Source organism: Syngnathus scovelli, chromosome 7 (assembly GCF_024217435.2).
Source record: "Syngnathus scovelli strain Florida chromosome 7, RoL_Ssco_1.2, whole genome shotgun sequence".
Lineage (NCBI taxonomy): Eukaryota > Metazoa > Chordata > Actinopteri > Syngnathiformes > Syngnathidae > Syngnathus > Syngnathus scovelli.
Window position 1 is genome coordinate 6,128,520 of NC_090853.1, and position 486,903 is coordinate 6,615,422.

The 486,903-nt window shown below is 40.2% G+C and overlaps 25 protein-coding genes and 3 long non-coding RNA genes across 69 annotated transcripts; 13 read left to right on the top strand and 15 right to left on the bottom strand.

The window, feature by feature from the left end:
• Positions 1–28,528: 28,528 nt before the first annotated feature.
• Positions 28,529–81,087, bottom strand: igsf11 (immunoglobulin superfamily member 11). Of its 2 annotated transcripts, XM_049726639.2 has the most exons (8): positions 80,584–81,087; positions 67,096–67,125; positions 38,804–38,967; positions 33,694–33,901; positions 33,269–33,424; positions 31,981–32,103; positions 31,311–31,458; positions 28,529–31,190 (listed from the first exon to the last, which is right to left on the bottom strand). In XM_049726639.2, the coding sequence occupies exons 1-8, from the start codon at positions 80,642–80,644 to the stop codon at positions 30,635–30,637; spliced, it is 1,446 nt and encodes a 481-aa protein (XP_049582596.1). In that variant the 5' UTR covers positions 80,645–81,087; the 3' UTR covers positions 28,529–30,634. The 2 variants fall into 2 exon arrangements, with proteins under 2 accessions (XP_049582596.1, XP_049582597.1); XM_049726640.2 differs by lacking the exons at positions 38,804–38,967; positions 67,096–67,125; positions 80,584–81,087 and adding an exon at positions 38,612–38,780.
• Positions 81,088–82,954: 1,867 nt separating this feature from the next.
• On the bottom strand, positions 82,955–84,450 carry LOC125972708 (protein SREK1IP1). The gene is made up of 4 exons (XM_049726641.2): positions 84,295–84,450; positions 84,071–84,159; positions 83,646–83,846; positions 82,955–83,250 (listed from the first exon to the last, which is right to left on the bottom strand). Exons 1-4 carry the CDS (start codon positions 84,314–84,316, stop codon positions 83,245–83,247), a joined length of 318 nt encoding a protein of 105 aa, XP_049582598.1. The 5' UTR covers positions 84,317–84,450; the 3' UTR covers positions 82,955–83,244.
• A 507-nt stretch (positions 84,451–84,957) lies between these two features.
• Positions 84,958–92,371, bottom strand: LOC125972702 (cylicin-2). 13 transcript variants are annotated; one of them, XM_049726601.2, is made up of 26 exons: positions 92,244–92,371; positions 91,669–91,811; positions 91,480–91,584; positions 90,804–90,869; positions 89,690–89,795; positions 89,549–89,589; positions 89,363–89,416; positions 89,052–89,156; positions 88,860–88,949; positions 88,612–88,746; positions 88,268–88,298; positions 88,143–88,183; positions 88,027–88,069; positions 87,849–87,958; positions 87,683–87,778; positions 87,503–87,592; positions 87,304–87,399; positions 86,993–87,085; positions 86,796–86,897; positions 86,587–86,685; positions 86,417–86,473; positions 86,291–86,344; positions 86,021–86,113; positions 85,846–85,929; positions 85,562–85,675; positions 84,958–85,428 (listed from the first exon to the last, which is right to left on the bottom strand). In XM_049726601.2, the coding sequence occupies exons 1-26, from the start codon at positions 92,263–92,265 to the stop codon at positions 85,093–85,095; spliced, it is 2,406 nt and encodes an 801-aa protein (XP_049582558.1). In that variant the 5' UTR covers positions 92,266–92,371; the 3' UTR covers positions 84,958–85,092. The 13 variants fall into 13 exon arrangements, with proteins under 13 accessions (XP_049582558.1, XP_068507505.1, XP_049582556.1 ...); XM_068651404.1 differs by having other exon boundaries at positions 86,417–86,470; positions 86,602–86,685; positions 87,488–87,592; XM_049726599.2 differs by having other exon boundaries at positions 86,417–86,470; positions 87,488–87,592.
• Positions 92,372–92,717: 346 nt separating this feature from the next.
• Positions 92,718–96,584, top strand: tp53i13 (tumor protein p53 inducible protein 13). The gene is made up of 10 exons (XM_049726638.2): positions 92,718–93,483; positions 93,576–93,721; positions 93,809–93,889; positions 94,313–94,348; positions 94,418–94,476; positions 94,685–94,763; positions 94,905–95,033; positions 95,103–95,297; positions 95,369–96,167; positions 96,301–96,584. Exons 2-10 carry the CDS (start codon positions 93,617–93,619, stop codon positions 96,405–96,407), a joined length of 1,590 nt encoding a protein of 529 aa, XP_049582595.1. The 5' UTR covers positions 92,718–93,483; positions 93,576–93,616; the 3' UTR covers positions 96,408–96,584.
• Positions 96,585–96,744: 160 nt separating this feature from the next.
• On the bottom strand, positions 96,745–112,603 carry git1 (G protein-coupled receptor kinase interacting ArfGAP 1). 3 transcript variants are annotated; one of them, XM_049726635.1, is made up of 21 exons: positions 112,453–112,603; positions 108,393–108,526; positions 107,878–107,990; positions 107,621–107,726; positions 107,161–107,247; positions 106,945–107,075; positions 106,773–106,867; positions 106,658–106,700; positions 106,145–106,171; positions 105,620–105,668; positions 105,466–105,538; positions 104,903–105,000; positions 104,242–104,353; positions 103,906–104,030; positions 102,819–102,971; positions 101,340–101,687; positions 100,281–100,355; positions 99,881–99,957; positions 99,538–99,711; positions 99,400–99,463; positions 96,745–99,329 (listed from the first exon to the last, which is right to left on the bottom strand). In XM_049726635.1, exons 2-21 carry the CDS (start codon positions 108,396–108,398, stop codon positions 99,114–99,116), a joined length of 2,172 nt encoding a protein of 723 aa, XP_049582592.1. In that variant the 5' UTR covers positions 108,399–108,526; positions 112,453–112,603; the 3' UTR covers positions 96,745–99,113. The 3 variants fall into 3 exon arrangements, with proteins under 3 accessions (XP_049582592.1, XP_049582589.1, XP_049582590.1); XM_049726632.2 differs by lacking the exon at positions 112,453–112,603 and adding an exon at positions 110,473–110,824; XM_049726633.2 differs by lacking the exons at positions 106,145–106,171; positions 112,453–112,603 and adding an exon at positions 110,473–110,823.
• Positions 112,469–132,258, top strand: ankrd13b (ankyrin repeat domain 13B). Of its 2 annotated transcripts, XM_049726637.1 has the most exons (15): positions 112,469–112,618; positions 120,698–120,833; positions 121,644–121,768; positions 122,239–122,284; positions 122,366–122,509; positions 122,920–123,160; positions 124,764–124,830; positions 125,476–125,557; positions 125,955–126,019; positions 126,095–126,231; positions 128,154–128,311; positions 128,466–128,654; positions 128,718–128,881; positions 130,742–130,818; positions 131,317–132,258. In XM_049726637.1, the coding sequence occupies exons 1-15, from the start codon at positions 112,511–112,513 to the stop codon at positions 131,519–131,521; spliced, it is 1,944 nt and encodes a 647-aa protein (XP_049582594.1). In that variant the 5' UTR covers positions 112,469–112,510; the 3' UTR covers positions 131,522–132,258. The 2 variants fall into 2 exon arrangements, with proteins under 2 accessions (XP_049582594.1, XP_049582593.1); XM_049726636.1 differs by having other exon boundaries at positions 128,466–128,881.
• A 669-nt stretch (positions 132,259–132,927) lies between these two features.
• ssh2a (slingshot protein phosphatase 2a) lies at positions 132,928–154,316 on the bottom strand. Of its 2 annotated transcripts, XM_049726597.2 has the most exons (15): positions 154,126–154,316; positions 151,482–151,525; positions 141,080–141,192; positions 140,724–140,788; positions 140,331–140,452; positions 140,063–140,128; positions 139,921–139,986; positions 139,443–139,637; positions 137,782–137,875; positions 137,565–137,693; positions 137,334–137,380; positions 136,861–137,007; positions 136,578–136,778; positions 135,613–136,495; positions 132,928–135,159 (listed from the first exon to the last, which is right to left on the bottom strand). In XM_049726597.2, exons 1-15 carry the CDS (start codon positions 154,186–154,188, stop codon positions 133,807–133,809), a joined length of 3,588 nt encoding a protein of 1,195 aa, XP_049582554.1. In that variant the 5' UTR covers positions 154,189–154,316; the 3' UTR covers positions 132,928–133,806. The 2 variants fall into 2 exon arrangements, with proteins under 2 accessions (XP_049582554.1, XP_049582552.1); XM_049726595.2 differs by lacking the exons at positions 151,482–151,525; positions 154,126–154,316 and adding an exon at positions 146,221–146,719.
• A 4,134-nt stretch (positions 154,317–158,450) lies between these two features.
• Positions 158,451–165,367, bottom strand: slc6a4a (solute carrier family 6 member 4a). The gene is made up of 13 exons (XM_049725215.2): positions 164,899–165,367; positions 163,809–163,943; positions 163,273–163,495; positions 162,908–163,046; positions 162,500–162,634; positions 162,307–162,410; positions 162,093–162,220; positions 161,912–162,024; positions 161,648–161,779; positions 161,260–161,359; positions 161,065–161,165; positions 160,355–160,522; positions 158,451–159,825 (listed from the first exon to the last, which is right to left on the bottom strand). The coding sequence occupies exons 1-13, from the start codon at positions 165,365–165,367 to the stop codon at positions 159,751–159,753; spliced, it is 2,022 nt and encodes a 673-aa protein (XP_049581172.1). The 3' UTR covers positions 158,451–159,750.
• On the top strand, positions 163,785–166,762 carry LOC137840429 (uncharacterized). Its single transcript, XR_011087070.1, has 2 exons — positions 163,785–163,923; positions 164,870–166,762. It is a non-coding gene; the product is annotated as an uncharacterized lncRNA (long non-coding RNA).
• Positions 166,763–169,678: 2,916 nt separating this feature from the next.
• Positions 169,679–178,821, bottom strand: blmh (bleomycin hydrolase). Its single transcript, XM_049725216.1, has 12 exons — positions 178,663–178,821; positions 177,499–177,696; positions 176,838–176,947; positions 176,561–176,702; positions 176,362–176,450; positions 176,184–176,276; positions 174,155–174,310; positions 173,926–174,084; positions 173,786–173,853; positions 172,840–172,957; positions 172,523–172,589; positions 169,679–170,608 (listed from the first exon to the last, which is right to left on the bottom strand). The coding sequence occupies exons 1-12, from the start codon at positions 178,670–178,672 to the stop codon at positions 170,460–170,462; spliced, it is 1,359 nt and encodes a 452-aa protein (XP_049581173.1). The 5' UTR covers positions 178,673–178,821; the 3' UTR covers positions 169,679–170,459.
• Positions 178,822–179,151: 330 nt separating this feature from the next.
• On the bottom strand, positions 179,152–214,298 carry LOC125971954 (rap1 GTPase-activating protein 2). Of its 6 annotated transcripts, none has more exons than XM_049725146.2 (23): positions 198,932–199,536; positions 192,005–192,089; positions 189,526–189,561; positions 187,053–187,085; positions 186,626–186,658; positions 186,335–186,556; positions 186,153–186,256; positions 185,880–185,958; positions 185,716–185,769; positions 185,086–185,169; positions 184,915–185,015; positions 184,381–184,510; positions 184,145–184,300; positions 183,967–184,038; positions 183,744–183,830; positions 183,502–183,642; positions 182,054–182,197; positions 181,849–181,928; positions 181,690–181,788; positions 181,322–181,442; positions 181,108–181,210; positions 180,952–181,025; positions 179,152–180,693 (listed from the first exon to the last, which is right to left on the bottom strand). In XM_049725146.2, the coding sequence occupies exons 1-23, from the start codon at positions 199,348–199,350 to the stop codon at positions 180,685–180,687; spliced, it is 2,466 nt and encodes an 821-aa protein (XP_049581103.1). In that variant the 5' UTR covers positions 199,351–199,536; the 3' UTR covers positions 179,152–180,684. The 6 variants fall into 6 exon arrangements, with proteins under 6 accessions (XP_049581103.1, XP_049581101.1, XP_049581106.1 ...); XM_049725144.2 differs by having other exon boundaries at positions 181,849–181,961; positions 198,932–199,535; XM_049725149.2 differs by lacking the exons at positions 186,626–186,658; positions 187,053–187,085; positions 198,932–199,536 and adding exons at positions 213,044–213,079; positions 214,076–214,298 and having other exon boundaries at positions 181,849–181,961.
• A 5,431-nt stretch (positions 214,299–219,729) lies between these two features.
• On the top strand, positions 219,730–222,999 carry LOC125972452 (transcription factor 7-like 1-B). Of its 2 annotated transcripts, none has more exons than XM_049726136.2 (8): positions 219,730–219,866; positions 220,321–220,578; positions 220,649–220,710; positions 221,091–221,165; positions 221,267–221,411; positions 221,778–221,885; positions 221,952–222,003; positions 222,075–222,999. In XM_049726136.2, the coding sequence occupies exons 1-8, from the start codon at positions 219,816–219,818 to the stop codon at positions 222,296–222,298; spliced, it is 975 nt and encodes a 324-aa protein (XP_049582093.1). In that variant the 5' UTR covers positions 219,730–219,815; the 3' UTR covers positions 222,299–222,999. The 2 variants fall into 2 exon arrangements, with proteins under 2 accessions (XP_049582093.1, XP_049582094.1); XM_049726137.2 differs by having other exon boundaries at positions 222,078–222,999.
• A 1,138-nt stretch (positions 223,000–224,137) lies between these two features.
• Positions 224,138–227,979, top strand: LOC125972453 (transcription factor 7-like 1-B). Of its 2 annotated transcripts, none has more exons than XM_049726138.1 (8): positions 224,138–224,287; positions 224,815–225,100; positions 225,211–225,272; positions 225,347–225,421; positions 226,147–226,306; positions 227,176–227,283; positions 227,354–227,408; positions 227,638–227,979. In XM_049726138.1, the coding sequence occupies exons 2-8, from the start codon at positions 224,825–224,827 to the stop codon at positions 227,763–227,765; spliced, it is 864 nt and encodes a 287-aa protein (XP_049582095.1). In that variant the 5' UTR covers positions 224,138–224,287; positions 224,815–224,824; the 3' UTR covers positions 227,766–227,979. The 2 variants fall into 2 exon arrangements, with proteins under 2 accessions (XP_049582095.1, XP_049582097.1); XM_049726140.1 differs by having other exon boundaries at positions 227,661–227,979.
• On the bottom strand, positions 227,882–238,008 carry LOC125972455 (uncharacterized). Its single transcript, XR_007482816.2, has 3 exons — positions 237,804–238,008; positions 229,993–230,132; positions 227,882–228,809 (listed from the first exon to the last, which is right to left on the bottom strand). It is a non-coding gene; the product is annotated as an uncharacterized lncRNA (long non-coding RNA).
• On the top strand, positions 230,073–236,324 carry LOC125972454 (transcription factor 7-like). Of its 2 annotated transcripts, XM_049726142.2 has the most exons (8): positions 230,073–230,226; positions 231,706–231,783; positions 231,856–231,973; positions 234,739–234,800; positions 234,883–234,960; positions 235,402–235,561; positions 235,682–235,789; positions 235,861–236,324. In XM_049726142.2, the coding sequence occupies exons 2-8, from the start codon at positions 231,710–231,712 to the stop codon at positions 235,894–235,896; spliced, it is 636 nt and encodes a 211-aa protein (XP_049582099.1). In that variant the 5' UTR covers positions 230,073–230,226; positions 231,706–231,709; the 3' UTR covers positions 235,897–236,324. The 2 variants fall into 2 exon arrangements, with proteins under 2 accessions (XP_049582099.1, XP_049582098.1); XM_049726141.2 differs by having other exon boundaries at positions 231,706–231,973.
• Positions 238,009–238,351: 343 nt separating the features above from the next.
• Positions 238,352–334,320, top strand: mecom (MDS1 and EVI1 complex locus). 4 transcript variants are annotated; one of them, XM_049724758.2, is made up of 18 exons: positions 238,352–238,651; positions 270,889–271,259; positions 315,579–315,713; positions 320,735–320,840; positions 320,929–321,042; positions 321,125–321,260; positions 321,382–321,529; positions 321,630–321,810; positions 323,674–325,033; positions 325,282–325,372; positions 326,195–326,221; positions 329,005–329,171; positions 329,251–329,328; positions 329,901–330,070; positions 330,228–330,372; positions 331,738–331,983; positions 332,068–332,254; positions 332,645–334,320. In XM_049724758.2, the coding sequence occupies exons 1-18, from the start codon at positions 238,615–238,617 to the stop codon at positions 332,777–332,779; spliced, it is 3,834 nt and encodes a 1,277-aa protein (XP_049580715.1). In that variant the 5' UTR covers positions 238,352–238,614; the 3' UTR covers positions 332,780–334,320. The 4 variants fall into 4 exon arrangements, with proteins under 4 accessions (XP_049580715.1, XP_049580714.1, XP_049580717.1 ...); XM_049724757.2 differs by lacking the exon at positions 238,352–238,651 and adding an exon at positions 256,310–256,644 and having other exon boundaries at positions 321,149–321,260; positions 321,633–321,786; positions 325,285–325,372; XM_049724760.2 differs by lacking the exons at positions 238,352–238,651; positions 270,889–271,259 and adding an exon at positions 288,079–288,234.
• Positions 334,321–339,226: 4,906 nt separating this feature from the next.
• On the bottom strand, positions 339,227–361,293 carry egfem1 (EGF-like and EMI domain containing 1). Its single transcript, XM_049725963.2, has 28 exons — positions 361,037–361,293; positions 360,102–360,236; positions 359,904–360,013; positions 359,664–359,768; positions 357,318–357,440; positions 356,693–356,815; positions 356,039–356,164; positions 355,798–355,920; positions 355,527–355,649; positions 355,161–355,298; positions 354,961–355,083; positions 354,513–354,635; positions 354,026–354,262; positions 353,818–353,946; positions 352,725–352,853; positions 352,521–352,649; positions 348,539–348,673; positions 348,211–348,345; positions 347,980–348,111; positions 343,162–343,293; positions 342,930–343,058; positions 342,711–342,836; positions 341,938–342,066; positions 341,737–341,865; positions 341,502–341,630; positions 340,662–340,787; positions 340,452–340,580; positions 339,227–340,268 (listed from the first exon to the last, which is right to left on the bottom strand). The coding sequence occupies exons 1-28, from the start codon at positions 361,114–361,116 to the stop codon at positions 340,189–340,191; spliced, it is 3,567 nt and encodes a 1,188-aa protein (XP_049581920.1). The 5' UTR covers positions 361,117–361,293; the 3' UTR covers positions 339,227–340,188.
• Positions 349,419–352,432, top strand: LOC125972337 (EH domain-containing protein 2-like). Its single transcript, XM_049725964.2, has 6 exons — positions 349,419–349,827; positions 349,885–350,061; positions 350,257–350,354; positions 350,687–351,099; positions 351,190–351,354; positions 351,763–352,432. The coding sequence occupies exons 1-6, from the start codon at positions 349,607–349,609 to the stop codon at positions 352,321–352,323; spliced, it is 1,635 nt and encodes a 544-aa protein (XP_049581921.1). The 5' UTR covers positions 349,419–349,606; the 3' UTR covers positions 352,324–352,432.
• Positions 361,294–362,038: 745 nt separating the features above from the next.
• Positions 362,039–365,689, top strand: mffa (mitochondrial fission factor a). 5 transcript variants are annotated; one of them, XM_049725195.2, is made up of 8 exons: positions 362,039–362,262; positions 362,781–362,998; positions 363,196–363,362; positions 363,467–363,558; positions 364,172–364,336; positions 364,801–364,857; positions 365,013–365,097; positions 365,185–365,689. In XM_049725195.2, exons 1-8 carry the CDS (start codon positions 362,252–362,254, stop codon positions 365,314–365,316), a joined length of 927 nt encoding a protein of 308 aa, XP_049581152.1. In that variant the 5' UTR covers positions 362,039–362,251; the 3' UTR covers positions 365,317–365,689. The 5 variants fall into 5 exon arrangements, with proteins under 5 accessions (XP_049581152.1, XP_049581151.1, XP_068507415.1 ...); XM_049725194.2 differs by lacking the exon at positions 362,039–362,262 and having other exon boundaries at positions 362,763–362,998; XM_049725196.1 differs by lacking the exons at positions 362,039–362,262; positions 364,172–364,336 and having other exon boundaries at positions 362,764–362,998.
• Positions 365,690–365,734: 45 nt separating this feature from the next.
• LOC125971979 (dynein axonemal assembly factor 1-like) lies at positions 365,735–367,950 on the bottom strand. The gene is made up of 2 exons (XM_049725192.2): positions 366,937–367,950; positions 365,735–366,719 (listed from the first exon to the last, which is right to left on the bottom strand). The coding sequence occupies exons 1-2, from the start codon at positions 367,856–367,858 to the stop codon at positions 366,094–366,096; spliced, it is 1,548 nt and encodes a 515-aa protein (XP_049581149.1). The 5' UTR covers positions 367,859–367,950; the 3' UTR covers positions 365,735–366,093.
• Positions 367,951–367,977: 27 nt separating this feature from the next.
• mrpl44 (mitochondrial ribosomal protein L44) lies at positions 367,978–369,741 on the top strand. The gene is made up of 4 exons (XM_049725193.2): positions 367,978–368,199; positions 368,369–368,837; positions 368,940–369,118; positions 369,198–369,741. The coding sequence occupies exons 1-4, from the start codon at positions 368,024–368,026 to the stop codon at positions 369,370–369,372; spliced, it is 999 nt and encodes a 332-aa protein (XP_049581150.1). The 5' UTR covers positions 367,978–368,023; the 3' UTR covers positions 369,373–369,741.
• A 606-nt stretch (positions 369,742–370,347) lies between these two features.
• agfg1a (ArfGAP with FG repeats 1a) lies at positions 370,348–378,562 on the top strand. Of its 7 annotated transcripts, none has more exons than XM_049725186.2 (14): positions 370,348–370,677; positions 372,546–372,639; positions 373,433–373,548; positions 373,779–373,944; positions 374,047–374,203; positions 374,485–374,604; positions 375,352–375,423; positions 376,176–376,379; positions 376,659–376,821; positions 376,889–376,974; positions 377,122–377,231; positions 377,339–377,495; positions 377,585–377,679; positions 377,892–378,562. In XM_049725186.2, the coding sequence occupies exons 1-14, from the start codon at positions 370,511–370,513 to the stop codon at positions 377,949–377,951; spliced, it is 1,767 nt and encodes a 588-aa protein (XP_049581143.1). In that variant the 5' UTR covers positions 370,348–370,510; the 3' UTR covers positions 377,952–378,562. The 7 variants fall into 7 exon arrangements, with proteins under 7 accessions (XP_049581143.1, XP_049581144.1, XP_049581141.1 ...); XM_049725187.2 differs by having other exon boundaries at positions 377,125–377,231; XM_049725184.2 differs by having other exon boundaries at positions 370,349–370,677; positions 377,122–377,238; positions 377,343–377,495.
• Positions 378,563–379,168: 606 nt separating this feature from the next.
• On the bottom strand, positions 379,169–382,194 carry slc19a3b (solute carrier family 19 member 3b). Its single transcript, XM_049725312.2, has 8 exons — positions 381,818–382,194; positions 381,558–381,737; positions 381,169–381,334; positions 380,669–380,984; positions 380,395–380,546; positions 380,096–380,288; positions 379,879–380,020; positions 379,169–379,682 (listed from the first exon to the last, which is right to left on the bottom strand). Exons 1-8 carry the CDS (start codon positions 381,965–381,967, stop codon positions 379,527–379,529), a joined length of 1,455 nt encoding a protein of 484 aa, XP_049581269.1. The 5' UTR covers positions 381,968–382,194; the 3' UTR covers positions 379,169–379,526.
• A 152-nt stretch (positions 382,195–382,346) lies between these two features.
• daw1 (dynein assembly factor with WDR repeat domains 1) lies at positions 382,347–389,743 on the top strand. Its single transcript, XM_049725311.1, has 13 exons — positions 382,347–382,456; positions 382,600–382,672; positions 382,983–383,127; positions 383,386–383,444; positions 383,516–383,638; positions 383,750–383,849; positions 383,978–384,085; positions 384,471–384,577; positions 384,668–384,770; positions 384,863–384,977; positions 385,738–385,814; positions 387,423–387,585; positions 387,753–389,743. The coding sequence occupies exons 1-13, from the start codon at positions 382,417–382,419 to the stop codon at positions 387,785–387,787; spliced, it is 1,248 nt and encodes a 415-aa protein (XP_049581268.1). The 5' UTR covers positions 382,347–382,416; the 3' UTR covers positions 387,788–389,743.
• sphkap (SPHK1 interactor, AKAP domain containing) lies at positions 389,309–432,748 on the bottom strand. Of its 4 annotated transcripts, none has more exons than XM_049725306.2 (13): positions 432,657–432,748; positions 413,815–413,880; positions 404,037–404,139; positions 403,041–403,151; positions 396,773–396,832; positions 396,359–396,499; positions 396,009–396,258; positions 392,578–395,893; positions 391,428–391,577; positions 390,702–390,785; positions 390,582–390,631; positions 390,299–390,486; positions 389,309–390,234 (listed from the first exon to the last, which is right to left on the bottom strand). In XM_049725306.2, exons 2-13 carry the CDS (start codon positions 413,856–413,858, stop codon positions 390,088–390,090), a joined length of 4,644 nt encoding a protein of 1,547 aa, XP_049581263.1. In that variant the 5' UTR covers positions 413,859–413,880; positions 432,657–432,748; the 3' UTR covers positions 389,309–390,087. The 4 variants fall into 4 exon arrangements, with proteins under 4 accessions (XP_049581263.1, XP_049581262.1, XP_049581265.1 ...); XM_049725305.2 differs by having other exon boundaries at positions 396,009–396,261; positions 432,657–432,747; XM_049725308.2 differs by lacking the exon at positions 391,428–391,577 and having other exon boundaries at positions 396,009–396,261; positions 432,657–432,746.
• LOC125972047 (uncharacterized) lies at positions 396,944–431,518 on the top strand. Its single transcript, XR_007482679.2, has 5 exons — positions 396,944–399,045; positions 402,944–403,177; positions 413,957–414,046; positions 416,623–416,762; positions 431,230–431,518. It is a non-coding gene; the product is annotated as an uncharacterized lncRNA (long non-coding RNA).
• An 18,958-nt stretch (positions 432,749–451,706) lies between the features above and the next one.
• pid1 (phosphotyrosine interaction domain containing 1) lies at positions 451,707–465,154 on the bottom strand. Its single transcript, XM_049726747.1, has 3 exons — positions 464,986–465,154; positions 459,802–459,948; positions 451,707–454,152 (listed from the first exon to the last, which is right to left on the bottom strand). Exons 1-3 carry the CDS (start codon positions 465,013–465,015, stop codon positions 453,670–453,672), a joined length of 660 nt encoding a protein of 219 aa, XP_049582704.1. The 5' UTR covers positions 465,016–465,154; the 3' UTR covers positions 451,707–453,669.
• A 645-nt stretch (positions 465,155–465,799) lies between these two features.
• On the bottom strand, positions 465,800–486,238 carry dner (delta/notch-like EGF repeat containing). Its single transcript, XM_049726745.2, has 13 exons — positions 485,795–486,238; positions 474,284–474,622; positions 474,110–474,204; positions 473,244–473,407; positions 472,304–472,452; positions 471,961–472,114; positions 471,303–471,416; positions 469,401–469,634; positions 468,428–468,550; positions 468,240–468,353; positions 467,287–467,418; positions 466,959–467,205; positions 465,800–466,802 (listed from the first exon to the last, which is right to left on the bottom strand). The coding sequence occupies exons 1-13, from the start codon at positions 486,074–486,076 to the stop codon at positions 466,691–466,693; spliced, it is 2,259 nt and encodes a 752-aa protein (XP_049582702.1). The 5' UTR covers positions 486,077–486,238; the 3' UTR covers positions 465,800–466,690.
• Between the last annotated feature and the right edge of the window lie 665 nt (positions 486,239–486,903).

Sequence of the window (486,903 nt, forward strand, 5' to 3'; positions counted from 1 at the left end):
ACTAATCACCAGGCACATTGTGTCTTTGCTTTATTTCATAACCTTTCACCAACATTTGCTTCTTTAAGACATTGATGCATGTGACAGAGCTGATGAAAATAAAGGAGGTCTGATGTTGCCCTGATATCCATCACTGGAGAAAGAAAAAAAAAAAGACTTGGCACACGCAAACCTCCACAGAATGAATATGTAGTTTAAGTCACTTATCAGATGGTCTATAATGTATTATTTCTTATCTGGAATCTTATTGTCTACCCAAAAGCACACTCAAGAATTATAAAGCCTTTTCATTAAGTCTGCTTTGAAAAAAAATATCTCTAACGTATGTCGAAGAGGTCTATGGGTGCTATTGCTACAAAGGCATAACGAGGAGTGTACGGTTTGTGGGGGCAGTTCGTGCACCATCAGGAGGGCACTTAGCACTCTGGAAGAAAAAAATGAAAAAAAAAAAACGTGGCTGGGAAATCTGTGCTCAAGTCGACGAGTAAACCAAATCTGATAAAGGCTATTTCAATGATGAGCCACATTGGAAGTGTCCAATCAAGAAACTATCAAGAATCATTTTCACAACATTACAAGCCTTTCTAATTATCAATTCACAGTTTGACTTAAATTTTAGATGGACTGTCCAATGTGTAATAGAATTGGAATGCCTTTGAGCAGCCCGGAGACTCTGCTGTCAGTTAAACTGTCAGCAGATTCAAGGGCTCCTCTCTTCCCTCTGACACAGACGACGACTACACAGGAAGACTTGCAGACAGCAAAGAATTGCTTCTCATTAACTGTACTTTGACCACACAAAGCTCGGTCGCATGATGTACCCCCAGAGAAGATGGTAGAATCCTCACCAGAATAGGTCATAATATTTTTGACAGGAACTTTACATAGGCTTTTGCCTTTAGAATTTGAATTAGGACCGGATGGATGGACTGGAAATGTAAAAAGAGGCTATAAAGAGCACTGATGTATGGAAGTAGTGAGAGCAGAACAGTTTTGTCATGTGGGATGAAATTCCGGCACATTCAGTTCATTGACTTTATGAAGGGAGATTATCTGTTAAACAGAGAACGAGGAGATTGCATGAGATGATTCCTTGAATGTGAAATGTATTTGATTTTTTTTCTGCATTAGTGCAATGCTGATCTGGCCAAAGTACAGCCCCGGGGCTAAAAACTCTGACGGACCAGCACAGTGACCATAAAGTGTAATATGGAGTGCTTTTATTTTATATGCAGGTAGTGAGCAAGTGCAACGGCTTGTCTGCAGTGTTGACAACTTCTCTATATTTAATGACTATTCTGACCCCTCCGGCAACTATTTTTCCCCCAAAACCGAGTAGAAAAAATAACAATAGTGGTTTGAATGTTGGGAAAAAATCCTATTTCCTGTTTGGTGAGTTGGCTATGCACAAAATCGGCAATGACGGTTTATAATTTTGTTTAAAATGTGTATTTCCCAATTATACCAAAACATACCACACGTAGCAATTAATTGAAACGAGAGTATTATTTTTTGAAATATAAACTTAAGGTTAGCTAGGTAGGTAGGTAGGTAGGTAGGTAGGTAGATAGGTAGATAGATAGATAGATAGATAGATAGATAGATAGATAGATAGATAGATAGATAGATAGATAGATAGATAGATAGATAGATAGATAGATAGATAGATAGATAGATAGATAGATAGATAGATAGATAGATAGATAGATAGATAGATAGATAGATAGATAGATAGATAGAAGTTTATTTATCCCACAGTGGGGAAATTTTATTTTCACAGCAGCGTACTAGAGTGCAAGAATACAAGAAATGTGCAAAATGTAAAAATGGATAAAATTACAAAGACAAGCTTGACCCTCGACAAATGTTCCAAGTTCTAATGCTGCCCCTTGGCAGAATTAATTGCCCACCCTTGGTCTACTATAAAGTCGACATTAACACATTCCCTCCTGCGAACAATAAACTGGTTGGAATATTTGCATAAATGCGCCTGCTGTTCCTGATCACGTCTGTAAGCTGGTCATTACTGCCTGAAATCTACCATCGGTCCGCTGGCACGAAAGTGCTTCTGGCTACCAGTGATGAAAACATGATTAATTGGCATCAGTACAAATATGACATCCTTGGGGGCATGTGAGGGATAACGGCTGTATGTGTTCCCTGTTTTCAGCAACAGACATTTTCAGAATATCTTCACAAAAAGGCTCAGCTTCCCGAAAGACATTTTGATTACTTCCAAACTCCCGAAGATCTAATTCCGGGAAAGGCAATTAATTTTGCAAAGGGACCTCATGAGGAACTGGATGGCCAAAACAACATGTTAACCTCAACTTTGTTTTATATATGTATTAAAAATATATATACAAAACACATACAGACAAAATAAATCTCATAATTAAATATGATCTGAGCAATAGGGTCTTGATTTGTGCTCACAGCATCACGGGCGCATTGCCAAGTCTATTTATCTTACTGTGATCATACACAGCAGGATGCGCATCCATTCGTAAACTATGCACACGTCCTGCGGCGAGGACAACAACCGGGACATTGGTATTAGAAAACCTCTCCACTAAAGTGTCCAAGATTGGTGACAAATCCTTCAACTGGGGATTAGTTGGCATGCATTGAAGCACATCAGGTGGTGAGCAGCTGTGGGGAGCACATGGCATGGAGGTAGAGCTAATGCTTCTGATGCATGAACAGGTCCAGCGTGGCCCCACGCTTCTCTGATGGGCAAGTCATCACTGTGCTGATTGCTGCATAACACGCTTGTCTGTATGAGATTCTTTATAGCTAAGACATGTCCTATGCAAAGAATGAAACGATGTCCAGATTTCGTTACGTCTTGGGAAAAGTGTTGCAGCATAAACAGTTTTCTGAGCGAGACAGCAGGATTTAATTAGGATCTATAAATTTTAAACACGATCAATTTAAATGTTCCCATGCGGTTCACCTACCAGTTTATAGATTATTTATTGCATAATTTAGGATTTTATTTTACAGTATACATATTGTAAGGACTTTGCATTCGGGAAAAATGTAGCCACACTGTGCAGCTGTGTATTTTATGCAGGTAGAACAGTAAAACACGCACTGAACACACTCACGCTGGAGCAGCTGTTTGCCACAGCTCACGCCCAAATGATCGCAAACATATTCACCACATTGTGAGCCAACTGGCCAAGCTCCCTCCAGCTGGATGACATGTCACACTGCCCCACCAACCTACCTTTGAACAGGAGTCCTTGGTAATTTAGTTTAACAGTAATTTAGACCCATAAAACAAGAACCAGATAGGACATTAATTTATCAATACAGTTTATAAGTATTTGGACGCTGACAAAGGGTTTTGGTATTTTGGCTGTATACAGTAGACATGGATTTGAAATAAAACATGATCTTTAATTTTTAAACAGCACTATACAGTCGTGCTTTACATTACAACAGACAATTCATTCAGTGTCCCCATTTGTAAGGGATCAATATTGTGCACCTTGCTTTAACCACATATTGATTATTTAATTTTAAATCCATTGTGGTTCTGTATAAGGGTAAATACATCAAATCTACATAATAATACAAAGGCCTTAGTCAGCTCTGGCTTTATTATAGTAACCCCCTTTACAATCACTGACTGAGATATAAGCAGCCGAAAGACAATTGAGAAGATATCGATAACGTCCAAAGAACTGCATTCAGCAAACCAGCTCACTGAAATGGGACAATCACGACACCCCCATAAGTGTTTATAGTATAGTTTTATAGATTGATTTATTGAGTTATCCCCTCTACATTGTCACAATTAGTTGGCAGCCTGACCCAGTCAATCTAATAGCCAGTCTGTCCTTTGTGCTTGGGAAAGACAATTACTTTTTCTATCACTCTCCTGTGCTGTCAGAGTTCAATCCTGCTTACAGAATTAGGCCGATGGTAGATCCACATGGCACTAAATGATTTAAAGTGAGTCGGGCAAAGTGCACATCTTTTGTATGTGTGAGAGGTTCACAGTGTGATGGGATTGTTGTTTATCTTCTCTGGGTGAGTCCAATTAAAGTTTAATTCACTACATAATATTAGAGCATATTTTATTCGAAGAATGTCTGACGAGCAAGTGGTGTTTGGAAAAAAAATAAGTGCGAAGAGGAAGGCTGACCATTTAATAGCAATTGGAGACAAAGTTGTTTCTCCGACGCTTTAGTACAATACCCTCTAAATATTAAAATGCTCATTAAAATATAACCTTTTAAATCTGGTGTGTGCCAATGTTATAGTTCATTAGCTAGTTCAACATTATAATACTGTGATGTTCATGTTCCTGCCATAGACTACTGGGACCCGAATGTTCTTGGATTTGGATTTAAAATATTAACCTTCCTCAAACATGTAATGAAAAAAATCACTAACATTGCACAAACCATATGAATTCTTATGCTCCACACACACACACAAGTAAGATTAAGTAATTTCAGGTGCATCCCTACAATTGAAGATGCTTTTCCCATTTCCAACCCAGAGATATATACGCCTTGGAGTGATGTAATGAAATCCAACCTGCTGTTTTGTGATTTACTCGACTCATTCTTTAGTGCAAAATTAACACACTAATCAGTGTTGCTGAATTGTGCAAGGGAAATCAATTTTGCAGCTTTAGTTAGCAGGCGAATCAGTGCAATAGTTGAGCTGTCTGGAACATTTAGTGCGGATGAGTCTTCCAGCCCAGCAACTAAATAGTTGTGACACAATGAAATGTGACTGCAGGGCTGTTCTGGAGACATACAGTCTTTAGAGTTTAGTTGTTGATGATAAATTCAACTTTGATAAAAGTGGAAAACAAAATCAAGGGGTCATTCTGGTGGTTTAGAGTCTTAGTAGATTCGCAAAACGTTTATATGTCGCACTTGCTTTTAAGACTCTCCTCCATTTGAAGCTTCAGTCAGATGCTTTTTTACCTCAATTTTGAGAGAGAGGTATCACAATGCTACTTTACTCACAGTACCTATGTCGACTGACACCCGACCAGTCTGTATCGTACCCATGAGACAGGCAGCTCGGAAATGTATTACAGTGTCAAAAGGTTGCAGTACAGCCAGGCTATTCCTGGAAAGGCAAACAGATGGCTGTCTGGTCGGTTTACAATGAAAATGAAAATGCAGGACATACTGTAAGCCTTGAGCTAGAATGTAAATGGAGACCCAAAATGTATCATGCCATCACTTTGCTATAAAAATCTTAAACCTCCACAATTGCCAATCACTGCTCAGTCGTCTCCACGTGCTTTTGCCAGATTGGACCCGAAGTCAGCTGGTGTAAGATCCAGCTGTGCATAGACAATAATAAGGATACGTGCGATATAAAATTGATGAATGGGTGACTTTTATTTTGTTTTTTCTGTGTGTAGTCTTCTTGGCAAGTGTTGGTGGGTGGAGCCAGCTGCATCACATCTGCTGGCAGTTACCATCAGTGGTCTTCATGAGTGAAAGTAGAAAACAATGTCCGCAAAATGCGGCGAATACATGCGCGCACACACACACACAAACACACACTCACGTGCACGCACTAACACACCCACACATTTTCATTGTGTATGCCAGTGTAGTTATCTCTTTGTCCTTCAAAAGGAAAAATGTTCCATGTGTGTGAAAACCATTTAGGGCAAGAGAGTTATTCACACTCCATTTTCCAAAATACAAAGTTAATAGTGTGTGAACTGCATCATCATCGCAATATAATTTGGCTCCAACTCCCTGTATCATCAGCTAATATTACTCATTCAACCCACACCATTTCACAATGCCTCACAGTAGTTCCCAATTTTTCACTTCACTCATATTGGCTCAAGCTTCCCATATGCAGGCCCAAGTCATGTGACCCACAGTCAACTTTTAAAGAATTTAATTGAATCCATTTTCATCAAGCAGCACCACACAGACATGTATTGTTCTTAATCGCTCATGCAAATTATTTTTCTTTACTGGTATGTATCATACATGCAAAACATGTCACATCCAATTTAAATTTTAAATACAGGCAAGTTTCAAATTTTTATTATAATAGTTTAGCTGAATCACACCCAAATGTAAACTATGCCCATCTGTGCGGCTTTTGTCTTTTCATTCAAACCGAGCAGTGAAAATATGTGATTAGTGCTTTGGGATCATGAGATCCATTAAAGGAGATGTGACTTGATTAAGAATCCAACAAAGGCTCATTTTGTTGATAATCAGTCTTCCCCCTTCTATCACCCTGTCTCGTTGCATCTTGTGGTACGTTCAATCATTTCCACAAATCACTCTTTAAATTTACAAAGTTGAATGCTCTAATTATTTCGAGAAACCTTTCGGAATAGGCTGCCTATGTTTCTCGTTAGGAATATCAAAATACCAGATTGCATGGATCAATCTTGTGGAAGACCTTGGGACTGCAAATCACCAATTGAAAAATGTTATCCATTTAGGTTGCAGCAAATGAATGTTTCTAATTTGCCCCAAAATAGTGGTTCCGCTAAATCTCTATTATTTCCCCACTGTTCTTATTTCACAGATACACATTTTAAGTGGATTCAGTTATAAAATAAGGGGCTCACGTTCTACTTTAGTTCAGCCATCTCATCATGTTTTGGCACACTGGATAATCATCACAGTTGCACTTCTACCTTAAGCAATGTGAATGTGAATATTTCATGCAAATTATTAAATAGTAATGACATGCTAAGTTAGTGTCTCTTCAGTGTAATATAAAATGTAATAGAGCCTAACACCTCACAAGGGCGGGAAGACGGTGAAACGTTTCATTCAATGGAGTTAATGAATGCAGTTATCAGTTGAGAATTTTAATGACTAAATGGCTTCCATATTTCCAAACAGGTCTATTTGATGAGCAAAGGTGTTCCTTGGTGTACTTTATACATTTATTATGTATATTTAGTTCTGTTAGAAAAATATTTTGACTTTTGTGCAGCAGAAGGAGCACTTGTTGCAAAAACAGGCTGAGGAACAAAAGGGGAAATTGAAAACGGAGATGAAACTTGAGCAGAATTCAAGACTCGAGTAGTTTTAATGAGGGTGACCCAGACTTCTTGTTTTTGCTGTTTGAACATCTTGCAGAGACTCATGGTTACATGGTCTGAGTCAATACGTGTGATCCTGTTAAAGTATGTGTTGACTGGTAAAGAGCAAAGAACGTATTCAACTTTAAATGCCAGCTGCATGTTAAGTAAATTAAAGCACCTTAGCCTGTAGCATGTTGCATACAAAAGGTCATCAATTAAGATTTTGACTACATTAGCATTCAGGACATTTCAGGAAATAATATGGCCTTGTGTTAATTTCCTATCATTATGTTAGTTAGTCACCTCATTATGAACATACAGTTATGGCAATTAGATTTTAGATGCATACTAAATAATCTACTTTTGTGACCATCGAAATGCCAGTAGCTGTTAATAACTGTGTACACTTTTGCATACAAAATAAGAAGTAAATGCATGCATAATAAATGAAAGCACCTAATACGGAGTGAAGTAAGACAAAGATGCTGACTATAAATATGTTCCTTTTATAATAATAAATAATCGATTTATGATATGGTACTATTTTATGATGTTTTTAATCTTTCTTTTCATTTTAGTTTGCTAATCTTAAATATAACCAATGTACTTGGTTATGCATGCATAAAAAGTACTCGGTAGTGATTGTCTCCTCAAATTACAAACAGACCACGGACACTTGACTTGGTTGTTATGGTAACCTATGCAAGAGTGGTCCTCTGTAGGATGTCAGGGATGGAGACATCTGTGATGAAATGTACTAGTTTCCTGTGATGATTTATTTTTCCTACCCATTTAATTCCACATTATTCATTTGTTTAATCTTTTTTTTTCTATTTAGAAAAGCTTGTAAAAAATGATGTTGTTTTCATATAACATGGTGATTAAAGAGATACGCGACTGGCTCTACTTGCACGAAAGAATCAACATCATAAGAAAGCCTGTATGGAGGAAGCTCTCAAATCATGGTGACATCATAGCGAGCAGTCCTGGTGAGCAATTGGAGGAAATAACCACAGCAGGGTTTGACAACCCAACAGAGCTGCTAATACTTCAGGATGTACAAAACTACTTTGAAAAAAGCTATGATTCCATTTTAGAATTAGCAAGGAGGCTTTTCAGAACTCCTGTCATCACCAAAGTACAGGGGAAAAAAAACACACAACAAATGGACTGGCTTATCTGCTCCCCAGACTTGAATCCAATCAAATATTTGTAGAATATTATCTCTCGCTCCATCCACCACAACAAAATTGTGAAGTTCTCCTGCTGTTGATTTCTTTTATCTTCAATTTCTTCTTCTGTTGTTTACACTACACCTTTGACTCTAAATAAGTCTGAGAGGTGTTTTACAAGTTAAAATGAAATGTGATGTATTAGACTATAAAAGACCCGGCGGCATATAGACTTACTTTAATAAGCCACTCATGTCTACTCAGCATTTTCCTCTCAGTGCTACTCAAACGTGCTACTAAAACTTTATGTAAGGAGAGTCCCCTCTCAATATGTACATACGGGCACAGATAATATTATCATGAAGCCTCATTCTCTCTGGTGAATGAAAGTTTAAGTGGTCACTATTCACTATTATTATAATCAACACAGAGTGCATTGGATGATATGCTTGATTGGAACTAACCCGACATCAGGACCGCATTGAAAATAGTGTGCTTTTATTTTCAGTTTCACAGTCTGCTGCTTTATTCAGCCAAACAATTACACTAAAAAGAAAATCCAGTAATTTATTTAAGAAATGCGACCACTGGGGATCTTAACACACCGTGAAGCTAGAAACTCAAAATACAACACAAAACTGACTGTTAAAAAAAAACAAATCAATGAGTGAATCATTCGAACAGCAGCAGCTTCAGTTTCGATGATTATGTCTAAAAACATGGCTTGCAGCAATGCTCCATAAACAATCATGAATTGTAATGTTATAATTAAAATAAACAAAACACGTACCGTATTTTCCGCACTATAAAGCGCACCGGACTATAAGGCGCACCTTCAATGAATGGCCCATTTTAAAACTTTGTCCATATATAAGCTATATACATTTGACCCGTGGGCCGGACTTTGGACACGCCTGCTGTAGTGGCTCAATATTGGTCCATATATAAGGCGCACCTGATTATAAGGCGCACTGTTGGCTTTTGAGAAAATTTGAGGTTTTTAGGTGTGCCTTATAGTGCGGAAAATACGGTAGCATAAACAAAAAACGCTGACATTGAACAACCCAAATTGTTTCCTGAACATTTGATTTTTCCTCATCCTCAGCTGCAATATAGTTATCCAATGGAGAGCGTCCTCTCCAAGGAACTAATAAGGGCTTTTCAAAAAGGGGATATTGCTTGACAGCTAGACTGGACAGATACACACACACATACAGATATGTTTTGAAAGCAGATAGAGCAGGAAAAGTATCATTGGAGTCGACTCATTAGCTCTCAAAACAAATAAGGTCCCATTACTTTGGAAAATGTTGCGTTCCTCTCATCTCATTTCTCCTTCATCTCTCGGCATGTGACCCAAAAATGCCTGAACCTGTCTACATTAGGACTATTTGCAACAGAAAAAAAGGGTAAAACATGAGACCCATTTTGCAGTCTTTTTTTTTTTTTTTTTGTAAAAGGTCTCGCTCCACACATATACTGTCATTTCAAGCAAGGTAGAAAAACATCCACCACTTCCGTGATGCTCCGGCTATTGTTAGAACTCCGATCCAGTCTCTCTGTTCTGGATATTATGGGTAATGATAACTCTTTGGGGTCCAATTGAGAGGCTCGTTTCCTGTCATCAAATGCAAATCAATCTGCAACACTTATATTTGATCTGTGCTCAGCGAATCCTTCGATCGCTATATACATCACGGATGGAAACATGAAGACTACATGGAAAGAAAATGTCATTTCTGCATTATGTGAGAGGTCATAATGTCACATAAGCAATATAAATGCGTTCAGATATGCTGCATTCCCATTATAGGGTAGATGGAATCTAGATTTTGCTTATACTCATCATGTTTACGTATTATTCTATCTTTACATTGTTCTGCAGATCTCCATAACGGCCCGTGTAAGAACTTGTCAAAATGTTGCTTACCCAAATTTTCTCTTCCAAACAATATACATTTATTTTTGAACAGGGCATCAAAAAGCACTGATGTTTTTATGGATGTAGTTTATGCAGCATATATATTTTCATGGCTTTACTTTCCCATCTCAGTTATTGCATGGCTTTCCAATGCTGACTAATGCACATCAATGAATGGTTGGACAGAAAAGCAAGAATTCTGCAGACAGCAGGACGGCGCTAATGCCAATTCCTCATGCATGAAAGCCTCCGTGGCAGAGACGATGATACGATCATTTACTGCAATGACAATCTGTCACGCAGCAAGATAGTTTGGTTTTGAATGTAAAATCATTCCGATAGCTACTCCCCCTCATCAATCATCAGTTGATGTAAGGGCGGTGTTTCGGATGAAAAAAATAGATTCAGTGGCGATGCTGTTTTTTTTGCTTTGGATGACTTGATTTCGCTTTCCAGTGGGACTTAGTGTTTCCTTTTCGCAAGTTAAAAGCTACCGAACAGCTGCCACATCTTTTTATTGGTTCTCATTTGCCTTATCCCCTGCAGCAGGTGCCAAATCACATTCTTCAGATCTGCTGTTGCATGGCTACAGAAACCCCAAGAAATGAATGTAATGTGTCTCAGTGCTAAGAATAATAACCTTTTTCGTAGCCGGTGGGACTCAGGCTGGGATGAAAAATCTGACTGTTACACGCTTCTGAAAAGGTGATAAGAGACGTGCGGTACTATACTTTATTTGACAGGTGCAGTATTGAAGACTCTCCCGACCAGGAGCGAAATCAAACGGGCACCTACAGGGTCAGACTGTAATGTAACAGGGTCAGAACATCATTAGCAAATGTCACAACTCTGATTCACACCGTAGGATAAATGTGACATCAAGGCAGCCTATTCACCAGAAACCAACTTATTAGTATTCAACAGTCTTACAGATACAGGCCACAGAATTTCTAATGGAGCATCAAGTCCACCCTGGACTGAGGATTTTTTTTTTTTTTAAAGGTCACTCTGAACCCAAGATGCAGTCTGACAGTCATATCGACTATATGACACTGCTTCAAGAGGGACACATGTAAGTTATGAATCTATAAAAGTCATTTGTGGTGAGTGTGCAAATTGAACAACATATTGTTGAATATTCTGTTTGTTGAAAGTATGCAGGATTGTATGTTAATAATTTAGGCACTCTTGCATATTCCTGATGAGTTAAAACGGAATATTAATCATTTTGAAAATTAAACTTTTCCTCCCTATTTTTAAGAGTTTGAAGAAAAAATAATAATTCATCATCAGGCATGCATGCACTGTGGTGAAGATTGCGGTGGAGTTGTTGGACATTGCGTTTCTGCTCTAAAAGAAAATCTGAGAAATTAGCTATTCAACATCTAGATTCATGTAATCTTTTTTTCCCTTTACAGAACCAGTTGATGGTATTTACAATAGAGATAATACAATAATACAGAAGAATAAGAGCAGAACAAAAGCTGACAAGTACAATTATTTTTTGGTGCATTTGAATTTAACAGATGCAGCAGCAGTATCTTAACAAAATAATCTGGTCCACCCAATTTATGAGAATAATGTAGAAAAAAAAAAAAGATCACATTTGAAAGAGACGTTAAATCCAAAACTAAACAGTGACACATGTAAAGTATGAAGTGGGCTGAATGGGAATATGTGATTTCTCTTGATCCGCCCATTGGATGAAGAACTCTCATGAAAAGACTTCTTTTTTTTCCCTTTCTGACCAATAATATGGCCAACCATCAAAGCCACAGTCACAAAGGTGAAACTCCATCACTTTGCAGCACCGGTCTGATATCTCATGACACATTATTCATTGGAACTCTATCAGTGAGCACCTTGATGTTAGCTCAGCCAGAAAGCGTCACAGATAAAGGTGCACAACGTTTAATGTGTCAGAAAGTTTTGTACGTGACAGAAAAGTAAATTTTGCTTCAATGTTAGTTCTATTGTGATTGTATTTATATCTGATTACATTATATTGTAATGATCGATATGTCAAAAGAGTATATTAATGATTGCAACATTATTTGATATAAATGAAATGAGCACTTGAGCAATGAAGGATTTCGTTTCCTAATCATCAAAGCTACAATGGCAAATTATTTTCAAAATAATAAAAGCTCTATTAGCAATTTCTGTGTGGGTGTCTGTCTGAGGAAGAATTTAAAAAAAATAAAGAGGGAAAAAAAACAAAACGTCCACACGAATTCTAGCACAACAGTCCTGCACCATTCCAGATGGCAGTAAACTATCATAGGCCTGGTGGTTTTATCGCTTTTAGAGCATAAGGAAATAGAGGCTTCGCATAATTAAATTGTTTTAGAATGCTGCTGGACAAAAAGCTTATCTATTGTTTTTTTTCTCTCCACTTTTTAATTGCAAGGTTCATGTAGTATGACTACTATCAGGCCAACTATGTATTTATGTAGCTCGCTTGTTTAAGTCCAGTATTCGTGTATAAATATCAACACAATTGCTAATGTAAGAGGATGTTATTGTTGGCAAAGTGTTGCCAAGTGTATGCAGGATATTGTTGTATCAGTAAATATAAAAAAGATATTTACAAAATGAAAACAAAGTTAAAAAACAATAAAGTTCTCCCCAAATTTAGTCCCACTAAACTATTGTTAAAGATTTTTATGGAGTTTTATTCAGAAAAGCTTTTATACAATATACTTCCTTATTTAAATCATTATCAAGTGAAGTAAAAAAAAACTTCTTAAGCTCTCAGTTCAAAAATCGTAACTATCGAAGAAATAAATATTAAATTCCTCTCAGCTGTGACGCCAGTGATTTGACAGCAGTGAGATGATTTTTCAAATGGAGTCATAGGGATTAAGCTTTTATTGAAGTGTCACCGCGATAGACAGTTGTGGACATGGTAGCAATTTGTGCAGTTTATAGAGAGATCAGGAAAGTGACAACACTTGACACTCAAGGAATTTTGAATTCCTTTTTTTTCAGATCAGACACAAACTACCCTTATAAAATGTGATGGAAAAAAAATCTCAATGAAAACATTCCTGATTGAGCTTTTATTCAGGTTCAGAGAAGGCGATAGAGGGAGACCTTTTGTGCAATTAGCAATTAGCCTTGTGAAATAATTAAAATGAGAAGCAAAAGGTGGGATGAATAATTTGTATTAAGAATAATATCAATTGAGCGACGGTCATGAGAAAATGTTCATAAAAGGCCACCAGCTTTGTGTTTCCGTCTAATCATCCTCTGTCAGAAATATACGTGAAACAGGTGAATGGAAAACAGGAAGTGCAATGTGTGCCTATTTAATCTTGTCACACATCAGCGATTTGGGGATTTGTTTTGGCAAGCACCCAAAATCTACCTTCCAACCGTCTGTTTCAGCGCAAGGTCTCAAAATTCCTCACATGCCCACTTGACAGTAAACAGATGGCTCCTTAACAGAAAACACTGTTGCGACTTTCAACTCGTCCCAACAGGGGTCACAGAGAGTCACTCAAATGATTTGTTGGGCAGTTTTTTTTTTTTTTTACTCCACACTCAACCCAATGTTTCATTTAATACTGAATTTATATCCTTTTCTTTTTTCTATTAGAGTTTCAAACCAATCAATTTCATGATTATCTGCACTCTGCATTTTGCTGACCAGCCTATGCCTTTAGGTAACAAAAGAAAAATGATTCAGCTTGCTGACTCAAATTAAAAAAAAAAAAAAAAGAACGAAGATGGCATGCAATTATAGACCAGAATAAAACATCTTTGTGTCCATTCAACTAACGCAACCTTTTAATAGGGGCTAGGAAGTGATTTAGAACTTGGCACGCCTGGCTCTATTGCAGACTTTTTTTTTTTTTTTAATTCCATATACAGTGGCATGAACAACTATTTCAAATCTTTTTTTGTAGCTGCCTCTCACTGTTGGATGGAGTTTGCTGCTCCCCACTGCCCAATCTGTTCTTTATCTCTCCCCCGAGGTTGACCACCGTTAATAAGGCAACATTGTTTTTCAGATTGTTTTTACTTTTTATCTGCACACAATATTGAGCATAATGAAAGTTCTCTAATTTTCTGGTCGTAAAAATAATATTTTCCAATCTTACACTCTTAACATATTTGCATATTTGCAACTACAGTTGGTGCAATTTCTAATATAAATGCGTTTGGTTTGGTTTGAAGTATTCATCATGCTGAGGTCATCAAATTACTTTTTCAGTGTCAGTCTGCAATGAGATTATCCAGCATCAGTCTTCAGTGAGACCAATTTACATGTCGAGATAAAGGATTGATAGTGTTTGCATGTTTTCCCATTCGGTTAACAGAAGCATTCACATTGACTCTAATTAAACCACAACAAAGCTCTCAGTGGAACAAAAAGATTAAAATTGTCATTTAAATCTTCTTATGTTAAATTTATAGCCACTACTTTGATAAGCACACATATCCTGAAACAAATGACTGCATCATTATTGATCGTCCAGATCGATTCTCACTTTGTCTTTTGTCGGAACAATTCGAAAATAATACAACTGAGCCGTAGTCGACATTCTTTACACCTCAATGCTTTTTAAATTACATTTGAGTAATATAGGATACAGATAAGTGAGGTTTCTGAGGATTGGCAATCAAGATCCAACTGGGACTTTGGTACTCAAACTAGCCAGGAAGAAGCAGGGAGAGAGGAAAAATAGATCAAACACATATGGAAAAGTGGTACTTCAGCAGAAGTAAAGTGAAACTCCTTTACCATGGGGATATCGTTAAAACCCTTTCCACTTCTTATGTCTTATTAATCTAGCTGCTCGTCCCCGTCTTTGAAAAAAAATATTCCTGGGAGACTTTAAGATATCCATAAACACTTTTAAATAAAATCAAAGTGATTTTATCTCAGATTTTACTTGACAAACCAAAGCTATGGAGGTCAGCTCTTGCAGAGCACACTGAACTGAAATGAATAAATCTGATGGATTGATGTGGCTCTATCTATGAAATACAAGATTTAAAAATATAATATCATCGACATATGGAGGTAGACAAATTAAATCAGCCTGATAAATTCGTCCGTTTTGCTCTTTGTACTAATAGAAGAAATAAATATGAAATCCCAGCAACTCCGGTGACCCCTGATATAATTATAAATAATAAAAACATAATTTCAATATTTCAAATGCCATGCTAGATGCAAAGTGCTGAGCAATCGAGTTAGTGAGGAATCATTTGTTATTTATTGCACAAGGAACATGAGGATCACAATTTATTTCATTTGGGAAAAGACCAATGAGTCAACAGCAACAACCGCAGTTTGTACGCTATAAAAACCTTACTTTGATAAGGGGAACTTTTCGCACACCTCCAGGCCAAGAAAGTGTCGGCAGATAAGAGCTCAAACCAATTAACATCAACATCAACACGCTAGCTGGGTAGCCACCACCTGGGAGTGTTTCCAATGGCACCAATCACTCCACAGCAGGATGCTGACAGTGAAAATTGAAAGTGTCTTCCTGTGCGATTCCACTGACAATCAAAGAGTCTCGAGGTTCTGCACGGAAAGATGTGAGCGACTCAGAGGGCAGACTCGCATTACGATATAGACAAGATTGGAGCCGATATGGAGCAACCCCTGGGACGGGGGAAGCGTTAATTTATAAAATAGCTATCTTGTTTTCTGATGGGATTAGCATCTTGCTTGACAAAGTTTTTTTTCAGAATGGATGTTTCACAGAAGATATAGATTTAGCTATCCATTTAAATTCTGATGGAGGATGTGACTTTTAAACTCAATTTTCTCACCAGTAGAGCGTATTTATACGATATGCTTAACAGCACTGACAACAAATACAACAAAACGAAATTTCAAGAGGATATTAGAGGCAAGCCAAATGTAGCAGTTTTTGTATATATTTACCAAATTAATGTTAAAACACAGGCTAGTTTTAAGATTTATTTAGTCATAATGATGCTAAGTGATCACATGTACATGAAATGTTCGGGAGGAAAAATTCTTTGTTTAATCTGAGCTCAGGGAAGTCATACGTCCGACCCTCCAAGCAATTAAAGATTAATGAGCACATTACCTTTTCAAGTTTCGACACATTTGGGATGAGAAATAACGTGGGCCGAGCAAAACTGCAAAACATGCAGTGTAAATTCTACCAACACTTAGAATTTAGAATCAACACATTGATACCTGTTTAAAAAAGGATGATTTTATCTGTTGGCTTCAGTGCCACAGATTTAGTGTGGCTTGATGATTGGTAATAATTTTCTTCCTCCTGTTCCTAATTACGCCCTACAGGGGACAACATCTGAACAGCCTGACAGGCTTTTCACTAAAGTTAATATAATGGAAACAAGCTGTTTATCGTGATCATTGCCTGTAGCTTCACAGTGAGGAATAACATAAACAAATCACACATAAACAACTTATTGGCTCATTGTTGACTGGTTTTGGCCCAAATACTGGACATAAAGCCTCGAAAGAAGTTTCCATTTTAGTCCTCATTTCAATTTTCCCTTTAATTGAATATATTTTATTAGTGTCCATTTTGGGCTTCATTGCTAATTTCCCTTTAAGTGATTATATTTTCTAAGTTTCCATTTTGGTCTTCAGTGCAAATTTTCCTTTAATTGACTATTTCATAAGTTTCTATTATGGGCTTCATTATAATTCTCCCTTTAATTCATTGTATTTTACAATTTTCCATTTTCGAGTCATCACCTTATAATGGTAGAGGGGTTTTGCATGTCGCAATGATCCTCGGAGCTAATTTGCTGTGGGGTTTTTCTATTTTCTGCTTTTACATGTTGCTTTTGAAACCTGCAATCACACAAGCCACTATCCGATGTGATATGTCAAAAGAAGGGCAGACAGCGTGGTATATTTAATTTAGAAATTCCATTCCATTTCCTCACAACATTATCAGCTCTACATGGGCCATTGAACCCCCGTAATAGGCAACACCAGAGTTTTCGACTGTCATCTTTGTCAACCATCCCGGGTTGAGGATGAAGTCATAAATGCTTTTTTTGGCTCTATCATTTTGGGTTTTAGGTTGTCTGTAAATGTTTATTTATTTATTCTGATTAACACCGGCACATCTATTCCATTACTTCCCAAGCCGAAGGACACATCACTAATGTGTGGAATCATTATCCCTGCTAACAGATTGTATTTCTGTTTCCTGTAATGTCATCTGCATCTCCCCGGGGTGACACTGCACTCCCACTTTTAACCAACGAAGGAGGAAACTATATGACACTTTGACATGTTCTTTAATTTACTTCATTTTTTTCCCATATTAACGTAGGTGGAAATGTTAATGAAGTGCATTCAAATTTAAGAGTTTAACCACTTTCAAAATAAATAAATTGAGGCTTTATATATACAATATATATATTCCTAGGACAAAAGAGACATTTTCTGTAATACATTCCACAAAGGAGACTCAAGGACAATTTTGTCAATACTTTACAAGTTATTTGCATTCACGGGTGATCTTGTTGTGTGCAGCCACTTTCTTTATGCTCCTATAGTGTCTATATTAATGTTTTCCATATTTTCACAGATGCGGGGGAGTAAAAACCATTCATCAAACATCTGCATAAACTGTAAGCTCGTCAAAACAAACACAAACTGGCATTCTCATTTCTCAAATGTGCTGAAAAGTCACTTTACCATTTACTATGGAGCAAGTCAAGTTGTAAACTGTAAGGGAACTTTATGAGCGTTACCCAGAAAACATCAGAGAACTCAATTTAATGCCTGTATGGCATGCACACAATAATGAACTTTTTTTTTTTCTTCCACAATTTTGGATTTGGATGTTGTGTAGACTGGTTTTACACATTAAAATAATTTCCCCAATGCAAAATGTTGGTGGAACATGATTAATACGTGCAACCAATGTCCATTGTTTTTGTTTGGTTTGAAAGAAAGAAAGCAGATCCAGGTTGACCTATGTTTCTCTTTTTCCATTCAGAATTGGAACCGATTGAACGGCTCGAATCAGATGCATACCGAGGACAAAACACTGGTACAACTAAAAGATTGTGGAACACCTACATCGATCAAAGATGTTCATTTCCCTGATATAAACAATATCAATGCTAGCTCAAAAATAGCTGCCTGTCGGCTGACTGTTGAATTAATTCCATCCAGTATTTTTTTGTTAACATTGTGGCTGTTATGATTTGCTTCTCAGTGGGGTGCATTCAGAATATCAACAATAAACACAACTACCGGATTCTCGTTCAAATGATTCACTGTTTTCAACTGAATCTCGATACATGGCCGGCATCAGCATGTATTATTGCACAGTGTGGGATATTATAGTTACTGAACAAAAGCTGCAATTAAAGTTTCAATCACAACTGTTTTGGTGAACTGGAACGACCCCAAGCAGGAGGGAACAAGTCAGATACAAGAATTTAGCATAATTCAGACTACAATCAAGCAGCTGTCTGGTTTAGCCTGTGGGCACCTTTTACCAGGGTTGCCTTATATGTAAAATGCAAAATAAATATGCATGCATACAGTATGTGAATGCATTTTTATATACTACATGTACAGAATCAGAGAATAAAAAAAGTAAAAAATAAGACCAACATGTTTTTATATTAGCAGAATTTGAAGTCTTCTGCGTATCACAAATGAGTGGAGGAAAAAAAAAGCATTAGTCCATCATGAAAATCAAATCATTTAAAAAGATCTCACTGTTCCTTTTTCAGGAACAGCCTGCACGATGATTTTATACTCAAGAGTATACAGATGAGGACAGGGTGTGACTTGCAGGAAATCAGAGAGGGATTGTTGAACATGATGATTGGAAATACGACATGGATCATCGTGACACAGTACACGTGCTCGTTTGCTTTCTGCAAACAAAATAAGGACAAATATTTGTGTGCCTCTAGCTAGTTCTTTTAATTCTATTTTTAAAATTATATAATATATAGACATATTTTAAAATATTAGTTTATTTAGTTTATTTTCGTAAATCAAGTCTGATGCAACATAGGCGTCGCTTGAGGAAGAAATTGAGCACAAAATGCAAAATTATATTCCATGCATGCGAGATCTTCTGAAGACACCTCACTTCCCCTTATGTGTGCGTTTTTTTTTTTTCCCCCCAAGTCGGTCATGTGATGTTCGCCAGCTCTATGGATAACTCCAGGTATGATTCCCAAATCACTATGTGAGGGAAAAATGCAGAGGTGACATATTATGATTTATGGACGGTACCTGCCTTTTTCATTTCTTTGGGACCAATTATTCCATTGACCTGAAAAGATGTATTGTACACGTAGGGAAAAAGGGGGAAGTATATAAAAATGAGAAAGGAATGTTGTCTGTGAAACAGTTTCACTGCTTTTCCTGAATCCTCCTGTTTTCATAGGTTTATATATTTACAAATGTGAAACCAGTAAAACCAACCACACCATGTGACAGGAAATGGTGAACATAACGAATATGAGAGTTACGTATCTAACCAAAAAAGTGAAACTCTTTGCAAAAGCACAATAAGGCTCACCTTCTGGTTTGAAAAGCATGTCACAGGGGAATCTGATTCAAGCAAGAGATACAAGCAGGCCACAAAGGCCGAAATGGGTGTGATTTAGAGGCCAATTATTCTGCACCCAACTGAATGGCGGTATTTCACCTGCTCAAGACTTGTGCTGAATACCAAAAAGGAGAGAAATAATAAGAAGGATATAAGTACACAATACAGGGATGCAGCAGTCCTGCAGACTTACTATCACATTAGGGGAAAATGTGACCTTTTTAGTCAGGCAAACATTATGGATTCAAAAGGTGTAGCCAGTAATAAATCACAATATTTTACACTTATTTACATGCACCATAGATGCTGGTTATCTATATAGTCGATATTTATGTTAAAAATTATTAAATCTGTTTACCACATTCCCGAAGGTTGATAAATAGAAATTAATTTGCTCATGGATACCAATAAGGAACAATCAACTTGGCTTTGTGCAACTTCAATTATTAATACCCATCAAGAAAAAAATTTTTAAAAAAATGTGAACATTTCGGAACTACTAGCTGGGCACATTGAATTTAAGCTCCACCCGCATAATTTTAACAAGAATTACCGGTACACCACAAGGCTGTGTACTCAAAGATGATGAATGTATTTACGTTACGGGATGAAGCAAAATATCACAACACCTTCTGACAAAATCACTATTAAAGATGATGAGAGCAGATGACAAGGTGAGAAATGATGAATTGCACGCAGAGTTGAAAAGGAGGAGAGGAGTAAACAACAGATGAGCTGAACGACTGCAATATCCCTCTTTAATTCATCATGGAAAATTAAGCACATGGTGTTCATGGAGGTCTCAAGGGCGTTGCTCATATTTTATGTTTGGTGTGTAGTGAATACAGAATTTATCCCAACAGTCCTGTATTATGTAAAAAAAAAAAAAAAAATGTAGACGCTCAATCAACTCTGTTGTTGTAAAACCTCATTTTTAGCACCTCCACTTGACAGACAGACATAAAAACAAAGTCTTTTTTGTTAGTTTGTTTGTTTGCCCAAGTAGCATCGTGCCACTGCAAGATCGTTCCCTGCTTAGCTACACACCAAGTGATGCAAATTCTAGCAAATGCCCAAACAAACTAAAATGAGAGCAGACAGCCAACCAAAAGCAGATGGCTAATTAAATGAAAACGTGACTGAGTCAGACAAACTCAGGAAATGTTAATGTTCTTTTCTGGACGAGTGTACTCGTGTTGTTGGTGGTGGTGAGGGTGTGCCTCTGGTGTTTATTTATAAACCATTGAATCTTTAACATAGTTTTTTTATTTAATTTATTTAATTTAATTTAATAATTGAGTTTTTTTCTATTTAATTTATTTTAATCCTCTTAACTCCACAGATAAGATATTTGATGTTATGAAGCCAACAACAAAATAAAGAATAGTTTCTTTTATAGTGGAGTTAAATCAGTATTAGATATACCAAAACAAGAATTGTTAACTACTTTGTTCTTTAGTCTCACAGCTTGGGTCTTCACTTGTCTTCAACCAGTCCATGTTCAAAATCAAAATAAATATTAATTTATTATTAATATCTCTAATAATAAACTGGTAAAACAAGCCCCCAAAATACATTGTAACCACTACCTTCGTAATTATAATAATAGGTGCCCACTCCTGCACTGATCTAAAGCATTTTGATTGAATGTCCTCTGACGCTAACTCTGGAGAGAATACTTGTCGAATCTGCCACGGCCACCAACGTTCTAAAGATGATTGGCATCCAGGTTTTAGCCAGAGAAATTCTTGACAACACATGAAAAGCATGTCAGACCTTGAGCAGAACATGAGAAACACGAGGGACCCATCAGAACATGGCTGCCGGGAGAGAATATACCGGCACCCGTGGTAGATCATGAGCTGTACTGCACCTTTGAGCCTCCAGGAAACAGCAGCCATGGAGGAGCCATTTACCCCCACGGCCCGTCACGGATACTGTGACAAACCGTGGATTTTCTTTTTTTTTTTTTTTTTTTTGCAAGATTTGATTATGGGTGAAAAAGGCCCAAATCCCCTGAGCACACTATTTGCCAGGCTGAGGCTGCCGTTGCTGCTGGGAACGTAATGTCAACTCAGCATTCGCAAGAAGAATTGGAAGGCCAGGGTGGAATTTACAGAAAATTACAGCGACAAGCCTCAAGGATTCCAGCACAAAGTTTTAAGGACTGACAAGGAACAAGTTTTTACCCAGCGAAAAGGAATAGAAAGGTTAAATTTTGCAGGAAGAAAAGATCTAATTGCAAACATTCACTTTTATCAAGCATGTCTCGGGCTTGCAGTGCATCTTTTGATACGGTTGGCCTCGTTAAACTTTGCGGTTGCAAAGATGATGGCAACAACAGAAGCTCTGCAAAAAGATTTTGTCTAATGTAAAAAAAAAAAAAATGGGCAAACAGTTAACATCCTGGGAGATGCAAAAAAGCAAAACTACTTTGTGGCTTCAACTAGATTCTGTGTTTAGATCATATTCAGTCTTATTAAGATGACATGTTTAACATGTTGCCTAACATAAGGGTCCATTTTAATTTAATATGTGTGAGACACAACTGACAGGAGATCACCGTCAAGCTTGCTCGCCTTTCTAACATACCTGCGTGTTCCGCCAGACGTCCAGACGTTAGCCAGGTGGCTGAAAGACCCCAGCTGTGAAATGCTCAACTGACATTACCGTCATCTATTGGCTAAAGACCAGCAGAAGCTTGTTACACATCAGCAAAGGCTAACATGGGGCAGATGCCTCTCCACCCTGTTTGATGGGCGACACACATTTGGCAGTTCCAGCCATGAAAGTCCTTCTTGGGTCATAAATCTTATTTTCAAGCTCATTTGAAAGGGGAATGGTCATGTAAATATGTATATTATGTTTCTTCTTCTTTAGCGTAGGCATAACATTAAATTCGTATCATTATAAACCCGATTCTTCTCCCCTGGTCATCATTTTGCTATGCAAAAAAAATATATCTAATGATTGTTTTTACTCATTTTGTATTTACTATATTTTTCTTGTTAACAAGGCAGAAATATGAACAACAGACGGCCATGTGTTAATCTGTTGTATTCAATATTTATGCTGTCGACTTAGACTCCTCCTGAGCTGCCACCAACGTAATTGTTTGACATGCTTCAGAGAAATGGCAGCTCGTCAAGAAAGGAGGCTAGCTTTGAAAGGGACAAAAAAAAAAAAAAGATTGTGATGAAAATAGTTCAAAATATCTCTATATCTATTTTTACATGAGCAGGATAAATAATATACAGTTATTGACGAGTAGAATTAATTCATTCATGTCTGAATGGATCAAAGTTGTATGTTGTGGAATTCACATTTTCAATTCTTCCTTGGTTTTATGTACACACACACACACACACACACATACACACACGCACACACACACGTATACACACACACGAACATAAAACTCCTTGAAGGTCTCTAGCTGCCATTTGTTGTATTCCTGCAGGCCTTGCACATTTTGTTGCTGAATACTGTATGCATAATTTCTGTAATGACACACTTGTTTGAGCAGATAGTGTTATCTTGAGAAACCAGTGATACAGACTAATTTGAATAAGTTAATGCCCAGGCAGAGTTGTAGAGTATCAATCGAACCCCCCCGTCCCTCCCCCGCCTCTCCCCTTCTACCCCACAGAGACACACTGTGGATTATTTATTCCTCAGCTTTAACATAATCGATATTCTAACTACACAGCAGAAATTAGGATATTGATAATTTGGACCACAATACGGCATTTGTAGATGTCGCTTTGTGCCCAGGTACAACTTTAATTTGATTGAGCTTAACCTCCTGTGATCAGTATAGACGAGCGTTTAGCGAACTGTCCACCTGCAAAAACAGCTGGGGTTTTTTTTTTTTCTTTGTGGCTTTACACTAGACCAGAAGACTTGTGATCTATCTTAGTCTTTGTCGACGAGTATGTCAGTTCTTTTTTTCCCCTGGAGTTGTATTTGTATTGTGATCGTCTTTCTTAACGATGTCAAGTAGATTAAATGCTCATGGTCTGGTAGAAGGCATAATAAAGTTTTATGTCGAAATGAGGTTTTGGGGGAAGGGTCCTCCAGAATCATCATCCAAGATAGAGATGAAACTATTGCACCCATTGATGCGCATTACTATTAGTCTTTCTTCTGATCAAACCTCGGTTAGAACTATTAGAGATAAATCAGAAGTGAGAGGCGCAGAAATGAAACAATGGTCTATAACTCATTTAATGAAAGAAGAAATTGGTCTTGCGAGAAATTTATTGCATCTAAGGCTCAGCCTCTACTCTGTTGTGCACTAGTTAATGACTCTCACGGTGAATACTTAACAGAGACACTGATCTCTGGACACGGAAACATTGAGGTCAATTTTATTTCATGGAAAAAAAAACCACACAATTAAAAGCATGGTTCATGTTATTGGACCCGATGGGAAGCAAGATCCCATGAAGAGAACCTAAACTTATATTAAAGAAATTGGCACTGGGTGTTTATGTAGCAAAAATATGGAAAAGAAACGGTCAAATAGTTGTACATTTTCCAGGAAACATAAATGCCACCAAAAGCGCCGTACCCGGATAATACATATACGTTGCAAATAACAATAATTAGCTTTCTACAACTGTGTGCGCCGAAGGGAAAAATGAGAAAAATGCATCCTAAACAACAAGCAAAAACACACACAAGGAGGAATTTTGTGATAAGTAACCGACCTGAAGCTGTCCTCTAAGGGACAGGCACTGTTACAAATCTTTTAGAATTACATGCTGTTCCTTCAAGCAGACATCACTTGGGGCATGTACTGTGAAGTGAGCACAACAGATCTTGGCAAACTTTTTGTTCGCTGGCTTGATAAACACACGCGTGCCTCCAAGTGCATTCAAAAATATAATAAATTAAAAAAAATAAAATAAAAATTACACACAAACACAGTACTTCAGTCATAGTTTGTTCTCTTCATCAACATTTTCATAAAATACTATTATGAATATATACTGTAAAAATGCACTCAGACACTTTCTCTCCATCCATCCATCCATCCATCCATCCATCCATCCATCCATCCATCCATCCATCCATCCATCCATCCATCCATCCATCCATCCATCCATCCATCCATCCATCCATCCATCCATCCATCCATCCATCCATCCATCCATCCATCCATCCATCCATCCATCCATCCATCCAGATTAAATACTAGCTAAACTCTAACAACCCTTTGGGTTGTCTCCTGGATTATATACCAGCTTTGTTCTAAATCAGAGGTTGATCAAATCAATGTTCTTAAAATATAATCAATTAAATAAATCCATTTGTTTTTAGCTCAGTGAGTCTAAACTTGGAACCTTTTATCTAATACTCAAAGCGCGACCTCTGACATGAAAACAAATTTGACACAACCACCTGAGTCAAAGATTTTCCAACAGCTTGGAGGTCACAATATGATCTTGCATTTATTTTATTATGTCTGTACCTCAGATTTGTTACACTGCATGCCAAGACAGCGGAACTCTCAGCGCAGAAGTACAACACAAAAACACAATTATGCAAACTCTTCATTTACCTACTTGAAAAATGATTATGGTTCAATAAAAATCCCAGCAGAAACATCATTTGTCAAATCTATCTTGGGCAAATAAAAACAGTGGCTTTATAGTCAGCCAACACAAATCACGCAGTGGTCATTATTATAAAAAGTATTTTCAGTCCCCGCTTGTGACTGCTACCAAGCTTCCCCCAGGAGCACCAAAGAATATGGATGGCAAAGCACTTCTCCTTAATCAAGGAGCTTCAGGAATATTCATTAGTGTTTGCTGCAGGTCAAGAGTGATATCCTCTGAACCCAAGTGCTTGCTGCTTGCATTTGTCACCTAACTGCAAAAGGAAATGACAACATGCAATCCCCACAGAGATAAAGAAAAGAAATTCACATAAACCACAGTCTCCATTTCTCAAGCACATGCTCGCTTCTCGTTAGTTGTCTTCACTATGTCTTTAAGAGAGCTTACATTAGCCTGCATATCACAACATTTGGTCGTTCAATTAAAATAATATCAGACAATAATTCCCCCCCAGCCATGGTGACTGCCAAATATTGTTGTGGTCACTCATGTGGAGTATTATTTAAAGGGACTCTTACTTGTTTAGGTTTTAATATTCATGGGCTATCTTGTCTCACTTCAGTGGATATGTCCGCTTAAGAGCGCCCCAGTGCAGAGGGAAAATCGTATTATAAAAATTCTGCATCACTCACAATTGGATTACAACCACCTGCATTTTGCTCATACTAATTTTCACATTTAAATTAATCTCAGGTACATGTACATTTATAAAAACAGTTCAAGTCTCGCTGCTTGAACCTTTCTACGGAAATTGTAGCTGTTCATTCATTGATGCCAGCGGTGATGAATTCCTTCATGGAGGTCTCCGAGTTCTTGTTACAACTTCAAAGTTACCCGACTTAAGTGTCATCAATCTCACGTGCAGTATTGTAAACCAGCTCACGTTTCTGCCATGCAGTGATGCCGATAATAGACGCTATAAATACCACAGTAATGCTCACAAGGAATTTAAATTCGTCTATTCAACTTGGTTCACGGCGTTTGAGTTTCACATTGACAACCAGTTAGTCACCGGGCTAGCTATCAACAAATAAATTACAAATCCAAAAGGCAGCCACAGCTCAAGATATTGACTCAGTCTTCACTAATTCATGTTCTTGTCTCTATTTTCACTTCGCCTCTGCCTGCATGCTTTTTTCTTCATTATTCCATTTGTTCCCCTTCACACACCGCCACCTTGCTCATCCCTCCCTTCCTTGCTGGCACTCCACACCATCTCGGCCACTTGCCAGCATCAGAGCCCCGTTGAATCGAATCCAATATTCTCGGTCAGGGGTGGACGCTGTTCTACAGTATGTACTGCGATCCAGTGGGAGACAAAGAAACAGCTAATTGATTCACCCTTGAGCTCTCCGAGATGGGCCAATTCAGTTCTATTACTGCAATCATTGCTAGCATGATCTCCGAGGTCACGCAATATATGAATGACAAAGTGATTCGTCTGGATTAGATAAAAGTTTTTCAAAAGCACTCTAAGCTTGGATCCCAGTGGTGTGGATAAATGAGACATAATTACCATTACTGGGCACAAGGGCTGAATAGATTGTCTGGAGATGACATGAATGTAGATGTACTTACTCCACTGAATGTGAATGTGCATCATGTAAAAAAAAATAAAAAGACGTCACATCTATGAGGGACAGTAAATCGACATGTGTGCTAGCTTTAGACATGCACTGAATTCCAATGCATGTTATTAATATGTTGGCGACTTCACACGCTGACTCAATAACATTTTAGAGGGCGTTGTAAAATGGTAAGGTCACGACACAGGGGATCCAAAGTGCAGAAGTAAAATAAAATTGGGCGAGCCTTGCTCACCTGCAACTTTCTGGCAATTGGCCATACGTCTCAACCTTGCAAAGGAACACGACCTTTCCTCCAAAAATAATGTGTCAAAGTGAAACAAAATGTGCCAAGGTAGAAGCTAGCCTACCTGGTCTGTTCTGCCATCTAGTGCTTACAAACCCAAACAGTCATTAAACAATCTGATTGTATGATAAACACAAATATTTACCTCTTGAAGTAGATTAGCTGGTGCCTGATGATGACACGAGGGATCAATTCCTTCATTTGAACAAATGTCCTGTAATCCTTTGTCCTAGGGTAAGGAACCCGACGAGATCCACATCCAGTTTCCCATCACTCCTTGCTACAACACCTGATTCTAATGATCACCTCATCAGCAAGCTCTGTATGCGATGCATTTGTGGCCACCGAGCAAGCAAAACAAGCAGAACAAGGGCTGGAAGATAAACACTGGACTGTCCAATTGCAGAGCACCCATTTCACACACACCACTTGTCGATTTAGAGTCTTCAATCAACCATGTGGGAGGAAACCAAAGAAAATTCACATGAACTGAAAACAAAGGCCAGAACAGAGACTCGAACCCTGGACCTCAAGTGTGACATGGATGCACTAACGACTCATCCACCATGCTAAGCTGACAAACTAATATAATTAGTGCAATGGATAATCTAGTGTTGAAAAACAAGGCGCGTGTATATCTTCCATGAAACCAAAAATGAAGTAAATAACATGCATCAGTTCATGAGTGAACTTTGCCAGCCATCATTAGCACACAGTAGGCTACTGCCATTGTTCGCCTCCGACCTTTTTATATACAGACCCCCCAAGGAAGAAATCGATCATCTGCACTGATGTTATCTAGTGTCTTTGAGTTACAGCATGATTGGAGCTTTTTCACTTTTACAAATTGGTATGGACAATTTTAGAAGAAAGGTAGTTGAAGTAGTGAAAGGGGTGAGCTCTTCTTTAATAACTTGAAAACTGTTCTTCTGTGGTTATCGGGGACTGTAAGCTTAAATGTATTGACACAATTAATTTGGGGGAACATGAAACAGTGTAAGCATAGTTATTTGCCTTCACGGGAAAAGCAGAAAGAAGCCAGCTCGACATGATAGAAATCATCAGGCCAGGTTATTTTACTTGTCAAGTGCTCCTAACAATCAATGTAAGCGGTGATGATGTGTGTATAAATACTGCTATCTAGTGGTTTATTCTAGAAGTACTTTAGGAGCATTCCAGCAGCCACCATTTCTGATACCGCTTGACTTCTTAAGGCTTGCTGGTGAACTGCAGTCCATCTCGGCTGATTGGGACCAGAGACATGATATTGAAGAGCTTGTTGTTAAAAGATATGAAAACAAATGACACACTCCAAAAGGAGAAGATTGTATCAACAATATTTTATTCTCTACAAGTTCCAGTGTTATGTTTCCTATTTGACATTTCAAACCAACAGTAAGAACAAATTGATTTCTTTACATATTTACAAATTGGTTTGGTCATTATTCACTCTAACACCTCAACGCTAGGTCATGGACACGGGATATCGGTCGTTTAGTCACCGTTTGCCCATTTAGATTTTCAAGGTGGCCATTGTCCCTTGAATAATAAGAACAGAAACCTGAGAGCACGTCTCAGTGTTAACAACCACGGTGAGGGGACATTGGCTGAGATGCTGAGAAAATCTTAATGAACTTCATTTGGAAACACTGACAGGTAAATAAGAAAGGATGTGGTTACATGTGTGCGTTCGTCATTTTTGGAACCTTTTAGTTTGGATGTGTTTGAGTAGCATAAGCAAGTTTAAAGAGAAGTGACATGTGCAATGAGTCCAACTTTGTTCTTATACTTTTGTCCATGTTGGGCATACACAATATTAGACTAGCTAATAAACTAATCAAATAATCCATCTGAACTTTTCCATCTTTTTCGTTTGAGTGAAAATGGCACATGTACAGCTATGACTGCACCGATTTACATACATTAAATATAAACAGAATTATAAAAGTCAGATTCAGTTTCAACCCAGTGTAAATAACTCTTAGATGATGAGACATGAAGATGACAGTGGCTCAACTGTTTCCAGGACAACAAGAGATTGCATTTCCCGACTGCGGATGTATCCAGGAAACGGCAATACAAATAAAAACATGAATTCTTTCGTCAAATTGCGGAATACATTTTTTTGCCAGAAGACAATATTGCATTAGGTTAACATACAAGAAATGTCAAAGCTGAGTTCCTTTGCTGAAAATTTGGTTAAAAATATAAAACACATATACTTCTACCATATACAGCGTAAACATATTGGGTTTACCTGCCTTGTGAACAAAAAATGTAAATTTTCTGGAGGAAAATAAAGCAAGAAATTAACAAATAAAACATCCCTTCAGTGAATCAGCAGGATTTTTTTTCGGTGCCTCCGACCCCACAAAATGTTAAGACACGAGTCAAATTCAAATGATTTCTTTGATTCTAGCCTAACGTTGTAGTTACAATATGTACAGTAACAAATAACAGTAATTGCTTCCTTTGTAAAGTGTGGGGGTAGAAATTATTTTTTAAATATATATTTGTAAATTTCACTAAGCATTAATCAAATAAAAAATTATTTCCAACAAGCAGCACAGAGGTGACAAATCAAATTAGGATAACAGTGAAGTTTAAAAAAAAAAATGCACCTGCATTTTTTTTCTCTCAAAAAATATATATTTTTAAAATAAAAACATAAAGGACAACAACAAAAAAATGAAGATGCATCCTTTGAACAGTGACATCATGTAAAGAGTTGTATGGGTATAAAGCATTTCACCAATCAGACCGTTCTGGTAGGCTGTCTAAATTGCTCTAAAAAGTGCTTAAACACAATAAAAACTTTTATTTTATAACATATTCTGTATTATGCAACATTTTGCATCTATAAAGCCTGTCATTCTCATTTTCTTTCTCTCTCTAAGGCCATTGCAGTCGTTGTATCATTCTTATTTATGTTCATCCAACATTCACTTTTTCAGTGCATAACTATCAACATCATCCTCCGATCCCAATTTTTGAATTTGTCAAACATCAATTGTGGCTAGAAAATATCCTTCAACACATACCACATGCATTTACGAAGGAATTTGAGATGACCCCTAACTAACCACGGAGTGCCCGTCACACTGAGCTTGAAATGCCTGCAATGTTTTGGGGGGGGAACAAAACCAACAGTTATAAAACCATCCAAAAAAAAAAATAATTGCTGATTTAATTCCAGTCTTCTACTTCCAAATAAAAAGGTAGGATAATTTTAATAAATAAATTGGCATCGTAAAAATCCTACATTGTTTTTAGAATTAAAAAAAAAGAACAGCACACAGTAGAGAAAGACACAGTTGAAATATTCAAATAAAGGGCAGCAGGCTGTTTCAGCCCATATTCAGTTTGGTTTTCATCATGGATTTTAAAAAGCAACCAAAAACTATGTAAGTCCTGTTTTCAAAGAGAAGTTTTCAGACCAGTGAGCCCGCTCTGCTTTGAGCGGGCACCATGACGGGCACCGCCCCCATCCGCTCCAGCGTGGCCTGGCTCACGGCGTACGAGTGCGTATGCTGCCCGTGCGCGGGCGTCACCACTGGCTTTAGGCTCACGGAGCCGTTGCTGCGCGCCATGGTGGGGGGAGATGGGGCTGAGTTTGTCGTGACCACCAGGGTCTTGGGTGGCGGGAGTGTGTGGCTGCCGTTGGCAAAGGTGGAACTTGTTGTCGTCGCAGGCTGAGCGTGACGAGACAACGGGGCCGAGCCCGGTGCCGTGACCGCTTGGCCGTGCCCGTGGCCCGGATTCTGGGACTGTCTGTGCCCGTGCGCGCCATGGACAGCTGTGGCGAAGGTCTGTCGCGTGTCTCCGTTGTACCGTGTGTATGAGTTGGTGTCATAGTTGGGTTTGGGGTTGTGCCAGTAGCGACTGTTGTAGGTGTTGGTGGAGGTCAGGGTGTCATTCTCTGAGGATGAGGCATCGGCATGGAACGCTTTCACAGATGACGACCTCTTTGGGGGGAGGTCGTCTTCCCTGTGGAGATGATCATGTGAGAAGTCTATCATGTTGGATATTTACTTGAAAAATTCCTTCGAGAGAGTCTCAAACAATAAATTGTCACAATTCTCCAAAGAAAAAAAAATATTGATTAACCTGATCTCATTGGGTATCTCTTCTTCCTCGTATTTGTTCTTATTCTTCCAATAGTAGAGGGTGACCACCACTAACAGGCAGCAGATGATGAGTGCCAGCACTCCAGTTGCAATGGTACCGGCTATCAGGCCCACACTCTGAGGTTGGGCTAAAGAATGTTGGGAAAAAAATTATGCTGATATTGTACATTAAATTGCACACGGGTGTGATAATAAGAAGAACTGATTTATTAGAAATTACACAAAACTTACTCAGTACTGGAGTACCAGAAGGTTTTCTTTCAATTATTTATTTGGAGGAGTGCTTTTGACTTTTATTTGAGTCATATTATTCTAAGGCAACAGTTTTAATTGACTACAAATCTAGACTATTGCTCTGCTTGTCATGCTTCATCAAAACCAAAAACAAAAAACATTACATTCCTCGCTGTCATGTCATATAATGCTACCTCTTTGACCCCATGTCTCCATTTTGGTCTGATTGTGTCAATCCCGGCAAGTTTTGACATCACCGATGAGCGATTGTTGCAACTTTGCTTGGTTTCATACCAGTTTGACAAATGTCACAGGGAGATTTTTTTGAACTGTACATCTCATGAGTGAAATGTTTATAAATACCAGCAGTATCACGCAGCAGGTTTGTGTCAGAACAGTGTGTTTGGAGCACTTACGCGGAACAACCTGAAGATTGAGCAGGCATGTGCTCTTGCCAATGGCATTGGTGGAGGTGCACTGGTAGAGTCCTGAGGTACTGGTGCTGATGTTTCTCAGCGTCACAGTGCCCTGCATCTGGTCTGTGAGACGCACGCACACAGGTTGTGTTGTAAATCAAAGACACAAATCGCAGCATAAAACCCGTTACAGACATGTTTGCTTGAAGTAGAATTGAGACTGAATGAAGTAGAATGAATGACTTAAATTGCATTTGAAAATTCCATTTTTATTACTACTTCGGCCATTAAACTTTAGGGGGCGCCAGATAGCTATGATAAAACGTACTGCAAGAGCCATCAGCACCATTTGGAAGCGTCGTTGCGCTTGTAATGAGTCTACAAATATTCTGCTTTAAGAAGGATAACGCTCAGTTTTGATGGACCCACTATTGGTATATTAATTTAATGAGTAAAGAGTTTTTTTTATTATAATCTTTGGTTATGTGCTTTTATTGAAAGTGGTTGAAAAGTCTATTCAAATATTACAGACAAATAAAAAACCTCAATATGACACAGAGAAGTTATGAGCACTACAAAATACATCCATAATTCTAAACACCTCCTTGACACTGAATCATATTTTGACCACTGAATAAATTCTGCATATTTAACAACTGTTGCATATTAGTTTGTTATAGAGAATGGATGAATGAGTTAAGCGGTTACATGCACTGTGCAAAAGCACTACTTGTTTCACGACAAGGCTCTGACAACTGCCTGGAATATTTTATTGACATGGAGAGTTCAATTTGCACTCAGAAAAAAAATGCAGGTTCAATTGGCTTTTGTTTCGGAGGCCTTTTTGTACTTGAGCCTTTATTTGACCGGTAGTGTACACACAGTGCAACAGGTGATGAAGACTGTCTGCTGTGCAAAGGTCACAGCCGGATAAGAGAGGAGAGGCCACTAAAAAGCTCTCTTAGGCTGAATGCCAGTTGCCGACATCCAGTTTAACACATGCAAGTGCTTCTTGGATGAAGTGTGAAAACGTCAGCAATTGGTAGTCAGCCTGAGAGAAAGGGGTGAAAAATAGAATAACACCAAAAATTCTTCATCACACGCACGCAACACATTCCTCGTTCTCATTTGAATCACACAATTGGTCCTCAGAAGGATCACAGGATGGAAATCTCCAGGTATGGTTGTGATAAAAGTAGGCAGAGCCAGCGCTCCCTCACGTGTGTGTTACATTTACCAGCAAAGGTGGGGCAAAAGGGAACCCCGATGGCCAGCTTGTTTCTAATACCTTGCATGGCGTTGTGCGGCAGCTTGGGCAGAGCGTCTAGCTTCTCCCACGAGTAGGATGGTGTTGGAATACCTTCATCTGAGCTGCAAAACAGCATGATGTCGCTGCCCACATCCAGCGTTCCCTGGAGTCGACATGCTGGCACCGAGGGGGGCACTGACAGATGAAAAGAGTGGGTAGTGAGATGGCAAGCACTTTACAATGCAAATATTTTATTTGTCTTTTTTTATGCAAAATTATATTTATAAAGACCAGAAATTATATGGTCTTTTAAAACCAGGTGAGTCAAAGTAATTTATCCAGCAGGTGCTTATTGTTTGTGAATGGAAGACAAATGTGTCATTTAAAAAGTACCAGTAGTCAGATTTGGATGTAATTTAAATACAAAATAATTGATATTGTCAACAATCATGTTGCATAACTACCTAGCACAGTGAGCCCGATGACACCAATATTGCGCCCCCCTCTGTCCGGGAGGTTGTTGACCAGACACTGGTAGGTTCCGGTGTCTGTCAGTTGGGTGTTGTTAATAAAGATGGAGGCACTTGTACTTGGCATGGTGGACACAAAACCCACACGACCATTGAGGTGGTTCGCGAGGCTGAACACCTGGCCGCCCTGGTAGATTATCACCTGGATTGGCATAACACAAAAAGGGAGAAGGAAGGTGGCAAAAAAAAGGCAAAGGGGGGGGGGGGTGTAGACAGAAATTAAAATATAGCTATTAGTGACAAAGCCTCAGTTAAAGCAATACTAAAATCCTAATGCTTAATTTACATCTCGTTTGTAGAGTGCTATTAAGTGGTTGGGGAAGATCCAGTACAACCTTGTGCAAAAAAGGGGTGAAGGCAGTTCTACTCAGAGAATGTGTAAAAATTAAAAAGTTGAACAACTTTAAAATCTCTTGAGAGGAAAAAAAAAATCAAACATAGTGACAAAACATTCGAGTAGGTGCTTGCTTCTAGTTAAGTGACTTTGACATACTAAAACGATGCATAATTGAAAATATTTGCCTTCGAATTGCAATTGTATGTTGCGTGGCAACATCGCTGTTACAAGGTTGAACTACCTTTCTCACAAATCCAAATCTAACACATTCTTTTGAAGCCCTGCTGTGATTTTTAACTAACTTTGAACAAGCTGGTTTGTGTGGCCGAGCCCCCAATGCAAAACAGCTCTCAGCCCTCAGCTGGGCCTGCACAAAAGATGAAGAGGACACACACAAACACATGGTTTGTGCACATGCGCACAGCAACTCACACTCAGAGGGGAATCAGAGGGGCCCATTCACTTGGCTGAAAAGACTCCTCATTGAACGGTTCAAAGACCCAGCCAGGGAAACAACCGGCTTCAGTGTGTGTGTCTGTGAGCGTGAGAGGGATAGTTTTGATGAAAGCTGTGGGTTTGTGCGCGCTCACGTGTGTGTGTGTGTGCGTCTCTGCTGTCCGCCGCTGCTGCTTAACGGTTGTAAATTGTGCGGCTGCAATTTCCTGAGTGCAGCGCGCGCTCGCTTTGTCCTCTTACGTGCAGATGAATAGGCAGCTCCTCGGCTGTGATGAGAGCCCGCGACTTCATCTCCTCCATGTCTGTGTGGTTTGCTATGTCACGGTGCATTCATTTTCTCGTGGGACTGGTATAGCAACGCATCGTGGGCTTGAGAGTGTGTGTGATTGCTCGGCCAAAATAACTGTCCTTGCTTTTTTCCCCACGTGTCACGACGGCACACTTTCCCCGCTGTCGTTTTATACTTTTATAATCACGATGCTTGCTGAAAACAATCAATTGAGCTCACGTCAGTATTCAATTTGTGTGTGAATGAATGTGCAGAGGAATAAATAAAAAAAACAGTGACAACTTTTGATGCATTTTACTCAATTATGCATTTGTTCTATCTTTAAATTTAATTTAACTTCTCAATCGCTGTAATATTGAGTCTGTTGATCCAACGTACTGTACATGTCTAAATCGCCTCATCCTCCCGCGTGGCCTGCTTGGCTCGAACCACTGTATGCGAATGGAAAAGAGGTCAGCACAGGCATTCAGATGATGGACAGAGCAAAGAACTCTGCTAGCCCAAGTCTGGACACGCCAGCGCCTTTGGAACAGCTCTATCGTTCCTAACCTAACGTGTTATATTGCACGCGTGTTTTGTTTTCAGATGAGCATAGCCTACTTCTGAGCAAAGCCAAGGACCTTTTGGCTGCGAACACAAGGGATACAGCTACTGCCTAAATAAAGCCTGAATAAACCTTTAAACCCCCACGGCCTCCCTTCAATTTTCTAACCATAAGCTGCCACTGTTATCTCTTTCTATCCTCTGAGACATGACATCAACAATATGAGCCGGGACTCACTTTAAACTGCAGGTTTGCCATATGTTCCTCTTCTGTTTTATTGTCAACCATGTTTCTAGTGTGGATTTCTAGGATCCACGTTTTGCTCTGCTTATCAGCTTGCGCTCAATCTAGAATTTGGAAAAGTTCAACATTGTTGGTATTCTATCCAGGAGTGGCCATCCTGGAAAAAGATGATTGCAAGAACAAAATGCAAAGAGCTCAGTAAGGTGAAGAAGAAACTTATGTTGAAACTTTGCTACATGGATGAGGTTGGAAAAAGTTCACCTGTTGAGATTACGATTGTCAGATTTTGGACATTAGTGCTGGGACGCACCCACTCCTAACACACCTATAATGGGATAATGTTAATAAAACATGAAATAACTAGACCTTTGGTGTCCTTGGTTAGGAAGGAGAAACATCTAAACATAACCAGCCCGATTGTCTTTATGTTTACCTGACCCATGGTAATAATCCTTTATTGATCCTAAGAGGGAAAATTCAATTGTGGTCTTTTTACAATGCGTATGGCATAGACTCATCCTCTGATGGATTGGGAGGTTCAGATGAGGATCAAAATCTGATCATCTGAAATACGTTGACAGATGTTCTCTATTACAGATTAATGTCATTTTTTTGCGCTACAGATTATCCCTGACCTCGATATAATCAGAGCAGCGGTTCACTTCAAATTGTACATTTATACTTTGATGTATTTAAAGAGCTGCTAAAAATATCATTTTAACAGGCTCGTAACTTTAATGGTGAGAAGAGGTAATTAACACTGCAACACAGATACAAGTCACACATCACAGTCTATGATGTACATATACACACACACACCTTTTTTTTTTAATATGCACACACACACCTTTTTTTTTTAATACGTAACATCCATATGGCACCTAGGTAGCATGTCTACGGCTAGTTAAGAACTAGCACAATAATCCAAAATTAGTATAAAGCTGATCTGGGCAAAGTAAAGCCATAGGCAGGCCCATAGAGATGTTTATCCTAAAACTTGAGGCTATATTTCTTATTTCTCCATCTATCAATTTCTATCCATCCATATTTTACAACATTTATCTTCATTCGGGTCTCGGGTGAATAATAGCCTACCCAAGCCCAATTTGGGCAAGAGGCCCAGGAGTTGTCGCCGAGTAATCGATACGGTATTCTACCAAATTAATTTCAAGACCAAATCCTTAAAAAAGAAAATCATGTGATGTGGCTGTAAAGCACACAAACACACCACCGAATGAAAAGTCATAACACCAAGCACTAATATTCTAAGTAACACCACAGAAGCCAAGTTTGGTGTGTGTGAGAGGAGCTGACATTTTTCGTGCTTTTGCGTTGTAACAGAGCTCAATAAGTAGCACTGTCGCTTTTTATCTGAACAAGGTATTCAAATTTGAGAAGACTGAGTGCGAGCTGAGTGGCCCAAGAGCGCTTTCGCTGACTGCGAGGGTGTGTAAGTGTACAGAGTTCTGTTCAGTAATTCTTAATGGCTTTTAGCATCAACTGTAATCATTTATGACATTCTCTCTTCCCAAAATGACCTTGTTCTAGCACTGTCGCCCCCCACGCAAATTCACACAAAGAACTGAAAGTGCTTTTTTCTTATTGTGTATGGCATTTCATTGTTTATGACAATGTGCACTTGAAAAAGTTGTGATCTTGTGTTTACACTTCTAAAGTACATATTATGTAATACAGAGTGAAGGTGCTGCATGAGACTTTGAATATCTTGTGGCAGTGGATGGCAGCTAGCTGCTATCGCATGAGGTAATTCTGGTCATTACATTTGTCGAGCATATTTGAGCATCACAGCAGTGAGAACATAACAGCGTGATGTGCAATATGCACTTCTGGGCTTGTATGAATTCATGAATCTGATTTGACATATCTCTTGAGAACTTTGCATGCATGTTTGTGTCACTGCAAGTTGCGTGGACACGGTAAATATATAAACTGCATGAGCTATGCATGGATGCATGTAGATCTGTGCCGCATTTTGGACCAGCAGCATGTCTGAAGCTAGTTTGTGCCTGTGTGCGAGCGTTTGTGTGGAGTGAACAGCTGCTATATAGAGCCTGTCGTGGGCATGAGGTAATTAGTGCAGAAGATAATCATATTATTTGGACGGCCGACCAGCGGAGGTTCAAAGTGAGGAAAGGCAGGTGAGCTTGTATGGCCAGCAGCTGCATGTTAAATAAGTTAAAAATGAGTCCTGGAAGGATGGAAGGACAAGTGGAGGGTAGTGTGAGAGGAGAGGTGAGAAGAAAAAGAAAAAAAAGGAGAGTGGAGCCATAGCAGGAAGTGCAGGAATTTAAACTAACTACACAAAACAATAGAGACCAAATTATACTTGTTTCAGTCTGTTTCTGTGTAATGAGCAGAAAAAAAAAAATGCTTGACACATTTTAAAAGCAAAGACACACCTCTACAGCTATTAAAAGCTAATAGCTAAAACTTGTACGTATGTAACTTATACCTCAAGGTGCGTTCAGATGCACCAAAAGAGATTTTCGATCTGCACAAGTTTGGTTGTAAAAAAATCCCCATTTTAGCTTTGCATGAATACATTTATTTCATCTGCGGCAAATCACATTTTCGGTAACGCCACTTAATGTTTTTTATTATAGTAGCGACTTTTTAGAATTTAGCAGATTGCTTTTACTTAGCTCCAATATGAGCCAGTCTTGAGATCCAATACTATGATGACGGAAGCTTGATTACACAAAATGCTACTTTGCTAACATCTCAACCATGCTCGTAGCTATGTTCCTCAAAATACAGACTGATCATTTCAGTTTTTCACTGGCAAAAAGTGACTATATAGTATACATTTAAAAATGTACATTGTGCATAACCTCTGACACTAGTCTTGACCTTGCATATGTGAGTATAAGAGTATCAAAAGTGTCTGTACATAATCTATTTTCCAAAATACTCTTCAGGCTCTATCTGAACACACCTTGATCCAAATCAACATCATATGTACCTGTTTTGACTGCAAGATGTCAAGGTGAAAGCAGCCATCCACATGAGGCATACGCAGTGAGGTTACATTGGAAAGTGAGTTAGAATAATCTATACTATATGTTTTCCATCCTTCCTTTAATTGAGTTTTTCTTCTCTTGGAAGCTACGGCATAGAGTTCAGTTCCACTATGAGCGAGTGTGTTTGACTGCACCTGTTCTGGCTGGTTGGCATTGGACAGTGGGATCACCATCCAGATGATGTTGAGGTTGTTGAGAGCAGCGCTTGTGGTGAAGGAGCAAGGCAGGACGGCTGCTTGGCCTCGGGCTACCTGGATACTGCTCTGTGACACCATCACATCCAGCGCGCGTACGCTCACTGCAAAGGGAAGAGGCGGAAACCCATCGGTGACTTCATACACAAATGTTGAAGTCGATCAGAGTTATTGGATCGCAAAAACTGTGAAGCTAGTAAAGCTCATACTGTCAAATTGATATTAATTTAATATTCAAAGCAAGCTACTCTTTAGAAATGTTCTCATCGCACCCACACACAGTGAAACGTAGCATGAGATAAAACCGTGGTTTGCGAAACAAATGTTGATCCCGAAAAAAGCAAGGAGCTATGGATCTGGTTTGCTCATCTCAACACAGCTGTCGGATATAACAGACTCACAAAGACAAATCTGAACACGCACAACCTATTTCGAGTTCAGCTAAAGAAATTACAGCCTAAACTAAGTTACCTCTCCCCCCACAAGCCATGTCCGAAACCCTCAATGACTTCATCTTATCGAAAGATTGTGAGGGGGATGATGTCTCTGATAGAATTACAGATAATTGATCATGTCCTGTTAATCCTCTTTGTTAGTCATGATGTCGGAGTCATGCCAATGTGAGAGAACTACTACTAGTCTTTGGTTTGTTTTCTTGTTTTTACCATGTAGCACTTTGAGATTCCTCCGAATGTAAAGTGCGTTATAAATATTATTTATTATTATTATTAGAACTAAATACTAAATATGGACCTTGGCTTGTTTGTGTTTTGTCTATGCACGGCATTTTGCATACGCTATCAACTGTTTTTTTTATTTTTTTAACTGTCGCTTTCTTGGTCTGGCTGCAACTTCCTACCTACGCTTTCATCAGGCTGGAAGACAGTGTGTTCTATCCACTAACTGTTGGCACAAGGGAGGCCGGATAAGCCACTCATCATCGATATAGTCATGAAAACATGCATAAATAATTCAAGCCTTTTTACTTAAAGATATTCCACTCAAATGTCAGCCACGCTGTGACCTCTTTGGACCAATCAATGTAAGCCAACAAATATTGTCCTCATTACAGGTAATGAGTTCCCAGTAAGGAAGAAAAAGAAAGATGTTGAACTATACTTATTTCATTGTTTTATTTTGTTTAGCTGTAAGAGTGATAATATGAAACACTGAGCTTTGATGGAGCACTTGCACTAATGTTTCTTTGATTGTTCTTGCCAGGGGCTGAGCTCAGTAAATGTCTCAGTGGTTATATAAATTGTCACAGGATGCTAACAGAGCCCAGTGGAATCATTTTCATTTCAAACGGCCTCAAATAAATGGCCAGTTTACAGCTATGCTAGTTAAATTCAAAATTGTGCATCAAAAGTGTGGCAACAGATATTAAATAAAGGTGACAAATGTTCCAATTGATACTGAACATTTTATGAAGCTCATTCATCGAAGCTCATGTTCTCCGTTTGAAGACAGAGCAAAAGAACAAAGTGGGCTTTCTAGGGAGTCTAAATAGACTACAGGCAATCCCACAGCCCTTGAGGAGTGAAGGCATAAACAACATTGAAGATGTGTTGGAAAGATCGTTTCTCCTTCAGGAGCCACGCGTCCAAGCTGCTGTTGGTTAATGCATGAGAACACAAGACACCACAGATCGAAGGTACATCGGTAAATGTGATGCTCGAGTTCAAGGCTTATCCATGGTGGCATAGAGCTGGAGTTTTCAACTCCATTATAACCAAGAAGCAACTCGGGGCCCACTGCTTTGGCGGAATATTATTTCATTATGCACCAAAGGAGGATACACCTACACAGGCTATTTATTTGCGTCTGTTTATTTTGGGAATCTCAGCATCATTTGGACAGGTAAATGCTTCACAAAATTTGATGGAAAATAAATCTAGTCCAAATAATAAATCAATTTTATTTTCAGAAATTATTTTCCATTTCCAATTTCCCAGACCACCTGAATACATCCACGGACCACTATAAGGCAGGTTGACAGTCTTCCAATCTTTCCAATACTTTGCATAATGTACTCACATCTGCAAATTTACTGTACTGTACAGTAAATCATATTCACATTTACAGTATAATCCACAAAACTAATTAAGAGAGTTAACAGTTGTCCATTTTTATGCATGATAACTACCATTTTTTTTTCCCAACAGCATTTCTTGGTGTGAGCGTGAGAATTTCATGGACGTGGGAGGAAAAGAGTCCAGGAGCAACGAGAGATCGAGCGTAAAAACGCAGCTATCTCTTGCTTGAGGGGTAACAGTTGGCCTCGCTGATTCCGTTTTAAGTTTTATCTGCACCCTTTTAGAAGAGTTGGGCTGAAATGGCAACTTGCTCGTGTCTGAGTGAAAACATTGAACGTTATTGGACAAATGTTCGCAAATAGTATTTGTACACGACACCTCTGGCTGCATTCAAATAAAATTCTCTGTCCCAGGTGGTTCATTGTGAGATTTGTTTGTGTTGTTGTCACTGCCTGTGATGTAATCCATCATGCAAAACAACAGGCGCGCAAAAAAAATCCGTGTGAAACTCAGGTGGTATATTCGTGTACCCAGCTGTTGGATGGCAATTCATCACTAAATTCAAAGCATGTTGACAGAAAAATAGGTCGCATGCTATTCCTTCCTCATCGAGTCTTTACTTAATCTGAAACTAAAACCCTTGGAAAATCTTCTGAGGACTGTTTTGAAGTTGCTTGCTTTTTGAGTTTGATTAATTGGAATTTGAAAATGTTTGAAGTATATTGTGTATAAAGATTCTTTAGGAGATTCTTGGTTTTGTGAAAAACATTTTTTTGACATTCTATGATTTTCAGAATAGTTTTGCATCAATTACAATGTCAAGAAATTTAATTTAATTTTCTATTTCAGTTGAATTGATTATTTTTGACTTAGTGTTTAATTTGTCTGTATTTATTTATTTATTCATTACACATTTGTCATAAACTGCTTTTTCCCGACAGTTGTTTAACATTGTGTCACCAGCAGATAAAGTACATTATCTCAAATTGATAGACAAAAGCCAGTGACTACCCCAAAGTCAAATCCTTCAATTTGGAAAAATAACTGTCTCTTTTCATCAGTCGAAATGTATTCTCATGGCATGAGGGATTTGAAGATTTTTTTTTTTTCATTTTATTTTTCCAAACCCAAACTATGATGTCAGCTCAGTGTCTGCCAGTGATTTGCTCACATGACATTGCCTATTTACATCCATTTCTATGCCTTCCACTGATCTCCCGGTGCTGCACTCCACCCTCTTCAGGCTGCCCGCCAAACATTTGCCCATGGACAGAGCTTAAAAAATCTCTTGCTCATCCTTCCTCTCATCCCCCTGCCCCGCCCATCCTCGTTGACCTATTAGCCACATAGACAAACCGCTTGACGGGACTCACTAGACTAACCCCCATATACGTATACTGCAAAATATTTACTAAAGGTCAAAATTATATAGCACAAACAACATTTCTTAAGAGATAATCTTTTACGACTCTACTTGTGGTTTCTGGTCACACCCCATCACATGAGAATCAGCACATTCCGACTTTCTCCTCATGAGACTGAAGAAGGCCTGTTTTAGAGCACCGCATCTGACCACTTTAGATCCATTAAGTATGCATCAACAAGCCTTCTGTCAAAAACTTGCAAACTTTGCAAAACAGTGTGCTCACTGTTTGGTGAGGCAAATGAGAATGAAATTGATATTTTTCCTCAGTTTTCGTCACTACAAAAAATAAAAAAGATGGTGACCGGCGATTAACATTAAACTATTGTGCTGGACTGGGTAAAGTGAGTGAGCAGAAGGTTAAAGTAGGCCAGCACTACCCTTGTGCACAGATAAGCCCGGGCACTGGAAGACTACTGATAAAGCAGAGAACAGATGGCTCAACACATGCATACTCAAACTTAACTAACACACACAACACACACACAATACACACACAATGTCCAAAACCACAAAGTACCTACTTTAGTTGTGTACACTAATCACGGATAGCTAGTTCACGTGCTAACTCAGATTACACACATGATAAAAAAACCAACATGATGGTTTACAAAAATGACATCTGAGAAACAAGAGTTGAATTCTCCCCCAAAGACTCTACCAGCTACCGCCTCATATAACGCCTCTGTGTGGAGTAATTCCTTTTCCTGGCAAACTGCACGTTTGGCAAACCTGTCACAATGTCTGTGTATAAATCTAACTTCCTGGCAAGCATGCTGATCTGCCAGTACATGATTGGCAAGAGGCTCAATTTTGGTCTTTGGCAGCTGTAATCCTCAAGTCCCTTTTAACTGGGTGACATGCCCCTTGCTTCTCCCAATGAAGCGAAAAAGAGCAGTCGAGTATTGTCAAATTGGTTTCCGGGTACGTCTTGAGCGAACTGAAACAATGAAGAGAGAAAAAAAAATGAGAGAAAAATGTTTTAGCAAATTAGGTAAACTAGATGATACGAAACAATGAAGAGATTGGTTGTAAAATGATTTAATGTAAAAAAATATTTTGGTAAACTAGATGAAAAGACTACGGTGAAACAATGAAGAGAGGAAAAAAAAGAGAGAAAAATGTCTTAACAAATTGGGTATACTAGATGATACGAAACAATGAAGAGATTGGTTGTAAAATGATTTAATGTAAAAACATATTTTGGTAAACTAGATGATATCAAATAATCATGTTGAAATTTGATTGACACCGTTAAATTAGTATTTTGTGCTTGTAGTTGTGAACTGATAGCGTCACATCATTACCATTTAGTTCAGCTTGTAAAAATTTGAATTAAAATGATATTTTTTTTTTGTATTGATTCTAATTCATCATTTTAATTTTCTATTTAATTTTAACATTAAATAGCTAAAGGAGGCATGTCAACAAAACTATTCACTCAATAGGTCATTGAGTAGTGAATGTGGAGCTTCATTGTAGTTTCTCTCGTGTCTGAGGGTTAAGGACAAATCTTGACACTCTCTCTCCACTGTCTGCACGAACAGGTTAGCCTAAATGCAGTCTAAGCCTCTCGGCCGAGCGAGCAGATAATACCGGTCTGCCTGTTCCTGGAACCATCACTTAGCCTGAGGTAATCTTGTCTGCACCGCCTTGTACTAATTGTCTTGTAAGTCTCTATTGATTGTATTTCGGACATGAATATCCTTTCAACTGTTACTGTAGTTTTCTAAAATTTGATTAAATCAATGATTTGCAACCCACTGGCAAAAACTGTGAGAGGGTGAGAATCAGCAGGTCCTCAGCAGGTGGTTCTATCCAACAGGAATAAGGACTTGTAACGATTTATCTTCTCTCCGAACCCCTGTGGCTGAGCTTCACTATGAACACTCACTCAGTTCATTGTTTCTTGTCCCTGGTTGAATTGAATGGAGCGCGATCCAATGAATATATAAGACTGGGACTTGGTTTCTTTCTCGCAGATCGTTGCTGAAAGCAATGCTTTTTGTTCCATTCGTCTCTTGCTTCACATCGGCACTGCTGTGATTGCCTGATTTCACATGGGACTGAAGTAACAGTCGCCTCTGATCATAGGCCTGAGGCTAGCAGTGCCTGCACTTCACAGAAAATGAATGAGTCCAATAATTGTTCTGAATCCAGGCTCGATACAGTACACCCATTTTTTTCTGCGGTTTTGGGCTCTCCATGTGCATCGTTAGTCAGATGCGTCGTTTTTTTGAGAAGCCGTCTGAAAAGATAGGACAGCTCCATGTTTGTTTGTTTACCTGAAGTAAGGGGATTTCAATTTTACAGTCGCTCTATCAAATAACTCCCCATAATGATATAAAGAGCGTGACAGGGTGGGGAGGGGGCAGGATTAGTAGACAAGGATCGAGTTGTGTTGTTTGGCACTGAATGGAATCACCTCATGAACTGATTTGCTCCTGGCTTAGTTCAATCGTGCTGCACGATAAACTCCCCTGCAAACGGTGGCTGAGCGTCGAGAGTCCGCCGAAGATGTGCTTCGTGGGTGTCTCGGTCTTGTCAAATCAGATAATCGCGCGGATTCCATAATACGAGCAATAGCAGGGCAACCTCACTCAATTATCTTTTAAACGTTCAAATTATTGGATAAACAAAAGGGTAGCAAAAAAAGACAGCCCTTGGCCAATTCATTTAATTTCACCATGTCTGACATATTAGCCAGTGACCTTTTGATGGTTTCTTTACATGCATCTGTTTTTCAATCCAGACTGCTTTTCTCTTTCCGGGCCTGCCAGCTGACATCTCTTCCAGAAGACTAATAACATTTATTCATTGTATGCATGATCTGGCTTGTCAAACTATATTTAAAATGACTACGAAGTCAGTAGCTTCCCTTTACCAGCTGTCACACTGTCACACATTCACACACACTATCTTTTTATCAAACTTTTTTTGGCTATGGTGACAGAAAAGTTTGCAAGCTCCCTGTGGACAGCTGCTCGGCGCCGACTCCATCATGACAGATGAGCAGCCAAGTGATGTATGTTCTTCGTCGGAGAAGAACAAGCACACAAAATTGATTACCAACGAAAGCCATTTTAATCCCATTAAAAAAATACACTTGTTTGTTTTCTCCTCCACTGCATCCAAAGCATCATTTGTCTTTTGATATGACATTTTGTTTGTAGAACATTACTCATGCTTAATAATGCTTTGGACGTAATGGCTGAACTGTGATTGGTTCTCTCACTCAAGTCGGACAAATGAGACCAGTTTGTTTAATTTTGCGTTTGATTGAAAACATTTTGGTTGTGATGAATATGAATATTGTTCACAGCTGCAGATGGCCCACCACATTTTTTAGGTAAGCAAGTTCATCCATCCGGCTATTTTGATTTGAATTGTCAGGAATTGTGAAAATGCTAATTTGAAATGCTAATTTAAAAAAATTACACTTGGAAGAGGTTGGAGTTTTTTAGCGTAATGTGAAAAGGAAAATGCAAACTTTGGCTATAAAGTGAGTAATATTTCTGGAATTAATAAACGAAGCAAATATTAGCGTGGAGAACAACACGGTGATCTTCTTATCACCGACCATATTCTAAATCCAAAAAGTGCTTATCTAAGTTTCTGTGTCCTTTGCTGGATTGCAATGTTTGGCGGCCATCAAACGCTGGCTCAGCAGACATTGCGGCTTTATCACTCTCCACTCTTGTCAAATTTACATTTTTGTTTCATTCAGGAGGAATGAAAGACAAATACTTTATTGTATCACACATACAGTAGACACCTCCATCGTTCTTATACTATTCAGCAAAAAATAATACTTGAAGAGAGACAAAGCATAAAAGCTGAGTCAGTCCTCTATAGGCAAGCTTTTTCCCCAGGCTGCAAAAAAAAATTTAAGCGGGCAAACTGAGGACTTGTACACTAATCAGCTCTCCTTTGCAGTCAAATGTTGGGACCCAGTTTTTAGAAATTTTAAACACATCTAAAACGACTCCGTTGAATGTTTCATCGGGATGGGACTTGATTAAAAGTAGTTGCAAGTTTCTATTTTGGTGGTCATTTAGTATTTGTACATGCTCTAAGTGTGCGTATGTATCGGTGTGTGTTTTTGTGTGTGTCTGTGTGTCGGCATGCGCTTGATGGAGCAAAGCCCCAATGCCAAGCACATCTGCTCCGGACGCCTTTGGCACTGCCATATGGCTGGCAAACACGCCTCCTCCTTCCCGTCCACAAAAGAGAGAGTTTACAATGAAAACAGGAAATGGATGTGCGTATGTGGCGTGCGAGAGACGCGGGATGGAAGGAAGGCGAAAAGAGGTTAAACAGCTGACAAGCGAGGAGTCACACGTGCTGGCCATTAGAAGAAAGAAGCTCCTCCCTTCCAAACAGACCCCGACACAACAGCACTTTTCCCACAGAGGTCAAGCCACTTATTACATAAAAGCTCAGCTGCTGTATTTTTACCTGGATGAGAGCATGCGCCAGCAAAAAAAAAAAATCCTTTTGGGAGATTTGTCGTGATTTAATAATTTTATTAGTATAGTGTAATCTCACATTTTAATGATTAAGAATAAGGACTCTTTCAGGCTGCACAAAAACTGTCAGAATACGATTAGAAAACTAGCATGAGAAGTTATGAATGACAAGTCTGAATTGGAAAAAAAAAGTAGGACAACAAGATTTTTCCAAGTGCTATTTTGATGCTTCATTTCAGAGTTGTAAAAATCCATCACATGACAGTTGGAATCCGCATAATCACAAACTCAACAAGTTTGCTTTGCTTGTTAACATGTCAACAAAGAGAGCTTGAGGCCTTGCTCAAATCTGACATGTAGTATCTTTTGGCATATCATCAGAGGCACGCGGCATTGCTTCTTCCTTGTCTTCCCCTCCTGACCGATCTCATCTCAATATAGCTTGTTCCTTATTAAACTACACTTCATATCATCCTCCTTTTCATTCACGTCTCCTGCCTTATTTTTTTCTCCTCTGTTGCCTGATGCTATTCACGGACGCCATGTTAATATAGATCAATCGATATCTTCAGTGTATCAACTGTCCAGGGATTGTCCACAAACTGGTCAGAGACTTGATGGTGTGGATGGTGTTGGTATGTGTGTGTGTGTGTTCGGGGGATACACTGCTCGACGAACACAAACCTATTGATTGTCTTGGTGTGTGTGCAAGTCCGCTGAGACAGCTCAGGCCGTGATTGACAAGCTCCGAGCGGAGTCTGGGGATCAGTTTGTCTACGTTGATGTGTAAGTGCAAATGTGAGGACAGTACACAAACCTGTGTGAGGAAGTTACTATTTAATTGGACAAACCAACTTTGTGGGCTTTCTGGATGACACCCATTTTTCAACTAATCCACAACAAACTTTCTTGCTATTTTTGGGGCATTGTCTGATTTTCTCATTTTAGGAAAGTTCATGTTATTGTTTTCTTTTTATTGTGCAAATCACAGTACAGTTATTTCATTGTTCTCACTCTCTGCAGTATTTTTTTTCATATATATTTTTTTATTTACTTTACTTTTATTTTGGGGAATACACACAATAAAATAGACTGTCCAAATTTGGTTAGTTTTTTTTTACCCCACAAATCAATACGACCCTACATGGGTCTGTTTTTTGTTTTTACAAATTGGACCAATACAAAGCGTTGAAATTCACTTGCTCTGGTTGGCAATACAAGGTTAATGGCGCAACAAAGTGTTTCCTGAAAATGTATGATTTTTGTGAGGATTCCTCCCGGTGCCAGCAATATACTTCAAAATTTGCGCCCAATAAACCTTGAGTGGTGCTCAAGTAGCGAGAAGGGGGAAAAAAGTCAATTAAGACTTACTCAAAAATGAACTGGGGATACTAAAACAAAGTAACAAACAGAATTTCATCTAGTACAAAATCATATATTACATATTTTCCATATATTACATTTTTAAATGCATTTTGCAAAATGTAGCGAAACGAGGCTGTTCTCAACTACTCAACCATTTTTTAAGAACGTTCATGTTGTATACGTTCCGAAGCCCAGGGTCAATCTCTTCAATCTGTACATACATGATCCCCCTGTGATCCCCGTGCACTTTCTCCAGCTTTATCGCTCCCGGCCTCCTATACTTTCGCCTCTCAGGGATGGAAAAGAACCACGGTATTATTAATGGAGCTTAGAATCAATTGAAGGCTTTTATAATGCTGAAAGCTCAATATGTTAACATCAAACACAAAACAGAGAAGTACTTCAGCAACAAACCAGATAGTTCATCACTCCTCTAGAATGTCTCGCGGCTAACGTGCGCACGTCATTGTGTTCTCACATCTTACTAGAGAACCCGCATAAATCCAGAACACGCCCCTAAATAATCAGCTGAGCTATTCAAGGCTCAGGGCTACACACAGAATGAACACATTCATCACATGATTAGTGTGGCGCCCGTCTCACACTTCATCAGTCTATTCTTGTTTCAAATGGGGTGGGAGAAGGCAAAAATATTTACAAAAAAAAGTCAAAGGGTGCAGGACATGTGTAGTACTATGTGAAATTCTGACAGATAAACACATGAGATGATTGCTGTCAGTTTAGAGACAAAGAAATCAAGTAAATGAAATAGTACCGTATTTTCCGCACTATAAGGCGCACCTAAAAACCTCCAATTTTCTCAAAAGCCGACAGTGCGCCTTATAATCAGGTGCGCCTTATATATGGACCAATATTGAGCCACTACAGCAGGTGTGTCCAAAGTCCGGCCCTCGGGCCAAATGTATATATCATATATGGACAAAGTTTTAAAATGGGCCATTCATTGAAGGTGCGCTTTATAATCCGGTGCGCCTTATATATGGACAAAGTTTTAAAATGGGCCATTCATTGAAGTTGCGCCTTATAATACTTATAGTGCGGAAAATACGGTAAGTAAAAAAAAAAAAAAAAAAAAAAAAAAGTAAGAGACAAGAGGGAAAAGTCTGCTCTCAATATCAAGTGATGTATGACGTTAGGCGGGAAAAGGCCGTTGGCTCTCGTTGGGTAACTAAAGAGAATCAATGGGAGTGCTAAGGACGTGGAATAGTCACTGTGACTTTCAACCCTTAAATGTGAAGGAAGCTGGAGCTGTCTCATAAAACAACATGATTACTGGCGGAGAAGTCGAGGGCAAATGTTGGCAAATATAAATTGTGGCTCGATGTGACTTTCAATGGCTTTAACATTGACTGAGAACAATTTGATCTCCCGCGGCTTCATTATGTCTCTCAGCTATTACGCAGCATTTGGAAATTGAATGCAGCTTTCACTAGAATATGCTTTGCAATGTTTATTTTTGGTTAAGTATTATGATTCATCATGTATATTATAGTACATTGCTTGCTAATCTTTTTCTCAAATGTTGCGAAGTACAAACAAATGATACAAATGAGATGACAATATTTATTTCCATCAAAGTGATAAAGCGTATATTTTTTTAGAGAATAAATATATGAACATATCTAATCCTATAATATATCAGTTTTTTTAAAAAAAAATAATCTCCAGGATTTAAAGAATAACCTCACCAATAAAAATAAACCGGATCTGACCTTTGACCTTTGTAATGCAAGGAGAGAAGAATTCCTACAAGATGGCTTCATAATTTGCGCCGAGTAGAATAGAGAATAAAGAATGAACTTATTTCCTGTTTCCTAGAATTGAAGGGCTGAGCTCTTTCTTATCCACAAAGATAATCCCTAAAGAATATTTGTTGTGCTGCATTCAGTGTTTCTTAGATCGACATCCTCTATTCAGTTGTTACTTTTTTCTCCCCCCTCCATTAATGCCACCTTAGACAAACGACCCATTAGTGGCCATTTAAAATGACTAAATAAGAATCAAACCACATATTGATCTGTTCACCGAGTGACCGCATAATTTCATTACTTTTGCAGTCGCTAAAGCTGCTAATGACTTTGGTGGCTTGTTGTTTTCCCCTTTGCTCTCCTTTTTCCATGGACTGATTTCAAGGTTATTTTATTCTTTATTATTATTATTTGAAAACCCTGCTGCTTTAGCCAATAAAATCATTTCCAACCATCACTGTGTCATTTACATTCAAATGAATCCCATCAAAAGTCAAGCTGCATGTTAAATGAGCAGAGAGTTTGGCGAGCCGGCATCTTCTCTGGAGATGGGAAGAAATGAGGCGAGCGAAAGTTTGTGACACGGTGAAAGTAAAATTGGGTAAAATGGGACTTTAGGGGGGGTGTCTGAGTTCCAGCAATAAACTTCTGCACAGAGACGCGTTCCTGATAACACGATCGGATGTTGGCGAGGAATTGTCACACAAGCAGCGTATCATTTTGCACACATCCATTGATTTCCGATATATCCTTCCACCAGAACAATCATCGCCATTGATTCTTCCACATCAATATTAGGGCGTGAGAGTCAACCAGTGGCATCTCTTTCAATACAATACAGCTAAAGGGCAGGGAGGGGGGGTGGCAAAGGGGGGCGTGGGGGGGAGTTAGCCTGTGGCGGTATAATTGCGTAGCATGTCAAAAACACTGATAAATAAATCAGTGATTACCTCCCTTTGTGCTGTAGCACAATTATTGAATATTCATGTAGGTAAATGCATTCATGCAAGAGTCTCATGGGTTTTACAGTTTGGTCTTTCCTTTTTTTTTTTTTTCTCGAGTTTGTAAGCCTCTCCCACTCACTCACACACACACACAACCACACACACGTGCACAAAAGAAACGCTTTGAAGTGTGTTTCATGCCCAATACATAAATTTGAAAGCTCTCCCATTACTTCTTATAATGGTAATATGCTGGGCATCATTTTTTCCCCCCCACTCGTGGCATACAAAAATTTGAAACGGGTGGTGAAGTTGCAATCCATGTAGTGTGACACACACTGTGCCATTTACCTCACCATTGTTTGAGTGGTTGAAAAGCCACCACCTTTTCTGACCCGCTCGCCTGATTGCATGACAATGTTGACGGCATATTTTCACCACTCGGCTCTGAGATGTGCGTTTTTTTTGCGTGCGCAGTTCTAATGTAGGAGAAACTATGCACAAAAGCACATTTAGATGCACGCAGCACGCACACAAATATTCCCACACACCATTGATGGCAACTTAGCCTGCATGATTACTGTGACTCTAAGCTTCTTAGCGGTTCTGTCCCATCTGGCTCTGGTGTTTGTGGCATCATTCAAGTACCCACCCACCCCACCCACACAACACACACGCATATACACACACAGATACTGGCGTCACTCCTTTCCGTAACCTCTTTCCATTTCATCCTCTATCATGCATTCTCACCGACACCCACACAAACAAACACACATGGGCACAACAGAGGCGGAGCAAAAGGGATGATAATCCTGCGTAATCTGGGTTTACCAACTATTAGAGCCGTGCAGTGTTTTCTTACGTAATCTAATCATCGGTAGAAACGTGCAGTCAACCACCGGAGTTTGCTTGTGTGTGTCCACGCTGGAAGCTGGAAGCGATGCCTGCTCATGCCACCTGGGCCATGTGGGAGAATATGCACACACAAACACGGGCCAGCATTTCACACACAGATTTAGATTACAGCGTAATGGCACACATATGCGTACGAGCTCTAATCCGCACGCATTGTGTAGCTAAGGAGGTGTGTAATTTAAAGTTCAGTGGGCATTCCAATTTGGACAGAACAAACTTCTCACGATCCATAATGTCCAAACAAGCACATGCTTAGTTACTTCCAAAGTTGCACTATACAATAATTCAGTTCTCTGTGAACCTTTTGCGAGTACAACATTGTACATAATTTAAAATATGTCATACAAATGCTTAACATGAGCAAAGTTGACTGTTCCATGCTTTTGAATTATTGAAAAGACATAAATTGAAATGTACAGACATGAGTTACAGTGGTAAGTCCTGTATATGTTCACTTGATATTGTACGTTTCATCTCATTGGCACGGAAAGAAAACTTTCACGCTGGGTCCCACTTAATCAGAAATGCAAGGCTATGTCGAATACACGGCCAATGACATCATCCGCAAGGGGGGGGATCTTGCAGTTCAACTGCCAATGTCATGCACGGACCCCAGAAAGTCTGTTTCTGATTCTGAAATGTCAAGCACAATGTTCCAACTATGCTGATTTTGATGTAAATGAGGGACGCGGCAATGATTGGGCGAGAAAAGACCACAATGGAGCTCAAAGGGGCAAACGACCCATTTTACCTATGCAGTCTAGCAAAATACTAAAATGAATACGACCCAAGCACAGCGTTAGACATTGCTTTGTGCTAGCCTCGCGCTCGACACAAAAATAGGCCAGTTAAAGATTATTATCATTCAATTTCAGAAGTCTTTATTTTTCAGTTTTACAATAATAATAGTCAGACTTTTTTTTTTGACAGCATAAAAAGGGTTCGTTTAAAAAAATTGATCCTCAAATCCAAAGTAGTCATCCATAAAATGAGGAAAGGTTATTTCACAGTAAATCATCGTGGTGTTAATATCCACAAATTCACTTTATTGATTTGATTACATTTTATTTCAGTGTCGTTGAAAATATATGTCAAAGCGACGATGAGTTAAGGTTCTCGCCGACATGGCAAGTTAAGAATATCTTTGAGCAAACATCAACATGCTTTTTGCAATAACAGTTTTCTTCAACTTGTGCTGTATGTGAGACAAAAATGGTCCATCTTGCATGGCAGCTTTCAGCACTTTTACTCCCGAGGATTTTCTTAAATACCTCTAACAGACTCCATTTCAGTGAGAGATGGCATTGGGTTTTTATTTATGTCTCACAGACATGCTTGTTTACAAATCTCCGAAGAGCAGCCTACATGCCTTTTCAAAAACAAACCATACATAATGCAAATAATAATAAAACTAATCAAATATTCTACAGGACTGACTGGCTGACGTGGAAAGAATTTTATCCACAGATATTCTTCCCCACATATTATTTTCAGTCATGTTTTATTCTCTAGTGGAACATTTTGATATGACTATGGAAATACATGCAGTGGAGAAAAAAAGGAGTTCGTGCTCCAATCTTGTGTGCATACAGATGTGAAAACGGAACTGGTGACAGAGATTGAGCGAGGTGTGTGAGATGAGGCACCCATCGTAGTGAGAGGCTCACATTATGAATGATTCATGTGTTCATGTGTTTAACCATATATGAAGACCTTCCAATCTCTCAAATGGATCACACTCTCACACCAAGAGGAGAAAAAAAAACACCTCATGGATCTAAAATACCATGTATAACTTTTAACCACATTTTTAATAGGATGTTCAATCGTATCTCTTTTTTCCTGATGGTTCCCAAATCACTTAATTTGATAAAAAATCTGGGATTCAAAGCATTGAGGCAAATATCTCCATAAATGTATGCTAATATGAGTTGATCATTAAGGGATGAACGATAGCAGGGGGGTGCTCCATTTGTTAAAACCGCTAACGTAATTCAAAAGAGAACACAATAGGAGTTCATTAGTGGAGAAATACTCGGGCTTGAAATGACATGACTGTCTCTGCTTTCCATTGTATAGTATATGCCTGCTTTGTGAGACAATAAGATTAAACCCGGGGAAGAATGTGAGGGCAATCATTATCGCCATTCATTGTCTCAATAGGAGGAAGAATTAAGAGATCTCTTGTGAAATGTTCCATTCTCTTGTAGTCTGTCCCAATGGGAATCTTTGGTACAATATGAGATCATTAAGATGTGCAAGTGTTGTAAATGGTAGAAATGTGCACCCCTGCGTCTCTATACACTCGTTTTTTTTTTTTTCCCATGTGGGGACTGCGCCTAATGAAGTCATCATTACTTTGCTGTGGACATAGCGAATAAAGAACGAAGACCAATCTGTTTTCATGCGTGGCCCTTTCAAATTGTGAAAGGTAGCGGTGACACAGAGGAAATCAAGCGGCGTGCCGCACTACTGGTGGATCAATTTAATGGCCGCTGTGGAATCAATGACAGATCATTCTTTCAAGCACTTAATGTAGCTAAATTTACACGGAAATTTCATTGAGACATCTCGGAAGAAATGGTGACTTTCTACTACCTCCACAATGACTGCACCTCTCCTGAAGCCCTTTAGAAGAAGGTCAGGGAGAGGGAAAAAAATAGCTGTAAGAGCTCTGACCCACATGTGTACCACAGAACTGTCATAGGCGAGTAATGAATGGGTGACCTTGGTTGAAACTCGTACCTACATCGTGTCTTGTCTTGGGGATAGTCCTAGAAAGATGGTTAGTTTTAGACCTTGCTAAGGAAATGAGGCAAACAATGAAGCCATTAAGGATGGAGAAGGAGAAAAAAGCAGCAAGAGATCATGGGAGCATAAGGACGGCTATCACAGGGATTATAAAGCTCTCGCAGTGTTTTATGTGTTGATAAAGAGCTACAAGGATTCTTTTTATGGCTGCACTTTACTGTTGGGCAGGTTCACGCAGCTAGCTCGACCGAAGATGTCGTAAATCAAATGCCAGGCATCATAATAAGGACACCACTAAGTGTGCAGCATATTACGTACAGTGAGAGAAAAATACTGATTTTGGATTGGGGCTGAGAGAATCTTGGACTGTTCTTGTTCACCTCAAAGGTATAACGAGGTTAAGGTCAGGCCTTTCAGTTTCTTCACCACTAAAATCATTGGACCATGCCTTTATGGACCGTGCAGTACGCGCTCGGGAAAGAAAAGGACCCTCTCTGAGCTTTCTCCATAAAGTTGGAGGCATAATATTGTAAAAATGTCTTTGTAAAACAAAGAATTAAGATATAAAGAGAATCAGAGCCTAGCCTAATCCCTGACTGATTATATAATTTGTATATTAAATAATGATTAGATGTCGTGCCGCCATTAGAATAACATTTTAAAATGTTAACACTGCTTTTTAACTGTTATTGTTTACATAAATTAATAAAACAACAATAAAGACAAAATAAAATGTTTATTTAATGGAGAGAATAACATCTCTAACATCGTTCCGGTGGTGGGAGCAAAAGCAGAAACCGCCAAAGCTTGAGCTTAAGGAACTCCTCACCCTCGACAATAGCGATCAGAGAATTTTGCTTGGATCGGCAAGAAAAGAAGTTTTGTTGGTTATCCTCTATTGTTTAATAGAGAAGGACTTGCCTCAGGAGTGCATGTGCAAGTTTAGAATACCAATTAGCATTAGCCAGTTCTGTGATATTCTGCTTGGGGGTGAGCAGGATTTTTTTTTTTCTTCTCTCGTTCGTACAAAGCAGAGTGTACAGGAAAGATAAAAAGGAGAAGTGGAGGTGGTGTTGGCAATTCACTATTTTAATCATGCTCACTTTTGAAGAGTTTAAAGAGAAGTAAAAACTTTTATTTTTCAACTAAGTTGGCCGAATTTGTCATTTTCTTGGTTGTAATGATTTTGTTGGGACTTCAAAATGTCTTTTGTTAATTGTGTTTGGGATGACAATAAGTTTATTTTGAAAACAAATTTGACACAGTTAATCAAAGAGAACCCTCATTGAGAACAATGCTGTTTGAAATGATTCCCTTCTGAAAAGTTGGTAAATCATTTTCTGATAGTGTCAAACTAAAGTTATCATTTTCATAAAGCATGATTTTATTTTATTTTTAAATACTGGTTATATAACAATCTAAAAGTTTCACTTTATTTTTTTTTTCTACATTCCTCACATTGCCACATGTATCTCTTGAGAGGCTGTGATTCAGCCTTAAGCCCAGGATCGTTTTCAACCCAACGTGGAGGTTTAATTGATACATCCCCTTCCAAAACTCCCCACAAGAACCGCAAAGACCGAGGCGAACACATGCTAAGTAAGGAGCTATTAAAGGTCTGCCTAGAGATAAACACTTTGACATTCTAAGTATAAACTCTTGAGGGAAGGACATAGCATAGCTTCCATGTAATTTATACACTGATGACACTGGAGCAGGTGCTCTTTTCATCATCTGCTGATTGACAGACAGAAAAACAGGTAGCTGTTTTTTATTTTTTTATTTACCAAAATGTATACATTTGTGGCAGTAAAAAAAAAAAAAAGTCCCAATTGTGTGTCTTATCACTCAGAGCCACACACTAAAATAATCTGTCATTTATTAGGGGCGTGACTGCAATATGGTTTAAAAGAGAAAACATGATTGATGCAGTTTCTGAAAATAAAGCTGACGTGATTTCCATCCAATCCTGGAGATTTCACACTAGAGTCTGTGAAAAATCACACTTAAAGGAGCTTCAGTAAAACGGGGCTTAATTGCCAGTGACGTGATGCACATAATGTCTGCTACCTTGCCGAGTTAAATACACAGGAAGGATTGTATTTAAAAAAAAAAAAAAAAAAAACACAGACACAGAATGCAGACATAATATCATATACTTACTATACAAAAAAAAAAAAACATTGAATGAAGAAAAATGGCACCATTGACTTCATTATTAATTGTCTTGTGAAAAGTCACACTGGGAAGAAAAAAGGGAGGGAGAAAGGGCGTGGCACACAATTTTTTTTTTTTTTTTTTTTTTTTACAATAGGTATCAATTTACACTTAATCATCGCACATCCTGTACCTGAAAGCCATCTTCACGGAGTGATCTTGACTGCATGTTAACCCGACTCGCACTGATTTATTGCAGTCCTCTTTGACTGATTGTGTTCAATTACGCTCAAGCTTTGGCATGATAACACTGGAATAAGGTTATGAATTATAGTGCGTATGATTCCAAGTGCAGACTCATAAATTCCTTCAGGTTATTAACATGTCATGTATTACGCGTCTTGTCTGGCTGTTGGACTAGTAAGAAAGCCGTTTATGTATTCGCACAGTTCACTCTCAGCTGATTAAGGAGCTTGCTGATCACTGGAAAAGACTAATTATTTTTGCTTCGTTGGTTTCTGCAGCACACTCATGAGGAGCGTGTTCTTTGGCGGGGGGATGTTATGCATATTAAAGGGTCTTCATTAAAGATATCTAGTTAATTAGTGAAAACATTGTGAACTTTTATTTGATTTGATTATCTACAGTGTGCATCCTGGGTTGAGCCTTAAGGATGTGAACAAATCACAGTGTTTGTGTTTTAATTCAAATGTTGAAGACTTAAAATATTGTTGGGAGGTATCAGATAATGGACATTTTCTGATAGAGTTGAGCTCATAAAAATATGTGTGTGCCTAATTTTGTCAATTAAGTCACAAGCGTCAAACTCATTTTTGTCGCAGGCCGCATTTTAGTCATATTCTTTCCTTTTAAAAAGATGAATGGTAATAAAAATTGCTAGGAATTTCTCTATTTTTCAAAGTCAAGGCAATTTGTAATTTTAGTATTGACACATGAAGTCCATGCACAATTTGTCCTTGCAGGCCACATAAAATGATGTGGCGGGCCGTATCTGGCCCCCAGGCCTTCAGTTTAACACCTATGTCCTAAAAGAATCTTATTTATTCAGGTATCCGCCATCCACCTCATCTTTCGTAAGACGGAAGCCAACGTGAGCGTTTTGAGACACTTGAATCCGAGGTATGTGAAGACGTCGGGGGGCGAAGGGTCAGATTTAGAACCGAGTCTTTGAAAGACACACAGAGCAAGACTTAGTAGCTTGGCATTTAAACATGACAAAGATGAAACCGTAAACCGTTTCTTGGAATAGCCCCTTCACTTAGCCGCACCGGCAACTCGATCGCCTCGTCACTTTCACCGAGGTCAAAGAAGTCTTTCGCACCTTCTCTTCTTCGTTGACGCAAATCTCCCTCACATGTAAACTCATTTGGTTTGTATTACCCGCCCTGGTGCGTAAAAGTCTGAAAATAACCACTCAAATGCCGCAGCTGCTGTCTGGAAATAGAATCCGCATCTTGAGGTGTTTCACAAATAATTACGCACTCTAATGCAATGTGCTAAAAGGTGAGTAAAGACTGAGTGCTCGTGGTTAATGTGCATTTGAAAGTTATTAAATTTATTACTTCCAGTCTGCTGTAGATTGTTGGGAAAGGACACAGGGTGCAATAATTTCATTTTAATGTATTCTGTATAAATGACTATCCTGAGCCATAAACAGCACAGGTTGGGACAGCAAATAATAATTATCACAAAGCCAACCTAAAGCATTTCGCCGACAAGAGCAAGCCAAGCAGAAAAAATTGCCTGAAGCAAGGAAGCCTATGTGATCGTGCACAATGTAGGTGTGTGTGTGTGTGCCCCATACACTTCTGCACAGTTCTCTACGAATGGCCTGTGACCAAAAAAACATGCAATGAAATGCCAACGCTGTAACAAAAATCAGCCTCTTGTCAGCTTCAACCTTTTCTGCATATTATTGAAGTTACTGTATTCAATTTTCATAGTGAGGAGGCTACATGAGGTCTAGGAGATAGAAACCAGCTGAAACTGAGCAGCCACTGATACAAAACAAAAGCCCTCTCCCCTCTTACATCTATCAACCCATTTATCTCACCATCAGCCACGCTTGCCCTCTTGTTATCACACATCCACTTGTTATTCGCATCTTGCACAACACACAGACCCAAGTGGAAAAAAACACAAGAGCCCAAAGCAATAGCACCAAACTACAAACTTAAAAGCTACAGTTGATTGTGATGACAAGAACTGAGCAGATTGTTGCATTCTTCGACTTCCAAAAAATAGCATTAATCTAGCATGGCGTAGGACATCTGTGGTTGACATGGCAAAATGGCTGCTCACACGCCGTCTGTGTTGGAAAGTGGCAGAGGAACACCCGAGGGCAAAGGCGAGAGCAGTGGGTCGCCTTCTTTAAAAAACATTTTCCTCTTTAAAAAAAAATAAAAAATAATATCTAGTGGAAATAGTTTCACTCCCTCCTAAATCCAGCCTTTCTCACAGCCTTAAAATTCAAGTTTATTTAATAATACAGACATCAATCAGAATAACCTGTGTTGTTATATGGTGTATAATAAACGTACCAGCTATTTTATTATAAGGTGTAATGGAATGAAACTGTGACCCCCGTCGGTCTTTGCCACAAAGCTATGCATATAAACTCAAGTCCAGGAATTGAATTCAGTGCAGCTAGCTCACATTTAAATATTTGTCAAACATAATAGCCTTCATCACACAGCATCCACTTGACATTACTGGTGTATAAAAAGGCACGCATTGCTTTTCGTTCCTCCCCCCTGCTGCGCTTTTCCCATAATGCTGAACGAGGGCGGCATCGTAACACACGGACGGGGCCTGATAGATGACCGGCTTGGCCCTCCACTGCTTCTCTTTCATCAACTAGAAAATAAAATGACTACACTGCTGTTGAACCTTTCTTTATGACGATTGCACAAGTCACAAAGTGAGCGGTATCGTTGGAGACGTGATGCAAGCAAGACAGTGGCTCCTCTATTCCAATACACACGGGCCATTAAACTTGAGCAGACCATCGTTTTTGAAAAAAAAAAAAAAACTCAGTCTATACCATCAAATGTGAAATCCACAAGCCCATTACATTCATCTTCTGCTCCCTAATTTTAACCCATTGGTACCGTATTTTCCGGACTGTAAGGCGCACCTAAAAAACTAAAATTTTCTCAAAAGCCGACAGTGCGCTTTATAGTCCGGTGCGCCTTATATATGGACCCAATTCCTAAATTTAAACTGGCCCGAAGCATTGTGTCATGAAATCAATCACAAGTGGCCCGCTCAAGACTGTGAATCATGAATCAAAAAGCCTATGGATCATTATTTTGTGATTATAAAGTAATTTGTTGCATCTGAAGTTGAAATGAAAAAGATAAAATGGAGAATGATTTGATTTGGATTAAAAATCTGACATGATGCATTAATGGTGTGCCTTATAGTCTGCCTTATATAAGGACAAAGTTTTAAAATGGGCCATTCATTGAAGGTGCGCCTTATAGTCCAGTGCGCCTTATAGTCCGGAAAACACGGTATTATTATATTCATTACGTCTCCCAGGGGAGAATCTCACAGGGTCACAATGTTGCAGTCACCATTGCAAATAAAATATGTTTTATTGTGTTTTCCCAGACAACATACAGTAAAAGAGGAGACCTACTTTATGGTACTGCACAGACGCTTCATACTCGAGGGGCTCACAATTAAACCTCGCTGGCCTCCAGCGTAACCAGTGTGCTCATTATACCGGACATACACATACAGTGGTGAGTACTGTAGGTGCTGTTGTACACGGACACTCTTGCTACACTTGATAATGCCACATTTAAATCTCAACATATAACAAGGGGGAGGTTGTGTGTGTGTGTGTGTGAGAGAGACAGTGGTGTGCGCATGCAAGTAATTGCCTTCGTCTCAAGCTTTGGGTATTGGAAGGAAAAATCCACACTGAACTAACTCAAGGATCCCACTTGGCATCCCCTGAGGACAAAGATGTGTTTTAAAGTGTCAGAGCAGTTCTTTTAGCATTTGCAGCCTAGCAACTACGGCGACTCCAGGACAAGCTCTACTAGTTCGTAAAGTGGGGAACCTGTCGAGGTTTCACGCAAGCCTCATTGCTTCACCTTTAGGATTTGCCACCCACTGTGACAGTCCTGGAGATGGATACCTTCACAGAGTCACTTCCCAGCTGCCTGCCTGTTCACAACCTACTGCCCTTCACTCTTCCACCTCCATCGACCCCCCCCCCCCCCTTTCTCTCATTTCCTACCTACAGCGTGTTGGTAGTGGAGTGTCACCTTGCGCTTGTGGCGAGATGATGATTAATAGCAAAGGAAACCAGGGTGGTTGGGAGATGCGGTTGGAGGAGGACTCGGTTTACAATCGCTTGTGGACGATCGAAGATAGTCGTGCTTGGTTCCTTTTAGATCTACGCAAAGGCTCCTGGCTGTTTTCTCTCCTCGTGATCTTATTGTGCTTGTCCCTATTTGATTTGTATTGGATTATTTTTTTTTATTGCACATGAACTACTGATATTTTTCTGAATTGGTTGAGACAACATTCAAGTGCATTATTTATTTATTTATGGACCTTTACCTGCCATGTTGCACAAGATTGTTTATTTCAATGCATGTTTTTGTCAATATCATTTACCCATTAATCAGTCATCATAATTTTATTCTTATTATATTGGTCCGACTATTTGTGAAGAACAATGCTGATATCAGGTGACGTCGTCAGTATCAATAAAAACAAATTTGAGAATAATATTAGATAGAATAGGTAATGTGGATGATACAGAAGATCAGTTGGTCAACTTTGGATGACAAACTTTGGAGATAAATGTAATAAAGGCATGAACATACTACACACACTTATTGACGGGTGTTAGTAACATTTAAGTCACTTTATTTTGACAACAACAAGCAAAGCAACAAAATGTGACAGGACTCATGAGTTTGAACTTGAGCAGTCAGCAACTTGCCAACGCATAGTGGGCAAAACTGTTGAGTCATTGAACAGATGCCCGTGGTGGATGCATGCCGTCTGAGCAATTCAACAGCAAGGCGCACTAACAGATTGTCCCTTGAGCATGCTCATATGTCAGGAATATAACGGCTACATAATCTTGGTCTTTTCTTCCATGATTCAGTGATCGTATTGACTGTGAACAAATTAAACAAATTAAGATAAAAACTTTCCGAGCTATTTCTTGCACTGATTCCAAATCTGCGCTAGCTTTTTTTCTAGCACATCAGATTTTCATTATAATAGTAATAAAATATTTTTTTTTAAATATCATTTTCTTCTGAGTCATCATTGAATTTCACCACTTCGGAATTATAATGAATTATCTTCTTGTATTTTATACATTATATGTCTTGTTCACCTGTCATAAGCTCAAATTGCTCATATTTGGTTGGAATCTCCACAAAAAATATTTCCCCAATTAGTTTACAAATAGAGTGGTGAGGACCATCAGAGTCCATCTTGACTTTCATGCATCACCATCAGCATCTACATCTGGCCCAGTTCCTGCATGTGGCAACAATATAGCATCCTCGTGCAGTAATGAATCAAATTAAGTGAAATGTCAACTCTGCTAACCGAACTCTCCTTCTCCTCTCAGCATGAAAGGAATGGCTTTGTGACTTCAATTTGTCTCTCCCCACCCTTGCCCACACAATTTTTTGCATTGCAGTGAAAAATGAAAAATATATGCAGGCACTCATGGAAGGAATAGAAAAGCGGGGAAAAAATGAAATTGGAAAACATGAGACTTTATTCAGGGCGGCTCGGTGGCGCACTGGGTAGCACGTCCGCCTCACAGTTAGGAGGGTGCGGGTTCGATTCCACCTCCGGCCCTCCCTGTGTGGAGTTTGCATGTTCTCCCCGGGCCCGCGTGGGTTTTCTCCGGGCACTCCGGTTTCCTCCCACATTCCAAAAACATGCTTAGTAGGCCGATTGAAGACTCCAAATTGTCCCTAGGTGTGAGTGTGAGTGAGATTGGTTGTCTGTCTCTGTGTGCCCTGCGATTGGCTGGCAACCAGTTCAGGGTGTCCCCCGCCTACTGCCCGATAATGGCTGGGATAGGCTCCAGCACGCCCGCGACCCCCGTGGGGACTAAGCGGTTCAGAAAATGGATGGATGGATGGAGACTTTATTCATGTGTAAGTCTGTATTCCACTTTGTTTGATGCGAATAACTATTTTTAGTCCTCTCTGTAGACCCAATAAAGTGGAAAAAGCAAATATTACACTGAATTTTGGTCATCCGTCGCTTTGTAGTGGTTCAATGAACCAATCATCTCCTGATAGATAGTCTATATTTCATACCAAAAGACGATCAGTAGTTTTATTTCTACTTGGTCTGTCCAGTTCAGAAGACGAGTGGTTGAATTTTGCGATGAGAGCGAGTGGCTCTCCTTGCATCACCAGTTGCAAACCAAAAGGTGTATCCAATGTCTTGGGGGGCAATGGGAGAAGATGAATAAGGGAAGCGGCATAAGACCCACTCTATATATAGCAGGTAATCTGTCATTTCATTTTTGTCGTCTCCTTTCCCCTCGTTTTTGCTCTGAGGGATGAGGGATTGATGTTCAGAAGATCAGAGGGAGTAAGGAGGGAATCTTGGAGGCATGGTGAGAGGAGAATAGTGTGTGTGCATGAGGAAGCCTGAGTAACTACTTTTTCTTTGAGGCCCAGTTCAGCTGGCCAAAATCCAGGTGGAATAGTTTCGGTTCCCACATCTCAAAAAAATAACATCGGTGTCATGAGTGCCAACACTCTCATGGCGGATTTTGACTTTCCAAAAAAAAAAAAAAAAAAATGTAATTCCTTCTCAACAACATTCGCCTTCTGTGCCTCGAGGCACACACTTCTAAAGGGGGACATTGTTTTGAACATCTTCACATCCAAAGACCAGTTGATCTTTTTCATTCAAACGGGAAAACCTTGAGTGGGAAAAGGTTGAGACTTCCTGCTGAGCTGCTTTTTGATAAAGTTCCTGTGGTCAGCTCAAAAACAGAGATGAAGCAGATCAAGATACTGATGGACCGAATGAGACAGCGAGTGGGTAGGATGAGAGAAAGGCGAGGAGGGATTATACTGTGAAAAAGCAAAGGAGACAAAGGGGGAATACAAAAGCCTTCTGCTACAATACATCTTTGAGCAGTTGGGCATGATCACACGCTTTCATAATACTCTGTACAACCTGGGAGAGCTGAATCAGCAGTGGTTCAAAAAAAAATCTTCAACTCCTTTACAAGTCCCAGGAAGAGTTCCAAGCGGATCTTCAATCTCGCTATACCAAAAGCCGAGACTGCAGCCGTGCACTAATGCATATATAGGGGCTGAGCGGAATCATTAGAATAACTCAACCATTCGCAGTTAGCAAGCTAGCTCGCTCCATCTCGAAACACTTTCTCTGAATAATTCACAGAGGTGTAAATAAAATATATCCAGTGGCCTTCACCCAAAAAAAAAAAAAATTAGAAACAAGATAGCTGCCACACTGAGTAATGAGTTCTTCTTGGGTGAGCAAAGGAGTTTATGTGACACGCAAGCAGATGCATGGAACATCAAAAAGAACCTCACCTCAAATGTCAATTATTCACAAAGATATTGAAGGCTCGGGTGGCGATGCTCGGCATAAAATTGAATATTTTTCAGAGGTATCTGCCGATGAAAAGGATCTTCTTAACCAGCAAGAAAATCAAAACAGGAGTGATTGGACTGATAAGAACTCAAACTACATGACAAGAAGAACCACAGATGATCGTGCACTTCATCCAACAGGAAGATGTGTGATGTTTTCTGAATATTTCATGAGACCAACAACGAGGCCAGTTCTAAAACAAATATCTCTGTGATCAATGAGGCTGCAAGCTGTGCGTATTGGTTTAAACCGACAATTCCAAGCTATTTGGACAAAAGTATTAGGACAGCTGCCATGTTACACATTTCAAAACAAATCTCCCCAGAGCAACATCTTAGGACAGCAGCTCCTTCTCACCTCTCTCCCCCCTTGTCAATCACAGAAACATGTCCAAGTTGCCACCCTCACCTCTTCCAGCTCATTACAAATTCAACTCCATCTGTTCACTGATCCAAACCACCGTCCTCCATTTTCCTTTTGAATGAATAATTGTTTCACTGAGGAAGGCGGGTCAACAAATAGGCAAGTCGTGCAAGTTTTTAGTAAGCGGATTCTTCTTCAACCATACCAATGCCTTAAGTTATTTCATTTAGTTTTGACTCTTTCAATTGGGAAACTCTACGGAACACTGCAAACTTTCAAACAAACAACATTTCTAGAAGCGGATCCAACTAGAAAACCAGTTGCTGGTCACTCATTGGTTAAGTAGTCTTGCCTAGACTATCATACAGTATCATTTATCATTAATTTATTACTTGCACAAATGTGCTATTCAGATTATTAAATATATATACGTATATATGTATTAGTTATTATAGATATATATAATCATTAAAAATTCTATTCAGATTATTTATTTAAATCTCAATGTATTAATTATTATATATATACTATATACTATAATTATTAATAATTCTGTTCAGATTATTAATTTAAATCTCAATGTATTAATTATAATGGATGTATATGATTATTAATAATTCTATTCAGATTATTAATTTAAATCTCAACACCATATTTTTCTTAATATGGTTCTATTTTTGGTTTAACTATTTATACTGTTCTCGTGGGGGGGAAAAAAAGGAACAATTCAGTATTATGGTGTCATCTCAGCCTCCGCTGCTCTGTCTCCCTCTAATTTCTCCACCCATCTATTGTCCTCTGATCATAGTACACGAACTCTCATTACAGGGGTGTTAATAGAGTCTTTTGCGACAAGATCCTCTTTATTATCCATTGACTGCGGACTACATTTCTAAGCTGATTAGCCTGAGCTGTCTATTCAGCATTTCAATTATCAACATAGACTCTGCCTTATATCACATCACTGACAGAGAGCACGTCATTACTCGCAAATACTCTTAATCTCGGAAACCCGCTGCAGAATGAAGGAACTGTGAAGTGATGACATCGCAACAAATCTGAGACTCTGAGGCAAATGACAAAATTAACAGAGATTGAGAGCAGTTGAGACCGGCCGAGAGAGAACTGCCATTTTAGCATAAATGGAACAGCTGGCAATCATGGGAAGAAATTGGGCACAGGAATTAGTGATGCCGTTTTCATGTCATCCAAAATATGACAATCTCTGGGTATTATGGGTATGTGTGAAGTGTCCCTGCTTTTATTAAATAGCCAGTAAACACAGGCGTCACTGCGTTCTGTCGGACTTCTTTTCACACTCACTAATCCATTGGTTCATTGTTAATCCAGCTGTGTGCGGAACATGGCTGACGTCAAGGAGATGATGTCTTTGCTGGCGGTATTTTGGTCAGCATCATAAACTGTAGTAGCACGGCGGGTGTTATGTCTTTCACGCACAGTGGAACTTCCATTTTATGGACCAGGAAGCAACAGACTCTATTTAGCGGACAACATTTGCCAAAGTCAAGCTAAATGTTGTTGTTGTTGTTGTTGAGAGGAATACTTTTTAATTACACGTTAGCATCTCATTTATTTGATGTTACTTTTTTTTTTTTTTTTTAAGGGGGTGGGTTATGACAATTAATCAGACTTTCAAAAAAAGTCTCGTATTAAAAAGTTGTGCTAGCTATACTTCCTTTTGGGAGGGGTATTAATAATCCACAAGATACGAGAAGAACATTTGTGAAGCAGTACTTTTCCTTGGATATTGTGCGGCCTATACGCTGACTAATGAATTCGAAAAGATTTTCCCAGCAGATATAGTCAATGATAGAAACAAAGATTAGGATTTGACAAGCTGTGGAGAATGTTTGTGTGCAGATCCGTATAAACCGAAAGATAAAAAGTGATGTGTGCGGTGACACCCAGAATGCTAGAAGCAAAGCAACAAGGGGGCCTTATAAAGACAAAATGATGGAGCGGAGTAGAAGAGAAGGACAAGAGAGCTGTCAGATTGAGATTGAGTAGTATAAAGTGGAGGAGTTGTAAAAAGTTGAACGCTATTCTCTACAATGACACAAGTATGCATCCCAAAAGAGAAACTGAGAGAAAATAAAACGGTAAACGATATAGCGAAAGCGTTGTAGAGCACGTACTAAATGTAGTAAAAAGAGACAGCAGATGGTGGGGATTATTACGGACTAAAGTACTCTGGGCCCTACTGAGAGAAGGCCGTAGACGTAAAACCGGTAAGCTTCAATCTGTTATAAAATGCGCTGCAGGGTCACTATTACCATAACGAAGAAAATGCAAAAGCAGAAAACGAAAGAATGCAACATAGTCGTAATCACTAAATCTGTGTGTTTTGTTTTTTTTACCTTTTCCAGTGAGTGCGTCAAATCTTGAACCTGTAAAACAAGAAAATAAAACAGCATTATTGACATGTTCCGATTTACTATACAAGCGTAAAGTTCACAGTCGCGAGATCCTATGCAAAATTCTGCACAGATTAAAAGGCTCTGATTCAAAGGGTGCGAGATTTATCAATATTTATGTGATTAATATGGGTTTCGTGTGAAGTGCTGTATTCGTATTTTGATGACCTTAAGTATGGAAGGAATGGAAAATTAGAACAACCTCTCAGTATGCAACACAGGGTGGAGTGAGTGAATACTACATGTGCATATAAATGAACATAGCAGGGGGGGGGTCAATTACAGAACCATCAGCAACATGAACGGCAGTCCTGGAGAACTCACACAAGCTTGGATCCCATCAACAACCTTTACCGTTGCTCTTCTGTAATTGCTTATTGAGCCGTGTCACTCACAACCTTTTTTTTTGTTGTTTTGTTGTAATTGTTCATTATTCAAGGCTGACTGCTGCGGTTTATGTTGTTGGCGGGAATGTTTAGAGAATCAGACTGTTTCTGGTAGTCAGAATGTAAGTAGATAAAATATAAATAAGATAAGGAGTTCATCATGAAAAGTCAAGTCGTGTAAAACAAAATGTGAAAAGAAGTTGTAATACTTGCCGAAAGAAAAAAAATAAATAAGATGGAAGTCATCATTGGGAAGTAGCATTTCAATTTAGCATTTATTTATTGGACACCTTTCCACCAGGTTGACTTTGCCGGATTATTATTAAGTACTGTATCATACGCCTATTTTAATGACTTTCCATGAGAAAGTCAATGTAATGTCCTCGGAAGTGATGGAAACAGTTGTGTGTTCATACACGCTATTGACTACTTTTGTGTCCTGACAGAGGACAGTTAATCCAATCCTTCACTGGCAATCAGCAGAGTAATTATTGTGCATGAATGCCTTTCCAGCAATCGTACTATTTCAACTGAAAATCTCATTTCTGAGGACTCCTGACTGCAGGTTTTATCGAAAAACACCCAAAGGTTACCAGACGCTGTCACCCTCGGCGAGTCCTTCATGACTCATAATAAAATATCCCTTTCTTTCTCTCCCACTCTCTGCCTTAATGAAATTGGACAGTAGCTGGATGGACTCCAATTGATTTCATGTTGCCGATATCATCATTAATGCAGCTGTCGTTAAAAATGGCTACTCTGTTCCCCTCTTCTACTCACTGGCAGTTCCCAACAATCACGTTGAACACCTCACTTAAGATGACACACCAATAACAATTGATTCAAAACAAACATAGAAGAAAAATGAAATTGCCACATAGGAAGGCTGCCACCAAGACTTTGCAAAACTGTGATGCACATATGCAAATCACTCATCACCGTGTTGCCCTCATTTAACTAACTAGACATTATTACACATAAGTGATGCCTCATTGAGTTACTCAAACAAACAGTGTTTTAAATGGCAATTCAATGAATCCCCTTCACAAATTACAAGTCACTCAGACTAAAGTAATCATCCTCCGTATTTTCTGGCTGAGTGCTGAAGGGGCCGAGGTGTGAGGCAGATGTTTTGCCTGGCTGATCCTGACTGCTCATGTCGCTATCGCTAGTCAACTCCTCACGCTACCTGCGACAAGCGACCTCACTGTTCTCGAGTTGGAGAACAGCAATCATTTCTCCATTGGTTAAGCATCGGGGCCCACGCTGACCTCAATCTAAAAAAGGTCCGTCATCTGGCAGCTGGAGCAAAGGGCTCATGGGAGGAGAATGGAAGAAAAACAGGGCATGCACCACATTTAAAAGAATTGCGTCGAGTTTATATGGTGATCTTCACAGCTGTTAAAGCTAAAAAAAAAAAACAGCCAAACATAAATTAACAGCGCAAATTAGTGGAAGCAAGAGTGAAATTAATAACTGCAGTGCGGTCTCATTACTGTACATTTGTCGTCACACGGGAATACCCGCATGGCTTTTCAAATAATGCATGTTCCTGTAAAGAAAAAAAAACAGAAATGAACATTTGTGTTTTTCGAAACATGCAATTTACTTTCCACTGCCATTCATATCTTTGGTTTCTATAAAACAGAGTGGTTGTGTGAAAAACCCATTACGTGATTTGGGTATAACTGAGCATAGGAAGCAATTTACAGACAATTCGGACCCATTAACGCCATTCAAATTGGTTTCAACTGCCAAGCTCCTGACATTCCCTCATGTCAGTTTCCATGGTGATAAAGACAGCAAAAAAAAAAAAAAAACATACACACACACCTACTCTTGTATCACCCCACCTCTTCCCATCCCCCCAAAACGTTACACACCCTGTCACTACATACAAATATAAATGGAAACACATTTTATTTCAAAAAGGACTACAAATATTTTAGATATTATATATGAGAACAGCAGACGGCTAAATAAATTCAACAAAATATTCTATTCACACCAACAATATTATTAAAATGTACAACTAAATTAAAACTATATATATTATTATTATTATTATTATATCTAAGTTATACTTTTTCCCACTCCTTTACAGGCATGTGAATATGATTTATGGTTTCGTTTTTGGTTATATCTTGCTTGCTACTCTTTTAGTTTATATATATATATATAATTTTATTTTATTTTTTATTTTTTTGTCTTTTCATTTGTGTACAGTAATATTTTTTTTCACATGTTTGAAATAAACGAATAAACTCTACTATTATTAATTTTTTTAAAATGACCACTTGGACCTACAGTGTAAATGTAACGTTTGGTGGAGTAATCACGCTGAAACCTGCACTTGATTTCCCTTGGAAATAAGCAGACAGCATCCACTTCTCTTTCATTGCTTTCCTCTGATCGCAATGGGTTGATCGGTTCTATTACCTGTCCTGCTATAATGGGCTTAGACAACATTATCCTTCGTTGACTACCCAGCATTTTCATAGTGCACTTCAAACTAGTATATGCTAGTTTGGTTCAGTTTCATTCTGCCTCATAGCTCACAGGGTGCCTGTGTTTTGTTTTGCTTCAAAAGACAAAAAGACTCAGTGGACGTAGAAGAAATGCGGCTTCAAGGAGAACAGACATGTTCTTCCCTGAGGCAAAGCTACACTTTTCAGCAAAAGGACAATCACTGGGTAGTGAGCTGCAAAGTTTGAGATGGAATATGCCAAAAGAATACGCTCCCTCAGGAGGTGAAGTGTTTCTTTAAAAAATAAATTGCGCTGCCATGTTTTAAGCACATTGCTGGCATGCCTTCACACATGGTTTCATGACCCACGGTAGTCACACCTGATTCTCAAGCTCTCTTGAGTCTTAATCAAGTTGTTTGTTTCGCAGAGGCTTCATTAGAACTTTGTGTGATTGTTTAGGTGTGAATGCCTCTGAGTGAGACTGTGTGTCCGCTCAGGTGGATGTAACATCCAAACAAAGACGCACAACACACTCAGTGTCCTCGAGAATTTCCAAACCAAAAACACAAACAACTGCCCCACATTGTTAATATTCCATTTTCCATACTTTCTGTCGTTGGAACTACAAGTCTTTGCAAGGCAGGCTGCAGGAGTGAGGCCATTGCATTTTTTATTTTTTTATTTTTTATTTATTTATGTATATTCATTTATATTTATTTTTTTATTTATTATATATTTTTATTTATGTATATTCATTTACATGATCTTTTTATTAATTTATTTATGAAAAATGATTTCTTTGTTTTCCATTCCAGCTCACAATTCTCATGGGTCCTAGCCTACATTACAGCACAAAGACTATTAATCTTTGATGATCAGACCTTTTAATATTGCTTATATAATATTAATTTGCACCTGAAGGGTAGTATACGGATGCACTCAAACAAATATTGTACGTGTGATCAGTCAAAGTTTACTTTTGTAAATCACATTGTCATGGTTCCAATGAGCTCATTTGGATGTTTTTTCTAACCTCAAAAAAAAAAAAACTTCATAAAGCTAGTTGGTGTGTTTCATATTTTATCTGCAAGGCTCTTGGTGGCCATCAGCTGCTTAATGTTTTAATAAGAGCCGTATTTGTTCAAAAGAGGCAATTATGTGTTCAAATGTCTTACTAACATTAATGAGCGATTGCACAACACGAATGAACGTCAAAAGGCAAATAATTACGAAAGCTAGGGATTCATTATAATAACCAAGAGAAATGTCTCCTGGGGTCAATTATCCACTTGTGTTAGCCAAAGACTCTTGGCCCCAATGTCCAAAAAGACAAAATAATGCATACACAAAGACGCAATCTGCAGCAAGGGGGTTTGGAAAAAACACAAAAAGGCTTTAATTGGAAAAAGTGTGAAGGGACTCAAATCTGTTTGGCACAATCAGAAGCATAACATTGCCTGGTGGTTAAGCATGTGCTTGTATCATGAGGTCATTTTACAGTCAGTCTGCATGAACAAAACAGAAAAGTCAGATTTTTTTTTCCCATTTTAACGCACGGCAGATGTACATTTCGATAAAATGCTCTTGTAACCACAACTCTCATATACAGTAAATCTCAGTTAATGTCCTCACATACTGCACTTATCATCATGAAAAATCTACTTAGATGATGAAGAAGTAAATGCGTTTACGGCCATAATTTAAAAGCCCAAGTAAATAATGCATTAACTACAAGATCAAATACGATGTTTTTAGCAAAGTCCTATTTGAGATTAAGTGGAGAGAGTGGAAAGACCACCCATAGCTCCCCATAAATAATCCAAGATATTTTTAGTATATAGGGATTAATTAAAAACAATTTCTCAGCAATTGACAGGTATGAGTGATGATTTGACTTTAAAAGGTACCATTGCATTTGTTTTTCTTTTTCTTATAAATACGTCAATATTTTCGTCGCTTATGAACTGCCACATTTGTATTCCTAATGATGTTGTAATCTGCTATGCAACAAGTCACTCATGTCCATTTCCTGAGAATCCGATTCTTATTAAAATGCCAGTACAGATGGACGGAATTCTTAAGAAGCCAAGAGTCTGCAGAGTTTAACTCGGGGTTGAATTGTGCCAATGTAGAGCAATACCACGTTGAGCCCTGTCCGTCCGTTGCTGCCCCTGGCAGAGAGAACAAGGCCTGCTTGTTTGGCAGGGACCTGCTGACAGGAAACATAATGTATTCAAATGCAAATGAATGCCAGTGAATACATGGCCAGCCAACGTAGCACCTTGTCCTCCCTAAAGTATATAAATGTGTATAAAAGTCGTACAGTAATTGAAACGTGCACACTCACAACCACAGACTGCTCACTGTCTGGTACAGAACCGCCTGATGTGTCTCATCACCAAGGAGACCGGCACTAAGCGGGCGCCTGGCAGAGACAGACTGCCATTTAGCATTTAGGACCCCACAAAGCTTTCAGGCAGAGAATGGAGGCCTTTTTTCAATAAGAGAGAGAGAAAATGAAACACAAGGCAATGCATTAGTCACGGAATGAAATTGGAGAGAATGAATGAGTGTTTGAGAGTCACATTGGAGAGCAGAAGCGGGCAGGTTAGCAACAGGGTAAAAACACAGCTGGAGAAAGAATAAAAGCGAAAGTCAAAAGGAGAAGATGCTTTCGCCTTTACATGACTGACTGAATAACCGCTGAGGATAATTTGTCTGACTAACAAAATGCCTTTTGAGATTGAAGACACGTGTGAATTTTAACTGACGTCATAAACGGGAGTTTCTATTAATAATCATATCCACCTGAGTCGCCGCTGGGAAGGCGGCAAGTGCAAATGAAGTGCAAAGAACCATTATTTTTGATTTATATTTATGCAATTTGGGGAAAATAATGAAGCCGGTGGGGTTGGAAGGTGAGATTATATGAGAACACGGTAAATCAACTACTCGGCTGCCTTTTAAAAAGCGAGTGGAAGATTGACGAGTTAAATGGTTGAATATAGGAGGAAGTTAAGCAATGCCAGAAGCCTCCAACATATAGTCAGGTGAATTAATTTTCCCTTCATTTAAAAAAAAAAAAAAAGAAAATGTGTGTGGGGGGTTTAAATGCAAATGAATCCCCACAACAATTCTGCTTTCCAATCATGGGCAAAGCAGAAGGAGCGTATTCTACTCTAGCCATTCCAGAGCCACATTCCATCCCCAAATCATCTTCTAAACACAAAGAAATTGCTCTAAAATGCTCTACATTAATATAGCAGCCCTGTCCCGAGTACAATAGCATCATTGATCATTGCATGTCATCATTAAAAAAAAAAAACTACTGTTTGGTCTTACAGCTTTAATAAAAGGAAAATGTCAACAGTTGACAGGCCAGAAAAGATGGATCGTCTGATATTGTGTCATTGATTATACAGAGATATATTTATTAGAGTTTCACAGGCCCTTTGGAGAACCCTCACCACTCTTCACTCCTTTTTCTTTCACTTTCTGTCCATCAATATTCTACACACTATGCTTTGTGTCATCACGTAACAATGGAAAAGATAGCCAAATGGAATTTCGCACGCTTGGCCGTAATTACCGTTGTGGTGGTGTGCAGACGGTAACAATTTAATAGTCTCTGGGTAATTACCCCAATTGAATAGATGCTAGCTAAATGGATTGTTTGACTTTGCTTGAATGTGGATGGATTTGCTTGTGTGTGAGTTAAATGGTAAATATACTCAAAATTATTAAAACATTATCCTGAACGTTACAATGCAAGTGCGACCGGCCATATATCTGAAAAAAAAGCATCCTTAAATCCAATTGCAGATTTGTTCATACTGTACAAACAATGTCCCAACCCCCAGCAGCTGATTGGATTTCAAATCGCTCCTACAATCACATTTATATGATTGCCACGTGCAGTATGCACCTCAGCCTGCCCTTCAATCACAGAGTGCATGCTCACAACAATCAAAAGGAAGTTTGCGGGCAGAAGAGCATTTCGTAGCAACGTTGATATATCCCCAGATACCACAAGCACCTTAGGGAAAATACAGAAAAGCTGTGCGGAGCATCAAATGCCGTGCTCCCGTCCAATAATCTGCTTTAAGATCATTGCAGTTTCCAGAGCCGCTTTTTTTCCAGGCTCATTCTCATGCTCTATTGAATTGAAAGTGGATTCCAGATACATTTGTATTACAAATACTCAAACTTGGATAACAATTTGTCAGACTGTATTGCAAAGCTTAAATAATGTGTGAAGCACAATGTAGTTTCAATTTTAATGTCAGGATGCTAATTTAATGGCAAAAAATGCTTCTCTCTTTAGCCCATAAATTTGCAAATATGATCTTGTAAATCTTTCAAACAAGTTGCCTTTTGCTCTAATCTGTATTTGTGCTGTGCAAAAAGGGAGAACGGCAAGCATATCATTTTGATTTAACACACAAAGCTTGTGAATGTTTGTAAACGACCCTTGTATTGTGTGTGTATTGAACATTTCTACAAGAGTCCAATAATAAAGACGCCATCACGAATACAACTCGCCGGCTGTAAATTCTCCAGACAATGGCCTGCTCCGTTTACAAATAGAATCAATTGGACATAATGCGGATGTTGTACAGCCGAGATGACAGATTTCATGCCTGCTATTGCCTAATATGACTGGTTGAGGCTCCTGTAGCTTACTCTATCTGTATACATTATATCATATATATATATATATATATATATATATATATATATATACGTATATTATGGAGGTCAGAGGCTCTGCATTATGTCCCCACACGATCGGGTTCATCAAGCGCCACGAGGTCATTTGGTCATTTGTGTAGATCAATGAACAATCCATTTTAAATTAGCAATGCAGAGCTGCAGTAATCTGGGGAATGGAATTTTGAATTACACGTACACAACATATGTTCCGCTGTTTAGAAACATAAAGCCTGTTGTCATTGAACATCTAGTCCCTGATGATTGCATGAATATAAATGGGCCAGCAGTTATCAATTGTACCAGCACACAACTCAAATCAGCAATTTTCGAAATGCTATCTGCTTTGAAATGGAAACGGGAATTATACAACTATTGTCTAACCCGTTGGCAAGGGTTTGTTATTTATTTTCAAACATGGCTAAAATTGGCGATACTATGATTATTATGTAAGCTGTTTTCAAATCTCTTGAAAACACTTTCGCACAATGGTTTAATTTTGAAACAAAGCAATTAGTTCCGCAATGCCTTCCATCTCTCGCTCTTTTTTTTTTCTAATTTCCCAATTCTCTGTAATAATTACCACATTGTCCTAAAAGAAACAATTGAACAGCTCAATGGAAAAGTATTATACTAGTCAGCCAAGCAACTACTGGAACCCGTCAATACAGTCCAGGCACCTTGTGATCCTTTGGGATCAACTGTGATTTATTTGCTAGACGATCTGTTAACACACACTTGTGGCTTTCATATGTGCACAGAAGCGTTGATCTAAACTCAAAGATCCCTATGGTGACAAACAATGAAGTTAATATCTTTGATAACAGAGATTAATTTTGCAGAGCGTGAAGTGTGAAATGTCATAATATATTCTGTCAAGTTTGTTCAAATAAAATGTCCTCCAAGATAATTGAGACAGTGAATGTGTGAAACGGTCAAGCCATTCAGTTCATAAAATTTGATTATTGAGATTAAAAAAAAAGTGCAATGTTTGTTTTGAGGGCAAGGTTGAAAATAAAATGTCTTTAAATCATCTCGACATGCATTCCCAAGCCACCTTAACACTACGTGCCAAAATGATGTGATGCTGAGGACCCATCTGCAAAGATCCTGTCAAAGCTTCAGAACCAGCAAGGTGTGAACGACATGAGAGATAGCTCTAAAAATTTATGAGCACAGAGCGCATACACACGTAAGTGCACACGCGCACACACACACACTCAACTGATAAGCAGCATCAATCGAAGATATGATCTCATCTGAATGCAAAGCGTTTCTGCAGGATTGCAGATATCATCGTTTTTAGACTTGGGTCTAAGAGTGATGATGTTATTGGTGACGGGTTCTTGCCACATACAACAAATGGTCTTCCTCGCAGATTATTTTCATTTTTATGTAGCAAAGACACATTGGCAGAACTAAAGGGGTGGGCCACTGGGGCAGTACCCCCCCCCCCCCCCCCCTTTAGCTGTTTTTCAACTTTTCCATGATTTTTTTCCATATCTCCCAACTGATAATATTGTGGATGTTTATCAGGGTTTTTTGAAGAATTTTGAGGGTTTGTAATCTTTTTGCTGACTCCTTGAGATTACTTGGCCTCTCCATGACGCCCCCCCAAGAAGAAAAAAAACCCTAGCTCTGTCAATGGCCTTAATCTATTTCCAAACATAGTGTTTACTTCCAGATGGGCCAGATCTCCTGAACCAATATTCTCAAATAGGGTCAATTTAACAATCAGGTAAAATTAAAACTACATTTACCTGCATGCTCATGAGTTTCTCATGTGACACACTGAACAAAAGGTCCAACCAAGTCAAAACCTCAAATACCCAAACATCAGTGACCACGTCAGATGTTTGCCCCAGATGCTTGGCCAACTGCCGAGCAGCCTTCAGGCCCCGCTTTAATGTGTGCTTAAGAGGCTGTATGACGGAGCGACTGCTGCTCTCTCTCTCTCTCTCCTCCAAATATCTGCCTATCATTTATTCATTCACACTCCCAGGACCGCTGCCGTCGTCATCTGAGGACCACGTCGTCTGAAGTTCTCCAGGCCTGTGTCGCTCAAAACATACGTACATGCATACACGAACGTGCACTTTGCCAACAGTCCCGGCGGTCTTTTAATTTTTTGACAGCCTATTTTTAGTGCAAAAAATAATCGAGGTGGAAAGTTCCATCTGTCCAACACTCGTGTTCCAGCTGCTCCTTTTTAGCAGCAGGCGGAAAGAGCAGTGGAAAAAAATGCTGCTTATCAGATAAAACTGACACAGAGAGGATTTATTTATCACATGAATTCAGCTTTGGAAGGATTTACTCGGTGAGAGGCAGCTTCTAAGTTGGATGCTTGGGAAGAATGCGTCTTGTTTTGTTTCTTCCACAGAAACGGAGATGATGTAAGAGTGGGCATGCGGCTTGTCACTTATGAGAGCACTTCTTCTCTAGTCTCGCACTTACACTTCAAAAGTTAGCGTTGAAACTTTTTACTCTTAACCGTCTTGACTTGTCTCATCTGATATCAGTCCACTACAATTGCTGGATTTGTGATTTATAGCAGCAGGCTATTATAAGTGACGGAATCACAGAGTGATCCGACACTAAATTCTGGCATCGATCCAAACAACAGTATTTTTTTGGATGGATGGAAGTTTATTGCATAAACACATCACCAACGCTGTTCAGTCAGGTTCATCCATATGTTATTTTATGAGCCGTTTATCATTACATGCTTTGTTCCGCACCAAAGAACCAAATTATACGTGTGAGCACAGCCTAAAAATGGAAATCACGCCTTCACAATACTTCACGTGTGACCTAACGACAATATTATGTAAAGTACAGCAAATTTCATCACTGCCTCTACAGAAGGCATAATTTGTATGGTGTGAATGACACATTGATGAAAAGTGACCAGGCTAGCTTTGTCTTTTCAAACTTTGAGAGGTTATAAAGTTCACAAAGAAAGTGCAAATTCAGCTTGATGTCAGTACGCACGCCCTGAATGCCAAAAAGCTCGACAAACACCCCGAGTGGTTGTATAAACAGAGGGACAATGTCATGTGAGCTGTTAGATAAACGCAAAATTTTCCGGGGATATTTTATAAATGTGCCATGCTCTGTTTGAAAACAATACACCTTCTCTTTCACTTAATGTGGTCAACTGATTGAAACTCAATGTTGGTTCTGCCCGCACCCCTTGAGGGCTGTTCTGGGTGAAACATTAAACCCGGGCACACGCACAGAGCAGCTCTGTGCTGATATCGCCATGAGGGGTTCATTGTGACAGTAGCTGAACCAATCAGTTTAAGAGCATAGAGCCTCCACTGTCTGTTTTAGAAAGACTGGAAACTTCCGTTAAGAAGACCCAAGACTTCACTTTTGCCAAGAGGGAGAACTATAAATGTATTCACAATTTAAAAGAGTTCCCAGGTGAATCAACAAAATGTCATGTTTTGGTCAAAATACCTCAAGAATGTGAAATTACAGTACACTTATCACACCTGTGTTTGCAGGCTAGTTGAAATCAACATGTTTCAGGGAAGCTAGGTCATTTTATCAGGGCTATAAAAAGATGTTGCCATGGTGACCAAAGGCAGAGTGGTGTCCTGTGTAATGTGTATTTTATTATTTTACATCTTATTATTATATTTTAACTTTAGATGTATATTTTTCTAGAAAATCCCCGATCAAATTCCAGAAGGAATCCAAAGGTGTTCTAATTTTCATATTTGAATGAAGTTGAAATGTGCAAATTATTTATTTCACTGGTCTGTATTAAATATATTTACAGTATTTATAAGAAAGAAAAAAATAAAACAATAAATGTAGCTGGATTTTGTGGGCCCACCCATAATGCAGAGCTACTGCTGATTTAAATCAAAGGTCACCAAATACCGCAACAAACTATCTCGTGTCTGCTGACATAATCAGGCGATCAATCTACGGCTAAATTGTGACATGCAAAGCGTTGAGGTCAGTACACACGGCCAAAACAAGCCACGACAATCGATACGCTGCAATTTATTTATAGACGCACTTGTGACTTCCCACTGAGGCACAAGAAGAGGAGCAAGTGTCCCTCAAAACAGTTTTGATTTTCATTCCGTGGCTTTGGAAACTTCCATTTTGACACGGTTGAAAAATGGCTATAGTGTAGTCAAACTATTTTGGTCACACACCAGCCCAGATTGAACCAATCTAGCAATCTTACTTTGTGTGTGTCAGTGTGTGAGAGAGTGAGAGCGAGACGGAGGAAAAAGAACCTGAGTAAAAGTGACGAGCCACCGTCTGACTGCAGAGGAATACGGCTAAATAAGTGAACAGCCAAGTGAAACACGTCGACAATCACAACTAAATTCAATCTAACACCAAGACTGTCACATCCAAATTGACAGGCCTTGCCCGTGTGCATGTGTGTGTACAAATGGTCCAGTGGAAAAGCTGGCGGGGTGTTGGGACATTCTAGGCAGCATTGTTGTTGTTTTAAGAAATTAATCATGAGCAATGAGCAACTATTTTATATATATAAAATATATATATATATATATATATATTTGAATCTGTAGATGTATGATTTGAAATCAGAAGAAAAAAATATTCTATAACAAAAAAATAGTAGTTTTCATCAAAACTTTAATTACTCTCAAGCCTTCTTTATGCTTTAAAAGTGGCTGACTTTTTTTACGCTTAGCAGTTGGCAGCTATGAATATGTAACTTGAGAATTTTGACTTTTGTTTCCACTATATCTTACAGTAAAGTTGTCCCAAATAAGCTTAGTTGAAAAACAAAACTGTGTCCGAACAGATAGTTTGACCTCAGAGGTCAGCCCATATGGCTAGTTATTGATATCCCATTACAATTTATAGAGCTTCCAGGAATAAATATTCAAAGGGTACGAAAAGAACTTTCCACATTTTACACTTAAAGTAAAAGTATGTTCATTTATAGTAAATTACATCATGGAGAGAAAAAAAATCACAATTATTACACTCATGGAAATAAAAATCAAGATAGGCTATTTTCAACTATGTCAAGCATCACTGGAAAACCCTGATATACTTTTAGGTAACTTTACTTTTTAAAAATGTGTTGTTTGATATTGCAGGACAATTTCCGGCCAAAGACAAGTTTTAATTTGAAATAACGGTGTCCAGGAAACAGTCGCTCACACACGAGCGTATTTTACTGCCTGCCTGGTCATAATGTTTGTTAATCTCGTGGATTATCATTGCATCCTAACCACCGCGCATTGCGTTCATTTCAAAGCGCAAACTCGCCCACTTTTTGCGTATCTGCAACAGTTGCGTTCCATGGGCGAGACAGTGAGAATGAAAGAGAAAGAGAGAGAGCGCACGCATGGATCAAACGTGTGCAGTCCAAAGTGCTGTGGACAGAGATGCTTGCATGCTGAGGAGCTAGAAGTCATTTGAAATCGGTGCTATAGCTTTAGTTTGGTGGAAATGTGGGGATTTGACTCCCGGGTAAGATAAGTATTAAGGGGGATAAGAGGGGGGGGGGGGGCGTCAAACGCGCCCAATACCACAATTCCATCTTTATTTATTTATTTATTTATTTATTTATTTATTTATTTATATTTGTGTTTATTAGATTTTTAATTGTTTGTTTGTTTATCATTATACAATTATAATTATTATTATTTAGGGTTATGTGATCTCAATTAGTGTGTTTCATGCATGTTTGTCCCTTTCATTCTTTGATGCTTTTTAATAAAGCTCTTCCATCTTCAACACTATCAGACAAGGCAAGATGTGTGTGTGTACACATTCCTCAGTCATTCTAATAGGTTTAATTGTGCTGCTGCGTAAAATCACTGCCAACAAAAAGTTACAGGTTTTGGAAAAAGACTCACCCTCCATGCAGAAAATGACCATCCAGGCTATCCAAAGGTCCGAGTTGTGAAACTTCACCATTGTTTCGAGATGTTCAGTTCTCTGGTCCGCTCAGTTGCCTTGCAGAAAACTCGTCCTTGTAATGGCATGTGGCATGGAACTAGTAGGGTTTTACGCAGCGCGCTCAAGCCACTTTGTTTGCCCAAAACAAAGTGAAATGTTTGCACGCGTGCTCCAAAAGGAGCCCCAATTCATGTCCGCTCCGGTTCACCGGTCGCTGTCTCCCGTATTGGTGCGTCTCACCCTCCGATGACCGTAAGCGGATCAGTCCAAGTCTTCTGTGTAAATAACCCGTCGGTTATTTGCGGTTGGTGCAAAGCCCGATCTGAATCTCTCCACAAGTGTCTGAATGCAACTTAGAAATTCATCCCAAACTGTCCGTTTCCCCGCCGCGTTGGTGAGTGTCTCCAGCGCGTCCTGTGGCGCTCCATGATTCCTCGCTTGATCTGCAGCAGCTGATTGGACCGGGTGTAAATTTTACCTGAAAGGATTTTAGCTTCCGGTTTGAGTCATTCAAACTAAAACTGACATTTGTTAAAAGTTGAGGAATATGACATATTCATGAGCATGCATTGCCCATTTGAAAAGTGTGGCATTTCATTATGCGTCATCTGTTAACTCTGTGATGACATTCTATTAAAAGCACCAACCAAGCCTTTTACTCTTGTACTTTGTTTGGGAAAACGTCCAACTTCCTGTCATTGTTCAAATGTTTCCGTGCACTTGACGAGCCTCAGTGACAGACAATTGGAAATCGGCTAGAGTCCGGCTGTTGCCTAGAGACCGTTGACGCCGGAAAGGGACTGAAATGTACTTGCGCTCTCTCGTGGTGCGTTTATAGATCGACTCATTTGGAAAATTACAGTAATTGCAATGAATCTTTTCCTTTGTAACCGTTCTGTTACATCAATTTTATGTGGCCCACGAAAGGCTGGAAATGATGTGCACGAATAGCAAATGTCTACTTTCTTATGAATTGCGTTTGAAACAAATAGAAAAAAACACACACACACACACTTATCTTAGTATCATTTGTTGCAAAAATATTTAAGATTTTCACCTTGAAACTTCAAGTCCTTCAAAAATGTATTTGTTTCACTGATCATTGTGTTGATATTTTTATTTGGATGATATTCTGGTGAAAAGCAGTGTGCAATCAAAGATGCTGCATTCAATGTTTGATCCACTGATCAAACACCTCAGCAAGTTAATTTGTCACATTTTTTGTACATCATAGGATGTGTTTTATGTCTTGGTCAACACACAACAAACATACATTTTTAAATCAATATAATAAGTGCCGGCAGCACAACACAGAGTCTCAGGGGTTCTGGGTTTTCAATCTTGTATCCAGGAAATTGCATAGAAGTCTGGACAAGATTTTTGTCTGTGATGGAGATAGAAAATGTGTTTTTAAAAGACAAGGCGGACTAAACTACGTGACATCTCTAGGCACAATAGCTTTGCGTCAATAGCTTCACACTCAGGCTGTTGTGGGACTCAAATGCAGTGAAACAAACCATAATTTGAATTGTGATTACTGAGGCGCTACATGAGAGTCTGGTAGCTAAACTGAGCCAGAAGGACACAGATGCATCCTGCTTGTGAACACTTTTTCATAGCATATGTTGCTCGATCGTCATCATGAGCATATTTGAAGTCTCACATCCCTTGTATACTTTTGCAAATCTGGCAATATATTTGCTCAAGGTTTTGCATTTGAATATCTTTTCTGGCTTTCCTGTGTTGAGTTTGAATGTTCTTCCCATGTCGTTTTTCTTCCTCCCACATTCCACACAATGTTCCACTATCTGTGAGCTGCAGTGTTTTAAGAACAGGCCCGCGCAGGCTCCTCATGAGGTTCTTGAGGACAACATGGTACCCGCAGGCTACATGTGGGTGACCCATGTGAGTGTGAATGGTGCTTTGAGATTGAGAATGCGCTCTCTGAGATTGGCTGCCGATCGCTCTAGGCCCTAGAGTCTAGGGTGTATCATGTCTTTTGTCCTTTTTGGTTGGGATCGGCTCCACTTAATGGTGTGCAGCAGAGGAACAGCCATAAAAATGTTTTATAGTCGATATTTCATATTAATCACAAGTACGGAGAATTTCTCTTATTTCCTTTCTCCATATATAAGATTTTAAATTCCTGTTAATCTTTTATACTAAATGTCAATTCCATTATATGTCAGATGAATAAATAATTTTAGATGTGTAACCTTTATGTAATTTATCACTTTTACTTTGAGCTTTTTGCATAATTTCCCAAGTCTACAGTTTTATTTAAGAAGGGTAAAAAAAATAAAACGACAAAAAAATTGGACAAATATATTATTTTATTTTCAATAATTATTTAATTTCATACCTGCAAGTATCCGATTGACTACAAAATACCACAATTTCAGACTTTTGATTGACACCCCACCCCACCACCAAGAAAAGGAAACAATGCCACCTTGTGGTAAAATACACAGTGCTTTCAGCTATAATGACTTGTCAGAGCATTGACTGACTACCCCGAGCTCCAAGCAGACCAGCACGTTGCTGGCAATGGAATAATGTTGAATTGCATTTACACATACACACACTGCCAGCAAGCCAGATCTGCCCCTTAGGAAGCATCAGCCCTGAAATGACAAAAAGCACGATATTTACTGCAGGAACATAAGATCATTTATTAAAGTAAGTGCCACAGCTCATTAATTTTATAAATAAATCGTTCTGGCATCAGCACTGGCCCCTAATCAGCACTAAAAGTAGCGAAGGCAACATTCGACCATGTGACCTGTTTGTTTTGCCCTCACGGGAAACTGCACTGATTGTGAGAAAGGCTGCAAAATATTAACGAAAATAGTCACAGATCACAGATAGCAAGACGAGGGTGGGGTGTGTTATGGCACAGCAGGTGAGACCTGTTATGGCTGCATAGCAGTAAGACAAAACAAGGTGTGACAGCTACGTGACAAGCGTCACGCAATATTTGGTTTGTTTGAAAGATTGTCAAATAAACGTAAAAACTCACCTCGTCGCTGCTGCTACTACTGCTGCTTGAGGAAGAGGAGGAGGATGTGTTGGACCCGTGCTCTTTCTTATGATCCTTTTTCTTTCCATCCTTTGATCCCGTTTTCTTTCCATCCTTATGGTCACCACTCTTTCCATCTTTACTTTTGCTCTTTCCATCCGATGACTTCTTCTTGTCACCGGCTTTGGCCTTGCTGTCACCCTAGAATTATTACGTGGTAGATTTCAGACGTTTTCACCTCAATCTGTCAAGTATTTGTCAATTAAAATGTCATTTAAATCACAAATTAATCCTAATATACCTGTTGAGACAGACCTTGTTGTAAAAGTCAGTCAGAAAACAAATAAAATCAAGTAAATCGAAATACAGATACATTAACTGCTGAGTCACGTGTACTTAAAATAATATTAATAATAATAAATTACCTTATCGTCACCCTTCTTGCTCCAAGGCCAGCTAAACTCGTCCTTGTTAGCGTCTTGTTTGGTTATTTGCTCCTCACCACCGCCCATCGCTGGAAATGAAAACAAACTCAGTCAGCACATTTCATTTAACTTCACTCAAAGTTCAGGTTGAGCGTGCAACTGGTAGGTGCATTGTCATTTTAGGTGAGAATAAGATTTAAAAGCTTCTTGAAGTGAAATCTTACCATCATTAAGATTGAAACTCATCGTGACTCCGTGAAAATCCAAGTGACAACTATGACAGCAGACCAGAAGCTCTGAGCGTCAATAAACTAGCCGCACCTGAAACCACGTGACTCAACCAAGCCGCACCTCCGGCAGTGGAACGAGGAGCCTCCTGGAGCGCAAAGGCATTTCTACCACACACTAGTTAATCATTTGAACAAAATTATCGTGTGCAACACTGCAGCATGAAGCTCACTTATTGAATTTTTTTATAAAAAAAAAAAAAAAGCTGGACACGATTTGGACTAAAGCATGTAAAGTCGCTGCTGGATTAATAATGATCGATACAAAATAGGGGCAGCTTTTTTTTCTCCACTCTTACCTTGCATATTGTCAAATGCCATCTGATCTTTGTAGTCTAAATGTTGGGTTAATGTTGAGATCTCTTTTTGTTTGGTCTATGACTATGCAGCCTGTCCTGGCACGTGTTATGATTGTGCCAAAACACTTTTTTTTTTTTAAATTTACATCCATGAAGCACATATCAATCACTACCTTTTTCTTCTTTTTATCTAACTGTTAAGAAATGTCAGATAAAGAAGTTGCGTTGTTGATAAATCTGAACCCTTACACTGTTTGTACAGTGCTCGACTTGATAACAATCACAGACAAGGTACACAAAATCCAATGTTGTTGTTTTATTCCCTGAGGCAATTATCCCTTCCATAAAAATCATCTTTTCTTTCCTACGGCACAATCATTCCTCACCAAATCCACATTTCCTTTGATTCCTTTGATTGAATTGTTTTGACATCTCATCACTTGTAAGACCTGCTTCTGTATACATCAGTGGCGCTGAAGTGCGGGGTGGGACGGGTCCCTGCGTCCCTATATCGGTACGTACTCCCCATCAATGACTCCATGGGGCTTAAGGGTCTGCGAATGGGTGGCCGATCTCCGCCAGCAGTTGTGGTCACGGGTGGATTGGAGAGTGGGGGAGTCAGAGGATTTACAAGGGGTTTGGAGGGAAGCAATGGATAAGTGATGACGGGAGCGCCACCGGGCTTAATGGTTCTGCTAAATGCCGAGTATCCACTTGCACTTGGCTCTGGTGGTATAGCTGGAGAGGAGCTTTTCTCAGCACCAGGAATTTTCTGCAATGAAAAAAAGGAGAACGATATGATGGGGGGTGGTTAGCATTTCAACTTAGCTAAAAAAGTTTCCAAAAGTTGATTTAGCATGATATGGCTCCTTCAAAGACATACATGTTCCCATTCCATGACTTGCCTTCTCTTTTTTCTTCTTGTCTTTTTTGGCCTTTTTGTTTTCCTTGTCACTGCCGCTGGAACTTGAGGAACTGGAACTTGAAGAACTGGAACTTGAAGAACTGGAGCTTGAATCCTGAAACGCATACCACAGGTTGTAAATAATAAACATAATCTTTACACACCCACTGAATTATCCTTCCATCAATCCGTCCGTCTGTCTGTCCGTCCATTCATTGCAATCACAGCACATACTGTATGGAGAAAACGTCAGGTGAGTGAACCACTGATACTCAATGAACCCACCTTTTTCTTCTTCTTGTCCTTCTTCTTTTTCTTCTTCTTGTCTTTCTTCTTTTTCTTCTTATCACTACCGGAAGAATCTGAGTGCTTAGATGCAAATGCAACAATTTGGTTAGCGCACTGGCGGGGGCCCCCCCAATTTACATAAAATCAGTTTGAAATGTATTGGCAGTCTCACTTTTTTCTTGTCTTTCTTTTTCTTCTTGTCCTTTTTCTTCTTTTTCTTCTTTTTTTCATCATCACTAGAAGAATCACTAGATGAGGAAGAATCCTGCACAGAAAATCATTTATATTTAGCATCTACAGAATGGGTACTTACAATCTAAGATTACTATAGCAAAAATACAAATGAAGACTTTTTAATTCCGTTTCATTAAATTGGAACTCTCATATTAGTTTGTACAGTTGTACCTAATTAAGTGACTGTAGTGTAATGTATTTTTTTCACCTTCTTCTTCTTCTCCTTCTTTTTCTTCTTCTTTTTATCTTTTTTCTTCTTTTTCTAAAGAAATGATTCGTCATTTAAGTTCAGGAAAAAAAAATCAATGTAATGGTGAATAGCGCATTTACTGACCTTGTCGCTGTCACTATCAGAAGAGGAGGAGGAAGAGGAGGAGGAAGAGCTGGCCTTCTAATGACAAAGTAAAAACAACAAAAATCCACATTATGATCCAAATCTGCTGCAAATATATAAAAAAAAAAAAAAAATTCTAGACAACTAAATTAATAGTATAATGCATTTACCTTGTTCTTTTTCTTCTTCTTCTTCTTTTTCTTCTTGTCATCATCACTGTCAGATGAAGAAGAGGAGGAGGAGGAGGAGGAGGAGGAAGAGCTAGAGTCCTGTTCAGAGATTGGGAGAATAACATTATGATGAAAATCCGCTGTAAATATACTGTATATGTAAACTATTCTAGACAAAAATATTAATAGAATAATGCATTTTTATTTACCTTCTTCTTCTTCTTCTTTTTCTTCTTCTTCTTCTTTTTCTTCTTGTCATCATCACTGTCAGATGAAGAAGAGGAGGAGGAGGAAGAGGAAGAACTGGAGTCCTGTTCAGAGATTGGGAGAATAATACAAAACACTGATTACTGACTACACAAATAGATTAGTCGATCACACAAGCAACAAAGGAAAAATAACAAACCTTCTTCTTCTTCTTTTTCTTCTTCTTCATTTTCTTCTTTTTCTTTTCATCATCACTATCAGATGAGGAAGAGGAGGAAGAAGAACTGGAGTCCTGTTAAGACAATATTTAGGAACATACACAAGTCATTACATAATAATAATAATAATAATAATAATAATAATAATAATAATAATAATAATAATAATAATAATATAATAACAATAATAATAATAATGCATCCAATTTATGTAGGTCATAGAGGATGTCAGAAAATTGGGACCACAGAATTAAATACTGTATTGGATAATACAAGAGGTTCAAATGCAAACCTTCTTCTTTTTCTTCTTCTTTTTCTTTTTCTTCTTTTTCTTCTTGTCATCATCACTGTCAGAAGATGATGACGATGAAGAAGAAGAACTGGAGTCCTGTTAAAACAGTTTAAGTATAATAAGTACGTATAATAAACCAAGTCACAATAAATAAAATAAAGTCAATACAAGAGGGATAAGACACCTTCTTTTTCTTCTTCTTCTTTTTCTTCTTCTTTTTCTTCTTTTTGTCATCATCACTTTCTGAAGAAGAGCTATCAGAAGACGAAGAAGAAGAGCTGGAAGAATCCTAAACATGAAATTAGACACAAATTATTAATTGACAGTAATTAGCAACAATCAATTTACTCTTTTGACCAAACTTTTTTTTATACTGTACCTTCTTTTTCTTCTTCTTCTTCTTCTTCTTCTTCTTCTTTTTCTTCTTCTTCTTGTCTTTTTCATCATCATCACTGTCTGAAGATGAACCAGAATCCTATTGAAAAAAAAAAATCTGCATGAGGCTCATTTGATTATTTTGCTCTTTTCGTCAACACTATGGTCACCTTTTGCTTCTTCTTCTTCAGCTTCTTTTTTTTCTTTGGCTCCTTCCCATCCTCTCCCTCTCCCTCATCATCACTTAGGTGGCCTTCCTCGGTACCACCCGGGAACACCGCTGCTTAAAGAGTTCGAATGACACCCCTGACCCATACAAAAACTTGATGTGTTGAACATCACACTTACCACCTGGTATGTAAGTTATAGACGGATCTTCTGCTGCTTTATACTATTGAAAAAAAAAAAATTATCAGATTTTTAAGCGAGTATATATATACATAATGTTCGTGTGAGTTTGTCACCTTGTCGTCATAAATGTTATCTTTCGATGCATCTTCAACTCCTGTGGAGAACATCAATATGAACATCAACAAATACGTTTGGTTGTATTGATTGTTAGTATTAAAAATAAATGTGTCACACTCACCTGCTGATAAAAGTGATTCTTGCGCTTCATCCTGTGAATACAAGTCAAGATTTTTTTCACTCCTGTCTTGGACTTTGTCTGCATCATTACATTTTTATTGGTGTCTGTTTATACTTCACTGTTTTGTAAAATGTTGTAATTGCAATATGGATGTAATTATGACTCCATATTAAATAAAATAATGTAAAGTTAATGAGTTCTATTACTGGAACAGTCTGGAAAAGGTAATAAAGCCCCTCAGAAATCTATGTAGCCCCTTCAGCATTTTATGTAATATATTTTATGTAATATACTTACAAATTATATTATCAGTACGAGTAATTTCACAAACATGGTTAACATACCTTTTCCTTTTTTTGCTTTTTCTTCTTTTTCTTTTTCTTGTCATCACTGTCAGAGGAGGAAGAGGAGGAAGAAGAGGAGGAAGAAGAAGAGGAGGAAGAAGAAGAGGAGGAGGAAGAAGAGGAGGAACTGGAATCCTATGAAACAAGCGAAAGTTTAACAATTAGCGTCAAGGCTAAATTTTCATTTATTTCCATGATTTAAAAATGAGATGAATAAAACTCTGTTACACATATTGTAATCACACCACCTTCTTTTTCTTCTTCTTCTTTTTCTTCTTCTTTTTCTTTTCATCATCACTATCAGAAGAAGAACTGTCAGATGATGAGGATGAGGAATCCTGTGAAGTAAAAGAAGGAAATATGAATTGATGACAACACTATTTTTTATAATGAATGTTTTTTCCCCCAAGAAATAACAGCATTATTTGGCATAGCTGTACCTTTTTGTCTTTCTTCTTTTTCTTCTTCTTGTCCTTTTTCTTCTTCTTGTCCTTCTTTTTCTTCTTCTTTTCATCGCTGTCTGAGCTGTCAGATGAAGAGGAATCCTGTGAAGCGAGGGTGGAAAAGCCATTTCAATGAAACAGTTGTCTTAATATGAGTTATTTACTTTTTTATTTTTACTACATACAGCAGTGCTATATGATGCAAGCGTATGCAGAAGCTTTACATGAGACAAACTCGTAAACGTTTTATGAAAATCTGCCATCGACAGCATTGCGCCAGTCATTCAGCATGGCATGTGTGGATATACCTTGTTCTTTTTCATCTTATCCTTCTCTTTCTTGTCATTGTCCTCATCAGAAACCTGAAACAACCCAGAAGAAACTGATGTGATGAGATTTATTCAGAATTATCTAGAAAGGTAGATCTGGAGGCCTACTCCATGATTCCATGGCAAAATGGGAATATTTCAAATGAAAGGTCATTCATCTCTCACCCGCTTTAACTCTGGGTCTCCAGGAAGTTGCATTTGTTCATCTAAATAAACACACAACAATATGGGTCAATCAGTTCAGCCGAACCACCAACAATGTTTTCCTCCATATATGAATCTCCCAGGAGAAATAATTTGACCTACCAGTCGGAGCTATGATCAACCTGTCCCACATGTACTCAGGCACCGCTTTTTTCTTCGTCTTTTCCTTCTCCTTTTTCTTCTTCTTCTTTTTCTTTTTCTTGTCATCCTTCAAGATAATAATGTGTTACATTTATTTATCTAGCTAGAGCAAGTGTTCTACACAGAGGCAGTACAATTGTGTGATTTCATATCGTAATTATGACATTATGATTGGTGTGTTCCAATAATACTATTTTTTTAAAGGTTCAGTACTGAAAGCATTGCCAGGTGTTGAAATGCTGAATTATTATGTTGACTATGCTGACTGCCCCATTTAAGGTTAACAACTGGTTAAACAAGTCATTCTTCACCCATCATGATGATATCACAGTCAGTTACTTACTGGAAAAATAAAGGTTAAATAACTGACAATTTTGTATGAAATTAGAAATAGCAAAAATGTAGTTGCTCCAACTGCATAAAATTGTTTTTGTTCATTCTGGAGTATTAAAAAAAAAAATAAAAAGAATGGAAATCAATTCATTGTTACAACATGTCTGTGTTGTACATTCCAAATGGGTGTGCCTTCGATCATATACTTCCTTAGCACCTCCACCTACTTTCTCTAACTCCAAAGCTTGAGGCGGTACTACCTAATGGAATGCAATTTTTTTTTTTTTTTTTTTTTTAAGTCTTGCAGCTTGCACCCAAATGCCTGAGGTGGCGATCTTTGTTTTTATCTTGTTTCCCTAGCACAAACTGCCTTAAGTTAAGAGATCACCTATTTTTAAAAAAAGAATAAAGTTGTCAAAAAGTTTTCAACTTTAATTAGGTTGCTGCTGAAATACTCTTCCAGCAGACTTTACTTCCTACCAAGTTTTTTTACACTCACCAAAAGCACAAGTGTGGATCATGAGCTGAAGGCAAATTTGGAAATTTTATAGGTCACATCAACAAAGCACACATGTTCACTCAGTTTGAATTAAATGTGCATAAAATGAAAGCTGGAGGATTTTGAAATGATTTCTGCAAAGACGTTCTTGCTGACTTGGCTGGAGGGGAAATCGTGCGACGACAACGTCTAGTGCCAGACATGCTGAAGCAATATTTGGGACACGCACTTGATCAAACTTACCTCACTATCACTGTCTGAAGAGCTGCTGGAAGATGAGGAAGAGGAGGAAGATGAAGAACTGGAATCCTGTAGGAAGAGAGTGGTATCTTTTTTCTGAACTGGTTTATTTATTTGGGCCTTAATTCATGTAAATGAGATTGTTGTCTTTGCTATGTAACGTAAACAGGGAAGGGCTCTTTAAACACACGACCGGGCACATGTCCACCCATTGTAGCTATGAAGGCAGCCTATTGTACCTATCACAAAGTGCACTTGGTCTACTTTCTACAAAACACATTAATCACAAGCCTGACCAGTTTAGTGCAGTGCAATCAGGCGTGTATTTACTTCTTCCCAGGCACGGCACACCCTGAAGATGCCATAAAAGGCCTCATTTGCTGCCTTGTAAAATAGATTCTCATTCTAAAAGCCATGATTACACTTTGATTGGATATATTGTAATATCTTCATCAACTTTTCAAGGTCATTTATTTCAAATTGACATCACATCATTTCCATTGTATTACAATCATTTATCTTATTTTTGTTTGATTTGATTTTTTTTAGGTTTTTGAGATGCAGTTATTCATTGATGATGATCTCAAAACTGCACCCCACCGACACTGAAAAATTGACGTATAATCCTACTAAGATTTCCCATGAACACTTAATATTGATAAAAGTAATAAAGAAATACCTTCTTTTTCTTCTTCCTCTTCTTTAGTTTCTTCTTCTTCTTTTCCTTCTTGCCTTCATCCTCACTGTCTGAGGATGATGCAGAACTATCATATGAGTATGGTACCTGGCGACAAAAAGTCACATACTTCTTCTTACTGTTCTTCAATTGGCAAAAGAGCAGATAGAGTGACTCAGGATTGTTACTTACCTGGCAATCTGTAGTTTCTATTGGTTGACTCCTGTCATCGACACACGTTTGTATTTCTACCGGCTCTATTTCCTCTGTGACAGACCCCAAACGACCGGGTGGGAAGGCTGCTGGTTCCTCTACACTTGCAGCTCCACCAGGAGCTATGGTACAAAAAACAGGTCAAAACGAATTTGCATGCAATCTGAAATGAACATTTTTAATTGTTCACATGTAGAATTAACAAACAGTGCTTCCATTTAATTGAATGACTAATTTGAAAGCTGTTCTTATAACCAGCATCTATCATTAAGTTATTTCATGCTAAACTCAACAAACTTGTGTGGAACGAGAAAAACTACCTTATGCCATTTGCAATAAACCTCAACAATGACTTTATTACATTATGAGAATAATCAGCAATGCCCCACCCCTCGCAAGAAGAATTGTCCAATGTCCTGTGAAATTCTGTAATAAAACAAACTGAAATAGGCACAGACTCATTTGAAAAACAGAGGTTTTATGTTTCTTGATCGTGTAGTATGTATGAGCTAAAAATACTTGTAGATAAAATAATGTCATTGGAATCAGCTAACCTTCAGTGAGAGGGAACTCCATTTACGTCCACCTTTCTCCTCTGCCGAGGAACCCTCCCAAACACACCCTTCCAGGTTTATTTGTGAGGAGACAGCATGAAAGATAGGGCTGGGTCATAAAAGTATGTGTTGAGTTGGGAGTGCTAAGAGAAATTTCAAAATAAATCAGCATTTGACTAATTATTATTGTTTAATTATCAAGAAAGTTAATATACCACGGATAATACAATATATACTCGTGACTGTATTTCCTGTACAGATAAAAGTATTATTGGTATGCGTTTTACGCATAAAATTATGTGTGTTCCTTTATTTTGAAACCGTAAAAAAAAAAAACGTTTACCTGTGCCAACAGGTAATGCTTGTTCCACTACCCGTAGTCGTAGTGACAAGATTATAGCTGTCTGGAACAGGAAATGCCACCTATTCAGTTGACAAAACAATACAGATTGGTTTCTTAACTATCCAAGCACAACATTATTTCTTTGAAGAGATAAACGCGCAAGTCGTGGACTAGTTTGGAGGATCCGGTGGTCTCAAACAAAGCTCACAAACTAATGTTGCGCCTCGTAGCGGATGTTTCAAGTTCAGCATCAAATCTGGAAATGCAGTTCCTGCACTAAAGTTAGATGAAATATAATTATATGTTTATTTATTCGTATACAAACGATCAAAATCTTAAAGTGGCTCCAAAACGATCCCATATAACATATGCGATATTTATGGAGCATGTGTTATTTTACTAATTTCAATAGCCTCTCAAAGATGAAGTGTATCAAGAAAATGACGTAATTTCTACGGGTTATAAATGGTGCATGAGGAGCCAAGTAGACGGATGTAAATATGTAATAACAAATGAATAAAAGACGGAGTTGTCAAGATCAACAACGGAGACTCCAAAATTGCAAGCATATTTTCAGAGTAAAAAGCAAATATGATAATCATAAAACAGGAATTTGATTCATTCCATCAAATATACTTGAACATTGTGCTAAGTAATTTTAGTTTCATAAAACATTGATATCATGCATAATAATGTTAAAATATATATGGTTTAAGAGCATTGTATTTTACGTTGAAAGAATAATCGTACTTCCGTTTTGACTTTGTAATCGTGTTTTTTTTTTTTTCGGAATTGGTGACGCTGTCATTCAAAATACTTCTCTTTGTATGGCTTACAAAGTAGAAGAATGTCGCCCACCGCCTGAAACAGATAAACAGAGTTGACGAGATCAGCACGGTACATTGATTTTTTTGTTTGTCTGTTTAATTGCACCAATCTTTTGCATGTGTTTCGAGGTTCCAAAACTTGGTTTCATTTTATTTTCATAGCTGCAGTAGCCTGACTTCATGGCGTTCTTTCTCGCACCCTGATGACTATGCCGAGCCACACGGTGTCCGTGCTGGCCGCACTGTGGTTCTGTTTTGGCCGACACGTCTTCTGCGATTATCTGAGGCCAGATTGTGACAATGGAAAGGTTCAGATTTTTTTTTTTTTGTTATTATATTTTCCAAAGATGATACTTGTTGCACCGATTGACAGTTCATATTTGATGTTTGCATAGTTGCTTGTGGAAAGGGATATACCTGCAGATGCCATCTACTGGGGCTGTCCTGCTCCCGCTGCTTGGTTAAACTCCACTCAGGTAACCATGGATACAGCAGCTCTTCAATCTGTACCTTTGCATGCTTGAAATCTTTTTTGCCTGCATACCACTTTGCAGGCATGACCAATAGACCCACTTTTAATCTAGCTGTTATGCTGAAATGTGCACAGCATTAAGTGACCAAACCAGAGAAGCTTGGTCATACAGTATTCCTTGACATATTTCATGCAACGCTTGGAAAATGCATCGTTTTGAGCGTTTGGGGTACACAAGCCCCGCCTCCCACCCAAAATCAGCTGGGATAGGCTGCAGCACACCCTAAAATGATCAATTGCTATATAAACGGATGGGTGCATGTGCTTCTAATGAAGAGTCCACATGATGAGAGTCCTAATTGTGTCAAACCCCTTCCATGATGCTTTCCCAATTGTTTAGCTCTTTTTCATTCTTTGCTCTTCACAGAGGTTCTCCAGTGTCACCACGGTGTATGATCTGGAGGTGAGCAAAGTGCTGTTAAAACTGACATCCTACGAAAAGGGCTATGTGTGACCACCTTTCTTTTAACAGCTTCCCAGGCCGGTCTGCATAAATGAGCCAATTTCTTACCACCACAGCATCCCCAACAGGTATTGTATTTTATTCTTACAATTGAGTTTGATCAATCTAATAAAGGCAGCAATGCGCTGCTCAGTGGTTAGCACATCTGCTTCACGGTTTTCATATCCTCCGAGCGCTTAATCAATAAAATATTCATAACTAGGGATTGATATTCTGCTCTAATGTGTCATCCAGTGGTTTCTTAGCATACGTGCACAATTTTTTTGTGTGTCACAGCGGTGCGTTCAGGCCAGTCGGAGCACAGAGTGGAGAATACTTGTACTGTCCTCCTCAACGGTGGCTTAATAACCTGCATGTGAGTAACTTCCAACCTCAAGTGACTTTCCCTCAATCTATTCCAAGCTGAAAAAGTTGGTTTATTGTATGGTTGACAGTTTGTAAATCATCATATTTTTTGCATTTGATCTCATATTTGTGTTTGTTGTGTATTTACCAGCAAGGAGCTGCCGTATTGCTCTACCATCCCTGCGCAGCCTTCAGCGAGCGTCCGTTGGTGTCCATCCTTGCCCGCTCATGTCTTCTCGACTACATCATCACTCCTCACCCACAGCTCAACAAATCCATGGTAAGCGGTGATCCAAGGTTAGAGTTTGCAATTCATGGAAGAGCAATTCTGTATTATGTGTGTATTCAGCCTGTAGCCTTGGTGTCTTGGGGGAGAACGTTGGAACTTTCCACTGCGGCTTCTTCAGATGTTTGCCATTGGCTGCAGAGCACGATGACCTTGAGCAGTCACATCAGTGGCAACTACAACTTCCTGTTGACACACGCTACAGAGCAACATGGACACAAACGCACACGTCGAGAGGGACGTCATACAAAGCCCAAGGTTTGAGCCTTTTTTTTTTTTTTTTTACCTCAGGGAGATATTTCTAAGCATCTGTTTTTGCAAATACACAGGAGTCTGTGAGGCAATGCTGTGAGCAGATAATCTCATCATGGTTTAAAGGAGGGATTGAGGCCGAGAAAGGTCCCATCCCAAAGACCAGAAACAGACAAGACTTACAAGGGCAATCGAGGCAGGAAAGGGCTGCGATCCCACCTAATGATGACATAAAAACAAATGGAACATCTCAAGTGTCTCATGTTTTGACATACCTGAAAAAAACACATGGACCACAGATAGATTCTGTAGTGGATGCAACTCTTACAAATCTGTCTGATCTGAGGAAAGCTGCATTTCAAAATCAGGATTTGTCATCCAGACCTGCAACACAGTTGGGGTCTAAGGTGTCAGGAACTATGCAGAAGATGGTACTCCTCAAGGTCTCCGAGACCGATAGGCGTCGGCCTGCAGCTAAACACAGCTCCACTGCAGAAGGACAAACGCTGGAAAATGAAGTGGTAGATTTGAAAGCGAGAGAGTTGGCGCAGGAAAGTGACACAAAGGGGCAAGATGAGTCAGCACCTCCAAAACACACTCACCCAGGGCGGGGGACTGACACCGACAACTGTGACACTTGCGCAGCAGGACAACAGTGTGAATGCGTCAAGGACTCCGAAGGCCGAGCCACGCTGGTGAGCGGCGGCTTGGTGAGAACCCGCAGGTCGAATGACGCGGTGTGGGCTGCGGGGGCTTTGGGCTTCCTGCTGGTTCTCCTCACACTGTCTGTTTTGCACACGCGTCTATACCGCCACTGGAGGACCACGCCCAGTCTGTACTGGCACGACCCACAGCAAGACTACGACAGCGTGGCAGGTTGGTCAAGCTACAATCAAAAAGAGCCTCAACATTTTTGAATAGTATTTTATTTTAATAATAATTGTCTGGAGCATAATTAGGACTCATCACGTATTGGCCTAAACTGTTATTTTGGATTTTTGTCTTCTAGACGTTATTCAAAGAAGGCTGCAAATTGCAAAGAGGAGGCGGAAGAGAGGCCGAAGACAAGAGTGTGCTCTTCTACCCAGCTCCTCGAGCTCGGAAGAGTACATGTAGATGAATGAAGGAACCATCGTGTTTGGGGAACTTGTTCAAAATAGTGTACATTTTAACCTTTTAGTTTGAGGTGCATTTCATAAAGGGACAATATTTTTTTTAACAGCCCTACCACAGCAGTCTTAAAATTTCAAAGTTGTATATTTCATATTATAAACATTGACTGTTCAAATAGTGCACCAACTAATAATAGTGTATTTCTTACATTAGAAGGTTCATCATGTGTGTTAAGAAACAGAGAAAGACATAACAGAGGCCTGTTTGAGTAAATTATCTATTTTAAGGTTCACTCCTGTGACTTTTGCACAATAGTTGAAAAGAAAGCAGCCAAAACGTGGACAATTAACTTGTTTTATTATTTTATTACAAATGTACAGCTTATGAGTTTCCGTTACGACTGACCTTATTAAGTCATTGTTCTCTGTCTCTACATTTATACATTTTTTAGTGTTTTTCTGTTAAAAGACAACGCTCCCGTCACCCATCTCCCAAAACGTATGCCCGTGGGGGTGACGGCACAAGGACAGCAACGCCACAGTGCACGACGGCCGGTGCTTCAGCATTGGGCTAGGCTCAAATAAAATCACAGGCTGATGGAAGGCTTGGTCCAGCCGATGACCATTGGGGTGTTTAAAAGTGTAAGCAGATGGAGAAATGAAAGTGTGCTGGGCACGATGACTAAAGCAGTTAACATTCACACAAGACTCGGCGTCCACTAAACGAGGGACATTGAGAGGTTCCATGTGCATTTTATTGGACCTCTCCCTCCCTTGTCATTCTGAGATGACTTGTAGTGCTAAGCCCAAGCGTGCTTCAGACCTTTTCCTATTCCACCGCACATATGGCAGCCCTTGCATCGAGCACTTAAATGCACTTGAAGTTTGACCTTAAGGAGAGTGCGTCACATGTGACTTCATCCCGTTGGTGCTTGGAAAAATAGTGCAACTAACGGCACAAGCCACCCGCTAGCAGCTAGCGCCATCTTGCAGCACACTCACAAGGCCAAATTGTACTGGATGCTTGGTGAATAGCTTTCATAGCCTAAAGCCCACTTGGGCAGACAAATAAGACATAAATATGTCACAGACACCACCCTAACATGTAGCTTAATATAAAATATAGCATGAAAATATAGTTCATATATAAGTATGTACGACTCTAGTCTAAAAGTTGAATGATGGAAGAAGCTTTGAAGTATTTCAATTACAGCCAGTCAAACGAGAGATGATCATGTGCAAAGGCATTCAATATCAAGCAATGATACATTGCAAGAGTTTTTTTTTTTTTTTTTTTAGGGCATGGCAAACAATCGGCCCTCAGCTACGGAGGCATGCGACAGATGTGAGCGAATCAAACTACCAATTTGAAAAAAGTTGACTCAAGTGCTGCTGAAGGTGGCCAATTTCTTCAAAGTGCTGAATGGGAGGTAAAATGTTTTTGTCAAACTGCGTGTTTTGAGGATGAGAAACCAGCAGGCTTGTTTGATTCCGCACTATTTGGCACAGTCCGAACAGTTCTGTCACCTATCCGAGGCCAACTGTGTTCACAATGCCGTCGGCCCAAATCGGCACAATGACAGAGAATTAAGAAAACGATAAAATAAACAGGGCTTGATTGTGCTCACCAGGCAGCTAAAAATAATTGGAAAACAAAATCATTAACTAAACATATCTTCGGATGGTGTTCCGGATTGCTGAACTGCAACATTCGACAATGGCTAATTCTGAGATGATTTCACTGGAGCGATAAAATGAGGCAAACTGTACGAGGAAAAAAAACAAACAAACAAATAAATGACCATTAAAAGACAGTTGAGGTTTGATTCAGGTCCTGTCATAAAACAAGGCCAAGGGGTTTTTGGTCTGACCGTTCCGTCCAAACGCTTTGGCACCTGGTAAACCCCTCGGCTGTTGAGTGGCTGTTTAAAGTAGCAACTCCAAAAGAACGCGCGAGAAATCCCCAGGAGTGTTCACAGATTGTTTGTTAAACTAAATCCCAATGAGAAGTTGAACAATGTCTCCCTGCGTCACTAAATGAGAATCATACGTGAGACCGTGACAAACATAACACATCAGTAAAAATATCATTAAAAAATAAGCAACACAATACATCACAATTATTCCAGTGTTAAGTGTTTTTTTGTAAGTCTTAAAGAGATGTAGACGCATCCCAAATCTGCCTGTTCAAAATGGGGGAACGAAGAAAGAAACATGCCAGAACATGCCGTGATGGACCTCCACAACAGGCTGGAACGCCTTTGCGGGAGCGAAACCAGAGAGGGTGACGTGTGAGCTGTGGATTGGGGGATCCATTAATCCGGACACGGAGAGCAAAAGACGGGCTGTCAAAGTTGATGTTGTTGGTCCAGGTGATTGAGCTGAAGGTGGGATGCGGAACCACATCGGGGGAATAAATAAAGTGGCAACATATGGGGATGCGCTTGACTGTACATCAGCACCATCTTGCTTCCTTGTCGGCGTCCCACGTGAAGCCATTTATCTTACACATCGCTTTCAGCGGCTCGTCGTCCTCCACCTGCTCCCTCTCTGTGCTCATTTAACATTTCCATCTGACTCCTTCCCATGCATAGTCCAACTTCTCTTTGCCCACTTCTTCTCGTGATCACATTGGACCTCCCCCCGTTCCTGTTAATCCTTTTTTGCGCGGACCCCCCCCCCCCCCCCCTCCCGTCTTCTCTCAATTGTGTCACTGTTTCTTCTCACGGGTGGTGATGGTGACCAACTGCTTGGCGGCCTTAGCTATGTCGTAAGCGCACTGGATGACCTGCTGAGTGAGGAGCTGATAGTCCACGGCGGGAGCGCCCGGCTCCGAGGGCGCTGCCTTGCGACACTCCACCTGCAAGCGTGAGGCGCTGGAGGCCAACAGGCGGAGCGAACAGTGGACTGCATCCAGGGCTGGCCGCTTTACCAAGACAAGACCATCAAGCGTTTGAACTTCCCCGTGTTGAATTGAACATCATTATTTAACTTACCTTAGGAAAGAGTGAAGCCATCTCAGTGACAGCAGAGTGGATCTTCTCAGAACACGGTACAAAGCTGAGGAAAATTATTTGATTTCAATGTCGAAATACAATTAAAGCAGCACTCATTTTGGGCTTTTGGCATCTCACCTGTCATGTTTAAACTCCTGAGCTGCCCGGAGAAGCTCCTGGATGTTCTTGGTCACTTGCTCAGTCTTAAGTATGACGTCTTCCGTGCACGGCAAGGTGGGGTCTGGATCGTACATTTCCCTGCCTCCCTCTTCGGCCCCCCCATGTCCCTCCTCCTCGCTACTGCGACCCATGCTAAAAATAGCAACATAATTGTCAACACCTTGGGGCATCCATCAATGTATTTCCTACACCGCTTGTCCTCAAAGTTGAGAACCGACTTTGGGCGAGCGAGACACATGAATAACAATTCACACCACGCCTCATTTTCTGCACGCAGCGAGCGACATGCGGTGAGTCTGACCTTATCGAGGGCTCGTACGTTTGCGTGTTGTCGTAGTCGCTGTCAGTACCGCTGCCATGCTTATCCGATTTGGAAATCTGGGGAAGGACACACAATGGGCGTCATTATCATTCACCTCATTAAGCCTCTCATCACTCCCATGTGAAGATTGTTTGGAATTGGAATTACTCTTTAATTATTGATCAATTGGAATTGCTCACTTAGAATTAGTTTTACAGTTTCAAGGCGACCATCCAAAAAGTTAAAACACACCAATTCAGCATAAGACTAAGCGGGCCACTGATGAAGCATTATAATCAAAGTGAGCGTGAAATTAAATAAAGCAATGTTAAATGGGATCGCGCCACCATTTTTTTTTTTTTACTTGTGGTATCATCTATGCCAACTTGCAAGAACTCACCATATACCGGCCCATCTCTGAAGATCCAGACAAATGTTGACCTCCGTACGAGCCACCTGTACTACCCTTCCTTACCTGTAAACAGAGGGGAGCATAGGGATGGATATAGGAAGAGAGGGATGGCATGACAGCAATGGACAAAATAATGGGTAGAAGATTAGTAGAGAGGGAAGGAAATTGATATTGATGGAGGGGGGTGAAAGAAAGCAGAAAAAAGATGAAGCATCAGCAAGAGCCGCTTTGATTGTAATCAACACAGTAGGCCTTCTAACGGTAACTTCTCACTATTCAAACACTTGAGATTGTGCAGACGCTATCTAGAAAACTGTCCAAAACTGACTACACGACATTGATGTTCCCCAGTGCTAGAGCACATCATAAGCAGAGGGCAAGCACAGTGTGAAGATGAATGGCAAAGCAAACAATGACAGACAGAATGCTTACATCCGCAGGATGCATGGCTGCACTGCAGTGAGCATGAGACAGACAGGTGAGGAGGCAGACAGAAAGACAAACAAGGTAAGTTTTTTTTGCGATATGGCCATCACTGATTGATGCCGGATGAGCTGACCGATCGGGTCTAGAAAATGGCTGCCTGTACACTGTATGTGTATAATCTTCAAAATATTGTGGCTGTTTTTGGACACTTATGTTAATCAGCTTTAAGTTGAAAGAGCTAACTCGCAGCGAGGGAGTTGAAATGAATGCCAAAGTGTGCAGGAGAGGAAGGAGCATCGCTGGTGTTACGAGGCACCAGACAAACAGAGACATTTCGTATTTTCCATCTTTCTCATTCAGATAGCACTTATTGCAAGTACCCCATCAAAGGACTAAAAGGTACAATTCAGTTATTTTTGGCACTTGAGTGTTTCCGTTTTATTGCTGAATGGGGGAACACGCACACAGTGGTGTCTCTGAGAGAGAAAGATGAGAAGTGGGAGTGCAGAAAGAGAATGATTCAAAGAGAAATGGTAAGATAGGAATTTGACCGCTAGCCCGTCAATCAGGCCTAGGAGAGCCAATTCGGGCCTCCAGAAGGAAGGGAGAGGTCTAACTTACGCTGGGTGTGTTGAGGGGTTGCAGGCGGGCCGCCAGGGAGTCCAGGGCTGGGGGACCATGGGCCGTGGGGTTGGGGGCAGCCCCGGGCTCATACATGGAGAAGGCCTGGCGGTCTCTCCGATGGGAATGGGACTGCGAGGTGGCTGAGGAGGGTACTGTCAGTCCAGAGTGATCAACTCCTTTCCCCAATACGGTCAGACCCCCACCAATCACGCCTCGCATCCCACCACCCGGCCAGCAGGTTCCCGCTCCTCCTCCTCCACCATGGCCCCCGACCCCATGGCCCACTGGCCCCCCAGCGTGCTGGCCACCCCGCAACGCGCTGTTCTCTGTCTGCATCCGTGTGATCTACATAACAGGAGGGAGGGATCAGGAAGGGACCAGAGGATGGAGGAGGCAAATGGGGAGGTTGAAGGGAAGGAGGGGGGGTGTCAACTAAATCGTCAAGACAAACATTCGTAAGCACAGGTACAGTAAAAGCATGCAAAGGACTTCAAGTATTAACTGATATCAGTAGGGGGAGGGACGGATGTGTGGTAATGACACGATACACTGACATGTTACATGATGAGACGGGGGGACCAGGTTTTGGGGAAGGACGGGTGTCTCCAAAAATTATATTAAAAAAAACTGAGAAATCAGATGAGACTATTAGGTATAGTCGTTGTCAGTAGGGCTGGTCCATTAATCGAAATGTAAAAATGTAATTTCAATTTTTTCTACTCTCAATCTTAAAAACATTCTAATTGAAGAAAACATTCCTGACGTAAAAATACCTTAAATATACCCAAGCGTGCTTTAAGCCGTTTAATGACACCCCAACTTGAGTTTAAAACAAAAAATAACCCCACATAACAAAAACACACATTGTATATTTAAATACAAGACGCACTGTTTTAAAAGCTAAAGTCAATGGCATGCTAACGTGCATTGACTTCCGTAAATGATATTCCTTCAATTAAGAAATATATACACACCACCGTTTTTGCAACACATAGCACACACATATGACATAATGCTCAAAGACACACATTCTTGGAGTGCATTGACTTGTCAACCAAGACTAATATACCAATTAGACTTTACCAATTAACATGCTTCATGAAAATATTGCACCTTACCACCCCGGAGCACCTTATCTATAAAAATATATGAAAATAGACGTTGATATTGTGCCTAAAAATAAGATGCGCCCAAAGGCTAATGTAGTCAAGCAAACATGAATGAATACGATGCAGCCTCAGATAATACAATGAGAAATTTCACCTGTAGACATTATGCAGGAAATTGCACAGGCAGAAAACTGTCACAATTCTGTTGGAATAAATCACACCCTGTCTGTTTTAATATGTGCTTGTCTCCTTTTCAGTTATTTCTCAAGGGCTTCTCTTTTAAATAATAAAAAAAATTATGTCCTGAACTGTATTCTCTGTTTTTCTGAAATTTACAGTAAATTCACCGCCCCTTTCCAATTCCTACCTCTTTCTGAAGCCGCCTGAGTTCCTCACTGAGGTTGTTGTTGACCTTCATCAGCTGCTGCACCTTGGCTTCTGAGGAGGCCAGGGCTTTCTTTACCTCCAGGTATTCCTGTAGTGTGATGGGCCCGTCGGACAAATCGGATGAGTCCATACTCTGGTGGGAGGATGCAGAAAGGCACCAATGAGGATCAACACATTTCTTCGGTGCTTCGGTGTTCATTGTTTCTTACTCCCTCATGCATCTTTTCAAAGGACTGCCTTTTTATTGTATGCTCTTTTTTGTGCCGAGTGCAAATATAGGCATAAGTTTTGCAGCTTTAAAGTCTATGTAAAGTGAAAATGCATCTTCATAATTTAACATAGGAAAAAGACGAGTGCATATCTCTGAATTCACTTTAAGATGGTCTCTCATAAGAACAGAGCTTCGCGGTCTGAAAACGCTTGAGCTGTACAGCTGCCTCATCTCCCCCCCCCAAAAAAAACACACATGTGCACACACAAAGAAGAGCTTTGGTTCTTGCTCTTTATGCAACCCCCTCACCACCACTACCACCACCCACTTCCTGTGACTTTAGTACAGGCAGTTCGATAGTACTCCTAAAAGTGGTCCAACGCAAATATTCCATATATGCCGTTTATGATATAACCAGTATAATTCCAAACTAATGAACTTAATTTAATGAATACAGCATTATTCCAAGTCATCGTTATATGAAATGTAGCATACAGTCCAAATTTTGTACATTTTAAGTAAGGACTTTTGAAAGAAACTCGATAAGGAATTCAATGTATTTCTGATCTAGCACATTCTTTTTTTTTTTTTTATTACTACCGCATTTCTGCGCTATGCAAGAGCCACTCAAGTCAGTTTTTCCCCTTCCTCTCGCTCTGTACTGTACATGAACAATGCCTCTCTGACGGGACCCCGAATGTGGCTGGTGATGTCACTCAGGAGCTATGTGGCACCGCTCACAGAGGCCACTCCCTGTGTAGCACGCTGGGACAAGCAGCCATGGAAGTAACCACGAATAAGCTTTTTGGCTTATTTGTGATATTTTGAGTCAGAAATGCATTTTTGTGGGGGTTACCTTTGCACGGTTGTTGCGCTGTGCGTTGTTGTTATTTTGGGTGGTCAGCTCGCTGTCTGTATCTTCGTCTGAGGCTACACTATCATAGTCATGCTGGTCGTCATCAAATCCTAGGTCCAATGGATCTGGAGGGGAAAACACATCACACCAATTATGTACAGTTCAATATATCAGGACTTCATCGGGATTTCTAAGATGGGCACAATACGATTGGCTGCTTGCTGAGGTCGCTTAGAGCAGAGAGGGGAGGGGCGAGCAGTAACATACAGTTTCACCTATAATAAGTTTGCGTATGGCCTAATTTTTGTCTGCGCAACCTTCCCATCACTTTCTCACCAGTTGGACTGCTGAGACCTTTCCCCTGCTGTCGCCTTTTGGCATCACTTAGGATGTCAATGATGAGAGTAGCAAACTCCCGAGCATTGAAACGTGCGAGTTTCTGACGGCCCTGAGGGAGAGAGAAAATGGAACAAATGTATTAAAACAAAAATGTTTAGCACTCAGGCCGAATTAAAATTCATCTCAAATCTATTAGCTATCATTGGATTCACGGCATAAAAATCCATCTGAAAGCTAATGGTTCACACACTTAAACTAGTGTGGTCCAACACCATGTGCTGTGGAAAAATACAGTCACGCTGAACATTTGGAACGCACACAAACGCACAGGCCATCATGAGTGTGCAGATACAGAAATATGAGGAAGAGCATGCATTTGAACGAAAAGAAAAAAGCTTACACTGGAGTAAGATTGGAAACATTTTTCTAGTATGTGTTCTTTTTCTCATAGCGGTGAACTTTTCATGACAAGATAAACAGCATAACATGATTACACAGAGTGAGCGGTTGCAGCGCCACATTTTCTCACAGCTGTCCATTTCACACTCATACAAAAAAAAGAAACTCCCGCCTGCATTCTTTTTTAAATTTTCTCACTATTATTTGTGCATTCTGTTTCTCATGCATACAATAAAAGTGTGTTTGTGTGTTGGTTTACCTGGTTTCGTGTGGCAGAATACTCGGGATTGACTGGTAAGAAAGGCACAGCGCTTCGCTCCGTAACCAGAGTACTGTGATTCTGCGTGGTAAGCCACACTAGAGACACAAGCAAGAGGACCAAAAATAAATGTCTGTGGTTAAGTAACAAGGTCTTGGATGTATCTTAGACTGCCAAATCGTCAAACACAGCTATGTACTACAAAAACACATTTTGCAACATGCACAATTGCGTCCTTGTGAATGTGCGTGTGTGCGCGCTCGCCCTTGCCACTTACCTCCGGTGTATTAGTAAAAGAGCAAATTTGACTGCTACTTCTCAAGAGAGGAGGAAAAGAAGGAAGTGCAGAAGAGGAGAGACCAGAATGATTTGAGGCAGTCTCTCCACCTCCCACCCTGTTCCTCCTCCCTCACATTTTCCCTCCAAACTTGAGTTTCTCCTCACCATCTACGAACTCTACTTGTTTTTTTTAATCAATCACTGTTCAATTCAAACGGCTACTCGGTAAAGGTCAACAGGCGACAGCCACTTTATTTCTTCCACCATCAGGGGACGTGGTTCACCTGCGTCATTTTCTCTGCGATCCACTTCATCATAGACGTCCATCGCAAGCTCCTCAAACAGACGATTATTAAGCTGTCAGGCAAGCAGACAAACACATATATTAAATGCATTGGAAAAAAAATAAAAATTAAACCTTCATTAAGAAGAACTTACCGCTTGGAGCTTCTTCTTGGCCGCCTTTGCCAGTTCTGAGAGGTCCAAACTAAAAAGAAAAAAAAACAATTATAAAAGTAAAAGGAACAGCACTGCTAATACACCTCCGAGTAGATACACAGTGGGAGGGAGGGTGCTGAACATGGTGGAGAGATGTTGGACAACATGTCGATAAGGAGAGATGGGTAAGAGATAAAAAATTAAAAAAAAAGTGGGGAGACGAGATAGCAAGCACATTTGAATTGGGATGGATTCACCGTCTCCGAGGGAGGATGAAACTGAGGTGGTGAAAGCTACAGCTGGGCAGCCAAAAGTTGCCAAGCTGTTGCCTTGCTATTTTATTAATGAACCTTCGTTAATCTGCTGCTTCTTTTGCTAGTGGTGAGACATTAAATCGGAATGATTTTCTTCCCACTGTGAAACCGCTTTGGGAATGTACAATTGATAGGGTTTGCAGAAACAGTGGTTAAAATGAGGAGAAATTCTGGGTGGGGAAGGGAAAGAGGAACAAGGAAGTAAAGATACCTCTGTGTCGGGCACTTAGGACGAGCTCTGGCTCCACCGAGCGAAGCAAAATGGAGAGAACAGAAAACGAGTGAGCAAAAGAAAGAAATTGACAGAAAGAAGGGCGGAAAACCGTCTTTAAATTTTATCATCTGCAAGTACCATTCACCAGATGGAGTGATCTGAGATGCAGGCCCTACAAAAAAACTCTTTTTGGCAACAAAATGATTTTGCAGTATGCTTGAGATGTTTCAGATCCTTCAGCATCCACTGCGATTTTTTTATGATGCATTCTTCGCCATTATATCTAAATGATGAAAATTAAATATTTAAACACAGACTAAATCTTGACCTGGAACCGCCAGAGCATTCACTTAATCATTTACTATTGTAAAGGAGGGCCAAAATATGATGTGGTGCCACCTGCTGGTCACAGTACTAAACCACATCAAACTACATCCATCTCAAGGCTACGTAATACCAACCATGCATAAATAGGCTTATAGTATAAAACATAAATTTTATGGTCCATACCTGTCTGCCATTTGAGGGATGATATAATGGCCATTCTTGTGATCTGAACAGGAAATAGCACATTGATACAATTGTACTCATCAATTTAGTACAGCAACAGACCGCTCCAGCTTACCTGGGCGTCGGCCACACAGGTAGAAGGCCAGCCTGTCCGTCAACTCGTACTGACATTCGACCAGTCGCTCTGCTAACTCGATGTGGCCCGCCTGCCTAAAACACACAACAAGGCCAAATTACTTCTGGAATACATTTAATAACAGTTAAGACTCTTTTCTAGCAGGATTTACCTAGCATAGTCCATGGGTGTGCGCCCATTGATATCAGGTGCTCCTGGATCGGCGCCGTAAACCACCAATAACTCCGCTTGTAGAATCTGCCCTGCCTTGGCTGCCACATGGAGAGGCGTAGTGCCCTTCTCCTGGGGAAGGTCGCAGAGACAGAGTGTCAAGACAAGCCTAAAGTAAAGCAATCAGTTTAACAAGTCCCGTGTGCGATTTGCATACCGGATGAAAGAAGTTGGCCTGAGCGCCGAGGGACAGCAGCCGAAGACACGTCTCTAAACTCCCCGTTCGCACACTTGAGTGAAGTTGCTGATAGGAAAACAATGAAAGGCAGAGGAATCCAGGGAGGGAGAAAAGGACACGGGAGGGGGCGATTAAACATGAGGTTGAGATAGAAACAAACATCCGTCCTTCTTATTGGCCCAGTGAAGCTCCACTGCAACACAAGCCATTATTGCATCCTGCTTTGTCATTCATTTTACATTATGCCATAAGGGTTTTAAAATAAGCCGCTTTGCATGTGTGCACAGCTATCTATGTGTTCCTGTGTTAGGTGTGGGGCCACCCGCTGACGTCTGCAAATTAAACATCCTCTGTGCTTACGCATGTAATTCAAACGTATGGCTGAGTCCAATTTTTATGATGAAGATGATTCGTCAAGGGATGGCAGTTGTGCTCTCACCTTGCTGAGGTCCTTGGTGGTCACGCCGTCATCATCGCGACAGGGTAGCTTGTGCACAAAGGCCAGCATCTGGTATTTGGCTCTGATGAACTCCGACTTTGTGGTACTGTATCAAAGGCATTTAGTGAGGATGGTGATAATACAAGATTAGAAGCATTTTATTTTTTTATTTTTTTTTAACGCTTTTGTAAATGAAAGCTATTGATTGAACGTTTTGTGGGATTACAATACGCTAGTAGTTAAGGTAGTATGCTTACTGGACTTTGTCCTGTGGGTTGGGTTTCCTTCGACCGCTCTGTACCTGAGCGGGATCCAGTAGACTGTGTTCCCAAATGGAGTTGGCACCATTGCCGGCCAACGTTTGAACCATCTGAACAAATACACAAGCGGGGGCAGTTTATCAGGACTGATTCCACCTTTGGCAGCAGACCTTAATAGCAGAAGCAAACTGGCCATAACACTACTCTATTTGTATATATATATATTTTTTGCTTTTCTGTAATGTCCTGTAAAATCAAAAGTTGGCTCCAAAGCCCTGGCTAATAGGAAAGTACTATTCTTGATTGTAAAGGAAATATTTTTAAAACGATTTGCAGCCAACTAAGAGTCTGCTATTGTGTGTCTGTTATTTTTACAAATGACTAACCGATTTAACGTGTGATCACGGAGATAGCGGCCGACTCGGAGAGGGACATAATTAATTTAATCATATTCTGGAAAAAGTCATCCATGGCTTTTCCATCCCCCCATCGCTGTATGGTTGCTCACTCACCTGCATTAATGCAGGCGGCCATCCGCTGTGCCTCAGGTGCTTGACTATGGAGATATGGCGGCCTAAACTGCGGTGGACTGAACAGCATTCATCGCAGATCAGTACCCCTCGGTTGATACTGGTCCAGCCCGGGTCTGAAACACAACAACATATGGTTTGATGGACTTTGTAAACATGTTTTTTGTGACAATGACAAAAAGCTTTTTATCCTTCTTTAAAAGTAGCTCTGTACAGTGCATCCATCCATCAATTTTCTGGGCCGCTTATTCTCAGCAGAGTTGAAGATGAGCTGGAGCCATTTGGAAGCTGACTTTGGGGCAAGGGGTAGAGTACACCCACCCACATCTACGATTCAAGCTGGGATAAAAACATGCCTGAGCTCAAGGCATTAATGGGGCTAAAATAGTGCATCATTTGATGATCAAAGTTATACTACAAAATACAGACTGCAAAATGGTGGCTGTGTGACATGACACAAATCAATTGCTCCTGCAAATTATGGACAAACACATTTCATAATGCAGTTATACATTATAAAACTTCAAAATATATTTGAATTTTAAAACACCAAGCAAAAGAAACACATTAAATTGTGCTTTGACCAAATATCACATTTGTTTTTGATAGGGCCTTAAATGTCCTCAAACATTTGGACACCAAAACTGCTTTAATGCGTGATTGCCGGCCGCCAGCTTACCCCACTTGACCTTATTTCAATTACTAAAGTATCAAAGGATTAAGCGTGTGTGCGTGTGTGTGAATACAACAATACTTTTTCTGATGTTGTTTACAGAATAACATGGGAAGAGAAGCAGAAAAATAAAAAATTTCTCCCCACGAATGATTTCAGGATTAGAAACAGTATGCAATGAACAAGTATGTGCAGCAGATTAAGAATTGTCACGTCAGGACACTTATTTACATCTTTTTTTGTATTTGGAAATTTGATATTTACGATCTACACGTCTTTTACACACTGTATATAATTGCATTACACTTTACTCACTGCTGCATTCACTTCACGGACATTTAAAAGTGCTTGTTAGTTTACTGAGATGGAGAGCAGCAAGATGCTGAGGTAAGTAATAAAAAAAAAAGTAGCAAGTTGTATCCAGCAAGCACTGAGGAGAAGGGCAATAAAACTATTGTGACAGCTTTAAATACACGCACTAAATAAGAGGCATCAGCGAGGAATGAGCAGCTGTTGTTTAATGCATGTGCACATGAATGAATGCTTGCAAAACACACACACAAGTACCAATGATTATGACCCAGAGTCCGAACCAAACGTCATGGTGAAATGCAAATAAATGTCGCTGTTGCTTTTCTTTTTCTTCCAGATGGGACAGAACGTAAATATTGCCATTGACGTTCATGATGTGTTGCAATCAAACTCTGAATTATTTTGATTGAGCGTTACCAATCATTAAATAATAAACTGCTTAATACTCTTCCACATAATTGACAGTTCACGCATAAACTGTAACATCTTGGGCAAAACTTGTCATTTAGCCAAAGTTGGCTAGCGAGCTTGGCTACTGCGTTAGCTCAACTAGCAACTATGACTACGAAACGATTGAAAACATAACAATCGAGTGCTGCAAATTCCGAATAAAGTCATAAGACGGCGTAATAAAGAACGTTGACGAATTTCCGATGTGCTAGCCTGGAATTTAATTCATAGGATCAGCACAAATGTTAAAATTCGGCAGTTTACGAGGTCTGCTACTGCTAGTGTGTTTAAGCCCAAAAAAACCAAAACAAACCTATCCGGAACAAAAAAACGATCTAAATCCTCCACTGCACAACTTTCGCATTCGACCTTGCCAAAGAAACATCCAAGTCTATCTTCTAAAATGCGACAATGGTTAGCTTCAATGAGCTAGCGATGCTTGGCGTTTCAAAACACGCCTATTTTCGCTCAATATGGGAGGCCTAAACGACGCTTCGGAGCACTGGCCGTTTTCCTAATCTGTCCAGCCGCAGAAACAGCGCCCGATCTCGGCTCCTTTCGCCCCGGCGCGTCGCCCTCCTGAAGTATTGTGCGGGTCACCATTTCCCTTGTGTTTTGATTTTTTACCTGGCGCACTGCAGTCAGCGCAGATCTCCGTCCGCTGTAGCTTTCTTGACATATCGGAAGTGTCTGAAATCGAGAGGTGGATGTCGGCGATGATGTGCTAGTTCGCCCTTTCCCCCCCTCGAGCCACAAGCGCGACGTCTGCCGTCAGCCGATGCGGACCCTCAATCCCCGGAAGCCGGCTGGTGCGAGAGGTTTTCCCGGCCGGCGGATGACAATTGAATTTCGCCGTACGTTCCCCCCGGTTCCTTCGCTACGCGCATTGGCGAAGTTATTCTAGATCGCATTTGTGTGCACCGTGCACATGAAGTGGATAATTGTACTGTGGCTATTTAAAGCGCTTTTCGCAGTTATGAGTGTGTCAAAGATGTAATGGTAAAATCTCGCCAACAGGCGGCAGCACACCCAACGCCCCTGCAGCCAACCTGCGGTTATACTACGTAAGGTATTTCTTTGAAAGCATGCACTTGGAAAATTATGTACCGTAATACTAAAATTTATAGAGGCAATTGGGTAGTTTTTTACTTTTTCAGCATCATACAAAAAAAAAAAAAAAAAGTTGCCAACTCCCAGGTCAATCCCAATTCAAGTACAAGATACATGTTTTGTAATGTAGGGAAATCTACAAGTTCATTAAGGAAGTTTTTATCCTTTGTTACTTTGATCACGGAAGTTAAACCAGTACACTAAAATGGACCCCTTTTCTAATTGCCTCATTCAATATTAATAAAAAGGTGTCAATAGACTGCACTTTAAAGAAGCAAACTGAATAAGGACATTTATCCTAAAGGTGACAGTCACCCTGAAGTAATGCTCTTTCATTAAGGCTTTAGTACTTTGCTCTGCAATGTATGTCTTTGGGCAATTTGTGATATACAGTACCTCACCGCTGAAGCAGTCAAGCATTAATACAACCGTTATAATCTAAACATTTAGGCCATTCTATTTCCGCTCCTCAAAGGGCACACATTAACGGCACAATTTCCCAATGGATTCAAAATCAGCCAAGGAGAACTTGTTATGTTTCAGTTCAAAAATATTGATTTTTTTTTTTGGGCCACAAGAGGATCAAAAGGCAAGATCATGGTCAGAAAGTCAATAATGCACAACGATGCCAACAAACAAAGAAGTTACTCAGTGTCCAAAAACATTGGTGATGATCACCCAACCTGCTAGCTCACACTTCCTTATGACTTTTAGACTTGCAAGATGTCTGGTTCCCTGAGATATGAATGAGGTTTTGGAGAAAATATTCAAACTCACAATTTAAAGCCACAGTCAAACGTCAAACACAGGACCTGTTGACTGAGACACATATGTTAACCACTTTTACTTATGCTGCATATAGTTCCTAATTAAAACATTTAACTGCTTTGCCTAAATTATAAAGCAGTGTGGGATCAGTTCCCACTCAGTAATTACGTGAAAGGTTGTCTGTCAATTCATGTGCTCTGTGATTGACTGGTGACCACTCTCAGGATTTTGGTCAGTCCTGTTGGATAATTGGATTATAGAGGCAGTGCATCAGGAATAAATAAATAGTAGGATTGCCCATGAATGCTTGCAAACATTAGAGCAGCTTATAAAAGAAAAGAAATAAGCATAGTCTGCTTTTACTCATTTTATGTGCCTCCCTAAATCTTTGTTTGCTCATTATTTTGTGCAGCCTATTTTGAGACATAAGTTCAATCACAGCATCCCTCGGAGCGGATTGGCTGACTATGAGCACATTTGCTTGCAAGCTTGTCAGCGCATCTCAGTCAGCAGGCGGATGGGAGGAGAGCAAGGGAGAGGAGGAGAGATGGAGTAGGCAGGGGAGGGAGGAAGAGGCGGCCAAGCGGGTGGTGAAGAAATAAGCCACATTTCGCCGCGCGACCCAAGCAACCGTTGTCAGCGGGTTCCGCCGTTAACCAAACGCACGACACGCTTCTGGACTCCGGACGACGGCGGCATGATGATTAGCTTATAGCGAGCATCACTCACAAAGTATCCTTTTACCATCCACAGTGAAGCCGGAGGAAGAGGCAAACTATGAACGAGGATGATTTCTGCTAAGAAAACTCCGGAGAAGAGTCGCTATCCTCTCCACTATCTGGTGTGGCACAACAAGCACCGGCAGCTGGAAAAAGAGCTGACAGCCAACGAGCAGGTGAGAGTGGGAGCAGCCTTTTCAAAAACACATCCATTTCATATTCTGTCCATAGGGCCTGATTCTTTATTTGCGGCGTCTGTTGGGCGTGTTTTGTGCACGCGCTCGAGTCGGTGGAGATTTATAAGGTGGTGCAGGTGGCATCTTGGGAACGCTTCATTTAGCTGCTTGGTAATTGGTGGTAGTGCTTTTAATTGTTGTGTGTATTTTTTCTTGCATTGTGCTCTGTCCTCTTTTCATTGTAGTGTAACCTTTGTTTTGTTTTTTTAAACGCTGCTATAGTCACCCCCAGCGCATGATGATTTAGTCGTCCAAAACCTACTAACCAGTTTTGTATGAAGTTGAATGAGTTGTAATTGAATCTTTATTGCCAATCTGGTGATGATGATGCAATGCATGCACATTTGCAGCAACATTGCACCCACAAAACCTTCTATTCATCTTTTCACCAATTGTGAGTGGGTGACACAAAGCAGATGTGGGAGTACAGTTCTGAAAAAAAAAAAAAGTCAAAAATGTTTTCACTTATTGTGTAATACTTTGCTTAGAGGAAAGCAATAAACTGTAGTTTCATGTAAGGGAGTTACATTGAAGAGGACACATTAGTTTTTTTTATGTATAAAACAAAGGCATTAAGACTCAATGTCATTATATAAGAGATGCTCTGCAGGATAGGTTTTGAGTGCATGCATCAGTCTCAAGTGACAACATTTCAAAGTGTGCATAATTAACACACACAAAAGCATGTAGAGCTTTCTGTTTGAAGCAAAATACATAAAGTGGCCCACATTTCAAAATTGTGGCTATTTAAGGATCCAATTCTATACCTGCCTGACATACAATATCTTCCATCAACCAACCACAGGACGAGCAGATTTAGGGAAAAAAAAAAAAAATGGCTGACATCATATTAAGATGTCTTCCTAGTATGTTCCATGAGTCCATTATTAGAAACATGGGTGGAGTTTTCTTTATTTAAGTATTTTCACACACTCAAGTATTCTTTGTTCCTTTATCATTAACTTCAGAAAAATACTCTCAGGTTCTAAATCTCAGTAGTCATCCTGCTAAATCTGATGTCAGATCGGAGCAAGGTGTGATGAGACAGGAAGACAGGTAGCAAAGCAGAATAAACACTTCCCCTTCTCTGTTCCTCTCCTTTTGTTCCCCTGCGCACGTTATCTATAAATACCTCTTTTCAAACAAGTCAAGAGTGATTCATTGAGTTTCGCCATGGATGTAACAAACAGTACACTTCACATTGACAGAGTTTCGTACAGACCACTCCACCCTAGTAAATTCAACAACAAAGTCACAAAGTTCAACCAAAGCGCCCGTATTTATCCAAACCACTTTGGCTGCAATGTTCAGAAAAATGTGTGACTGATAAGTGACAATGAGGGACCAAAAAAGGAAATAATTACATCCGCCTATAACTGTTTAAAAGTCAAGTAAAGCTCACAACTGAGTGACTAAACAAGCCCGGATTCTATTTGAGGAAATGAATAGACAATGGAATCTTTCAAAGAAGCTTACCAAGAGCATATGCTGACTGACTGTGAAATGACCTGCCTTCATTTGCATCACCTCTTCTAAGGTGCAAGTACAAGTGCCAATTGGTGATAATGGATTCCAACGTCATATGTGTAAGCTGAGAAAACCTTCTAATAACAATGCAGGCTGATATTTGTTGAGCGTATTGTGCCTGGGCTTGGGCTTTTATGTATCTCCTAAAGTAAAAGTTTGTGTGCCATTTTTTAGAATTTCCTACAAAATTCTTTCTGTAAATGAATTATTTTTTGCGGCAAATTGTGTTTTTGCATTTTTTAGAATTTCCTACAAAATTCTTTCTGTAAATGAATTATTTTTTGCGGTCAGTTTCATGCGCCTCCAAAATTCTTCAAAAAAGCTGATAACGATTTATTATGTGTTCTCTATGGAGGACGGGTTGAAATGTGGAAAATAACCAAAAGTAAATTATCTGACCTAGCACCAGGGGGTACAAGCATATTTTAGGGTGAGGGGGCACTGCCCCCTACGCCCCAACATAGATCCGCCAGTGGTTTTATGTGAAGCTCGAGTGCCCACCATAACAAATTTATTCGTTTGCACTATTTCTTTAGGGATAATCATGTGTAGATGTTTCTAAACAAAACATCAATCATCACTTTTGACACATCGACTGTCTACTAAAAAAAAAGATCCCCAATGTTAGAAGTCAATGGTGAGAAGAAAACAAGCAAAAAAAGAGGAAGAATTTCAAAATTGTTCCTCTTTGCAATCCAACGCATTTCCAATGATATCACACTCTTTGTCCAATTGAGCAGTCCATAAACTGCAGTAGATTTAAAAAAAAAAAAAATCCATACCTCTTTTTATACTTTTAAATCAGGACGGGGCTATGTGGGATTCATTTCCACTCCGCATCGATACACTAATTCTGATCAAACTCTCCTAATTCACAATCATCCGATATTGACAAGCGCATCACTTTATTTATGTGGCAAGTGGCTGACTCGACAGGCTTTAGCCTAAAAAAGGGCATGTTATCAACAGTTTTCCGACAATTGGAAAAAGGTTCTATGAGAGGAGTCCAATCTAAAGGATGTGTGCTACGGAGAGAAAAGACGTTTCTCCGAAATGAATCTCAGCTGTGCTCTCCTGTGTAAATAACCGAGTTGGCAGAAGCAGTGGAAAACTAAAAGCGGGCAACATGTAAAAATGAAGTAGAGGAGGCACAAATATGGTGAGGAAGAGAGAGAGAGAGAGAGAGAGGGGGGATGTCTTTATCCGGAGCACAGTGTGTCTGACTTAAAAAAAAAATGTCAGATAATAATTCAATTTGGCTCGCCGTGGAATGATGGCGGAACATCCAACTGGCTTGTGAGATGTGCAGATGGAACGATGGTAGCTTTGTTGTAGCGTGACATTGGCCAGCTTTTCTTCACATCCTGACATGGGATGCTCTGACAACTTGAAATTTGCTCTGGGCTCCATTGGGTTGTGTGCTAAACTGAAGCAAAAGACTACTTAATGGAAGCAGGGCTCTCGTTACAACCCGTGAGGTGTTAATGGTAAATCAGCGCAAGATTTATCAGCTGACCTAAGGGAAAAGAGCCATTAATTATTGCTCACAGGTTGTCTGTGACCGGCTTCTCTTTTCCTCTTCTCCGACTACTACCATCCTTCTTCCCCTATTGATTAACCCCACCCTCGGCCCTCTTACTTTCCTCGGTGTAATGAAACCCAAAGTCCTAATTGCAGCTAGAAGAAGAAGCCACAAAGAGAAGCTACAATGGTTGGGGGGTCACATTTAGTTAAGTTGCAGAAAGCCTTTTAACAGAAGGAGACAGAACAAGCTCAAGATTGACAGTAAGTGATAAAAGAAAATGCAAATGAGATTCGATTGGGGAAAAGAAAGCAAGCTTAGCAAGGGATGGAAGTCGAAACAAGATGTCGCGGATTAAAAAGCCGAGGGAGTATGCCTCGTGTGGAATGAATGTCAATGAGGCTCATGTATCAATAACCAAAGTGTTAAATTAGTCAAATAATACCGTAATGTCTGTCTTCTTTGTAAACTAACAGTTAGGGTGACTAAAATGCAGTGATACATTTAAAAAAAAAAAAAAAAAGTGCAATGTAGGTCAGCTGTCGCACTTTGAGGTTTTGCTTGTGTAACTTTCCAGCGCTCCAATTCGCAGTCCCCGATGCAAGTAAAACTCATCTGTGATGTTTTGTCAATTTATTCTTTGAGTTATTGTCCCACGTTTGCTGCGCTCATACAGCCGTCGGAGTCGACGACATGAATCAGCGTTTCGTGGCAGTCTTGCATCTGTGCTGGGGGGGGGGGAGTAAAACTTATTTTGCTACTCTTCTTTCTGTCTCTCCCCATGTGGGCCAAACATTTGGAGGAGATTACCTTTCGGATATGCATGGCCATTTTTGTGTGTGTGCATGTGTGTGTTTTGAATGAATGATTGATGTTGGCCTAAGTACCTGCCAAGCTGCATTGGGCCACGAACACAGTGAGTGAGGAAAGGGGGAGCGGGCTAGTGTGGGAGAAGGAGCAGATGCCATCGCTAGAAATGCATATCAATAATGCAGTCATTGCGCTCAGCACTGAGGATGTGTGTGTGTGTGTGTTGGGGGGGTTGCTCAGAATTTGACTCTAAAGCACAGTTAAGCAAAAAAAAAAAATACAAATCCAGAAACTGCTGGTTATTGCAACAATGCTTTTTAAAAAAAAAAAAAAAATCAGAGATTTTAAAGTACAGTCCATTCTGTAGCTGATTTCAGTGCTCTCTGTCGTTTTTTTCCCCCTCTGTCCTTTCTGCAGGTCGCGTGGACTTTAGCACTTAGCTTTAAGTAGCGCTTTTGTCATAATTAGTGTTAATGTGTATATGTCGCCTCCGTCTCGCCGACGTGTTGTGGGAAGCAGCAGATGCTAACTGCAGCAAACAGCACATTCAAACAATAACAGTTTAATAAAAGACCTGGTTAGTGACTTTTTTATGCAAATGGATAAATCTGCAGGATTCCACAAGAGTAGTTTTGCTTTCAAATGCGCTGATAAAAACTGATCAAGTTTTGGGGACTAATATATATGAAATAATCATCAAGCAGGAAATGACGATGATCAAGTCCAACTTTCAAAATTAAATCGTACAAACAATAATTGAAAATGGAATGAGATGTCATGTGTTGGAACCCAGTTAGCCTATTTCCAACAATTCCATTCTCATAATTTAAAGAGGGATCGTTTTTAGGAAGGCAAAGTAAGGTTGGATGAGTTTTATGTGACATCATCAAACACTGGAAAAGATATTAGGGGCCTGAAGGCTCTCTTTGCTTGGGTTCATTTTAAAGTCCATAAATGTCACTCACCACCTCTGAAGTTCATGAGGATAAAAACTTGCCTCATTGTGGACAGTGACACTATGGTTCCACTCAATGGGGAGAAGAATCAGCTTGGGTTCTTTCTTGCTTGCTTGGTCTTCTTCCACGATCTAAAAAAGTGATGACATTCAAATTACTGATAGTAATTGTTTGAATTCAGGATATTGGAATCTGTAGTTGTATAGAAAAAAGGTTGTAAAGGACTGTAAAATCTCTCCTTCTGGGGTGTTTACATTCCTTGGGCTTAGTTCTGTGTATTGGTCGGTCAAATGAGTCCTTTTTATGCCGGCGAGAGAGAAACTCAATCAAGATCACTAATGAGGAGTTAATAATGTTTGGCCTTGTCAAGTGCAAGACATTCTTGAACCGTCAGCACCACTTAGTCAAATGGTTAGCTATGTGGATGTAAAAGCCAGACTTCATATGACTTTCATTCCCAACATGGATTTTTATTTCTGAGCAGCAATGCTCTCTGTCGATTGTGTCATTTGAGCTAAAAATAAGAACGTGGTTATTTGTGACACACTTAAGAACTGACATGAACTCAAATAATGTTTCAAGCCTAAATATGCCTCTTTGTTATTTGATGTTAAAAATAATTCTGTCTGAGGTGAGACCAAAAAAAGCTTTCTCCTTCCTTCGCCTTTTTATTTCAATTTGTTCTTGAGCGAGCGATCGTAACAACACAGACCACTTTTGTTCAAAATGGCTAGATGGCCTTGTTTCTTTTTTGTCATTTACGACACACAATACTAGCTCTTCTGTCTCGAAAAATAATGTATATAGTATATATGTGTGTGCATGCATATTTTTAAATATATTTTTCACTCAGTTTTAAGTTGTAATATCACTATTCACCACTAGAAGGCAGACATGGTTTATTTGCTCTTGCACCTGGTCTTATATTGCCTTATACTACAACACAAATGGGTCAAATATTTTTTGCGGAATTTGTAATGCCATCCAGGACTAACACAAAACCTCAATAATATTAAAATTTTGTGTGAATTGATTTTTGTGAGAAAAAAATGTTGGTTTGAAGTTCAGCAGTTTTGTGCCATCATATTTATGCAGAGGCCAAGATTGCAACTCTGCATCACAGAACTGCGAGGCAAACATGCTAACCAGCAACCACCGTGCTGCCCTCACTCTGTTTCATGTTATATAAAAGATGATTTTTTGATACACATATGGCAATTGCTGTGTCTGCCTCCGCCTTCCCACGTTTCTGTCTATTCTTTCCCAGCATCCACTCATCTGCGTTCACCCTCGGGCTCCTCTTGTGTCTCTTCAGCTCAGCCATCAACCTCCATCCTGGTAGCTGTAGTAATTGAAATGAAGTACAGCTATAAAATGGGCTTAAATTGATAATCGCCGGCATTACAGACGTCCTTAAAAGGAGAGAACATTGAATTAATGATTGGCGACTGCTATCTATGATGATTTGTGAAATGGGCACATGCTGCTCATCCAGTTTCCATTTCATGAAACAAAATATTACTTTTTTAGAGGCTTGCACAATTTTGCATTTTCCTCCAGCTATTCAGCTTCATTGTTAAACAATAGAAGGCGTAGTTTGGACTGTAAAATGTTTCCTGTGACTTTGATAGTTCTTCAAATTCATGAGCTCCGCCATACGGCGTCCGCAGTGTCCTTCGAGACACGGCAGGCGACAAGGAAAGTGACTTCATTTGCATATCACACTGTTGCTGCACAGCACACACAAGTAAACTGTCGTCCGTCTCGCATCTCCTGCATCGCAACGATGCTTCCTCTGCCTATTCCCCGGTCGACATCAGCACCCGAGGGAGTCTTGTTGATCTCTCCTTCAGCTCACTTCTCAGCCTCCCTCCATGCTGCATGCTCTACTTTTCACTCCACTCCTCCCATTCTAGGTTTTCCATGTACATTTTCTCCTTCCGGATTTGCTTGTCTACGTATGTCTGCCCGTGTCTCCATGGTGGCTGCTTAAGCGCCGAGTGAGTAGCTGGAGAGCAAATAGATAAACTCTATCAAGTTATATTGAACAAAGCATTATGAATAGCACTTTCCCAGCTGCCTATCAGTGTCATTTGATTTTATTCCAGACAACACATTATGTCTTACTGAATTAATGGTTCACATTTATTTATTATTATTAATTTATTATTATTATTATTATTATTATTATTATTATTATTATAGGCGTGATTTTTTATATCGCAGTACATGTTCCAGTAAAAAGGCATTTTGGGCAATTTTAAGCTAAAGTGTTGTGATTATGCATTTAAATGATTTTATCCCAATATTTCTCTAGAATAAAAAAAACATACGCTCCAAATATAATCCAGAATGGATCACTCATTTAGATGCATAGCAAAATGGCTTCAATTTGGGCTTCAAAAGCAGACGGCAGTGAAGCGCACCTAATGTGATGTTCCGGAGACTTGGAAGGATGAAATCTGAAAGCAGCATGGCGGCGTTTGGGGAATTACCAGGCGTCATGTTCCACATGAGCTGACGGCTTCATCTTTTCCAATGCCCACTATCATGTCTGAGAGGAATTGGGATGTGGAACCATGAGAAAAATAATTTGTGTTATATGTTACGAGCCATTAGACAGACGAGTACTACATTGAGAATTACATACTTGGCAATTTAACCTTTCTTCTATGTGCAAACGATAATTCAGCCTCGTTTAATGATTTTATTCTTCAGGAAGCTGTGTGCCAACTTGTTAAATATCTTCACCAAATAAAAATGCTTGTGGAAGCTAAATGAATTCTGCTTTTTCATTTGCCTTCTGTAAATCAAGGCAACTAAATTTGATGGGCTATTGAACTCAATTTAACCATACCTGACACTCAATAAATTCTGTATAAACCAAAGCAAAAATAAAAACCTAGGGATGGGTGAGGAAAAAGAGACCATGGTTGAACCAGAGATTTCAAATCTAACATCCCCAAAATAAGTAAGATGCTGAGCAATGTAGCGGCCATGACAGATCAATTAGCACCTGTCACCGGCTCCCTCTCCACCTCCGCTGTCAACTTCTTGCTGATGTTTCCTTTTAGATTTAAATTCTCTCCCACCTTCGGAGCGACACATACTATAATGCATTTCAGATATAGTCTGCTATCTGATGTCACGTCACGTTATTTTCTCTTTGTATCTGATTACCTCAACCCCCCTGACCACCCCCAGACTGATTTAGAGTCTTTGGATCCCCGGGGTCGGACTCCTCTCCACTTGGCTGTCACACTGGGGCACCTGGACTGTGCCAGAGTTCTGCTGCAATATGGAGCTGATGTCAGCAAGGAGAATCGGAACGGCTGGACTGGTGAGTGTATTATTATATCTATTTTAATTAATGCTCCTTATGCAATATTGGGCGGGAATTACCATATTTTCCGGACTATAAGACGCAAAGGACTACAAGGTGCACCTTCAATGAATGGCCCATTTTAAAACTTTGTCCTTATATAAGGCGCACCGGACTATGAGGCGCACCATTAATGCATCATGTCAGATTTTTAATCCAAATCAAATCATTCGCCATTTTATCTTTTTTATTTCAACCCCAGACGCGACAAATTACTTTATAATTTGAAAATAATGATCCATAGTCTTTTTGATTCATAATTCATAGTCTTCAGCGGGCCACTTATGATTGATTTCATGACACAATGCTTCGGGCCAGTTTAAATTTAGGAATTTGGTCCATATATAAGGTGCACCGGACTATAAGGCGCGCTGTCGGCTTTTGAGAAAATTTTAGGTTTTTAGGTGCGCCGGAAAATACGGTAGTACATTTCACACTTGAATAAGTAACTTTAATATCTGACCTGAAAAATATACTAGAGCGACTGAGACAAAGTGCAATCCGCTTAGCAAGTTTAATCACGAGTGCAATGGTAACAATCGGTAATAGCAAAGATTTTATTATAGCTTTGTTTTGCTGCCAAGCAAGCTGTGAGATTAGTAGCAAAGTGGCTACCTGATGAATGAGTTCAAAACTGCTCTTATTCATAAATTTTCCTTTGACCTACTTCAGCTTCTGGCTGCCGCCTTAAACTGCTCATGCACATCAATTTTAGATGAGGCCTCAGTGATTGGGCTTTTCTTTGTCACCCCTCTCTCTATCTCTCAGTTCTTCAGGAGGCAGTGAGTACTCGAGATCCGGAGCTGGTACGCCTTGTACTGCGTTACCGTGACTACCAAAGGACCGCCAAGAGACTGGCGGGTATCCCCGTCCTGCTGGAACGACTGCGCCAAGTGGGATTTCTCACAAACATGCAAAAAATAATAATAATAATCGCACACCAAAAATGGCTTTGAAGCAGTGATGCCTTCATTTGAATTATAGATTTTTCTTTCACGTCTTTATTTTCACATGAAAATGGAGTATTCCTAGCTCTCTTTAAAAGCCATGAATAATTTAGTCATCTAGGGGATATGATATTGAGAAACATATTGCTGCTTGCTCTTCTGACATGCTTTCCTATTTTTGATTTGATTTTAATGCATTTGCTGTTACTGACATCAGTAGTAACTACACATTACCTGTTTTTGCAGGATTTGTATTTGTTGTATCCCACCATCGTAGATACCAAACCCCTCACACCTATTTGTGCATTCAAGTCACACACTTGCAAATGTCTGTAAATAAAGCCATTAACTCGGCAACTCTCCACATTCATCACTGTTTTGTTTTCGCCAATGGTTGCATTCTGTTGTGTGTGCAGGCCCAGGACTTCTATGTGGAGATGAAATGGGAGTTTACTAGCTGGGGTCAGTCAGTACACCGCGTTTCATTCTAGTGACTGACCTCGATTTTATCTATACATTGACTCTATTTCTATTTTTCCTCAGTGCCCCTCGTGTCTCGAATCTGCCCTAGTGACACCTATAGAGTTTGGAAGAGTGGTCAGTGTCTCCGCGTTGACACGACTCTCACTGGGTTTGAGCAGATGACCTGGCAGAGAGGAAATCGGAGCTTCATCTTCAGGGGGCAAGGTCTGTGAAAATTTACAAACAATGCTGATATTTGCTCACATACATTTTCGATGGCAAGATTTAAGTGTGAAATGAAACAAATCTCAAAGTGTGACTGTTTTTTTTTACCCTCAATGCTTTTTATTCTCTAGCTCCCTTCTCAACTACGTGTGCTCATTTTTCTCCCCTGGCACCACAGTTCTCATTTTATATTTATCTCTGTTCCTTTTACATCTTAAATAGTTTTTCCAACTGTTCCCTGGACTCAGATTCTGTAAAATGTCCTCCCGCTGCCCGTGTGATGTAATGACACGTTCTCTCTTCGAAACAATCACTAACACACCATTTGTATACTTGGAAAAATGTCATGTCCTCCATTTTAAACTGCCCTATCTTCCATCTGCACCTGCTCGTGCATCCTCCCACCCCAGACTCCAACGCAGAGGTGATCGAGGTCGACCACGACAGGCAGCTGGTGTACTGTGAGACCTTGTGCGTCTCGTCTCTCGCGGCGCTTTCACCCGGTCGGGGAAAAAGCGGCGCCTGCAGCAATACACCCGCCGGTTTAGGCCTTCTTGGGGGGACGCAGCCCAGTGATGAGCAGGTGGCCGCCCGCCTGTCTGCCGCTGTGGTGACAACTCAGCTGGACACTCGCAACATCGCCTTTGAGAGGTCAGCTGCAACCCACACTACGTTTTTCTTTTTTTTACTCGAGGACTCAACAATCTCAAAACACTAGAGACTTGACACACATTTAGATCCACGATCACAGGCGGTGCTAGGATTTTTTTCCTGGGGGGGGCCCTGGGGGGGATTTAAGGATGTGAACACTGTTTTTGCACTTGATGCATCTTTTCAGTACGGCTTAAATATTTGAAACAACAAACCCACTGCTCTGTTATACAGTACAGCCTGCAATAGCACTGTGGGTGTTGCAGTCTGTTGCCGAAGCAGCCACTTAAAGCCCCCACTGTCTCATACAGAGGGTGAGAGGAGCCATGCATGACTGATGTTCATATTTTTTTATTTTTTTTCAGCATCCACTTCTCATCCACTTCTTTTATGGTGTCTAGTGGGCAGTTCAATACTGACCTAGCTTGATGAGTCTCTTTCTGTGCTTCCACCCGCAAAAGAAAATTTATCTAAATATTAGTACAGTAATAATAAACAAGAGTGCATTAAATACTGCATGGATTAAATTGGATATTCTATTAGTGGTAATGTGATGCTGTAACACTAAACAGGTTTAATAATGTTTAACACATTCTTCACATTCATTGGCTTGGCATCTGGAGCATATGTTTGAATTCATCACAGGGCCTTAAAGGCCAGATACACCTCAGAAATGTAAAACGTTCTTCACTGCTTTTTTTTATCGAGAACAATTACACCGAGTTAAATATCACAAAGCTAAATTGGAAATTAAAACATGAAAAAGATAAGTCAATTCAGCAGCCTTTCACTCAAATCTTCAATTAAGGGAATGGGAAAAAAAAGTTTCTTAAATGTGAGGCCAGTTCTAATGAAAAAGACGAGGTAATAAATGAAGCTTATCTGCCTAATCCTCTCTTGACACTCAAGTCATTTATTACAGCCCACTTGACTTTGGCTGTCTTTAAGTGTAATGCTTCATGGCACTGATTAATTCACACAAGTCTGACTACCGTATTTTCTAGATTATAAGGCGCACCTAAAAACCTGACATTTTCTCAAAAGCCAACAGTGTGCCTTAGAGTCCGGTGCGCCTTATATATGGACCAAATTCCTAAATTTAAACTGGCCCGAAGCATTCTGTCATGAAATCACTCATAAGTGGCCCACTGAACACTATGAATCATGAATCAAAAAGACTACGGATCATTATTTTGTGATTATAAAGTAATTTGTTGCGTCTGAAGTTGAAATAAAAAAGATAAAATGGAGAATGATTTGATTTGGATTAAAAATCTGACATGATGCATTAATGGTGCGCCTTATAGTCCGGAAAATACGGTACTTGTCCACCAAAAGTTCACAGGGGGAGCAAGAAGACTAAAAATACAGATACGTATGTGGCTAGGTTGTGAATTTTGCTCGTCAGTGTGCTCCCTGCTGACATGCTAATTATTTATTTAGAATGCATGTCAGCATGCCTCACTGGTGAATCCACCACAGACGGGATGCATATCTTTAGTCAGTCATGAATAACAAACATTTAGATAAGGATTTGGGAATCCTATTAAAAAAATAAATATATTTTAAAGAATGTATTTAATGTAAAGTCTGTGGCTTGCAGGAACAAGACAGGCATTCTGGGCTGGAGGAGCGAGAAGACAGAGACTGTGAATGGATATGAAGCCAAGGTAGCACTTGACAGCCTGTCAAGTCTCTCACACTGTCCACACAATCCAAAAATGTCAAAACTCAGTTGATATTTCCTGCAATGTGCTTTCCAGAAGAATTGTAATGTTATTTTATACTCTGATTGCTTCTGATGCTTGATGGTATCACCAGACTGCCCGTCGCCGTTTTTCCGTCTTAATGTCCTCGAGCGAACGTAAAGAAAAAAAAAGATGTTTCTATTGTGACTTAGACATACAATGTAGATACCCCAGACCCCATTTGTCTGCTCAAGCGCCGCGAGGGATCGATTAGAGACAAGTGTCACATATCGAAGACCATCAGTCACCGGCGCTTTAAAAGCAATTCCGACAGGCCTCGGTAGTAATTGTTATTTTCTACGTCACTGATTTAGAGTTGGGAACATAAATGGACACACTCGCTTGAGCTACTTTTCGCTCTGCTGTTGTTTTTTGACTTTCCTGTTATGAAGCATAAACAGTGTGAGAGGCCAAATTGCTATTTTGAGGTTAATGTTTTTTTTTTACATTTTTATTATAGCAATAAAAACAAGTCGTATTTCAGCATCACACCGAGCAGTCGTTTGGTATTTTATAGCTTGATCATCACCGCACAATCATTTTTGTCGTTTTTTTTTTCATTTTTAGGTGTATGCCGCCTCAAATGTGGAGCTTATCACCAGGACCAGAACTGACCACCTTTCAGACCAGAACAAGAACAAAATTAAAGGTTACCTATATTTTATCAGATAATATTGGATGTTGTCATGGTAGTGATAATGGTTTGGGATTTTTCATTGTTTTTTTTGTTTTTTTTAATTTTGTTTTGACTTATATTTTATAAATTCAATTAGCTGTCGTTACCTTTTAGAGCAGGTTTTAGTTTTATCAGTTTTATGCTTTAGAAAGGCTTTGTTTATTTCTTTATTCATTTATTTATTCATGTATTTAATTATTTATCTATTTATTTATTTATTTATTTATTTATTTATTTATAATATGGATTGAATGAAAAAAAAAGTTAGTCTGCATTTTTGTGTAATAAAGTTAACTAATTTCAAACAACAGTTTGATCTTCCTTTTTTTTTCTTTTTGTCTTGTTGTCTTGGCTATTTGTGTGTGAGCAGGTGGGAAGACTCCCCTGCAGAACTTCCTCGGGATTGCAGAGCAACACATGGGCCCAAACAACGGGGTGAATATCGACATCTTGAATTCTCCTCTCTGCTTATATTTGTTTGTATTCACTGCATGCGCCTCGGCTTTGTAGGCCCTGGTGACCCAGATGTCAACCCCGGCGGTGACCAACCCTGCGGCGCTGAGCGCTGAGGAATACTTCAACCCCGGCTCTTCCCCTACGTTGAGGGATATCGGCCACCCGTGCCAACTCACCACCAAGACCCAGAGGTGAGGCGGCAGTTTTCCGGTTGACAAGACTGCCTGGCATAAAAAGCAGAGAGGAGCAGCCACGCGTGCAATAATATTTCCCTGTAAACCCGGCCGACAACTTGCTGTCAAGCTGAGAAAAAAGAAATACAAATATCAGTGAGATTTTATCACATTTATGCTGCGATTTAACTTATGAGGATGCCTCGGCCAAATCGCTTTCTTATTAGCTGTCACGGGCCTATTTAGCACGTCCAAATAATACCGCCCGGGATAGTAATTAGAATCCAGCCATTCATTTTCTACACTGCTTGTCCTCATTAGAGTTGCAGGTGATCTGGAGCCAGTCCCAGATGACTTTGGATTGGTCGCCAGCCAATAGCAGGCCACTTAAACACTAGACAAATGATCCTTCACATTATGGACAATTTACAGCAGGGCTGTTTTCATTTGAGGGCCACACACAAAAAGCATGAAAGGATTTAAGAGCCACTTGAATTGAATTCATTCAACAAATTCATTTTGATCTTTTAGTCCTGAATAGTTCATTTCTAAATTTGCATATCTGGAAAAGTGCCACAATAATATATAAAACAATTTATTCATTCTGACTCTGCCAACCTTCCACCTTTTCTGTCTTTTTTTTTTTTTCTTGGAACTAATTTTGCGGGCGGTGTCGAATGTCACTTTATGCCGTTGGCCGCTGAAAAATGGATGGCAGGCCACAAAGAATTTCCATTTATTTTCCATGATGAATTATTTATCATATCAGGCCACAAGCAATAATACTTTAATATCGTAAACAAAATATTTTACATTATGAACGACAACAAAAAGGCTTAACTCGTTTGTTGTAGTCATCGCAACAACTTGGTTTTAGTGGTGCAGTGGCAACAGTGAACACATTAAGAGCAAAGCGAATGCGTTCTGCTTTTTTTTTTTTTTTTTTTAATTCTTATTCCATTATACAGCTGCTTAACTCTAAGACTTTCCCCAAATTCAATCATGTTGCTTTTTTGTGTCATGTACGTGACATTTTTTTTCCCCCTTGACACGAACATTTCAGTGCATTTATTTTGGGTTGTTTTTAAGCACTTAATATTTCTATGCTTGGAATTGAAACTTTTTATTGCGGGCCCTTGCATATTTATAGCACACGGGTCTCGTGCTTGTTGCAGGCAGAACAAATGCAATTTTTTTTTTAGTCCATTCTCCCTTGAATTATTGATTTTTACTTTCCTCGTTTCTTCTAGAGGTGAACTTGGAACACATGATTTTCGTGCAATCTAGACTCCTGCAACGTGTAAAGTGTCAGTGAAAGATACAAATTGCACCCGCAGTAGTGAACTCAGTGACCCAATAACAGGTATCGTTGCCATGGAGACAAGTCCCAGTATACTACCCTACCAAAACAAGTGAAGGAAAACATATTTCAAATCATCTCCTGGTGTCCTACCAGCCTCACTACTCCTCAAAGAAGGCCTGGTCTCATTTCAGAAAGCAATCTATATGTAGTTCCGTAAAAATTCGGGGGCCACAAATAAATCGCCAATAATTTAGAGTCTTCAATAAGTCGCGTTTTAAAATGGGAGCTCATAACAAGAAGCATCCAGGTAGTGGAATGTTGTCCACTTGACTGAATAGGCTTCTTTGTCTGGTTCAGTATTCAGCTCACCGATCATCGCTGCATAATTCAAGGCGACGTTAAATGATGAGGAGAGAATGTGTAAGGCTGTTCTCAATGCCACGCTCATTAACAGATCCATTTGCAATTTAGGCATCGATCGGGCCAACGCGACTCGGTTGGCTGTCAACGTTAACAGTTTCTCTGATCTATGTTGGTGTAAGCACTAATCAAGATTCACAATGTAAAACACAAGGATGATAAGTGGTGACAAAGCTAAAAGATAAGGAATGGTCATTAGTCAACCTCTTGTGTCCAGATTCAAGGCAAAGCTATGGCTGTGCGAGTCCCATCCTCTTTCGCTAGCAGAACAAGTGGCACCTATCATCGACCTCATGGCCATTTCCAACGCCTTGTTTGCCAAGCTGCGCGACTTCATCATGCTGCGCTTGCCGCCCGGCTTTCCCGTCAAGATCGGTGAGTCCAGACGTGGAAGAACAGATGCCGGAATAAAGATGAAAATGTTAAATAACAAACCAATATGGAAGTGAAAGAGGGAGTGAGGGAGCAGGAAAAGCGTTTTCATTTCAAAGGATGAAAATTCATCAAATGCTCCCACCCTCCCCTGCAGAGATTCCGCTCTACCACATACTGAACGCCAGGATAACCTTCAGCAACCTCAACGGCTGTGAGGAGGGGTCAAGCGTGCGCCCTGACAACGAAGCCGGGGTGGAAGGCGGCGGACAAAGATACACCCTAAGGGCGGACACACCCTCGCCTGGCAGCGACTCCTCCAGTGTCTCCAGCTCCAGCTCCACCAGTGAGGACACTCACTCATTCACTCACTCATTCACTCACTCACTCACTTTCCCCGTTTGTGCAGTGTCGTGTCGAGCCGGCGAGATCCCCCCTTGTGTGTTTGAGCCCCCGTCCGGTTACACCATGCTCGGAGGCAAACAGAGAGACACCATGAGGGAGGAGGAGGAGGACCTGCTCCAGTTTGCCATTCAACAGAGTCTGCTGGAGGCCGGCTCCGAATACGATCAGGTGACCACGTGTGACGGCGATGCCCTTCAGAATGTGTTCCTTAAAAAGCACTCACAGTTCCCTCACTGACCTTCTCGAAAGTTTTCAATGCACATGTTGAACAGTTTAAAGTTTTCGAGTGTTTGTGTTTTCCTCCACAGATGCAATCTTATCAAACTTAAATCTTCACCCTATATAGTCAATTGCTGGGGCTGATAAATGGTGTGTTAAGACGTGTGCCTTTGCACTTGAAAATACGAAATTAAGCAGACGGCGAGTTCTGTTAAAAAAAAAAGATGTGCAGGTTTATTTCCAAAACAAACAACATGGCAAATAACTAATAGATGTAACCAAGATAAGGACGTATATATTTTACCGATAACGCAGGTAGTTTCAAGGCATTTGAGACAGTTGAAAACTTTTGAATTTAAATGCTTTCCAGTACAATGCATGACAATGTTCTTCTTCCGTTTCTTCATTTTTATATCATGTTTGCTTGCTTCATCAGCAGACAATAACCCCAATAAAGATTAGAATAACCAAATTCATGTTCAACCTCATTAACATGTTTCTCACCCATCAATTTCACAATAGATTATTTTATGTTATTCAGACTTTTTTTTGTTTTTCAAACATGCTTATTTTTTCCCAGCAATGCCTTTTGGTGTTAATTTAACCACAAGTTTTTCAGTCATGGATTTTACATTTGCACTTTCACCAAGTTCAGTCACTTTAAGTTGGCATTCTGCCTCTTGAGACATTATGGCCACGAAAGGTTGGCTTGGCAATGAAGCCCGCAAAACCCCCAAAAAAGATGAAAATATTATATCAACCGATTAAAGTTATTTTTTTAGATGCACTAACGCTTGCAGTGTTTCACAAACTCATCTCAGCAAGCAAAGTGCGTGAATTTTACCAATGCGTTTTTGTCAATGTGTGCATACCAATAATGGCCATTCATTAAAAAAATAAAATAAAACAAATTAAAAATATATTAAAAAACTGTGCTGATCAAAACATACCCCTATTGAGCGTTGGCCAACATTGATGAGTCTCTCCCGATGTGATGACGCTCCATCTTCAGCAACTCTAAAAGTTTGCCCTCCTCGCATCCGGAATTTCCAAACAAACGCCGCGCAAAATAATCCAAAATGAATCCAAATGCAACGGTTTGCGACCTATTGAATTGATAAACGTGCAGGTTTATTTCCCAAACGAACAACACGGCAAATAACTCATTAGGTAACCAAAATAATAAAAAAAACACGAAATACACTGGTAGTTTGAAGGTATGCTTTCTGTCAACTATGCCATGTTTAAGTGCACCACGGGTTTTAAATGCTTCCCAGTACAATGCATGACAATGCATGAGTCTTTCTAGTGGCATGGAGGTAAATTGCATCAATGTAAAACTAATGCAAAAGGGAAAAAAAATGTCTCACACAACCCACATCTCTGAGGTAAGCTTGAAAAAGTGTGTTAAAACGAATTGCCTGTGCGAATTATAGAACTACATCCAAAGCAGGCTTTTAAAAAAACATGCAGCGTTCGCAAAAGAATAAGAACAACAAATTGTTGAGCAAAGATCAGGCGGCCTTTCCAAATCCCAAAGCTCGGCGGTCCTCATCGTTCTTGGCTTTCCTCCAGATGTGGATGGAGCCAAATATGGAGTCAAAAATAGGTCAAGCAGGATGCGAATGTGGAGGAGGCAAAGTGGCAGCTTTATGTTGTCAAATATTGAAAAATCTTACGTTACTGTGATGTGTGTTGGATCAATGAAAAACATTTTAACATTTATGTTATTAGGTTTTAACTCTTGATTGACATTTCCTTCCAAATTTCATCGGTCTACAAATTAAAGGTTGTGTCATTTCTTTCTAGGTGACCATCTGGGAGGCATTGACCAATAGCAAGCCTGGAACGCACCCCCTCTCTTGTGATCCAAGTCGCCTGGAGAGGTCAGCCTTAAGTTCAATCAATCATTCTTCACAACCAGAAGCTACATGGTGGCCTGTTCACATTTAGATTTTGAATTGTAGCATGAAAAAAATAATCTCAAAGATTTTGGAACCGTGCATCCTGCTGCCTCACGCACATTGTCTCCGACTTCCTCACACTGCTTTTGCGCTATTGTTTTTCTCCTCCTCCTCTTTTCATCTTTCTTTCCATCCCTGACTCACATCCTGTACGTTTCTCCTCCTGTCAAACGCACACGCGTCGTGTGTTTGGAGAGCGAGAGGGGGGAGATGACAGTTTCCTGCTTTCCCAGTGTGCAGATGTTGACTTTGCCTTGTTATCTTTTCTCTCGCTGTCTTCCCTCTTTGGAGACCGGCGGATGGACACACATACAACTTCCTCTCCTTCCTTCTCACCATGCAGTTCTCACTTTACCACACACGGAAAATTAAAGTCAACATTTTAAGGAACTCATCTTAATCTTGTCTCGTCCTGGCCAGGATCCCCCAAAAGAAACCTCGCTCCCCCTCCAGCCTCTCCTCAACCCCCTCCAAGAAGCAGCAGTCGACCAGCTGCAGCTACGACCAGCAGCTGCGCATCGCCATGGAGATGTCTGCCCGGGAGCAGGAGGAAGCTGAGCTGAGGCGACGGAAGGAGGAGGAAGAGCTGCTGCACATCATCCAGCTGTCGCTTATGGACAAGTGAGGTGTTTAAAAAAAATCGTAAGCACATTTGGAAAGGATTGGAAGAAAAAACAAACGACCGTTGTGCTTTTATAGCATTCAAATTGAGCTTTCTCGTAAAGCCATATAGGATGATTGATGATAATGAATTTAAGATGGTTGGCACCAATCTTTCCTCTCTGCATGGCACTTCTCCAGTGCCAGTTTTAAAATACCACCCGATACCGGTTTAGGCCTAAATCACTTGGTGGAAGTAACGTGAATGTTGAACCCTTTGCCCCATTGTATGCTAATGAAAACAAAAGGAAAGTAAAATTGTTCAGTGGTAGGTGTTTTTTTTTTTTTACTTGCACAAAAATCCAAATGTACTGTATTTACACTGTAGTTGGCTCACAATGTGGAGTGCAGATGTGGAGGTGACAAACTGGAGCACAAACCTCATAAAAGGTGAAGAAATGTCGAATGAGTGTAAAAAAATGTACCCACAATCTTCCACCATGAAGCATCTTGAACATCAAAAATGCTGATGGGATGTTTTATGAATGTAATTAAAACTGAAACGGCCGACCTACAGTTTTGATACAGACACCATAATATTTTAAGTAATACTTTTCTCACCAATAGCAGCACAACTTGAGGAGAGATGCTCCTCTTTAATTCACAAGTATTCTTATCGGCTTGATAAGAAAGATTTTTTTTTAATCACTTCAAATGTTTTTATGAGTATGCTGGTCAAATAAAGGAACGACTTTTAAATAAGTGCGTCTCTTTGTGTGGCTGATCTTTTTTTTTTTTTTTTTAAATCGTAAAATCTTGTGCAGTTTAATCCCTAATGGCGCAGTTTGTTCCAGAGATAATGATCCATGCTTCTTCACTGTGTGTTGGAATCCTGCAGCGTTATAAAATTAGATGACATTTGTCTCCGGTAGCCAACAGTGTAAAATTAAATGTATGCTTGAGCTGCAGACCACTAACTTGTACAAATCTGCTGGAATAATAATAAAAAAATCCTTTACTACCCAACTTGCAAAATTCATCTCAACTTGCTATCGATTTAATTAGAAACATCTAATGAACCACTTCAATTTGCTCCTCACTTCAAATCTGATGCCCTAATTACAAAAATACCAAGTGGGGCTCGTGATGTATATTATTTTCAATGTACTTTATAATCAGGTGCTTCAATGTCACCTCTTCTGGTTAAATAATTTAGTGAGAGAGTGAAAGGTACCCTGGTGGCCTCTATCAGTGTTTAATTAGCCTCCTGAAGCAATAAGTAAAAATGTCAGCAGTGACAGCAATCCCCCCCCCCCCTCCCACTGTGACGTGGCTGAAGATCATGCGCATCCACGATGAAGTGCACTTGCTGTCCGACAGATGGCAGTAGAGATCAACTATGTGTATATTGAGAAGTCAGTCAGACGTCAGTCAAAAGCCAACTGTATTTATTTACTGCTAAAGCGCTGAATAAAAAAACAAAAAAACAAAGTAAAGTCTTTAACATATTCTGTTTTGCCCTGGTTGAATTAAAACATGATTTTAAAAACATTTGTCCATTTGTGGAAAAACAAAACACGACGAGACTATCGAGTCTCCATTGACAGTGCAAAACATTCTCGTAGAATAAGAAATGAAAGAAAATGATAATCAAAACAGTAAAGTGCATGTTTTGAGAAGAAGCCCTCTTGTTGGAGTTTATACACTTTGCAATGAAAGTCACACATGCACACACTGGACATAAAAAAAAGGTTGTCAGTCCAGTTTAAACACATCCAGTAGTTGACATTAGGGGCTGTTAGAAACAGAACTTCAAGGTTACCTCATAAACACACACTACTGAAATGTTCTCACAAACAGTACAAAAACATGTATTTCAGTATATATGAGCATTTCAGTGCAATGTGTGAGAGCATTTCAGTATCTTGAGCATTTCAAGTGCGTGTCAGGTAATCTTGACTTCAATGGAAAGCCATAAAAGCTTTTATTCAATCATCTATATAAATCCAGTTTAAGGTTGTCCCCATCAATCTGTCCGCACTATTAAAAAAAGAAATAGCGTGCAACAGTAGAATAAGCCTGTCTTGCTGAAAATGACCCGCCCCTAATACTAGAGCCCGAGCACACGGATTGGTTAAGATATCGAATAAATGATTAAACGGCTTTCCATCGAATCACGTCACTAACGACTCCTCACACACGCAGTTGTCATGTAATTGCAAACACACCTGCTACACGGTCCATTGGCACACTCGGTGCTGAGTCCACTTTGCGTGCGTTCCAGTGAAGTCACATGGTGCACTGGTGAGGTCACATGGTGTTGTACAGCAGTGCGGGGGCAGCGGCGGCACGCTGCTTCCTCTCACTGGCTTTCCGCGAACGTCTAGAAGAGTAAGCCCTCACCGGTTGCCGCGACGACGACGTCGAGCCGCAGCCCTCCGCCTCTTCCCGCTCGCTCCTCTCAGGGGAGCGGGAAGGGGAGGGCTCTTCCTTGGGTAAACGTGTCTTTTCGGGAAGATTGTTCGTGGAGAGAACTTTCTGCTTCTTCCACATCTCATCCGAATGAGATGGCGACGTGGGGAAAGCGCAGTGGGAGTGCACCGCCACTGCCGCCGTTGTCCGGGCATGCTGCCTCAGGTCGAGGTCGCTGAGGTCGTTAGGTGACAATTCCAGGCAGTCCAGTTTAGCCAAGGAGGCCGACCTCTTCATGAGCGAAGGCGGGGTTAGGCCCGCCTGGCGGATGCGAGCCTCCAGCTCGACAGCTCGGTGCCATCCGGCTGGCTCGAGGAGACTCTTCCCATCTTGTTTGAGTCGCTGCGCTGCATCTGAGCCGGGAAGGGGCTCCGCTTCCATGAAGAGAGGTTGCCCCGTGTCCGGTGTCTCCAGGCCGCCGCCTTCGTGGAGGAACGCCTGAAGTTCTCGCAAAGTCTGGCGAATCCTCTCCAGCTCCTGGCTGCCACGAGCCAGACGCTTCTGAGCGGCGCAGTCGGAACCGCAACTCCCTCCCACACTGAGGGAGTCCAGGTTCTCGTCAGGGTTGGACTCCTGGATTGTGACCCCATCCAGAGTCATTTGGAGCTCATTGTCTTTTTGGGTTTGGGCTGAGGTATGTTGAGATGAGTCTACTGTTGGAGTATCATATGTGGTATGGCTTTGAGGATGTAGAAGAGCACCAAACGTGTGGCTGATGGAAGTGTTTTGGAGGTTGGCTGTTTCTGAGTCGTTCAGTTGCTCACCAGCGGTCTCGCCCTTGGAGCGGCTTGGATGTTCGAATGTTCGGACAGGGGGGTGCTCGCTGCATGGAGAAGGCAGTGGGGAACGCTGCGCCGCCACCATCTCCATTTCCTGCCTCAACTTCTGCTCCAGCTGTTCGGTGGCCCGCCGCACAGAGCCGGCCGGCAGGTCGCATGGCGGCGTCGAGGGGGATGGCGGGCATGGCGGGACTTCTGGCTCCGCCCCTTCCGGAGGATCCCCCCGAACGAGCGGAGGTCCGTGCAAGGGTGGAGAGAATGGCGACGGTGAGGAGGGGGTGGAAGGAGTTAAGGAAGTAGTTGGGTGGCATATGGCTTCTATCTCAGTGACAATATGGCGGACTGATATTCCGTTGTCGTGGTGAGGCTGATCAAAGCTGTCAGGGGTGAGCTTGTCATCGCTAACCTCGGACTGCGGACAGAGAGAAGGTCATGTGTTTTGTTAGTGTGTTGAAGTAGGCAATCAATTTGTTTTTTCAGGCTAGATTTACATGACAACGACCTAGTAAAAGGCGAGGCCACTTCAAGAAAACAAATTGCATCATTTATCAATTTTGGGACAAGAGAGCAATTTGAATTGGTGTTTAATATCTTACTGAGAAAATGAAGAATGCAACTTTGATTAGAAGTGAAGAAAACGTCTGCTGACCATGAAGAACTATATTTTAATTTAAAAAGTGGAAGCTCCCTCTGGTAGCTTTAGAAAGGTTGTGCTGTGTAAATGAGGGAATAAGGTGGCACTGAGAATACATGAAAAATGAAGGGGCAAGAAAAATAAAAAATATGAATAGAACTGGTGTTTGTAAGAAAAAAACATGTCATAAAAGAACTCTATGGAGACAGGAAAATAAAAACCGATCATCACCTGACTTGACCCGTCTTCACTCGCTTCGTCTTCCTCAGTCGCTCTGTTGTCATTGGCGTCTAGGGAGGGCGACCTTTGCTCACTAGGTTGCTGCGTTCTGTCCTCCTGGGCCAAGCCCAGAAATTTCTCCCTGGCGCTGAAGAAGTCGATGCTTTGCGAGCTGTGGTTGGACGAGCCATCCGCTTCGCCTCGGTCATCCGTATCGTCGGGAAACTCGCTAGGGTTGTTGTTGTCATCGCTACGCCCAGTTGAGGAAAGCGGCGTGGGGACGGGGGCGTCGCTGACCGGGCTGCATTTCTCACTCTGCGAATCGGAAGGCGTCTTTTCCGAGGTGTCTGACGACATGACGGTGACGGGGGAAAAGTCCTCGGAGCTGCTTTGCTCAGGGAAGTGAAGAAACAGTTCCACTGGTTTGCTCTCCGCGCTACCCAGTGGTGTCGCGTGACCCTTGTGAGCCCGCTGGACTTCAGGAGTTGGGGGGAGGATGAGGAGCGAGGGGGGAGGGATGATAGCAGGTACCGTAATGACCGGGTTCTCAGCGGTGGCGACTTTTTCCTCTGGGACGAGCACGACTGCGTGCGGTCGCGGCGAGGGCGTGTCGTCACACTCCGTTTTGAGCGTCTCTTCAATTGGTGAGTCGCGTGCATCGTTGCATTGCGTGTGAAGGTTCGAGGTTGATTTAGCTACGTCGTCAGGTTCAGAAACTAGAGCTTGGAGCACGGCCACGCCCAGGAAGTGATGCAAGGCAGGGGAGGAATTATTATTGTTGCTCTGGGAGTCGGAGCGTCCCAGGGAGTGAGATGAGGATTTACACATTTGTTCAGGGCGATCTGATAGGTCACTTTCGGAGTGGGAGCGCCATAGTTTATTATGCCGCTGTTTGCTGGGAAAGGACAAATCAATCATGAATAAAATACTTGTGACTCACTGCAGTTTACGTTCAGGAATTTTAATAACAATCCCACCTGGCGAGCAGAATTCCCTGATATTCTTCCAGCTGCTTCATGAAGGAGGGATTCGGCTTGGTGACGGCTCGTCTCTCCTTCACATACTCAAAGGCGTCGTCCAGCGACCAGCCGTACTCCTTCATCGCATAAGCGATGACCGTCGACGCCGAGCGGCTCACGCCCATCTTGCAGTGAACCAGACACTTGGCACCGGCTTTCCTAGGAGATAAGAAAAAGAAGAAAAGTATTTTTTAGCCCAAAGCTGGGAAAGAGGAGCGTGTGCATTTGTGTGAAGGCCTACTTGGCTTTGGTAATGAACTTGTAGGTTTCGTTCCAGTACTCCAGCAGGTTGGTGGCCTCTTCGTCGTACACCCTGATGTTGTGGTACTCAAACATGCCCGGGAAGAAGTTGTCTATCTCTCTCGTCACATTCAAGATGTAACGGACGCTAGACAAGACATGGGAAGGTCACCTTTCAATGTCATCATGGATTGATGTTTTCTGTTCAATGCTTAGTTAATGCCACCCAACCAGGAAATATCAATAAATGAAATGCAAATGTTGCTTTTATTTATGCAACGCTACAGTATGTTGAGAAATACAAAGCAAGGCTAACGTGGCATTCGGCTTCTCTTAGTTGAATCTTTTCAGGACACGCATGTGCATTTTTCGCATAATTCCGATAACGTAATGCGTTATAAATAAATAAAATCACATCTGCCAAATAACTTCTTATTGCAATCCAGAGCTTATGTGTGGGGACAAACGTCTTACCCGCTGTTCTGTAGCTCCTCCAGGTTGGAAGCGTTCCACTCAGAGCCCTGGAGACAGCACAACTCTTGTCAATATAAAGCTATCCCATGTCAGGTTACAAGCTCATATTTGACACAGTCGGCGGTGACTAACTCTAACCGAGCCAAGACTTATTAATCATTCACTAGAAGATGATGTAACGGCGGCCGGAGTCCTGGTAAAAGGACAACAAAGACACTTTGGGGTTCTTACCAGGTAAACGTGTTCAAAGATCTCCGTGGGGCTATCCATTTGCCCGAGGATGACGATCATCTCGTTGTCAATGAACTCCTTAAACTCCCTCAAGTTGCACGCCATCTGCATCTCCAGCTCTGTGCGGATCTAGTAAGATCAGGTAAGGTAAGCACAGCGGTCAAAATAAATGATTCCACCTTCCAAAAGCGAAAATGTCTGATGTCTGGTTTCTTACCTCCTTGCTGGTAACATTCTCCAAGTCCTTTTGCATCATGATCTCTCGGAGGCGCATCTTGATCAGTCGCTCTGTGCGCTCCCTTTCTGTGGGCCTGTGCACAAATTAACACACATTTGAAAAAAAAAATTAAATCACACACAATCTTTGGGGGTGCGCAAGAACAAAAAGAACTGTCATGTCATGGTGGTAAGCGCTTCTGTTCACTGAATTATTCGAATGCCAGCGAAATGATTTATTCCACCAAAGAATTACAGCTTTGTCTGATTCTCAGAAACCAGAGTGGGAAGTGAAAATCTGAGATGAGACACACTAAAGTTCCCTTGTAGAACACTCCTGTTGACTCCATGCTATTCGGAACGCTGACTTCAAATGGCCTATATGAAATGTCCCTTCTTCAAAGCTCCTTCTTTACGTAAATGCTCCCTTGCATTGGGTCAAACGGAGGGCGTGCTGTGAATTCTTAGTCAGTTGGCTTGTTTGTCTTAGTGCTTGACCCCTCCAGAATAATTCCTCAGGCTTGAGAGTGCCTATTCTCCTTTGCCAACAAAGACACTGCATCAAGTCATGACTGAAGCGTTTTATAAGGCACTGGCACGCCCGCAGACAGCCGGAGGGGCAGCTGACCGCAGAAAGCCACGGAAAAAGTCATTTTTTTCAGATGCACGACATATGTGTGACAACACGATGGCTGGTGATGAGGAAATAAATTCCATTCTGTTATGGTTTACTTCACTTTGAGCAATATGAAAACAGAATAACCGCTGATATCACTTAGTGGTTAAAGAAAATTAAGTAAAAGACAAAATTATAAGCTTCATTGTCAACAAGCACTAGACTGGGTCACCTTCTGCTACAAAACAAATACAGATTGATGTGTGTGCGTGTGTGGCTGTGTGTGTGTAGTGCTCGTAAAACATGTGTGGCCCGCCTCATTAAGTCTACTCCAACACAAACAGAGCCCTTGCCGGGAAAGGGTGACGAGTTTGTGTTCCAGGAGAGCAGCACGTACCTGATTATTTATTTGGATTTTTTCATTTTATTGTCAGCCACCTTTGCTTTTTCCCAGTCCTCCCACCTTGCGTTCGAATAGAAGCGTTCTATTTAAATCGTCCGCTGCCAACGAACGTGCGCTCGCCTGCCACCTGCTTCTGTGCGTCTGGACTCTACTTTTCCAAATGTAAACCAAGACAGCTAAAGGCTCAGTTATTTTGGACGCTCCAGAATCTCAGTGAGAAACATACGCACGATCCAAATGTGTAACAAGAGGCACATGACTAGGCAGAAGGTGGGGGGGAATTTCCTTGGCATTAGTCGAGCCATAAATCCATCCTGGTCATACGTACCGTTTTCAATACTTCCTTAAGGGACTGTTGACAATTCTGTCATAGAGTCAACGTGTTTCAGTGTACATATGCCACACGTGCCATTTGATTTGATCTCACCATCTGAACGTGAGAAGTTGTTGGGCAATGTTTTGAGATGTGATGGTCCTCTCTGGATGTGCTTTTCGATGAACAGACACGTGACAGGCACGTTTCAACTTTCATGTTTTCTAACTGGGGGTAAATTAGTTTTCTGAACACTGAGTTCTATAAATTATGCAGGCAACCAATGGAAGATTCATAAGTGTATGATGATCACGTCAACAATCTACTCACAAATCTGTGAAGAGAACAGGTGAATTGGCACGGTGTGACTCAACATCCTGCATGGCGTTCCACTCGTTGATGCAGAACTGGTTGGAGGAGATCCTGCTCTGATAATAGCTGACCCATGTCAAGAACAGGCTGCCCGGGTAGTAATTGTGGCAGCGGGCAATGTCACACGCTTTGTGGAGTGACTGAAGAGCCGACCTGACATAGGCAACAAAAGCAACGTTTCACAATCAAGGCAAATAAAAGACATCTGTGGACGCTAAACAATATGTTCAGGTTTTACATTGTTCAAGAAATTAAAAGTAAAAAATGTCAAAGCGGTTCCCGTATCGCTTTTCCTAAACATAGCCCACGCTGGAAAAACAATTGGGTTTAGTGGGAAACCACCTACATGACAATGATAAAAAGCCCTGCTTCCTTCAAACTATTTTCTTACGTTCTGCAAGTAATTATCCTGAGCCCAAACTAAAATGATGCGTACCACATTGCCTGGACTGAGACTGGCTTGAAAACATGAACTCGATTCACAGTTGACACGCTGAAACCTCTGTGGAAGGAAAGAGGGACGGTTTGAGAAATCGAGACAAGTCACGGCGATACGGTAGGCGCGAACCAGGACGTACCCATCTCCGTCCAAGTGGATCATCGTGTCACTCCATAGAGGTAGAACCAAGCCCACGGTACAGCAGCTAGCAGAGACAAGCAGCATGTCAAATATCACAATAATGGCTTCCACATGTTACAAAGGAAGTCAAACTACTTCTATGTTTTATTGTGGTTTTGATTCGGAAAAAAAAAATTATTCGCTTGGTCTGTACTTTTTCATCCCTCATCCCTTTTTGTGCAATTTAATGGGAAAATGCTCATCATGTTAAATAGGATGGTACTAACCTGTCAGAGGAATAGAAGTCCATGCCAAGAACGATGGATTCCTCTGTGTCCTGTCTGCCGTTGGTGGAGACCACCACCAAGTAGCGGGTTACCTGATCGTAGGAACTCTCCAGACGCACAGCCTGATGGATTGGGGGGGGAGAAAAATAAAATAAAAATCAGACTCCTTTTTGTATCTGACTACCACAATGGTCATTTTCATGACTGTGGTGTACTTATCATTTTTAAAAAGCAATATCATGCAAAAACATAATTTTATTTCCCCCTAACAAATGAAAAAAAAAAAATCCCTGGCCCAATCATCTGATTTTGTCTGTACATACAATACGAACATATATGAAAATTAAAATAATATATAAATATATTTACAAAGGGTGCCAGTGTGTTACTCACCAGTCGGATTGTGTCCTCCGGCCGCAGCACAGTGAACATAGTCTGAAGATGTTTCTGGAGATCCCCTAGTAAAAAATATACGCATTTAGTCTCGGTTTGTCAGGACATTCTTGGCAGTGAAATGTTAACATTAGAACCGAGATACTGTTTCATTTCGCCTTAGGCCAGTTTCGGTGACACTGTCGTCATTTTGCTCGATAGAGCAGAGTACTTTCTTTGTTCAAAAACATGGTGCCATTTTTAGAAACCCTTTGTATATATTTAGAGTTTTGCCACATTCTACACAATGTTATGTATAGATGTGAGGTTCTGAAAACAGCCAATGAGACGGTGATACTTCGATGTAAATCTTTTACCTGTGTGCTTGTTCCAGCGCTGGCTGATATGAGGTGCAGAGTTTGGCGTGGGACTATTTCCTCTTGGGAGAAAAAGAGCTGCACCTTTTACTGTGAGGAAGCTCTCGCTGATACTGTACGGAAGGAGGAAAAAAATTAATAAATTCGTATGCCTTAAGCGGGGGGTGACACAAACATAAAATGTCACCATCTAACAAGCAGACTATGATTTTAGCCATTTTAATACTCTTGTATCTTTTCAAATCTTCAACCACCTGTAAATTGAGCCTGCTAAAAAAAGACAACGCAGATATCGAATTAAACTGGACTGTTGTTTTATGAACTTATGTCATTGAATGTATCTCACAAGTATAAGTGGTGCGGTCACAGGATTATGTCATTGTCGCAGTTCTCGATTCAAGCCCGGCTTGGCAGGAGTCACCCCAAAATCGGAACAAAAACAAACCCGAATGGGAACTCAGAACACAATGTTCTCTGCTCCTCCACACAGCTGGATTACACACACTGACTGCATTCACTGGAGCAGCTGTGAGCAAAGAGGGATAGCGGGACTGGGAGGGGACAGCGAGAAGATGGAGCCTGCTCCCCTCCTCCGCAATGTTTGATAAGCGTTGGCCAGCACACAAATCTCTGGACCAAAAGGTGATCTTGTGTTCCCCTTTAGAAGACTTCATCGCGTTAAGCGTGACTGAGGTCACTGCATTGAGGAGGATACGTTCGAAAAGCAAAGTCAGTGTGTTGCTATTCTCAGCCGTTGCGCCGTTGAAGTGTGAGGCGCTGGCTTTTTTGTTTCGACACACCGCGTGGTCCACTAACCTATGGCCAATAACGACTGTGTCAAATTACATTCTGGGGAGCAGCACACATCCTTAAAGATGGTGACACAGCCGTCCAGCATTCATGTGGCACTTGAATAACAACCATGTGACTTGACGTGTATTAGCACACGCAGAGTGACCACAACTCACAGACACCGCTGTCAGAATTATTACCACTAGCCAGATGGGATCTAAAGTAAAAATTATTTTAGGATGTATTTAAGACAAATACCACGTGACACCACGACCATAACAAAAACATTACGTACTATGTGGGTAGAGAAACAGGGAACAGATAACAGACAAGGCGCTCGCCTCTTTTCTGTACCACCCAGTACCAATCTTGCTCATACTGATTAAAATATCTAAAGAAACAGTCTGTAAAAGAACTACCATAGATAAAATACACAAACCAGTATGGTAAGATTTCTGCCACTTTTTGTTTTTTAGGTTTGACCTGTGTGTCTTTTCAGGGTTTGAAAAAAAAAAAAAAGACAATTCTCACTGAAATGATCAAAAATTTTAATAAAATGCATTTGTGTTAGAGAATGCTTTGTCCTCCATTGTTGATCAGGAATGTCTCAAAACCTTTTAACCACAAATACTTTTGATAGAGTTCTTGCCAGGGATGTCATCAGATTTTCTGAGAACCTGATTTTGTGGTTTATGACGGGTACATGAGAAAGAAAAAAAGGGAACATACTGAGAAAACGAAGCTACTTGGCAAACCTGTTCTACTGACCTCTAATAGGGGCGGTTTCATCACCTCTGGGCTTTGAAATGAAGATGAGGAACTGACACGTGAAACATGCTGAAACACCCGTACTCGTACAGGTGTCAACATGAAAAGTCAAAAGTCTGAGCAGGTCCCAATAATTCTCATTATAATGGCTGTTTTCTTGTTGCTACTTTACACTCACAGAACTGATCGTGCGCAGTTCAAAGGGTTCATGACTTGGTCTATTCCAAACTCATCCTCTTGTGCAAAACAGGATTTTTCGGCTGCCTGGCTTTTTCCTGCGTAACCTAATCTCTTCCCAGCTCCGGCCATTCAATCTTCCTTGCTGAGTTTTTGCTAAGACCATGCATGCAATCGCAATAGACAGACAAGGGGGACAAGAAAGAAAAACAAAACGGCAGCCATGAGCAGTACTCATTTCCCATAACCTAGCCACCCTTGAGCCAGCTGTTTCCGCTCACTCCCCCTTCATCACATCCTCTTTTCCACAATCCCGGCATCGACTACTTTTTCAATCCGGTCCCTATGTTCAATTGCACAGCAATGACCTTGTAAAGCTTTGCTAAGGTCGTCGGTAATACAACCTCTACTGAAAGTCGTAAACGGAATGCCATGCACGTGCAAAATCGGACTCTTTCAAAACCGATCGGAGAACACACTCTCGGCTTGAGAAGGTTGTGGGGTTGCGTGTTAAGGACGGAAGCTAAAAACAGACCAGTCCTTTAAAAGTGTAAGCTATTGATAGATGGCATTCACTTAGTGTCAGTCACTTACTGTACATAAAATCCTATTGTGGGTTCGCGGCGACATGCAGCAGAAGTTTAAACGGGTCGCCCGTATATGCAAATGAGCTTGGAGTCTAAAAGTGTCAGTCACTTATTGTATATAAAATCCTATTGTGGGTTCGCGATGACATGCAGCAGTTCAAACGGGTCGCCCGTATATGCAAATGAGCGTGGAGTCTAATAGACCTCATATAGGGTCCTCTAACCGCAATACTGTTGTCTATGCATACAGTGCATAAGCCTCAAGGCCTAAACTGGAATTCCTTATGTAAATGTAATATGACATGGTATAACTACCTGACATGTTCACATGACTCATATTTGGTTTAATGCAGAATGGTGAGACAATTAGTAGAAGTCGCTTATGGCGGCTAACGGTAGGTGGAAGTAAAAAATTTGCAATGGATGACCTACATATTCAATTGGCTTGCTCTCTCTCTGCCCTTTGCTCCCTCTCGCTATCTCAACCTATGAGTGGAGAACACAAATTCTATTCCAAGTTATTTCTATGAGGAATGCTTTCTTGTCTCGGTTGCCAAATGTTTTGTTCACTTGGTTTTGGTTGCCTGAGTAGAGTTGATTTTTTTTTTTTTCAGCAGTTCATCTGAGACACAATCATCACTATGGAAGGATCACTCTACATGGTCGGCAGATAAGTGACCCCCTTGCCCGCCCCAACCAGCCTATGCCCATATTTGTCACTGTGAGATGGGATAAATTTAGGGCAGAGCTCAATGGAGGGCAGGCTCATAAGGTTCAAAGCTGTATGGGGGTCTAGATGAGGCAAAGGGATCATAGTTTCTCTGGAAGCACTTCTAATTGTTTTTACAAGCAATGAAAAAAATCAATTTTCCACAATCTCCGCAGTAATTAAATAATCAATACGAGTTTGGCAATTTCATGCTTTGTAGGAACAGTTTGGGGAAGTTTGCTTCACTTCAAACTGTTTGCTTAACTTCAAATTGGGTTTCCCAAATTCCCCTGTGATTGGAAGCAACATTTTGGATTCTGTGTATTTTTGCCTCTTATCGGACATTGCAACAAATCCACCCACTGAATACACGTCACATTTTGAACGGACTCAAACTGATAAGCAATGGGGAAATAATTGGATTATGACGCAAGGGTGCCTTTCATCACAAGAGTCAAAAGGCTTCACAGAACCACAGTCGATAAAGATTGACAACATTCCCTGGTCTAAACCTCCTAACCAGACAAGGGGAAAACTCAAAAACCCATTTGGGAGTCTGGAACCTTGAGAAGGTATTACAAAAATGTGAGGGGTGTACTCACTTCTGTGGGAAGCTGTATCTCATCAACAGCACAAAGACTTGAATTTTGATGTAACTATAAACTAGCTGGTGTTTTCACAACACACTTAAGTGTGCCACTCCTTTCTGTTTTCTTTTCACAGGACTTCACCTGTCTGCCCAATGTTAGCACTACTTTAGGCCCACTGATATAATTTAATCTTGAAATTACTGAACAAATACATTCTACAGTAGTGAACACAAACAAACACTAAACATGCTCAGACGTGGAACACAACTTCTTCACCTCAAAGGCCACAAACGAGTATTCAAGCAGCATTTAATAAAAATAAAAAAATAAAAAGGAATTTGAATAATAACTAAAGTTTTGACATACTTCCGCCCCCACCCTCACTTAAGGCTTTACTCAATAACCTCAGAGTACATTCATGAGTAAGATGAGTGACAAAACACTGCAATAAAAAGTGGAGCTGCCCTCGACTTCCCCAAAGGCAATTTCTCACGCAGGGCTCTGCCAACTGCTGACTGAACAAGAATGTTACGAAACACTCAACAAAACATGGACAGGGGAGACAGACGCATGAATTGATTTCCTGGAAAAGTGGATGAAGATAATTTAATCACTCATGAATCAAGTTATTTCAACTCCTGATTTTCTTTCTCTTTTTCATGATCACATAATTTGTCTGATCCTGATGAGTTACAGTTGAGCTTTTATTCCATCAGTATGTATTCGTCACTTTTTATTTTGCCTACTTAGGCGTTTAGATTCATTTCATTCTTCACCACTTCAAACACACAAATTAATACATATCGCAACGTTACAATCCAAACTATGCTTTATTGATTAAGGATGGTAACCCGAATAGCAAACATTGATTTGGGGTTTCCTAAGAAGGAATACTGAAATATTGGGGGGTTTGTTCTAGGAATTAGCTCTAGGAAGCAAATGTTATGGCGGCTGACTTGACTTCGAATGGAAGCTGGCTTGACAGTAGTCACATTGGCCGAGTTGCAAAATGTTTGGTCCATGAATGCACACGGACGCTCACCTGCAGGAGCCTGATAAAGATCCTGATCAATTGAATCAGGTGTTTAGCAAGGGAAAACCTATAGGAATGCAGCTCCAGGACTGGAGTTTGACACCCATGAATTAAAATATAGTGCATTACACCATTCCTCAATCTCTATTAGCAGGTTATGTGGGACCAAGGTAACGATCCCGCGTGTTTGGTCTTGTAAGACGCATGCTCTGTGCAGCTTATGTCTCAATAAGGTCAAAAAGCAGTGGTGATGATGATGACGATGATGATGAGTAAGACCCTGGTACCGCTACATCCCGAGGAAGTACATTCAGTTCATGCAGACTAGATTGCAAAACTTTTACAAATGTCACAATCCCAAATATGAAATCTCAAACCCAATGTGGTTCGTGCACATATACAAACTAAAATCGCTGGGTTGATTTGTTCATAAAGCACAACGAAGAAACGTGTTTTCCCAAGTAGATGCACAAGAAAACACTTACAGTTGGTTGATTTCATTATTTGACACCACCGCGTCGTCGCTGAAGTACGGCACCATTTTGGCCCCGCAACACGAGCAGAAGCTGACCGCCGACGAGCTCCCAGAGTCGGTCAAAGCACCGAGGGTCATGTCGGCGTGTTAGTGGAGCTCAGGCAGGAGGGAGTGGACGAATGTCAGGTGCTCTCCGGATGACGCTAAACTTTTACTGCCCACGCGTGTGCTCCGCCATGGTAAAAACACACGCTCGATTCAAGTTCGAACCACTTTCCTAAACAATAGAGTGGTATTCCGTGGGGCAGAAAAATAAGAATGCCAGCTGAAGTAGATGCAAAGTTTTACTTCTAGTCTGCCTAAAAGAACGCCAAGATAAGCCCGCAAAATGTCCACTGGGTATTGTTAAAGTCTTGATTCGTAAAACTGTTTCCTAAACGCGGTGATTTCCTTACTGGGATGCGTCACCGCGACCGGTTTGTACAGTACTGGGACGAGTGACAGGGTTCACCTCATTCCAGTCAGAGGGAAAATCGCGACGCATGTGCTATGGGCGGGCGCAACGAGGGCAGCCAATGAGAAAGCGGAAGGAGGGACAACGAAATGAGGAGCCAATTACGGCTCGAAGAAGGCAGGCCAGCGAAATAGGGAGCCAATCACACCATGAGGTGGGCGGGTCCAGCTGGTGAGCCAATGAGGGCTCAAGGGAGGAAGGACAAGCGATGCGAGAGCCACTTCTGAGTCCATTCGAAGCAGCTGATCACACTGTTTACATGCGCTTCCATGTCTTGGCTGGCTGGACGTGCGTTTATCCAAGTATTTACTGGCTCGAGTGTTCGACTGTCCAGCCACCGCATGCTTTGCTATAAATAATACTCACAGTGCAACGGCATTAGTCTTGTAGCTTCTAATAGCCAGATGGGACCCTACTAACCTCGAAATGACAAAGGGGTCAAATAAACTAATAGTACATTTATTTGACTTTTATATATTTATTTTTAATAAATGTACGCACATTTCTGTCTAGGGGTATAACTGGAATATAAAATAGATAAATTATTATGATTTTTTTTTGGTAAATATTACATTCTCTAAAAGTATGGTCTAATTGGATGGACTCAGTCATTATTATATTCTTACAAGGAGAAGATGAATGGGGAGTTTCGAGAACCTTGGAAAATTCTGTGAACCTAATGTAATAGAAGCAGATAAATCTGCATGAGTTTTTGATTTGCCTTCAAGATGACTTGTGGCCTGTCCACACCCAAATCTTGTGCTTGTTACATAAGGCGTAAGACAAATTTGAACTCGACAGCTTTAATGGAATGTGACCCAGGTTAAGAAGTACACACACTTGTCTGGTCAGGTAAGTTTGAGGTGGCGAAATTATTATATGCAGCAATTCCACACTATGTATCTAATGCCAGTCTGTGGTGTTAGAAGAAGGATGTTTTATACCTCATTTTAGTACCTCTTAAACCTTTTATATCCTGCTGCCATGACAACATCGAGAGCCATATGCAAACTGTCAACAATTCGAAAGAATGTAAAACTGCTGCCCACCTCGTCAAATCTGACACCAGTTAACTTCTCCAGCAGATTCCTTTCATAGAGTGGAGTTATTTGCACTCTTATGTGTGGAAATTTTATATAAATATGTCAGCTGTTATCAACAAGGATAAATTTGAGTATTATTTGATTACCTATTTAATAGGCAACCACATTGCATGTAGTGTGAATTGAATAGTGCCTTGCGTGCAAGCTTCATCTGTTACCACATTTCCAATAAACCTTTTGGCCAACAAGACTCAATTGTGTAATTCAGGCCTCCTCAAAGTAAATGCTGTTATGTCATCGTGGAGCATAAAAAGAATGATTTATCCAGTCAGTGCAATTATGGTGAATATGAAAATCTTAAAATATTAAACAATAAATATTAAAACAATAGAAAAATAAACCATAGGTGTGGTTTGGCAGGAGTATTGCACAATGCATGCAACATAACCATCAGTTCTAACCAAATCAAAGTGAAGCAAGCAGTTCTGGGAAATGCATATACTTGAACATCAACCACAACAACTTATGACAAATGTGTCATAACATTGTGTCGCGTCACGCACTGAGCAAAAGTGATTACATCACAAACGACACAAACACAAACACACCAGCACCTGCTCTGCTCTGCTTTGGTCACGCTACACCACACTTGAACTCACCTTCCTATGTACCCCCGTTGCATCACAAAGTCATTTCGCCAGCGTGCTCTCTGGTTAGCTAGCACACAACCCAAACACAGCTGCTTTGATGCTTTAGTCATGAGGTTCGGTTTAGTGCGGTCAAATTAACTGGCCTTTGGTGGGAACCTGGATTGCAGGCCGGTAACATGAGAGGGATGTTTGTTGTTTAGCCGAGCTCTGGAAAAGTTACACAACTGGGATCTGAGCAAAGGAACAGACACATGGAGGTCAAAGATGAGCTGAAGTTTAAGCCCATTCATTTGATTGAGCTATAAGGGGCCCATGGTAGAAGCTTCTGTAAGGACTACTAGCCCACATGGACATGACCTGGGCAACAGTCAGGGGTAATGACTCTTTTTATTATGTTTCTGCTCTTTTGTACTCTTATTTAACTTGCCGGGTGGGTCACTTTTGGTGAATTGTAGAATAGACCTCAATAGAAATTAAGGTTGAGGTATTTTATGATAGTCCTTAGTTTGTCCTTTTTAGTATTGCAGCGTGTGGAATACATGTTAATTGTCAAATGTGTCCATATTTAGAGATGTCTTTGTGTTCATAATTAAACAATCTTATTTCTTTTCATCACTGGAGAGTGTTGTCTTTATATATTGACTATAAATATAGACTGTTTGCTTGGCTTAATAAGATGAAGCACTTTCCTCTGTCTTTTTTAATTTCCTGTCTGGGATTAGTGTGGAAAGAAGAGCCAATGAAATACAGATTGTAGATAAAACCAATACATTGTGACATTTGGTCCCTTCGCATCATGCATGTTAAAAGTCTCTTTATAAGTTCCAGGACCCAACCTTCGAGAAAGAAACTTCTATTCTATCAAGTCAAGGTTTTCTGGTCTTTGGATGGCTGGGCGAAAAAGTTAATTGGACCACGGCTGTTATGTAATACGCATTGGGGGTCACTCAAAAAGGTCCCTGGCTTCAATCGACATGTTAGTGTGTTAAGCAATGCTGAACAAATGGTGAGCAATGAGCCAAATGGTGAAAGTGGACGTTGATGGTGCAGCAGGGAATACGTGCAGCGTTTGTCAGTGTGTATGACTTCAGCAGCTGCAGCAACGCTCATGTGTTACCTAACAGCTAATGAAGAACATACGTCTTTTAGGTACTATCGGGGTGTTCAGGGTTCAGAGGAATGATGTCATCATATTTTAAAAACATTGTGTGATGTAACACACGAGCATATCTGACATCGGGATCAAATTGAGAATTGTGCACACAGCATACCGTTTTTTGGGGTTTTGTTTCATTATTTTCACTGCAATTCATCACTGTCTCAACAATTTGAGGCTTTTCCTCAATAACTGACAGAATGTTTGACTCAGCAATAATTGACTCATTATTCATTTTCACCAAATATTCTATCTGTTTCTGGCAGATTAAAACTCAGTGGTTATGTTCAGGAAAAAAAAAAAACCACATTATTTGTGGAAACATTTTGGGTTTCGCTTGGATCATTTTGTCACAAGGCAGAAAGAAAAATGTCATTCCTGTATTTTTCCTTATGGCAGGTTCAACAGACACAAGACTATCCATACTTGTGCTTTAACATTAAATTTGGAGGGTCACAGTTGACTCCTGATCACGGGTGATGGAATGAGTGCAAATAATGAAATGTTAGAGGGGAAACTCAAACAGTAAGCCAGAGGGTGAAGAAGACAGTATAAAATGGAAATGACGCAGATGGTACAGAAAGCTGTTTGACTTTAAGAATGCTTTATTTGTTACGCTTGTGGGCTCGATGACAAATGCCTTCCACTATTTTAACAGTGTAAGCGAGCAGAAGCCTCTTTAAAGGTTGGGCATTCCAGGAATTGCTCAGTAGAAAAGCTCCAGGGATTGACTTCTATGTAATATTGTTGCAGAGGAACATAAAGTAAAACCTGATTTGCTGTAAGACGGATCAGTTCTAAGCAAGCATCAAAGACCTCTGGACCTCAGAAACTCCAAACATCAGAAACCACATTTTTTAAATCTACAGGGCTCCTACTCTTTGAGATACTGTAATTCAACAGTAAAAAAAAAAAAAATCACACAACCTTTGTAACTGACTTTTTTCTCACCCACTGTCAGCTCATATTCTCTTGAAGCCAGCGACTCTGCACTGTGCTTAAACCACAATCCACCAAATTAAGCGAAACAACATTTCTTCATATACCTAAAGAAGCCACACAGCCGCAACTATATTGCACAAGGAACAGTGCATCAAGAGTCTGACGACAATGCAAACCAAGATCCACTGCGTGAACCTGACATTGTGTTCTATTACACCCAAAAAACAGAAAGTCAAGGTATGTGTTTTCTTTTGGCTTTCCATTTCACTCCGTTGATTTATTTATTATAATATAAAAACATTAGACGGTCTTATTCCTAGAGATCAAATAGAGTTGCGTGTAACATGACACACAATGTCAGCAAGAGAACTCAAAGTACCTCATGAGAACAGTTTTCAGTCTGTCTTGAAGAATTAACTGTGTGTGGGTGTGAGTTTAGCTCGTAAAAAAAAAGAAAAGAAAAAAATATGGACTAGTTTCAACAACAATTCATTTCTCAGGGATGTCCCTGCTTATTTCAGCCAGACGATGCCAAGCCACATTTGGATGCGTTACAAGAGTGTGGCTTCATTGTAAAAGAGGGCAAGTACTTAAGTATCCTTGCCAGCAGAAGGGACATCTATGAAATTGATCATTCCTCCATGAGAAAAATACAGCAAAAATAGAGGAACCAAATCAGCATTTTTTCGTGTGCTGTGTAATTCTATAATTTATTATAACCTTGAGTGTTAATATGTAATCATGAATTTATCTATTCAACTGGGTCTTAAGAGTATGTTCAAGGTTTTATGATGAAATGGCACAAAAATTGACATCATATTGGAAAGAAAATGCAGCAACTGCTTGAATATTGATGTGCAAACGCCCCCTAGTGGCCGAACTCGCAAATCGCTGTATTCACCGAAGAACAAATAGATACCAAGGCTATGACGTGTGTGACTGACTAAACAGGATGTGGTCTCTCACCTTCTGGGTTGAGAGCGACAGTCATCTTCACCACTGCCCGACTCCTAGGAGAAAAAAAAAGAGACAAAAACGTCATCACTTCAACAGAGAACACAAGCATCAGGCAGACCATGATGGCTGCTCATGTTACATGCTGAAGCAGTCAATTAACCCGCCATTAAAAGTGTGTGTGTGTGTGGGGGGGGGGGGGGGGGGGGGTCATTTGTGATGTCAGGCAGCCGCCGCAGAACAGACAGAAGGAATATGGCTTAAATAGACTCCGTAATGCTCGTCACTCACTGACCTCCCCTGCCCCCAACAAAATGCAATCATCCTCTCCCACCAGCAACCAGTCCACCACAAACACAAACATTTTAATCCCTGTGGTAATCCCTCCCAAAAAAAAAACACTCAGGAACTTTCTCTTCAACATCAATCTGTCAGTCCCGGTGCATGCAAATCGACAGTATTTGCATACTGGAAACCAGGCAAGAACTGGATTCAAACTGGAATTGGAAGGTAATAAATCATGGTAATGGAGGATGACGCAGGTGTAAAACTGGTGCAGTTAGCGTGATCCACTACTCCCAGTCCAATCCCACAGATGTGATGATCTGAGTGGACAGCTGCCAGGCGGAGGGATGTTCTCCGGATCAGCTATCCCACAGCTTCACTTAAAGACAAATGGACCAATAGACAGGCGGACAGACACGCATACTTCAGTATTTTAGTGACCTAAATGGAAGAGAGTGAAAATTCCTGCAATGATGTTTCAATCCCATAATAAGCAAAAGGTAAAATGCACAAGATCATCTCTATGGTTACCTCATCTGCATGCACGTGTAGGGAGTGGCATTATAGCCAATGAGAAGAGGGGATTTGGTCGGGCTGCTAGGCAGATTACAGCACACAAGGGTGCGCCGCTCCCTGCTGTGCTGAATGAGAGTAATGCGAGCTGCGATGATGGCTGGGTCGCTCATTTAGAAGATGTGTTCAATGACAAAATTGATAGAAAAATATTGGTGAAAAGTATGGGGAATTGTAGCAGGTTGTTCTGGTGCTTTTTTTATGGTGTTTCTCTCACTCTACATGCAAAGACTCATCCAGATGTTTACTCCATGCAAAAGTAATCTTTTGATATGATTTTGGAACGTGAAGTGTTTTTTTTGTCAAGCCACCTTGACGATTATTCATGAGGCTGCTGTTGCATAAGGTCTGTTCAAGTCTGAAGATTCTAGATATGTTTGAGGTCAGGGCTCTCAAATGCTTCCACTCAAAACACATCTTATCATCTTACCTTAATTCAATATTAATAATTCAATAGACATGTGCATATTAATATTTTGGTGCAGTATATTCTGTAATGTATCTCTTGCTTTCAACTTCCAACAAGTTTGACTGCATTACACAAAATTCTATCCCACAATCTCATAAAAAGTCATTCTAGGAGAAGACACCAAAATGATGACTATTATTATTGGTCATTAAAGGGGACATAATATGGAAAATGTACTTTTGATTTGCCTTTCCATCCATCAAGTTAGAAATGAAAACAAGTAAATATGTGCCAATAGAGCCTGATTCCTCCTCAAAAGAAAAAGTTGCATCCTACGGCGCCATCGCAAGTCGGGTACGGCGCTCCGCAGTCTTCACCACCACTTCGGAAAAGTCAAAAAGTCGCGGCTTATCATTCCAATCCAACCACAGACAGTTCAAGTCAGTTCTCATTTATTTGTGGTTGCTCAGTGTTTCAAATGTATTTAAATTTGACAACTTATGGGCACGTAGGTAGTAATTTACTGTGGCAGCTGGCGTAATTTTTTTTCCGCTTTACATTTTCCTGCTGCCTTGCTACACTAAACGACATTATGGAAACAATATACTATACACGAACAAGAATAACAAGTCTGGGGGAAACGACCCCCCCATGAACTTCCTGCCACCCCAGGTAAAACCTTCAGCTCCTGGATGGGCTACAACTCATACCTCCAAGACCATACCAGCTCAGAATCAAACTGTATACTCAATTCCCAGGTCTTCTTCATTCCACCAAGAGACAAGGCTCTTCAACCTAAACACACATAGTCGTTGCGTTCCCAGCCTGAGCCAACACTGACCACATTTGGCTTACACGGCAGTTTTATCTATGGAAGCCACGCCGACACCGCTTGTCTCGGTTTGTCTGGGCGGCTTGAAAGCCCCCATGTCAGTGGCGTAGATAAGAGGACCATCGAATAGTATGACATGCCCGTCACACTAACCTGCTTTCGGGGCAGCTCCTTTCTCTTCACTGTCACTCTGCCAAGTCGCCTTAATGGAGGTCAATGTAGCAGAAGGGATGCTGACATGACAACACTTTTCGAACGACAACAGCATCGTTTAAAACTCCCCAGTGTCATTATCCAAATTAAAAATGTGTCACGCTTCTTCCTGAATAGACTCAGGAGGAAGTTGACAAACTGCTAATGATAGCGGCATTACTGTTTGTTAATATATATTTATTTTCAAATAGTGGTGGTTTTAACAAAACAATAGAGTCAGAGAATAACTTTTCTGCACATTTGATGCTACATTTGCACAGTCAGCAAGAAAAAAAAAAGAGCAAAACGAGTGATAGGGACATTGCTGCTTTCCGCCAGATGTCAAACAGTTGACGGATACTCACCGACACACAGGGGCTGGAGGTAGTGCTCGGTGTCGGTGACCGCTGGACGGTGACCAGCGCCATCCCGCCTACACCTGCTAAGACCTCGGTCACCTAAAAGAGTAAAAAGCCGGAATGCCGGACATTTTCATAGGACAAACTACAGTTAGCTCTCGAGGTTGAGTCTGGTTGCTGCTAGTGCACCCGGCGTAGTGAAGCTACACGGGTTGTAAAAAGACAACATCCGGTGATGTAGGTTTCGTTGTAAAATTAGTTTAGGCTGACTATAGTTTTAGTGAAGTCATCTTCTTTATGGAGTTACCGATCGAAATTATTTACAGAATTATTTGGGTGTGTGTTTAAATTAAACACACACCCAACAATGTATTTATTTGTATAATTATACTTTGCATCCGTGTGATTATAAATACTTTTATTTTGAAAGATAAACCTTCAACAATTTTCTGCCGCTTAATATATACTGTACCTTCATCAAACTTGATGATTTTTTTGGGGCTCAGCAGCTGGCGTTGTGCGCATGCGTTGGAGTTGCCAGCTGTCAAAAGGGTGTGAAGGCTACCTGATAAAAACTTAAATCTCGAAACTACGCCATAAAGAAAAAAAATGAACGAAGAGGAATATTGCACACATATTAAAGTGTTTGTGTGAGACAGGGGACATGTAGGATCATGAATTATGCATGTCTGTTGGAACTGCTGCAAGAAATCACCTGACCCCCATCTCTTGGGACATGACACATGGGGATATGAAAGCAAGTGGTAGTGTTTTCAACATCACATCACACAGCAAATTATATTATGGTCACAGCTAAACTGATGTTACGATCATAATTTATTTACATCAGATACATCAGGGGGGTGGTCTCCAAAAATGAGATTCAATATGAAGGAAATGCATTATCTGGGTCATTGCCAGCGCCTCCTCACCCTGACCCCTAACTGCTTCCTCTCAACGCCACACCCTTCCCCCACTTCCTTTATATCTATCCTGCAATAATGATAAAAACAAAACTGCAGCTATGGGACATCTTAAAACATATGGTCACATGGACTCCAATGCGGATGAATTAAACGGAAATTGATGCTTTAATTAGAAATGAGAGATCGATATGGATGTGCTTGTGAAAAGAGGAATGTCAGAATGATTGAGGATATTCCCCCTTTCCGCATGCACCTTTATAATGAATGTGAGTGCTCAAGCATAGAGGCCATCTTTGGCCTTCTTCATGCCGGATCACTCAGTATGCAAACCATGCGAGAGCCACATTACGACTCTGAAGACAAATGAGCGTTTAAATGAAAGTGACGATGGACTGAGGTGGGGGTTGCACGGTAGAAGCCACAGTTGGAATAAAAAGCAAGACTAAGATTAGAGCAGAGGTTAATTCTACTTTGGGATTTTGTAGCGTCACCACAGAAGCGATAGACGAAAGACAATCCTCTTCCAATTAAAGATCCGCTCTGCATTTGAGATTACACCAGATTTAGGGTATTAGACAACAAAATGAAAGCAGTGTTGTCAGAGTCACACCCTGAGCTCAGATGTTGTCTCTCCATGGAGCTTCAGTCCTCCCCAGTGGTTAGTACTGGTCAAAACAGGTTGCTTGGAATACAACAGCATTTTTTTTTGTACCAACAGGGGGAGACGCAAGCCCGCATTCTAATCATTGCTTGTCTAAAGGTGATTTGAAATGTATATTACTGGTGGTGAGGTCTGATTTTTGATTTGCTAAATATTTGAATTAATGTCATCTTGGGCTCCAATTAAAAGTTTCACACTGAGTGCCTCAGTTTGTGAGTTAATTGATATGAGTTTATTGTGTAACTATTAATATTTTTTGTGACATTATTGTTTGGTGGCATGCATGCTGTGCCTTAATTAGCTCATTTAACATTGGGAAACATCGCCTTGAGTGTGTCTATTAGCGGTTATGAGCAATTAGGACACCAAGGCATTCTTTGCTCTCCTACGCATAAGATACACTAACTTACATTTATCGGCTAAATACCATCAGTTGTGGCTAATTTCTTTTTAACTTTTAGTAGTTTCACTTAATCATGTTTGTTGGATCAATACAGCTTTTATGATGGTGACAGTTTGATCCTGGAATGGATCTAATCAATTTGCATGACATTTTAAGGGGAAAATTGAAAATAGAATTTGTTGTCCAACAAGCAAGACATTTTTTTGTGTGTGGTACTGTTGATGTTTCTTCTTGTATTTCAAATTCAAAACACCTTTCTGCACTGTGCTGTCTATATTGAAACACTATTGAAGATATGGTTTATACGTATATGTTTTTTTTTTTTTACCTTTTCCCCTCTAATGAGGATGAAACATTGAGCCATTGCTTCTGTTTGTATGTATTTTAAGAACAATGAAGAAGCCAGGTGTGTGTGCGTGTGTGTGTGTGCGTGCGTGTATGTGTGTATGTGTTGCAGAAAGCCTCCTGTGAAAAGATAAGATGGTATTCTCCCTTCTTGCAAAATGAGTTCATTAGAGAAGTGAAAGACCACCGCTGCGGGGATTCAGTGTTTCTGTATGATAAAGGACTGGAGCAACTGATTGGAGGTGGGGAAAAAAGATTTTCATTTCCTGTTCTTCAGAGACAGCGACGGTATCAGAGCATCAGCAGAGTGCCTCGGTTGTGGAAAGAAATGGAGAGCGCCCGAGAGGACAGACGGAGCAAGTTAGAGAGGTAAATGCCAAGATTTTGTAGCTCCACCCTAAAAAGTCACCTTTCAGATTGGAACTGAGCGGTCTGAATGAGTTAAAAGATATGCCCAAGCCTGCTCTGTGGAAAAAGTCTGTCAAAGCCAGCCACTCGGGTTGTCTTACTGCAGAAGGCCAAAGCCAACCAGTCAAAATGGCAGACCTTGAGAGGTGAGCATACGTTCCCCTAGTATTAAGGAAGAAATGGACGATGATACGGGAAGATGAAATGAACCGGTGGTCTTGATGGACACCTGATAGTGAGGCAGGCTGCTAGGGAGATGCTGAGATGACAGCTAAAGCTGAGGAGGAGGGATACGCTGGCTCCGCTCCACTGTTTAATATAGATCTGCAGCGATTAGCCGGGCCCGAGAACACAGGATGTGTCCGTCAGTCAGTGGAAGGGAGCTCAGAGGAAATTGCCACAATAAAGGCCACACATATGGCAGGAGCACACACAAGCCTGTGCATTTATATGTGCACACAATGAAAGAGTGAAGTCAGTACAAAAAAAGTCACAACTGTGCAAAATTTGGATGTGCACAGCAACACCCAAATTCAACATACTTATGCACTTTTGTTCTATTATTCAGTTTGGAGGATTATTTAGCAATCACAAGGAAATTTACCGAATAGCCTTTACTTTGTGTGACTATTGATGCCTTGAAGCAAAATACTGTAGTTCCTACATTGCATGAAAATTCTTCTCCAGTTTAATATGAGCCCTTTCCTCATATTTAAGTTTTAATATGCAGTAGCCAATGACTACTATAAATAGTCAAAGTAATAATAATGATAATAATAATAATAATAATAATGGGGACAAGCGGTACAGAAAATGGATAGATGGATAATAATAATAATGATAATAATAATAATAATAATAATAATAATAATAATAATAATAATAATAATAATAATAATAATTTGTGTAGTAATATTCAGTGCTGTAGAACTAACTGCATTGGATTCCACTCCAAACTTTTTTTTTACTCTAGCTAAACTAACAAAAACGTCTGATGGTATAATATTTTGCCAGCAGCACCCATTATCAACATATTGTCAAATAATTTCTTTTTTGACAAGGTTAATCAAAACTAAGAACCATGAAAAGAGTATTTCATTGTATTATGAAATATATCCGGTGACATTATCTTATACTTAAAAATTGAGAATATTTAAGAGCTTCCAAGTACACAAGCACATGGTTGGTGATAATAGTTGGTCAGAATTTTGAATGTTATCGACCATATACTGAATGTATGTTTCAGATTTCGACTGGACTTGCCAAGTAGATTATTTACATATTTTTCAAATATTTGCTTACATGCCTGTTCAACAATATGTTGTGGTTCTCATTTTCAGTGGTGTAGAGCTGCTTTGCATCATAGTGAGCTCATACTTTGGTCACTCAAATGCATATATATGGCTCTATGGATTGCTGTACGATTCTTCCCTGAAAACGAAAAAAAAATGGCTTAACATATAGCTCTGACAGAATCCAGCAAAAGTGACCATTAACTTGTAGAACGCGTGATCACCAGTGCTTTTATTGAATTCCACTTTATCACGCAAGTGCTCATTAAAAAAAATAAAAATGACACAAGGCACTATTGTTTCTCTCCATATATCTTTATTATTTGATGTTTCTCATATATTTCTATAGCTTAATTCTATACAGGTAGGGTCTTTTGTAGACATAGTACATAGATCTATAAGCTTGAGAGGAACTAGAGAGAGTTACACCCTTCATTAGATAATTTGGCAGTTGACAACAACAAGAGACCAATATCGTATATACACATGTTCTCGCTCTCTCTCGTTCTCAACACACACACGCCGCACACCTCGAGTACATTATACGCGCACATCACGGCATGCACACATAAGGCTGACCATCCCTACCTACGCAGCAGTACATACACACTCAAATCCAAACCAACTAACAAACTAAACACACACATTCATGTATTCACAGGATAGATTACACCACTGACAAGGAAATACACGTGGTTGTACAGTACTTACCATATTTGAGTCTAGATTTCTCTCCATTGCTCTCTTTTGGGTTGTAAGGAAGGAGATTTTTAGATGTTGAACTTGTTGATGGTATAAAGTCCATATTTGGTTTCTATTACTGACGGCTCTGCAACATTACTACAAGCTCAGAAGGTGATTGAGTAAGCATGAAGAAAATAGTGACAGAAGGCGGACACTTGATAGAATGCACATTTTAGTTTGCACTTATGGAAGGTAAATTTCTCTTGGGGCCATTGTAACAGTCTTTCTGTCCATCACACACATACCAACGCACGCACACGCAGCACACACTGCTTCACAGTGTTGAGAACTCTTAGCAACTGTCCTTATGGTCCAACATAGATGGAACAACAATACTGTCATGAAATTAGAGCAGAACAAATATATATTTGGCTTCAATGATGTAAGAGAGAGAGAATACCTGAATTTTGCTACATATTATACTGCATAACTTACCAGTACTGTATCTTAAATGATACAAAAGTAATCATGTGGGCAGCGTCGAATTGAAATGATTGCTACTAAAGTGCAATTTAAACACAAGTTATACAACTTAGAGGAATTAAAATAATTACAATACAAAATAGGTTTTACCTGATGAAACAGGCAGTGATGCGCATTAGAGAAATGGAAAGACACCGTGCTCACAAACTGAGCCAACCTGAATTCAAAAAGAAGATTGAAGTAATCTGTCTTTACCTACACGACATCCAACAACACGGCCAGATTTCAGCTTCACAAAGACATAGGGTGCAAGAGATGTCAGAAAAAAAGAGGCAAATATGGTGTAAGGTGGCCTCCAAGTTTTGTAATGTTGCAAGGGATCCAGAAGAGGGCCCTCTAAGTAGCTTGAATTAGAACTGGAGGGTCGGATCAGACTGCATTGGTGACAATGAAGCCTCTGTGTTGCTCATTGCTGGGCTCTGGAGTGATGCTCTTTGATAAACGCTGCAGAGATGATGATGAAGAAAAAAAATGTCATTGCCAAACATATACATCACTCGCCTGATATGTAATCAGATTGCTCTGATGTCATCACTATTCCCAGCCCTACACGTTATACAGTAAGTAGTGTGACATCAACCAGTTCTCAATTTTTATTTGAATTAAGAAATTAAAAAGTGTATTAGTCCGCGATAACCCTTCTAGTACACAAACTCTGACCTTGCCTACACGTGTTTGTCATGTATGTTTACACTGCGGCATGCTGACAGCTCAGCAGTTGTGTCAATACTGGACAATATGGCCTTACTACATCTTATCACAATGTTACAATAATGATGTTGAGAGGAAAGTTTTGTTGTTGTCATCATTACACTACAGCAGGTGTGAGCGAGCATTCAATGGGACTGAATGAAAGCACTTGTTTCCCCCGTAGCTAATCTCTAGCCTATGCTTTTTCCTTTTATGCTAACTTGCAGTCATGTACAGAGGAAGGCGGGGAATCGGTTTATTCATTGATTCTAAATGAGCATACCTGTTTGAATGTGCCCTTGGCATTGATTAAGTGGTAGACCATGTAAGCAGGCACACAGATTAATGAGGACACCCCAATACTGTAGCCAAGGGCCGTGGTCCAAGGTGGATATTGGTAGTCGAACAACTTGACCTCAGGCGGGAAGGCCAAGAAGCTGATGATAATGAACTGTTAATAGAAACAGGAATGCATTTGTATGTGTGAACAAAAATCTATATACACAGATATGTGATGGGAATTTTTTGCAGTGTGGAGATGAAAAATAATGTGAATACAGGAGATATTCTGAAAGTATCTGGGGAGAGCTATTTTAGCAGATCTGAGTAGGGATAGGTGAGTACAGAAACCAGATACCGGTATTGGTGCCATCTGTATTCATGAAGGTGGCCAGTTTCGGCCACTCCCTTGTGGCCATTTTATGATCAGGAATTAGAAATTAGGATTGAAAATGACTATTAATTTTAAGCAATTTTAACAAAATTGCTGTTTTGAGATATATATATCTTTCTTTGAAATGTCATTGTTTTTGGATAGATCAAAAGTCCTACATGTATCAGTACTTGGTATCGGTATCAGGTAAAAGTGGTATCGAACATGCCAAGTCTTGAGGTGAACCACTATGGACTGATCTCAGCAAGTAAAGCATAGAGGAAGGAAGAACTGGAGGAAAGAAATATAAATGAGCGACGGATGATATGTAAATGTCTCACCAGAAGAAAGATGGGGCAGATGGCGACCCAGCAGATCCTCCAAAAGCATCCCGGGTAGAACCCAAGCATGAGCTGGATGTCGTTGCAGAATCGGGTGGTGCCTGAAATACACACATATTCTCATTAACATTTAAAATGAAATGCTATTCAAATTCTATTTCTTAATTTTCTTGATCCAATAAGGTCCAAACTAACCATAGAACCAGGAAACTGCGACGACTTCAAGCAGCACCACAGTGATAACGGCGGGTCCCGTGGCATACTCCTCAAACAACTTCACCACAAAAGCTCCTCCCTGATTCAAAAACCAAGAGTGTCAGAAAATTCCCATTTCTTATCACAGGCCTTACCCAGGCATGATTGTGTTACCATGTTGCATGTGTAGAGCCTAGCCGTTAATTACCCCCTTACCTTAATTGCGGGCTGGAGATAAAGGAATTACTACTTTAATCTGATTTCCATCATGTAATTGTAAACTACAGCTAATGACATTAGCTAAATGAAGCAGCAACACACACATATTGAGAGTAGATACTTAGAAGTGATAAAAATAGTTCTGAAATTGTCAAACCTGTCGACTTACATATGTGAGGGTGGAGAGCGCCCCGAGGTAGCAGACGCAAACGAGACCAAAGACAAAACGCTCTCGTCTCTTAACCAGGACATTGGGGAACTCGTCAAGCATGGCGGTGACCACACCCTCCAAACCGGCAAACTGGAAAAGGGGAACAAGCGGATAAATGAACTGACCGCATATGTCCATGATATTACAATTAAATTTCCATTTAGAGGGGAGCAATAGCTGACTGATAAATTCATGACACAGAACACTGAGTCAATAACTTACTGTGCTATCCAGACCCAACATAATGATCATGAGGAAGAAGATTATGGCAAAGAAGGTTGCAGCTGGCATGTTCGCAATGGCTTCGGCATAAATAATAAAAAGCAGACTGGGTCCTAGAGAAAAAAGAAAGACACAATGGCTGAGTGTAATTTAGGGAAAAATTGTTAGCGTAGTTTATTACCAGCATCCTTAGCAACAGCATCAACATCCTGCTGCCTCATCTCAGCCATGTAGCCCAGCACAGTAAAAATCACAAAGCCAGACAGAAAGCTGGTTAGGCAGTTCACCGAGCTGGTGATCAAAGCATCCCTGAAATGGGAGCAGAAGCAATGCGTGGCGTGACTTGTGAGTCAAATCTGTAAAATGTTATTCTGAATTTTGGCTTGTCAACTCACTTGTAGCAGTTGTTGTGAAACGGGTTGTAGCTGGCATAAGCAAGGAGGACCCCAAAGCCCGGACCCAGTGAGAAGAAGATCTGAGCTGCAGCATCGATCCATACCTTGAACCAAATGTTGTAGGTGGTAGAAACAAAAAATTTCAATCAAAGGATTTTATGCAATACCCTAACCACCACAATATTTTGCTTACGGTAGTGCTGAGCAGTTTCTCCCAATCAGGTTTGAGATAAAACACCACACCCCTCCAGGCCCCGGGTAGAGTGGCCCCACGGACGAGGAGCACCAGGAGCACCACATAAGGAAAAGTTGCTGTCACCCAGACCACCTAAAACAAAATAAAGCAACTTCTTGTTTCCATGTTTACGTGTACGTCGATGACTGTGATGTCATCACATTGCTGTTTTCATTCAGTGAAATTGAATCAAGTGCTAAAAAAAGATTTTCAGGTCTGGTTTGTGGTCTCATTGGTGAACCGCAGAAGATTTTTCTCTAACCAACTTGTCCAACAGCAATGATGAATGATTCTCTTCATACCATCCATTCATCCTAAGTGACACCCTCCACCCAATTAGCCAAATTGGTAAAAAGGTCAAGTTACCTTCCCAGATGTTTTGACTCCCTTCCAGATGCTGAAATAGACGATGGTGAAGATGAAGAGCAAACAAAGGGCTAACTGCCAGCTGACCGAACCGAGCTGGTGCAGACCGGAAGAGAGGTGCACCTGCAAAACGTGTCGACTGGAGAAAAAAAGCCAAGGGTGGGGAGGAAAGGTGAGGAGAAAAAAAACCCCAATAAGATGCTCACAAAAGAAATGAAATGTGATTCAGGCACAGTGCATTGAATATATAATGGATAAAATATCTCGAAGGAAAATCTGACTACACAGTAACACATTTTAAAATTTTACAATACAGAATCATCCTCCCCTCTTTACGCCTCCACATCCCACTTACATGCACTTACGTATAGAACTCCTCGGCGGGGGAGGTGGACAAGTTGGACCACGAAATATTACTGTCGGTGGACATGTAGCTGTGACAGTTGCCCGTGTTCCAGCTATTGGAGCAGGTGGTCCAGGGAAGGGTGGACTGGAACGACGACAACAGGTAGTACAAGGCCCACGCCATGATGGTGTTGTAATAGAAGGCAATGTAGAGGGCTATGACGCAGATAGCAAAGCCGATACCTGGGCGAAGGAACCAGATGAGAACACTCAAGTTCTGGCTTACACATATGCAATACGCCGCCATTTCCAAAGGATTATACTTATTCTGTTTTCAAACCCATGCTTGAGTGGCTGACATTTCCCAGCCTCAGCAATTTACATAGAAACCAATTTCCAAACACCTGGCATTTGCCATGGAAATGTGACAATTTCCATAACACAGTCAGAACATCTCTGTAAATGTTCAAGAGGGGAGTCAGAGCTGCCGGACTTGGCAGGTTAACTGAAACTGCCCCCTCCCAAATTCAAGCAATTGCTCAACTGATTTTGCTACCTTTGAAGATGGGGCAGATATGTTTCCAGATGGAGATGCAGCCATTGCGGTGAAACTGGCCGAGAGCCAGCTCCATGTAGAAGAGCGGCACACCTCCAAACACCGCCATCAACAGGTAGGGAAGTAAAAAGGCACCTGAGGTGAGGACACGGAAGACAGGGGTTAAAAAAATTGCAATCTCATCCAAAATACATATAGATGAAAAGATTTTTTTTTTCTCATATCTCCCTTTTGCCTCCTATCTGATCATCATTTGTGTGTACGCATGTTTTCTTTTTGTCAAAGATAAGAGTTGATTGAGCGCCTGCCCGAGCAAGAGGTTATTAAGCCAGAAGGGGACCGAGGCCATTCCAATAAAACAAAACCCCTCACAATTAATATGGTCGCCTCTATCAAGTGTCTCCTTGAGCCCATCTCACACATACACACACTTGGAAGCAACACAGGAAATTGCATAGGATTTATTATGGCAGATTCAATAAAAGTGGGAAGGGAGGCTGTGTTGTCTTTTGACACACACAGGCGTTATTGCTTAATTTTACTATCTGGATTGTGTAAATATAGTTCTTAAAACATTTATTCAACCTATTTGTTTCAGAGATCATCCAGCGTTATGGATTGCGCTTTAATGTGGGCTCACGACCAACAATGAGGAACTTAAAAATAAATTCCATTTCAACAATTTAAGCCGAGTTAATCAAGCATAACATTCAACAACTGAAATATTTTTTAATTCATGAACGCCTGGAAATAACATATTTGGCATTTTAATCCATAGTGTTTTGCTATTTTTCCCTCTTTTTTTTTCCCTTTGAAATTTATCGATAGATCTATTTTAGATTATTAAGTGCCATTTACAAGTGTATTAATTATTACAAAATCACAAAAAGAGTTGTTAGCAATGTTGACAATTGTTCTATTTGACAAGAGTACTTTTAGGAGTCCACAATGAAGACATTGTTGTTTATTGCTGATTATCTAATATTAATCTTAGATTTTTGCATGAATATATATAAAAAAAATATATATATATATCAGATTTTGACCCTTTCTTCATACAGACACCATTCCCACTCATCCAAGGCCTCACCTCCTCCATTTTGGTAGCAGATGTACGGGAAACGCCACACATTTCCCAGGTCCACCGCGTAGCCAATCACAGAGAGCAAGAAGTCCATCTTCTTGCTCCAAGTTTCCCTCGGCCGGTCCAAGCTGGTTTGTTGGACCACCAGAGTCCTGAGACCTCCCAGCGGGGCGGCGGATCCGGAGCCGCCTGCGGGCCCTGAGGTCGAACCTGCGGAGTAAGCTGCGGAAAGGCCCGCTCCCTCTTTGGCGCTCTGAGGGGTGGACGTAGTGAAGCCGTTGGACACCTGCTGACCAGGAGTCGGACTCTTGGGTCCTTTCTCCGCAAGACCGTCGGCCAGCATCAGTCGACAGTTTTCATCCTGCGTGCCCTCCTCTTCTGCCTTCACCTCCTGGCTCTCCTTTCCTCGCTCGGCCTCGCTCTCCCGCTCGTCCTTTGTCAACATGCTGGTCATCATCAGATCTTTTGTCTCCATTGGGTCACGCTGGTAGTTGTGTTTTGGTGAGGTAGTTATGGCTGGGAAGGGGTCGGTGAACGCAAGATGGTCTTGGTGCCCGATATGGTGCCCATTAGGGGAACCAATATGGTGAACAGAAGGGACTGCAGACTATGATGGGTTTGTCACCAAGAAAGAGCGATTGCAGACAAGAGAAGTTTGGCTCTTCTCCATCAACTGTTATCAAGGGGATAAAAGCATAAAGGATAAAAGGCGTAAAGGATGAAAAGCAGGGAAAAGAAAAACATCAACTATTGACGCGAGAACATCAATAAAAATGAATGATTGAAACACCAGTGCACTCTAGGTTCAACTTTGAACTTTCATACATTAGTTTTGGATTTTTAAAAAGAGCCGTAATCTAGATAAAATACAAGATACATGAAGTACGGCGAGCAATGGAGAAAAGCCACATTGATTCACTTAATTTCCTTATGTATCCAATTTCATGTGGAATGAATCAGAGTTGCATAACTTTTCATTTTTATCTGACTAAAAGAAAGAGTCAGGAGAGAACAAGAATAACTGCCTGAAACATCCACGCATGGTTTTATAACCTCGCTAATCGATGGTGAGTTAGTCTAAAAAGTAACTAAGACAAATAAGTCATCATGTTGAATCACAATAATTTGTTCAACAATTATATTTGCTCTGCGTGAGAACAACAAACAGAAAATAACGAAAAAGGCAAGCCCAGGAGGGAATAAACGCAAATTTAAACTCAAAGCAGCAATGACAAAACTGATAGATTCCCTCGCAATATATTTCAAATAATAATTTTTAAAAAGTATTATTCCATTTAAGTGAACTCAGATTAATGTGGATTATTGTAAATGTGTAACTAATGACAAAATTATTTGTTGCTGAAATCGAAATCGAGTTTACAATGTAATAGTTCAACCTAAATATGATAATCAATTTTAATTTTTACATAAGAATATTCATACTGAGTGATATATCCAACTGAGTTATTTAAAGCGAACTTATTTCAATGAGTCAAACTCATTTTGCAACATTTTTGTGACTCTGAACGGTCATCCTCATGTGAAAGCAGTTGAAAACCATTATCTCGACAATGACCTAATTTCAGCTAAATACACAAAAACGTTTGACCAAAATAAAACATTTCAAGAAAACAGGAATATTCTTTCCCCTATCTATCCACTTATTAAGTTCCCAAATGCATAATAAAATAAAGTCTAACTATATGTACAAAGATTTTTGTCAATCTAAACCTCTAAAATAAGTCAAACCAACAATGTGACTTCAAAAGTTAAATATTAATGAAATAAATTCCTGTAGAGGTGAAAGTTTTCTATCCAAAGCACATCAACATTACCTGTTGAGTGAGTTTGATAAAAGTCAGCAGCAGCAGCAGCAGCAGCAGCAAATAAAAACAATTGGGAAAATCCTTGCCAAGGGGAAAACAGCGTAGACTAGTACACGGGGACAGCCATATTTAACTGGCCATTGAGCTCTCGAACCTCTCTCGTTACTCCTCTGTTCCTCCCACTCCCTCACTAACTCGCGCACACACATACACACGGACACACATGCAGAGAGACGCACAGCCATGCAGCAGCGATGATGCATGCGCATGAACAATTGATACTGGCTAAAGGTTGGGCATGCTGGGAGCTATTCTCATGAAGAATCGAGTGATGATACAATAAGAAGTGGATTGTGGATCAATTTGACTCACCCTGTTATTAGTATAGATAGACAAACACTAACAGGTGGTTGATTCCCTTATCTTATTTTTTTCCCTTAAATGCACATTTTATTTTATTTGTTCACCCGCCACTACAAAGAAGATACGAATTTTTGCAGTCTTCTGTTTAGCTCATTTAACAGGTTTTTCAATTGGGTTGAGGTCTGGGGACTGACATGGTCATGGTAGGAGTGAGATGAATTATTTCTACAATTTTTAGTATACTTGTGCAATAAAAATACAATTATTTAGAAAAAAATATTTTAAGGCTTTTAAAAAAATCCATTGGTCGGTCGACGCTATTTTTTGTTTCAAGCATTTTTTTATTTTTATTTAATCCTAAATTAAACTGAGGAATCTGTTATTTGAATAGCAAAGTTGGTGCTGGTGGCAAATATTAACATTGAAGCAGGTTCAGTATGAATGAACTCCATGAACTCTGCCTTGAAATAAGATGCCTGATGGAAATGTGTGCTACAATGTTGAAACTTTACATTAGTTGGCAATTTCTACACTTTCCAGGAACTTACGGTTCATGTTTTGTCTCCCATTCTGGTAAATGAACTTTTCTTTTCCAACTAACCTTGGCATACAAGTGTATTCTGATAAAAATGCACATAATTCATTTTAGGTGTCTTGCGCATTTCCACAGAAACACAAATTGCAGTGCCCACGCTTTCCCCCTCAACATATGTTTCATCATAAGAGCATGCGTAAGAAGCTAAGCCCCGCCCCCTCCCTAAATTAAGACAGTTTTAACTGCATGTTTTTCATTCCACGGGTTTGAAGCGAATGATTTCCAATCTGAGGGAAAAAAGTAATGCAGAACAACACCCTTTAGTCTGCCATTGGCATGTACAAACGCTACGCTTATCAGAGTCTGGCAACTCTCAGCGGTTTTCCTGCATACTTAACTTTTATTTTCTTCTCTATGTAATCTTTTTGCAAGTATGCTGACAGAGAACACAAAGGCTGCTTAGGTGAAGAGTACAACGCCCAAAGGAAAAAGTTCAGAGGGAGTAACATGGGGGAGTCTGATATATCTGTGGCCAAGGCATGACCCGATTAGAAACTGGATACAGTTTCGACAAAAAAAAAAAAAAAGAAAAGAAAAATAGTGGAACGAATCAGTCAAAACATACTTATTAAAACAAACATTCAGGACATTAAAAAGCACATGGGAGCTGAAAATAAATGAAAATTATAGATACATTGTGATAGCATAATCTGCATGGATGAAAGTCGTAGTAAAAAACCTTACCTTAAATCTTACCTTGGTATGTTGAGTAGGATGTAAACCAAGTGGTCATCACATGTCCAGTCTGAACCCCATCGCACGTCATTGCGCACATTCTAAAGTGTTTGCTGGCCAGCAAGAGCTTACAGGTCATTACAAGCAAGTCACAGGTTGTCTGTCTCCTGGCCTAACTAACTAACCCATTTACAGACACCCTGCAAGAGACTTGGGCCAAAAGGCACCACGCCAAGTACAGGAGTATAATCAGGATAGTCGGCCGGGTTGAAAAGTTCGTGGCGTGTCTACAGAAGTGTGTAAAGTCGAGGCTGCCTAGATGTTGAAATTAAATGAAAGTGTGTCTACTTACCGGTTTCTCCTTCTCTTTCAAATCCAGCTTTTGCAAATGTGTTGAATGTCATTCCAGTCAGCATCAGCTGAGGCACTAGGTTAATCCTCATTACACACACTCACTCACACACACACACACAACAGGAGAGGAAAGGGAACAAATGAAATGTGAAGAATTACTCATGTGTACTGTTCGACATTGGACTTTTATCTCTCCAATTCTCACTTAAATCCTTTTTATTACGCCCCTCTGAAATAATTCAAACTCTGTTGTATTGAACAAGGGAATATGCAGGAGAGTGAAATGTCAGAGTGATGGGCCTAACACAAAACAGCGCCCCGAAGAGGGCTGATCTAGCACCAAATACAAAATTCCTTTCTCTGGTCTGGACCACAGCAGGATCCCAACCAACTATGTTACACTCCTCTGAATATGTTCCAACATAACAAGCACAGACCCATTATTATTTTTTTCTAAGATTATAAAAGACAAGAAGATATAATTATATTATATATTAAGAGAAAGAATAATCAAGTACTGTACAGCTACCTAAAAATCTACTTAAGTAACATAGAAAAGTATTTGTACTTTTACTTCCCAGCACTTCATTTGTTTATTTATCATTTCTTTATAATAATGTATTTGCCAGTCTAATGAGAAGGTGAGTGGGAGTTCAGAGGTCATGCACTGTTCTTTCACTGTATATAGCGCATGCCATGTGTTCGGAGCGAAATTTGTTTCCTGCTTTTGGCGTTTTGGCAGACATTTGGGAATGCATAATATAACTAATGTAAACAAAATGCATGGATTTATTTGTTGAGTTATTTTGGCCTTGCGGTTATTGGCACAGTGCAGCTGTGAAGAAAGATTAAGCAAATTGTGGAGGAGGCTTAAATATAATTCTGTATATATCACGCCTGACTGAATTTAGTGAAGTCTTTGATGATATTTTGACACTTCAGATGAGGCCTTATTAATTTGACGTGACACAAGTAGTGTTAAAAATTGAGATTTATTCTTGTCTAGAACAGTGGCATGTTTTTAAAGAAACATGTGGAATATATAGACGATTTAAAAAGTTTACACAGCCCAGTTTGAATCCCATTTTTTGTGATCTACAAGATAAATCATTTTCAAAACCTTTTCACCCATAATTTTTTTTAGGCTCTAGACAGCCTTTCCAGACATTTTTCTAGTGACAGCTTTCATTGTTCATTCATATCAATGAAGAGAATGGTTAAAAAGAATTTAAAATGTATAAAATTTGGCTTATTATTGGTTAAAAAAAAGACAGTGGATGACATTACCAAGTTCAGTGTTGCATAGCTATTCATTGAAATTTGTGTGAATGTTTGTTTGTCTCTCTGTGCCCTGCGATTGGCTGGCGACCAGTTCAGGGTGTAACCCACCTATCGCCCAAAAACAGCTGGGATAGGCTCCAGCCCACTTCTTTATTCTTGCTAAAGAAACGCATCACCTCAGCATGATGTTGCTACCAACATGTAGCATATTGGGGATAGTGGAAAAGGGTGTGCACAGTTGTGCAACCTTGTCGCTGTTGTAATTTTTACTTTCCCCTCAAAAAGATAAAAATAATGGCAGAATTTTTTTGGGACAAGAATTATCTTAGTCTTTTTCTGTAAACTAAAAACATGGCAATTTAACAGGGGTGTGTAGACTTTTCATGGACAATTGATTAGAGGTAAGAGTAAAGGATCAAGAGGTTTAAAAAAGAAAGGTTGAGGTTAAAAACATGGCCGTCCACTGTCCACACTTAGGCCAGAGAACCCATTGGGTCCCAGGCAGCAAGTATAACAGGTTCTTGATTCATGACCTCCAGGACATCAGGAGAGAGGAATTTTTTGTCTACTACCACCTCGTACACATACTCTGAGAACCAATCATCGGTCATGATGAGGTAACCTGCAGGGACACAGAAAAGACAACATCAAGTACCTGTTGGATTATCACTTGGCCCTCTACCGATTTTACAAGTTTAGGAATCCCAACATCAAGATGTGAGAGCCTGAAGATGTTTTGGTCTGAGCAAACGGACCGTATTTGTTATCTCGTTTGAACTTTCCTGTCATCCTCAGAGCTGAGAATCCCACACACAGTGGACATCAGACGACAAGGGCCTAAACAATATATCACGGCGGTATGTGTGTGTGTGTGTATTTTGTCCGAGTGTGCGTCCAAGTACGCAAATCATAGTTGGCACGTTGCCTCGACTGCCACTGATGTAGACGGATGGGAACACGCGTGTTGGGTGGCATAATGCTGGCTGTCATTATTTGTTTTGAGGGAAAGGATGACCGTCGACTCTCACAGCTGAGGAAAGGCTGTGGCAGCCATCTTGCTTACATCACAACTAGAATCGTTTCAAGGAACACAGAGTACAAGGAATGAATGTAAGATATATAAACTGAGTAAGCACACTGACAACTTTCCCGTGGGGCAGAAGCTGCTGAAGATGCTGAGAACATAATTCATATTTTGATCTATGTTCGGTTTTTGATGGTGAAAGGATCAGGTATCAGGTTCATATAAATTACTCGAGCCCATCTGGAGCCAACATCCCATCAAATTGAAAATGATTATGAAAACATAACAATTGCCAAACTTTGCTCCAAACTATGCAAACGTATAAGCAAGTGCAGATGTGAGCGCTTTAATATCGGGGGGGTGGACACAAAGTTAAACTTCTCCTTCGAGACTCTTAAGGCTTTATTAAAAAGCTTCAGGGAAGATGTCAAGCTCATAAACATACTCCACAGCCTTAACTTCCTATTTACTCTGAGACTCCCTTCCAAAATTAACTCTCATCTACCGGTACATGCCTTTGCTTTTTATATCCCCCTCTGTGAATTCAACCTGGACAATGACGCCATTCCTGATCCATCTTTTTCATTCATGTTCATACTCAAAACATCTCTACATCAGTTTCCCTCTTAAACTTGAGTAGGCCCCTAGGTTCTCAAACATTTGCTGTCAACACTTTATTAATATGGCTGCCAAAAAGGCTGAAGCACTTGTCTTTCCTCATCTGCTGGTGTTTACGAATGTTCATGTTTACACAAACAGCCTCTGGTTTGTGGATTTAAAAACAATCCTAGTCGCTCCCCCTCTCGCTGGGTACTGTATGTGTGTGTTGCCTGATGATGCATGAACAAATTTGCAGTGGAATGCCGAGCCGAGTTACGATGACGGCTTTGCAAGAAGATAAGGGCTGAAAGGATGTGCAGCGCATTAAATAAAAGCTTATTGACATCTGATCAAGTTGCATGCTGCCTTTCGTTACGGAGCCTGGTCAATACTAAATATGAAGCTTGCTTTAATTAAGGATTTACAGTCAGAAACAATTGTAGGGTGCACATGAAAAAAGTCACACAACATGTGCAGTCTCTGTAATTTCTCAATAACAAGCAGTCAGGAATGTGTTGAAAGTTAGCCCCCAGGCCCTTGTGCACTCAGTAAATGTCTATTAGGAAAAACATGATGAATTTCAGCAACAAAATATGAAACTAAATTTGCTTGAATACTAGGCTCTAATGTTTAAATGCCCAAAAAAATCTGTTGCCCATTTTGGGGTGTTTATGTAAATAATTCCAGATGCAATCAAGCATTTAGTGGTGAGGTGACTTATTTTGGTTAGCAAACTAGTTCAAAGTTAATTACATTTGAAACCTATTATTGTTTTATTGTCATTTGTGGGGAAGTCTTAAATTGTGGTTGACGCAGTCAGCAGTCAATACTGCACTAGAAATTCGTGTGTGTAGAAAAATATATATTTATTTTTAAAAACGACAATAACAACAACCTCACACACTTGGTTACCTTTGTTCCCACGGTCATCTCCCCAGGAATTCTCCACTCTCCACTTTTCATAACCCTCTTTTCCATCCTGAGAGAATCAGAAAGAGAAGACAATGAAACGATGAGGGCAAAGCAGGGAATATGTGAGAGTTCTGAGAGCTGGTGCCACTTAAAAGGGGAGACTGACAGCACCATAAATCACTAAAGACAATTCACAAAGAGAAAAGTTGGATGCAATCAATCACACAGCTCCTTTTGGCAACCGCCAGTTGTATCCATGATGGACCGCATCCAAAATAGACACCCTTACCCTCACCGATGTGTTTGTGTGTGCCTACCTTGTCGGTGACAGCGGTGAGGATCATGGCGTGGGTCATGAGAGAGTCTCCGCATAGCAGCCGCTCTGCCTTAGTGAGGTTCTTGACTGAAATTCCAAACACCAGCTCGTGGTTGAAGCTGCAGGTACGCAAATTAAAAAAAAAAATGTTCCAAGATGCTCAAAACAAAATACTTGTCTAAATGTGCCATTTCCCTGTGTAATCATAATTAACAAAGAAAAAAAGTAAATACAGTAAACTCATAAATATTTACATATTTCTGTGGGGGGAGCCTATCCTCCATAATTTGTTAAATAATTTGTTTTATCCTGGGCCCAACAAATAAAAGTAGTGCTTTGCTGCTATTTTTGTGGGATCGTGTTGCCAAGGAACCATGTTGAAGTGAGATGAGGAGCTTTATTTGGACAAAAGTAGTGCTTTGCAACCATCCTGTGTTATTTATAGGCAAATATATGACTGCCTGACTGTCCATGCTGTCGCTAAAGGGATGGAACACAAATTCTGAGGTTTTATTTTTTTCACTTCATGCAAATTGTTATGAACTGCCACAGGAATGAAAGTTGATCTGCGTCAGAAATGTAGCGCAAAGCTGGCTCGGTCGGTGGTTAGATTTTAGCATGGCGCCAGTAACTCAGACAAATGGCGGTGCACCTGAAGGGCAGGCGTGAGAATTATTCTGCTGTGATAAGACAGATGCCTCGTGGAAGAAAAAAAGAGGTCTGGTCTTGTCATGCTTCAGTGAGCTAGTACAAATACCACAGCCATGCAACTTTGTCAAATTGAGTTGGGCTGGTTTACGCTTCTATCGGATTATCTTACACGACCGTTGATCTTGACATCAAAAACAATTTAGTGATTTGCTTCAGTATTTTTAGCTCATCTGCACCTACATCCAGGAAAAAGTATGTACCGCTAAAAATAGAAACAGGATGAGCAGAAAACTCACACGTTCATGTCGTTAATGCCCAGCTTGCCGTGGAAATGTTTGTCGACGTCACAGCCGAACCACACGGCCTAAAATAGAAACACAACAACACGTTTAAAATTAGACAATGGATGTACATTTTATAGCTTATTAAAACTTACTTCTCCCTGTTTTATGGAATCTGCAGCCGCCTTTTTGAGAAGCTGGATGGGCTGATTATTGTAGAGTGTCTGGCGACCTTCAACCATGTTGCCTAGGAACTCCACACTGTACAGCTTCCCGTAAGGGTTGTGGGGTCGAGGGTCATTCACAAGGCAGATCTGACAAAAGTTGTAATTTTAGAGACTTGTGAACAGCACCAAAGATTACTCATAATATTGTCCCACATACTTTGTCCTGCATGTTGTAGAGAGGTTTGACGTGCACCCTGTAAAACTCTTGAGGGGTGAGGGGTCCCACGCGATGGAAATTCTTATCCTTGTCCCGGTACTCCCAGCAGATGGTCTCAGGCGGGCTGCCGAGACAAACGCTCGTCACCCGGAACACCTTCATGGCAAAAACAGAGTAAGGCCATCGTTTAGCATCGTGTGACGCACGCCGGCGAGTTCAGTAGTGGGATGTTTCCAAAACCCCTTGACTTATACTTTAAGCAACAAAAAGCTGACTGACCTGGGTTGTGACCCTCCAAATGCCTCACAATACACATCGACCATCACTGCTACTAATCCCACCCTGTTCAGCTCCTTATTCTTTCCACACCACTTCCCTCCCTACAGCCATTTCTCTCATTTCCCTTTTTGTACCCCACAACCTTTCTTCATATGCATCTTCCTGCTGTCCAAAAGAATGATTTCCTGTGATTTCCCTTCTAACCTCTGCTGAAGCTCTCAGGAATTTCCCCTCATGCTTTGCACCTCTCCTGTCCTGTTTTTTTGCTCTTCCCCCAGGACGGCATACATACAATTGGTATCCTGAATGATAAGAAGGAACTGAACAATGAGAAGCTATGCAGAGAGAAAATATGGCACCTTGGAAATACAACATAAAGGATCCAATAATGTAAGGAAGACATGATGGACAGCCACCACCACTCCGTCAGAAGGGTCACCTCAATACTTCCCATAGTAGGAATGACGAGGTCACTTTGATACTGCAAAACATGCGCGCCCACTGATGCAATTGACTCCGCCCCCTCCAACACACGTGTGTAGGAGAATGTTTTCATACCAAACAAACGATCCTTGAATAACATCCGCATATTGAGACAAAAAAAAACAATGGTGTCTTAGATTACATTCACTCAATTAATCCAAAACTAGGGAGCTGTGAAGCAAAATGCACCGACTACAAATGGCAAAACATGCATAGTACAAATTGGAACTTTTTTTTAATGCTCATCAAATGTCCTTGTACGACACCCATACTATCCAACTCATTCTTTTAACATGAGCAAATTCTCCATTGCAGCCAGTTTCCCAAAAACAAACCACTTCCAGGTGGGCAAACAAACACTGACAACCATCGGGCCTACCTCAGCAGACACGCAACACCGTGTCTGCAACGTTTGCTGTTTCAAGAAGTGTGCGTGTTTTTGAACAAATAAGCCAGGAGCAAAACAGTCATCGACAAACAAGACGCTGTCTTGGGAACGTGTCTCAATCAGATGCCAATGTTTGTTATGTAGATAAGAAGACAGAGGATGAATCTCATGAATCAATTGGAGGCTGATTTACAAATCGGTTTTACTTTTTTCCATCACACTGAGTTTTGGAGATATTTTGACTGCTCCGTTTGACTTAAAAAAGCTTGCACAATGTGAATTTGATGTTCTTCATATCCAAAAATTTCTGCCTTAATTCATAAACATTACTACATAATATTATTATATTACATATTGTAGTATTGTTTCTGCACTATTGTTTTATTCTTAAAACCTGATGTGCTAGAGAAAAAAACAAAACAAAGATTTGCTGCATCTCTGAAAAAAAAACCTATAAAAAAATATTGATCAGTGTAATTATTGCTTGAATGAAGGCATTTGTAAGACTTATTTGTAGATCCTAAAAGACATTACTCTCAGTAAACTATTATTTAATAGCGCCCTCTTCTGGTTAACAAAAATCATTGCTGTGGTGGGACTCATGCAATATGCTTCATGAAAGAAAAAGACTCAGGGACACTCAAGCAATAAAATGAAAGTGCTCTATTCATACTCTGAAACAAAAGGTGCAGTGTAACCTCTGCCATAGACATGATTAATGATGCTTACTATTATGTTTCTGAAGTGTCATTTCTCTGTCATTCACTTTGTATCTGAAAGACTCCCGCAACTATTCTCTCGACTCAGCCTTCTTAAATTGTATTCTAAAACAAATGTTGCACACAAGGATACAGCTATCAAAACCGATATCGTACATACCTCCTCTATCATGGTGTGAATGGCGTCGGAGATTTCCGATTCAGTTGCTTCACTGTCTACCATGCTCCTCAGTTTGAAGCAGTATTCTCGAAGCTGCAAGACACAATTGGAGATAAGCAAAAGTCAGTGCTTCCAATGCCAGCAATTGTTGTGTGTCTTAAATGGAATACATGCACACCTTATGATTGAGAATGCCATTCATTCTGCGGGAGGCCTCTGAGCTATGTGCCTCTGGGAAGCATTTCTTTGGTATAACACCATACTTTTCTGGAGAAAAGACAAAATGATACAATGTTTATCCATATATGTACAGTGACAATTATAGGCAAGATCAGATTGACAGATTTCTAGATTTAACTATGCGGACTACAACTAACCAATGAGATTGACCAACATATCCCACTGCCCTCCATCGTTGGCTGGATTGGAGAGAAGGAACTGGAGCAGGCGCCCATCCATTGGCTCCTTCTTCTGTGCCGTCTCCACAAAGGCGTGGAGGAAGAAATAACACCGCTCAATCTGCAGAGAGAAAAAAAAGTAGAAAACACCAAAATAGTTAGTAATAATATAATAATTTAAGGTAGTTTACCCCAGTGGTGTATTATCCTCTCATAGTGTGTAGAGAAGGTAAATGCATGCACCTCAAAATCTCACCTTGTCCCAGAAGAAGAGGTAGGATTGGCTAAATTCAAATTCCTCTATGTTAAACTTCTTCATGAAGGGAAGACGCATGACATTGAGACATGAAAAGATCCAACATCTTCCTGATGAAGAAAATAAGTAAAGAGACATGTTAGTTTGGGTATGACTCAAACACAAGTCCAATGCTAGAATGGAAATTGGTCTTCCTGCGATATCACGTTGACATACTGATAAAAAGTGGGATCCACATTTTTAGGGTGCCCACTAAGTCGACATTATGCAGATATCAATCATTAAAGAAAATTGCAATGTCCATAATGCATTTAGTTTATGGGTGAGTATGCAACCTTTGTTATTATCACAACGGTAAACATTATTACAATTTTTTTTTTTACACAGTTACACAGCACAATTCCTCTGCGCCACATTATTATATGATAAGCGTGAACAAAGTTAAGGGCGAGTATAAAATTTAACTAGATTAGGTTTTATGATAGTGGTTGATTCTTCTCTCACACTCATGGTAATAATGTTGCAATGCTACGACAAACATTTTATGCCAAATTATTAAAGCTTTAACACAGGTTTGACCTGGAAAGGATGGCCGCAACTTCCCAAACCATCCGAGTGAATAAAACAAAAAAACAGATAAGAAATAGAATGGAATAACTACCTGAGCTTTTTTGGTTAGTGACAGGCTTGCCCTCTGTGGGGATAGCATGCTGAAAGATGTGTACCGTATCCTGGACAGTCTGCCGGTGGAGGCAAACTTCCAGTGGGTCGATGCAGGTTGACACATTCTGGGCTAACAAGTAGCGGGGCTCTGCCTGCAGGCGCTTGAGAAAGCCGGCAATCTTCTCTTGACTGAGACCTGGAATAGCAAGAATGGAAGACAAAGCCCATGAAAAAGGAGGAAACACCTAATTGGCCAATGAAAAGGGGATGGGTTGCATAAATACAGAACTGTCTCAGAAAATTAGAATATTGTGATAGTTTTTTATTTTCTGTAATGCAATTTAAAAAAACTAAAACGTCATACATTCTGGATTCATTACAAATCAACTGAAATATTGCAAGCCTTTTATTAATTACATTTGATTTTTTTTAATTGCATTACAGAAAATAAAGAACTTCATCACAATATTCTAATTTTCTGATACAGTCCTATCCACGTTGTATTAAGCAATTTAACATGGAAGGGAACTTTAATATGGACAAGCATAATATAAATAAAATGAATTTAAAAAAAATAACATAAATCTCGGCAAGCATCCGCGCAGGCTGAAACTAGGCTCATGTACAGCAATAAAAAAACAAAAACAAAAAAGCAATGCCAGATCATAGTTGAAGCTCCGTAAACGACGCAAAGTTCTTACATGGCATGACTAATTAATGAAAAGTCTTGATTTGGTTACTGTCGTTAAGTCAGCAACAACAAAAGATGACTGACGTGTAATCTCACGCAAGATCAGGGTTGGGCACGTCTGTTGTGCATATTGACGAAACCTGAAATAATTATGTTCCTTTCACATGCATTAACAGTTTCATTAGCACATGCACAAGTCCACTAGTGACAATCTGAGCTACTTTCAACCGTTTTTTTTTTAAACAAGTGCGTCTATTTAAAGCGTGATTGGTTTTTAATGCTATGTTTATCTTTCAAATACAAAGCTGTGAACTTAAAGACAAAGCCACCGCGCTTGGTAGACATGCTAGCTTGAGAATGCTAACTTAGCCGATTAGCTTCCTCAATTGTCATGATCAAGCTGACATGCATTGCCAGGCTTAAAAACAACAACATGGGCATTTAAACGTGATAAAGCATCAGCAAACCTACCAGGTTCCATATTTTCTTAGAGCTTGAGTAGTGTTGTTTTTCGTGATGGAATATAAATAAAACAAAAATCACCGGTTCTTGGTTGACGTCAGACACCGTCAATGTCAATAAGGAGGGTGCGCTCGTTTCTTTCTTCCGTGTCAATTCTTGGAAGTAGAGATGGGCGGAGTTTAAAGTGGAGCTCTGTGATATCGTAACCGCCCCATCCCGATACGCCGTTCATTACAGTCATTCTCTAACAAAATTCTGTCTAGTCTAGTTTATGACCATTCTCAGCATAGTAGCCTAAAACATTTACGTTGCAAAACATCAGATATTGTTGATATTGTTATCAATATGGATGAATTCCATATGCCTCTTTCACTGCAAGAAAATGAAAGAATGACCAAATAAGCTTCCCAAAAGTATTGGAAACCCACCCCCCCCCATATATTACAAATGCCATTCACCTAATCTCGTGTTAAAATGCAAAAATGACAAATGCAAAACTCACACAAAATACAACATTTTATTTGTTGAATACATTTCCAGCGGCACATTACATAACGAAATATACATTTACATTAGACACCTTTGAAATTCATATATATTTCTCATCCTGTTATATTTCCTTATGTACCTTTCAATTATTTTTTACAATACTAAAAAAAATATCTTTTAATAAATTAAGAATATTAACAGTGAAAAAGCGGCAAGGCATTTAGGGCTGCTGCAAACTCAATGAGAAATATAATTTTTAACTGGTTTCTTTGCCTGTTTTCTTTTCTCCAGATAATTATTCTCATAAAAATGTATTCTGTCAAAATAACATTTAGAAACCAAAATTGGGTTTCATCACAGGAAGCATGAATACTCATAAGTAGTATTTCCCCTAGCTCCCTTTTGTCCAACTGATGCCCCAAAAATCCATAATTTAAACTAGTCTTGCCTAGTTGTGCATGTAAGCAACTACCTTTGCATTGCACATTTAATGGATGCCATAAAAACAGAATAACTTCAATTTCACATTCATTATGTTTTTGCCAGAACTGGTTAAAAGGTTAATTCAGCCTTTTTCATGTCATCAAGTTATGACAGGAAAATATATCATACACATAGTACACAGGTACGGTGAGCTAGCAAGCCTGAATAGGAGGTATCAGAGAGCAAAATGTTTTCAGAGTGCAAAAATCTGTTTAAAAAAAAAAAGAAAAGAGTGAAACCTCTCTTGGGTGATTTTATCCTGACACACAATGAAAGTAATACGCAGTTACAATACGAGTAGAGAATAAAATCTTGAAATATTCATGCAGTACCACGTACTGCACAACATTTTTCAGCAAAACAAGCACATGAATTGCGGGATTTGACATCCTGACAAAAATAAAAAATACTATCACACGGGACGACTGAATTCCGGCAGCGGTCATAGTGCAGCAGCGAGCAAGGTAACAAAAAAAAAATGTCCTACAAAAGAACATTTTCATACACACAACAAATCCTACACTGATACACTTCCAATACCTCACTAATGAACGTATGATTTTATTTTAATATGATCTATTTGCCAGATCATTTTTAGACATGGGGCACACCTTAACCTCTAAACTGGCCAGCAGCCGACAAGCTAAAAACCTTAATAAGCCTTTAGCTTATGTTCCCATTAAACCTGGGTACGGTGTTAAGCTAACACAGACTAATTGGATAAAAGCTTTAGACAGATCGAGCTCACCGCAATAATCACAGTATTACAGCCTGGCCAGGGTTAGTAAATCCGATATGAACAATTTACCACATAGTGTAAATGCACCGAGCATTGGTAAAATATTAAATTATTCCTGTCTGCCAAAAGTCTGTCAAAAAGAACCTCAAAAATACAATTTGGTGCTATACACTCACAGTATTGCCAGTTATTTTGGGGACCATGGTGTCCCTTGGTAGTCTTGCCTGATCAACCGTGGCTTGGGGACGTGGTTTTAAAATGATTTGGTTTTTGAATTTCCTTTTGTGTTTTGCAGAGCTCCATTCACGGGCCCTCTGAAGTTACTCGGACTGAAAGAGAAATGGAGAAATATTGATATGTCTGTGGTTGAATGAATGACATTACTGCAACAAGAAAAATATTGTAAGTTTGAAAAATAATGAATACAGATTAATGGAATTTTAGTATCGAGACGACCTTTAGAGATTTATTTACGTTATTGCATATTCGATCAAACATTTACTTTCCCTTCATACACTTTTTTATTGTCATCGTGCACAGCAGACACAAGTCTAATTTATTCTCCTACAAGTCACATACAAACTTACATTTGTGGACGAGTGACTGATTTTGTCAAATTTGAACTTCAAATTGGACCTCGGTGATGTCTTATTTTTCCCATCTGGAGAGACCGAGACAGGAAAAGGAAGAATGAACCACATGTTCAAGAGGCTAAAAATCAGGGAGAGGAGCTCCGATATTACCTGTGGAACTGCGGCACATGATGATGGGAGTTCCTGACACAGGGCTGTCGATGCTGATTGAAGGACTGAAGACAGAAGATGATGCTATGGAGGGATGGCTACCCTGAGTAGCGAAGGATGAATAATTGAGAAAAATTACACATGAAGCAAAATGAAGAAGTTGAGGTTGATCTCTGGCACAGATTGGAGAAGCTATGTTGAGTGTCTTACTCACTGTCTCTAAGTCTTCCAAAGCTTCTGGATCTCCGGTAATGCTGCTAAAACTGCTGGTGCTTGATGACGACCGAGAAATGTTGGGCCTGCTGCAGGCACTTTCCTTCATTTTAGTGAAAGGCCTGTAAGAGGAAACAGACATTAGCTTACCAAGTGTTAGGTAACATATATTAAAACCTCCATTTTTTTTCTAGAGCATTTTTTCTCATTTGGGGCAATGATGAGCTTGCCCCTGCTATGAGTGATTTTAAAATCCCACAATAGGACATGCAAGGTCCACACAAGAGAGGTGACCTCTTGACCATGAGGCAGACATTCTAACCACTACTCCACCACGCTTTTTGTCAGCTGAAATTGAATGTACCTCACCTTTCTTTGTTAGGGCAGATCTCAGGTGAGCTGGGGTTGGATAATGTGTCTGACCTCACTTCCTGGGACAGTGGGCAGACCTCTGTAGACTTTTGGTCACTACATAAAAAAAGAAAAATTAAGAGCACCATCTACAGAATGTGAGAGACAGTACTGTACCTTCGAGTGCATTTTTCGGACGGAGTTTCGATGCTGGAGTGGAGACGAGGGAAGAGTCCAGATCGTCTTTTGACTGGGCTCTTTAAGGAAGATTTGGTTGACAATGCAGGAGGCTTGAAAAAATACAATGAAGTGCTTGAAAATTCTTTTAAACGAAATGATGACGTCGCTTCTCACTCTTTTCCTCCACACCGCATATACTCACATTGTAGGTGCTCTTTGTACATTCACTGGTACTCTGAGGCATTGCTCCTCCACTTAAACTGGGTGGTACACCGCCACCGGGGCTCCTTAGCCGATTAGATCCCACCACAGTCTCCATTGAGTGACTCCTCACACGCATGGCCCTCTACAAATAAAAGGAATACATACTGGTAACTATTAAGGACTTGGTAAACAAAATAAAAGCATGGGCTTGAAATCAGTGAGATACAGTGGGCTAGAAAAAAAAAGTGCTTTCAAACTACTTTCAGACAAAAACAAACATTAAAAAATTAGTTATTGAAGTTACACAAATCAAACGCTAGAGGGAGAAATTACCTGTAAACTGAATCTAGCCATAGTTTCATTTCAGTGAGTCCAAGTTTCCCAACATTTAAACAAAGGCACCCCTTTTACATATGACTTTTTTGCATTTTAAAAATTTCACGACACAGCAGCAAATAAAAAGTTGCAAAAAATGTAAAATCAAAGATTCAATGCAATGCTGATTGCAAGAGGCTCGTACATGACTTACACTATATAATTTGAATAGCAACAGTTGGATACACATTAATTGTATTTTCTGCCATCTAACAAACAAGTCGCAGTAATTTTCCTGTCGCCGTACAATTTTATATTTACAATACGTGAAATTGGATATTTTCTCAGAACACCCGAGGTGATCTTTCATGGCTTATTGCCATGGCAGCCCGATTAGCTGGAATAAACTCAAGATATGATTCGGACAAACCTTTACAAAATGTGAAATCTAGTGTATTTTGTTTGATTTGTAATGCTTCTATGGTGTATTTGTGCAAAGATCCATCTTCTATGCTTTTTATTGTTACTTCCTTACAAAGGCTCACAATCCTTGGGTATACATTTCTTATTCAGCAATCTTACATGGAGAGATATGAATGTTCAGTAAAAATGAAGACTTGTGAATGGTTGCTTTTTCAAAACATGCACTGCAAATGGTTGACAACCAGAACACGGCGTACCGTCATCCAGTCAGCTGGGAGATGCAGTTAACTCAATAGAATATGGAGGGATGGATGACAAACGCAGCATATTAAACATGTTTATTCATTATGAGGCAATCATCTGTTGCATTGTCGACACACAATACACGGCTACTGCTAGAGCAGCAATGAGAAAAGCGGATGCGGGAAGCGACTTCGAAATGTGCAACAAGGCTGTCCAGAGTGCCTGTTAAGATAAGAGATTGTCATACGATAACGTTTTAAAAAAAAAAAAAAAAGAAAAAAAAGCCCCCCCACACACACACGAAATGAATTTACAATGAAGGTTGTAATTTATTCACTATTACCCAAAACAAATTTCTTTGTATCACTGATTATGTTCAAGTACTATGTAATCTTGTGGATTCAACATCATAAACAAATGTAATACTAAAAATGGAGGGAAGTAAACATCCAGTATTTTAGTCACCTTGAAGGATTCCAGTAGACCTCCATGTCCACCATTCTCCAACTTGTCCTCCTCTTCTGCTTCTCTCAAACCCAGAGTGGCCTGACTTTGTCTGTGAATCTCATCGTGAAGGTTGTCAAGCAACGCAGCTCGCGTTCGACCCTGGGAGAAATTCACATTCATGCACGCGCAAAACATATTCTAAGTACCTGTGAAGAAAGATGGATATGACACCAGTATTCAGAGTGTGCCTTCAATGTCACCTCAAGTTTGGCAAACTTATCAGATTTGTAGCAGGCATTTTCTGCATTGATCAGCTTTGTCAAAAGGAACTCTCGGAACTCTGGGCCCTGGAAAGATAAAACAGTGAGGTGTGACTGTAATAATAATAAAAAAAAAAAAAAAAATAATAATAAAAACTGATGAATAATAATGAAAATTGACTAATAATAATAATAATCTTTTGCGTTTAGTTTATGTTGTCACCTTTTTAAAGACAGCTGGGTTCGGAAGGGGGGGTCCAAAGGGAGGTACATCTTCCCGAGCAGTGACAGATACCTGTCGAGATGATAAATACGTCGAGTGTCTAAGGGCTCAGGTTTACAAGCACGGGGATGTAATCAATTTGAAATATGGAGTTATTATAGGAAAACTTTCTTTTCACCTTGTACATCGTGTTCTCCGTACATGGGTTCTCAACTTGGATTATCACATAGGCATGCAGAAAGTTAGAGGCAATTATGTCAGGAACAAAGGGGGTAGGCTCTTCTTGAAAAACCGCCGCCACAATGTCATTCCCTATGTGCCTTTTCCTCTGAAGCTGAGGGGGGGGCAGAGAATGAAATGTCAGGTCTCAAACAGATTGATGTGTGGGAAGATGAAGAGGTTAAGGCCACGTACCTGCTGGACATCGCCATCGGTGAAAGGAAGTTTGGTTGACACGTGGAACATAATCTCCCTTTGTCTGAAAACTGTGTAGACTGATTCAGTCCCTGTTTGTCCATGGGACACATCCAGCCCGCCACGAAATCTACAACAGCAGTCAAGATGACAAAGCATTTATAAAAATAAAAAAAAAATGCCCATGCAATCTGAACACAATTATTTCATTATTTAATCAGGCATTGGTCACAACCTGCCCTTTTTCTGTTTCTGAATGACTTTGTCCGAGTCAATCAAGCAAAGTTGTTAGCATCGATTTTAAACACAGCTCCTCTTGAAACCTCCAAATATTTATTTATTACAATAACATCCACATAGCTCTGACACTTTTTATTTCCGAGGAGGTTTCACCAAGTGGTTTATCTAGATTGCAGACAGAAGCCAAAGTAGCACTTTTATAGTTGTAGCCATTAAATCCCATTTTCTTTACCGCAATTAAATCCTCCATTTGTCCTCATGTCTCTCGTTCAAGTGCTTTCTATCACATCTCACCCCTTAAAATCCTGAAGTTCAATGGTGTCACCAAGTATGCTGAGAAACTCCTTGAAAGCTGGAGTCTCTTCATTGTTCCCAAACAACTCTTCTTCAGATGTCTGAATTGGAGAAAAAGTATCAGCGACAGATACAAAAGGACGCGAAATAAAATTGTGCCATCGATGCAACCTGTCCAAATTGTTGGTAGATCACTCCAAATTTGAAGGTGTTGTTGACCTCATGCTCATCGAAAGCTACGATCAACTGAGATCCCTGCGGAACAACAAAACAGTTACTCGTCACTGTATGCCACATGTCGTCTTCTCGAACATGTCTCAAGGGTGGCTTTGGTTGGCTCTTCTTGCGTCAGGCTGACACGCAAACTCTTCCAGCCCCGAGCGAGACCAACACTAATCATAGCCTCTTGTGTAGTAAGACGCAGATGGTATGTTTCCCTCCCCGAGGCACTGGCCAAAGGCAAGCTCCATCATAGCCCTCCATGAGGCTCGTGGAATAATGAAATCAATCCACCGTGTCCATTTTTTTGTTGGACCATCAATCTGTTGCAAAATTTCATTCATTGAGTATGGCAGATGTTTGCTAGGTAGAAGGTTTATGAGGGATATAATATGAAAAGGCTCTTCTTGCACTTTTCCCCTCTATTTAAGTGGCAAGGCATTGAAAAGCTAATGAATGCATTTAGAGGAACAAAAAAAGCAGGTGAGACCTTCAATATAATGGAGATTATAACATTCATAATATGAAGTGCTCGCATCAACATAGTTTAAATAGACCCGTTTGAGACTGGAATCAACTTACTCGAGGGTAAAGAGCTGGGTTGAACTTCAATCCTGTGGCATCGTCACATAGAAGCTGAAAAATAATAAGGACGTGAAAGGAAATGAATTTTCTCACCAAGAGCTCATATGTAGGACACCTACGCTATGGATAAAAAAGCATAAATGAATGTGTGTGTATCTTACTTTTGCAATCTGGGGTACACTAGGAAGCTGGTTTATGCCCGCTAAGGATATTCTATCATGGACTGTTTTGGTCCTTGACCTAAAAAAAAATGACAGGAAATTTTCTTAAAGGAGACTAGCAGGCATTTAATTTAATAAAATGGAAGCTATACAAGCATATTAGCCAAGGACCTGTAATCCTTAGAATTTGTTTTTTAAAGTCGAGATAGTGAGCAATGACTCATTTTGTAGTGGCTGTTATTAAGCATATTGTAAATTAAGCCCAATTGGTACCTGAGCATAATGCGCAATAATTCTTGGCTCTCAACCTCCTCATGCTTCAGGGACATGATGAGGTTCCCTATGCTGCTGCCAGTGCAGTAGTAGTTCATGTGCTCCTGCACAAAGATACACATTAGTCACACTTTCATTAACAGCTGACCCATATATAGAAGGCCGAGAGAACAAACACTCACCTTGCCCAGAAAATGTTTGCGATAGGCCCGTGCTGTGCTGTTGCACTCCAGACGATAGCTGTGTCCCTCACCGGGACTCATACCTTCTCCTCCATCCTCGTCTTCACAGAAACTGGACTCTGAAGACGAGGGTGTCCCAGCCGGTGCCTCCGCATCTTCAATCCAGTAGCCACCAAACTGCGGCAAGATTACCTGGGGATATGGGCCACCTTTTTCTAGGACCTAGAACAAAAATGTAAACACTCTGATCATGCACTAGTCTCTTCACATCAAGGTGAATGAGATACTCACATCTTCTATCCGTGGATAGGGAATATAGTCATCCTGCGAAAAACAATGTACACTAGTTTACATTTTGGTTGACATTAAGGGAACACATGTAGGAAATGAGAGCTGAAGGACCAAACTTGTGGGATTAAAGATGAGACAATGATGCAATAACCTCCAACAAATATCGATTAAGGTTCTTTGCATACTGTGGCACAATTTCAGGGTACGACCTCTAAAATACTGCTGAGGCCTGTCTGGCTAATCCTTTTGACTCTGCAGTAGCAGGAGCCGCTACAGATCAATATGCAGTTGGAGTTCTTTCAATTTATGATCAGTTAGATCAGGAGCCAATTGATTTTCTAACGCGAAAGCCTTGAGAGGTGACAGAGAGAGGACAAAGACATCGAGGAGAGACGTCACAACACAAGCTGAGTGTGGTGGGTCACACCTTCCATTTTTTGGTCTCTTCAACTTTAGGGACCTGAATCCATTTGCAGCATGAGGACGGAAAAGCACAGCGGTCAGAGGTTAATTTGTAATGATGCCAACAATGGGTATTAAATAGAAAGAGAACTTTTTGAAAACTCTACATCACATTCAAGAAACGTTCTTAGCCTGGAGGTTGAAGTGCTTGATTCTAATTTAATGCAAATGTCTTGACTCCAATTTCAATTTGTCCTTATTTAAATTATTTTTATTTTTGTGCCCAAACTTACCCTTTGCTGAGACCAGACAAAAGACCTGTGGCGATTGTCAAATGAATTGCTCATAATTAAAATAAGGCCAACTTGATTAGATTTTTAAAAAGTCTAGTCTAGTCCACCAATGACATTCATGCACGGGTTTGACTGCAAAAAAATGTTTTTCTAAGAGATTCGCATAACTTTCCTTGTTGACTTGCTACTCTCCTGATTGTTGGTTCCCTTCAGTTTGTCATTTGCACACATGCTTCCATGTAAACGGGGGTGTTAACTTCAACTAACCAATACCAGCTGGTGATTGCTTGAAATTAACAAAGACATGGGTGTGAACAATTCTGCAATTTCAGAACTTTGCATGGACTGCCCCCATTTTTTAATTTTTATTTTAAGAACGCATTCAACTTGTGCCAACTTGGGTGAAGTACAATGATGTTATCACAGTTCTATTTTTCTTTTACAAGGTGTTTGTTCAGACTTTTTTTTTTTTTTTAGTTGGATGAAAACACAGTGAGTCATACATGCTAATGCTCTTTTTACCGCACACAAGTAGGTAGTACCGACACTTAGTCATCCTCTCACGTTCAGCTCAGAATCCCGCCAGGATAAATGTTTCTTTCAGCATTTGACAATCGATTAAGTCTCGTCGAGACACAGCAGCACGTGGGTGTATGTATACACTCAATGTATATTTTATTTTGGTTTTGCCTTTAAAAAAAAAGCCTTTGAAAAGAAATCAGATGAACACATTATAATATTGACAATCTGGCAGTTTTCTGAGAGGAACACAAAGTGATTTCTGACGGCAGACGCTTCACCATCCATCGGCGCCAGCAAGATCATACATAAATGTACTCGCTTGAATGTCAGTAATGGTGTGTGTGTGTGTGTTTGTGTGCATATTGACAGCACAGCCTTTACAGTCACACTGGATCCATTGTCCACAAAAGAAAACTGATCACAAAGACGCGCTTTAGAGGATTCAATTTTCTTTCTCAGACAAAGAGGAGTGGAGGACGAGGTGGAAAGTAGGAGAATAAAAAAAAAGAAAAAGAAATAAATGAGGTCTAAAAACGTGACCTTCAATCATTGCCACCTTTCAAAGGCACAAAGATGACTTGAAAACACACAGATGCCATTGTTGAGTTTTTTTTGGTGGCCAAGAACAGATCAATGCAAGCCAAGGTTCAGAGAAGATGGATGAGGACGATAGACAGTTCTTGGTGCGTAACAGACCATTTGATCATTGGGCCGCATTGATTGGCTGTTATTCTCTGATCGTGCTTGCAAAATGTCTCCATGATGTTCTCACGGATCCCGTTGAAAGGATGACACACCTTTTATCTACTTAACATAACCATTTAGTGGGCGAACGAGCATCTTGATAGCATTCAAAAGCATTCAAAGGCGGCGCTGGATAGAGCAAAGTAATTTCTACAAGCCATTCAGCAGAGTGAGAAAAAAAACGAATGATAATTAAAATGACACTTAATCTTTTGTTAAGGTTGATATGTTTGGCAAAAATAAAAAATATAATAATTGTAGGTTGCCATTAAGCTATGGTTCCTTTTTGTACTAATCTTACATATCTAACTACTGACTATTTTATGCACCTTTGAGGTCTATCAGTCCTTCAATCCTTAAACGTTACTTTTGACCACTTATTCCATCCTCCTTCAGTATATTTCCGTGCTTTTCATGCCTCCTCCTCCTCCTCCTCTCCATTTTATACCCCCATCTGTGCTCACACTTTTCCGAGCCTGTGCCCTTGGGAACCCACGCAGGGAACAAAGGGGTCACAGGAAAGGAGGGTGGAAAAAAAATCAATAAAAATTCCTTACAAAGAATAAGATGCTATCTGGTTACGTTATGCTTTTGCTTACCGCATACTAAATTAATAAAAGCAAGCAACTGCGGCCATCTCGTTGACTGATTGAATCAATGTTTGACTCATCTTTTTGACTAGAATTTGGTTAGAGAGACGCGACAGTCAGACATGTGCGATGAGTTCCTACTTTTAAGACATTTGAAGCAAACAGATGACATACAACGGTCTTCTCCAAACAGTTCCCTCAAAGGTGGAACAAGATGTGCTATATTGTGAAAAAGTCGAACCCTTGTCGGATTAATTTATTTATACGGGGTGCGTCAAAACACTTTGGTCTATTATGTTTGATTTAAAAATGAGGTTAGATGCACAAAGCCAAAATTTTAATCTCATACCTGCATTCTCTCCAGCATGTCGAAGAATTCCGCAGACTGAAAAACAAAACAAAGGAAATCTGTCACCATCAGCAACATTATCTTGACATCAAATACCAATTCAAAGTTTTGCTTTTAAATATCTTACTGTATATTTACTGTATATGTGCTTTTCTGATAAGAGCAGGTCTGCCACTCAAGTTCATTGTGTTTTTGCTGCATTAGTGAGTCAAGAGGACAGCGCCCTTTTCTCACACCCATGTACACTCAGTGCGATAAGCAACCTCAGAGAGGAACACAAACAAGTATATGTGCCCTGCGCTTCCCTAAATGCATTTACACACCTTCCTCCCAGGAGATTTCCACCTTGTCACATAAACAAACTGTGAGGGTGAATATGCCCTGCACATTTGTGTTTGTGCACGTTTTGGCACATGCAATGCAAGCATGGACTGTTCTGCAAATGCCGGTGAAGTTAAACTTGTTCGAGAAGAATCGTGTGATAGGGCAAAATTAACTGAAGCATTTCCTGATACTGAGCAGTCACGCACTGATTTTGAGCAACAGTCTGAACTACAGAAGCGTGTGACAGTAAAATAAGTCATGCCTTGAAAGTGTATTCCTCCTCAAGACAGAAATGTCTTGAAAGACATTTTACAACCATTTGAATGCTCCCAGCAGTAAAAAGCAACAGATTACAACATTTTCAGAGCACTAATAAAACCAGTGTTCCTGAAATTACTTTTGATGAAAACTCATAAATCAACCACCCCCTCCCTTCACTTTCAAGTAGTCCATACTTCTCCTACCTGGCTTATCACAGGGTTAATATTAACAGGATGGAGATTGGAGTGGAAAACTAAATAAAACAGATAACTAGTCAAATTGAGATAACGCTTTTAATCATGACATGGTGCTCTCCCATGGAACTCAGTTGGCAGGATCCAGGGTCCAAATCCCATTAGTGCCTTCAGTTAAATTACCTCATAAGGCAAATACATTATTATTATTATTTCATTTTTTTTCATTTAATTTTTATTTTTTATTTTTTTTTAAGGTCAACACTGGATACTTTGTAGGTCACAATCAATCGGCTTTGTCCGAACCCTTCATGACAGTAATAATGATTATTTTTGCTGTCTATGTTTAGCACAATTCTTAACGTTTTAATTCCTGGACTAGTTCAGATGTTGTTTTCTCCCAGAAACATTATTCACTCTGCATCCTCCTTCATCCACAGTAATGTTGTTTGCACCTTCACAAAGGCTTGTTCAGAAATACCTCATCCAAATTTAGCATCATCTTTGCATTAGCGGGTGCTAAAACCACCATAGACTAACCACAAAAACCAAGCACTCTGACTCCTGACACCTGAGCTACAACCTCAACTGTGTTAATGTGTTACTTTCCTCAAAGGCACTCTTTTGATACAGTCACACATTTATAGAAGTTATTACGTAAATATGACCTCATGCAAAACAATACGTGCATCTTTATCTATATATTGCTTTTACAATTCATATATATGAGTAAACAAAACAATAAAAGATCACCCTAAAGGTTATTTTCAATCATTGATTACCTGGCTTCTCGGAGTCCAAATAAGGTTAAACCTCAAAGACAGCAGCTAAAATACGTAAAGTACATCCCTGCAGCGTCATTTGTGTAGCTCCATCTTGCATAGACACTTTGTCTTGCCCATATTTAATCCTTGTCTAATCTTTAAAAAGTCTATATGCCTTAAACAGGAAAGTCAAGTCAGGCACTTGACGTGACTGTTTCCAAAGCATAAAACAGGTTGGACCAGTGTTAATCTTTCTTCATAAAACACATGCGGGTGAGCACACACACAGTGTAGCTTTGTAAATGAATTAATGGGTTGCTCCCTCTAAATTGTAGGCCGGTCTCTTAAATGGATGAAAATGACTGACAGCACCACATTGGCCCCAAAAGACGCCAGCTCATCGGGTTTCTGCCCCGTATGCCAGAAAGCCAGTCCAGCCCGGTACACATGTCCGAACATGACTGCTGATGGCTTACACGTACAGAGCTACACATAATCTCCAAATTCAGTCATCTTTTGTGTTTTTGATGTCATGAGAAGAATTCATTCTTCACGTCCGCCACTCCTTTCCACACTATTTCTCCCAATAATTGCAGCTTTGTTCAAGGTGACATGCTGTCAAGACTGAGATGGGTTTCTGTGGATACTGTTTCTTTATGTATTGCTCTGAAAATCTTCCTTCAGGGAAATTGTAACAAAGAAAACCTGTGAAATGATTAATAAAAGATCAAACCTAAAATAATGATAATAGCACATAGGCTACTTTCCTGAACTTCAATGCGATCATATAAACTGTCCACATTTTAATATCATCATTTATAACCATCACTGAAATTCTTCGCTTCTTTAATGGGACTAACACAGAAAGCATCTTAAATATGAAGACATTGAGGTGAACGGGAATGCAAGTTTAGCTAAAATACATGCACATCCTACCTTCATGCTGGGAGGAGCGGTGCGAGGCGGTGATGGGGGACATTCTCCTAGAGGGACGTTGGAGATGTTCAACAGCTCCTGTTTCCTGGGGAGTTTAAAAAAAAAAGTCATTTCAATGATGTTTATGATAAAGTAAATAATACATTTAGATGACGGGTGACATCACATGTTCATACAGTTTTTCACTTCTATTTGGATCCACACAGAAATAAATATAACATAACATAACATAACATAACATAACATAACATAACATAACATAACATAACATAACATAACATAACATAACATTAATATAATATATTGTCTTTCTTGGCCCACACCTCCACAAGAAAAACAAAAACAAAACATACATTGTTTTTTTTGTAATTGGAAAAAGAACTTCAACCAGATGGGTGAACAAGTAAGTGAAAGGAAACACTTAAAGCGTGACAAAGGCCCTGGTACAAATGAGCAGTGACCCTTCTTGCGGGTGGAGATTGCAAAAGTAATCTTAGTCTTTATGAAGCATATCAGAAAGGCTCCCGCTTTAATTCCTTGGAGCAGCTGGTGACTTCTTGCCCAATTTACTCAAGGTTGACAGATGTGGAAGCACATCTAGTAAGCGGGCACGCCCAAGAATCTGGCTGCCCAATGAGCAAACCCGGTTGGCAGTTGATTTTGCTTTGCATGAGACCGATTGTGGAGAAATATTTTTCAAAGGCAGATGTAAATCACCGGAATCTGATTGAATCAAGTTAACCAAAGTTATTCTAATTGCATTCCAGGTCCTATAATAGTCCACAACTGTGAAAACAGATCATGCTATGTAACGCTAAACTTACAAGACTGAGTATTTATGTGATGTGTTTTTTATTTGTGGGTGAATGCCACATGTTTCCTGAGTGTCTAAAATGGAACTTGAAAACCAATTAGCCAGTTCGTAAACTCCTGACCTGTAAAAAAAAATGATTTGCTTGTTCGAAGACAACTGTGGCTGGAAGGGTTTTTGAAGAGATGAGCACATCCTGTCCTTGACATTTGGTCTTTTACTGATGAAATAACAACTACCTTAGACATACCGACGGCTACGGGGGTGATAAAAAACAATTTGTGAGGGAAGGAACACTGTGAAAGTAAAAGATGTCAAGCCAGGTAATTGCAGGTTTTCGACCTTTAAATGTGAGCAAGTCTGCATATGATTAGGGAAAAAAACCCATAATTCACTCGAGAATTTGTGATCGTGAATATTGAACAGGTTTACAATCCATGGTTGTTGGCTTCAAGATCATTAGGTGAAAATCGCTTTTAAATTAATAATTAATGTGACTTTTCATCACTTCATAATCACTTGTTGATTCTTAACAGGGCTGTGCAATTAATTGAACTCCAATTTCAATTATTACTCTGTGTATTTAAAAGATTGGCACAATCGTAAGACAACGATTATTAATATGCATTTATACTCAATACATTTATTTGTTTATACAAGGAAACCATACTTAAATTTGTACATTATCACCTTTTTTTAACTAATTTATTTTATCATACATTTTGTTTTGTCCAAAAGGAACTACATATTTGTCTTGATATTTTTTACAATTTTCTTATTTTGTATCAAAAATAATCATTTGAATAATCATGATTTTATTACCAAAATAATTGTGATTAATATTTTTTTTCATAATTGGTCAGCCCTAACACTTTCCCTCTCTAAAACATACTCCAAGTAATTACTGAAAGTATGCAACTGAAGCCACAAAGTAAAAATTCTCACCATCCCAGCCACACATGCACCCGACCGTCCCAGGAAAGGAAAGTGTGTGTCATGCTTTTGCATCCATAGCAACCAGGTTGGTTTAGCGACAAAATATTTGCCTTAAGTCATCCCATACGGCAAACCGCTGCAAAAGTAAATGCAGGGGAACCAGAATAGAAGAAGGGAATATACTTTTGCGAGGATTGTACTGTATGAAAAATATGTGCTAGTTTAAGAAAATATTTAAAAGTTTGTCTGTCCGAGATTCGCTGGGTTCGCTCCTGACAAGTTTGGCCCTAAGTACGTTGCTAGTTTTTTTCTTCTTGTATCCTTGACTGAATGCTCGTTACTTTTCTATTTTTTTTTCCCCACTTGAGATCCTATCAACTCTATCAATTTCTGTTCATTTTACACAGAGCTTCCTTTTTTTTTTGTTCTTCAACGATTTTGCCCAGTCTGACTGAGTGAGTACAAAAGAATCTGTCAGTGGACATTGAATACTTCTCTTTACAAATCGCCCCACTACTTCAGACGAGCTGATAAGCACATTGGAGCAAAAAAAAAAAAGGTCCTGCAGAAAGGGAGAGAGGGCTATTGAGAGGGCGGGAGAGGTGCAGAGTGAATGGATGTCAGACAGATCGCTGAAAGAGAGCATGCTATGGAGAGTGAATAAATGAATCTGCAGACTAAAAATAGAACTTTCAATCCCCTGAGCAGGGCTGTCTTTGAGGGGGGTCTCTGGACACTTGTTAGAGACAATACTAACCCATCCATTACACCCTGAGACAAAGCTGAGTGTTGTCAACAAACACGCATGCCAACAAGCATGTTTATTTTTTTACTTTTCCTTTTAAGGTTGAGTGAAACTGGATCCATATATTGCGTATTCATGTTTCTTTGGTACCATATTTGGTTCCGTTTAACTTATTAACACATTTTAAAAGGGGTAACATATAAAAGAGCAGTTGAGTAGTTCAAGGAAAAATAGCCATTGAGTATTGAGGGAGGAAAAATGGAGTTATGGAGGAATGTAATGGAAATAACAGTAAGTCAGTTAAAAAAAAAAAAAAAAAAGCAGAATATGGGACCAAAGTGTATAAAGTGGCCAAAAAGCAAGAAGACATTTGTTTTTAAATATCTGATGCTTAGGTTAATAAAAATGCACTATGTAGAATTTGTATCGTATATCTCAGTATATTGTTTGACAAGAATCTTAATTGTAAGTCAGATGGAAATGATATGAAATAAAAGGCCTGCTTTTAAATGGTCATTATGATAGAAAAAAGACAAAAGACTGTGAAACTAACTGTCGATGTATATATAATGGTTTTATTTTGTTGTTGATAAACAATGACATTCTTTAAAGAAATAGTGCACAACTGCTATTGATTTTTATCACAATCTTTAAACATCTCCTGAATTTTGAACATCTTGACAAGTGACTTCCAGCTGATTTGTTTTTGCTCACTATGTTTTGTGTTTGATGGAATATATTTGAAGTCTCTTTCAAAGTTATGTAACTGTCAAGAAACTTGCCTGAATGTCTTTTGTGATGGGGAATAAATCTTGTGTTGTCGGGGGTTTAACAAAACAAGCCAGAATACATCACACGGCTGGGAAAAGCAGATAAAACAAAACCAGTCAAGCATAATACATCAATTTCTTGGGAAAAAAAAATGTTAGAATGATTTTATCTTGGTATAGTTAATTTCCAGTACACAAAAATTAGAAAGGAAACTAAAGTAAAGGGAAGCAAAGGAAATGTGTCTAGGCTGGTCCATCACTTTGAAAGATCAGCAAAGTAGGTGTCAAGGCAATCCCACAGCAACCAATGTTCCTGCTAAAAGCATCACCAATTGCAAACTGTTACCTTAGCAAGGACATATGATGGAAAATTTGCTTTTAAGGTTTCTATACAAACCGTTGGTTCTCCAGACCCTGGAATAAAGCTAAATTAATTACTGATGGCTTTGCACAAGATAAGCACAGTTGCATTGCATTTTCTGGGGTTCACAAAATGGCACTGAATGAAAGTGTTAGCTAAACAGTCCTTGATTGCTCAGTCAAGTTGTTGGCGTGGAGGGCTGGGGTGGTTATTTGTGTTGTTTTTGTGTGTCTACATGCCACAAACATGCTGTCTTGAGCGCTTGCTTATTTTTTTTTACACTCTGGGCTCCCTTTCCGCAGGTAAAAATAAGCAGCCGGACATAACGCACACAAACACCATACGGAATGCGGCCACGCTCGCCAGGCCAGTTCCGAGTCCACCGGTCGATACTGAACAACACTCTTGGCTCGTCGAAGTATGTTGTGTTATGAGGGCTTGCATGTCACAAAGTTGTTAAGTCATCAGGGCACAAAAATTGTTGCCCCACTTTCAATCATCAATCATTTCTATATGATGGATTATTAATTCATCATTCTTCATAGGTTTTTAAGACTGCACTCATTAGAAAGTGGGTCATAAATGTATTATCATCATTATTATTATTATTATTATCATTGTTATTATTATTATCATAAAATATTATATTATTTTAAAAAAATACATAAAATTATTATTATTTAAAAAAAAACCACCAAGTGAACAATATGTAACCACAAAGCACTTTTTTCAACCAGCACTGTGGATGAGCGTATGGAGCTTCACTTATAAGCAACTTATATACACAAATTGTAAACAAACACACTCAAACATGCACGCACATGCAGATATACACAAACAAACAAGACTCAGTGGAAGGTCTACACATGGAGAGTATACACATTCAGATAGAAGCAGCTGGCCTCATGCTGTTCAACTTAATGGAGAGTAAATACACATCACATTCCTACCAGCATGGCGATAAGAAGAGTGAGCAGAACACACTCGAGACTCAGAAAGGCACATTTGCATACAATATGTGCCACCGTGCCTATCAGAACATTTGTTTGTATCAAAGTAAAAATCCCATTTAAGGTACTCGCTGCGACACAAAGACAAATAGCGGTGATATAAAAGTCTGAAATGGTGCAGACAGAACAACAACAGCAAGTTCAAACTGTCCGAAATTGCCCTCCTCATGTGACACCCGCTACAGCAATAGAAATGACAGCCGTGCTGTCTTTTTTTATATGACTGCCTCAAGCTATTTCAACTGTCCTGATACCGTGTATATGCTTGCCATTGGCTATGAAGCAGAGAAAATGAAGCCATAACACGAATCAAAGGCACACACAGTAGCAATGCATTAGGAGCAGAAGGGCAGCGCCACATGGAAACACTGTTCTTTTGTTCCAATATGTATTTTCTATTTAATAGAGAGCTCTGATTCAATTACATCATGACTGAGTATAAATGATGTTATTTCATCATTCTTAGTGCTGTTCTGGAGTCTCTCCGAGGGCATGGTACTGTCAGCCCCGCGGTTTGCCATTTAAGCAGCCTTTGTGGGTTGGACTGGTAAATGCCAATTAGTCAAAGGAAATGGAGCCTGATGAACTTTGCCCGGCAACAAGTGAACATAACAAAATAAGCGAGGAAATTTGAGTGAGGGAAATGAATGATTTCTTTCTTGAAAAAAAAGGCTTCTTGGGAATAAATATTTGATTTGTTGGCTAAATCATGTCTGCAAGCCTGGCACCTCCTTGTCACACATGGCGTGCACGTTCCTTACAATTGCGGCACCAGTCAGAAGAGAAATAAAAAGACGTTCCAAAGGTAATCAAGTTTATTGCCAAGAAGCACTGTGACAACAGAGAAATAATTTGCCAAGGACAAATATTGTTTTTTTGTTTGTTTGGAGATAGCCAAACCAGTCTGCCAAGCTTATGTCATTATTAGAACCACAATGGCGGACCCCCAATGTTGGTGGGTGTTTATTGTTGCTCAAGGCAATATTTGATAATCCTTGACTCTTAAACACACTACCAAAAAAGCAAAAATTGCTTGAAGTGCAAATCAAAATTACTTATGTGCTTGTTATTCCAACTGAATGTCATTCTTCCAGGTTGTTGTTATTAAATGACAATGAGTAAAAAAAAAAAAAAAAAAAAGAATAAATGTGAAACCTTTGGACCCTTTGTGCTGCCGGTAATCCAAGTGTCACCCGATAACACAAACAACCGGAGGTGAGGTAAGGTCAGCAATACCGTGGATACGCTTTCATCTGTGGCATTTTACTCCAATTCGAGGATCAAGTCTGGGCCGTCACAACTCCCCCCGCCCCCCTCCCCTCTCCAGTATTTACAACATCCGAGAACTCTCCCTTTTACCAGATGGTACAAACACAACCCAGTTTACATAGTTTGCAACTAATGGCCAATGTTGGCACGCTTCATTGGTAGCTTTTATCTTAATTCAAGTCCAGCTGTTACTATTACACACATCCATCGTACGCAATCTTCCAGCGAGTTAGGAAACATTCAAGCATGTGTTCGCACTGTACTAAAACTAGCGACCACTACATAATCAGCACGGCCTTCGACGAGTACCCACTCAAGATTCTTGAGTGTACTGCAACAATTGTCCAGAAGTAGATATACAGTACAGGAATAGATAAGTGGGAACTTTTTTCCCTTATACTATACTCAACAACCACTTTTGCTCAGCTAGTAACAACCTTTTTTTATTTTTCCCATGTTCCTCTTTTACAGTTTGGTTAATGTCTTTCTTCCGTTCACTCAATATACTTGACTGAATGTTTGCTCTTCAAAACCACTCAGAATGGACCTTTGTTCACTCCTAACTCTGTTGCCGCTCTTCCTCTCCATCTTTTCCCCTCTTTTATTTCCACTGACCCAAATGCACTAGAGTGTGGACTAGACACACACACACACACACACACACACACACACACACACACACACGCACACACACACACACACACACACACACACACACACACACACACACACACTCTCCAACAGACTACACAATAGCAGGCACCAATAAAAAGAGGACCTATAATAAAACTGTAAATATAAATCCACTCAACCAAACGGAACATGCAAAGTGGTACATAGAGGTGACTTATCATAAATTACAACCCATAAACTTTTTTTCACAACTTCACAAGCATCCTGTACTAATGTGTGTATTTGTGTGTCCATTTTTGGGCAGCCAGCCAGCAGAAGCATACTGTCTCATACACTCCAATAAACTACCTGCACAACCTTGCAAGTGTCATCAGAAAATAAACTTCACCCACCCTTCACTCTCTTCTTTCTCCTTCTCCTTTTCTTTGGCTTTACGAGACTTGTGTAGGAGTCCAATCAGGATGACAGCAGCTCGAATGCCGGCTTTTTTATTGTGTAAACGCCCTCTGGATTGAGACATGCTGGGCGCCTCCAGAGTAGATTCAGGTGACAATTGCTCCAAGGTCACGTTGGCTCCTGGACTCCTTGGTGAATCCTTGGTGGTGGCCTTTTGGGCTTCCAGGGTGACCGCCTTCAAATCTTTAATATCAGAATCAGTTTGGTAAGTTCTTACGAGACAACGGACGCTGTCTACTTTTTCTTGGAACGGCGGAATCAATGCAGCTCTTTCAGGAAGGCTACTTAGTTGGTAGATCCCCAAAAGGTCCAAATTGGTACTGTTGGACTTGAGTCCAAGGTGAACTATCTGCATCCCCAGCTCCTGCAATGCATCAATGCGTTGATCTTCCAGAACACAAGGTGCTGTTTAATGAGAAGAGTTTTGCAGCAGAGGAGTCCACAGACTGTGAAGCATTGCATCTCTCGGCTTTCCTCTGACTCCCTTCCTCTCCCTCGTTCACTAACATGCTCTCCGTCCTCTCTGTCTGTGACTGCTGCTGCTTTGCTCCCTACTTGCTGTCCTCCAAGTCCAGTCCCTTTTCTCTGATTGGATGGAGCTGGAGCAAGTACCGCCCACCTCTCCTCCTTCTCAAGGAGGACTTCCCCTCCATCTCTCCCTGGATGACATTTATAACATGTACCAAAGGCTTAACTTTAAACCATTGGGTTTTTGTAATGTTTTTTTGTGGTGCATGTTGCTTGAATGTAATTATGTCACAATTTGAATTCCCAACAACAAAATGATTCTCTGCCCCACCGTATGAAGCCACAGAATTCTTATCAGCCTGTTGCGTGCTGTGCCGTTGCCAAGGACATCAAAACTGACATGCAACCTCACAAAAAAAAAAAAACATAAGGCGAGAGAATTCATTATTTGCCAATCATTATTCAGATCCCCTCCTACCATTTTGTTAATGTTATTTCTTCTCTCCACTGCTTTTAGATTACAGGTCTGATAAACAAATATTTTCAATTCCTCATTTTTGAACCACCTATCTATCAGGGCTTGACAGAAACAGGAAGTTATACAGACACAAAGGAAATGACTCCAAAAACAGGACCATTATGAGACAAGTTTATTTGCATACATTCCTGATAGTAACCATCTATCTATTTTCAAAAAAAATCTATTTCCATAAATAGTTGACCTTGAACCAAATTGTCATATCAGTTCAACCTTTGACACATGAACAAAAAAAAAATACTGAGTTCCAGTTTTCATTACAGTTGGTTAGTGTGCTGGGTTATGTATAAAATAAAATAAAATAAAATAAAATAAAATAAAATAAAATAAAATAAAATAAAATAAAATAAAATAAAATAAAATGGCTATAAGACTATACTGGCCATATGAAATAGGAAAAAAAAATCATTCAGTGTAGAAAGCGGAAAGATAATGAAAAGTTGAATTGGTTTGATGGCCTGAATGGATTGCCACGCTCATTTGACAACAAAATAAAAAGTCAAATACCTGAGCTGCTTCAGTAATTACGTGAGTGGCCAGGGCATGAAATTGATAGAGTCCAGGAAACAAGCAAATGTGACAATCATAAGGTTCCATCTCTTTGAAAATGCATTTCTGATCCTGTGTCTTATTAGTCTCACAACAAGAAACAATCTTGACCTAAATTTACCCCAAGGATCCAAACTATTAACAGTCCATGGAAAAACTACTTTTGTTTTCTGCACAGTTGAATTCCCTGAGAAAGAAAATATTCCTAAAATAAGCATGTAATTAACACTGTTACCCTCAGCGTACATTGGAAATTGAGCCTGTCCCAGATAGAACATGTGCAAACATGCACACATCTTAACTGGAATATCAAGCCCACCCTTGGGATCACTGGTAAAAAACAAAGATATACAAAAACAGTACACTTACTCACATCACACATCACACGCTGCTTACCAACTGGGAGATTTCACTAGGGTCCTACTGTGCGTCATCAGGAGAGGAAATGAGACCTTGATCAACACTTTGTTCTCCTTCAACCCCCCCTCTCTCTCACACACACGCACACACACACATAAAAAAAATAATTTTTATTGCTAGAATTATTGTAGTGCATTTTTGGGATGACTGCATGTTGCCATCCAAGATACCGTCTTGATCTTGACAAGAATATTTCCGCTATAACCATTTTATTTTCAAGTTTCCTATTATCAGTATAACCAGCTGAGCAATTCACTGCAGGTGCACCATGTTGCAGTTCGAGCAGCGAGTCATCAAACCTCATTTGCATATTGTGGAAACAGAGGCTACTTTATGCAAATCATCAGACACATTGCCTTTGGAAATGTATACGTCTTGAGTCATCATCATCATCATCGGTTTAAATGTCAAATAATGATATAGATTATTTGGATGTATACATATATTTGAATATCTGAAATCATTTCAAAAAGTGTTCTCATTTCAAAAAGTGTTCTCAGTCTTGTTAGTCTTGAAAAAGAGGCGGCTGTCAAACATTACCTAAGCAATCAACAGCAGGATGCCAAACATTCAAGTATCCCAAAACATGCCTTCAGGCAGAGCAAATAAAGCCTCAAGCCTGATCACAACAAACACGTTTCTCGAAGCAGCAACCACTTTTACCTCATTTGGATGTCACAAACAATTAGTCAGGGAAAAAGGGGTCAAGGTAAGGTCAAACAATGACTCAAATCGACAGCACAACCTTTACAGGCCTCAATACCCAAACTATTGAAGACACGTTTTACTCAGGAAACTTCCTGGACACACTTTTCGCAAATAAAACATTAACACCCAAATAAATAGAACAAAAGTATTGGGACATGATTATTTCAAGTGCCACAACAGAAAGTCAGACTTTGTAGATCTGCTGACAAAAAATACCATCGAGAACATTGAGGCTATTTTCATAAGCCAAAACAAAAACACAAAAACTAAAATTGAAAAACACTTTCAATGATGAGATAAAATAAAAGTCATTTTAAGCGGTCAAATTGTTAATACCCCCCCAAACCACATTAGGTGCATTACTGCTTTGTATATTCCAGCACAGAGTCACAATTAGCCCGACACAATCCAACTTGAAACTGAATACCCATTTCAGGAATGCACATGGGGCCAATTTAAGGATACACTGTACACACATACACACGCATACAGCGCCCACCCACACACACACACACACACACACTTGTGTCTGCTTAAACTGTACCAAGTCTCTGCTGGCACTTGACAGTCTCTCAAATGTCTCCCAAACAAACAGATGCCAGTCTGCAAACGTCACTTCTCTTTACAGCTCTGACAGGACACTACCTAAACATAACGCTGTGTCACCATGCATTTGCACATAAACACACTTGCAGAGAAAGTGTTTGGCCCAGCTGTATACAGGCTGCAGGTTAAAATGACCTTCACAACTGCTGCTGAGTAACTGCTTTATTCCCAAGACACACACATGCACACATAATAAAGCGCTCAACCAGCAGACGTTCCTGTCTCCAACTCAACCCTTGTTTCAATCCACAACACAAAAATAGCAATACGAGCTGGAAAATACTTGCAAAATTCCTTTTCATGAGTTGTTGACTGCTCATAATGAAGTCAACGATATTTATGGAAAGTTGCATGTGTTGGATTGATACTGAAATGCAACGTATGTAAATCAAACTGGGAAAGTAAATATTGTAAAGGCAAAGGTCATTGTTTGTGTATTTCTCAAATATGCATGTGGGGTAACATTTGTGTGATTGATGGAAGCATAAACATTCATATAAATAAAATGAAAAATCGCTTTCAACTCTTGACATTTATCGGCTTTTGATGGTGACTGGCTTGTCATTCATATTATTGTATGTTTGATTCAACACATTCCAATATTGCTTTTGCATTTATGATGACTCATTGTGTTCTATCGAGCTGTACGTACATTTTATTTAAAGAGCACTCAGAGCTTCGTACAATGCAAAAATGACAAATCTACATTTACTACAAGAAAAAAAAGACTGGACTTGTGTTTAACAGCTTTTTGGAAGAAGAAAACAATCCAAACAGCAGGCAGCTCTTAGCTCAAATGGAAGTGAATTTTACAATTTGGGAATAACCTTTTAATCTTTAATATTATGTTTGAGGTCATTTCTCAGAATTCTAAGCTATTTTTTTTTGTTTTTTACCAATACCCTGAGATGAGCCGTCTCTGGGGAATATGAAAGAAAAACTCAAATTGAATGCTAAGGTGAAAGTAAAAAACATAACCTTGAAAATTCATTATCATTTCGTTACTAATTAAATTAATTATTCAACTAAAGTAATATTACAGACTGTGATTGTTTACAACCCAAATAATTAACACGATAAGATTTGTCACACTTGCTGGCGGTTTAATGTCATGTTCTGACTTCCATCCGGAACAAGGAGTATTTTTCATGTTTTCTTCTCTAACCGGCCGGCTTCATGCTTGGCTCCCTGCAACGATCATACTTGTTTTTGGTTTTCTCAATGTCTCTCCAGACTGATCTAATCCTCTGGCAACGTTTCAGGGCACAAAGGACAAAGCTGTGAGCGTTCTGAAGTGCACTAACTAGAGTTTACACTCTCAAACCATCAATACCAGCTGGCCTGTACAGCTTTCAAGATCCTCTTCCAGTAATTGAAGTTTATATCTCTTTGTACAATTTGTCCTTTCAGACAAGCCCTTAAAAAATGAACATGTTGTGCATGAATTCTGACATCTTTATATTTTTGTATTACGGCGTGCCATTATGTACATCTTGTGGCAGTCCGCCCACATATTTAGCAGATATTTCAATCCCTCAAAAAAAAAAAAAAAAGGTAACAAAGGCAACAAACATTATTATTTTATTTTTTTAATGAGTATTTATTGATATATTTGTGATATTATTGCGGAAGGTACAAAACCAATTCATCCAAGTGTTTTTGTCAATCACGTGCAAGTAAAAAAAAAAAAAAAATTGTATAATTTATCAATATTATTGGGACAACTACGTTGATTAGAACTGAATTCAAATGTTAATTGCATGACTACAGTCCCATTCACAAATTAGTTACTGAAACAACACTAAGTATGAAGAAAAGCGCATGAAGCACAGGTTGTAGTTGAAGTGCACTTGATGTATTGCACTGTCACCGAGTGTTTTTAAAAATAAGACAGTTTGTACCATTGCTAACGTGGGAGAACTATTGTGTGTCTTTGAGAACAATGAAGCATTGCTTCTGGCCCAAACAGTTATCACGCTGAAGCGAGACAACTGAGACCGGAGAGAATTGTATTCATGCATATTTGTGAATACATTTTGCGTTTCGTTCCCATATTTGCAGGTAAATTAACACATGTATGGTTGGACTGTTTTGCAATTACAAGAGTGTGTTATTTTTAAATGGATTGCTCATGGGTTTTAATTTTTTTTTGCTCTGTCTAACTTAAAAGCAAATCTAGATTAAAAAAAAAGATGACCACTGCTGTCGATGAAATTAGAAGTTCTGATTACGAAACCTGTGCTCGAGGAGAAGTGTCTATGAAGAGCTACTGGCGGAAGAACAGTCTCGAGAGTTTCAGAGCAGAACAGAGCTGCCGAGGAAAAGGGGTTGTTTTTGTTAGACACACTCACACCTACAATAAAAAAATAAAAAATAAAAAAACTGCCTTCCACACAATTGGCCATAGAGGAACCTTATGGATGATCCATCAGTAGAAATGTTGGTGCCTCTGACAGATATCTTGTGACATGCCAGACGGCAAAACTGGATTCTGTCAGCTTTGGTGAGAACGTGCATCAGTCAATAAATGATGAGACTGCTATATTAGTGGCAAGACAAATTAAAATCAGGACTGAAGCATTTGGAAATTCTGCGAAAATCCACACATCATCAGAGATGTTCATCCCGTCAAGTACACTGAGATTGGGCGAAGGAAATTAGAACCAGAGAAAAGATTGAGAACAAATGAGCGAAATGATAGCAAGAAATCAGATCCAATCAGAGACAGGTCTAGACTCATGCTGTGACGATGAACTGGTGATGCAGTATATTTGTTCCTTTAGTGGCTGTTGATTGCAGTGATGTATCACTGACAGTCCTTTTCTCTTCACTAAACTCAAACTCGAGGATTTGCTGCACTCTGTCTAGCTTTGGCTATGTAGTTGTGACGCGATTGTTGCTTTGATTTAATTTTGTTGAAATCTGACTGTTGACTTAAAAAAAAATAACCATCATCTTCAAACAACATGACAGATTATTGACCTGGCTTTTTTTATTGATATGGAGAACATGAATGGAACTGACTTAAAATGCTTAACCACAGTTATGTTGTGGTCACCAATGATCATCATTTCTCTCTGTGACAATGTTTCAGGCCAAACAGCCAAGGCCCAGGACTTGAGATAAATCATTCCTCTATAAGGAAATTGGGTTTGAATTCAGCTCTGTTGGAGCGAAACCATCCAACTTCCCCTGATGTGCTCATTGGGACAGAAGATCTGTGTACGAGTGTGTGTGTGCGTGCAAACACAAAGACGCAATCAGGAAAGATATATCCTTTCAGCTGTATCAAGATTTACTTCTGATCACAGAAAGGCTTCCTGTGATTACTCCATAGATAGATGTGCCGTGAAGAGAGAGCCAATGAAGTCTCTGTTGAGAATTGTTGGTGTCAAGGTGGTTGTTCTAGCATCTATTAAATATTTTCAAAATTAAAGATGGATGACGTGATCAAAACGGGTCACAGGGAATTCAATGACACAATGAAAACAAAATTCAAATAAAAAAAAAAATAATGACACACTTGTACACACAGACAATTAACGATCCTGTAAAGTGGAGGAAAAAAATTCAAATTAAAAAAATTCAAATTTAAAAAATGAAATGACACACAGACAATTAAAGATCCTGTAATGTGGCAGAAAAATTTTTAAATAAAAAAATAATATTTAAAAAATTAAGTGACACATACCTGAACACACAAATATCCTGTAATGTGTGTGTGTGTGGGGGGGGGGGGGATACTATAATACTATAATACTAATACTACTAATTAGAATGAATAAAAAAACATGTATGGTGTAGGGATGTCGAAAAGGAGCATGCAGATCGTGAAAATGATGGGGCAGAGCACCGAACCTTGAGGAACTCCATGGCTGAGTGGGATGTGTGTGACATGACAAAAAAGTGTTGTTTTGTTTATCCAAATGATCAGTTACAGGCAAACAATCCCTGCTTACTATGTATGTATGTTGTCACCAGGCAAAATGGAAAAGTTGTGCAAATGTTTGAAGAGCACGATACAAATCAATGGCCTCATTGCAATTTTGTTGTGAGTAAAGATTGAGTGCTCCCCTCATTCTCTTCGATCCCACAGTAAGAAATGAGATTTGGTCAACATGTCGGCTATTCCTAGAGTGTGAACATGGCCTCTTGTCTCTTTGGTCACATCTGTCAGCTGTGGACCCTCTTTCCTCTGCTCGAGCCCACTCAAAGTCTCGTTTCATTCTCTTTCTCATTTCCTCCAGTCTGTACAGCCATCCTCTATTCTCAGTGATGCTAAAAAGACTGTAATTTGCAGCAAGGTTACATCAAGTGCGCTCCCAACAGCCATCACACAGCACAGAAAGAACCTTTTATTCGGTTTCCAGTGGCAACACATTGAGGCCTTAACAAGTTGAGATGAAGAAGGCTGGAAATTGAAAATAAAATTGTGCAACACACACACATGCACACACGCACACAAACTTTGAGGCGATCGGTTGGAATGAAGAGTGTAAACAGAAGTCGGAAGAAGAGAAGTCATGTAACAAAATAGAACCAAATTTGAATTGTGCAATCACTATTACTATACAGTTTGCTATCGGAAGTATATAAGGAAGGTGTGTAGAGTTTTGTCACCTCCCTTTTTCCTTTTTTTTTTTGCAAGTTTGTGTTTCCCATCGTCTCACAATTTTAGATATTTGTCAGAAAAATACATTAACAAATTATCAAACAAAAAAAATAATAAAATAAAAATAAATAAATAAATAAATAAGCAAGCCACAGTAAATTTGTGCTTTAGCAAAGTGGACATGTACTTTTCATCAGATCGCTCAATATTTTTTCCCCTTAATAAATCAAATTATCATTTAAAAACTGTATTATTGAAACATCAAGGTGAGGAAACTGGAAAAAAAAAGAGTTTAGAAGTGGCAAATATTTTTTCATGAAACTGTCATTTTAGAGAAGTCATAAAATGACGAGTCTCAATAAAATATATTTTTTTCAAAACATAATAAATCACAATCTCTTGTACTGAATCAAATCAGATTGAGCAATCGTAGTGTATAGAAAACAGAATCAATCATTGTTGGTGCACCTTTAAAAACGGTTTCACTAAAATTGTTTGATTTCATCTCATATGCTTCTTGTGTGTGATTAAAGCTGTGCATCTGAGCATGCATGTGTATTGAAGCATATTATTCAACTGCAGCCATGTGCTTACTCTTTGCCCCCTCTCCAAAGACCACCTCTCAGCGATGCCGCCTCATCGGTGAGTGCCTTCTCTCCGAGCCCTTAACAGTGAGCCTTCTGACCAGATGGTCCGCTTATCAGCTCCTCTGTCTGAGTGCGAGCAGCATCAGGCACAAAGCAAGGAGTAAATATTTGTCAAACACTGAGAGGCAGATGGTTTTTCTTGTGACTTGAGAGGAACATGAATCAGTGCACGTATGCGCACGCACAGTATCATAGTTGTTGCGATTGTACAGTTTAGAATTAGAGAGAAATATACTTAGTTGATGGTGAAAAATTCACTTCCCTTCAGGGATTACAATCTCCTATGATAGACACATCCATCAATCTTTTACTGCTTATCCTGCTCAAGGTTACGGGGGAGCAGGGCTCCGAAAATGTCACACCTGTAATTATCAACCCTTGAGCTGCAGCACTAAATGTGAATGTTCTCATCTAATGATCTAAATCACCTCATTAAGAAGATCACAATGAATCTCAGTATTAAAGGTTTGAGTGCATCCCTATGAGGAGTTAAGAACAACTTCTTGATGAATCACAATGACTAAAAGAACGGAAAGGAACATCATGTCCACTTCAATTTGGGTACACCCAGATTTTTAACTTCACTGCTTTTAAGTGAGAGTACTGTACGTGATGTATTCAAGATGATCAACAAGCACATCACACACAAAGATATCTCTCCTGATGAAAGATTTACAATGTCCTGTTGTAGTACCAAGAATGACTTGTAGGGGGCAGCCGTGCTACAGGTTATAGTAGTACAGGCTTGGGCTGTTATTTCACCTGTTAACTACTGTACATGGTCTTTCCTCATCATTTGATGGTGAGTGACTTTGGAGACACGTTACACAATCTTTTGGGTCTTTAAAGTGACAGAGCACTCAAATTGAGCCTTGTTGAATGCTATGAATTTAACCCAAACCTAAATTTGGCATACATGCACAAAAACACACATGCACGCCTTATTTGTTTTAAATCCATCAATAAAAGGAAATTTATAGGGATCCCAATAGTGCAAACGTTGAATTTGCAGATCGAAGTCCCTACTGGTTGTGTTTAAAAAGAGGCTGCAACTGACCCATCACCATGGAAATGAATCATACGAGAAGACTATCAGTTCTTGCTGCCATGGCAACAGACTTAACTCCCTATAGTACCGTTCAATGAAGCTGTTTTAAGTAAATACAACACTTTACTGTGCATTTATTATCCAAGTAAATACAATAATATTTTTAAATCTAAAATACTGTAAGTACATCTTGATGTGTGTGCTCTAGTTTTTGTGCTGTAAAAGCAAAGCAGGTTCAAAATAAATTAAACATCAGCCTCTAAAGCAAAAAAAAAAAAAGTCTATTTAAATGGGTTTAGTTAAAATTAGTCAGTTTTTGTTTGTGGAGTCCAACTACCCATGTTAACCTCAACAGGTGGGAAGAAAAATACTAGCAAACACTGCCCTCTAGCGGTGTAAAGTCATTTCCTCAGCAAATTGTATATCAATGCACTGAGGGCCTCAAGAGGCGCAGCACTGTAATAGCCTTTCAATTAAAACATGACCTTGCCTATGTGACTTGTGTATCAAATATGCAATTAGAACAAAAAAAAAAAAAAAAAAAAAAAAAAAAAAAAAAAAACAGGCAATCAAATGACTACCCAAACGTTCTCTATCATGCTTTCTGTTTCTTAGAAAAGGAGGTGTGAAAAGAGAGGAAGTGCAACATCCTCCCTTTGGACGTTGGAGGATGGGTGGAGCTTTACCACTTCCCATACACTTCAAGAATTATCTCTGTAACTTGAAACCACAATATTTCAATCTCACATGTACTCAACAAGTGTATTAAGTAGAAATTTAACACACATAGTATGCATAAGTCTGGCTGTTAAAAACTATTTTATTTGAACGCTATCCTGTTATCGAGTCGTCTTCCTCTTTTCATGTTGTCTTCATCTGGTTGGTCAAACAGTAGCACTGTGTACACAGTCTTCACAAAAGCTCTAAATAAACTAAAAGTAATCACCCAAGAGGTCATTAAGACAACACACAGCCTCAGTGGAAGAAAGCGTTGCTTGCTGTGGGCTTTATTAAATCATCTCGAGTAAACATGACAGCAGTTGATATTACGTCCTGTGTTTGTTCAATAGCCATAAGTCGGCATTATTCCATGCAATACAGAAGGTGGGCCAGGACACAGAGTAAATGCCATGCTCCAGAAATAGCAACAGCACATTTGCTCTTTTCCATGATGCGGCCAGGAAGGTAACATTTACACCCGCCTTCCCCCCGAAAAAACTAGGCTAGAGGACGATAACCTGAGGTTAGAGCTTCTCAAAGGAGAAACATCTTCCTCCAGTTAAGTCACAGAAGTGGGTCAGGAGGTTGGTATAAATTGTCCTGGAGTAAACTAATTTGTAAGGCAAATTATCGGTCAAAAACACTGATTGAGGCAAAGCACAACAGTAAAGCATACTTGGTAACCCGATAATTAATTCGGTAAATTATCATTCTTACGAGAAAGCTTATTGTACACAAATTTAAAGGAAGTGGAAAAATTATGAATGACCGTCCATGATGCAAAGTGATGGATTTAAAAAAAAGGCTTATTAAAATTCACATTGGAGCAAGGGTCATCCTTATTCTTGAAAAGCAGAGACGAAAAAGCAACATGCGCATAAATTTCAATCAGTATGCTCCAGTGTGAGCTTCAGTTGAGGCGGGCCTGAGCAGTGTGTAAATAACTTGTGGCAAGTGTTAGCTAATTAGCAGCACACGCATAATGACGAAAGTGCAAGGTGACATTTGCTATGTGAGGAGAAAACAATCTGTGGCTCAGCCTTCTGGTCTGTTTGGTAAAATTAAAAGATAAATACAAACAAGAAAAACAAAGTCCACACACAACATGGGGATGTAAAATAATATGAAGCGGGGTGGTCTCAAAATAAATCCTTGCATGCTGCATGTGTTATCTGTAATATTTGAAATATTCATGATGATACTTCCGTGAGGGGAATAATAATTCGTTTCACAAAGAACTAATTGCCTCAATTAAAACCATCATCTTACTGATATACTGTAACTGTACGAGTCGCTTCTGCGCCATCTTAATTCCACCGTGCATGCTAAAGTTAACGGATGATTAAATTTAATGCAAATTAAACAAACGATAACGTGCAGCGTCTACGTTTTCTCTGGAAGATCTCAATTTGAGACATCTCGAGTGGTGCTCATCTATGGATGCATTATGAAGATTTATGATCAGATAATCCATCTTTGTGTCCATTCCACATGATTAGTTGCAGTGGCAAGCTGCTCTGCAGCAATATCTTGTGTGTATGTTTTTGACTGATAAGGTCCTAAACGTAAAGAGAAGTTGATTATAGGCCATCAGAATATTGATCGCATAGCAAAACTCCTCAGGGATCATTACTTGGGCAATTGTTTGGCTTGACACTATCCGCCTTTTGTATAAAGTCAATAAACACTCATGCTTTTTAAATGTAAAAACAAAAATCTGTTAACAGGTGCAGCATGTTAAAATTCATTTGAACTCATAGCATATTGCTTTTACCTTACACATTGGACATTAGTTTCAATATTTAAAACTAGATCACATTTTGTAAAACAGTGAGCACCGGTTTACAAACAAACCAATCCAAAGTCATCAGAAGGCCTACAAAATATTTCTTCCTCAACGTAGAAAAAGAAAATCAACCAGCAGTTACTCACCATAGCTTGCGTGGCATGGTCTCACAATATTCGAATGGCGATCTACTAAAACCTGCCCCTGTTTCATCCCCTCTCTCTCTTAATCCCTATTTGCAATATTCATCAGCACAACCTCAAGACAAAAGCCACAAAGAGATGTTTGCTAATGCAGGCACTTGGTAGCCCACATGCACACAAGACTGATTATACAGCTATTAATGAGACCCGGAGGTAGAGGGATGTTCTCTTTGTAGTAGACCAACCGGGATTAGGAAGAGTTGGAGCAAGGAGAGGGATGGAATAGAAAGCACACGGTGATCTCTTTAACACCTGCTATGTGGTTTCTCATCCATCTACCTGTCTCACCTCGACCATATAAACGTGCATGTCACAAAACCACATTTATATTCTTGTCTGAGTGCTCGCCTCTCATTTTTCTTTACGCTCTCTCTGCTCCATAGAGCCCTTTTCCCCTAATCAAACAGCGAGATCAAAAGGGCACACACACACACTCTCACACACACTTCAAGCAAGAGTCACGACTCACTCATTCATATTCAGTGCCACTCCACAGCCAGCAGTCCAACAACACCTGGCCAGGGAGTGAAAGAGGCAGGTGTGATATGGATCCATAATATTATATTTGTGTGAAATAAATGGTTGTGCACTAGTCTCGGCAAATCTGGTGTGGCAGAATTAGCGGAAGAGATTCTTTTGCTGCGGTTATTTTACATGCACAAGTGAGTCAAGTGGATCAGTCTTTGAGGCGTGGAATTATGACATAAATAGAAAGTTGATGACACACGGAGGTTAGCAATGAGGCTGAGTCAGAGAGCAATACTGTCAAAGTCTGTCTATGTGGGAACACACATGGGATAATAGATAGTTAGCATGCACAGATGGATAAACACAAGCAAGCATCACCTCTCATGGCGACGGCAAACAATTATCGGGCTTTTCGGATGAATTTCACAAACGACAAGCTGGTGCTTCTCACACATGACACCCACGAAGAATGTTTAATGAAGCATGCAAATGACAAATCAAATGCCACAGTTGCATGCTGAAGCAGATGTTATCCTCAGCTATTTATGGAGACATAATGAAATGTAATATGATATTCAAGTGGGGTCCGTAAAACCAAAAAAAATCTTTTACACACTCCCAAAATTCTTCAAAAAATGCTGATAAAGTTTATGGGGTTTTTTTTCTGGACGGCAGGTGGCAATGTGGAAAAAAAATATCCTGGAAAAATTGGATAATACTCCAAAGTCTATCCGGCCTGGCATCAGGTGGGCAAGCATATTTCAAAAAGGGGTGGGGTAGTACCCCCACGGACCCCCCCTAGCTCCACCAATGTCTCAAACTATATTTATGATAAATCACATTTCTTGTGATTCCCAAGTGACATTACAGCAATGGATTGACCATGTCCCTGTTGTTAAATCAGCTTTTTAGTTATCCCAAAGATTTATGCTTCCTGCCGATAAGCTCCAAACCACAAACGGAATAATTTGTTCAAAAGACATCAGAAGAATCTTCCCTAAAGCCAAAGTTCTCATGAGACCTGATCACAAGTGGATGTTGTTTCTCTGATGTACTCCACAAAGCCGCTATGATTTCCTAAAATGAACCTCAGTCGGAAGGGATTTTACATTATTGATTCCTTGTCTGATCTCACACAGCCTAAAGAAAATTCACTATTGAAGCAAAATGTTATTTTCCAGCGTTGGAAAATACAAACACTCAATTTTGCTTCATTTGAGATCATCACAAATTTCATGACAATTACAAAGTAACATTAGAGATTTATTTACTCACCGGGATTTCAATGCTGACAAGGTGGGCTTGTCAATCCTGTAAAGAAATATGAGAGACAAAAAATTAATGATCATAATTATGTCAGAATTCCCTTGAAAGTAGTTCTGTGGGCACATGGAGACATGAACGACCGAGAGCATGAATATTAAAGAGTTAAGAAGGGAGCTTTATAATTTCATTTCATTCCCTCGGGTGATCTAACAACACCATTAAATGTCCCATTTCCATTTTACTGGCATCTGATCCGTACATTCCGTTCCGCTATATTTATTGCACTGGAAACTAGCGCAAGTTATCAAACTATCACAAATATATTTATTTCTTCTTGGAAGCATTTGTGATTCTTTAATCCCATTTCATATGGATGTATAATTGTGTGGAATTATTTGTAATCTATGTTATGCAGGGACAGTTTTTTTTTTTTTTTTTTTAAACCATGTCCAGTTGGTTTTATATGTGATTGTTTTTCATTAGCCAATAATGAGTGGTGTGAAATAACGCAATATCCGCATTCAATTATGTAACAACACTAAATGACTTAAAAATGAAAATAAATTGAATAGTTGTCTGTGTGTTTGCGGTTTGACAAACTCATTTCATCTTCGGTGTCAGGTTGTGCTGCCTCGGCCCTTCTGGGCAGTTAAAGTGCTCCAATGTGATGCTTTCAGAGTACCAATATGACAGCCAATGAGGATGTTGCCCACTCCAATGTGTCAGCACTTTCAACACTAATAGGGCTAAATGGGGAGCTTGTTCTGCACTGCATCAAGGGACTCATCTAACCAGTAAAACAGGAAACCTAATAGGTCAAATCTAATGCGTGTTTGTGTGCCATGTCACATGAGGCAAAATATACACCAGCAGCAGATTACAAAAGCTCCCACAATGGAGACAGCTCCGACTGTAATAGCTCAAGACCTCCACCCGCCCATCCTTGCAGGGAAACTTCAGCAACATCACTTCAACTTTAAAACTCAATGAATGGACATAACATTTGTAAACACATTAATTCAAAAGATAAAAATACAATACCATCCAAAACCACCAAATGACAGGCTTCTCCTTCTGAGCATTTTTGTCCCACTATTGTCCTCACATGGAATGCTTGCTCTGTATCCGCTGGGAAATGTGTGTCCTGTTGTCAGTCAGTGTCACTCTCTCTGTCTCTCTACTTCTCTTAGGCTCCTTTATTTGGGCTACTCTCTCGACCGTTCAGTCAGTTTCCTGAAACACTGCTTGCTTTGTCACAGGCAGTTAAACACAAAGCCTGAAATCTACAGATGCATTGAGTATACATGGTGATTAGAAGGGGAGGGTCAAAGGTGGGGAGGGGCCAGAAGAACCCATCTGAGTGTGAATGTTTATTTCCCACACACTCCTGCAGGTGGTTTTCGAACTCTTGAATTATGTTTAGCACCCAAAACATCTGCAAGCAACCAGTGTTACATCCCACTTGCATTAATAAACTCAATGCATTAAATATAATAACAAGTTATATTAAAATGTTAAAGAATATATAAGCTATACAACTCAAGTGTTTAATATCAGATCAGCGGGACACAAATCAAACAAGTACAGAAGGGGAACGAAGTATATAATGTAGTCAATGCTGTGGTGTGAAAAAAGGGAGTGTCCTTCCTGATACCCTTCCTCTTCATGATTTCACACGCCTAATGAAACTACTCAAGTGGTACAGCCCAATTTGAGCAACTCTTTAAATTCGTGTAGTGTGCAACACAAAGTGTAGTGTCTATTGGATTTTCCCTTTAGGGACACCAATGAGTCAGTCCGTCAATACATATAAATAAATAAATAAATAAATAAATACATAGAAAAAAGTACATGAATAAAATAGAAAATAAAAATAAATAAAAACAAAATAAATAAATATAAAAATAATAGCTTCTGGTGATGCAAGCAAGCACCTGAATCTTGCACTGTTGCTGGACAAATAAATCCCTGGACTGACAGGTTATGCTGAGTGTATAACTCATTCATCCCAATAAAAACAATGTCATCAGCAGATGAGCTCTTTATCCTTTTTCTATTTTTTTTTTGATGATTTCTATTTTCCATCTGTTCAAATATGCCCTGCAGTACCATGCTGCCTCCCACAGGTCAGTCTTGCCACTACGCCAGAAAGCTGGTTTGCACAAGAGTCAAGATGCCTAATATTGTTTTGTGTATGCAGTGCTGGTGACACACTATAAAAGCGGTGTGATAAATCCAGCAACGCTCACGTCACTGTCCAACATTTACAGGGCACTATCCCCTTGTCCTTAATATATTCCATAAATGTCAGTTTAGTTCATGCATCATTCGAAATCCTGTCATCATGTTTAATATGATCCATTTTTCGTTTAGGAGAGCAGATTATCATTCCTTTTGCATTTTATCAAATGATAGCCTACTTTTCATGGTTCTCCTCGTTGATGGATTTTAGTCAAAGTGACAGCACGCCCGCTCGCCCACGCATGCACGCACGCAGTATACATTCGCGTACAAAATCATTGACTGCAGTGCATAGTATAGTCTCGAACCTTTACTGCATGCACCGATGCACATAGAGCAAGCACACACACAAGCTGACATGATTGTTGGAATCAAGTGCAGAGCGTGGCAGATTTGCTGACGACACCTGGCAGCTCAGTACCGATGATCTTGAAGTAAACTCTCGAGTGTTGTGCTGCTGCTGCTGTGACCCTCAACTGTCTTTCCATAGAAATCCTTTCACAGAATAAACATCTAACCTTCTACAAATGTGCTGCATAATGACAAAAAGGCATCCATTCATTTTGCTCAGCTTCTTACTCACTCATTTCTGCCACTTGTGTTTGTAGTCCTGTCCTTTAAGTTCCTATCCAAATCTCATGACCTTGGACAAGGTAGACATAGATGGACCTTTAGATCAGCTCTTTTCACCATGAACACTTCACTTCAGATCCCACACCAATCTGTTGATTCCAGACTTCATTGTTTCCTAAGTTGTTAACGCAAGAGAAATGAACTCCGCAAATTTTCGTGCCAGCCACCACCAAAGCAGCAGAAGCGAATTCATGAGTTGCCCCAAAAGCTCTTCTCCTCCAGCATGATTCTCTCTCTTTTTTTTTTAACTCTGGTGTTAACAATTGAGATCGAGGGTTGCTACAAATCCAGTCATTCAACTCAGCAGACTGACAACCAGTCCGGTGTGATATGTCACCTGGGATGACTTCACCTAACCCACAACATGATAATACCATAAGAAATGAATGAATGGATTTCTGCCACTTGGGGAATTATACACACTCAATAGTTTCCTAATGCTTTTTTCACCCTGGTGCTTTTTTTAATCCCGCCTTTGTCGTCCAGCAACCCTCTCCCTGCCCACGTATCTGTTTTGTCTTCTTTCTTAATTACAGTATTTATATGAGAATCAAGCTGCCTCTGTAATGCTGGGCTAGAGACTACCTGTCAATACTGATGTTATGCAATATATATTAAGTCATATTTGATTTTTAATGCAAAATCTAGTGGATTATTTTCTGCTCAAGGAATGTTTGCTATCTCAGACACAGACTCCGAGCTGCACATTTCGCTGCATCCCTTTCTATACCGCATACAGTAGGGTATGCAACACACACACACACAGGCTTGATTTTGACTCACTCGTCATATACTGTAAATATGCAGACGCAAGCTTGAAGAAATAAAATGTCCACACATGCTTGACAATTCATGCTTGAACTGGGATTCACCCATTAACTGACGTGCAAGAGTGACCGTGTGCTAGCCAATAAAAAATACTATAGGCAATACATTTTCCATTCTCTCCATCCATGTTTGCTTCACTGCAACTTCACCAAACGATATTTGCAGTTGATTGAATGAAAATAGGGACATACTCTTCTTCACCACCCACGTACATATGCAGAAACATAACTTCATGCACACACATGCCATATGGTCTCATCAAGAACGTGGCAACCATGACCAGACATTGCAGCAGTACACAGAAGACAATTTGCATGCCATCACGCTTCCATTCACACTTGTGCATGTACTGTACACACATATGCACGCACTAACACCAGAAATAAATCCACGCATTTTTTTATAGAGTTTAAGGATATTGAGTACTCTCAAGTCAAGAAATCCTTAAAATAGCTCTCCACTTCACTTGCTTTGTGCAAATGCTGAGGAGTCGTTCAAAGCCAGCAACTCATGCTGCCTCTTGTCTCCATCTGGAGAGTTCTCACACTCATCATACAAAAACCACCAACAACAAAAAAAAAACCCCGCCTGCTTCTCCCATCAGTGTCAGCAGCCACTGCCTTACCTCGCCTCCCCTGAAGTTCCCTTGCAAGCCGGGGTGAACATCTTGCAGTCAACGCAGCATTAACAGTGGAGCGGCTGACAGAGGAGGATTGAGGCAATACGGGAGAGAAAGGGAGCAAGCCAGTGTGGGGGGAGGTAATTCACATGGGGGGAGGGTACAGCCGTAGAGCGCTGGCTAGGACAGAATTATGAGATGTGGGAGTGTGGGTGCATGTGTAAGCATGAGAGATGCTGTTACCATGGAGAGGGATACGCCTAAACTACTTTGAAGCTTTTTTTAAATTGAGGGCGGACAAAAAAAAGAAAGAAGACAAAGTCAGAATGTAAAAGGACAATAAAGATTGAAGCTCTGTGCAACACAATATATAAGTCGAATATACAGCATTTAATTGGGGATTATTTATTTTTATTATTTATTTTTACTATTTATTTATTCATTGATTGATTGATTGATTTTTATTATTTAATTTTTATTCATTTTCAATTTATGGTCTTGTTATTAGTTTGAACTATTTCAGCCTTGCAGTAATACAATTTATGATTCAGGGCTGTTGAACTTTTCCATCATTGGGATTCTTCGTAGAAAAGAGATAAACAGGCAAAATAAAATCGCACCCTTTGGTTTAAACTGTTTGTCATCGATCTTGTTTCCTGCCCACGGCTCTGACGACACACACAAAACCATCACACTGAGACAGAGGGCGGAAAGGAGAGACATGATTTAATTAGATCTATCCTCCCTGTGGATGAACCAGGGTAAACAGTACAAAGCCAACAGGTTATGTAAAGCTAGTGGTAACGTCGACCAAAAAATAGCACACGCACACACACACACAAAAAAACAGGTTTTAAGTACTTGTGAGGATTTTGTTATTTCATCTGCAAGCATTTTAATGTCTGTTTGTCAGGTCGAATTTGTTATGCTGGCTGAGGTTGCCTTGGAAACCTGTTTATCTCTTTTTCAGGGTTTTGCAGAGGTTTGAATTAGCTATAATTGGACCCCGTAACTAATAAATTACGCCACTGCTAAAAATAGGACTCTGTTTACATTTCAGTACGTGAGTCATGAGTGGCAAAATTTGTTAGAAATGTATAATTAAGTGCAAATTTATTTTGCTATAAGAGGACAATATACAGTGTTAATCTATGATTGTCTGGTGACCTGTTCAGGGTGTATCCCGCCTCTTGTCCAAAGTTGGCTTAGAAAGCATCAGTCTCACCCATGACCCTAAGTGACCTACTTATAAACCTTAGCTTCAGATGTATACTGATGCAATGTTATCGAATAAATACTCAGACAGAACACAGTTCCTTTAAATGTCTGATTACTATTATTTAAGAGGGGGAAGGAAGGACCCCATGGTGAAATGAATTAAACATTTTCAGATTCAAATGGAAATGATGTGAATCTGTTATGTATGTACTCATTATGTCATTATTATGCACTCGAAATTCACTCGCTATTTGAAACAGTGGAAGGGTAGAGGAAGCGGTTGCAGAGAAACACTGTCACCTTGTGGTCTTAATTCCAAACTGAAGTAAAAGTCATGTGTATTTGCTCAATTTTAATGTGTAAATAATAATGTACAATAAACAGTATATTGTTTGCAAGTGAGAGTCTCGACCAGGGGTGTCAAACTCATTTTTGTTGCGGGGCACATTGTGGTTGTGGTTTCCCTTAACGACTTATATAGAAATGGATGCCCCCTGATATTGCACACAGACATACACACAAGAGATTCTGGTAAAAAAAAAAGTTCAACAAATTTCTAATTTGATAGTGGGATTGCAAAAATAAAATCCTTGCAACATGTCACTGTTATTAAAAGGAAGACAATTTACAGTTTTTATATTTTAAACATTGAGTCGTCCCATATGATTCGCCTTTGCGGGCCACATAAAGTGATAGGGCGGGCCGGATCTGGTCCCTGGGGTTTAGGTTTGACACCTATGGTCTACTGAACCATCCTATGCTTACAATGCAATATATGACAAAAAAATGTTAACTTACCATAATGGGTTAGGTTTGGATTGTTATTCATTGCCGTGTCTTCATCTCTGCAGAGCTTGTGAGATGCATTTCAAATTATTGTCGTACATGTAAAGGTGAATTTTTTTGTGGCATTATTGAAGAATTTGCATTTATACAAGACTCTTCAACATTCTGGAGACTAAAGCTTATTTTAGCTAAGACCAGGTGAGACGTTTGGTTTTTAAGCACGGCATCATGTAATGTGAAGTGATGAATCAAATTTATGTCATCATGTAAAGTGAATTCATGTTGTGTACATCATCATATAAAGTGATGTGCCAAAGCACCCCCAAACACACATGAAAGGTCAACAATGCTTTGAATTCTTTGACCACAAAGCTGTGTCAGCATTTGTTGCATTTAGGGTGTGAGTGTGATGAATATAGACGTCAAGTATCCCCGACTTGAGATGCTACTAATCATATGAATACACACAGACAAGAAAAACAACCTCAACCTTCAGTGAACATAATCGTAAGATACGAAAGCAATCATGGGGAATTATGTAGTTGTGGGCTTGTATATATTGTTTTGTTAGAGAGGAGGGGGCTTCTTTCTTTTATTTTTTTTATTTTGAATGTTTTAATTGCAGAGGATTTTAATTGCATTTTGAGTTGCATTTTTGTGAATGAAAATTTTGATTTAATTTGACATGGTGAAGAGATCACCAAGCCAGTTCTGGAGGGCAGCCATCCTGCATAATTTAAATGTTTCCCTTCTCAAACATACAAAATGATCACCAGCAAATGATTTGGATCATTTGAATTAGGAGTGTTGGAGAAGGGAAACGTTTAAAAACATGCAAGATAGGGGCTCTTGAGGACCAGAGTTGGTGACCTCTATTATAATATGAGTCACTGATGGTGTTGTGGTTCACGTAAATAGTATTCAGGTCAATTTAACAAAATGGGGGGTTTTCGTGTTACAGAAAATGGAAATGTCAGGTTTCACATCCAAAGGTCTACCTCCAAATCCTGCTCAGCCTGCTGGGTCAAGGTACAGCACCAATCATCAGCAGGTTGCCAGCCAGAGCAGGGGGTTCAATGGGTTCATTCCTATACAAAACTGTTACATGCAAGCGAGTTCAATGATGGCGACGGCCAGAATGCAGTTTGTACCAATGAGTCATCAGAATGTGCAACCTCATCCCCAGAACACAGAGACACTTGCTCAAGTGTTTGATCAGGTAGGTTGAAACGCACATCTACTAATATATTTCGTCATGCACTGCCCGTTTTCTTTTTTTCCACTTCCAGACAAACTTCGTACCAGAGGTGATGCTACCTAATGGCATGAACATGCGTCCTGTTGGATTATTGTAAGTAATAACAGGTGACACTATCTGTAAATTAAAAATTCATCATTTTGTTATTTTAGCAATGGTTACGTTGTACAGGTTTTAATGAAGGCTTAAATTTCACGGTCCAACATGTAAAGTTGTTATTAGAGGAGAGAGAGGAACATAACACATAAACAATAAGTGATAAAAAAATACAAATGTAGGAAAAAAATTTGTGGATCTGCTGTAACATGCTGCCGAGTAACAGGCAAATCTTTGCACTCCATGTAAAAAGCAATAAACATAAAATTAACATTAGGTATTTTCCCATATTTAATATACATGTTGTTTGTTAACCATATTCAAAAGTGAACTAGGTAATATCTAATAATAGTAATGTGTTTCTGTTTACTATTCAGGAATGGAGAGCTGTTGTATAAAGTTACAGCTCCAAACTATGCTGCTCCTCTCCCACCCACCATTCCGAGGATTAAGTAAGATTTTTTTTAAAATACAGAAGTATAGATATTTACAGTGATGCATATATGTATGAAAAGAAACAATAATCAATGATTTCTTTTTCCTCCAATTTTAGGAAGATAAACAAAAAAACAGATCAGACGTATGTCAAGAAGCCCCCAAATGCATTTATGTTGTTCATGAAGGAACATCGACAAGCTGTTAGGCACCATTCTCACCTAAGAAACAGTGCAGATATAAACAAGATCCTCGGAAGAATGGTAAGCACAACCGCTGTCAATAAAGTGTATAAAAAAATACTACTTTTGGGCATAATTCCAAAAGATGTGTTTGACGTCAATATAAAACTACGTATCACCAAAAGAAAACCAGAAAAGTCAGTACAGTGTAGTGGTAACAGTTGGAACAAGGACTGCCTTTGTCAATGTGGAGGAAATTATGTAAAGCTCCAAATAACAGTTCGTGTCAGCCAAAAAATCAGGTTGCTCCTAGAAAGAAAGGGGCTAGTGTTGGAACACATCAGAAATTCATTTGGGATCATCAGAGGCATTTTAAATCATGTAGTTAGAAACTCATGCGCTACAAAATTTACATTTCTATGCTAATATTTTATTGTCCATACATAGTGGCATTTGCTACCTCAGGAAGAAAAAGCTAAATATTACGAGCTGGCTGACAAAGTGAAGCGACTTCATTCACAGCAGCATCCAGACTGGTCCTGGAGGCACAACTATGTAAGTGGGACTTATTGCTATTTCCTATAAATAAAATTGGTTAATATTTCCTTTTTTTTTATTTAGGGAAAAAAGGAGGAGTGTGATCATATGGAGCCAGATGCCAACAGTGTGCAGGGTAAGAAATGTGTATGTTTAATTAATTATCTATGAAAAATAAGTGAATAAGCCATATTTTGGTATCTATAGCAGCCCTGGTGCCAGAAGTCGAGGAAGGAAGTGGACAAGCCGAGACAGATTTTGAGGATGACCCTGACTCCTTGTCGCTGAGTTCAACAACAGTTGAACTTTCCTTGGAAGAGCACATTTCCCAAATATACCTTAAACAGCCACCCAGCTTGAATCAGATGATTAGCCACGCTCCGTCTCGATCGCCCAAGCATTCATCGTCAAGGTTCCTTCCGGACTGTTGATTTTTTTGGATGGACTTTAATTGTGCACATTGTTCCTTTAGCAAACATTGGGAGGATTCCGATGCAATGGAAGACAACAGACTGACTTGCAGCACGTAAAAAATCCGGCCTCTGAACTTTCTCCGAAATACATATATGCACAGTTGAAAGTCTTCAATTTTTATACATGATTAAGAATCTTGCAGATGGAATGTGTTTATTTTCGATCTTCTTTTAAATGCTGGAAGGGAAGACAGCCTGTTCTGACATGTTGGCATTACATTAATGCACTTAAGTTCAGAAGTGTTTGGGCAATGACGGTGCTTCTAGACTTGAGCCTTTCAATGCCTAAACAATGTGATTTGAAAAAAGCAAAAAGTAATCTTTCAGTTTTGAATTAGGAGGTTTTGCGAAAATACGGCATTTACCCCTGCAGTGTGAATTGATTGTGTAAATTTGAAGGTTTGAATTTTTCAGGCAGTTTAAGTTCAAACTCTTGGAGGCTTTTGTCATGTACTGCCAACAAAATCAAGTAGAGAATCCACAAAAATGAAAGAATTGGCAACCTGCTATCTAACTTGAGCTGTTAAGATGTTTTTTTTAATTTAGATAGCTTTGATTTTTGTAAATATGACTTCCTAATGGTGCAAGTTCAAATAATTAGTATTTTAAATTCTTCACGACCTACAAAATGTCTTAAAATTTGTGCGGAATACTATGGAGCAGTGTATTTTTAAGTTTTTTAATTCCTGAAAAAAATCAAATAAATCACTTTATATACTAATGGTTGATGGCTTGAGAAATTTTGCTCAGTTTCATTTGCATCAACTATTTAGGAAAAAAGTTGCCTATCATTTCCGATTTCTGACCATCTCCAGAAAAATGCCGATACCGTCTCAGCCCGGAGATGCAGAGGCAAAACACGACTGAAGAACAACCCAACAAAGCGCCTGTCTGGCTCATCTGTGATTACTCTTCTTCGCCTCTGAGGCCTGGATAAAGCAATGAAAAGCAATCCTCAACTGTTGACTTGGACAATCATTTATTGATTATACTCTGTGAGATGAATAGAATCTTCGATTTCTGAGCAACCGGGAAAGCAAAACTATTAAGAACTCTCACTTAATGTCTACTGAACCCTTTCATACGATCAAAACACTGTACGATAAGTTTTTCTGTCTTAATTGCAAGTCTTCTTGGGATTGACCAGGTAAGAGGTCCTTGATGGTTCCTTCACTTCTCCTGCATCTGCAAAAATAAGCAAAACTCTCCGTGCCCTGATGCTGGCCCCACAATTACAATAGATGTGATTGTAGTGACTCCTAGTGGTAAAATGGTTGAAGAACCAAATATAAAGTACACAGAAGCCATTTTGAAGTGACACATGGCAGGGAAGAAGGGTTTGGTATCATCCACATCCACTCACCTTGATTTAGGTTAATTAGCATGTATAGGTGGTCCTTGGTATACAAATATTTACTGATTTTAAATGTGCTAGTGTTGGCTATTTTGATATGGCGCGTTAAAACTTACATGCAAATTAAGTTTAAGTCATCAGCATAGAAATGAAACTCCTCTGCAGACCAAGGATCCATTTTTTTAACAATCCAATCTTTTAGAAAGACTGAGTAATGAAGCAACAAGCTGTCAAGCCTTATTGCTGGAGGAGGCCCTCACTGTTTCAGGGAACTCCCAAAACTGAAGCACCATGTTCTGCATCATGTAAATCATCATGCAAAGTTGTGTATGATCATTCACATAATCATGTAAAGTGATGCGTCAAATTCATCATCGTGCAAGGTGATGCCCTAAAGCATCCCAAAAGTCACATAAAAGACCAAATCTGTTTTGATGTCTCTGACATCACAGCTGTGTCAGCGTGTGTTGAATGTACAGCGTGCTCTGCAATGTGTGATACAGAGTGCATCCAAACGTTAAACAAGTCATACGAACAATACAAGTCCAGAAAAGTAAAAGTCCATCACCATCTTGTCAATATATTTAAGCAAGGTACGTATCTTACATTGGGAATGACCTGAGTAAGTACCTCAAGAAATTTTGCCAGCATTTTATTATGTATTGGCCTGTCTCGGCACTACGGATGAAAACTAGCTTTGTCGCTATAATCTGGCATGAATTTGTTTTTATACTGATGTTCATCATTCCTATTCAAATAAATAAATAAATAAACAAATAAATAAATAAATAAATAAGTGAATAAATGAATAACAATAGTTCTCAATAGAACAAATTGTTCGATTTGTTACCCAATTCACTGAGTATGTAATATTAACATTTGCTGACATAATAATAAATGCAATCATCTCAAACAAACATTAATTCAGTCAACTACAATATAAATGATGATATTATTGTGTGTTATTGCCAACAGAAAATCATCTCCCTCTCAATATGTGTCACAAGAGCCAAATAATCCCTGCTAAAATATCACACAAGCACTGTGTATGAATGATCTAAAGCTTTTAATTGTATATAACAAATTGGGTTGTCTTTTTTTTTTTTTTTTTTTTTTACAGCGATAAGGACATGTCAGGCTTTACCTCCAACCGTTTACCTCCAAACAACGCTCTACCATCTCGAACTGCGACCCAAGTTTACAACACAAACCCTCGGCCAATAGGCCCGAGCAGAGGTTTTAATAGCTTTATTCCCATCCAAAATAGTTATGTACCTCTACAGAACAGTTTTCTGCAGCCAAATCCATTAATGGCTCCGCCAAGCATGCATTTTGTGCCAATGAGCCATCAGAATATTCAACCTCTTCCACAGAACATTGAGACTCGTCCACACATTCCTGGACAGGTAAAATTACACAGTTTTAAGAGACTTGGATGGAGGAAGGAAAACTATCCCACTTGCAGTTTTGTTATTGTTCCATTAAAACAGTTGCATTTCTTTCCGTATGTTTCTAGACGAATTTTGTACCAGAGGTTAAGTTGCCTAATGGCATGAAAATGTGTCCGGTTGGATTACTGTAAGTAATGCAGATTTACATTCCCACCACTGAAATATTGTAACTTAACACGCTTATTTTGTGAATTTGTGAAGGAATGGAGAGTTGTTGTACAAAGTCACAACTGCGAACTTTACTGCTCCTCCGCCGCCCACCGTCACCAAGCCAAAGTAAGATCTTGCATTTACATTTGTTGTTTTACTGCTTGGTGCAAATATCTTTTCCAAAAAAGAATGTTTTGTTTTAAATATTACAGTATTATCGTATTACCGAACCAACTTTGATATATGGCTCTTTAACCAACTTGGGGGGGAAAAAATGTGGCACTTTAGGATTTGTATTTTGAATATCCCCTACAGCACAGGTGTCAAACTCAAGGCCCGGGGGCCAGATACGGCCCCCCATATCATTTTATGTGGCCCGCAAAGACAAATTGTGCATCGAATTCGTGTGTCATTACTAGAATTACAAATTGTCTTCACTTTTAATATCTTTTTTTTAAATATTTGACCAGTGTTTACTCGTCTGATTTGAAAACGTGTTATTTGTCAGTTTGTTTTGTAGCGTTTACTGTATACAATATCAGGTGCTCATACATTTATTTGGATTGACAGTCATAATGGCCCTCGGAAAGAAGCTATGACTACAATGTGGCCCGCGAAAAAAATGAGTTTGACACCCCTGCCCTACAGAATGAGAGGAAAACAATGGCCAGCTTTGTGTGTTACTTTACATTACAGAATGACAGAAAAGCAATGGCACTGTTTGAAAAAGGCCACATTAAAAAAAAAAAAAAAAAAACATTAAAAGGTTTAGGTTGTATTTGTGGAAGTAGAACATGTTGACTTTATCTCATTATGGCATCATAAACTGAAATTGGTATGTTCTATTTTAGGAAGAAACCAAAAAAAGTAGACGACCAATACACAGAGCAAACGTACGTCAAAAAGCCACTAAATGCCTTCATGTTGTTCTCAAAAGAACATCGGCAAGCGGTGAAGGACAGGTCTGCCTCAACCAATATTGCTGTTATAAATGAAACCTTAGGAAAGATGGTAAGTGTTACACAAATATGCAATGTTCTTAAAATAGTAATAAGATTTAGCATTTAAATCAGGGGTGGCCACACTTCTTTTGCCTTTGAAGCTACTTTTTAAATGACCAGCCCAAAATGATCTAGCTACGCAAACATACTTTGTATAAAATCGTTTCCTTGCCCATATCAGCGGTATCTCCTTAAAGGTCAGGTCCTCTACCAGAATTTTTAGACTCTGGTTTGTTTTCTTCTCAATATCAGTCACTTTAATTTGCTACTTGCAATGCAGGGGCTTGTCTTTCCATGACTGTCCATCTTGCTCCTTCTTCTTTTTGGGCTTCTCTTGCCTGAGGCAATCACTAAGCAGATCATCCCTGGTGGCCATCATGTTGTGTCTTCCTGGATAGTGCCCGACTCTCACTAGTCTGTAGCCTGCCTCTTTCCGCTCCTCAGGATGCTGGACTTAGGGTGGAACCCACCATGCATCACAAGGAGCTTTCTTGTCTCTATATCAGTGGCTTGCATTTCTTCCAGTGGCCGGGGTACCATGCCGGCGGCATATCTGATTACTGGCAGGGTGCATATAGGAAGTGTTAATAGACTGGATCTTATTCTTGCCGTTCAGCTAACCATTTGTCATCTGCCTCACCCTCTTTAGTTATTTGGTTGCGGCTTTCCCTTAAGCTTCCTGCTCATGGTTACTGTTATGCTGCCCTCAGATAGTTCAGTCCCTTCCCTTGGGAATATTAGGCACCCCTGATTTAAATGGACTTAAAATGTTCTCATTTGTGTGTATGACCGCAGAGTTAATAATACATGTCATACTCAGATGTGGCCGAATGGGTTATGCTGGAATTATGTGTTAATTGCAAAATGTGTTCAACACAGTGGCATTTGCTACCAGAGGAGGAAAAAGCCAAATTCTATGAGCTGGCTGAAAAAGAGAAGCGACTGCACTCTCAACAGCATCCAGACTGGTCCTGTCGTCACAACTACGTGGGTTTGACTCATTTGCATACATCAATATTATTTATAGACTTACATGTGTTTTTCTCCCTAACTATAGGGCAAAAAAAGGTACAATAAAAGAATTCGGGACTTAACCACTGGCAGTGTGCAGGGTAAGGCAATATTTATTATATAATTAAATGTGACTGGATCTGCCAAGAGAATATACAAAAGCAATTTATGCTAAAGGATGACATTAAATTGATGGGATAAGAAATGTGTCCAAAATGTCAATGTGCATTTATTGAAGGTGTAATCAAAATATTTTATGCACTTTTACTGCCATAGTGAACCTTTTCTGTTTTCTATTTAATGTGTTCCCTGAATATTTAATACCTGCAGCAACATTGACATCTGAACTTCAGGAAGAACCAGGAGCGGTAGACAGTGAGGATGAAGACAGCCCTGCTTCCTTGTCAGTGGATTCAACAACTGAACAGTTCTCTTCGGAACAAAAAACTCCACCGTAAATGCAAGATTGTTGCAGCAAGTACCTCACTCACATTTTTTTTTTTTATTCTTGTAAAGTATTTTTGCTGTTTAATCATAGATCGTTGATGTATAGTGATAACTTATCAGCCATAAATTGTAGAAACCAAAGTTTTATTTTTGTATGAAAAAAGGCTTGCTACAAGAGTATTAATTTATATATTGACAAATCACATTAAATTATTTATTCACAAAGTTTCCAGACTAATGGTTATTTTATTCACATTCATGACACCCAACAATTTTGCATATCATTCACTGGATTAACTATATTTGCAAACAGATATGAGTATTAAACTTGCAAGAAATTACATTTTTGTGCATTGATCCATTGCGCAACCTCATCCATATCAAAAGGAATCCACAAAAAAAAAAAAAAAAAAAAAAAGCTAAAACACAAAACCACAAATCTGTTTGTGGGCACAGGAACAAAGAACAGATGAGTCCCTGAGCCACCGAGTACTTCAAAACGATTTAGTGAGGATCTATTTGTAAAATCATGCACGACGAAAGCAGCTGAGAGTGTGTGCCCTACTTTTTCAAACATCGTGTCGCAGACGCTATTTCCGATTTTTCACTGCATTTGCATAGCCATTGGTTGTGTTTTCAGTTGCCTTTTTCATCTTCAGAGTTTGTGACACCGACAAAACAAAGAGTTGCGACAATTGCAACGATATCAGCTAATATTTTCCCAAGACAATCTTCATTTACATGGTGACAATAAAAAAGCATCAACTAACACACAACACCATGATGTTCCCAGCTGGGCAACTGTTGCATACCAATGACGATATTATCCGTCCGATTTTCTTTTTTTGTGTGTGATTGGTCAAAACAAAAATCTGGGGAGGCTTGCAGACACAAATTGCTGCATCGACCAATCAGCTGGAAGTTTTTGTACCTGTATGTCGCAGCGTTCCCTGAACAGATCACAGTAGAGTAGTACGAGAACTCGTTGAGTGATTCACTATCAATCCAGAGCACAAAGAAGAAGAACAGAGGGGAATGAAAGCTCACTGCACCACCTAAAGGACAAAAGACAAAGCACAAGTGAGAAACAGAACAGCAACAACAAACAAATCAGACAGAACATGATGTACTACAATGTGCGGACTCCTCACAATTACATTTTGGACTGCAACCATTATTTCTGAACGGATTGTGACACTACGCTCATCAAAAGCATTTACCGTAATTTCCGGACTATAAGCCGCGACTTTTTTCCAAAATTTTGAACCCTGCGGCTTATAGTCAGGTGCGGCTTATATAAGATTTTTTTTGTGATTTTTGTGATGATTTGATCACTTTTATACACTCGTAAAAAGGCTGTGGACCACTGTCGTGCGGTATCTTGAAGAAAAAAAAACAACAAAAATACTATTTTGAAACACTACTATGGCTGCTGCTTATTCGGGCTGTGTTGCTTGTGGCTATTATGAGCTTTAGTAGGAATGCACGCTAGGTGACCTGCGTCAAAGGGCTCTAAACCCTGTCTCTTACTGTGCTATGTGACTCAGAGATTACACAAAGCAGTGGCGCTGTTTGGACCATCTGCATTGTATTAAAACCCAATCAATCAGCATTTAAATTCAATTCTTCTGACATTTTGCTCACCAAAAACAAGTTGTAATGAATGTGAACTTTTAATGCATTTTATTCAGAAGGTTACTTTGAACCCTCAGGCTTAAATGGCGGCGCGGCGTACTTATGAATTTTTACGGCTTTCTGTGTACTGTCTTTCTTTGTAAAAAACTCATGTGCACGTGCGGCGTATAGTCCGGTGCGGCTTATGTAAGAAAAAAAACTAAAATATCCCTGAGTTTTAGCTGGTGCGGCTTATGGTCCGGTGCGGCTTATAGTCCGGAAATTACGGTAATAGGTTGCTTGCATAGTCAAAACTGATCGTCCAGGCAACCTGTCGAGACAGAACCAATCAAGTCTGACTCATTTCACCTAAGGTGAAAGATAAGCAGGCTTTAATGCTTTAGCTTTTGTACATTCCCACCAAAGACGCTCCGAGATATTTTAATTGAGTCACAGAATTATTTTCAATCGTGGGAAAAACAACAATCTGTCTCTCCTGGCATCTAAATGAGAGCAATGCCTGAAATTTAAAGCCAAATGAATCCAACCATCCCCAGTTTACCAAGCAACCTTTTGACCCCAGCCAACAACAACAAAAAAAAATTTGAAAGTGGCACATCATACTTATGTAAAGAATTGTAGCATCATGTGCATGATGTCTCAAAGTATACCAAGTGCACACACGAAAGGCCTTCGCTGCTTTGAAGTCTTTGACGGCAGTCTTAGTTTGACAGTGTTCGATATCAGTGGCCATTCCGGGTTCTCTGCAACACAACAGCAGATGGATTTGGAGGCAAAAAAGACAAACTCATCTGACAGTTGAAATAACGTACCAAACTTTTACTGGGAACAACTTGAGTAAGTACTCTTAACATTCATAAACCATTATACAATGAATTGAAAATTCAGTCCATGTATTAATTGGATGACATGAATGCTTTAACTCATTATCAGTAATTATACTTTGAAATGTGTCAAATGTGACAGATGTTTATCGACGCAGTTTAAATTTCTCATTTAAACGTCTTGAGTTTCATCATCTCCAAATAGTTCTCTCATTACTGAATTCCTGTAATAGTCTTAATGTTGGCAATAATCTGAAACAATAAAGCAACACTAAAACAAACCACTAAATGTTATAAATGTCAGTGATTACCCAACGGTTTCAAATAACAAGAATAATTTTGAATGGAACATTTAGGGGAGAGGTCGTGTGTATAGGCAAAGTGGTTAAGATTAGCTTTGCTTCCAGCAAAACAGTATCTGATCATCAAAAGCATATCTCTATATCAAAGTAAAATAAAATGTTGCTTTTAATGCTATATTTATACATCAGCCAGTTTCATTTTGACAGTCTCATCTGAGGTAGGTTTTAAGTTAGTGATTGCATTTCAGAGCTCATATACAAACTATAATTTGATATTTTTGCTGTGAAAATCGATTTGATATGATAATTATGATCAAAGGACATATCTGATCATCAAAAGCATATCTCTATATCAAAGTAAAATAAAATGTTGCTTTTAATGCTATATTTATACATCAGCCAGTTTCATTTTGACAGTCTCATCTGAGGTAGGTTTTAAGTTAGTGATTGCATTTCAGAGCTCATATACAAACTAGAATTTGATATTTTTGCTGTGAAAGTCGATTTGATATGATATTTATGATCAAAGGACATAAAAGATATCCCCCTGTTGCAGATTTGGGAGCATTTCAATAGAAGAAATCATTTTAAAAAGCAGAAAACATTAGAGTTGCAATGTTTGCATTAAGACTCACCTGCCTTAGATGTTGACTATTTCCAATTTACAATGTAGCTCAACTGTGATGGCTTGTTTTTATTTTAGCTTGTTTATTCATTGCAGTGTCACAGTATCGGAACAATTGAATCGAAATGATTTGATTCCATTTGATAATACTTTGACAATAGATATATTGGTCGTTTTATGGCAAGTGGTCTAAATACTGACAGTTAGTAGGCAATATGGATTTTTTTTTAGGACAGTGGTATAGTAGGGCCAAACTGTCTACAGTAAAGACGTTATGATAGATGTGAAATAATAAGATGTGCCAGCAATGTCTGTGATGGTGCTAAAGAAGCCTTTTTGAATGACATCCAAGCCGTTCTTAGTGACACAACAAATGGTACATGTTGCGATTTGATTGCACCGAGACGTCCATGTAAATTATTGCCAGTCAACAAATTACACATAAATATGAGTTTCATTCATCCATGTCAGAAGTGAAAATTGTAGGATTGTCACAATCCATTTGCAACTTCAAGTGAATGTCAAAGGAGCTTTTAATAAGGGAGTGCATATTTTGGTTTCACAGGGATATGGAAATGCCTGGTTTCACGTCAAAATGTCTTCCTCAAAATGCTGCTCAACCATCACGACCTGATGGGCCAAGGTACAACACCAACCCTCAGGCAGTAAGCAGCCAGCACAGGGACCATAATGGCTTTGTTCCCATACAAAACAGTTATATACAGCCAACTCCGGTGATGGCTGCTCCCAGCATGCACTTTGTACCAATGACTCACCAGAATCTCCAGCCGCTTCCACAGACTATTGAGACACTTTCCCATATACATGGCCAGGTAAGCTAACATGACGTTGATTGGTGGAGAACACAAGCACACACAATGAATCAATGAATCAGTCAAATCAATCCAATCAATCTTTTTAGGAGATGCGCTTAATGCACAAGGCAGACTCAATGTGCATTAAATGGCCAAAAGCAATCCAAATATATATGACATAATTGTAAAGACCTTTTAGATTACAAAACAGAAAGAAGGCAATCACATACTCATCTCCGTACATGTCCAGGACACACGTGAGCATAAATCACACGTACATATGATTTACTCAAAACCAGATGTGAAGAGGAAGTTTGTGAAAGTGGTCACGGATGTCGGCAGGCTGTTTGAAATAAATGCCATGGGTATTGGCGGAGAACGCTACCTCCATTGCCTAATGTTTCTAAGAAAGAAGAATAGCCTCAATAAATGATTAGACAGCAACTGTCACTTGATTGAAACGTTCTTTGTGGAGCATAATTGATGAGAATGTCGGACTTAGCATGTAAAGCTTTATAAACCCAAGAGGAGATTTGGAAATCAATTCCTGTTTTGACAGGTAACCAGTGCAGTGATTTGAGAACATGTGTGGTGCGTTTGCAATTTCTTTACGACAGTGAGAATACCTGTAGTTGCATTTTGCCTATCCCAGCGGACTTGGGGCAGTAGGCGGGGGACACCCAACTGGTTGCCAGCCAATCGCAGGGCACAACCATTCTGCACTCACATTCACACTTATGGGCAATTTAGAGTGTTCAATCGGCCTGTTTTTAGAATGTGAGAAGAAACCACAGTACATGGAGTAAAACCACGGAGGCACGGGGAGAACGTGCAAACTCCACACAGGAAGGCCAGTGGGCAAAATTGTTAGCATATCTGAATCCAAAACGACCATCCATCCATTATCCGTGCAGGCACGGGGAGAACATGCAAACTGGTAGGCCTACCAGTAGTTGGTGTTGACAAAGCAGGCTTCATCAAAAGTAGTTGCAAAATGAGCAACTTATGTCCTTTGGGAATGTCGCTGTTACAAATGCTGAGCTGGGCTGCTACGATATCACGGCGATTTCTGCTTTCTGGGTTTAATTGACTCTATTTACAGTTCAGCACTTAGTGCATCACATCAGATTTCTTCTTGGTGCCTCCTTATCCTTCTCGTGTGCGTCACCACGGGGTGCCACCACAGTTGAATTGAACGCTGATTCAGAACAAAACTTGTTGCTGATTAAATTGTATTCCTAAATGTTACATGAAGCACTGTTGTCTTCAATTTAATTCTGTACACTCTTCACACTGTTTCCCTTGAGCCTTTCACTGGGGTTCAATTTATGCATTTAGATTTCATTTTTTTGTTCTATACAACATTTTTATTTCCTGAATAAATAATAAAATAAACATATAAAATACTGTAGTTATGTTGTTATTAATAATGTATCACACTTGTTGACATAAAGACACGGATCATGTTAATGATTCGTCACACGACCAGCGGTGACTTAAAAAAATGGAGGAAAATCTTTCTAGCTATGCTACACTTGAGGGAATCTCTGCAAGTTTAAAATTCCAAATAATAACTTAATTATAGAATGTTCCTAGGAAATTATAATATACTTTAACTATTGAGCTAATATTAGAAAAGGACTGAGCGCTAATCATACAGTTGCTGCTTTACAATGCAGCTAGTATTGTTGTAGTTCATGAACATTTTGTTCAAATGAACACATCTTTTTAAGTAAATGCACTTCATTAACTTATTAATTCCTTTGTGTGGTCAGTTGAGCTCAGCCTCAGCATGCTGTCCAGGTGCTGAACTTTTTGTTTTTGTGTCTTACTGGTGAATCTCCATAGACTGACTCAGAGGGTTGACACCGAAGTGAATATGACTCGTGATTCATTCACCTTGAGTCATTCCGACGTTGACTACTCGTGGGGGATACTCTTCAACAACAGACACATATACGCTCCATCCTCATCATCTTAACAAACTACACATAATGAGAGGAAAAGAGACAATTGTTAACTTGTGTGGGCAACACACAACCCAAGGGAGTCTGTCAAGGCATGTGAGTGATTCATGACACGTTCAATGAATGAACTGCAGATTGGGGTTCAGCTGCTGTCAATGGCAGAACTGTTGCTTAGGACGTGATTCATGTTCACTGAAAATAGTGGCTCGTGTATGCAAGGCAGACAACTTGTTTGAGGTTCAATAACTACTGCTAAAAGTAATGTTGTCTTGCTAACATCCAAGAAGCAAGTAGTGTTCTGCGTGAAGGAATTTGAGCGCATATGTTCCACTTATAAGCAGTGTTACTTAATTAATGCAGAAGGGGTACATGCTGAATTTACATTCTACATCGTGACAATTATACACTACCGTTAATAAGTTTGGGGTCACCCAGACAATTAAGTGTATTCCATGAAAAGTGACATAATTGCATAAAGGGTTTTCTAATCATGCATTAGTCTTCTAACACAATTAACAAAAAAATTGGACTATTAGAACACTGGAGGGATGGTTGCTGGAAATGGACCTTTTCGCACCTATGTAGATGTTTGCAGCTTGAATAGTTATTTACCACATTAACAATACATAGTGTATTCCTGATTAATGTTAACCCCATTGAAAATATAGTGATTTTATTTTAAAAATAGATATTTGTAAGTGACCCCAAAATTATGAACGGTAGTTTACATTTTGACAATGCATATTTAGAATACAATATTTTACTAGGACTTAAGTTTATATATGTACATTCATGTCTTATCTGTTGCATCGTCAGACCAATTTTGTACCAGAGGTGCTGCTCCCTAATGGAATGAATATGCGTCCTGTTGGATTACTGTAAGTACCGAGCAGTATTGAAACGGTCCGTGCAACTTTAGACAAACGTTGAATTAATCTCTGTGGCTATGTCTTTGTTTAGGAATGGTGAGCTTTTATACAAAGTTACAGCTCCTCCTAACATTGCTGCTCCCCTTCCTGCCAACATTCCCAAGATAAAGTAAGAGCATTTTACAAACAATAGTAGGAAATAAAAAAGCTATTTTTATAAATGAATCTCAATGCATTTTTGTACCATGAGTTAGTTTAACAAATAAACATTTACAAGCCCGTATAGTGAAACCTGCATCTTTTTATTGTTGCAAAATCACCACTTATTTTATAGACGTAAACAATTAAGCTTTTTTTTTTAAATATCAACATGACACATTTATTAAAATGCAATTCCAAATGAGTTTGACATACCGGCTGAAGAAATTTTTGACGCTTACCCAATATTCTATGATCCATGTGGGATCTTAGTAAGCCTCAGTGCACATCTGAAAAATCGAAAAATATGTGACCCACCCAAAAGAGGTCCACCTATTGAGAATTTTGCGTTTGTCTAAAATCATAAGTATTCTTCATATCAGATAACTGACACTCCAATTCTGTATTTCAGGAAGAAACCTAAAAAAGTGGGGGACCAAGTTACAGAGCAAACATATGTTAAGAAGCCTCTAAATGCCTTCATGTTGTTCTCGAAGGAACATAGACAAGCAGTCAAGGCCAAGTCGTCCTCAACAAATATAGCTGTTATAAACGAGACTTTAGGAAAGATGGTAAGTGTGAACAAATGCTTACATTTGTTCTGATTGTTGATCTCAGCATGAGTGAAAAGTATCCCTCTTTGACATTTCTTTCTGTGCTTCCCTCTAAATGTATCATTTATTTAACTGCAGTGGCATTTGCTTCCCGATAAAGAGAAGGCCAAGTACTATGAGCAAGCTGAGGAAGAGAGAAGACTTCACGCTCAACAGCATCCGGACTGGTCCTGTCGCCACAACTATGTAAGTGTGACTCTAGGCTGGAATGAAACATTGACCCCGCTTATGATATAAAATCATTTGCTTTTTTGCAGGGAAAAAAGAGATACAATAAAAGAATCAGGGACTAAGATGCTGGCTCCTGAAGTGGAGAAAAACAAAAAACGTGGACCGTGTTGAACTGGCCTCGTTACGGACGTCATCAAGCACACGAGCGTCTGTCACAGCCAATCCAGAAAATTTACAAATATTGATCATTTGCAACCATACATAGAGACCATTATTGTATCCATCAAAATAGGTGACAAATGTTTTGTGTTGTAATGCAATGAGTAAAACGCAATGAATAGCTTCATTAAGAAGATGACTTTAGGGGCATGTTTGTATTTATTAATCATGATTACGTGAGACTGAGCTACTTGTGCAGGAAGTAGCTCATCAATTTGTAGGATCTATTTATTAACTGGCGAATAACCGGGAATTTAGGTAGGATTTTTGCTTTCCTCTGTTACTGGAAACGAAGGTAAATAAAGCTGGAAACGAAGGTAAATAAAGCTGATCGACTGTCCTATTGATTTCTTGTCTCGGACGTCTCGGAGATCACAGAGCTGATGCAACAGGAGCATCAGCTAGATTGATGGGGATGAGTTTAATACGTGTGTGTGCTTGCTTGCGCGCGTGCTGATACATTTCCCTTACAGATAAGCAATGCTACATTTTTAATATATGCTTTATTTTAATGATTCGCTGCTGGTTTGTCTGAAGCATATTTTGGGTAAGGCATTGATTATGGGTGGGTTGCAGACAGGTAATGAAAAAATAATTGGGTAGGTGGTTGATAGAAACCTTGTGGTTGTTCAGAACCAGTCCTTTCGCCCTCGATGAGAAATTATCCTCAAGCTTTTTCCCCTATTCAATTAAAAAAAACATCAATACTCCCAAATGTATTTTCAATACAGCATGCAATATTTCATGCCTTTTACTTAGTAGTTTTGTAATTGTTTTAAATTTTATGTTCATTAAACGTGCATCGCGCCTATAAGACAATAGAAAAATGTTGGTAGCAGTGGAAAACCTCAAACGTATATTGAATTTTTGCAACGCGCAACTTCGATCCTACATTACCAGACCGCGCTTTTTATCTTCAGGTTCCACAAACATTACACAAAACATCCACTAGAGGGTAGTATAGTCTAAAGCATGTCGACAACTTTGTCTTTGCGGTTTGACATTCTTCAATAAGTGCACATTTAAAAACTTTGAGCTGCTTCTGCAAGGCCAAGGGCCCCCTCTGTTGTTTAATATGGTTATTACAAAGTGTCCACTGCATAATTGTACCAATATGTAAATAAGGATACTGAAGCGGCATTGACTCAAAAGTTTTTCGTGTGTCAGCAAGCAATGGCCTTAACGTACTTGTCAGTATTTTTAAAATTAATAATACATACAAATAATGTAATTGTGCACCATGCACTGTTAGAATTATAGTGGCACACACATATTTCCTCGTAAAATTGATTTTGGGAGAAGTTGCAGTCCAACTCTCAAACTAAACTTGAGTTAATTTCTCCCTTGATGCTCGACTCTATAATTAACACATTTGAAAAGGAGTGGGGGGTTTCGCTTCTATACATACAATAATAAAATACTCTCAAAATACGATGAGAACAAATGTGTTTACTTGCCGAGACAAATATTTTGTTGTTTAAAGCGCTCTCAAATACTATGCCAATAATCAATTAAAATGTTTATTTAAATGTCCATTTTATTTTTTATTTGCCTATTTGTGCTTATTCCAGTTACAATCCGATTACGCTTATTTCAGGTGCAATAAAAGAAACATTTGTTTTAGTTGGGACTGTCGTCAAAATAAGGGCATTCATGTTTTATTAACGCTAAAGCGAGCTTTTAATGCTTTGAGGATGTTTTTGTTTTGTCAGCATTTATTTTTTGTTTTGCTTATCGGTACCAAGTTGATGCAGTTCACAATCATGTGAGTGTTTTAAAGGTTGTTCAGAGCTAATCAATTGTCACTTACCTTTGCTGTTGGAGACATGCAGGAACACGCTCCTGAATTGTTTTAATAACAAATATAAATATGTCGTTTATTTTTTTTCTACAGAGTTAACTCAGGTGAAACCATCTTTCATAATTACCCACAGATAAGTGGTTCAAGATTTTCAACCGAAGCGCCTCAAAGTGGAATTTATGATCGCCACAATATAATTTCCAGCACAAAAACTCTCCCGCTCTGTGTTATTGCGCAATTAAATTTTGCAATCTTTAATAACTAAACCATAATGGAGAGTGATTAATGTGACTTTTGAAAGGGTCAGCCCACTCGAGAGAGCGGTTGGCTGCAGCCGTGCATGAAAAAAAAAACAAAAAACAAAAAAAAACACGCACAACAAAAGACAATGTCTTAATTTATAATGCCTATTTGCACAAAAGAACGCAATTCATTACGCTGAAGAAAATATAGTAGAGATGCCCACTGTCGGGTTCATGAAACCTTAAAGCAGGAGCAACAACGTGACATTTTTTACAGCGTGCAAATCTCCGTGGCTGTGTGAGGGAGAAAAAAAAAAAAGTGACACAGCCCATCCACGATACGTCAGGTCATCTCTAAAGTGATCAATCGGACCAAAAGTTTGTCTGGCACGTGCAGCCGGCAGACCTCGGAGGCTTGTGCGCATGTGCGAAGGTGTCCGGATTGACAATGCTGGAGAGATAGCGTGTCTGGGATCGAGAAAAAAAAGCGCACAGTTGAGAGGGGAAAACGGGAAAAAAGAAGAAAAGGGGATCGGAGAAAAAAAATTCAAACAAACCCACACCGAGAGACTGGCACCATGAGATCCAAAGGCAGGGCACGGAAACTGGCCACAAGTAGGTGTAACATCCCTTTTTTTCTACTTTTAAAACATCTGATCTCCGCTGTTATCAATATCTGCACTTGAAATTTAATTTATTCCCGAGAGACGTTCGGACATCTATTAAATCATAAACTGGGTTACCGCGGGATTAAAAATCCACGAGTCAAAAATTGGAACGCTGTCACGCACGAAGTCTGTTGTAAAAAGTTGAGCGAGAAGCGATGGAGGAACTTTGCAAGTCCTGGCTGCATGTAGTGGGCGCTCTCGTGTAACCCAGTGGAGGTGAAAAATCCCCCGTGCGTGGGCAGAGCCATTGACGCACACTGGTGCACAGTGCTGCGTTCGGTTGCAGGTCACTTCGCAAGATTTGGGAGCTGCGTGGTTGCATGGCAGAAATAAATAAGAAGATTTTTATTTTCGTTGTTTTTTTTGAGTCCCTTATACATGGTAAATGATCTTGTAACAACTTCGGATCTTGCATGTGAACGGTTTCGGGGTCTTATGCGTGAATAATGTTAAATTGTATAACCGAGTTAAAATGGCAAACTTAATGTCTTTATAGTTGCGCGGTAGTGTTGTTTACTTTTGGCCTGTCTGACTGGACTTGTTTAGAACGCACGTTTTGAAATGACAATAATTCGATACAATCCAATAGTTATGATTTGAAACCTCCTGACATTAAAGCTATTAATTACTACCACAAAATAGCGGGGAAATATTTTATGCAGTACGGTTTATGATTGATAGTGATATTTTTGCATTAATACTAAAATCCTCATTGATTTCCCCCTCCCCCAAGTTTTTAATTTGATCAAAAATGAATAATTTTAAATGTAACATTTGATTTTACATTTTACTATACATTCTCAAGGCCTTAACATTTATGGTAGCTATCGTGATTTCTTTTTATTGTTGTTTATTTAAAGTCACTGGGTTCAAATAACACAAATACACATGTATTTTTTTTCTCCTGAAAAAACAACTACATTTTCAAAATATAACAAGAGGACTCTCAAACGAATGTGCACACGCAAAGGAATTAAAGCTAAATTATAATTTCGAATACAGCAAAACATAGACAAAATATATGTAACTTTTTTAAATAAATAAACAATATCATCAATTTGCAACAAATGACAGACATTTCTTTTTGCAGCATCTCACATATTTATTATCAGACATTTTCATAATACGCACTATACAAAATATTAAACACAGTCACAAAGTGGCGTCAGAAATAAATTGCTCATGTAATATAGTTTCAGCCACGAACTCTTTTGGGAAACGTCTGCTTAGATTTAAAGGCGACTAATTTACGAGATTTACATTCTCAGCAATCACAAAGGGAGAATGTTGTGCATCCCCAGAGGAGCGGGCCCGCAGTGGCCCCTATAGCCAGGTCTGCGCAGTGTCAACAGTGAATATTTAAATTCCCAGACCTCTCATAAGGGCTCTGCTGGTAAATGCGTTCAGTGTGTGTGTGTTAAAACGGCCATGTATGGTTGTGTGTTTAACGGAGGAGGTGGTAAACGTAAGAGAGATTGATGGAGGCTGACTGATGAGTGCGCGCGTCCAGATGGAATGTGGTGCGCCACAAAAACGCGCCTTAGGTTTCCAATTAAATATAGCCAAAATCTGCAGGCCGCACCCCGCAGTGACTTGTGGACTTGGGTAGATGGAGAAAGTAGCTTGGCTGTTAAAGGTCCACTTCCCAGATTTGAATGCCAACATGTACATCCCGGTAAATACACTGCATATTAATTAACGGGTGATTTGGATACTGAATGACTCTCATGACGTCATGTTTTGACCGCAGTGAATGGCAACAAGTTGCAACTCCAATTAAATTTATTTGCATTACATCCGTTTCAACACACGCACATCTTCAGGAATGTGGGCGTTTGATCAGATGCTCACAGCGGTGGTCAGTTTTTTGAGCGTTTGGAATAAAGAGAAAGGTCTGTCTTTCAGTTTGGCTCACAAGTGCGTCGTCCTGCTCGCGTTGTGCAATGGGCCGTGCATCTCCCTCATTAAAATGGTTAATAGATGGGCCCATTTAAAAGGTGAGGGTGGGGGGAGCAGGTCTGCGCCACGGAAGTGAAATAGAGTGCTCATTTAACAGGCTGCGCTCGTGTCCCATCGCGGCGTCGTGTGCGTGCGTGCGCGCGTCGTGCGTGTGTGCATGCGCGCTTATGTGCGTGCGTCTGTGCGTGCGCGCGCGCGCATGTGTGTGTTCTGCCTGGTGCCAAATTCTAAATGCTCATTGTTCTCTAACTGCTCAAGTAATGGCGGGTCAACAATCACTGCGTCCTGTACATTATGTTAGTTACTTTAAAACTTGATATATGCAAGTAATTTGTCATGCAGCAAAGAATTGTTCTTCTTTCCTTGCTACTTAGCACGTCCAGGGCTTGCCTCGAAAGTTCAGTGGCAGGCTGCCACAGTGTTTCAAATAGTAGAACCCTGACTTAAAAATATTTGTTTGGTGAGTTTGTAGAAAATAGCAAAAATATAGCACAGTATCACAAAAAATAATTATGCAAACACACTTGCATGTTTGTGTGTTGATGTGTGCCTTAAAGGGGCGTGGCCTGATGATCTGGAGTCAGCCAGGTTAGCTGTTTACAACTCAGCATCTTTTCCTTGCAAGTGTTTTCATTTTGTCTGGCACTTTGCTCCGTCAATTAAACAGCTGAAGGTGCACCGGCAACAGTTACTCTTATTTTTGTTTTAGTATGTTAGTCCAAGAAATATTAAGAACATTGAAAAACAACCCCTTCCCTGACAGTCCCGTATTGTATAAATGTCTGAATGTGTCATCCATCATCACCCCGCCTGTCTGACATGTCCTTTGGGTTTCATTCTCACTTCTTGCAGAAATCTGATGTTAATGAGTCATTTCAGTGTATCAACAGGGAAGTAAAAAGGTTAGGGGGTTGTTTACGCAACCGTGTCCCGTTTGAATGGAGCTCCTTGTCCAAGTCAACTCTCAAGGGCAACTTTTGGCCCTCTTAGTCTTTCTCTCGGGCTAGAAGGAAAGGGCCCACAGCAACTGTAGATTGCATTTATCAGAAGTGTCCTACATTAGTCTATATGTTAAATTGGTATGTTTTTGTTGTTGTTTGGGGGAGGGGGGGGGGGTCATTTTCAACAACCCAGACAAGGCAGTGTGGGAACACCAAGGGAAGGATGATGGGAGGGGTGTAATGTAGCGACATGTCAAGCCTGGGAACCAATGTGTGTTTATCATTTGGGAAATCGTACCAGCATAGAACAATGAGTGAGCGTTACTCCTTCGAAATAAAAAAAAGGCGATTATGCTTTCGTGTCCCTCCTAAAGGTCGCCGAGTTAAAGATAGGGAGTTCATACAAAAAAAGCTTGCAGTCTGTCTGCACTCCCAGTTTAACCTCATACAGTGCCAAGGCTGAAATCATTATCAGCGCTAAAGATAAGTTATCAAATACTTGACGTGCAACCATTTTCCTCATCGCAGATTGCTACGAGACAAATATATGGCATTTTTCTTGATTTGAAATGTTTCCCTGACATCCGTTTGAGGAGTTTTAATATCAGAAGAGTGCTGATGTTACAGTCTGCTGAGTTCATTAATGAGTAGTGTGAAGTAAGCCCTCCCTTAACTTGTTGTTTTATACATAAATCAATTGGGGAAGGTGGTAAAAGCACAAATCTCCATTCATGAATTAATTCACTCTCTTGTATTAATCTCTTAGACTAAACTATGACCCTAACAAGTGTAAAAAAAAAAAATACCAGTGCTCAGATGGCAAGTTAGAGAAACATTCCTATTGTTTTGTTTGTTTAATTAAGTAGCACGCGTTTGCCTGCGGATCTTGCCAAGTATTTCATTCCGTTCATTGAGAGTTGACAGAAAGAATGGGCCCTTTCCTCATTATTCACTGGAAAGGGAACATTCCCATAAACAGGAATTATCCAACAATTGCTTTACTAACGTGGTGATAACAGCATGTTCCAGTCCTGCTTGGGGATCTCCCCAGTTTCGATCTTCCTGGCCTGAAGCCTAAAATACGCGAGAGTAGGAGTGGGAGATAGTCCGCTTTGATTAAGAGGGACCAAACGGGGGCATCGAGATGTGCTGTCACATTAGTAGCTGACTGCAGTGAGTACATCCATGTGTTTGTGTGATTACTGTACACCTTTCAGTAGTGACATGGCCAATCTACTCACAAAACTCATTAAGAAGTGACCTCTCACCCTTTCAAGACAGGAGCGATGAGGGGGAGGAGATTTGATCAAAGCTCGGGCCTTCCTGTTGACATCTGGACTGGGCTGAAGCATATGCATGCACCTGATGGGATGTGATAGTGACTGCCTGGCAGACATTGAAATACGAATACAGTCATAGTTGCAGTGGGAAATGCTGTCTTTCTTGGGATGTTTATTTACTCAGTTGCAGATGGGAGAAGAAGTCCAGCGTGGGAAAGCAAACACATTTTCGGAGTAATATTAAATGATAATACCTGTAGATGACAGTTTTTGTAAAATAAAATTAAAGTTTGTGGCTCATGCACAACTCATCATCAGAAATCTTTTTTTTTTTTTTAAAAAGAAGACCACAATTGTTGCCTTAAAGGAGTCTCTTTTGATGATGCCGGTTTGCGCTCATGTAAACGTGTTATTGGTCAACCAAGGTCACAGCAGAGGAAAGAATCTGGCCGAAGAAAGGAATGCAAGGCTGATTAGCGCTTCTTACCTGTAAGTGAACTGGACGTGTCGGCATGTGATGAGACCGAGGAAACAAGGGAACAATAGGACAGTAGAGATTCCTTTCCACACCGCATTCCAGCGATCCTGAAGCCAGGGCCCCCCACTCAGAGCTTTGATGAACCCTTCTCGCAGCTTCCTGGGATTGTCGCTCGTCCACAAACAAAAAAACATAAAGCGGCTGGTGAGCAGGGCCCTCCTCAGGATGTCCTGTTTTGATTAGTCTTAGCATCCTAAAAGCACCATCGAAATATTATTCTAACAAGGAGTGAAGCGTAGCCGTGACACATCCACTTCTTTCCACTCTGTGACCCGACGGGGTCATGTGCACTTCATGAGCCAGAAATCAAAGAGGTCCTCCTTACTCAGTGATCTTACCGAGGAAATCATGAGGAAAACATGGCGATAAAAAGATAGCGAAAGGTTTCAGGTCCTGTCAACAGGTGGGGAGGTTTGTCGGGCCAACACTTTCTAAAGAAGCCTGACAAGTGTTGTCACAGTTGAATCTGATATATCAAATAGTTCCCCCCATTAATCTTAAAAATAATATCCAGCTGTGTATAAATCGAGACATAATTTGATATTTGCACAGGAAAAAATAATTTGGTGAAAAGGGAATTGTCCATCTGCCGGTTGGCCGGTCAGGCTCTCTGTCTTATTTATTTCCGTCTTTATTGTTTTGTATCAGCATCAGCATTTGTCTCTTCCGCAGTGGCGGAGCTAGAGGGGGTGGGTGGGTGGTGGGGGGGGGGGGGGGGGGGGCACTGCCCCACAAAATATGCTTGGGACACTAAGTGCCAGGCCAGATAATTGACTTTTGGGTGTTTTCTGATTTTTGCGTATATTGTTTTGTATTTTGTAAGTATTTTCTAAATCATTCGGGGATTATGAGATATCCTTGGTCACCTCAAGACAAAAAATTGCAAAAAAAAAAAAAAAATGTAAGTGAAATTTAAATACCTTTATTAATGTGTATAAAATTTCTGTCTTTACAAATATAATACTGCTGAGTTTTTGTGGTCAGGATAAATAATTTCTCAATATTATGCTGGTTGTTGTTTACTGCTCTGCATCCCAATGGAGGGTATTTCTATATTTGGTTTACCTTATTCAGCTATACGGGGGGACGGAGAGGGTCGGGCAAAATATAAGAAACATGAATGAAGTATATGGTGGGTCTGTATCCTCTTTCATCAGTCAACTACATCTTTGCTGTCTCCTGTGGAATCAGGGAGCAGTGAAGCATTGCAGCACAGTTTGTTGTTTTGCTGGAGCCTGAGGGCTTTAGTTTGACAGGCGGGCACCACTTTGTTCACCTCAGTATCCAGAAGACACCCCTTAGGGGTTGAGGCCCGGGATGTCTTTGTCAGGTCTGTGGCAGGACCGGGGCGATGGGGGGGCTCTCACCGCTCACTGGGTCAGTGGACAAGCTAATCGATTTTATCTCCGTTTCACACACGCCGCCAAACCCCGACTGCGCTGATATTCACGTTCAGAGGATTATGCTGCCTCTATCTCCTTTTCTCCGTTTGTTGCTCTTTCTCGCCCACCACATTTCTTGTATTTCTCATCTGTCGTTCCCGCGTACTGTTTTGTCTGCATCTCTTTCACCGACCCCCAACTTGGGGAAAAATTTAAATTTAGTCTCAACGTTGGTCTCTAAATTGGCACTCCCCATGAGGGAGGCTACACGAGCAAGTGGAGGGCCTCTTGTTTTCTTGACCATTGCTCAAGATGAGACGCTGGAACAAGGGAATGAAAGCTTTGGGAAAGGTCTGGAAACTTCACATTCGTCAGTGTAAGGAGATACCGCGCTGACAGTTAGCAGACAGACCAGCCAAGTACAACACAAGATGGCCATGTCGGTCGACTGCACTCGGTCCAACAGACAGACACAGTGAGACCAGACCAAACAGACCTCTCATCTCATTTTAGAACATGTTCGTTTTTTAGGCCCGCTGGCTGTCTTGCAAGCAGAGAGTTAGTGAGGGATTAGGAGTTACTGTAAGAACTAATTCAGCCGTCAATGTTGAGTAAGTACTGAATGAAGCTCAGATCTCCACCAAGGCCATCCATTCCTAAACATGTCTTATCTTTTGTTTTGTTTAATCTTGTAGGCAGATGCTGATAATGCACGTTACAAAATCTGAAGAAATAATATTACCCTTTACTAAAATGATGGAACGTCAAAAGTTAATCGAAATAAAGGCCAAGCTCTGCAAAAGTGGTGAGCCCTTTAAATTCCACAACTTTAAATTTCTTCCCGTGCTCATTAATATTTCACATTTTAATTGTCGACTTTTCCTCTGCCGTACTTTTTCTCTTTTGCTCAATGCACCCGAGACTCTGACCACAGCCTATCCATCAGCGACTGTGGCCAAAATGAATGCGAACCTTCAGAGGTTCTAATGCATGTATAAGAAAAGATTTATCTGCACCCATAAAAGCATGGCCTACACATGCAATATGTATCCATCTTCTCATGGAATTTTGGATTTCACATATGCAGTATAAAATACATCTTGGGAATATACACATTCAAGATACAAATAGTTACGTGGTGGTGCTATAATTAGCTTCAAGGTGTGGCGTTTGGTTTCGATGGGGTATTGCAGGTATGACTTTCTTTCTACCCTACCATTAATCGCTGACATCTGACAGTTCAATCTAAAAGAGGTCGAGTGGTGCAGCCAGCTGGTTAGCATGGCAGATCATTCTCCGGCCTCGGAAGCAGCCAGTCGCATCAACAATCAGTGACAAAAGATGCATAGGCGGGACGGGAAAGTATAAAGAAGAATCCAAGGGTTGGGAAAGATAGATGTTGGAGAAGCAGTGGAGCTCGGGATGAAAAGTGAAGTAGGAAAAAAGTATGGTAGCATTGGCAGGAAGGCCATTCAGCGACGGAAGGGGGGGCAGCTATTAGCCTGTGGTGTGAGTGACCTCGAACATTTTTTATTGGGTTATTTTCATATACTTTGATTAATAATGGTAAATACACTTGCACAAAAAATGTTTTTTAATATTTGTTATTTTTACTTTATTTTTTATTTAATATTTTTTTACACTTGTCTTTTGTTTTTTAATATTTTTTACTTTTTAAAAAAAATATTTTTTACATTTTCTACTTTATCCAGTTGTGACTTAAAGGCCTTTTTTCCATTATTGCTATATGATATAAGAATGACCCATATTTAATGAGCCAGTGGTAAAAAAAAATACGTTCCTATAATACAGAACTTGTCCTAAAGAAGAAACTAATGGAGACACAATAGAACCATTGAATGCTTTGACATTTTTTTTTTATTTCACGTTATAGAGTTGGTAGTAGTTGTGATAAAGGCCAAGAAAACATAAAAAACAGTTCTGTGGTACTACTTCGTACGAGTTGTCCATTTTATATTTACCCAACCCCAAGAAAGGAAAACAGTCTTTCTTGAGCAGCCATGATTCCATACGTTTTCAAACATTAATCATATTTTTTCCCCTGCAAATGTTATTTTCACCTTCCCACTGATGTTGTTCCTCTGAGCCGTTTTGCAAATGTTGATGAAAGAACAAATTGACACGGTGGGTGACAGTCTTTGGCCTGAGCGCTGGTAAAACAACCGAGAGGTCTCTCTTTTCTCCCGAGAGGCCAAAAATAGCAGACATACTCGTTTATCCTGTGCTATCTCACAGATTCAGATGAACACAAATACATTGCATATTTTTGGGGCTATCCCATCATGAAGGCCACTGAGTGATGATGAGTCATTGTAGGAAGGATGCCCTTTGACCCCATCTTGTCTATATGAATCAGAATAATATTCCCTAAAGTGGAATCTCTGCCTTTCGGCGTGTCTGTCAGGCAGTCAGGCTGTTGGTTTGTCTTTTTCTCAGCCCTCATCACATTCACACACCGCTTCATCACAGTCATCCCACTCTATGTTTGTTTTAAAAACAAGAAACAAGGGAATATCTCCTTTTCGCATCGCCAAATATTTCAGTTTTTTTTTCTGAAGTATGTATTCCCTGGTGACAAACTTCATTGGAACATTAACTTACTGCAGAGTTAATTTTAAGTTAGGTTTATTCAAGAATATGACAACAGAAAAGACGGTGAGGATGTTTGAAGGGATGAATGGATACATTTAACAGTTGGATTTTTTTCACAGTATCACTGTTCTGTTTTTGAGATACAAATTAAAAGGAAGACAAACAACACCATCTGCTGGATTTGGTAGGCCTTTGTCCTCCTGTCTCAAATTTAGCTAGCAATGGTTGTACTGTATGTAATCGTTCATTCCAAATAAATTATTTCATATTGGATTTGTCATGCGGCACAATTTTGTTTCAATTGACTGTATAAAAAAAAAAAGAATCTTGCAATCCTCAGCTCTCACCTTTTATATTTATTCGTAAATGTGCAGAGTTTTTGATCATCCCCAAATGCACTGTGGATCACAAAACATTAGTTGAGGAGTCACTTTAAATTTCCCAACACGTTTTTTCCTCCTCGTCGGTGCTACTCCGGTAAAACACAAGCAGCGCTATGCTGAATGACGCTAATAAAATTGTTGTGTGCGCTCTACCGTTTGATCGTCTTCTTAACAAATGGAATTTGTTTGGCCTGATTTGATTATTGAGTCCAGCATAGTTTTGTGGAGGCAGGGGCATATACAATGAAGTAAAATGTTTTGCCAGAACCAGAGGAAACTCTATTAGAGGTGTCTAGGATGGCGGGCCCCGCTGCCTCTGATGAAATGCTTCTCGGGTGTTAATGCAATTCGGATTTTGCTTTGCCTGGAGACTTGTTACCGTTGGGGTTTTAAAGCTGGCTCAGCAAAGCAGAAAAACAAAGTCAGGATCTAAACCATGTAATTAGAATAGTGGAAACTTTGTCGGGAACTTCTTGAAAGATGCTTAGTAATTTTGTTTTTTTGTGGAATAAAGATTGTTTCTTCAAATTTTAGAGTGCTGATAAACTTTTCCCAATTTTAGTCACCATTTCATTTGAGATTGTTGAGGGATAATACAAAAAAATAAGCAAACGCCACAATTGTCCTCAGATTTATACCACAGTGAAAGCAAATCTGTCCCAGCCAACGAAGTGACCCATTACAGCCCCGAGGGGTTTCTGGGACTCAGGGTCACGCTAGCTGTCACATCGCCAGCCAGCCCAGAGCCCCGGCAGATCAAATACAGGTATGATTTATGTCCGCTGTCTCAGCCTTCTCACAGTAGGTCCTCCTACATTCAAACTGTTGGCAAAACCAATGGCAGTGGTAATTTGTCTACTTACGTGTGTAGGAGGTAAAGGTCAGGGGTCACTGCAATGAAAATGACCAGACCTGACTTAATTGTTGTATCTATTGGTAGTTTGAGACAGAATGTCTGTCTGAAGGTCTATCTGTCTATTTGTCCATCTGTCTGACTTCTGTCCTGGCGCCGCGGTGTGTGTCATTGGGTCGAGACCCTCTGGCTGCACACGGCTATTATGGGCACTGATCTGATCCAGCAGGAGCGCAGGGTTCACTGGGGGGATCTCTCAAGGCCAGATCGTATCATTATCACAACATACAGCCTGGGGGAACCTCATCGACGACCATTCTGCGTTTGCTAAACATGCAGCCTTAACATTTCTAGATTAATTTCTGGCTCATTGTCCCAACAATAATCTGTTGTGATGTTTTGTGCAAAATTCTCAATTGATCCAAAAATGGAAATAAAGTCCCAAAAATGGCAATGACATCATTTTGTGATCCATTTCCTTCATATGACAAGGTTAAGCCAGTAAATGTTTAGAAAGGCTTCCTGGGTGTGATTACATTTATCATGTATAATTAGGAAGTTCTGTTCTGTCTACACATGATGACCTTTGACCTTGAGTGTGACACTTTTAAGCTGGTATTGCCAGACACTCACATACGATGTCCAGGTCATGGTACCCTAAAAAAACTGGCTTCCGCTCCATCATTGGAACTTTTTATGTTAGGTCAGACTGACAAAATAAATTATTTTATTCATATGAGTGTTAAAAAGGGAGTATTACAAAAATACAAGCCCGACTGTTGTAATTCCAAATTTCCCTTTCTGCCCCTAATCATCATCTCCTTCTGCACATTATTCTGTCATTTTTTTTCTTGTTCTTTCTTTTCACTCATACCCTTTTTTTTATGTTATAATTCCCACCTATTATTTCTGTCCCGAGCCCTCATTAGTCATGTCGCTGTCAGCCGCCAGCTGCAGACACACAAGCTCATATACACAACCACACATCTTCCTGCACATGCACAGGTATGGAAGTCATCAAGACAAGGTCAGAGGTCTGTCTCATTACCCAACTCCAGCCAAAACTTTTGGTGTGTTTTATGCAGTGCTATCAGACATAGGGGGAGGGAAATAAGAAAAGGAGGCTAAAAGGGAGTCTGAACAAAAGAATTGTTTCATCAGAAAGAGTGAGTAGATGTTCTGACAAGTAGATCAAAATCTATAAATTAGCCAAACAGAAGCTCAATGATTCATTCTTGTCCTTCACAATCAATTGACACTTTTCTGTCTTAAACATTCTTTCCGTCTTAAATCCAGACACTCATAAGAGTCTGCAAACTTGGTAAATTGCTGACATGAGACGAAATGCAAAACAGGAGTACATGTTCAAGTTCTGCTTGGGGGGTCATGTGTGTGTGCAAGGAGTCAGCTGGGAGCAGTCAAGGGGACACTGATGATGTAGACTGACGGGGGACGTAAACACTCGGTAGAATAGTGAAGGGCGCCATTGTCTCCGTCGCTGCCGCGTCACTCATTCTCTGTAATGAAATGATCCGTTTTTGTATGTTCGTTTAACTGCCCAATCAGTCTCCGGGTCTCCTAACCTGTCATATGTCTGTCTTATTACTTCTTAAGTATATGCGTTTATATTTTAATGTTTTGTGGCACTTAGCTGATGCTCTTATCCAAAAATTTTTACCAGGTGATTTTTATGGTTTTTTTTTTTTTGCCCAGTCATTTTTAATTTAATTGTTTTGTGTTTGTGTGTGATGAACAAAGTCAAGATAGTTTTGCTAATTTAGCATTACAGACATCTGTGTAACCAAATATGGCTTGTTATATGTCCACACATTGTTTTCAGAGAGCCATTAGTTCACCATTTTGTTTTTGTATGAGTGCACAGTGAACAACTAACAAGCCCACTTTAATATGTGAGTGAGCTGCAGAAGGACGTAAAGGTGTGCGGAGGATATGAGGGTGGAGGTGTCGGGGACAATGATGAGGTGTGTGAGATGAAATGGAGGGAAGTTGGAGAAGGAGGGAAGCAGGGAAAGGGCGAGGTGCCGAGGACATGCTCGATGTGCTTTTGGGAGGTTGTGTCCATGTTTTGCTTACGTTCAGGCTCAAATTCCTACCTATTTATTTTTACACCTGAAATTCTCTGGTTTTGGATATGCTCGTTTATTTTTTTTTCAAAGATATCAGATGAGATTTCAAATAAAGTATAATTTCCATTAAGGAAACATTTCATGCAAAAGAGAGAGTTGTGGTTACTAACACTTGTCTGCTAATAGTGACAAATTACATAATCATATTGTTCTTATATGATTGACAGGTCAATAAAACATTTAAGGAGCATAATTCCAAAACTTGGCCTCCAGTTCACACGCAGTCCCACACGTGCACGCACACACACACGTGTGTAGCTGAGGTTTGGATGTTTATATAATGGTGAGCCAAACAAACCAGTCTTAAGTGTGAAACGATTCCAAAATAATCTAAACATCCACAGTCCTTTTGGCAAATTGAAATACTTTGCCCTGCTTGTATAATTTGTTAGTGCTGATAATGAAAATATACTTGGCGTACTTGCTCTTTTCATTCATAAGAATTTGTCTGCAATCTAATGCCACATGTGAGTAACATGCAGTGATAATAATTAATAATTATCTTAATTTAAATTTTATGCATCTGCCAGACCTATAGCAATAAAGCCAAATATTTTCCGGTCAATCATATATAAATCATGATGTCAACAAAACATCCTCAACCTCACAGTGGCTACACTTTATCATCAAATCAAAACAAATCATATTGTTTAGATATCACCGTCTAACTTTTTCCTCCCGGTTGGCTATGCTTTAGCGTTTGTATAAAAACATCATAGAAAGCCACACAATAGTCGAGGAGGGATAGATGTCAGTGGTCAGCGTAGATAAGAATGACAAAGCTCTGCACTAAGCCACATCACCAGCAGGCTTCTCACCTGCTTGTCCATCACACGGGTGCACTCAACCATCACTGAGCGATTGTGTCTGCCCATGCATGTGTGTGCGTGCGCTTGCGTGTGATTGATGCTTTTCGCCTTACGCCAACTCTACGCCCACATCGCCCCCTCTTGTCGCACCACAGTCGAGACTGTCACGGAAACATGAGGCCTTTGGAGATAGCGGCCGCCGTCCTGGCCAGCCTTGGGCTTGCACTGTCTCTTTTTCCTCCCGCTTGAGCCAGTCACTTACGGCTGTGGGAAAAGCAGAGGAGATGAGGCCTTAAAAACAGATCATTGTCCGCCTCCTAGATTAAAGCCAGAGAATGTGAGCATTGTCCACTGAATGGCTAAACCTTCCTGCTGTCACTCAAATGCTGCTCTGAGCGCTACTTCATGTCTAAGAGGCTTATCTGCAGTGAAAGGCCCCTAGCTGCTCTGGGGAGAGAGGACGTAATGAAGCGTGTTTTTTTTCTCTCTCTCTCTGTAGGGAGAAACCTGCTGCTGAGTTTGGTAGCAAGACCGGGGGGGGGAGGTGGGGGTCTCAAGGGGGTGGATGCGGCCAGTGGGACAGCTGCTGCAGCCAACAAACTCCCTTTTAGCCCAACTGCTCCATCTAACCGGCCTTCTCGAAGGAATTGTCATTCATCTCCTCTCTTGCATACGGGCCCGAAACACGGTGCCATTCTGACGGGGGTGGTCGGACGGGCGCTGGGGGGGCATTGAGTCGGCGTGTATCCAGGGACATGATCAGCGGGCCGCCGATGTGCTCCTTGCTTTGTGCGGCGCTGATTGAGAAGGGGAAAGTTTAAGTGGCGCTCTCATTGAGAGCCCAGCGCGGGCCATGCTGGGAGTGTTTGCAAAGCTCCGAGGCCTCACAGTCGTTTGCTGCTTATTGTAGACATGTATGTAATTACCGACACCGAGTGCAGAAGCAAGAGCTGTTGTTTTGATTGATGTTTGATAGTTAGCGGGATTATGCAAAGCTACTTTTGTATTTATGCGTGGAGATAAAGAAAATAAAGCCTGTTCATTCATGGTGATTTACTTCCTTGTTTTTGACTTTGCGCTCAAGCTGCTTTCCACTCATTTTGGAGAAAATGAATACAGATACTGCACTCAATATTTTTTTTCCATACTTTTAACAGAGAATATCTGTTTGAGCACAATTCTATATCGCTGGCGTTGGACTGAAACCTCATAAATCACAATTTGTTGCATTTAATATAAAAAAATGAATACTATTAGTTATTCCACATTGACATGTGACGATTATTATATTTTTGCATATTATTGACGAATCTTGAGAGTTGAAAGTTGCTTTCTCTCTTTGTTGATGGAGATGTTAATGGTTGAAAAAACGGGCCATTTTTTTGTGTATCTTGAAAGTGACTATATTTTGATACTAGGTTTTGGCTCATCAGCAATATTTGTAATCAAAACATTCTTCCCAAAGACTTTTCTTTACACAAATAGGTTTTACGTGATTTAAAGTCTTTTAATTTCACTACATTATTCACACATACTTCTTTACAAGTTGTGATAATAGGTCATTCACTTTTTTTCTAGTCCGATCAACAGTGATTTGAATTCTTTGGTGGTATCTAAATGTACAATCCCAAATCAGAATTGTTTGGCCTTGCAGCTAATTTTCACGTCATTGTATCCTATTGCACTGATAATTGATTGATTCTAATAAGAGTCAGAGTGCAAGCTTTCAGTCTCTTAATATGACCTTTGACCCAGGCATATTGTGCGCTTAGGTCCATTCTGTGATGTGTGGAGAGGTTGAGTGGGCCAGAGAGGCTCAGTCTCGACCTGACGAATTGTCTGCTGGAGGGTGATGGAGATGCTAAGTGATGCAGCCCAGCTGTGACGGGTGTCTCCATGGTCCATTTACAGTTCCGAGCTCGTGCTGGGAGATGGTACATTCCGACAAGATGAAGGGATCCTACCCTAGTGCCAACATGTTCTTGATTTTGTCAAAATATGAAGGTCAAATTGTAGCAACATTTTTTTGTATATCCCAATGTTGACTTGGAGTATCCCGTGGCGCGCTGTCGTTATTGATGGTCTCGTAGTCCAGAAGGAAAAGCCAGAGATGAGTTCTTTTGGAAGAGTACAAACTGTATTAAGCCTTTGTGTCATGTTATTCAGATAATATACTTTATCTCAGTTTTAGTCCAGCTTGATGGGACCATAGAAAAATATGGCAACTATGGCTTCAACTCAGTAGTTCACATCAAACAATGTGTCCAGCAACCAAGAATGATAGGTGTCACAATTGTATAAGAGTAGAGTAGAAGGTTCTTTTTCAGTAAACATTTAAAAGAGTGGAGAAGTGAACAAAAGCATTAAGAAGGACCTGTTTTGTTGGCCCTTTTTTAACCTAAATAGGCGGTCTGTCCGACCAAGGCCTTGGCTTCAAAGTATTATCCCACGCATGCAATTACCATTTCTATCAACTGGGTAGAAAGATTATGCTTTTGGGTGTTCTTCTGCATTTCTTCCAGTGGCTTCACTTGGTGAATGTGACACGTTTTGTGTCTCCCACCCCCTATTGAATTTAAAAGTTCTCTATTCTCCAAGCGAGCTGAGGAAAGTCCTACACGAGGTTTGAATAGACACTAAATCTTTCAAGGTTAGGACTTAACCTTCTCCCGCTCTAATTCGTCTTCAAACTTTAGTGTGAAACCAATCAATATCAGATGATTGGTAAACAATGTGTGGTGTCTGATAGGCAGGTATCAAGGGTCCTCAATGGGATTGCAAATGCTTTATGTATCCCCCCCTTCTGCTCGCTTTTGCTTGAAAGCGCTGTCACAAAAAGTGAAATTACCATTCAGTTGGAATGATGCCATTCATCTTTGTCAGAGCGCCAAGCGCAAGCACGCAAGTCGCTCCCCTCAAATTAATTCCTTGTTTTGCATCAGCTGAATTTGCCCAAATCCAGGAGGATGGCTCTGGCTGCAACCCGCCTTCATTCTTTAATGTTGCAATTCCAGCTGATTTCACAATGCGAGAGGCCCCGTGGCTTCATTTGCCTAATTTACAAAGGAAATAGATATCAAAATAAGTTGTGAAAATAAGATAAATGTCGCTTTGAGAACTCGGTCACTCGGTATGTTTAAAAAAAAAACAATTTGCATGAGAGATCTTGTTGATTTGTTGTTTCATGTTGCAAAAAGCTGCAATGCAAACAATCCCAAAGGTGTTCTGCTTTTTAGAAACAAACAGAAATGTAGAAGAAAATGTCTGACGCTTGTTTAGGAAAGCCAAGTCACCATAATTAAGATTTTAACCTCAACACTGTCACCAACTTTTAATCAATCTTATTGGACGTCCAAGCTCTGCACAACAAAGTCGAAATAAAGTAATTTACCAATTCAGGAATGTAATTCTCATCTTGTGGGTGAACTGAAACCATAGTCGCAACATAACCATTTGTTCTATCTTTGCCTTTCTTCCACTAAAACCACTTCTACCCACTGAGAATGCACAACTGGGCCAGTCAGATTCTTAATGGTGCTCTCTTGGTTGTTTTCTCTTTCTCTCCCTCATGTCAATGTTGCTTCTTAGCACACAGACAGCAGTGATGAGATTTTAAAGAGCGGGTGGCCTCCTCCTTTGCTGTCCTCCCACTGTCAAACTAATGCTAAAAATGGTTGCAAGGCTTTATGGTTAAGCTGCCCGACCACTGATTTGTGATGTTTTTGTTTATGGAGCATGGCTCGTTTTCTTCATCTTATCTGTCAGGAGATGGACAGTGTGTTTGACAGAGTTTATTTAGCTGTTTGCTTTTTCCGTCACAGAGATGGAGGAGGAACGTAGAGAGGCCCAGAGATCCTTTCTTCATCTCTGCCAATGTGTAGTTGTGGCCTCTCTATCCAAAAAGTGTTTGAGTTACTCGGACTTCTGTGTCATTTATGTCTACGTTACAGCTTTTCAGAGGAGATAGGGGAACGTTGGGAGGGAGTTTCTGGAGATAAGTGGGTCAGGCCTGAGAGACACTTCTTCACCCCAGACACCTGCACCTCTCCACAGATGCCCCCTCAAGGATCACTTTGTCCCAGGCTTGCGCCATTGTCAAGTGAAGGGCCCTCCAGATTTTGCTCTGAATACCACTCTGTGCTGGACCAAGAGGACTGGCCCGGAGAGAGACAAAAACAGCAGATTCCAAACCATTCCAAAGCATCCCCCTTCCCTTTGGGAGATAAAGAGGGGAAACTTGGGACTGATTCACTCCTCCACTTTTCATCCTTCTCTCGAGTTCCACAATATGAGGAGATGAGGAGGAGATGCTGAGGGGTTGAGAGGAATGGTCTTAAAGAATAGTGATTAGCAGGGAGAAGAGAGGTACTCCGTCTACTTTAAGGTCTTCTTCGACTGTGGTCTTTCAGATATGACTTCCAGTCGTTTTACGGGAAAATGTGAGTTGATTAAAGCTATTATACTTGCCATTTTTGACCACTTTAACTTTTTGGGTGGAGTAAGGATGGAATTTAGTCACATCTTTCAGAATTTGAGTGATTAATTCAATAATACATTTTTTTTTTACTATTGTAACTTAAAAATGCCGAATGCCTGTATGTTGTCACAAAATGGGGAATGGAGGACCCACGTGAGAGAAAGCAAGGATGAGGGGCTGTGGTTCAGTCAAGAAATATTTAATTTAAATGAAAGGGGGAAAAAAAGCAAACAAGGCAAGTTGAAAAAAAAACAGAAGATCAAAAACTCATACTAAAGTAACAAAAACCACTAATAACTCAAATTTGGACATGACTGGGGAAGCATACAAAAACAAAGCACAGCGCAGATGGCAATGACTGCATAGAAAGGAGGGAACTAAATACAAACTAACTGATGAACCTGGTACACCTGGACAAGAATCAGGTGAGTGCAGGAGCTGAGTGGGCGGAGCTAAAGAGCACAGGTAGGAACAACAATCATTCTAACAAGACACCAGGAAAACATGACAAAAGGAAAAACAAACCAAAGGCTGAATCAAAACCAGAGATCATGACATGTAAGTCAAATATGCATTAAAAATACTAATGTATTTTTTTTTACTCATATTTATAAAAATCATTTTTCTACCTGTATGACAGAAAAATGTTAGGTCAAAATTTCCTTTAAGTTTTAAATGTTAATCCTATTGTTAATATGAAATGTATTTTTTCAAAATCTACAACATGCATCTTTCGGCAGATTGTATTTGACCTGAGAGGTCCGAGTTTACCCAGAATTGCAAATTTTCACCAAGTCTCTCATTCCTAATCCTGATGTGGCCATCTTGAAATCGTGCCTTTGTGGAGGAGTTGGAAGCGATTAGGGAGAAATATCCGCGTCTCTCTGTAATGTCAGTAATAGGCAGCAGCACATCAAAGTCCTGGCCTGCCAAAATGATCCGGATCAAACTAGCACCCATCTGGAAGCTATAACTGACTTTTCACTCATTTAAACACTCTTAAAACACACTGAACAGACATGGAGCTCCTGTCTCTGCTCACCACTCACAACGAGACATATCAGCACCCTGCATTGTGTCTATGTGTGGAAGACTCTCTGCTGAATCAAAATAGAACATGTAAATATTCAAAGAAAATATTCAGTCTTCACAGGACTAAAATAGTGAGATATTTGGGGTAATATTTTCCCTCGTGTCAGACACAAACACAAGTCGGATATGTCTTTAGGGCGTTTTAATTGACTTTGAGCCACTTCCTAAAGTAAACATTTTGTGGTTCACTGTGCTTTATGACTGTTTGGTGAAAGTTGATTACCTTTGTCTATTCTGTGACATTATATGGCCATTTGGTGTGTGTCTGTGTGTGTGTGCAACACGAATGTGAGCATGTGTGGTCTACATAAATCATGGGCAGAATGAATATTTGTGTAAGGAAGGGGAAAGGTCTTACATTTCACACACGTGACTGTTAAAGGTTTGCCGGGCAGATAGTATCTCGTGTTAAAGTGCCAGTGATTTAATAGTAAGAATTAAAGCAGGCTTGTCAGCAGGCAGTCTAGGCCCCTGCTGCGCCCCAATAGGGAGCAGCCCCTCTCGTCATATCTCCTCCAGACGGCGAGACGTAGGGGCCTCCTGCTCCGGCCCAACAGCCGTTAATGTGCTGATGCTGCAAATTTCTAACATGACATAATGTCAAACAGTTCATTAAAATTTCATTTATTTTGCATGAACTATCAGTGTCGTATTGTTTCAAAAGTAAATCACTCTCAGAACAAAGTGCAACATTGTGAATAGACAGTTTTTTTTTTTTTTTGTATTAGTCTTTGATTGATTATTTGTACACAACTATTTGCTAACTGCAATAACTGGAATGTTGGCTGCAGACTTGTAAAACAGGTATTTAACTAAGTAGTGTTAAAAATTTTATGATTAAAATGTTGCTCTTTTGGAGCCTCAAAAAATTGTTTAACCCTCTAACCCTTTCCTCTATAAGAGCAAATTATCTTTCCCCAAATATTTCCAGGCACACCCATTAAAACCACTCTGAGTTGGTCCACCAACATCAGGGCAACACGCAGGATCCTTCATTTCAGGCTGCATAATTAGTTATAAAGAAGAAAATGTGTTTTTAAGCAATGGCGAAGCCGCCTCCCCATCCCCTCCCAGTTGCGGTAGTGAGCGAGCGACCAGTCGGTCGTGTTGTTTCCCATGACTGCAGCTCGTGGTGTCATGATGATGGATGGGAAAGGTTGGTTGGGCCTGCCTTTTGCTCTCCTCCTCCGGGATGTCCCGGGATCTGACAGCCACATTGATGATGCTCTGCCCGCTGGCAACCCCAGAAAAGGCCCTCTTTGCTCTCTCCACTGAGGTGCCTCAACCACAAAGTAGTCATGTTACGTAAGCGTGCCCGGGTCACACACGGTCTTTTTTCCTCTCCTATGGCTTTCTGACTCAAATGATCAAAATTCACTTCTGGAATAAAATTCTCACAGCTCAAAGTTTAAAAAATAAAAATAAAATACATTTTTTATATATATATATATATATATATATATATATATATATATATATATATATATATATGCACATCCTATAATATTTCGTTGAAGGCGAAGTGACCTAGAGCCTGTGTTCCACATCTGTCTTTTTTTATCATTTGGTTATGTTAAATGTTTTTTGTGGCCAAAGGTTATTTGCATCTAAGTGTGGGTAGGGGTCAGACAGTCGTTCACATAGTATGTGAGTGACCATGACCTGAGAGAAACCGTCCAACCCGCTTGTAAACAGGATGTCTTTAACATTGGGAAAATGTTAACAATGACTTTTGTCAGTGCATGGAAGGAGGAGGGGGAGGGGGAGGGGGGCGAGCAAGATTGAGAGAAGTAGGTTTGGAGGTGATAAAAATTTCAAATAAAACACTTAGCCCCGCTGATAAATCAGCAGCCTCACAGTTTTCTCAGAACTGCCCTTGTACTTTTGTGCCTAAATAACATCCAGGTTAACTTTGTCACATCAGATAAGCGCTGGCTAATGTGATGAAATTTATGGCTTGGCATGGCAACAGTACGAATCCAGCCGTGGATTGTGTGAAGCTTTTTTTAAGTGCATTCAACTGTCAGCTCTTATTGTGGTGTCAGTTGGGCCTTCTAATTAGTGTCCTCAGCAGGCAGGAAGTGGGCCTGGGCTGGACTAATCTGTCAGTGAGGCCAGTCCATCCTTGCCCCAGCGACTGTTTCCTTAGATAAACCCAGAGCGCTTTATCTAAGAGAGTCGCCACGCACGGGGGGTCTGGGAAGCCCCTGGCGATTTTGTTATTACTTGCTAGATCTACATTTTACACACCCAACGAAGCTGTTTTGAAAATGCGTCCGAGATGCATGAAGGAGCGTTAGGCTGTCGGTATCAGATCGCCGTGGTGACAGGTGTTGATTGAGCATAGGAGGGAGGAAGCATTGCGAAGGACACTTCCTGGCAGACAGTTTTATCAGCAAGGGAGCGGAGGGGTCAAAGAGAGGGTGGATGAGGTTATCACACCCTGGTAGTCAAGTACTGTATGGTACCCTGAGACATGACAACATTGACTTGCTGACCAAGGTAAATGTCTCTTTCATATAAACACTGTTTGAGTTATTGAGATGTGGCTAGACTACCAAAATACAGAAGGACCCCACAATTAAATTTGACTGTTTATTAAGAGTTCACTGACTCTTGAAATATATTGTACAGATAAGATTATCAGGACTCTTTGCCATTACACTTTTAGGAACTGAAAATTGAAAGAGTTACTTTCCCCATCACAGCGATGTAATCTTCACAGCAAAGTAGATCAAGTCTGTGCTTTTTGTTTTGATTTTTTTGTTTGTTTTGTTTTCCAAACCCATACTATGCCCCTCCCCTTATTGCCACATAATTCGGGACTTGGTTTTCCCTCTTCTTTAAGAGACTGCCTGGTGACCTGTCTGGCTTCCTGTTCTGATTCCCTTCCAATAAATTAAATTAACTATTGCTTATTTTATCGATGACTCAGCTAATCACCCTGCCTGTCGTTTTGTTTTTTAGAGGCTTTTCTATGACAATATAACAGAAATGCAGTGTAGAATCAAATTTGCTCATCATCACTTGATGCAGAAAGGGGAAAAAGGAAGAAAATGATGTTTCAACTTCACACACTTTGTCCTTCCCTGGTTCCCCTCCTTTCTTCACCCCCAGCAGAGTCCAATTCCTCCACTTCAGCGCTCAGGGCTAACAGCGGGCTGATTAGTCGCACACCCCCAGCCGCGCTTCGGCGAGGACTCTGCGGCGGGACGACTTCAAATGCACCTCGCTCCGTCCGTCCTAAATAAAACCTGACTGGTCCTAATGGACACGTTTTAATCTCCCTGGGTTATTTGAAGATTTATCCAGTCTGCCTCTGGTCCTGCAGAAACAAATTCCTCTGGCTTTGTTGATTAAACCATTCCCTCTCCACCGTTGCTTATCATCCAACAACGAGCCTCTCTTTTTAATTAAAAGTGAGACACCACAAGTGTGCAATTAACAGCCGGTAATTATAGAGTTGTTTAGAAGTGTAACACTCCACCTTCATTTCAATTATATAATGGACAAGTGGTGTTCTGATCTCCAAATGAGTGAACTCTTGTTGTATTTGTTTAGTGGCAGATTCGGAGGGTTAATTGTAGCCGATGATTGATGTAAGAGCAGAACGAGGGATATGAAAAAGTGCAACACTCCATCAGCAAATGCAAATGACACCTTCATGTTAATGAGCAGGCGATGGACTGACCTGGCTAGTTTGAGTGTTTCATGTAAGGGGGAAAAAAACAAGCATCCGCTCTGCTGCAAACTGATTAGTGCGTTTGAATATGAAAGTTTAATTAAGTGCGTCTAATACAGTTTGTTTTGGGAAATGACACAAAACAGCTAATTGTTTGATACTTCATTTGGATGGCTTTTGATCGCCAAGCAAACAGGAGTGAATTTATCACGCAAGTCTAGAGGCATTGAGCGCTATCCCAAAGGAGGCAGAAGCCGTGGACTTCATTTAAATCCTTTAACTGATAACTGATGAAAATGGATTTAATGAGCAGTGCAGCCTTTGAGTGAATAAAGCGGAACACTTGTTCAGTTTTAATTACAATTGATTTGCATCTAAGTACATGGCAGTTGCTTTAAAAGTTGTAAGTTTCTTTTACTCAACACAGTTCATCAATATGTGGGAAAAGAGGAGCTCCATTGATTTTTTTGCTAGCATGAGTGCAAAATGGCAATTATTAATTGCCTGACTTGCTTTAATGTCAGCGGGGGTTTGGTCCATTGTTCCTTGTATTTTACTGATGGATAGTCAATGTTTCAAATGGCTTAGAAGTATTTTAGGGTGATCTAATTATGTGCTTTAATACGCAGTAAATGCTTCAGAAACAAAGTCGCAAATTTTGTTAAGCTTTGGAGAAAAGAAAAAAAAAACTAAGAAATAAAATAGCTATCCCTAATAGAGGAATTGAATAAGACAGGACAACATTGTCGAATCAACATCAAAGTAACAAAAATAAATTGATTTGGTTTAATAAAATAATTTGATTTAATAAAATAAAAGCAATAAAATCCTTACTTTTAAAAAAATAAAATAACGGGATGTACGTAGATACTATAGAATTGAGATATGACATCTTTGAAAACGTATGAAAACAAATTATGTCAAGTTTTGTGTGGCAGCTTTTGTCAAAATTAACACAAATTAGGCAGACCTTAGTTATAAAGTCAGTAAGAAATAAAAGTAGTTTAAAAAACAGGGACCTTTTTTTTAATATTTAGACAACATGACAATCAGAGAACAAGAAAAAATATAGAATCCTCCTACAATACAGTATTCACATTGGAAAAGGGGAAAAAAAAGATTCTGATTCCTTTTTTCTTCTTCCTGAAACACAGAACACTCACTCCAAGATTTTGCATTCGCATGCTGGACGAGGGGCTTCAGATCTCACATGTGCTCTCCATCTAATCCGACTCGCTGTTCCTGTCATGTTCCTCTTCTTCCATCATTGTCCTTTTGCATCCCTGCTCCAATCTCACTGCCATTTGGCAGCTGTCACTCTCAATTTAGCTCACTCACATACATACACACTAACACACACTCTCACCATCCTTTCACTCTGCAGCTGAAGCGTTTACTTAAAAACAGAACATGCTTTTTCTTCCACAATAAACAGAAAATACACTAAAATACTGTCTGGTTGATCCAACTCCTAAATAGAAGGAAATTAACTTTCATAATAAATAACATAAACAGCTTCGGTGCTGTGAGGGAATTGCGTTGCTCTCTGGGTACAAATGTTAACTTTCAAAAATCATTAAACTATAACATCCTGCTTTGCGAGACAGTTGCTCAGGTCCACATGTTGCCCTGTGGTTTGGAAAGTATCTGTCGCTTTGGACGTTATTGTATGTAACAAGTTCTGTAATAAAGTTAAAGTGGAATTGGTCTGATGCAGCAGTCACCTTAGACAAGAAGCAAACAGACCCCGGGAGTGGAAAAGTAACTCTCGGACAAAGTCTATTCACATCCACAAATGTTAAATCAATGATGTCAGTTTGGTACTCAGCGGTCAGCTTGTGGCGCTAAAAATAGCCCGTTTATCCTCAGCATACGCAGATCCCATTTTTAATTGAATTAAACTTTTTTTCTTTTTTAAAAACAGTACATCAGACCTGCTGTGTTGAATCTGTATCACACATTTCATCTATGTCTGCTTCAACTCAAGCTTCATGATGCAAAGTTGGAGGTTTGTGGTTACTTTTGGTTTATTGCTCATGTTGAGCAATGCTGCTGACCTTCCATTGCACTGTCAGAAATAGGCCCATAGTCTTTTCCGTCCTTCAATGTATAATCTATAATAATCCATCCCTTATAATTCCCAACCAGAGGTGGAGTGCAACATATTACGTGTAACAACAAAATATATGCAAAACAAAAACAAAATATATATTTTTCTCATTTACCAGATCATCTGTACAAATTTATTTTTATCTTGAGGAGGAAAGATAATTTGGATGAAGGATGCAAAATAAAAATCGATGACCTAAATATGCAATAAATACGGCCAAACAAAATGGCTCCGTTGTTTTTAAGTCTTTGTATAGCTTTGCGTGTGTTCGTCTATGTGTGTGTGCGTTGAAGTGATGAGTCTGAGTTTGTCAGATGCCTCAGTTTGGACTTTAAGGCCATTTGTCATTGGTGGGATTCATTACATGTGTCCTTAACCCCCCGCTGCTGGGCAGTGTGATCAGCACTGACCTCCCGTGACAGCCACAGCACCTTCATTATGTCTCAGCAGCCACCCTGTCACTACAGAGACTCTCTAACTGTCTGGGTGACACCCTTGGGTGGGACTCCAATCCCTCATCGGGAAGCCTGCCTGTCTCCGGGCCCGTCACTGTATGCGTTTGTGTGGGCGTTTTATGTTTGCGTCTTTCCATACTCTTTTCATTTTTTATTTTTTTTTAATCTTTAAACCATTTGCCATGACATCAAAACTTCAATTGCAAGCCTTTTTCCGCAATATGGTACACAAGGACATTTTGTTTTAACTGTGGCACCATTGGGTAAATATTCCATTAGCAATATTTACAGGCAAAGAATTTCATTGTGAATTGATGGAATTATTTTTTAATCAGGACATATTTTAGTATTCTTTCATATTTCTTCTAATGGTTTGATTTCCCAATGGTATCATTTGAGATTACACTCACTGTTATGTTATTACTACCCCTCCCCTTATTTTGTAATCAGCAATTATTCAATTATGTCCCATTAGTTGGGGGGGGTGTTGCCAGTGTTGCCCGCCCTGGGCATTTAGCCCCTGCTCTCTGTCAGGGGTGGACCCCGAGGGCCCCGTGTGATTAGTGTTGCTTCTGCAGAGAGGTGACAGAACCCCTCTTCAAATATTTTGTCTTCATTTTACAGCTTTGAGATGCAATTATGGAGCAGCAGTTCATTACGGCAGCACGCAGCGCTTCATGTTTTATGCATGCCGCCTCATTTAGGCCTTTATTAACGAGCGCGCTCTGGCCAGCCTGCCTGCAACCACACCGCGGGCTGCATCGCCGCCGCCACCACGGCTACTCGTGTGTTTAGAGGTGTGCCGCGCTTGTGAGACGAATGAATAAGAACCAGTGGAAAATAGAGAAATGAGGTGGAGGTTAAATGGAAAATAAAATCCAAACAAAAGATGGGATTTTAAGAGTGAGGCAAAGCGTGGGTGGTCAGTGAAGTGGTCACTTCACCCACTCTGCCCTCTTCATCTAAGCGGCCAGCTCGTGACGTGGCTCTATTGCCGAGCGGTCTGGCTTGTTGTTAAAGGAGTAGATTGTAAGGGTAGGGCCAGGCGGGGTGACTAACTGCACCTCCCTTAGCAGAAGAAACTCCATCTGCATCCAACATTGAGACAGATGAGGCCAATTTGGCTCCTTAAATTTCTGGGTTGTGATGGATGTGGAGTGGCTGCATACGGAAAAAGCTTTGTGGAAGGGTGCGTGGGGACAGAGGGAGACAGGTGAGAAGGATGTGGGCATTCTGGATAAATAAGAAGAATAAGAGAAGGGGGAAAAAGGCTGAATATTTACAATCACTATTTTTTTTATTGACAATAAAAATCCGGAATTACATGATTTTTGATGGTCGTAAAAATCAAGTGATTTTATGCAACATGTTTTTTATTCGCCCTTTCAGATTTCCACAGAGTCAAAATCAAATGTGCAGCCTGAAATTTGTGTTGCCAGTGATTGTCTTGAATGGAAAAGTTCTGAAGGGCGCACTGCCAAGGTTATAATTTCCTTTTCTGAATGCCTACTTTAGCGATCAATGTGAGGACAACAACACTTGTGCACTTATAGTAAATAAAATGTTTGATCTGCTTCAGTTGTCCATGTCAAAGGCCCAAATGTAAACAGCTCGGTTGCATCATTCACAAATAGCCGCTGGCATACCCGAGAGACTCACAATTTATTTGCGTTTGTAACAGTAATTCAATCTCAATATGAATCACGCCTGATAGAGTTAGCTCCTCATATATTCAATGTCCTTCATTTGGATTGACCATACTGGAAGTCAATTGCTTTCAACATTTCAAGGGTGAACACGACAAACATTTGCAGGATGCCCCTTGGCATACATTGTAGTTAAAGTTAAGTTAAATTTTACATTAGCAGACATTTATACCAGCTTGTGCCGACCTGCAGAACAGCCTTGCCATCTGTAACACAGAGCCGCCCCCTCCCTTTTGATAAGATCGCCCATCCTCAGGCCTACATAAATATTTTATCAGGTATAATGGAAATTGTCAAATCAGTCTAATTGTGTAATGTATTATGAAGGCATCAAAGGTAAACAAAGCACATATGCTATCATTTCTTTTAACGACTGGGCCCGGCCGGGGAGGGCTGAGGCTGGTGGTTTGGTACCCAGGGGGGCCTTCCGAAGGGCTAAAGGGGGGGCTGTCAGTAACCACTCTGAATATATGTCCCTTCCTACTCTGCCTGGACCTGCCTCACTCACATTTCATCGAAGGAATCAATTTCTCAAATGTGCACAACTGTGAGCCATAATTATATTAGGGCTTCATGGCACCCGGCCATGGCATGGAAGTGATAAAGGGTGGGAGTCAAGCGACGGGGGAGAAAAAAAAAAAAAATCAATGCTGTTCTGTATTTGTAACGTAACAGTACGATGGAGCAAAGTCGTGAAAGAACTCTCCTTTTTATTTGCGATGTTTCTTTTGCTAGAGAGAACTGTAGGCCTACTGCAGGTGTCTTTTGTTTTATAAATGAAGGCTCACACATTAGAAAATAAAACTAATAAAAAATAATGTAATAATGTGTTCATTGATTTAATATCATCCATACAATTAATGTAGAAAAATAATCATTTGTTTAAACACCTCAAACCCTTGAAGGAAGTAAATGAAGAACTTAGATGGAGATTCCATCCATGGCTTCTTGTCTTCACGTTGCGGCTATCGATTGTGGCTCAAGGGCGCAAACTGTGTTTTGCATTTCCATCTCCGTTTTTATCAACATCCCATTTGTTTGCATTCCATTAAAAATTAATGCATTTTGTTACTCTTTCATATTGATTATGTCAGCGGCTTAGTCACTCTGTAGTACTGAAATTAAATTCACATCATTCTTAAGCGCAAACACACATTGTGTCCTTCTCTCTCTTTTCTGATGCATCTTCTCCTCCGCCGCTTGTCCAAACATACGTCTTTATCAAGTGACTGTTGTCAGACATTAGATAATTAATTGGCCATTTGTCAGGCCGGTGAGGAGCATGTTAAAATCCCCCCCCCCCAACCGCTCCCCAGATAAATCCCAACGTGGACACAGGCGCCTTTGTTGTGTCAGCTTGCCATCGGAGCTGCAGATTTACTATTAAAGGACCCTCATTATTAATCACAACTAATGCTAATTAATTAGGTGTCAATGTGTGCACAGAGGGACTCGCTCTGAGTTTCGGTTTGTTGTGAGACGTTAATTGGTTACTGGGCCCTTAATGAAGTGTTTTCCATTTGGAGTAGTACTTGACTCATTCCAGGCTGAAAAAACAAACAGACGATGTTCATCAATTAAGACTGTGAGATGTTATTCTGGTGTGTGTGTGTTTGTGTGTGTGTGTGTTTTTCAAAATGTTGGCTTTTGAGAAGGTGCTTACACTGTTTCTTTGTTTTTAAGAAACATTATCTAATTTAATCTTTTTTTTATAATAATAATAATAATATGAAATTTAAAAAACAGAAAATATATGATCATAAAATATCAAAAATACATCATTTGCAAATAAATGCATGGAGAAAATGTGTATCAAAATAATGACTGCTCCCTTCAATCTGGTCATGTGATTTCCTCCGAGTCACCCCGATGGACCTGCAAACCTAAAGACTGTCCAACATGGCCCCCATTAAGCACAAAGAGAGTGTTAATTAGGAAGCTTATTGCCTCTCCCGAGGGCAAGCGGGCTCAAAACATTCTCCCCTCCACCCTGCTGAGGGAATGGAGGCACAAAATGATCCACTGTAATTAACAGTGTTTCGTAAATGAACAGCAGCTCCTTTCTGATAGAGCCTCGTTGGAATTGTTTTTATGTTGTTTTGGATTTGGACACAGTGAGTTATTTTTCTGAGCGGTGGAGCCTTTTCCTGAGGGTATCCACATTTTTCATAACCGCACATTAACGGATAATATTTTAAATTTTTTAGTGGTTTATTTGATAGGGACGGATTCAAAAACAAACTGTAGCACATTGGACATTTTTCCAAGCATAGAGATAAAGTCAACGAAATGATAAAGAGAGCAGGTTCAAAATTGTGATCCTGACTAATGGAGGGAAAAATGCGTGATTATGTTCTGCTAGTTATTTGTACTCACAGGTAACAAATGACATCCACAAATGAACATGAAGGTCAATCCTCATATAGGTCAAGGAGTTCACGTCCATATTTCAAGATCTTAGACCCCATCAGTTAACTGGGCCTGCTTACGTTGATGTCAGATGGGAATTAGCTCCTTACTAAATGCGGATGAAAATATTATTTAAAAAAAAATACATTAATGTGTTAGTGTATACAGGCATACTGTGAAATAATAAAAAATAAAATAAGAAAATAATGCACTATTAAAAAAATCCATAAATGATAGCACTTTAAGTGGCTACGTATGAGAGAAAAGAAATTCAAAAAGGACAGTCCTGAAGGCAGTAGGGGGGTGGGCCTGTGTCCACAGGTAGGTTATTTCGCTCTGTAAACATATGTATCCATTTGTCCCGTGGGTGCGTCCCGTCGGCGGTGGCTGGGTCACACCTCCATTAGGGGCTTTGTCAGAGTGATTAATAGCTCTTTCTATCATATTTAATTCACTCCCTGATGATGGCGGCCCTGCTCGTGGCTCGGGGTAATCGTGTGATCTATGAGTGTGCCCAACACCTTGTGGCAGAGGTGAAAATCATTGCGCACATGCAGATAGCAGGGCTCCAAATAACCGTTTTACTTGTTAATAAAAATGTAGGGATTTGACGTCAAATGCAAATATTTGACCGTATTAGATACTTTACAAATGTGGTTAATTTTTAATCCTTTATAGGGCATATATTGAAATACTAGCAGGTGCTCCTATATTTTGTTTTGTGTCAGAAGAAAGAGAAATCATTTATTTATTTATTTTGTTCATTATCCAATCTTAAATAAAATCATCTGGATCCAGATATATTTTTAGGTAGATGTATGGTCTACTAGTATGTACTAAGTAGATGTATACATAAGAGTAAATTAAACACACCATGATTTTCAGTGTGTTTAAAATTTCAATTTTGATAAACAATGTCGTCTTGCATTCATAAAACTGAGAACAAGACACACACACATACAAAGGTGCTCATCTACGCTAGAATTTACTAAGCTATTTGCCTAATCAATCACATGAACCCCCAACTTTCAAAACCCTCAAGTATTTGCCTGCAGCTAATGTTTACCTCACATACACAAAGATGTTTATGAGTCAAAACGTTCTTGTCGAGTCGAGCGAACCAAGAAAATTTCTGGTCTAAATCAAATCTCAGTTTGGAGCCTACGATTGGAGGGGGAAATGTCAAGGGAGGAACAGCAATGGGGGGATACAGTTACCTATAAAAGCTCTTGTCCCTCTACCATATGGTAAGCTTCACATCCAGGACCATAACCTTGTTACACACAGTGTGTTGAAAATCATTAGGCTGACTTCTCGAGGCCCGTCAGGTTTCAGACTGGAGCACAATCTTCACCGGGCTTTCTTTTTCCAAACAAGCTTAGCCCACATAAAATGTGTTGATAGTTTCACAGATACTTTAGTCTTGCTTCACTTAACCATTGCCTAAACATAGTGAGAGATTTTGTTCAGGTATCCAGTTGGGCTTTTGCAAGTCAAAACCACTTGTGGCGGATCACGGTGATCTTTGCAGTCATTCAGAAGAACAGTTGCTTCATGCTCGCTGAACAAGTAAATGCATTTGTATCTGTGTGCGGATTAAAGGTTCTATGGCTTACCGCACAGTGAGGCGGTGTCACATCAGCAGTCATTCTGGAATGTTCCTCAGCCCAGAGATGGGTTGCTGAGCCTCATTAGCGGAGCCCCTTCACTCTGCAGCTTGTCAACTCACGTTAGGCACAGCTCACCACAGATGCACGCCAGGGAGTGACAGCTTCCTGTGGATCATTTCCGTATTCCAGTGTCTCCTTCTTCCACTACCTTGTTCATTAGAAATCATCAAATTTCTAAGCTGGTCACTTTGTATTCGGCTATTTCTTTATCATTTCTTCCCTGGAAATTCTAATTAAACTGGATTTCCAATTATATGTTTGATAGTTGTGCTGTGAAGTGAAATTGACAAAATATTTTTTAAGATGTCAATAATTTATTATGACAACATAGAACCCAATGAAATGTATTTCATGATAAGACAATATTATACCATAAGTTTGTAAAATTAGGCAGTGTGTTTTTCTGATTCCGGCAAGATTGCCTTTGAGGGAACAAAGCGATTTCCAGAAAGGTGTGCCTGGACAAATTAGGCGTGGCAGAATTTCAAAACCAGACCCCAGCCACACAAAAATTTAGAGATAATCCACAACAGATATGTCGGTCGCCAAATTGGTAAAATAAACAACCTGGGCGAATTCTGCCTGGCAACAAGTTACCAGTCAACGTATGTATGAGGCGACTAGGCCCAATTATCCAAGCAATGATTAATATCATTTCTTCTCCATGAGTTTTTTGTGAATTTTTAGACACTTTTTAACTTTCTCTTTGTATATTATTGAGATAGAAAAACATATTTTTCATTGCCCTATTATGAATACCACCATACTGGAGAAGCCCCGTGTGAGTTCAGAGGTCATTGTCTACGTCCTGTTTCACTATATTCACAATTAACCCCTGCACGCTTCCTTCTGTTTTCACTGTATGACTGAGCTCAAGTTCAGGAAAAGGAAATATAAAACAGTCAGAGAAGTACAATGCCATGTAACTTCTGCTCACTCGCCCTGGCATCACCCCTATCTCAATGCCATAAACACTTGATCCTGTTTCTCGCATTCCATGCGTACTATTTTTTTTTAAAATTGCAAACATACATATTTCACAACAATATTTTATATATATTTAAAAAAAAAGGCTGTGTTTTATCTTTGAAACATATACACAGGGCGGCTCGGTGGCGCACTGGGTAGCACGTCCGCCTCACAGTTAGGAGGGTGCGGGTTCGATTCCACCTCCGGCCCTCCCTGTGTGGAGTTTGCATGTTCTCCCCGGGCCCGCGTGGGTTTTCTCCGGGCACTCCGGTTTCCTCCCACATTCCAAAAACATGCTTGGTAGGCCGATTGAAGTCTCCAAATTGTCCCTAGGTGTGAGTGCGAGTGCGATTGGTTGTCTGTCTCTGTGTGCCCTGCGATTGGCTGGCAACCAGTTCAGGGTGTCCCCCGCCTACTGCCCGATGACTGCTGGGATAGGCTCCAGCACGCCCGCGACCCCCGTGGGGACTAAGCGGTTCAGAAAATGGATGGATGGATGGACATATACACAGTGATGCAGCAAGGTGAATTAGAAAAACCCAAAGAACAAACTAAGACATTGGAAATAAACCCACTTTAAATTAAAAAACACTCCGCTTTATTTCAATGTCTGATCCCCTGCTTTAATGTGAAACTTTGTTGTATTATATAAAATTTGATCTTTGCTCACTGTCCTCAAAGCAATTATTTCTGTGTTTCACTTGAGCAGATGATGAAGATGACAAGTATGCTTGCCATCCCGTTGACATCTTAGAAGATACTTGTGGCTCAGATGGAGATCCTGCACAGTCCTCAGGCCCGGCAGAGGATCCAACATCCCCGTCGCTGTCTGAAGATGAAGTGTCACCTCATAGACCTGCGTCCCTCCACCACCACCACCACCACCACCAACAACAACCAAACACATTTTTAAGCCAAGACAACCTGACCATTCCGCTGGACTTTGAATTGCAACAGTCAGCTGTTGGAAATGGTGCTCTGGGCATCTGGAGTCGCAGGAGCCTTTATATCGGCGAACGCTTTGGACCGTACCTCGGCGAGCAAACGCCCTCTCTCAAAGACCCCACTCAAGGCTGGCAGGTAAGAAAATAATTCAGTCTATGTTAGCTGAAAAGCGTCAGTGTAGATTTGAGTGGGTTTGCTGCTTAGCACTTTGATGGCTTCGGTTACTTCTTTGTTTTATGCAATTCTTGATCAAGTGGGATAGATCCTTACCAAGTGAACGGACATCAGTTGTCCCCCCCCCATTTTTCCATGTTTAAATCTAGCCGCGTGCTTATTTCACTTTTACACACAGTGATGGAGTGTTTGATTGGAATCATTGAAAGTATAGGAGATGAGGTTGTGCTCTTAACTCAATTACAATGAAACACCATAAATTCTTGTTAGAGACCCACTGCGGCTATTGGCAAATCAGGAGACAGAGAAAATCGAAGCTAGTGGCACAAAACAAGGTCAAAGGTTAGGTGTGGTGTGTCAGTTTCAGACCGGTTTGGTTTTATTGAGGTGGAGGAAGGGTCTAGGCTTCACCTAGTCTTATGGGATAGATTCTTACCCATTTACAAATGAGGCACACACACGTAAACACGAAGGCACTCACAAACATTATGTAGGGCAGCACGGTGGCCAACTGGCTGGCAACCAGCGCAGGGTGTATCCTGCCTGTTGAACAAAGACAGCCATGAGCAGGTCTCGTGAGTGTGTGTGTGTGTGTGGGAGGGGGATGATACCTAAGTTAATCGGGCGCAGTAGGTGGACTTGACGCTGCAAGAGTTAATTGTCGATAGGGGTGTCAATAAGAGGAAGAGGGGTGTCGAATAGAAAAGTCGAACGGGACATCCACTACAGCAGGTGGCAGTGGTGTTCTCATTGTTAGAGCACCCAAGTGTAAGTATTTTTATTTTTATTTATTTATTTATTTATTTAACATAGAACAGGAGATACGAGTAGTGAACAAACCATTAAACTATAAAATGGCAAAATATTGTGCAGGGATTAAAAGAAAGGCGGAAAGAGACAAAGAAAATGTTAATGAGGTTATTTTTTGTTGTAACTACATCTATATTCCTTGTTTTATTTTTAGAATGCATAGGTATTAATATCACAACTTTATAGACAAATGAGACAATTTATAGTCACGGCAGAGTGTGGACGGGGCGAAAAACAATTTTCTTTTTAAGGCCTTTTTATACTCGTGCAGACGTGGGCAACAATGGCCGCATTGCATCACGTGACATATGATCAAATTAGCTCCAACAAAAATAATCTTCTTCTTCATTAGGGACTTCTAAATATAATTTTTTATTTGCAGTTTGAGACCTCATCTTTTAGTATCTTTAGGGAAACCCTTCAGTTTGCCGATCCAAGCATGACTATAACAATGAAAAAAATATATATTCCCTACTGTGCCCAAATATCATTCCAACAATACTTCTTCTAAATGATAAATTTGATGAATTCTAATCCAGCAATAATTTACGAGGTACTCCAATAATAATAAGCATTTAAAAAGCAGAGAACCTCGGCTCATATGTGTGTATGTGAACGCAGGAGAGATGGTGTTGCCGGGGTGTTGGAGGGAAAGATGGGGTCTTGGTGAGGCAGCACTGTATCACAATGTTTAATTACCATCTTGACAGGGAGCCATAAGTCTTTCCATTAAGTAAATAAGTTGTAAAGAATTTATGATGAAATGCACATTATTCAGAATGGATATTCAGTGATGACATCCCTGCATTAAATATGGTAAATGCTATTAAGGGCTCCAGAACGTCCCTCCGCCCCTCCCTTCTCATGCCCATCCCCTGCCCATTGCCTGCACCCTCCTGCCTGCAGACCGTCAATATGCCAATAAGCCCCTTTGGAAGGTCTGTGAAAACAAAATTGATTTGGCAAATGTGAGTTAAGACAGAGATGTTTGCTTTCATCATCAAATCCAGCATGGTGAGGTGATGTCACCGACCGGGGAACGATAAAGTGGCGCTCCCATCTGGAGCGCTTGATGAAGAGCCTCGAGCGGCTGTAGCTGGTCTTGACAGATCGGGGGAAGTTTGTCACCTGAGAGGCCACAGCTCCTCAACACCATCACCATAAATTTATGGGATTTATTCATAAAGGGGAAGTGTGAGTTATGGGGTCCATGATGCTTTATGAATACAGGAATAGTGACTTATGGCAAAGATAGCCTCAGTAAATAAAAGGCAGCACTGAGGGATCCATTGGACCTCCACTGTGGTAAACACGACTGGACTGCACACCAATATGTGTGTGTATGATTGTGCGAGGGTCTTCAGTTTTGGGCCAAATTTGTAGTCATATTACTAAAATAATCAGAGGTGTCAAGTAGTTAAGCAAAAATACTTTGTTGTTGTTTTTCAGTAGAAAATGTGTGTATCTAAGTAGAGTATTAATTTTTGGGCCTGCTATGTACTTCTACACACACACATACACACACACACGGGTTTTGATACACATTTGGATGACCATGAGTCCATATTATGCCGTCATCTGACACATTCAAATTCAAACTCACTTTAGGTCAGTTAGCACCAACAATAAGAAAGGGAGCTCGAGCTGAGAGTTATAGAGCACTCAATGAGTCTTTGGCTTCAACCGAAAACCTGTTGCCCCCGTGGGATTTCTGGGCCCTAGGCTTTAAAAAAAAAAAAAAAATGGGCGCCTCCTGCAGTTGGAGTGATGGGCGGAGCACGTTAGGGGTGCAGGAAGGGATGGGAAGGTAGGCCTGGGCGGGACCGGGCTTCTTAGTCCTTTTGTGCTTCTCTTGAGTTCGAGGCGGAGGCGATAGTTTTGGTGGTGAGGAGGTGGTGAAGGAGATTAGCAGTGATGGTGAATGGGAATAGAGGATTAGGTGGCTGGGCCAGGCCTTTCTTGGCTCTGGCTGGTCTCCTGAACCTTCTGGATGGAGGGAGAAGAGGCAGATGCCTGCTTACACATCCTTCAAACTGCTGTCAACTCAAGTACATGAGTTGATGAATGATCACTCCTGTACTTAGTTGCACATACCAGTCCATTTTCTCACAGACAACAGCAAGTTAGTAGCTGCACTATTGACCAGGTGGCAGAAGTAGACAATACTTGTTTAGTCTGTACTTGATCTGCACAGGTGTAATCACGCTTATGTTTTTTATTTTTTGTAACCTTTTTGTTCTCAAACATGCAGTATTTTATAATCTGTCGAAGTCAGCAGTGCTCTCAATGATTTGCATGTGTCCTCACAGGATCATACGTGTCTTAGACAGAGTGTGGGAGTAAGGACTTGGGGTGTTTCAAGAGGGCATTTTTTTTGTGCATGGATAAGCCGCTGTCCTGAATGAATGCAGATGTCTGTGGCCGTCTGGATGTCTGTCCCCCTGTGCACTGACGGCCTGTCACCTCTCTCTGTCACGAGGAGAAAGAGCCACTCTCATGCCTCACTAAAAGCCCCTTAATCCCCGAGGCCCAAGCCATATCCCGTCCACTGTCAGAGAAGAAGGTCCTACCCACAGCAGCGCTATTGGGATGAACCTCTCTGTCACTCATGCACCTCTCGGTGAAACCACAGCTTCACGTTTTCTCATGAACACGCACTTTTTATTTTTTTCATGCAACTTGAAAGAAAGAAAAAAACAGGAATGGTGGGATGCTAACATAGCACAGCATATATATTTATTTTCTTTCTTTCTTTCTTTCTTTCTTTCTTTCTTTCTTTCTTTCTTTCTTTCTTTCTTTCTTTCTTTCTTTCTTTCTTTCTTTCTTTCTTTCTTTCTTTCTTTCTCAATTAAAAACACTATAGGCGTAATCCTCTTTGAGCTAAATTATCTGGGCTATCCGAGGTGTCTAACTTGTTGATAGTGAGCGTTCGACCTCTCTTCAACCATGTGGGTCTTCTTTTGTCTAATTGGGTGTCTGTGAGAGATGAACTGGCCCTTCACTGCAGCCAGATCTTGATTGTCTTGGAGTGATGTCCATTGAAAACCCTAAAGACAAAACAAGATGAGGGTTCATCGTCCTGCCTCTCAGTTAGTTTGGTAATCCCTTTCCTTGGGTTAATCTGTTGTTTGTTGGTGCTGGCAGAGGCCAGTGTGTATCGAGCAGTGGGGGTTATTGACGTTCTAATCTCATGTGAAAAAGGCGAGGACATTTTTTTTTCAAAGACAAAGCACAGTCTTGACTCCAAGTTTCCATTGCGCATGTCTCCCAAAATCTCTAAAGTTGTCCTTTTGCAGTTCTAGAAATAAATAACACTATGGTCATTTTTTGATTTCCTGATTTGTCCTAAAAACTTCCCTCGTCCTTTATCGTCTCCCCCTCATGTCCTCCTCCTTCCTCTCTTTCTCTGTTTGAGTTCCCAGCAGGGAGGGGAAGCTAGGTTAACTAACTGAACAAAGTCAGAGTGAATTGCTAAAGGACAAAGGCGGGCATGAGTGGGAGCCCGGGAATTCGGAAGGTGTAGCCACCCGCTCAAAGCCAGGTGAAGGAGGCCCTCATCAGGCGTCCATCGGAGCAGGGCAAAGGTCATAGGACATAGTCGATTTTAAGTGAATGGAAGAGCATATTTGACTGAAGAGGGGAGTTTGGGAGAGAAAAAAAAGAGATGAAGTAGGAGCAGCGATTGAATAAATCAGAGGGGGGCATTGTTAATCCCAGTTAATCTGACCTGCCTTGATGAAGACAAAGGTCCTGCTGATGCTTTAGTGGGATCGTCACAACACATGCATACCACATTGTGAACTCAATAGGGGGGCTGATCAGGTTGAAGAGACATCCAAGAAAGGTTCAAAAACATAAGTGTCTAGACAGAAACAAATACACAGGCCAACATTGTGCTAATAAGTACCATTGGTGTGAATTATAAATCTGACATTTAAATCCGCTATCTAAGCAACTTTTTTTTTTTTTTACAAACCGTGGCAAATACAGTAATAAAGACAAATTACGTACATTTGTTGCATTAATGCTGACAATATGTGCAAATAGTTTTCTCAACTACACTTAATGTTGTCAAATGGAGAAATTGAGGGGAGCCGTAAAAAGCGTACAGGAAACCAAGGTGATGAATTCCGTGTGCTGGGTCCATAGATACCTTATCTACGGGGAGCATGATAGGGTAAGGGCCTTCTCTTAAAACACACGACTGATTGTTTCCAAATGTCCACCCAACAGGGAAAGGTTAGAAAGTGCGACAGACTGCTACTCCGGGGCAGAGCTTGCAAGCTTTTTATTGGTCTAATTCAAGGTGAATGGAGAGTGAAAAGCAAGTCAGTCTCAGCTTTGCTGCTCCAGTTGCTTAACTATCACTCAGATCACATTACCAAGCAGTAAATCTAAGTACCAGTTAAGGCAAATGTGTGCTAATACTGCTTTACCAAATCACTTAAGTCTGTGGTCAGTATTATACAAACAGGTACAGCGTACTTTTAGCCTTTGCTCCACTTTGGTAGTGACTTGCAATTTCTATATTTTTGTTTCTTAAGTGCACCTGTGTGTGCGTGTTTTTAGTATGTGGCAGTATGGCCACATTTCGAGAGCCACCTTTTTGTTCTGTACTTCTAGTTCAAAGGGCAATAAAACACAAGGATCTGGTTTGAACATTTACAACACTTAAAAAAACACAGACGCAACCACATTTATCACATAAATCCTGTGCCCCATTGCAATTATTCCATATTGCTGCTCCAATTAGAGTCGGTCCAAAACCAGCGGCTTGAAGCTGCCAGGTTTAGAAAGACAGAAAGCAGAGGCCACAGGTGGCAGTAACTCATAATACTTTGATTCCGCAAATGTGAAAGGTTGCTGCTCACACTTGTGCTCATGTGGAAAGTAAATATTTGTGAGTGGTCCTTGTCTATTCTTTTGAGATATGACGTCGTAATTAGTGTTAATAGTTAAACAGTAAATGACTGACTGATAATAGAAAATTTAAGAAAACAATCACGTCATCACCGGATCAATATAGCTTTGGAGACAAATATAATCAAATTAAAGATGAATGGAACAAGAATTGCTGTCAGTTCATTTGAAGTTATAATACCACAAAAAACTTTATCCATTATACCCCATAAACATCTAAATTAATTCTGAATAATTTATTCTAGGGATTTTCACTTGCGAACAAAATAGCCTGTTAATTTTCAAGCCACACTTTTAATGATCTTTATTTTTGTTGTTCAGGTGATATTGAATTTTGTTATGTATTGTTTTCTTGTTGTTCATGTCTTGTCAAAATCGTTAGATTTTGTTTCGACCTGTGCTTATGAACCTGTTCCCTTGTGTCTTCCAATCAACTCCAGCAGTCACTTGTGTCTTGTCCAAGTGTTCCTCAATGTCTCATCAATTTACTTGTATTTATTTCCCTGGATTATTTTTGTCTTTTTAAGTGGTCTCCATTTACAAAGCGCTATTGATTTGTAGAAATGCTTGTACACTGTTATCCAAACATAGTCTTCTTCAGTAATAGGAAGTAAGCCATTGTCTTTAATGATTAAGCGAATGATTTACTCTACTTTGTATAAAAGCGGTGTAATTCATAAAGTTGTGAGAGACGCCAGACTTTTTGAGTAATATATTATGTCGAACTAGAAAGCCTCATAAATCATCTGCAAGAGCTCCCTCCAACATGAACTGTACGATACATATGCTACAAGTCACATTTCATTTGCGTTCTGCCGAGGAACATTTTTTTGTTTACACTCGCGTTGACTTCGGGAACGTTTCTTCTAAGTATATTACAGACGTTTTTGCAACAAATCCTTTCCATACCCATCACTGTTCATTGTTTAAAAATTTTAATCTGAGCAAGAATAAAGTGTTACAATTATTGGATTAGACATAGAGCATGCTGAATAGTCATATGTTTTAAATTATTTTTTTTTCCGTGGTAGAGAACATGCAAAGTGACTTTGGGTAGCCTGTGATGAGATAGAATTGGTTCGAGTCAGACAACTAAACCAGAGTGATAGATGATGTAGAAGAGAAACAAAGATGGATTGATAGAAGAGAGAAAAACAAAGTGAGTGTGGTGGAATCACCCAAGAAAGTGAGAAAAATAGCCAATGTCTTGTCTTGTGTGTGCCAAGGGAGACTCATTTCCCTCTGGAGTATTCCACCCGAATTCGGTAATAGGATTTTCCAGACAGCAAGGTAGACTGTGAGCCATCTTGGTTAATGGTTGCTCACAGATCAGGGTTAATGCAGCCCAAAAGCTCCTCCGCTGCATGGGGTGCTATGGGACTCTGTCGCTCCCTCCTCGTTGGCCTGCAATGTCAACATTGATCCTTCACAAGGGATTTCTCCCTGCAGAACTCAAAGGGCATTTCTGACATCTTCAACAAACTAATTGTTATCTCCATTCCTGTTAAGCCCTCCAAGTATGTTATGACATCCATTGTAACATATTTTGGACAGCGTTTGATCGGTTCTGCTCTCCTCCCAGTTCTCCTCTCTGGCCCGGAGTGATACTGGGACCAGGTCCAACCCCCAACTAGGACATACAGCCATAAATCATCTTGCTGGCACAAGACTCTATTTTCAAAGCAGAATTAGGGCCATTTTAGGGACAAAGGTCTTTGAGACCCTTTGAAACAAGGGATAACGTCTTTTTGATTATTCAGATTAACTGATTTGACAAATATTACGGTTAAGCGAGCCCATTCTATATTCTTCAGTAAAACAATTAAGACTAGCTTTCATACATCTAAATTAAATCAAAGTATAGCTGACAGGGCCAACTCCTGGTCGACTCAAAATTGTGGTGAAGTCTTCATCTCGCCCATACATGGAAGGATAAGTTCCAGCTTTTCCACATCCCTGAATATAGAAAATGGATGGCTGACTGCTGGAGAGAAATTTTAGGACCTTGCTCAAGGGCACCATGCTATTTGTGCTCATGTGGAAAATTGACCTTGCTTCCAAATCGAAGTAGTTGCTCTTGAATCTTGATTCTTTATTCCAAAGGCAAGTTCTTACTGATTTAAAATACCTGCCACCCCAAAAGGCCTATATTTAGGAACATTAAATGGGTTTCTACCTTGAAAATACTCAAAGTGCTTTCATAATATATCATCCACATACCTGCAAGAAAAGTAAACAGCTCATTGGCAAGTCGGGGAAGAGTATCTTGCAGAATATTATGATGGAACATGAGAGGTAAAAGGGCTTTTCATTTGTGGGCCAACCAAGAGTACCATTTTTCCCAAATATATCTTGTTGCCAAGATAGCCAGGACATGGTTTTACAGTGCAACTTGGTGGTTTCACCCCCGTTGACACGAAGAAGACCCTCGCCAAAGGTGGCCTCCCCTCACCGCTTTACATTCCACATTTCCACCAGTCTCCATCGTCCCAGTGTGTTTGGATGGCCCAGCCATTCTGTCAGTGTGTGAGGGACTGCTGTTTTTCTTACAGGCCAGATCAAGACAAGAGATGGGCCTCAGGGGGCGTGAGGATGTGAAGCTTTTGACATGTCTCGTAAATCTGGGGTGTCCCATCTCCAATGCCCGATCAGTGCACGGCAATGAGAACAGCAATGAGGCGTGAGGATGAACATTCCTCAGCCTGTTCTCACAGACAATCCTCAGGGTTTTGCTTGGAGAATTTTTGTGACTTTTTTTTTCTGACAAGTGATCTGTTTACCTTTCTACTTAAATCAACTCTGATCAATAGACTTCCAAATCCCATTTGGCCTTTGAGATTTGTTTCTGAAAGGTGTCAAAACATCAGTTCATCATTATATTCAGGGTCCATGAGATGTCTAGGGATATAAGAGAAAGGGATCAATGGATAAACTAGCACCCAGAACCGAGAATGGTTTGAAGCAGTAACAATCTCTGTGGTGATAATTCTCACATCTGTCAGCTCTCTGATGCAAACTGCTCAAATTTGTCCCAATTGTGTGGTTGTGTTATTCAAAATGCAACCACCCATTTTGTGTACTGTTTATTCTATTCAGGGTCACAGGAAATCCAGAGCATGTGCTAACTGACTTAAGAGACAAGATGTGCATTAAACTTATCATCAGGGCATTTTACATCTCATTGATTTTACGTAATTGTTTTAAAAAGTCATTTACTGGCACTCGTTCGTTTATGTTGTTTCCAAAAAATGAGCAACGAACCGTCCGTTTATTTTTCAAGCCAGACCAAGTTGGCCGCGGTTAGAAATTCACCTTAAAGAAAAATGCAACAACTAAAAAGTAGCTAAAAAAAAAGAATCCCTAGTGACAGAGCCACCCACAACAAAACAAACCGGTCCTCACTCATCCCATTGTGTCCTTCCTTTTATCCAGCGAGCCACCGAAGCAACGTTAGCTAGATTTTTCACCCAAATGGAAATGCAACCTGTCACTTTACGCAGCCTCCAACCGCTATGTCTGTCCAATCCGTCATCACGCACAGGCAGCCCTGCAAATAGGACTGCCACTCTCACTGTCATGTGAGTAACGGATGTCCCGTTACCACTGGGTGGGGCCAGGCTACACTCAGGTCCACTTTCACCCCTCTTGCCCTTCACCATTTTTTCTCAGTTGTCTTCTCAAGATGCCCCCCCCCCTCCTCTCTCTGATGATACTTTGTATTTATAGCTTATTGTTTGCAATGTATGCTACATCCTCTAAACACACACACACACACACACGAACACACACCATGCATCAATCCCTAATCAAGACTCAAGAGCAGTTTTACAATAGGAGCAGTCCTGGGGTGAAATAAATTGTGTCCTGGATTGGTAACCTAACAGCCATCATAAATAATGTAGACCTATTTGAAGGGGAAGATGGGGCATTAGAAGCTATTTACACTGCAGAAGCTGAGCTATCGATCAGGGGATGTCCCATAGATAAGAATGGGATGATGTCATGGTTATTTATAGGGCGTCTTGATGGTATGGCTAAAGAGGAGGTTGCAGGATGACAGAAGCTTTTTTGAATTTTTGGCACCAATGAAAATTAGCAGTAGACAAGATGTAGCCAAAACATGCAGCTAAAAACTTACACAGCATGAAACACAAATTAAAGATGCATACCTAAGGATGCACAATGCCTGTGGTGTGACTGGAGCCTATAAAATGTTGTTAGACAGAATCGCTAAGAGGCAAAACAGTACATCTCTGTCTCTATAAAACATTGGTGCTCCACTGATGCGCTATCAAGTGAGCCAAAGGCCATATTCAATAGGAGACTCGGACAGAATTACCATTCAGGGATCACTTGCCAGGCCAACATAAATACAAATGAGCTGCCGGCTTGTCGGAAGAGTAGTGAGAACTTATACGAGGTTCAGAGTCTAGTTTGCAACTTAAAAACTGAGGATTGTGGAGTAGTAGTTTGCACATATTTTAATTGCTTTTCTAACATAACTGATAAAAGGCACATAATACTCAAAAGAACAATGATTTACTTGAAAAATGACTCAAGGGAGTCCATGTTTCATCTACACAAGGTGCAGTAAGGTGTAGAAGGAAACAGGAGTCGGTGTTGGCTGCACTCCACTGTGTTGTTTTGTCACTTGGCCCTGAGCAATAAACATTATTGTGAATATTAGTCCAGAATTTTTGGCAGCTATCCAGATAGCAGTGCAGGCAGGGAAGCTGGTTGGACACAAACACAGCAACACTGCTGCCATTAGCTCCCCCCCACACATCACCACAATACACTTAAAGACTAAAAAGGCACCAAAACAACAAGATGTGTGGAGCCTAAAGTCCTGCCCGGCCCTGATAACAAGTCTCAGCATTTAGAAAATAAGCGTGCACATATGGCTGTTTGATGTTCTCCTCCGCTTATCTCTGCTAACTTCAAATTCTCAGAGAGTTTCTCCTGTGAGATCAAGTTCAGTTGCTAATCTGCTTGCTTTTTTTTTTTTATGAATTATTATTATTGAAGGGGAGGGAAAAAAAAAACTTACTAAAAAGCTCACAGCTGTGTTCCTGCACCAGTGGTGTTTCTGGCGGTCTTCTTTTATGCTGCTAATGAGAAAGTAGTGGAGAGGCCGTGAAAAGTCATCCAAACTCTGCAGGACTTGTTCAGCTTTGAAACTCTCAAATTGTTAGCTTATTGCCAACAATTAGTTAGCAGGATTATACAATTAGTAGATATTTTGAGTATATTTTGTGGCAGATCTGGATAAAAGAGTGAATCATGTATTTCCATATGTTGCTCTTAGAGTTTGGTTTTATTGGAACTCGGTCGACAGAGTAAAAAATTGATTGGTGAAGATCAGGGAGTGGCAATTTATTTATTTTATTTATGTTATCGTCTGTAGGATTAGCCGTAAAACCAAATGACGCATACTCATTTTCTGTCTGTAACAACATTTTCCAAAGCAATATGTCATCATTATGACCAGTAGGTTGATACTCTCAAAGGTACTTCTGTATGCATGATACTGATTCTAAAATCTTGGGAACATGCCTTTCCTTGTTTGTTCTTGGACAAGGTACAGACAGTTAGCTCGGAGTCCAATATTGAATCTGGTGAAATATATTAGGCTTGTGTTATGACGGCTGCTTCTGGATGATGCTACTCACCTGTGCTTCTGTGGCTTGGCACAAGGTCAAGATAACAGAGAAATACAGGGAGTGCAGATAACATTGATAGGGCACCTCTCTTCCTGGGGGGGGGGGGGGGCTATTCAAGAGGAACGAGGAAACGCATTGCAAACGGGTCACTGCTGGGTCAGTAAAGTCCATGAACTCTCAGCTTTGAGATACAAGTGTGGAGAGGCGAGCAACTCCATCATAGCTTAAATGTGTCTGTTTTTTAGTCTGGTCAGGACAAAGTTGAGGTAAAACGAAGAATAGGAAGGAGACAAATATCTAAATGAGTTTTTCAGATTTTATTAGATTTCTTTGGATCAGTGCTTGACATCTGGAGACATCTTGACATCTGCTATGATGCAATATTAAGAGACACTAATTAGTTTCTTTGGTTCCTCAGCATATATTTGAAATGTTGCGGGACCTGGGTTTAAAAATTATTTGATCGCACTATGGTGCAGATTGTATTTCTTATATGCTTAATAGTTTTGGAATTAATTGTATCAAAATAAATCAAAAGTGAAATGATTGCAATCAACAAAACTCAAGTAACAGAATAAATGCAGATAGATGCATTTTCACAATATATCAATTTGCATTCACCCAACCACTACAAGTGTGTGTGCGTCCATTCATGTGTGTACCTAAGGAGGGCCTTTTTTGAGTGAAGACTTTTAAAGTTTTGTTAAGATCTCTTTGACAAAGCCATCACAAAGGTCATGTATCTATAAGTATGTCTTTGACCTTTCACTTATGACCCCTTGGCCAGCCAACAGAACAAAGGGCCGGGTGAAGGGTTACTATGGTAACAGGCCGAGTGGGTCAGTGAAGGGACAGATGGCATATAGATAGTGCAGCGATTGCGTGGCACATTTAAACATGATCTAGTGTGAACGCCCACGTCTCACGCCTACATCCACCTGCTCTTCACTCAGATTAACTTTGCAAGATAGCATTTACTTCACAATGAGGACATTTGATTAATAACTGTGGAAATCATACCACTCGATATAAAATCAACAGTGTGCTAGAAAACACTTCATGAGGAAATGAATATATTGTTGACATTGAAAAAGAATATTTAAATATAGGTCAGCTTTTTTATAAGGTGAATAAAAACTAAAGGTGCTTTTGTTTGCACTTGGCCAAGTCTTTACAGGAAATAGTTAACATAGCGTTAACATGCGATCAACATAAAATATGTTTTCACTTTTTGATTTGGTGGGGTTTATTAGAATTATTTATATGCTCCAGTGGCAAGACCTCAAAAACAAAACTATTGAATTACATACTTTAATTTTGTCACTCAATTCAATCATATAACTTATTTTGAATCCCAAAGCAAATATGTGTGTCGTTCAACATAAAAGTGCATCAACAATTCTGTAAAACTAAAACTGCCCAATGAGGATGAGTTGCTACGCTCCCAGGTCTCTATCTCAGCTTGCCTTCCGGGAGGAGGAGGGAATCTGGGGTTTTGCCCCTCCACCCCACTTCCCCCCTCTTTGTTAGAATACCTCCTATAATAAATCTGGATCTACTAAATAGCCCATGAATAAAGGGATATTTTATCCTTGGTGGCACATGGAAGATTTAGTGGGAAGAAGCAGCGTCGCCTCTTTTTCTGAACAACTACAAAGTGGTCACTCAGCGAGCCTTAAGAGGCATAAAAAGCCTGCGGTAGTTCATTAAATATCCAGAATGAAGATGGGGCTGCTGGGGTGGTGATTTAGAGTAGTCAGGTGCATATATCGCGGCCCCACCTCTTATCCTCCGTTTGTCCCGGGCAAGAAAATAACTGCGCAAGCTGTGCTGTTTATTGTCTGTGTAGTTGAGGACACTGGGAGGAAAGAGAGAAGGAAAAAATATTTGCAACTTTGTTGCACTTAAAGGAATAAAAGTGCTTCAAAGGTCACTTTAGAGGTGCTTCATTCAGAGCAAATGTTGATTCAGAAAGTATTTGGATGTTTTTCTGTGAACACATGAACTCTTGTCAGGGAATTCTACCACCCACGCATTCCTGAAAATCAAAAGTCTGACGGCAGTTTGTTTTGCAACTTGAAGGCATATTTTACATAAAAATATTGGTCGGATGTGACATCTGACCACACATGTTACGCTTTATATTTTATGTGTCCTTGGTGAGTGGCACTGTCATCAGATGAATTCCCAAATGAATTGCAACTTGAACCGTCGCGCTATAAATTATCACCATTTTAATGTTATACGTGTTCACACGTGCACGCAAATGGTTTCCTCAACTGCTGGCTTGACTTTGATCTTGCAGCACATTATTTTTTACAAGTCTGAGTTTCTCACCTGTGTGACATTTACGGCTAAGCCACTTAAGATGTAGAACATTCAATATTTGATTTCACATTCTGAAGTGTTTTTATGTCTGTGATAGGGCCATGGTTTGCTCAATGCTTTGTGTCCTGTTCAAACATTCACACAGTGCAAGGGAGGGACACCAAAATAGTATTGAGGAACTGTGTGATCAAAAGACAAAAGAGTTTGATAATGCTGTTGGAAAAATGACTAATACTATCTCGTGTCTCATTGGAAGTGAGAATGATTGCTGAATTGGTCTTGACATTTTTGGATATGACACACACACACATATTTTTATATCTATCTATCTCTCTCTATATATATATATATATACCTATATAATAATAATTGATATTTCCAAACCTTGTCACCTGGAATACAAGGAAGTCAACAAAAAAAGAGATTTAGGCTACTGAATAGCGTCAGTGAAGTACAGTTAGTAAATCATTAGAGCCTAAACCTCTGCCATAGGTAAAACAATTTGTTTCCTCGGAGCATCAGTAATCACAAATGATATTTTTAATAATCCTGCAAATGAATAATTAATAAATCTGCAACTCATGCCACACCACTTGACAACACCCACATAGGAAAGAGTTGGGATGTTCCTGTGGACATCAACTAATCTTCACAGTGAAGGGCAGCATAAGGTCACGTAAATCCCACTTGACACTAAAATAACATTATTGGACTCCCCAAATAAATTCATTTAGCGTCGTATTCATGAATGTCAAGTTTCTTTCTGCTTCTGCAGCAACTCTCACATTTGGTCATTGGTTTTCCCCTCTTCGCTATACCCTTCAACCACCTCTCGGGTGTCAGTTTAACGATATAGGGCCTGATCAGTAGAAGCTGATGTCCTAATAGAGAAGTAATGAGAATAGATCTGCTGGCTGCCGGGCCGTCCTCGCGTCCCACCGTGCCGCTGTGTTCAACCACTTATGAAAGACATGAGGGGGAGAGCGTACGGCGCGCTCCATCCAGCTCTTAGCGCAAAGATAATATTCACTCTTTTATCCACCTCTCCTTGACAAATGGCTGCCATTAATCAGAAGCCTTGTGCGTATGTGTGCACAGACAGAGGTGAATGCTGAGCATGAGCCACATTCAAGATGTGGAGAAGGGAAGACGGCGCACAATCCACTTACAATTTGAATAGAATAGAATCATCTTGAGAATTTGGCTGTAGACGTGTTAGAAAAAAATTACGGTGAAAAATAACAGAGACATGTGGGCAGTTGCTTGTGCTCTCAGTAGATATCTTGGCAGTTAGTGAGAAGGCCGGAGAAGGGCTTTTGTGCGAATGAATGTGTCTTAGCCTCGTCCAACTTTATCATGAGGGTAAGTCATTAATCATTGCATTGACAGCATACACACAGAGCGAAAAACAGATACTTGGCTACATGCACACGGGCTTACACCTCCATTGAATTTGTTGTTTTAGCAATGCCATAACGACTGCACATTACTAAAATGTGACAAAAAGTCCGAACACAAAAACACAAAAAATAGAAAAACATTCTGGGGTGTCTTTTTTGTGTTGTTACACAGCAGGATGATTATGATTGTGGTTACACTGATGCTGCAATGACTTTGTTTAGTTGCCTTTTCATCCAGGACATTAGCAAATGTAGTTTTTTTCTTAACTCATAAACAATACAGATTTTTTTTTTTTAAATGAAATTATTTTATCTGGTTTGATCCAACAGTTCATTGAGATAGTTACAAGAACCATGTAGGCCTTTACATTTATTTATTTATGTATGTATTTATTTATTTATTTATTTATTTAAAAAAAAAAATGGGGGGGGGGGGGGGTTGTTTAAAGGCTTACAATCATATACAGGCTCGCTCCTATTTTACTTTGGCCAAGTTCTTCCCATTGGCTTCAGCTAGACGTCTGGTCCGAGCCTACTTTTCCACTGTCCTGCCAAATCGCCACCACATCGCCACATTTAAGAGCATCATGTCTAAACTGTGCCTCGCCAAGCACGCATGCCAATGGGTTAACCCAATTCAGATCTAATCTGACAGACATGTTGCCTTGACAGTAAGCAGGGAAACCTCACTGGCTATTTCTGGATGAGTTGCTCATGTTTGGCTTCTTTGTTATCGCAGTTCATTCACAAGCATCTATAGCAACACACTTCAGCAGAGGTCATTTGGCACAGGCTTCATCTTTTGCGCTGTAGCCAAAAACTGTTGTCATAGTGAATTCTCTTACAATGAGCGCACACGCAACTCACATAATCTCTTGTTTTAAATTTGCCAAATATTTTTATTTCTCTTTTTCTTTTCAGACACAATCTAGATAAAGCAAACACTTTAAAATGGATGTAGTAATTGCAGCTTCTTCCAATCACGTCAAATAGGAGCTTCAGTTTTTACAACTGTTCTGCAGCAAATGAATAGAAACAAGACGCACAAACAATTTTGTCTTTGAATAAAATTCACATACAGGCTGGCACATCTTTTCTTTGTGACGTTGTAGAGTAAGAGCCAGATTTAGCCATGCAGTCCTGGAAGTGTCCACTCTCATGTGCTGCACACATCTTGTTTATAATTTAAGATTTAGCACTCTTCAATAGTCGTCAATATGGCCACTTGTAAAAGCTGTCTGGGACGAGTTGGAGGCTAGCTGGCTTGTTAGGCGCTTGGAATATGTGAGGCAGGTGCTAAAGGGCCAATGTCCATCTGGATCTGATCACCCAACAGTAGTTTCGGCGTGCTGGTTCATGCTTGCACATGGTGTTTCGCTTGCGAATGTGTGTCAAGCCTTGGGCTTGCGGGCCAGATGTGGCCTCTGTGTAGTTTTCTTACATCATCCTAAATTCAATTACTTTTATTCTTTGCCCTCCTCTTGTGGAATCATAAAAAATAAAAAAAACACAGAGCTTTGCGGGCACCCACTCGTGCTATCTTGGCCTGTTTGTTTTAACCTTTTAATTAAGTACCTGTTTGGACCTAACCCTAACCTTTATTTTCGAATCTTCTCTCGCTTCATTGTCTGTATCATCAAATAGTTGGCAGCAGATGATAGAAAAGGTGGGTGGAGGATACCGCAGTCCTGCTCCACCCAGTCAGGTTGCTTAATTGCGAACTCAATGTGACAATGAACACTTAGTATACTATCTTCGTACGTCAAGATGACACACATGCAGTGTTCCTCTCAGAAGCATCCCCACAACTATGTGGTAAGTGTCATTTGTTTTATTTTTCTACTTTAAGTCTTGTCAATTGATTCTGTCAAAGTCATGTGTTACCCGCCGCATAGTACATATTCAAAAATATTGGAATGGCAAGGATGGGTGTACTACCGGCCTTTAAAAGCATTTCAAACGAAAAATGTAGTCAGCGCGTCAAAATCTCAAATGTCATTCACTGTTAATTTAACTCCGGCCCAACATTTTGGTTCTCTGTCTTGAGTTGTTGAACACATTTTCTGTCGATTTAAAAATCAAGAAAAAATAAACGGACTTCTGACCCTTTTATCTCGAATGGCTTTTGAGTTCTATTGGAGGACACTAGAGACTTGTCAATCGAGCTGTGTATGTGTTTATATTTAGATTTTTTAATGAGTGTGATGTCATTTCTCCTCACCTCTAAAAACTATTTAGCAAGGTGGATACAGACAATCTCTTTGTCTCAGCTCTCGGGACTAGCAGAGAATGCAGTTTGAAAAGCATTGTGCTTAATTAATTATAGCTCTTGGTTACCGTTCAAGTTATTATTTTTCTTTTTTCTTGCACTGGCAGAAGTGTACACTGCAGATTTTTAAACATGCCCATGAGTTTTCCTTTAGGAATGGGCTCTGTCATCATCACCTCATTGCTGTAGCAACTATTTCTACACGGCTTAACAAACACCTGTACATACAGTACGCATTGCTCACTTTAAATCACCAGCCTGGAAGTTGAATGGTTTGAGTTGAGTCAGGTGCAGGACACTATCGAGTAAGCTAATATGACAAGCTCAACGCTACACTACAAAGTGACCAGTCAAGCGACCGGCACTGCGTCTGCGCCCTTGTTCGTTTTTGTCAAGTGCATGTTAATGTATTAATGAAATGCAGACGGGAGGGTGGGGGCATCTACATAAATGGCTAATTAAAATAATGAGGAAGGAAAAAGCACGTAGCGTGGTGTCACTATTGATTAATTCATTCATAAAAAACGAGCAGGCGCAGCAGGGGGGGAAGGCCCCTGACGGTCGCCCCCATTTCACAATGTTCTTCTCAGAATTATTCAAAAGAAAAAGGAGGCTCGCGGGAAACACAGGAGGACAGACAAGTACATGGGAGAGAATAAACTGTCAGTAAAATGCTTTATTAACCTCTCCGGAGAGGTCAAGAATACAGTGTAAAGTATTCAGAAGCATTGGAATACAGGTAGTGCGGATTCCGTGTCATAGTTGTAAAGTAAATTTGGTTTCATTTTTTTTCCTTTTATTGTGATTACAAGCGCTCAAAAAGTGTGACACGCTGAGTCAACATTTTATTGATTTTAAAATTGAACAAAGATGTGTTTTGTGATTGTTTGCTTAATACACAAATGTTGTGTGACATGAAGTTATTTAACATTCAAGCTGTTTCATCACTGCCCTCTCCTGAGGTGACTTTCAGCATCGGTGTCTCCGTGTTCTTGTCAGGTCATTTGTATTTGTCGTCGCTCTTCGAGACAGATTAGATTCCGATTGCTCTCTGAACCTTCTGCCCTTTGCGTCATGTTGGAAACTGACTTCCTTGTCCGCAGCTCCAACATACGAATGGGGAAGCTGCTTCTTTGCCAATGTACTTTTCTCAAACCGCTAATATTACAGTTTGTCTTGGGTCATGATATCTACCTTCTCGTTTATGAAGCTGTCCTAGAAAATGCAAACAAATCTTTAGTTACAAACCTCTAACTCAAACGGACACTGGTATGCTTTTTAGACATTTCCTGTGCAAATGGTTCACATTCACTCCTCTGCATGTCCCACAGAATCTTTTTCGATGTGTCAGTCTGTATGCAGGCAGACAGACATTCTCTGCTCCCTGCAGAATCAAAGCCCATCAATCATGTTAACATGTTAATTACTGGGATTTATTTTATTCAGCAGAAATAACAATAAGGATCCCATTACAGAGACTGGCCTGAGGGCGTGAGTGTGTGTGTGTTTGTGTGTGCCTGTGTGTGTGTGTCTGTTCACAAATAAGCTGGGTAAGGTGTTTCGATTTGTACAGCAACCAACCGCGTTTAATGAAGAAGTGTAAGAAATAATATTCAACTACTATATATCGTAATCACTCTATAAATGTCACTCAAGAGAAGTAATCATTGCACACATTCACATAAAAAAAAAGTGTATTTCAGCATAGCCCCAATCATATATTTAGTCAATTTAGTGTGTTGGCAAAAAAAAAACATTGAGGTCGAAGCCTGTCCACAAACAAGATTTCCACTCCACTGCTCACTTTCAGAGTGCAAAAAACTATGATCAAATAATAGATGGTGTTCAGGTTACTTCAACTGACAGCTAATGATAGGTTTCACATTGCATGAATAGCGTAGGCGTGGGCCATATTACACCGCATTTGAAGATTTAGACGTGTACTTCCAGATACTACTTGTGTGTGTTGAGAAGGGATGGTGAAGTTAGCGGATATTAAGATGGATTTAGTGGTACTCGCTGATTGTATTCATCTCTGTGGTCATGTTAGGGTATGAATGTTTCACAAGATACTAACTAGATAAACATAAATTAACAGCGTTAAAATAAAAAAAAAGTGAGAAAAAGGGAAAAAAAAGCTTTTTATGTATGTTTTGCAATGTGACCTTTTCACTTTAAGTTCTCAGCTCATAAAAATGAATAATGACCAAAAGACCTTTCTTCAGTGTTTGGTAATTTTAAATGACACTTTAATGATTTGCCTGTTCACTTTTATTGTCACTTTGTATTTCATATTTATTTTCCACAAGATCAAAGTAGATCCCAATTGCTCTCATTACACCATCATTGAATGACTTGGAATAATTATTCAGGAGACAATGTTGAGCAAGCAGTGCTAATCCGATAAATTTATTTTATGTTTGAAATTATGTCGAATTGAATTATCATTTTTTTCTGGATCATCCAGAATTTTTTTTAGAATATTTCAAAGAAAGAAAAAAATAATTCTATGCTTTTTTTTTTGGTTAAAACAACTAAGTAGGACATTTGAAAGTTCTTTCATTTGTTTTCTTCAATCCCTTTAAAGGCATGAAGGTACCGGATGTCAGCGATTCCTTTAGTAACCACTTTTGCTTTCCTGCTTATGTAGTTTGAAAGTACTATCGTCGACAAAGAGATATGTGCGAGGCCGTTTTGATTGTTTCGCCACCTGTGCCCGCCATGTCCACAGATTAGTGCCTCCCACTCCCGACACTCAAATCAAACGCGGCTCGGGTTCCTCAGCTGTCTTTTGTGTCGAGCGTGTTAAGCGATTTTTAAAGTGGCCCTATCCAGTTTCTCCTACTGGATGACCGGGCAAACTTCAATTGCCCTCAAACTTTCAAATTGCCATTGCTCATCGGAGGCCATCTCATTTTATAGCAGTTTATATCTCAGATAAATGCAAAGCTAATATCGCACTCCCCACTTTGCATTTAAGTGGCATCCTATTTGCATAGCGGAGCTCAGTCCTGGGCAAGGTTGGTGTCCCAGAGAGTGCATAAATGGATACTCGCCAAGCAAACTCCCTCCTTGCGCCCATCTTTTACTCGCTCCGAATGTTGATGAGTGTACCCACTCTAAAAGCTCACAAATTCTACTCCTGGTGACAATGGTTAGGTCAGCCTAGATAAAGCATGTCCATTAGAGGCAATCGAGCTGGGAACAGTGACAGACAGGAGGGCAGTACGAAGGGGGGGAGTGGGTAGACTTTGACAAATAAAGGTGGCCATAACTCTGCCTGCCTCCCCTTTGCATGTATTTTCCCTTTGAGTCTGATAAGTGTCTTGGAATCAAATCAGTTTTAATTAGCAGGTCCTAAGTGGTGATTGTCATTAAGGAACTAATTAGCATATCACATATTCGACATATGGTTTAAGGTGGTGCAGCTCTCTTGGGCTAACTTGATGCCTTTATTAAAAAGACACCACTTGTTTATGGTTGTGACCTCATTATTGCACACCTTAGGAACAGTCAGTCGTCTTTCGCCCCCTTTTTTGCCTCTTTGGATTCCCTCACCTTCCTTCCCTGTTCATGGTTAGCATGTGGTTATGTGGTGTTGGAAGCTGATGACTGGCGGTTGGTGGCTGTTCTGCAGGGATTTTGGAGGAATTCATCTGTGACCATATGGTTGTAATTTGGTCTGATGGCGAAGGGTAGCCGGTTGCGGTGGCATTGCAGAATAATAGTCCTTTTAAAAGAGGACAAGTGGATTATCACAAACGTTGGCCCAGATAATTGATTGTGTAAATATATTAATGGGGAATTTACTTATCAATCACGGGACTGACAAATAGATGAGGGACAACCATTTACTATTTAAATGTTGTTTTTGGACCGTGGGAGGAATTGAAAATAAGAATAACAGAAAGGCATCCACTTAGACATTACACATTGCTGCATTAACACATATTAATTCAATAATTAATCAATGTGAGGTTGGACAAGGCTTTTTCTAATTCTTTTATCTAAAGTGTTTGATCTTGCAGTAGTAGCACTATGGGTAAGATGCCTATTCATCTAACTTCGGGCAATAGACATAAAAGAGCACACCATAGACTGGTACCCGATTACAAAAAAATAAAATTAATAATAATAATAATAAGCCTTTTCCTTAGTCTTGAAGATTTATTTATTTTATTATTATTATTTTTTTTTTTTTTTTCCGTCATTCATTCAGTTGTTCATTAATTCATGGTGTTAACAAAAAAAAAAAAAAGACTACAAATGTTACAAATGTTTGAATTTTTAGAACCCTAGCCTTGGCTCCTTGTTTCACGGGGTGTTGGTGTGTGTTGATGTGAATTTCCTGTTTTCCTCCTGTGGTTGTATTTTCATTGAATGAGCTGTGAGGTCAGCGACCTCGCCTTGGCAAAAGCTTTGACCTCATCCTCCGACTACAGACCAATGATATTGACACATGTATCAAGACGTGTCACTACTTAAAACAAAAACGGTACAATTTAGACATGAAACGTACATGCAGGCTTTTTTTTTTTTTAACATACTATATTTACACAAATCCATCTTACGCCATTACACACATACTATAAAAAGTACTGCTGCGAGACAAATATATTTACTGGGATTTAAATTGCGCATGTGAGTGCTGTGAGAGATCAATAGTGGTATATGGGACGGCGGGACATGTCAATGCCTCAAGGATTGATTGTGAGTAATGACTTGAATGCCAAAGAAAAAGGAGTAAGAGTAGGTTGTCCATCGTGTTTCTTGCACCCAGTTTTGCCCTGCCCCCCCACCATCAGCATTTAACCATTCCAAAATCTCCTTCCACCATAAACACAATTTGCTATTTTCAGTCTGCACTTTTCCTTTTTGTCTCATCTTCTTTTCCTTTTTCTCCCACTCACCATCATCAGATCACTCCCGTCTTTGTGTGCTCATGTTTAATATTCCAAAGTTGGCTCAGTCCATGGCACGCTGCAGCCAATACAGGCTGATGAGCTATAAATCTGGCCGTTGACCAGTTACCTCATCGAGGTCAGCAAAACAGACAGAGGAGGAAAACATGTCTTTGTATTGTGTGTCTGTGAGGACTTAACACATAGCGAGAACTGTCCGACCTCTGATAATGTAGACAACCCTGATAAGCGCTCAGTTTAAAAATTAAGCCATAACTAAAAACAAGGGCGGTGACCTCAGCTTTTTTATGGATCAACGATTCAAGCCTGTTTGAATAGGAAACACTTGATGAAACGCTTTTAGTGTTTTGACTAATCTCACAGTGTGTAAGTGTGCGATGAATTCTTTTCGGGCATTCTTTATTGATTTATTTATGTATTTTTTTATCAGTTTGTTGGTTTATTGTTTGTTTGTTTGTTGTACGGACTTATATATGGCATTTTAAAGTGTTATTTGGTTTTGTTTTTTATCTCTTTTTTTTTGTTTTGGAAGTGTTCGAAATAAAGATACCAATCAACCAATCAATGAAAATAGAAATAAAATGCAATCATTTGTATAAATATCTGAGAATTGATGGTAGCTTCTTCCCATCCATCCATCTATTTTCTGAACCGCTTAGTCCCCGGGGGTCGCGGGCGTGCTGGAGCCTATCCCAGCCGTCAACGGGCAGTAGGCGGGGGACACCCTGAACCGGTCGCCAGCCAATCGCAGGGCACACAGAGACAAACAACCATCCGCACTCACACCTAGGGACAATTTGGAGTGCTCAATCGGCCTACCAAGTATGTTTTTGGGATGTGGGAGGAAACCGGAGTGCCCGGAGAAAACCCACGCGGGCCCGGGGAGAGGTAGCTTCTTCCCTTCAAACATATTTTTTTTGCATTCCTTAGATTTCTCCAGAATAAGTCCTAAAGCTGTTTCAACTCCATGGCAGTCAAACAATATGACCCAATGTTCTGATAAACACATGAAATAGATTTTTATGTTCATACTTCGTATATGGCAGCATTTGAAACTCCAAAATCCGTATTTTGTTGGAACTTAGCAGTGAAGCGTCAGTTTCTCGAGGACTACAAGTTTGCAACAGGTTGGAAGCATGTCAGCACTGTGAGAGCATGCTGTTCCACTCAGCACAGCTAAGTCCCACTTCACCCGCTCTGTCTCCACGTCTGTTTCTTTTTCAAATTGCATTAATATTAACACATGATAATGAAGGCACGGACACAGACAGAGAGACCTTTTCTCCCAACCGGGGCCTTCCCCGCCGAACGTCTCTGTAACGCTCTTCCTGTGACAATCGAAACCAGATGCCACGGGTCATGGAGTTAAGGAAGAGGGCGCTGGTGGTGGTGGTAGTGATGTGTGTGTGTGTGTGTGTGCGTGAGTGGACTTCGGTGTCCAGATATGTGTGGCTGTGCTTATGTGATTTGGAAGGGATCAAAAGTCAAGACAGGAGGGGGAGGAGCGGCGGGGAAGTGCCAAGCTAGAAGTCAATCGTCGGAGGCAGAGGGGGTGGAGGGGAGGGGAGGGGGATTGCAGGGGGCACGGGTCATTAATTTGCTGTCCTTTGTTTTGTCAGTTTGTTTTCATGATGGTCGGCCTGAAAGTAAAAGCAGTCAGCCTGAAAATTGTCTGCCTGCTCGCCAGCGTGTTCTCCCCTCCGGGCTGACCGAGCCACCCCTGGGATGAGGGGTGATGCTGAGACCCGAGAGAAGCCGAGCCGGGCTGGGCCGGGTTGGGGTGAAGAAGGCTTGGTGAGAATTGGGGGCAGTCAGGGGTTGACCCCGCTTTCCTTGCATACTTCGGCCAGGATTATTCACAGATTAGAGATAGCGGAGTGCTGCATCCCTCGCTTTTCTGCTTCACTTCACTCTTAGGAGAGATAAGACCTCACCTAGTCAATTAATATCAGGAAATGAGTGCAAGTTCTAAAACTCTAATCAATGCACACTCATGAACTGGTCAAGGAAGGTGTTTACCCTTTCAGACAAGAACTGCTGAACATCTGGGTCTCGAATTTTTCAAATGAAACACTTTTCTGAATGTACCTTGTTATGCACAATTCTACCCGTACAAAGTTCAGCAAAATACCAAAACAAAGGAAACTGGAGACTCAGTATCAGTGCTCTGTTCTGGTGAGATGTCTAAAAAAAAAAAAAAAAAAAAACCTCCATGTTTTCTTACTCACTCTCCCAAAAATACCAAGTGACATCAACCTCTCATCATTTTCCTTCCTCCCCACATTTTCCTCCCCTACACCATTACCCTTCCTTCTCTTTTAGAATGTGTCTAAGTAATGGTGTTGTAATTTCTTTTTGTCTGTGCTCCGAGAGGCCCAGTCCAGCCAAATGACTGAGTCGACTTAAGTTTCACAACATGTAATTAGGGACTAAGTAGCAAGGTCAGTGTTGGCCGCCCTTGTGGCTAACACACCCGCCGGCCCTTCGGTCCAGTCCCACCGCAATTATCTATCTCCTTTCATTTGAATTCACTTTTTAATGACATTTCTTTTTTTCTGTCTTTTTTTTCTTCCTTGAAATGAGGCACCCTGCTCCATTGACAACAATCCAGCCATCCTCAAAAAAAGAATGATGTGAAAGCCTCTTTATGGAGACATTTAGCTTAATTGTAGTTTTTCTCTTATAAATGGTTAATTGAAACGCCAGAGGGTAGCCTGCTTCAAAAGTCAATAAAAAAAGTCCTCAGAATAGAAGTTTATATGGGTTTGTCTTGTGCATAATTAAACCCTTCAGGCACTTTAGAAAAGAAAATCTGTAAAATGAATGATTATGCAAGGGCTGCCTGCTGAGGGGAAAGATTTAGAGATGGAGTGGATGTGAGCGAGAGAGCCTGTAAGACAGTTTTGCTCACCAATCACTGGTTCGACCAGTGACGCATAGATGCTTTCACTTTGGCTGACAACAGCAGAGCTTGACACTCTTCCAGTAAGAAGGAAGGAAAAAAAGATAATTGACGTCTGAAATGTTCCTGTTCTCTTTTTCAAGTTCATTTTAAAGTGGAGGTTTAGCGATCAATATTAGAAGTCATCTTTTAACTTTTAAAAGACTCATATATTAAGAATATGATCTTAGCTCAAGATGTCTGAAATCCTCATCATGTGCTTGCGATGAGATTTGGCATGGAAGCCTAACCCAAAGTCTTCCCGTACAAAGAACCATAAATTGTGAAATTGTGTCAGTTTCTGAGCTCGTTACACAATGTCATTTCTCCCAATCACCACAGAAAAATAATGACACGGAAAACATTACTGATAAAGTATAATAAATAAATAAATAAATAAATAAATAAATAAATAAATAAATAAATAAATAAAATTAAATAGATATAATAAATAAAATAATTAATAAATTAATAAAAATAACGGCAATAATGATTATACATACAATTCGGTTATGAGAATTTAACAACTAAAGTGGACTGTTGATATACCAGTCGAAGTTTTGTGTGAGTGCCCTATTAAGGGCTACTTTGTTGAAATTGTGCGTACTTACATAAGCCGTGGAGTGAGAATGGTTTCAAATTACCCTAACGCACACATGCACACACTCTTAATTTATATTTTTGTGGTGAGAGCCAATTTTAAGAAACAAGAGAACATGTTAAGGCACTGCTGGGCTTGCGCAGGGGAGGTCCTGATGATCATGCAGTGTGTGTGTGTTTGTGTCATTTCATTCCACATGGATCTTATGATTTTGTTTAATGGCTCTATTTCTTTGTGCTCCTGCTGTGCAAACCTCTACAGGTAAATTGAAATATGAATGCTAGCACATCTGCATGTGTGTTCGCGTTACACATCTGTTGGAGTGTGTAAAGTTATAGGTTCCGACTGCGCTGGTCCTACTTTTCTCCTGACTGATGATAAATGACAACGCCAGGAGCAGATAACCCTCCAGGAGTTTTTGCTCTGGAGAACAGCGGTAGAGAACATTCTGAAACTCCCCAGTGGCTTGACACACACTGCAGCCTCTGTCCTGTTTGTTTTCTCTGCTCCGATCTCGCTCCTGCTCTCGTCCTCGCTTTCTAACATCACTGCAATTGCTACCTCACTCCCCCCCTCTTCTCTCTCCTCTTGCTCTTTTTGCTCAGGCCAGTGATAGGGGAAGGGCCCAGAGCAACCTCCTCGCTGTGGGCAGCACACCATTCTTGGCGCCAGGCAGTCGCGCAAGCCCCCCCTTTGCAAGACTTTTTAAGGGGGTGTGATTTTACTGCTTTTGCCAATATCTTATACGCAGAGGGGAAGAAAAGAAACACAAAATTTAAGTTCACTTTGGAGATTTGGAGATGAATGTAGGATAGGAGTGGGCAAGGCAAGTCACCAGGCTGCAGCGGTAAACCAACAACAAGCCCATGAAGTGCTTTTTATGTCATATGTTTAAATGGTGTGTGTGTGTGTGTGTGTGGGGGGGGGGGGTCAGGTAATAAAGAAGCTGCAATGTGGAGATGATGGAGGGAGAAGGTGGGGTGGGGTGCTTTTACAGTCGAGTAGCAGCAGGCTCTGTTTAATATGAAGTAAAGAACAGATCCAACTGCGTCATTAACTCTCAATTACAGCCATGAGGCTAGCAGGACAGACTGGGCCATGCGCAATCTGTGTGTGTACGTGTGTGTGTGTGTGTGTGTGTTGCACATAGTATTTACCGTATTAGAAGGTGTGTAAGGGGAGTAGTCTTACCACATTAAAGTACTTTTGTTTTTTTCCACCCACGCCTGAAAGTGTGTCATAAGATGATTTTTGTGTTGTCATTTTGGCATCAAAGTATTTCCTTTTGAATATGTTTGGTAACTGCTAAACTGTGGTTGGAGACTCCAATCTGACAAAATGGTTGTCAAGTTGTTGGTTTTTTTTTTTTTGCCATTTAGTTTATTGTAAGAAGTTGCTTCATAGGTTTGGCATCAGTGGGAAGCTCTAAGATATTTTCCAGTGACATGAGATTGTGTTTCAGGGGGTACCATTTTAAAATCATTTTGTCAAAACTGTCTGAATGACAAGAAAATGCATCATGCTGAGGGGTGAAGATGGAATACTATTAGTGTGGGGGATGAGGACCAAGCTCATAAAAATAATAAATATAACGTGAAATAATATCATGAATTGAAAAAAAAAAAAAAAGTCCACCTGGTCACCACTGATAAAACACAATGAAGTAGTATTATTTGTCTTGAATGCTAATCTCTCAACTCTCTCAACTTAAAACCAAGGTGTTTATATTTAATATAAACAAGAACACATTTACAAAAATAAAAGGATTTATGTAAAATATAAACGTAACGTATATTGTTCATAAGAACTTCAGTTGTCCCTAACATTGTTCCTAATTTACCTGTTCAACTCCAACGAATGATTAATTTGTTCTGTGACCAAACTCATAATACAATTTACTTTATCAAAACAAATTTACGACAATGAACTGACTTAAGACATTCTTTATGAGGCTGTTAGTGCAAGCTTAGTGTTGGCTATAGTCCGACTGGTCTATATTTTTTGTGTTTTTCTGCTTGTACCATTCAAAAATGGCTAAAACCTCTTCAATAAATGTATCTGTCCTCTTTTTTCTATTTACTTGACTAGTAGGATAAGTACGCTTGTAAGTCAAATTTTGTCTCGCAAAACAAAACAAAATTAAAGTGACAGTAAAAGTAGTGTGCAAAACTTGAAGTCAACGTACCACTGTAATTCCAAATGGTTCATATACTTTTTCTTGCAACTGTATATGTCTTTTTTTTTTTTTCGATGAGCGGGATGCCACAATGACCGTCTTGTTGGTTTCCTTTGAGGACGCTGACATTTAGATTGGCTCACTGTCAGTATTTGGGGTTAGTTACTCGGAATTCTTCCTGGCATCGGAAACAGAGGTCGGGCTTGAGCACACTGTGGCATGTCGGGCGGGATCCTTTCGGCTTTGCAGACGGCAGCTTGGCTTAGCGCCGCTCACGCGCTGGCAAAAAAGACATGAGCCGTGCTCATCAGGGGCGACACTGGTACTGTTCTTAAAAAAAAAAAAATGCATATTGTTGTTACTTCTAGCGATCCATGACCTTAATGTAAGCATTTACAGAAGATGAACTGAGTGCCACTCAAGCTTGTGTAGAGCAGCTGCGGTGACCATTATCAGTTTGTGACAATAGACGCTGTCTCTGTACAATAGCCAAAGTATTCAATGTCTCATGTTTTCTTATTTTCACACTGTCCTTTAAAGCTTCCCTCTATTCTAGCGCTTGCTTGTCTCTCCCTCTCATCCTCCCACTGTTTTTTGTCTGAAGAAGCTTGTCCCCTGCTGGGATAGAGTGCATGGATGCCAGCCTGAAAGACCCCAGGGGACAGCGCTTTTTGAACCCCTCTTGTCCCCATGGTTTGATGCAGTGCATCTCTCTGTTGTGGGTTGTCTTTGTCCGGCACAGTGGGAGGTCCATTACTTCACACCAATCCAGCAACAATCTTTGGCTCGGCCACTTTCACTGTCCTTAAAACTCACTGGAAAAAAATGTGTTACAATTGAACAAGGACACTGAGAGTATGTCGATAGATAGATAGATAGATAGATAGATAGATAGATAGATAGATAGATAGATAGATAGATAGATAGATAGATAGATAGATAGATAGATAGATAGATAGATAGATAGATAGATAGATAGATAGATAGATAGATAGATAGCCTGATTGTTTGGATCTTTGATTTTGGATGGGTCAAAGGGCCCAATTATAGACGGACAAGGGTCAAACAAGGATTGGCTTTCCGGAGGGTCTTTTTACTTCACTAGTCCATCTCAATTTCACATACTGATGTCTCTATTGGGGTCAAGGGTCAAGGATGAGTTGTAGCCAATCCCAGCTGACGACGGTGTACGTATTGGGCAGGCAATCACAGGGCTACGTGAAAGCCGCGTACCTGGCCTAACCTGAATGTCGGCCTATTATCTTGTTACCTATCCCTGTCGCAAGTTGTGACATTTACAGTAATTATAATTATGTGATGATGATAATTTTTATGGGAACACAGATTAGGCTGATTACCACAGCCCGTCTAGTTTGATTCTATGTGATGTTCTGTCTCTTTATTTCTTACCAATTCATAGCATTTGTGGGTTTCCCCATGTGACCACTGACAAACTTTTACGGTAAAGAGGTCGCGAAGCTGAAAGGATGTGTATGTGTGAAAGAGACAGAGAGAACACCCAGATACTCGTGCCCTCCTCGTCTGAATACATTAATTCATTTACCACTTCGTGGCTGCCAAACTCAAATATTTACTTCTGTAGATATTTAATATTTATGATGTTAAAAGCAAATATTGGCTTGAGGATTGAGTGACACGGAGAGGTCAAACTCTGGGCTTGGCCAAAGGGGGCAAAAGGGAATGTTAGCGTGCGTGCGCGTCAGTGTCTGCGTACACTTCCTGAGAGAGCCAATCCACATCACAGAGGTGGCGCACACTTCTGGGTTTGCTCAGAAACACACAAATATGACACAGTTTAGCAAATAATTTAAATGAATTTGTCTCCTATACATTCACGAGTTTAAATCTCGACTCGAATAGACAGCTGTGTTGATGAAAGGGTGTTCAAATGTGGATGGATTTGCCCTTTGCCTTTATGTGTATGATGCAGGATTGTATGCACGCACTCATCGACATCTTTACAAGTATGTACGTGCTTTGGAATATACATTCCAGGAAGTTGATCCATTGGCGGGAACGCTTTTACGGGTTGGATCAGCTCAGATAAGATCCTGTTTCCTTCGGACAGATCTCCCTCACCCGCGATTCCGGCTCAAGAGCTCCATGACTAAATGGGGCATACCTAATCTCTTTTGAACTGACACCCAATAGAAGCACCCCTAAATGGTAATATCAAGTTTGCTTGACAAGATCTACTTTCAGATAAGGTTGCATGCAGCTTTTGTGAGAAAATAGCAGTTTGCATTGATGAGATTTAGAGAGTTGGACAAGATGACCTGAGTTAATCTGTGAGTTTTATAGAAAAATAGTGCACATCGATTAACATGATGAATTGGCATCTGCAGGTCGAGCAAACTTTTAGAGATCCGCAGATTCCATTCAACTAACTACTTTGTTGACTTAGTCATTCCCAACACAAAGCAATCAGCTATTTCTTATCTCCACCCACTTCTCCCTTTTATCATTTCTACCTTATGATATATATTTCTTGTTGCCTTTCCTTCCTTCCTTGTTATTGTGCAGGTGTGTGCAATGCATACAAACCGATGAATGTCACTGATCCATTTGTTCTCTTTTGGATATGAAGGGAAGAAAAAAAAAAACTTTTTGTGAGAAAGTGATAACTAGACTTTCAATTAATAAAATGCAAAAGATGAAAGAATAGACAAATAAATAAATCTGCCATTGCTATGGATTGAGCACAATTAATTACATTAAAAATATATAACGAAGTGGAAACTTTGAAGGACCTTAGATTGATCCCTGTGGAACACCCGTAGTTTTCATGCACAGAGCTAATATAAATTACGTTTTTCAAATCCTTTATTCATATAATATTAGGGCAATATCAACAAGCAAACAAATAAAGGCACTGACTACATTATCCCCAAAATTTGGGTCACTACAATTTACATAAACCATCTTTCCATGTATTACACTTATTTTTAGTAAAGAAACTTGTCTACTGGTCATTTTTGATGAGAACAAAGAGCAATAAATGTACTAGACTCCAAATAGACTTATAACATGTATTATCTGAATTTGTGAATTACCTTTTGTAACCGCAAATGTGAACTCATTTTGTGATAATTAGTAAACAAAAATGTATGTTGTCAAGGCAAAAAGGCCAAGGCCATGTTCATTGTAGTGGGGTGAAATTAAATGCCTGTGTGGGAATGAGTGGCCTGGGACAGCTGGCAACACTCCCTCTCTTCTTTTGTTGACTAAAAGCATTTGATGCCATTGAAACAAAGCAAGACTGAATGAATGCGAGAGCAGAGGTGATTGCTAGTGTGAAGGTGCAGAGCAGCGTGATGCAATGTGAGATAGCAGCTGGCTCTGTGTGAGTGTCTACTTGTGCATGCTTGTGTGTACAAATGACTAAATTCCCTTTAATCGCATCAGATAGCCAGCCTATTATACATCTCTCTTTCAAAAGCTCTCACTCATCCCACACCCGGTTGTCCATCCACATCCGTCCGTCCTTTCATTTTAACAGAAAGTCTAGTAGGAGGAGGTGGTGGTATGAGGTAGAAGATGTTTTGAAGCGGTTGACAATTCCACACCTGTGAGTGCAAAGCAGTTTGAAACCTTATCTTTTCTGCTTTTGTGCGTGGCCCTTTTCTTTGCTACTGGATATGAACAAATTGAGCATTATGTTTCGGCAGAGGCCATGGGGACCGTGGGGAAGGAAGTTAGCAATCCCTAACTCTGCACAGCGGTAGCCTGAGACAGCAAATGAGGAGTGATTCCATGTGTAAGAGTGCTTCCGTTTCACGGACAGTGCTAATGAAGTGTGTGTACTTTTTTGTTTGACAGGCCCCTCATACAAGGTTAAGTGCTCTTAGAGACACAACAGCATGCCCGTGCACCTCTTTTCAGAATATATGTAAGGTTAAGATCACAAGCTAAGTTAGAAATGAACAAATTAGTTGTCAACCAGTGGACTGGGTATCTTCAGGCATGCGGACACAGATTCCTTCTTGTACCGTGTTTTCCGGACTATAAGCCGCTACTTTTTACACAAGCTTTTGAACGCTGCGGCTTATAGTCCAGTGCGTCTTATCTATGGATTTTTCATGATTTTTATGATGATTTGTGCAAATTCTCTTATATATGGAATTTAAACATTAACACACCTGCGGCTTATAGTCCAGTGCGGCTTATATATGAACCACTCTGTCGTCTCAGCTGAAGCGAGATACAGAGGTGTGTGTGTCTTGTAGGAAGCGCGTGGGGGAAATGGATTAGCCTGTGTGGGAATATCAGAAGAGACAGATAGCCTTGTTTCCATGCATCCTATTAGGAAGACTCCTGTTTCCAATTATAACCGGCTGTAATGATAACACAATGTGACCAGCAAGACAATCGGTATGACTACTAAATCCTCGTTTAGTGCCTGAGCGGTGGTTAGGCGGCGGGATGATGCTAAAAAAAATGAACTCGAGCAGCAAAGTAGTAAATGATGGGCGAATGGGAGGGACTTTGTGGCTGTGGATACTTTTTCCAAGGACTTTCACACACTGTCATGGATAAAGACAAACATGGACAAGCCAAGATAACAAATGCATGACTCCAAATTAAGGTTTATACACAAATAACAGCAATAAATCAAGTTACCTCGCTGTTTTCTTATCACAAATATGCATTACTTTTATTAGCACGACTGCCAAAGTTCTCATTGTGTTTCTTCACGGGGTAGGAGAAGCTACTGAGAAACGTCCAAATTTGCAAACCTATTTTACTTGCACTCCACACTCCATCCATCTTGCTCACCTCAGCGTGACCTAAACACGCGGACAGTGAATTCACTGTGTTTTCTGGACATGCGTCGAATGTATGGAGGCTCCAAACCAAACTTCAGCCATGCCAGGCCTGAAGAGGAAGGAGGAGCCTCCTTGTCAAGGAAATCATCACAAAATTCAAATAGCAGGGCCGTCCCGCCTGGGGCTCACTGTCAACCCAGTGATCGATGATGGACGTCTCAGATGCCTGCACCGATTGGCCACCGGTGAACAAAGAGGGGCAAATATAGAGACACGAGAGGGGGTCATCCGTACCACGAAAGACAGACGGCTCGATCAAACGATGGAAGATGGAGGGATGGAGAAGAAACCCTCAGGTTGTTGATTGTTCATCTCTGATTTGAAAAGCAGACATGTCTATTTCGTCCAAAAGTTGCCTGCATTTAGACAGTACGACGTTTTAGTGATTGCAGCTCCCGCAGCTGTGGCCACAGGAATTCAACCCTGCCTCTTTCCACTCGTCTCCATCGCTCAGGCTATCTCTCATTCAGGTCTTCTCTCCCTGGTAGCCCCCCTACTCTCCCCTCAAGGCAATGGTTTGATTCATCTGGGAAACAGAGTGGCCTCGTGTTTAACAAGACAATCACTCACCCCCTTCCTTGTACAAGCATCGAGGTGCTCCTCCTGTTTCATAATGATGCTTTGTTCAGAGTTTGTTGTGACATTGTGTGTCAAGTTTGAAGAAACTTGAAATTTGACCTGACTATTGAGTGAAATGATTCCATTGTCAGACATCTGAAATTTTTGACTTCCATTTTATTCTGGAATCAAAAATGATCCATTGGACATACCATCAATTTAAATGCATCTTTGTGTCTGACTTTATTTTCTCTCAAGTGTCACTTTAGGAACTTGAGCTTTAATTGTTCTCTGGGGGGTTGAGCAGGTCCAGCCAATAAAGACATCTGCTTTACTCAGCATGTTCAATTCAAAAGTTTCAATCAGCTGTCCTCGTGCCAGGAACCACCCAGAGACCGTTTCCCTCCCAGGTCGTCAAATAAGTGATGTTCTCTTGCGGCTAATCTGTCCTCTCTCTTGCATCTTTAAGAGACGCAGAGGGATTTCTGTATAAACTTTGACGACAATATGAAATACTCCGAGCATGACTTAGAAATGATTGGAAACAGGAATGAAAAAATGGAGGTAGCTGGAATTTACTTTGCACAGATGTCTATGTGGAGTTTATGTTTTACTGTCAAGTCATTTTTCTCAGAAGTCCAGACAGAGCCAATTAATAGGCAGGAAATGAGTCAGGTCCCCGCTGCATGTGAGGTGGATGTCTAGAGGAAATGACCAACTGAGGAAGAGAAATGACTGATCTGGGAGTGTGTGTATGCATACATGATCCTCTCCCAGTATGATCTATTTCCCTCTGAAATGTGATATACATTTATTTAATCGTGAATAATGAAGCATTTTATGACTCCGACTTAGGTGAGTCAGAAAATTCTAGTTTGCCTGCAACACTCATCAGGTCTAGATAGAATAATTTGTCTTTTTCAGACAGTTTTCTTTCGAGTGTTTTTTTTTGGGTGGAATAAAAAAACGAACAATTCCTTTGTGAGATAGATTGAAGTTTTTCCTTGGGATGTACTTCTCGTTTAATAGGACTGACTGTTTATTTTTGCAGTTTTTAGATTCTATTCCCATTGTTTTATAAATTTGTGTTTTCTCGTTGACGTCTCACGTTGTCAACAGCAAGTCAGGTGCTCAAAGTTTGTCTTTTTTTTTGTTTAGCTGTGTTTTATTCCTGATGATGGTCTCATCATTCGGTCTACTGCTAAAAAATAAAAAGACCTTACTCCAATGGGCAGGCTACTTCACTAAAGGGGGGGGGAGATCAACCTTGCTTGTTGGACTCTCTTACCATCACTCCTAGAGTACTTTACAGGCGGGTCGAAGTAGTTAACTAGTGGCAGGCGTTCGAACGGGTTGCGCTGCAACTTCAAACAAGACAACATTATGGCTGTGCACGCTCACAGGATATTGCACTGTAAGGCCACTGGATGGGATTGCATTACAGAGAGGAGGCTTTGTATCAAGCCCATTAGAGCCCTAAACCAATCCTAATGAAGCTGTTTCCTTTACAAACTGAATGGCTCAAGGGAAGCTGGCTCTAGATTTTAATAAGCCCTCCACCAATCCCTGCTAATACGCTGGCTTTAAAAAAAAAAAAATAGAAGTCGTGAGCAGGCGACTAGTGGTGCCGCGCAGTACCTCCCTTGGAAAAGTTAATTACGCATGATTAATGGAGCGTTTTCCTTGCAATGATATCTGTGACAGCACAAAGCTGTCGTAAGGCTTGTCAGGCCCAATTCGAGCTGAATAAGTATTTATGTGATCGCATGTGATGGGGCTCCTCTCAGCAGCACCAGCCCTCATCAATCAAGCCCTGCTGCACGCAGTAGTGGGAAATTGGTCTATCAGCGTGGCTGCCTCGCCCCCCTCACCCCACCCCAAAACCACCACCACCACCTCAGCCACCTCCCTCCCTCCCCATTCAATCAGGCCTGGGGCTACAATGCTTCTTTAGCTCTTACTTCTGACCAACGCAGAGGTCACGGGGGGAAAGTGGGAGCCAGAGCCGAACCCATCCATTACAGCTCTTGTTTCTCTCAGTGGCAGCCGGACGGCGGGATTCTATTAAGAGCTTCGTCTATTCAGCACTGAGATTACACCAGGGCCCTCGGTCAGGACACACCTCACCACCAGCCCCCGAGCCGTCGCCAAACCCTATACCTAGTCCGGGGGCCATAGGAACTCACCCCCATACTACTTTTTTTTTTCTTCCACCCCTCCCAACAGCAGTCGTTGTGTTTTTCTATAGCCGTAATGAGAAAGACCTACAGAGAGCAAAAGACAGGACAAGGAGCCTGGAGAGGAATGAAAGCGGACAGTTCAACCTGAACCTGATCTTGTTGGGGATGTGGACACCCTCTCGGTCTGCTCGCCTGCACATTGAGCCTATGTCACACTGACACACTGCCAAGTGGAATTAACACTCACATGCACTAAAGAAAATCTTCCTCTCAAAGTGAAGATGAAATGCTTCAGCAATGGTGCAAAGTGATGCAGACCATCTCTACTTTTATAAACACAATTCCACGAGTAACATCTCAGTCACGACTTCGCTGCAATTACGCAATAAACATGTCCAAGCGCCACATCAAACTGTCAGTCCGTTGAGGTTTAAGAAGCTCGTTTGTCTTTAGCATGCCAGGAAGGACTCTTCATATGCACAATCACGCAAGAGTGAGAATAGAGGGGAGTGCTGCCAGGGTCGTGGCCCCGCTTGGACAGATGGGGGTAGGGGGGTGGGTCTTCCCGTCAAGGAGGAGGAGAGAGACAGGGCTTCTGTCAAACAAACAGAAATTTAAGACACGTCCTTCTATCAGGATGTCCACTTTGTGTACATACTCTCTTGAGCTTGGTTATGAACAACCCTTGTGGTGTATAAACAAAGTACAAGAAAGGTATTTATCAGGCATAGGGTGTGAAGAAGGTGGAATGTTGTCGACTTCATGTAGACCCTGTTGTCACATGATTGTATGAGGATTTTTTTTTTTTATGAGAATTGAAGCATCTCAATAGAAAATTGCTGAGAAGGTGTATTGAATATAGTGGTACAGTCTCTGTTTACAACACCGTTGTCCAACTGAAGGCCCGGGGGCCAGATACGGCCCGCCACATCATTTTATGTGGCCCGCAAACCCAAATTTTGCATCGACTTTGTGTCATTACTAAAATTACAAATTATGTTCACTTTTAAAAAGATAGAAATATTGCTCTCTATTTTTATTACCATTCGCCTTTTTAAATTAGTTGAACGGTTTTTACTAGTCTCTGATTTCAAAAGTAGTTATTCATCAGTTTATTTTGTATATAGAAGACGTTGACAATCATAATGGCCCTCTGAGGGAAACTATGACTACAATGCGGCCCGCGACAAAAATGAGTTTGACACCCCAAATCAATTTGTTTTAGGTCAGAGGTCATAATCTGTGTTCCAATTTATTCCATAAATGCTGGATGAGGTTGAAGTCAGGGTTCTCTGGCACTTCCATACAACATTTTTTTATTGACATTGCTTTGTGGACTGGAGTACAGTTATGTTGGAATAGAAGAGGACCTGGCCCAAATTGTTGCCATTGAGTTTGAATCGAATTGAAAATATCGGAAGATGCTGAGTATGTCAAACTTGGAGGGTCTAGCCCAATCGTAGAAATTAATTGAGTATGAAACATTCCTTTTTAAACCCTGAAGGTCAAATGTCAAAGGTTTCAGGTACCAATGACAACTCTTTAGATCAGATGTTTGAGGTGGGTCAGCAAATGAGGGTCACCCGTGTGGTGTTTTTGTTGTCCACTTTGGAATTTTCAGCTTTAACGCCAGTTAACGGGATCGGAATGCTTCTTCGGGGGCAGTGTAATCAGCGCCAACTTCCTCCGATTCAGAAACCATAAGCTTCGCTCTCCGCCTCTTTTGTTTTAGCTGAGCAGTGCTGACAGCAAAGAGGAAGCAGCCATCTGATGGTCAGAGATGATGAACAAGGATAAACATCATATCCAGACACAGAGAGAAACAAGTTGAACAAACTCAGATAGGACTAATGTGTCCGTTTGTTGACGTGCGCTCGTGCCATCCGTGCTCCCATATCTCTGGTCAAACACTCTTCAGTGAGAGTTTGTAGTTGCCGCTCTGTTGGGTCTGTCATCTCCAGCTGCAGGCGTGAGACTTTTTGTCTTTGTTAAATGTTGTGTGACAATGAGATTTTCCAAAGTGCCATCTAGATAAAGAAGTGCACAGAGAGGGAGGGGGGGCGGGGGGGGGTCGTTCGGATAAGAGCTGAGATGGTCTGGTCATAGTCCAGCGGCTGTTCATCGGTGCCTCAGCAGCAGTTTCAGATATATCTCCAAAGAACACACACACTCCATCATTTTTGTCTTCACACACACATGCAATGGCACCAACTCATCATACTATACACACACTGGTTCATTCCATCACCACGACTCCGGATCCTCCATCGATCCTCTCGGCTCACCGGCCCCACAGCAGACACCTGCAGGTGATTGATCCCCAAATCAGTCTCACACAATGCCAGAGCTGTAAAAACCATAACAACCCATCATAAAAGCTGATTTATCTCCAGCGAGGCCTTAGCCGCGCGGTTAGAATATTAACCCAAAAGTGTATAACACCTGAATGATTGGTCTGGAATTGAATAAACCCGACAAGCACTGATGCTCATATCTGATGGGTCTATTACTGAAATGTGGCAGGTGAGATTCCATTACGGAGCCTGTAGAATATCGCTGAATCCTCCTAACCTGCAAAATCAGCACTTTTAGGAGACACCAAAAACGACACGCTTGTTGAATCATTAACGTTGTATGTAAAAGAGGCAGTATCATAAATCTGCAGAATTAGGTCATTGACATCAACGTTTTTTAACAGAATTGTTTTTTTTTTAGCATTAAAAGGACAACCAAAATAAGATACAATTACACTTTTATTTAATTATCTCACCAGGGAACCCCTATCAGGTTAATTTTAAGGGGGGTGGAATTTTTTCCTCAAACATGATATAGGTTAACCCTTTTCACCTCAAAATGGAATATGTTTTATTTTTATCTCTATATTAATTTGCAGAAATCTAAAATAAATGTTTCAAGTGGTGCATGGCAAAGGAATGCAGATAACCTCGATTTAAAATGCCATCATCCTCATCTAGGTGACATTTTTATGATCTTAACATGCAATGTAACATGTGACATGTCAAACTCGTGATTTATATATTTGGTTGAAGTCATTATAAAAGTTTAGGTCACTTACAAATTGTGGTATAAAAGAAAAATTATTTTGTTTTGTTAAAAAAAAAAAGGTTGCAACATCACGTTCTTGTAAGACAGACGTTGTTCCGAGTCTTTGAGTGTTAGTCACATGTTCAAGGTGCTCAGCATTGCTTGGGGTTGAATTTAATTCCAGCCTAACTCGGGGCTGCTTTGATGCTACTGAAAAGCAGCGAAGCCTTTAATGGGTGTCACTCCATGTCGCTATGTTACTGTTGCTGATTTGTTGTTTTCTCAGGTAATTCTGACTTTAATCATCTCACTTACACACCCGAACTGCTGACCTGAGCTGCCAAGCAGAACTGGTGCACTTTGGTCTCACATTCTTTCCTTTTTTTTCCACTCACATTTTTTTAACACTTAATCTTTCTGCTTTCTTGCTTGAAAAGTTTAGATCACCAAATAAAACTAAACAGTTCCGCTAAAAATATTAATTCCTTCAGCTGTAGGAAATAAATGAAAATACAAATTCATGATTAATGCCACATGATAACTTTTACAATATAAAAAAATATCATTCCTTCCCATTGGCTTACTTTTTCAAAGATTTATCATCTTCAAATTCCTGCTACACTTAACTGACAAGGAAGTGTTGTCTTTCCGCCGTCACAGTGAGCAAGTCCAACATTTTAACCTGATATCCGCCAACATTAAATATTAGCCTTCCAATTGGACACGCCGCAGGAAAAGCAAATTGTCAGAGTATTCCGTCTGACTTTAAACGTTAAACTGGAGATAAACGTAATGAATGTGTGACACTTGCTCTCGCTTGATCTGAAGTGGCGTGTTCAATTCCATCACGCTTTACCTCCACAGCATATAAAAGCTCTTTTAAAGATGATATCTATGAGCGTTTTAGAGCCAATTTGTTCACCCTGCGGCGAACGGCAACATGCTCTAATTACCTCGCCCCCCCCCACCCACCCCCCACCCCCACCCAGCCTGAGCCCCCCAAACGGGCTGAGCAGGGCTGTTTAAGTTTCTCCAGTCCATTGTGTACATGTCCATCCATCCATCCATCCATCCATCCATCCATCCATCCATCCATCCATCCATCCATCCATCCATCCATCCATCCATCCATCCATCCATCCATCCACCAGCAATTTGGGCCTATGTAAAAAAAAGATTTGTCCATGCTGCAAATTATAAATGTTTTTTTCTAGGGCTCCTGTCAGTCATCATTTTTCACACCTCCTGTCTTTTTATCTGTCTGAATTGTCCATAAAGAAACAAGAGTCATATGGTTTGTGTCGCCTAATGGCTCCGATGAATGTGAATGTTGCCTTTATTTAATTGACAAAAACAAATATGTCTGACCCCCTTGCCCGAGTACTAAACTGATGTTTAAATGTAATGATAAGGAAATGGACACGTTAGACCATAGACGCTCGCACGGAGCTGTCAAAGGCAAAACAAACAGTGTGAACACAAAATATCCAGGTGCTAATTCAGCAAACATGTCAGTCCTTTTTCTGGCAGGCCAGAGAATTTGTCAGAAAATCATCCCTACTCGCTCTTTCTGCCGGAATGCCTGACTGACCCCCGGCAAATGAAAATAATCCACAGTAATTAGAAGTGGGCTGGTCTGGTCCTGAGAGCCCCCGGGAGGCCGGGTAAACATGGCGGAGGGGCCAGTGGAAGGGGAAGGGGGTGAGCTGACCTTGTCCACATAAAGCAGTGATTTATGAAGTGCAGGGCACAGCAGCAGGGCTTCTGTCTTCTTCTGCAGAACCAAATTACTGAGGTGGAGATTAACACACTGCTCACGACAGGCCTACTTCCAGGCCTTGCAATTTTTTCTATTTACATTTTCCCCTTTCATTTCCTCCACGCTGTTTTAATGGTAATTGGTATGGACCGTATGGACATGGGATTACTCCAATATAATCTTAGGTGATCTAGGGATTTTTAGTTCAAATTGATGTGTCTGTCTTGAGCTTTTCATCACATCTCCGGGAGGTCTTCCCAATGAATGGCAAACTATTTAATAGAGATTTGTCGACTTTCTGTCTTTTTCCCGGTGCCCTCCTATGATGGAATGTGCCACACGGGCCTTCACAATATCTCCATGTGGCCCCTCACCTGCAGCGTGGAGTTGTCTGCATGGCTGGAGTCAGTTTGCAACCCACACGGGAAACACCCCCCCCCCCCCCCTCCTCCTTCTGTCCCATTATGAATTACAAGGGGCCAGAACCCAGCAGCAAACTCCAAATCTCCTGCATCCAAAAAAAAACATAAAGCTGTACCTCAGCTCGATTAAAAAAAAAAAAAAAAGACATTTTATCGTAAAGCTTGTCTGCATGTAGGAATATATTTTTTTTTTACCCATGACTGAACGTAAAACAAACAAGAAAGCCACAAGAAAATTCCACGGTGTTTTAAAGCCTCAGCAATAAACATGATTTGAACACTTAAGAGATCAAAATAGGTATGAAAATACCGTGTTGAATAATCAGAAGGAATTTAGCCTGAAGCTTGCATGTGTTGCGTTTGTAATATGTTGATAAACAGCTCACCACAAAGGCGAAAATCTTTACAGCAAAGCCGTCAAATAATTCAGATAAAGCCGATCTAATTTATCTAAGCACTTGACAATCATTTTTATAGCACAAATAAATGCAAATTACACCTATGCATCGCAAATCTTCCCCGGGTTTGTTAACACTGTTTAAACAAACTCCCATCTTTTCACAACACATTTGAAAGCTTTATAGCTTGCACATCCAGGTGATTATAAATTCAGGTCCATGCAGCTGAATTTCATGGGCAAGTTCCATGAAATAGATTATCATCATTTCATGAAATAATTCAAGACTGTATGAGAAATGTTGAGTTTTATGGTTATTTCACTGCTTTATTTTGGTTTTAAATGCCATTCCGCTGTCCAATGTTCCATTGTGAGCAATTGGAAGTTCGTTTCAGTGGAGCACGCCATCTCCTGGCGGGGAGAGTAAAGCAGTTTGTACCGATGTTGCAGGCATTCGGGGATCCTGCTACACTGTTACCCCTATATACACACGCACGCACACACGCACACACACACACACACGCACACACACACAAATCTGGAGTGTGCGTCTTTCCTTTTTTGGTACAAAATCAGAATGCTGGATCAGAAGCGAAAAGGCCATGAAGCCTTCTCAGATTACTTGTATTTAATAAACAATGCATCATAAAACAAATCTCTCATCTTGACAGGAAGAAAATAGAACAGCTCATTTGGCTTGAGCTTTCCCAATTTATGGCTAAATTAAAAAGGCTTTCAACAATAGACAAGTCGAGGAGAGGCAGGAAATCAATGACCGGGCGGACCGGGGTCTCTGCTGGGTTCTCAGGGAGCACAAAACGATGGGAATCGGTGGCGAGGTCCTGCCTTATTTACACATGATTTTTCCTGTCCTTCCTGCACATTTGCTCCGCGATTTGCCAAAACAATGGCTATTATCTGGGATGGAAGGTCAATGTCACAGAGTTGAGGCATTATCCATCATCATCTGCTCTCATCAGCCAATGCTGAAGCCCTCCTCAGCTTTATGAACTGTCTAATAAACTCGGCTCTCTGACAACAGTCTCCTATTTTTTTATATTTCTTGTACATCCGAAATTTAGATAAAGCTAACGGCAGAAAACAAAATAATCGTTAAGTCACCATTGTCATAAAACACCTCATGAGTGTTGTGAACAAGTTTGGTGAAGATGTGAACAATGGCTCGCTTTGAAGCTTCTGTTGATTCATTAAAGTGTGCCGGGGTAGTTCATCCCTTTAGAAGCCCAATCTCGACCTCTCCCTGACCCCGCTCAACCTTTCCGACCCAGGGCCCCCGTCACTTTACAATTTACTGCGGAGAGGAGTCGCTTCCGCCGGGGGGACAGTCGCCCAGAATGGGGCCGTGAGGATGGATGTCGCTTTATGGGATCGTGCGTAAAAAAAAAAAGAAAAAAAGAGAGAGACCTGCACAGCAGGAGAAGAACTCTTAAACCCGCCTTTATCATATAATTGATACATCACAATAAGAGGAGGGGGTGTCTGCAGGGTGGGGGACACCTGGGCGCGTCAGGACAGGAGGGGTGACAAGAGAGGAGCGGACGAGTCGCGCACACTGAAAAGTTAGAAGCAAGTTGATGTACCGGAGGGAATTGCAGTCGGGACGGCTGGGGACAGAACAGAAAGGAGATGTACCAGTCAGACGAGTCGGTGAAGGCGACGCGGTGATGAGATGAGAAGACTGGAGTTGAGAAAACACGCGGTGTGTGGCGGACAGTGAAGTGCGTGTGCATGCGCGCACTGGAGAGGAGTCTGTCATCCACTCACCCCGCGGCTTGGAGAACCTGAGAAAAAGTTTTTTTAGGTCTACTTATTTTATTTTTTGTATTTTACGGTGAAAATGGACGTCGCATCGAGACCGAGTTAAGGGGGGAAAAAATCCCGAAATAGAGCGATCTTTTGAAGCGGACTTTCATCACTTTTGCTCACTCCTTATCCCGAGTGTTTTGAACCGCACGCCGACGCAAACTAACGGTAAGAAGAAAAAAAACATGTTTTGAATGAAAAAGTATATTTTACGGATATTTTACGACTAGCCGTAGGAGAGTTCATTGTCGCTGTCGGGGAAAATTCAGTCTGACTTTTAAATTCGCTCAAGACGGGAAAACAATACTGGAGAGGGGGACAAAAGGGTTCATTCAACCTTGATAATTTATTCTTGTTTTATGTTAAGTTATTCTTGCATTGGCCAGTGTTTTTAGTATCCTTTTCGATCTAGACATTTGTTAATGTTTCAAATGATTTGTGTTCAAATAAAGCGAGAAACTAAAATAAATATTATTTTTAAAACGACGTCACTATGCATGTTAAACCCCTTACCACAATGTCTACGATATTTTGTCATATTGTTTATATTTTTTTTATCGTTGTTTTTTGTAATGCATTTCATTTTCGTGTCAAGAAAATCATGAGCAGAGCGTCACAGGCCTGTCCTCGCCGTTTCTTGAGTTTAAATTGTTTCAATTAACGAATTTGTTCTGCCTTAAAGATGTAAAAAAAAAATTTTTTAATCTCTTGTGTGTGTCTAAACCAATAAATAAAAAGGTATTATTTTCATAGTCCACATTATTATTATTATTATTATTATTTATTATTATTATTATTGTTTTGTTGTTCTTGTTGTCATCATCGTTGTTGTTTTTGTTGTTGATGTTGTCTGAACACTCCTAGTTAATTGGTTCCGGAAGTAGTACAAATAGGAAAAATATATAAAAAAATATTCAATTAAATTATTTAATTATTATACAATCACATCTATATTTATACCTCTGCATGCATTTACTCAGGATTAGTGTAAACACAGCAATAGTGTTACATTTTGTTAGCCAACTGTGACTCATGCGCTTGTTCTTTTCCTCCTCTAATTTAGATGTTGAAAATCTTTTGTAAAATGTGCCTCAGTTGCAAATATCAATTTCCACGGTGACTCCCAACATTAGAGACGTACTATATCTCAGTGGGAGGTATGGTTGGTACTCCGTAACCTGGACTGATATTGATCTCTACTTGTCTCTGTCTCCCCAGATCTTGGACGGGTCAGGCCATGTGAAATATTGTGTTGATGCCAGTAAACCAGATATCGGGAGCTGGCTGAAGTACATCCAGTTTGCACCCACTGCCAAGCAGCACAACCTGACAGCCTGCCAGATAGATGATCAGGTATGTAGAATGACAAGATGAGAATAAGAGGCAAAAGGAATTTGAAATACCCAAATGATGATACGCCCAAATATGTTGCGTGTGAGGGTAATCTAAAAGTACTCACACTTCATTTTGATCATCTTTTTCCACTGTTGGACGTCTGGATTTGTTAACTCCCTACCCCGCTTGCTGTTGTTGTCTTAAAAGGTGTTATTGTGATTCAAGTCAGATAGTCCCGTGCGCCACTAGCCCACCCTGCTCTCACTTCTCCCACACACGCACACACACAATGCAGACACTCTACATTATCAGCGTGTGTTTTCATTCTGTAATTGTATGCTGGCTTCTGCCGTGCGAGGACCACAGGGCAGGATCAGAGGCGGCCTGTCGAGAAGATGTTTCCCCACACTTCCATGTCACGCTGGCGATATAAACTCTTAGATATGTCAGGAATGTCACCGTCTTTTGCTGCTCACCTGGCTGTGGCACAGAGGTGCGTGCTGCCCACATGGGGGTCTGTTCACCTCACTAATCCCACTCAGTCATTCCTTCATGGTGGACAAGAGACTAAACTTTACCTGACACGCGTGTAGAGCATTCCATGGCGTGACCCCGTGTGAAAAGAAAAGGAATTTAAGCTCCATGCTTGTCGTTACCTCTCAGTGAGGAGTCGCGAAACATAGAAAAAGAAAAAGATGAACCTTAAGTAGATCAGAGTGAGTCACAGTGTGTTGAAAATGTCAGTAGTGGGTTTTATTTTCATTTTGTATAACGGTAAAATAGGAAAATAGTAGTACAGATTCAGGTAGCAGGATTACACTAAAAGTCCAAAATCAATTTTTACAAAACTGTAAGGGCCCTATTCGAATTTAGTTGGTAAAGGTGTGTATTCTGAAACTATGGAGCGTTCAGAATTCCAATTCTAACAAATGCCTCCTTATGTTTCCTCTTCTGTATGACTTTATTAGATGTCTGCGTTGGTCATTTATGGACATTCATGCTACAACGCAATACTGTAACTTCATTCAAAGGGAAATTATGCGTCGGGTGTTCCTGGTATAACTGAGCCTTTAGGTGAACACCTGACAAAGATTTTCCTGGACAAATTAGCAGCTCCTATGTCACCCATCTTCTCACTTTTCCTAAAAGCATCACTCAAGGTCTATTCCCAAATCTTCTTGAAAGATGCAAGATGTCTGGAATCACTTGGCCTCTATGTTTTCAAAGTGACAGGCAGACAAACAAGCAGAGAGAACCGTGTGCGGGGTGTGACTTGCTGTCAACACGGCGGTTCTGCTCTGGTGCCCGTGTAAGGCTCCGACAGGTCTCGGACATGGCTGTGATGAGGTGATTGTTAACTATTACACACTGTCACAGCGCAGTACAATGTGCCGTCTTTAAGCCTTCCGGCCAACATTGATGTTTTTGAAAACACACTGTAGCCGCTCACAATGCCTGTCTGTATGCTCAAATTGAATAGACTAAATGTAGGGTGGTCTTGCAAAAGCCCCTGTCACTTTTTGCTACTGAATGCGCTTATGAGGGCTTTTGGATTGTGCTTTTTTTCGGTCCCAGCTCACGGATTGGTTTGAGTGTATGTGTAGAGTGTTGCATATGTGTCACTGTGTGTGTGCTAGATCATTTGAGCATCCATGTAAAATTGGAAATAGTTATTCTGGGCTGCAAATGGTAACTTGCACATTACCTGAGTCCAACAGGTTTTTACAACATCAGAAAAGTGCTGAGTCTGAACTCAGCTTGAAACCACACCGCAAACACACACACACACACAATGGCACCAGATTTGAAGAGAAGAGACAGAGCGGGGCTCCCTCGAGGAACACTGCTGTTAAATCTCTTCGGAGAAGTGGATTTAAACCAATCCAGTGCAATCCCTCTAACGGAGATGATTTGCCGCCTGATTTATATGACGACAATGTCATACAACCTCAGCAATTTCCAGGTGTGTTGGTCATTATGGCTCAATCGCGAGCTCCAATTCAAACCTTCTAGTGTGAAAGTAAAACTGGCCTCCATCCTCTTATTTCTGACCCAGTTCTGTTTACCATAAAACTTTATGAGCAAATCTCAGGAGGGTGAGTGTGTGAGTGAGGAAGGAATGAGTAAGGGGAGAAGGGGAAAGAGCCTGTTTTGTCTCGTTGGCGAAACTGGGATTTTTTTTTCCCCTCCCTCTCACACTCTTTACGTCATTCTATCGTGAACTGGTTTTATACGATCGTCTTTGGAGAACTTTGAAAAACGCATTACAGATACATGTCAATATCATGTTTTAACTCAGTGGAGACTATTTGATTAAAATTCCATAATTTCAAGTCTGAAAAAAATGGTCTGACTAAATCAATAGCACCTGTTGGTTTAAATCGAGTATTGCACTCAATTTTGCATGCGTGAACTGCATCAAGATGGGCAATAAAAACTGAAAACCCAGAATTATTAATGAAAGAAAGAACAATTATTATTTTGCCCATCCATTGTCAAAAAGATTCATCCTAGCAATTGTTAACATTTTACTTTACAGTTTATATAGCAAAAAGACTTAATTCTGGAGTTAATTAATGATCATAATGCTGCATAAAAGACCACTGAAGAAAAACTGGAACCGGCAATTAACCTTAACAATAAAAACAACAATGCATCAGCATGTTAAGTAACCTTTATTAGTAACCTTTAACACACTGACATTAAGTGACAGCCTTTGACGTTCAATCCCATAATGCTGTTGTCACTCCCGTCATGTTGCCATTGGTTTACTGATAATAGAAACTTTCCCCAAACTGTGTGTTTTGTCATTACGATAATTCGGGCAATTAGCGCTTACTTGCTCTCCTGTTTGAACTGAATGTCAAATGGATTATAAGTGCAATTATCATCAGCCATTTTTTTTAAAAAGAACATTTCACATGATGCGACAAAGACATGTAAATGTCAGGGTGTGCCCCAAATGCATCGCACACCTAAAGTCTGGCGTCAAGATCAGTACACTCTGAATTGCCTAGAAAAAGGTGGCCCTATTTCCCAACCTGCATGCAATGTGTCATTTAATTACTGTCATTGACGATTATTTATGACAGCAAAAGTATGACTTGAATGTTTGTCTGATGACATGTAGTCTGCGATTGACTTGCAACCAGCCCGCCTCAAACCCAAAGTCAGCTAAAGTAGAATGTGACTTCAACGGCTTTAATGGTTCAAATGGTCTCGTCTGCGTACGCTCTTCATCTCTTCCAGTCTATTGATTCTCACTTAGTATTGAGTGAGGACATTTATGCATTTTACAATAATTGTCTGTCAGTCACAGATGAAACTGCCACATAATTATAAACCAATAAGAACTGAAATAGATGAAAATATTCTAAAACATTCGGTTGCATTCCTGCTGATAAAAATGTTTTTCCAACCCTGATAAGACATGTTCATTCAAAATATTTTTCTTTTTATTTCAGTTGTTTGGATTTGATTAGCTTTGGTTGACTGCATTGCCATTCTTCTTGCGTTGCAGTATATCAGTACAAAAAAAATCCACAACAAAACAGCAGCAATTACAAAACACCTAAAAAAAAAATCACATCACTTGATCACTTACTGTGCATGTTGTGCAGAATCTAATTCTAATTGACAGTATTTCCACATATAGAGGTACATCAATATAGACAAGTGATATCTTATATACGTAAATAAATTATTGAGGCCTGTTCTCTAACTTCAACCAACCGAGACAGTCAAGCGTTGAATTAACATTGTTTTTATATGGGGAACAAAGCAAACAGCGTGCTGCCTTGTTCTGAAATATTTGCTCTTTATTTATAAATGACAAGACAGTGCTTGCATCTGAGAGTTTTGCTTTCCAAACCTGTTGATCTACTCTGATGGGCCAAGATGATGAAATATCATTGGCTATATCTTTCACTTTGCGGGTTTGTTCGGTAAGGAGGCGTGAACAAATTAAAGTGCTTGAAATTCTTGTAGATCAAAATAGATCAGTGCTAGCGTTTTTTGGTTTTTTTTTGCGCCCCTTCATTGCATAATAATAATAATGATGAAAAAAAAAATAATAATCACAGTTTGTTGGTCTTGTTGGTGTATCAGTTAGGCATTTAAGTTTAATATTTAAAATTGCTTCTATTCTGTGGATCAAAACCAGCTTTCATTTGGACTGTGACCTTTTAGAACAACAAATAGCATACCGATCAATTGAGTGTGTCTAAAGGAGTCACCTGGGTGTGACCTGAGAAAACGTAAATGCAAATAATGTGACTAATAATAAATGGTTTCATGAAAACCTGTTGGATTATGTACCTTTTGTGTCCTTTAATGTGGAAAGAAGAGTCACAGAAACGTCAGATGGTTTGTCATTGTCTTAATGGATTTTATTCAAAGCTTCTGGAATTTAAAGAAAAAATATTATTCACACATTAGAATGGGAGTGTGTGGTGTAAATGGCCTTAATGCTTTGGGTAGTCTTAGTCACTGTGACTTCCATCATCCTTGTTATCTGATCCCTACAATAACGTGCTAATTTAAACCACTGGTTGACAACTACAGTCTGTGCACGAGTGTTTGTGTAACTTGTGACATATTAGGGATGATCACACAGTATGTCTTCTGTTCTGCAATGAGCCTTTGCCTGTTTGTGTGTGTGAGTGCTTTGCCAACGGGAAAGAGGCGTGACTGCAAGGGGAATTCCTGGAGTGTGCCATTGCTTGAGCCTGTGGCGGTTCTATTACTCCCACACCACCTCAAAGAGAAAAGGCATTTTTAAGTTTGAGAATGAGGAAATTTGAAATAATATCAACATGACAGGCAAATTTGCCGTACTGTATGAGCTGTGATTATAGATTATGGCAAAGGATTTAATTAGGCTGTGGTGTTTTTAAAATTAGATACTTTTCTACAAAAAAATATCGATGATGTCATTAGTAACCAGTTGCCATTCACTGAACTTTTATCACACACCTTTACCACCTAAGGAGGAAACACTAAACTGTATATTTATAAATGTATTTGTTTCTGTGTTTCAGATCTTCTACAAAGTCACCCGAGATATTTTCCCCGGTGAGGAGCTTCTACTTTTCATGAAGGCAGAAGACTTTTCATGCGATACTTCCATGGCTCCTGATATTCATGGTCTGCATCTCACATACATGATATCATTCCCTGAAAAAACTTGCTAAAGATTTTTTTTTTCTTCATGCTCTCTCCTCCCACTTTGCAGAGGAGAGGCAGTACCGCTGTGAAGACTGTGACCAGCACTTTGAGTCCCGCAGCCAACTGCTGGACCACCAGATGCAGCAGTGCGGGATGCCCCCATCCTCCTTCCTTGATGCAGGTTTGGATTTCTTCTCCATATGTCCGTACTTCCTTTTAATCTGTCCTATCATGACAATTGACTATGATGTAACTTATTTAAGGTGTCACGCATCTTGTATGTCCAGGAGAGGACAGTGACATCAATGCCCAGGAACCTCAAGACCTGCGACCCCTTCACAGGTCTCATGACTTTCATGAGTGTAAAGAGTGTGAACAGGTCTTCCCAGATCTCCAAAGGTGACTTCTTCATTCACTGTACTCGTTGTTCTGTAAAATTGACTCACAGTGACAAGATTAAATGACATTCTTGGTGATCTTGGTTTCCTCATTGTTCTGTTTTTATCTGTGCTTCCCTCAGCCTGGAGGCTCACACACTGTCTCACTCCGAGGAGAGAGAATATAAGTGCGACCAATGTCCCAAGGCCTTCAACTGGAAATCAAACCTGATCCGACATCAGATGTCACATGACAGTGGCAAGCACCATGAATGTGAAAACTGCTCAAAGGTAAAGTGATGACTTTTGCCGGGAAATGTCTTCTCGTCCTTTTTTTTGTGTCGATAGTAATACCCCCAATTGTGTGTGTCGGTGCGGTTGCTTCCCCCAGCAGGTGTTCACAGATCCTAGTAACCTGCAGAGGCACATCCGCTCGCAGCACGTCGGGGCACGGGCCCACGCCTGCTCCGACTGCGGCAAGACGTTTGCAACGTCTTCGGGCCTGAAGCAGCATAAGCACATCCACAGCAGTGTCAAGCCCTTCATGTGTAAGTCACTAAGACCCTACCTATGTAAGTCTACTCAGTACATTATAATAATATTAACAAAAATAACATGCTTGTGTGACTAGAAAACCTGTATTTGGGAATTCTGATCATTTTTCAGCTTTAAACATGTATGTTCCAAAGTAAATACTTAAAATAAGTGACATCATTTTTCAGAAGTAGACAATTAGTCAGGCACGCAAATATGCTGATGATCAAGTTGGAGCCACTTTCACTTAGTCTAACCCAAGTGACTTATTCTGACACACACACACTTTTCCCCTCTCACACACCCCAGCAAGACACATTTTGACCTTTCACACTCTTCTTCCCCTAAAGCATAATGACCTTCACCTTTTCCCTCTTGCATTTCCTCGACCCGCCACATGTGAAAAGCACACCACCAGCTTTGACTTTCCTTTTTAATCAAGCATATCAACATACTGTAGACACATGACTAGCTTTTTACTGTCAACCCTTCACTTCTCCCTCTACATTCACCACGTACACTATTTTTCACAAATAGCAACCACATGCACTGCTGTCTTCCTTTTCAGCCCATTTGCTGTAATCAACGAAAATATGTAGATCTAAATACAACTAATGGTTGTGTGAAATTGTACTGGGAAAAGCCATGTGTGTCAAATGTTTCTTGTTTTTGCATGCACAGTGAACCCTTGTTATTTACAGGGGTAGCGATTAAGATTGCTTGGAGATAGGAAAATGACACCAATAATGGACCCCCCCCCCCCCCCCATTATCCTTAAAAGTAAATGATGTACAGATTATTTTGATTTCGCAATCCTGAAGTGCATCAATGGTCCTGTGCATGTTGCTCTTTGCAACCTGATAAAATACTAATTTTGTTACTTTATTATGTTTTTGACTCCGTAAAACATAGGTGCGTTTTTTTAAATAGGTATATGGTGAATAATTATTTGACAAAAATCTACAATAGTTTGGACTCAGCAAAAAGTGAATACAGATTTTTTTTTAATATAAAATAATATGATCTGCCTCTAAAGCATAATTGCATTCTGACACCACTTCACCATATTTTCAATTGGCTAAATAAAATATTTAGTTGCAAAACAGCTTCCATTAATGTTTTCCGGTCAAATTTGCAATAGGAAATAATGTTATTTCTTTACAACGCTTATGTGAATTGTTATCAGTTGTGTAGGTTGTAAATTTTGTTGGGGGTGGGAAAAAAAATACGTCACTCAACTGTCCATCTCCCATGGTAAGCCAGTGTCACAAAAGTACTGACTGTGGGAAGGTTACCCAGCACAGGATGACAGGGACCCAGCTTGGGGACAAGGTGAGGGAGCTGAAGGAGTGATGGGAGAGACTCAGGGTGGGCAAGAGGGGTGGGGGGGTAGTATAGGACGTGGGACCTGTCCTGGGAACCAGACTGCAGGATAGGATTCATTCAACTCTGCTTCCTTCACAAACTTAAAATAGCGCCATTGTACTTCATATGCCGAAGAATGTATGTGTGTGCCTGTGTGTTTGTGCACGCTTGCATTCCTTTGTGTGTCCTTCTCTGTGACTTAGTCTGCATGTGTGTTTGTGTGTGTGTTTGTATGTGTAATTGTTTATGGAATCTTTGGGACACAATGAGGCGAGAGATGCCTGGGAACTCGGTTTGATGTGCAGGTGATGAGTGGGAACAAGCGACTCACACTGTCATCTGATTACAATAGCAGGATCTGGACACACCTCACCTCGTCATTTTGATGGAAACCCTTTGTCATAAATAGTGATGGGAACATGAGCATTTCACGCTGCATTTCCTCTGTCACATGTTAAGTAGATGTGATTGTATGATGTCATTGTCAGTGTTACATTCTGAAACCCTGTTTGTTTACTTCTGTGTGCCCCCGGCAGGCGAGGTATGCCACAAGTCCTACACCCAGTTCTCCAACCTGTGCCGCCACAAACGCATGCATGCCGACTGCAGAACGCAGATAAAGTGCAAGGACTGCGGGCAGATGTTCAGCACCACCTCCTCCCTGAACAAGCACCGACGTTTCTGTGAGGGAAAGAACCATTTCACGACAGGAGGAATGTTTGCTCAAAGTATGCCACTCCCCGGTGCTCCTGGTTTGGACAAATCAGCTTTGGCCATGGGCCACAGCAGCGCTGGATTGGCTGATTACTTCGGAGCGAGCCGCCATCATGGCGGGCTTACTTTCCCTGCTGCACCTGCTTTCCCATTCAGCTTCCCTGGCCTTTTCCCTTCTGGAATCTACCATCGTCCACCGCTCATCCCAGCCACTTCTTCCCCGGTTAGGCAACCGGCTCACGTTGCTGTTGGTGGGCATGGTGCAGAGCTAAGTAGGAATCCACTGCTACCTCCAAGCCCCGGAGCTCAGGAGTCCAGAGAACTCCTTAAGGCGCTTCGGAAAGACAACGGCGGTCCTGATAATACTTCAAACCTACACAACCAGAGCTCGTTGTCCTCCACGAAGCAACGCCACAAGCAAAGCGACCAATCGGAAAGCAGTGATCTGGATGATGTCAGCACACCCAGTGGAAGCGATCTTGAGAGTATGTCAAGCTCTGAGCTTGAAAGTGATATGGACAGTGAGATGCGGGAAAATGGCAAAAGCCTCAAAAGGAAGGCTAACGATGGAAGTCCACAAAGTCTGAGCCTGACAGGTGCTGATAAAAACTTTGCCGGACCTTCTCTTATCCCTTCCTCAATGGACGAGCACACAGCCGTTACAGGGGCTGTCAATGACTCTATTAAGGCCATTGCCTCCATAGCTGAGAAGTATTTTGGCTCTACAGGCCTAGCTGGCCTGCAGGACAAAAAAGTCGGGTCACTGCCCTATCCCTCCATGTTCCCTTTACCTTTCTTCACAACTTTCTCTCCACCAGTGTATCCTGTTCAAGACAGAGATGTCAGATCTCAAACCCTGAGGGGTGAGCCGCAGTTGCAGGCAGATGATTGCAAAAAGGTTCAGAGCAAATCAGAGTCACCATTTGACCTCACCACCAAACGCAAGGAGGAGAAATCTACCCCGTTTGAGCCTTCCAAAGTAGAAGCCTCACACTTGACCAGTCAGGATCAGCCTTTGGACCTCAGTTTAGGGACCAGGGGGCGTGGATGCAATGCAAGAGATGAAGAGAAAAAAATGAATGAGGGGCTTCAAGATGACAAAGCTGTCATGGAAACACCAAAACCTGACTCTTCATTGCAACATGCCAGGCCGACTCCTTTCTTCATGGATCCCATCTACAGGTATTGTTATTCCCAGTGGTTTTGTCAAAATAAATTATTTAGCTTGGCACAATACAACCTAGAAGGAACATTTGTATGGATTTTTGAAGGCGCACACGTCATTGTGTAAAATAATGGAAACTAAAAGACACATTCAATCAATTCAGGTGTTTTGATAAAAAATACTCACACAACTGACCGTATTTCATTTGTTTCTTTTTGTATCACAAGTATTTGTGTGTTAAGAGCTGATAGAAATCTACTATTAGCAGGGTTGAGAAGAGGAGAATGAGTGATCCGTTTGAGACGCTGAAAGACAAATACATGCGGCCGGCTCCTGGCTTCCTCTTCCATCCTCAGGTACGTATGTTCTGATAGAGAGGAACTTGCAACCAAAAGTTTATCTCGTGTAAATACAATGTGCTTGATTTCTGGTCCAGTTTTCAATGGAAGACTTTGCGTTTTGAACTCCATTCATTTAATCAGCCATGGGTGAGAACGGCCCCGGAAAGTGAAAACAGCATTTTCTCAGGCATATGATTCCGTTCCCTCTTTTCTGGTTATTTCAGGTCTGGTTTTTACAGGCTGTTTCATTTGCTTGATTTATGTTCTCTGTCCAGACTGTTGCAAAGGCCCAGCCTGCAACGACCACATGGTCGTCCCACATGCCTTAATGAGGTGTCCTATCAGTAGAAACACTAACAGAGTGCTTAGGCCATCTTTATGACTTTATGATGTCTGGATACACAAATCATTCCCAGAAAGCTCAGACTAGTCAGACCAGGCAAGGGGGCCCTTTCTGTATACTTTTGCGTTCAGTCACCTGACTCACGACTCGGCCATATATCAAGGCAAACGAAGAAAAGCTGAAAGACTATAACTTTTTTTTAAACCTTTTTTATGATTCAGCTTTTTAATTCCTGGCAGGATGTTTTATTGCAGAGCAATATGGGCTCATATTACATACTGGCTGCTATTATAATGTCTTTATAGAGCATGGGGAAGTGTTAGGAACTATGAGAGCCACCTATAATTCCGCCACCATAACTTTGTAGTTAGGAAGCTCATTGCTTCTTTAAAGTTTAATGCTTCAATCGCTTTTCTTTAAGCTATGTATCGCTAATGATATGATTGCTGCTACTATCTGACATTTTTTTTCTTTTTTTTTTTCTCTCCCCGCAGTTCCGTTTGCCAGATCAGAGCTCTTGGGTAAGTTTAGTTTATCAAAAGTCAAAGTCAAAGTCAGCTTTATTGTCAATTTCTCCACATGCCAAAGACACACAAAGAAACCGAAATTTCGTTCCCCCCTATCCCACGGTGACAAGACATTATTTTAATCACAGTGATGCATGGACTGTATAAGAATATATTTTTTATTGTGTGGATATGCACCATCTTGTTGCAATCTAGCTAGAGATGCATATAGGACAAACTAACTTCATGGTTAATTTGAATAAGAGATCAAGGGTCAGTCCGGTGTCGGGTGCTTAGGGTCACAAAAAGGTGGCCATTTTAAAGGAGTTGGTTTTAAGACAAATGCAGTCTTAGGAGATGTGCATGTTCAACCTCATTGAGCCGTTTGTGTGATTTGCCAAGCATATTTTTCAAATTTCAAATTATGTGAATTTTGCTGTTTTGAATTTAAATGGTACTACTTTGTTTCTTTGCCAATGGAGAGGCCCTCCTGTAATTGGTTTTCAAATTTACAGACTCCACCTTACAGTTACATGACTGATGCAGCAGTTTTTTGGTTTTCCCCCGTTTTAATTATTTTAATTTGTTTACATTTTTTGGCTCTTGATTAAGTCTGATTCAGGCTGAAGTGGGAATTTCCAGTAGAGCTACACCCTAACCAACCGCTTTGGAACATGTATGTTTGCTTGTACATATAATGAAGCGCATCTATTGCAAATAAGCCTGGACGGTGTGGTGAAGGTAGTTGTTTAGTCGGGACTACTTTACATGTGTCCAAGGGTAACAGTCTCTTTGGGACACTCCCGTGGAGCGGTGGGGGGTTGAGGGTTGAGCTAGTTCCTCTCGCCAAACATCTGGTTGCTGATAAAGATCAACAATTGAGAATGCATCTCGCTAATTAGCCCCTCGCAGCATCACTGACTTCTGAAGATAGCCAATCAACCGCCGGTCCCACTGCGACACTACAGCAACAAGCAAGTTCACAAATGCTTACACACTGCCTTGGGGAGAATGAAAAGGGGTTTTCATGAGGTGTGCGGTCTGTGTGTGTGTGCGTGCGTGCGTGCGTATGTGTTTTTAAGGCGGCCTATTTTACAAAAAACTAGAGTGTATGACCTTGGGAAAATTACCTCAGAGCACAGTCTGGTCTCTTCTTGACATTAAGTAGCTTAAACATTTCACACACAAGACATTGTGACATAGTCAAATAGACTTAATCAACCTAATCCATAAAACGTACGCATCAATCATTGAAGTTCAATCTGTGGTTAATGTTTTTTAACTTTTTGTATATCCTTAGAGAGCAAGACTTCAATACTAGTCTAGTTTCATCCAATTAAATGTAAACAAATAAAGACTGTATACTGTACATAGGCCAACATAATGGTTATTCTCTTTATTATTGACAAATTATTGCTGTAGTTATTTGCAAGGGTGTAAGACTGCATCAGATGACCAAAATACAAAAAAAAACCAACTATTCCATCATGATGAATAGCAGTTGCAACACTCTTGCAATTACAATAATGGTCGTAATCAAAATCTACCAAACTTGACAATCCACATCCTCCCACAGCGAGAATGTTGACTGTGTCAGGAACTTTAGACGCAGCCGTCACTCTTAATCACTTGCTTCCCACACATGGCTCCACGCGCTGTCATCCATTACTTTTTCTCAAGCTCTAGATCTTTCTCTCTATTGTTGTTTCGCTTTTATCACTTTTTATCACCTTGCAGAACCTCTTCACCTCTCTTTTTGCTATTTACTCCATCTTGGCCATGTAGCCTGTGTGTGACAGGGGCTGAAAACAGGAGATGAAATGTCAGCGTCAAAACAATGCTCCCATAGAAGACCGAACCATCACTGATTTTTTTCCTTGATGAAATAAGAACAAGCTGAAAATTCAATACGTGCAAAATAATGCAAATTCTTTTGGGCTCCCTTGTAAAAAAAAAAAAAAGTGTGCATGTGTGTGCGCGTGGGATGGCCTGTCAGGCCCGGTGCTCTACTGGGACCACCGCCCCTTTGTCTCCTCCCCCACCCCGCCCCTTTCAGCACAGCGATATCATTATTACCCATGTCTGGCCCTTGATCAGCAATGTCAACATCTTTCATATTGACAAATGTGCTGTCTGCCCGCATTGTGCACAGAATGGTTTACTGCCCAGCAGTGGACATGAATCACTCTACACACAAACACACACAGACATGGATCTGACAACACACAAATACACACTTGGCTCATACAATTGTGTACAACACACACTACGCTCGCTCACATGCATTACAAATACATTCTTCTTCCTCACATACATACATCTATTTCACACACATAGGTGGCAATTAATCAACTATGACCACCTCGCGGCAAATAGTTTCTCATCCATATATCCACATAGAGTGCAGACAAGAAAGCGTAATTCTTGCCAGGATATCTGATGAAAGCAACTGTTGGACTTCATTAGCAGATTGGCTGCAGTCGTTAATTCTTTCCTTGTGTCTCTATCTGTCTTTTTAGGTGTTGTCTGTCTGAGAGAAAGAAAGACTTGTCAAACGACTAAAAACTTTTCAAGTCAGAAATTTAAATGTAGGACCTGAAATTAGGGCTAATTGTCTTATAGCTCGAAACGTACGCATGTTTGGTTTTGGTCTATTTTTCCTCCCAATGTTTTGATCACCCTTTTTGTGGACACTGAAACAAAGAGACTCTTGAGTCTGAAATTCTAGCAGAATGGCATTTCCTAGTATTTGTAGTTTTACAATCATCCGGTCTCATCTTCCTGTTGCCTCCCTTCAGATGTCAGCTATTGAGAACATGGCTGAGAAGCTGGAAACTTTAGGCTCCTTGAAGCCAGAGTCAGGTGATCTGCTACGTTCTGTCCCCTCCATGTTTGACTTCAGAGCTCCACCCTCAACGCTTCCAGAAACACTTCTACGCAAGGGAAAGGAGCGATATACTTGCAGGTAACTACAGCGTGCACTGCAGCATTTATTAACAAGATCAACAGGTGAATGATTTATTATTTTGTATTATGCTCAATAGATATTGCGGGAAAATCTTCCCACGTTCTGCCAACTTGACGCGACACCTTAGGACTCACACAGGGGAGCAACCGTATAGGTTTGTGACTTCATTTACATCATTTCAACAACTCAGTATCTGGCTGTCCATCGCCAGAGGAGAGATTTGTCGTTACTTAGACGGAGGAATGTTGAACCTAAGCTTGTAGGAGGGTCTTTGACCACAGGGGATTGAGAAAGACCAGCCCGGGTCTCTATTGGGCCAGTCTGATAGCCTCCACTCCACGTACTGGCTTGTCATTAAAGATCACCGCTGTTTATTGTAATTTGTTATGGCGATAACTCGGGGGGGTCCTGAGGGACAACCAATCGAGCGAGCTAATTCCAGCAGAAGAAAAAGATGTAATCTTCTCGTATAATTTTGCATGAAGAAACTTGGCAAGAGCGAGTAATTTCGCTGGGATGGAGCACAATCTGTTGCATGCTTATTGAGTGAGAGAAGAATGCAATTTTATTGAGCTGGCTGGAGATGAGAGGCAATTCTGGTTCACCTTAAACAAGCTGCTCCATCATGTCTGGGTCTGTGGGATTGCTCAGACTTTGTGTAGATGCAGTTATGATTCCCACAGAATCATCCAGAACCTCCAAAGTTGCTGTTTTTGTTTTCTGCAGGTGTAAATACTGCGACCGCTCCTTCAGCATCTCCTCCAACCTGCAACGCCACATTCGCAACATCCACAACAAGGAGAAGCCCTTTAAGTGTCACTTGTGCGATCGATGCTTTGGTCAGCAAACCAACTTGGATCGTCACCTCAAGAAGCACGAGAATGGTAACCTGTCAGGTAAGGAGCCTAAAGCTTGAGAAGGTTGGATTAGTGTCGTTTTTACTTGAGCTACAAAGCTTCAATGCAGCCCAGAGACGGCCAGACTTCATCTCCAGCTGCCCCCACATAAAAATAATGAAAAGAAATGTTTCTCCCTTGTCTCTTTTTTGCACAGGCACTGCAATGTCTTCCCCACAGTCTGAACTTGATGGTAGCAGCGCCCTATTGGACGACAAAGAAGACTCTTACTTCAATGAAATCAGAAATTTCATCGGCAACACAGGCCAAAGCCAAACATCACCGGACCCCTCTGAAGAAGGGTAGGTAGACATTTTCTAAACTTTCTGCTCTCTTAGATGTATTATCTCGCCAGCCCATCTTAGTAATTTCGTATTGTCGAGAGGGCAATCATGCAAGGAGATGACAGCTTTTACATGCATTAAATCAAGTGATGTCTCCGTGCATGCAAGTTCATCTGTGCATTATGCAAATACATTCTTGGAGCCGCGATCAGGTCAGATAGCAGTTGTGCAATCTGCTCGGCTCTCAGAGTTTGTTTTCACGCGCCTCACGTCGGTGCGATCACAGGCCCGATTGTACGACCAGATAGAGATCTTGTAGACTGCTCCGTGATTGAGCCTCCATGAGCAGGAGCAGGCGCAAGAGCCTCGGGAGTACGGGAAGAGAAACCCAAAGAAAGGGGGAGCGAAGCAGTTAGCCCGCCACATCTGGAACCAACATGTCTGCCTTCAGGAAGAGGGTAGAGGGGGTGGGGTCACAAGGTCGGCCTGTGTTTCCTTTCAAAATGGTGCGCTTCTGACTGCTTCTGATAGATACTTTATCCCCAGCAAATTACCACGTTTGAAAGCATAATTAGCGAATCTGTTTTCTTAATCACAGAGCTCTCGCTGGCTCTTCAGGAGTCACTTTTCGGAGCTGTGTGAGCTCGACGTGGCACACATACACACAAGCCCGGTTGAAGCTCACGCTAAAAGACAATACGGTTTCAACAACAGCTGATAAGGGACAAAAATGATAAATATATTTTACGTCTGCACACACTTAACAGTATTCACATCAAATCAGATATCGTGTGATTATGTGATGATGTGTTTTGCTTTCTTATCTGCACAATCGCCAGAGTTCATTGTGCAGGATTTTTAAGTCTCTGGCGAAAGACATCTCTGAGCGTAATTAGTGAATCAGTCTGAATCCGTTTCCAGATGATTTAGCAAATGGTGGTTTCCTGTGGCACTGAGACAGAAAGAAAAATTAAGACTCTAGCAGTTTGGATAGCTGGTTCTCTTTCCCTCCACAAGGAGAGCAAAATGGATCGCTTGGCAGTGCACTCATAATTCAACTTCCAAATGGAGCTGTCAGCTAAATATTTTGCCTATTAGATGATTACTAGATAGTAGTGAAGATAAACAAGGAGAGAGGCTGAGCACTCCAGTTAAGTGCTGCAATGATGAAGTTGGTGCTGCTGTGCCCAGAGGGGCCCTGCAGCCTCGATGACAAACGATATTCCGATTTTGGTCCGTCCCAGCTGCCATGTTCTGCTTTGTCCGAGAGGCCACAAGCCATTGTTTTTGCACATGCAGAAAGAGAGGAATGTTAAAAGAACATTTAAAAAAAACACATGCCATGAAAACATTTCATAAATGTGGTATATTCTTGGTCTGCAGTGTCAATGGCAACCCATTTGAAGAAGATAAGACTTTACTGATGGCCAGGCACGGGTCACATGACTTAGAAGACGAGGACGCAGAGGAGCTTGCTGCTGATGAAGATGGGGAAGACCCAAGCAACACCCTGAATAAACCCCGAGAGGAGATGCCTCCTAGCAACATTAGCGATGACATCATACAAGATGGAATGGACTTCAGTCGAACAAATGACTTGAGCCAGAGCTGTAAAATTTCTCCGAGGAGGTACATCTAATATCTGAACCTAATGGTGTCCGTTTTTAATTTCAATTGCTGACATCAAGATATTTTTTTTTCCTGGGCTTTTAGCTATAAGGACGAGGAAGAGCCGAGTGGCTACTCCGCTTTGGATCAGATCCGTCACTTTTCAGACATCCACAAGCTTGAGGAGAGCGAGTTGAGCGATGGGGAAGGTGATGAAGACGAGCAATCGTTTGCGCCTGCCTCACTGAATGATGCAGTCAAACAGCCGCTCTTCAGGAAATCAAAGTCACAGGTAACAACATTTTACATATTGTAAACTAGTGATGGGAATATGAAGCTTCAAATTTGCTTCATGAACCATGTATTTTTTGATTCTGCGGTTTAGAAAGGGTTTAGGAAACGTCAGTGTGCTTTCAGTCTAATTTTAAGCAGAGTGCCATCTAGAGGAGTGATTAAATACAACAAGTGCTTCATGAAGCAAATTTGAAGCTTCATTTTCTCATCATTAATCTGGTGACTGACCTGATAAGAAATAAAGGGGGTAATTATTTCATGTGCTTATTAGGTGGGGTCATTTCATGAAAAGACAATAATAAACATTTAAAAATCAAAACTGATCCTTAAGTGTCTTTCAAAGTTGTGTGTGCAACTAAATATTTTATTTCCGTCCTTTCCCATTCAGGCATACGCCATGATGCTGTCTCTAGCTGAAAAGGACTCTCTCCACCCCGCCACCCACACGCCGGCCTCTATGTGGCACAGTCTGGCTCGAGCTGCTGCTGAATCCACTGCCCTCCAGTCCCTCAGTCATGTATGATGACACCTGCTTTTCACATTTGACATCTCCTACACACTGACTCAAGGAACTCTCAATGTCTTTGGAGTGACTGCTAAGCAGAATCATGGCCCTTCTGACTGCTGAGTGGAGCGCCTTGTACACAATACAAGGTCTTTCCAGACCCCAGCCCAGAAAACCTCAAAATATCCCTCTGAGACCTTAAAATGGATTTCCTAGTTTGGCACCAACCGTGGTGGAAATAATAAATCTAAAGTAATAATAGTCATATTTATTCTCTTCATTTGCACACCAAAGGCAGCTGGTGGACATGGAAGATGTGCTGATGTAACTTTGATAGACTACATTCACTGCCCGGTTCACACAAAGCAGGGTGAACATTCTGGAAGTTGCTTGTGTCTCAAAGGCAAGTATCTTAAACTGTCTTTAATGACATCATGTATATTCAAACTCTATTGCAATTCAAACCCCTGGGGTCCACATGTATTGCGTGTAAAAATAAATGCACTTGATGTAATGAAGGGTGGTAACAACTTTGGTTTCAAATGACTCGGTGTCATAAAAGTTCTAAAATAAGTCAATCATTGGGCTGTACAAAATTGTCTACCAACCATTCTGTACTGCGTTCCAGCCTGCCCGTCTGCGCTATCTGTGAAAGGTTATAAATAGTCATTTTCGTGGATGAAAAGAAAACACGTTGTTGTTTTTTTTTACTGAGATAAGTAGCCAGTGCTGAAGTTAAATGTTCTATAAATGGCATTTGTCTTTTTCCACAACATTGATTCCATTCTAGTCAGCCAACAATACCACTAAATAGCTTGAATGCTAGTTGTTAACTACTCCATTCTTGTCTTTCAGTCATTTTAGACAATCATGATTTTGTTGGAATTCTTTTTTTGATGTTGTCTGTGTTGTCGGTGTTGTTGTTTGTTGTCGTATGTTGATAATTGTATTTATTTCTTGGCAAACTGTAGTTTGTTTACTGAATAGCACTGCTCCAAGCCCGGGTGATGGCAGATTCCTCTCCCGGCCTATCGCAGACTTCGATGGAGTTTGTAGATTCCGTTGGAGAGCCAGATAGTATTAAACATACAACTCTTATTCTTTTAATGGAACTGGTTGAAGAATAGATTAGATTTTTTTAATGACAATTTCATGATTAAATTGTAAAAAAAAAAACATGATAAAATAAAACGAGAAAAAAAGTGTACAGAATGAAATCATTAAAAGACAAAACAACCCAGGTATCATTTGTTCATAAGCGCATGGTTGGTCTGCTAAGATTTGTGTTGACATTTTCTACGGTTGTCTGCAAGCTTGTGTGACGTTCAGTTCATGTTAAACCCTCGTGCCAAACTTAAAAAAGTAAAACAGACTGCTCTTATGTATTCTCCCCTTTTGAGGGACCACATTTTTTGTTTTTGTCGTTGTTTATAATCAATTTTAAAAAGTAATCAGCAAGTTGAGGTACTTTTATTTTAATGCTTTTTACAATGTAACTGTTATGCATTTCAATTCAAATAATGTGGGAGGAGCAACTAAATAAAGGACTACAATGTGGATTGACTTGTCATCCTTCCTTCCTTTATTCTTCCACAGACATTTTACTCACTCGTTCATTTGTAACCTCCCTCATAGGACCCCATATAAGCCATAATTATGGCACCAACATGGTTTTCTACACATGGGTCAGAGAACCACCTGGCGCTTTCTTCTGGCACTCCCATGGCCTAAAAAACCATGTGAGAGCCTGAACTCTGCTCCTATTTTTTTTTTTTTCTTTTTTAATCCTTGGGCATTGGCTTCCATAGAGGGGATAGGAGGCCAGAGCATGTTTGAATGTGGTAGTGGGAGCAGAGGCAGGAATGTGTCCTCTTTATTTGTGTCTGTTTGTGGGGCATGATGGATGAGGTGGGTAGATGTGATGACCTGGCTCATCGCTCAAGCGCTCAATAAGAGTCCCATCCCGTGCAGCAGGCCTCCCCGTCCCGCACCCCCTTTTCTGTCACTGCTGCCAGCCGACGTGGGCGGACATTATGGCCGGGAGGTTTTGGAGGTTTTAGCAGCTCCATTGTCCGGAGGGCAACTCAGAAAGGGGGGTTGCGGGGCTGGGTGAATTGGGCATGACGGTGTCGATGACTCCGTGGTGCTGACGCGCCACATTTACAGTGCTCTTGTTACCCAAATGGTGGGTGAGTTTTCTTAGGGGCTGTCATCACCCCTCAGGGTTTCAGCGGGCATCCACTTTTGATGAGGTCGCGGGGAGTCAGGCATTGTTGATGAGGTCGGCATGGGTCGTACAGCTTTGATGAGGTCAGTTGCAGTGATGGTGCAAGCCAGCTTCATAATGGAGTGGCCATGACAATGGTCCTGAGTGGGACTATTGCCACCTGTGTAAGTGTTGACCAAATAAAGCCTGTTTTATTTCGTGAAATCATCCGTCACCACACAAAGTTGTTTATATCATCTTGTGTTAATGCAATATTGTGTTGCCAGCTTGACGTTATTAAAATTTTTATATATCAGCTATCGTTGATATTAAGGGGCTACTTGTTTCAATAGAATATATATATACATAATTATATATATATATATAATTATATATAAATATATATATATATGATAGTTTGTTAACAATGCGTCTGTTTATGTAGAAAAAAAGTAAAAAGAGAAAAAAATATGAGTAATGTTTAAAAAACGAGTTCACAAAGTTCTCACTGCTGTGCATCGGGAGCGGCTAGCGTGCTATCACTCTTATTGTTCATTTTCTTGTTTTATTTTTCCTGTGTTGTTTACTTGTATGTGCGTTGTTCACAACAGAGTTCACTCTGTCTTGTCACCCTGGGATAGTGAGAAACGTAATTTCGATCTGTTTGTGTGTCTTGACATGCGGAGGGATTGACAATAAAGGAGACTTTGACTTTGACTTTGACTTTGTATTCATACAGAGGTGATTGTGTTGTAATAAAAAATAAAAAACATTTGTATAATGTCCATTTTATGTGAAATGCCTATTTACCCACTCTTGTCTTTGGGTTTGCACCTGTCAAACTGCCGTCGAAGAAGAAGGGGAGCGAATGAGAGGAGAGAGGAAAGAAAACGTGCAAAATGCTTGTGAAGCAAATTCTTTTAGCACTCAAGTGATGACATATCACTAAAGCGAGGACACTATAAAAACCAATGGACTGCGGAGCGCACTGATCTATCCAAGTGTCCCTTCCACTGTCCCTTTGCGCAGTGACAGCTCGCCGCGTTTGTGGCTTATTAACTGGACTAACTAATGATGGGAGATGGTTGAAGGAACATGCAGAGAAGTTGCACGACAAAGGATTTGTCAGATCCACTTCAAAACGGTGGAGCGTTTGTGGAATATAACATCACGTTCCTGCAGAACGCCATGATCTTCTGAACTGTGAGTACAGCTGATTCAATTCAATTCAACGAGGACGTCACCGATTGGACATTGTCTGCACAGGCCTGCAACTTTTGTTTGAAGGGGGGTTATTAGTATTAAAAAAAAAGTTATTTCCTATTAATGCAATTAATTTACTTATATGAGCAAAGTCATATTTTCCCTTTGACTGCATTTATGAATTTTTTTTCTTTTCTCTCTTAATCACTATTCTATTTTGTGATCTGATATCTCATTGTCAATTTACTCCTATCTCACAAAAAGAAGGTATTTTCTAAATTTGGTAATTGAGAGAAATTTCATTTTAATTGAATAAAAACGAATTTAGGGGCCTTCTCGACATGGCATAGGGATCAATATCTTAATAGCTTACACATTCATTTATGTGCAAGTTGACATTTAATGTCTACTGCCCCCAAGTGGCGTTAAGTGCCTTGAATAATGCTACAGTAGTACAATGCTGTTTATAGCAAATATAATTTTTGTATGAAACGTATGGTTTAAACGTGTAAAATTGCATTAACTTAAATGTGGTCACAAAATGGCAGAAACATTTTCTACTCCACATCCCTGGTGCAGATGAAATTACTTATGCAATTACGTTAGCTACTAATTCAATATCCTCAAAAGAAAAGTCCACTGCTTCTGAAATTACTTAAATTATAATGAATATATAACAATATATTGTGTGTAATTAGTCTAATTTTGTGAATAGAAAATACTCATTTATGTTAGTTATGTAAGTAAATGTAATGCATAAAATAAAATACAAAATACATTAAAATTGTAGGATCATTTGGAAACCTTTAACTGTTTTGATCATTAAAATTTCTTGTGAATACCAGCGAGAAAAAGAGGCAGGGTCATGCAGACTGTGTGTTTTAAATCTAAGAAAACATGCTATGCCTATAGACTGTATGTTTCCAGACAGGTGGGCACAATGTGGGCAGTCCTGCCTGGGACTTGAAGCCACTCAGCTAATAGTGCATCTGGCAAATCCCCATCTCCAAATCCATCACACAGGCCTCAATACAGCTCCTAAACAAGCCCCATCTTCTTTTCTCCATCCCTCCTCTTCCTTTCTTATGCCGTTGGTCCAGGCAATCATCCCCGTGTGGCATGTAACCGAACCATACATCATGCCCCCCAGAAGGAGGGGCCATCGTAGCTGCCAGCTCTCACGCTGATTGACTTGGCATGCTGACTCAGGCGGGGAAAACCGTTTCAGAGCGGGCGGCAAAGATGGGCGTAGCCTGAATGGAGAGAAAGACAGTGGAGGGCACTTGTTGGCAAAGGTGGATTTGTGTGATGAATATGGCAAATATTGCGTAATGCCGTGTGTAGATACATTATTATCTTATCGTCTCCTTGTCTTTTCGTGATGGAAAGTAAAAATAAGAAAATATCCATCCATCCGTTTTCCAAACCTCTTTATCCAGTTTTTGGGAGTGCTGGAGCTTATCCCAGCTGTATGCAGGATACACCCTGAATTGGTTGCCAGAACTTAAGAGTGCTATTTTTCATTTATTTATGTTTTGAAAGGACAGAAACCACAACAGTCACAAACAGCAAACAAAAACTTGCCTGTCACAGAACAAAGAGTCGCAAAAGAATAAAGAAATATAAAAGTATTTTTGCAAAATGTAGCACGTCGCCCACATCACATACACCATTATGTAATCTCTGAGTGTGGGAGACTGTGATAGACAGTTTATTTGCCAGCTTGACATTTTATCATGTTTTTTTTTTTAAACACTTGTTTTTCTTGGCCACAACCAAACAAATGGTGCATGATCACCCTCAACTCTTTTATCTTGGCCGTCAGGTCTGTCAGCTAGAGTTTAAACATTCTGGCCTTTTGGGACTATCTGGTTCAACGCAGAGGTTCGAAATGATCTCTGGGACGTGAGGCAAAGGCTGTAAACGTGATAGAATCTCCTTGCAAAAAGTGGTGTATGCCTAATTACAACCAAAAAAGTACCCATGGTTTGATCTTACCTTTTATGGGCTATTTCATCTGTTTCCTGCCCGTTTATTTCTGTCTCCTCCTCCCAAAGGCAGACTGCTTACGATACTAAACCAATTACAAATCCCCTCTAGCATAGTTACCTTACTTGGTAGTTTTAATATGTAGTTTTAAAGTGAAATCTTTTCCATTTTTGCACATAATTTCTATGAAGACCATTGTGTTAGATGATGTAGGTACACTACTCTGAAAAGTCAGAGAACATTACAAGCTTTGTTGTTGGACCTTTTAATTTTGAACAACATAAAACAGCAAAGTGGAAATTTAGAATTAGCTACATTAGGGGCAAAAAAAAATGAATGATAGGTCACAGATAAAAAAAAATAATAATAAATAAAAAAATCACAAGTATATATTTAATTTTGTCAATTGTCCAACTTATATTGCAGTCCTAAAAATTACATGATACACTATTTTGGATAAAATGTCTATCATTCTAAATTGTAGATGGTGTATTTTTGTGAAATATCTTAAAATCTTGCTAAGAATCTATTTTAAAACCTATTTTTCACTTGTCCACACAACTGTACAGTATACTTTTTTTTTTTTTTTTAAGCTCACTTTGAATAGTCATACAATACGGAGGACTATTATAGTGATACAGTGGCCACCCAGAGTTTGTAGGATAGATGGCCTTTCTGGGCCTGTTTGACTGGAAACAGGTGCGTGTCATCCGAAGATGAAGGCCTCGCCGATAAACATTATTGGAGTACATCTGCCGCCTGTCACAACACAGGCTGAGATGGAGCAGCCCCCCGTCCATCCATCAGCAACACTAGAGGGAGGATGTGTGGTGATTTCCATCCGCCACTGCCGGGTTGCTCCCCCATCAGTCACCCCGGGGATGCGGGGATGCGTGCACATTCGGCCCAGGCACCTGCCTGCCTCTGCCAGACCGCAACCACCTTTAGTCGATAGCAAAGGGAACGCTCCAGTGCGCTTGAAAAATGTCGTATCTTTCTTTTTTCTCGCAAATCCACGCAACGCTGCGTTCCGGTGCAGAAGATTGATAGATAACTCAAAACAGGTGTTCACATTTTATTTTTATGTTTTTATTTGGTACATTGATCAACAAGTCAATGAGACTTTCAAGACATATAACACAATAGGAAGACGAATATATTCTGACACAATATAGCACCATCAACATGGGACAAACTAGCAGGCAGAGAAAACAGAACAAAGTGACACAAATGCAATTTCTTGTTAAAATATTTTTTCAATATTAATGCTGCAGGTGGTTTGGAACAAATATTTACACCAGTCAATGTTATCATTTACAATACTATTTTTTTTTACCAGTTGCTATTAGTTGGCACACATGGCAGTTTTTTGATCTACCATATATTTACGCCAAGGAAAGCCAATTTAAACATATTAAATACGATATCCTAAATAGTGAGTGTTTTTAAAAGTGAGGGAAAAGATAATCCATTAAATAAAGGCAAATTATTTTTTTAAAACACAAAAGCATAATGCAATAGTGATGTATGAACAAATATTACATACAAAACAAGTCAAATAAACACCTCAGCATGAAAAACTTTCCTTTAACAAGGCAATTAATTTCTTCTATTTTCTCCAAATTTGTTCATCTCAACTGCAGACTTTGACTAAATACCGATTCCATAAATACTATACATGCTGGAATGAATACATCATGCACAGAGTTGCGAGGAGCCAATCACAGCTGATTGGGTGAAAGGAGGACAGATGGTCAATCAATCACAGGGTTTTAAAATGTATTCATTCAATTTCTTTACACTTTGATTAAGCATACATGAAGCTATTCCCCTTATAATGGCTTATCTAGATAAACAGTCCTTTAAAGGGAACAGTTTGCGGTACTCTGAGGCCGGCTCATGGGTCAAGTTTATTGGTTGATTGTCTTGAGCTCCAGGCTTAGTGTTGGCACACCACTTTCTGAAAAATGATCATCTTTACTAAAATGACCTGTGTGAAGCTTCCAAGAGCCAAGTCATGTTTTAATGTTCAAACAGTTTTACTGCCCATTCTTCTTTTTCTCTGAGGCATCAAAAAGTTCCACTGCCCTCGTGTTGGGTGAAGCAGCGCTAAAAGGGAAATAAGAAATCAGCACAAATCGAAAATCAAAAGCAAATGTTCTTTGAGGATGTAAAATAAAGACAGACTCAAGTCTGACTCCATGCTGGGTGCATATTAAAATAACTGTCAAGCTAAACAAGCAGCTATTGAAAGAGACAGCGTGATGGTGTGTGTGTATGTGTGTGTGCTACCTTCACCACAAGTGGGGCCCAGCCAGGTGAGCGGGCACTGACAACGTCCAGTCACCCCATCACAGCGAGCCCCATGAGAACACTGACAAGAGAGAAAGCAGTCTGGGCCAAATCGGTCCCCACTACAGTCTGAGACAGAGGATAAAAAAGATGGAGGACACATGTAAGAAGAAAGGAGATTCTGGGAATGTCCACTATCAATCCACCAACCTTTTTCACAGCTCTGTCCAGTCCGTCCTGGAGAACAGAGGCAATGTCCAGTGGATGGCTCACATGAGTCACCGGAACAGTCACATAATCTTTCACACTTATGGCCAAACTTGCCACCTTCACATCCTGGAAAATAAAAAATATATATATTACGCTATTAAAATAATACATATAAAATTCTATCAATTTATTTTGCAAAATTCACCTCAAACACATACAAAATCGGAGCTGATAAATATAGTGCAGTAGCAGCAGCAGTAACCACAAATGTCCAATCATGAGAAAGCTTTTTTTTTTTTTTTCTTGAGGGATTACAATTACTCATTTTATTACTCAAACACAAACACACAGGTTGGCCCAGCAATGTTTCTAAGCTGGTAGTCCCTCCCGCTGTGACTGAAGTGGCCATTTAAACGCTCACACTGCGTGTGAGATCCTAGCAAACAGGCAGGAGGGCACAAAGATGGAGGAGGAATGCATTAAGCGGTAGGGAAACACATGTCTGTCATCAAATAACCAGTCCGTCTGCTCTCCCACCTCACCTTCCTCCGGGCCTGACTGTCTCTCTTGAAAGAACAACCCTGTGGTATTTCCTCACAGCAAACAAAAAAAATAATTCAGATGAATACTTTTTTAACATTTTAAATTAGAGCCTAATATTGATTAAGGTTTTGAAGTGCAAAAAAAAATTATTTTGTGAATATCCAAATTATGATTGTTTGACTTTGGAAGCCACTCTATTTAAAACCTGGAGATACTTTTTCCTTTTTATTAATATACTACATATAAGTCAATAAAAAAATAATTTTGAAATGTTTTGACATTCAAACAAGTACTCACGGCTTTGGCACTGTGGCCCAAAGTAGCCTGGGGGACACACACATTCGCCTGTCACGTGATCGCAGGTTTGCTCAGCGTTACAGTCACATGTACGGGCACAGTTAACGCCAAAATATCCAATTGGGCATCCTAGAAATACAAGATATACAAATTTTCCAAAAATATTTCTTCAGGGTTTAGCAAATAAAATAATTTCATCGTTATGCTGATAGTAGAAAAAAAAGGGGTTGCTTACTATGTTGACAGGAGTGGCCGTAGTACCCAGTTGTACAGTTGCAGGTGCCAGTGAAGCGATCACAAGTCCCGCCATTTAGGCATGAGCAGTCTTGAGAACAATTCTCACCATATTTTCCTTGTGCACAGACTACAAACGTAACGGATGATAAAACATAAAAACGGCATTCATCCAAATGTTTGCATCAAATTTAGCACTAACCTGCATCACAGTCCGGTCCAGTCCAGCCAAGGCCACATATGCATTTACCATCTTTAGGATCACACTGACCACCATTTTGACACTTGCATGTGTGTCGGCACTGCACGCCATAGCGCCCCCTAGGACAGACTGCAGAAATATTGCAAAGGACATTGCAACAGCAATCAGAATACATCAGAGAACAACATGAATCCCTCCTGCAAGCACTCAGAGACAAACCCTTTGTTTATTTAATCAACAGCTCATTAAAAAAGAGGCAAAATAGTCCAATTTGGCACCGATATAAAGAATAATCATGTTTCTCTGGGTAATTTAGCTTAGGAAAACAACAAGGAAGATGTCTTTGATTTTCCATGTGTATTTATTTGCTTCCTTGCCAGATCCAGTGACATGGAACACAGAAAACGAGCTACTTATAGGTCTCTGTAAACATTCAACAAGAGACATTTAAGAGTTGCTGAATAGCCATGTGCAAGAGGATAACTGAGTATGGACAGAGTGCATCCTGGGCTGGAAAACCCCGTTTACAATTGCTCAAATGCTGATAAAACAGATTAGCTTCAGTTTCCCAGGAAAACAAGTCTGTAGTCATTAGAGGCCCAACACTCGAATGTGTTACTTCAATAGTTTGTTTACTAAAAAGATGAAGGCCTGACAAAAGTCCATTTAGAATTATTTTGTAAGATTTAGCTCTCAGCCTCAACACATTTATATATCACTTCTACAATGATTTATTTTTCAAATATATTTGAATTTGTGATGCCGTTCAGTACCTTGACAGGATGGTCCCATTCTCCCAGCTGCACAAATGCATCTTCCATTTGTTGGGTGACACTGACCACCTTCCCCACAAGTACACAGTTTGGCACAGTCTTTGCCATAGTACCCACTTGGGCAGCCTGCAAGGACAAAATGAGGAATTAGTTATTTTCTCAATTGATTCATTAATATCATATGTCCAAGCAATGGCTGGCGTTACGGATATAACATACGTGAGCTGCAATCCGCTCCGATGAAGCCTGCAGGGCAGTGGCAAGTCCCCATTCTGAAGTCACATCGGCCACCATTGACACAGCTGCATCGAGACTTGCAGTTTGGTCCATAAGTGCCTAAGCGACATCCTGTTGTGATAAGACCCAAAAAAATATAGTTCAATATATCAAGTGGTGACAATTTGTTTTTAATATATAAGCATAAATAAAGTGGTCTTAAAAGTGTACTCACGTAACTCACAACTTGTCCCATAGTAACCAGGTAAACAAATACAACTTCCTGTAACTGGATGGCATTGCTCATGGGCTCCTGAACACTGGCATAGTTGACTACAGTTGTTCCCAAACGTGCCAGCTGGACAAGCTAACAATAGAAAAAATATATATGTCATCATGTAGTGAAAACCCAAGAGAAACATTATTGTATTAAATGAATAAAACAAAATTCAGTGAATATAAAAAGTGTACACCCCCCTGTGCAAATTTAGATTAAAAAAAAAAAGGTTTTGCCATATTTAGCCATGATTACAAAAGTGTTTGACTACTTCCCCATCTTGGCATTTGAACAGGGGTGTGTAGACTTTTTATACATCATATTCAGTAAAACTACATCAGTGAGTTGAAACAGGAGTTAAAAAGTATCAATTGCAGAATGAGCTGCATGTTGCATTTTGGAAACGTGCCATGCGGATGCACATATAACAAATGATACTGTTTCCCAAAAAAATTAATAAAATAACCTCAACAACCCTGCCTTTTAATAGTGGGCACTGGGAAAATAAATCATTTTAACAAGCTTATCTCATTGAGTTTGAATGCAAAAGTTGTGCCATTATTCAACGGGAGCACTTTGTATTTGTTTTGAGAGAATGAGATTACAAAACATCCATAGTGTACTCGCATAACATTGACCAAATATGGTGTGTATAGTCACAAAGTCTCTTTCTCCTGTGTGACTTTCAATATCAACTGGTCACAATACTCATCAACATTCTCCAGTGCTAAACCCAGATACCGCTTGGTCACATTTTTTCACACACCCTTTCTTGTACTTGTACCCGAGAATGAATACAATCCTGCGACCATCAGTCATAGTGCATGAATCTGTGAACCGAACATGTTTGCGGGTGAGATCGCCGCACTCAGTCAGGCAGCAGCGGGCAGCGTGGGGAACAGATAAGAAAGGCCCCCAGACTAAAGAGCCAATTACGGAGCTGTCATTATGCATGTCTGCCTTCCAAAAGCCCTTATCCGCTGCCGAGGAGACAAAAACAATGCCTTGTGTTTTACTTGGCAACTGGTGTGTAACATTTATCAGATGTCTGGGGAGTGTGTGAGGAGAGGAAAGAAGCTGAGTTGGTGTTGGGGGCGGGCTGGTACGCTAATGGTATGGACGACATGATGAAATGTTTCATAAAGTAGGGTAACTCTGAGTGTTTGGTGGAGTTCATTGGTACGAGCGTCAAGACAAAACAGTCACACTCATTAGAAATCAAATGCAAATTGTTTTTTTAAGTTTCTTTTGTGCCTATTGCACAAGTTGTTGCAACAGAAAAAAGAAGTTTACAATCATGGGTGATGCATGAGCATACAAATAACTACAATAAGATGAAAATGAAAAACGCTGTTAAAGTAATATTATTTGTATAATAGACACATTAGTCATCCTATAAGAAATTGTGGATGCTTATTATTAATTATGATATTTTTATTTGTTGTGTGATATCTTATGAGAATTTTCTAAAAATTCATTTTTCTAGATACCGTATTTTCCACACTATAAGGCGCACTTAAAAACCTCCAATTTTCTCAAAAGCCGACAGTGCGCCTTATAATCCGGTGCGCCTTATATATGGGCCGATATGGATTTGTGGATGAGAACTAACTTATTAAAGTAAGCTTTACGTGTTTATTTTGTGTTGTGTGATATTAACGTTGGAGCAACGTTGAGTTATTGATATATTGTTATTGTTTTCACTATTTTGAGTGTTACTATATTGTGATTGCATTAACGTTTGAGCAACGTTGAAGTAATTTTTTCTATGCGCTTTATAATCCGGTGCGCCTTATATATGAACAAAGTTCAATGGGCCATTCATTGAAGGTGCGCCTTATAATCCGGTGCGCTTTATAGTGCAGAAAATACGGTATATATATTTCCAGTGTGAGACCACAAAACTGAAGTTTTTATGAAAAAAATACTGACAAATAATTGAGTGAAAAAAGAAAGCGAATCAGAAGTAATAATAAAACAAAAATAAGTCTTTACACATTTCTCATGTTCATCACTGTACTTGTCAGAACAGACATAGACTCTGGGGTGTGTTGGCTCTTTTCTCTAAACTTAACTCTCTTCCAAAAATGTTATTGCTAATGCCTCATTTTCGGTATAATTGTGTTTAAAGAGAGGATGTTCAGAAGTGAGGACCTCCCTCACACCCCATTTTAATGATGTGGCTTACATTACCCAGAATGCAATGAGGTCTTGCCTCGCCAGCCATGCGTTGGCAGGCTCCTGTGATGTGGTGGTAGCGGGTACCATTTCTGCACTCACACATCTGGCCACAGTCAAGACCATAAAACCCGCCTGGGCACACCGTGGGTCAAATTTAAACATCTAAACAGCTCAAAATGCCAACCCCACAAAAAAGGAAGTTTTCTTAAATTTGTCAGTCCTCTTGTCTCTTTTGCTACTGTCTTACGGCCAATGTCAGAATCAAACAGCAATGTTAATTTAATCGAGCGTCTGCGTTCATTAAGTGAGTTCACGTCGCGAATGTGTGGTGAATCTGGGACACATCAAAGTTAGCAGCAGCTCAGAGGCCATTCCCTTTTTTTGGTGCAAGAGAAGCCATAATTCGAGCACCTGCTGAGTCCGCAGGCACCGTCAATGCACAACTAAACAGAACCAGGTTGTTGCGCCCACTTACACCTACACGACAGTCTGTAGTTTAGTGGAAGCATCTGGTTCTCATTGTCAAACCAAAAGAGATTGTTCAAGAGGTTAGTTGGTCCACAAAACAATGTTTGGTAAATACGTATATGAGCTGGAAAAAAAAAAAAATCGACTTCAGCAGAATTGATTCAATTTGGCTTGGTGTGGATAAAGGTGCAAATGCATGACAATATTGTTATGTGTGTGTATATGTATATGTGTGTGTATAGATACTATATATATATATAATATATATATATATATATGGACCATGAGCATGTTTTGGAAAGAATCCGAAGCAATTATCTCATAGACCACCTCTTCTATCCATAAGGGAAGCAGTGGCCCATGTAACCAAAGGAAGCCACAAATTGGGGCGCACCAAATATGTTGGCGGTTTCATAAACTTAGGGTGTTCCCTTTACTTTTTACATCATTTCCGCCAACTCCTCTGATGCTGTTCACTCCTACTTTAAACCCACGGACTCAATTTGCGTGAAGTACACATGCCCGTCATTGTGTTCCCACGCTGACAGCATGACGTCTTTACCTGCATCGGCTGTGATGTCATTAAAACTGGGCCACTGAAGATGCTGTCACCATTAATGACCTCTACGGAAACACTTTCAAAAGTACTTGTCCGGTGGTTACTGTTACTTAACTACCTTTGTTGCCCAAGTTCCTACATAAGCTAAACCAGATCTATAGGGTCCATTGATGTACACAGTATGTGAATGTGGTCTGGTTTATGATTTATTTTTACCAAAAGAAGGTGACTAATTTTCATATTAATGACAGAAGCCTGTGCAGTCTGCTGGTACTTGTTAGTTTCGAACCGTCCCACTTCCTCTCCCAAAGTTTATAGGTAGGCACAGAGGAACTGGTCCACAACGACTACCGCACACACGGTCATCACTAAAAGACTCCAACGCAGGAATAAATGAGCTCTTTAAGACAAGAGGATTATTTCCAGATTCCTGCTTGTGTAAGAAAGGGTGCTGTCAGCCCATAAAGCAGATCCACAAAGGACCACACAGTCGGGAAGAGGAGGCCGCAGAAATTGAATGATAGAGAACAGAATAGAAGTCGCTGGTGTCATTTAAGGTTGGTAGACTGAAAGAAGATAACAAAAATAACAAGCCAACATGACAGTGGAAAAATATTTCTATTCACCACAATCACTTTGAATTGGACTTCAAAAAAATATTCTGCCATTGTAGCAAGCTTTCTGAGCCATGTACTCTTCGCTCATTATTGAATCATGTGTGGACTGAAATATCCCACGAGGGAAGGCCGTATCTTTCTATTTTGATTGTCGGAAAGAAAATACCCAATGAGATCTGGTCCATCTCACAGCACAGGCCTTTTTCTCCTGAAGGGAGAGAGGCCCGGCAGTCTGAGAAACTGAACACCTCAGCTTGAGGGAAAAGGGCCTCCAGAAAGCAGAACCTAGACAGACTGATAGGCCTGTTTCCACCGTTAAGGTATAATCAGAGTGACGTGAATCATTTGAATGTTATGACTAGGGACAAGAGGCGCTGCTCTAATGGGGCATGGCCATGATTTTAAGAGGTAGTATGAATCTTTAGGCTTTGTCTTACATTTACATTAAATCTTAGTCAGAACATCATTTGAACAACTTGACCCAATTGGTAAGATAGTTTGACTAATGGCATCAACCTGCCTGGATAACTAATTAAAAAAAAACACAGAATAAATAATAATGTACAATCCAGGATACAATACATGTCGCATTATGGAATTTGTAGGGTTTTAAAATGGCAACGTGGAAGATGCATTTTTTTTCATTTGAGTCATGAAACCAGAAAACTAAATCTGCAGCGTCCTCTGCTGGAGTAAAAAGTATTTACATTATCACATCCAATAACACACACACACACAAACACCCTCCACACACACACACAGTAACTGTGATTTGCAGAAAATATAAAATATGCAAAATAATACACTCATGTATACTATATGAAAATAAAAACAAAAAACTCATAAGTGACCCTTACAGAAAAGCTGTTATGACTAACCAAAAACACATGGGGGCAGCAGTCGCTGCTTAAAATTCCCATTGTACTGTATTGATCGCCTTGTGTAACTTACTTTCTTCACATTTGTGTCCAGTATAGCCGAGCCCACATATGCAACGTCCAGTGAGAGGGTCGCAACCCAGAGAGCCGTTTTGGCATTGGCATTTATTGATGCATCCTTGACCCCAATAACCTGATTCACATGCTGCAGAAATAAGAAATATACCAAATATGTCTCTGTTTTGCAATTGTGACACACTGTTTAGTTGCATTTACCAAAATACGATGAAATTTGTTGTCTCACCCAGCTGACATGTCTCCCCATAAAAGCCTGCAGGGCATTGCTGGCTGCACTCCCCAGTTTTGGGGTCACACAACCCTCTACCTGGGCAGTCACATGGCTGCTCACAACCTGCGCCAAAGAAGCCTGGCTCACATTCTACGATGGAACACACAAAAATATACTAAGGGTAACCTTTTTGACACTTCACAATGAAAAGGGGGATAATGTGCTGGAATTCAGGCTGTTGACCTGTGAACATTAACCACGTGGACATCATGGAGTAGATATTGCTGCTGTGGCCTAAGAAAATAATTACACTGAGAACAGATTTCCTGTGAAGGGATTATACCTTTCTCACATTGTAGGCCGTGGTATGCAGGCTTACAGATACAGCTCCCCATCTTGGGGTCACAGCCAGTGGAATGTTCTCGAACACAGTCACATTCCTTCGAACAGCCAGGGCCGTGCGTCCATCTGGGACACGCTGAGGAGTAGAAGATGAGAAAATGTAAAATGTTGCTTCGCAGGATTTCACGCATGGTAGAGTTTCTCACAATGGTGTTTCCCAATAAAATAGTTATTATGGTTTTCTTGGATATTTTATTTTGCCCTTGGGTGGTTTGTATAGCTTCGCATTTTCTTCACACCAAAGAAAATACTTAAGAGGCCTGCTTGCGCTCTGCTGCTTTTTCCAACTTGAAGCCAGAACATGCAATCATCATGTGGTAGCCAGCCTAATTTCACTCAATATACCAACCTAGTAAACTAAATAAAATAAATAAATAACAAAATAAAATGTTATCCGATCTCTTTTTAAATACTACTTAATATGTTTTAGTTTTTTTGTTTTTTTGACACTCATGTTCAACAGATGTCAGATAGTAAAAGACTTTTACACCCATAATATTGTACAAGGCGACTTTAATTTCTACCAGTATTATTTTCTTTTAAAAAACGTACACTTTCACTCAAGTATCACTTTCAGGTACTTTACACAAGACGGGCCTAGAATCCTGCAATAATGCAAGATTGCACATTTGAATTGAGACAAGGCTGACTTTCTGCAGATACTGATTAAAAGATGTGAAAATCAAAGACAGATGCAAGTTTAAAAAAATGATAAATATGAAATGAAGCCTCCATAATCATTGTTACATTTACATGCATTCTGCCAAGACTGTCCCAATGCAGCAGCAAAAGCTCCACTCCACCCTTGTCCTGCTTGACAGAGGCTTTGTGTGAGATGCAGCTGGAGTCTCTGGTTACACCCTCTCCACCCTCCAAATGTCGCGCTGCAGGATGGAGCAGGCAGCTGTGAGAATCTGACAATATTTCTCAAGCACATTCTTCTATCATTCTCTTTCGTGCTTGTCCTGTGAACCACTTTAATAACCGACCCAAAGAGAAAGTCTTCACAATGTCGAGCTGGAGACTGAGAGGCGATCCCAAAACAATCGGGGGTGTCAACATGGTGACAGAAGAGCTAAGGAATCTTTACTACAAAAGACTGCTGCCGATAGAGAAGCACTACTCCTTCCATCACTACCACTCTCCGAGTTACGAGGATGCGGACTTTGACAACAAACCGATGGTGTTGGTGATGGGTCAGTACTCAACAGGAAAGACAACTTTTATCAGGTATGATATTCTGATGCAACTAAACGGTATCCAGGTAAAAAGCACATTTGTTTGCAGATATCTAATCGAACAAGACTTTCTGGGGAGCCGAGTGGGGCCGGAGCCAACCACGGACTGCTTCACAGCACTCATGCATGGAGAGGCGGAAGGAATCATACCAGGGAATGCCCTCACCATGGATCCCAAAAAACCATTTCGCAACCTTGACCCTTTTGGGAATACTTTTCTAAACAGGTGATGGAGGAGGGAGGGCAATAGACTCTACGTTAAATTGTGCTAACGATAAATACTGATGTAAGTCTGATGCATTGATGCTGCATTTTCCCTTTGGTATCTTTGGAATTCTCACTTAGCAACAACATCTCTGAGCATTCACAGTTGACGAAACGTGCATTTAAGTTGTAAAAATGTATAATCATTTATATGCAGATTTCAGTGTGTGCAGATGCCCAATCAGGTCCTTGAGAGTATCACTATCATCGATACACCGGGCATCTTAACCGCAGCGAGGAAAAAACTTAGTCGAGGTGAGTTAAGATACCAAGTTTCGTCTTAAGCATCCGCACAAAAGAATGCCTAAGGCAAGAGAAGAATTTGAATGATGCAATACTTAATAAAAATTCATTTGATTCGTGACCACAGCAGATGAGAACAATTTGACAGACTTGGGAGGAGGATTGTAGAAAGTATCTGAGCAGCCTCTGCTTTACTTTTTTTGACACATTCATCTGTGGGTGTAACTGGAATCGCTTGCAGGGCCTCTGGGATATGTTACATGCTTCTCACTGTTCCTTGAGGCACAAGGGGCAGACCCCATTACCATAGACGTTAATCAAAACCCCATGTTCTTTCTCCGAAGGTTACGACTTCCCGGCAGTGCTACGCTGGTTTGCCGAGCGTGTGGATCGGATCATCCTGCTGTTCGACGCGCACAAGCTCGAATTCTCGGATGAGCTCACTCGGGCCTTTGAGGCTCTGTTTGGCTACGAGGACAAGTTACGTGTGGTTCTGAACAAGGCTGACAGGGTGGACTCGCAGCAGCTTATGAGAGTATATGGCGCCCTCATGTGGTCATTGGGAAAAGTGTTCAAAACTCCGGAAATTTTGCGAGTTTACGTCGGATCCTTTTGGTCGGAGCCAAGGCAGATGTGTGACCACTACCAGCTGATCGACTTGGAGGAGGAGGATCTGTTAGCCGATATTAGAAACCTCCCACACAACGCCGCTGTGAGAAAATTGAATGACTTGGTGAAGAGAGCACGACTCGTGAGGGTAAAATATCTGCGAGCAGAACACCTTTAATGATTCTCATTATCAGTGTTGATATTATTTGATTCAATATTTGTTTTGTCGGTCTATCAGGCTCATGCACACATCATCGGCTATCTGAAGGAGGAGATGCCGACTCTTTTTTGCAAAGACAGCAAGAAGCACAATCTGATCTACCAACTTCCAGTCATTTTCACTAAGATCCAGCAGCAACACAGAGTTCCAGCGGGAGATTTCCCAGACTGCACCAAGATGCAGGTCACATTGAAATGTTGTGTTAAAAGAGCTTAAGAGAGGTCAACCACTTTTGGAATGGCTATGATCCAGAAAATAATGTCCCATTCATGACCTTGACATAAGCCGGTCAGCTATGAAATGTATTTGGAATATTTGCTCCTGAAGAAAAAGTTTGCCGATAACATATGAATCAAAACAAACTTCTATACCCCAACAATGTTATTTTGAACTCTCAAATCCAAATCCAAAGTAATTAAACTAATTGATTTAAACATTTTTTCTCAAATATTTTGGGTGGGGGAAATCCCTAATTTACCCAATTATGATTCTAAGCTTTATTAATGTTAAAACAAATGTACACATAACTTTATGCATTATTTTTTTCCCCAAATATGATGTAACTCAACATTTACAATTTTACTTTTCCAGGAGCAGCTTCTGAGTCAAAACTTCTCAAAGTTCAAGAAACTGAAACCAAGTCTGATGGCTTCCCTGGACAAACTCCTAAACAATGACATTGCTAACCTAGTTCCCTTACTTCAGCAACAAGAACTTCGAAATAAACCCCTGGCTGGAGTTTTAGATGGTGAGTTCCTGGGAACGTTCAGGCGTGACCATTACAAGCGACATCCCTTCAAGGAATTTCAAGATGGCGATGACAGCGAACAAGACTCCATTGAGTGGATCGTGGAGAAACACAAACCAAAGTATGATGAGATCTTCTACAACCTCAGCCCAAATGAAGGCAAACTTAGCGGAGCCAAAGTCAAAGAATGGATGACGACAACACTTTTGCCAAATTCTGTGCTTGCTCATATCTGGAGGTTGTCAGACGTTGATGCAGATGGCATGTTGGACAATGAGGAGTTTGCGTTGGCTGTGCATCTTATTGAAGGAAAACTGGAAGGCCATTGGCTCCCGCGTGAGCTGCCCTCTCACCTGTTACCTCCCTCGAAACGACTAAATATGACTGATGAGGAATCTAACTAAGACATGTACTAACACAGTACTGTAATCGTTTTCTTCACTTTGAGCAAAAATGTGTCGTAGCTGCAACATTTTGTATCAATGGTATAATTAAAAGACGACTTTACACGTATCGTGATATTTGCTTCCTGAGAGCACTAAAAAAAATAAAAATAAAAAAAAAAAAAAATTTTGAACTATAATATGAATTTTGTACTCACACAGGTGGCAGTGTCGACCATATAATCCCGGGGAACACAGGCAAGCTCCATATAAACGATGGCAGTGTCCATTATTAGGACAGTTACATTTTCTCATGCAATTACTTCCAAAGTAGCCCCTTGGACACCCTGCAATGACAAAATAAAACAAAATTTGATGTAAAAAATATTATTTTGTGCAAATGTGTGTGTAGAAATACAAACCAGCCTCGCAGAGTAGTCCTTGCACCCCCGGGGGGCACAAACATCTCCCAGTCACAGGGTCACATGTGCCTCCGTTCTTACACTGGCACAGACTGTTACAAGCCGGACCATAAGTGCCCTGCGGACAAGCTGGAGAATAATGTGGGTCTTAAGAAAAGTACATCTGTGCTCAAGTAAGTACCATCTTTGGTTTTATAAAATATTTTGTATTCAGATCTTATTTTCTTATATGCACGTGAACTTGTGCATAGCATCCAAGCAGCACAAGGTGTATATTCTTTATCAAATGTGACATTCTAATAGACTTATCCCACGTGTCTTTTCCCTTATGAGAACCAGCAGGACTCAGGTTCAGACCTGACACAGCCAGGCATGAGAAGAGTGGACCCTTGCTTTTAAAGTCAGCAATGAACATCCTTGGACGCAGGCCTGCTGTGAGCCCTGGCCTTGGAAGGCAGCTCAAGGATTGATTCCCCCAGTGCTTTTTTTGTTCAGTAGTCCATAAAAAAGCTTCCAACCTACGCAGGAGAGTCGACGGGTTTTGATTTATGTCCTTGGATCGATGCACAGAAGGCTATCGCGCTTTGGACCACACTTCTATAGGTTGCTCAAATAGAACTAGCAGATGGATTATCCCAAGAGGTGGGAACAATGATGGGTTTGTGTGTACGTGTACAAATACATGGCCAAAAATAACCGGTTAAATTATAAAGGATAGTTAGTCTTGCAAAAATAATGTGTATTATTTTTCTTGTTGATGCTCTGCGTGAATTCCCCAAAGAGCACCAAACTCTAAATGGCTGTCTTTATTAATATGAATCACATCATTCACAATCATTTGATAAATACTAAGAAATTGTTTCAAATTTACAATGTCTAATATCTATTTAAATTATTTTGTGGCACATCCCTTACTGGAAATTAATTTTGTAGGAACAAACAAACATTTTTGTATTGTACATAAGCGGCAAATGAAAACAAATCTTTTTAAAGTATTCTGGAAACTAAAGAGCGTAGTGCCAATAGTGTGTGATGCAAAAAGCAGATGTGACAGACACTCGACATGCCGGTAATAATAAATTGTTGAACTTACTCTCATTGCAGATAACGCCAGCCCATCCTGGTAAACATTCACAGCGGTCTTTATTTTCAGCACAGTGTCCATTTACACAATCCTCACATTGCCAACTGCAGTCTTCCCCAAAAGAGTTCTCTAGACACACTGGGACGAATAAAAAAAGTTGGCAAAAACTTTTCAATTGTCAGAAATTGGTGCGTAAGTAATCATGCTTTTGTTGTACCGATTTGGCTGTCCAATCTAAATTCTTCTCTGTGTTTCATGAGGCTTTGAAACTGTTCACTAGAGTGACCATCATCATCATCGTCACTGCCATAACGGGAATGCAGTGCTGCTGTGTAATGGAGAAGCTGGGGAACGTTATGGAAGAACAGGCCTGGAAACCTTGAGGCTTCCAGCTGCTCTTCATCTTCTTCGTCTTCCTCCTCATCATCTTCCTCCAGCTCTCTACCATATAAAGCTAACAAAGGTGACACAAAACCACCATGTTAACTATGTAGTTGTCACTAAATATTGTATTTAAAAGTTATTTTATATGACTCAATAGAATTTTATGTAGATTGAATCGCTGGCTTTATACTTTATACAAACTAACAACCTGACTTAAATCAGGAGTGATAGATGTAGACACATATAGATGTAGAAATCATTCAATTCATGGGAAATTGTATTTTTTAATAAATAAATAAAATTAGGTCAAGTTTACTGACCGATGCAGGTGTGCTGATCTTGATCCAAGCGGAAACCCTGTTGGCAAAAACACTCGTATGTTCCCAGGGTGTTGACACAGCCATGGTCGCAGCCGGAAGTCTCTGCCTGACACTCGTTGATGTCTTATAGAATAATGGAGGGGGAAAAAAACAAACAAGAAAGGACAGTCACCTGTTTATAAAATGTATTTTGGGCTGAGACAGCGCTATTCGTTTTTATTTGTTTGTAATATAATGATTGGGATCTTGCCTGGTACTATTGATCGCACAAAGGCATTTATGAGATTGTTTAATACTTAGCAACTAAAAATGTCTGTTGTTTATAACAGTATCTGGAATAGCTTCTGTTACTTGAGCCTGTTTGGGGATTTGAGTGCAGCATCACAGTGCCACAAAACAAAAAGCATAACAAAGACGAGATAACGCGCCAACAATCCAGAAGTCTTACCGTCGCAGCCGCAACCATCTGGGTTTTGTGTGTGGCCGGCTCTACAGCTGCATTCGTAGCCGCCTGGATAGTTTCTGCAGAAGTGACTGCAGCAGGATTCTCCGTTGACACACTCGTCGCTATCTGAGGTCGGTACGTAGCAGTGCGGTGTAAGATTCAGCGTAAAGTAGATGGTCCATGAAGCTAAAAGAAGTTCTTACCTACACAGGTCTTCCTGTCGTGGTCTAGCTGGTAGCCATGATGGCAGGAGCAAAGGGGCCCGTTGGTGGTGTGCTCACATTGATGAGAGCAGCCTCCATTATTCTTCTCACAGCTGTTAACAATCTCCATCTCTATGCCTGAAGTGTACAAGTGCACATGATCACGGAGAAGACACAACATTATCAGCAAATGTGGACAAATTAGTTTGGTCCATGCAAGCAAAGTCTTCACGCAGTGCATACGGAATGTCCATCACCGTTCGGAATGTGTGCTCAGTCAACTGTCCACCGGTTGACTAATGTATCATCAGTTCTGGTTTTGCTATAATTGGTCTCAAGTGGAGGAAAGATGTTATGGTTACTCACGGTAGCATCGTTTTCCATCTGCACCAAGCTCAAAGCCCGGATGACACACGCATCGAAAGGAGCCTAGCATGTTGACGCATCCATGAGAGCATGTGTCATGGCCTGAACTGCACTCATCGATGTCTGTTGAAGACGGAACACGCAAAGCAGGTATAACATAACATAACATAACATAACATAACATAACATAACATAACATAACATAACATAACATAACATAACATAACATAACATAACATAACATAACATAACATGCAAACCCTTTGTGTACCTTCACAGCTCTTGCCATCTTCAGCCAGAGTAAAACCAGGTCGACATCTGCATTGAACATGGCCATCCACTGAGACGCACAGCTGTGTGCAGCCTCCATTTTTCTCCTCGCAGGGGTCCCTCACTGCCACACAAAAACACAGAAGATGTGACCTACACACGCTCATCATATCAAAGGTATCTTGTTGATTTACGGACTGTTTTTTTAAGGTCTAATGGGGAAATTGTGACTGATGACTTACATTCACAGTGTCTTCCATCAGTCTTGAGCTTGTAGTTCTTTCGACACTCACATTTGTAGTGATTGTTACCCATGTCAAGACATTTGTGCTCACAACCACCATTCAGCACCAAGCAAGAGTTTACGGCTTGAATGCAAAAGAGACATAAAAAAAATGCATTAAAATTTGTATCAAGAAAAACATTTGTGGTGCTCTTGAGCGAGGCACCATCCTCAATTGATTCAGCACAGTGAATCTGGTTCAAAAAAATAAATCAAAATAAAACAACATTTGGTTTGAAAGCTGAAAATACAATGTAAGTCAGGTACTGCTGGCAGTCCGAGTGACTTTCTATTATTTCCATCCAATTACTGTGTACCAAATATGAAATATCACCTCTGTGCTTGAGATTTTATAGGAAGAAAATATTTTCACACTGATGACTTTAGCAGGCACAAAACTCAAACTGTTTTCTTGGGCAAAGAGACGACAGAAAGATGGAGCGAGAATCTCAGTATATTGCTAAGTGTTTATATTACTTGTTTTCATTTTACAGCATAATAAATGTTAAACTAAAGCAATTCAATGACATTCCCTAAACATTTTTTTTAAATCTGTGCACCAATGCAGCAAAACAAGCTCGTGAGGAAAAGTGCTGAACTTCTAACTGCTTACCAATGCAAGTCCGACCGTCGGTATGCGTGCGGAATCCTTCCCCGCACTCACAATGGTAAGAACCTGGTGTGTTGATGCACGTCTGCTGGCATCCTCCATTAAGCTCTGCACATTCATTCACGTCTAACACACACAAATTTACAATAATGATAACAAATGAAACTTTGACAATTTCGTAGAGTAGATTAGTTATGATTCTGACTTGAGCACAAACTCGTCAACAAAAGACATCATTATTCACGTGTGTAGTTCAAGTATTTGATTGTGCATATGATTAAGTGACCCACTGACAGATTTTTGGCCGTCGTGCAATAATGGCACAATATTAGTGCAAATAAGGAACAATAATGTGCATTTACGAAACAAACAAAGGTGCAGGTTTGCTAGGGCATAAAATGCCTTCACATGTGAGTACAGTTGGATCTATTTCAAGTGCCACGATAAACTGTTAGCGTAGACTCCAAGTGCAACATAAGGTAGGGAACGGGACTGCCAGCGGCGAGAAAGCAGAATCTAAAGCGTTATGAAAGTATATAAATGAACTTAATTAATGAAAGTTTGGATGAGCAGGCATTGATATCAAAGGTGTTGTTGCAAAATGGCTGCATCCTCATGTTGGTCTTACCTTGACATGATTTGCCATCTGGCCCCAACTCACTGCCCTCGGGACACTTGCAGTAGTAGCTGCCAATTGTATTGCAGCAGTATCCATCACAGCCTCCTTTGTCTACCTCACATTCATTTATATCTGACCAAAACACCAAATAGTGAAAATGATTTCAATACAATGACATAGATGAATGAAATAAATCTTTAACGACAAGCAATGAATTAAAGATAAATCATGTTCAAACGTGATAGCGAAAATACATAAAACCATTTTAGACTGTGCATGTATGCACATGAACATGATAATATCCCGTTTTGGCCAGTTCTGCCTGAAAGGCAAAAAAAAAAGTGTCAGGAAGTTAGTGTGAAAGAAGATACAGACACAAAAGTGAGAGAACAAGACTAATTGTTTTATTCATGGAATTAAATCTCAAATGGAAAGTGCTGTTGTGTCACTGCTTTATTAATACGGCTGATAAGTTTCCCATCCGGTAACACGGACAACACACAGCTGCTTAAATGCTCTTATGTTCTCTACAGACAAACCGATTCCAGATCCCTGTGAATATCATTAAGTCTTGCTGGCAAAACCTGTTCTCTAAACTTCAGAATTTCTCAAAGGATCTTTACTCTTCCTGCACCAAAAACAGCCTCAAATATTCTGGCAGCTAATAAATCCATATAACATTGGCTGGGTATAATTTCCCAATATGTATATGCAACAAGCAGCAGGTGTCTGTGGTATGTTTGTTTTTCAACAGTAAACTTAATAATGATGATAAAAAACAAGAACCAGTTCAAAGCAAAAAAAGCAGTGAGACACTGGAAATATTTATGAGAAGCCCTGATTGATTAAGATCATGCATTTCCACTTCAAAACGTTTAATAAAGTAGATGCCAAAGAAGTGGTTAGAAGAGGTTTTGAAGACAGGCAAAAGAGTCTCGCCATGATCAAATCCATGTGCTTCTTGTCACTTTACATAAAAGAAGAGCCCAAAAGTCCTTGGGATATTGGACCATGTATTTCCGGATGAGACACATACAAACAAATGTGTGATCTTATGCTCTCATTTGCGTGACAGCGGGCCTCAATTTTAGTGCAAACATTAATTTGGGCACCAACTCAAATTATCGTGCAAAATCGATTGGAAAAAAAGACATAAAAAACAAAATAAATTACGTCTGGCACTGAACATTAAACACAATATTTTTCCCCCAACTATTTCATTAGCATCACACCTCAAAGGATTAACTTCAATGGATCAATATCATCACATGGTCAAAGCCAAATAAAAGAATAATCATTCCAAGAGGGATAGAATTTTAAGTTTAGATCTGAAGCAGTCATACTGAAAAAAGTACAGTATATATAATTGAGTGGAATTTATTTTACACAATATTACCAACAAAACAGAATTCAAATAGATTTGCTAGTGTATTGTTCTTATTTTTACTTTTTCGCTTCAGAAAGGAACACTAGAACAGGTTTGCATCCACTGTACATACACCCTCCATATAAGAAGCAGGTGTGTTTGATTTAGTAGCACTGTAAATCAATCCTGTTCAAACATGAACTCCGCAATTGGGGTGAGAGGTGAGTCGATGGGAGACACCCTAGCTATTTGTGACTCTAACAAAAACTCGTATAAGTCACACATCCAAGATAAAAATCTGCTCGTCGTAACTTTCGATTATGATTGTACGCAATATACGGTAACGGCAATCAAACAAACCACCGCTGGTGTTGCGTAGGTATTGATTACGAAAAAAGAAAACTTAAGTGAGTAATTGCAAGTAAACCAAAACATTTTATTGCTAAAGAAAGCCAAAACGTGAACTTTTGATTATGAGAAAAACTAACTCATAGAAATCCAAACCCAATTTATCACTCCAATGTGCAATAAACAAATAGTATGAGTCAAAACAATCACAGAAGACAGCTGCCTCTATACAACACATGCTTGTGACATGCTGCCGTAAACAAGGTCTTCCGTTTAAAAACAGCGACCAGACAAGCTCTTGCTCAGGTGATGGTTTAAATTGCCAAGCAAGCACAGCACTGTTGTTTTTTTTATTACAACAAGACTCAGCAGAAATTGAACCATTAAAGTAAACCACCACTTCCAGAGAATTTCTAACAGCTTTAACGTTCAAGAGACCCCATTGTGCAAACTCCTAATCAAAGCTCTAATTACTGCATAGTCAAAAGAGTAGACCTAAATTTGGCACTTTAGTGAAACAAGAATTTCCTGGACTGTCAAGCTACAGCAGTAAAAAGAAAAGATTGTAAACTCCAATGGTGGCGAGGTGGAAATGTTATACATTAAGACTGATATTTGCTATAATGGGAGTCAAAACTTACCATATTGGCATCTTGTCCCTTTAAAGCCTTTAGGACAGTTACATATATGATCTCCACTCTCTGCGCATCGGCCTCCATTAAAACACATATTGGCACTGCATATTCCTAAAATTGGGACATAAAATTATAAGTGTTGTGTAAGTACTGTTTTTATTTTACATTACAGAAGTTATGGTTAACTGCTGTATGATTGATATATTTTAGGGGTCACGGCGAAAACTTTAAAATGCTAATACCCACTATGTAGACAGCCTGCTTCGCCATCCCTTTGAGTCCAACCAGGACAGCACTTCAAAACTGTTTGAATATCTGTCCTGTACATTTGTCTGTATGTTGTGTAGTATGTTGTCCTGTGGTGAGCAGAATTGATTTCCAGGTTATAATAGTTATAGTCAACATGATGAATTGTTCAGTATTGGAGAAAGCAGTGGCTCTCACCTCCTCTCATAACCTGTACACCATCTGTGGTCTGTGCAGCCCTGCCTCCATACCTTCACCATGCGTGTAAAAGCCTGAACACAAGGCTGAGGGCCCCCCAATAGGGACAGCTCCTGGTCGGTGCAAACATTGGGCCTGAAATGCAGACAAAGATGAACAGATGTGCTGCTGATGCCATTTAAATTAGTTTGACAAAAGATAACGTTTTGGAAGATGAGTCTCATGAAAATTTACTTTGCTGATTTTGAAAAATTTTAATCTAGGTTGGATTGGATTTTACAAACAATACAAAACTCTGCCAAATGAAATGTCCAAGTATATAAGAATAAACTAGTAAATATGTATTCATTCAACAAAATTATAATCTCTGCAATATAAGATTATATTGTTACTGCGTACACATGTGCAGACCATATAACAAAAGTGCATTGCAGTAAGTAGCAACCAGCGCTCCAAGTTATTAGAGGTTGTCAAGTATCTAACCAAGCAAGGTCCACCTCTACCAACCATCTGGCTCCAATTCAAAAGAGCCTCAAGTTGATTAGAGGAAGTGTTCAGTTTTTCTTGTCATTAAAGCGTTTCATTTAACCTTGCCCAACACTCTATATTTATTTTAATAGACGTCTGTTGGCGAATGGTGAGACTTAATAATAATAATAATAATAATAATTCTGTTGGAAGGTATGCAAGAACCACCAATTAAAAACCTGCATTTGTCAATGGTTACTTGTAAGTGCGAACTCTAGTGGTCATCAAAGAATCGGATTTTCGATCGGTCAAATACTTGAGTTATATTGTGTGCGCGCGCGCATGTGTGCGTGTGTCATAAAAATATATCTATATCGCTCCATAAGTGCGTAAACGTTTTTTTATGTTGCTATAGTATTTTTTTCTTAATAATTTCAGATAATGGATACTGTAAATAATCCACTTACATTCCGAGTTGCAATTCCAAAGATGATCCGACGTGCAAGGTGCTGAATATCAGACACAAAGTGAAAATGTCTGGGAACATATTTTCTGTCCGTTAGGAAGCTGATTTAACAGGTTGCCGTGAAGCATCTGGGTCCATCAAATGAGGAACATGATGATATAATGGTAATCCGTTTTGAGACGTGGCTGTAAAAGTTCTTGCAACTCTAGTACTCCGCAATGTGGTCCCGATTTGAGCGCGCGTCTGCTGTGTGAGAGGATGTCGGCGTCTCTTGTCAACAGGTTGCGCGCAAACGCACCACCCACAGTCACAGAGTGGCTTGGTTACCAACCCCCAGTAGCAATGACCTGGAAAGCTGGAGTTTACACCAGTATATAAACGATTAGACTTAGACTTAGACTTAGACTCAACTTTATTAATCCCTTGGGATTACTCCTTCAGGGAAATTCTGTACAATCTGGTTTGATAACTAGAGACGTACATAGTAAATTGATAGAATATTCCATAAGAAGTAGAAATTATTTTTCGGAAAAAAAAAAACATTCTCTAAGTTTTCAATTAATCTTGATGAGTTTTTCTTTTTGAATTAAACTACCAAAAAAGAACAACAAAAACTTAAAAGACAAACAAACAAACAAAAAAACTTTATTTAGATGCACCTTAGGGTATGCACAAAATTGCAAAGACCAAAGGTTAAAAGGCTTTTAGTAAAAGCAAAATTTTCCGATCACACATTTTATTTAATGGCATTATGTTACTATTCATAACTGTTTTATTTCAACAATTGCATTGTAGAAAAATATATTTACATCCAGTCACTTTGTTACTGATTTGTCATTCTAATACAGGACATTATGTAATTAAATATTAATTAATATTGTTAAAAAGTAACCTTGTAATATTGGGCAAAAGAATCCCGAAAAATATTTTACACGTACAACTTTGTTCGTGAAAACGTTTTTGCTTTCGATTTGTGCGGTCGTCGCCATGACGTCACTTCCCGTTGCGAAGAGTACTTTCCTGTCCTACTGACCACGCAGGACGATGAGAAACGTTCCTCTTTAACTGTTACACTTTTTCCCGTTTGACAGCTCCCGCTTTTTGTAACTGTAACTCTTTTATTGTACTCCTGCACATTTGGTGCAAATGTAAAAGTCTTCTCGCGATTCTGGATCATTATTACAAAACGTTTTGAGGAAATCGCTACTTTCATCAAATGAGAAAAGGGTGAGAAATGGGCGCTTCAATGGCGCTAATGTTAGCAGATTACTTAGCGTCACATACGCAGTTAAATTGTTCTAAATTATTTTTAGTATCAGATATTAACAACCATAACCAAACGAGGGCACATCTCTCCAATCCAACCGTGTTTTGTATAAATATTTGCGAAGGGGAGTTTGGACGAGTTTGGGGGTGACCGCTATGTAGCAACTCATGCTAATAAGACAAAACATGAATTGTTGGAAATCGCCATGTTTACAGCTGAGTTCTGCAAAAGAAATCACATGACATTATTGTGAACGATTTAACAAACATCTTCCCTGGCCACTTATATGTAACTGTAATAGTTGCATTAAGTTTGCCCTTTGTGTCTGTGCACGGTTCTAAAATCATCAATGGCTTAATATATTGTTTTGATCATGTGATGTGTTTCTTGCGAATATTAGTTTGTTGCAATTAATCGGTTACTATGCATAATATTATTGACTGATGGTTTCAATTGTTGACTTGATGTTTTTGCACAGCCAAATGAGTGGCCCAACATTCCCCTCGCCCATTGCCGAGATGGCAGAAATCAACCGCATCCACTATGATCTGCAGTACACAGAGGGGATCAACCAGAGGATGCGCATACCTGAGATGCTCAAAGTGGCTCCTCAAGGCCAGGAGGACTCTGGTGTTGCCTCACAGCATCTTCCTCATAGTGTTACAATGCAAGTCCCGGAAAGAATTGTTGTCTCAGGTTCGTAAATACTGAATAACATGACTAATATATTTATTTTAAAAGCTGTGATGACATTTATTGATATATTTATATATAAGTTACATTTCTCTTGTCCTCCATGAAAGCAGACTGATATTTTTGTTGAATCTAAAGGGGCGTGACGCGGTTCTGCCTTTTCAAATTAACTTACATACAAGAATTCCTTCTTATTTCAGGAGACAATGATCACCAGTTCTCAAGACCAAGAGACCTGGATTTAATCCAGTCTACGCCTTTAGAAGCCTTGTCCCTGAAGACCCCGCCGAGAGTACTCACACTCAGTGAGCGACCACTCGACTTCCTGGAGGACGATCATAGAGCAACTCCAGAAAGTGAGGCCACGGTAAGTGAGAGAGCAATCAATACTGTTCCATTACAATGTGGGAAAATCAATGAAGTAAAACTCAAGATTTACAGTAAATATTACTAAGTCATTATTTATTTTAGCTGCGGCGTCAAGGGCGATCGAGACGAGAACGCTCAGCGAGTGAGAACGCAGCTGTCCGTCATAGTAGCCAACTGACGCATAGCGATTCAGCGTAAGTATCTGTTCAGTTGTTGGTAACACATAGTTCTTGCACGCTACATCTTTTTCCTCCTTCTTTCTACTCTCATCTTTTACCTTTTTTTCCAAAGGAGACGTTGTTGTCTTTGTTGCCACGGTATCATCAAATGAAAGACTCCCTTAGCGCTTAAGAAAACGAAAATAGTTTTGCCACATGATCCCCTTTTTTCCTCGCTCATATGATTTCCTAACTTGTAATCTGTTTTTCTTGGCTTTTGCTTTGCATTTGATGTAGTAATAGTAAAACTATTTATTGGCCATGTAGGATAAACCTTTCTATTTCTTTTAGCATGGTCAGCATTCCTAAAAAAATAATGCATGTAATTAAAATTATTTATTTTTATTTATTTTTTGCTTAGGCCTCTAATTTGCATGCCTGGCTGTTTTTCTTTGGTGCTTTGGAAGTGACAAAATTCCCTCTAGCTAATTTAGCAGTGTTGCTTAACACAGCTGCAAAACTGACACATTTTAAGATAGTTCCTTTTCCTCATTTCTCTCCCCTCTCCTTCCCTGTTTTCTTCTCTCTTCCTGTTTCCTGTCCTTCATTTTTTCTCCAAATTGGCTGCTCAATGGTTGCCTCCAAGCAGTGCAACAGTATCCCCCTCAGCAACTCTTCACCCCCCTTCCCCTCCCAATGTGGCTGAAGAAGACCACAACCTGTACAGCGCTAGTGGTGTTTTATCTTTCCTCCAGTGCACTACACGTCGGGCCTACCAGCAGGTCCTTGAGGTCTTGGATGAACACCCTCGCAGGTGACCTCCCTATTGTCACAGTTTCTCATTCGGCCAGTAAGGGGAGCATCACGCAGTTAGGAATCTGGTCACCTTACCACCTACCTAGAAACAAACTGAGAAGTCCTGCACACCTAAGAGTCCATTTTCAAAGGACACAATGTAGTCAAATAAACTTTTGCTTTGCCCGATTAGTCACATTCTTACTGGTTGTTTACTAAAGCAAAGAATGTGACCAATCTGGTTAACATTTACTAACAATACTGCAAGTCATAAGAGATGTGATACGTAGATCCAACTAACATTCAGTCCAAATGGTCAAAACTAAAATGTCGATTAAGAAATGTATTTCATTTAATATCCTTGGGTGTTTTACTTTTGGGAAGGTCATCCTCATTTTTGCATGCTTGTGAAACTGTGCTTTGTGCAAGTTCTAGCTCTTATGTTTCCCTTTTTCCCAAACCTGTATTTCCTCACCCCTGTAGAAAACCGTCACTGCGAGGGGGGTCAGCTTCAAGCTCCAACCCCCTGCATGAATCCAGGTAACATCACATAGCACTCAGTTTTCATTTTATTCCTCTCCTTTCACCCATCTTTTCCTACCTATTCCTTTCATGCACTGTTTGTCTTGAAATAAATACATTAACTTGCAAAGACTGGAGTAAACATGATTTCATAAAGGCTATTGTTGTTTCAGGCTTGCACTATCAACATATGAGGCGTCTCTGGATGGGGGATCTGACGACATGACCGTCGTAGATGCAGCAACACTTCGACGACAGGTTGGGTCTTCACAGAAACATTCGTATCGAGTGGCGAAAAGAGCCGATGTGGCAAAAGCGTAACTCAATTTTACTTTACTTTTGTAGCTTATCAAGTTGAATCGACGGCTTCAGCTTTTGGAAGAAGAGAATAAGGAGCGAGCAAAACGGGAGATGATCCTCTACTCGGTCACTGTAGCTTTTTGGCTGGTCAACACGTGGGTGTGGTTAAGACGTTGAATACGTCAGTGTTACAAAACAAGTCAACATAATATTCCTATTGTGTGTGCGACACAGTTACACTTGCTGCCACCTCGCTGAGCAAGACCATAGCCTATTGCACGATGTGCTCATGTTTATTTATCATGTATGTTTGTACAGTGTTCTTTTTGGTGTTTATATACTTTTATTAGTTCTTTTTTTTTGCCATGTTTTGGTTTTAATTACACATGTTGAGCAATGCTAAGCATGACTTGTAAATACTGTATGTATCACTTCAGAAAGGAGTAATGCTATATTTTGTTTCCAAATATCAATGTTGCGCAATGCAGTGTGACTTTAGAAAGGAGTAATTCATTAATAAAGTACAGTTCTGTTTACCAAAGAAAGAAAATGAAGATGTGATTAAGATTTAAGTTTGAGATTTATTACAGACCAACCTTTTTAAAGAGTGAGAGCAACTTGTGTAATGAATGATTTAAGAGATGCAGATTTGATATATGACTGAAACAACAAATTTGCTCACATTATCTTTAATAGTATGTTTGTAATAATCATCATTTTCATACTATCATACAAAATACACTCAAAAAATAATGTTGCAAAAATTAGTCCAGAGCACAAAGTGACAGTGTAGCAAAGCTAATGGTAGAATAAAAACTATTCAGAAGAATTCAATGACAGATGATTACCTAACCCTAAACAGAAACAAAATGAAAAAGAAAATCAATTTTTCCAACAATTTTGTCCATGTGTCCACACATCTGCTCAGATCATCAATCAGAGACCATCTCAACTTTACAGCTCTTCAATCAGGCAGTGTGGTTTAGGAGATTTTTGACTTGTTTGAAAGTTTGCATCTGGTTTAGGAGCATCCCCATCTTCTGGATATATCAATGATGAATTGGGAGCTTTGGTTGACTTGGCCAAACTTGAACTCACCGGATTATCTACACTAAAAGTACATTTCCTGACTGAATCATCATCACTGCCATCCCCTGAAATTACTTCTATCCTTGGTCTCACCATTATATCGGAAAACATTTCTGAGATGTTTTCTGGCTCTAGATCCTCCAGATCAGGCAGATCATCAACATGTAAGGGAGGAGTCAGTGGAATGGTTTCCAACTGTGCTGCATCCATCAGTTCAGTCACAAGTGGACCAGAACCATGTAATGATCCAGGAGAAGGAAATAGTTGATGTGCATTGGGCTCTTCCCCAATATCTTCCTTTTGTGTTTCTTTGTGTGGTTCCTCGTCATATCTATTGGCATCAGAATATTTGTTTGGATTCTCTTTGTCAGGCAGCTGTTTAGTTTTGTTTTGTATAAACTCCTCATGGGCATCCAAGGACTCCTGAACAAATACTTGCATTTTCTCTTCAGGTGGCTCCTCACAAGAAACATCAACAGTCTCAGCTTCACCTGAAATTAAGCAGAAAGGGCAAAGGTCAGTGATCACGCTAATGGTGAATTATGACCTTCGTCTATGACTTTGACTATAATCCAAAATCTATACAATCCAAAATCCACAAATGAATTTCAAAATGTGTTGGTGAGTAATAATTTCTTAAACCACAGAAACTAATGTTTCGTTGAAAAAACATTCAAATGGACATTTAAGGGCATTGAAACTACCAACCTCCCTCGCCGTTCACTTCCATGTGTTGTTTCGCCTGAGCTTTCTTCCGAATCATTGCCAAGGCATCCAAGCCCTTCTGAATTTGTCTCCTTTCTCGTGTGGTCCATTGTTCTCTCTCCTTTCGTTCCTGCTCAATTCCACCAAGTGCCCAAGCCTCTGCACACGCTTTGTCTTTGGGGAAAACAGGCCTGTCATCAAGGAAGGTAAGCTGCTTGAGACGGACGATCAAGGTCTTTCTGTAGTTGGGGATCTTTTTCACAACTTCATTTCCCATCAAGTTAAGTACTCGTAGTTCCGGCATGGCTTCAAGCACAGCAAGAATACCGGGATCCGTTAAAAGATTGTGAGACAGATCCAGCACACTGATAGATGGACACTGACTCAGATGCTCTATGTCCCCAATTCCCTCCAGTTTGTTATGGGCAATCTGCAGAGTACCAAGTTGAGGAAGGCAGGAAAGGTTCTCAATAGTCTGTATGTAGTTATTAGAGACATTTAGAGTGGACAGACTTTTTAAGGGTTCGAGATTTTCCAGCTTGCGGATGAGGTTCTGCTGAAGAAACAGACAGCGGAGGTCAGCCTGTGCATTCAAATTTCCAATCTGTTGCAGCCCATTGCTTTCCAGCCAAAGACACTTAAGTCCTGTGTACTCATCCAAATTTTCAATGTTGGAAAATCCTTTAAAATGCAGATACAGGGTGTCATTCAGGCATGGTGTTGAGTAGAGTTTGTATTGCTTACAGTGGTCTTTTAAAAATGTCTTGGTCATCCGTGGCCCTGACAGCTTTGCTTGTTCTTTCTTTTCTCCATGCTCATCTTGCATTGTGGCAACTTCAGCAGATGTTTTGTCATCTTCATGCTCTACTTGAATGACTGTTGATGTTTCATCGGAATTTGTTTCACCAACCTCAGGAAGCAACATTGTATAATTGTAAGTCCAAAATAAATCCTTAGCAGGCTGTAGTTAGAGACTTAGACTGAGTTGATGTTTTTTTGTTTCTATGGCAACGCTCCGATAACCGGTCCCTGTCACTTGTTTCCCGTCGGACTGATTTAGCTGACGTACACTACCGGTAAAGAAATAAGCATGGCGTCGAGTATTATTATTAATCGAGGCGCGTTAATGTTTGGAACATATTGCCAACATTTGAGTTGGAATGTTACAGTCACGCAGGTCCGAGGGATAAAACGTTGGATGAGGGCCTACACACACCTTATGGCAAGAAAGTTAAAGCTTGAAGGTCCTCCACCTCCGAAACCAAGGTGAGGCTAACGCGTCGGCTAAAAGATCACCTCAAGTACCATTAATGGGATAGATCCGAAAGTTGTTTTAACACTTAATGCGTAAAACTTTGTATTGCATTATACTCTAATTATCACTGGGTCTCGTGAGGACCGTGAGCATCATTATGACATTTCTGATTTCTTTCAGATCTCAACACCCAAATTGGGATTATCATGCTGAGGTTCAGGCTTTCAGCACCCGCCTCCATGAGAACTTTTCCCTGGAGCAATTGAAAACAGCCTTCATAAATCCCTGTTACCTACAGGCAGAGCTGAAAAAGAGACAAGAAGTTGGCATAGACTCTGAGATCACTGCTCTTTCACTGAATGATAATATTGAGCTGAGTACACGGGGAGATGCCTTCACAACAAGCTTCCTCACGGATTGGTGCAGGGCAAGCTTTCCCAGTCTGCCAACACAAGGGGTGGAAAGTATTGTGAGACACCTCACTAGTGTACCCCTAGTAAGCAATGTTGCTCAAAATCTTGGCATTGAGGATCTAACCATGAGTTCAGAATTCCCCGTCCCGGACAATGTGCTTCATTCTACATTCATGGCAGTGATTGGAGCACTACTTGATAGCAGTGGAACACAGCGCGCAGGATATTTCCTCAGGGTGAGAGTTGATCAATCAGTTCAAATAATGAGATCAGATCTTTATATGCTCAATTGTCTGAAAACAAAGTGTTACATGGATTTATGATCTTCTCAACCACAGGATTTCCTCGTTTCCCAGCTAATTGGAAAAGACTTGTTTGATATGTGGACAGTGGTCAATCCCATGGGCCTTCTGGTGGAGGAACTCAAGAAGAAGAATGTTCCCCTACCAGAGCCCCGCCTCATCAGGTCTGCTGGATCCAGCACTGTTCTGCCGCTCTATTTTGTTGGTTTGTACAGGTATGTCTATGTCCATTAACGTATGTTTTGTCATATCTTTTGTTTTATTTATTCTGTCTTCTCCTTTTTATACATTTAGTGATAAGAAGCTCCTGGCCCAGGGTCCAGGTGAGACACTTATTGCGGCAGAGGAGGAGGCAGCTCGTGTGGCCCTGCGGAAACTCTATGGCTACACTGAGGATCGCAGACCCTTCGACTTTAGTCCACAACCACAGAATGAGCGTCCTTTACTTCAAACAGTTAGCAGCAATTAATATATCAAGGACGCTTGGGTTGCTAATTATAGCTGGAGAACATCTTCCCTACTTGGTGTCAGCAAAATAATGTACTTATATTGCTTATTGTCTATCTTGTGGTCTTTATATGTCTATCCAAAAAAACAATATTTAGTAAGATTTGTATTGAATACAAGAAAATCTGATCAATGTTAAAAAAACGTTGTGTCAATGAAGCACAGATTATGGAATCTGTACTTGCATGCAATTGTCTTTTTTTTTTGTGTGATGGGGTATAATGGTCACATCACACATGCAAGACATTTTAAATGGCATTTTTGAGAAATATTTTACAGTTTTCATTTCAGTAATGAATTGCAAATAGAAACTTTGGAGCATTTGCTGCTATGTTTGCTGTGCAATACTGTGTTTAAAAAAATAGAGAAGCAACCTTCTCTGCAGTAATGCTGCTCTCCGCGAGGTGGCACTCCTTTATTCAAAAGAGACCAAACAACAGTCAGACGTTGAGATAAATAAAAAAAAAAAAAAACAGTAATACATACTAATGGGATCAATTATCGATAGTAATTGGTTAATTTAGCCCACAGCAACCCAAATAGCATTTTGGAGTTTTGTCAACGAATGCGGAAGTTTAAGGTGGGTACTATCTTGTTCAGACTACGCACAACTGACTCCACGTCTCATGATGCGTTCCCGAGCCCCCGGATATCTTTAAATTCTGCACCATCCACACTGTTCCACGTGGGACAGTCCCAAGAGAGCACCCAAATAATTTTGTCATTTATATGAAACCCCAAGTCAAGGCTGTGGGCTGGTAATTAAAACTATTTTGGTTTGTTGAGGAAACCACACGTAAAATTCCTGTAGATAACAATTTCATTTTATACCTTTTGTTCAATGACAATAAACTAACTGCACTAATGGGGCGTTGCGGCTAATATCCGACTTCCCAGCATACCCTGAACGCACCATCAAAACTCCAAGAGGAGTCGTGAGGCCACCCTTTCATTGACGGAGACGCCCACCTTGCCCTCCTTACCCGTCTGCCTGCTGAACGGGTCGGCTACCTTTATAAAGCACGCACCTTTTTATTTTATTTTATTATTGTTCAAACATCAGGTCATTATTTTTTTGTGGTTGCTGTGTCGACATAATCATGGCGGCGAGTGCGAAGCGAAAGCAAGAGGAGAAACACCTGAAGATGCTGAGGGAAATGACGAGTTTGCCTGCTAACAGAAAGTGCTTTGATTGTGACCAGCGCGGCCCGACCTATGCCAACATGACGGTGGGCTCCTTCGTGTGTACCTCCTGCTCCGGCATTCTGTGAGTTACCAAGCCGCCTGAGCTTAATGTGCCATGGATATGGCGCGGGCATTACACCGCAACGTTAGATTTAACCCTACAAATGGTTGCCACACGCAGTTAGCTTCTTAGCTACTGGCTAACGACGCATCATTGGTGTTGCTAAGAGTTCTTCTACACTGTACTAGTTAACATCATCTTGTTGATCTGACTGACAGTTGTTTGACTTTGCCTTCTCTTGGCAGCCAACTGAACAAAGTGACATTTGTACCAGCTAAGTCTACACACTCGGCGCCTGCTACCAGTTGCATGTCAAATCTCCTGAGTTTGTCAATTGTATCATGATGGGATGCAACCTTGAGCAATTACTCCTTTGGGGTGTTTGGATTGTGGTACGTAGAGAGTTGAGTGTGTTTGAGTTAAAGCTTGATAGTGCAGTTGTGTAATCAAGCATCTGTAGCCTGGGATTTGGGATTAGTCAAGTGTTCACCCACGGCCATCATCAGTGCACTTGTTACTAAGGATGTGGTGTTTGTGGTTTTAACTGTTGTGGTCACGTCTAGGTCTCTTCATCACATACAGGAATGAAGACAGCCCACAAAAAAAAAAAAATCCGACTCTGACGGAAAAACATCTCGACTGGTAGTTGTGGCATTTTGTGAATTTGCACAGCAAAAATCTAGTTAAGCAAGGATGCTAGCAGTCATCTACCTAATTTTCTGTTGTCCGAGTCCCATTCATACTCCTTAAAAATCAAAATTGTTAATTACTCGTTTCCTACTATCTTGTACATATCCTGTTCACAGTGCATTTTACTTTGATATTAAAATAATTATGTTCATAGCTGAAGAAAACCATTTGGGCATGAGCATAAATTGGAAGAAAATAATTGAGCTTATTATCAGGCAACTCAATAAACTGTTCATCTGTCCTTCCTGTTCTGTTTGCTTACAGTCACTTGCTTGCATGCTGCCTTCCTGTTTCATGGAAACCACTTTGATTATATTTGACAATTAAGTCCATCCGTCCATTATCCGACTGCTTTATTAAGGGTCGCGGGTGGGCTGGAGCCAATCCTAATTGTCTTTGGGTAGTAGCCTCATTACCTGTAATGTAATGTCGAGAAGGAAGTTCACACCTCCAAAAAGTCCCTCATTGACGAGTCATTGTTTTTTCCATCACCGACAGTGGTTTGGAAACATAACCTCTTATTTGAGTGTCAAAAGTCACACACTAGTCTGTGATCTGATTGTCAACCTCGGAGGCAGAATCGCTTTCTGTGTTGTAACCAGCATGTGATGTGCATGTGCAACAGGAAGTGGTGCAGCTATCTTGTTTTCTCGCTGAGACTTGCAAAGAAGTTGGCATTGTGCATGCTCCAACTTGATCTTTTGTCTATGGTCTTTAGCAGATACTGTAACTTTGAGTCGCTACAGAAGTTGAACTCACTTTAATTCCCCTGCTCCTCTAACGTGGTGACCAAATACTTTATTAATTGCTTTTCTGTTGCTTCTAAGTGGAAACATTGCTTATGTGTGGAAGTTATATTTCAGCCATATTTTTGGGAACTTTGTTTAACATGGTAAGACATATTCCAAGGGCATCACTACCCTCCTTGTGTTTTAACCCCAATAATAAGTGGTTGCTCAATGGGTGGAACTGGAATCCATTATATAAACACATTCCTTATGAAGGTGGAGGCTTTCCCTTGAGGAACTCTACTTACAATGTCTCTTTCGGGAGATTTTTATTTGGCAGGAAGTAAACCCTGTTTGACCTACGTATTACCGTTCTGCAGTAGATTTACACAAATAGTTTCATGGCTTGTAAATGTGTAAAATTGTACACAGTATTCCAATAAAATGCCCGCTATTTTATTTATTCCATAGACGTGGACTGAATCCACCCAACAGAGTCAAGTCCATCTCCATGACAACCTTCACACAACAGGAAATAGAATTTCTACAGAAAAACGGCAATGAGGTAGGCTGTGGCTGTCACTGTTTAAAAAAAAAAAAAAAAAAGGACACAATACATGAAAGATAAATCCAGGTTAAAATGGTGCACACTGATTTATATAGACCCACACGTCAATCACCTTTCTTTCTTTTTTTTTTTTTATTAACTGAAGGCAAAGTTGTTTAGAAGGTGGCATACTGGTTTAAGACTTACTTATTTTATCAGCTATTAAAATCTGTTTATTCCAATGTCTATCCCTAAAGGTTTACAGATCATTTTTATTTGTTTCACTCTTTGCAATCCTCTGGAAGAGCATTTGTAAGCTGTTAATAATGTTTGCAGTTTCAGTGAATTATTTGAATGTTTTATTTTCACATCATCATCCAGCAGTCATTTTCTGGAAGAAGGAGTATAAAATACACAGCATTGCCATTTGGGAGGTGGAGTCTATTTAAAGCTTTAGCATAGCAGCAGACTCAAGGTTAAAGTCCTCCAGAGCTGTTTTATAAATACTACAGCCTTCAAGTGGCCTACTGTCTGTCCATAAAGAAAGTTGGCATAGATTGCAGTGGTGTGTCCATGCATGTGAGTACACCAAAATATGAAAGGGCAGGTGTTTTGTTTATTGTGTGTGATATCATCGGATCTCACTTGGTTGGTTAAGTTCCAGCTTTATGGGTCAGTAGTCTCTAGAGACACTCCTTTAATTCATATGCTAGCAATTAAATGATCTAACACATCCCCTATAATAAAATGTGCTAAAAGCCAAGCCAAACTCGATGTAGAATGAATTGATTTTCTTTTTTGTATGTTTCAGGTATGTCGACAGATCTGGCTGGGCCTTCATGATGGGAAAACCCTATCAGCACCAGATTTCAGAGAACCACAGAAAGTCAAGGAGTTTCTTCAAGAAAAATATGAAAAAAAGAGATGGTAAGTTGAACGTTAAATCCTTGAATGAGAAGGAACTAAGAGACAATCCAGTTTTGTTCCCGGCCAGTGCCCTGAATACCCAGCAGGTCCCAAGCAAAGTTTAAATAATGGATGAGTTGCATCAAGATATTTAATAATAAAAAAAAAAATCTAATTATTTTTTTTATTCGATTTATTTATTGTCATATCTAATACCGATTGTTGGTTTGTTGTGTGCTTTTGCTTCCCAGGTATGTACCTCCTGACCAAGCCAAAGTGGTGGCATCTGTCCACGCGTCTATCTCTGGATCTTCAAACAGCAGCACCAGCAGCACTCCAGAGGTTCGACCGCTTAAATCCCTTCTCGGTGACTCTGCTCTGACTCTCCATCTCAACAAGAACACACCACCTAATCAGGTCAGATTCTAATGCAGGTTTACCGAGTGCAACAATTGGTTACAATCGTGACAACTTCCGTAAGGCAGGCGTGTTTACAACTACGTCTCTTGGTTCTGCCAGTCTCCAGTGATCAGCCGTGGGCCAACCCATCAACAGCATGACAAGAAGTTTGACCTCCTCAGTGACCTGGGTGGCGACATCTTTGCTGCTCCACCAAAAATGAATGCAGGCGCCGGCTCAAGTTTTGCAAACTTTGCACATTTCAACAGCCACACAAGTAAGGCATAGTAGTTGTAAACACAATTTATGCCGAAATGTCTTATTAGAGATGCCATTCCGAAAACCATTAACATTTGTGACATACAATCATTCCATATATATATTCAATTCTCAGTTTATAATGCTGCTCTGCATTATAGTTCCCTGATGTCCCATTTGTCCCATAATCCCATGTGTGTTTTTATCAGTCTCATCCATGTTCTTTATGTGAAATGTCACTCTGCTCTCATTGTCTTTGTTGGTCTGTCTGTGTGAACACCATCGTGACACCTCATCCAGCGGCACCGAATCCCAACACAAATGCAGACTTTGCTAATTTTGATGCATTTGCGAGCACTCCTGTGTCTGTGGGTGGTTTCCCTTCATCAGCCCAAGGCCACTTGCAAGCCTCAAGCACAGGTAGAGCAAGTTGCCTTTATGCCCATCTGCATAATACATTTGTCATTTAATTCTATGTAATTCTGTTTATCACATGACTAATGCAATGCCTTTATATGTTATTCAAAATATTAACTTTGAGATTGGAATGCACTTTGCAAGTCTGCTGTATAGTTCTGAGGTTTTAGGGTTCCAATGGCATTTGCATGTTCTACCGCTGCTTGGTTTTCTTTTGGCACGTTGACTTTCTCCCATTTTAAGACTATACATTTTGCATTGGTGTAAATTTAAGTACAGTCGACCCCACATACTTTTTTTTTTACATTTGAATGTGTTTTCAAACTTTGGAGGGGATTTATAGATTGTGCCCTGTGATATGATGGCAGCCAATATTGCTTGTGGCCAGCCTCTCCTTAAGAAATTAAGTTGGATTGTCTCCAGTTCACCTACGACCCAGAATGGACAAGCTATATAGAAAATATATTATGGATAGATGGATAGCATTTTTGCAGGGAGTAGATCTACACAGTCACTTTATTAATAACTCTCACCATCAAATTTTTTTTAGCTCATCCCTTTCTCACTTTTCAAGACTTAACCTTTCATTGTGTTTGCTTCACTGTGTTGGTTTTCAGCCCTCTATTTGTTTTGACCACACGTGCTTCTGGTTCAATTTCTGTTTCTCCAGCTTACGTTGCTCATTGCCCCATGACTCATTTTCCTCATTCCCTTTTTATTTCTATCAATTGCTGCTTCGGGGGCTGCCAGCATTCACTGTCCTCTCATCCAGCCGCAGCACATGTGAGTTAGCAACTGCTCTGCCTCTCCAGGTTGCTTTCAGTAAGTCTCACGCTGGGTTTGGCTTCTTTCATTTTGCAGTGTGTGTTGTTTCCGACTGTCTTTGTACAGTTGCAAGCGAACATATGTGAGCCCTTTGGAATTACCGAGATATAATTCATGAATTAGTCCTAAAATGTGACTTCTTCTGAATTGAAGTCACAGCAAAACGAATAGCACACATACATGTTTCCTTGTTTGTATTGGACCCCATGTAATCATTGACTGAAAGTGGGAAAGTTATGTGAACCCAAGGCTAATGACTTTAGAATCATTCAATGTGAGGACTTGGAGTTGTTGTTCCTAAGGCTTCACAGACTTGTTCTTGCAATCGTATTTGTATGCTAGCTTTAAATGGCATTTTACAATTTGGCTGGTGGAAAAACTGATTATAAAGCGGCATTATTATTGCGCTTGGGCAATGTATAAAATCAGCAGCATATGAACCAAGCTGAAAACTGCCAGAAAGTTATCAAAACTGGCGGAAGAGAATAGATCACATTTTGTCAGTTTAGTTGTGTCTATCACCTGGATTGATTTACAGTTTGGTGCTAAACGCAGATGTAACATGCGTTTTAGTAAAGGTGCTGTTTTCATCCCATAGCTGAGTGCAAAGGATGCAATTTATATAAATAGAATCCACGGTCCAATTTAGCCTGACTCCTCCCCAACTTGACTAGTCATCTTGTATGTCGTCACGGAACACCAACAACTCGCGTCCCCTCATGACTCTACAATCTCTCTCTTTCATGCAGGTAGTGCCTCAGGGGGACTAGCAAATGCCAGTTTCGCAAATTTTGACAACTTCCCCAAATCATGTAGTGCTGACTTTGGATCCTTCAGTTCGTCCTCAACAGGAGCAGTCAGGGACACGGTACAGAGTACCGGTGTCCCTGCCGATAAATACGCAGCCCTGGCTGACCTGGATAACGTGTTTAGCTCTGGCAAAACAGAGCAAGGTAAAAACTTTCCTGCCTAGCCTGTTTCATCGAGCATCTTTTTCAATAGATGAGCCAGTTACGCTTTGAGGAGGACTGTCTTTTAGTTTCCGGTTCCTTGGCTGTGGTATAGTCCCAAACCAAAATGGTGATGGAAATATATTACATTTCTAATGATTGATCATTTATACTGCTTATAAAAATGGCAGGTGTTTCCACACTTTCCGCCTCATGCTTTAAAAAGAAAACAAATTATTGGTCATGCTAAACTGAGCACTGTTGTGTGTGTTTCTCTTCCAGGGGGCGCTGTTCCTGCCGGGGTGAGTTCGGTTTCTGCAGTGTCTCATAACCAACCGGCCCGGGTTACAGGAGGAGACCGCTATGCTGCTTTAGTTGAACTTGATACAGTTTTTGGCCCCCCAGCTCCCAACGCTGGTGTTTGCAATAACAGTAGCGCACAGGGGTAAGATATCACACTGCTTCTCACTTAGCGTCCTGGAAAGTCATACTTGGTATGTTTTCTTGGCCAGGGTTTCATTTAATCCAGAGACTGGAGTCTGCACAAGCCAAGCACAACAAGTACTACCTGGTATGGCTCAGCCTCAAACCTTTGGGGGTGAGTAAATCAGCAAACATTTGAATCAATTATTCTCAGTTTGTTGGTACATCGCAATTGCAATTGAACTCTTCTGTATCCTTAAGGCTTGGAATGTGAAATTGTAGCAAAGATGAAAAGTGATGTATTTGTTTTATTTTGTTGTTCCAGCCCAGCCAAATAATCCCTTTGCGGCTGCTGGTGCCTCAACTGCACCCACCAACCCATTCCAGACCAACGGCAGAGCTGCCAGTGCGGCAGCAGCAGCTGCAGCAGCAGCAGCAGGTTAGTCACCTTGTCCATCAGAAGTGGAAAAACCTTCAGTGTACACAATTATGCAGCTATTATAAGACGTGGAATCAACCTGCTGCTAACCTGTTTTGTTGCAGCCTCATTTGGCACCGCCTCCATGAGCATGCCTGCTGGATTTGGAAACACGGCAGCCTACAATCTCCCTACAAGCTATAGTGGAACCTTCCAGCAGCCTTTCCCCGGCCAGGTGCCCTATTCGCAGCCTACAGCGTATCCCCAGCAACTCAATGGTGTGTTTTGTGGTTTGTGTGTGTTAGGGGTGGGGGGGATAACTGTTTTAAGAGCCACTAAAGCTAAAGATCATGTTCTTGTTGTGCAGGTGGAGGATTTCCAGTCTATGGCCAGGGCAAGCCAGTAGCGACACCTTTTGGGCAGGCAATGGCTGGACAAATGGTCTCCAATAACCCTTTTCTGGTTAGAGCATTATGTTTTTGTCTGAATATAACCGTTCATACAATTGTAAAAATAGTCATTGTCAATCATGCCATAAAATTCATATGTGTCATTTTACCATCTTTTGTTTTTAGATTTCAACATTTCTAATTCTTTAGGGACACCACACTGTCACTTGCACTTGTTGGATTGATTGTTTTAATCAGCCCTCTTGATTTTTGTATCTTTTCTAGGGTGCGGGGCCGCCGCCGCAATATCCAACAGGAGGCTCGTCGACGAATCCTTTCTTATAGCATTCCATCATATCAGCTTCTCTTCAGGGTCTACTGATGCCGCTTGCACCTATTTCACTGTTTGGTTTCACAGGTAGCTTTAAAACACAATGTTTGTATAGATTTGTATTGCAGGTTGACACAAATTGACCGTTCTGAAGCGTGACAGTCGTGACACTGTTTGTAGTGATAAAATAATGTGAGTGCAGAGCGAGAGGTTGATCCTCACCCCGTTGAACTTGTGAAGGGCTCATCAAGCCGGCTGAAAAGTATGGGTTTGCAAGACTTGTCAATCTTTACGTTCAAACTCTGTGAATATTGTTTTCTTCAGCAAATCCACTCTTTGTGCATATCAGTATTTGGACAAAATTTATTATAACGGAACTATTGCTTGGAAATGCCAATGGGTACTGCCATCTACATTGTTTATTTGTGCAGAATACTTTTCGGTGAACCGGACAAATATTGCATGTACTCTTGACAATAAGTGAAGAGAGAAAAAAATGCTGCAATGCTCTCTGCTGCCAGGCCACGCTCGCACAAAAGAGGCCTGGCTCGCGATGTCATCCATGTCAATATGGCATATGAACTGACAACCACTTTCATTGCGTATAAAGACAATTTTAATTTAATTTGTATGTATAAAGTGACTCATTTTCACGCACACACACACACACATACATATATATATATATATATATATATATATATATATATATATATATATATATATATATGTATATATATATGTATATATATATGTATATATATATGTATATGTATATATATATGTATATATATATATATATATATATATATATATATATATGTATATATATATATATATATATATATATATATAATGTGTAAAAGAGTTTTAAGAATTGACCAAATATTAATTTATATTGTTGTGCTGTTTATATAAATATATATAAAAGTTCATTTCTAATGGTGTTGCAGTTAATATTTTACATATGATGATGTGCTTTTTTATCCATTAGAATGAAGCACATGGGCAAAAACAATTTAAAGTTTCATATTTTGTGTTTATTGTTAGGCTGATAGGGCTTTGTTTTTTTGTGTCGTCCTGCCAATGACTATATATATCAAGTTTGTCTGCAGTCAATGACGAAAATGTGTTACCTCCAAAAACTAAATATTGCTCAAATCAGATATCAGTTCAAAAAAAGAGTTGAGTCAAATTTAATTTCGTATATCAATATAACTTTAATCTTTCATCAGTTGTTAAAAATCTGACTGAAACCCAAGGTAAGTAGAAACTAAGCTCAATCTCTTTTCTTAATTTTCTCTAAGGGTCAAGGGATAGTCATTCCGAGGTCAAGCTTAACATATGAGCAGCATATACGTGCAACAGAATATAATTTAAGTGGCTGATGTTGGTTATGAAGGCCATGAGAAAGTACTGCTCCTCTAGGGCAGGAGCAAATCCAGAGTTTTTCAATTCTGGTATTCAGTAAAAACTTTTCATGTTTAACTGTTAAAATTATACTCTCAAAAAAAATTCTAACTCACTGCTGTTAAAGTAGCACTGTAATAATCTACTCATTTCTGTCCCAGTAGAACAATTGACCTTGATCAGAAAGCTTCATCATAGATCACCTCCACAGTGTTCTGCTCCATTTTAATGTTATCTGGTGGTTTTGAAGTTCTTTGCTTTGTACAAGCAGTGTAGGTCCCTCGAATCAAAAACAACACGGAGATGACAACATGGTAGATCCCATAAATGATGAACTGAGAGAGAGAAAAATATATTTTTAGCAACACTGAGGAATAAAGCTCCGTCTTTGGATCTGTATGTAATGCTATAGGATAGCCACTAGATGTCACTAAATTTCTATCATTGGATAACATTGCATTGCATGCCATTTGACTACATGCCATACATGTTTTATTATCTACTTCTATTTTATTAGCTGTCCAAACATACCTGTGTCTCAATGTCCAGTCCTAATGTGGCTCCATCAACAATAATAAGTGTAATGATGGTCTGCAGGGAAAGGGCCACAAATGTGTTGATCCCAAATGTCAGGGCGTAACACTCCATGGAGAGATTGGCTGCAATCTGAAATCTAAATTGCATTGTTGCTGTTACACTTGATTGAAGCTTTTTCCAGAACTCTGCTATCTGAATGATGTGAACGTACGTGGTAATGGTAATAAGCAGCATGTAGCATGATTTAAATAGGGCATAGCCGGCATAGCAAGCCCAGATATTGCCGGTGAGCACTATCAGGAACACAGCGCCTGCGCCAACGGCTGAAAACAAACCTAATGCCAACTCTCCCCACACTGACCAGTTTACTTTCATATAACCCACTGAGAAAGCTGCTGTAGCACCTGCCCCACAAAATGGAGACATGGATAGCAGCATCAGGCATACTATATGCATATATTTGTATTATACATTGTTTGCAATTAGTAACCTACTTGTGCTTTGTCTTACCTACAAGCGAGCATGCAGCTTCTACACCACCATTGTAAACAGATGATGTGGCAGACGGCTCAATATGGTCCCACATTAGTTGGATGTAGTTGAGTATTTGTGTATATCCAGCTGTGGCCAAAGCCCACCACAAGGACCAATAGATCAAATGCCTGCATGTGGATGATTAGAAAAAGAAATTATTCTTGTTGATCATGCAGTCCCAAGTCACCGTATAAAAATGTTCAAATAATGTGGAATGTGCATGGTAGAGATGAAGAACAGAAAATAATGCCTTGACGAGTAGGACTCCCTGAAGCTTTGCCAAAGTAAATGACCTGCACTGAACACATTTTTCCTGCTGCACCAGGCAGCATTGTCATTACGCTCCATCTTCTGTTTCCCGGAGCTAGCGTCCTCCTCATCCGCTGCCGTTCCATCAGGTCTGTCCGTTCTCCCAGGCCCCTCCTGCTGGGACTGTCTGCCCACAGCTGTAGTTTTTCTCCCTTTGAAGAACATGCTCCTCTGAGGCATTGGCAACCAGAAGGAGATGAGAAAAGCCACACTTGTAACGCCCAAAGTAATGGCATTGATGTGGAAGTAGTCCAACCCTGTTGATTAGAATTCATACTTTCATACTGCCTCGTGAAATTTTCAAATAATTTAAGAATTTCTTTCACAATTCTCTTTGCAGTGAATATGTATGCTGAAAAGCTTCATCCGAGTGTTTTTGATGTGCATAAATCGAAATGTATTCTTTTTTGTAGTTCTCTTTTGCAAGATTTGAAACAGCACCTGCCAATGAGACGAGAACTTGACCCAGGCCGGCACCAAACGTGTACCCGAATAACATGGCGCTGCGAAGGTAACCGGTGGCTCTTTGGTAATTCTCAAGGGGAATCACGCTGTATATGTAGGAAAAGTAGGCCACCTCTGTAGCAGTCACGACAGCATAATGAATCTGGGGGAGGGTGGAAGAGGGGTTTTAAAATGAAATCGGTGTAATCCATAGTCTTCAAAATATTGGGAACCAGAGGTTGGGTTCATGGGCCAATGTCAGCCATCTCTCAAGGCCCCTTCGGCTCAGGACAATTACTCTAGGTTATCTCCCTTATTGTGACATCTCTGATTGAGAGACAATCATCTTGTGTAAAACATTTGAACTTATAACACTTTATGCAAACCTCAAGGAAGACCATGGCAATCAGTCCTGGAGCAAAGCAGAGCAGCACATAGTTGGAAACCAGGAAGAACCCCTGTAGCACAATGAGTGGCTTATATCTGAGAAAGTCAGTCAGCAGAAAAACAGGGAAAAGGAAGGCCAGGTAGGAATAGGTCCATATGGGAAATAGATAGTTGGTCACCTAAGAAAAAACAACAACGTGCAAACAAACATGGTTGCTGATGTAGTACTCTTAACACATGTTGGTGGGTGATAGCTTACCAGTTCTTCAGAGATGTTCTTATAAGGTCCAATTAAGTATGGTGTGAGGAAAGGCTCTGCAATCCTGCAATTGGCAAAAAACCCATAGAGGGACAAGACTGCAGTAGGGAAAGCCCAGCCTGAGGACTTGAGCTTCTCCCAGCAGCCCATGGTTCCACCTCCCAATAGAATCTCTTTGTCGTCTAGTTCCCAGGGTTCCTAATGTAGCACTTTTATCCTACACATTCAAATAATGACACTTCACCTTGCAGTCACCGGGAATAATGTAATGAGTTAGACGTGCACGTGTCACGCTTTTATGAGTTTAGACTTTCACCTGTTAGGAAACAGAATCAGTAGACTTTAATACCATACAGTTCTGAAGAAAAGGAAAAACATGCAACTTTTAAAACAAAAACCTATCAATAATATTAAAAATAATTATTGACACGAATTTTTTTTGACACAACATGAATAGTTGGGGGTAAATAAATTCATAAATAAATAAATAGCAATCCTTACATTACGCGTGATTTTAGACTTTCATTCCTGACTGAGCATGCGTCGCTGTTACCATAGCAACGGTTTGTTGACGGAGGACGTGGGCTTGCTTGCGCAAAATGAGACTCAAGAGGTTTCTTCTCAGATATTACCCACCAGGTAACACAAACCATAATTCTTAAAGATGATTTATGGTTCCTCTTGTCGTAAATGTGCCTGCAATTGAAGACAATTAAATAAAAAGTGTGGATAAGATATCGTATCTATTAGTATTCGATTTAATGACTTTTATCTCCTTTCAGGTATAATCTTGGAGTATGATAAAGCAGGGCTTTTGAGAACCAAATCAATTGACCTTTTGGATTTGACAATACAGTACGTGCCCTATTAATTACACTGAAGATATGTAGATTCATTATGCATGCATACTGTGGACTTGTTTTTTCAATATTTGCCTGCTTGTGTAAAAAAAAAAAAAAAAAAAAAAAGTAGTTTGGACGGATAGTACAAAGGAAATAAATATTTACCTTCAATTATAAATTGTTGTGCTCCAGAAGAAGAAAGTCTCAAATAATCAAAGCAACGTGTTCTCTTAGCTTTGCTTTTAAATTAATTAACTATTAATAATAAAAGTTTTTTTTTGTACTCAGCTATTTGTTATTATAACATTTTATTTTCTATGTAGAACCAACCCAGATGATTTATTGAAAGAGATCATGCAATCAGAGCCTCTGATCACACAGTCCCGGGCTGAGCAAGTAAAAAAGCTCATTATTCGACTCCAACAGAAACAGAATCAGGAGGACCACAACAGTTTCACTTTTTCCAAGGTTAGTCCATCTGCAAGTCTGCCCCAATTCCCTCTGATATGTCTTAAGTAGTGACATTCGCAAGGCACCGCTACATGTAAACACTAGAGAGCAGCAGGCACACACAAAGGACGGCAATTGTAATTCAAAATTCTGATAAGGCAGTGAAGTTATAGAAAATTTCTGTCCATGAAATGCATATTCCACATGCAACTTAATGACACAAGTGAGAGAAAAGTAATCCCAGTTACCATATGACTTTTTTTGTCCTTTTTACAGGAGCTGAAGGCACACATACTACCTCTGACTAATGTTGCATTTGACAAATCAGGGTCAAGGTGATGTGCAAAATTCTGCCGCCTCATGAAAAGCTCCTGTGTTTTTTGCTATCATTTTGTTCACTCTGCAGGTTTCTAACCGGGAGCTACGACAGAACGTGTCGTATTTGGGACACCGCCTCGGGCACTGAGCTACACACTCTGGAGGGTCACAGGAATGTAGTGTATGCCATCGCATTCAACAACCCCTTTGGGTACTGAAATATTTTTTTTTTTTTATAGCAAAGTGACGCAGTATCTGAAAGTCGCTTTTGTTGTTCTTATGGCTTTCCACTTCTAAGCTATTCTGTCTTTATGCAATTTAGAGACAAGATTGCCACTGGTTCTTTTGATAAGACCTGTAAGCTATGGTGTGCTGAGACGGGCAAATGTTTCTATACGTTTCGAGGCCATATGGCGGAAATAGTGAGTATGACCTGTTTAAATAAAAATGGTTAGCACAAATCATTTGATAGGCCCAAGAAACACAAAAGTATCTGTGAAATATTTTTGTCTGAAATCCAAACTGTGAAAAAAAATGGTGTTTTGTGTAGGTGTGTCTGGCATTCAACCCTCAGAGTACACTTGTGGCCACAGGCAGCATGGATGCTACCGCCAAGTTGTGGGAAGTGGCGACAGGGTGGGAGGTGGCCACTCTCACTGTGAGTCATCTTTTCTTTTCCCTCCTATGAGCCATTTAGTACATCAATAGAATTCTCCTCTCATTGTTAAAATGAACCCTGTTAACGCTGCAAGCACACCCTCTCAACATCACACATCCGTTCTTGATCTGGCTATCATTGTTAAGTTGTTAATAAAACAAAAAAATCCTTCACTGAGGGGTGTTGCAACGTGGCAACCAGGAGAAGCTGCTTTTTGCTGCCCTCATCATGACAGCAATCAATCATCCAGACAGCAGTCAATGAAGATTGAGATGTATTTAGTTCAAGCGAAATAATCAACCTTTATTGGTTATTAACATAATGTTCTTCCTGGAGAAGAGACAAAGAGGTGAATCAAATTTATCTCTGCTTGATTGCATTCAAGGGTCACACTGCAGAGGTCCTCTCCTTGTGCTTTAACTCTGTTGGCACTCAGCTTGTGACTGGCTCCTTTGACCACACCGTTATTATTTGGGATGTTGCTTCCGGAAGGTCAGACATTTTTGTCGCTGCATCGTAATGTAGCCATTGTGTGGAAGAGACCACCACTGACCTAGAATTGTTTTCCTCTTGTTTTCTAAGATGTGTCTACACATTGATAGGCCACCAGGCAGAGATCAGCAATGTGCAGTTTAACTGGGATTGCTCACTTATAGTCACGGGCTCCATGGATAAAACAGGCAAGGTGAGAAGATCTAAATTATTTACAGCATAAAGAAACCGTGCACCAAGCCCGCCAAACAAATAATGTATTTTCTGCTGCAATATTTTTTTCAGGTTTGGGATGCAGGCAGTGGAAAATGTGTAGCCACCCTTGTTGGACACAAAGAGGAGGTGCTGGATGTTTGTTTTGACTTACGGGGTCAACTCATTGCTACAGCCTCAGCTGATGGTGAGACAATTACACTGCATTATTTTTTGTAGCTGTTTACCCTAATAACCGATTCACAGTAGATGTATTTACATAAAAAAATTAGACCATCTTCTTGAATTTCTTACTCATGTGACTAACGTACAATTTCATTGCTATTGATGTGATTTTGGTTATTATTGAGAAAACCATGAATTTATATGAGCTATTCAATTCATTTTAAGAGTTATCATTATTGTTATCATAAATGTCCATGGAAATGATGTAATTTTAGTTGTATCAGGCATTAAGAATGCAAAACAAACTGAAGAAACAAGGGTGATCATTAGTAGCCTCTGCTCGAATAAAAACAGCATCCCAAATGATTGCCAGGTTCATCATCTACTTGACTAAATAAATGATGCACCGCAAATTGATTTCCGTTTTTCCTTGCAGGGAAAAAATGGTGATTACCTTTATTATGGCATATGAAACCTAGACACAGTGCTTGTACAAATTCCATCTGTAAAGCTGTGTGAGGGACATTTTCCAACAAAATCTGCTAAATATTTCACAGTTGACCCATCAAAAATTGAGAACTGATTAAAAAAAAACACTGCTATGCGAGTATCGTATGCTGTTGGATAGGGGAGAAAATTAAGAGCCTTAAAAAAAATGAAACTTGCTCTATGTTCACATCAAACTGGCATTATTATCTCTGTAAAAACATATTTTGAATTTCACAAGATTGTGAGACAATCTCTCTCATTGCATGCACACTGTTGATTCTAATTTTTACCAGGCACAGCCAGAGTTTTCAGTGCGACCACATACCAGTGTCTGACAACTTTGGAAGGCCATGAGGGAGAGATCTCCAAGGTAGGAATCCATACTTGTCATATAAATTTAAAGGTGCTTTCGCCAAAAATAAACCCAGTGCTTTAATATAAAGCCTTTAACTTTTTTTTTTTTTTAAATTCAAATCATATGTTGCCACTAAGAGGCACAAAACTCAAAAGGCAGTGGCAAAAGCAAGGTTGATTTAATCACACATTGATTATTCTGTTGGAAGAACGGAAAAGGTGACATTAAATTGACTGACGCTGGATAATTTCCCATGGCGCACTTGATGATCTCTCGCATCATTGTGCCGTGACACTGTGTTTGAGAGTCACTGAACTAGTGGAGAAGTGAGTTGTCTTCATTGTCACAATACCGCCTGCTCCACATCCGCCTCAAACAAATATAATGAAGAAATATTTACAGCATGTCGTTCCCCATACCTGCACAGTATCTAACTTATTTTGCTTTCTTTTAGTTTCTCTTTTTCAAAATCATAACAAATGTTTCTTGGGGGGGAAAGGGTGGATGATATCAACAAAATGAATAATGCACAGCTGCTTCGAACTAGAAACATTTCACAAGGCCTCATAAAATATGAACGATCACACAAAATATTGAATTATTCACCGCTTCTGTTTGGAACTGAGAGTAATTCGTAGCAGGATTGTGGCAAACAGGTTTCTTTGAGCTCTTGCAATTGTGTAACTTAAAGCCTCAATTTGTGGCTGGAGCTCTCTTGGGATCTGCTCTAAATAGATGTTTATTTGTAAACATACCGATGTTGAAGCGGGAGGACAAGAGGCCTGCTTTCAGGTTGTTCTATGCTCCCTGCGTCCAGTCCAGAAGCTAACCTATGTTGTGATGTTTCTGCAGGAAAGACTTGAGGTAATACCTGCAGCTTCATCTTTCGCCTCACATAATCAAATGTAGAGGAAAGGTCAAATGCTTTTATAGTGCTTGCTGTATTTACACACAAGCGAATGAAGGCACAGTGGTCATGTGGGCAAACGTGCACGAGGTGTGCACAAAAGAAGGTCCCTCTGTTTATCTGTCAGTTATAAATAGATGGGTGAGGGGGGGGGTCAATCCAAAGGATTATGACTCTTATCTCTCTTTAACAGGACACCTTTCCCACCTTCCCACTATGCTTTTTAACTGTGATATTTACCCATTTTTATTTGACCTAGTCCACTTTTTTCTGCCATTTTATTTTTATTTTTTTTCTACTCACCCGTAATTGATCCCAATATTTTTTTAGAGTATTTTTTTTTCTACCCCTGCTTTTATTTTTCCCATCTTCCTCCTCTGGCTTTAATAGGCAAATTCTTTCCTCTTTAGTTTTTCTCCTTAGTGCTCTATTTAAATATCTAATAAAACCATACTTTATTTCTATGGGTATCTTGAGTAGCGCTAATTGATCATCTCTTGGATCTTGTCCCCTCTGTATAAGAATAAAATTATTCCAAGAACGATACGCCCGGGTCTAACACAATTGCTTTCTTTATCCTTCTTAAGTATTTAAAATAAAATCCCCCCTATGGGCTAGTAAGTGTTCACTACCGTTCACCTCCTTTTATCATTTTAAGCACCTCTACTTGAATCTTTTATTCAATACACACAAAATGACTAGGCCCCTCTCGTCAGATCTGCTTCAGTCCTCAGGGCAGCAGAGTTCTAACTGCCAGTTCCGACAAGACAGCTCGCTTATGGGATCCCCAGTCCGGAGTCTGCCTTCAGGTCCTCCAGGGCCACACTGACGAGATCTTCTCCTGTGCCTTCAACTACGAAGGTGACACCATTATCACAGGTACAGCACACCCACAGATGTCCTACATTTGGCAAGCTTGCACGTCTGATAATAGCGACTATTGCCTTGAGCTGCAAATCAAGCGGTCCTTGCTAGCCCGTCACAAATTGTTAATTGCACATCTCCCAGCTGTGCAGCCACCTGCTCGTGTTTGTGTTCTACTGCAGGCAGCAAGGATAACACGTGCCGGATCTGGTGCTGACCGCCCCCCTTCTTCACCCCCGGGAGCCAGTATACGTCCACATGTCACGACACTCCAATTGGTGGTGCACTTATATGCTGCTGTTGACAGCTTCATATGAAGATGAGCAGCTCAATGACATGCGTTGTTGACAGTAGCTGCGTGACATTGAAATGTTAATTTAAGTGAGTGCCACTCGTTTTTAGTCTTGTGATCTTCCAATTGCAAGACTTGATGTAAATCCCCAGCTTGGCATTTACAGTCTATCAATCAAAGGATGACACACTTGAGCTCAAGGTCATCTTGTTGTTTAACCCCCTGCTATGCGAAAGTAATTTCCTCCAAGATTTTGCTTTTCTCATGCAGTGCAGAGATATCGGCTTGAAATAGAGGCCAATGCATTTCCACCATGTGTTGAGTGTCTCAAATTCATAAGTCTCAACTGGAGACTCATATGTGCGTTTAGAGAGACCATGAAATGATTTGAAATTTGTTTTGTGTCACCTGGGAATACAATTGCGTCTTAGAATTGCAGTGTTACTGATTGCTGCTTTGTTTGATGTCTCTCCACTTTGCCCTGCCTTTCCCAAGACTCTTTCCAAGTCATTAGAATGTTTTCATTGGGGTTATTTGAGGACATACATATATTTTGTGCTACTTTGCTGTAATGTTTGAAGTTGAAGTAGTTAAAGTGTTCCTGCGAATAACTCAACTTTCTTGTACTAACTCAAAAGTCAAATGCTTCTGAAGACTTGCAGTGTGGATTCCAAACAAATATTTCTGGAAAAATATGGTCTCCAAAAATTTGAAAGTCAAGCCGAATAATCACGCTTAACAAGCCAATGAAATTTAAAGACTGTGAGACTTGTACTCAGTGAGCAGCTAATATTCTAAATCACAAATATGTTTATTTGTTGCTGGTGATGGATAGGTAAGGAAAAATATTTAGATGACAATTATGAATAATTGCAAGCTAGGAGCGAGGCTTAAACATCTGTCCAAGTTGCTCATTACACTACAGTATGGCAACAGCAGCAATACATTGTCATCATTCATAAAAGAAAAAAAATGTATACCGCAGTCTGTTGTGTTGAATTTGTAACAGGTGTGAACAAAGAGACCTGCCTCACGGCCACATACAAAAATTTCCCTCAGCATGTTTGTCAGCACCGATAGTTTTCTGGACTATAAACCGCACCTGAATATAAGATGCACCAGCTAAAATTAGGGGGAGACCCTGTTTAGTTTATATAAGACCATAAGCCGCAGGTGTTTTAATGTTTCATTTCCATATATAAGAGAATATGCACAAATCCTACAATATTATAAAAATCATGAAAAAAATCATAGATAAGCTGCAGGGTTCAAAGCTTGTGCAAAAAGTTGTGATGTGTAGTCCGGAAAATACGGTACATCAGTTGTTGGTTACTGTGTAGGGGTTGACTCATTTATACTCTTTTTGACAGCTTACAGCTTTGTCTCGCATCTTGAATTGGTGAGTAATTGAATTTTCTTTTAGTCACGTCTTGTTGCCACAAGTAAGAGATTTCACATCACAGGGATTTTTATTGATGTCAAAAGATAAATACATTCAATCACTTATATAATGACATTTTACAGCTCAAATGTGTGCTTCTGTTAACACAAGAGTACCACAAAGAAGTGAAATAAACACACCAATTTCACTTACAAATTGAACATTACGAACCTTACTTGGTCTTTCCTGACCATAAATGCTAGAGTCCACTACTCCAAGGTGCTGCAGGTCCAAACGGTCAATATATACAAGACAACAATCTAAGATCTGTTCTCAAGTAACACATAATAGATTCCAACATAAATGTTCATGTTCACAAAAAAGACGTTTTTGGTGGCTAATGAAAAAGAATATTTTAAGCATTGGTGTGATCTTATGTGAACAGCCATGAACAACGGTAACATTTGTACTTTCTGGAATAAATAAAGGGATCAACACAATATTTTTTGTGAGATTCTGTAAATATTCTCTAATTATTGTGTAAATCGATATACTGTACTTTGGCGCAGTTAAACCCTGCTAACCATAATCTCTAAATGGCTTGTTCCCTCCCAATAGGAATGTCCAACTCACGTTCCTTTGGGATGGATGTGAGCAGTGACAGACAAAAAAAAACAAAACCCGAACCCTCCATGGACGCAAAGTGACAGCAGTGAGGGAAAGGAGCATTTGTCAAGTTGGATGATCACTTTGTGTTCTCAGCTTTGGAAGCGGACACACTTGGTGAGAAGACAAGCGTCAGTGTGAGGAAGTGAACATGCACACTGGGGAAAACTAATCCACTTCACAGGATCTCGAAGAGCCAGTCAAACAGGCTAGACAGCGATGTGTCCTCACTCTCTTCATGAAGTTTACAGAACTGAAGCACAGCACTGAACAAGTCCGAGATCCTCCATGACTTCTGGGACAATAAATGGACCAACTTCTGGAACTGAGAATCAGAAGCATCCATGTCAAAAACGAATGCTAACAAACGCTAAGCATGTTTAACCCACCTTGGCAATCCTTTGTTCTTTGGACTTCTTGAAGTAGAGAACTGGAAGACCCAGCTCGGAAGCTGCGATCCACTGCAGAGCCACTGTCACCTCCGAGTCCATGCAGTCCGCTTCCAGGTCACAGTTTACCACAAGGAGTTCCCTAACATGACCGCCACCACCACCTGCTGTCCTGGCTGAGATGCTCTCTGAAATGTCAATCATCAATTAGTCACAATTCTCAAGTAAGAAGAATTGGAGTCTCTGGAATTTAAGAAGTTTTAAGCACCAAATTCTTACTTACCAAAGTAACCATCTTTGGTTGCTGATTGGTCAGCTTTCTCGGGCCCTCCACTGTGAACACAAATTAGTCTGAACAAAGAGACCAAAAAATGTCCAATAATAACGTTAATATCAGAATTACCTTATTTCTGTGCTATGAGACTGCACATCAGAGAAAGTCTCCAGATCGGCCATGCCTACGCTTGAGCCGCTGCTGGTGCCATTGCTGTAAATCATAAAAAAAAAAGACAGCATTTATATTTTAGTTCTACGCATTCTGCATCATCACTGATGACGATCCATAGTTGGTCAAATCACATTGCAGTTGCGGTAGAATCTAACACTCATGTTTGGCAGAGCTGGTGATATTTTAATCACGACAAGCCTGTCTGAAAATGAGATTTGGAAGTACTTGGCGTGGAATTGATGGATGAGCCCGGTGCTGGTAACCATGCCCTGGTGTCTCATGGTTTGGGGATGAAGTGTTAATTTCAAAATGCTGATGGTATGATGGTGCGTTTCATAATAGAAAGATTTCCCGCAGAACACAGAAAGCCAAGGACGATCAGTGACCTCTCAATTCGCCATCAAGCAAAAGGCTTTTGCTTTGAGAAGTCGTACTGTACGTTCTCCAATGACGAGAGCTGCGCACTATTGAAGGTTGGTCACGCCTTGTACCGGGCCTTTGTGAAACTCGTTGTCCGAGCAAGCTGGCATGAAATCAGCAGAAGCAGCATAAAGCGGGGGGGAAATAAATTTAGGATTGGCACAAGAGAGAGAACAGGAGTCAGCAGCGATGGGCCAATGACAGTGAGGTGACGGTGGGAGCAGCAGCTTCAGCATTTATCGGGAAACGGCAGTTACTGACCCCTCGCTCAGCTGGATAAAACTACTGGTCTCATCCTCCGTGTTTATGTGGGACCAGCTTCCCATGCTCTCTTCACTGCTAGCGCTCATTGAACGCTTGTCCCTCTTCTCTACTTTGGCCGCAACCACAGCTGACCTGTCCCTTTCACTGCTGGGAGAGCAAAATTGATCATGGATTAAAGTACCTCGGTTTTCCTCATGTCTTCTCAGCGTGCGCTACACAATTAGGTAGCTAATTCATCAGCATATTTAACGCATCGGCAAATTCCATTCCTCCAAGGGTACGCCTGTATTTTCACTGCTTTTGAGCACACTGATCAAATTAAGTCAATCAAATAATTGAGGGCTGTCAACCTTGACAATACGGGAAAGAAATCAACAATTATTGACTCTGAGGGACTGTGTGTCACTCTTAACCTTAGAGACGAACTCCGATTGCAAACAGGAGAATATCTCCACCCTTATTCATTATTCAGCATGTACTGTATGGATTTAAGGATTAGCATTCCATTAAAATGGAGAAATATTACAACCTAATGCGAAAGCCACTGTTAGTGTTGTTTAGCAATGTAATAAAAACCAAGCGAGTACTCCAGATGTAGACCCAGGCATTATCTGTTTTAAATCATCGAACAATTGTTAGTCTAGCATAAATATAGTAGTAAAACATACCAAAAGAAAATTCAACAGTAAGTGTACATAAGTCAAAATGTGCACCGTGAAAAAGGTCACTTAAGAACAAAACTTTTATTATTTTCTCTCTAACTACTTTCATTAGCACCTCTTTTCAGGTTCATTTGAGATTGAGATGCACAAAGTATAGTGACAGCCTTCATTAACTGCAAAACATTAAAATGCTGTTAAAACATTTGTCTATGCCTCATTAGCGCTTCTGGAAGCTATTCGGAAAAAACATGTTTTATTTTTTTAACTGTAGCTGTCCTTGTCTCTCAAAACACTACCAAAGAAATTGTAAAATATGAAAAATGCAATTTGATCATTCTCAAAATTTAAAATCTTTCAAAAAGTCTGGTTGAAAAGACAACTAGAACCCGAGTCAACTAGCCAAGTCAACTAGCCGAGTTAACTAGCGCAGATGATTCCCATTCTTTTATAATCTGTTTTTTACAGTAAAGGTTAAATATGAGTACCTGTTGCCGTTGGCTGTAATCTTCTCCATACGCTTGGTACCTGGCATCTCTGGTGGTCGTTCTGGAGGTCCATCTCTCCTTTCGTGGGTATCCCCCTCAATGTGGATCACTGGTACATCCCTGGGGGCTCTTAACCGGGGTGTACCGCTGTTACCTGCACTTGTTATAACCCCTGTTTGTTCCTGACTTGACCTACTCCGACTACAGTTTAAATGAGATTGTTTGAAGCCCCTCCTTCTCTCACCAACAGGCATGTGCGTTTGTGAGTTTGGCCCATTTGGGCCCTCTTGCTGATCTCCGGCACATGATTTGCCAATTTCTACAATGTCAGCTGCCAGACGATTTGCAAACTGCTGTACTTGGGGCTGACAGTCTCCTGCAGCCTCCAGCTCAATACTGTCCTCTGGATCAACAATGATCTTGTTCTTCCGCATCAAAGACTCAATAGAACTGGACCAGGTATCGTGGATCAGCATATCAGTGATCTGGTCGGTCTTGCCTCTTTGATAAAGACACGAGTCTGACTTGCACAGTCCCGTTGCTGCCACTGAGTTGGTTGGGCAGATATTCAATGTATCTCCATGCACATTTCTGGCAAAGCCATCAAATGAATTGGCTTTTATTGGTGAGCTGACGGTCAGTCTTGAATCTGAGGATCGCCTGTCTGGGACTGATGATTGTCGTATGCAAAAGGGAGTCCGGGCAGATGGCGGGAACAAGCTGTTGCTCCACTCTTTAGTCTTTGCCATGACGTGGTCTTTGTTTTCCTTATCCATGTCCCGGAGCATGAACCTGTAGAACTCCTCCGTGATGCTCTCAGTGCTAGACTGTTTGGAGAGGCAAGATGTAGTTCTAACATTAAGGTGACCATTTTTCTTGGATGCCGCCTGTTGCACAGCTGCAGCCAGAATGCTGCTGGCATTTTTCCCTGCATAGTAGTCTAGGAGAAGGTCAAAGCCTCTGCCCTCAGTCTCCATCTGGTTTACCATGAACCGTGAAAATTCATCTGTGATGCTCTCACAACTTGACTGTTTGGAAACAGAGCTACCACGACTCAGGTTCTGGCCGAGACGACTACCAGGGCCCAGGGTATTTAGTGTACCCGAGGGGTCTGCATCTTCCTCTGGAATGCTTTCATAACTAGAGGCTTTTCCACGGCTCCACCTCTCACACTGCAATCTACTACGTGTCTGGCCTGTTTTGGAAGTGTCCACCACATTCAGCTCAGGGCAGTTCATAATCCTGGCAGTGACCTCCGAGGCAAAAAGGGCAAAGGGGTCCTGTGGTTCATCAGGGTTGACCGACTCGTCTACCACTCGGTTCACCAGGCGTTCCATCAACTCTGGTTGCTCCTCTGTTTTCTTTTTTATCTCACTGAGGCGTGGTGCTCGATGTTTCTTAGAGGACACACTGTTGTTCTGACCCTCTTTCCTTCTGAGTACCGTTCGACAAGCGGGGATCAAGAAAGCCTCTGGGCCCTCTGGAGATGTACCCTTGAGGGCACAGAACCAGGGCTGCTTCCCGGTAGAATTTTCAAGACATATGGCAGCTAGTTCCGTGGCCATAGACACCACTGTAGCAGCCAAATCATCGGCAAAGCAAGTAATGGGGGTCCTGCTCTCTGAGTCCATTCTCCAGGAGAAGAGTGAACTGCAAGAGTTGAGTGACGACTGCGGGGTGAGAGAAGACTGTCTGCTGTCATTTCCTGTCACAAATCGACCCCGCCTCTCTGTGCAATGAACGGGGATTTCACTCAAGGGAACTCTGACAGCAGTTGTGTCCTGGTGACCAGAGTAGTCTTTTATATGTACGTTAGACTTCGATTGAATTTGTACACAGCACGAGTGCTGGGGTTGCTCTTTGTTGTAAACTGTAGAGAGAGATGCATTGACATCACTTTCTTCAAGTATATTTGTGCTGATTCCAGGAACCATGGCAAGTCTATCTGTGCTTTGACACATACCATGTTTGTCATTGTTAGTTGATTGCTTATAACTTACTGAACCCTGTAATTGACTTAATGGATCATCGTTTCCTTTTGTGGCAACATTCTGCTTGCTAGTATCAAGGTCCTGTGTCTCAAAAGTCCCTTGATCACTTCTTGAAATGTGACTAATCTTTTTTTGTGCCTGGCAAAGAATCTCAAAGAGCAAATTGTTTACGCTGTCCTGCAGAAGAACCTGGAGGCTCGGTGCATCTTTTCCCGTCCCTTCCAGTTCTTTTTTCTTTTGGGCTTTTTCCAAAGCATGCTTAAAAAGACTGTCGGCCACCTCGTCGATTAATTCTCCCACTTCTCTTTCTTCGGTGTAGGATTTTTTCGGGCATGTAATGCCATCAACTATCTTGTTATGCGTGGACTCCAAGAGGTCAGCTACACTCCGGTAGCCATGTGGATAAGTCAACACCTCAGCTGCTTCCCTATGAAGTACTTCAGCAATGTTTGCACGGAATGCTTCGACACTGGTACCTTCTGCAACACTGCAATGTAGCGTGAAGGCCGCAGATGTTTGGGCAGCAGATATTAAACCCTGTGATGTTTTGTAGGCTGCATTTAAATCCGTGTCACTATTTTCAACCTCCCCGGGCGTCTCTGTAAGCTCCAACGCTGCAACAGCACCGGCAACCTGAGCCATACCACACATAGCTGAAGAAAAAGAGTAGTCGCCTTTCTCCTCTGGTTTGTCTAGCTCCTCTTCTGTGTCTTCTTCTGAAGTTGAATCCTTGGTGAGATGTCCTGCTAGCTGTGGGGAAGTTATGGTGCCAATAACATTGGCAGCGCAGGCCAAAGCCACCTCGACAGGTTTAGATGGAAGCCCTCCATAACGGTGAGGATTATGACCTTTCTTTTCTGGCATCTCAATGTCTTTTGTGGGAATATCCTGGTCAGACACATTTGACCCCTGAGTCTCTGGCCACTCTGCAGTTCCATCTGCACTGTCTGGACTTTGAACTATGACAATTTTGGGGAGTTCAAAGGAGCAGGTATGCTGTTGGGAAGGCCGTTTTCTTTGCACGCGTGTGGTCTCGGAGTGACACCGAGAGTGTGACACACTGACTGCAGCCTCAGAGATAAAGGAGGTTTCATCTTGAGAAAGGCGTATGAAGGCATCTTGTAGTACCGACTCTGCCAGATTGGTAGCGTAGTGACCGGCTGATTCCTTTGTGTGCCGGCTGACCTGCTGATGTGCTTCCCTTTTCACTTCTGCATCATCCTTGCTCTGATGATGAGACAGCTGTGTCCTCTGACCCAGGACATTAGCATTGTGTTTCTGTGCAACCTCTACCGAGCTCTCCGCTTGTCCACCAGCTTCTGCCTCTGTCAAGAGATAGAAAGACAATTTTTGAATTTTGAGGTGACCACATTTTCTTCCAAGTGAAAGAATGGCATGATTTTGGTATATGTCAACAAAGTATATTTGACAGGACATTACCATTTCTAAATCCGTCATCCTCACTGTCATCTCCCATGTGTTCTGAAGCTGTCAGGAAATCTTCCTCGATAGATGAAACTGACCGATTGGTGTCATCCTCAACCCGTTGTCTCATTTGCCCTTGATGAAGCTGTCTTTCTTTTCCCCACTGGAAACCTGCAAGGAACTTGTTGATCTCAAAGATAATACTGCTTGGTTGGATGAAGCGCTTCTGTCTTGAACGTTGAAGCAGGCACACACCAGTACTTTTCTGCTGTTGTTGAGGACGAGAAAAAAAAACTGTACGATTCTAGAAACACCTCACTGTCAGAATATTCCAAGATTCAATTTAGATCTCAATCTCTAATCACCTGAGAAAGAGCTGTTGGACGTGTTTGGAAAGTATTGGATCCCTCAAGGCCATTGAGAAAGAGGATTTCATTTTCTTTGGGCTGGTGAGCACTTAGTAATTCAACAAGCTTTGGCAGGTCTGGAGACACCAGTGCCAGTTTCTGTGGAGAAGAGCGTGCAACGTGGCTTCTCAGTATTACCAGTGCATTGGTTCTTAATTACTGACCCCCCTCGATACTAGGAGATGAATACTGATTGCTTTGCTACACCCAGTGGGAGCAGCTACCAAGTCTACACATTACACACATTGACCTTATATCCATGCTTACCATGCCAGTGTTGTGTGGATTAAAAATGGGATTAAAAATGGATAAAAAAAAAAAAAGTGGGGCATACATGTAAGAGGAGAAAATGAAAACAAGGTTTTTGCTCACCTTAATAATTTTATCATCTCCACAGTCTGTTTTCTGAGGGTCCAGATTTACGAAACACATCTGAAAAAGACAAGGTAAAAAAATATATATATATAAATATATATATATATATTTATGTAAGCAGTGCAAATTTCTAGGAGGGTTGCAGCAATAATATATTTGGGTTTTCTGATATCCAACAAAAAATTCTATCAAATGATTATTTATTAGGATAAATGAAAAAAATATATATAAGCGCAAACAGATGCTGGAACCAATATCGTCACACTTCTGACTGCAACCACTTGTGCCACTGCCATTTCTTTGTCAGAAAAAAAAAAAAACAGGATCATACCTTTTCACAACGCGACTTTAGTTCCATAAGACATGCTATCTCTCATAGCTCACAAAAGAGCTGTAAGTCAGTGGTCCCTTCATTTCCTCTCCCGTTCTGTCACACTTGCTTCATCTTTTATTTGCTATCTCTTTCACCGTATTCGTAGCTAGCTACAGCCTTTAATGGTCTATGATGGAGTCCTCATGTCAGCGTGGGGAGTCTGGGAATGTCTGCTGCAGTTTCATTCTCCAGCACACAGCCTAACTGATCTATGTTGGCATAGTCAAGTACCTGCATAGCTAAATGGATGAAGCATAGCTCCAGTGTCAATGAAGGAGGAACTGGAGGAACAAAATGAATCATCTGGTGGTGGGGGGATGTGGAACAATTTTCTGTCGCAGTCACGACATTTCTATTTTTCTAACATCTAAGTGCTGCCATTCTAGTGAAACTTGGAGAGAAGTAAGTGCTGGAGGCTTTCCAATGCAAAACACACACAGGTGGAATCCTGCTGTTTATTTCAACCATCACCTGCACCACCACCTGCTGCAAAAATTTCCTCCCCCTCTAGATATACGAGAATAGATAGACAGTTCCAAATTATTACATCTCCACGCATCACAAATCTGGTTAGAACTTTTTTACAATGTGATATATCTTGCCTCACAACTGAGATGCTTTAATGCATTTTGAAAATCTCTTTTAAGTGGCGCTAGACTGACAAAGAAAGACAAATATAATGTTTGAGTCATGTATTATTTTAACGGAGCCATTAACATGAAAAATATACAGTTATGGATTTAAAATAAAATTGCCAAATTTTATCTACTTAAGTCCTCAAAAATTGAATTTTTGGGATTTACTTTATTTCTCCTTATACAAAGAAAAAACTTAAACAGCTTTTCCATCCATGCATTAATTTTCTATATTGCTTATCTTCATTCAGGTTGTGAGTGTGCTCGAAACTATCCCAGCTGAAATGACCAGCGACTGGACGGCAGAATTTTGTTTCTTATTTTTTTCTTTCATAGAGGGAAGTACCAACAATTTGTCTGTGTGTAAATATTTGACAGGAAAAAAAAAAATAAGAGAGTTTAAAAGGTTATATTGTAACATGTTTTGCCAGCACTTGAGTTTGATTTGATCTGAAAGCTTTACGGATTTTGCATGCTAGCATCCCTCCAGAAGCTGTTATATTAATGCATAATGCATGTACAAGCAGCAGCCGACATCAGGAGCCTCTGCTGGCACAAGTAGTAATTGTGAACGACTTGCTCATCTGCGCTGTGCAGCACAAAGAAGAGTATTATTTAGAGAGAAAGAGCAGATGGTGCATAAAAAAAGAGTTACAAGGCAAATTGTTTCTGAAAATCAATGCGAGCGTACACTGTGCCAGGTTAAAAGTAAAACAAACATCAAAAGTGAGAAGACCAGATTTTAGTGTTGGAAAATATTACGCACCTTTTTCCAAATAATTTTGTGCAATATTTGGTGTGTTAAATAGTGATCTGCCGTTCTGTCCGTTAGTCTCATAGCACAATAAAATTAAAGCAGCTATATTTAGGGAAATGTTTACAAAGTTCTGCTTTAATATTAATACCTTCTGCCTGTCATAACCCCATCACCTCAATAGAGGAGAATGGGGCTGAATAATTCATGTTTGACTGTGGAGGAGGAGTGAGGGTATATTTGACCTCATCAAACAATGAGGGCCCCGAGGCACTTGATAAGAGGTGTCAAGGGAGTCGCTCTGAATCTCTCAGTTTGACACCAGATGTACCAGACAAGAACAAGAACATTCATGTCAGATGAAGAAGTGACCATGTTGTGGATGTGAAAAGTTCCAAAGACTTTTGTCTATATTTATAGATACAGCTAGTGACTACGTGGCAACGGACTACCCACCCATGAAGAGTCGCTGAGCAAGGCATTGAAACCCTCAACAGCGCCTCATACTGTAAGTTGTCCCAATGCTCTAATGTTATTTTGTGAATATACATGCGGCATGTGAATTTACACAAATAACATTCTTCTTTTAAAATGTGGAGGAAAAATTCATCGGAGTTTCTGTCAGCGGCCAGATCGGCATTGCAAATGAGAATCTGTTCTCAATTGCATTACCAGGATAATTGAAGGTTATACAAATAAGTACATGAATAAATACATGAAAGGTACATGCTATATATTAACATAATTGGACCTACCCGCCAATATTGCGATTGCGTTTTAATATGTGATTATTTTATGTATTTCTTAACAGACACAAGCAATAAATTAATCTGTACTACAAAAAACTTTTTTTCACACATTTTTGGTTTTGTAGGTTAGGTTTATGCTAAAATAAGGGAAGGTGAACCAGGCAGTTTATTCATGTACTTTGGTGAGACACTACTGAACACTTTGATTTTTAGCGTTGTCTTTTAAGTGTTCACTATGATAACTTCATAAAATTCTACCAAACCAGTATGGCGTAAATCAGATTACAACTATGATGCAAATTTATCTGTAGCTTTATTACTGGACTGCATTCATCTAGACACAATATAAACAAATATGTTTAAAAAGTCAAAGCCGACCAACCGAACTAAAGGCGCTGTTGTGTCCCCCACCCCACAAAATTGCATCCTTTGCAATTTAAATACTGTATTTTGATGAATTGTTCAGCCATGACCACTACCCCAAAGGACAGAAGCTGAACAATAAGATTGCATGAGTCATAAATTATAGGACAATTCACAATGGAAAAAATTCCCACCTTACAAAACCGAATAAAAAGTCACCGCTTGGTAGAATCTGGGCCAATGCTCAATTGAGTCTGAATGGTGCCTGGAAAAATACATCCTGCATGTGTTTACAGTATGTCTGTCCAGACCTCAGCCGCTCAGGACAATACAGACGGGTTCTTATTGTCCTGGCATATTTACACATAAATCCCATTTTGCGTAAAATGTTATACACATAAACACGCAGTGACCAACTGGTGTTTTTCTTTCATCACTTTCCCACAAATCTTATGTTGCCATACAATAATGGATGCTCAGACGTGGTTAATATACAAAACCATTATTAAACGTTTCAATCTTTCTCTCTTTTTTTCTCTCGCCCTCCCTCCTTCTTACCCTCCCACACACAGCTGCTCTTCTTTTGGTTTTCTTTTTGCTTTGACTGTGACTCCTGTTTAGTTTCAGATTGATTCCTGTATTGACTGTGCACTTATGATATGCATGCTCTTCTAATGCCAGCTCAAATATAAACCTTAATCAGTAATGCAGGTAGTGGCAGCTTGTAAAACCAATTATGAGAGCACATCTGACATCAGGTTTTTTTTTCGACAGACTTATTTATGGGCTTCAACAGTTACAGCCAATTTCCTTTGCTTTCTTCTTCTTCCAGCATGTACGCTGCATTCTTAGTGACCTAGATTTGCAAAATTGAGTTAAAATGGGGTCTCAATCAATAAATATCAAGCGTTCCTGTGTTTTTTGTTTTGTTTTTGTTTTTAAATTAAAGCTACACAAGGTGGCTTTGCAGATGAAAGAAAAAAAAACAATTTCTCATTAGTGAATATTATGTTTTTGCAGCCACTGGGGATAGTTGTTCATTAATTTAATAATCCACTAACTGTTGATTAATTAATTAGTATTATGTGAAATCAAGAATAACACTCTTTAAAAATAAATAAAAGTAATTATAGTAAGTCAAAAAGATTGTCTTTATTTTATATTTAATCAAACACACTTCTGAAATGGTTGTCAATTTGTCACTATGCTGAAGTATATTAAAGTTTAATCTAAGTTACCTTTAGCATGAGGACAGACATTAAGATTAAGGTTACTGGCGAAGATGAGTATGGCTAAAATAACAAAGTTTGTCTTCCTGTCGTAAGTCAACGTTCTAGCTGTGGCTGATGGCATATTTATTCTACTTTCTGGGCAAGGAAACGACATGTCACAATGTGGAGACGTGCATGAATCTAATGATGAATGGATTCTTCTCCTCTAGCTTCCAAGCAAGGGGCTAGAGGATATGGGAAATGGACGATGTTGAGAGAAAATTTTGCCAACAGCAAGATTAAAAAAAAAATAATAATAAAAGTTTTCAGTTTTGTAGGCAAGATAATCTATTGCCAGGCTGGTAACGTCACTGTCAAATTTCTTATGTCAAATATCTCTGGATTGAGATGAGATTCAGTGTGGTAAAACGTGAGTGATTGATTAAAGGTGACAATATCCTGTAGGCCAGACGTGGGTGAGGGAAAAACAGAAGAATGTTTTCATATTTTATTAAGCTCATTCTTTTTGCTGTCCAATGCTCACTACTTCTAAAAAAAAAAAAAAAAAAAAAAAAGGGTTTTTTTTTTTTTTTTTTTTGTTAATCACAAAAAATATTGGAGGGTTTATTGTCACCACCAAAACTGAGTTAATGAATGTCTAAAAAGAATTAAAAGCAAAAAAAAAAAACAAAAGTGGACCTTTTCCAGGTCTTCAAATGTAAAATTTTCAAAAAATTGCTTTTCGAAATCTGGAACACTAAAAATTAAAACCTTTTAGCTAGCATACTTTTTGACTTTGAGTAATCGAGGCACACCGTATGTATGACATCAAATGTAAAATTATTACATTCGTAAAATTAAAGAAAATACAATCTGAGTGACAGCACCTTTTCAACAAAAAGATCAAAAGCAAAATTGAAGCTATAAAAGCATTTGTGCCAATGATTGCCTTGATCCATTACTAACATCAGTCCACTCAACGTTGCACACTACAAAGAAAACAGTGTAATAACTTCTTTTTATGTATATATAATAAAAAACTGTTTAGTTGCCACACTCAAACCCATTTCACAATCCATCTTTTACCATTTCTTTGTGTTTTTCCCTCTGCTGTCTTTTTATTTTCATACACAGTTCAGTTTGTAAGTGAAAAGCTGTCACCTCAGAGGCCGTATCATCAATCGCGTGCCCACGTTTGACTGATTAGCCTCGTAAAGTGTGGAAAGCCCAGCAGAGAATTAAGAGTCAAAAGAGTAATTTGTCACTTGAAATTGTGAGAATGAGGGTGGATGGGTTGCATCTGTTTACGTTCAAATGCAATGGAAACTGTTGGAAAGATCCCCACCCCTCCAGAGAGATTGTCCCACAAAATTTATGAATGAAATCAGAATTTGTCCACCTGCTCATCAATCTAATCAACCAAAATCCTGGCGCACTACCGGCGCCAATATTTTGACCTCCTTTTAGCTAATCTAAAATCTAGTCTACTTTTGTCCACGTAATTCCCAGGTGTGACAGTGCATGCAATAAAATACGCCAAGCACTATTTTTTCCTCACCAAATTGTCTGCATAAGTTTTGCATTGTTTTTTCATTATGCCAGCATAGAAGTGCAGAAAGAGAAAATGTGATGACCTAAGGACTAAAAACGGAATTCAAAGAGTTGCACAAATTTACATTACAATTAATCCAGATATGAGCTCAGGCTTTGTTTTGGAGTCAATGAAGAGATAATGAGATTTTGGGGCCAGAGGTGAACTTGATTTGACCTCAAAAAGATGAAATGCAGTCTTATTATCAGACTACCGCTGATGCGTATCTCTTTATTATTATTATTATTATTATTATTAAGACCATATTGCACATCATGTTATGAGACAGCAGCCTTTCTCTTGGAACAGTTATTTAAACATATACCTCCAACAAAGGGGATGAAATTGAGTCTTCGGTTAAAAAGGTTGTAAACATGACACTGTTGAGGAATTGTGTATAAATGCATCTTATGAAACGATATACATAACTGCAGACGTTTTGCTATTATATTTGATTCCCTACTAAATCTTTGTCTTTGTCTGTCATTTTAGGATTCCAGAATTCTCTGATTCAATATGAGATGAGACAAGGGTCACGTATGTTGCCAAAAGGGTGCACATGTTTTATCAGCCACAGTCTGCTCCTCACCATGGTGCAGCTGCCCTCTGTGTTGTCGTCCAGCAAACCCAGTCTGCACAGAGCTTTGTCATTCCTCAGCCAATAGTCTGACGAGTCCAGCACACTGTTCCCGCACAGAACCTGCAAAACAATGAATCACCTCTGAGGTACAACACACACCGCCATAAGCACACACACTTTTTTTTAACAGTTTCCCCTTGAGGTTAATAGGATCAATTGACCTTTCTAAAGGGCCTTTGGGTCTCCAGAGCCCAAAGCTAATCAATAACTTTTCAACTAACCAGGCAGTGCACATTGTTTATCCAATCGCAATGTTTTTTATCTTATCTCACATGTTAATGAAGCCTTGATAACAGTTGCCTTGGTGAAGATATAGCGCTGTCCTACTTATTGATCGACTATTATTTTGTTATTTTAAAGGGCCTGCAAACATGTCCACCTCGCTTGTTCTTATTTTGTATTTTTACTGAAACCCCAAGCCCACTTAGGATTGCAGTGCACCCTCAAGAGTAGACCATTTGTGCAGACCCTTAGCCAGCTAATGGTGACATAAACTAAGCTGATCTCGAGGAAGGCAATTGCATATTAAAAATCATGCTGCCACAGCTCAAAATCTGTAGCCCTATAATGAGACTGACATCACCTCGTGTCTTTATAGCACAATCAGGTAAGGCAGTTAAGATTGTGAGTTAGAGGCAAATATGCACAGTCAGTGTGAGGATAACTGCACACCACACAAAATATAAAAGAACAATTCAGCGTTCACCCCGCACCAATGATCTGTTCTAGTTCTCCCTTTTTCTTCCTGGAAGAAGAAGACAATAAATCTACTCTGTGGACCTGAAGCCCTGGCAGCCGTTCTTATTGCGCTAAACACCAGAGGGTCACGCGCACCAAAAATAAAAACTTGCACAAAACTGGAATACACAGAAGAATCCATGCAGCAGACAAAAAAACTTAAATGAGGATACATGATCATTACACATCATACATGACTTAGCTTACCTTCTTACAAGCACTAATGGTGGAGGCCACTGTGCTCTCTGTGCTGCTTCCATCTACCTCAACAGACTCCGAGTCTTCAAACATGGCAGATGATTGGAAGTTCCTGTAAGACAACAAACACAAAAATTCATTCTTCTTCAAATTCTCGACAAATACGCAACACTTTTTTTTTTTTTTTTGCATTTGATAGTTCTTAGATCACAAGGACAGTTTAGTCTGGTTCTGACTTGAGTGGCAGAGTAATCAGTGTAATCATTAGCACTGATGACTCAAGAATAGATAAAACAACTCCCACCTCTAATGGAAAATTTTGCTGGTTTTAAAATCTTGAAACAGGTAATTGGACTATCTAGCCAAGCAAGTCCAAAACACTGACACCAAAATACCTCTCCTTATACTTTCACTTGCGAAGGCAGGACTTCATTACCAAGCCCCCCATAAATTTGCACAGTATGTAATTTGCCAATTATGAATAGTGAACCCCTGAGTCTGCATGCAAATATCTGGGCATGAGTTATGGCTGACAACACCTCTCGCATGATTGCTCTTATTGTCTTGTTATTTACTGTTCTCCGGGCATTTAATAAGCAGCAGAAAATGGAAGCTCAACTGTGGCCCTCAATACCAAGGCATTACAGGAAGGAAGTAATATATACTGTAAAAAAAATTAAATATATCGTTTAACCATAAAACACAGCATGACAACACTGTAGTATCTGGATAAAATAGGACACGCAGGCAAAACGTGACTTGTGATGTTATAATTCATTTTTTGAAAAATAGGCAGATTTACTTGGTTGTGTAATTTCACATTTGATGAGTGAGCAGGCACTTCAAAGACTCAGCTATTTGCACAAAAGCAATTAAAAAGTCAATTCTCCATCATATATCCCATAATGACAAATTACTCACTCACTTTGCCTGACAAAGATTTGTCCTGGGTGGGGGCAAAACATACAATAGACTCCAAAATGAAAGACTCAGGAATACTTTATCTGTCAAATGGCTGACAGAACAAGCAAAAGCTTGTTTTCAATGGCACTGACATGGATCGATTTCGCAAAGAAATAGATTAGGAGTGCCGTTTGTGTACCTCACATATTTCAAAGCTAATTATAAGATTTTCTTTTAAAAAGCCTGACAATCACTAACCACCCATTTGATCTTAATGAACATTGCCCAGAGAAAACAATGGTGTCTGGGGACTAAGATGGGAATGGAGGGACAAGAGTTGACCATGTACGGGAGATAAGTGGATCTGATGGACTATTAAGTGCTATCTCCAAGGCGCGCATTAAAACACCTGACAACAAGCGTGCACGGTTTTGCCCAGATTGATGTTAGGAACCCGTGCCATGCCAAAAACACATTGGCGTTGATATTCTGTACACAGGAGATTATTGAAGGGACAGATCATGTGTTTCATTTCTTTCTAATCTGTATTAGATCTAATAATTTCCTTAGTTCTGTCGGTCTGACATCCTTTCCTATTTTTATGAAGGGGCACTGCATCTTTTGACCCTTGTGTGACTTTCAAGAAGCCAAGGAGAGACTGTCAATTTCTCATTTTCCTATAGGGCAGTTTCCATGGAGCCCTATGAACTTTGCATGGTAACAATTGGTAAACAGAAAAAACATCCTAATGATCCTTCAACATCATTTCACTTGCTTGTTTTCTAATGATTTTTTTTAAAATATGTATTTATTTGTATTTTTGTTTATTTATTCCGCTTATTTATCTACTTAAGGTGGGAAAGACATAATTGAGTAATTGTTTCAAGGTCAGTCCTGGTTCTCAGTTTTAAAACACAGGCAGGAGATTTGTGTCTCAGAAAGACAACTTATCATGAGACTGCTGAAATGTTATTCCTCTAATTGAATCAGCCACACTGCATGAAAGTGGAGCCTTTCAAATGACCAAATCAAGCACGCGCAGGCACAAGCCTTTTTAAAACCACAGAGACGGAAAATGAGGTTAATATGGAATCTAAGGCTCTATTAACAGCATAGGTGCCCCGGTGATGCTGTTTTTGAACACTTTGCATCATCATACAAGCCACAACGCGCACAGAATGGGATGGAAAATACTTCCTCAGTTTATACGGCAATTAGGCGCAATCGCGTCGTTAATTAGAATGACACCATTAATGCGACAAAATACTGCACTGAGGAAGTCGTGACAATTAATAATCTGCATTTTGGCATGGTTTTTCATTTTAACCCCAAAAAAGAATTTGCATTACCTTGGTGTTTTTAGAAGGCACTTTGCGTCTGTCATGGTGTCAGAATTGGCAAACCGTCCTCCACTGTGAGAATATTTCCAGCGCGAGATTGACCAAAATGCACAGCGGAGAGCGCAAAGCGTGACGGTGCCCGGGTCACTCTCCGGTCCACATGCGCGTCCCCGAGCGTCCAAGAAAGTGTGAATCCCGCACCGCCTCGTAAAAAACTGAGCCCGGCGGTGTTAGCTGCTCGAGTGATGTTTCACCATCACACCAAGTGCACGCGAGCAAGCTCCACACGCACCCTCGGGCACGCGTCACGGCTCCAAAAGTGCGCGCGCACCTTGACGCGCACGAGTTGTTGAAACAAGAGCCGCGTAATAGATGACCTTTAAATGAATCGATTGTAAAGAATAACGTACCATTATTAGTTTCATGAGTCACATTGTAGGATTCCCGAACATACCTATACAGAGGACATGCACTTGTTTACTGTTTATTTTTTGAACTTATGTTTTACTGCCAGGGGCGCTTCTAGAATGCCCGAGGGCACCAGATAAAGACCCGGACCCCCCCCAAAAAAAATATATATATATATTATATTAACTATTAAATATATGTATTGACATTTTATATTCAATGAAATATTGTATTAATAGTAACTCATTGAGCTCCTCAGAAGAAACTGTCAGGACAACAAATATTTCATATTTGTGTAATGTATTGAAGTATACTATGTTTAGATCTCCTGTCTGTTACTCAACACCCTGTCTTAAAATAATGTTTGTTTTGAAGTTCACATTTACGAGCAACTAATGATTTTAGGAAAAAGATACCCCTCAAATCCAGCTTTTACAATTACTGTCTTGTTAACTGTCAAGGACATAGCAAGCGTCAGCGAGGAGTGATTATTAAGAGGATTTAACCAACATCCAAAGTGACCATCAAAAATTGCACAAATGTCTCTCAACAAGCAATGTCTAAAAATAAGTAGCAGCGTGAGAGTTAGAGCATAAGCAGATAGGATTAGTGCAAAGCCGGAGTATTCATTTTAATTTCTTTGCGAATTTGGGTTCATTTACATCCGGGTTAAAAGGTTTTGGAAAAACGTACACACCATTGTACACATCATCTCCAAATCAAGCTAACCGGTTCAGTCTGTATGCAGCTTTATATGATTGTGACATACAATAATTATGAGATGTCATGGTTTGTTTTGTTTTACTGCGAATCAGAGCTTTTGACAGATCGGCTGATTTATTTAAAGAAAGAATATGGATCAACGGCAGGTTATATATCCTGATATGACTTCCCAAAGGAGTGAATGTGTAAAGCCACCAATGACAGATGTGAATGAGTGTTCCACTGACAAGTGTTGAAGTGCTTATCTTTCTCCACACTAGTAGCAACAGTCACCTTTTTTTTTTTTTTTTTCCTTAACAAAAAGCTCACCGGTGCTTGTGTTTTAAGCACTTGAGTTGGCGGCACAACAGCAAAAGATCTGAAGGCTCCAAACTGAAGGAAACTTAAGTCTCGTAGCAACAGTCAATCTCTTCTACTGCAATTCCCAAATAGAAGACAAACACAGCGACGGTAAATAATTACAATGCTAATTGCATTTTGGGGGGGGTGATTTATGTATTTACATATGAACACACACACACACACGCACATTTCCCCCTTTATCCGTTTTCCTCTTAATCGTGTCCCTCCTCTCATCGCCCTCTTCGTACTGTGCGCTTCTTAATCCAAAGGCTTTTTAGAGGCAAGAGCTAATCCACTGCACACTTTTCTTGAAAAAAGATAGAAGGACAATTAAAGTGGAGATGAAAGGCCGGAACATCTGAGTGAGAGTTTAAAAAAAGAAACACAAGAGAGATAGAATGCGCAATAAAGTAGAACTCACAGTCAACATCTTGTCAGTGCCAGACTATTTTAAAATGTTCGTATGCAAATAAGAACACACACCATGAGAGAGCGGAAAAGTCAGACAGACGAAAGGATGCACTCACGATTTTGAGCGGTTGTGTCATGGCAAAGATATTTATAGAACATCAAAAGAGCAAAGAGTGCAATGTGCTTGCAGGCCTGTGAATTCGCTGGATTAGTCGATAAATAAATAAAAAGATGGTTTGATCGAGTTTCTATGCTCCAGCTGCAGTTTACATTTTGAGAAATTGTTTCTCTAGCGGTCATGAAAGTAACATAACCTAAACAAGGGTCATCTCTTCACTCATGGGACATCTTTTCATTGCTAAAGACCATTTGTAGTCAATTTAATTGTCAGAAAAATATCAAACATGATGTAATATTTAGCAATCAATGTAAAAGGCAGCAGCATGTTTCAATACTGATGTTGCCGTTTGAATACCTTTGCAAGGGATTGCATGTTAGGGAATTGATGGATACTTGAGAAAGTTATTTGACTTAACTGTGTAAATTAAAAAAAATTGCAGACATGTGAGTGGTTAACACCTTATTCCACCCACAGGAATTATCTAGTCAACAAACAGGCAAAAGAGGACACATTTCATAACAGATGGCCATCCTTCAAGCCATCCATAGAGGGAACTTTGTGTTCCTTTCTATCTCACCTGATGGCTTCTGGTCAGTGCTCATGAAATGTGTGTGCATGTGAGGGAGAACTGGGACATGTTTGTGTTTTTACAAAAATGTGAAAATGTCAAATATGTTCGGACTTATTTATGTGCTCTCAACTCCATCGAACCCGTACTGCTGGGGAATAGCTGAGAGCCCTGCATTTTTCCTGTGTTCTTGTTACGATATGCTTGATCACACCCTCAGCTGCTGTCCAAAAGCACTGGGAGATGCTCGCTATCGTTGGCACCGCGGCCAGGTTCTGAAGACGGTCGCTGACTCCATCTGTTCAGCCATCGTCAAAGCCAAGCACCAGTAGAAAGCAGCCAAACATTTCAAGCCCTTTATCAAGGCAGGAGAGAGGCCCAAGGCACAGCAAAGAAGTGGGCGACAACTTGCCTCTTTGGCCAAAAACGAGACTTATGGTGGTCGATTTGGTCAAGTAGCCCCAATTCCCATCGCAATGATATCCTTGAAACCAGACATGATCCTGCTGTTAGAAGGAACAAGACATGCTGGGTGGTCATGCTTGATGTTGCTCAGCAAAGTCGGCCAACTCTTGGACATTCAAGATGCCCATGAAAAAAAAAAAAAAACAGCTGGAAAAGCCCCAATCTAGCTGTGGCTAAGGAAGAGTACTCAAACAATTCCGAGCCTGGTCACCCAGTGGAGTGTGTATGAAGTTCAAGAAAATCAATTCTCTGAATAATCAATGTGAACTCATCGCTTTTTGTAAAAGTGCTTTTCAACTCGTTGTCATTATAACAAAGCAGGATTTTCACACAATTGAGCTGAAATCCTCGCAACACATTCATTGACATGACTGAACAATGGAGAGCCTCTGTGATTATAAAAATCCATATTTACCAGCAGACAGTCAATTCTTGGAAGCAATTAGAGATAACACTCTTGTTAATCAGTGTAATCAACAACCCCTGCTCAGCTAAGTTATTCTCCATGTATTTTGGTTTAACATTTCCAGCTAGCGCTCTCTCCCCACCTGTGTGTTCAGCATAATGAATGTTTATAATTATGGGATGTGATCATTATAAGTGTATGAAAAGGTTAATGGTGGTCAGAGTGATTGGTTGGTTTCTTAGTATCAGCACTGATTTGCACAATGGCGGCTGTGCTTATCATAAGGATTCATTTGGAAATAGACACCAAACGTAACTGTGTAATAATATTTCTTTCTCATTCTGTATGATGACGTTGATGAACAAATATTCCATACAGCTGCTAATCCATATTCCACTGTCACCGTTTAATGGATGTGAGGAAAAGCATAGGGGAGGGGTCAGTGTTGGGGACAGATTGTGATTCAGTTGACTGCTGAGAGGAAACCAGCAGGTTTGGCCCAAAAGCAGCCAATGTCCTTGTATGAGGTTCTAAGGGGCTTGTTTTACAACAGGCAGCAGATGACCCAGGTTGAATACAGAACCAGTGTTAATGTTTGGAAAAAAAATGGCGTTCAGATGGCAACAGACAGTTTGAGTCTTTCGATATGGGTCGAGTGCTGAGCCTTTAGTTGGTAGTTCTCCTTTGCATGTTGGTCATAATGGTAGTTGACAGAAACCACGTGAGCTAACACCTAACCTTAAAAATAAGAATGAAGTGAGAAAAAAAAACAAGAAATAAGTCAGAAAAGCTTTCCAGTATTATGAAAAAAAATTGCATTTTTCATGGAACTCTTTCATTAAGGGTCGTACAAAAGAAAAAAAGCATATTTGCTGCCAGCATACTGGACATGAATTTAACTAATCCAATTTAATGCTACAATCACCCCGGGATGAGAAGCTCTATGCAAAATAAATGGACACTTCCAATATGATGCCTAAATATCATTCACACAATGCATTATATTTCTTTGTCCACCCGCTTGACCTTTAACATAAAACTGAATGTACAGTACATTTGCAACAACGACACCAGCATCGTCTTATAATCAAGCTGCACAATCGACAGCAGCCATTGGCTGTATGACTCGCAGACAAAAGCGTAAACGGCGCCAACATGAAGTGAGGACTTAATTAACCTTCACAATGAACATGAAGAGCAAATGGGCCAGGTGCTTTTATTCACAGCTCAATTACCAGCGACTCAGTGAAAAGGTTGAGGCCCGGGCCTCATTTATGCCATATGTATAATAATAGCTCAGAGGATTATTGTAAAACAGAGCTCGCTTTTAAAGGTTAAATATCCTTATGGTAGTTGTTAATTAGTGGCAGTACATGTGTAATTAATGGAAAGACTGCTTAACATTTAGTTTTAAGAAGATAATGGCTATACCACCTCTCAGTGAATTAACAAATGGGTCATTAGAAGTTTTAGGGAATTTTTTACTTAACTGAGACAGATTCTCATTAGTCAGATGGTCATAATCAAGAGATTCTTTAAGTTGCACTACTTCAATGAAATTATTTCCAAGGGCCGATCTTAGAATCATCTTCATTTTTCAACCTCCTCAAACTGCCACTGGTCAAAGTTGTGGCTGCTCTGTGCACACGGTAATTTATAGTGTACTGTTTGGAAAAAGGACAATGTAACCTTGAAGCCCGAAGGTAATTAAGGCCGATAAATAAATAAACACAGATGAAGAACTGCGGTCACGATGACTGTAATTGCAAAATCTTGATATAAATCAGTCTTTGCTCAATCAAATTAATTTACTCTCGTGTGCTCCGCCGCAAGTTGAATACGCCAGTTTAATGTTACAGCTGCCTTCCACTCACAACAATGTCCCCAACGGCCAGCTATGAATGAGTGATGACTGGTCTGGCATTGGCAAGGATTTCCACAGTTTAAACATTCATGATGAAATGGAAAAGCCACGAATAGCGCGTGACGGCTGAAAACACTCTGATAAATACTTGGGCTGTACAGAGCTAAATTTAGCACAGCCTCATAACCTCTCCCGTAAACCCGGTTTATCAGTGTCATTCATTAAATCTGAGACAGGCTGAACATTACAGCGGCGGGAAAAAGGAACTTTTTCTGGAGGTTGAGGAAGCGTGAAACCACCTGCTATGGGTGGTGGCAATGATGCAGATGAATAAATCCTGAGTTTGAATTTTAATCTCAGGGAAACATCTGTCCTTTGAGAGGGAGAGAGTGCACCAAAGCGGGTGCTGCTGACTCACTCTCTCCTGCTTTGCTTTGTCACACATTCAGCCTCTTTTCTCACCTTTTGTTTTTTTTTTTTCCTACATATTTCACCTTTTTTTTTCATGCATTCCCATCTGTGAATGTGCTTTGGTGTTCATTCAAGTGATCGCTGGGTCTACAAAATCCCTCACCCCTGTCAGTGAGGAATACAAGAGGGATCATTGTTTTGTTTGGAGGAAATACCTATGAGAGGGACGAGGCCGCATTTTCAACAGTTTTATTCCTACGTAATAATTTTCTCGGAGGCGCAGGGAACCAACCTTGACAAGAAAAACAAATAACCACATTCTAGGAAAACCAGTGGTCTATTCTTTTCTCTTGATTTCTATTTCTATTCAATATTTTCCCTGAAACATTTACTTCGTACTTTCCATTGTGGCATGATAAAATCATTTCTAAAGGATAAGACAGCACGTGATTATCACACTAGAGGAGAAGCCTCATGTTCATACAACTGATAGGTTAAGTGGGATAAAAATGTTTTTTAATACCAGCAAAAAAATACCGGCAGTAAAGAAAATGTAAAAACCACTAATTATTACACTAAGACCAAAGCGTAAAAAAAAAAAAAAAAAAAAATCCAACATAGCAAATGGATGGAAATTGGATGAACTAACATGAATAACTATGACACAAATTACATAGTGAGTTACATTAGCATCCTGTACAGACAGCATTATGGGACTAAACCTAACTCCTATTGCATGTAAAATAAGAAGCAGGACAATGTGATTTACATAATATTATCTCTGTTTACACGCACGCTGCGTCTCGAGTATCTGACAGGTTGTAATTACTGACAAGCTGATGTGAAGGAGATCACATTTCATCATTAGTGTGTCTGTCTGCAAGTGTGTGTGTGTGTGGGGGGGGGGGGGGGGTGTTGGTACGTGCACATTGCGTTTGTGCATCAGAACACGAAAACTTTGAGCAGAGAAAACCCAACATGCCAACTCCACATAGAGTCGAGAGCCACGATTTAAATGGATTTAAATCCAGAACCTTCTGACTGTGAGGCAGTTGCGCTAACCACTACCACACTGTGCCGCCCAAAGGAGAAATTAATCAAATTTATGACAGTTTTCTCTTAGTTTCAGTGACACTTCATTTAGTATCTCTCAGTCTGAGCTGTCGCATGTAAAAGTCCTTGAGGATTCATTTTCCTTTCCCTCACTCCCTAACTTGACACCCCGAGGGACACTGGCAAGGCCCGAGTGATAGATTGCAACTATTATGCCTTATAATCACCCCCCACTCACACACTTGCGATAGGCGTTAAAAGGGAGTGGAAAAAAATGTGACCCCAGAAGTGGGTGTGATGACCTTCAATGTTTTTTTTATAGAGGAAAAAAATAAGAAATGTGGGGCATTGAAAAATGAATACAAATATAACAATGACATTCTACAAATGAGAATAATTTTGGGATTTTTTTTTCTTCACAATGGGGTTCTTGTTTTTGTTTACGAATTCATGCAGATACCATTGAGGATAATATTTGAGCCATTTGATTTACTTTGATATTTTGAGCCATAAAAAACATTCAACTGCACAGTTATTGTTATAAGTAGCTTTTTGATATTGTTTTATATAATCACAGCTGTCAATAGTAAAACAGAAAAAACAAACTGCAACCGTAACTTTGATAGAAAGTAGAGTGACACAGTCATTGGCACATCATAATGTTTGACACTTACTGACAACAAAATAACATGACTCATAAAAACTGAGCATTTGTAACCCGCGTGGGATGGATAATAATTTACCACAATAACAAAACAATAATTTCACTTACAGCTCGGTGAAGGTGCGCAGCGCTGAAAACAGTGACGACAGCATTGTGTTTTCCCGCGTTGATGACCTAAAAGACATTTACATTGTTTGGTTATTGAATTGCAGATTCACGTAACTCCAATCTTCTTGTGTCTTTTTGACAGAAACATGGAATAGAAGAGGATAAACTGTGACCAAGAGTCAAAAAAGCCCAAAATGCAAAAGTTCTCCTGCTTCAAGACATGCAAATAACAGTGAGTACCTTTTTATTATTATTATTATTATTTTGCTTGTCTTTGTCGATGAACATGCCTACTTTTAAATCAAATGTTATTTCTGGCAAAAATTTTTTGGGGGGGTTGCTATGTTTTTAACAAGCCACAGCAATGTTAGATCACCACTGACTGTCCATGTCGGCCCAATTAACATTAAAAATGCAAATGCCTGTGAGGTGGAGTCTCATGTAAAGTACAAAGTCCCAGTGCGTCATTTTTAGTGGAACGACTATTATACAATTAAATCGCTTGGTGGGAACTGCTCTATCATTTTCTTCATGTTCAGTATTCAACTGATTGTATTATCAACTGACTCATTTAAGCCCTATATTTTGTCATATTCAACATAAATCCGTCAAAACACTCTTGCCGCCATGTTCCCTTTCTCCTAAACCCAACTGTTTATTTTCACTCTTTACATGCTTTAATGCCTCCTCTAATTGCATAAAATATTCATGACAAAATAAGAAACATTTGAGTCTAGCCTCAAAGAAAATATCTTTTTGTATGGTTCATTATGCATTTAACAGCCTGAGTCCTAGCTCCCCGGTTTTCATCAACAAAATAATTTTTTTTAATTTGATTGGCAGTATAAACACCACACTAGAAGATAGAAAAAACATTTAAATGTGTGAGAAGCTTGTACAGCAAACAACTGTCTGTTAAAATCTCTTTAAATCTGACCGACATGTTTTTAATTAAGAATATCCAAAAAATGACAACAGCATCATTCTGGACACTGAAGCAAATACAATCAAAATTGGGCAACCCATCCTTTATCCGTCATTATTTCAAGGCGAACCAAAACTGTCATTGTCAGTCCATCACTCTGTCATCCGTCCGTCACTCCATCACCATTATGCCCAGATCAAATCACACAACTTTATTGTTGTTCACGACGGTCGCTTATGTCAGAGTACCAGATAAATCCACAATCTCCTTCTTCACACTGCCCATATACATAAGCAAATGTTATTCAAGGTTAATAAATCACTTAGCCACGTGAATCCTACAGTATTGACACGTGTTTATTTACGTCACCAGTTTTCACACATGACAGCTGTGTGACAGCCCAACCACGTCTCAGGTGTTAGGCTGAAATAATGTCACAAGACATCTGGACTGGTGAGGAAGGGAGAAAATGTGCAATATTTTAAAAAAAAAAAAAAATCCGCAAAAATTGCCTATGAAGTACTGAAATGTGAACATTTTAACCAAAGTGTAATGAGTGAGAATTAAATTGAATACAAGAACATAATTTCTTATATACAAATGAAAGGTATTAGATAAAAATGAAGTTGGATTGAAAATCTGTCTGAAGCAGGATTTAAACCAACCCCTCTCAATTTCAAACCATCTGCACAAACCATGGTGCCACCAAGGCCTTGTTAAAAATAGCAAAGGACATTATAAAATAGAAACAATGTGTTACAGTGAAAGAACGGATCAAGAGGATCAAAAAGATGAACGATAGGTGGAGAGGCGGTGAGCGACGCGCTGACATTTACTACCCATTACCATGGTCCACAGAGTGTGTGTTGTTCTCTTTGCCCATAGGCACCACTGCTTCTGGCTTTTTTTTTTAGCCACTGATGTGGAATATAGGCCTGCTGTGCCTGGACACATATTTATTTACAGAAGAACCTTAGGTAACATGGGCAAACTTCTAAAAAATTTCAAGCATTGCCTCGGGCAACTTTTTGATTTCTCGGCCAAATCAGAGATGACAGCACATGCTTGAATGGTTGCGAGGTCCGATAAAATGTAAGTGGCAACACAATCTGTGGACGTGCACCTTCCTATGATGGTCATAAGATTAAAAATGCCCAAGCATGAAGTGGACAACATTTCATTACATGAATTTAGATTTAATATTTGATGCTACCTTCACCACCGATGACGTGAGAAATGCTCAAAACTCGTCAACACTACAAAAAATCAACCAAACTTGAAATATAAATAAATACATGTGAGGGGCTTTTGAACCCAACACGTAAATCTTGCACCCCATTTTCACAGATTCATCTATTTCCGAAACTTGAGATACATTTCAAATTTTAGTTGTCATCAACCTTCTTCCTCACTCACTTTGATGCCCTAACAAGCTTCTCTCTTGCCTCCTCCCTGCTGTGTATGTTCTACATATTTGATAACCCAGCGTTCCCATGCCAAGCTTGCTTGTCTGAATGTACTGAAGTAAAAAAAGAGATGGGCGTGTATACCTGTGTTTAATAAAACTTGTAATACTCATGTCGGTGAAACTATTCTTGATCAATATGTTGATCTCCTATAGTCTCTTTTGTACTTCACTGACAAAAACACGAGTATTGCAGTTGTCCAAATGAAAACGTGCTTATTCATCATCGATACGGAGTATTTTGGTTTATGCTGTCATACTCGAATGCGTTCTTGTGTATTGGGAAGAGCAACACAATCACAGCTCATCTGTTGGCACAGTGACTCACACACGGCTCATATTTGCTTCTTTGTCTGTTCTGTGTCGCTCGGCTCTCTTATCTTTTCTTCCACTTGTGTTTCACTCCCATCCCACTCAGCCAGCAGGGAGGAGGCACAGACGTTGCTGAGTTAATGCTCCTGCTGGCTGTGTTGCTTTTCATTTTTCCTGACTGCAAATGACCAAGATGTGATCGGCAACTCTGTCAAAATGTGCAATGTCTGGAGAGCGTGACACTTGGTAAGAGAAATAATTCCGGGTGGTAGTGGTGCTGACCATTTGTTTGCATCACGTGATGTCTTGGCTCACTTTTTTAACTTTACTTTAACGTGATGTGTCAGAAAAAAATATTCCAACCTAAAATAAGAATTATCTTCTTCCTGCTAAATTTTCTTTAACGTGATTTTTGTGACTGTTTCACAATGCACCTGCCCAAAATGTGCTGAGCATCTGACAGTTCCTGACCAAGAGGAACATGACCGTAGTGAAGTAAAGTTCCTACTCACTTGACCTACCGTATAAGGCGCATCTAAAAACCTCAAATTTTCTCAAAAGCCGACAGTGCGCCTTATAATCAGGTGCGCCTTATATATGGACCAATATTGAGCCACTACAGCAGGCGTGTCCAAAGTCTGGCCAAATGTATAAATCTTATATATGGACAAAGTTTTAAAATGGGCCATTCATTGAAGGTGCGACTTATAATTCGGTGCGCCTTATATATGGACAAAGTTTTAAAATGGGCCATTCATTGAAGGTGCGCCTTATAATCCGGTGCGCCTTATACCGGAAAATACGGTACTCTTTAAATGGAATAATCTATATATGGCACACACCCAGAGGCTAGAAATACATTAGAAAAATGTATACGCTATACAAGCAAATCACCATTGTGTTTCTGCCCACCTGATACGGTTGAGTACAGTTGACTTTCAATTGATTATAGACAAAATGTGTTTGTGTGTGTTGTGAATGCATGTCTGTCGCAAATCCTCTTTTGAAAACCTGGGCACACACGCGCACAATCAAGCGCTTGTTTATTTGTAATGGAATGTGCGTGTAGATGGATCGGTGGATGAGTGTCCCTGTGCCTGATGTGGCCTGTCAGGTGTGACTGCGGTGCCCAGCGGGAGATGGTTTGGGGTGACTCAGACGGAAACGCTGAATGCTTTTGTGAGCGTGTGTGTGCACGCAAAGAACCTTAGGACCTCTATCAAACACACCAATACATCTTCTAGCCTTTTTGTCATTATGTATACAGACAAATCCAAATGCACTTGACACTTGGTTGGGCAAGTATGCTATCATGGTAATGCGGTGTTTTATGGATGTGCGCTGCGCTACGCTACAAGCAGGCGTTGGGTCTATTTCGCACAATCTGATGATGTATTACACTGCCGGTTCTGGTCACGAGGCTCAAAACAGCTGAGCACTTTGAGTCACTTAAGGGATCGTTCAATTTATAGTCTTTGCTTTTCTGCAGTATAAAGATGTTTTTAATTTGTTTCACATTTTGCATTTAACAGCACCCAAGTGCTCATGCAGGATATGGCCTTCATTTGATGTTCCTTTCTGTTTTGACAGATTAATGTAAATGTATCATTGTTGAGTTGAAGAAGCCTTAAAGTATTCCTCTTAAGTAGAATTGAATTGCATGAGAAACATTCCCATGTGAAGCCAAATGGGATGCACTGAAGTGGTTTGTGTCACTGCATTTTTGTAGAGCTCTTCTATTAGCTCTACATGTGACTCATGCGTTTAGTTTATGACCCTCATTAGGGTTGTGAGTGTGTTACAGCCCGGAGCATCTCGTACTTACTCTATAGGCTTATAATTCTAAAAATACAGTGACTAATGTGGCAAGGATGCTTCTGAAAATTAGGTTAACAACTGTAAGAGTATAAGGTGGGGTCAAAATGTTTTGCACTTTGCAGGCCTTTAGAACAGCCACAGGTTAAATTACATATTTGCATTTCCTGTTTTCTTTACATCGGTTATAGCCATTTAATTGCTAAAGGCATTGATGTCAGTCAGTATTAAGAGTAAAGTGCATAAATGTCAAGCAGCTATTTTCGTATTGTAGGTCCTTGCTGGACTTGTCCAAGCGCCGCTCATGCGTCATTGTATATTTACTCGCTTTGAAACATTATTGGTTGGTTCAGCAGGGGGGTCTTTATGGGCTCCTTTCAGGAAACTAAAATCACACGTGCTTATTTCAAAATAGAGATCCTCACTTGACATCTTTCTCTTTCCCTCTATATGTTTGCTTGAGGTTCCTTTAATGGTTTTCTGCATTATTTACACTTCGTGGCTATCTTTAGACATTTTGAATTATGTAAATTGAGCACCTAAATGAGACAAGATGGAGCCTGAAAGATAGCGTTAATGATTAAGTGTATAATTTCACGGGGGAAAAAAAAAAAAGAACTATATTCAATTGAATATCTGTGCCTTTCAGACCAATGTCATATATTCCAGAAATAGTCTATTAAGAGTATAAAATCAATTCTGTGGTATTCATTAGTGCAGCAGTTGAACCCTTTGGGTTTAGCGTGCAACCAACTGTCAGCTCTCGTGACCTTTCCTTCATCATGTGCGCTATCATCCATCTTTCTGTTTTCTGCCCCTTTACCTACGATTTCTATTCTGACGTTGCGTATGACAAATTATATATGTTGTGCAATGACTATACAAACATTATAATTTAAATTGCTTGAAAAAATGTAACAGGTTTAAATGTTTGCAGTACTATGCCTTTCTGTATCCTGAATGTGTTACTTTCTCCTCTTAAACAGATTTGCACCTTTTATCCGCATCATTTAACAATTAAACGTTGAGTAGTAAGTGGGCCTAAGATGAGCTATAAAGCTGAGGTACTTAAATTTAAGCGTGCCGTTTTCAAATCAATTAAGCAGACGGTTTAGTGCTGTTTGCAAACATTCTGCTGCACATTTCAATTCTTGTGAGTCTTAATGAGGTACGTTAGATGATGATAAAATCATGATGCATTAAATTGACTTAGTGCTGGAAAAGAAGAAGTGTCCAGCAAGAAATGTGAGTAGTACTCGGTGCAAGAGACTTCAAGAAAGAAAAGAAACATAAGCGCAATTATTGATTCTACTGCAAAAGAAAAAGCTCACTCAAATCCAAAACTAATGTGTGACATCACTTGGGGGAAAGAAGAAGGAAATGCAGCTTTCAAAACATGCACCTGTGCTACAGTGTTGGCGCTCTAATTTCATCAAATGCAAAATTGTCACTGAGCGTCTTCCAGCTTTGCGCTTTTGATCTGCCATTTGACCAATTTTATGCCCTGCCAAAAGCCATTAGACAGTCTCGGCCTCTTCCATGGTTGTCAAGAAAGAGAGAAGACCCCTGAGGCTAGCACGCAACACGATAAATACATGACATATGAAAGTTGTGCAGCACAACCACAGAGAACAGGAACACAGGCCATGTGATGACTCAATTAGTTAAAAAAAATATCTAAAATTGTGTTGTGATTTAGCAGCAGGGAAATGTAGGTCACGGGCCGACAACAGTTGAGAACAATGGTTACCTTTGAAAGCATCTTTCGAGAGAGCATGTTTTGAAAATCCTGCTCGTTACAAGAATATAATGACAATCCACCTAATGAGGCACCTTTTCAGAGTAATGAGCGGAGTTTGCTGAAGCATTAATCAGATGCTTGTTTAATTAGTCCAGTCAACCTAACGAGACAGGAAATAGAGCAATGACAATAGAAAAGACAAATTGGCGTGTCAAGTGTTATCATTAAAGACAAGGTTAGAGCTGTGCAGCGAAAGGTTCTCATCTTTCCTTGCAATGATTGTCTTTGTTGAGGTCATCTTTTGTGCAAACATGAACTACTGTTTACGTATCGTCACTGGATTTGTCTGCTCTCTGTATGTGCAGGAAATGTTGTTTTCCACATTTCCGTCTTGATTGATAGTCTCTTTGCATGATTCTGATCTATGACGGCATTTCTTTACCGGAATGCAAATAAGAATCTAACGGAGCGTGTAATTTTCAAGATAATTCCAGGAATGCCCTGAAAGGGAACAGTTAAGCATACGCTTGCCATAAATTGATACATACGATTACACGGTCATTTAGATTCAATATTCTTTTCGGTTTTGCCCAGCAAAACAAGGTTTTACTAATGGAGCAGGTTTGAATTATATAATGTGAAGGATTTTATTACCCATTTATTAAACACTGTCTAACACAATAGTCAATACTAAAATTCTTCCAATATTAACATAACAGACGATGCAGGTAATTGCATCACAATCAGATCCATTCTACTCCAAAATCTTTTTTTTTTTTTTAACAAATATGGCACAAATAAACCACATTTTGGAGTTTGCAGACTGGGGAATTGTTTTAGTCCTGAAGCCGCAGCACTGCATTTGCGAAGACAGATTTGGGTGACCCGATATTTAAAATTTCAATACGACATTATTTCTTGCCGCTGTGGCACTTCAGTTTGAGTGTTACAGTTCACCATTTGTCAGTCTTTTGAAATCCATATGCTTCAGTGCTCATTAGACAGTCCCAACGTTAGTCAGTATGCACAGACCTGTTATCATCAAGTGGTAGAAAATAGATGGATGGTTATTTGTTGCACAGTCGTGACAGTCTTGATGATCTACAATTAAAGTTGAAGTCAAAAGCAGACATGCAATTGCATTTAATTAAATCATTGACCGACAATTACGGTACATGCAATTAGCCTATTTTTTGTTTCAACTTGTTTACTGCAAATGTTCAAATATGACTCAGGCTCTTAGGCTACCAATATCTTGTTTCATAGGGAAGAAAAGATCCATAGCACTATCGCTGTCCAAGCCTGTTCTATAAATGACCTAGACCGCAATGCGTGAAAGCTGAAGAGCACTAGCCCAAACCGTACATTAGCATTACCCACAAATCGATAGGACTCTCTCGTGTTGTGAGGTGAGCCCCCCCGGCCCCCCACCTCCCCACCCCGGGATATTCGCATTTGAAATAGCAGTACACAACTCTAGGTCAAAAAATTATGTACAAGGAGTCCTTCTACATCTCGCTGATTGTATCTGTTTTGAAGTTCTCGTGCGAGATGTACGTGTGTGTGTTTGAATGTGCAGAAGTGTGATGTTCATTTGTATGGCAGTAAATCATGTCAGCCATCTTTATGCCTGAATGCAGCCAAGTAGCCTAAGCTGTATTTTTATCCTGCCTGTATTATGCACATTGTATGTATCATGTATGTCTGTCTGTGTAAATACTATGTAATTAAGAGACATAATTATAGTTGGCACGAATGAAAGACTTTCTGGGCATATTGGAGAAAAGCAGAGATGTGAAAATGAGACAACAAAGTAGTAGCAGCTAGACAGTAACATTCCTTTTTGAGATGCAATTTATATATCAAACATTTTAACACTGGTTATATTTTAGAAAATCCATTCCCAGCAGGGCAAACTCTCGTTCTGCTGTTATTTGAAACCCGCCAGTGCAAGGGGACCCTAATGGAGAATCCCCCCGCTTTTTAAAATACAACATTATGGCACGCGTACAGCGCAGATGGAATGACATGATTATTCACTATAATGCTGTTTCAATGTAGCATAGGGTTTCAAAAGGAATTATTTAACAGTGGGTTGCCCAAGAGGATAAGAAATGACTTTTCTGTCTCTCTGAATGCATTGTTTTATTTAACACGCTATTAAATCTAGTGCTGTACCGTAACATTTATAAAGAGAACATTAATAATGTTAATTACAATAATAATAAATGTATATATTACGGTCGTGGGTGATCTTAGATCTAGGGATACACTTTGGAGTCACCGGCTGCTAATCACAGAGCTAAAAAAAATCAATTAGTTACATCAAACAAAAGTATTTTTGGATTAAGCCGCTTTCCATTTCTCACCATTTCCACAATAATCAATGAGATTAGAGTAGGAGAGTAGAAGATAATTATAAAGATCATACTGTAGAGTTCTTATCAAATGCCAAATCTTTACGACTACCACAGGGACAATCAAAAGTATTTTGTGGTAGTGCTAATAAAGCTTCCCTCGAGGTGACGGTGGGTCTGGTTGACATGTACTTGCAGTGTATCAAAGATCTGACTCAAACGGAAATGGAGAAATTAATCTGCCCCCTCTTCTGACTCATCAACTGTGGGAGCTAGTACCTGGGAAGCAGAAACTGTCAGTGATGAGCATTGGGGAACCTGGGACGTGTTACAAATGGTGTGATCACACTCATTGGATGAGCTACAAATCATATTCTCCTGTGTCATACTCGGCAGGGATTGACGAAAATAATTATTTAACTCTCACATGAGAACCCAATGACGGGCTGGTCGTCACCATGGTCCGGTCATGATTCAAATGCACTTAAGAAAGCTTGACAGATGGAAAGGGAGGGGGAGACACCGAAGCATCTGTCTAATTTTCTCCTTGTGGAACAAAGTTTGTCCCCTCAAGCTGCTCAAGATGGAACTAGAAGCCAATTACAGTTAATGGCAAAATGAGGCATAAGCTAAGATTACATTCTTGTTCCTTCTTTCCAATACGTGCCACCCCAGAGGCAGAAGCAGAGTGAAAATGATTTAATTAAATACCATGTAGGAGAAGGGAAAAAAAAAGTAGAGAGAGAGGTCGTTTAATGTCAACTGGGACTGATTCCATCGTTCTGCAATTTTTCACAGGATTTACGAAAGATTTAGAATTGTTGAACCTTTACAATGTACAGACCTCTTTTTGCTATCCACAACTTGATTGAAATGGATGAATTCAAGTGAAAGGTGTCGAGCGATAAAATCAATTTTCTGTATTATTTTTTTCAATCATGTGGCAATTAGCGTAATTATTTAGCTATGGCAGGGTGCTCAAATGAAACCACTTATTGACTCAGCTCAAACACTTCCTCCCCATTATATAAAGTCTGCAAACATGGCAAAATTAATTAGGTTACACAATCACAACAGTAAACAAAACATGGTGTCACCGATACGTTGTCACATTATTAATTTCAGTGCTTTTGCTTGTTTGACATCATCCATTAACAAATGAACCTGTGTTTTGATGTTAAATTTAATTTGGTGAGACTGAAGTGAAAATGGTGTGCAGTAGTTTTACACGCTCATAAAAGCCATAAAGCACTTAAATACCAAACAGTCACTACATTAATTTCTAGCTCTAAAGAAAATAACAGTTAAGTGTTATATTCTTTTTCAGATCACACAAAATTGTGTACATATTTTTAAAAAAAAATTATTCTATTTTATTTCTATTAGAATGCCAAAATATTGCATTATTTAGGTCACAGATCCGCATCAAGCCTTCCTCACTCTGCAATCATCTTATTGAAGCGTGTCATTTTCTTGCACAGACAATTCATCTCAACTGCTTACAGTGTAATTTGTAAGGATGAGCTGTACATTGATGTAAGACAGATAAAATGGGCGTAAAGAACATTTGCAATCAGGAGGGCTGTTTTATTTTTCAAAGGGTTGCTGATGATGAATCAATTATCAGGCTGAATGCTGATTCTGAAGTGTGACCAACAGCTACAATGAGATTGACCTCCAAACAGGGATGGGAGCAGTGCGAGAAAAAACGAGGGGTGGTGGGGGCATTGCTTTTGCAGCACCATGAAAAGTAAAACATAAATAATGATTCATTAATATTCTTTTTAAAATTAGTTATCGAATTTGACAGTCTTTTTAAATCCCCCAAAATGTCCAAATTTTCCAATTCAAAATTATGGATGAGATGCAAAGTGGGCGCAGATTGTGCAATCAATCTCTCACTAACTGGTTTGAGGAGGCTTGTAATTGGCAAGTGCCTGTTTCTGCCGCTCCTCACATCTCCATGTTAATATTGTCAGACAATTTTTAATACGCAATCCAATTTTACACAGTCAGATTAATGTATTTAATATTTGCGTGTTACGTCATTTCATTTATCTTATCCCATTAAAAAAATATAGATGATGTACTTGTGAAAGAATAATTGTTATGGCGTTTCTATTGATATCAGATTTCAAAAGTATGTACAGGCTAAGAGCTTTTAGTCAGATACGTTATCAAAAATACAGCGAAATGTTGAGATGCCATTTCAGGCATGTGCAGATTTTTTTATGGTGGCAATAGCGTGATCATGAAAGAAATGATTTTGAGTATAGGGCCAGACAGTGTTTGTATTTTAGCAAGGAGGCCGCTACAGATAGAGGGCTTGTGTCAAACTATGCACATGGGCCGTGAAATAAGCAATCTGCAGGGTATCTTGAAAATGCCCTCTTCCTTTGAGGAGGATGACCAATTTTAAAATAAGAGGAGGAAAAAGGACAACTTGATAACAGCAGTCACCAGTCATTCAGTGCTGTATGATACTCGTGGGGATAATAAATAATAGTCAAGAGATGTGCCTGCTGCTTGTGCATTAGCGCAATAACTACGACATTTCAAAAATACATTTCAAAACGACATGATTGCAAAAGAGAATGCGTCGATCTTAATATTAAAATATGGCCTCCTGCCAACTAGAAAATAGAAGCGATGATGTCCTCGCCACAGGTCATTTCATGTAGTGGATCTGTAGGGAGGTGGCCCCATTTACTTGGCAAGTGGGGAGAGGGGCAAAGACAGAATTTAATCGCCTTTTCAAGCATGGTGAGTCACTCAAAGAACAGTGTTTGTTGCCTCAATTCCCGAGTGGGTAGGCAAATCAACTGGGAGCCAGAAAAGACAATTTTGACCTTTCACCATATTTCTTTTGCTGTTTTCTCCCAAGCACTCACACAAGCTTCTACTCAGAGAAAAGTCTCAAGATATGGCGTTTGGTTTGCTGACTGTTGTGGCAGGTGGTAATTGTTCTTTGCTGCGGCACAAAAATATTAGACAGGAATGGGAACGATATAAATGGAATTTTTGAGGGTCACTCGACAGAAATGCCAAAATACACATTTCAAAGGGACCCAATTTGACAGTCAAGAAAATGGTTTAAGAAACGAGGAGAGCAAAGCGGATCGTTTGTTTTGGGGTTTAAACTGAGGCTGTCATTTGTTGCGAATAAGAGACATGGTATGGGTTGTTGTAATTGTTCACTCACCATATCAGTTCAATTAAAGTCCATTGATTCCACAAACACTCCCTACTGACCCTCTATGCTTCCATGTGAACTACCGTATTTTCCGCACTATAAGGCGCACCTAAAAACCTCAAATTTTCTCAAAAGCCGACAGTGCACCTTATAATCAGGTGCGCCTTATATGTGGACCAATATTGAGCCACTACAGCAGCCGTGTCCAAAGTCCGGCCCGCGGGCCAAATGTATATATCTTATATATGGACAAAGTTTTAAAATGGGCCATTCATTGAAGGTGTGCCTTATAATCCGGTGCACCTTATATATGGACAAAGTTTTAAAATGGGCCATTCATTGAAGGTGTGCCTTATAATCCGGTGTGCCTTATAGTGTGGAAAATACGGTACATGACCCTTCAAAACCCAAACACCTCAGTCTGGACAGTTGCCTCGTTGGGAGTTAGTCTGTTTAATGGAGCAAACCAAAATGGTCGAAGCTTGTAATTGGGAGTGCAGAATATTTAGAGTAAATGGCTATATCTTGTTTGTATGTGTCCCACCGTGGGGTACGTCAAACCACTCCAGGGGAGTACGTGAGATTTTGAAATGTATTTAAAAAGTAGCCCTAATACAGGAATTTGGTTCAATTGGCCAAGTATGAAAGTCTGGTTCACATCAAATAATCAAAGAAAATGTGTTTTGGTGCGCTCAGTTTACTTGCAAATGAACTCTGGTGCAATTCAGTTTGCTGGAAAGACCCACACCAGGATTAAAATGACAGCAAAAACCATCATATCAAAATTACAAATGTTATATCATAAAAATACTGTCCATCTGTGTGTGTGGATCACTGTCATAGACTGGGCGGGTTTGATTAGCTGTTTACATGCGGTAGACGCTCCCATTACGCATGTATTGCGTTAGACTGACAAATTGGATTTGTTTTGTTTGTACTTGGACAAAGTGTTTGTGTACTTTCCAAGTCTGGTTCTATTTGGACTGATTCAATAATTCAATTTACTGATTAAACATGCTTGGAGTGAAAGGTTCTTTTCACTCAGATGACAGTTTGAACCTCGGTAGGAGTGGGAAGTTAAAGTGCACTGTCATCTCACTTTTGCTAGAATTGATGATTTAGTATGACATTTGGACTCAGCTGCTCACAAAGCAGAGGGACATTTACCATCTTTTGTCCATCCGTTTTTTTTTGTACCATTTATCCTCTTCGGGGTCACCGCTCGGCTGGAAACTTGTATTTATTCCTTCTCTTATTCAAGCCAAATAGCAATCGGAAAAGGTGGCTGTGACCACCCCAGCAAATAAAAAAAAATCTTTGAAATATGATAGATATGTTTGAAAACCTTGAGAAAATCAGTGCAGTTTATTAGTTTATAAGAAAAACATATTTCTGAAGGCAAATTTTCTAAGACTCGCACCCATCCCAAGGTTTTATTTTAACACAGAGCTAACAGAGTTAATTGCAAACAATCTCATGCAATAAATGGACTAGGGAGGGCCCTGGCTGCAAAAAAAAAAAAAAAAGACAAATGCCAGTAGCATTGTGATCCCAAATTGAAGGAAAAGATTGAGCCATAGTTCACAGAGATTGAATACACACTTGAGGGCAAATCAGGTATTCATGACATTTTATATTTTACGTGTTGCTGTGTCATTTTTGCCTTTTAACTGATGGCAAATCGACCATTCCCCCATTTTTCTTTTTTTTTTCTAAACACAAGACTTTCTCCATCCAAATGCAATTCAGATTGAGCTGTGGTTGGAGGGCATTTGAAATTAACTCTTCAAAGGTTCTACTTAGAAAATGAAATTGCCTTGGCCTTTTTTTAAGAACCTGCATACTGTAGTTCCACATTGCATATTAATGAGCGACAACATGCAGTGGAGCAGTGTGCTGAGGGATTCAAGCAGGAACCCACAAGTCAGGGAATCCCATCAGGAATGATCATATTAAAAGATGCAATTAGATAAGTATGACTAAAAAGCTGCAGGCTTTTTATTTTTTTTATTTTTTTTACTAGGATCGCAGTAACCCTTAACTTCAATTTTAGAATGTTTGCAAGTTTAAAATTAAGGTATTGTCATGACATACTGTGCAGCACATCCCTAACAATAGAATATTTCTTCCGTCGGGTAGTCAGAAGCCTCTCAAAGAGGCGGAATAAAAAAGTGAGATGATAGAAAAAATAAGTTGAAGCACTAGACGATCTTAACTCTCCGCCACAAGACTTCTACCCGCCCACCACTCAAAGCAATTTGATGTCAGCCTAGAGGCCAAGACCTTTCCTCATGCAATATATTTGGAAGCAGTCAGTCACAAGGAAACTGAGCACACTCCATCCAGACAGATTAAAAATCCAATTCTCGCTACAGACTCTTTGTAAGAGACCAAATGGGAAGTAAAATAAGGTTATTTAGTGTTTCAGAGTAAGAATAAGATGATTCGTTGACACTTTTGATGACCTCGCTTGTGTCTTTCTCCTACCATTTCATAACAAACTGAGTTTAAAACTCATGTTTGTTATAAAAAACTGCAAAGGCACAGTCTGAATAATAATAACAATTGAATAATGGCCAGTTTATTTCTTGCTATTTCTTGCCAAAAACACAGTCTAGAAACTGTCATTAGTACCACCATAAAAAAAAAAAAAACACTTAATGCTCCAAAATCTTAAAATGTAGTAATGTACCTTAGAAAGTATAATCAATATAATATAAATGTAAATGTAACAGTTTATGGTAGTGGATCCATTCCTTTATTCCCATTGTTTTTGCTGTTTTGTATTTTACTGCTTTATTAGTTACCTCCCTGTACTAAAGACACTTGAACTTTTTCGAACAGTCTTATTACGCAGGCGTCGAATCATTAATGCAACATCCCACATTTTGTACTGTACTGGGTGTTTTTAGGCCATTAAAAATAGTACTTTAATTTAACGGACAATCAGTTTTAGGAATGACCCTTTCCCTCTATTAGTGCGTTAAATCGAGATTCCACTATATTGAGCTTCCACTGGACCATAGGATAGTCATTTATTACTTTCAAAAGGTTAAACAGAACATCCATAGCTTCTCATCTCACGATCATACTTTGGAGATTCTGTGATTTCCAAATAAGATTCAATTTCATGTAGTATATGAGCAAAAAAATATATCATGTTATTTGATATGAAACTGAATTAAATGTAGTGGAGTCATTTGTAAGTCACCAGTTCAAGAAAGGGTGACGTCAGACATTTTCAAGTTGTCTCAGTATTGGCATTAAAAATGGAGTGCGCAATGTTCTGTCCCTGAAATCTATTTTAATTAAGCAAGAATTTAAATAAATCAGTGCATCGTAAAAAATAGAATTATAATCGGTATTTATGAACTTTGGACAAAAGTCGTGTCATTAACAAGGCTGGTCCAAGACAATAAATCATTCAGGCTTGGCTCCAAGTGGATCTTTTTAAGGAAGGTGTCCAGGGCTTTTATCATTACACGCCCCTCTGTACATCAGGAAAAAAAAAAGAGATTAAGGAGGAAGGTAATCTGCTTCCTGGTGATGAGCCAAGGGATCCAGGGGCTTCTCGGCTGGTGACGATAAGGCCACAGTCATCCCTAACCAGCCACTGGTGGCGTCCATTCAGGCTCCAACACTTTTTTGTGGAAATACACTTGTGTTCATAGTAAAAGAGAGAGTGCCAAGTCACAATATTAGAATTTTCTCAGAAAGCATCCCTTCAGCGGTATTGCACACAAGGACACATCCTTTAAGCACAGAAAGAAATGAATGGTGAAAAGACAAACAGAGAGAAATGAGGTTTGAAAGCCAATTATCAAAACAACACTCCATTTACCCTAATGTTCTGTGAATTCATATCCCTGGAGACATCTTTATAGAAATGTTTTTGTGCCGATGATTTTTGATTGGTGCAATGCGCTTCAGGGTAGAGGGAATGAACTCTTTCATGTCGGCTTCTGTTTTCCTGATCGACTGCGGATGAGTTGAAAGGTTAGTTTATGTCTAAATTGTAGTCTTAACAAATGCGCATATATTCAAGTTTAAATCCACGAGCGCAGCCATTTATGCCTTGAGATATGAGTATTATTCTGTCCTTGACCACACTTGTCACTCAAAGCACTAACTCAAATCATCTTTTCCTATTGAGATGAATGGAATTGCAATTAATTCGTTCCAGCCTCTCCCCTAAAAAAATGACAATATTTTTGTTTTTTTACTGAAAAAAAGCTAAATTTAATTAAAAGGAAATAAACTTTTATGTCACACTTTCTGTACTGTATGGGCTCAGACATTTTTCTCCAGCAATGTTGTAGTACGCTCATATCGGCAAACCAACAAACGATCTTAATCTTAAAGTGAATTACCTGAGTAATACGGGCACAGAAGAAACAGGTCGAGTGTGACAGTGAAACAGGATTCAATTAGAGAAAATCTAAGGCGCGTTGCAGACCTTTTCAAAAGCATGCAGGAAAATCTCTTCAGAGGTGGCAGCATCAATGCCAACTTGATCTGGGCCTCTCTAACAGGATTACGAGTGGGACACCTCTCCTCCCAGCCTCTTTATTCCTCCTGACGCTAGAGACTTGCCTCCTTTTAGTTCACCTGCCGTATCACCCTCTTTACTTTCCCTTCATCATCCATTTAAAACCCACACACCCCCCGCCCTCCCTTACACATCTTCATACTTGGCACATTATCACTCTTGTCTACATGGTTCTTAGCACCCCCTGAGGGTAGATAAGGTGTCTGGGCTACCAAAAGAACAGAAGCAAACACATGGTGAGGGGACAGCAACAAGAAATCACCCTTGCAGATGCAAGAAAAGTTGAAAATCATCTGGGGGACAAGACTCCATGTGACCACATCTTCAACGAGATGAGATATACTGTAAGACTCCATTTGACTTTTTTCCAAACATGATTATGTATTTCTAATGTGTATACCATAACAGGATGTTGTTTCCACTTTAAAATAATTTTTATTTTCTACCATAATTACAGACTCGGGCAATCTCCACAACCTCCAGGAATTCATTATTACTATACAGAATAAATCAAGTCTCTCGAGACTGTAAAGTGGACATGCATTTTATTGCATGCGAGCTGACTCACATATTGCTGAGTATTGTGTTGATGATGAATGTTCACTTAAGGGAAAATGACACCTGAGAATTCAACCTCAGCACCAACGTCAGATGATGGCAGAGGGCATTAATGAATATCGCTGCAATGTGAATGTTTTTTGCCCGTGTGGTAGAACTGAGGCCGTTTAAAATAATATTTGTCTACTTGGACAGCAGCTCTATTGAGATTAACAGTGCTATAATCTCAAATCAATACAAAATGAAGTTGGGCCCTGGGTAAACACTGATATAAGCCAAATCCATTTGTTTTTTAAAAAAAAAATCCATAGTTGTCAGAAAGATATTGTATGTGATGTATTTGCACTGACAGGTGGTCCCACAGCTTGGGTGGAAAGAAATGAGCTTGTAAACACAATCTGGTTCATAAACAAACGGGAAAGTAGAATACATGTACAATGTTGTTTTTTTACTTGCAGCCGTAACATTATGACCACTCATTCATTTTCTTTATTATGCAGGGTCGTGTCGGCGATGCCAGATGATTTTGGATGAAAGGCTGACCACACCCGAGACTGGTCGCCAGTCAGTCACGAGGCATGCAACCATTCACACGTAAATTTAGATGATCCTTAAGCGGGACTAAAACCAACGCAGTTCCAACATGGCTATTTAATGATTCATCTCAATTGGTGGCAAATGAAAAGTGGCTTGAATTAGAACCCTTATCCTATTTGAAATTGTAATTCTGGTATTTGTTTGTCACATTTTTAGACAGGAAATTAAAGCCCGAGGCCATTGTGTATTTTCCCTGGGTCATCTTTTGATAACATGTACATACACTGAAGTTAATTAAACATTGTTATGACCTATTTTTGCAAATCGTTATGGCAACTTTTTATTTATGACCTGAGAAGAAGAATAGTGGCCCTTGGCCTCATAAAACTGCCGATAGAGACTGGATTTTTTTTTTTTAATGTTGCTTTTTTTTTTATCTCGAGGTTAAGTAAAACATTTTACCTCTTTTTAACAGTACGGATGCACTTGTAAGTATGGAATTATGAGAGCGTCAGTGAACAATTGACAAAACCTATTTTTGAAAAAAAAAGCATAGTTTTTCTTTTACTCAGTGTGACATGAATATTGAAAGCAAGGGAGCATGTGATGGTTAGATTGGACTTTGATGACGTAGATGCCATTGTTGCCTAAGCTATTAATAACCAAGCTCTGGAAAAAGAATACAATAGTTTGTTAGTGGCCTGCTCAGTAATTGCTCTGTAATTATGCTCATGAAACAACTCGTGTGGAGATTAGTGCGACAACCAGTAATTGAGAATGCGGGTGAGAAAAAGCGACAGAAAGAAAAAAAAGTGGGTTTCAAACTATGAAGCATTCACTGCCTGCATTGCTGTATTGTTTGAAATTCATAGTTCATAATCCAACCATCCATCTTGTTTCTCTCCATCCATCCGTCCATCCATACAACTTCCACTGATGTCAACCAGGACAGCTCCTCAACATCCAGAGTCTTTGGGAACTCCGGGCAGATCTCATCCACCTCTGGGGTCTTCTCCACCAAGGAGCTGTTCAACCACCTCCATGACTTCAACCCCAGAGATAGCAGAGGCCCCCTCAACAAGCACACATTGTATACTGTTGCGCAACAAAAGGAGAGACGGTCAACTAATTGAGTTGGACCAATGTTGCTATCTGCCAAAGCAAACTCACCTTCACAACAATATCTGTGCTCACCAAAAATCTTTTGGAATGACCACTGAGTTCTACATAATCTACTGTACCTGTTACCCCAGCACAAAGCAAGATGATGATGATGTCATCAACAAATCATCAACAGCATTCACTAAACTAAATGCTTAGCATGATGCAGACACACAAAAATCTTTAGGCTATAACAGAGGCTTAATAAAAGAACTCCAAAGGCACTCACCAAACGTCACAGGTCGCAATTTGACCATTTGTGGAGAATCAGGTTCAGACCTCTTCACGTTGTGCCTCTGTAAATTGTTCCTGGTATTGCTGACTAGCTGCTTGGGTTGCATTGCATTGTGTGTTTGTGCACGTTTGTGTGTACGTCTTGGTGTGCCTAATCCCTACTGAGTAGAGTGGGTGCTAAGCAGCAACAGCTCACTAGGGAGTAAGTCACATTCAACTGTGATGTGTGTCACAACATTGTTTTCTTGACGGTGGTCATTTTATGGTCCAGTAGAGCATCTAAGATCTGTTGAGTTTTGAAGCATCATTTGTAGACATTTTATAGCATTTGCTTCTTTGTCGTCATGGGTTGCTGGTGGCGGCGTATTCATTTGCAAAACTTTTACAATTCTCCAAAGTCTATTTACCTGATTATTTTTCTAACATGTTGGACAACCCCTGAAGGACATCCACTCAGCATCCAACAATATGTGGCTCAGTATGTGTCCTATCAGACACACTAGAAAACAAAAAACGAGCCAGCATTTGTTGTTGACCATCTGTGGAAAAGATGTTTTGTTTTTATCAACATCTACAAAAGACATTTGTGTACAGCATCTCTTAAAGTCTACTCTTTGAAGGTAAATGTTTAGTTTCTCTACGGTGCACCTACAATAAGCAGATTACAAAGCTGCATGGTGAGCTCTTAACAGGACTACCCCATACGTAGGTCAAAGGAGATTTTACTTTCTGGGATCTGACATGACAAGCTGACATGTCCAGGATTTTCTTCTAACGGTTCATGAAATACTACTGATGAAATAATAATTATTGTTATTAATATTATTATCCTATGAAACCTTACTTTGAAACCCTAATACTCCTATGAAACCTTACTTTGAAACCCTAACCCTAGTTTTAAACCCTACTTTGAAATCCTTACCCTTGTTTTGTGGGGAAACACTTGGAATGTCTTTGCCCTACACTGAGTGCCAAAAGTCCCAATGATCGTGAGCAGCATGGGGTGGGCCCCATTTCAACCCCTTACACTGAGTGCCAAGCAGGGAAGAAATGGGTACCATTGTTATAGTCACTGGTATGACTCGGCAGGGGTTTGAACCCACAACCTCCCAAACTCAGGGCGGACACTCTCCTCTTAGGCCACTGAGCTGGTAAACACTTGTATCGTAGTATAACACTTAGTCGTTTTTAAATGTGTACACCTATATACGTCTAAATATTGTTATCCAATATATCTACTGAGAGCAAGGCTTCCATACGGTAGTGGTTAGTGCTCCGGGCTTTCACCCCAGCGACGCAGGTTCGAATCACAGTGGGACCCAAAAAACTTTATCATAGAAGATTTGCAACACAGTTGCTCGTGTAACCATAAAACCATACATGTCCCATGCACCGAGAGCAAGGCTTCCATAGGGTAGTGGTTAGTGCTCTGGGCTTTCACCCCAGCGACTCAGGTTCGAATGTCAGTGGGACCCAAAAACTTTTATCATAGGAAATTTGCAACACAGTTGCTCATGTAACCATAAAACCATACATGTCCCATGCACTGAGAGCAAGGCTTCCATAGGGTAGTGGTTAGTGCTCTGGGCTTTCACCCCAGTGACTCAGGTTCGAATCTCAGTGGAACCCCAAACAATATTGCAACACAGTTGCTCGTGTAACCATAAAACCATACATGTACCATGCACTGAGAGCAAGGCTTCCATAGGGTAGTGGTTAGTGCTCTGGGCTTTCACCCCAGCGATCCAGGTTCGAATCTCAGTGGGACCCAAACAATTTTATAATAGAAAATTTGCAACACAGTTGCTCGTGTAACCATAAAACCATCCATGTTCCATACATTGGGAGCAAGGCTTCCATAGGGTAGTGGTTAGTGCTCTGGGCTTTCACCCCAGCAACCCAGGTTCGAATCTGGGTGGGAACTCAAAGAAATTTTATCATAGCAATTTTGCAACACAGTTGCTCGTATAACCATACACTTCCTTAGAGCTAGGGTTAGGGCTAGAGCTAGGGTTAGAGTTAGGGTTAGAGCTAGTGCGAGGGTTAGGGTTAGAGTTAGAGCGAGGGTTAGGGTTAGAGCTAGGGTTAGGGTTAGAGCTAGGGTTAGAGTTAGGGTTAGAGCTAGTGCGAGGGTTAGGGTTAGGGTAAGAGCGAGGGTTGGGGTTATAGCTAGGGTTAGAGCTAGAGCTAGGGTTATGGTTAAAGCTAGGGTTAGAGCTAGGGTTAGGGCTAGGGTTAGGGTTAAAGCTAGGGTTAGAGCTAGGGTTAGAGCTAGGGTTAGAGCTAGGGTTAGAGCTAGGGTTAGGGTTAGAGCTAGGGCTAGGGTTAAAGCTAGGGTTAGAGCTTGGGCTAGGGTTAGGGTTAAAGCTAGGGTTAGAGCTAGAGCTAGGGTTAGGGCTAGGGTTAGGCTTAAAGCTAGGGTTAGGGTTAGAGCTAGGCTTAGGGTTATGGTTAGAGTTAGAGCTTGGGTTAGGGTTAGAGCTAGGGTTAGGGTTAGAGCTAGGCTTAGAGCTAGAGCTAGGGTTAGGGTTAAAGCTAGGGTTAGAGCTAGAGCTAGGGTTAGGGCTAGGGTTAGGGTTAAAGCTAGGGTTAGAGCTAGAGCTAGGGTTAGAGCTAGGGTTAGGCTTAAAGCTAGGGTTAGGGTTAGAGCTAGGGTTAGGGTTAGTGCGAGTGTTACGGTTAGGGTTTGAGCTAGGGTTAGGGTTAGAGCTCGGGTTAGGGTTAGAGTCAGGGTTTGAGCTAGGGTTAGGGTTAGAGTTAGGGTTAGAGCTAGGGTTAGGGTTAGGGTTAGAATTAGAGTGAGGGTTAGGGTTAGAGCTAAGGTTAGGGTTAGAGGTAGGGTTAGGGTTAGAGTTTGTGCGAGGGTTAGGGTTAGAGCTAGGGTTAGGGTTAGAGCTAGGGTTAGGGTTAGAGCTAGGCTTAGGGTTAGGGTTAGAGTTAGAGCTAGGGTTAGGGTTAGGGTTAGAGTTAGTGCGAGGGTTAGGGTTAGAGCTAGGCTTAGGGTTAGGGTTAGAGTTAGAGCTAGGGTTAGAGCTAGGGTTAGGGTTAGATTTAGAGTGAGGGTTAGGGTTAGAGCTAGGGTTAGGGCTAGGGTTAGAGGTAGGGTTAGGGTTAGAGCTAGGCTTAGGGTTAGAGTTAGAGCTAGGGTTAGAGCTAGGGTTAGGGTTAGATTTAGAGTGAGGGTTAGGGTTAGAGCTAGGGTTAGGGCTAGGGTTAGAGGTAGGGTTAGGGTTAGAGCTAGGCTTAGGGTTAGAGTTAGAGCTAGGGTTAGGGTTAGAGCTAGGGTTAGAGTTTGTGCGAGGGTTAGGGTTAGAGCTAGGGTTAGGGTTAGAGCTAGGGTTAGAGGTAGGCTTAGGGTTAGCGTTAGAGTTAGAGCTAGGGTTAGGGTTAGAGCTAGGGTTAGAGCTAGGCTTAGGGTTAGCGTTAGAGTTAGAGCTAGGGTTAGGGTTAGAGCTAGGGTTCGGGTTAGGGTTAGGGTTAGTGCGAGTGTTACGGTTAGAGCTAGTGTTAGGGTTAGAGCTAGGGTTGGGGTAAGAGCTAGGGTTAGGGTTAGATTTAGAGTGAGGGTTAGGGTTAGAGCTAGGGTTAGGGCTAGGGTTAGAGGTAGGGTTAGGGTTAGAGCTAGGCTTAGGGTTAGAGTTAGAGCTAGGGTTAGAGCTAGGGTTAGGGTTAGATTTAGAGTGAGGGTTAGGGTTAGAGCTAGGGTTAGGGCTAGGGTTAGAGGTAGGGTTAGGGTTAGAGCTAGGCTTAGGGTTAGAGTTAGAGCTAGGGTTAGGGTTAGGGTTAGAGCTAGGGTTAGAGTTTGTGCGAGGGTTAGGGTTAGAGCTAGGGTTAGGGTTAGAGCTAGGGTTAGAGCTAGGCTTAGGGTTAGCGTTAGAGTTAGAGCTAGGGTTAGAGCTAGGGTTAGAGCTAGGCTTAGGGTTAGCGTTAGAGTTAGAGCTAGGGTTAGGGTTAGAGCTAGGGTTCGGGTTAGGGTTAGGGTTAGTGCGAGTGTTACGGTTAGAGCTAGTGTTAGGGTTAGAGCTAGGGTTGGGGTAAGAGCTAGGGTTAGGGTTAGGGTTAGAGCTCGGGTTAGGGTTAGAGTTAGGGTTTGGGTTAGGGCTAGGGTTAGAGGTAGGGTTAGAGGTAGGGTTAGGGTTAGAGCTAGGGTTAGAGCTAGGCTTAGGGTTAGAGTTAGAGCAAGGGTTAGGGTTAGAGCTAGGGTCAGGGTTAGAGCTAGGGTTAGGGTTAGAATTAGAGCGAGGGTTAGGGTTAGAGCTAGGGTCAGGGTTAGAGCTAGGCTTAGGGTTAGGGTTAGAGTTAGAGCGAGGGTTAGGGTTAGAGCTAGGGTCAGGGATAGAGCTAGGGTTAGGGTTAGAATTAGAGTGAGGATTAGAGCTAGGGTTAGGGTTAGAGCTAGGTTTAGGGTTAGGGTTAGAGTTAGAGCTAGGGTTAGAGTTTGTGCGAGGGTTAGAGTTAGAGCTAGGGTTAGGGTTAGAGCTAGGGTTAGGGTTAGAGTTAGAGCTAGGGTTAGGGTTAGGGTTAGAGGGTTAGGGTTAGGGTTAGAGCTAGGGTTAGGGTTAGAATTAGAGTGACGGGTTAGGGTTAGAGCTAGTGTTTAGGGTTAGAGCTAGGCTTAGGGTTAGGGTTAGAGTTAGAGCTAGGGTTAGGGTTAGAGCTAGGGTTAGGGTTAGAGTTAGTGCGAGGGTTAGGGTTAGAGCTAGGCTTAGGGTTAGAGTTAGAGCGAGGGTTAGGGTTAGAGTTAGTGCGAGGGTTAGGGTTAGAGCTAGGCTTAGGGTTAGGGTTAGAGTTAGCGCGAGGGTTAGGGTTAGAGCTAGGTTTAGGGTTAGATTTAGAGTGAGGGTTAGGGTTAGAGCTAGGGTATTTATTCATTTATTTTTTTTATTTATTTTTTTTTTCTTCCCAAAAAACTACCGTGGATGGTAGTTTCTTTTTTTTTTTTTTCTTCCCAAAAAAAAAAAAAAAAACTACCATGTGCGGTAGTTTTGTAGTTTTTTTTTTTAAACTACCATGTATGGTAGTTCATTTTTTTTTGTTCAAAAAAAAAAAAAAAAAAAAAATGAACTACCATACATGGTAGTTTAAAAAAAAACTACCGCACATGGTAGTTTTTTTTTTTTTTTTTTTTGGAAAGAAAAAAAAAAAAAAAAAAAAAAAAAGAAACTACCATACACGATAGTTTAAAAAAAACTACCATACACGGTAGTTTTTTTTGGGAAGAAAAAAAAATAAATAAATAAAAAATACCCTAGCTCTAACCCTAACCCTCACTCTAAATCTAACCCTAACCCTAGCTCTAACCCTAACCCTCGCTCTAACTCTAACCTTAACCCTAACCCTAAGCATAGCTCTAACCCTAACCCTCGCACTAACTCTAACCCTAACCCTAGCTCTAACCCTAACCCTAGCTCTAACTCTAACCCTAACCCTAAGCCTAGCTCTAACCCTAACCCTAGCTCTAACCCTAACCCGTCACTCTAATTCTAACCCTAGCTCTAACCCTAACCCTCGCTCTAACTCTAACCCTAACCCTAACCCTAGCTCTAACTCTAACCCTAAGCCTAGCTCTAACCCTAGCTCTAACCCTAGCTCTAACCCTAACCCTCACTCTAATTCTAACCCTAACCCTAGCTCTAACCCTAACCCTCGCTCTAACTCTAACCCTAACCCTAAGCCTAGCTCTAACCCTAACCCTCGCACTAACTCTAACCCTAACCCTAGCTCTAACCCTAACCCTAGCTCTAACTCTAACCCTAACCCTAAACACTCTAACCCTAAACACTAGCTCTAACCCTAACCCGTCACTCTAATTCTAACCCTAACCCTCTAACCCTAACCCTAGCGCTAACTCTAACCCTAGCTCTAACCCTAACCCTAGCTCTAACCCTAACCCTAGCTCTAACCCTAACCCTCGCACAAACTCTAACCCTAGCTCTAACTCTAACCCTAACCCTAAGCCTAGCTCTAACCCTAACCCTAACCCTAGCTCTAACCCTACCTCTAACCCTAGCCCTAACCCAAACCCTAACCCTAACCCGAGCTCTAACCCTAACCCTAACCCTAGCTCTTACCTCAACCCTAGCTCTAACCCTAACACTAGCTCTAACCGTAACACTCGCACTAACCCTAGCTCTAACCCTGACCCTAGCTCTAACCCTAACCCTCGCTCTAACTCTAACCCTAACCCTAAGCCTAGCTCTAACCCTAACCCTAGCTCTAACCCTAACCGTAGCTCTTACCCCAACCCTAGCACTAACCCTAACACTAGCTCTAACCGTAACACTCGCACTAACCCTAACCCTAACCCGAACCCTAGCTCTAACCCTAACCCTCGCTCTAACTCTAACCCTAACCCTAAGCATAGCTCTAACCCTAACCCTCGCACTAACTCTAACCCTAACCCTAGCTCTAACCCTAACCCTAGCTCTAACTCTAACCCTAACCCTAAGCCTAGCTCTAACCCTAACCCTAGCTCTAACCCTAACCCGTCACTCTAATTCTAACCCTAGCTCTAACCCTAACCCTCGCTCTAACTCTAACCCTAACCCTAGCTCTAACTCTAACCCTAAGCCTAGCTCTAACCCTAGCTCTAACCCTAGCTCTAACCCTAACCCTCACTCTAATTCTAACCCTAACCCTAGCTCTAACCCTAACCCTCGCTCTAACTCTAACCCTAACCCTAGCCCTAACCCAAACCCTAACCCTAACCCGAGCTCTAACCCTAACCCTAGCTCTTACCTCAACCCTAGCTCTAACCCTAACACTAGCTCTAACCGTAACACTCACTCTAACCCTAGCTCTAACCCTGACCCTAGCTCTAACCCTAACCCTCGCTCTAACTCTAACCCTAACCCTAAGCCTAGCTCTAACCCTAACCCTAGCTCTAACCCTAACCGTAGCTCTTACCCCAACCCTAGCACTAACCCTAACACTAGCTCTAACCGTAACACTCGCACTAACCCTAACCCGAACCCTAGCTCTAACCCTAGCTCTAACTCTAACGCTAACCCTAAGCCTAGCTCTAACCCTAGCTCTAACCCTACCTCTAACCCTAACCCTCGCACAAACTCTAACCCTAGCTCTAACCCTAACCCTAGCTCTAACTCTAACCCTAACCCTAAACCTAGCTCTAACCCTAAGCCTAGCTCTAATCCTAACCCTCACTCTAATTCTAACCCTAACCCTAGCTCTAACCCTGACCCTAGCTCTAACCCTAACCCTCGCTCTAACTCTAACCCTAACCCTAAGCCTAGCTCTAACCCTAGCTCTAACCCTAGCTCTAACCCTAACCCTACCTCTAACCCTACCTCTAACCCTAGCCCTAACCCAAACCCTAACTCTAACCCTAACCCGAGCTCTAACCCTAACCCTAGCTCTTACCCCAACCCTAGCTCTAACCCTAACACTAGCTCTAACCGTAACACTCGCACTAACCCTAGCTCTAACCCTGACCCTAGCTCTAACCCTAACCCTCGCTCTAACTCTAACCCTAACCCTAAGCCTAGCTCTAACCCTAACTCTAGCTCTAACCCTAGCTCTAACCCTACCTCTAACCCTAGCCCTAACCCTAGCTCTAACCCTAACCCTAGCTCAAACCCTAACTCTAACCCTAACCCGAGCTCTAACCCTAACCCTAGCTCTAACCCTAACCCGAGCTCTAACCCTAACCCTAGCTCTAACCCTAACCCTAGCTCTTACCCCAACCCTAGATCTAACACTAGCTCTAACCGTAACACTCGCACTAACCCTAACCTTAGCTCTAAGCCTAGCCCTAGCTCTAAGCCTAACCCTAGCCCTAGCTATGACAAAATGTTTTGGGTCCCACCGAGATTCGAACCTGGGTTGCTGGGGTGAACGCCCAGAGTACTAACCACTACCCTATGGAAGCCTTGCTCTGATTGCATGGAACATGTATGGTTTTATGGTTACACGAGCAACTGTGTTGCAAATTTTCTATGATAAAATTTTATGGGTCCCACCGAGATTCGAACCTGGATTGCTGGGGTGAACGCCCAGAATACTAACCACTACCCTATGGAAGGCTTGCTTTCAATGCATGGAACATGTATGGTTTTATGGTTAAACGAGCAACTGTGTTTGGGTCCCGCTGAGATTTCAACCTGGGTCGCTGTGGCGAAAGCGCAGAGCACTAACCACTACCCTATGGAAGCCTTGCTCTCAGTGCATGGAACGTATGGTTTTATGGAGCAGCTCACAAGCGACGAGATCAGTCAAAATTTTTTGGTCCCACTGAGATTCGAAACCAGGTCGCTGGGGTGAGAGCCCAGAGCACTAACCACTACCCTATGGAAGCCTTGCTCTCAGGCCATGGAACATGTATGGTTTTATGGAGCAGCTCACAAGCGACTAGATCAGTCAAAATTTTTTGGTCCCACTGAGATTCGAAACCAGGTCGCTGGGGTGAAAGCCCAGAGCACTAACCACTACCCTGTGGAAGCCTTGCTCCCAGGCCATGGAACATGTATGGTTTTATGGAGCAGCTCACAAGAAGACTAGGTCAGTGAAAATATTTTTGGTCCCACTGAGATTCGAACCCAGGTCGCTGGGGTGAAAGCCCAGAGCACTAACCACTACCCTATGGAAGCCTTGCTCTCAGGCCATGGAACATGTATGGCTTTATGGAGCAGCTCACAAGCAACTAGATCAGCAAAAAATTTTTTTTGGGTCCCACTGAGATTCGAAACCAGGTTGCTGGGGTGAAAGCCCAGAGCACAAACCACTACCCCATGGAAGCCTTGTTCTCAGTACATGGAACATGTATGGTTTAATGGAGCAGCTCACAAGCGACTAGATCAGTGAAAATTTTTTGGACCCTCTGAGATTCGAACTCGGGTCGCTGGGGTGAAAGTCCAGAGCACTAACCACTACCCTATGGAAGCCTTGCTCTCAGCCCATGAAACATGTATGGTTTTATGGTGCCACTGAGATTCGAACCCAGGTCGCTGGGGTTGGTTTTATGGAGCAGCTCACAAGCGACTAGATCAGTGAAGACTCCACAGCAGATGTCATCACAACACGTTGTGTACACGAACACCTAGCAAAGTACAATTTAAAATTAGTCACAATTATTTAGGCAGATAATTATGGGATATTTTGGTACACTACACGAGGTAAAAAAAATAAATAAATAAGAAAGTGTAGCGAACGATTTGGTGAACGATTCTTTTGAACAAATATTTTGAGTGAACCGATTCTAAAGATTCAGTTCACTTGAGAACTGGAATGCACATCACGAGTACAAAACAGTGCAAGCAATTTTAGACTGCCGGTCGAAACAGCCGACTGGTTAGTGACTCGGGCTCTTGCTAGGCAAGATCTTGGTCCGATCCCGGGTGCGAGGAAATGCTTTTGTTGTGCAATTAACCCTTTATTTATTTATTCTCTTTTTTTTAAACCTCGTGTAGTGTACCTACATGTATTGTCATATAAAGCAGTTAACCAAATGTCTGATTTTTATGTTTTAATTGGCGAATATAAAAACAAGGAATAAGACGCCAGACAAGTTTTAACATAAATGTTTATTAAAAATAATATTAAAAGCAAATTTCAAACCAGCAATCTAATGTGAAATTGCAGTAGATATATTGGATAACAATATTTAGGCGTATATAGGTATACACGTCATTTTAAAACGACTATAAGTGTTATACTACGATACAAGTGTTTACCAGCTCAGTGGCCTAAGAGGAGAGTGTCCGCCCTGAGATTGGGAGGTTGTGGGTTCAAACCACTGCCGAGTCATACCAGTGACTATAACAATGGTACCCATTTCTTCCCTGCTTGGCACTCAGTGTAAGGGGTTGAAATGGGGCCCCCCCCTGCTGCTCACGATCATTGGGACTTTTGGCACTCAGTGTAAGGCAGGGGTGTCCAAGTCCAGTCCTCAAGGGCCGCATTCCTACGTTTTCCAAGTTTCCCTCGTTAAACACCTTATTCAAATGATCAGTTCATCCTCACGTTCTGCAGGAGCCTGATCATATACATATTGTCATATAAAGCAGTTAACCAAATATCAGATTTTTGTTTTCATGCCCAAAAAAATAAAAACAAGGAATAAAACACCAGACAAGTTTGAACAGGTTTTAATGTTTATTAAAATAATAATAATAAAAGTACATTTCAAACCAGCAATCTAATGCGAAATTGCAGTAGATATATTTGCTAACAATATTTAGGCGTATATATGCCTACACGTTATTTAAAAACTACTATAAGTGTTATAAAATCAAGATTACCCAAAGAGAAGCATAACCTGCCCGTTGGTGCATAACGGCGCATCCCTTCATGCAATAAAGTTAGCCGTTAGCTTGGAGAAAACGCGCATAAAAGAAGTGGTGTTTCAGTGAGTGGTTCTTTCTTTCCTTGGCAAATCGTAAATCGACATTCTGGCTTACATAGTTCACGCCAGGAGGGAGACGCAACACGTTCACTGATTGATCCGTTGATGCACGGGCACGAAGGCAGTTGACCCATTGACTCGTTCGCAAACGGGAAATGGACTGGAAATGCAAATCGCACTCATTTTCTTCTTCGTTTTGTTTTACGGCAAGGTGGCACCAGCTTCAATGGGCATTACCGACACCTACTGGTTGAAGTCATATGAACTGAAAAAAAGAACGAATCACTTTAGGAAGTGATTCATTCACTTTCGTTCACTGAAAATAATTCGTTCTTTTGAACGAATTGTTCACTCACGAGCCAACACTATTACGCAATCCTCAGAGGAGGCTAGACAGGATGTTGGCTCCTCCGAGCGAATCGTCTTCGGTTTTAAAATAACTATAAAAATCCAGCGATTTTGGTTCAAAATGATACAAAACTATTGAAATTAAAAGGGAAATGACTTTATAATAAATACAATTGATTCAACCCCCCCCCCCCTTTTCATCTCCGCTGACCGTACGCCCCTGGTGTCCAGTCAGTGCAATGAGACCACCATCACTGCCTGCTGTTTCTGCTGTCTCACTACATTTAGGTCTTGTTCTTTCACACATGCTAAGTAGGCTTAGTAGTTTTGTACTTTTTTTTAAGCCCACATTTCAATACAATTAATTGATGGGTCAATGCATTATATTTATATTGATTTTCAATGAGGTAACAGGATTAAGTGTGTGCATATTCCTTTTACCTAGTGTTATGGAATGAGTCTGATAACTACATTTGCGTTGAATGTAAGCCACTTCGGGAACATTTGGGATGAGACAGTGTGTGGAGGAAGGTTAATCACATCCTCACATACTGCTGATAACCTCAAGCTACTGGCAAATGTTACATATGCTCAGAGCAGCTGGGATTTGTGATGCTCAGCTGCTGCTCAAAATGCTGTCGTCATTTGCATGATTTAAATAATGTCATCAAAATCAAACTATTGTCTCCGAGGTTTTGTTGTCGGTGGGCATAAAAGCTGATTGTGGCCGAATGAAGGACAGAGAACACCTGATGACAAGCTTGAAGAGGAAGAATCAAGCATTTTAAAATGTGTAGGAAATTGACTGTTTTCATGGTGTGCCCAAAATATAAATAAAAAAAGTGAACAGTTTATCGATATTTTGGGAGCTTTCTGTTAAAATGAAGCAAGATGCATCCATACCTCCACAAGTATGTCATCACTTCTTCTCAAAGTATTATTTCTATATATCAAGCACACTACTGGCACCAGTCGACACATTTCCAAGCAAAGCAACAAAATGGTGATGTCTTTCCAAGTGTTATTACGAAATAAATCTCAGCTAAGTGGCCTTGGAGAGTTAAAACAAATAACTGCAGGCTGCATGACTGATTGTAAGGCATATCGTCAATAGTAACAATAAGATGTATCTTCAAAGATAAAACTGCTGGAACTCATACTCAGAAAAAGTGTCGTCATGTTTTATTCAGTCTAATCTGTGTCAGTTTAGGCTTTGTCTAACAAGACAAGTCCATTAAGATGCTTTGATGAGCAACTGATCCATTACTAGCGGCGACGTTAAAATTTAAAAATGTGCTTGCCACTCTTTTCAAATATGCATCTTTGGTTCTTCACACAATCACTTCTTAGATCCCAAATCTCCCAATTCATCTGTGTTAATGAAACTATTATGCATCTGTCGTCATCTGCCTCAGGGAAGAAAACAAATAAACATATGGAACTAGAAATATATTGATATTATGGCCACATCCAATATTTAAGCATGGCGATGCCTCATTTCATTCTATGTAAAAATAAAGGCTGGAATTTTTTTTCAATACACTGTTTTGCTTACAGATTAATACAGCAGCTGCCAGTTGTATGTGCTTAAGCCGCCTGCCTAAAAGCATCACTGGCAAAGTGCTCAAAACTCTCAGCTGGAGGCAACTCTTTTTTTTTTGCACCAAACATTCCAACTCCACAAACAATCTGGGTTTAATTTCCCATTTCAAAATGTTGATGTTAAAAAAATAAAATAAATGCACAGACACACGTGGAAATGAAGCTGAACACAAGCTAATCATTTTCATCAATAACAAATGTCAAGGGAATTATTTGATTTCAGGCTGATGCAGTTATCCCACAGGATATAATTAAATGATTCCTACATGACATGCTCCTCTTTTGAATTGTTTCTCAAATTTTGAGTCACGCAAACAAATCAATTGCATCTGTCAGTTATGATTAGAATTGATTTGAGTGCATTAGGAAAATCATTGATGAGGGAGAAGATCATCAAACGCTTCATAAATGGCATTACTTCATTCAATAATGTAAATTTATTTAAGTGACCTTTAGTCGTCCGAGTCGGGTGGAGAGCACAAAGCGAAATCAAAGCAAAAGCACATAATGTAATGTTTGGTAATATTCTCTCTATTTGAATCAACATTTTACTATGCAACACATCCCATCATAATAATGCTTGGAAATATTTGCTTGTGGGTCTTTCCACGTATCTCTTCCCGCCATGCTTAGCTATCTTTCCTTTGAAGCCAGCAGCTATGCATGATTTCTTTTCGCTCTATCAGTGAGGGTGAGCGCGGGATCACCGTGATGCTCTCAAGACTGGAGGCAAAGGAGGAACTTTCGAATTTGAACTTTCTCGAAATTAAATGACTTTGCTCAAGTGAATTTGAAAGGAGTGGTTGTGAGGGATGAGAGGATCCAGACAGGAGTCATGTTTTTCTTATAAAAAAAAGTCTTATAAAGAAGCTTTCCTTCCAGATGGGAGGTTTTGTCATTGTCTGTAGAACGTCCAATATCCACAGACATTGTTATTCATGAGAAAATGTCAATTGGTTCTGAGTAATACTACATCTATTTTTCCTTTCATTGCCTTTTGCTTCACGCCTTATTTATTCATGTGATGTGCTAAGAGCGGCACATTGGGATGAGACCAAGGACAAAGTCTCATTAAGGGTGTCAAGACCAACAACTGCATCACATGGTGAACCCCCGATTTTAGGCCACAATGTGTCATGCACATAATGATGACATTGAAAATGTGATGTTCGGACTATAAACAGCGACTTTCCCAAACTTGAGACCCCAGCAGCAAAAAGAAAGATAAAAAATCTTAACTGTATACATTTTTTAATTGAATCCTGCACAGAGTGAAACATTCAAATCAATATTCAGATCAGCTGCACATCATGCTGAACACGCAACTTAATATTTTTATGTTCATATTTTATCGCGACACAAGCAGTAGTTTCCCCTCTGGTGAATTTTGTGTTGCTTTCCATGTGGTTTGTTTTTTTATCCTGCTGTCTCGGAATGTGCATAGTTGGTCAAATACCTAACAATCCACCAAATTAGAGTCAGACAGACATAAACATAAGCTTATTTTGCTGCTTTCTAATTCTTCCTGGGAAAATCAATCAATGCTATCTGTGTTACGCTACAGCCAACTTCAGGTTAAGATGTGGGGACAGCACAGTAAGTGTAATATTGGCAACAAGTACGTTCAATAGATGGAAATCTCCTGTAAGCCTACTTGTTGTCCAGTATACACTCACAGGAAATCAATTGAACAATAATTGACCAAAGTGTGCCTGCGTCTGTTAAGATAAGACCCTTTTCCGCTACCTGGTACCGCTGGGACCCAAGACAGCTAAGCTCACGATTGATGCTTGAGTGCATTAGCAAATTTATTTTCAGGATTTTCTTTTTCATCATTATCATTATTTTATTTTGCATGTTATTTATTTCAACAGTATGCATGTTTTGGAACCACAGCAGCGATTCCAATCCAAACAAATACACACTTTGTGTATTTAAATACACATCTCCTCTCCTCTCAACAAGTCTCTTAGAGCACAGCACTGTGGTGCAGCTGAGACATGTTGTTGAGCAAATCTAAATAATACAGAGGATCCAGAAGTGCATATGTAAACACAGTTGTCAGAAAACACATTAAATACACATAGATGCCCTTGAAACGAACGAACGAACGAACAAATGAATGAATGAATGCATGCATGAATGAATGACACCTACTTACCGACCAACCTACATTCAATTCATGCATGCAAAAATTAAAGATGCCATGTTGTTAAAATGGAATATGTAGATGCCTATGTATGTGGCTTTTCATCAGGGTGCTACTTATCAGTTTTTATAAAACTTAGCAGAGCTTGGAAAGTGTAAAAACATGCACAGATGGTCCAAAGCTGACCTTTAAAATTCATGATGACAGAAAGTGTTTGTATTATTATAGGTGATTGTCATGTTGACGGCCTGCCATTTAGTCCCTGGAGATTAGAATAAAAGCGCACACATGCTCCAAAGTAAGGTCAGGTCAGTGAGCCATTATCATTGCATCGTCAAAGAGTGCAAGAGTGCAAATTGTAAAAATAACAGACCCACGTGGGGACTGCATGACCATTACTATCGATTTGTGAAAAAAATACAAATAAAACAGGAGGTTTCGCTGCGGAACAAGGGATAGAAATGCACATGACCGTGGAGAATGAACATAATATCAAATGAGATAGAAGTGTGAATGGAGAAGATCTAAATCAATGTTAAATCATAAATTATTGAGGCAAAGCCGCGAAGACTTTAAAACTTTTTAAAAGCACAAATGCATGAAACGTCATTTTCTTTCCAACAGGCAGACTGCCACATTACACTTGTGTTTGTTGTTTAAAATGTCATCACTTTTTTCAATCTTATCTTTTTCTATTTATACTATACCCAGGAGTTCTGAGCCACGCAGGACTACACCATGGGACATCACGATAGCATTTTACTGAGGTTCGGATGATTTCCTTGACATGCTAGTGGCTTTCAGTTTAAACCAGCTACCCCATGGCTTGAAGATGCTATAGTCGAATGTTATGGCCATTATGCACCCTGACCGCTTCTCCTCCTTTTACGCCACCTCAGAAGGGTCATGGGTGATAGCCATGGGAAAGGGTCTGACTTCTCAGTATAATATAAATGATAAAGTTACAGAAATTCAAATATCAATTACAGCCATCCGTCCATCATTCATTACATTATGTTAAAAAAATTGAATGTTTTGGAGCGATTAGAAGAACGATGAAGTCACCTAGCATCACGGAATGGACTGTTTTGACTTGGGAAAAACCCATGCCTCTGCCATATTGTGGTCAGCCACAATGCTAAGTTTGACCTCGTCTTTGGGTTTTGGCAAAGACTTTGGCAAATTCTAATTCATGCAGATGTGCAAAACCATTCAAATTCATCCACACGTGTTAAAGTGACACTTTAACATCCCTCACATTTCAAATTGATGTCGACAGGTTGACAGCCTGACTGGAGTAATGGCCAGATGGCAGTGGGATCTAATATGCAGTGCTGTGATGACACCAAGTGGGCACATTTCTTCACATCAACTGTGCAGTAGAAGCCAAATTTGAAGGCTTTTTTCCACTTTTTTGTGAAAGAAAGGCTGTTGTCCCTCTGCAGAACTTTAGACAGTAGAGACTTGTGTGATCATGTGTTTATTCTTGGACCAGGCAGCCGGACATGGCAAAGGTGGATAACCCAAACGCGTCATACACATCTGGATACAAGATGTTTAACCAGATGAGTTGTGACTTCACTCATGTCACTTTTTTTTCCCCTTCTCACCACACAGACATTCATTTTCATTGGCCCTGTGTTATAAACTAATGTGTGTCAAAGTAACATTTTTATTCTAAACAAAATCTTTTCCTTTCAGCAATCCATTGTGTTTGGAAATTTACCCAACACTGGTGTAGGAAATTGCGTGAAATGTTGAGTGAGAGCTATGTCAAATAGAAGCAATGAATTAGTTGTGGGTATGTTGAGAGCAACAACTTCAAAGCAAAAATTCAAATTAAAATGTCTCTCTGATTTAAAAAAAATGCTTTAATAATTACAAGGAAGACATAAACATGCCCAAAGATTTATCATTCCAAACTCATTTTATCATTTATATTTATATGTATGTTGGTTATCAAAGACATTTTATGGGGGGGGATCCTAAAATATACAGATGGATGATTCAAGCATCAGAGAGGTACTTTGGAATTGTGCCTCATTTTCTAGCTCACATGCTGTGGTGAAAAAGGTCCCATTTAGACACGGCGTATACAGGGGCGGAGCAAAGATTTTTTCACTGGGGTGGCCAGAGGGGGCACTGCATAAATTGGGGTGGCCAAATGAGGACTTGGGCTTTACAATCTAAAGAAAATTACAAATTTGCATGTTTTATTTTACAAAATTCACATGCTGCACCCTATACAGCAATGATACAGTTTGTGCAAACCAGAACTGAATGAACACCACTATGGTGAGTTTGATGGGATACAATCCCCAAAAATTACAAAAGTGCGTTGTTTTTTTACAAAATGCTGTCCTGAAGCTGAATTATTAAAACATATCACACAGACTATGGCATTTAAAATAATACACCATCTGATTTTACTGCCTGTACTCTGACCAGCTGGTGAAACATTTTGTTCTTGTGTTTGTTCACCTCATCGACTTCCCTGTCCAAATCCCGTAACTTCGTTACTATCACAGCTGACACTGGACACTCTGTTTGCACCTGATTTCTATTTTTTTCTAGAAAAAAATTGGGAGATATCACCTTTCTCGTCATTCTTTCCTATTTTCTATTTTTAAAAAGTGTTGTTGACCCGCTTATAGAAAGCACAATGTGGTAGAACTTCATTTTAGGCGAGACTGTGTGTGTGTCATGATCCCAATCCATATGACCTTATGAACCTCATGTGTAGACTGCAGGGAACGATCGCCTACGCAGGATGTACGAGTGGAGATCTGCTCCTGATCACAGGAAATACTTTGCATGTCAGAAAACAAGAAATCTGTGTCTGGAATAAACATTAACAAAGCATTTTTCTAATATTGACCTCCAACACATTTCAACATTGTGAGTTCATGTGTAGAATACAAGTTCTTTTGAAGAAGGAAGAAAAATGCTGTTGTGATCCAGTGAGTCTGTTTTCTGTTTCAGTACAGACGGGAAGACAAAGAATTAGTTTGATCTACTTTACACATGTTAAACACAACATACTTGCATTGCTTCACCACTCATTGAACAACCTTGATGAGTAGATTAAAATTGACTGTGCTCACCCACATCTGGGCCTTCAAGTATTTTAGGCCATTGACCAGGAGGAAAGAAGGATCTTCTGGGACCGTGCAGGAGGAGGCCCGTCCAGCTGGAGCCGGAACAGAGTTGTATTGTGAGCTGCCTGACGCTTAGTGGAGAGGGAGATCCACAAGCATCGGGGTGGCCTCTTTCTGGGGCCCCCCTGCATGTGCTGATGCTGGAAATGGGTCAGCAAGACAGAGGGGCACAGTGGAGGCCAATCACACTGTGTCAAAAGAAATCCAAACAGGAAGTTGTGTACGGTGAGCTGGAAGAGACTGGGACACAAGGCTTTGTTTAGCTGGAGTTATAAAACTTCTGGTATTGTGTGCAAATTATCTACTGGACTTTTATTTTGGCAGAACAATGTTGCAACTGTTTTGCTCCGTGAATTGAATATTAATGTGTCACAATTCACTCACGTTTTATCGTGTTAATTTAGTTACCCAAATGAGAAAATAAAAAATAAAACATTCTTGATGCTTTTAAATGTTTAATTAAAGCTTTTCCAATCTAAAAAGCTGATTGTGTCTGGGGAGGACCACTAATTAGAGCTGAAACAATTATAAATAATTACAGTATGTGTTGTTATAGTGGATGTAATTTACTGGCATAAAATTACAATAATTAAAGTTGTTGTAATGTTTTGCAATTCTTATTTAACTGCTGTAACCGCAATAATAAACATGGCGATAGTCTATTGTTAAAATGACAATAACAATTAAAACATTCACCTGTGTAAAGGCAGAACCTCTTTTGTTTTTCTTATCAACCCAATTATGCGGGGAGTGTGAGCAAGTTGCATAAATTAATTTACACCAAAAAAAAAAAAAAAAAGATAACGCCGGACAGTTTATACAGGTTGCCAGAGGGAGGCAGTGTTCTTCTTTGACAAGCATGAAAATGCCAGCATCCATTTTGCCTCCAATTCCCTGCTGTTGCTTTTCAGCTGCAAAATGATGACCAGCCATAAGGGCAGCAAGTTGCTTGTTATTGATGTGGCTGCTTTTGAAAACAAGCGCTGTCACGCTTTGGCACAAGAGAACAGTAAGCACAACAACAACAACAACACAATAAAATGATGCAATGGAAGGAATGAGTAACAACCTCTTAGTATTTGCTAAACTGACAAGTTGAGCCGGAAAACGTGAATTGCAACAACTGAAAGATTTTCAAGAAAAAACATGAAATCCTTTTTAGTAGTCAAGTCTCAACTAAAGAGATGTTTAGCAGAAGAAAACAAAATCAGTGAATTGAATCAGATCTCGTGATAATGCAACATGCCTGTGCAAGACGCTGAACAGTGAATTTATGTTTCACATCTAACATGGCAGAATATTGGCTTACTCTACAAAGGGAAGTTAAATTGTTTTTGTCATCCTCCACAGCACCACAAAAAAATATGATTAGGAAGGTCAGATGTGCGGTTTGGTGAAAAACAAAAACAAGAAACACCATCACACGAGTGATCTTTGTAAATGCTTTATATGCAACTGTTTCTTGATCTTTGCAGACACTGTATAGAAAACACTTATTTGTCAAACATTTAAAGCAAGTCGGAGCTTTCAAACAGACATGACTAATCTACAGTTTTCTCCCCCTTGAACCTGCACGCATCTCTTCCGAACATTCCGTCTCATCTAACACTGACAAACACACGCTCACACACAAACCACTTAAATCAGGCTCTCCACTTACGATTCACAGTAGGCTTTGTAACACTGTTTCTTTATCGTATGATATTTCTCAGCTTATTTTTTTATTTAAAATATTTATCCACATTTATGCCGTAATATTTGGAAAGTGATACATACATTTTATTTACATGAGCTTATTAAGTGTGAGCCCAATGCAATGTGCATCTACATACAGTATGTAAAATAAGATGTATGGCTGAGTGTGTACGTGCATGTTAGCCTTGCTTGAGTGTGTGTTCTGTTGGAATCCGTAGTGCGGGGACCAACTCCATCAATCCCCTTTGAGAGCCTTTCAGTACTGCTGATGTGTAGCGTTAAACTGACTTGCTGTCACTCCCTATAGCATTGGTGTCAAACTCAAGGCCCGGGGGGCCAGATACGGCCCGCCACATCATTTTATGTGGCCCGCGAAGACAAATTGACTTCATGTGTCAATACTAAAATTGCAAATGATCTTCACTTTTAAAAACTACAGATATTGCTAGCAATGTTTATTACTATTCATCTTTTTAAAGTATTTTCATCAGTTTGTTGTGTAGCTTATACACTATATAATACAAGGCGTTGACAATCATAATGGCCCTCCGAAGTAAACTATGAGCACAATGCGGCCTGTGACAAAAATGAGTTTGACACCCATGCCCTATAGTGTGATAGCATAAAAAAAATCTCTGAGAGCGAGGTGATTGCAGATGGTGTAAAGAAGCATTCATAGTCTTTTGGAATATCCAAACATTCAGGAGATCTGAGCTGTTATCTCCGAAGGCTCGCTGGTGGTGACACTAGTCTTACCGGGGGCCACAGGAGGTGACTGCCCCTTGAAAGCTGTTCACACGGTATCCTTTAAACTCAACTTCATGTTTTTCTACTTTTCACAAGCTCTGCAAGCACTTGTGTAGTGTACACAATCGTCTCTAACCACAGAGAGAAAACAAAATAAGCGGCCATAACACATTCAGCCAGACGTACTAATCAGGTCCTAGACAAAACAAATGTAGATGAAATTGAGGCACATAATCTGGCAGGCACTGTTAAGCCTGAATTTTGGTATGTTTGAAACAAAAATCAGACAAGAATGATTAACGTGTCACAGAAAAGCTCCAGCTACCATCCTGGTCAGAACATGTGAAACATCTACATATGTTGGAATAGATGTTCTACATGTCATAACATACCTAAGTACCATCAAAGTAAATACCTGTAGATGAGGGTGAGCTGAAGAAGGTACCATGAAGATGATATGCTGATATTATGGAGTACCTTTGTAGGCATTGTAACTATTGCGCAAGCACAAAATCAATGCGCTCCACCAGTCTTAGAAACTCTGGATTGGGGCCCAAAATAGCCAGAGGCCTATTTCTGCTGGGTCTCGACATTGTAATAACGGGCTTTCTTGAGATGGAGGCATTGTAGTTTGCGGTTCCATTGATAGAAAAGCTTGAATGACCACAGACAAGTACCTCTACTGGGTGTCGGATGACCCTTGTGAAAAATGGGGATACAAATATCTGGATCAGTGAGGGTGACTTCAGCCACAAAGACCCAGATTGGGGAGTTATATACTGTAAATCTTCAAAGTATTACGATAGCAGTTGAGTTGATTCGTAGCTTCTGCTAATTGTCAGAGTGAAAGTAAAAGGGGAGAATGAGAGAGAGCAGCTAATCTGTCCGTCCTTCCCTTCACCCCGTTGTTTTCTACGAATGGGGATCAGGAGTTTCCATCAGCGTCCGTTCAACCGTCGTCTGGGGTCGAGTCTTCCGGAGTAGAGGAATCCTCGGCGAACTCATCTGAAGAGCCGCTCTTGTGGATGCGCCCGTCGCAGCGCATGCTGTGGAAAGTCTTGCGGAAAGCCTCCATCATGGAGTGCGCTAGCTTCTTAGCCTCGAGCTTGCTCTCACACTCCACGGCGTGGCAGTCCATCTGGAAGGTCAGATCGTCGTTGATTTGCCGGTAGATCCAGGCAAAGACGTTGGGTCGGACACTGTGGTCGGCTGTGCAATATGCGATCCGTGCCACCTGGTAGGTGTCCATGGTTACTGAGGCCTCGCCGTGCCCATCCAGGTGGTGGAGACGAACCTGGAAGGGCCGTATCTCCAGGAGAGAGCTGCCAGGGTTAGCGAGAGCACGATGCTCCACCAGACCGACCACTGCTGACTCTGTGCAGCCAGACAAGAAATTGGTCCCAGAAATAGTCACCTTGCCCAGGTAGGTCACCTGCAGGAAATGACATCACATTGCACTTAACCAATACTGTTTGTTGTACAGCAGTTTAAAAAAACTGTAAACTTGAAGGCTGTTTGTACTCATATCCAAAGAAAAAAAATATTTTTCTCAACAGTGACTGAACCAGCCTCCACACAAAGGAAAACAACACGGCATACTAGGGCGGCGACAGACTGACGAGATTGACATGGATAATTTGTGAAGTTCTTCACACAGTTCTGGATGGGAACTCCGCCAGTCTGAGAAGAGTCCAACAATAATGGCTCACTTGTGCCCTTTTGCTACACTACTCTTTATGGCTTTATAAAAATACACAGAGGAGGAGCTTTGGATGAGCAAAATATACTCAAATAGTTTTCACTCCTGTCTGTGTTTACAGTGGAGGATATTTCTCTGTCAAAGTTTTTTTACATTGACACATTGCTGCACACATTCGGAGGGATGTGCCATTTTATTGCATTATACGATAGAATATTTTAAATGTATACACTGAAAAAAAAACTGCCAGTATTTGTTCTCGCTTCAACAAAAAAAAAGTATTACCAGTACATGTTTGGGACCACCTTCAAAACAAGATGATACAACCCAAGAATCAATCCAAATTAAATATGAATACATGTTAAAAAAATACAAGTCAGACTGACTGTATGACAGAGAGCAGACACCCATGTCTGGTTTTATTCATAACATACTTTCCTGCTTTTACAGTTATGTTTAGTCTGCCACTGCCAGCGCAAAGCCTCTTTTCTCCACCATGATTTTAAATGAATGGGATCTTTCAAGAAAGCATGTATAACAATCCGCTAGTCACTGGGTGTGTGGTTCTGTCAGCCAATGAACGAGCGACAACAGAACAAAAATCTCAGGAAGTATAAAAATTCATGGTGATAGTATTTCACAACTTTGCCATCCCCAAGCCCCAAGTAAAAACATGGATATTTTAGTCGGTTGCTTAATATGATGTTTGGATTATTAATAGCGGTCCGATTTGTGCAGCAAATACGAATGCTTTGGTGTAATGTCTCAAAATTGGTGAAAAACAATCATTTGCCTGATTGAGGGTACTTTAAAGTATTTCAAGGGCGCTTGAAATAACAACGCTGTGCAGCTTTGATGGAGAAATCACGATGAGAGCTCCAAAGATAAAGTGAGCCAAAAACAACTACTCCCCCTACACAAGCCTGGACCAAATCCCTGACATAGCCAACGGTTTCTACTTGAATGTCAAATACCACATGCCGAGGTCTACTTTCCTCAGTCTGTTATTTTGCTATTGAATAATTTGTTTAAATCTCACTCAGATTGCCGGCTTCTGGGTTTTATTTGAGTTTTTCGTTCACAGGGTTGAAGGCCAAACATGCAGCTGGTGTTGTCTCCCCGGACGTTTGGATGCCCCCTTCCCATGGGAAACTCGTTTGTGTCTCAGTTACTGCCTTTGAAATTTGATTCTCTTGATTTGCCGATAAATGTTTCAAATTGAGGCGCAACATACCTTGTAGGTGTGCAAGTTGGATGGAAAGGGAAAAATAACATTCGCATGACTTACTTTTAGTCTAAACTAAGTTTAGGTTGTAGGTTAGGGGACAATATAAGAACTAAACTACATAAGAACGACAGTACCAGTTAGTGACGGGAAAATGAAGCTTCAAATTTACTTCATGAAGCAATTTTATTTTTGAATCCTCGAGATAGCACTATAAGCTCAACATTGGGCTGACTTTCTTAAAAGTCTATCTTTAAACCAACAGTGCCATTTTCAGGAGTCAAAAAATACAACTGGTTCATGAAGCAAATTTGAAGTTTCATTCCCATCACTTATGCCAGGATTACTTTTTAATTGGTAAAAGTAGAGTCTGACCAATTAATCGATGAGCTGATTAAATTCGCCAATTTCTGTGAACCTGTCATTCTAAAGAAAGCAAATCCTGTTAGTATAAAGGGAATACTATATTGAACACATTGTAAAACACTACCATGCACAATATGTCAACACAATGGTTTTGTGGCGAGTGTGTCAGGAAATTTCTGAATAGAAGCAAAACATTCCGTTGAAAACAACAGTCAGGAGTTTGTGTGAGTCAAACCACAAAGTTGCTGGACTGCAGCTTTCATCGCAAATTCAGGCTAAAATTGATCTCCTAAATCCGTCACCGACCAGCACGCATCTGCAGTCCTCCAAGTGATTGAAAGCCAGGCATACATCTTTAAATCATCTCAGAGAGCTACAAAGTCCTTTGTTTCAACTTTCCATGTGTTTCTCCTCTGTTGCTGCCTCTTCTTATAACGTTTCCTACTCTCGCTTTTATTGGTTTCTTCAGTTTACACGTAGCACGTATCGCTTTCATCTCACTTATTCTCACATCCCCTCCACAGTTTTACACTCCCCCAATTAGCTAATTGTTAACATTTCACAATCGTCAGACTTAAGTTCAAATATTGATTCCGTGTGATTTCACGACAGTATAAATACAGAATGAGGGGAGGAGGCCTGCGGTGTTGAAAAGGGGAAGTGTGGGAGAGAAATGGAGCATGCTCAGAAAAACAGGAAAGTCAAGGAAACCAAACAAATGTCACTTTACCATTGCGAGCCTTCCCTTTTGTGTGCGTGTACATGTGCGTCTATCCAGACTACCACCATTTGGTGACATTTTCCATTGTATATGTTAATCATTACATGCAGCACCATTAAATAACAGATCAATCACAGGAAAAATACAGTATCAATCAATCACGATTATGGAAGAAAAAATAAAATCCAGATTATTTTGATTGTGTTTTTGCTGCGACACTACAACCCTGCACATAAAGTTATTACTGCTACGGTATATTGTTACACTTACTATATCGGACTAGAAAGCTTCTAATTTTCACCCACATTTCCAGAGCTCGCGTGAAATCTGAGCAGGAACAAATGTTTATTTAGCAGTAATGAACAAAAGCCATACAAGCAAATTCAGATCCAGGGTAAGAAGGGCAGTGAGTGAAGGCTGTTATTTCAAGATGGGAAGTGAAGATGATGAGTAAATGCAAAGTTTGAGCAACGGATACACAGAGGGAGACAAAGCAAACATCCTCAGTCCTGGGAGCTGGCTGGCTGGTAGGAGGACAGACAGGAACATTTGTGCTTTTTCACTGAAACACTTCGTATGCATGGAAGATGCAGCACTGGGGTACAGCTGTTTCCGTTATCAATGGAGAAGGAACAGAGGAAATTATGGAGTGGGGGGGAAAGGTGAAGCGTGGGAAGCCACGAAGAGATATCCGACCCTGAAGAGAGGATTGGAAACAGCAAAGGAGAGAAAAGGGGTCGGATGGGGAAGGGGAGGGGAGAGATTTTGAAGAACCCATGCATAGGATCGGGTCTGGGAGCAAGTATGAAGGATGTTTCGGTAATTTCCTGCTCATTGGCCGAAGAAAAAAAAAAAACTCCTGTCCATGAACGTGGCACAGCATTGCTAGAATTGCAGTGACCACATACCAGGGCCAAATTGACAAGTGTATACTGTTTAAGCAACCTTAGGTAAACTACTAACTGATTATCTTAACAGAAAATTGGCACCAGCAGAGGATGTAGAGGTCAAAAAAACAAATGTTGCAGTGTCACAGACTGAGGCTATCTTGACATTTTCCCTCAGAAGGCCCCGGTGTTTGAATCCCCCTACATGACTGGGAATCCACGGCTTGGGAATGAATGCAGCATTCCTGAGGAGGTTGTTAACATTCCTCAAAACTTATTGAATCAGCACAGCACAGCTGGCTCCACTTGCCAAGGCATGCAAAGATAGATGAGCGATGGGTGTGCGTGCACGAGTGTGCTATGCGTTGCTTTAAGTCTATATGTAATGATGATGTCAAGTGTTTTTTTTTTGTTTTTTTTTGTGTGTCTTTTTAGAATAAAATATACGATTTCCACCACTGGACTTGTGCGTGCTCCATTGAATTAATTGACGGGTTATTTTTGTGTGGTGCTGGCGTGATGTCACACTATTTACACGATGTATCGGACACAGCTATCACATCTGGTCTACACATGGTGCAAACAAAAACCAGATCAGGATTGAACATTTTCAACAAACTTTCTCATGAAAGAACTCAACCTGCCATTGAAGATTTTTCCTTGACACAGTGACACGGATACAGTTGTTTAAAGAAATGTAATTTTTTTGGGATATGCGCAAGAGACTGAGAAATAGTGCAAGACCCAAATTCAAGACGGGAGTTAACTGCAAAATGATGATGAACAAATCAAACTGGTCTCGAAGTTGATCTCTGGCTGTACCTCTGGTATGGGTGCAAATTGAAAAGTAGCACAGTGTCTCATTGGATGTGAAGTGCTTTAACATCAGCAAACCAGCCAAGGAAATGAGAGGTGGCCTTTCATCCATGCTAGCTGTTAGCTTTGGCAGTATGTCAGCAGTCCTCAGCCAGCCTTTCTGTTTGCAAACTGAGACTGCGAGCTCAAAGGGGAACCAAGAGAAGGAGGAGGATGAAGGAAGCAGAAGAGAGAATATAAAACACTGCAAGGATAATAAATGGTGTCATATTGTACTGTTGCATATAAAAGTCAGCAGGGCGGATGGCGGGGAGAGCAAAGCCGCTATTGTTTTGTCCGTTTTCTCTCGTTACAGCGTTGAGGCAAAAAATGTCTGGAAGTGGAGACATTCTGGCAGACGGGCAGACAGATATACAGACAGCTAGTGAGTCAAACAGGATGTTACACCTGCCAGCAGACGGAAGGTGGCGAGGAAGGCCGGTTCACATTTTAGGAGGTTTCGCAAACAGATGGGAGAGATTACTTTTATGTGGCTGGTGCTCTGCTAAATAGTGGTAGTGGTATCCACGGCAACGTGGCTTGGCTTCCTTTACAACGCTGCTGGAAAGTGCAGTGAGCTCAGAGGCTACAAGTGCATGTTGGGATTCACACCAGGAAGAGAGGGCGATCAAGTCCAGCTATGTTCAGCCTTCACCAAGGCGACGTATCAATATTTATCTTCTTTCATGGCACTGAGAGCCAACACTGCGATACAATGTGCCCACTACTATGCCTTTGCATCAACAAATTGAATTGCTGAGCCATAAAACGACTGCAAATCAAACGCATCCCTTAATTTTGGCATCGTTGTCGCATTACGTCAGTGGATGATAGCGACTTTGCACACTTGTGCTGACGTGAAGCGCTGAGCCATAATTTCACTTGCTGACAAAAACAGTAAGGCTGAAAATCAGTGGTTGCCAAATTATAGACCAAGGCGATCCAATAAAATGAGCGTTGTCATGCAGATGAAGAATAATGAATGTCTGAAGTCCATCACTGAGCATTAAAAGTCACAGTCTGTGAATGTAAGCCATGTGTGTGCCAATCGAGGGCTTTTATACCAACTTTCACTTCACGTCCACATACGAATCTAAGGAAGTTTGAGATTCTGTTGTTGCGAATCAGTCACATGTTTGAGCACTGCAAGAATTCCAAAATTAAAGCATCTTAATTATCAGACTGTAATAGCCACGTACAGTGGCGGGTTAGGTAAAGCACGTTGTGGGAATGAATAGAACTTGTGTGTCCGGTCGTAATACTATTATAGAATTAGCATTCATGGGAAAGACTGGATTTGAGGATTTTAAGGATTTATGTGATTTTACCTTATATCCAGCTTGGGTTTTGTTCTTTGTAAGTGGTGTGGTTGAGCAAAGTTCAATGGCCTCGGGCTCGTGGAAGATCACCGTGGGCAACGGTTCCTTTCTCAGCGTCAGCACATTCAACTTGGTCTTCAGCATGCTCTGAAAGTGCTGAGGAGGGAGAGGAGAAAGGTTAGGTTATTTACACATTTTCAGTCTGGACGAGACAAGTGTTTGCTTCTCGACTTGATTCCAAATAAACATAAGCTTCATAACACAGTCGAGCCAGTTGCTGGCTAAAAACTTGACATTTCCCAGTGTCCCCTGTACAATATTAGCAGAGGGAGGCTTTTTTGGAACAAGAAAAACAGATAAACAGGCAAGATGCCCTTTTCTGGTACAACATTTCGTGTTTCCTGACGCCAGACCCAATCAAATGGCTCAGGTCTAAACAAGTACTACAATAAATTAGATGACAAATGTTCAATGTCTAAGCCAAAACAGCTCGCTCACTAGTTAGATTTCTTTCAGCATCCTCAAAACAAATATCGTAATGTCGTAATGTATTGATACAAAACAGAAAAAGGGTGCAAGGAGCAGATGAAAAATAAAAAGGAGAAAAAAGTTGACAGAGTTGTGAAAGTAAAGCCACATGTGTGTAAACGCTTGCTGACCTCCGCGTCAGCACTTTACAGCTCCCTGACAGTGGCTCGCATTCCTGCGGTCGGGCCGGGCACCGAGTAAAGGGAGGAGATGGTTGGCTGCCCTTTACCTGGAGCAAAAGGCATGAGTGGAGAGGGCCACTCTGAATTGGAGTCATGGTATTTTAAACTCTATTTCTCATGTCCCCACAGTTTCCTCATCGAGTGATGACAGTCGATTCTATTTCGGGATTTAGACTTGGAGACGGTGGCAGACTCCATCGTCAGACCAGCGCAGGACTGGTTGCGAGACAAGGGTCCCGTCTGCACGCTACAATACTCAATGGCTGGCGTCACAAGGAAACCTCAGAAACCTCAGCCAAGATTAGCAAACACAAAAGCTCTGTTTTGAGATTTACATTTCAGCAACTCTTGTGTAATCTGAATTAGTTTCAGGTGCCTAATCCACACTGATCAAAGTGGCACTGGAAAATGAAAATCTGATCCCTACACACTATCTGATTACGCCACACTGGAGATTCTTGAGAAATTTAATGGGAGGAGCTTAGAAAATATTTAGCAATTCTGCAAGTGGAGTGGAACTTTCTGAGTTGTCTCTGGTCCCTTAATCGTACAAAAATTAATAACTCAGCTGTTGTGTGTTTGGGGAATGTATGACTTAAGGGATTTCACACCGACTAAATGAATTTTTGGAACTATCCATCCATCCATTTTCTGAACCACTTATACTCAGGAGGGTCGCGGGTCTGCCGAAGCCTATCCCAGCTGTCTTAGGAATATAAAATATTAATTTAGGCTTTGAAGTGCCAAATAATGCGCACTTTCAAACAATTCAGTGACATTTTTTTTCTGACAGTCAAATCCAACAGTCAACAATATATGTGTTTAAAAGACATCTAATAAAGGAATACATACAATTCAATTAAGTAATTCAAATGTTAACACAAAGTAGTAAGACAGGAGATGACTAAGCGAAAATGCATGCACTGAAAGTTTTTGACATTCTTAAAGGAAAGAGCAGTCTTTGGAGAGCGTCTCCTTCGACCTCCTGCAGTGATGATTTTAACAGGTAACAGATGGTAAGTTTATCTTTTATCCCCCTACGGGAACAGTACGGGAAAGAGTTCTTCAAGGTTGTAAGCCACCTAGGCTAAAAATTACTGAGTATGCTGTGATTACTGCAACAAACACATTTTACTGAAACTAGTGGTTCCATGTCTCCAAATATAAAAATATAAGATGATCTGGTTCATGTTTTTAGCTTGGGCACCACATGAGTAGCCCGTGTGCCCGTTCCAAAAAACTGTTGACCAGTGATGACGTATTGTGGCTGTCTAGAAATGTTTATTTGAGGACAGGTGGTGAAAAAAAAGAGTTACTTATATTCAGAGAAATACAATATCACCATTTAACCATTTAACAATGAGAAAAGAAGATCGCACATAACAAGAGGACCATCTTGCACTGGTTAAAGTTTCCTCCTTGGAGTTTTGTTCTCTTTGCAAATGTTATGTTGTGCCACACAATATTAAAGGCGTGCTAAACAAAATCTTTAACTGAAGCTTCTTTATGATTCATCATCATGTGGAGAGAATTAGAGATGGATTACTGGCAGTGACAGATGCTTTGCCAATGGCCCAATGTGAAAATGTTTTTCTTTATAGGGAAATTGCAGATGCGTGTCTATAGTTGCATTCTGTTTTATTTTTGAAATTGCTTTCATCGTGACTACAACGGCCACAAAATGATGGGCGAATAAAAAGGACGAAGCAGACACAAATGCAAACACGAGTGACAAGGGGGAAGTAGTCATCGATTCCTGACAAGTCAGGTCTACGTGTTTTCTTTAGCAAAGGCCTGTTTGTCAAGTGACACACATAGTTAAGTGTCAAAACGTGAAAACCGAAGCTAAAGAAAGAGCTGCTGACACAGGAAAAGACATACTTGCTCGCCACAGGGATTTTCAAAAAAGAACATTGTCTGTGTGTTTTTATGTGTTTGACTCAGAGAGCACCAGTTAGCGGAAGGATGATAAAGATTTTTTTAGACAGAAATAGAACTGAGGGATATGCAAAAGATTAATAAACATGCTGACTTGAATTTATGCTTTAAGAGAAACTCTTGCCACAACCTGTATCTGCTCACCCCCGGCTGCCGCCATCTATCTCTTCTCCTTGCCTAAACATGAGACACTTATGCAGCAAGACAGCAGGTGTTGCCATGGCAACAGAGGAGCAAAGACAGCCAGAATATGGATGTATGCCATCGCAGATGAAAATGGGGTGGAAAAAAAAAGAAGACAACAATAAATGCAACAAAATCAAGATCCCATGCAGAAATGCCCATCAACCCTGACTCAACTGAGGCGAAAGATATCAATGTAAAAAGGGACGTCGCTATGGTTACACTGCAGGCGAGAGCCTGCTGCTGCACTTACCGTAGTTATAATGCACTTCTAATGGCTCTTCCCTTCGTTTGATGCTGATCATTAGAAAAATAACGTTGTATTTATCACTGCCACTTTTCTATGGGCATGTTTTAGACTAGCTGTCACAATGAATGAAGTACCATAGCTCCTCAAATAGGAAAAATTGGAAGAGACTTTTTCAAAAAATGCTATGAATCCATTTGGAAATAACAATTACTGAGACCTGCAACTTTCAATAGCATTAATCTTAGCCAGTTAAAACAAACACCACAGTGTGAGAAGGTGCAACACGTAAAATATCCCACAATGGGTTGATTAGAAAAATGTGGTTTTTTTTTTCATAAATGCAATAATCCATTTTGTTTTTGTTTTTCATTTTGACCACAGAGGTTATTTGCCAAACCACTTGATCAAAACACATTGCACAATCATACAGTCAAGTCACAATCATTTTAGTAAGTGCTAACTAAAACCATTTCCTGCTCAAATTGAGTAAGTAAAAAAGAAAAGAGCAGGGCAATATCTTGACATGCTATGGCGTTGTGTGGAAATGTGGCCTTTATTTTATTCTATGTGCCAGGGAATGAATTGGTGTCCAGAATTTGTGGAATGGGAGGCCAGCTATATGGTAGGTCACTTTCGCATTTTACATTTTGAAAACAAAACAGCAACGCATTCGGATTTCAAAACACTCAAAATCATTTTTCCCCATCAAAATAAATGCACATGCAAATCAGCCATACCAGCTCCTTGCGGTGTGTGCACCCTGGACACCAGGGGCAGTATAATGACAAAGAGAAACACATAAAGAAGAGTTTCACAATTGAGTTGTACTCAAATAGCCATTCTTTAAAGGGATAAAACACTATTTGTTATTCCGTCTTTGGTGTGTATTATGTGTTAGCATTAAGCTACCAGAAAAGAGATGCGGGTTAAAAAAAAAATCAATAGAACTTTATTGGTATTTTGACCTTTTTTACTACTATTTTTGTGTGCATAGATGCTCAAAATGAAAATAATTGTGATTGGAATATGGGATTTAAAACAAAATTTTCATTTTCTTAAACACGCAGAAATGGTGAAATCTGCTTAAGATTTTTTTTTTTTTTAGTACTGTAGTAAGACTATTGAATTGCATTTAAAATAGGTTCAGACAGTCCCTTTAAAACTATTATTTCATCTTAAACATGACGCACATTTGGCGAGGAGTGAAGTTATAAAACTTTATCCATCGGATGATGGTTCCATAATGCGGTTGCTAGGCGACGTATGTCTCGCTGGTTGTGTAACCACATCGGGCGCTTATTCATAAATTTAAGAGGATGTGGGGAGGTATGCGTAATGGCGTAATGGTGTGATTTACAGTGCAGCTAACCGCGGAATCTTAAAAAAAAAAAAAAAAAAAAAAAGCGGAAGTCTTAATAATTCCTCATTCTATCTTATTGACGTCTGGGCAGATGAGAGGATTGTGCAAGTTCACTTGGCAGCCATGCAGTCCACAAGCAGGCGCACATCTGGAGAGCATTATGTCTGCAGGAGATTCGAAGAAAAGCCCCCCGCTTATCAAACTACGTGTCATTAACGAGCATTTTGACATTTACAAACAGGCACCTCGCTGCTATTTCACACTGGAATAGAAAAACAAACCAAACATCCTGGCGTTTTCAAGGTGGAAGGCCCGTGTTTGCACACTTGAGGTTGACGTTCATTTGAAGGAAAAAATGTGAACCGGTGTCACTATTTTAAGCATTCATGAAATGTTTGTATTGGGGGGGTATAAAACATTCACTGTGGGCTGTCGTGGATAAGATAGACGCACACTAGCTGCACAGTGAGTAGCTGCACGTAAACGTATCACCAAATACAAAGACGTAGAAGCGGCGAGTGGGGAAAATGACAAGTTCGTTATTTTGGACTCGTTTAAAGGATGGCTGCAGGTACTTATTCGTACATTGATTAATTTAAAACATCTGTAGCAAGTCAAAGTGCAGCAAGTCTCTCCAGCAGTAGGATACCAACGTGCACACATCACGGCTGGAATGTAAAAAGACAGCTCAATCTTGATTTTTACGGCTCCTCCGTCGACAGTAAACGCAATCACCGGCCATTGTGTCCTACCTGCAATCGCTCCGACGCTGGTTGCCACATATTAGCGGTATGAACGGGTCTCCGTCTGGACGACAGCTTGTACTCTGGTCGTAGTCCGGTTCACATCTGTTCGCTTTTGCAGTTCGCCTCTCTGCCCTCCTTCAGCCTGGACCAGTCGGCGACCAACGCTGGATTGCTCCGCCTGGCGACAGTTACTTCTATCACCAGGAGATGTCGCTCGTCGCTCGTGTGTGGTGTTACCCATTAGTGCTGCGTTCACAGACTTTCGAAAATTCCGCAATCAAGCTGGATATCAGTGTTCCTTTACTATTATTTCTTCTGTTCATTTTGTGGATGCAGAAAAAGGCAACTCAAAAATCAGGACCACATACGATGATTGAATCTTCTTGATATCTCGCCGAGTCACACAAAAGGCCAATCACAAGGCCTCTTACTGATAATAAACCAAGCTCAAACCAGCCTGCAACAAAGCTGTGTGGACAAATAATAGTTTGTGGGTGTCGTGAAACAAGTCTGCAGTGGCATTCTGTCTGTGTAGAGAGCTGTTTACACGGGGAACATCTGGATAAAGCCTGAGGTCACTGAGGCTGTTCACATTACTAACACTCCATAAAAGGTCTTTCCCACAGCCCGCTTTTGAGTCTGGTGTGTATGACCTTGCTTCATAGCCAATAGACATTCACTTCAACACTTGGACTTATTATGGTTCATTTCATATTCACAATGCTTCTCCTTATACATCCGAAATTAGTGTTCATTTGCAAAAAACTTGAGCGAATGTAAAAGGTCGCGTACTACGTTTGAGTGTGACAAGTGACGCAAGTTTGACGTATATGGTTCACTTTAATCTTTACATTATTCAACATAGGTAATATAAGCAATAAGCAATACACATCTATAGGTCATTCCAGCAGAAGAAACCATACTGTACGATCAATACTTGGTGTGAGTTAGTGCTCTATAACAGAAACAGGTACAGTACACCGAACAAACTGTACAGTTATAATCATACCAACTGTCTACCCTACAGTTCACTAATGTACACACAGCAGGATGGTAGAATCACAGTAATCTAGCAAATGCACATTCTTGATAATTAATACACCGGCGAGGAACTTGCATGTAAAGAACAAACACAATAGGCATTACTAAAAGAAACAAAAATCTCCCTTAAATCTGGAATATTCTTATACATGTATGTAAATTGTCTACCAACCACAAAATAATTATTTGGCACAATCTTTAGAGTAGTAATACATCTGCAAGGGAAAAGAGCAATCAATGAAAGGACGTCCTAATCTGAGCAACAAATGTAACCATGCATGAAGTAAGGCAACCTACTGCAGAATTGACTTTAGATATAAAAATATTCAGCATATGCGGTGATATCTATTTCCTGCACCAACTGTTGTCGGTTTTGAGTCGCCTGACAGCAAACAGACCGAGAGAGAGTTGTGAGCGGACGTTGTTATTTTGTGGCAGAGGGTTCCTGTTACTTTTGGCCCGCATTAGTTTACTGTGCCAGTGGTGCTCTTATGCTACAGCGAAGCCTTAGCGTGAACGTTAACAGGAAAATAGATGTATCAAATTCCTTTGTTGTACTTTTTAAACTACGGATATCATATTGTGGGTTGTTATTTTTCTTGTATTTTACATTCAGATTATTTTTTCCCATATAAACCTGTGTGTAGGTGTACATGGGTGCAACACTGCTTTACAAATCCTTTGTTTTAATGAGGGTCACCAAAGGTTTGTCATCTGGACTGTAGTCTTCATAGCTGATTGGAGTGGCGTCGTACATGGCAGGCCGAGACTTCTTGCCAAATCTGCAAGGAAAACAACAAAATTAATGGTGGGTTGAATGTAATCATGCGGTCATAGAGGTAATTATGGTAATTTGATGCTTCATTTCCAGTTTCTAGTTACATGGGGCCGAAAAGTCTTTTCTGACTGGTTTTGTTTGCTAAATTGCAATGACTGGCCTGGCATGGCGGATGGAAGCGATGGCGTTGCTGAATTCGCTGTCAATGCTGCGGCAGTTGTAAAACTCCTGGTAGGCGTGTCGTGAAGAGCCCTGGTATTCGATGCGGCTAATGCGACAGATGCCCACGATGAGGATGATGAGCATGAGGACAAAGGCCACACACAAGGCGCCAATGATGATGTAGAGGGAGTGGCGGGGCATGTTAGTCAGAGTTTCCTCCGAGTGCGGCGGCTTCCATTGCAGGTCTGCAACACACGCACACACACTGATTCAACTTTTTTTTTCCTTTCAGTTACGTAAGAAGTATTTTTGGCAAGCTGACTTACGGATCTCACAGCCTGGCCCCACCCATCCGGGGTGACAGCGGCAGGTGTAGCCGTGCGATTGGTCAATACAAGTTCCGCCGTGATGACACGGGTTACTCTCACACTCGTCGATGTCGACCTCACATCGCTCTCCTGGATGGAAAAATTGTCTTCAGATTTGTCTGACTTTTTTCTCGGAAACTGGTGATTTCCTTTTCTTAGGTAATCACATAATGCAGGGTACACAGACTGAAAATTGTGCCAACCTTGAGCAATCTTTTTTTTATTGGGGGACATAGAAGATTTTACTGGATGCTAAGGAGCATTAACACAGTTTACTTTCATCCCATTCTGTTTATTGACTGAATTTAATCAGCCCTATGATAGTGGCATCATTCCAAGAGTTTGAAAAAGGATTAAATGGAAACAATAATTACACTACAATCAATTTATTCATCCATCAATATTCTGCTTCAGTAGTTTCCTAAGTAATATTTTTCGGTTCAGCAATTTTGAGCATTTAGGATGTTGCTAATGACAAATTGTGTGTGTTAACTTGCCACAGTGTAAATTTTTAAGAAATGATAGTTTTCTTTCTGAAATTGAGTGGCTTGGTTGGAAAAGATTTCTCTAGTGCTTGATTCAAATTTTCCTGATAAAAAAAAAATCTGACACGTGACATTAAAAATGAATTAAAAAAAACAAATATGTGCACAAAATTCTAATTGCAGGATAGAAAACACTCCTTCACCATTAAATAGTTATGAAATGCTTTTTTTTGTTTGTTTAACTGCTTCTGCATGAACAACTAATAAGCTAATGGAGTGCACTTGAAACTGCAACATAAAATGTCCTTTTGCTCTATCTTACTTTTAATAAAGATGATGCGCTGGCAACCACTTGCAATTCTCACAAATGTCCTCATTCCATATTTGTTTTTACCTGCTACCATACCAACCAGTAGCAGCACTAACCTGTGTATCCAGGTGGGCAGGTACAAGAAGCATTCGATCCTGCACTCTCGCAATGACCTCCATTGAGGCAGCGCATTTTCAGACACGGGTCCTTGTAAATTTCACAGTGTCTACCTTCACAAACACACAAATAAAGATTTAGTGTGCCTCTTTTAATGGAATTAAATCAATCGTGTGTAATGGCATACCTTCAAACTGTGGTGTGCAGGCACACTCGTAGGCATTGATGAGGTCCCGGCAGGTGGCATAGTTCTGGCAGGGCGCGGACAGACACTCATTGTACTCCTCCTCACAGTACAAACCATGGTAGCCTTAATAGAACACAGCATAATATTTATCGTCTTTGATTGTGTTAATCACAAATTTAAGCATTTCAAAAAAGCAAAAAATGTTGCCTAAAAGTCTAAAAGCCTGCCCAGATGAAGATAAACATATTTTCAGGGAAGGGGGTGAATTAACGAGGGGCACAGTTAGGGCCTCTTGAGTCGTTTCAGCAAAATGTCAGCAAAATGTCAGTCGGCTTTTTAAAAACTTCTGCTGTCACTGGGGAAGCTCGGGGGCTGCATGTCATTACCTGATAGATTGCAGGAAGCATGAGGATGGATCCTTCCGCATATCAAACATCGTGTGTATGTGTGCATACATGTACGTGTGTACTGGCATCCTTGTGGAGTGACCGTGATGTTTTGCATGCTTTTGAATATATGATTGCACTTGATTACATAGCCACAATTCGGCTCAACCAGCAAATAGTCACATCCAAAGAATTACAACACACACATTCAACTTTTTAAGGCTGTTTCACCATGGCAACCAGACAAGTGAGGGTGACAGCGAAATGCGGTGAGATAAATGGTTGGGAGGTAAACAATGGCGGAGCTAGATGGCGTGGGGGGGGGGGGGGTGTCACTGCTCACCCCACCTTGTGGAGACATTCCTTGACCCCCCGGGTGCGAGTCCAGGTAATTGACTTTTGAGTATTTCTGATTTTTCAAATTTTATCCCCATGCCCCATAGTGAACACATGATGAACCTTTATCAGTATTTTCTAAAAAATTGTTTGGGTTTGTAAAAATATTTTGAAGACCCCCAGAATGATCCTAACCCCAGCATGAAGGGGAAATGAAAGTGAATGCATGTGACACTGAGAATGCATCTCACCTGGCACACAAAGACACCTGTAACTGTTGCCCGCGCTGCGACACACTCCATGGGCACACGGGTTCAAAGCACAGAAATCCACCAACTGGGCACAGGTAGGGCCAGTGAAACCTGATGTGCAGCTGCAGCCAAAACCCAGAGGGCTGGGACCCTGAGGGAAGCAGGTTCCATTGTTGTGGCAAGGCCGAGAAGCACACGGATCCACCTTCTGCTCACATGTGGGCCCCTGAAATCCTGGTCGGGATAAAATTGTCTTTATTTGTTTATTATTAAGACCAGGATAGATGCTGTTACATGATTATGTCTTGATGCCAAAGAAGATAGCAAGAAAAAAAAAAGGCTTTGACAAACAAGAATTTGACACGTACTGTATAGTTAATATAAAGACATCAGATCAAATTTCATCTTGGTCATCAACTGAATGTCAAAGTGAGGATCGATTAGTGTAACATGCACAATCGATATTTTCCAATCATGCCACTCTTTGCACCAAGGAGCAATGTGATACATTGTGTTGTGTGATTTATGGTGAAGTAAATCCTGAAACTGGCATCTCTGAAGTGAACATTTCATTGCGCTAATGAAGCGATTCCTCTTTCATGAATCTATTGATTAGTAAGGTCTGTAATTTCCGGAATGTTGGAAATTTATCACCCACCAAAACAAAGACAAGAAGAAAAATTGCAGCATCCCAACTAAGCTCCTTATATCGGGTCTGTCACCATAAGCTCCATCCTTCTGCTTTTTGTTTGCTTGTCACCCTCGCAAACGATTGTCCTTGCTCTCTTTTCTCACAGCCCCTCCCTCCTCCTCCTCCACATACAAAATCTCTTGAATAAAATGCATCTTTCTTTCTTCCTTTTGCCCGCTTTGTTCCAAGTGAGCTGTTTTCTCATCACCTTGAGATCAAGTTCATTCTATGTATGTCGTGTTGAATATGATCTGAAAAATCCATATATACCATGCAGACTATTGGCGTATCTTCCTGCTGCTGGCAGTCGAACCGGCCTACATTAAAGGAAGTTAACAGTTTAAATATAGCAGGCCCATTTACTCCCCCGCCCGGCTGGTTCCGACCAGAGGCATCATCATCAGAGAAATGACACACATTTTGTCCTCTGGTCTTGCATGTGTGTGTTAGAAGGAAGGAGGAACAGGCAAATACATTACAAAAAATCTTTATCACAATCTGAATTAATTAATCTGAATGAATTAATTAATCTAACTAATTACCGGTCGGTAAAATAAAGAATTGGTGATGTGTGCGTGAGTTACAGTATGTCTACAGCATATGTAAATTAACTTTCAAAGATATAGATGTATTTTCACTTTGGAGGAGAGAGCCTTGTTTCTCAGAGCAGCAACATGAATTAATCATCCTTTTTTGTTCTGACTTTTATTTCCAGCAGCTTGAGATTGTTGGTGAAGGGCAATTAAGCGTTCATTTTGGCATTAAAGCAACTTGAGGTCGTAATGAAACCGTTTTAAATGGCCGCCGTCAATTCACGTCTTATTACGTAGTCAATTTTAATGCATCTTGCATCTCATTCTAGAGTCAAGCGTTAATCACTTAATCACAGTGTGTTCTTGAGAACTGCTGTTTCGGCAAAAGTTTTGCAGTCACAGATTTCTTCAGACAGTCTGATGCAGGTCATTAAGGGTATGAAAGGATGGAGGACGGAGTTTTAAATTGAGTATCTCAGTGGTACATGCCACAGTTGGGAACTGCAGAGATTTAACATAATAATAATACACCCTACTGAGTATCTTTCCCCAAAAAACGTTTTTTTTTTTTTCTGTAGCAGGACTCAAACTGTGACCCCAAGTCCTATCAGATCAGTTAGCACCTTTCTACCATTTTATGGCTCACTGAACATTTGCGCATTCAACACGGCAGCTTACCTTCAGGACAGAAGCACCTGGGCCCAGCCAGGCTGCTGGAGCAGGTGGCTCCATTCTCACAGGGATGAGAGAGGCAGTGATTCACCAGCGATTGGCAGCGTTCACCCTCATAACCTAATAGACACACAGTCTAGTCAACAATTTACTGCCAGCCTTGAAAATATATTTGTCAATACCAGTCATTGTGAATCAACACCTCACCTCCAGATAAAGACCGGTTTATAAAACTCAGTCATGGTGGATTTACATTTTTTTTTTTTGTCAAAAATGCATTTCAATGAGCATCAATTATATATTTTTTCTAGTCGAGGGTTGTCTCGGTCATTGTTCCCTTTTGAGTTTTAAGTTGTAATATCACCAATCACCACTAGATGGTAATCATTTAGTTCTCATACAGCAATCAGCAATGTGAATAGGCCTAATATAAATCATATTAGCACAGCCTTATTTTTTAAATGATATTTTGATGTTACATGTTGATGTCTATTGGTGCAAAATTGATTCATTGGAATGGTGTTGTATCATGAAATCATTTTTTTAGGCCTTAGTTAAGTCAGTTGTTCATATAATACAGGTCTCTCTTTTGAGATTTCTCATTATTATACACACCGTCTAAAAGACGCACAGACACACAAGCAGCAGGCAAGCATGCACCCACCTGATTGACAGGAACATGTGAAGTTGTGTCCTTGGCCACCCTGCCTAACATCAGTGCAGGTGGCATTGTTACGACAAGGGCGGTGATGACAGGCATCAAATTCCTCACAGAAGATTCCTGTGTAGCTGTCATCACACTCGCAAAAGAAGGTGCTCTGCAAACATACATGGGAAGGAAATTAAAGAAGACATATCATGTGGGCTATATCTGTATTATTATTTTTTTTTTTACAAATTAAAACAGTTCCCTGACAATATTTTGGTGGCATGCTTTTATTACAAAAATTAAGAACTCTTGATTTATTTCTTGGGGAGAATTTTCCTTATGCAGCTCCATGTCTTACCTCAGAAGGCTGTGTGACACATTTGCCTTTGCCCGAGCACTGGGGGTCATTAAAGCTGCTGCCAGGCTCCACACAACTGCTAGCTTTCACCGTCAGGTTGAGACGCAGGGTGACCTCTGGTGCTGTAGGGGAATCCACCTGGATCATACCTACCAGGCGGGAAATCCTTTTACATACGTGCATACTACATAGAAATTGTTGGGGCATGTTTAATATACAAAAGGTCAAATGGCCGTGCATCATTCAGTTTTTCTGAATATGACCCTCAGTAGGAAAAAAGTTGGACACTCATGATCTATAGACCCCCTCCATTAAGAAGACCAGAATAGAGCCTGCTTTATCTCTCTCAAAGCATTTAAGTTGAAGACACATCTTACAGTATCTTCAATCACAACTGACAGCCACTCAGGCAGGAGGATAAAAATAGACCACATCAATGGACTTTTTAGAACCAATCAGCTGTGATAACGTATGTGATGCGATCTCCAACCAATCAGAGCGTAGTGATGCTCTCTTCTGATTTAATGATTGCCGACCCCGGATGGGTGCGTTGAAAGTGTACAGTCACAGCAAATCGCTCTAACGGACAAATTGAAACACAATGAGGTGAAAGCAAAATGCAATGTCAGTGCACCTCACTCTTTGCTGACTTTGCACATATTTTTCCACTCAACATGATGTGCATGAGTCATACTTCGATGATGCACATTTGAATTGATATTAAAGCATTATTTCAGCCATTTGCAAATGCCTCCTCCATCCAGCCGACGCCGTGTCCCTGCTTTTTTCTCAAATCAAATCAGCTATTCATTTTTGTCCTTTCACTTGACCTTCAGTCTTGCCCTCCCTCTATTAATTATGCATACTCCTTCATTTAAGTCCCTGTACGTTGTCTGTCAGGCATGGCCAAAGTTAAGGTGAAGCAAAAATAGATTCTTACTGAGGAAGTAGTTTTGTCCCAGAGGTAAGGCATGGTCAGGGACCACCAGCCCATTTGAGGCTTGCAAGAACCACATTTTAGAGCCATTTGTAAAAGAAGAACGCAGAAAGCCTTCTTCATTCACACGCCACAGCACCGGAGCTCCACCAGCATTCACCACCAGCCTGGGGAAAGGTTTGGAGGAGATTTAGAAAAAGAAATAGTTCAGGTCCATCTAAAAATGTGACACAATTAAATAATAACAGAATCTACTTGAATAGGTTGAGTGAAGAACGAGGACTATCACTCTCTAAAAACTAATCCAACTGGAACTGCAGTGAACCGCTTTGTATAAAAACAAAGTTGTTTCAGCTGATTAGCTCTCACTTCATAGCGCCCGGTCTCCAACCATGGATTGACTCACTATCTGTAATGAGGGGCAACATCAAGGACGTCTTCTCATCTCCTTGACTCTTCTGTATAAATCATTGACCTTACTCATGGGAACGTAACGCTGTTCATGAGCATGCATGCTGAAAAGATGGAATATACTCTCGAATGACTAATACGGCTCAACATCCAAAGTTGAATACAAAGTATGACAGTGAGTCATTCCAAGCTCAAATTGTTGCCATCATAAAATCTGCCGTACAATGTTTTAACCGTCATATCTATCTATCTATCTATCTATCTATCTATCTATCTATCTATCTATCTATCTATCTATCTATCTATCTATCTATCTATCTATCTATCTATCTATCTATCTATCTATCTATCTATCTATCTATCTATCTATCTATCTATGTATGTAACAGTTAATTAAGTTTGATGGAGCAGTTTAGATTTGAAAATACAAAGAAAAAACTACTTGAAGGCACTCTTACTTCACAGCCGTTTCCTCTGGTACCTCCAAAGATAAAGTCAGCGTTGCTGTCAACTCACACAGCTCTGGGCTCACGCAGTGGAGACCCTCAGTCACCTAAATCACAAACATGACCACATCATGTTGTGTTGATGAACCTTAAAGTGAACAACAAGTCAATTTGCAGTTGTCTCACCCTGTCGGGCTCCCACAGCACGACCACAAGTCGCTGGCCAGTTTTGTGTTGCCATGGCGGCAGGGTGGGTGGTGGTGATGTTGTGCTGGGGGACACGCTGGTTGGGTGTGGTGGCTGAGTGGCGGCTGAAGTTGTGGAGGTGACAGGGGTGGCTAGTTCAGGTGCTGATGGGGAGACAGGTTCCCATTCAGCCCCGGCCAGCACGATTTGATCGCACTTCGGCCCCTCGTAGCCTTCGCTACATTCACAGGTGTAAGTCGGCTCCCCCTCCTCTTCGCCGTTGTGGAAGCTGCAGTTTCCATGGAGACAGGGACTGCTGGAACACGGGTCTGTGAAGAACTGAAATGAGGGGGAATAAATAGACGAAGTAAAACTGTTGGCGAGAGACAATGAAAACATCATCTTCAGCTTTGACACTGTACTTACCAAGCTGTACATAATTGGTTTTCAAATTAAAAGTTCAAATAGTATTATCGTAGGTTGACAGCAAAAGTGCTCCCTAAATGTTGATAAGAAGAATGCTGGCGGTCCAGTCTGTCACAGATCCACAGATTTTATCAAGATACTGTTTCTTTTATATTGTATTCCTTTAGTCTGTCCTGTTCATCGATAATCGGTGTTTCCATAATGATAGAAAATGAATGGATGGATAGATAGATGGATAAATAAAGCCATGTTGTTATTCATCGATTCCCATCAATTACTCTTTTTGCTTTCTGTTGATTTCAACGCTGGTGTTTGATTGTTTGTGCTGTCCAAACATATAATAATAGTATTTTCTGGCTGAATCAAAAGTTATGAACACACACATGCACACACACACACAGAAATGAGATAGATGCTTACTGACAGCCATCATGCTCGCTCCCCTCATCAATATTTAAGCACATTTGAAGGGAAATATTCTTGCATGGATGGTGAAGGTCAAAGAAGACAAAGCACTGCTTGCAAAGCCGCCTGACAGGACGGTGCCTTTTCCTTCTATGGTTTAAAGGATCTGCGGTCTCCAGTTTTGTTTTGTTTTTCTTTAAATAATTTTATTGAAGTAATTTCTGTGGATGATTTGAATACAAAACAGATTTAATCCCACCATGAGAGAAACAAAGTATCTTTCTGGGGAGAGACTGAACAGACGAATGGTAATGATGCTTGAACTATGTCCCCTGGCAACTGTACAGAAGATTTTGAAATATTTATTTCTATTTCTTCATGTGGATGTGTGTGGTGTGAATTTTAAAAAGTTATTTACTTTTTACCACATGTGGCGTTATTAGCATCAGATAAAAGGCGATGTGAAGCCAACCTTGTTATCCCTCTTGCGGAATGTTCAAAATAAATTAATGAGGGTGAATAAAAAATAAAACATTTCCACAAATGAAAAAATGTACCACATAACATGTTTTTTTAATACTATTTTTTGCTGTTATTGTTGCATTTGCTGCTTCAAAACCAAAAATTCCCTCATTGTAAGAGAATTATAGTATTATTCATAAAAACTGTAACTTCAAGAAGCTATCTGCCAAAAATGGTCATTTAATAATATTTATATGGCGCTATTGTGCAACTGCTGTTTGTATTGGTGCTTGTGTATTACAAAATGATTGCTGCTCATTACTCTCTGACTATAGCTCACTGCCACAAGCGCCACCAAATCATGTGAATGAATTTATTTTTCAACAACCGATAATGACAGATATTAACCTCTTTGTGTTTATTCCCGAGGAGCAACAATAGGAGGAATTAGATACTCAGAAGGAAAGTTAATTGCTTCACAATGTTGAGTGTGAGCTGTCCCGAGGAAAGAAGCAGAAATGGAGCAGAGTGTAAATACCTAATTTAATTTAGAGGCATATTTGTGTTTGCGTATGGACACAAAAACAATTTAAAGAAATAAAACAGCACTTTCCCATAAGAACATAGCACATAATGAAATCAAAATATGTGTTGTTTAATATTAAATTATATAATATTCAAATGTTTACTGTCCAAAAAAAGCATGAATTCTAAAGTTTGTATTTATGGTGAGAATTTAATGAAAACAGAATTTTAATTGGTATTTTCCTTAAGTGCCCAACTAACTCAAACAATGATGTAAATTACAGATAAAGCTCCATGCAAGATTTATTTCTGATATTAAAAAAACTGTATGAAAGCAAAAATATTTATAAAATGTGTTACGTGAAGAAAAAAAAGAAGTGTCCGGCCAACATGACAATGACATTATATGATATTTCAATTATCAAGCTAAATTATCAGATTAATGCGCCAGTTCCAAGATGTGCTGCCTGAGGTGGGAATGTGGAAATAAGTAAATAGCGTCATATTATGCTATACACTTAAGTCACGTCTTACCATAATTATTTTATTTCAACTACATTGTGGTGGTGTAGAAGGAAAAACTGTAAGTGGGTAAATTTGTCTTTGTGCAAAGTACAAAAATCAATAGAGCCAGCAATCACATGCCAAGGTGAGTCCCGCATATAGTGATGCTTAGTGAGGTCCATGAAAAATTTCTGCAGGTTACCTTAAACTGTTCTACACCTCCATTATTCCAACCAAGTTGCCATAGTTACAGACCAAGTGGGAACAATTGGCCCACAGCACAACAGGCAATGTGTTGTTATCCCGCCCTCACTCCATCTGCTTCTGGCAATGTTTGCCAGAGTCGCATCATGCAGTGAAAAGAGATATATGTTATACAAGCCTTGCTTTTCGTCATTTGGGATTACAACTCTGCCTCCTTCTCTCAAAGTGTCAACAAGCAGCAACCATGACACCTGATAATAATAATAATATAATAATAATAATATAATAATAATAATACGGCAACACAATATCCTGTGATGGTTTATACTTGGTGATGAAAGGATAAAATATAAAATCAAAATGATTGTTTTTCTAATAATAATAATAATAACAACAGTAATGCTAATGAAGTATATGCCAAGTGTACTTACAAAAATGTCAAATCCTACACCCAAAAAAATTGCATTAGAATGAAACGTATCTTATGAATATGCTGTAATTACATAATCAGTCAATGAGGCATTTGTTAGATTATGTTAATTAAACTTTCATACTGCTGGTAGTAATTTACATCTGAAATGCGCACTGCATAATGAGTTCTCTGTAATTCAGCTGAAACAAAATATTTTATTCATTATAGTGCCAAAATCGCTCTCAGAATTAATCCTTTAGACGTCATTTGCGCTCTTATGAGGTTTAAGGCCTGGATGTGAAGTGGTGAAAACAAAGCAGGTTAAAGCAAAGCTACACGGAAGCAACATCTGTGCCACATTGCTAATCAAGTTAAATGTGTACTGTGTCTTGCTAACAACTAAAAACGTTGAATATATATTGTTTAATTTGAATCTATCAAATTTAAATGAAATCCTACAATTCAGTTTGTCAATGCAAATGATTCAAATTCTACAATTTAAATTTGATTTATGCAATTAAAATTTGTTTCTCGATGCAATTATTCAAGTTTAGTAAAATAAATGTTGAGCTGAATTCAAATGAGAGCGGAACTGTGGTCCACAGGTTAACACAGAGTAGCGTTTCAGATAATGAATGAATTTGAATGATTCCGTTTCTCGGGGCACATATTTCAACCCACATTTAAGTGCCACTTATCTTTGTCAATGTGGAAACTGTGAAGTGAACTTCTCCAAAGGAAATATATTCCGTTTCATTTTTCTTCCGTATTTTTGAGTTACGGTAATGTATTGTTTTGAAGGTTTGCCATTCCGGCAATATCCTGACAGTATATCAGGTCCACATTCATATTAAAATGATTTATTATGTCTGTCAGTTAGAAAGGCGCCCAGCAATAAATGCCTCGTGAAGCAGTGCCATCGCTTTTGTCGACACACACTCCGCTTCATCACTCGATTTACTCAACTTCTATCTCAGACGTGAGTTGGTGACTGACTCCTTATAGTGGCTAGACGCATATTAATAGAAGTGTTGGGTACTAGATTGCACTGGCATCTACAATAAAAACAAAACAACTCACGCATAAAAATGAGTGATTCGGGTTCTATTAAAACAAAGTACACATTGCTTGAGTGAGATGGCCCGTTTCTATTATAACAGTACATAATTGATATTGAAATTAATGGCATTGTTGACATATAGTACTAAATAGTCAAACCATTTCCTATGTCATAAATTTTAATTTCTGGTTTGAAGTGTTGTATTAAACTTGTCATCTTTGGTACCCTCGTGTGGTGGCATCTAATTAAAAGTCTGACTTGATGAGTTAATCCGATAGTTAATTACAATGCTGAGCTGAATTCATGTGAGATTTGCTGATGCTTTGCGTAAAAAAAAAAAAAAAAAAGTTTGTAGGACTTTAGGCCATGTTTTTCCACATAATTGTGGTTGGAATTCAAATTAGTATCTCATGCTTTCTTTTTTTTACCACTCAGAAAGGCGCATCAATTAACAGCCTTGATTCAAATATTATGACTAGATAATAAATGACTAGATATTAAATATTATGACTAGATATTAAACTCAATCCAATACAATAAATTGAGGCTCAAAATGACTGCCATACACAAATGTTTCCAATCCTTTTTTTAAGTGTTCCTCCTTAATCTGCAATCACGTACTTTATATTCATCCATGTTGCGGTACCAAAAAGTAACACAGTGCAGTGCTTATGCAAAAGAGAAACTTTTTGCCTGCAAGCCTTTTCATGTCTGTTTCTATTTCAAGTCTATTTCTGCACATCAAAGCATCCATCATCGGTTTGCTCGCAAACTCCTTTGCCCCCTAGCCCGGTGGCTCCAAGGCTTTTTCAAAATATGCTTCCCTGCAGCCCGCATAAACATTGCACAGCACCTTGATAGCTTTCAATCTTGCCTCAAAGCGTGAATAAATGTTAATGAGGCGGCAGTGGAGCAATAAGAGGAACCAACATGCTTGAGAAGTCCTTTCTAGTTTTCATGTCTTTGAATGTGTCATTCATAATTTAGCGCACAGCCAGAGGACGCTTAAAGTCCTCCAGCGAGGTCCCCGTGCTGTCATTGAGCAAACAGCCAATAAACGAGTGTGATTGCCAGACTTTGTCTATCACAACTAACACATCGCTATGTCAAATGCTCAACTTGACACAGGAGCATTGAGAGGAGATAATGAGAAGTGGAGGAGGGAGGCAAGAAGAGGTGACGCGAGCTATTTATAACCTCATAAGGCCTTGGAGCTGCTGACCGCCGTCACTTCCGGAGAGATTCGGACAAACTTGTCAGTTACATTCACGGCAACAAACACGGTTCTGTTTGAGTTTGCTCTCGAAGTGGCTGCAGATTAATACGGTGGTGCTCCATCTCCCAGACGCAGCCTTGTCACATTACAGTGACAGCTCATCTGTCCAAATGATGCATCTATTTTCTACAGTGAGGACACACAGCGACTGCGCCTTTTTTTTTGTGTGTGTGTTATAGCCGGGCCACTAATATTATCACTGTTGCAATGGAGATAACAAACTCAACACACATTTGCTAAGTGCTACAAAAACCTACGCGTGAGATCCAATATGTTTTATTATACCGCATTAACGTCCAAGCAGTTCATTTTGTGTCGCTTTGGGAAAGTATATCCTGAATTAGTTGCCAATTGCCTTTGCTGGCTAATTTGTAATAGCCAAGTTCGACTAGCAAAAAAAAAAAAAAAAAAAAATGTCTGTAGCAATTTAGCAGTTTGCAGACATTGAGTCTTTTTTTTAGTATTATGTTTTGTTATTTTTGTGGTTGTTAGCACATCACACACTGGCTACAAAATAGACATGGCATCTGTAAAGTTGAAGCGCTAACCCCGCTAAATGTCTCATGTTCCCAATAAAGTATTACGGGTGAATTAAAAAGATGAAATTAGACTAAGAGACAAACTCATAAAAGAGGATTTTTAACGCCTGCTGCTGACATGATGTGCTGGCTCATAAGCAATGTGTTTTCCTATCTTTTTCACATGTTTGCATTATGGCATGCAGATCAAAAACAATCCTTCACCGGCTAAAAATGGCTCTTAAGCTGTTCCTGCTGCCACTTTGAGTTAGTCACAGACACACACTGGGGGAGTGCAACATCCTGTTCTACCTTTGTCAGACAAAACGTGATAAGGCCCATTTCCTCTTTCTGGAGCGGCTCATTAAGTGGCCAGACTAGCACAGGGAGGCCACTCTGCACATGCAACAATCATTTAAGGAAAACTGCACCATAAAAAAACAAGCAGACTTGCTGACCAGCCAGTGAGTTAAATATATAATTGTTTGTGTCCGGCACAAGGGAACACGGCATTATCTAACACTTCCTGCTCAGTGTTATGTACTCCGCACCTGTTAATCTTTTGGCTCCGAATTCGTCATCACTCTGTTGCCATGGAGATCTTGGAAGGGGAACAGAGGCATGGTGTTCCAAATTGGACCTCATATTGAGAGAGGGCACTGGACATGTAATGTGACTGCCCCCAATGGCTTTGTGACTGATGAGGTGCTAAATGTTGATTTAAAGGTCAATGCAGAGGGGTTTTTTTTTTTTTTTGGGAGGTGCTACACAAAGATAGACTTACGACAGTCTTAATAATGTCATTAAATTGATATGCTTCCAAAATGTGGTATCTGGAATTAATTCCGTTGGATAAAGATAGAGCTATTTCTAAAATGACACCTTAGCGACTGCGTAGTTGTCTCCAGTGGGTTTGTTCTCAGATTCACAGCTTGTCTGCTGAATCAATTTTACAATGTATTACTTTGAAGAAGCCAACTAGGAGACAAGCCAGCGCTCGCTCTTTGGGATGTTAGTGTACTGCCATGTGTCCCAAATATCTCTTTGCTGCAGACAATAAATGCTAGTTAAATCCCTCAAATCCCTTTTGGACCAACAGAGCAGCTCCAGTAGAGAGCCGAGCGACGAGTTGTCGTCAGCCTCGGGCGCTGCTGCAGACGCGACGATTAGCTCGTATTAACATTTGCGCCTACGTGGGAAGAAGTCTGTTCGGGGTTGGAAATATACTTATCATGGTGGCAGAGATTCAGTATGGATTACTATTAAAAAAAAAACAAGCCATCCATCCACGCACATTAGAGTCATCAAACCAACTCCTTCTCTTCTTGAACTCCTTAGACATCAAAAAGCCAGCCGATGTGTGAAATGTAAATGATTATCTACAAGATCAATCCACTATAAAGTGAACACGTACAGCAGTGCAACAGTAATGAGAGCTCAAAGCGTCTCCTTCTTAAATTTTAATGCTCTATCAAAGGTCCTGGTGACTATAAACAAGTATCTCATTCATTGCACCAACTCTCACTGATAACAGCTTTGCCTCACTTTGCTTATAGAATAAAGAAAAACACTCCACAAAATGGATGCCCATGCACAAAGATTTGCATCTGTCTATAAATGTCACATAATGACATCACTTTTTTCTATTCAACCTCAATTAATGAAGCCCCTCATCTGAGTTTAACACGTCTGTTGCCACTACATAGCACAGAAACACTGCAACCTTGACTTTGGCCATTTTTTTTTTTGCTGGTCCTATCTTTTTAATTACTGTATATATAACAGTGTTTGCTCTTTGACCTATTTTGTGAGGGTTGGGGGGAGGTTTAGCGAGAAGCAAACACCAAAGGAACATCCCCTTGTTAAAAGAAGTAAACATTCCCGCAGAGTTAGGCACAGTATACAGTATTTTTCTTATTCTACAGTTTTACTCCACTCACTAACAAGCTAGAGAGTTTCAAAGAGACCACAAGGACTGAGCTTCACTTAATTGGACACAGCTCGATGTTCTCCAGCACGCACAAATGCACACAGACACACACACACACACATGCAATTAAGACATATCTTTAGGACTTAGCTTTGTTTACTACAAGACTCTCATCAGCATGAGGATCAAATGTTACAGTAGAAGTAGCCAATCTAATGGTAAAGAGTAGAAAATAAAAGAAAAAAAGATGATGACTGTGCAGCATAATGTTTATTTGCAGTGGTGTTGGACCACTGACGAATGATCTGATCATTCAAGTACACTTAATACTCGCGTGTAGTGAGTGTACATATTTAAGTGATGGTGTTCTGTTTACATTTCCTCAAATAGCAGCACTTCTGAAGTTGTTAATAATTAACAATGTAACTCGAGAAAAAAAGTGCAACCTATAGTGATGATGTGGCCAAACGGTACATAAATCCAACTCTATAAATTGAGCTCTTTGTTGCCCTCTCAGCAAGACACCCAGAAATATGAATTCTCAGATGAGTTAATGAGATATTAATGAGATTAAATGTGACTTTAAATAGTGCCATGGCTCTCATGATGAAAAATGACTGAGGGAAGTTTTAACAGCTTCCTGTAATAGATTCTTGATTGACAGCTGTTATGTCGTCAGAAAAGCTATCATGTCATTTTAATAATTAATATAGTAGAGACTGAGGCGAAGACCGAGGTCATTCAAACAAGAAAGCTGCTGAAAGAAGGTCTGACGACAAACCAAAAAGAAAGTTCAAGACAAACACTATAAGGTCTGCACGTTGGAAATGGTTTTACTCGCTCGTGGAAATACGGTAAGAAAAAGCAAATTGTATTCAAATTAATCTTTTGACGCTCAACAAAGCAGTCAAAGGATTTACAAAATGACAGCGGCAAAGTTTTGAGTGACTTTTTTCATGTTGAATTCTGACTTGTTCATTGTATTCACCATCTTGCCGGCTGTGATTATAATTATCTTGCTATTTTGTTTCTTTTCCCCGTTTTGGCTCTCTTCTCATCCTCCCGCATTGAACCGTCCATCAAGCAGAGGAAGAGAGGATGCAAAGCAGTAGCAAGCTCTTCCAATCAGGTCATTCAGCAAATCTCAATTGACTGCTGTTCCAGTTTCCATGGTGAAGGAATAAGCAGCGGGATGAAAAGAAAGAAGAGGGGGGGAAGCAAAAATCAATGATTCCCCTTGAGCTCAACTTGAGGTCTGTGTTGGCCATGAGCTCAAGTGCAATAAAAGCAGGATAGATTTTGTTGAACCATGTTAGAGTAGCGGTCAACATAGCCCCACTTGTTTTATGGGACAATACTTTTTCAGGTGGAGTGTCAAAGTTTTTTCATCTTGACTTCCAGGTCACATGCACTAATGTAAAGACTTTTGGGCCCAATATTTTCATTTCATATTTTCGATCTATGTCTAAAAATGAATTACAATGAATCTGTCATTTCAATTTTTTTTTTGTGTGTTTGAACGGTGGTTGTCTAACATTTTTACTCCACATAATATTTAAAAAAAAAAAAAAAGCTCTTCTAGTGCCACCATAATGACCAACATTACAAAATACTAATGTTTAAGGACCAGCTGTCATCAAAAAAGGCGAGGTTTAATTCAACTAACTTTCATTTTCGTTAACCGTCGCAAAAGTGAAGTGCTTAAATATAGGAAAATAAAAACTGTGCTCTAATAATGATTCATTTAAAATGTCCTTTTTTGTGTGTGTTGCAGAGAAGCAGGCCGCAAACCTGGCTGCAGCTGCTGCATCTATTCTGAGAAATGAAACCAGGACGGCACAGCAGGCGCTTGTCATTGGCTCTTTTGTTAAATGCACAATTTTGCAGGTATCAGGCTAGACAAGCATGTGGATACCTTTTAAGAAATAAAGATGTTGCACGGGTTAGATGAAAGTAATCCGCAGGGGCTTATGGCTGCCACCTGTTGGTGAGTCGGTTAAAGTTCATCCATTCACCTTGCAGCTTTCCTTTAAATTGTCAGTCACGCTACAGCAGACTCATTTATCCTCTGAGCTGATGAGTGGGTGCTCGCTTTGGCCTCGGCATGACTCATAGATGCAGCTGACCGAACACCACTGTATTGAGCTTACTGCAGTCGTGGTTTGCTCTTTGTGAGCTTAAGTGAACAGCAGCAATTCAAAAGAGGAGACGGCTATGTTTTGACAATTGCGGCAGATCATTCAGGGGTAAGAACACTTCAATGGCAGCGGGTCCACTCTTGGCCAGTACTCCCATTCACAATCACCGTGTAAGTGACAGGTGGACAATTTCAGGATTAGTCATTTACCAATTCTCTTGGACCTTGAACAGAGTTGGATAGAAAACCACTTTAAATGGAGCTGTATTTCTTTATGTGGTGGGGAACACAAGGCCATCATCCATTCATATGGTCTGGATTTTCTTTAAGTGCATTAAAAAATGAAATTGAAAAAAGGTACAATCTTGTATAAAAGATCCAGTCTTACTTCACCAACAAAAGGTTTGCACAATCAAAAATAACAACCCCGTCACTCTCATGCAAATGGCTCATTCAAAGACGGAATGAAACTGCTGAATAGTGAACCAACATTAAGTGCAAGAACTTATTTTGTCCATTTTTCACAAAAATCAACTCGCTCAAGATTTAAATAGTTTTGTCCCGCTTGTCATTCCAAATCACTGAATTTTTAGGTTTGTTCACTATTAGCGCAACTAAGCATGTTTGCCATCTAGTGGTGACTGGTGATATTACAACTTAAAACTATACATAAAACCTGGGGAGGGGGGGAGGTGGCTTGCAGGCCAGCAGTTACACATCCTTGAGCTAGCGTGTCCCTTTGACCTTAACATAATAATCCTACATAGATAAGACTTATAATGTTACTCACGATGTAAAAACTATAATTTATCTCTGAATCTATTTGAAACAATTCAAACCAATGCGCTGTATACAGTGATGCAATGCAATTTGTTTCTCCACACACGCGCGCACACACAAAAACAATTTAAGTGAGCGTGTGTGCTAGCGCTCTTCCCTCCTGTTGCCACAGCAACGCAGCCCTTGCCTCCACATCTCAGTAATGGCACATGCTCCCACTATAAAAAGCTATCCCTTCTATAGTTTGCCAGCAAATTTTGATTTTGTTAATCACAGATTAAGGTACACACATCCCCACAATAAAATACTAGCATCTGGTTCAAAATAGTACACTTATGCTTGGGGCATTTGTAATAGTGCAAGTGATATTCTTCATATTTTATATCAACTAAACATCTTTAAGAAAGACAGGAGTCACGAGGTTCTGATCAGACCTGATGTTGACTTTAAATTTCGTGGTGAATTAATTTTTTTTTTACCTTTGGACAGAAAATCTGCAGCTTTTTTCCCCTTTTTACAAATATTATATTCCACATTTTTTCCACTCCAAATTCCTTCTTAACATTAAATGAACAGTTGAGCACTAAAAGATTTGCTTGTCATTTCTAACTACTCCTACATTTCAGTTTGTTGTAACAATTGTAGTATTATAATGAGGTAATAAAAAAACATTGATATAATTTGCCACAATCTTAATGGCGCTCTAAGGGAAACCGATGATGAAATTGAGTTTGACACTGCTGCTGATTACTTTAACCTCTGGGGAGCAGGACATGATCCCCAAATGAGAAATGCAGGATGATTCTGTTTTCTACACCAAAAATATCAGCTTTCTTTCTGTCCCTAAAAATGAAAACAAGTTAAGGACTGACCTCACAGTTACGTCCAGTGAACCCCTGACCACACGTACAGGTGTACTCCCAGGTGTCCTCTGGGCTGCCCGGAGATGGGATGGCCAGGCAGAATCCCTCGTTGAGACAGGGTTGACCTTCGCAGGGGTCCGGCCGAGGCGCGAGCCGGGTCGGTGTGGGCTCAGCCGGGGCAGGGGTGTCCGGGACCAGCTGGAACGGGGAGGGGACGGCGCCGATGCCGCAGTTGAGGAGCGAAGGGAGTAGGAGAAGGACGGACAAGGGATGCGCGATGCTCAAGCTCATCCTGATGCTCGTACTCGTCTGTTTTGGCTCTGCAGATCGTGGCTCACTGCCAGAATGTGGAGCCTCTGCTGGGCTCAGGCAAGCAACACTGAAAGCCGTCTGACTGGGACGGTCGGGATGCAGGAGGAGAACAGAAGGCGCGAGAGGGTGGGTGCTTTGCTCTGTACGGTGTCTTAGGCAGTGACGACATGAGCACCCACACTCACACCCCGCCTCCCCTTGTACACACTCCCTCTCTTGGCAGTCATAGTGATGCTGTCCCCTCTTATCAAGTGCAGCCTCTGATTGGAGGTGGCCTTCCAAGGAGGCTGAGGAGACAAAGGAAGATAACAGTATTACTTTAAAGGAGGAGATGCGCCACAGAATGATGAGAGGTGCACCAGGGGCATGCAGTGACATTTGGAGGAGCAGGTGCTCAAAGTAAAAAAAAAAAAAGATGCACGTGTAACTGATGGGTTTAAACCCACAGCACCACTTGACTGCCAGCAAAATGTCAGCACCATCTGAGAACATATAAACATGCAGCTTGAGCTATAATTTTACAGAAAAAAATTACAATACAACTCATTGGACTATTTGTGCAAGACTGAAATGACAAAACCTTAATCTTGAACAAGCTAAATGAATTGTATTGTTCACGATCAATGTTATATTGGACCACAAGAAACCATGTCATTGTAACTCACCTCATACTTGGTTTTAGATGTTGTAGAATACTTATTGGCGATGGGAAAATGAAGCTTCAATTTTGCTTCTTGAAGCAGTTGTATTTTTTTGACTCATTTACATGCCACAAAATTGGCCTGAGAGATCAACGATTTACCATT

Coding starts and splice junctions, on each gene's coding strand:
- git1 (XM_049726632.2), bottom strand. CDS start 110,524: ATGTCAAGAAAGCTACAGCGGACGGAGATCTGCGCTGACTGCAGTGCG. Junction 105,539..105,619: donor CCAAGAAGAAGCTCCAAGCG/GTAAGTTCTTCT, acceptor CTTGCCTGACAG/CTTAATAATCGTCTGTTTGA. Junction 104,031..104,241: donor AGGTCTCAGCAGTCCAACTG/GTGAGAAAGTGA, acceptor TTTCCCCTCCAG/ATCCATTGGACCTAGGATTT.
- slc19a3b (XM_049725312.2), bottom strand. CDS start 381,967: ATGGGCTGCTGGGAGAAGCTCAAGTCCTCAGGCTGGGCTTTCCCTACT. Junction 381,335..381,557: donor TTGCCATGGTCTTCCTTGAG/GTTTGCATAAAG, acceptor ACCCTCCCCCAG/ATTCATTATGCTGTCGTGAC. Junction 380,289..380,394: donor AGCTGCATGCTCGCTTGTAG/GTAAGACAAAGC, acceptor TTTGTGGGGCAG/GTGCTACAGCAGCTTTCTCA.
- LOC125971954 (XM_049725144.2), bottom strand. CDS start 199,350: ATGCAGATAGTTCACCTTGGACTCAAGTCCAACAGTACCAATTTGGAC. Junction 185,016..185,085: donor TCTACCAACAATTTGGACAG/GTTGCATCGATG, acceptor TCTCCAATTCAG/ACATCTGAAGAAGAGTTGTT. Junction 183,831..183,966: donor ACCCAGCTGTCTTTAAAAAG/GTGACAACATAA, acceptor TTATCTTTCCAG/GGCCCAGAGTTCCGAGAGTT.
- blmh (XM_049725216.1), bottom strand. Junction 176,703..176,837: donor ACCTCTTCTTCTGGGACAAG/GTGAGATTTTGA, acceptor TTCTCTCTGCAG/ATTGAGCGGTGTTATTTCTT. Junction 170,609..172,522: donor AGATGACCGTGGGAACAAAG/GTAACCAAGTGT, acceptor GTGTCCCTGCAG/GTTACCTCATCATGACCGAT.
- igsf11 (XM_049726639.2), bottom strand. CDS start 80,644: ATGGTGAAGTTTCACAACTCGGACCTTTGGATAGCCTGGATGGTCATT. Junction 67,126..80,583: donor GGTCATTTTCTGCATGGAGG/GTGAGTCTTTTT, acceptor CTTGTTTTACAG/GTTCAAGATTTGACGCACTC. Junction 33,902..38,803: donor ATGCCAACCAGCCAGAACAG/GTGCAGTCAAAC, acceptor ATGCCAATCCAG/GTGATAATCTACCAGGGCGG.
- mrpl44 (XM_049725193.2), top strand. CDS start 368,024: ATGGCGTCGAGTATTATTATTAATCGAGGCGCGTTAATGTTTGGAACA. Junction 368,838..368,939: donor GCGCAGGATATTTCCTCAGG/GTGAGAGTTGAT, acceptor TCTCAACCACAG/GATTTCCTCGTTTCCCAGCT. Junction 369,119..369,197: donor TATTTTGTTGGTTTGTACAG/GTATGTCTATGT, acceptor TTATACATTTAG/TGATAAGAAGCTCCTGGCCC.
- LOC125972453 (XM_049726138.1), top strand. CDS start 224,825: ATGTCAGGCTTTACCTCCAACCGTTTACCTCCAAACAACGCTCTACCA. Junction 227,284..227,353: donor GGTCCTGTCGTCACAACTAC/GTGGGTTTGACT, acceptor CCCTAACTATAG/GGCAAAAAAAGGTACAATAA. Junction 227,409..227,637: donor AACCACTGGCAGTGTGCAGG/GTAAGGCAATAT, acceptor TAATACCTGCAG/CAACATTGACATCTGAACTT.
- dner (XM_049726745.2), bottom strand. CDS start 486,076: ATGAGCTTGAGCATCGCGCATCCCTTGTCCGTCCTTCTCCTACTCCCT. Junction 471,417..471,960: donor CACATGTTCCTGTCAATCAG/GTGGGTGCATGC, acceptor TGTGTCTATTAG/GTTATGAGGGTGAACGCTGC. Junction 467,419..468,239: donor CTGCCCACCTGGATACACAG/GTTAGTGCTGCT, acceptor TTTTCCATCCAG/GAGAGCGATGTGAGGTCGAC.
- tp53i13 (XM_049726638.2), top strand. CDS start 93,617: ATGACTATGCCGAGCCACACGGTGTCCGTGCTGGCCGCACTGTGGTTC. Junction 94,477..94,684: donor CACCACAGCATCCCCAACAG/GTATTGTATTTT, acceptor TGTGTGTCACAG/CGGTGCGTTCAGGCCAGTCG. Junction 94,764..94,904: donor GGTGGCTTAATAACCTGCAT/GTGAGTAACTTC, acceptor TGTATTTACCAG/CAAGGAGCTGCCGTATTGCT.
- pid1 (XM_049726747.1), bottom strand. CDS start 465,015: ATGTGGCAACCAGCGTCGGAGCGATTGCAG. Junction 459,949..464,985: donor CAGCGTCGGAGCGATTGCAG/GTAGGACACAAT, acceptor CTCCCTCCTCAG/CACTTTCAGAGCATGCTGAA. Junction 454,153..459,801: donor AAACCCAAGCTGGATATAAG/GTAAAATCACAT, acceptor CATTTCCTGCAG/GTGACCTACCTGGGCAAGGT.
- egfem1 (XM_049725963.2), bottom strand. CDS start 361,116: ATGTTCCCAGACATTTTCACTTTGTGTCTGATATTCAGCACCTTGCAC. Junction 348,112..348,210: donor TGGGGAGACATGTCAGCTGG/GTGAGACAACAA, acceptor TTATTTCTGCAG/CATGTGAATCAGGTTATTGG. Junction 340,788..341,501: donor TGGGCCACAGTGCCAAAGCC/GTGAGTACTTGT, acceptor TTTATTTTCCAG/GATGTGAAGGTGGCAAGTTT.
- LOC125971979 (XM_049725192.2), bottom strand. CDS start 367,858: ATGTTGCTTCCTGAGGTTGGTGAAACAAATTCCGATGAAACATCAACA. Junction 366,720..366,936: donor GGAAGTGAACGGCGAGGGAG/GTTGGTAGTTTC, acceptor GCTTAATTTCAG/GTGAAGCTGAGACTGTTGAT.
- LOC125972452 (XM_049726136.2), top strand. CDS start 219,816: ATGAATACACACAGACAAGAAAAACAACCTCAACCTTCAGTGAACATA. Junction 221,412..221,777: donor ACAAGATCCTCGGAAGAATG/GTAAGCACAACC, acceptor GTCCATACATAG/TGGCATTTGCTACCTCAGGA. Junction 221,886..221,951: donor GGTCCTGGAGGCACAACTAT/GTAAGTGGGACT, acceptor TTTTTTATTTAG/GGAAAAAAGGAGGAGTGTGA.
- LOC125972702 (XM_049726598.1), bottom strand. CDS start 92,265: ATGGAGTTCCCTCTCACTGAAG. Junction 87,400..87,487: donor AGAAGAAGAAGAAAAAGAAG/GTGTCTTATCCC, acceptor CTGTTTTAACAG/GACTCCAGTTCTTCTTCTTC. Junction 85,429..85,561: donor ACAAGAAGAAAAAAGAGAAG/GCAAGTCATGGA, acceptor TTTTCATTGCAG/AAAATTCCTGGTGCTGAGAA.
- mecom (XM_049724757.2), top strand. CDS start 256,482: ATGAACCTGGTACACCTGGACAAGAATCAGGTGAGTGCAGGAGCTGAG. Junction 271,260..315,578: donor ACCCCACTCAAGGCTGGCAG/GTAAGAAAATAA, acceptor CTGTCTCCCCAG/ATCTTGGACGGGTCAGGCCA. Junction 329,329..329,900: donor ACAGGGGAGCAACCGTATAG/GTTTGTGACTTC, acceptor TGTTTTCTGCAG/GTGTAAATACTGCGACCGCT.
- ankrd13b (XM_049726636.1), top strand. CDS start 112,511: ATGATTTCTGCTAAGAAAACTCCGGAGAAGAGTCGCTATCCTCTCCAC. Junction 122,285..122,365: donor ATGGGAGTTTACTAGCTGGG/GTCAGTCAGTAC, acceptor ATTTTTCCTCAG/TGCCCCTCGTGTCTCGAATC. Junction 128,882..130,741: donor CCGGCTCCGAATACGATCAG/GTGACCACGTGT, acceptor ATTTCTTTCTAG/GTGACCATCTGGGAGGCATT.
- LOC125972454 (XM_049726141.2), top strand. CDS start 231,710: ATGGAAATGCCTGGTTTCACGTCAAAATGTCTTCCTCAAAATGCTGCT. Junction 234,961..235,401: donor GCCAACATTCCCAAGATAAA/GTAAGAGCATTT, acceptor TCTGTATTTCAG/GAAGAAACCTAAAAAAGTGG. Junction 235,790..235,860: donor GGTCCTGTCGCCACAACTAT/GTAAGTGTGACT, acceptor GCTTTTTTGCAG/GGAAAAAAGAGATACAATAA.
- ssh2a (XM_049726595.2), bottom strand. CDS start 146,348: ATGACCCTCGGTGCTTTGACCGACTCTGGGAGCTCGTCGGCGGTCAGC. Junction 137,876..139,442: donor CCTGTTCTCTTCACAGATTT/GTGAGTAGATTG, acceptor ATTTGTGCACAG/GCCCACAGAAAGGGAGCGCA. Junction 137,381..137,564: donor TCTTTGAACACGTTTACCTG/GTAAGAACCCCA, acceptor TGCTGTCTCCAG/GGCTCTGAGTGGAACGCTTC.
- LOC125972708 (XM_049726641.2), bottom strand. CDS start 84,316: ATGAGTTTCAATCTTAATGATG. Junction 84,160..84,294: donor GAGTTTCAATCTTAATGATG/GTAAGATTTCAC, acceptor TTTCATTTCCAG/CGATGGGCGGTGGTGAGGAG. Junction 83,847..84,070: donor GCAAGAAGGGTGACGATAAG/GTAATTTATTAT, acceptor TAATAATTCTAG/GGTGACAGCAAGGCCAAAGC.
- daw1 (XM_049725311.1), top strand. CDS start 382,417: ATGAGACTCAAGAGGTTTCTTCTCAGATATTACCCACCAG. Junction 383,128..383,385: donor ACAGTTTCACTTTTTCCAAG/GTTAGTCCATCT, acceptor TCCTTTTTACAG/GAGCTGAAGGCACACATACT. Junction 383,850..383,977: donor GAGGCCATATGGCGGAAATA/GTGAGTATGACC, acceptor TGTTTTGTGTAG/GTGTGTCTGGCATTCAACCC.
- slc6a4a (XM_049725215.2), bottom strand. CDS start 165,367: ATGGAGACAAAAGATCTGATGATGACCAGCATGTTGACAAAGGACGAG. Junction 163,944..164,898: donor CTGCTACCAAAATGGAGGAG/GTGAGGCCTTGG, acceptor TCCTCACCTCAG/GTGCCTTTTTACTTCCCTAC. Junction 161,166..161,259: donor CGCAGTTTCCTGGTTCTATG/GTTAGTTTGGAC, acceptor TGTGTATTTCAG/GCACCACCCGATTCTGCAAC.
- mffa (XM_049725194.2), top strand. CDS start 362,767: ATGTTTTTGCACAGCCAAATGAGTGGCCCAACATTCCCCTCGCCCATT. Junction 362,999..363,195: donor GGAAAGAATTGTTGTCTCAG/GTTCGTAAATAC, acceptor TTCTTATTTCAG/GAGACAATGATCACCAGTTC. Junction 364,337..364,800: donor TTGGATGAACACCCTCGCAG/GTGACCTCCCTA, acceptor TCACCCCTGTAG/AAAACCGTCACTGCGAGGGG.
- sphkap (XM_049725305.2), bottom strand. CDS start 413,858: ATGCTGTCGTCACTGTTTTCAGCGCTGCGCACCTTCACCGAGCT. Junction 403,152..404,036: donor CCATTAGTGCTTGTAAGAAG/GTAAGCTAAGTC, acceptor ATTGTTTTGCAG/GTTCTGTGCGGGAACAGTGT. Junction 390,786..391,427: donor TTTATCCAGCTGAGCGAGGG/GTCAGTAACTGC, acceptor TATGATTTACAG/CAATGGCACCAGCAGCGGCT.
- agfg1a (XM_049725184.2), top strand. CDS start 370,511: ATGGCGGCGAGTGCGAAGCGAAAGCAAGAGGAGAAACACCTGAAGATG. Junction 376,975..377,121: donor TCAGCCTCAAACCTTTGGGG/GTGAGTAAATCA, acceptor ATTTTGTTGTTC/CAGCCCAGCCAAATAATCCC. Junction 377,239..377,342: donor AGCTGCAGCAGCAGCAGCAG/GTTAGTCACCTT, acceptor GTTTTGTTGCAG/CCTCATTTGGCACCGCCTCC.
- LOC125972337 (XM_049725964.2), top strand. CDS start 349,607: ATGTCGAGCTGGAGACTGAGAGGCGATCCCAAAACAATCGGGGGTGTC. Junction 349,828..349,884: donor GGAAAGACAACTTTTATCAG/GTATGATATTCT, acceptor ATTTGTTTGCAG/ATATCTAATCGAACAAGACT. Junction 350,062..350,256: donor GGGAATACTTTTCTAAACAG/GTGATGGAGGAG, acceptor ATTTATATGCAG/ATTTCAGTGTGTGCAGATGC.